The following is a 500,662-nucleotide window of genomic DNA, read 5'->3' on the forward strand; positions in this document are numbered from 1 at the left end:
TTTGACAGCCTCCACTTTTAGGTCAACACACATACGTACCAGGAATGTTGCGGATTTGTTTATAAAGACATATCATTTAAAAAGACATGCATAAAATACATTAGGATATAACTATGGATGTTTGATAATCGTACCCGCATCCGCGATTGAGGATGACCTTTACCTGTATATAGATTTTGCCATCATTCTGTATTATGAATGCGAATATTCATGCGGATGTCGCAACAAAATTTCGCTACTTACATGATACTAAATGTTGCCCGGGGCTTCGCTCCCGTGGGATTTTTGAGATAGAATATAGCCTATAGCTATCTTGGATAATTTTTAAAACTGTTCGGTGGTTATGTAGATTACCCACCTCAAACATACAAACTCACAAACACTTATCTCTTTATAATAATATGTAATATAGATTAGAATTTTTACAATTTCTTGTTTTAAAGTACTTGAAATAAAAATTCTTAACAGCTACCGCGGATCTGGAAATTTTTGCATCCGCAACAATCCTGCTACATATATTTGTATAACAAAAAATAATGTACATTTTTTGAGCGATACTTGTACTTGCCAGAAAGTTCTATACTAAACGCAGGAAATGAACTTGCTATTCGATTCAGATAGCAAGATGAGTTCATTTATATATATTCTATCATATTATTGCATAAATTTAACAATTTCCATTAACAGACCGGTTTTCTAATTAGGCTCTTGGATGGCGTATATAGATATGGCGCAGGCCTATAGATGCAAAACATATCTGGGGTACTGCTACCGCAATAATTAAATTTCTTCTCATTAAAATACAACTAAAAGAAACAAAAATAAACTGATCAAAAATAACAAACAATATTATAATTTTAAAATAATTATATTGTATTAAGATTGTAGTATAAATTAGTCATAAAAATGTTCATTAAAAGTACAACAACATAAACTTGTTATTTAAATATTTTTTATATAGTACTAAAAATGGGGATCAACTCGATAGACTCTTCTTGTATAGAAAAAGAATATCTGCAGAATTTATTTATTTGTTACAGGAAGAGCCTGAAGATGAAAATTTCCGAGAGAAAACATTTTTGTGGATTCTTAAAGCGCCTGATATTTTTAAAACGAGTGTTTAAAAAGCTATGTAGCGTATTAGCTGTATACATTGACTCTGTTTAGTTATAAGTATTCGAAACACTGCCCAAAATAGACTGATTTTTATAGTATCATGTTGTATATAGAATACTGAACAATTTGATCAAATTCATCTAATGTAGTGTTATAGTGTACTGATAAGTGTTAAGAGTGTATAATAGTGTAAATAGAAATAGAACATTGTGATATTACAAAAGACTCTATAGAGCTAAGTACATACTTGAGACTGAATTAAGAATAAGTAAAACTGTTCAAAGTGGTCTTATAATAAAAACAATTAAGTACTGCCAAGACGTGATACTTACTAGTTAAGTTCAGAACTTATAAAAACAATAACAATCAAGGCACACAAACACGAGTATAAAAAAGGACTGATAAAAACATTGCGTTTAAAGCAAAAACTAAAAAACTTATAAAAAAAGTGTAACAGTGAAGTGAAGTGAAGTGAAAAGATAGTACAAAAGAAACAAAGACTTAAAAGTGAATAAAAAAGAAACTTACAAGTGTAACAATCGGACAAACAAACAATAAAGACTTACAAGTGAACATAAACAAACAAAAAAATAAATAAAAAGACTTACAAACCATAAGAGAAAGACTTTAAACAAAAAGAAACAAACAAACAAAAAAGAACTTTAAATTAATTGACTTTAAACAAAAATGATATAGTTATAAGTGGAATGACGTCCAATCAGTGTTACAGTATCCCGACACCGCCTCCCCCACCTTTTTCGCACGGACGTCATCACAACATATACTGTGGCCGAAACGTCACAGTATATGTTGCGTGTGCGTCTGAGCGCAAACGCGATATGTGGGGGATGTGTTTCTTGTTCACTGTATTTGCGATTGTATTACTAATTGTTGGCCTGCAAGTGGGCCCGCGACTGTTGAAGCAGTCAAAAACTCGTGTTGCTAAAACTGTGCCCAAGGCGCCGATCCTTTACGCTGAAAATGGAAAGGAACCGCCGATGATAAGGAAACTGTCTCCGCCGATGAAGCCAAGGTTGCGGAATGACACTGTTTCAATCAAGGACGAGCCACAGCACCAGGTCCAAGAGCCCGTGGTTGTGCAAAGTACTACGAGTTATCCAAAAAGACAAAATAGTAACCCACGCATCGACCGACAATGGCCTGACAAGGTGAGTAACGTCTTGGTCAGTTTTATTCATTGTTAACTAACTTTTTTAAGCTGAATTTCCTATGGGAGTCTACTTTTTTAAGGATAAAAGGTGGTCTATGTTCTTTTCCGTACTTTTAACTATACGTTTGCTAAGTTTTAAGTGGCTGGATTGGAAAATTAAAAACAAATAGGTTTAATTATTTGGATCTCTTCCGTGGTTGAGACTAGTGGCAGATTTCTCAGTGTCTTGAAGCAGCTATCATGGCAAAACTCTTATTAGATATATAATATTACAAATCTTCCTGTGGAAGGAAGGGAAGCCTTGATAGCTGATAGGCAACAACATCATCCCCAAAGGGGGTCACTGCCATGTCTTAAAAAGCCACATTAAAGCGCTACAGCAAGATGGTTGGAAATAATGATGGAAAAATGCGAGAGGGTGTCTCTCTTTTAGCATCATCTAGGGACAACGATTAACAACGTCAAAGGATTTTAGAAATGAAGCGTGAGGGAGGAAGATATACTGTAAAATACCAATCCTATATAATAAATGCGAAAGTTTGCGAGGTTGTATGTGTGTGTGTATGTTAATTACTCTTTCACGCCAATAATCGACTGGACGGAATGGTATTTTGAACACATAGGGTACTTTTATACCGACCTTATCCCTTTTGTCATTTTTTTAAAAATTAATTTCACTTGTTTCAGGTAAGTCTATTCTCTCTGTCTCTCATCAATCAAGCATCATATTCACCGTAAAGGTAAGTGTTACGTATAAGTAATTAAATCTGAGGTTAACTACAATTGTTCCAGATTAAAAAAGATCGCTATTTCTTACAGAATTATGGAAGTTAAATATATGTTTAAAATTATCAGGTCATATTTTTATGAAATAATAGTATCTGCTTGTATTTCGGTGTCCAATTTGATATGATTGGAATATTTTTCTATAATACATTATATAATTACAACATTTTAGACTCTCTTGCAAGCAATATATATGTAATTGTCAAATTCATTCAAGTTGAAGTTAAATAACTTAGAAGTATTTTACAAGTTTTTTATAAAATAAAAATATATTTTTTTGGCTCAAAATAAATGTGGCATTATTTTAAATTTAAATGCATTGCATAACGATCAATATAGGTACTGTTACAGGTAAAAATTTAAAAAAAAATCTTATTGTCATATTAATTTTGTGGTCCATTGACCACAAAATTAATCATTAAATTATGTGTTAAAATCAAATGATTTTAACACATTTTGATGGGGTAAATTTTAATTGTACCTATATTCCACTAGAATATGTACATTATGAAAACAAGTAGAAAATGTTCATGTGGCAAAAAAATTACAATTTTGTCGACCAGTGTTATCGACAACTGAACTATGGAAAACGAAAGCCTTTATGCCAGCTCCACACTGTCGCCGAATTCGGACACATGGCGACGCGAATGCGTGAACATTGCGTAGTTAGTAAGAGTACTTTTATTTACCGCAATGAAAAACCTGTAGTGTATAACGATTCGGCCAAAGTTTGGCAAACTGTTCGACGATAGTGTGGAGCCGGCATTAAATTAGAAAAATATATATGTAAAATTGTATGGGATAATTTTTTTATCAACACACTCTATTTCATTTTGGAGATCTGAGTAGTTTAAAAATTTAACGCGATATATATAAAACAATCTAGCGATAGGTTTCAGCTATGTAGATTTATAGCTAAATTTTTCGAACGCTCAGCGAAGGAAAAAGAATTACACAAATGGAGATGAGTATTACACAAGTATCTTGTGTAATAATCATTATATTCCATAACATTCGTTCATGTCTTAGCTTTTTCTCGAAAATCTCCGGATATAATCGAATCGAGAGTCATATTTTAAACTAAAAATACGGTAAACCGACAGTAATTGGACACTGCTAACAGCGACATCTAAACTTATGGTACATAATCTTTTGTCTATGATACTATAATAGCAGACGGTAAAAAAATAATGCAACTATTTTATTAGATTGATTATCCAACGACTGTCTGTATATCTGTATAATGTCTTCTAGGCTTGTTCATACACACCGGCGCTATAGTGTTTTCCAATTAACCTGCTGTAAACTGCATAAATCTTTCAGTATGCGCTCGCGAAAGAACAGGTCGAATATCAAATATAGAGATCACATAATTCTAACTTCTGAAATGGCAAGTGACGGAGCTTAAACAAAAGAGTTAACATACTGTGCTACATGAATGGAAACACAGTCAAGAAAAGAATACTAGCAATTATATATGCGAAAGTTAATTTCCTGAAAACTAGTGCTGACCTCGAGGAAAAATCATTGAGTCAGAAAAACCATTCAATGACGGTACTAACGGAGTCGGTTCTAGTACCATTAATGGATGGTACTAGATTACGCGGGTATATACCTGGCTAGTAGTAGGTATTACTGCGACTTGAATATTATGATATATAGTTGTTTTTAACCCACGTTCTTCTGAGAGGACCTTCGAAGGAGATAGTGTATATATTTCACCATAAATCTATATTATACATACATATATAATATTTTAGTACGTTTGAAAAATAAGTACTATTTAAGCTTAAAATCAAAAGCTTTTTTTTGATCGATCGAAGAGTCGTTATAAAAATAGCAATTTCAAATAATTTAACATTTTTCTTATTTAATTAAACAGGTTATTTCAGAGAACGTCGGCTTAACAAAAACTAGTCTTTTCGTGGGCTCAATTTATATTTGTCAAGAAATGTTTAATGTCAGCGCAATAGTAGTGTTTTATGCATTTAGCTAAAGCGAATTCATATAGCACTGCTATGGGAATAGTGTATTAAATATATACCGACTTTGTTAAGTTTATTTTGAGTCCAATAAGACCATGGTTTATATTTAGGTTCAGGGTATGTTTTTTCTGCACGGTTTTTTTGTTCAATATGCGGTCAAGGCCAGAAGAAGAAGTGAATATGATTTGCCAAGTGTGAGGGATGTGATGTGATGTGACTTTCGAGTTTTCGACGGAATCGCAAAGCCAAGTACAATATAACCAAAAATTATTGCAGTTGAAAAATCAATCGATATCCATGCTATTATGAGATTAAAAAGTTTTTGACATTAATTTCTTTGGACATCATCTCTATATAATCTTACAAATTTGTGTAGCGAAAAAAAACATACCGTGTATGCTAAGTATAAACTAGCTTGGGGCCCTCGTTCGCACAGGCGCATATTCAACGCGCGTTAAAAATGCGTCGGATTGGAATATTAGTAGAATGTATGTAAAAAATGTGCGATAAAACGGAAACCATGTTTTATCGTACATTTTTTATCGCATTTGTAACGCTGCGTTGCTGTAGCTTAATTGTTGAATATCATATATGTTAAAAGTGATAAAAATAAGAATGTTTTCGAGTTTTTATACGCCTGTACGAGCGGAGCTTAATATGTTTTGTCGTAAGTAGTGGTCAGGCGAACGACTACAATCTTGGTAAGTTTAGTTTTTAATATCTTTATTTAAAATTCAAATAGGTAATGTTTCTTTTGACATTTATCAATGCATTTTATCTCTAATGGTGTAATTTCATGTGTGTTTATTGTAGGAATTATTATAGCAATTTATAATGGTTCGATCTAATCTTTTACATATATTGTTAAATGTCACGGCGAAATTATACTTGTCTATAAGTAAATATGATAGTAGAGAAAATATCAACTAATTGTACTGTAAAAACCTACAAGCTTCGATTTGAATCATTTTCTCTCACGAAAAGACAGTCATCCGTATATTAAATTATATACGATTAAACTAACACTTGTAAATTAAAAATATCTAACGATAATCCACTAGGCACGGTCACAGAGGCATCATCACCAAGCTGAAATTCGCTGTGCGAGAAAGCTATCCGCGCGATGTTCACCTTTGTCTCCCTCAGCCGTTTTCTGAGCTCTCTGTACAACCTCAGTGCCTACCTGTCCCAAGAACCAAAAGACTTGACTCCAAAAGCCACAAATTCGTATTGGGAACCGAGGCAACTATATTTTTGGGTCATTAATCGGCATCTGCCGCCATTCCTGTCTGGCTGCTCGTTCCAGGGAGGTAGGACGCCAGGGCCATGGTATCCCCACAAGACTAAGTGACGTCCCAAACTAACGCACGTCCCATCCATGTTATCAATGACATCCCATCTGGGCATTTTTTTTCAAATGACATGAGATGGAACGCCCTCACAATGAACATACGTACCTATGACCTGGTAGAGATGGTAATTTTTAAATGTAGTCAGGCTCTCGGTTAGAACCAATGTTTTGGCGTCAGTCTATATTAGACAACCCACTGGACGTTGTTTACATTCAACACTACACAACAATATCATGTCAAATTTTCGTGCCATATAAATCAAAGTGATATTAAGTATAATACCCTACGTCCACGAAAATCCATCTTAGAAATCCGTTGATAGATCTTTTTACAATTTTAAGTCTTTATTAATCCATGATTTAGAATTTTTTGATTTTTTTTAAGAACTAAACTTTTGTCTAAAGATCCAATGGGTGACAAGCAATCTCCTTTACCAAACACTTCATACTTAGGGATTCATTCGAAAAAAAATACAAAAACATTTTTGGCCCTACTTTAGCCAATCACTCGCGGACCCTTTTTATTTTATTAACTTACGTCGATTAAAACTTACGTTGAAAAAAAATTGATTCCGGGTTGAATTCAATCAAATAGCTGCAACTGTTCGATTGAAAATCACCCTCAGCCAATCACGCTGCTTAGCTCTTGGACTTACTAAATTTAAATTCTGTAAACTCTATATTTTATGGCACATTGTTGTTTTGGTGCAATATTGGACGCGATAGCATGCAATACGACATCAGAATGATGTAACATACTATATGGATTTCACACGTTCGAAGGATATTTTCAAGTTAGTTCTCTGTCATGGAAATAGATCAATATATATTTTTAATATCCCAACATTGATTGATAGCTAAAAACTTTGTCAAAAGCGTTTAATTGGTTTAGTTGTTATAGAAACTGATAAAATGAGAAACTTGAAAAATAGAAATAATTATTACTATATAAATGAATTTATTTATTGAAATAAGCTTTATCGCATGATATTTATAATTAGTAAAGTATAATAGGCGGACTTAAAAGGATATCCAAAGGTCTAGAGTATTGACAATCATCTAATTATATGAAATCTTTTGCTGTTTCATTTGTCCCGGAAAAACAAGTTATCAATATTAGCGTGGACTGACTAATAATAGATTTAATTATTGTCGTATTTTTTTCGTTCTTAATATAATGCCTCCATTATTAATATAATAATCGCAGCGGAAAATATATAACGTTTTGAGGAATATCAAAGCTTAATACCTTTTTATAGAATTAATTGGGTACCTATGTTACAAAAGAAAAAAACATACACGCATCTAAGTATCCATTGAATTTTGAAAACAACAAAATTTCTTTATTTGTATTATTTTTCCGAAAGATTACTTGGAAGAAATTGTTTACAGCGTTAAGGCCGCCTTTTGTGCAGAGCATTTAATTCATTATGTCGTGCCAATGTCTGATAATACGTAGGACATAAATATACGAATTATACTTCATTGAATTTTTATTTTATTTGTGTGGAAGATTGTATGTCAAACAGACATAGGAAAATAATATAATTTACTAATCACTATATAAGTATAAAACAAAGTCGCTTCCCGATATCTGTCTATCTTTTCGTACGCTTATATCTTGAAAACTACGCGACGGATTTTAATGTGGTTTTGTAAATAGATATGTGGATATACCTGAAGAAGGTTTAGGCGTTATAATTTATTATGGTTTTATTCGAGCGAAGCCGGTTATAAATAAATAAAGCTACTTATAAATTTTTCATGGTGAAAACAACGGAAAGCGTTTTAAGCGAAATTACATGCTGTAATGTTCTATTAATGTTAAAAGCATTATCTAACTGTAGTAACACACTTTAGGTAATATAGAGAATGTCCCTCATTCCTCAATTATGTACGCATTTTTTGCTAAGGTGAAGCTAAGTAACTCGCTTGGCGCGCCTCCAAAGTAACAGATGATTTAAATAAATTCATGAATAAATAAGATGAAAACTGTGCTAATGTGAATCGAGATTAAAAATATTAGGTTTTCTCTGTCATTTTTGAGTGTTCCAAGTTGTATTCGGGGCTGTAACCCCGCGAAACATAACATATATATATATATATATGTAATGGTTAAGACCTCACCCGCCACTAGATGGCGGTAGTTGTAAAAGTCATGGCAAATGCAGTGTTAGCTATAACACACTCGATATGATGATGGGATTCGATCGGGCGGCATGTTTTGTAAAGAGCCATTTTAAAGCTGAACTATGGTAAGTCACCCGAACCATCCACTAGGTTACGCATTCATATTGCAAACTAAATATTTTACGTGTTAATTTGTTGACATCGTAGGTCAAGCGAAAACATTACGCTAATATCCTATTAGGCAGTGTAAACTGGCGTAATGCCAGCCAAGTGGGGTGTTTACGAGTAGCTGTAGTTAAGGTGCTCTGTATCTGCACACTAGCGCCACCGCCACATTTTTTTATATAGCTATAGGTACCTACTTTATTTCTTAGCAAAAAAAATAATCTTTACAAATTATACCACACTAGATGAAGCATTTTATCAAAATGAGTTTTCCGTTACACAATAGTAGAAACTTATTTTAAAAATAATATTATATAAATATATATATTATATTATTTTGCCTGCGTGATTTTCCGCAGTGAATTATTTAGACTCTTTTACTAATCTGGTTTCTAAATACAAACTTTGAACCCCCTTTTTGTCCCCTTAGAGGATGAATAATTTTGAAAAATCATTTCTTAGTGCACCCCTAGACCACATAAGGAACCTACGTGTTAAATATGAAGTTTTTAGATCCAGAAGTTTGGTATACGTCAATCAGTCTTTTTTTATAATTCTTTAGATATAAACTTTTTTAGATAATGTATAAATCTAATAATCGAGTCAATAAGATATATGACATTTATTGAATCTTAATTGTATGGAATAATATGATCGGTCGCTGGTAACTCCCAAAATTATCGTATACCATAAAATTTGAGACATCAAGCGTTTGTTAGCATGTGTACGTAGTTAAACGAACGTATTAAAATATTATTACCTAGCTGTCCATCCCGACTTCAAGACATTTTAGGTATTTGCATTGAAAATACACAGAAAAGCACAGCTACTTACCTACCTACTCGTGTAGTACCCGTAGTTTAGCATGGTAACTGGTCAAAGACTGTTTACATACGATACTAAGCTTTGGTAAAACTAGTACAGCTAAGGTGAAGTTAGTACGGACAGTATGGAATAATTCGAGCCATATAAATTTTCGATATTACACAATTTCTTATGCAAACAAAATTATTATAGAATTGCACAAATATAACAATAAATCTTAGGATTTTTCATTGAATGCTAGGCATTTTCGCAAGATTTTTGATACGCTTCGTTACTGGCGGAGGTATTATAACTCTTATTCTTGCAATAAGCGATATCCGTATCATAGGGGGTGAAACTTTATATGAAAATCATGTATAGGTATGCTTTCGCGGAGAATTTCACGCCGTATGTATTCTACCGAAAAATTCAATCAATTAATTTCAATTTACATAATGAATACCAATATTTTATCGCAAATAAAATGTGTGAAGTACCTCTTTATGGAATCACAGTGATGCGTATCAATTTAATTAAATTAATGTCGTATTCTCTTTTTGCATTTACTGTTCCGTTTCCTGATGCGTTTTTACAATTCAAATTCATATTTAAATATGATTTATTGTTTTCCCCAACCTAATATACCTACTGACAGACGTTGTATTTTATTATAACTATAACTATATATATATATATATATATATATATATATATATATATATATATATATATATATATATATATATATATATATATACCCATATTTTATAAACTACAATTACAATCTCTCTGCCTGCCTAATTCAGTCGCAATTCGTATCGCAATCAAACCTATACTTCATTTTAGTTAGACCATCTGCTATATACAAGGATAAAAACCGCTTCCAATTCCGTCCAGTAGTTTTTACGTAATGCGCGCACAAACATACAGATAGACAAAAATTTAAGAAAACATTGATTTGACTTATTTTAATCGCATAAACTCCCTCATAATTATTTTTCTTTAATATCTCCTAAGTACAGACATGCCCACTTACAGTTTTGTTAAATTATATATTAGATGTTGCCCGGGGCTTCGCTTCCGTAGGAATTTTGAGATAAAATATAGCCTACAGCAATATTGAATAATGTACCTTTCTAATGCTGAAAGAATTTTTGAAATCGGTTCGATAGTTTTGGATTACCAAACATACAAACTCACAAACGCTTACCTCTTTATAATAATAGTATAGATAGATTATGTATTCGGCCAAACCGACAAAGCGTTTAATAGGTCATGGTTGAATTAACAGAATGTGCACCAATGAATTGTTAATTTGACTGCATAGGACCGGAAAATGTTGTAGACCATTTACGCCGTGTTTGTTTAGGTACTTAATTAAAAAAAGGTAACCAATATTGACTGTCTTCTCATTGTAATATTCACCTAGAAGATCTTAGGCTAAAGCTAGATTTACTTGGTATAATTGGGCTAGTCCTAGGTACGGCCAATTGCTGGTGGTTACACTTAGGTGTGACCGGGTAATGTAGGTTAGAATCTTTTGAAATTGCACCATTTCTAATCTTTTTGTTCGTAAATTTATTATTTTTTCGAATTTAAGAAAGTACTACTTCTCACTCTCCTACGACGAAAGTACTACCCTAGTGCCCTAGTGTTCAGTGAGAGGCTCTTTAATTTCCTGGTTGAGGCCGTACAATACAACGTTATTGAAAAGCGCACGCTGACATGTACAGTTAGCACGAGCTTTTGCGAGACCGTAAACATATCGACAACGTCAAAATATTATACGTTCCGAAATTTAAGGCAAATAAAGCGTATATTATTTATTTATATGAACAACATCGAAATTTTCAATAAAAATAATTTTCCGTATATAACAAAGGCGCTGTTAATTTTCCATAACAATTTTATTGATTAGATGCCCAATAAATTGGTGACAATACCACTGCATACGCAAACGTTTTATTTGGAACAAACCTTAGTATAATTACACCCAAAATAGTTTAAGTAAGCATAATAAATATAAACTGGGGCGCACTAAAACAGTCCGTTTACACCACATTGACTGCGACATTGACCTAACAACTAGGTACTTGGATTATTTTAATTTACCAGAAAAAAGCCAAATTGAAACACATGTGCGAGCACAGGTGGCATGTCTCCATATGGGACACGAGACGGACACAAAGCTTCAAGATTACGTTTGCTTCAACACTTATTATTAGCAAATTGCCTGTTCGTCTGTTTAGGAGCTTAGGTGCCATAAGAACATGCCATAGACAGACATATAAAACTCTTAAACACCTCTGGTAATAGTGCCCCAAATCCAATAAGAGGCAACAATTGAATAATGAACGTCGCCAACCACCGCGAAAATAGTAAATTTATGGTATTTCTTGAGTCTATCGCTATTCTAATTTCAATGCGTACGCGCGTTTAATTGACTGCTCACGCTTAATGCTCATAAAGCCGAGGGCCCTGTGCGTAATTACGCATATTAAAAAAACGCGTCTAGTTTAAAAATAAAAATAGCGTGAGCAGACGAACAGCGAGACGCGACGGGCGCATTTCGTCTGAAAATATTCTGTGAAAACGGCGTAAGCGCGCGGTCCCGTCGCCCGTTGAAAATACCGACCGCGTATATGGAAACAATGAGCGTCATGTGCGTGATACGTAACCGTTAAAATGTGACTGTATTATGTAGTATCCTGTGCCAGTGTCCGTGCGCCTGATAGCCGTTTTAATGTTCGCGGGAGGGGGCGCTGGATTCCAGAAACAGTCCAAGCCGCCTTGGGAGAATCAGACCGCAAATACTACAACGGAAAATACCCTTAACTGGTAAGCAGACTGGTGACACAATCATACTCACCATAATTGTACTATTTATATGTGTATTCCTTTTAATATAATATCATAAATGCTTAACCAATGAAATGATGTTTACAAAATTGAAGTAATAGTGAATATTTTGTATATCGTCGAGTGTCATTTTCTCATTAGAGCTAAATTTGATACGCTTGCGCACATTGCATTTCAATCTTTAATGTGCTAATATTAAAATTGAAAATTAAACAGCGAGATGACGTTCAGCTGTGCGTTGATTTATATACGCGCCGACTGTTTTACGAAAGTACTCGTATGTTGAGAATTTCCTTTACCCGACCAGAATTTTGTTAGGATTTCTCAAAACTATATAATACGACTGTACCATGAAACCTATATAAATAATCTACTGTAAACAGAGATTGGTTGTCATTGAGAACACAATATGAGCGAGGACGCTCATTTTGTGTTCTCAATGACAATAATAATATTTAGGTTATGCTGAATGCTGATACATATTTAAACTTGTAAAAAGCTGAAATCTGAACAGACAGAGATAGCATCATAGATAAAAGAAAAAAAATATTTTATCTATGGATAGCATGTTTGTTATATAATCAAATATACCTGAATAATTAACTTTTAATAGATTAGCTTTTGCCTGCGGCTTCGCAACAGAACAGTTATTTTCCGAGACCAAATTTTAATGTATATTTATGTCGTTCCCCATACTTAAAAATGAGAAATTTCAAGAAGATTGTTTGAGCTAAAGCGTAAAGCTTGAAGAGGTTACAAACTAACAAACTTTGTCTCGCATTTAAAATATTATTTGGGATAGAATCAATAGTAATTGAAAATATTATTTATTGTGTCTGCATAATATAAAATAAAAAAAAAAAGAATGTCTAATATTATAAATTAAATAATATTCACCAAAGCTACAAAGTACTATATTTTTATGATGAATGTATTTACACGTTCAGATTACAAATTACTAGGACCAATATTTTTGTGTGATAGCCAATCAAGTTATCGTTGGTCGTCTCGGATTTTTTCAAAACGCGAACACTGCTTCGAGACTTCTTAGTCGAAAATCACACCTCTTGCGAAGACGAGCAGTGATAAAACGTGATTTTTCCGCCCGGCTTCGCTCGAGTATAGGTAAAACCATAATAAATCTTTCTCAGAAATCATCCTACCTATATTATCTATATAATAAGATTTAATACAAAATAATTGAAGTTCAGGATTCGAACCATCAACAGTAATAACGTGAATTCAATGGTGTTTACCGCTGAGCTTATCATATGAGTTTAGCAGCTTTTGTTTTTGCTGAGTTTATCATATCTTTGTTCGTTATTTCTTTTCACCCTCATTTAACTAACCTGAAGGTCAAATTGTAAGAAATCCTGATGCACGGGTTTCATTATTTTTGTTTCATAGCATTTATGCCAATTTTCAAGTAGATAGATATTATACAAACTTTAACCCCAATTTTTACCCCTTTATGGGTCGAATTTTGAAAACTCCTTTCTTATCTGAGCACTACGTAATAACCTAAAGCTACTGCCCAAATTTCGCGTTTATAGCTTCCATGGTTTAGGTTGGGCGTTGATTAGTAAAAAACGCTTGTTCTTTTATATATATATATATATATAGATTATAATGAAAATATTAGAAGCTCAATGTCAGATTGGCAATCACTATTGTCAGTAAATAAAATAAAAGTTTCTATTTGACTGAAAAGTAATAACTTACATCCGGAAGTTTGGTTTTATTGGATTTACACAGCTAACTTCGATGTCTATCCATCAGATTTTAATTAAAATTCGCTTCGTGCGAATGCTTTTTGGTATTTAATTTCTAGTAGTTTGTAGCTTTAATGGTAGTATATGTGAAGGCCTGGTTTCTGAAAAAAATATTTGATTTTGATTCAAATATGATTGAATTGGCAATTGTTGTGTGGTTTCGTCCTGGAATAGGACTAGGATATTTTCCTACCATGGAAGTCGTACGAGCCATTGAAAATGCTATTATTGCCTATCAGCCATGTCCTATAATCTAGGACATGGCTGATAGGCAATAATAGCATTTTCGAAGAGCATTGCCTTGTGACTGATATAATATACAGTATTCGAAGAAACTTGACTCAGAGATAGACTAGACTTTAAAAAAGGATTAATAATACTTCTATTTAACAAAAATTGATAAGTCAGATTTATTAATAATTTTACCCTGAATTGCAGCTTCACCTAGGCTTAGCCAAGACCTAGGCTTTCTTTCTTGGTCTAGGGATAGAAAAAAAAAACCTACTGAAGTTTAAAAATAACAATTCAGGCCACCCTTAATTATCTTTGTCCCCTATTCCGCTTCAGCTTTGTCACCCCCCAATGTCGCAGTGTTTAGCATAAAGTCAGTGGCATCGTTGGAGTGTACCTATCTTGATGGTAGGTACACTGCAGTAAAGTGCAGTATAGCCAGCTGCTGTGTGACCTTATTCCAAATTCGATTTTTTTTTCATTCAACTAAGGATGAAATACGAAATGTATTTATTGACGTCAAAAAAATACACAAATTTAAACCGACTTCCAAAGCGGTGCAACAAACTTCACCACAGGCTTTTCTCCAAGAACACCAATTAACAAATATATATATACAGGATGGTTTTTTAATCCCATTGGGCCGCCATAGAAACTATCTTTCGTAACCAGATGCGACGGAATACTATCCTTGTTCTTTTGTGAGGACCAATTGTGAGGACGGACTAATTCTTGAACATTCGGATTCCATCACGTCATTTAAAATATGCATCGCAGCAGGTTTTGATGACGATATAAGAATTTTTCACGGCGGGTGTTTGATGTAAACAAATTAAAAATATTTCAATAGCACGGAAAATATACATTTTCGCACAAAAATTAGTAAAAAAATACATATTATAAAGTATTATATATTATTTTATTGACATATTTTAATACGAATCGCAATACTGTTGTCGTTTATGTGATTTCTGCAAGTAAAATCAAAAATTTATCCTCAAATTAGAAACCAAATTATACATAAGATATAAATGAACTAATAAGTAAGTGTGTGTGTAAGGAACATTGTAGTAATAAAGAGAGTGCTACTGAGTAACAAGACGATACATTTTGCAAATGACGGTATTAATCGTGAGTACATGTAGCTACCTACATTTAGGTGACTCGGCAACGCTCTGCTGAAGGCTACTAACATAATACACTTATGTCTGACCGAATATTCAACTTAGGTTTCAACCTTAAAATCAGTCTTGATTATGGTCAATAAATTCAGCCGATACGTTCAACCGGTCGATACTAATATTGTTTTACATCATAACTCGTATCTCTAGGGTGAAAATAAAAAATAGTTTTTGTTGGTAATAAAATTTTGTCACTAACCGATGAATTTCGATTTCGGCCGAAAATAGCGATACCAGTTTTTTTGCAATTTTTAATCTACATACACAAACATTTCCTCATAACACAAGTAAAAATATGATTTGTCTATTTTATTTTCGTGTTCCAAAAACTACACAAAAAAACAGTACCTAGGTACCTACATCATATATTCTTTCTCTCGTTTGAGACTTTTCCTGGTTACTACGAGTATTTCCACCATAAAAAGTACCTTCCTAATTTTGTCCAGATCGTGTTGTCAGACCATTGCACGCATGTCATCCTTGACGATATCAAGCCTGCACTTGTTGTGTCTGCCCCTTCTGCCAGTATTGTCAGGACTGACAAATAAAAAATACACTAATTATTTATTCTTTGAGTGATTAAAATAGATCAGAGTCACAGGGTGAATTACACAAGCGTTTGAATGCGGCGTATAGTGATTAGTGTCGACATTTTTTTTAAATAATCATTTTTTAAAATTAAACATTTATAAAGTTAACATTGTACCTGCCAGTACTTTAATTATTTATAAAATATGATAATTAAATTGATTACTGTGTATGGTACAATTTAATAAACACTAATGACAGCCCGCGGCGGTGTTCAAAACGCTCGTGATTTCTCGCCACAGCGCGCGGTCGGTAAAACACACCATTCCAAGTAAATATTTTCAAAAAATAAATTAAGTTTACATTTAATATTTTTTAATTCAATTAATATACCTACATCTCGCATCTCACGCCATGCTGCACTGAATGACGCCATCCCACGTAGCGGCGACTGCTTGTAAGGCTGGTGCGGCTGCTTTGCCGGCAGAGTCCGGCAAAAGGCGTAAGTAAATATGCATATTTGGGTGAGCCATATATATTTGCGCCTTTTGCAGTAGATACCCTGGGACCTTGGGGTGCGGATGCAAAAACTCTGTACAAAGAAATTTCCACACGCCTGGTCGATGTCTCTGGGGACCCAAGGGCTGGTGACTATTTTGGCCAACAAAGAGGAAATGTCGCCAGCCTTCTGGGAACTTTACCGCACGACGACGGCTATTTAGTATCAATTTTTTATTTAAATTTATTTAGTATTTATAATTTAGTTTTAATGTTTAATTTCAACATAGTACTTTATGTTGTAAATATATTATTATTATTATTAAACAATTTCTTCATTTAATATATGCTCGATATGAGAGACGCGAATGCAATACCAACAATGTATTTGCAGCCTTTCCGATGCAAGTTAACAATAAGGCTACAAGATCGCTCGAATGCATACAGGTTGATTCTGCTTAAGATCGCGCAAGATCTCGCAGATTTACTGAATAAATAATACCTACGAGTATGAACTTCGGAGCGAAAAATTCGTCGACTGACTCCACTATAAAAAAGAATTACGCGGTGTTCGAACGAATTGCTTGCTTTGTCACTATCTTAATAAAGTAAAAATTTGCTGAGCTATTTTTTATTGATTACCTATTCGTTAGTTCGACAATTTTTTAAAAGTATAGAACTTCATGTCTGGTCTTAGTCTTCATGTCTACATAAAAAAGGGTAAAAAAGACACTCAACAACGGAATAAAATAAAAAATATAATTAGGTAGGTACTTCATCCGTCAACTGGTCCGTGGGTTCAGTTTTAGCGGGATCAGTCGACGGAATAGTCCGCCGTGGTAAGGAGGTTAGAGACGTGAATCGAGTATTGTGTTCTCTCCTATGTTATGTGAAATCTATTGGAAAAAGTAAACGAATGTATACGATAAAAATAATACGATACCTTTTAAATTGTCGATGGTACTACAAAACAGAGCAATTTGTGAACAGGTATTCGAAATAATACTAACATAACGATGCTCAAGATGTTTGTTTGTTCGAGGATCAAGTATTTATAAGTGCTTCTTATCAGATCAAATACTTGCCGACTTAAAATTATTATTAGATTGGATAACTTGACTTGAGACGTTTCTTTCTAACGTAATCAAGATACTCGACATAAAATGGCGCGAAATCTCAGAAATTAATAGGTAACAACACGATGTGAATAAATAAATTAGTTAAACTAATTAAGTACACGGAAGCTCAGCCCGATTTCTCTTTATTGTTAAGCGGTGATGGTTCAGTTGTTAAGACGCCTTCCTGTGATTGTTATTCCATATGAGTTTGTACATTCAACAGCACATCAACCTACCCAAATTCATTGCAAACTCGCCGTTTACCGTGCCATAGAGGTTCATGCAGGGTTTAATATGTAATATGGATTTAATAAGTACTTCGTTGTACGGAGTACCTACTAATCTCATTATTGACTATACATCAATCTCCGTCATATAATATATTATACCTATGATAGTTTTTATTGACCACGACTTACTCTCAATGACGGAAAATATCGTAGGGAAATTTTAAATCTACATAATGGACATACATAATGCTGTGTGCAAAATGGTGAATGCGATTTGCTAACCACTCCGTTAATTATGCGAAGAAATTTGTTATCTGTTGCATGGAATATACCACGATTCTCAGCTATATTAACTTCATGACTTGAATAAGGAGGAACTCCATGTCTTTGAACATGAAATATTATCCCGTTTACACGTCTTCGGCATCTATAATCTGTACACAGTTTTTACAGTGGAACTTTGAAAGACTAAGAATTCCATAAAAATCATAAATTTATACAACATAAGCCAACAGATTTCTGTTGGCAATCGTGTAAAAATAAATCTTTTGCTGGAACCGGTTAACTTGTCAATATTGCAAATCACATAATTTTAACTAGATTTGTAATTTCACCCCAGCTTGCATGCAACGTCCCATGGCTCGGTCGTTGCATGTCCCAATGGACATAAAGGCCATTGACCTCACGTCTAACTTCCAACTTCGTTTACAGCCGTCAGAGCCATGATATTGAACTATTGAAGTTTTAAAGTTTAATTTGTTGTGGTACAACTGGCAACAGAATGCTAGTAGTTTGTAGTTTTTCGAGATAAATATAAGTAGATAATATTAGTATATAAAAGTCGCGAAAAGCGTATATAAACTGAACAAAAGCTTTTACTGAGTATTTAATTTCGAGTCAAGACATTCTGATTGTACAATACTTTCCATTGTTCAGATTATAATTAAGTTTATTACTTTGTCTAGTTTTATATTAGCTAAGACCAGTTTATTGCGTTTTGTTCTTAATATTGATTCTTGTTCTTATTTTTGATAAAGAAATCTATTTCTCTCTTCTGAACAATTTTCCGGTTTTTTTTCTCAGCCATTGAGGGTCGGAGCCCAATGTCCGCTTTCCTAATCTTGCATCGTCACTTCGCACGGTTTTTGTTTTTTTTTTTTTTTACTAGATCTATCTCTTCATAGTCGTATTTCCTCATGGCTGAGGACCGCGCCGTGATCATTACGTGGAATGAAACATACATAACAATTTTCTTAACACTATTAATGCAGTGGTTTGCCATTGCCTTCTCCATTTCACACACAAGTTAATAATCAATCAGTGTGCATAATTTCTCACGATGTTTTCCTTCATCGAAAGAAAGTGGTCTATGAAGGAGAAAATGGTCTTTCCACGGGTGGGCGTCTTAACCAATACACAACTCGCTTGAAGCACATACAATCTACACGTGTATTAGGAAGTGTGAAGAGTGGAAACTAAGAAAGCCTATATAAACTATTTTTAGCTAACTGCATTTATTATTGAAAGCGTGTTTACGCGGGAAAGGTTATCTAGTTTCCTTTTTCAGGGCAGGTTAATTGCCAATATCGTCCGTTAGACTGAAATGTGAAGCGAAACTGTACATTATAAACTTGAGAGCATCATAGTTAAAATAAATATATCGTGATAATGTGGATATAGGACACACTAAAATCACTCAGTATTATTATACCTGCATGCGGTCAGCCGTTAAGAATTTTTCCTTTAGTTTTTTTAAACAACTACGTAGGTAACCAAGCTTATGGTCCACCTGATGCGAAGTGGTTACCGCGCGTTGCCGACCCTGGATCAATTTTGTCACGCTCTTTTGAGGACTCCATGTCGTAGTTTCCAGGGTCAACCAAGACAGAGATGGCTTATTCAATTCCATTAGCCCAATTTGGTACACGAGTCGAATGAAAACTAATCTGGGCTTTTAGATAAAGTCACTATTTGAAATCGATTCGAAATCGAAAATTGGCTAATTGTTTTCGTTTTCTCTGAATTGATAGCGAACTTGATACCGTTTCGCTAAGAAGGGATTAAGTATCTTTGTCTAAGCCCCTTGAATAGAAAACAAAGTAGGTACTTGTTATGAAATCAAATACAATCATTTATTCAGAAATTAAACCTTAACAAGCACTTGTTCACGTCAAATTTTATTATATTATATAGTAATTTCTCAATAAGCTACAATTCGAATCGAGAATATCGAGAAGTTTCCACCCACTTTAGATCCACTCCACTCTAGTACCTATTTATCGATACTATTATTATAAAGCGTTTGTGAGTTCATGAGTTTCAAAGTTTGAGGTGGGTAAACTCTAAAACTACCGAACCGATTTCAAAAATTCTTTCACCATTAGAAAGGTATATTATCCAAGATTGCTATAGGCTTTATTTTATCGGGAGCAAAATCTAATTTAATAGATTTAAAAACATAATTAACAACAATCACGATGCCAAAGTTTAAGATTTTGGGTGCTAGTGGGAGGCAGATGTTGGTGCTTTAATCAAGCAAACTCTATGAATATCTACGATGAATTTCAGGCATAGATTTTGGTACACAAATACAATACTGCCAGAAATTGCATATAGTGCAACCGCCGTCATGTAATATTAAGTAGATACGTCTAGGATTTGATAAGGGATTTGCACTGAAATTAGGGACGAAATAGTATGTGAATGTACTGTCGATTTTTCATCTAATGAGGTTTATATTTTATCTTATTTATTGGAATCGTAATTGATTACCTACAATACTGCATTCGGTACAATTAGATTGGGTTGTGAGGTTTTTAAAGTGTATCATGCACTATTTTAAGACAATGCAAAGGAGTAAACAAAGGGATAAATCACAATTTACATAATTATATCTGTATTCGCTGACAGCAAACGCGGCTTTGTGTCCGGGAAGAGTAGGTTATATAGTGTAACTTTTAATCTGATTTCACACACTGTGGCCGTATTCTGTCGTGAGTACATTAAATGGATTCAGTTCCCATATAGGTACTTAGATATTACAATGCATTTACGCCCTAGGGAGTTTAGAAGCGGAATGATGCGTTGTGTCGGATAAAAACATTTTTGTTGGGTTTTATAGATGATAAGAAAATGTCATTTGCATGTTCTTGTGTATTATGATTGTTTTTCAGTCCGATAGTCAGATAGTCAGTTTTATGTTCTAAAGCTTTATAGTGGAGTTTGAATTTCGAATGTTAGTAGCTGTGGACGGAATCGGAAATGCTCTGATGAGAGAGAGAGAGTTTATAATATATGAGAATTATTTTTACAAGCACTGTGTGAAACCACTTTGAAACTGATATTTGTTTTGGATGAATTTTGATCGTAATATCGTTTCAATCGAATGGCGTGTCGTGTCTTGGATACAGTCATAAAGTAAGGAAACATTTAGATGAAAGTTACCAATACACAATACCCGTGAAATTAAAACTATAACGCGTAAAGTTTTGACACGGAAGCATAATACAAAAATGCTCATTGAGTTACAGTCGGTAGATCATCATCATATGGAGTGTGTTATTGCTAACACTGGTTGATTTTATTCAAGTCGCCTAAAGACATCTGACATGACTTTTACGACATCTAGTGGCAGGTAGTCGTCTACACACTAGTGAACTAAACTGCGTCCACCAGGTTGTAGGTTTCCTCACGATGTTTTCCTTCACCGGAAGTAAGTGGTGGTCTATGAAATCGACTATATATGATATGGTATACAAACTCATATGACACGAGTAGGATGCGAATTTGAGACCTTCAGATCCACAGGCGGGCGTCTTAATCATTACCACCACCGCTTCAAGATAAACCAGTTTAACCAGACGGTTAATACAGTCAATACAGCCAAGTAACTTCAATCATAGGGGGCTCCCCACTGCACATACCCATCGCCAATTTGAGTTAAAAATTCAAATTTAAAGAATACTTCTACAACTAGGGCTCTAGTTGCAGAAGTATTCTTTAAATTGGAGTGAATCAAAATGAAAACTGAAAACAAAAGATGAATATTTTCATTATTGAACTTTTTGAATTTTTCACATCGAACGAACGCATGTCGTACGATAGCATCATAGCATATTACGCACTCCTTTTACAAAAAAACGATCGAATATCGGATGCAAAAAACTGCAATATCAGAAAAAACTATCGAAAAAAAAAACTAGATTTGAAAAAAGCGCAGGTGCAAATATTGCTCGAGCTTCAATCACATTCCCGGCGTCCTAGATCAGTGAAAAACTGACAAATGCTGCAGAGCACGCGGTGCGACAATATTAAATGTCTGTTGTCGCCTCTTTTGCCATTCGTAATCACACTAACACTCTTGCACTTCTTTGACAAGGTGTCAAAGAAGTGCAAGAGTGCTTAGTTGACGTCGTGCCATCGTCGTGCCGCGTCAGTCGCTCACCTAGGACACTGCTACTGAATATTTTTACATCAAAAACCCAGACATTGGAGCGCAGATGATTCTGTTAACAATGGCTATAGAAATATTCGAATCTAACGTGATTTCAATTTTACATTGGACATTTTTTGTCGTCTCAATAGTAAATCCAGGTTACGATAAAAAACGTCGTTGTACAATATGTATTTATTCCCTATTTTTTGAGTAACTTAAGAATAGGCATTTATTACTTTTTAGCTAAATTAATCTTATTCAATACGTTTTTAGAAATAGAACTGGCCAAAAATAAAATTTTAAAAAAGTAGATTTTAAGAAATCATTTCGAAGCAATGTAAATACTCACCTAAAGTTAGCAACGCTCTTACGATATTCTAAAGACTTGACTATACTTACAAGCTCATGTGATTTAATTACTTTCATATAATTTCAATAAAAATCGGTCAAAATAACAAAACAAACAAAACAAAGAGAGAAATGATAATTTTGTTTTTCTAATATTTTTTTGATACACACTATATATTTGAAATGATAATTTTGTTTTTCTAATATTTTTTTGATACACACTATATATTTATGAGCTTCAGTGCTAGTTGTGCTGTCGCCGAAAGCCGTATAAAATGAAAGAAAAAAAAATCTCTGATCCGTAACACCAACAGAAATAGACAGATACATTTCCTTACTTACATTGAAAAAAAGCAAAGTAAGCTCACTAACGAATGTTCTCTGTTCTTTTTCCGTTTTTACGCGTGTCCAACTTTGGAAATATCTAGTTTCAGAATGATTAATGTAACTCCAAAATCGCCTGACCGTGTTCAAGATTCCAATTAATTTCTATTTTGTAAATACGAGTTAAAAATTACAGGAGGAAATTATATTATGTAATTATTAAAACTATATTATTATTTATGGAGAGCTTGAATTGGAATTTCTCACTGAAATAACGAGTCCGTGTGATGAAAATTTTGAGATGAATTTTATTCAGTCCGGGGTGGCGTTGTTAGATCATTGTTAAATTTGTTACGTGACGCGAAAAGCTTTAAAAACCTGAATTTAATAACTGCGTCCATATCAAAAAAGTGTTCTACGTACTTCTGAGGCATATCTTAATTTCAGAAATGATATCAGTGTCATTTAGTTTTAATTATTTAGTTTTAATGCCATTTTGAAAGAAAATTCAGCACTGATTTTACGACCGGCTGGCTGCCTGCTTGACGTCAATCCTCTTTGGGAATGCTATCGTTGCCAAGTGTTGTAAGGCCGCCTCGTTCGAAGTGCAGTCCTATTTTAGGGTGGAAACCATACACCACAAATGGACGGCGCACCTACCGATGTCTTTAAGAGTCATGGCGAAAATGTCAAGGGCGAACCGTAACCGGAATCGAGACGAATTCTACATCGTCATCTAGAAAATTACCCCATTATTTTATACATATTATGTCAAGTAATCGATCGATTTATGTATAATATGACAGGAATAACAGATATCTCATTATATACTTAACTACTGAAAAGCATAATGGCATTTTTGAGCATGTGGTTCCGCCCTAGAACAGGACCACTCAATATCCTCCCGTGGATTTTATACGAAGCGACACGTTAACTAAGCACCTGATAGGTGACAATAGCATTCTCAAGGGGGTTGACGTCAAACAGGCAGCCGGTTGTAAAATCACAGCCGAATCTTCAAAATTTTAAGGTTAATTTTTACGCTTCACAGCGTCACAGCTTCGAGTGTACGATAATTACCTTCTTCCTTATTATGGAAAACGATTGTTCATTTGTACACCGACAAAATTTACATCACTACAAGACTTAAAAGACTTCTGGCAAAGAGACAGAACCAACGGTAAAAATTACTTACTGTAATGATCCCAACTAATATGACTAAGTGTGTTTGTGTGTCCGTCTTTCGCGTAAATATGTAGCGATTGATAGAGCGGAGGTGATTTTTTGGATGGAGATGATGTTTATGAGCTATTGCACTTCACAAAGTGCCATAGGCTATTTTATGCCGCGGACAACAGCTAATCTAAGCTATATATTGACAAATTAAATTGACATACAATCATGGCATTTTGTTATTTAATTACATATACACTAAAATATATTATAGCATGAATACTCCAAAAGCTTGACTGTAAATTAAGTAAAACTAAACATCAATCCGCACCCGCTTGGATTCAATCTATAAATACTCGTATATATAAGTTTTCCGTTATAGAGTGACTAACTGAGTGACTAACTGAGTGACTAACTGAGTGACTAACTGACTGACTGCCTGACAGACAACACCCAGTAGTTTTGGTTGTACAACCGAAACTACTGGGCGTAGGAAGCTGAAAGGTTTCCCTGCGGAGTGTAGGTGAGCACTAAGACAGGATTTTTGGAAATTCTACCCCAAAGGCGGTGAAAGGGGTGAAATCCTTTTATATGAAAGTTCTACACCGTTGAAGTTTGTGACTTGAAACGATTTTCGATTTACTTTGAAATTCACGCGGGCGAAGTCGCGGGGCAAAGTTAGTATCATCATATAATATTACTCATAAACATGTGATGCATTCATAGAATGGAAATTCATTAATAACGGAAATGAGTTGTTGATAGTTTATTTTCAGTATTACCGTTCATTGAATCACCAGAAATGCAGGCTTATTAATAGGACAATCGGTGTGTTATGAAAACAATTAATTATTCATATAATTGGATATTAAATCGTCCGTCATTTAGTATGATTCTCTTTAACTATTTTGTCAAAAGTGTAGTATTTATACAAAGCAAGTTTATATTAATGTATCTGGATAGGTTGGGATAACAAAATATGTTGACAAGTTATGTTAAAATTAATAACTATTAATTATTACTAATACGACAGATTCAAATTCAAAATTTATTATATAGATATTTAAGTTACTTTTGCGAATATCCGTTAAAAATGCTAATTAATAACTACTAACTGCATTAACAAGCGGACCGAAATCCATAGAAAGTCAAATAAAATCCTGTAAACCGATTATAATGTTATAATGATTAAAGTTAAAAAGCCGTTGTCGGCTTACATTGGGTTTTTGCTGCACCACGTCGCAACTCGCGACGGGAGATAATCGCTTAAACCGGTGCTTAGACTCATTAAGTTAATTGCTAGTCGCTCACAGCGCCATCTGTGTTCAGTTTTCCCCCCGTCACTAAAAGGAAATCGGCGGCTAAGCATTTTCGCGGTTGCTTGGAATGAAGAAAACTCATTGTTTAGCCGCCGCTATAAACGCCCTCTACAGTCAAATGATTTTGTTTGAAAACCCACATCGCCATCTATGGGGTGGTTGCCAAATGAAATATTTTCCTCCACCACCACACATATTTATTTCAGCGGTGGTAATTTGCATTTGAATTTTTCCAATAGAATTCGCGTTCACAAAGACACTAGCGACATATCGGGTTTTGGCGGAAATTTGTAATAATTATTAGCGAAGTTGTAGTTTGTTCCACATTCAGCGACCTCTTTGGGTTAGTTCCGTCGTCACATTAGGCCTTTATATGAAAAAAAATGACTCTTTTTGTCAGTTGACCTAGTTTGGTATGCCTTGTTTTTCTTGTACTTAGTTCTAAAAGCGAGCGGCAGAGTGCCGTGTCTCTTTGACAAAAATAAGCTGTTGCTCTACACTTAGTTAATCCTTTGAGAGTTCTTGCGATTGCGGCTGAACGGTTTGAGGTTGTATTATGATTAACTAGTGCATTTCTTTATATAAAGCTACTATTTTATCCTAATTGCAGTTTCTGAAAGGTGTTCCAATGCTGACATCAGAGTTTAGCTAAACGCTGATTTCAAGCTATTTATTCGAAAACCTTAGTTATTAGTCTAAGAGTCTTATTAGTCTAAGAGCTCAGTGGACTAGTGGTTTGCTCGCATGGCCTGTGATAGAAGCGGTTAAGCAACATTCTCAATATCTTGACAATAGTTGGTTTTTGTGTCGGTTTATTATTATATATATATATAAAATGTGCTATCCTACAAACTTTTCATGTTCGTAATTTGTTAGAGTCTATGAATTATCATAATCATCTTAAATATATACTTTTTATCTTGATCATTTACGTAATCTTTAATATATTTGCAAATTTAGAACAAAAATAGAACATTCCATTTAAAGTTTTCTTGACTTAAAATTAAAATTTTCTTACTTACTAAAACTTACAATCTTAATTATATATTACAATTTTCTGACTTTTTGAATTTACTCTATTATCAGTCACGGGATTGGTGACCAAAAATATTAATAATGTTTGCAGACTTTAAAATATATTAAGACCTGTTAAAGTTATTGGAAAACATGAATATGAATATTCTTCTTCACCTGCGCTTTGGAAGTCGGCAGTAATTTTTGTGACGTCAATAAGTGTTGTACAATGAATAAAGAATTTCGAATTTGAATTTGACATGGCAGATGAATATAATGATATAAATTGGACAAGGAAAGTTGGAAAGAAAATGTTGAACTGTTCGCATCAAATAATTTCGTCTTAACATTTACCAACGGTTATATAAGGATTGTAATTTTCATTTTAAATTTCCCTTTAAATGCCAGTTTGTCCAACTTTCTGCTATATTTGTACTTGTATACTCGTATTTATAGACATACAAAGTATAAAAAGCGAGTGGATTACGCGTACACGGAACAATCTTGATTATTATGCTCTTAGTGCTTTTACAAAGCCTATAAAGCCTTTGTGAATAGCAAATTCGTCAGACAAAGAAATCATTCATGCTGTTTTCGGGTATTCACATATTTTTATGTTGAATATCATTCAACACATCACGTATTCAGGATTTCCTGTGCACTCATCCCTCTATGGTATTTATGCTTTTAAAATCTGAACTGAAAATAAAATTTATTGCTGTACATTTTAATAAGGTTCTTGAGGCTATTTGTGTAGTCAAGTTGGGAACTTAGAGCAGCGGAGTTTGTTAAGAGGCACATCTGTAATCACAAAAGAACCTAGATCAGACTCGCGTTCTTCACCTATACTGAGCGAATAAATTAGTGAACTGTCGCTGGCAGCTCTCGTCTTGTCAATGTAAAGTAATTCTCCAGATGACGCTTTATAGCTCAATTTCAATTAACTACATCTTGGGAGCGCGTTGCGGTAGAAATTTGCTATGAACTTTATAACGCTGACGACTGAGCGAAGTGCATATAGAAAAGTAGGAAACGAGACCCTAGACTCTGACGCTCTAAAGTGGCGGAATTAACTGAGAAAACGCTCAGAACCGAGAGAGAGAGAGAGAGAGAGAGAGAGATACATTACCTGTTCATATAATAATTTCATTAAAAAGACTTCATAGTCGTATTCCTCATGGCTGAGGGTCGTGGTCATTACGTGGAATTAAACACACACAACAACTTTCTTGGCATTAGTAATGGAGCGTTCACACACAAGTTATAATCAACTAGTGTTTATGTTTCCTCACGATGTTTTCTTTCACCGGAAGCAAGTAGTGGTCGATGAAAACTACTATACATGAGTCAGATTGGTATACAAAGTCATGTGGCACGAGTAGGATTCGAACCTGGGACCTTTCGATCTACATGCGGGCGTCTTGACCATTACACCACCACCGCTTTAATCCTTCAAAAAGACAATATGTATGACATATTTAAAGATTGCATCAAAACTATTATCCCTAATTCTCACATTAACATAACTGCTCCATGAAAAAACTCAAGTGGGTAATTCAAACTGATTAACCGTTTAAATATCGATTGCGCCTATTTTTGTGCAATTACCTTATAATTTTAGTGCAGTGGCATGTCAAAATGACCTCGTGCCGGTAAATAGTGCACCCTGACATAGTGCCCCGATGGCTGGTGCACTCCATGAGGTGTGGCCGGTCATATTGATCCGCTGACAACTCATGTAACAGGGATGTTGATATTTTTCATTGTGCTGGCTTGGAAAAGAAGAGTATTGCTGGTCTCTTAGCCACATTCGCCGACACCGCGAAGCTCGAAGTCAGCGTACAATTTTAAAGTTTCACTTGTGTTTTTTTACAGCCGACCATTTGACCACTTATAAATCTTTTTGTTGACGTTTAGGCGTCAAGGCTTTGTGTCCCTTAGTCGCCTTTTACGACATCCACGTCCTGTACTATGGCTATAACACACGCGGTGTTCTGTTATGTAGAAATTATATAATTTATTTTGAAAGACAAAATTTTCCATTTTTGAAAGAAAAATGGTAAATTATATTCAATACTAATCAACAAATTTTACAAAAAAAAGTTTGTTCGAAAATATGGAAACAAAAAAGATCAATATTTAAAATCTTTTACATAATGTACATGCACAACCCTGCTTAACAGATTACACCACATAGCAACAGAAAATGTGAATATTTGAATAAAACAAATATTTTTCTAAAAGTTCGTTCGAATATATGGAAGGTTATTATTATCATCATTTACAACCCTATATAACAGATTCAAACCATATTTAAAAGTGACGACATAGATTTCCACAGCACTCGTAAAACGACCATGTCAAGGCCTTGGGTGCCTTTGTTTCAGTTAGGTCTCCAGGGAATCGATTATATAGTTGTACAAGTATAATCGACTATTTCAACCACCACTTCACTCAATATAACTCCCGTGGAATTCGCACGAGGCCACACACACACACGAGACACAAAGCCTTAACAGCTGATAGGCAACGATAGTATAATATACACGATATGGTAGTAGCCAATGGCTACTTTTCATTAAAAAAAATTACATTTCCCGCGGACGAAGCCTCAGCTTAAATTTAGTTTTGGATAAAACGAAAAAATAAATTTTCTTAGAACGCTGCTTTGTGCCTGATCCAGGACTTTCTTTTTTCTGTTCTTTCGCACGTCCCTTTACATTTCCTGCATCGACCCGTCGCTCGGTTGACTTCGGATGAGAAGGTTGCACAAGATCCATACTGCATTTAGACGGTGATTTTCCAAAAACCCCACTGGAAATGGGAAATGTCTTGATTTTCAGAGATAAGAACTTAGATTTTGCGAGAAAATATTACTCGTATGAATTTAGGTCCAGCAATAAATTTCAAATTTAATATATTTTCTAAAGAATTTTAATACCGGAGGTGCATAGCATGCATAGTAATGGAAATGTCCTTATATTCCTTCGCTTCATATGGAATTTCTTAGAAGTGTTGCGTTCCCGTGCATCATGCAGCAAATATGTTCACATTAAATTTCTGAACAGAATACGGATAGACGTTATATGACGCATGCATTTTCGACCGTTGGAGTGCAAAAGGCGAGGGATTTCGTAGACGCAATTTCTATTTACATATCACACAGAGCTCTCTCTCGCCTTCTAGGTAGAGCTTCATTGTTATAATATATCTTATTCAACAGTGCCTCTCCGACTAATGAAGGTGAGCTGTTGGTACGAGTATTCTAGTTCTTTTTGTCTGCTCAGCTCAAAAATACAACGTTATTGACTGTATTATTCTTATGCGTGTAAAAAAATTATTATAATATTTATCTAAAACTAGATTTTGACCGCGGCTTCGCCCGCGTGAATTTTGACACAGACAGACTTTTGAATTTGTAATATTGGTATGGATTAAAACTATCTTAATTACATTTAACATTACATATTAAACATAAGCTCAGCAATTATTAAACGTTTATCGTTTTTAAAGTGACGCAAATATATCATTACATTTTCGGTTAATTGATTTATCACACTATAAAATATAATTTAAGAGGCTATTTAATATAAAATAAGTTATATTTTCCGTTCAACACAAAGTGATATGAAGTGAAAATATAATGTGCAATGAACGGCGGACAAATAGATGAGAGTTAGCAGCTTTTACAAAATATAATAAATACCCTCTTTGATTGACTAACTGAACTAACTAAACTCCTTTCATAAACATATTTGGAAAAATTGAAATTTTATCCTCTTTTCCAAGAATTTTTAAAGACAAATTGCCTTACTAAGATAAAGCCAAGCCAATAACATCGTCTTATACTAAAATATTACCGTAAAATAATAGCTAAAATATTTCCTCCTTATCAAGAATTTTCAAAGACGACGATGTTCAACGATTTTAAACATTTCATCGGCATTATTGTATCGAATACCAAGAAGCAGTTTTATAACAAGACAGGGAGCATCGTGCACGCAAGTAAAAATCTATATTTGCTGTTATAAAAAATTTGAAATGTTGGCTTGAGCACGCTACGTGGAACAGGCAAGTTGAAGCTAGATTTTAAAATAACAATCTCTCGTTACGAGTAAATTGATTTCGAGTCCCGTTTCTAATAAGAACTTAAGAGTCATATTGAATGATTTTTACATTTAAGCCTCTTACAGTTAGGCCGGTATGATTAAAGCTAAATCTAGGTTTAACCGAAGAAAAGCACACTTAGGTCTAGCCGGCTAAACCTAGGTGTAGCCACACTTAGGGGTTTCGCTTTAACAAATAAATATTTTGCACAATTAGGAGTGCAGAGAATAATAGCTTTAATTTTTAAAAAGTTCAGTTACTTTTATAATTATGTTTATTTAATTCCATAATACCGCACATTCCATTAAAATCTGCAAATAAAATAGAAATATAATTGCAACTATAACATAGCTGAGACATTAATAGGTCAAGTTCCCGGTTAAGCTGAGAGATAGGCTTTGATGTCGAAGCTCATCGGCCATACATCTTGTGTTAACAAGCAAAAATCGTTTCGAAAATAAAGGTATAGGGATATAAACTTATTCTTTGTTTTTGAACTGATTTTCCACTTTTTTATCTTTAACATATAAGATACAAATTCTGTGAAGGATAAACTACTAGCTATATTATCTATATTATAAGTTAAACTTTACTAACAAAGTATGGAACCTTGACTTCTGAAATAAATGTATTTATTTGTTATTATTATTTTACCTACACTCACGGCTCCCTATATCCATTTTAATTAAGTTTAAGTTAATTACATTCTTGCTATATAAAGGTGTCTAATGCCCATTTTAAACGTTAAGTGACACTTATGCATTGGTGAAAACAAAATGTCCGCTAAGTGTTTCTTAAAACTGTCTTAGGGGACACTTAACATTTAGGTACCGCTGGTGAAAATGGGCATAAGATGCATAATTGTATCGCCTACCGGCTCACTCTCATACTATCAAAATTACCATGCGCTATTTTAATGAAGCACAAGTAATTAATACTCAAGCTGAAGTTTTCGATGTGCATTAAATTGAGTATTCTTGATAGAAGATGAGCGCTTCAGTGAATGTAATATGCATTGTGTTGTAATTAGTGAGATGCACGTAGCGTTTTTGATGAGCGACTCATGAAGCAACCTAATCTAGACTTGCTAAATCATTTCATTATCGTATTTGACACGTATGTTATAGCTATCTATCACACAAGCATTGAATAGAATTAAATTACACATACCTGTTAAACAATATATTACAGTTAGCAGAATTTTGGATTCGAGTTATTGTATTTCAATATAAGCTCTCATATAAACTATGCAATAGTCTTGCATTCACGTTGGTGTCAGTTGAGTTCGGCGATACTTAGTGTATAGCCGACGTATGGAATATGACAAACGACGCGCCGCCTTGTCTGTCTGTACTTATATATGTATATAATGCCGACAGACACGGCGCGCGGTGAGTAATCGGTCAATTATATTACGCAAATGAATGACAAGAACGCTTGACCAAATTGCAAAGTTTCATAAATTCCTAACTTTACAACAATCGCGACACATTTGTATTCTTTTTGTCCTTTTATTTTGCACAATACGAGTATAAGTGATAGTCAACGGGTCCACCTTTGAACTGCAAACTGATTCGTTCGATGTAAGTCCATCAAGGACTTTCTATAATTCTACTTTCACTTTCACCTACTTTAGTGTCTAGTTTGTCAGTCTTCGATATTTAGTTCAAATAGTTCAATAGTAAATTTATAGTTCAAAGAGTTCAGTGGTGAAAAAAATGTTACGTAACATATAAATAATATTGTGCATTGTGAGACTTGAATTTGCAACTCGTCAAGTCTTTCAAAAAACGTTCACACAACTCGGCCTTTTCTATTTTATGTATGATGTTTGTCATTGAAGATTTCTGAATTAATCAAGGTTGATGATACAGAAGAGAAATTAATTATTATTATTTTTTTCATGGAATTTGTCCAGTGCGGACAAACGGCAAGATTTTTCACTTTACTTCTCTGAAGCTGAGATACTATAAGACTTCATTTAGATATATCGATTTTTATCGCACGGACATTGCCGTTACATCTCAGAATCTTTATTAAGTACCTATCTGGACTCTTTTAGTCCTAGTCCTAGTTTACCTAATGTCGTATTTCGATGGGAGGCACTTTAACACGGGATATTAAATGTTGGTAACGTTGCAACTCATGGCGACATATTGCATCTGACAACATCAGCCTAGTATGAAAATACATTTATCTATTCTGTTGCAAATGCGGTACCGACACACATACCTTTTGCCTTTTGGGTAACAATAGTAATTCTTATCTGTGAGGTTTAATAAGGTTAGTCATACGATAAAAGAAAAAGATTTTCGTAAAGACAATTGTTTCTTCCATGTCTACAGCATTGCTATTTCGATACGCTGGAAACAGTGACACTATAGGATACAAATTTAAATATCTCATAATAAAGAGTATCAGAGGCAGCCATTTATATCCCACTGTTTATAGTCCTCTCTCAATATATGTTATTCACCTTTTCCAGCTGGGAACATTGGCGTATACATACATACATGTAACATACATTTAAAAGAAAACTGCAGACCTACCATCTATTATCAAATATTACGGAACGATTCAAATGCAACCCAGTTCAATTTAGGAACCTAAAATAAATCGCATTCATACTAAAAATTAAGTCGACAGTACGAATTTGCGATGTAGATCAGTTTAGGTCGCGAAGTGGATTGCGTTAAGAGATGAAGGTAAGCCCAATAATAGCCATACAGATTTGATATTTGCGTGTGTCCTTTTTTTAGGGCGTTCAATACACGGCCGCTCGTGTATTGCAGATAAATAAAGGGGCGTAGTAACCGGTACCCTGTTAGTTTTATGCCGGATGTATGCTATCGACAAACAGTGCATCAGTTTTAACGTATTTACAGTACCGGTTATTTCTTGCAGTAATTGAAATTTCACTTGAAAACTGAGTTTTGCGATAGTGTTCGCCAGCATTAAAATGGACTTTTTGTTAGGTTAAATAACGTATATGTTGTATCAAATTAATTCGAAATGAAATGGTATATTGGAAATGGATTAACGAGTCCTTTGTGCGGACACATCATCTAGTTAATTAACAAAAGCCGTTGAGCATATGGGTTGCATATCAATGCTAATTTCGGAAATGGAGACGACACGCGACGCGACGCGCATTCGATTTGTGTGAGGCGAAGATGAATTAAGTTAATTAGAGTAGAAGAGATTTGAATATAGTCGATATTTTGGAAAAATCTGCATGCTTATTACCGCGTAAAAAAACTCCGTAAGTGATGTCTTTTTGGTTTCTACGAAAGATTCAAGAAGAAAAATATCTTGAAATTAACATACACAATTAAGAAAAAATACTATCACACACATTGTTTTAATGGTTTCGAAATTTTTCGTATTTGTTTTTTCGAAATTAGACGTCTTCCGTGCATTTTTTTTTCGAAGAAAGCATTTAAGTTATTTACCTTAAATGTCCATTACGTATTTTTCCTTTCTTGACGCCATATATACGTCTCAATAAAATTTCCTTTCATCCGTCATTGACATCGCCCAACGCTCAGATTCATACATAACAAATAGACGGATTTCAATATAAATGAGCACTTTCAATATAAATTAGCAAGCCAACAATGTATTTGAATTGGAATCATTGTCGAAGTATTATTTAGGTCCGTCAGGATCTTGCATATTTAATAAAGTTTATTTTCGGAGGCCCCAGACTGGAGCATAGCTGATTTGATTTCTATTTTTTGAAGGTTTTTTTATATCTCGTAAATCTGATTAGGGGATAATATTGTAAAATGAACGTTGTGAATGTGAACTGTGAAAAATCGCATGCCTTTCAGACGGTTGGAATTTTATAAAATATTTTCTCAGCTCCTGTGTACCCCTATGTAGAAAACTGAATTCACTGTATCTTGTAAAATGCACCCACCTTTATTATATCTTGTTATATCTTATACGATCTTACACTTCTCATATCCCCTTGTGAAATATTAACATATTTTTTTTTCTTTGATATTGGCACTATGTTTTGCAAATGAATTTTGCTGCGTAATTCAAAATGCACATTGAAATATTTTAAAGCTTTAGGTGCGATTATATTTGCCATAATCGTGTCTCTATGAATTTCCAATATTGTGTCCAATAGTACCAATAGTTATAGTCATTTTCAATTACATTTCCAAAATGTGATTGATATGACTATATATAGTTATACTCAATTACAAAGAGATTCGATATTCTGCGAATATTAATCAATACCTATCATTGTTAATTGTAATTATTACACTGCTGAACACTCAATATGGACTACTATTGTGACTCGATAATCAAAACGATGTACCGTAATATATTTAGGTCAATAATAATTGTGTAATAGTTTCGAGCAGATATCTCGTTAGTGGATCAGGTAAATGGATTCTCCGAAATATCTGGTATTAAACTGGCGCAATGGCTGAATATTTGTGATTGGTCTTATAATTAATCTGTTTGCAGATAATAGTATTCGATGTGCAAGTAGTGCAAGCTAAGTCTGTGTTACGTATAGAAATTGTTTTACATATACACTTACAAATACATATACAGTATTATGTATTTGTCTCACAGAGTAGGTAGAACCAAGAGCCACAGAACCAATACCACGTTTATCTAGATGTATACCCTCCTAATGGTACAGTCTTTTATTAACTATAATGTCAACTATGCTAACTATTATGTCAACTAATAATATTAACTATAAATTAGGAGTAAAAAAAATAAAAATTTAACACCACTTAAACAGAATTAAGTCAGGTATTGAAGGGTCGCGTTCAGGAATTTAAAAAAAAACATTCACACTGCTGCGACTATTCTTTAGTCAGACATGCTCAATGGGATTCTGGGTTCCGACGATTATTAGCGATGGAAGGTACCGGGAAAATACTCAGATGAGAGAATCTCAGAAGAGATGGTCGTATATTTTACATCCGCAACAAGTCAGCAACAGCTTGCAGAGGGTTATCCTGCAAGTGGACACGGGGATTTGGACACGCGCGTATGCGAATGACAAAATTGGACACACTAAAGACGTGATGGTGACTTTACTTTTATTTGCGTACAAAAAAAACAAAATTCGTTATTTTATCTAAGTGAGTAAGTCAATATGTGACGCGAAATCTTAGCACATCTGGTTTTCATGTTTAAACTTTCAGTGATGTGTCCCATATACCGTGTCTTCTGGGTAAGATTTCCCCTCACTTTTCCAACCTTCTCGTTCAATCAATCAATTAATTTAAGAACTTTGTTCTTGTCGGTGGAGCATTTTCCATCTTATTCTGTCCTCAGCCATCTATTTCACCTCCCTATACGACACGATCTTTCTTCCTTTTCCTCTTCTTGCTACGATTTTTTATTCAATTAGATATTTCATAAAGTTGTCGTGTCGTATAAGGTGGCCAAACATCTTACCCCTTTTTGTCTCTATTGCTTTCAATAACGTTCTTCTTTCTTTGATCTTATCTAGTACTTCTTCATTTGTTATCTTATCTGTCCAATTAATTCTCTCCATGCGCCTCCAGCACCACATTTCAAAAGCTTTAAACGCATTCGATCCTTCTTTAGCAAAGTCCACGTCTCACAGCCATATGACGCAATACTTGGAGTATTGTTATTATTACATATGTTTTAATGAGTCGTTTTTTCAAGGATGTTTTAATTTTTGGACCAAATCAATGTTTTTTATCATTATATGCTCTTTTCGCCGTAGATTTTCTAGCTAAGCTATTATATCTGATGTACACCTTTTATCAACTTGTTATATTGTCTTGTTGTCTACTTTTATATTTCGACGTTACCATTGTACACGAGTGTGTCCATTTTCTTCATGCCCAATTTGAGAATAACCCGCCTTAGCGAGCTATCTGTCGTTATGTTAAGCTACACGACAGCTAAGAATAGCCTCAATCTGGGATGACATTTATTGTGAAATTTTGCACCATACTGCATGTTATAAGATACCTTTATACATTCGTATTGGTAAGATACAGGTGCATTGGGTAGATTCTTTGCGCAAAGTCTCAGGCAAAATCTTAGAAGTACGGAGAAGGATATAAATATTTCATCCTGGAAAAACTATAATGTTCCCGTGGAAAATTAACGCTAGAGCATGATTCGCAGAGCGTTTCGACCGCTGGGGCAGCGCTGTTATTTACATGATCCTAGGAATCAGGTAAATAACTGATAAATGTAACTTTGGGGTATCCGCGACCAGCAATATAGTTTATCTCGCGTAGAGTTTTTGATGAAGGGGATTCGAGGGACGTACATGTAAATAACTTTTACACATTAACTTCTAAATGGAAAGAGGACCAATCGGTTGGCAAATTCGATGTGGTGCCCTAATAAGGGACGCGTGAATAGGACTGCACAAATCTCACAATTTGTCCTGAGATCTCCGCATTTTAAAAATTCACAGTATTCCGGATTTCACAAATCTGAGAAAATATCAGGATTTTTACTGTACTTATTTAAATTTCCTCTTAAGTAGAAATGATAAACTTTGATAATGCCCGCGACTTCATTCGCTTGGACTCCATGACTCGAGTGAATTATAAATACGAAAGTGAGGATGTTTACTACTTAGTAGACAGATATTATTATATCTGTCTACTAAGTAGTAAGTAGAAATTTAAAATATTAAATTCTATTATTTAACACAATGTTTTTTTTATTATTTTGCATTGAAGTCAAATCAAACTTAAACTTAAAATAAACTTAAAATTGAACAAAAAAATGTCTGTTACTTCATTGCCCTAAATTAATATTTTTTTGACTTAATAACTTTTTTACTGTGTTATTTATGTATTGATATGGTAATATAATAACTCTATGCATGGCAACCCCATAACGCGTTTTGCAAACCCGGAGACACAACACCAAGTGTAATAATTGTATGTGGTCTAGTACAATGGAAACTTAGTTTATGTTTGTGTAATGTATACCTTATTTGGTGCATGCAAGTTTCGGGTTCCATTCAAATAACACATCCAATATTCAGACACAGCATTTCCCGGTCACAACTTATAGAAAGCTATGGTTAGATGCAGTAGGGGTGTGCGAGGTCTGTTATGAGAATTCGATTTTTAAATTAATTAGACATATGAGATACACACGTCATAAGGAAGTTCTCTGTGCGTTTTGGCAGCTGTTAAAACACTCTGAGAACCACCACCTAATTAATACCCGTCCCTGTTACTCGTCATCCGAAATCGCTCGACATCGTAAATTGTTTGAAGTGTATAAATATATCGCCTCACAACCTATGTAAACCAACGGAGTATAAACTACCATTAATTAACAAAGCAATGGGACCAGAATTCAAATTCAAATTTTTTTTATTTAAAATAGGATGATGACGATGATACATCACTTATTGACGTCAAAAACATTACTTAAACTAAATCAAATCAAAATCAAATCATTTATTCAGAAATTAGGCCTTCACAGACACTTTTGCACGTCGTATTCTAATTTAAATAATATTTACCAAAGCTACAAACTACTACAAATTACTATTAAAATCTACTGCCGACTTCCAAAGCACAGGTGAGAAGAACCGGCGTAACAAACTTTACCGCGGCCTTTTCTCCAAAGACGTCAATTAACAAATTTAGGTCTTATACATATATTAAAATGTTAGACTTTCAGATAGATATGTACAAAAGTACGCGAATAATTTCGTTTTTCGCTCACATATATACGCTTATGTACACGTAACGTAAATAAACATCACAGCTTGTTTCTTACTAATTTTGTCTACGCTCGAGAACTTGAAGTGGCTCTCTGTGATTCTTTGAATTATCTATGACAAAGCAACAATCTATTCACCGAGAAGTCTATTCCCGGCGGTGGCGCTTGTATTGAAGTGTGTACATATTTTATCTTAATTGAGGTCATTCAATTTGATTTGTAATTTAATTTAACTATATTTTGTATTTAATGTTCTGCGATAGTGGCGGTTAAGTTACGGTCACAATGGTCGTTCATTCGATGCATGGGTGATGAAAAATATATTTTGAGTACTGGTTTTATTTGCAGTCGTTAAAACCTAACAATCCGTAGCGGCGCGTGGTGGTGGGTCATGGCCCATCAATCTCAAATATCTAAAAAAAAAATCTTCTGTGTTATACTTTGGATTCTTTTCTTTATTCCATATTAGGTATATGGTTATTATAATTATAGTCTTTATACCATATTGGTTATTATTTTTAAATGATTTATTTTACACGTCGCACATGCTTATATAACAATTTTGAAAATATTCAAATTATATTATAAAATTAATTGGTTCGAGTTCGGAAAATTTTCATCTCATTATTTTAGAAATGGTTATTACACACAATTTATTGATTTATTAGTATATAATACTGATAAATCAATAAATTGTGAGATATTTATCATTTAATATCATAATGTCCTATGGCATCATCGCCTGAACTTTATCGGTGTCACAACAATACAACAATTGGTGTTGTTATTAATTAATTTCTGTATAGACTTAGAAAGGTGCCCCGCGCGCAGTTCTGTGGCTATATACTCGTCTAAATTAATATAATTAGTTAGCTATTTCGAATCGATAATAAGATGGATTGTCCAGTCCTTCTGGACTAAATAATGATGGGTGACCACTACACTTTTATTGTTTAATACAATTATTAACACACAAGTATAGTAAAAGTGTAATTTAAATTTAGTTTTATGAAAGAAAAATATGGCGCCGTTCAATGCATTATCAATAGAGACAGAAGGGCGTATTCGTCGCTCAACAAATATTGTTCTTGATACATCACAGAAGAAGAGGACAAGGAATGCCGAGAACCGTGCAAAATAGAGACGGAAAAGTTAGAGAGCGGGCTCTGGGCTTTGAAATAATAATAAACTCAGCAGGCCTACCATCAACTTTTACGGAACGATTCAAATTCAGCGCAGTTCAATTTAGGAACCTAAAATGAATCGCATTCATACTGAAAATTAGTATAAGTTTGCGATGCAGTTTACGACCTAAACAGCAGATGATGGTAAGCCCTTGGGGGCATACCATCATCTCTTCACGCGATCCACTTTACGACCTAATTTTTAGTATGAATGCGATTCATTTTAGGTGCCTAAATTGAACTGAATTGCTTTGAAATCGTTCTGTAAAAGTTGATGGTAGGGCTGCAGTTTAAAAGGTCGTAAAGTGGATCGCGTTAAAAGATGATGGAAAGCGGCCAGATGAGAGAGAACCACATCGCCTGAAACCTAAACGGGTATTGTATTAATGGCTAAATAGTTAACTGTTCTGATATAATTGTGGTTGTATCCGGTGCTTGACGTGACTGTGCGACAATAGCAGCCGGCAATTACTGTGGTGCGTAGAATTAATGTCTCGAATATTCTATTAATGTCTCGGTAACAATGCATTGGTTCGAGTTTGTTGGGTACAACTTTTTTGCACAAAATATTATCACGACATAAACGAATATAGAAATAAAAAACTGACTGCAACCAGCCATCTGCCTGATGTTAACCCTCCTTGGGAATGTTATTGTTGTCTATCAGCTGCTCAGGCTGTGGGTCCCTTAATCGCCTTGTACGACAACATTTTTACTTCTCAATAAATATAAAACTTAAAGAAGACAAAAACTTGTTCAAGGTTATTTAGAACGAGGTTAAGAATTATTTACCATATTATCTCGTTATCATTAGGCCAGGGACAGGCGAATGTCCCTCATTTGTTCTCTACCTACAATTGTGTGGACACAAAATTAGTCCGTTTAGAAAATTTCTTATACAAAATTCTATTTTCATGCAGCGGACAATAGACTCCATAAAATTGTGATTGCATTTTCGAAGATCTTCGAAATTTAAAATTCGAAATGCGTTAAATTTTTATCGTTTAAAATGGCGTGGTTTGCGTTTTCTTATGCAGGTCGTTTAAGTAATTTAAGTAAACGTCAAAGTTGACTGATGCAACACACCGCACCCTGTATATGATTAGCCCCATTAGAATACAATAGAGATAGGAAACATAAATATTACTCCGAACTTGATTACACTCGACAAGATAAAAGAAAATGTGCTCATTCATATTTGTAATCAAAGGAACACAAATAATTGTATGTCTGTTTAGTTTTATCTGAAATACATAAAAATTTCATCGTCATCATATGCAACCCCCCGTGACCCACTGCTGGGCATACGCCTCCTTCAGTCTACGCCAACCGTCTCTGTCCTGGGCTATCCTTATCCAGTTGTTGCCAGCAATTTCCTTTACATCGTCGACCTATCTAGCTGCTTAAAAATTTATTGCAAAGGAATAGAATTTTAAAAGTACGATAACTGTTGCTCGCAGTCCTACTCGCGGCAAAATACCTCTAAAATTATAACAATAAGGCTCTTAAATAAATAAATAATTTGTTATTCTAACATAGTATTGTATACTTACCCATTATGGACATAGGCTGAAGTAAAATCTTTTAAAAATCAAATAAAAAAAAAAGGATTTATTGACATAGAAATTGTCAAACAAATTAGGTTGATAAGTATGTACAGTACATTATAAAAATGCACCGCCGGGTACAGTATATAAAAATCCACCCCTCACTGACGCGCCATAGAACTAGGCGTCAGCCTGTATCTCGGTTAACGCCTTCTATACTACGAGGCAGCCGCGTTTCTCGTGGCCACACAGGGTACGCAGTACTTATGTGTCAAGTACCTAGCCAAGGTCACACGTTAACATCTGGGGATAGGAGGCGAAGCTTGCCATCGATTTCCAGACGGCTTGACGTAAAACTTTCTTTATAATCTCCACACGAAGAAAATGTCCGTCCAGATAATTTTATTTTTCTTATCGTTGTTTGAATTTTCTTCTCTTTCTGTCCTCTCTTGTTCTTGTCTATCTGTCCATAACAATATGGCGATGTAAATTGGTATTTTTTCTATTGTAGATTTATGAAGTCTAGGAAAATATAGATTTTTTAATAAGCTATTAGTAACCCACTGTTGGACGAAGGCTGGTTCCTTTTTCACAAATGTCTTTCTATTGCAGTGTGATTACCACCGCATAAATCAATCTGAAAATAATAGTAACAAAGCTGCAAACCTATATCCTTCTGCATACTTTAATTTTATGTATATGAAATATTAAGAAATTTGGTCAAGTACGTAGATACTTATCAAGCTTTGTGATGTAACAAACAAACTGTCGTGTGCGTCTAACTATAATACTGATCAACTATGTTAATATTAAAGGTAAGGACAAAGTGACTAACACAAGATAAACTGTTAGCAATTTCAACCTGTATTTGTCCCCAAATATCTATTTGGTCCTTTTCAGAACTATAAATGCACTCACTGCCCTATCTTGTAATACGAACGGTCAAACAGATTAAATTATATCGTTATGACTTGAATTTTCCACAACTTATTAAATAACATTTTCCCGGTCCTGGAAAATTATATTGCGTTCTCCTATTCTGACATTATTGAAGAAGCAAGGGTTTATAGGAAAAAATATTCTAGCGTTTTATAGTGAAAGAAATAACAAGGAATCATTTCCCTTGTAGACTTAACGAGATAATGTTATGTATAATTTTAGAACTAAGTTCTTTATTCTTTCAAGTGTGCAGTGGAGTAGTTGTACGAGTAGACGAACTAAATATTAAATGTTTTGGTCTTTTATTGCAAACTGTGCTTGAAGCGATGGTGGTGTAATGGTTATGAAGCCCGCCTGTGATCCGGAACAGGTTCGAACCCTACTCGTGTCATTTGAGTTTATTTACCAATCTGACTCGTGTATAGTAGTTTTCATCGACCACCACTTGCTTCCGGTGAAGCAAAACATCGTGAGGAAACCTGCACTCTGGTTGATTATCAACTTGTGTGTGAAATGGAGAAGGTAATGCCAAATAGTGCCAAGAAAGTCGTTATGAGTGTTTTATTCCACGTAATAACCACCCTAGGTCGTGAAGAATGTGACTACGAAGTTCTCATATTATAATGAATCAATATTATAATATATAGCATATTATAATATATAGCATATTATAATATTGTATTCTGGGAAATTAAATCTTAATGGCTTATTTGTCATTTAAGATATGTAATTAATTGATTTAACGTAATTTGAAACTATGCTTAATTAATAATTTATTAGTATTGAAACTAATTAATTGCTAAAACATAATGGATTGATCAAATGGCAAATGTCGAAATGACCACAAATGTGGTTAGTTAGATTTAGTAAGCACTTCAACGGAATACCTACTAATTCCATGGGTTAGCTTCATGTGGTTTTGTAAACTTCACGCGGTGCAAACAAGATCATGGATTTAGTAAATACTTCTTTGTACGGAGTACCTACTAATTCCATAAACAACATAGACTTAGACTTGACAAGAATGGACACATTTATTATTCACTACATATATTCGCAGCAGCCTTGGCTGAAGATATGTCCTAACTTTCCTAGCGCGATACAAATAAAAACATGTATTTTATGGTGGCATCTAAACAAATGTAATTACCTTATTATAGATTGTTGAAATTGTGTGTGTTACTTTTTGTGTCATATAAATAAAATCAATGACCAATAATCACATTGATGAATCTGCGAGTTTGTATTAAACGATTGACCCTAAAATAGTACGCTCATATATTTTTTTTCTTAAATATCTCTTATCTTACATCCAGTCCAGTCCGAAGCTTTTATTGTTGTCAGAGAGATCAATCAAGAGAGATGTATTTAATAAGTACTTCTTGTACGGAGTACTTACTAATTCCTTGGAGAGATCTCATTACATTCAAGGCGTGACAAAGAGAGATACAGAGAGAAATAGGGATATAGTAGATATGAATATGATCAAGACAAATGAGCATCGAGCCGATTGAAGTGGCCTAGGGACATTGTTGTCTTGTTTTACATGTTCGGTTCTATCCGCGCCGGCAACCTAATCCAGGTTATGGTTTCGTGTTTCGATTCGAATTCGCCACACATTAAATTCGGCTATCCATCAACACTACTAGAGTTGTTAGGCCGGATAAATCCGGACATAGCTAGGCTTTTTGATTACGTGTCCGGCCGGTGTCCTGGCTTTTGTTAGGCTTTTTAACTTGAACCATAGTTACTTCACGTCGAGTGTTGAGATCACCAACGAGCTAGCGCTGAGCTAGAATTTAATTTTAACTAATATTAATAATCGTCATATCGAGTGTGTTATAAGCTAACACTGGTGTCAGATTTTATTCAAGTCGCCTAAATGCATCTAACATAACTTTTACGACTATTTACCGCCATCTAGTAATATTAATAATAAATTACTTAGACTGATGTCATTTTATTTAATTTAATTTGTTTTAATTAATATTTTAGAGGATTTATGGTACATAATCAAATAATCTTGGTATTTATATATAATATATTTTAGTCGTATTAATATTGACACAAATTCCTCAATAATGTAGTGTCCGGCTTTCTTAGTCAAAATGTCTGGCCAAATAGCTGCCTGGTATCGTAGAATATTTTGTGTAGCTCACTATATATGCCCTTTGAATTATTTTAAAGTTAAAGTGGAACAATTTTATTATTATTAGAAAGTTATTATTATTTTTGCTTTAGAGTTGAAGTAGAACGATTTTTGGAGTCAAAGTCAGGCTATTAATTTTGGCGACCTGGCAACCATATGTGGCATAATCCGTCAGGCGACCTGGCGACCTGGCAACCCTAGCCTACCCTTGTGTAAGTTTCACAGTGGCTTCTGTATCATACCTACTCATGTAACTAAATGCTGCATTATTTATTATTATCATCATTTATTAAGATTTAGGAATTAGACCGCCACCTCAGGGTTTTCACGTAAAATTTGAATAACAAAATCCCAATATCTAATCACAATCTCAAAAATACTTAATCATACAAACTGGCATTTTGGCTTCAGTACTTCTGCATAAACAAACTGATAATTTTATATAATATTATGTACTCATAATATTGTAGAAATCTTGTATTCTACAACAATGGTTTAATGAAACTTGTCAAACAACAAAACAATATTTCCCTTTGTAAATAAGTTATGGAATGCTAAATCATATGACATCCTTAATTATAGGTTTTATGTCGTTAATTCAAGGTGTCAAAATTAAGCGTCGGTGGGCAACACGAAATGGTACAGTCTGCAACATAGTTAGCTATCAAAATTAATTTTAATTTTAACCAACGATAATGTAAGTCTATTAGCTCTTACTTGAAATACATCCACAATAGAGACACGTTATATTTATCACATAATATTTATGCATATCCAGTACATAGATGTGAATGTAACGAAACACGAAGAACACGTTTACTTGTATGGGCGTATTTAGTGCCAATAAGGTAGTAATAATAAATTTATAAAACTAAATTATTATTTCTATACAGTTACTAGCGGCCAATCCCGGCTTCGCACGTGTAAAATCATAATAAATTATACTTCTAAACCTTCTTTTGGAATCATACTATCTATTAGTGAAAACCGCATGAAAAAGACAGACAGACACGGCTGTGGATTTGGAATTGGACGTTTTATAATATGTAAGGATACCTCGCCTAGTTTTATGTCAGTTTCAAATGAGCAAATAAACGATAGTTCAAATAATACAAGACGAGAACAATTTTTTTGGCATTTCTTCTTATAAAACGTCATTTCTCCGTAGGTGTTAGCTTTGAGATTTTTATATAACATAGTTTAAAAATTTTAATAGTAAAATGCACAAATATGAAGGACTTATTTTTGTATCTCTATTTTCACTTATAGGTACTAGAGTTTTCTATCAGCTGACGAACCGACGTACATATAAATCTCCTAGATGTTGCCCGAGGCTTCGCTCCCGTGGGAATTTTAAGATAAAACATGGCCTATAACAATCTTGGATAATGTACCTTTCTAATGGTGAAGTTGAATGTGTAGTTTCAAACATACAAACTCACAAACGCTTACCTCTAATAATAATATAAATAGTATAGATAATTAAACGAAAGTGACTTTTTCGCACATGATTTAACAGGCACGTCTTCCCGGTTGGCTTAATACACAAAGCTAATTTGGCCACAGCGGCCGCCCTGTCATTAGCCCTTGAACTCAGGACCCCTGTATAGGCCAATGGGCAGTAATTAAAGAAGAACTCTCCACAGATTGCGAAGCATCGCAATTAGACAAATTGTCAACTGTTCAGTTGTTGTGAGAGGCCTTTTCATACGACGTATATGACTTTATAGACGTCACATGACTGTCTCTCTCTCTCTCAGAGTGTTTTCCCGTTTCCTTCTCAGCCGTTGAGCGTCGTAGCCCAGAGCTATCTTACTCTTTCGTCTTCACTTCGCACGGGTTAGCATTTCTCTTCTCACCGTCGAATCGATTCGAAATGAGACACAGCGAACTAATCACATTGCGCCATTCGATCAAGTCTTCTTCTTGATTGAGAGAATTTATTCTTTTTACAATTTGATCTGCCTCTTTATACAGATTTCCAAGAGAATGGTTATTATTATACCATTGAGGTAACGTGATATTAATGACGTTATTTATCGGTGCCATAGAAATCCTGATTTCAGTGGAGTGCGACTTGTAGGGGTAGATATTCAGCTTGATTCGATGTTGAGAAGAGAAAATGCAAAACGTAAGTTAAAATGAATAGCACAAAAATAAAATGCCACCGAAAATTGTCTACGTTCTCCTTTATCATCTTGTTTCATCCGCAGCTATAAATATGAGAGCTCAAAATATTGTTTTTATTTTATTAATTTATGTAGGTACATAAAAAGTGTAAATAAATATTTATATTACGAAACTATGTAATAAGTTGTTGTTCTGTACTTTGCACGATCCACATCGACAGACTGTTATCACGCATACCATCCTTGAAAATTAGCTCCATCCTCCACGACCAGGCGACAGAGGCATATAGATAGACAGATAGATAAAACATTTATTTGTAAAACAACAACACAATACACAATCAGAGTAAAAACACAAATAAAACACAGTATTCATAAACATAATTGAAACGCAAGTGTTCTGTGTGGAGCAATACAAAAAGGCTCATCTCAGTACACATATCCACTTAGAGGGGCGAACACTGATTTTCAGATAAGACCTGAATTATATATAAATATAACCATATGAATGTATTTGTTTCTCACGTATTGCTTACACATTTTAAAACAAAGTCCTCTACCGCGTGTGTCTGTCTGTATGTATAAACCATGTTGACATAAAAACTAAATTATATATTTAAAAAAACCACCGAATCTTAGGTTATTGGTATCGTATCGTATCTGATAGGTATCGTTTTATTTGCTGAAAAAGAGCTGCAGTTTCCAGACACTCCCAATTAAATTCTTTTTTAAATAATAATAAAAAACAAGATCAAAACCTTTTCAATTGTTTGGCATATGATACGAGGACAGGCATACATACACTGATGCGTTATATTCCTAACTCCCCTACTGCCGTCGTCGAGGGTTAAAAACAAGACTTCAGAGTAACAAGTCACATTCTAACAAACTGATGCTCACTTCAAGTTCTCTGCCAGCATTCCTATTGTATGATTTCTATTGAACAGTTGCGATATTTCTTTATATTTTCAATTCTGATTCCACTGACTGCATTCACTATAATTGAATGTGCTTGACTACCATTGCATGAAAATCAAATGACATTTTTTGTACTATTTATGTAGTATGTCCGTATTGTTACAGTTACTTGAACAGTTGGCTGGGAAATAGAAGCGAATTTATATTTTTTAGTTCCCTTTAAAATGTTTATTGAGATGATATTTGATTGAGTACGTTATGTGGCGTCATTTTATGCTCATTATTCAACGAATCCCTTATAAAACCAAAAGGGGAAAGCGCAAATCAACTCTGACGTCAATTTTAATCTACTACTTTGAGTTTCCCTGTGCACGTTAACGTTGAGTAGATGATATTTTATTTTTTTATTTAATTTGAATACTTACGTTGATGAGTGTACAATGATTTGGTAGGCCATTACCATAGCAAATTCTTGCCCTAATCTCTGAGTTCCAATACGAGTAATAAATGACCCTTTCGTCACGCAATAGTCTTTTTAGATACTTTTACAAATAACAAAAAGTAGTACGCATTTGTGGTCGGCGTTCAGAAGTGTAGATATGAAAATAACATTATAAAGTAAAAAGTAAAAAAAAATGGATGAAAATTATGTATTTAACAATATTTATTTCTCAACAAGTAGATAGATATTTACTTAATGAGATAAGTTTTAACATGACATAATTATAAACAACTCATGCAAAATTAGCAAAATCTGTACATTTATATTGTTACTGACTAAGATTGATAACTACATAGATTTTTCTTAACTATTGGCACGATTTTCAAACAAACTTTTACCCCCTCATTATAACGTCATTTACGCCCGTCATTTGGGGGTTAATTTTTGAAAAATATGTAGCCTATTTTTGATCAAGAGTCATTAACTACACGCATACTAAATTTCATAAAAATCGGTTTGGCAAATAGATGAGCCGTTGAACTGTGCAGTCCGGTTAGAAGAGACAGAATCAGATTAGTACGCGGGTAGAATTGAAGCTAGAAATACATGGGTACTTTTTATCCCTATATTCTTACGTAAGCGAAGCAACGACGCGGAGTTAGTTTACAATATGTTTTCTTCTTCCCCTTCCTAGCCAGGGGGTGGGTTGTGGGTGTCAACCCCCAAAAAAGTTAAGATATATTTTTAGACATTCATAAAATTAAAATAAAGACAGGCGTATGGCATATCTTATTCATACTATTTCCTACATCAAAATATATGGCTTGATTCGCTCACTCCGCCCGCCGCCGTACCCGGCGGCTTATTTACACCCCTTATATAACAAAACGTATTTTTATTTACTTATCCTTTACTGTCCCACTGCTAAAAAAGGACTCCCCAATTCCTTATCTTATGAATACAAGGGTTATTTTATGATTTTTTCTAGAACCCCACCTAATACTAAAACCTGGCTACGTCCGTGATTCGTTCCGTAGTTGATATTCTGCACGTCTACGGTATTTCGTAGCATTACTACGAGCTGCGGACGCTACGGTTGATTGCTACGACTGTTCGTAGCCGCTAAGTCGCGTCATCAGTCATTCTCAGCTACGAGATTAAGCAAAAGGAAATTAATAATTATATCTAAAAAACAAAACACGGATTCGAATTTTTGTATTTTCGAAGCCAGCAGCTCAAAAGTTATACTTTTTGACGCATGTATAGATCTGCATCATAAAATGTTTTATACATTTTTTATGTTATCATACACCGACTTTCACATATACTTAATGTGCACAACGATAGTAAACACAAATTTAAGACATTTAAAACTTTTTACTACTTTGCTGTAATTATTTTTTTTTTAACTTTTTAAAATGATCCGACAATTGCTTTGAAATTTGTAAATAAAATTTAAAGATTTATTTTAACACTACATGTTAAAGTAAGTGTTAAAGTATACGCGTGCTAACATAATTTTAAATTTAGATTTTTCCGTGATGCTATAAAATCAGCATGATATCGAATGTCCAAATCGGAACACACGGAAAGTCAAATGTGACACACGGTTAGCCAAATGTGACACACGGACAGCCAAATGTGACACACGGATTGTCAAAAAGTTATAAGGATAATAGCGTTGAAGCGTCCTCGCCACAGGTACCGCCCGGTAGGCGGCTCAGGGAGGTAGGGGGTAGGGGCGACGGGGAGGCGAGTGGCGGTGATTCTGGCGAGGCCTCCACGACTCAGCGGGCAACATTCGCGCGCTGACTGTACCCGCGGCCACCCGCCCGCGAACCCGGTACGCTAAAAGTTACGTAACGCTCTTTACAACTGTTGAGTGCAGCACCCGCTCTCACCGCACACCATCTCGCGCGCACCCAACCAACATGCTCGCGGCATATGTTATATACCACAAGACTGCCCCAAAGACTATCACAGAGCACAAATATTCGAAAACTTAAACTTTACCTTTCATCGCACTGCCAAAATGTCCTGCCAATATTTTTAGCCAAGTTTTCGGTTTAAGCTAGATTAGTTAGTGCTTATGCTTGTGGAAGTGCCAAAGTAATACAAAAGACTGAATGATTAGATTTAAATTAACATATTATGATAAGGCGCCACCATAGAACTAGGCGCAGAATACGTACCATCAAAAGGCATAGGGTGCTTCATGCACTCCCATGGCTATTGTATATTACATTATCACTGCCAGCGCTTCTGCCAATAGTCTGTAAATTGGGCTACGATGGACGGAGAATTAACGCAATTCCTCTCTCAGATCTGCCGGACGTCAGATTGCCGTCCGAATTTCCTATTGATGTCGAGGAGTTACTCAAAATTCGCGATAACATTAGTTCGTGGGTGCTGTGGTGGCGTCAAAATGTCCGGATCGGCGCTCCGCAGACCCCTAGACACGTTGAGGAAGATGACTGCGGTCCGAGAGTGGCCATAGTTGATGAGAGAGATAGACCAGAAGAAAAAGTGGAGAAGCGACGGGGAGGGGGAGCGGGCCCGCGGCGTCGCGGGCTCGAGAATGAGTTGGAGGGAGAAAGAAGACGACCCAGGAGGAGACCCAGAAAAAAGTAAGTCATTTTACTCTGGCAGGACGCAGAGTAGTGCTCGAGACCAGCGGCCTGGGGCTCAGACCGGTTCGAACTAGGTTTCTCACAAATCTGGTTGTTACTAGTTTAGCTCTTATATTTTCCCTTTACATTTTAGCGAAGGAGATGAGGATTTTCATTAAACATCACATTGTCACAAGTCGAGTAATTTTTTATGGATTTTATATTTCGTCGATTATTTTGTGCTTGATACATTTTCATGATGCATCTGTTATAATAATTACCTAAATTTGAGTTATATTTAAATGTTAACAAACTTTTAATCTTAAATATCACACCGCCGTGATCTAATCAAAATGTATGAATAACGATACAACTTGTTAGAAAGTTTTAAATTACTTTTAAAAACTTTGATATACAGTTTATGTATTAAAACTTTTATATTCTCTAAATAAGCTCCGCGAATGTTCAAGTAATATTTAAAAAGCACTGCGAATAAAAATAATTGGAACTTTTAAAATTTTATAATAGATACTTATCTTTCTAAAAACAGAGAAACCTATTCTTTATTTTTATGTCCGAAATTCAGAATGTCTAATTTTCTTATAAGAAAAATAAGATCAAAAAATTATTTTTGTGTTAATTAAGCTTAAGAAATATTAAATCTAAGTAAATATTTTTTTTTTTATATATATTGTTTAATGAAATTATTTATCAAACTAAATTAAAAAAAAAAGAAAAAACAAAAGCTGACAATTCATAGTTACCTAAATAAAAATACATAAAACAAGACAAACTCAATACAAAATCTAAACAAAATTTACTATACATAACCATCACTTTTTCGGGAGTTGGTTAATAAAAGGACACGCCCTTAATCCCTTGAATGTATAAAGTTGACATTTTTCATCGAGGTCCATTTTGGTTGAGACAAGTTTGTTGGCTTATCTTCTTTTATACCCGACTGCTACGAATGGTTATGTTTTTTATATGAATATATAATATACTATCTAAAAATATCTCTGCTTTATATAAATTACGGATTTGTGTAATAATTTTTCATTATAATTACGGAAAAATATGCGTAACTTAACATAACTTTTCGCAATTAAGTACTTAAACAATGCATACTCGTAATACCTCAGTTTTTTGACAATAATCATTAAATATAATGATATCTAGCCGATGTCATTCTGAAATATTTTTGAAAAGTTTTTATTTTACTTGCCATGTTAGAGTGAGTCAAATGTAGCAAGTAAAATGTTTTCTCTCACGATTATGCTATAAATTTTATAATATTTCTTTAGTAAAAAAAAATCAAGTTTGTTACGAATTTCAAAAAGGCGGCCACAACAAAATGGCGAATTTTGTTGTAACTTGTAAAATACTGGAAATTGAATAAAAAATAAAGCATTATTTAAAAAAAAGTGTTTCAATATAAGCTTTTATATAATAAAAGAAAAATAATAAAATTTGAAAAAGTAAATGATAAATAAAATGTATTTTATATTTTATTAAACGAAAATGCAATAAAAGTTTGTGTGTATAAAATTATTATTATCTTTTTAGTACAACTGACATTAAAAAAAAGTAGAACTGTTTTTTTATTGTGTGTGATACACGAATAAATTGCATAAAATTGATCAACTACAATGCTTTAATAAATTATATCACCATTCCAATCCGAATTAAGTATTTTTAGTACTACATTAAATGAATAATTAACCTGAGTTTAGAGAATACACGATTGTTTAAAAGTTAGGCACTACTATATAAAAAAAATTAAAAAGTAAATCATTATTTAGAAATCACCCTGGGGATTTGTTACATTTTTTAACAATAAAAACACTGATCAGGTCAACTTTGTATAGTCTGAATCTTTTTTATCGATTTCATTTCATCGAAAATTAGATATTGAGTGATAATTGTTCGTTGGGAGCCAATACTGAGTGCACCATCAGATCGTGCCATAGGACAAGCGGAATTAGGTGACTAGCAAAAATAGATTTAAGACAGAAAGCTAGACATGTGAAATTAAATAATTAGCTTGTAATAATCAAACCACGAATAAAACTTTATATTCTATTCACACCCGATCAACACGAACGTGTCAGGCTGCGTGCAAACTTAGGTTATGATTTACTAAGCAATTTAGTGTTGCGGCTTTTTTGACATTGAACAGTTGTATAATAAAAATGGTCGGCCGTAAGGAAGGCTGACCTTGAATCGGCTATTTTGCAAGCTGAGGCTGTGCCGCAGAGAGTCTGAACGGCATCGATCCACTTGCCCCTTAGCAAACTAAGGCTTAAGATGCTAACTTGGTATGTTAAATATGTCTGAGGCTTTTGTAACAATGAGTTAAAGACGACAATGCTCGCTGTGTGCGAGCATCATACTTGGATGCATATTTTAAATTAGGTGTATTTATCTAGAGTAAAATATAATTTTAAAAATGCGCCCGCTAAAGTTACTTCAAAAATAATATTAATGTTAATCAGTAGTAGTTGTGAAAAACAGTTATGAAAATAAACTCATATTATATGTCACTTGTTCAAAGCTTACAAGCTTTTACATAATATGAGACGTAGCAGTGTTTAAATGTAAAATAAAATAATTTTCCAAATGCGTTTAGCATACCTAGGCTTCTCCCAGATTTTTACTACATAGTAATGATACCATCTTTGGTAATATTGTCTATGGCTCATAGAGTCACGCAAGCAACTTCGCGTGCGGTCGAAATGACCCATATAACAAACTCGCGAGTATGTCGCGTTTTTTTCTAACCAAAGCTGTTAATTTTTGCTTGTACACTGCAAATTTTACGTCGTGATTAGAATTTTTAATTAAACATTATTTTTTTACCGTCGATTAACATTTCTTCGTAGATTTGTTAGAAAAATGACAGATCGATGGTAGGTCAACCTGATATGATCATTACTTCACGATCACTACTTTCTTAAATTTGCAAATACTGAGTATAAATGCGACAAAATCTGACAAGACTTATACGACTAACCACCGCCATCTAGAAGCAAGACTAAAGTAAACTAACCCCAAGGTTTTGTCACGTCTCTTTTGACTAGAAACTTCCAAAAAATACTATGACTGACATAAAGATCTATACTATACTGCGTTTTCGGGATTTTCTCAGAACGTTTGAAACGCTGCGTTCGCACTGTTATTCAAATTTTTCAAATAGTAACAAAGACAAGAATTCTTTAAAATAATTAATCTATATTGTAGTGATGTCAATTTTTGAATGATTCTTTTCTCAAGAAAATTAACGGATCTTAACGGAACGCTCTGAGAACGTTTCATGTCATGATTATGTTTCGGGATGTCTATTATGAATCTAACACTGATACAAACACTGAGAACAGTGCTGTGAGCTTCATTAGTATAACGAACGGATAATATCAGATATCAACATTTCGTGCGAGTTGCAAGAGTAAGTAAACTTCGCTCATATCAGACGTTAGATCGCTCCTATTGTTGTTATCTCCTGGAAATACTCGTATAATGAAGACAGAATATATATACCAGCGGCAACTGAAAAAATAAACTTTAAGGTCGCTTAGCGAGTTATGTTTATTCAAGTAGAATTGAACGAATATGGAATGATTGTTAATGAAATTTAACCAGAACTGGTCACCGAAGTACGAGTGAACCAATTACCAGATGAACGGAAATTTCTGATCAAGAATGCTGGAAGGAAACGGATGAGAAATGCACAAGAGCGAAGAAATTGGCGTGAATTGCTAGAGGTCTACATTCATACATGACTAGAGATACATAATAAAAAGATGTGCAACATAGGAAACGAAAGGAGTTTTTTAAGTTTTCGTATTTTTCATAAATCACATAAAACAATAGTTTGGCCTGCAAGACAGTTATGGCAAAGGCAGGCAAGGGGGCAAATTTGTAATGATTTTGGATTAATGTGCTGTTGATATGTACTGTACTGATTGTACTGATATGTACTGTACATTAGCTATACGGTTAGGAAGTAGGTAGCATGAAATAAAATTATAGATTTTATTTAGTTACGAGTATGTTGTTTACTGAGAGTTTTCTTGTAGTCTTACCGAGTAATATTATTTTGAGTGCTAATAAAAAAAAATACATTTTATGATGTTTAAACTGACTTGAAAAAGTGGAGGTTCTCAATTGGTCGCAATCTTTTATGTTTATTATTATCCAATAGATTTCAAAAAATCACTTTTTAAATTAAACAACATTAATTATGGTCGTAAAAGTTTATATGTCAAAGCTGACTCTCTCTCTCTCGCAAAATGTCGTGTCAGGGAAAACAACATTACGACAACATTAATATTTACTAGTATCACAATTATTTGTTATAAAATCAAGCATATCCAATTTATCTCAATCTTAGCCAATTTTATTTTTGTTCTATAAATAATAAAGATCTTTAAAACTGACCGTACGCTTCAGTTATATTCTAAACAATTATATTCGAAATCTAAGTTCGCATTGTCCGAATTACTGATGACATAATTTTAATATCATTTTCAAATTTCTCTGAATTCCAGGATACCTATGCGAATTACTGTCACTTAGTTGTCTAATTTTCATAATGGAACATCTAACATGTTCCACTTATCACCGCTGTGGAATAGCCTGTTCAAGTGTCAATTAAATTGTTTTTGAAACGAATGAAAAGAAGACACGGAAATTGGATCTAAATAAAAAAATCTCTCTCGCTGACAGTCCTTCTACTAGGCAATTATAATGTTGACAATTGAATATATTTTTTAAAATGTCATTTTTGACACAAGCTTTTATTAATGTTAGAAAGATGTCCGTGCAGTAAATCGTTGAAGAGTAAGTGGAGAGTAGGGGAGCCGTTCTCTGTATACGTCATCAGGTCATGTCTATCATAATAAAGCATTATTACCCAGGCTACACAACCAGGTTTCACAACGGGTGCTGCCGGGGGGAACTGGTCAGCTCGATCTTTTATTAAAAGTGATGACGTGAAAAAGTGCCTGTGAAGGCCTAATTTCTGAATAAATGATTTGATTTTGATTTTGCTACGTGTGAACAAATTTTAGCTTAATGTTTTGAAGATATATGCTTCTAAATTGAGATGCAAGATTCTACCCGATACATACTTACATACATTGGAAGTTTAATAAAGCAAAATTACGTGCAATTTTTTGATAAAAAAAATAATTAAAATGGTTTTTTAGAAGCGCTAAACATAACCCCAACTTTTTATTTAGAAGAATAACTCTTAGTTATATAATACTAGCTAAGGCCTGGGGCTTCGCTCCAGTGGGAATTATAGGATAAAAAGTATCCTTTGTGTTATTCCAGGTTATATTCCACCCGTGTATTAAATTTCATAACAATCCGTCCAGTAGATTTTGTGCGAAAGAGTAACAAACATAAATCCTCACAAATTTTCGCATTTATAATTTAGTACGATATCCCTGGACTTATGGACTACAATTGGATTTTTTATTGTACTGTAGCAAATAACTATATGTTCAACAAAAGTTTAGACTAAGTCAATTAGGTTATTGTTAACTTTAAACTCGAATCGGTTGAACAAATATTGACTGTTGCTCTCAAATTCCAATCAATAACCGCTCCGCCATCAATATAGGTCAATTTTAACGAAAATGAACAATTAAGCTGGGTAGCTTAATTGTCAATATTCGCTAAAACTGACCAATATTGTTGTGATAAATTATATTAAACAACATCGGTATAGAAACTTATACTACACAAGCATTTAGCACATAATAAGCACGAAGCGGTGGTTGTAAACCGAAAGGTCCCATGTTCGAATCCCACTGGTGTCACATGAGTTTGCATACCAATCTGACTCATAGTTTTCATCGACCACTACTTGCCAACCATTATTACTACAAAAATATAATACTATAACAAAACTAAAAATAAGAAAATTATACCTCACAAATATTGTAATTAATGCTTGTTTTTTTTTTTATTGGACCAGCAAATGTGGTTGCAAGCAATGCCGGTCTTCCGTTGGGATTTTCTGAGTAATACATACGAACAATCACAACCTAATATTTTCTTTGAGAATGATGTACTTGGCTGTAACTTAAAATCTGATATAGGTTTCATCGCGATAATTTGCTTTGGAGAATTGACTACAAGAAGTTATGAGCGAACGCACGAAATAAACGCGTGTGCAGCCGCGAGCGAAAGCAATCCGTATAATTGTTTCGAATGAATGCGTAAATGTAACGTTTTATTTATAGGCAGGTTCAGTCAAAAATCTAATGCTTTGAGATCAATAATAACAGTATGGGTAGAAAAATAAACATACTTTTTGTATATTTTGCCTAAACATAAGTTGTTTACTTTGAACCTGGCATGGAAATGGAGCAGGAAAATATTCATATTTACCATCTGTCCGTCCCCTATAATACTGAGAACAGATGTTGGGCTACGAGTCACATCTGCGGGGAAAAGTTTCCGTCGTCTCTCATCTGATTTCATTTTTTTATTAGTTCAGTCAGTGTCATTGGTAATGTTTGTCTTCCGGGCATAGCCTGTGTTGTCTGAGCATTATTTATACCTGAGAGTATTTAATCTGATACTTATATGTTTTATTTCAATTTGATGTATGTACCTACTAAATTAAACGCCATAAGATTAAATAAATACACACCAGTCTTAGGTGTATGGAAGTAATTAGTGTTACAAATGATATGGTTGATAATTTTTGTAAGAAGAGGGAAAATAAAAGTCATGTTACCCTTCTCTCAGTCTATACTAGAAAGATAACTGCTACTAGTGACTACATGATGTGATTATCATATCCAACACTTGTTAAACACTGTCAGATCTATGTTACATAATCTAGCGGATATATCACGAGCAAGCGGTGAAACAACTACCTACCTACAAGCTTTAAAATACCTAATCCAATTTCAAATTGAATTTTAAAAATAATACACATTACTCAATTTAAATTCGGCCAGTAGTTGAAAGAAACATAGGTAGAGTAAAGCAACCAGTAGTGTGCCTTGTGAAAATTAAGCGTTTCCTTTGTCCCAAGGAGGGCGTAGGTTCAAGGGCACCAGTTCAAGGTCGCCGGGCCCGGAATTGGGTGAGGTCTGGTCTCTGCCCGATACAGGTAGTTACGTTACATAACAACCACAAATACGCGAATTTAGCCACCGATTTTTTTGAAATTTTATATTTAGTTAAGTACTTTTTGTTTGTATATATTAATATTTATTTTCGTAAAATTAAATTATTATTATCATTTGCGTGTCGATATGCCTTTAAGCATCGTCTATTTGACTTACCGCTTTGACATTTAATTTTTTAATTGATTTGGCTCGGATCTTTCAATGTCAAAATATACATAAAAGAAAGAGAGAACCAAGAATTGTGTATATTCCCGTAGTACTTACTAATTCCATGGTAAATTCTATTACTAGCCTAATGAGAGAATAATATTTTTATTATTAAGGTAGTAAATGTACAAATGGTACATAAAAGTCACATATCTATACATTCTATAGTTTTCGGCAAGCAATGTCATTAGTAATATATTTTTGAGAGAAAATGTCACTATATTTTTTTTTTAAATGAAACATTTATGTCAGAAAATAAGGAACACAGAAGAGTTCTTGACATTTTCTACAAACTACTAAAATTAAATTTTAAATTCTCGGTTCAAATCCACGTGTATGCCAATTAAAAAATGCCAAAGGGAGAATAATGTTGGCGTGAGATTGTGCCAAGCGTGAACCTGTAACGAACCTGGTCGGAATTTTGCATATTTAGATGAAGCTGCGAAAGGTATGCAAGAATTATTTCCTCGCAAAAATAGTATTTTTGGTTATAAAATCCTATGAACGCACGAACCGTATTTTTCGCAATGCAAACACTGATTCATCTTACCAACAAATTTTAAAAACAACTAGTGATACATAACATACTAAAGAACGCAAAATTAATTCTTCCTAATTTCGATGCGGTCGGTCAGTGTAGGGAATAAAATTTTTGTTTGTATTAATTTTTTTAAATTTATTATGTGATAAGGCAACATTATAAATTCTTATTCGATAACTCATAATTCTTTATTTTAGTCAGTCCTTTAATGTCCTTGTATTATATAAAATGATCACTCGAGCCGGATTTTTACTGATGATCTTTGAAGGTAAAGAAACCTTCGAGTACGCAAGGTATAGCAATATTTAGTAGCTAAGTATTATTATCAACATTTAGGGACTCTGCTCAAGTAAAACTATTTTGCGTTAAAAATATTCAAGACATACCTCAACATTTAATCAAGGCAGATGATGAATTCCGTATGGGTTCCTATCATTTTATAAGCCCGGGATTACGCCCGGCTTGAGCTCTAATTTATCGTCGGGATTCTTCTCATCGAACCGAGCCAATCTTCTCATCATAGCTGTAATTACTTTGAACTAGAGATTAGATATACGAGTAAATGAAATATAAGAAATGATTTTGAAACAGCAATGTTAGTTCAAAGATGTTAATTCTTATAAAGCAACGCGAACCTGTACTCAAAATTTTTAAAAGCGTCGATATCGTCACGTTTTTCGTCACGATAAAATAATTAGTACCTATCTACCTAAACCTATGTTGAAAGTGACAACTATTAAATATTCATTAATGGCGGAAAATTTTCGAAATTCACTAAAGAATATCAAATAACAAGAAGGGTTAAGTATCCCAACTTTGAACGTCTTCTTCGAAAAGGCGTGTAATTTTAGTACTCTTCGAAGTTTGCCCGCCAAGTCCTAGGAAAAGTTTCACTTATAATTTGATTGAAACTAAGTACAACTTTAACTGTTCACCCGAGAACGTTTTGTGGCGCTAATAAAACTTAATCAAGTAAAAAATGATCCTTAGAAAATGCTGTGGAAAATTTAAATTTTAAACATATTAACATGGAATTTTAGCAAACAGCTGAAGACATCGCAAAAATCGACAAAATATATCATACTCAACCTACTTACACTCTATTCCATCGATATTATTTCCGATTCAATTCAACTATCACAATTTAACCTTAGGTAATATGTCTTACTTAAGTTGACTGTACTTAAGTTATTTTAAAAACCAAAAAATTATATTTAATTACATTTTTTGAAAACACATAATTCATTTAACTGAATTTGTAACATTTATTATTATTCTACCGTTGTAGCCAGTCATTAAAAAAACTTACACTTTTAACCCAAGGGTGGTGAATCTTTTAAATTCTTTCTTTAAATTAAGTTAATTTAATGTTTTTAGGATGAGTTGCACCAGTCAACTTTGACGATACGAGTATCTTTGACTTGTGCAGAAAAATGAAAATTACCCGATTTTATCTAAAAATCGGCGGTGCTCAGGTTAAAGTTAACATCAATGGTGCAAAAATAGAAGCAAAACTGTATATACTTGTTCATGTGTAATGTGTAAAAATTTGTTTCTATGCTAAAGCTTGCGTTATAAAAACTTTGCATATGAAGTGTCTATTCGTATTTGTTAAGCATAAAAGCGGCCAGCCTAGCTTTTAGTGTTAGTTAGAGATACGAGCTTTCAGAAGCTCTAACGAACACTCATGATAAAATGGCACTAGTGGCAAAGTTACTAGTGTAATTTCAACTCTAATGAACAGCTTACAGCTTATTTTAAGCGTATGAACATTTTTTTTTGTTTAATCTTATAAGTTCTTTGAAATTATTACTTTTTGTATTAAACATAATTTTTAACTCAAAAAAATATACTTAAGAAGTAGAAACATTTAGGTTTAAGGTTTTTATTAACTCGTAATAAGAGTTTACGTTCATTTATAATGAGCCTCAATAATAATTATATACTTAATTAAATATCACAGACAAACAGTGCAATTAACATTATTATGTTTCCATAGACCTATTACCACAATTATGCTTGGAATTAAGTCAAAGTTTTACAGGTTTTAAATTTTTTATTTATTTATTTTATTATATATTTCAACACACATTATTATAAACTTAACTGCTAGCAGTATACAAAAACCCAAATAATTAGGTTTGAACGTACACTGGCATACATTCAACATATATATATAACTATATAGATAGTTATATAACTGGTATTAATTACCATTACGCTTGTCAGAACGGAGTCCAACCATCGTTTCATTAAATTATAAACATTTATCAGAATAATAACAAAAAACATACATAAGTTGGAGTTCTAATTTTAAATGTGAGTTCACGTTAGTTCTCGAAGATTGTTGAAACATTACATGTTAATAATTCAGCCCACAAGTGCTAGCACGACACTTTAATTGTTACTTCTTGTATAGTCATATTTATACCACTCGGAAACTAAGTACAAAATGAGTTTTATTTACTTGATATTTGCTTATATTTTGTATCTGATAATCTCTATCTAAATGTAAATGAAATGCAATTCGATACAAAATGCACTAGGCATGTTGTATTGAATTGCATTACATCGCGGTTAGTTTGCTTCTCGTCTTTCGTCCACATAATATTAAATGGATCGCGAAAATCTTATTTCCTTTTTTCCTAAAGCGATATTCACGTCTACGTTACATCTATTAGAATTCGAAATTCGCAATTTTACAAGCATATATTTAATTTCCCGAACATACCGAATGTTCGGGTGGAATTTTGAAGCAGATATCTTTAACCAATTGAGATGAAAGTTTGTACATACGTTTAGTGCAATGCACTGATGGTACCTACACACAGGAACGGATCCCAACGAGGGAACTTCTTAACGGTTTACTGCACGGACAAGATTTTTTTTATCACGCATTTAATGCAATGATGAAAAAACTTCTTTCACAGACATTGTTGGTCAATTCAAATTTTCTTGGAAAAGTATGAACAGTGAACTTTAGAGCAATTATAGCGGTTGAAAGTTGTAATTCGATGACAATGCACTCCGAGCATTCGTCATTCATCCGTGGACCGAACTTTTGAAATACTATTAAAGAATTTTCAATTTAATAAATTCATTTAAATTCAATTTGAGTCGAGAGATTTGTGAAATTACTTATGACAAAACGTCGAGAGCTCGGTTTTTAGTTTCGAACAATTATTATTTTCATGATCGTTCTAGCGAACGCTCTATTAAGATGCTCGTATTGTTAGTGTAGGTAGCACTTCTAAAAGAATTTTCTTTTACTGTCAGTACACCCAAGTCTACTTAGAAGATTATTATTGTAATAGAGGGTGAGGCATCACAAAAAACGGCGTAATAAAATTGATAAGCCTACCGATCAGTTTTTAGTATTTTGCGTGTGAAACCATTCGAAAATATAATATACAAAGAACTATCAGTATCAATAGTAATATTCTCGGCAAAATTACCACGTAAAATAAATCTGCTTTTTTCCTAGCTTCAAAGTTTGACTGAGTTCCATGGAATGTTCGAGAACTACGCAGAACAATCCCCTAAATGAACACGTAGAAGAAAAGGAAGATCGATACTATCTTTCCTGACATTTTTATAAATCCTCGGATATTGAGAAGCGTTGTGTTAAGTAACTATCGTATTTATTAAATACTAAATGCCCGCGGCTTCGCCCGAGTAAATTTCCCACGGGAACAGTTATTTTTCTAGGGTGAAGTGTCCTATGTCCTTTTCTATATTCGAAACTAAACAATATGTATGTAAAATTTTATGAAAATAGATCGAGTAGATAGAGCATGAGGAGGTAACAAATAACTTGGTTTCGCATTTATAATATTAGTTCAGATTCTGTTACGGCTTCGCCAGCGCGATTTCTATGCGAAAGCGGAACAGTCATGATTTTCATACAAACTTTCACACCCCATTATCATTCGGGGGTTGATTTTTGAAAATAATCAACCTATGTTTGAACATTACAACAGCTCACATGACGCGCGATGCCGGCTCGAATCGAATATATATTTTCACGCCCTTATTGATGAACTTCACGTAGACCCTAGGGTAAATCGTGTAGATCATTCCACAGCCTAAGAGAACATACTTACGTTATTAGTGTGTGCTAATGTAATTCCTGCCTGGCATGTGGCTCACACCTTATAATAGGATCACTGATCGAGCCTATGGCCGAAATGTACCAGGTTCGAATCCTACTCGTGCCCCATGAGTTTGTATACCAATCTGACTCATGTATAGTGGTTTTTATAGATTACAACTTGCTTCCAGGGAATGAAAACATTGTGAGGAAACCTGCACACTGGACATCCTGTGTGCAGGTTACCTCACAATTTAAGTTTAGTTTAAGTTCACTGCCTGTTGGTGATAACCACTTGAAAATCCGTACAGTACCTACATTTAGAGTTTGTTGCAAACAGACAGGCAGAAATATAGACAGACGCGGCAGAGGACATTGTTTTATAATATTTAAGGATATAATAAAGTAGGATCTTTTGTAATTTGATTAAAACTAAATTAATAAATGTACATTTTAATTTATATCAACAATAATCATTCACCGAATAATAAAAAGCGAGTTTTATCATATTAATTACTTATCAAGATTCTTTTCATCCACTGCCTTTTGTGGAAATTTGCACACTGTTTGACATTCAGTTCAAATGTGGTCAAAAAGAAAAACTGAACTAATCTATGTTTTCTAGTTTGTTTAGGACAATATATAAGCAGCACAGATGTATGGTGTATATGTAACTGCTATATTGTAGGATTATTAAATTAAGAGTGTTATTACGCCATCGTCAATCGTAACTCTAAATATTAATTTTCATAGCAAAACTAGTGCCGTGAAATTAGTTTCGTTTCTTTCAACTGTATCTTCGTTTTATGCAATATCAAAATTTACATTGACACCAAAATTATTTGATCAACGAAACTAGTTTCATGGCCCTAACGCATAGACCACCGCCACTGAAAAATCTCTAAGTTTAATAAATTCACGACATGTCTTTGCATAATAAATTAGGATTTAAATACTGATTCAGGTCGTTGAATGTATATGTTTTTGTCTTTTTCTTATTGTAGTTTAAAGCTTCACACAATCTGCAAAGGTGATAAGACTGGGTGCCCAAATAGCCGTGTTCATTTCTCACTTCAAAATCGTTCCTCCACAAATGATAGGATAAATATTCCTCTTTATTTTCATACGTATTAATTATCTTTTCGGCGAGATCCTTATGTGTCATGTTGTTATTCCAATGTATATAAGAATTTGGAGGCAACAAAGTTTTGGCGTCGTGTTCCGTAGCTCCAATAATGATTGGGATAGCGCCCTTGGAATAAGCATTTCGGAAAACTTTCTCTGTTATATATTGACTACACATAGCATTTTCTATCACCAAGTAAAAGTAATATTTCTTCAGTGCGGGGCAATCTTTCTTAAAGTGACCGGGACACCTGCAATGGTTATTCAGATTAAATTGATATTTATGTATATTATGTCTGTATATTATCAAAATGATATTTGAGTACTATGTATAACTTGTTAAAAATATTTTCAATCTTTTCTGGGCCTATAGCTATATTTGAATATCTGGGCTTTCGCTACTCTTGGGAATTCGACAAATAAGTACTACTTACTGACGTTTCAGAAATTTGTCACGTGAACACCCCCCATACACATCTACTTGTATATATTCCCGTAGATTTTCCAAAAAATTCATTCTAAATTTGATACAGTGAGACGTGACTAGTGCCACGAGCACCTCTGGTCGTTTGGCACTCAGATTTGGTATTAATTTAGAAATAGTCTTTTCTGAAACTTCTGGATATAGACGTTTTCGCAAAGGCACTGTGCGGCCGTACGGCACGGGGACGTCTGAAATTGTTCTGAAAAAAAAGCTCCGGTAAATTATTCATTTCTTAGGATGTCGTACTCATAGGGCAAGAATCCCTATTAATATATCACCATTCTGTTAGTCACTCCATTAGAAGGCTCTTTTTTATTTGAAACAATAATAAAGATTGATATATTTTATCGCTAGCTATTATTTAAATTGAAAAAATAGATTAACCATACGTTTTTGCTAACGACGATTTTAAGAGTTTGACCATTAAAAGCTGTAATCTACCAGTATACCAAATAGATTTAGGGAGAAATGGAACAGTTGGATTTAAATACTTTGTATTGTAGCGAGGTCTATTGCGGTCAAATTTTTAATCTGGTTCTCTAGCACTTATCCCATCTATATAAATGCGTATATTACGTATTTTTTTATAATTTACCTGTACGTCATAGACCAATTGAAAACGTTCTCCCATTCCTTCAAATCTGGTCTCTTCTTGCTCAGTGAGAAAGCGTTTCTGGGAGATTCGTCTTCGAGGAATACCCAAATCTGTCTTTGGTTCCTGTTTTCGACTATAGGAATTTCTCCCTTCTGTATGTGGACGAGAACTACATCGACCGTGTTTATTTTACTATCATTTCCTGTGAAAATGCAGTTACTAACGCTGCACTTATCCAGAATTCTTCTTTTGCCTCTGTAAAAAAAAGGAAAAAATTACCAACCTTTTGTAACAGCCTACATTTTCTCAGGATCTTTTTATACAATCATATCAATTACATCAATTGTGCAGTCATCATAACATCGAAATAAACTCAATTAACAGATACAGATGTCAGTTTATACAAAAATTATATTAACAGGTTACATACATTTTGCCTTTGAAACTATAAACGTGTCGATTTTTGAGCCAATACCAATATTTCCAAAACAGTATAACAAAAGTTCGATGTTTCTTTTTCTTAAATTTATTCTTATGCTCCATTTTGAACAATATTGATCCCAGATTCGATGTCTTCCAAAACTGAAAAAAATTGTCCAATAGATTCATATTACTATAGGTATTAGTGATATAATTTAATTTATAAATATGCTATCAATTAAGTGTGAATGTTTGTCTGTAACGCTTTCACGTGTAAAATGTTAGGCCGATGATGATGAAATTCGGTGTAATTGTTAAAGATATTTTTATAAATCAACCCCAAAAGGTTTATATGGGCTTGACGGATATAGAGGTTAAAGTATTGAAAAATATAGAAGCTACTTTAAAACTTACGCTGACAAAAATGCAAGGTACAGTTAATTTTAAAATTTACCTTTCGCCGCCAAAAGTATCGTTCTATTGTCAAATTGTGATCAATATTATTTTTGTCCATTGCTAATAAAGAGCTCTCTGCCTTTGGAGAAGTTCTATCATGATCATAGGCATGATAACGGACTATTTCAATAACAAATAATATATTAAAACTAATTAAAAGTTGTACATACAAAGTTTTTCTTTGATACATAAAATATCTTTTAAACACTACACACATTTTTCACATACAAATTACAGTATCCTAAAAACAATATAAGATTTAATAAAATAATTATCAATTAAATATTTCTTCTATATCCCTTACGGGGTTAACAGAGTCAAGAACTGCGTGACTATGAATAGTAAAAACACTTTTTGTCTTTCTATCACTTGCATGACACGTTAGTTTTCTGACCAACTTGCAGTAGTAATGAATTCTGAATGAAGCAATCATTGTTTGCACAACTAGTTGTACTGTAACGCCTATGAGAACCAACATAATTTCCGTTTGTGTACTTACGATCAACAGTTTATACAATTTCACATATACTAGCACCGGAATCCGTGTAGAAACAACTAACTACCGTTTAGCTTACATCCGAAACATCGATTTTTAATGCGACTTTTATCGGTCGGGTGAAACCATAATAAATTACACATCTAAACCTTGCTCAGGAATTACACTATCTATTGGTTGATTACTGCATGAAAATCCATGCATCAGTTTTTGAGTTTATCCGAACAGACAGACAGACAGACAGACGCGGCATTAGACTTTGCTTTATAATATGTAAGAACTTGTGTAAAACCGTTTAATTGTGGTTAAACAATCTAAACCTTAATTAGGAATCACACTATCCATTATTTAAAATTCGTCTGATAGTCGTTTTGAGTTTATCGCGTTCATACAGACAGACGCGAGAGTTTTCATACCATCGTTTTCATAATTCAACCTTCTGGAACTAAAACATCGTAAGGAAACTTACACACCGGTTTGCACCCTATATATTTTGAATACTCAACCAGATAAATATGATACTACTTGTCGCGCGCAGATAGTTGCAAAGATCGCGGTAGGTAGTAGCAAAAGTCATATCAGATGTCTTAGTCAGATCTCTTTAGGCGACTTGAAATCGTACACCAGAGTTAGGTTACATTAAAAGCTTTTATTTAACTTGCAAAGTTGCTTACTTTTATATATGTTCGGGTGGAATCTTGCTACTCAATTTGGAAGCAACCAATCTTCAACCGATTGAACTGAAATTTTGTACACACGTTTAGTTTGGATAATATACGACAAGCTGTGTGACGTCATTCGAAATCCAATATGGCGGAACATACATGTTCACACAGGAATAGTTATTTTTATGCACTTCTGCAATATGGATATGATGAACAGACTCAGAAATCTAGCCAGCGATAACTAAAAAATAAAAAAATACCTTTTTTTTAAAAAAAAAGAAGAAAAGACCTTTTTTTTTTTAATAATAGCTAGTACCTATTTAATTGAGTAAAATAATATACTCAACTACGAATGGGTATATATATATATATATAATACTTATATATTATAGCAGGTAGTCAAAATTTTAAAGGAAATTTTTATTTTCTTTTTGGAGCATTTTTTAAGTTTTTTAAAAGTAAAGAAGGACAAATAACAGCTTTGGTAAAGTAAAAAAAAAAACATTGTGAGAGAAACTAAGTACATGTATCTGTGAAGTTTCTAACCAATCCGGAAACTAGGAATAATCAAATGGACTCGGTAACCCTTAGGGTGTCTGATATGAATTCCAAATGCAACCTTATTTGCAGCTGAGAGGGCGGTAAACTTGACAAATATATCTTGCTCTGTTATGCCAAAGTTTGATGATTTATCCGAAGGTGACTTATGAGCTCTTTTATTTATAACAGTAACTATTTATAAGACGTCTAAGAATCTACGCAACAAATTAAATATTTCAACTACTAATGATGAAACTAACGACAGTAAAATTGCTGCCAAAATACACTAACATTTAATAATGAGCTATAGAGCTCTCAACGCGTATCCTGTGTCATAACTGTGAGGCCACGACGCCTTCAGGCAACTTTAATAATATTAGTACTAATGATTATACGATAGCGCCTGATGCCATCCCTCTTTGGGAATGCAATGCTGCTGGGAGGTCGATAAAGCTATTTTTATCTTTATGATAAGAAACTAAAAGCTAATTGCGAGTGATAATTTTGGAAGAGTCATCTTAATAGAAACTAATAGTATTTTGATATTTATTTAACATTATACAGGATTACTGGTATCTAACGCCTAACCTTTCAAAGGCGCATAAGGTACCTTTTATAGTTTTAATGTCGTTTCTATAAAACGTTAACTCTATGTTCGATTCCGCTACACAGCGCTACTGTACTGTCTCGCTCGTGTTGCTTGGCTCACTTAAGTTAAGATGAGTATATTCGCAGATTAAATTATCTTTTTTTATATGAAAAAAAAAACTACGAGTCACGAAAAGTCGTGGAATAAAAGTTAAATAAAAAAAAACTAATAAAAGTCTTTAGGAGGTTTTGTGTTTGATTCCAGCCAACACCTGTGTATAGGTATAATGTTGAAACATATTTAATTGGGGAGGAGTGAATTATTTTTAGTAAATCTTGAATTTCCTACATTAATTTTGACGACCTCGGTGGCGCAGTGGTAAAATTCTTGCCACTGAACCGAGAGGTCCCGGGTTCGATCCCCGGTCGGGTCATGATGGAAAACGATCTTTTTCTGATTGGCCCGGGTATTGGATGTTTATCTATATATGTATTTGTTATAAAATATAGTATCGTTGAGTTAGTATCCCATAACACAAGTCTCGAACTTACTTTGGGGCTAGCTCAATATGTGTGGTTTGTCCTCATTTATTTATTTATTAATTAGCGCCACTGTAAAATTTCAGCAGATTTAAGAAATTTTTTGAGGTGGCGCATTGACTACCTATTGAAGTTTTGAAGAAAAGAGAAAAAGAAAATTTACCGAAGAGGCAAAGTGAGAGGTCGCATTATATACGCCACGGCGGCTTTTTATAAAACGTCATTGAATGAAAGGAAATGGCAAGAAGGGCTCAGAACAGAGAGCGAGAGCTAGTTATATGAAACAAAAAAGTAAGCGACTTGTGGTATTACGAATGAGTAGTGTAAGTTACACTGACAAATCTGACTTTGACTTTAATCAGCGCGCCGCGTATTTGGCATTTTTCTGAGTTGACCTCAATGTTAACTGGTGCAACCAAATCTTAGAAGTTGCATTTATTAACTAGCAGCACATCCTGGATTCGCTCTTGTAATGCCATAATAAATTATACACCTCACTTTCCTCTCGAATTAAAACTATTTATGTAAAAAAATCCGGAAGCTACTTTATACACTATGTAGGGGAAAAAAACATAACGATTCTTATTTATATGATGGGAAAAAACTAACTTCTATAATTTATAGTGTTATCGGCCCGGGTCTTGGATGTTTATCTATATATTTATTTGTTATGAAATATAGTATCGTTGAGTTAATATCCCATAATACAAGTCTCGAGCTTACTTTGGGTCTAGCTCAATCTTTGTCATTTGTTCTAATTTATTTAATTGTGATGTATTTATACTTAATATTCAATTTTGTAGCACATATTTTATGAACGCAATAAAACTTAAAACTAAGTACAAACACGAACAAAAAACTCGTATAAGCCCATAAAATGTAATAAAAATTTATGTAACAGCCTCTGTAATATTTTACTCCAGTATATCGCATCGAATATATATGATCTAAAAAGTGTGTTCGTTATTTTTATACTATTGGTCAAGCTAACAGTATTTTTTACCTAGGGTTTTATATTCAGAAAGTACTAGATGAATCCCGACGCTATGCTTTCATTACAATCCCACGTTTAAAAGAGTAACAATTCAGTCACATCCGTCAATAACATAAGACAACTGATAGGACGAATAGGACTATAGACGAATGAATCTTCTAAAATAGCATTCCCAAGAAGTGTTGATGAAAGGCTGGCTAATAAAATCACAGTCGAATCTTCAAAATTGTAAGGATTATTTTTACAGCCCCGAAGTTAATAGAAAAACACTCAAAAATTAATAGTGAGGTAACAAAACCCAGTACCATCTAGCCTAACTATAATTCGAAAAAAATGGCACAGAAAAAGCCACGGAGTCCTCACTGAAAAGACTGAAAATGTCAAGTCGATCCACCGGAATTTTTCATAAATGTACGAAAAGAAAGGAAATATGCAGGGGACAGGGCAACCCTCTATGATTGTGATATGATATAATATGATATTGGTGCTGGTTAGCAATAGCTAGTAGTTTGTAGCTTTGGTAAATATCATTCAATTTAAAATATGACGTGAAAAAGTGCCTGTGAAGGCCTAATTTCTGAATAAACGATTTGATTTTGATTTTGGCAGCATCAACACGCTCATGTAGGCGCAGTGCAAACAGTGTAGATAGTCCCATACTAAAACATTAGATGACTACATGTGACCACGAGTGCTATTTAGTTTGTAAGGTAATAACTTTATTTTTTAGTAGCGATATTATGTACTATTGATGCCTGATTCGGATTTATTATTGCATACTAATATTATAAAGAGAAAAGATTTGTATTTTTGTTTGTAACGCATAAATTTAAAAACTACCACCACGAATGAAAAAATGCCGAAAATTGACAGAGAGACAGACAATACATTCAGGTGCCTCTAGTTTATTTTTTTTTAATGTATCTTTCAGGTTTCTATTTTTCGCAAGTTGCTGCCAATCCTTATCGAAGGCCGACAGTTCGTCAGACCGTCGCAACTTCGGCTTGCTTTTTATACGTGCAGTAAATTTTTTTCGTATTTTTCCTGAAGCCATGTGATAAGAAAGCGTCACTTTTCACATAAAACCTGTTCTGACATATTGCATAAAGAGTATTCGTACCCACTTACTTTGTACACGTATGCTCTCGGTCGGGACTTTCACAGCGTTCACGCCGTCTTGGGCGGCGGCTTGCAGCTTAACTACAGCTTTAAAAGTACACACATAGAATTACAGCACTTTTATTACACTACTATTCTTGCTTTATGTGTACTAGCTTTTGGCCGCGGCTTCGCCCGCGTGATTTCCCACGGGAGCAGTTATTTTTTCAGAATGTAAAGTTTTGCCTTCTGTTAGTCCGATAATATATTCCTTAATAATATCCGATAATTTATAGTCCTTAATTATTTTATTAAATATCTTCTATATACTCATAGCCTACTTATAGTTTCATTATATGTCACTGCCGACACGATTAGTAGCTATGTAATCAAAGCTCGAAAGTATGAAAAATATAATCAACCTACTCTACAAATTACTCCTTCTATTCTGTAAACGTATGCTAATTTCATGGTTTAAAATGAAGTTGAGGTCAAGTGTAGACGTTAAGCGATATGCTATCAGTTCGTTCTGAAAGTCTAGATCTAACAATTAATTAAAGTGAACTGCCGGCACTGGCCTAGATTACAAGGTCGGTTACATCACAATCGAAGGTTAGGAATTCCTTTTTGGTAGGGTTATTTACAAGTGAATTAATCTAAGTCTTAGATTAATAATTCTTAGATTGTTAGAATTTGCTCGGTGTCATCAAGAATGCTATGCATGACATTTATTGTACGTATTACACTTAATTTAGATATTATGAAGTAAGAATAGATGATGATTAGTAGTGTAGGAGAAAATATAGGTAAGCGCACGCTGGGCTCCGATTCTCTATGTCTGAGGAAGGAACCGACGCAACGCTTAGATAAAATAGTCAGCGCCTTTTTTTACGTTACTCTCCTAATAACTATCTGTTTCCGTGTAATTTTTCTCTTGGTTCCTTCTACCTATTAAAAAAAACTCGCATCAAAATCCGCTTCGTAATTTTAATGATCTTAACACACATAGAGATAAGCAGATGGAAGCTACTTTATTTTCTACTATTGTAGTAATTTACGGACAGGAGTGTATAAATACATTATTATGTTCAATTTTAATTCAATTATTCAATAAAGATGTTAATTTTACTACCAAAATTCCCATGAGGAAGCATCTCACTTGCGTAGTTAATGCTTCCATGTGAAACTTTGCCAAAAACTAAGTTGCTTACATTGCCGAAAACTTTGTTAGCGTCTACCTGTTACGAACTATTCCCGATCGTCTCCATCGGTTTCTGCATAGTTTAGCGGATAATTGCATTAAGTAAATTGCATCTCGACCGTTCAAGTTCGTCGACGTACAAGGCAAGGATATTTGGATCAGCGATCGAAATTTGAACTTGTACAATGTCAATAACTCTTTGTAAAAAAAACACAAAGACAAATATTCTCTTATCTTATATCTTAATCTAGGAGCCTACCCTTACGCATAAAGCCACGAATACATTAGGAAACATTTGACGCGCGATATATCGTTCTTTACCATTCATTTCAATTCAAATACGTGAGATCGAAGATGTGCTATTTATTTCACTCGAATTAATGGTAATCAGTGAGAAAGGAGGCATGTTGCGCGTCAAATACCCCCTAGTGTATTCGTGGTTGAATTACAATAATAATAATTATCATAGTATCTTGTAACGTTGTTTTCCATACAGTCGCATCCCTCAAGGCTGAGGATCGTGATCCTTATGTTGTACAACGACTTTCTTGGGAATATTAATGTAGTGGTCTGCCATTGCCATCTTCATTTCACACACATTTTTTTACTGGAAGCGATTAGTATTCGATGAAATTGCATATGACTCAGATTGGAATATAGACGGACGTGGCACAAGTAGGATTCGAACCTGGGACCTTTCGGTTTATAGGCGGGCGTCATTATCATTGAACCACCTATTATCTTACTTATCTTAGATCTTGTCAAATATTTATTTTTACCGACTTACCTTACTGTTGTGAATCCCATATTAATATGATATAGTAACAATGACAAGCAAGACAAGCGTAAAAAGTAACTCTAAGCTTTTTCGCTGTAAGCTCTGTTGCCAAACGGACTACAAAAGCTTTAAAAGCTGAGCGTTTCGCACGCGAGTGAGCGGCCGTGACCTGGTTGTGTTGTCACGATATGTTTTATTGCAAAGCTAATTTAAGTAGCATTGATATACTGTCATTATTTTTTTAAATTCGAAAGTTTTCCGTTCTACGTCGCGTGATTTATATTTGATGGGCAAACAAAATTCAATGATTTGATGGACAATCAAAATAAAAAAAATACAGCCCCTGGGCAAAAGCTATTAATAAATGAACGTACAGAAAATACACTATACTATGTTTCCGTCTTTTTTAAAGATTTTTACAGTAACCACTCACGTGCTACACGGCAATCAAACGTGAAACATTCTATAAACTCATTTTAAACCTCTAGGTATAATTAAATAGTTAATTTAAAACGACCTTATATTTTTTTTATTATGACCTAATAATTTTGTCGATAATGTTACGTGCTCGCATAACTTTACGCCAGTTACACACTATCGCGGAACTCTGACAGAATGCCCTTTTAACTTTTAGTTACCGCAAGGCAACATTGTATGTATCATTGAAATGTTAGGCAATAGTGCATAGCCGGCATTATGTTAATCCCGTAGGCAACACCAGTTCACGTGTTGACGCACGGATCGCCAGTTTCACACTAACTTCGAGAGACTTAATTGTCTAAAGCAACAGAATCGGCACTCGAGTTTGTTCTCACTTGAATACCACGCCAACGAAATTCTTGATTGCTCCTAACTACAATAAGCCCTCAGTGCTTAGATGCTGTGGCGTGAACAGAGACGCAATGCTCCCGGGATATTATTATACAAATATATTCCGGATATCTTTGCATTATACGTACCTACTACTTGTATTGTTTGTTAGACATGAAACACAAACTAATTTGTAAGTTACAAAGGAACATAAGTCATAAATTAAAAAGGTATTCAAACACAAATGAGCTACTTATTATTAAATCATACAAATACTATCTAAATCGTTCTAACCGATGCTAAAACCAACCTTTTCTTTCTAAAGCTACGCAGATTATTTAATTCATAAAAGACTTCATCGTTACATACATAAAATTACCTAATAAAAACAAAGACAAAATAGGAAAAGACAAATGAAGTTAAACTTTTTATTAACATAAATTTAAATTCCATGAACAAACGCTTTATGTTAAATAAAAATAGTTTTTATTTATTTTCTCTGGGTCTTTGAGGCTTTGCATGGGGCCAACATATAGGGGCCTTGTGAGACGATTGTTCTAAAATGAATTTTTCAAAAAGCGCAAAGCTATTAAGTAAAAAAATGGATGTATGTGATTATTCTGTTGCATTTTGAAGAATTATTAAATTAATATTTTTTTAAATCACATCATTATAAAATATTTTAATCAATCTTTTGCAAGATGTACATAACATGGGGTTAGATTCAGAAGAAACTTAAAGTGGTTGGTCTATTACGGCTTTTTATTTTGAGCTACAGTGATCAAGCCTGACAATTTTACAAAGATTAAAAAGGTTGTTATAATGGTTTTAGCCCTTTGCTAACATACATAAATCCTTATAAACAAATTTTTTATCCGGGAGTTTATTGATATTTCTCTATTTTACGAAGAAAACTGTGATTAGAAGTTATTTGTTAATTAAAAATAATGACGTGCAAATTGAAATGAATAAATATATATTTTATTATTATTCTCTCTCTCATCGTTCCGTCATGAATTACTCATTTTAAATACCTTAACCTTTAAACTAGCTGCGGTTTTGCGACCGGTCACGTCAACCCTATTTGGTAATTCTTTTCTTGCCTATCAACTTTCAGGGCTTTTTATCTATTCGTCGCCTCGTGCGATATCCAAGGGAAGGTTGTGGTAATGTTCTTTATTGGGAATCACACGTACTTGCATGCTTCAAGTACCTATGTATATCGTTGGAAGCCTTTGTAACATGCAGATGTCATTATTTTTGGTGTAATATGCAATATTGTATTACGATTGCCTAGATGTCTCGTAAATTTCTATTTCGACATTCATACCATCAGTCTTTGGCGAACAAGGAATTTTTAAGTTTATCACTTAAAAAATCCTTGTTCGCCTCGTATGAATGAATAAATAAAAAATAAAAATCTACTGTGTGTTTATAAATGGTAGATATCAATGTATAGTATGTGATCCAAGGGTAAGCGAAGTCAGATAAGTCGGTATACGACCAATTTCCCTCCCAACCATCTGGATCCGCTGGCGTCTGGCCAGCATCATCCCGCCAAGATGTAATGGCTTGTCTGTCACTTAAATAATGTTCTTGAATTTAAATGTATGACTGTGTATGTGTGACTGAAATAAGTTTGTTTGGTTAACTAATGGTACTCCTTGTTAAATAAAACTGTAAGTGGCCTTTGTCTGTAGATATGTGTCTGTGACGACATCCGTGGCCTAATGGTCACCATGCCGGACTGCTACACTGGAGGTCCCGGTTTCGATTCCCGGTCAGGTCAACGCGGAAAATGATATTTTTCATATTGACCTGGGTCTTGGATGTTCATCTATATATGTATATGTTATAGAATATAGTATCGTTGAGTTAGTATCCCATAACACAAATACTTATGGGATTAAAGATGTCACACATTTATTAAATTTTTGTCTCTCTGTATGTTTGAAATTCTTGTGTCTGTTCCGTTTTCACAACTTAACCGCTCTAGTTAAAGACCCCGTTCAAACTAGGCTACTTTTTTTTCAAAAATCAACCCCCAAAATGACTATTAGGGGGGAAAATATTTATGGAAATCATGTCTTTTCCGCTTGCGTTAATAAATTAAACGAGGCCGCAACCGCAGTCAAAAGTTAGTAATGTTATACCTTAGGTAGGTATAACATTATATATACGCAGGTTCCATTTCTATCTGGCTTTTATTATTCATATTTCTGCGTAAGTAACATGTGTATTACTCATACTCTGAGTGGTTTTGAGTCCCACGAGAAGGAAACTACTCTTCATAAAATTGTTCCTAGTTTTTCAATTTTTTATAACCAACATTATTCAATCTTGAATAATTTTGGTTATAAAAAAATATTTCCGGCCTGCGGGAACTAGTAGTCATTTGGTAGATACCAGAAAGATAACAAATCAGATGTACTTTATTAAATACTAGCTGCGCCCCGGGGCTTCGCTCCCGTGGGATTTATAGCCTATATAGCCTATAGCAATCTTGGCTAATGGGGAAAGAATTTTTGAAATCGGTTCAGTTGTTTCGGAGATTACCCGCCTCAAACATACAAACTCACAAACACTTACCTCTTTATAATAATAGTATAGATTAGCTGCGCCCCGGGGCTTCGGTGCCGTGGCAATTTCTGGATAAAAAGTTTGTCAGGAAGTATGTGAAATGAATGAGTATGAAAAGAATGAGTAACAAATATATATATATATATATATATATATAATATATATTTGTTTGTTGTTGTGAATCTACTGGACCGATTGTTATGAAATTTGGTACACGGGTACAATATAACCTGGAATAATACATAGAATAATTTTTCAGGCAACTAGTTATTTATATTTCAATATTCAACACATGGAAAAAATATCCTACTATAATTTTCTGCCCCGGTACGAAAAATATCGTAGTTCCGGGGCTGATGGTCGGAAGAGAGAATAAAGCTGTTTGCATACTCTATTATACCGGTTTGTTTGTACTTAGTCGGACTTATAGAAATTTATAACAGGAAACTTTTTCCGTCTGATGAGCACGAAGCAATATTGTTTTGTGTTTGCAATAAAAACTTTCTATGGACGAGTAGATAAAAGCTTTATGAAACAACAAACAAATAAACAAAGTTATTATATTAGTTAGGATACTTTGGACGGATTCTGAAAGAGTGTGTGGCATGTGGGAACAAAATTGTTTGGCTATGTCGCTCCCGCCTGACCCTGGCAGGAAACCCAAGAAATTAAGGCTTGATGTCGTCAAGGATGATATGCGTGCCAATGGTCTGACGACTAGGGATGATGACGACCGTGCGAAGTGGAGACGAACAAGTAGTGAAGCGGACACTGGGGTCTGACCCTCAATGGTTGAGGAAGCAAACGGGATAACGCTGAAAGAGAAAAGAATAAGAGTTTCTTGTACATTTGTACCAAAGTTAATTCGTGACACATAAAAATATTCCTTTGTACTATTTCTAAATCAAATTCGAGGGTAATTCATATTTTTCTTGTAAAAGTAAAATAATAAAACAAACAAATATACGTACCCTGGACAATGGGTATTGTGAAGTAAGGTTAATCTTATTTGTCGGCACTTGTTTTGCCTCGCCCTCAATGCAGCTTTGTCTGTCTGTCGGTCTGTAATATTACATTGTGACTTTTAATGAGATTTCAACGGTAAAGTTTGTTTGAAAATAAAGGAAGATGGTAGTAGTGTGCGATATCAAAAAAACATATAAAGGTGACAGTCGGGTCGTTCTCAGAGGGTTTCGACCGCTGCGGCCGCGCTGTCATTACGATCCGTCAATTTTCTTGAGGAAAGATTCATTACCAAAATCAATTATTCGTAAAATGTATATTAATTACCACAGTACAGTATCATTTATTTTAAAATCAAAGAGTAAAACTAATTCTTGTCTTTGTTAAAATTTGAAAAATGGTAATGACAGCGCGGCCGCAGCATTCGGAACCCTCTGAGAACGCCCCGACTGTGACCTTCCTATTTTTTTTATATATCCGCTTGTAACACTTCGAGTTCTGGCAATGTGCCAGGCGTTTTACCCCCATACAGTTTGCAGGCTTGATTAGTTTAACACTCGTGAATGCCAAATTGCAGGGAACATAAAAATATGTGAATTTATGAGCTTGATGTGAAACATTTTAAATAAACATAGAATTTTGAGCAGGTTTTGTGATCTTCTACCGTTTTTACGCGAATTGAACCCTATTTTATTATTACGGTATTTTCAACAAGTCGACAACAAAAAGGAGATACTTCTTTTTTTGTTATGTGTGACAATTTTGGAGTCAAAAATCATAATTCTTATACAAACATAAAAGTAGAGTTTATTGCGTATTCATACATTCTTCTCCCTGTAGTGTATTTTTATATGTGTGTTTCTTTAACTTTTATTGTCTTAATTTCTCACGAACTTATCTGTTTATTCATTACGTTGCATACTGAATCTGCTGGCATCTTATATCATCTGCCAATCTTATCTCACATTTTCCAAACATAGCCTCGATTAAATTGTCTTTGAAGTAAAAAAAAAAAACTAGATCAAAATCCGTTCAGTCGTTTTGCTGCCACGGACAGATATACACGGATACGTTAAACTTATTACTCCCCTCGTAGTTTGGCTTCCAAAGCCGGTAGCAATAACGGTTATTAAAACGAGTGCGCTCGGGTTATATTGAATCGGATTCTTTGCTGAGGAATTAATCTGGATTCTGTGCAATGTAAGTGGAGCGAGCAATTTATCAGTGCACCCAAAATTTTACGAAGTAAGTAAATATAATTATACTTAGTATTTTCGGCTTCATATTCTTTATACATTCTTAATAATTTCGGTTGGGTATACTAAAAAAAGACGAAAAAAGACCGCCTGAGAACAAGATGGTCGGGCGGTTTAGAACTGGTTATTTAGTACTAAGTTACGCAATAAACAGAGATGGGTGACGAAATAAAGTGGAGCCCTTTGCCCAGCAGTGGGACCTCAAAGACTATTAAAACAATTGTAAACAAACAGAAACAAATTTAAATTATTTGATAATTTGTGTCCTAATGTATTAAACTGTTTCACGTCAAACCTCTTCTAGAAAGCTATTGCCTTTCAGCTACTAAAGCTTTATATCCCTTCATACGACACTCATGTGAGGACATACAATTAGTCCTTATATATATAGGTAGGTAGTGGAAACATTTTGGGTACACCGCTCTCCAATTTTTGATTTGATTGATTTAGAATCAAAATTCTCTCAAAAAAAAAAATGCAAAAGTCCGACGAGCATGAGTTTTTATGAAAATCAAACACGGCGAAGGGACAATTGGAATGCCTTTTGGACCGGTCCGCTGAAAAACAAATTACCGGAAAAAAACGGAAACACCACAACCAATTCGAAAATTGGTTGTGGTCAGCGCTCGCCGATTGTGGACCCGATTTAAACTCTCGTTCGCCAGTCGTCATACCATCGACAAATAAGATAAAAAAGAATGTAAACGACGTCGATGTTTTAGTTCAATGCCTTTATTTCGTCGCATGTGCACTCGATTTTTTTTCTACGTTTATGTGCATACGGAATTTACGACGACTTATATATTGTCGTATTGATTGATTTATTATTATGTGATTAATTTACTATTATCAAAAAGAAGAGGAAACCATTATTAATAATTATATATAAATGTCTTGTACATGAAAACTCAGTTAAAATTTTGAAATATTTAGAACTAAATTGTACCTACCTTTTTAAGTCTCGCTACAGATACAATTGTTAAGTTTTGTTTCTAATATAAAATTATATGCATTATTGTTTATTGTTATTCAAATAATTATATACGTGGAATATTGGCACTTCGAGATATCAAACTTGTCGATAGCTGCAAGCGCTTGTAATCCCTTCAAAATTGAGATTCAGATGACACATAGCTTATGCCTTGATCACACGGGGCGAGTGACCGGGCGAGACAATAACATGGTGCTCGCCTCGGGCAGTGAATCAAGCGACGTAGCAATTGACATGCAATTTGAGTGTGGTGTAAACACTTTCAACAATTCCTAAAAAAAATGGGTAACCATACAACTTCCCGGGTTCTAATTATTATATAAGTACAAAGCGCAGTGTTATTTTTATCGACCAAAACTTGCAACAGCCAATCAGAGTTTAACACTAAATTATACAAACATTTCTGCACTCAATATATAATCAGTGCATATGTGCTTGAAATAAATTAATAACAATTCAACAATATTGCGCAATACCAGGCACTAGGCAACCGGTGTTACGGCGTGGCGTAGCGTTTATTGTTCTATTTAGGCGAACCGAGTGCTCGCCCTAGAACACTCGCCACGTTTACTCACCACGAGTCATCAAGGCTTAACGCGGGCTGTTATCACTAGGTGGCAGACTTGAGCTAAACCGGTTGCTTTAAGCTGACTTAGCACTAACTCAATAACTTAGAAATAACATTCTGACGTTCTAGACGGTAGACAGTTTGAACTAAGTCCTAAGTCACTATCAAAGTGTAACCTCTCAAATGATAACAACAAGTCATATTTTAAACTACCTATTAGAAAACCGACATTCTTAATAATAAAAATATTGTTGATATGTAAAGATTCTAGAATTGAGCTGGAATTTAACCCACGCCCCTGTGTATCAGAGACAGTGTTCATAACAAAATATTTTTTTTTTTAATCTATAAAATGTTAAGAGACGAATTAATTCGTCTCGGTAAGTAGCTCAGTGGTTTAGAGCACCCTAATAGACACGAGGCGTGAGTTAAATTCCCGCTGCATTCCATATTTTTTAATCTCATTATTATTTCAAAAAATTGTTAAAAGGCAGTGCGAAGCGGTGGTGGTGTAATGGTTAAGACGCCCGCCTGTGGATCGAAAGGTCCCAGGTTCGAATCCTACTCGTGCCACATGAGTTTGTATACCAATCTGACTCATGTATAGCAGTTTTCATCGACCACCACTTGCTTCCGGTGAAGGAAAACATCGTAAGGAAACCTGCACACTGGTTGATCATTAACTTGTGTGTGAAATGGAGAAGGCAATGGCAAACCGCTCCATTAATAATGCTAAGAACTTTGTTGTGTGTGTTTCATTCCACGTAATCACGACCCTCAGCCATGAGGAATACGACTATGAAGAAGAAGTTAAAAAGCATGTGTGATATATGTATAACAAAAAACATTCGATCTTGGAGATAATAAAAATCTTTTACATTTTAAATAAATAGACCTACTTGGTCATCTGCTGTGCCCCGATAGAACGCGAGCGAGTGCGTGAACAAAGGGCCATAGAACAAAGGGCTGTGCGGGTATTGATGGCTTAAATTAATATTGAATCATGCGTATATTGTTGACGTAGGTAAGTGACTCGCTCAAATTAATAATATCCACTCGTGAGCTTTCCTACTATCAGAAACTATAAGACTTCCTTGCTTCTTTGTATCGTTCGAATGGATTTTTATTAGATCAAAATCTCCTCACGTGACTTGAATGGGAAACTATAAGGAATATTATCGTAAAGAAATTAGGTTTGTGTATGATGAGTTATAGTTACATAATTAAAGAGGAACATATATTTATTACTTGCGTAATTAATGTTTTCCTGTTAGCATGTTGTATATAGCAGAACATAGCTAACAGGAGAACATTACGCAAGTAACAAAACTTTTGATTTTCAACAAAAGAGGCAAAGTCGCAGTTGAATCTTCTAAATATTAGTTTATTTTCTAAGTTGACAAGGCTTCGTGGCCTCACAGCCCAGCAAGAAAAGCAGGAAACACGCGACGATGGTAAAGAAAATTGGACTTTCATGGTCAATTGCCAAAATCTTTTAAAATTCATCGTCAAATCCTATTGCCTACCTGTGCTTTGGAAGTCGACAGTAGAGTTATAATTTTTTTTACATTAATAAATGTTGTACCTATATCGTCTCAAATTTATTCATTCATAAGCTTAAATCTATCTTTACAGTTCTCACCAATGCGATAGACAATCATTTCATTTCAATTATCTATTATAACTTATAATATACAAAGCCGTTCTTATGAATTCGCTCATAGTACATGAAAACAGATCTATTATTTGTAAAAAGATTTATGAATTCGAATAACGTTTCAGTTTCATATTCACTGTTATCGATGGAAAAATACATAGTATTACATTGATCAATTTACTGCCTGCAGTATTGCATGCGCAGGGACAATTTGCTGAAATCGGGCACTGGTAAGGAAAAATGCCAAGATTGATGCTAATATAAACAATTTCTGTTTGCATTCGAAATCGATAACCTTTGCCACTGATTGATATTGTAATATTGATAGTACGATATTACATAATTTCCATATTGAATATAATACTTATGTATTTTCTTATAATATGTATTTTGGTCGATAGGATAAAGTGAAATGGCGGATATTAGCAAAATACAAGATTCCAAAACCATTTAAAATAATTTCGAAAACTAAAATACTGGATAGACTTTAAATAAGAGACGTTCATAAAAACGTTGTTATTAGGTAATATCGTAATATTTAAAAACGTTGTGCATTATCATTAAAACTAAACGTGAAACTATATAAAAATTATAATGCTTCGAAATTGCAACAAACACAGCTACCTACATAATACGTAATTACACAAATTAGTTACATAGCATACATATGTTACAAAATGTATTATCACACATCCTTACATATTATAAAACAAAGTATCCTCTGCCGCGTCTGTCTGTCTGTCTGTCTGTCTATATGTTGGCGATAAACTCAAAAACAACGCCACGGATTATCATGCCGTTTTAACCAAAAGATAGTGTGATTTCTGGGGAAGGTTTAGGTGTATAATTTATTATGTTTCTACCTATATAACATAGGTAATAATTTAGATACATTGTGCAAAGAGCGGCCTTATCGCTATCAGCATTTTCTTCCAGACAACCTTTTGGGAATAGACGAGGCAATACAAGTATAGTATAAACATAAACACACAACAAGATAAAAGCTTGTAAATCATTGTTACAAATTACAATACCGGTTAATTTGGATATCTTTTGTTAATGTAACTGTTATCTCTTAGGTTACACCATCAACTTCGACGTTGATTTTAACATGCGCATCGCGGACGTTTAGAAAAACATTGGCGTACATTATCTTTTACTGCGCAGGTTAAAGTTAACGTAAAAATTGACGGTGCAACCCACCCATAATCTTGTCTCTAAAGACAACCATATTGCTAATTACCGATCGCCATAATTTTATCTTTAATTTACTTCGTCGAATTATCTTTCACTTTAATATAGAATTATTCAGCTCCAAATACAGCCAGCCGTAAATCGTGAACACTCTTTGGGAATGTTCTTTGTCCTTTCCCTATTACATCTATTATCCGGATTACAACCCCGATAGGGTGAATCATAAAGCTCTTAAATGAGACTAAAAAAATAGTATTTTTAAGAGACTACCAGGCCCTAATAGATAAGAATCTGAAGTGTTCGACTTATTGATATTCTGAGTGAGTATAAAAATTGGAGTGGCTCAGAATTCTAAGTACGCATCAGAGATCTCTCTATTTTCTGGATGTACTTGTGACTGAATTAAAATATTAATAGTCTTTCTATAATATATTGTTGTTAATGTTAAAATACACTTAAATGATAGTAAACATCCATCCATTTTATACTCAATAATATAAATGCGATAGACTGTATATTACGCTTGCACAACTCAATTGCTGCACACTTCTTGATATTTGATGGTATATTTTGCCGCGGGTGAAGCCGCGGGAAACAGCTACTAATATAAACAATAAGTCTGTCTGGTCTGGCCAACCGTTAATCTTTAATCTCAAAGTCCAGGACTGGTTTTGATAAAATTGTAACCTGTAACTAAAGACCATAACGTAAAGGCTACGATTAAAGTTTGCACGAAAAACACAATATATATTTTACCGCGGACCGAGTCTAAAGCAATACAAGCATAAAGTATTCACATAAATTTGATTTTTTCCTGAAAATTCTCATAGACAGAGCCGGTAATGACAAGTTTATTGGTTAGCCAAATTAAAAACCCTCGACTTTCAATATTCATGTTACATATTTGCTAAAACTTTTGAACGACTGAACCGATTTTGATTAATCATATCTAAGAACCACCGAATAAGCCATCAAATAAAAAAACCGCATCCGATTTGGCTCACGCACACAGACTGACAGACACACTTAGCGGTCAAACTTGTAACACCCCTCTTTTTGCATCGGAGGTTAAAATAACACCCCTCTTTAAGCTTCGGGGGTGAAAAATAACATTGATCGAATAGCATGTACAAAACAAGATCATATTTTAAACTACTGATGTTGCTTTCACAGTGAGCGAACATTTCGTCCAAAAATGTGTCAACGCTGTTTGTTACAAAAATTGTCGTTCGCAATTTTATGATGTGCCACAAGCTGTCCACTTTTAGCTTGCGGCTCGAAATCACTTTAAAATCATTTTGCGGCATGTATTTTTAAAACTCGTTAAATTAAATTATGAAATGGGCAAACTTAAAAAAACATTGTTTCGTGGTCGACAGGTTTGACGGTGGGTTAAATAATTAATGTGCAAAACATATAGACATTACAAAATTGACTCCTGTTAAAATTCTCTCTATAATTTTGCGTGACAACCGTCCCTCACCCACTCATTAACTACGAGTATACCCGAAAAAAATATCAGTTATTATTGACATTTAAAATAAACTGATTTAACTTTGATAGCCTTAAGTAATTCAACACTCTATACATTTTATCCCGAAATTAAGTGTACACCGCAAATTTTTACACTTTCCTGAAATGTATGTAGGGCTGGCGCGATTTGGTAAAAGGAACTAGGGAGCACATAACCTTAACAGCAACCATAGCATTCCCAAAGAGAGTTCACGTTGGTCGGTTGTAAAAGCAAACCTTGAAAGTAACTTGAAAGCTTCTATTGCAACCGCGAACATGAGACATTCATCTCTGCAAAGTGGTACTCAAATGTATACGCACGTTCGGTGTCTCGCAAGTTTATTTTCTGTATCTGTGTCTGCATGCATTTCAACATTGAGTTATCTCGCTAGAGTAGGCTTCTCGTACAATGCACTTAGTCGATGGCAACAGATGATAACTCTGTTTACCAACCTCTGGCAGGCTGCCAACGTTAAAAATAGTTTTACCTTGGCACAAGCCTGACTTTGGTGTGTTTTGTTACCAAATATATCGGTTATCACAAACCGTTTAAGACCTTTTAATTTTACACACAAAAGGAAGCGTGAAAAAGTTTAGGGATAATAAAAACATATTTTTTTTATGAAATTCGTTTACCATAAGTAGGAGTTATTGCATTTATCTGGACCCTTGCATATCCTCCTCCCCAGGTGTGTAGTGTGTATGCGGCTACCTGCCACTAGACGGCGGTAAGTGGTGGTAAAAGTTATGTCAGATGCTTTTAGGCGACTTGAATAAAATCTGACACCAGTGACCAATGATGATGTCAGGTGGATAGCCATGAACTAAAAATCTGGTCTTCTAAAGTAAATAAGGTTAGATTTACGCTTGGACATACCCTGTGGACCCGCCCTTTTGCTTCTAGGCATCACAGCCTAGGATGAATCTGAGAACATGCGAGAACGAAAAATCCGAGAGATTTATTTATTTTAATGCAGAAAATCTGTTTTACTTAAGAAAATTGCTTTGATGACATCCCGTTATATTTAATATCAGACCAGAAATTTTTCTTCGAACACAACGACGACATTTTTCAAATTATTTCAAATAAGTATATGCCTTGTCGTTATTTTTTCTCTTAATATGTTTCCTATTTAATTATTTTTTCATCCAATACTTAGAATACTTTTAATAAAGAAAACACCTCTTCGCAAAATCGTTGAAAATTTGCGCAAGAAAAATCTACTTTCAATAAATAAAAATTAAAAGCTGTTCATTTAATACTTTAGCTTTTAAGGAAACGTGAAAGAAAAATCACGGAGCAAAGTTGCAAGTTTAGTTTCTAAAAGACCGTGTAGTAATGTATTTGAAGACACTAATAGGATCGTTTAAACTTAATACTGTAAATAACAATTAAAGTATTGATTCTACGCATTTGCTACCTAAGCAGTACAATAAATAAAGTATAAAAAAATAAAAGGAATCTATATTTTATACTGTACATTGCGTTTATCTTAGACGTTTTTTCTTTCATCTGAGCGCGGTCCTCGTTGCTTCCTCCGCGATAAAACCCACTCTGTTCATTAATTTATGGCAACCAGAGCGAAACGAAACAAAAATGTAGTACCCAGTCAGTCCAAAACGCTGCCAAATCCAGTAGGCACAGTCACAGAGCTGCGTCGTGCAAATTGCTCAATCGCCAGATACGTGATGCGAACTCGTAACGAGATTGCAGGGCGTTGAATCTGACTACCAACAGGCCCAGTGGACGACGACCTTTGCGATTTTTGTGGTTAACACTCCACCATCCTTTTTGCGTCCACTAAAATTAATTAATTGAACTTTTGTGCTCTTCTGCTCGTTTACAATCGTTGATTAAGGATTTTGAGGAGTGGAATTTTTAATATTTTAACGATTTTATATATATCTCGTACTACTGTCAGGGTACTTAGGTACTTTAATAATATTTTTATTACTATTACTATAGAAAAACGGAAAAATGTGTGTTGTGTGAAAAACGGAAAACATTAAACAGACGTCCTTTAATTTAAGATAAAAGAGAGAACTAAATCTAATTATATTCAAATTAACATAAAAGAGTGCAAAATAAAAGAGTCGACCGCTGCCCAGTTCCCTACACTAGGACTAAATTTGCACAAACTCAATATGACTTTCTTGCTCCATATCTCTATAATAAGTATAATGCAAAATATACGGCAAAAAATTTAAACAATTATAAAATAAAGACGGAATTAAAACACTGGTTAGACAGTGTTGATTATGATGGTACAGAACAACTACTTGAAATATTGGTTTAAGTGTATAATTTAAAATAACATTGCATTAAATACTTGAATAGTAATAATTTTTTATAAGTAATAAAATAGTTACGTCTATTAAATAATTAGTACAAATACCTAGTTATATATATAAATGAAGATACTGATTTACTCCGGGATACCTTGTAATGTCAAACATGTGAGGGGGACCTGGTGACCCAAGACACAGGCTTTTGCCTAGTTTGGTGTCTCCAGAGCTCCCACAAGTTTTATATTTATAATTGTGATCTGTGTGTTTATTTATGTCCTTGTATACTTGTGGAGCTAAATAAAGGTTATTTGTATTGTATTGTATTGTATTTGTAACATTTAATGTATACTAAAAACTTATAATACTAATTTAAACTTATAACTTGTAAGGTTCGGAAGAAAAGCAACGAGATTTTCCCTGAAAACAACTTAAAGCCACAAGTCCCAAGTCCACGAGCAGTCAAGTAGTTTGTGCGTTTTATTCCCCATTCACAAGCTTCCACCTATGTTGTGCAATCCCCCGCCAACTGTTGCACAAACTGTAGCTCATTTTTCATTGCGAAACAAGCGGCGAGAGAAAAAATTGTACTAATTTTTTTTTTTAATAATAAATTTTTGTAATCTATTTTATCAATTTTGGTACTGGTAATTGGTAATTAGTAATTTTAGTAGTAGTACCGTGACGCGTGCTATGATTTGCAACTAAATATTACTGTATGCATAATAAAATGTGTCCTTATATTAAATTAAAAAAAAACGTCAAATTAGCGTAGACAAGCTTTTTTTCTTAAAATATCAAAATTTATTTTAAAATCAATACAAAAATACATAAATATATCGTGAGAAATTCGTTAAATATATAGAAATCTATTTTTTTATCACACGAACGCACGTTAATATGGGCAATTTTATCTTAGTAAATACCTACACTCTTTTTGAGTATCCTAATCGTATCTTACCAAAATGTACTTTTAATTCAATTTGTCGGATTCTATTCAGCTCGTATAGAAACAGTTTTAAATAGAGGAAATAGCCTAACTGCACTCAAAGAATTTGATTTAGACCAATTCCGATTGTATTGGTCCGATTGTTTGCTTTAACGAAAACTGCTACATACCGTCTACTCTACTGAAGTTAATGTAATGTTGTAGACAGTCATTTTGTGAAGTAACTCTAGGCTTCATCTGGTTATAATGTAGAACGAACATTCTTTTGACATTTAATATCATTTTGAGCATTAATTCGAACGTCCAATGGTGTGCTGTAATGTAATTTCGTAAGGAAACTGAAACTGTTGAAATCCATGTTAAAGGAATCTCTTTGAGCTAAATCTAACTCAGTGTCCGACCGATAGTATTTACCAAAGGCGATATTGGAAACGCCATATTGACTTGGATCGGAATTATATCTGGCACTAAATCTACTTAAGTGCCGAAGGATTCATTAAATGGCCAGTGGCATAGAAGTTTGCCAAAGCGCTTTGATTTGGCACTTTCAATGCAAACTTGCGCTTACGCTAGGTGTCCTTGGTCAACAATAAACGCGACAATATTGTGCGGGACATGTTTGCAAATACTCGGACAGCATCTCGTATCGTGTCGTCACAGCGTCATGCAGAGTACCACCGCTTACCTAGGACGATTACGTATAACTTTATTGCAGCCGACTTAGTGGTCAATATCATTCTTTTGAGCCCACATTGCTTTGGCTAGGAGGAAACTAATTTTGCTAGATGCAAGTCCTAAATTCATCGTTTCATTTTTATGTTGAGCATGTTCATAATATATATCATAGCAATAAGAAACGTACAAAATCATGGATAGATTGTCTTTTTTTTGCTTTGCTAGTTAAGTAACTACTTTTCATTTCAACATTATAGATAATCTGTACATTAAACTAAAATTGTAAATATGATGAAAAATAACTATTTAAAAATATGCAAACAAAAAAGTCTAAGTATATGACATAAGTGTCCAGATTAAATTAATCTAACAATATCTTTTTTAATCCAACATATATGTTAAAGAGACTCTTTTAATCTGGACAATCTTGGACCATCAATATTCCCTCTAAGAATCTAATTATTCCCTTTGTTTGTAGAATCCCAGTCAGCGTACATTGCTTCGTATCTCACTTCTACAAAGAATTTAATTCTACTCGCCCGATCGGAGCTGAAAACAATAGGATTTACTCTATATGCAATGCAATTTGTTCAAGTTAATGTGATTTAGAATCATAGTTTAGAATCCATTTCAACATTGGATAGACATACATTGTAAAGACGTTTACATACATGGAATTAAAGATGAAATCAATTGATACCTACTATATCCTATTGATTTGGCCTCGGCACAAAACGTAACTTTGGAAATAGGTTTTTTTTTGGCACATTATCACTTTTGAGAAATCGACAAGGCAATCTGTATTCTTCAAAACAAAGCAAACACTAAAAACAATCCAGGTTGCAGGCATTGTAGAAATTCCTCGCTGAAGATGCCTTCGCATAAATTAAACGGGTGCGATTTAAATGTACCTCACGTTTCGATGCCTGCACGGATTTCATTGATAGTGCGGCGGGGCCGGACTCAAGTTGTGGGTGCCCTGGGCACAAACACACTACCACGTGTATTCCTTACGGGGTAGACAAAGCCAAGTGTTGTAAAACTCAAAGGCTATGAATTGGTAGATTTGAGACAGGTTGCAAGTTTATCGCCCTTCATTGAATTTTACAATTGCACGGGCGGAGAAGTTTGTAACTACTTTAGTGCATTATTTCGTTACTAGACTAGTATAGAACCTGGATATAATAAATATTACTAGCATTAATGGTGACCACTCTCTGCCTTCTATTAAAAACGATCTCCTTCACATGAGTTACTATGCTGTTAGTGACGAGTATGTGCTGCGCAACCACGCTAGCCACTTCTTACGTTCCCGAACGCATGTTGTCACATTTACCTACAGTAGAATTCGTGAACGTCTCCACGAGGGGTTTTGTGAGGCTAAGAGGTTAAAAAAAGGAGGCCATTCCCATTGAGTTGTATAAAAGGCTGTAATTTTGGAAAATAAAAAAGACATTCTATGGAAAAATATACGGAAACGTTGTTGCATTTATTTTATGAACCTATGGAGCCCTCTCTTGTGAGTCCCCAGAGCAATGGCCCCACGTTCTCCCTTGAATCCGGCCCTGTAGCGCGGCATGTAGCGGAACGCAGACTGAATACCGTGACGATTGCTCTTTGTCTAAAACTGAACATTTTATGTACGCTATGCTTCCTTAGCTTCATAATTTTTTTATTTGTACGTACACCGTTAGGCCACGTAGGAAATTAGGCTCAGCAAGCAAAGCTAAGTTACAATACATACTAATATTATAAATGCAAAACTCTGTCTATCTGTCTGTTCCGCTTTCACGGCTAAACCGCTGGACCGACTTTGATGAAATTTGGTATGCAAATAATTAAAGGCAAGTTCAAACATAGGTTATATTTTTTTCAAAACTCAACCACCATTTGACTACAATGGGGGGTGAAAGTATGTGTTCCGCTTTCGCAGAATAACTCATGCGGGCGTGACCGCGGGCAAAAGCTAGTTTGAAATAAGTGTGAATAGTTCGTGGTGGATGTTTTGTCTTTAGGCCCAACTATCCAGAGGTTGACGATGAAGTTTGAGCTCTGTTTCGTACCTACATTAGAATCATTTTTGATCTACCAACTACACGAGGGGAGGACACTTGTAACCCTCGTTGCTAGTGTCATCGTTTTTGATGCCTCAAAGGCTAGGTGGTTCGCGTTAAAAAGTCTTTAACAGATTCAGCTGTGATTTTACGTTTATCACCGATTCGATGTCAAATCTCTCTGGAAATGCTGTGGTTGCCTATATACCCCCTAATATGAAGTCGTAGGATTATTGAAGGACAGGAGAGAACAAGACGTTCAAAAGTGAGTAGGTATTTGTATAAAATGCCTGTTGGGCAAGTTAAGTTAATTATTAAAAATGTCAAAATTTGAATGAATAAATTATTTAAAAAATTTTTTGAAAATTGTCACACAAAATATATATATATATATATATATATCATATCATAAACCAATTACATCAGTCACACAAAATATATATATATATAATAAATAAATAAATAATATATATATATATATATATATATATATATATTTATTTATTTTATATATATATATATATATATATATATATATATATATATATATATATATATATATATATATATATATATATATATATATATATATATATATATATATATATATATATATATATATAATATATATATGTATATATATTATTAAAAGCTAAATGTACAACACGTACGTAATAATATCATAAACCAATTACATATGTTATGAGGATACTGCACCATGCTTGGGCCAAACATTATTGTCATCCACATAATCGTCAGACTTGTAATATGCCTATTTACAAAGTACTTCTTTTATATAATTTCTAAAACGGGACACGTAGCGGGAAACAGGATGATACACGAAGTGGGAAACGGGAAATAAAATGACGAAAAATAGGAAAAAACTAGATTAACACCATAATATCCATCCATATATCTGTGGTTTTGGATCTGTTATGTTATCAGCGTACACGCAGCCATCTATAATGCGAATTGAGGACGAATATTGTTAGATTATTTTTTCACACTAGTACCTTAGTAACTAGATGCGTTGTCACCCGTTTTATGACGCCGCTAAAGTAGGGCCAATTCAAAAGATCACTTTTGACATCTGTCAGCCTATAGCTAGAACTGTCAAAAAAGTTTTCAAAATCAGAACTACAAAAACATTACCATTAAAATACTAAAGAAATAATACTAATATTATTTTGTGCTATGTACGCCGTTTATTTCCATAATTACACAAACTTAGTAGACATGCGAAGTACTGTAAAATTTCGAATTGAACTGATATTTTGTATTTTTTATTTCATTTTCACCATCGGGATGTCCTCACCAAATTAATTCAATTATTGTAATGGAAGGAAACAGCTTTTATCGATAAAGCCGTCTACTATTTTTTCCTTTTTTTTTGAAATCGGAAACGCACGAATGTGCCAATACCAATGTGAAACATTTTTCATTTTTTCGAACAGTATAAACTAATTCATTCGGGATATCGGATATATATTATTCGTGAATTTTTTACAGCCGCTGCATATTCCACAATAATGTTTTAATGTTTTAAGGTCGACAATATTTCCTAAAATGTCCTTTATCTAACATACTTATTTTGTTAACTCACTAGAAGTCTCATGTGTTTAAATGTTATTTATTTGTGTAAAACCCTTGACGGCACTAACTTAAACAGCATTGTCAACAAGATTATTAACAACAAAATGTGTTTCATTGCAGGTAAGTGATATTTTCGATCCAGCCAGTCTACAATCTTCTTAAAGGTAAGTGCATTTGTATTCACGACCGGTAGCCAGACCAATTAAGGGGGGAAAAGCCGAACTGAAAGCGAACTGGGAGTTGATTTTTGAAATTTCGAACGTTTCCTTAATTTTTGGGGTTTCGCCATATCCGTCTGTCCTTCCGTCAGTGGTCTAGCCTAAAAACTAGTAAACTAGCATAATGTAATTTTTGTTTAACCGAACATTTATTGTTTGGTTGTTATAGTAAACTACGGAACCCTACACAGTGCTTGGCCCGACTCCCACTTGGCCGGTTATATAAATTGCAAGAAATTAAGCTACTACTTACGTCCTTTTACCTGAATGAAATGATATAATTGTGGATTGTTATATTATTATATAACCAATGAACGTGTGTTCATTAAAATATTATATGTTTATATTTTATGTTTACAACATAGACTCTCAGTAATAATTATGACATACAAAACTAGTCCTTACATATGAAATTGGCGTTTTGTTGTACTGGCCACTTTAATCACAAATTTCTCCTCTTTGTTTAGGAATTCCAAATTCAAATTTATACAGCTATTTACACATGTATTTGTGTTTTTTTAGTAAAGGGATCAATGAACTACCTATGAGATGGCAAAAGTGCATAGATAATAATGGTTCTTACTTTGATTAAATAAATATATTATATTAAAAAATATTCGACTTTTTCTTCTTCCTATACCAAACGCCAATTTCATATGTAAGGACCTATTCAAATACATAGGACAAAGGTTAGGGAGCTACGATGGCACAGACAGATATGATCTACAAACTAACCAATGATTAATGTTCGGAAGGCGATGAAAGATATACATATAAGATTGGTCCAATACAAAATATTATTGTGATAAGTACCATAATATATATATATATATAATGATAATACAAAATTGCAGAATAGACCATATGGTCGCTCTTTCATTGGTTTCTTCTGAGGATATCCTCAGAAGGAACCAATGAGAGAGAGAATTCTAAAAAAAAGCGTGCTAGATCAGATAACTTCGAAATATTAGTCTTTTACTCGGCGTCCTAGTGAGCAACAAACGCGGCAAGGCAGCGCGGCAACACTTTATGCAATTACGTAATCGTTATGCGCAACTTGGATGTCTTAGAGTTTTATAATCATTTTTAAAGCTAAGAGCTTATACTTCAAATGGATTTGAATGAGCTTATTTGCATCGACACCTAATAAAGACTTCTGTTTATGTACGAAATAATTATATTTGTTTTAAAATCAGGGCTCGAGGTTAAAGTTGGCCTCCGATGGCGCTTATCGTTCACCTGAAACACAAATTCTTTGATCAACTTATGCATGTTATATCATATTGACGTCAATACTGCCGACTTAGCGCAGGTGAAGCAGCGGCGCAACAAACTCCACCGCAGCCACTTCTCGTCAAAAACGTCAAATAACAAATACGAGTTTTATAAGGGTTACTTGCACTGATCCATCTTGACGTTAACTTTAATCTGAGTTAGAAAGATAAAGTCAAAGTTAGCTGGTGCAACCCGTTCTAAGTCAACCGTTTAGGCTTTCCACTATCCCGTTGCATAATGCCGTAGGCGACACAAAGGCTATTAAAATGGCTCCTCTTCTTTCGGATCCCGCTTTTATTCCCTTCATATCGGGTCCGTACTGCATATATTATCTTCTTTGCCTGTCCATAATTAACTTAATTAGTTGAACTATATCATTCAAAAATAATTTTTCTTCCTTTCCGGTTGACTATTATAATAAAACTGTAACTGGACTATGTCTGAACATGGGTGAAATTAACGAAAACAAAAATAGAGGAGTATTTAGGGTCAATAGTTAAAATATACTAGATGTTGCCCGGGGCTTCGCTCTTGTGGGAATTTTGATATAAAATGTAGCCTATAGCAATTTCGGATAATGTACCTTTCTAGTGTAGAAAGAATTTTTGTAATCGGTTCGATAGTTTCGGAGATTACCTGCCTCAAACATAAAAACTCACAAACGCTTACTTCTTTATAATAATAGTTTAGATTACTACAGTCAAGTCCAGTGTGCATGTATCTTATAGACCAGTCCAGGTTTTATGAGCGATCCGCAGAGACCCTGACCGCACTGCGGAAGCCTTGAGTTTGAGGAATAAGGATTTTAGACGTCATAATGTCGCCACTGTTTCATAAACTATAGTTACAGGTAAACGACAGTATAACAGATTTTACATAATCGAGCCGACTTCGTTCGGGTAAAAAAAAAAAATTATACCCCTCAGGAATCACTCTATCTATTGGTGAAAACCGCATGAAAATCCGTGCAGTAGTTTTTTAATTTATCGCGAACAGACAGACAGATGCGGTAGATGACTTTGTTTTATAATATGTAAGGTTAATCCTACTTTAAAAACATTCAATTTCATATGATTTTTAAGCCTTGACGCAGAAATAGATGAAGTTTCTGTCTTTGTCTTTCCATTACAATCAGCTCCGGAACAGAACTAATGCCTTAATCATCAATATCAGTCATTTTATTGAGCTGGCCTTCCTCATAAATGAATAAAGAGAGATAGCCATTAACCACCACGGTAGCTCATTGGGGATTGCTGGGATTTGACGGCTGCAAACACAACCGAACACGGAGGTCATTATCCTTCCAATATCTCATTGCTAGCATAGTTACTTAACTGCAAATATAGCGTGTAGAACGCGCAAACTGCGTTAAATCGATATTGGTTGAAATATATAGTAAAACCCAACCCCTTTTTTTTCTAATCTGTTTCAAAAACTTTGCAAACTGTAATATCTTTCGCCGCCTCCGATGTCTGTATGTTTTATTGAACGAAACGTGCGAGAAGTTTGGGCTGATAAATAGTAGTTTTTATTTTTTTTTACGACGTAGCTATTCTCACTAACACTTCAGTTTTCAAATTGATTCTTTTTATGTATATGATAGTTGTTAAAAATAATTTAATTTGTATTATAAGGGACGGGATCGAATGAATATGTGGGACCTATGTCCCCAATAAGCCTGAAAAGGCCGGGCCACGACCCATCAAAAATGTAATCATGTAATAATTTATTATATGATTACAAAAATCATTACAAGCTAAAAATTAAAGAAAAGCTTGTAAAATAAAATCAATGATTGATGGTATTAAACAAGACTAAAAAAATAATATGAAAATTGTACAAAATATCAACTTATCGTCGAGTCTCGAGACACTGCAATCTCCCAAGTATTTATTCTCAAAAATTTCAGTATAGTCGCGGACACGGTTATCGAAAATATTCATATACTTACCACATCGCTGAATCACGAACGTGAAAATATTTCCTCAAATATCGGGTTTAGTCATCCTCAACCCGAGCGGTTCCATTATTGTGTGATATAGTTGAAATCCAGTACTGAAAATTTTAACTCAGGACTGGACTAAATAAAAATATCGCACTTGAGAATTCATTTTTCGAGATGAAACGAAAAATGCAACACCACCATATACACTTATTTTTAAGAGATTAATCCATGGCATCCCTAATAATAATAAAAAACAGTAAATAATATATCAGTATACCTTTTGATTAAGTAATTTATTGTGTACTTCTTCTTCATAGTCGTATTCCTCATGGCTGAGGTGGAATGAAACATACAACTTTCTTGGCATTATTAATGGAGTGATTTGCCATTGCCTTCTCCATTTCACACACAAATTAATAATAAACAACCGGTGTGCAGGTTTCCTCACAATGTTTTCCTTCACCGGAAGCAAGTGGTGGTCTATACATGAGTCAGATTGGTATACAAACTCATGTGGTACGAGTAGGATTCGAACCTGGGACCTTTCGATCCACAGGCGGGCGACTTAACAATTACACCACCACCGCTTCTACTATTCCATTGTGTACTTACATTGTTATATTACTGATAAAAAAATGATACATATATTTATAAAATGGTAAGCCCTTCTGGCATGATGAGGGACAAACACTGTTTCAATGAGTTTCTTTCGGCATTTCTTCTCAGCAGTGGTCATTCCGAAATGCTAGTAGTTTGTAGCTTTGGTAAATATAATTTAATTTTATTTGAATAGATTAATAATAAATTATTATTGTAAAGCTATAAAACATGTTACCATAATTAATATTGCGTTGACGTAACTAAAATTTCAAGATTTAGTTTAAACTATAGACTACCGTTTACAGAATCGAAAAATACACATCGAACTTTTTTTCGATTTGTATTTCTACGTATTGCTTGTTGGGAAAATAGATTGAACACGAATAGGAAAGTTATAATACATATTTATAAAACAACGTCGAGGGAATAACTAATGAGATACTATAAAACTATACTTGTACAGAAAATGGACGCGGTAAAAGTTCATCTAAACTCTTCATAAAAGTTTCAAATTGTTTTTCCAGTCGGCTACGTGGAAATAATTAATTTTCTTCACTGTGCGACACTAGCGACACCTAGATCATCGGTCCGAATACAGGAGCGGTGATTCAGCCTAGGGTTTTCACACTGTCGCCGAACTCAGGCGACAGTGTGGAAACAACATGACGACGCGAATGCGTGAACATTGCGTAGTTAATATTAGTGCTTTTATTTACCGCAATGAAAAGCCAGCAACGTATACCGAATTCGACGAAGTATGGCAAACTGTTCGACGAAAGGATGGTATCAGGTGGTCCATTCAATTTTATCCAACTTTGCCAGTTCCGCCTTTCGCCGCTAGATGGCGCTGTTATAACAAAATTTCATTTGAATGAAACCCGCTGTAATGCTGATTTGGTGCTGTCGAGGTTCAATATTTTTTTTTTACTATCAGCTTATATTTATCAAAAAAAATTACAAATAAATACAATGATGTAGTCATGAGCTGTAAACTTCTTCATGAACCAGGAACCTTATTCCAATCGCAGACCACTGAACCACCACCGTTTCATCGTAAAGATAAAAGGGAGTATAAATTTAGAATAAATATTCTAATTAAGTAGGTACCTAACATGATTAAATACATTTTCCAATATTTGCGCTTACGAGCTTGTCTAATAACGTAATATTTAACTGATAATAAGGTAGCTAATCAAATATTAGCCAACGCTGAAGAGAAATATCAAAATCTCTTTGATTTTCTATTTTAACAAAGAATGTGGATGTTATTTTAGTTAAATGGGATGCGTCTGAGTGAATAATTTATATTTCATGGACCCCTCCATCTTTCCACATTTCATAAAACATCAGAAGGCAGGTTTTTGGTATTTACAATCTTAATGTGTACATACACCAAATATGAATGATGATATTACATCGAATTTGCAAGCGAACCGTGGAGACAAATGTGTAGCTAGGGTATTTTGAATTCTCAATTTTATCCCTCTACGACAGACAGTTACAGACAGTTTACCGTATCTGTGCGTCTGTAAGGTCTCTCAGTGACAACGTAGCACCCAAACGGCTGAACCGATTGTGATCTAGTTTTTTTTTGTTAGAAAGAAAATTTAATCAAGATTGAAATTTAATCAAAAAAATTATCGTCAGCTCTATTCTGATACATGAGATGATGGCAACAATTTCGGAGTCGAAGTTTTCTTAAACTTTTGACAGAGTTACAGACACGAAACACGAAGAACACTAGCGAATGAAACGTTTAAAAAAGTTGTATTTTCCACTAACACTAAATTGACATACGCCTGATTAAATTGATGTTTTGTTGTAATTAACGAGTAATGTTCATCAGCGTGGACCGGACAGGTAAAAGACCAACATGCCTTGTGGATTGCAATTTTCTGTCATCACGCGTCACACCTCCGAATTGACAGGTAGTTAATTCATTCCACGGGCGAAATGTACGAGTATATTCTTTTAGGCTTCGAAATTTGAAAATTAAAAGAATAATATTCGTAGTTCAAATCCTTCAATGTTATAAATATCTGTGTTCAAATCAAGGAACTTATTTGTGAATTATGAATGAGAAATGTCAAAAGTAATGACATTGAAAGCTAGACCCATTTGCGTTGTAAATAAATTATAAGGGTTCGCTCATTCGTTAGTATTCTAGTTACTTCATATCGATGATATTATATATATCAGTTATACACCAGTGGACCAGTTTTACAACCAATGTCAAAGTACTGCCACGAGCTAAGTGTCAACGCGAACTGAAGACCTTTATTCGGAAAAGGAAAGTTGGTTTCTTTGGCCACATACAAAGGTTATCCCAGTTTGAATTTCTAAGACTGATTCTTGAAGGCAAAATCCCTGGCAAAAGACCTCCTGGCCGCCCTCGACGAAAGTGGTTCGATGGCATAAAGGATTGGACCGGACTTAGATACAACCAAGAAAAAAACCATTTGCAAGAAAAAATCTGCCACTACAGTCGGCGGTAAATAAGTCACGTGATTGCGTATAATAAGACGTATAATATTTTTTCCACAATGAGGGTGATCCCGCCGAATGAGTCAGAGTGGGCGTCTAGGAAACTTTACGAGATAAAGATAAGCCGGTATGTGACGAAATACATGTGTGGATAAAATCATTTGTCTCTGAGAGACAAAGGGGATGCCACGCAAATATTGAATGACCTATAGAAAAATTTAATTAATTATTTTTATATATGTAGACTACAAATACAAATTTTTAAAAGATAATCAATTATAGCCTATAGATAAATAGTCGTTAAATAAGTTATCGTTATCCTGCCTTATTTAGGAGAATGGCAAGCCTTTTACCCATTACCTTTGATAAAAAAAGGCTTTAAATTACTCCATTACTTAATTTAATTCGGCAATTGAATATGCCATGATAAAAGGTACTTAATACTTGCAATACATACATCAAATGCCATATGCCAACCGATTACTAAACACTTAAATTAATTAAATTTTAGTTTGTGGGTAGCTACGTGTGGGCATCTTTCTGTAAAAATATTCTATGGCACGCATGCGTAGTACCATTTCAAACGCAATAAGTCCGCTCTCTGCTAGTGTTCCTTCAGTAAACAAATGAAAGTTGTGCGAGTCGCTCGCTCAGTTTTCCCCGTTTGCCGCGCATCGCGAATTCGAATTTCAAATATTTTTCTCTTGACTCAACTGTCATATTTCACTCTGGCATATTTTTGTTTCATTTAATTTATTTTCTGTACATTTTGCGACTAGTGCGAGCTCTTTCAGAGCATGATTTGCCTTTTAGTGACATCATCGAGTAAAGTTCCCTTTATCTTCGAAGGCGACTTTCCGATCATCGGATTGGTGCGTATGGAATTTTCGTTTGCGATTTACAACATTTCCGATTTATTCAAATGCTTTTATTTCAAATTTTACATACGCTTTTCTTGATTTATCGGTTATTTTAAGAGCAATATTTACTACTTTACTACAGATATATAAATCTACAAGTTTCTACAACGTAAACACTTTTAACTCACATATTAAAATACTTTAAATATTTTATACTCGTATCAACATGCTGGTTTTCAGTAACGTATTCATATTTTAAGCCGTTACTAAAGCCACAATTGTAATTAATTATGGAAATATGTTATCCATGGAGAAATTTATGGAAAATCGATTAATTACACCCTTGGGCGGCCCTTATTAGCGCATAGCACAGACAGACGAAAAAAAATATGTGTGGGCTCTAAATAAACAAAGTTACGTCAACTACCGTTGGAACAATGAAAGTTTTCTTTGCCGTCGGACTTCAAATCTATATCGATTCATTTTTCTACTTCTAATTCTGTCTGATCCCATTGTTAAAAGTGTATTTTCTATTTTTATTATTGTTATTTTTATTAAGTTATTTAGCTATTTTTATTACTTGTACAAAAAGTTATTAACTACAATTTTAATGATACCTTGTTTTACAATTGAAAAACCATTGTACTATATGATTTATATATTTTAATCACATAGGATAGATATTTACGCAGATGGATATACCTATATTATAATATAGTGTATAACCTATAATAATAGGTAGGGTACTTCACGGGAGCGTAGCCTCCAGGCGCATATATAGCTAGACATATAATAAAATTAAAATATTTTTAATTCCATATGTAATTATACTTAGATCCATAATTAGTCAGCATATTAGCTATTATTTTGAGAATGTAGCATTATGCGAAGTAAGCATTGCGCTCAAATTGTCATTTTGCGAAATATTCATGAATATCATTCAAATATTCTTAAAACATTGACATTAATATCGAAGCTGATAAATTGAATTAGGTATTTAAATACCTATATTGGCACAACCCCAATCCGAACGAATATTTTGATTATTTTATACTAAATTAATTCTTAATTGATGTTATGTAATTATTAATTATGTATGATTAGCCTGCCGTTTCCCAATTATATGTGGTGTGGTGGGCGTGGTTTGTGGTGTTTGTTACTTTGTCTTTGTCTAACCTTTGTTTGCCATGCCCATATATATAATTAAAATGTATGTATATATATCTCTCTCTATCTTTCTCTCTCTCTCTCATCACAATAATTTTAAAATGATTGGGAAGAGATGGATTTAATGCGTGTGAATCCTAAAACAACTATTTCATGTAGTACTGTGCGACTTGGGATAGTGACATGCGAGAGTGATCGAATTTTTGACATTTTGCGAAAGTGACGTTATGCGTCAAGACCACAATGCAACAAGAAGATTCACGATATACTCATACTCTTTATTGTGGACCATAAAAATTGAGAAACACAAAAAATAACTAGTTACCTATTTTAGTACAATTGGCGGTCTATCGCTAAAAGTGATTTCTTCCAGAAACCGATGCAGGTTGAGATGATAGACTCGACACAAAGTTCACTTCACAGATTTTTTTAATACCGAGACATATAAACGTAACATCATATGCTTTTTAAAATAATGTCTTTTGCTCACTACTGCGAACACCAAACGACATAAGGAAATTTCCATTGGTGTATGTATATAGAAGGACTGCGAGAAGTTCGGACCGCGTTCCTGTCCCAATCGCCCAAGTACTCTCTATTCGAATGCTTTCTTTGGGATGGGTTCATAATAAAAAATAATATTATAATTTGAAGTACTTAAATGTAATAATTTAAAAAAAATAAACAAAATAATTGTATTTACTCACCATCATATCGAGTGTGTTACTAACACTGGTGTCAGATTTTATTCAAGTCGCCTAAAGGCATCTGACATGACTTTATTTAGGTACTAATAACATGTAAAAAGCTATCTCTCTTACCACAAAACACGAGTATAGCAGTCCAAATGACCAATGTAAAAAAATCTTGGTAGACGTAAAACAAATTGATCGCGGTCCTATATATCCTGGTCTACTTTCCAATACATTTTTTTCTCCACTTTGAACGGTCTTCGGTATCCATAATCCTCAGACCATTGACAATAGATGCACTAATTATTATTTACACTTAGTCCAAATTTATCTCGACTAATTAAACATTAGCGAGGTATCGTGTTTTGTTCTCATCATTTGGTAATCAATTGCGGCGTGTTTAACCACTGGCCACGCGTTTACATAAACCAAAAATAATTGTGGGCACATAAATATTTTCTTATTTTGTATGAAAACATATACATTACCAATATTATACTTTAAATGAATGCTTAACAGATTTAACTAAAGTTAATTAACTTTAAGTTCTAGGGGTTTTTTTTATCCTAATAACTTTTAAATCCATGTAAATTTCACTTGAATTTCGCTTGCTCACTTAATTAAAAATTATATAATTGTTTTCTAAAACACAAATTTCATTAACACATATATGATCCATAAATAAGAGACACACATTTAAATTTTGTTTATACTTTATTAACAAAAATATTTCGTTTCAACTCTCCAAATTCTGGTGAAATTTGAATCACGCGCGTTTCGCCGTAACATTGTACATTACTTCCACAATTCTCGGACACGGCATTATTGCTAATTAATTTAAGATAATTCTAGTTCTTATCCTCGTTTTGAAGAATTCCCTTTTTAGCAATATTCCTAGAAATGTAGGCACGTTTCAGGATTATGCCGAGAGCGCGAGTGATTAAATTTCACTGTGATAGTTTGTAAAACTTTGTAGATTGAAGTATTTTTTCGGTAACAGTTATGAGAAAATTCCAAATTCCCACAATTTACTTATAAAGACGTTCTCTTGTACTGCACAAGGTTCAATTTTTCTGTAAAGCGCAGAATCTATTGCAATATCTTGAATTATCTAAGAAAATTCTGAATACTTGACAGCAAAGAGACTGAAAGATTTGAAACGCATCTGTGACTCATTCAGCTATAAGCTGATATATGAAACTAGCATATTTAGGCAAACATCTACAATGTAATCAGGCACATTAGGTATACATCGCCTATGCCATCAGGCAACTTGCAACTAATATTGATAAGTATATGCAATTATCAATGGCAATCGCTTACTAACTTAAGGATTCTTATTTCTGACAAAGCGATGATGGTCGAACGCCTGTGATTAGAAGATTCCAGGTTGTAATCTATTATTATTGAAAAATATTAAGATTTTCAATATTTGATCAATTAATTTTCATATTTCTCTTTCGATTTCTATGTAACTCAATAATTTCCATTCCTATTATGTTGAAGTAAATACCTGTTTGTAATATTATTCACTCGAATATAATACGTTTAAAATGTAAATTTCCGTTGCAGTAAAATTTCCCCTATATTATGTCCACTACCATAGAAAATAGCATTAACTTTTCACGAATTTCAACTCAATATCTGTATCATTTTACACCGAAAATATTTAATAAATTTGAATAACTGCTCTCAAAAAACCAAAATAAATTTTAAACATGCATGAAAATAAATTCATACTCACCTTTTAATTAAAATGATGTAGATTTGAATTCCATTTTCGAAATTGCGAAATTCGAATTCACTTTGAGTTATTGAAAACAGCCTTTATCTGTAATTATTCAGTCGACTACATGCTACATATTTGTCTTTGCGAACCGGCGATGGATTTCACATTAATTAATGACTACATTTCAGTTTTGACTAATACTGCCATAGGCGGCTGAGCGAGCACTTTGCATCAGATGGGTCGCCTGATGCTTGATGTGGTAGACATATAAAAAATATTATAAAAAAACTTTCGTCGTAAGTTTTTATTGTCGTCGCGATGACTTTGTTTCAATTAACGCATTACAAAAATTATATTTATCGTATATAACTAATTTTAAAGACAATAATATTTGTAATTTTCTGTCACAATCCGAACTTTCCACGTGAACGAACCCTGAAGCGAGGGCTTGTTTAAAAATAAACGTTTTAACTTTGGCTGTAATTATATTATCAGCCGCCTGCCTCTTGTCTACCCTTTATGAGAGTGCTGTCATGGCATTTTATACTTTGGTCACATGACATCCACGGGTGGTTATGGAGCGGTCCTATGGCACAGACTATGATAATATTTTATCAACCGTTCAACCAAAAATTATTGAATCAAAAAGCCGCGTATTATGCGCCAGCCTTCACTACATTACGAGTATATAATTTGACGACCTCGGTGGCGCAGTGGTAAAGTGCTTGCCTCTGAACTGAGAGGTCCCGGGTTCGATCCTTGACCGGGTCATGATGGAAAATGTTTTTTTTCTGATTCTCCCGGTTCTTGGATGTTTATCTTTATATGTAAATGTTATAAAATATAGTATCGTTGAGTTAGTATCCCATAACACAAGTCTAGTACTTACTTTGGGGCTAGCTCAATCTGTGTGATTTGTGTTTAGAAAGCTCGAGCTAAAATTGTCGTAAAAATATGTATACAGAAAAATATATTTTTTTGAAGTTTTTTTCAATATTTTCATATGAACAAGGCAATTGTCAAGAGCTTCCTTCACTCAAAATATGCTCGAAATAAATGGTCCAATTATAGTCAAAATTATTCATATATTGAGAAAACACGTGTTCCTTTCCCAAAACTCCAACGTTAAACACAGCGTCCTTACTGAGCAACGGAGTCCTGCATGACGCTGTGGGACACTATGAAATATTACGGCGTCAACATACGTCATAATATAATATTATACATTTATGAACATAAGTATGTTTTATATTGACGTATCGTCCCGCAACACGCAGCTTTTTTGCATGTGTTGCTTAGCTACGACACGAGTTAGGGCAAACCATGGATTTAGTAAGTACTTCGACAGAGTACCTACTCATTCCACGGGCCAAACCTATTTTTCATTCAACTACTTTTAGTAATTCAACCATATATAAAAGAAATATATTCAACGAAGATTAACAAAAAGAGTAAATTTCCTTACAATACTTATTTTTCTTAAAGATATATAATATCGATTGTATGTTATCACGCAAGTTTCTCTTGAGGACAGATTAAGGATTTCAAAATAAAAATTAATAGCTGAGATATAAAATACAATTACATTTTATAATCATTAATAACGCTTCAGCTTTCTAGAGCATATTTTTAAAGTGTAAGTACCTTCTTATTCTTGATATTTTTCTGACGATACTTGTAAATTGCTTTCCATATCAAATGTTTTTAAGTACTTATTCCAAAATATTAAAACTTGAAAACAATTATGAGAATAATTTTCATTGTAAAACATACCTGACTGGGCACCCTTTTTAGAAAATAATGTCTTAAAATTAAGAAAGCAGTTAAACAACTTATACTCTTTGGTTCGGGATTTTACTTTTAAACTGACGCCCAGCCAGTATTCTATAAAAATCTTAAAAAGAACGTTTCGCTGTGAACGCAACCAAAACTCTGACAGTTGCAGCTGGCCTGTCGAAAATTTCTTCGGGAAAAATAAAATGAATGTTTCAATTTCAAGTCGTAGATAAAATGTTCCATTTGATTATATTCTCTCAAGATTTGCCAAAAAAAAATTGAAGAAACATATTATTCCGGTGAAACCCTGAAATTCGTCACAACATTTTCGGAACTGAAAGGATTTTTTTGTGGATATAACATTATGTTGTAAACAACAATAAAATCTCCAGATGTAAGCAGTGTTTGGTTACCTGGGATAACGTCACGTGCAAAGAGTCAGTGTCCTATTGTAAAGCTGGCTTTACGATGTCTGAGCCTCACACACAATATGTGGGATCCTAAACAGAATTTTATTTATACGTAACTGTATGGAAATAATCAGATTCAATGTTCAAAGAGTATTAGATATGTTCGTGTACGTGATTGAAGTCGAGGGTTGAAAAATTGTTAATACAAAATTATAAACCGACGGTAATACTGAAATTAGTGGGATACAACCATCATTTAACCAGGTCAAAAGAATACCGTTGTGTGATATCAAAAATTAATGACAGCTGACGAGTAATCGTTTTTCAAAAAAACATTTGCGGACTGGCAGAAAACTGGATTCTATTTTTAAAAATTTTAAATTTCTGTGAATGTGAATATTTGATGGATGGTTTTGTAATTTATGAATCATATTTTATTCTATAAATTCTATTATCCCTGTACCTATCACTCGAAAGAAAATACGATTCTTAACAAGTACCCTTGTCAGAATCTGTTACTTTCTTTTTGCCATGTACAATTTACTGACAACCATCTATTTTCATTTTCTTTTTTCTAAAAGAGGTCAAGTGCGAGTCGGGCTTGACTGAATGGTTTCGTAGTAGATTATAAATATTAATAGTAAAATGCGTATTATGCATTTTAGTAGACTTATCCCAGAACGGACTTACGCCGCGCCCGCCGTGCATTTGTGTAAATAAACAAAACGGGATGCATCCGTGATATCGTTCGTATTTGATACTTTTCGACGAACGAAAAAGGGGAGAACTACAGGTATGTCTACACTGGCGCATGGCGTTCAAAAAAAGAATATGGACGTCGAAACTTTTTTGCGCGATTTCAACGTTAGTCTACACCTTTATGATTTCATTTTTTATTTTTTTTTTTTTGGTCCGTTGTACCGTTTGCAACCGTTTTTGTTATCTGTGGTATACGTCTATGGTGAAAATTAGACTTACTTCTAACATTTTGTTAGGTATACGTGGAGGGTTCAATGCTAATCTTTGCTTTAATGCTTTATCTAATTGTCAAACTTTGTGTCATACTAAAATATGGAAGGTCAAGTAGTGAGTAGTAAGTAGATTACTGTACCTACTAAAATCCCAGTAATAACAAAATATTATGTATAAATGGTAGACTTAGCGATATAGTAAAATAACAGATACGTTTTCAATCCGAACTAATCTTATAAATGTGAAAGTAAGTTTATTACCGCTTCACGCATTATCTATTGGACCGATTGTTATGAAGTTTGTTACACGGGTAGAAAATAGCCTGGAATAAGACACAGGGTACTTTTTGTCCCGAAGCTCCGGGACGCAGCTGGTTTACCATAAAAGTTTTTTTGAATCAATGGAACTCCTTTGCAAGCTTTCAAATTAAAGTTTAGTTACTTTTTCATTTAGATAATAAATGAAAAAGTCTGTGCGACACTACTGACAGCTCCGCTCGGTTAGTTCAGACTGTGCCCGGAGAAAACCAAACTCCTGCGGTTCAGTTTAAACTTACTAATTGTAATGACTTTTTAAAATGGTTTCTGCTGTCTACTGAGGCACCGTTTTATCGCTATTGAATTGTTCCTTCTTAATAAAAACGAATCTCAAGGTTAACGATATATGACATAGAGATTACTTAATACTCGTATTAGGGTGGTTCGCAGAGCGTTACGACCGCTGCGCTCGCGCTGTCATTAAATTTTAACACAGACAAGAAAGAGTTTTACTGTATGACTTTACCTTAATTACTCTGTAGTGTAGTAATGTCAATCTTATGAATTATTGATTTTGGAAATGATTCCTTCGATTGTAATAACCGCGCAGCCGCAGCGATCGAAACTCTCTGCGAACCACCAATTAATAAACATAATTAATAAATATTAATTAATAAACTCTTTTATGATTTACATATGTTTAAATACTTAGTAAATTTAAACAAATTTAATAATTGTGTTTCACAAGTATGGGATAGCGCTTACTGGCCTTTCTCATCCTGTAGATATAATATCAGTTAATTCGTTGTCAGATTACAGTTAGATATTTTATTAGAAATATGATAAAAAGAAACTTGAAATTATATATACCTTGTGAATAAAAAGAAAAAAGACTTTTACTTTATAATATCTCAAACAAACGAAATCAAATTCGTTTGTGAAAAGTTTGTTTTACTGATCGAAAATAACACGCTTTGATCATACGTGATTCGGGACGAAAAATCGTGTCAATAACATAAAAATACGTTGTTATATAATCAAACAAACAAAATATTGTCTGCAATATGGAGATAAAAAGAATTATTGTTCATTGAAAATGTATCATCGTCGTTATTGATTCCATTGGAGTGTCAGGGCAGGTCTGGCGTTCCAAGATAAAGTGATGAATATTTAAATCTATAAAGTCCTTTAATGGGCTTGAATTTTACAAGCTTTTATTTAGTTTCATCCGATGTTTGATTGCGATTATTTATGCGAGCAAATCAATTATGCAACAACACAAATTTTTGCTAATCCATCAGCCTTGTCTATTATTACATATATATTCTATCTACGCATTTAGGATTCTAAGAATATTATTTCTCGATACCTTTGAATTTCGATGGTAACTGTTAAGGATAAAGCTATTGTAACCACGCAGTTTCGCCTGCATTTATTTCGTGTGTCCGCTCATAACTTATGATTATTGATATCTAGGCTTCTAAGCAACGTATACCGATGAAACCTGTACCAGATTTTAAGATAGACCTTTTGCTATACAACTGTAAACCGCATCAAATTCCACTTTGTAGTATACGCGAACAAAAATTGTAAAAAATTGTTTTGGCTTCTATTTAGTTCCATAAAGATACCTGATAATTATTTTTCTTTATTATCACCGATGCATATAATACTTATATAGATTATCCACGATGACACAAAATAAGTTATAGAATATGCCACGAATAAATGCGACCTACGAAAGTAATAAAAGTCAATCAAGGGAACGGACTACAGGAGATTCTTCTCATCTATAAGCGGGTGGCCTAGCGATTTAATCTATATTCTCAATTTCACCTATAAGTCTTATTATTTCGTCTTCATGGCTCTTTTACCGCGTAAGGCATAAACACGTGGTACTATATACTAAAATCGAACTAAGTGCGTCAAGTGCCTTTAAAACTACATGCATTAAAGTCTGTCTGTCTGTATACGGGAATGTATAAAGTCTATCGACATAGGGTTAAAAAGCACTTCTTTCTCCCCGAGATTTATTTGCTGTCTACTTATGAAAATGGCGGGAGCTTAAGACTAAAGGGAAAAATTGCAAGCACAAAATATGGTGAATGACTTCAGTGATTTAATACACTGCACACTTAGGGTTAACATTTTTAAAGTGTTTTAAGAAAATGGTTTTGTTTTTAGTGCACTCATTGCGATGGTTTGATCAAAGAAAAGTGAAGTACTATTTACTTTTTTATTTATGGTGACAGTTCACATATTATTTTTTAATCAGGACCTTTATAAATAAATTACAATTATTTATGACGGAAAAATTTTATTACTCAACAAATGACTTTTTAAATGACAATATATGAATTAGGATGTAGTAATTTATTATTGTTTTATATAAAATGTTTGTACCTATGTCCGTTTGGGCGGGGCATGTCTGTACTAACTATATTGTAAGATCTATATTTTTACCTCTCATCCATAATAAAGATAATTTGATTTGATTTGATCTTCGATTTTACATTGAATATATACAATTATAAATTGGTTATTTTCCGACTATGGAAATTAGATAACTTTTTTTGATGTCATACATAAAATGCTTATTTAACGGTAGGTAAGCCCACAACTTTTACAAATTGTATTTTTATGCAATAAATGTTAAATAAATAAAATAAAAACGAACACGGAACCTGATAGTAATATCTCGTGACTACACCCTTTTGAAATCAAAAAGCATTCCTAACATCAAAACAAAATACTAGTATTAAATAATAAAAAATAAGACCTGAAATTTAGTTTCATTAGAAATTTAGTTACATTTAGTTTAAAAAATGCAAAACATGAACATGAACATTCAGTACAATAAAATCACATTCTAATTTGTCAATGAAATCCTTTCATATTAAGTGCTTCGCTAAAGAGAGGCTTTTTATAGTCTTTTTTTGCCACATTCTCAATCGACTCGAATAGGCACCTTTTACATCCAGTCATAGTCCCTCTATTTTTATAGTTTCAGTTGATAAATGATACCGATTCCCCAAACAGCCTATTGAACTTTACTCCCACATTTTCATGGCATGGGTCCAAAAATTGGGCAAATTTTTATGGTAATACCCACGTTAAGTCTATCTTATCATTGACTTATTCATAGGGATGATGGAATTCCAGTATTGTCCTTTTTCATACCAAAATAAAAAAAAGCTGGACATAAAAAAAAAAAACAGATATTCAGTTTTGTATGCATACTTTTCTTGTAACTAAATAGAAAACAAGTTATAGTCGGACCAAACTTTTAATTAGGTTCGTAATTATATTATTCACTTTCGACTTTCGTAACTACGCTTCGAGTTTAAATTTAATTGGGTTTTTAATAAGATTCAAAAAGTTTCACATGATTTTTCGTTAAAAGTTTCATTCACACATTTCCTAAAATTGGAAATGTGTGAATGAAACTTCCACTATTATTTGAGTAAATTTATGTCTAAAATAAATATTTAACTTCGATACCATAATCTGCGCCGTACGTGCTGTGATATTTCAGGAAATAATTAAATTTGCCACACGAGCATGCTCTGTATAGCTTTTACATACATAGCGCACAGAGTACAGCGCAAAGCTGGTGAGTAATAAGATAATGCATTCGATGCCAGCGAGGCAACGTCCGATACATTAACGTCCGATATGCAGACAGTAAGTCTAATGTAATACTGTAAGCCAAAGTGCATCAAACAAATGTAGCATTGAATGAAACACTCTGTATGCATGCATTTAAATACAAATCAAATGGAAGGCAAATTGTTAATTTAAGTTTTTATATACACGTTTTTATCCCTTGCGGGGGAAATAGGGTTTGCAAAATTAGAAGAATACGTGTAGCTCTATGGCAGTCTTGACAGTAATAAGGCAAACGGTGTATCCAATTTGCCCAAGCTGCCAGGAAGATAAGGAACCTTATTGCTTTCATCTCGTAGCCGAGTGTGTATTGCAGCCAGTAGAGATCAAGGGCTCAGATACTTCATTTTAAGGATGATCTGAAACACTAGGGCAAATATTTTTTTATAATCTTTCAATTAGGTTCTGCAAAGATACAGATAGATTTAACGGATCGCCGCCCTCAACATAGGGTTACCAGTTAATCCGCGCAATTTAAAAAAGGGTGAAACGGTCCCCGAATGGTGGGGGGGGGGGGGCATCGCCCGTCTGGTGTTTGCGCTGGCGTCCCCAACGGTGGTAATTGACAGGCTTAGTGGAATTAGATTATTTAGCGATAGGTTGCTAGCCTATGGAGAGGAGTATCAATATATATTTATAATGACATTTCACTTGATGGGCGCCGAGAAGCCCATTACGAAATACGAAAATTTTTGGCGTCGAGACTTTATGTTCTTGGGACAGAGGCGCTTAGGTTGTACAGAGAGCTCAGCAATCGGCCGAGGGAGGCAACAGGTGAACCTCGCTTTCTCGCACAGCGAGTTTCCATTGCAATTCAGCGCGGGAATACCGTTGTGTGATGGGCAACGTGCCTAGAGGGGCTTCTTTAGATAATTATTCTTAATTCATAAGTATATATACGTCATTTTTAAGATAGATAGTTTTTAGTTTAAACTATTATAATTTTGTGTGTATTTAAAGTAATAAACAAATGATTTCCCTTGATTGACGTTTATAATCAGCGCGAAAAGAGAAGTATCTAGCATATAGCTATAATTTTTTACCACGCGGAGTAGTATTAGAGTAAAATATGAATTAGGATTATATAAAAGCAGCTGTCTATTTCCCTGGCTCATCAAACTTTACAAGTATGTAGGTTAGGCGCTGATTTCATATTTCTGTATGAATAGTAAATGTGTGTTTAAAAGATCAATAAATAATACGTCGACTTGAAAATAGATAGCTATTGAGAATTTACTAAAGGCGTAACCACATTTGCTTGTAAAGTTATAATATGGTATACAGGCGAGCGGCAAAATAATATGATATTTTTACGTAGCGCGCCATTGTTTGAACTCATACATTGTCTCGGTGAGGCTTTTGTATACTCTAATTAAATGTCCGTTTATCAGACATTTTAGCAAAGTTCAGAATAAGTTGAACAAGTTAAAATCTAAATATAAATATCTTGGTAAACTGCTACAGTATAATAACTACTTACAAAGGAATATGGTTGTTAATCTCTGTTCAGTTTAACAAAAATTTCTAACGAACAAGATTTGTGACTCGGAATTTCGGGGTTTCTAAATAAAAATGACTAATTATAAAATTGACAACTTGTGAAATTGAAAAAATATATTGCCAACATGAAAAATTTACAAAGAATGAAAAAAAAATTGTAGCAAAAAAAAAACGATTTGTCTGTACCCTTACATAATAATCCCTTGTAAATTGCTGGGCCGATTTCGGGATAGCTAATTTAATTTCTACCAGTGTTTAAAATTCGCCCAGGAAAATTCGCCACAGCGTAAAAAATGTTCTCACACGAATCATACATACATACAGTATCATATACATATCCCTTACGGGATAGATAAACATAAGAGTTGTGAAACTAGAAAGCCACAATTAGCTCTGCGGCGGCTTGTTGATAGAATTCAGATCCAATGAAGGTGAATCAAAGCCTTTTCCCTCGATTGACTTTTACGTTCTACGCAACAAGAGTAGCAGTAGGCATATTCTATGTTTTCTCTTCACTAATAGCAATATATAAAAGTTACATACATCAGATAAAATATATAATATTTCATATCCAGTAACATTTGCTATGATTTACCATCAAAAATAAATCAACTAATGATACAAAACTTCACACATCAATTCACACGCTACACAGAGCGATCAGTATAACTAGCTATATAAAGGAAGGCTCTTAGCTTCTGTATACACACACGCTGTAAAAGGGATGTGCTTAACAAGAACACCCTTCAATGCATTTACGAAGTCCTGAAGCAAAGACCTCGTTGATTTTCCACTTCGCCGCGTCCCACAGTTGAGAAAACTCGCCAATTTAATTATACATTTATAGTTTCCGATATATTCTATGTATTTTCTGTTTCCACCCTGGAATAACACCACTCCATATCCTCCTGTGTCGTACGAGGCGATTAAAGGACACAGCTTGATTGATCAACAACAGATTGTTCAAAGAGGGTTGACGTCAGGCAGATGTCAGAAGCCTTTGGATGACTTAAATACAACTTTTTATCCCAATGTTAGCAAATAACCCACTCGATAAGGAAAGACCTAGCAATGTTTGATTACAGACAGACAGGCAAGGCGAAACGAAATTAAAGTTTTTAGCAATTATATTACCTAGATCTCTTTACAGACGTTACAACTTCTGAATAGCACCAGCGTTTCACCGACCTCAGAAATGAATTGAAGTCTAGATTAAGTTCCTTCAAAGAAATAAAATGAATTCCGTGCTGCGTTTAGGTACTTGTATCAAGTTGTGAGGAAGTAGTGGATGCGCTCAGATTGACTGCAGATTCGAAGAAATTGTAAATATAAGATATAGCAAAAAGTATATAATTCGGGGATTTTATTCTGCAGATGATCTATGAACATTAGTAGAACAATATGTACTAGTACATCATTTGATACTTGCGACCGCGTGTGTGTGGTTCCCCACTAGAATTTGACCGTTCCATATCCTCTATTTGTACAAAGTGACTAAGGAGCACCTAACGTTGGTAGCTGTTAGTCTACAACCGCATTCCCAAAGAGTCGTAAATAATCAAAACAGAGCCAAATTCAAAATGTAAAGATTCATACAGCTTTCGGGAGCCACAGCCTTGAATGCAACTGGGAATACTAATTATACACATATATAACAAATAATAATGACCAGGATTCATCCACTTTTTGGTAGATTAAGTAAGAAAAATAATTCTATTAATAAACTTAGGTTTAACTAATATTTCTTGCTATCTGCCCGATCTAAAAGTAGGAAGTCTGTGATTGTATTTATGTACAGGAAATTGCAACAAACAAACTTATATCTGCAACAGTTTACACTGTGTTTACTGTAGCAACTTTTACCTGGAAATTGAGTTAAGAGTCTCATTTTAAGATGAGATTGCAACTAAGCGATTTATTTAACTGAATTTTACAGAATAGCGAAATTAATGGAATGAATGAAAGGTAGTTTGTGAATGAACGTTACAGAAATGTTTAGTTTCTCAGTTATTTTTACAAAACGCGATATTTAATATTCTTTTTTCGTTTTTATTCCAAATTCTTTAATGTACTTGGGATGATATTCATCATTTATTATTGTGATTCTCGGGTCGTCGAATTTTAAAGGCAAAGTGAAAATAAATCGATGTGATGTAGTTCCTAGAATGAAACCACTCTATAACCTGCCTTGGATGTCGTATTAGGCGATTAAGGGAGAGCCCTGGCAGCTGTTAGGAAAATATGACATTCACGAAGCCGGTAATAAAATTACAGCGGAATCTTCAATGTTTGAAAGATTTAATTTTTTCATTAAAACCGAGCTTCGTCACGTCACAGCCCCGAATGCAACATGGAACACGCGACAATATGTTACAAACGACGCAGAAAATTGTATGGAAATGCGACGTACGTCTGTGTCAAACGGAGACCGGCTGAACATGAGACAGGCTCTTTAAGTTTTAATTCATTGTCAATAATTACATATTGGATAAGGTTGAAATATATTTTATTCAAACGGCAACGGTTTTGCCTTCAATCAACCATGATAAGGGTTGTGATATGACCCTTATCATGATTGTGCCTGTACTAAATGTGATACAGGAGTACAATTTCTCTGATATCCATTTAATTGTTTATCTGCGGAAGGTAGTTGAGTGACGTGACGCCGCTCCGTCTGGACTGTGGCGCCATGCCGTCTGTACTTCTGTATACATACCTATAATATCCAAAATTAGGAATAAAGCATATCCTTGCTTCGGCCAAATAACTTTCTGATTAAACACTTGGAGCAACTCCAAAAATAAAGCAGCTGAGTGATTACAAGCTGCTGTAAATACTATCATAATTTTGAACTCAATAATTTACGACTTTTCTGACAACAAAGACAATAGTTAAGAACAAGAATATGAAGTTTTGCTAAAGATTTTATTGTTTGTTCTTTATAAATAGAAGCAATTGCCAGACAGTGAATAAAATAATATAGAGATCGTTTTTATGAAACTATTAACTTCAAATATCAAGACCATGTTTTCGTCTCGAATTTATCCAATATTTTCATAAAATGAAACCTGTTGACTTTTTAAGTATTATTATTATATTTTAATAGCCTGTTCTCACTGTGTAAAAGCTCTTACTTTTACACAGTGAGAACCGCCATTTTTAATTTATCCCATGATTTTATTTAGTGTAGTTAGGTACTAAACACTTAGTTAGGTTTAGAGTTCTATTTGCTTGGAAACAAGTTTAGTTTGTTGTCTTGTTCAGACAGAACCCTTTGACTGAAAGCGTTGGCTTCACCGACGACTCCCAAAAAGCTAAACCATGACTTTAGTAAATAGACAGACATACATACGTACCTATATCCTATCGTGTTTCCATTCCTTTAGCGAAGGCGCTTAAATATTTTATTTAACCTAGATACTAGTGATTTAATTAAATGGTCTGCAGCTCCGCTCGTACTAAAAATGTATTGCGTGTGTTTTTTTATGAAGTAGGTACTCTATTCACTTCACCTCACTTCCTATATTCATTGTTAACCCTTTAAACCCCATAGACACCTTTAAGCGTCCGTCGGAAACAATAATAACGCCAACGACTTCTTGTTGAAAGTTGTTAGCTTTCCTAACGTATTCTGCCATTTAAGATATATAACGCCTGAAGGTGTAACGGCGTTCAAAAGTTAAAGGTAAATTGGTCATGTTATATAAAAAAAAATTGTGCATACTATTTGGTTGGTTGGGTTTTCTCAAATTCATTTATAATGGTCACATTATATTTAAAAAACGGTGCAGAATATCAAGTTGTTATTTTTTACGTCCAGCGTTATCGGTTTTTGTGTCTACTCGCGTTTATTTTACTAAAAAAAAACAATACAGTGATTAATTTTACACATGTATACCTACCACAATACATTTAATTGACCATCTGGTATACCTACACATATTATTAGAGATTATTAATTTATATAAACAGAAGAAAAACTTTTAATTTCGCTACAACTTAATGTAATGAATTTCCAGTTTTCAATTATCTGATATTCATTTGAAAAAGGTAATCCATAGATTCATGTAATCAATTTTGGAAGGATATAACACATAGATATAGAACCTACGCGTAACAGAACCATGCCTAAGATAATTCTTGCATTATTGCTACGAGTTAGTATATCATATATTTCACAGTATGGACTTCGTGTTTAACTCCAGCCTCTAAGATAGACGTCAAGAGTGAAATAGTCACAAGTTGTTGTTTGTTATGCCACAAGTTAAACTAAAGGAAGCACTGGCAACAAGCATTCCTGTTTAATAAGCTACAGCTTATCTATTCAGACGCTATAAGGACATTAGTTGTTCATTAGCAAAATTCGCCAAAGCGATGGCTAAATCTCACTTTAAAATAATTTACAACTAAATCTCACTTTAAAACAAAAAAATACTACTATTCTTCTAGTATTATTATAACAATCGTCATTTGCAGTGCTCCCATAATGTTTATATATATTATGAAATGTGGGTACTTCGTTTTACCGTTACGGCTATAATATAATGTCATTTAAAATCGGATAGCGTTTTAGCCACGACTGAGATTTTGAAATGCATAAAAATTGCTAATGATTGTAATGACGATCTCCTAAACTTTTGTGCTTTGAACACCTTTACTGAATAAAAAAGGTTCACTCGTGCTAAGTTCCGTTAATGTATTAAATCGTAAAAGTCATGTTATGCGGCAAAAAATAAAATCTGACTCCAATGTTCGCAATTAACACGCTCCAAATAAGAAAATATTATTTTGTGAAGTGATTGCGCATACTTTTTCTAATAAATGTGAGTTATTTGAAGACTCGAAGAAACTATACAAATCACGATTTATTTTGAGCTGGGAATAGGAAAACAGTATTGAAATTCAGACAATATCTCCAATAACGGGTACAAACATTCTGTCAGGTTCAGTATGAAGTCCAGTTGGTGTTTCACGTGGATTTATTTAAATGTAATCTTCTTCATAGTCGTATTCCTCATGGCTAAGGGTTGTGGTCATTACGTGGAATTAAACACACACAACAACTTTGGAGTATGGAGTGGTTTGTCATTGCCTTCTACATTTCACACATAAGTTAATAATCAACCAGTGTGCAGGTTTTCTTACGATGTTTTCCTTCTCGGTTTTGGTCAACTTTCGATGATAGGAAAAGGTTTTATATGAGGAGTAATAAACATCCTCACCCATATTCAAACTTTGTAAATTGTAATATTAGCGGGAACTGCATCACCTAACATTTTGCGCTCTGACCATCATTGTGAGAGATTTTAGAGTTAACATTTACACGGCGCTTGAACAATGGAAGATGTGCATATATTGCTCTTGGCCATTTTGTGAATTTCTAGGTTTTTTAGACACATTAATAAAATACGTTTAGTTTTCTTCTAAATTGTTACTTCAATATGTTTCAGATAATACCTACACTGATTTGTAATGGTTTGCCCGCTATTTTTATTTAAATGTAACAAAAGAACATAGGTAATGGGAAACTATGTATAAAGGTACTACACATTTCTATAGAAATTTCTTTCAGTAGACCCGCGGAAGAATCCTTTGATTGACTTTTACAATCACCGCCAAAAAAATACAACTCGTTATAATAGGAACCATTGATTCAGTAAGTGATTAGTAATAATGTCAATTGTATTTATGTGACTTATTAAAACTAAATTAAAAATATAAGAATTTAATTTTTCCTAGGAACACCCGCAGTTATATTTCTCTTTAAAAAAAATTACTCAAAGTCTGGCTGCTATGATGCCATGGACAGACAAACAGATACACAGACACGTTAAATTTATACACCCTCCTTTTGTGGTCAATTAATGTTTATTAATGCTACAATGCCTCTAGCCGACGAAGATTATGTAATGTCTATCCCGAGACAATAATAAACAGTGTACCAGTCTAAACATCGACTCACATTGATATGAGCTCATTATTAGCTACTAGATATTGCCCTGGGCTTCGATTCCGTTGGAATTCTTATATAAAATATAACCTATAGCAATCTTGGATAACGTACCTTTCTAACGGTAAAAGAATTTTTGAAATCGGTTGAGTAATTTCGGACATTACCCGCCTCAAACATACAAACTCATAAATTCACAAACGCTTACCTCTTTATAGTAATAGTACAGATTAATTATAAACCCGTCACACTATCGTAATTTATAATGTAAGGTTATTACCGCGTCAAGGTATCGGCTGAGCATCTTTCTTGTTTGTTTCTTCTTTGACAGAGCCAAAATCGCGAATTTCAAAAGCCATTTTTAGCTGGATTTACTGATAAGCTGATTTACTCTTTAGAACGTAATAAGTAAGTAAATAAGCGTAGCAGGATAAAAACCGGGAAAATTCCGTGATAAGAGAATGAATGAGAGACAGCTAATTCTTTACAATTTTTCCATCTTATATTTATATGTTTATATTCTTCATTTCATCTATAATCTTGTGAATTTGTGGATTCACGATAACACAAATAAAAATTTTATTCCAGTATGAAATTATAAGATATACCTTTTTCAATTTCCGACATAAAAAATATCCGTTTAAATTTTTTCCATAAATGTATTTTACATTCAGCAATTTTTCAATGATCGCAACTAACTCGATATTTCGAAACAAGAATATCAAATATTAATTTCAAACTGAAATATACTATAATTTCATATACTAGTAGGAAATATCAATTATAAATTTCATATTGAAGCAGATATGTAGAATTTGATATTTGACTAGTAATTTAATATTCGAAGTCCGGCTTGTAGTAGATAAAGCAAGTAATATTGAATACCTAACATGGGGAATGCTAGTAGTTTGTAGCTTTGGTAAACATCATTTAATTTAGAATATGACGTGAAAAAGTGCCTGTGAAGGCCTAATTTCTGAATAAATGATTTGATTTTGATTTTTTGATTTTGAATATCTATCAATAGCGAATACAAAAGGATTCGTATGCACACATGTTAATGCTTTTAGCTCAATTCGAGCTATGGTTTTAGTATTTTATACGCATCTGCTATTACTAAATACCTACTTACTAATTCCATGGTTTTGTGTTAACCGTGTGGCGAATTGTTCCGACCTCGAATCAGACCATTTCATATGCTCCTGTGGTTATTATTGTGGGACAAAATTTAAGCTTCCAAGGGTTTATATTCATGAATATTTTCATTTTGGAGATTTTTTTATTAAGTGTCTTCTTAGTTCTTGATGAAGCATACGGCCGTGTTGCTTATCCAATGTTTTAGACATGGATTGATCCGGGGGCCGAAGCATGACAATATTTGACATGTCATTTTCTGTTTTAAAATTTAACAGTAGCGACACAACGCATTCACCGAGCGATAGAAATTAGATCGTTTAAAGTTTTCATAGTCAGACTGTCGTCACCTACGATAAATTGGCTTAAAATCAATTAATTACAGTTTGTGTGAAATTGTAGATTGACTGTTATATTTATATCTCACTGACAGATAGCCAGTCTAGCCTGCGAGTGATGGATGAAAATTGCATATCGAGCAAGATACGATTTTGTTTATTCTTAAAGATAATTGTCATTTCTCATTATTTGGATAGTTGTATGTTTGTTTGTTCCGAATAGCGGGTGATCGATGAGTGTTTCCATCTAACTCTCGGACGGCAAAAACTCAATTCATATTTTTCTTTCTTTGTATGGCAATTTTTTTTAAAAGAATATATTTGTTCGGTTTCTTAGAGCCACGCCATATTGTTCCGTCGCGCTCAGTTATTTTGATCTATTTATTTAAAACGTAAAAGATTTTAAATGTTGATTATGATAATAACCTACGTAATAACTTAAGATAGAAGGTCTCTTAAGTAGGGACTAAATAAATTAACCGACTTGGTATTACATGGATCTCACAACTTTTTACGGTAGAAAAACTGCTGAGCTGCGAGTGAGTGAGTAAATGACAAAATCAAGAAAGTTTTTAACAAGTTACAATTCTTAAATTACTGGTTCAAATTTAATGAAATTTGAAATATACAGTGTTTATACAATGTCTGCTTAGTTACTGAATTCAGGCTTCCTGTTTTATCCACAACGAAGTTATTGGGGTTCGAAATTTTTTGAATGGCTTGAATTGCTTCGAGAAAAGGATTGTACAGCCGTGTCACTTTTTTTTGCTCGACTTTGTAATAAATTTTCTAATGTAAATTATTATTAAATTAAATTAATAATTTTATGTAATGTAGAGGATTTTTTTAGTTTTCGCTAATAAACAAAATAAAAATGTTAAAAATGTGATGGTGGCGCTAGTGTGCAGATATGTGTCACCTTAAACCAGGTTAATATATAAGTCTGTGAGTTATCTAGTTTACTGTGACTTGTGCGCTCCGGCCAGTGTCCGACATCCTTTGTCCGATAGAACGGACGACATAAACTTTTTTCCTATTGGTTCGATTAATCGGACTGCAACTAACTCCGTTATGTCCATGTTTCGCCGTATTAGTTTTCCATAATACAAAATTATAGTCACATTTTATGACAATGCTTTCGTTGGCCATCGTTTAAATAGTGGCAACTGCGTTAAATAGAAAATTATAATACTTTCTTAATAAAATATGAACAGTGTAACATAATCTATGGTTATTTCTTTTCAAATTTCGCTAATTAACTTAAATAAATTGATAAAAATATTTTAAATTGTCGCGCTAGTGTACGGGTCGGCCCAGTCTTCAGACAAAGAGCTTACAACCCTTCGAAGCTCCTCGAATCTAAGACATACTCACTATACTCAGAGGCTTAGGTTATTGACTGACGTTGTGAGAGGAAGAACCTGAGCTACTTGCTGCACCTACGCATCAAATAAAGAAGCTTAACCATTTACTATATAGATATAATAATTTAACACTACGATAGAAAGGCGTATGTTTTATTTTTATTTTATTTTGTCTTGTAGTGATTTTTTTTCACAGCAGATTTTACTTTCTTATTATATTACAATGCAAACGAAAATTCCATGTGTATTTTTTTGTGTCAGATTATCAACAAGGACAAATTGTATGGTGTGATGATAAAAGCCATAATTGTATGGTGTGATTTTAAACTATTGAACTAGAGTGAAAAAAAAGAGAAGTTAAGGCCCTTGTGGCCTGTTCTTGTTCTTTGTGGATGGTGATGACATCGTCACAATGAGGGGCCTAGTGCCAGGTCGGCGTCGCCCTCCGCCCAGGCAGAAAAAACCACAGAACCAACCAACACCTATAAAGCCACAACCAACGCCGAAAACTCAACCACAGCAAAAACCACCGAAAAAGAAAAAACATAAGAAACCGAGAAAATCTAAAAAAGCGGATAGTACGGTTAATATTGAATCGGAAAAGTCGGAAAGTCCGGAAAGGTCAGTAAAACCAGAGCTGGAACAAGATATAAAGCTCGAATCAGAGATACAAGAAAAACGGGAATCGCCAGTAAAGCTGGAAAAATCTGAAAAGACAGAAGTACAAGAAAAACCGGAATCACCAGTGAGGTCAGAAAAATCTGAAAATACAGAAGCACAGGGAAAACCAGAATCGCAAGTAAGGCCGGAAGAGTCTGAAAAGACAGAAGTACCGGAAGAACAAGAGCCATCGGTAATTCTGGCAGAGACCGAAGACTCTAAGCCAGAAATTCCGGATACACCAAAATCGCCGGAATCGGAGAACGTCACCAGTAAAAAAACACCGGTAAAGCCAAAAAAACCGGTAAGACCGAAAAAAAGCGCTAAGCGGAAAGAGTCTAGAAAGGCGAAAAAATTAGAAAAGTTGCTAACACCGAAAAAGCCGGACACGCTACAAACACAAGAAGACACGGACCCGCCGCAGAATGCAGATGATTCTAGCGGCGGGAGGCGGGTAAGTTCTTTTTATTATTAGAAACATTGTCGTCGTTTTTTGTCCATTGTCAAGGAGATGACTACCTCATTAATCCATTCCTGATAAAAGCCACTTGATAACATAATTTGTTACATTAACTCATAATAATCTACTAAGCTTAAATGTAAATAAAAAAATAAAATATATATCTTCAGACTGTGTTAAATAAATAAATTAAAAATTAATTACAAGACTGTCACAACAACGGGTCGTCACAGTCGTGTCAGTGTCAGCCATCTGTTTCCACGATTATTTCGATGCTTTCCACCTTTTAATGTGATTCATATAGAATAGATTTTCAAGAATTTGGAATAACACTGAACCCTGTTTCAATGTTGATATTATAACATATTATATTCCGTGTCAATCTCAACCAGAACCACAAGGAAGGCGCCATGAAATTAAAAAAAAATAAAGGCAATAGAAATAGGGCCTAAATTTAAATCACGCCGTCCTAAATATCAGTCTCACATTCTAAGATTTGATGCTTCAGATTGGAAAAGCAGCAGGAAAATCAGGCTCCGATGCACAATGGCTAAGGGAGAAACCGGAAAATCCAGAACTAAATTTTAATACCACTATGAACAGAGTACGTCTTATAGGTTGCCGCAAAATTTCATTACCGCACCATCCGACGTGTATTAAAATTACATTACTTCCACCTGGGTAACTGGATGTCTACCATCGTGCGCTTTGAAGCGAACTTCCTGCTACGTACGACCTAACTGAGTAATCAAGTTAGTACTACGGCGGTATTCCCGATACGATACGAAATTGGACATTTCATGAAACCAGGGTAGAACTTCTTTAAATGCAAGCAATCTCCTTGAAAAGCTTCTCTCATGTCCTATGGCGGTATTCCCTAACCATTAGGTTATCCACACGAGCAAGCGTCGTTTGGCGTCCTATATCTTAAAAAATATATTGGATAAAAATTCCATAAATGTATTAAGTGTATTAAATTCTAAGCACTTATTCAGAAATAAGAAACTTAGTGATTTTCAAAAGGTCTTCCGGAACTAACACGGTTGAGAAAAAATGCCGAATTAAACAACTATAACGGTTTCTATCGAATCCGAATAATGACTACTGATCTACAGCACTACCAACTAAATAGGGGAAATTAAAAATTCATGAATAACTACAATAATCACTTCTATTGATTCATTGTACCAAATTCCGGGGTTTATTGGTAGGTACTTGGAAGTTCAAATTTGATTATCACGTCAGGATATTATCAATTGTCAAGCCGTGTCCAGGAAATGACCAGGTAGGTATGTCGATCATAATTGAAATGTGCCAGCAATTTCCATCATGTTACAGGCAGGTCAATTAATATCCCATCTCCTTGCAATAAGACATAATGCTGTTCTGGTTAATACCTTGCTTCTAGGCTTCTGCCATTCGCCCTAGGTGAGGTACTAGGGTTGCCAACCGTACTGTAAAATATAGTAATGTACCATATTATTTTCATGTATCCGTATTTTAAATACTATTGAAGAAATATATGGTAATTAGCTCGTTTTATTGAAGACAGAAAATAGTTAAGAATCAAAAAAGTTAAAAAATATATAGTTTTATAAATAAAAAATAAGTAAAATATATAACTTATATTATATTTATATTTTTTATATTTTTTATTAAATATTATATTTTTTATAGCTAGTATAAAATAATACCAAATTCAGACCAAAAAATGTTGGCAACCCTTACGCTTTGCGTTTGTGAGTAATTATAGCGACAACAGACCAGAATTAATATTACTGACTGTTTGGTTTGGGAGCTAGTGGAGATCACTTAGAATAACTGTTTAAGCCATATTTGTCTTTTGACGATTGTACCTAATAAAATTATATTTTACAAAATTCCATTTTACAGATTTCAACTGTTAAAGTATCTGAATGAAAAAAATATAATTTTTTAAAAGAACTATTTAATAAATAATTTCAATATTTTCTTGTTCTTTTTCTTTCACAAACAAATCTTTACTTATTCGAAAGTAGTAATTCTCATGACTGTACGTGGAATTACACTATCTACTCATCAATGGATAGATTTGCCATTGCCTACTGAGCTAACATTCTACTTGCGGCAAAAATATATTTTTTGTATGTATGTAACATACATACATACAAAAAATGTTTTTTTTTTTGTATGTATGTGTATGTATTGTATTGTAACGCGATAACTTTCGAACCGTTGGTTTGATTTTGATGAAATTTAAAAGGTATATAGGATATGTCAACAGAATTTTTAAGTTCGCGGGGTATCAAAATAGGTTATGTCGTTTTCGAAATATTCACAATTTGGTAAAAACTCATCAAAAATTCATTGTGTTCGCGAGGTTTAAGTTCGTGGCGAACAACTGGTATGTTAAATTCTCAATGTAACATTGATTTCATCTGCAATATAGTAGCAATATATGCCAATAGATTATTTTATAAAGCAGCACACATTAAGGTGACACTTGATAATTTTGGGACCAAATCACAGGGCAATATTCCAAGCAGCTCCTGACAAGAATATAATAAAGGTGAATAATAGTGGCCGGTTTATTAAAATTGTATGTGATTCTAGTCACAAAACCAAGCATCTGGAAGCCTTTATATATATTCGGAGTGATGTTTGAAAGTGAACATTTCATCAAATAAAACACCTAGGTCCCACACTACCGTCACTCTCTTAAGAGTTTCCGATCCTATTTTATAGTCGAAAGAAATCTTGTGTTTTTTCTTTTTTGTAAAGGAGATGATAGAGCATTCTCCAATATTGTTGTAGAGGCACCAAAATCCAGGTCTCTCTGAAGAGTGCAACAATCATCAAATGTCCTTATATTTTAATGTGCTTAATTTTGTGCTTTTGCAATGCTATTTAAAAGGCGATGTCGTCTACATCAACATTTCGCCGATAGTCCGCTTTGCTAAGGGGGCAATGCAGCGTGGGGCAAATGCGTTTATCAGCAGATTTTATGCTCGCTCCCTATTGCATTGTCATCGGCTACTATCCAAAAGCTGGCTTTATATTATTTTATTCTCAGCTCAGTACAATACTGTTTATATAATACGATTATTTGGTAATTTTTCAGAGTTATTTTATGTACGAGTATTTAAATTAAAAGGTATATAGGATATGTCAACAGAATTTTTAAGTTCGTGGGGTATCAAAATAGGTTATGTCGTTTTCGAAATATTCACAATTTCGTAAAAACTCATCAAAAATTAATTGTGTTCGCGAGGTTTAAGTTCGTGACGAACAACTGGTATATTAAATTCTCAATGTAACATTGATTTCATCTGCAATATAGTAGCAATATATGCCAATAGATTATTTTATAAAGCAGCACACTTTTTTACGTACCTTTTTTTTTTGTAACTGTGTACTATAATATTGTCGCCCGACGCAGCTTTGCGTAGATTCTTTCAAACCACTCTACTTTGACGGATTTTGATGCAGTTTTCATTGTTATTTAGACAATTTATTAACAAAGATTTATTATTTATACGGAATTAGACTGTGCGAAGCCAAAAGCGGTCGATAGTTGACAATATTAATAGCAATTTAAATTAAAGCTGACTAACTGACAACACACTTACAGAAACCGAAACTACTGAGCATAGAAAGTTGAAATATATAGGTTTCTTGGGAAGTGTAAAATTTTTTCCGGTTTTTGAACGGAAAAATCGGAATTTCCACCCCTTAGCAGTAATCCATTATATAGAATACTAGGTATTCTTAGATTTCGCCTAGAATTCCTGTTGAGTCATATAATGTTACATATTGGCAAAAAATGCAGTCGTGTTTTATATATTTTTTTGTAAAATTAGTTATCTGTGACGTATAAATAAACTAGTGTACTGTGTGTTCCTAGAATAGGACCACTCTATATACTCCCATGGATATCGTACGAGGCGATTAAGGACACATAACTTTAAGTCAGACAGGCAGCCGCTTCTAAAATCACAACAACAAATATTAACAATTTAATGGCAATTTTTTTACGCGATCCCTGGGCTTTGGGCCGTCACAGCTCCGAATGTAACTGGGAACACGCGGAGATGAAATAGACAGATGAATAAAAAATATATGAATTCATGATTAAGTATATGCTAATTCGCAATACATAATACTTAAAATTTGCACGTGAACAAACGACACACGGCAATTAAGTAAATTAAAGTCTGTTAACACTATGATATTTTACTTATAAAATATCATAGTGTTAACAGTGGTGAAGGCCTAACTGTAATGCACGTGTTGTGACTTTAACTTCAGCCATACTCCACAGAGACCACACATCGATCAAGCAAGCATCAAAGCAAACTTGCAACAGAACTATGCAACGAACATTCGAATCGAAGCTGCAAATTGACATATCATGCATGTGACGAACCATCGATTCATAACTCGATTTGAAGCTATGTTGCTGATCGAAACGCATTGCATACCTTTCATGGATATCGATGCATCGCGATTATGACTATGGTTAAAATTGTCCCTTTTGATTACTAGTTATTAAACAGTGAAGTAAATGTATTTTTATAGATAATTGTGAAACACAATTAAAACTAAATTGAAAGTTTAAGAGAGAGACTCCGAAGACAGCCATCATACCTGCTAGAAAAGAGCTGACAGTTTCCAAAAGGCAGAACCCATATTTTCCGAACATGGCTTAGAACACACTCGATTAAATCCTCTTGCAAAAGACAAACTAGAGCCAAAACCGTTTAGCCGTTTAGTTACTACGATATCACGGACAGACTTACAGATACACAACGTTAAATTTACAATCCGCCCTTATTATGCCATGCCATTTTTAACAGACGGTCAAGTTAAAAACTGAAGCCATAAAAAGAAAGCTGGAAGCCAATTACAATATTCACAAAAATGGTGGACGAGAACACGAATGGAGATCAATACTATCTATATTATTATTCTAAAGAGGTAAGCGTTTGTGACTTTATGAGTTTGTATGTTTGAGGCGGATAATCTCCGAAACTACCGAACCGATTTAAAAAATTCTTTCACCATTAGAAAGATACATTATCCAAGATTGCTATAAGCTATATTTTATCTCAAAATTCCCACGAGAGCGAAGACCCGGGCAACATCTAGTCTGTAATAAAATTAATATTATAGTTGAACCTTAAAGAGCTTTTACGAAATCCACATAGTAATAATCCAAATTGCTATTTTCGAGAAAAAATCATGGACATCAAAACTATGTAATTTCATTAATAATATTACCATTGGGCCTTACAATGCTTTAACAAAATCCACATACAGTACATAACAATCCAAATTTATGTTTTCGAGAAAAATAAAGGTATATAAACATTGTATGTAATTTTATTAATATTATATATCAAAACTGTATGTAATTTTACTGATATTATAGTTTCATGCGAATTGCAGGTGCAGTAGCATTTTGCCTCACCAGTCCCTATACTTAACGTAATTTGTCATCGACATTTTACATAGCTAAGTGTGTATTTGTGCTATTTCCATCAACCATAAATTTTCCCTATGAACTGCATAATATGATAAAATCGTAGCATAATGTGCACATCGCAAAATGAACACTTGATGAAAAGTGACATTTTCGTAGATCCATGCCCCATTGCTCCGTTGCGCTCCGTCACGTTGACGTCTGTCGACGGACAACACATGGAACTGTATGGAGAATGAAATTGTATGGAGATATACATTAAGCATCAGTGTCGAAACCTAATAGAAAACAACGGAGCTACAACTTGCTGCGTCATCGCAACGTAGCACGACAACGACAAATCAAATGCATGTACTGCTCAAAGAATGAGTGACACGACAGGCTTTGTCAATATTAAGAGAATTTATACAATAAAAATTCGGAATGTATCCAGTTCTAATTGTGAATCCATATTATTCTACATGGGTTTGATGTAGAATAATGTATATTCACAACACATAAACATTATGTGAGAGAATTATGAGATTATTACACAGATCTAAAAATATTATACAACGTCTTGCGTTGTTGTCAAACATGAAGTTACGAAGTACTCCTACGTACGTCTGTGTAAAAAAAAACCAACGGAGCACGACTAAGCAATGTGGCGTGGCGCAAACCCGCAAGCTACAAGTGTAGAAGAACATTATACAATCTGGTCAAATTAAAGAAGACCTTGACATTTAGTTACGGTTTTAGGTAACAAAATTCTGTAATAGTGAAAACCGAGCCCAAATATGGAGGGTAATGTTCTTTTGGTGCCAAACGGGGTTGGCATGAGACGTATCCGTAACACACTACCTACACCTATTAATATGTATATACCTTTAGCAAAATCTTGCCAACGACCAGTCTTAAATTACTTAATATTATAGTCAAATCGGAAGGTAGGCGTAAAAAGCCATGTCAGATCCCTTAGGCGACTTGACACCAGTGTTAGAAATAACACACTCAATATGATGATGTACTAATTAATAACTTAAAATAAAGAAAATGCATGAAATTAGGTATGCATTCTAGAGTTTAAACGCTAATACATTTTTCAAATTGTTACCCCCGTAACTCTCAAATGGGGTGAAAATTTGTTTGGTAACACAACCGATACATTTTGTCGCGAGCGGAGTTGCGGGCATAAAGAACGACACAATATTACAACAGTATTTATAAATCGAACGTTAAAATTATTAAAAATTACAATAGTAAGTAACAAAAATTCCAAAACTATAATTAAATATGGAGGGAACAAAAAATATCTATTAGTTATAAGCTGTGAACGATTTGAAAATTCCCGTATATTTTACAAATCTAGCGAACTTGAAAATAGACAGCGATGAAAGGTTCGAAAAAGCGCCACCTACCACAGACACTGGAACTTCCAATTTTTCGTGTCATTTTCCTCCAGCTTTCGGGAATATATTAATAGATGGTGTTATCTCTGGCTTCCAACACTGTAGTACAGCGCCATCTATGTACATTTTCCGGATACCTTGTAGCGCCACCTGGAATCATTTCCCGAAAAATAGTTTGTTCCTAGCGCCACCTGTGCCAATTTTCCTTAACTAATGTTTATGCTGAGTCAAAGGTTTAAATATTTTCTGAAAACTGAACCAGTCATACCATTTTGTACTGAAATTTATCATAGATGGCGGCGTGACAATACATACAACGTCATCTGTGAACATTTTCCAGAAACAATGACTTTAAAGACTCCATTATTTTGTACACTGAGAAAAGAATGTACTTTATATATAATACGAAAATAAATTGTTCGGAACCTGTCTAAATGATGTTTGCATAAACCTAGGATCATTTATTTCTGCTGGTTAATAATTTATTTTATTCTCGGGAATAATCACGAACCTCAACACTGTCGACGTCTTTGTTGGACAATATAGGTTCCGTTTCATTATTATATTTACATTAATTACATAATTGATTGCTAGAAAAATACTAATGAATAAAATTAATAAGCATTATAACAATGATAAAACAGACTCTCGGACATAAAACTTTTTTAATTAAACATAAAAACTACAAAATTACGTGGAAGTATCGTTCCGCCACTCACAACTAGATGTCGCTAGTAGTCCGTAGCTGCAGTATCGACTGCCCCGCGTCAAATTCGTACCCCGACGTCTGTGTAAGCAAGGTTTGATGACGTCAGCAGAGCACAAAGGATACCCAGCCGATGCTAGCCCGCAGTTTCAACCGATTCATGTTTAAATTCAGCTGTAACAAGGAATATAGCCCAATGTTTCACATTATGATCGGGCTTTTGTTATGATGTTAAGCGATTGTGCACTGAACTGAACATAGATTTTGACCTTTTAATGTCATTGTCATTGCTTATTCTGATGACGGTGGCCTTTTCGTCTATAGCAGTAGAAGTAATGGTTTGAGATAGCAACTTTTTCAGTTGGTTCAAATCTATTACAATTAATTTTATTGAAATAATTTGCAATTAGTCGAACATTATATCAGACTACTGACATGGAAAAAAATCACATATAATATACAATTATCTCTCTCATCTATATTAAATGTTCCCAAAAAAACTTAAAATTTTTAGAAAAGAAGGGTTAACGCAGGTGCCATTGTCGCCTATCAGTGCCCCCTAGTCGCCTCGTACGACATCTACGGGAAGATATGAAGTGGTCCTATTCTAGGGCGGAACCACACGCTACACATTTTTTTTATTAATCTTACAAAAAATATAAAACACGGCTGTTTTTCTTGCCAAGGCATAATAGAAGAATTCTAGCCGAAATCTAAAAATACCTTACTGTACCTGTATAGAATGGACGGTCATAAAAATGACGATAATAGTGTTAGATTAATATGAAATTATAAAAATATTATAATTGGTGAATCTCTTTTCTTTTTTTAATTAAAATAAATAACCGAAAAAAATCTCGTTCCAGTATACATTGAAGCGATTGTTTCCATATGTCTAATACTAACCTAACTGACATAACGTATCCTTATTTGCTCCTCACTAAAATTATTATTTTAGGAAAAGCATCTGATTTGATTGGACAATGACAATGATACCTATCGTTATGCCGGCTCCACACTGTCGTCGCTGAACTCCATGCAATGAAAAACCAGCAATGTATATCGAATCCGCCAAAGTTCGGCAAACTGTTCGACGACAGCGTGGAGCCGGCAACAGACAGTAATTACCGAATCCGATGGGGTTGGACAATGCGTTGTTAGTACAAAGGGGCGCAAAGGGAATGAACACACAAAGGCCGTGGCAGACATACATACACATACCACATTATTGCATCAATATATCACAGTTTAACTTGATTTCCATTACTGTTGTTACGCGAAGCGTTGTGCGACGCGATGCCACGCGAAACAACCTATACCTATCATGAGATTATTCTCTTAGACAACGTTTCATATTGCGACGACTTAGTTGCGTTCCCATGCTCACACAGCTCCGTCGTGCGCCGTTGTTTGACATGATTTGACGTACGTCGAAACTTCATACAATTTCTACGTTCTTCTACGTTTATCCGTCGACGAAAGTCAACTAATATGAAAAAAAGGAGCACGACGGCGCTACAACGTGGTGCGTCGTCGCTGGCTGAGCACCTTGCTCAGCGCGCCCGTACGCCGAACCATGTACAGTGCAATCTTTGTGTTGTTTTCTCCCTTTGTTTGTCGATGGACAATGTAGATGTTTCTCGTTAAAGTTTCAATGTGAAATATTGATTTATATGTTTATATTTATGTTTTTTGAGATAGACATACCTACATTGTAAAACTTGACGTTTAGACGAGAAATGGTAAATGTCCGACGAAATTTAACGCAATAGAAATTATTTCCATTTAGTCGTTTCATGAAAATCGCATTAAAAATATAATATTACTTGCAAAAATTACATATTTTGTCGAACAAAATATTTTCCAATGCGAAATGATTAACCCCAAAACTGACGAAATACAAATTCAATCAATTTTGTGTGTTACATAAGTGTACATTCTAACAACGTTAAATCAAAATCGTGTCACAATGTTATAATATTCATTATTTGACATTATTATGTCATAATATTCATTATTTAAACGTAATAAAGGCTTACTATTGAAAAACTATTGAGATACGAATAAAGATAGCAGACTCGCCACCCTGCACGAAGTAGGGTGACGTTTAGATTTCCGGCGCTTTTCCGTCGATAAAGTATGTACCAGCCCTAATGACTACCGGCACTTAAATGCCACTAATAGCATTGACGATCAAATATAGACACCGGTTATAATATTTACATATTTCATAACGCCCATTTTTGGTTTTGATTTTATGAAGAAATGGAAAAATGTAGAAGTAATATATCTTGGCGGTTGAGCGTGTGGCTCCCGATCTAGACTCGGTACTCATTATACAGCCTAGATATATCGCGACTTAAAGCCTAGGTAGCTGATAGTCAACAATATCATTGCCAAGTAAGGTTGACGTCGAGGCAGGAGGCTGTTTGAAAATCATAGCACCAATCATTATTTTACGCTGACCCAGGTTTCGCAGTGTCACAGCCCCAAACCCGACCCGTTGGGAATATGTGGATGTGTTTATTTTTGGCACAAAAATATGAATATCTAATTTATTAATCAATAAGAATATTATTATTTAATATAGTGTTATTTATAGTTTGAAAAATACATGTTTCTAATGAACATTAAAAACATGAGCGACAGAGACAGATACTATTCATACTATCTGTGACAGAGATCAAGCCATGTTTCACAAAATAATATTCACTAATCCAAAACCACTTTCAACTGGGGCTAACTCAATCTATATAATTTGAGATAAAAAAGAAGAGTTTGAAACCGTTCTAGCAATTTGGCTCCGTTACTCAAAAACACTAGTACGGCAGCGCTGACCTACATTCCTCCAATGTGGAAAACCAATGAATTAAATTCAAGTCGGTGTTACAGCGAGACGACTCAGCTACTGCAATATTCTCTGAATTGTATTTTAAACGTCATGGCGGAACGCGACACGCTGTCAATTAGATATATTGCACATTTAAAAGCCAGGCCCCATTGTGACAACGCAGCTCTATTCTGGTTTTCCCGATCGATGTACGTCGAAGCTCCTTATAATTTTTCCGTTTTCTGCCTTGACTGACGTCAACGAAATGGAGGACGATGGAAGGCAACTGGCCTCATGGAATTAGTAGGTACTTCATACGGAGTACTTACTAATTCCGGGCTACTTTCTTAGCCTTTAAGTTTCGGAGCCCAGGGTCCCCTTTCCCACTTTTTCATCTCCATTTGGCACGGTCTTCGGTATCCTTGATTGGCAGACTATTGGCACGACTCAGGTGATTCGGATATTATTGATATGTTTAGTTCTCGCTAATGAAGGAAATTGATAAAAAGTGATGATGGCGGAGGTCACCAGCTGAGATCATCAGTATGTGTATTTAAATCCACCACCGCCCAAACGCTGTAAAAAACACATCGAACTCAACGCTTGGACTGCGTTGAATGTGTCCCGAATGTAAATCTCGGGAAGGGTCCGAAATATGGCCGGCCCTACGCCCTGATCCTCACATGTTTTCTTTTAACATATTATGATCTTTTCCAAACATATTCTTGCATATAATAAACTGTAACTGGACTGGCCCAAAAACAAAATAAAAGTATTTATCAAACCTTTATAGACACTGTAAACTAATTTCACTATATTTCTACCAAAAGGCTACAAATGACTAAATTTTAAAGTATACTTATGAGATATCATATAACACATTTAAAAAAATTGTCCTCGGGTCTTATATCCTCTCTCATCGACGTTTCATTTGCGGCTGTAATACCGCGCATTTAAAAAAAAAAATAATACCGCGTAGCTAGCATTTAAAAAAAAAAACATTTTTGTCGAATCATCAAATGGAAACACATCAATCCTTATAAATTGTCTACGGTTTGATAGCAATTATGAATAAATTTTCTACTTTAATATAATACGAAAATAGATTTACATAAAGTTAAGTTAACATGAATACGAAGTCTAAAAGTTATCTTCAGAGACGCTCTCGGTATCCGTTTGTATATCGTGATCAAAGAGCGTGAGAATATTAAATTACCAGTTAATTTGGAAGCTTTAAACTTATCCGTGGAGTTGGTGCGGTGATCTGAAGTCGACATATGTATGAAAGCAGCTAGACTCCAATTAGAGCGACTACGCCTACTTTACTTTTAAACTTTCCCTACACTGCAGGCTAACATATTATATCGTTTAACGTTAAACACGTGTAACATTGTGTGCAAATGTCAGGGTCGGGACATACTTGGAAAAAACTTGTTTTTTTTTCAATTCAAGATAAATTCACGCGGATGAAGCCGCAGAAAAATCTATTATATATATATTTTTTTTTACTTTTGATGACCATTTCATAGTGAAATATGTATTTTATGTTATTCAGGCCACAAATATAAAAACATTTAATGCAGGCAATACATTATCGCCATATAGTTTGCCGAATTATGGCGGATTCAGCATACACTGCTGCTTTTTCATGACGGCAAATAAAAGCTCTCACACAAACTACGCAATGTTCATGCATTTGCGTCAGCATATGTTTATAAGTATTATTTGTCCGAATTGCAGACACAATTATTGAATAAATAAATTGAAAATTGAAATTTTATAAAACTTGATGGTTAGGGGAAGTGGATTGGATGAAGGTTGGATGAAATGGCGTTTAAGGGTAAAGGTTAGGCTGATGATGATGATTTTGTTATAAAAAAATCATTTATTACATATATAGATAAGTTACGTCCATTAGTTCTATTCATACTAGTTATTAATATTGTAAGACCATGTTTGGTGACCATGAAGCGGTGGTGGTGTAATGGTTAAAACGCCTGCTTGTGGATCGAAAGGTCCCAGGTTCGAATCCTACTCGCGCCACATGAGTTTGTATACTAATCTGACTCATGTATAGTAGTTTTCATCGACCACCACTTGCTTCCGGTGAAGGAAAACATCGTGAGGAAACGTGCACACTGGTTGATTCCTTTAACTTGTGTGTGAAATGGGGAAGCAAACCAATCCATTAATAATGCCAAGAAAGTGGTTGTGTGTGTTTCATTCCACGTAATATCCACGACCCACCGACTATGAAGAAGAATATTTGAAGCTATATTTTCTTATATAGTATATCATGTAGTGAGTATTCGGCTATAGTCTGACGTAGTCAACTCAGCGTTCAGTGAGCTTTAATTATTCCAGGAAGCTTTTACTCGTCAGCAGGCAAAGCTTTTACGAAATACGAAATATTATTATTTTTTTCTGTATGCGTTGTTTATATGTTTTAGCAGTCTAAATAATTTATAAGCCGCATTGAGGAAAATATGAATGTATGTTTTTAAATCACATATTTGTTTTTTAAATATAATGTTAAAAGAGTAGACTGAACATTCAAAGAGACCTCCAATTGCTTCCGGTGAAGGAAAACATCGTGAGGAAACCTGCACACTGGCGTTCGACTTATAAATACTACCGCTGAACCTATTTAGGTGTGTGAAATGAAGGCAAGTATAGCAAACCGTGCCAAGAAAGTTGTGTGTTCATTTCACGTAATGTACACGACCCTCAGGCATGAGGATATACGATTATGAAGAACAAGTTACTACACACATTTAAAACACAGATAAAAAGGTAAAAAGAGGCGACTCCATGTTGTCATTGACCCTTTTAATGTCTCAAAAGAGCGGGTTCCCAAATAATGAACTCGGTTGGTCTTCCAAATAAAATAAAATAAAAATAAGTTTGTATAATAAAAACCGAATAGTGCCATAAGGTATTAATATTTTAAAATCTATTTTTATGAAATATTACATTTAGTTATATAATAAAGGTATTATAAATAAATAGGTAGAATATAATAATAATAATAATTCTGCTTTCTTGTATTTGTGTTTACTATGTATTCGTATCGATTGTGTAATTTTGCTTTTATGAAACTTATGTATGACACTTTTGAACATTGTGTGATCTTGAATAAATCTATATATCATAAGTACTGAAAAAATATATATATATAAATTAATTTCATCCACAAACTACATACTAAGGATACTATGTATAATATTGATTTATATAATTATGACTCGGCCTAGTGACATTAATTCTGGTGTACGTGCGTCTGCATTGCGATCCGCTTCTTTACAGCCGTGCAATGCGGCATTGCACCACAATCAACTAGGCTACAGATATGTAGGCGCTTAGGAGCTTGTGGCGTCTGGTTCCCGCCCTAGAATAGGACCACTCCATATCCCCCTATGGATGTCGTAGACTAAAAAATACAGCCCTAGAATACCACTAATACCACTCCATATCATATAATGGGTGTCGTAGGCTAAAAAACACATAGTACTTGGTAGCTGATAGGCAATATTAACATTCCCAAGGGTTGACCATCAAGCATGAGGCTGGTGGTGAAATCGCATTTAATTTTTACGCTGACCCCGGGTTTCGTGCCGTCACAGCCCCAAATGCAAGATCACGAGAAGATGAGAAGAGAGAGAAGACGATAGAAAGAAAGGGCAAAAGAAAAAAGTGCCGGCATGGTTTAGTGAAAGTGATGTGTGTGCTAATTGGAGTTGAGAAGAAATATTAAGAAAGAGGACCCCAGGCTCCAACGCTATATGGTTAAGAAGGAACCGAGATGCGCTGAAATAAGACAGAGAGACGCCAAACATATCTATCAGAAGAAGCCAATTTTAATATTCTGATGTTCATGGCGGTATTTTACCCCTATAAAAAAAATATTTACATTCTCAAAATACCTAGTTGCTGTTTTGAAATTATATATGTCATAATATGTAATTTCGTGTTTACCCCAAAAATTTGAAATCGAATGTCCATGGGTTCTTCTCAATGAGCTTGTAAATAAGTAGTCTAGACAGACATACAAAGAATTAATCATATTAGTGCTCTTTGACGTTGGAAATATAAGCCTGTTTATATCTGTGCGTCAAACGTACGAGAATGGAAGTCAAAAATTTGTACGAATATTTATTTCTGCAAAAAGAATTTTCGTTTGATGCGTAACTTCCATACAAACCTTTGAACGTAGCATCAAAGCAACGAGCTAATTTAGTTCTAATGGGCATTACCTGTATTTTAAGATAGGCAAACAAGACGGCGCGACGCATATTTTTTATTAAAGCCGTTTCTGTGCATATTTTTTCTTTTTTGTTGGTCTATAGAGCAAATAAGAAACAGATGATGGTTGTATGAACTTCGATTCCTTTACCTTTCCATATGGACGAATGAAACAAAATAAAATCAAGTACTCGGAGTAATTCCATGAATTTAATTCAAGGCCGCCATCTTTGATAGTGGGGTATAGCTGTATCAATTTATTTTTTAGTTTTTATTGTTTAACTTATTCACAAAGAATGTAAAAATAATAAGGAACTTTTGAATTGTATTGTATTTGAATTTCTCTATTGGTTGCACCCAAAATAATGAAGGATCTTTTCGTTGTTCACTAAATTATCTTTAACTATAGTCTAAATATATTTAAAGACACAGTTGGAACACGTTTTCCTCTTGCGATTACAGCTAGCTTACGAGTATATGGGTATTCTACTAACAAGATTTTCAACAATCTATAATGAATTTCTACATACACTATATCGAATTATTACGGTATTAGTCGCTTATGAATACGTCAACCATGGTATGCGTGCAATTATCATTACATACTAACGCTAGACTTGTCTTCTTTGTAGTCGTATTCCTCATGGATGACGGTCGTAGCCATTACGTGGAATTAAACACACACTGTCGTGTGTGTTTCATTTTCACTTTCTTGGCTTTATTAATGGAGTGGTTTGCTATTGCCTTCTCCATTTCACACCCAAATTAATAATAATCAACCAGTGTGCAGGTTTCCTCACGATGTTTTCCCTCACCGGAAGCATGTGATGGCCTATGAAAACTACTATACACGAGTCAGATTGGTATACAAACTCATGTGGTACGAGTAGGATTCGAACTTGGGACCTTTCGATCCACAGGCGGGCATCTTAACCATTACACCACCACCGCTTACTTGTCTAGACTTGTCAAGAGTAACTGAAAAAAAAACATCTTTGTCACACTAGTGTACAAATCATAGATTTTAAAGGGGGCGCACGCTTTAAATTTGTATATTAGAGAGTCCCACCTCTCGCGTAACATGTCTTGTTTCATTCATGTAACAACCTCGGTGGCGCAGTGGTAAAGTTCTTGTCACTGAACCGAGAGGTCCCGGATTCGATCCCCGGTCGGATTATGATGAAAAATGATCTTTTTCTGATTGGCCCGGGTCTTGGATGTTTATCTATATATGTATTTATTATAAAATATAGTATCGTTGAGCTAGTATCCCATAACACAAGTCTCGAACTTACTTTGGAGCTAGCTCAATCTGTGTGATTTGTACAAACGTTTGCACGCTTAAAGAACAACTATAATATTCGTCCAGCCTCATATTTTTGTAACATTTTTATTTTGTGACAAGGATGCGCCACTGGCACACTAAAAACATTGCTTATACCCGTATTGTTTAGTTTTCATACAGAAAGTCAAAGTAAAATAAAGCGAATGTGTCTGTATTTTTATTATATACTAGCTGCGCCCTGGGAATTTCGGGATAAAAAGTACTCTATGTGATATTCTATAAAAAAAAATGTAAACTCATGTTTTTGCAAATAAATAATTTATAATTTATTAAGAAATTGAATTGAATAATTTATTAAATAATACTAATCTTTGTCTATACCCGTGTACTAAATTTCATAATAATCGACCCAGTATATATTATATATTTCAAAGGACATATGCGTTCTGTCCTTTGACATAACTATACATATTACCCGGGTATGTCGACACTAGTAAACAGAGCTTATACATATTGATAAGATAGAGGTAAAGGGTGGGTTGCACCGTCAACTATGACGTTAACTTTAGCGTGTGCAGAAAAACGCAAAATACACCGTTTTGTCTAAATGTCAGCCGTGCACCGGTTAAAATCAACGTCAAATTTGACGGTGCAACTCACCCTAAATCAATTGGAGCGATCCAAGTGAAGTCAGGAAGCCATAAGGTCCGGCCAGCGACCGAGTTTCTCTGAATAATTTATCTTGTCAATTCTTGCACCGGTACAGGAGTATTCTGGGGAGTGACCCCGCTAAATGATCCCGCGGGACCAGTTGACAGGTTGGAATATTTAAACTCGATATAAGTAATCATCATTCAAGATTAAAGATTCATTATTTAAATACGCAAGTAGAAGTGACGACATAACTTAACTTACATTAAATACTAAATTTTAAAAACGTATATGATGAGGACTGCTTCACATAGTTGTTAAAAAATTTGAGTTTTTAATAATGATTGAGCGTGTTTTTAATATTTTACTTTTTGAAAATTGACTTTCTGACCAACCTTATCTTCATATAATGATCCAGCTGTCATTTTTATAATATTCTTTAATGATTAAAATGATTTTAGAAATATACATTTTAACTAGATTATACATCTTTTTAACAATTCTCCGACCTTGTCATCTACCCTATTGTTTTATTTGGTGACTGCTCCCGTGGGTCTAGCTGAAGCGGGGTCAGTTACGGAATATTCATCAAAGTGTGTACTTTACTGAGTTTATGGGAGACTAGTTTTAAACTAACCTGAGAATTGTCTTAACAGTTAAGTCAGAAATTGGTCTAACGGAGCTAATATTTTATTTATGTACCTGTTATATGTATTCTATATATTGACTTTTATTCAATCAAGCACCTATCGCTTTAGTCTTTCTGTTTCTCCCGAAGGTTGACTGCTGGAGAATGCTTTTAGCGTTAAGTCCGCTATTGTACCAATTTTAGTAAATAAAGTTTGAATAAATAAATAAATAATATTTTATTTTCTTAGCAATATTTTAATCTCTACTTTTGTTGAGCTTATAGTCTCTTGAAATTTATATTAAAGCAATTAGGATATTTATAAAAGCAATTGGATCTCAGCCCTCTTGTTCAATTCTTGTTTTTCTCTTATTTTCAAATACTCATTACAACAGATTACTTACGTACAATTTTCGCAATACTACTTGATAATAATTGATCTTGTTCTTTGTCTACAATCGACATTTACATTCTGAAGCATATATATTTAATCTATATATGGTACGGTGTAGGTTTTCCAAGACAATTAACTATGTACCTACCCAAAAACTAAATACAATTTCACGTCTGGTCTCATGTAGGTAATCATAATGATATATATTAATTGGTGTTCTTTTATATTTTCTCTCCAAAGCTAAACAATAAGTTAATTAGAAATCTGAGAGTCATTGGACTTACGCAAAAGCTAGTCAGGACGAAAAATATAACATATAATCATTTGACGACCTCAGTGGCGCAGTGGTAAAGTTCTTGCCACTGAACCGAGAGGTCCCGGGTTCTATCCCCAGTTGGGACATGATGGAAAATGATCGTTTTCTGATTGGCCCGGTTCTTGGAAGTTTATCTATATATGTATTTGTTATAAAATGTAGTATCGTTGAGTTAGTATCCCATAACACGTGGGATTTGTCCTGATATAGTTGTAGTTAGTTATTTATCTTTATATCACGTTGGATGATACTACATAGCATTACTTGATAGTACAGTCGCGTAAACGTTATATTATGACGTTTCTATTATGTATTAGTATAATGCGTACTAATATTATAAAAGTGAAAGTATGTTTGTATGTTTGCCCGTTTTTCACGTCCAAACGGAGCAACGACGGAACAACGGGGCTGTATATAAATGACTAATATATTGTATAAGTGTGTGATATAAACACAAAAACGTATTTATTAGAATCTTTTCTATTACACACTACTAACAAATGATGTGGTCTTGATGCGTTTTTTTTTACTAAATAGAGTGATTCCTTAGGAAAGTTTATGTGTACAGTTTATTATGGTTAGTAGGTCATGAATTTCATATACCATCTACAAATTTTTACCTAACATACCTAGGATGGGGCTATGTGACAGAAAACAGTTTCAAAGTCGTTTAAAGGCGAAGCCACGGCCATAAAGCTAATTATAAATTAATTCAGCACTATTCACTTACAGACACCCGTTTGCTCATTTGCAGTCCTGTACCTAAAAAAAAAAACACCTCCGAATAAAAAACTAATCAGATTCTCGAATATGGAAGAAAATTGCATGTTTGACGTAACATCACTAACATGAATTTTAAATTACACCCTGGGCTGCGTGGCGCCCTAATAGCCTTCCCTCGTGCGTTTGACACACACAACAGTTTTAGATAAAATGTACACAGTCGACCGCATCAAGTTGCTCTGCACGGGCATTTATGGCACGGTAATTGGGGCGAATTTACAACGACATTGGGTAAAGTTGTGCTGACTGTACACCGTGACGTCATAGCGCTGTCTCCTGCCAAACTGGCAGCCTGTGTGCGCGAAGGCGCCAAGGCCTGGATTGTTCCAATTTGACACAATTTTAATGGCTTTTAACTTATAACCATTTGTTTTACAAGAACATCCCAAATTAAATTTATCGTAAACTATATTCGTATCATTAAGTAACCATACTTACTGAGCCGATAAGCTTCGGAGCCCTGAGCCCTTCTACGTTTTGATACCAAATAATACTATTTGAAAATTTATACCGAGTTAATCCGTGGTAACATAAAAAAATTCCTCGGAAAAAAATAAAAATATCGTGAGTAATGATGGCTTTTAATTGATTTGTTATTTGTCTTAAAATAGAAAAGCTAAAGCAGCTAATCACTGATATTATAAAAACTATTAAATCAGTAGCTATCAAAAAGATATTTATTTTGTCGTACACAAATTAATATTTAAACATTGTTGACACCTGTGGTTCTAAATAGCATACATAAATTCCGGACATTTTCGTGATGTGTATGAAAATAACAATACATTGACGCATTTCATAATAAAAATACGGCTATTTCGCCCGTTAATCTGTCATTTGTGCCAGAAACCCAGTGTTATTTCCCACACAATTCGTTATTAATAGGTCCTAATATAAAATAAGTCAAGGGCTGTATAACAGAATTATATTATGTGGGCTGGTATCAAACATCTGTCCATGAATATTCCAATAAATTGGTACCCATTACCGACTAATGAGAACGAAAATATATTTCAGAACTCGTGTTATAATCTGTTAACAAAAGCCTGCGATTCGTAAGAGCTAATAACAAATACACGTGGAGAAATAAGGGCTAAAATTTCCATTCTGTTCACCTCTTATCTCAGAGTGGAAAAAACATTTCAATTGTATGCCCACCATTAAAACCATTCATTAAAAATCCGCCAGGCGCTAGCTTACACAGGCCTTACGTAAATTAAAATAACAATACATGCTCCAACGACAAACTTCGAGTTCCACAGTAATTTAGGTTTACACGTCAGGTACACAACTTTGCATTTGCAAGCCGTCTGGGCTTTATGCACCGAAGTACCGTCGACCTGTTTTACTATTCAAGAAAACTAAAACATTTTTTTACAGTTCTGGGCATAGTTATATACTAGTTGCCATCCCACAATAAGCGAAAACCTGGAAACTCAACCACATGGTGAGACGATTTCCATATATACCTTATCTATTGGAAATACTTTTCCCAGCAGTAGGACACTTAACGGCTTATAAAAATAAATATCAATAATATTTTATCTGTCTACTGGAGAAGTAGTAGTATTCTGGGGCGTAATATTGATATGAAAATGTTAAATTTTTGAAAATATTTAGGTTTTACTTTTACTTTTTTTTAAGACATCGAAATCGAAAAGCACCCTACATTTATTATCTTTCGATAATTTTCGGACTCACATTTATGTGCTGCGGGATGATTCGAAAATGTATTTCCAAATATCCAACACACTACTATCTTTTCAGTTCATTGGCTGTTTTGCCATCTATTGTTCTGTTGTGTCCAACTTTGAGACACCACCTTTGTCTTTGACCCGTATGCAACGTCAAATGTTCACGTTTGCTCGACTGGGAGTGCGCGCGACATCGGCCTGTGTCGAAACATTGACAAATTTCCACGTTCGCTCCAGAAAAAAACCAATGAGCCGCCATTGTTTAGTGCAGGCACATTTTTGGGCTGAATTGAAGCCACAATACACAGCACCTATACTCTTATAGTCACTGAGATAACCTCTTACTGACGTATGGTTTTGGATGCACATCAGCCGATGCAATGTTTATAATGCTATGATATCTAGACTGTTATTATAAAGAGGTTAGCTTTTGTGAGTTTGTATGTTTGAGGCGGATAATCTCCGGAACAACCGGACCGATTTCAAAAATTCTTTCACCATTAGAAAGGTACATTATCCAAGATTGCTATAGACTATATTTTCTCAAAATACTTACGGGAGCGAAGCCAGGGTCTACATCTAGTAATATAATGTTATGATAATTAATGCTAGCCCAATAGCTAGATAGCATTTATTATATATTTCATCTCTTTGTAAATGAAATTGTGGTAAATGAATTGTCATTATTCGGACAATTGGGGAAAAAGAAAATATAGAAAAGCGGACTCTGTGCTTAATAGCTTACGCTTAACAGCTGGGAAGAAGCGTTCGATGCTCTTCGATGATTGAGAAAGAAAATTGACTTCCACTACATCCAATCAAACCAGATCTTGAAATTAATTGTTTTTTTTTTTGGTTTATGTGGAAATAAGGTTTCCGACCGCGGATTTCGGTGGACTTATTCGTAACTATGAACTTTTTCATCGCTGTTAAAGAATCTAATATATATGTAACATATACAAATAGCATTAAAATTGTGAACACGGCTAACTGACAGATAACCTCAGTCAGGCAGATTTATAGTTAGTAGGTATATCTGTCAGAACACAATATGATATTTTATTAGAATGGTAAAACAGACCCAAACTATTTATAAAGTGCAAACATAATGGAAATCACGGAGGTCGCGCAAAATAATGAACCGAACTGTTTGTGTAAACACGACTATCCCTGGTCTATCGGCACTGGTGGTATAATGAAATGACAATACAAGCATGGTAAGACCAGAGATCGCACAGAATTCACGTACAATGCGAAAACAATTATTGGTTGTTTATCCTATTTGAGCGCGATACTATTATATGTACGTGATTTTTTGGAGAAATAACGAAAAACTATTATTTGGGTATCACTGTAAGCGTTCCTAATATTAAATAAATAAATATTAAATAAATAAATCATTGGATCAGCATTATAAATTACAATGTTTGCATACACAAACACCAACCAAATTGGTTCCCACTGGTCTTCAATCGTAACTCACTCGTAAAATCTAATTCCAACTTTCACAATTCTTAAACTGCTCTATTGCACTTCGCCCCGTCAACGTATCGCAATACAACGGAGAAGTGAGTATTGCACACAACACGGTTGGTTCGTACCTTCTTTATATGTGGTAATGTGGAGGTGAGTTGACATAAATTTTAAAAAGTTTTTTTTAAATTGAATTAATTCATTCGTGTACCTAATTGGAAGTTTAATAATGAAAAATCTCTAGGTAGCCTGTAGTCGGCAGGGCTTACCATAAAAACAATTGTCCAATCAGGCCGTGGCCACATTAGGCAACGGTTCCCAACAATTCACTGGCAGTTAGCCAATACATACATTAGTACCTATAATATGTTGCTACATCACAATGTACAGAAGTACATTGTGATACTGTTTACAACTATACGTATATCCAGGACAATCTGCGTGTTATAAAAACTTTACTAGAGAGTCTAAATTTTATATATTTTGCAAACAATTTGCACGCAAGACATTTAGCGGAATATGCGGAAAGTGTAAAAATATCATTATGCGGCTAGCGCAAAATGTACACCGGATGCTATGACGCAAGCTATGAGATAAATAAAAGTTAAAAAAAACTCCAAAAGTAGCTTTATTTAAAAATATATGTTTAAAATCTCACAATAGTTTTCGTGTTTCCTGTACTGCTAATAAACGTTAAATAAAACAGCGACATGGAATACCTATTGAAACAAATAGAATAGACTAAAACCATTTTTATTAATGTTTTATTTTGCTCAATTAAACAATAAGGTGTCTTACAAAAATACTTACATACTTAGATGGTTTATGCCCAGCACGAAGTGTAAATCTATCAACCAAAAGGAGTAATTATGAATCTCATGAGGTCAATTATAAATTACTAGGTAGCTTTTCCCCGCGTACATTATTTTTCGCGGATGAAAGGTACCCTATGTCCTTCTTCATACTTCAATCTATAGGTGTGCAAAATTTCAAGAAGATATAGCGTGAAGAGGTAACAAAGAAACTTACTTTCGCATTTATAATATTAGTTGGGACAACCAGTACTGTCCACTTCCAATGAAACTATCCACTTCATGGATCAAAGGTGGCTAGGAAACCTGCACATTAGCTGTAACCAGAGAGCCATTTTATCGTCCTCACTGGTGGCCCACCGGCCTTCTATAATCCACATATCCAATGATTGACCATTGCGAAAGTGGCTCAACTGGAAAAATCGCAAACCGAGTGATCACTTATCACTTTACAAGCAGTACCGAACATGTCTAGTCAAATGTTTTGGAAAACGCTAATATCGTTATCTATAATGCACGAAGAAGAAATAACTAAAGTTCTTTGTTATTTTATTATTTAATCTATACTATTATTATACAGAGGTAAGCGATTGGGAGTTTGTATGTTTGAGGCGGGTAATCTCGGAAACTACCGAACCGTTTTCAAAAATTCTTTCACCATTAGAAAGGTACATTATCAAAGATTGCTATAGAGTATATTTTATCTCAAAATTCCCACGGGAGCGAAGTCCCGGGCAACATCTATTATTTTATAAATAAATTATAAAATGTCCGCTCTATATAATAATAACTCTATGGTCTGCATCGTCGGCATTGCGGCAGAGGCATCAAACTGTCGCATTAGAAACACTTTATCGTGCAACTAGCTCCCTGACTAGGGTTCAATAGGCAACTTGCACCCCGTCTATGATTCTCTAGTTAGGTGTTGCTCTCATAATAGTTTTTATATTTCCCCTGATTCTGTGAGGAGAACTTATTGGAGTGAATGAGATACATATGTAGATATTTGTATTAACTTTGATATAGTTTCGAAATGCTAGTAGTTTGCTTTGATAAATATTATTGAATTTAGAATATGACGTAAGTAGCTGTGAAATATTTCGATTTTGATGTAAGGAAAATAAGTACCTACTTAAAATAAAGTTAATACAAGAAATATATTATTTACAACGGCGAATTATCCCATGAAGAGAATTATCATAGTAAACTCATGTTTTTGCAAAATATATTATCTTTATCTTTGAGATACCTATCAACCTGCGATATATTAAAATGACTGGTTCATAATAACCTGCGCACAAAAACGCTAAGTACGCCATTTTGCGTAAACGAAGGCGGCGTGCAGATTCGTTCTCAGTGTGGGTTGCACCAGTGTACTTTGACGTTAACTTTAACTGGTGATAGATAACATAAGATGACGTATATTGCGTTGTTCTGCGCTGGTCTAAACTGATTTAAATATACAAATAGATTTAACAAATCGTTAAAATCTATGTATGATGCGAATTGTCCCTAATACTCTCATAATCTCAAAAGTCACGCTTGTGACCTTTAAACATGTATTAATTGCCAGTCACGTGCAGGTTTTAATGAAACAAGCCATAGTAATCTGGTATTGTTTATCCTACGAAATCGATTGATAATTTCATCGGGTAATCTGATTCCCTTAAGATTATACTGTATAACGCCCACTATTATAGTACTCGAATTAGAGAATTCTGAAAATAGGACTGGACTAAAATAATTAGGTTTAATATAAATATCATTCTTTTACTGGCGTCAAAGAGATCTTCTTGCAATCAACACATTCACAGTTAAGTTGATAAAAATTTATGTCCGTGCACTACTGTACAAGAGTTCACTCGTTGGGAGCCGATCCTGGTTGCAATCATAATATTGTAAACATGCACTTAACATTTGACGCAAATAGCGGGATATTGTAAGTTTGACGTGTTTTTTGAAACGTGACAAAAATAATATAAGTCAGCTTTAAGAGGCTTCAAAACAAGACGCGTGCGTAACGCCTTTGAAAACCACGTGTTCTTTAACCAATTCCGTAACCGAAATGTAACTTGTATTCAATGCAAACACGTGAATATGAAGCTTTATAAAGTTGCGCCCGAGGTCTACGTTGGAGCGTGTGCTCATTGCTCAGTCGCGCAGCGATATCCTCCGCTATATTGGCGTTTGAAATCAAACAAAACACCGGTTCTCTTCAATTTTATATAGAAAAAATATGATAAAATACACCCATATCGTCGGGGTTTTAAATTATAATTTACTAGCGGGCCGTCCCGGCTTCGCTCAGATAAAAACATAATAAATTATACACCTAAACCTTCCTCAGGAATCACACTATCCGCATGAAAATCCGTGCAGTAGTTTTTGAGTTTATCGCGAACAGAAAGATCGACGCGGCGGAGGACTGTGTTTTATAAATATGTGAGGGTTCAATTAACATATTTTATATTTTGAGTCTTTAGTGACACAGATTAATATCGTAGTTATTTGATACTTTTACTAAACGGTTTTTTACGATGGTAGAAATATAACAAAACATTTTATTATTTTATTTGTTCCCTGAATTCCGAAAGACGCTAATCTTCAGGTGTAAGAAATGTTTTAAAAACACTGTTCAAGTATACAAAAGATTTCGTAAAATCCTACCAGATTAGCGTTATTATAAACAAAACACCAATTATCTCTTAAGAGGCTTTCGAGTTAATTTCAATTTATGCTATAAATCGTTTAACAATTTATTTTCTATTTTCAGGTAAGTCATATTTTGCTGTAAAACTCGTGTCCAGACCAGATAAAGGTATGTTATAAATAATAATTTAAGAGTGTAAAAGAAATTTTCTTACTTCTGAAAAGAAGAAAGATCATCAACCATTAGTTTACCTCCCTCCATACGGGAAGGTGCAAATTGGTCCGCTACGGTTGTTTTTTATCATAGATTTTGCAGCGGATGACCTGCCATTAGCGACGTTTTTATCAAAATATATAGACATAGACACAGAAAACGTTTATTTGTGTTGCCACAGATACTAAAAACATAATAAGCATAATGCTAAAAGAATGAGTGTGCTGCAGCAAGGCAAAAAGGCCCTAACTCAGTGAACTTTCTGCTCATTAGTACAAAAACACTGATTTTCAGTTATTGCCGTCAATGTAGATGCGAGCGCTAAGTTATAAAAAATAAAAATAATAATATTGTGTACTTAAACGTTTTAAGAAATATCACACGAAGCATTCATTACAAGAAAAACAAATAAAGGGAAATATCAAGACAGTTTGCAAATCAGAAGTCTAACAAAAGCAGCCACTCACATATAGTGAGCATGTGTACTTCACATTATCTACTGCCACCACAGGTTTATTGGTTGCAACTCACAACAAACTGCTTCACTACTTCGATTCCTTTCAATGTAGGGTCTTGGATGTATCTTACTAAGGTAAAACACGTTTGTTGGTATGGTAATATCCTGAGCTGATTATGAACGGTAGTTCTCTTCGTAATTTAATCGTCTTTTGACTATAGTCGTCGATTGTTGTCTCTTGTATTGAAACAAACCTATTATTTTAACAGCAGCGTATCAGGGATAAGTCATGGTCTAACATAAATTTCTATTCGTTACATAAGTACTATTTAGTAACCTTTACTAGCGCAGTTACAAGACGTGAATTTTATCGGACTTTTTCTCCAACGACGAAAACACGAAAGAAAATCAGAAGGATCAAAAAGTTTTGGTTCAATTAAGAAAATCGAACTGATATACGAGTAACTCAACAGTTTATAGACTTCTCAAGTGAAACTCTAGCTTATTCTAACTTCAACTTAACATTCGTATATATAAAGCACAATCTAATTTCCACATAGAGATGCTATTAATGCTTTGATTAGATCGATGGCGGCGCAGTGGCTCGCGCGACCGCGCGCTTGTCTAGCGGTGGTTAAGCAGCTTTCATAAATAGATCAAGCGATGGGTGACCGACCATACATGTATTATATCAAGTTCCTCAGTGATTCGAAACATAATGTCTTTGTATATGCAATCGTTACCCAACAAGCATTGTGCTCGCGTAGTAATATTATCTCATTGATTATCTCATTGATTGTGGACGGTTGTCCACAAGGGACTTAAAATGGCTGATGACAAATTGTTCCCGAAGTAGGCTTAATAGTTCAACGGTTAAACTAAACAAATATACTAGTTCGACAACCTCTATAACTAGCGGACTACTACATGAGAAGCGGGTTCGATCCCCGGTCAGGTCTAGATGAAAAAAGATCTCATTCAGATTGACCCGAGTCTTGGATGCTTATCTTAAGTTAGTATCCCATAACACAAATTGGGGCTAATATTTCCATCTGTGTAATTCATCACAAATCTGTGTAATTTTTCCAATTTTGTCCAAACATAATAATTATTCCTTGGAAACGAAGAAAAGTATTAACATCACAAGACACATGGAAACCTCTCAGACATTGCGCCTCTTATAATTGAGATCACTTCATTGGAGAACCTTTATTAAGACGTGAAAACTTGACACAGCCGAGCTTGAGCGCACTTCAGCGTTCACTTCACCTTTAAAAACTTAAGATTCTCATGATTTGTTGTTTGAAGTCAAAATATCCGGCTGATATGCCAGCCCGGTTGGTTTCGTTACTTTTCATTAAGTGTAACAGTCGGGTTCTAGGATATAGTCTATTGGTTAGAAATTTGTTCGAATCAAATCTATAACTTTAACTAGAATCTCTTCTGAATTGTTTATTGGTTTGATAGGCGATTCATTTTTATGGTTACCGTGGTCTAATATTAAGTATACTATCAACTGAAAGAATGAACTCATCTATGGCAAAGAATGATGTTTCTTAAACCTAAATCACTTAAACGACAATGGGACTCCCGGAAGCTTGTTTCAAAGTTTAAATTGTTGTAAAAGTTTCTTCTTAAATTAAGATAATGTCCAGAGTGGAAGAAATCGGTTCGGATACATCTTGATTTATTTATGTAAAATTGTTTTGCATAATTTCATAATACAGTTTTAACAGCGCTACATTTACGAAACGTTATTTCGAATCTCTCTCAACACATGCTTTCAATTACACTTAACTTTCTTTGAGTCTACTAATATTTGTAATCTTTTAGATAATTTATCTGTAATTCTGTAAATTAAGAATTTATTGAGCATATATCTGTGAATAGTAATCATCTATAGCAGTTTAAATTAATTTCCACACACAAGTGATCCAAGACTCTACGGACAGATGGCACTACGGTCGACTCACTACCAGAAGCTAACAAGCCTAGACCGCGCATACAGTGAGTTTTCGATTGGAAGCATAAATACAACCTCCGACATGCCGTGCGGGGTTCCCCAGGCGCAACATCTAGCCTGGCGGGAAGATCTTCCCTTTGTGGCGGTCGAACATAATCACTTGGTCCCGCTACAACCTAAAGTCCATATTATTATATGGAGCTTAAGTATATCAATATTCATAAATTGATAGATCTGAATATAATATTAAAAATTGTAATATTTTCTATTCCTGAAAATGTTCTAGGTTTGTTTTTTATTTTATATTTTTTGAAGATTCGCTCGTTGCGAGTTGCAGGATTTGATTTACACAAATCCGGTGAACAATTTGCATGAACTTTAAAGAAGATGTTGGCTCACTGGGCGAATATTTTTTTATATTTTTGTGTATTCTTTGATATCCTCTTTTTTATTTCGATAGAAGGACATCTAAGCTTACATTCTAATGTAAAACTAATCAAAATATTATTGACATTTCAAGTAGTGCAATAAAGTTTAAATAATGAAAATATAATAGCAATATTTCTGGGTAGCCAATTAGATACCATTCTTCTCCATTTTTAATGATAAGAGTGATGGAACATTTAATATTGCAGCTAGAATTGATTGATTTCCACAATTTGTGGCCGGTTTCACAATTGAACAGTGTGTGAATTGTAGTTCGGTTAGGATATTACTGTATTTTTTCTTTGTAAATCAAACTTCTCTTGTCTCGTTCAGAGTCAACTAAAATGTTATGTTACCTATTCTGCAAGCCGCTTCTAAAGTACGTTTTCCTTTTAGTAAACAATCATACCTACAATATAATTTAGAATATTCATCCAATTTACCAAGTACCAGAGAGGTATGCGGTTGCGGTATCGACGAAATGCGGTTTTGATCAATTTAATTATTTACTGTCAACAACATGATCCTACCGAAATTTATAGCAAATTCGTCACTATTGATGAATGGGAACTACGTACATAACTAGGTATATTTAAATTCCGAGGATTTATGAGTGAAATCCTTCGTATTAAGTTATATTTAAAAGAAATGTTCCTTGAATTTTGATTTCCACGTATTTTTCTTGTTGTTGTAAATCTGTCAACAATTTCATTGACAGACAATTTGTTTGTTGGAAAAGCAATGTAAAAGAAAGCGAGTCAGAAATATTATAAATTCTGAAGCTTTCGCTCGCTGATCGACCAATTATCGACTTATGTTAAATGGGTTTGTCTCCACTCATTCGTAAGCGTGGTTCAGACTTGGCGAATGTCCCGAATTGTTAGTTGCCGCGTTTGCACCTTGTAAAATTTAGATCTTACTAAATACTCACATGTCATGAGTCTTTACACACACATAACGTCTTTACTATACTGAACCTAAACGAGCACCTAATGGTTCATTATAATAAGTACATGTCACCGAAAATGACATAAAAAAATAAACTATGTGAGACCTGACATAAGATTTTAATAGGTAAGAACAATGTTAGAATGCCTTTTAGCTAGATCATAATCTATTTTTTTTCGTTTTCACTCTGTTAGTCAAGTTAGCTCGCATTGTCTAAACTCCAAACAGCCCAGTAGACTCCTGGTTTAATTGTGCATCAACCGTACATTATTTATTCCATATTGTATTGGCTGCAGGGAATGAAAGATGAGCGGAACCTGGGGAGCACATGATTCTAACCCAGTTGAATGTAGTAAATGATGAAGCTAAAACAATATAAATTCATACATTTTTATTTTTAGCGCGTGAACTGAATTTATTCTGATTTGTATGTTAATGGTCAATGCCACAAATTATTTTCTCTATTTCAGAATATGTTCCATGTTAATTAGTTTTTAGGCGTCATGGATGATACAAAAATATGCACCAAAAGACGGCCACTGATATTACAACAAGTTTTAGACTAAATCCAACTATCGGATATCTGTTTTTTGGAATTCACGGATTCAGAATTGAAATTTTATATCAAGATTCAACTGTTCAAACAGATTCGGGGGGAAATCTCAAAGCTGAGAACATTTCCTCTTGTTGCAACAAAAACTTGAATCTCGCTAAACAGATGTAAACTAAATACTTTGGAGAGTAAATTTCCTCCGTTTCTTGACCGCATTGACAAAGTGCCCAACGATCCCAGAGGACCCAGTCGGAAGTGTTTGTCCAGAAATTTGTCACAGATGCGAATCAGCGATAGGGCACGCACAGAATCTGCACAGGGCCGAGACGCAACCAGAGCCTGGCCTAGGCTTTGTTAGGGTTTCCTGGTTTAGGGCGGCAAGAATGCGGCGTGCGTGCGGGTGTCAGTGCGGCAGGGTGAGCGGGTGTGGGGGCGGGGGTGGCCGGGGGATGCGTCGCGGTGCGGGGCAAGCGCGGGCTCGCGCGTGCCGCAGTAGCGTGGAGGCGGCGTCGCGGCCGCTCGACGGCACCTCAGCAGCGCCGCCACAGCGTACCACCATCGCGCGCAAAGCCCGCACTACACCGCGAAGGCCAGTCTTTCTGCTTCCCGCGTATCGAACGCTCAGGGAACCGACATGTGGACTTGCTCCTACCGCCGCGTTGTAAATCTGTAGTGTCGGGCACTCGACATTGGCTACGGCAACTTGGAGATTCGAGTTTCGGACAAAGCGCCAACCCAGCTGTCGTTGTTGAGCCCGCTTTTCAACTTTACGCACTAGGTATAAAACATTATTTATCTATTTAATGAAAACGCTGCTGGCAACACCGCAAAAGTATATAAATGGTAATCATATAAGAATACCATGTTTGAAAGCCATTTGTATGCGCGGGTTATGAAATACGAGGATCAGTTTAGCGCTACACTGAAGTGTAGTACCTAAATATCGATTCGGATCAAAAGTATTTCATTTGCTTATGTTAAATTATACTGACACAATTATTTAGTCAAATATTTTTCTACTGCAGCTGAATACCGCAAAGTTGTAATAACATTTAATATAGATCATCTACCATCTGTATCATTTTTATAATGTTAACAATATGCATTGTATTGACCTATTTTATGTACACTTAAAGATGTCACAGGATTCTTAGGATTGGCATTAGTTTGCGATTCGAATTAAACATTTACTAGAGCCGGTTACCCGCAATTGAAACTGCGCTGACAGGAACTTTTTTGGTTATCCATTATCTAACTGAAGCCTCTGAGCGACGAGATCACCTATAAACAGATTTTCCATGTGTTTTCCATTGTTTCCTTGAACTTGACGTTTCACTGACTTATTATTTTTTATTTTATTTTATCAATAACTCGACCATATTTTATTTCTATTATTACTCTAATTCGATTCCATCGAACAGTTTCCATTTTTTTCATTGTCTACTATCACACAGAGTTACCGCCAGGCAGGCCATTTTAAGCCCGGGCGTCAAACCAATCTCTGTGTACCCACTCCCCATGTAGGTGGCTATTATTTTACAACATAACTGATAGTTTCAGAGACTAGCACCAAAAAAAAAAAACAAATATACTTTACATTGTCTCGTATATGTAATATTGTGACAATAACTTTATTGCCTATACCTGCGTTGGTGGTCCAATGACCCCTGTAAACTCAAAGCCCCAGGTTCGATTCCAACTATTGATAGAACTCAGATGATACGAGCTTTTCATGTACTTCGACTTGCTTCCGGTAAATGAAAACAGCATGAGGAAACCTGCATACTGCAACTATTAAGTTCACTTTATGTATCCGTCCGCTGCCACTAGATGGCGCAATTCAATTCATGTCAGATGCCTTTAGGAGACTAGAATAAAATCTGACAATAGCACAATCGATAAGAAAAATAAGTACGTATTGATTTTGATTTTTGTACGAAGTAACAGACGCAGCGGCCATATGATAAAATTAAATGGACATTGTTTGGACATCGTGCACATAGCACGTATGCAGCACGAATATACGGAATTTCCACGCACGTGTGCACGTGTTTATATACGCATGCGTTACAACAATGTTGCAGCAAAAATTGTGCGCACGCATTCTTTGTGCAACGGGCTTTAGATACATATGATGACGGAGCGTAACGGTGGCGTTTGGTCCCGCTCTTAAAATATAGAACCACTGTCGTACGAGGCGACTAAGGGACACAATATCCTTAGCAGCTGATAGGCAACAATAGGACTGGAAGTCCAGAGGATTGACCTCAGTCAGACGGCCGGTTGTACAATGGAACCATCAAAATGTTAAAGTTTATTTTTGTCCATTGGATTTCGCCGCCTCTAGCATAACTAGGAATAGGAGAATGAGATAGAGATGATAAACATAAACGGTTTCCCTTCAATTACATTTAAAACCATGACCTTCAAACATCAAAAATAGTTCCAGAACCACTTTCAAGAGCATCGAGCGACCTCGCGTCGCACCTTTAAGTGATCAGATCAATTTGTTATATTAAATTTAGTTTGCGGTTCTATTTGAAATGACGCCAAGTCTCCAGCAAAATTACCATCTACACGCCGATTACTGTCACCAAAATGTATCATTAAATTAAATATAGCTCTTACGTCATAATTTAACCTATATTTTAAAGTTGTCCTTTATTTAAATAAACATTATACCGGTTCCGCTTCTTGTAATTTATTGTTAGTATCTTACATGATGACACGATGGTTATTTTTCAAGTCTGGACTAGCTGAATTATATTTCGGGACAGATTTCAATTGTGGGTGGGATATATATAATTTTTATAATAAGATCCAACCTGGCAGACATCCTGGCTCTCTGATCTTAAATGGCTACAACGTTGACCCAAAAAATTGAATCAGAGGAAGCTTAACATCATTTGTCAAAGAAAATATGAGATCCGAATTGAGGGCACGCGAGCAGCGGGTTCGGAAGATCTATAATATTTTGTTGATATATACAATGGATATTTTAAATATAATGATTATGTGGCCGATTATTTTATTGCAATTTTACATACCAGTTCCATATGCGTATACTAAGATAGGTAATAAATGTGGCTGTGTCATTACGCAATGGCTTATTCATATTATTAATTCGCCAATTAAGTATTGCAATGATCTCAAAATATTTAAAAATAATCTATTTTAGTAATAATTAAAATAGTGCTTGTTACTTGGTTACCAAAATGTCAATAAAAAACTAATTTTCTTTCTTTACCTGGTTTACAGGTGTCGCGAATCTGATGCAATATCGATTCCGTCTCCGAATTGGATTGGATATCGAAGTGATAATCGATCCGATATCAGTGTGCGTAGTGCGACTTTGCTATTTACGTCTCACCATTGAGTCGATTCGAAGCGAAACTCAGCTAACCAATCACAATGCGCCATTATGACACAACGACAACCACACTTCAATGTGATTGGTTCGCTGTGTCTCACTTCGAATCGATTCGTTAGTGAGAAGTTAAATGCAAACCCGTACTTCGCCCTCTGATCGGATAATATAAAAATCATTAAATATGATTTACTACTATTATATTATTGCTCCTAGCAACGCGAAATCATGCATTTTTGCTCCGCGAAGTTTTTTATAAAATGACATACAAGTTTAGTATATATACTTTTATATATAATAACAATGAATATATAGTGCTGTATTTGCAATATTTAGAGTAACATAGCCATAGGACAATTGTTTTATTGATGTAATTATTAACATTATTAAATAGGAAATACTTTTAAAGTGGCGTCTATTATTTATTAAATATTTGTCTTAAGTTACATGGGTACATGTAAATTAAGACACATAGAAACATAATAAAATAACATAATGATAATTATGGGCTATAATTTTTTTATTTCATCCATATACTTGTGATACAAAGCTATGTTTAAAATTAAATTAAGTCAATTAAATTATATTTATACTAAAACTTTGTATTATTAGTAATATTTAATAGTAAAGGGAAGAAAACTAGTGCAGTGGGTAATTGGGAAATAAAAGATACAACTGGGTCCCACCAGTGGGCCACAACGCTGGGGTAAACGGGTAAAAATTACCTCATCAGTTAATATTGTAATTGTCTAATTGTCGGAGTAAAAAATATATTAGATACTTTATAAAATTATTTAGTTAATCAAAGACGATGATAATTACGAAAATATAACTGATCAGTTTTAGTATACAAGCAATTTTTTTATTCTGATTAAAGTATACCTTATTAGGAACGCTTTTTGACTCCACCATTTTGAAGTGACAGGATATTGTTATACAAGCTCCTTAATGTGCCTTTGTTTTTGACAATAAAAAATAAAGTAATCTGACTTGACTAGTTGGATAAAAGCCAATTATCTACGTATATAGTACGCGTATAGTGAAAAACAGGCATTTAAAATCAGTACAAAAATAATAAATTAAATATAATCAAATATAATCAAATATCATTCACGTCGAATTTTAGATGGTCAAAGCCACAGGTCAAGTTGTTTTTAAATATCAAGAATATTTGCTAAAACGAAACGAAAGTACATAACCAAATCTACCATAATTCATATTTAATATTTATTAAATGCGGTGTAAGTTTTCTGGTGATGCCAATGTTATTATATCTGATATAATTATACATATATATGTGATAGTATGTTAGTATATTAGACATGTATCCTGTTAAATCCTTATCCAATATGCAATCAAAAATGGAGATTGAACTTTAATAAAATCACTTCGCGTTGATAATGTAAGTTTCCGAGGAACTCGTAACGGAGACAGATCCAGTTTTATCACAGGCATTTTACTCTGCATTTTGTGATATTGATACGTATCCCGAGGCACTATGGTTCAATTTTGATTAGCACCAACTGAAGTGTAACTGTCACGCGAAATTCAAATATATTACATGGTAAGAGTGTTCATAATCCATTTGGACTGATAAATACTTAGATTGAGAATTAAATCTCAAGGCCGGGCTCGACAGGAGCTATGATAAGCTGTGCTGAGCTAACTAAAGCTATTTTTCGAACAACCTATAGCATTTTCTCAAAAGTTGCGGAATATTATTGGTTTAGGTCGCGAAGTGCCCACGTGGGGCGTCCTAAACCAAAATAATTGTGTAATTTTCGCTAAACTGAATTCTTTTGGTTTTTAGCTCCAGTTAACACAGCATAACATAACTGTCGAGTCCTGTCGAGTCCGGCCCTAAGAACTATAACAAAGGCAATCAGTTATCAACCTGCCGTAGTTGACAACCCTAATGAAAAATACCCCTTGTGGGGTCTGTTGGCTAACCGCACCTAACTTCAGAGTGGTTCCGTGGCTAACCGGACCTAACTTCAGAGTGGTTCCGTGGCTAACCGCACCTAACTTCAGACTGGTTCCGTGGCTAACCGTACCTAACTTCAGAGTGGTTCCGTAGCTAACCGTACCTAACTTCAGAGTGGTTTCGCGGCTTACCGGACCTAACTTCAGAGAGGTTCCGTGGCTAACCGGACCTAACTTCAGAGTGGTTCCGTGACTAACCGTACCTAACTTCAGAGTGATTCCGTGGCTAACCGTACCTAACTTCAGAGTGGTTTCGATTTGAATTGCTAAAATGTTGTTATCGTTTCATCTGTTTTTACTTACAATTTATTTATCAACTGCGCTGTTTTTCATTTATTATTCTTCTTTCTTCGGAATCTTCATGTGACAGATCCAATAATATATCATCTACTAATCAATTATCAATCAAGATACTTACCCACATATAATTCTTCCTTAGCGGACTGTCCGATAAATCAACAAACGACCGAATCAACTAAGCGTAGAAACTTGGACGGTGGACATTTTAATATAGTTAGACCTTATTTAATTTTTCTTACCTTATAAAATTATTTATTCATTACTTTAATTAAAAGAAAAACTCAAACAAAAATATGTTAAATTAAACTTACCTGAAAACACTAATTTCAGTTGGTAATTAAATAGAATATTCAATTTCGGTAGTCATAAATGTCCACTGAAGAATAAAAAAAGAAAATAAAACCAGAAAGAATATTAACCATGATTAACAGCGGGTTCAGTTCGGATGCCTCAACCAAGCCTCCATTTAATATGCATTCAGCAAATGCATTTCGAGTCCATACATTTATTGAAGTGAAAACTTACGAGCGCGTCCTCATTGCTCAGTCGTGCGTTGTTTTGACATCCGTCGACGTATAACGCAAAAAAATTATGAAGATTCAATGCACATCAAACGAAACTCGACATAATTTTGTTGATCCATCGACGGACGTCAACGCGACGAAGGACGACGGAGAACAACGCAACAATGGGATCTCCCTGACGTAACACAATGGAGCAATGCGCGAGGTGATGCTATGCATGTGACTGTGATTACTGCAAAGATATAGGCCACGTGTACAGCCGACCGCACATCAATATACCCATAGTCATTGAAAATTCACCCCAATTACTGCGGCATAGAGATGCTTGCACAGTAACTTGACATGCGACCGACTTTACTGCTTGCCATTCCCTCTGGGACCACTTCGTAGCCAAACTTAGCCTAGGACGTCTGTTTTCTACGTGTGAAATGAGACGAGATGCAACACTCGGTTATGTCTGTATTGTCAACTATACTAACCATAGACAAAATAAAGTTTACTTTTCTCTTTGATACTAGAAATTACGCTAGTATAACACTAGAGTAACATACATAGTGTTGTATTGTTTTCCGCTACATTAATACGAATGAAACGCAGTTTTTATCGTCGACAATTTGTACCTAGTATACAATCATATTCTATAACTATAGTTTATGAAAAAGTTTAATAATGACAAATAATATGTGTATATAACATAAAAAGTTCATTTTTCTAAAATAGGTACCGTTTATTTTCTCATACATACCTAAAAAAGTCGGCAACCGAAGTCTGTGTCGTTACATAGGCTATCATATATCGGATAAAGTCTAATTTGGATATCACAATTTTTTTTTAATCGAAAAAATCGAAAAATTATAGAAAAAACACCAACAAAAGCGTATTAGTAATTTTAACAATACCAAGAGCGACAGGCCATTAATCCTTATTGCCCAATTTGCAAGATATCACGGGGATATAATCGTAAATCTCTGTAACATGTAAGTACTGAGCACTTGATTTTATAGTTTTCGTGACGTAATATTTTTACTGCCTCCCGCCATGCCGTTAGAACAAGTATGGACAGCACTATACTTTACTCTATGGCAGCATTATTACTCTATGGTATTAGTTTACAATGCACAACTCCATTTACACGATTAGCTTTAAGAGGTAATTTATGACGACAAAATCCATCAATTTCAACTTTAACTGCGATTTTTTCATAAATAGGTTATAGAACTATCTGTGTAGTTTTAAATCAAAATTAAAATCAAATCATTTATTCAGAAATTAGGCCTTCACAGGCACTTTTTCACGTCATATTCTAAATTAAATGATGTTTACCAAAGCTACAAACTACTAGCATTTCGGAACGATCACGGCTGAGAAGAAATGCCGAAAGAAACTCATTCAAACAATGTTGGTCCCTATTATGCCAGAAGGGCTTACTATTTTTTTAATATAAATTTATGTATATATTTTTTTTTAATTTAGTAAAAGATGCGTGTGGGACATCAACCTGTTTAATGAACAATATAACTTAAAAAATCAATTTCGGCCACATCCAACATCAACCCGTTTTTTTTTTGCCCAGGGTCCTTGACTACCAAGCTACGCGACTGGCTGCAGTAAATAGATTCTAAGTAGGCGCTTATCTGAACTGATACCAGGATATAACCCGGATAAACTATGTTAAACGAAAGCTATAAAAAATTCTCAGGGCGATTTGCACCCGTCAACTTTAATGTTGATCGCCGGCCGCCGCTTACATCAAGACATAATGGCATACTTTGCGTTATTTTGTGCAAGTGAAAGTTAACATCAAAGTTGACTGGTGCAACCCACTCTTAGGTAGTTCATTACTTGATATAGACGCAAGACAAAATGCTGCGCAAATTAAAGCTTTAACACTCAGGGTTTTTTTATTCGTTTGGATGTGAAACTATCTAATATATCAAATATATTATGACTAGTATGACCAGTAGTGAGACTGTCTCTCTCTCTCTCTTTCCTCTCTCTCTTACTGATTGAAATAGGACTCTATAGCCTAATAAAAAATATGACGTAAGATTAATAGAATCCTAAAATTAGGATAGAGCAAACCCGAAGGGCACAATTTCATTTACATTCAAATTGTTATAAAACATAAAGTTCCTGTATAAAGTACCTATATTAAGGTATTACAGCAAATGTCATATTTAGCAGAGCTGTGAGCCTATCTCGTGGAAACAGAAGGTAAATAAAATTTAATACCTGACGGCAGCGAGTGCCGTCCTTAATTGGATGTCCTATGATTTGTACACAGTGGTTTAATTTAAGCATTTCTGTGGCTTTTATAATCCACGTAATGCCATAGGTCACTCTGTGTACGTTACTTTATAAATTAGCTTTTGGTAATATTAATTGAGATGAAAAAATTCACATGTTGAGCGGATAATCTGACGGAAGGTGTGTGTTAGATTACCGCTAGATCGCCGCGTGACTTTTTAAACGGTCATTATTTGTTCAGTATTAGTTGAGGAACATGTCTGACTTGTATGCACAATAAAATCTGTGAATAAAATAATTTAAATTAGCTTTTTCTGCTTCTGAAAAAAAAATCTATTTTTTTTTTACTTTCTATAAACAGTCTTAACTCATGTCTTTCATCTCCACGTCGTTTTCTCTCGGGGCGGTGACGTTATTTGGTTATTTATATTTAGACAAAGACTTGCATTGTCTAAAATGCTTTCGAGTTCGGTAGACCGACAGACCGAATCCCCTAATGCTGTTTCTCACAACTGTATCCACTCATTCGTGCGAGTGATCCTATCTGATTGGGGAAATGCGATTCATTGATTTGTAAGTCTGAATAAAAGGGAGTTTGTAATTTTTGAACAAAAATATTTTCATCTAGGTATTTAGATAAACCGTGAAGACATGGATTTATATTATAAATATATTACAAAAATGGAATACGATCTAACCTGTATGAAGTCCGTATTTTAATAAGTCTTCACGTATGAAGTGTTCGGAGCTTTTCGACCGTTTACTGGCTCCAAAATTTTACACCGTGAGGCGTATCCCATAGTTTTCGAAGTTTTTTATCTTATGAAAAACGACATAATATTTCGGCACCCGAATATGCTAGCTACATTGTTGTATATTTTCCCAAACGAATGCTTACATAATGAAATGATTAATAAAGTACTCTAAAATAAACGTTTTAATCGACATAGCAAAAGGCGGCAAAGCTTTTGTGTATCTATCATACAGTGCTGTACTTTGGCGGGATAAATGTGCAGTAATACTCCCTATTATCATTTCATCGATATTTTTTTAATTAAGCCAAATTGTTTAGTTCTATTTTTGAAATTCACTATACGCACTCAAGTGGAAAGATAGTCTGGCATAGAGACATGACCTATATTGACCAACCGGAGCTGGACTACGCATAATCATGTGGTTAAACTTTTTTTATAATGACGTGATGGTCACTCCACCCTAATTTATTACTACAATATCTTTCATAAAATATCAAAATATGATCTGTCTCAACTGGGCTCATTCCCAAGGAAAAATCCTTAGTTGACCGCATTGCTATTTTCTTCACATTTCTCTTCTCAACATCATCTTTAACCTATTACTGATCTCTCTCTCTCATTTGAGCGTATTCCCGGTTACTTCCTCATCCATTGAGCGTCGGAGACCATGGTCCGCTTTCCTACTATTTCGTGTCCACTTTGCACAGTTGTCGGCATCCCTGGTTGTCAGATCTTACCTATCACTATTATACTATTATATTAGCGACAGAAAGACATTTTGACAGCTGTTGCTGCTCTGACGCTGACGGTAAAAAAGAGAAAGTAAATAGCCCTTACTAGATATTTTTTAGAATCACATTTCGACCAAAGCCATCTAGCTTTTGGCTCTGTCTTTCGGTTCGAAAGAAATAAAAACTTAATACCACTTATATCTGTATTTTGTTACCTCAACGAGACGAAGAATAAATTCCGAGATAAAACACAAGAAAACATCCACCTCACGCCAACAATAATAGTATGTATATAGTACACATAATTTCTGCCCGAACATATCCAATGCCAGTAATAGTCGTTGGTCAGGCCTGTCGTGAACACCCTGTACCAGGCTATTAACTTGCGTCCGTACTGTGCAATTAGTTGCAGCTAGTGACCGGACGAATATTCGGTTTCGGTTTTGGAGATTTTTCCTCGGAAACTATAGTTACGTGCCACAGTTTTGATCAAAACTACTTCCTTTGCCTTATTTTGACGATCTCCGTGGCCTAGGTTATCATGCTGGTCTGCTAAACAGGAGGTCCCGGGTAAGAACTATTATTTTCATCAGAGCCCTTTCCAGATTCCTTCATTAAACATAAAGTGTAGGAGCCCATGGTTCTCCTGCTTTTTCTTTTTCATTTCGCGTGTTCTTCAGCATCGTTGATTGTTGAACAGCAGACCACATACGAGTATTGTGGTCCACATTATGACATATAATTATGTAACACTTTTTATCCAGCGAACTGGTATGCTCCAGGGATTGCCCTATCTTCCAGGACCATGCATTTTTATTAAATATTTAACAATTTTTTTTTTTCAATTTCGGTTTCAATCAAAACTGAGGATGTAGCGTAAGATTGGGTTTCGGTTTTGGCTGTAATTAGGTCACTCACACACTAGTTGCAACACCTAGGCGGGCCGTTACCACCGCAGCGGTTAGTGATGGATATATCGACCCATTTATGTTTACTTAACGCTTGTGGAGATTGTTGTCGCTTGAAATCACTCTTAATGTTTGCTTAGATCCCGATAGAGAGGGCTGGTTTAGGCCTGAACTGATAATGATTCTTATATCAAACAGGAGTCGGATCAGTCAGGATCTTATATTAAAAAATGTTTTATTTAAACTTGGGATAATGCGTTATGTCACTCACACAAGTTGTAAAAAAGATTTTTACTAAGTGCGGAATGTCACACTAGTGTGAGATTTCCATGTTTTCAATTAAAACTTCACAATGACTTACTGTACTTCAACACTAAACTCAGATATAATATAATATCTGATATAGTATAATTTTGTCGAATAGGTACATCGGCTGCCATTTTATGCTACTACCTACTTGTTTTTGACTACCTAATACACACTGTGTCAGTCTTGTTTAACAACAAACAGGCAGACAAAAGTTTACAATTTACAAATAAATTACTCCATAATAACTCCCACGTCATATCCTCGGGATGTAATAAATCAGAATAAATAGTAAACAAGCGCGCTTCTTTTTCTGAAAAAAAAATAAACTAATATTTCTTATCAATTCGACTGTGGGGTTTGAGGGGTCAAAGGAAGGTAAACTCTATGTAGTTTATAAAGCAGATATTAAAAGGACCGGTAAGATCCAACTAAAACAATAAAGTGTTTACCCTTTACAATGGGTTAACCGCTGTCCTAGTTAGCGTGTGGTCCCGCCCTGTGGTGAGCGGTCCCGTAGAGTCGGACCATATCTCCCGTTGATGTCATGCAAGGCGACTAAGAAAACACATAGCTTTGGCTACTGTAGGCTACAATATCATTCCCAAATTAGAATAAGTAATAAAACTGTGTGTGATAATTGTGACTGTGGGTGATGAATATTATAAATAATCGCTGTATGGCTGTTACAATTATCCGATGATCTTATTATCGAGAACTTTCAGGCAAGCGTATGAAAAATCACAGTTGAATCTTTAAAATCTTCTAACTATGGCTTAGCGGCCATGCAGCTCCGTATGTAACACACACGAGAGTATGAAATGATAATGGTAATGTAAATGGTAACCATACCCACACAATATAGGCCATTAAAAAATATATTTTTATAAATACCGCGCCGCGTCCCGCTCAATTGTCCCGCTTGTCACAAAACTAGGAAGAGCTAAAGAGTGGTCAACGCAATATATATTATGAAGCTTCTGTTTGAAAAATAGTCAACCGTTGCTTTTTGACCTCTGGTAGTTAATAATAGTATCTTGTAGCAAGTCAGAGTCAATAAAAATGATAAAGTTGTAACAATTTTTTTCATAACAAAGAGTTTCCAAAGAGTTTGAGTAAATTTAAAACATGGAACACAAAACGACACCGGCCCATATATTTTCTTTTTTTTTTAAATATATTGGCTGGTTATAATGTTCTAATAATAACGCAACATTTTATTGTTTTTTTTTTAGTTCTTAATTTAAAATTCACTTTCCGCCCGCGAGAGTAGAGCAAGTATGAGTTTTCATGAGGGTGGTTTCTCAACTTTCATTCTACTCGGATCAAACACGATCGGAACGAACAAGTAAAATCAGCATTTTCTTACTCATACTTGGGGTGTATGAGAAAGAAAATGCTGATTTTACTTGTTCTACTAAGACACTTAATGGTATCACACAAAAGCTTAATTTAAATGTGTCAAAAGTAACACGCAAAAATCAAAATGTCTTTCGATTGTTGAAATTGAACTTTTAAAACGTTATTGAGTCTCAATACGAATGCACTCAATTACTAATATGAGGTTAATAAAAAATACATACTTCATATTTTTACGATTACATGTAATTGTAACGAATACATTTCATATCGAAACTTACCATATCTACCATTTCTTTCACCTTCTTTTATTTATTATTATTTTTAACCAAAATCATAGACATAAGAAAAATAAAATTGTTCTCGCTTTGCTTTCAGAAAATTGAAACGTTATTTTTATCATACGTACCTACTGTTCGCTGGTAGTGGATATCGAAATGTAGATTAAACCAACCAGATACGATAGATATGAAAATTTCAATTTTGACATGCATTCTGATATAACCCTGCTTCCGTGTATGATATGATATTCTATTTTATTTCCCGTTTGTGTCTAGATTTCGTTGGCGCAGTGTTTGTCGCGCTCAACTGCCATAGCGGCGGTTAAGCAACTTACGCTGTGGTCAGTCACGCGATGGGTGACCAAAAGTTTATTATCTTGAACTTGCAGTCCTAAAACCACCAATCTTGAACGTTTTTTTTAGTTTGTTGTATTTATTAGGTGCACTTTATCGCTTTATTTCGTGTCCAAATCGTTACACACGTCTTTCCTATTTTTGAACCTTACGCCATCTTAACTTCTAGCTCTATCTCTCTCTAACCTTATCTCTCTCTCTCTCTCTCTCTGCCTAATGTTTTATACATATTTTTTTATAAATTTATGCCATAAAGTTTAAATAAGAAAACTTTGTCATTTGAAAGTTCTGCCCGAAACATATTCCAGTTAACAACTATGATAGACTATGAATTTTTCGTTATCTCACACTTAGTTTTAGTTTCACCGTTTCGTAAGTTCTTCAAACCGACTATAGTTATAGTTCCAACGGTCTTGGGCAAATCTTCCGCTCCAGTAACAATGCATTCAGTGTTTGAGCTGAGATGAATTCCCGATAGACTGCCACAATGGAGTGAGAAATAAAACTTCACAATTGCAACCCAGCAGAAGTATGTTTATCAACCAATCTTGACCTTTCTATTCGGTATTGCAATGACAAAAAATTAGTTATTTTTCTACTTTCTATAGACAGACAGTAACTTTGGTTCTTGTTGCTTGTTCTTGAATTTTACTATATTTTTTTTTATATTCTCACTCATATTTTTTTAATAAAAAATATTATCCGATGAATTGAATGAATGAAATGAAATTTTTTTATTAAAAAAAATATTATTGAAAAAAGTAAATATAAATACAAACAAGATTTGCCACTCACTGCCGCAGCGAATTATAAATCAAATAATAATCAAATAATTTATTTTAATAATTTATTGAAATATCTAGTCTAAATTTGTTAGATTATTAGAATTTTTCACTTTTAAATGAAAAAAATCTAATTAAGTTTTTTTTTGCTAACAATACACTACATAATTTATGAATAAATAAATAATTAAAGATTATTTTATTTCAATTCTGTTTTTGCGTGTTTTCAGTGAAATCGAAAAATATCATTTTTCCGCATAAATGACATAAGAGAAATATAAATGACATTATTTACATTAGAAAATAAAATAAAGTCAATTTCAAATAATTAAAATCCATCAGCCCACAACAATCTAGTACAGCAATTGATTATATGACCTAATTGGACAACAGACACGTCAACATCGTAGCTTCTGTCCGATTTATTTTCCTGGGATTTTCAATCCCCGACTAACAAGTCGAGTGTTGAGAGTCCCGGGCAAAAATAAATCGGTAAATTGTATTTCAATTTATACTCATGATATTTTTCAGATTGACCTGAGTCTTGGATGTTTACCTATATATGTTATAAAGTATCGTTGAGTACGTATTCCATAAAGTTAATTAGAATCAGAAGCCACCCAGAAGCCGATCCCATATTTGATGATATGATCGGCTACGTTGGCTTTCGTCCACGACCACGATGTTATAGACAAGTTCCGTAGACAAGAAAAAACTTGTTTTACAAATTGTCCGTCGCATAATAAATAATATGGAAATGCTAAAATGCAAAAGTGGTGACATTTTCACTTGGATTTTTGTTTTCCCTCAAGAGAGACCATTTACTTACTATATTATGTAAATATACATAATTATTAGTTACATACAAAAATAAAGACGATTTTATCGTATTAACCCGATGAATTGAATGAATGAAATTCTGAGAAATTTGGGTTCTACGTCAAAAGCGAATGTCGAATGTACAGTAGCGAAAAACAGTGACACGTGTGGCCAGGAATATTAATGGCGAGCGGCGGCGGCTGCGGTCCGCCATTGACGTATTAGCGCGCTGCTCCCCGGACGACGGGCTTAATATCAGTCACGTGACGTACTGCCTGGACTATCGAAAAGGACTGATTGATTCTGAATCGCACTACAAATTAAATATAAAAATTGTGTTTGTGATAATGATGAAATTTGACTTCGGAGTTCGTCATTTGCTTAGCTGACTTTGATCCGCTACTCGTCCTTTATAAGGGTGACCAACCAAATCACTATTTTTGACACTAATATTCATAGTCTGAACAAAATAAATAGACTTTACACGATATTATGACAAACATCAAAAATCTTGGCCTACATTGCACTCATAAATGTTTTCCACTACTAATTTTCTCGGTACGAAAACTTGCGAGTTTGCTAACCTACATACCCACAAGCGGAGCACGTTCCTTTTAATATACTTTCTTTCCAATGGGGCAGTACTTCTCTCGGAACCCTCTGCAGATTTGGCGGGACGCCAACAGAAACAGCATTTTATATTATACAACCCACTCGGTACGTAAAAACTTTTCTTATCTCACGCAGGCGTGTACTTTCTTTTGTTTTTTGACGTAAGATATCTGTTTATCCGTTTATCTACGTGATATTAAAAAAAATGTTTTCTTCTCCTATCTAGCTTGTAGATTGTGTCCCATTGCCGGGAAAAGAATTCTTGCCATAAGTACATTTAATTAGTTCTTAGTTGTTTGTTATAAGTTTTTTTTTTTGTGTTATAATGGATACTTTATTGTGAAATAAATATCCCAAACATCGGCATCATTTTCCTAAACAGTTGGTGAACTGCGGTGATTACTTACCATCAGTTAACCTGTCTAAAGCATTCATTTTAGCCGTTTTCTGGTCTTCATTAACACTACTGTCGTGTGTCTCTCTCATTCCTATACGATCAGCGACTTTTATTATGTCGTCCCCCCGTCTCATAGCAGCTTTTGGGATATCCATACTAAATTATAAATGCGAAAGCCTGTCTAACCATTCCGCTTGCACGACGAATCCGCTAGATATATTTTTATAAAATTAGGTATGAATGTCGTTAAAAAACCCCGTACAGACATAGGCTGGACATAGACAAACCCCGAATGACTTTAATATGGGTGAAAATACACGGAAGTGGAATCCGGTCTTAGTATATTTAAAAACAGGGTGTAGTAAAAACCATGGCAAGTCGTCGCGCCATACCAGTTCGTTCACCAGGGCAATTCATTAAATAAATATTGATCGTGTGTCGGTGGCCGCCGTGATCGAAACGGTTCGAGTTAGGCTACCATCGATTCGTGCAACTCGCTCAAATCAAATCAAATCTTTTATACAGAAATTAGACATTAACGTTAAATTTTATATGACGTTTCTGAACGGTCACTTAACATACCAGAAGGGCGTATTTTTTCTTATTTTTTTTTTTGTATCATTATTAAGTATACAAAAACATGGTTACGATTGTGATCAAATGCTGATAAGAAAAATAGATTAATCACACAAAAATATATGAGAATCGAGCTGACCAGTTCCTCCTGGTAGCACCCGTTCACGAGTTGACGAGCATGGGAATCTCACGCTCTTACCTCCAGATATAATGTGCTCTCTCTTACTGAGAGTGATAAAAATATCGTCTGAATTTAGGACCAGCGGGCCGGTAACCTTACCAGTACCTAACCCACAGTTGAAATGGTTACCGGGAACTCGCTCAGATGAGATAGTAATTAAGGTTATCGTTTGGCCGCTGATCATAAAATTGAGCCGATTTTTGACGCCTTAAAGCCAAGGGCCTCGATTGAAAAATAAACATTAATTTAATTGAAGATTCCAACATAAAACCTCTATGTGAATGTTGACTTCGTCAACTTTTGTCTTATATGATCTATAAAGTATATAGCTCATTGCCTCCTCAGCCATAGAACGTCGGAGCCCAGTATCTATTTTTCTACTTATTTCACTTCACACTATTCTACTTAAATACTTTATTCCTAATCCTCGTGGCCTTAAAAGGATAAAGTGTCGGGGTCTTTTTATGAAACTAAGACAAGGGCCATCGATCTTCTAGTTAATCTCATACTTCAAAGGTTTCGCCGACAGCAATGAAGAAATTTAATTAGAGATAGTAAATACTTTACACCATCTTCGTTCAAGTTGGTTTGGAGGGTTTTATAGGGCAATTAGGACTCTTGTTATAAGGGAAATTGAAAAGCAATTACCAAATTCAATTTGTCGTTTATTTTGTAAATTTGTCGGCTTGTCTCTATCTCTCTCTCTCTCTCTCTCGTCTAAGCGTGTTCCTAGTTTCTTCCGCGACTATAAAATGTCGGAGCCCAGGGACCGCTTGTTCAACTTTTTCTTCCCCACTTTTCACGGCCTACGGTATCCCCGGTTGTCAGACCATTGACACGTATATCATCCTTGATGACATCAAGTCTTCTTGGTTTTGCCCCTTCAGCCAGGCTATCAAATTGATAGGCTTTTAAGATAGATCCTTTGTAATTTGTAAACTGATGTACTTGGAGAGAATCCTTTGTAATTTTTAAATTGATGTACTTGGAGAGAAAGTGCTGAACCCAAAAAAAAGGGACCGTGATTGACCTAAAAAATCGTCTTTTGAAAACTTCGATATTTTCATAGCAAACTCCGGTCTCGGTCCCCCCCTATAAAATATCTCTAGATACGTCCATGACTTAGCTACGCCATTGACTACATTTCTAATAATAAAAGTCTCTAAATCTAGATCCAAGACGCTATTCAAGATATTTGAGCACTAAGACTCCGGCTTTGATTAAGATAATGAATATTGCGGTTCGAATTCCTTCGAAGTTGGTCTTAAATTCTGGTAGTCATACTACAAGTAACTACCGAATACTGAAAAGCATGTTGACTAACGATTTCCTTTAGCTCCTTTAATCAGTTTGATAGCTTTTTCAGCTGGCTTAATACATTACGACCCTTTGGCGAAAATGAGCATACGAGTAGTGCAAACCAGAAATATTGACAAAGAACTTATATAATATTTATTAACTTGATTATAATACTTATGGACTTATATCCTAACTAATATTATAAATCCGAAAGTATGTTTGTTTGTTTGTTACCTCTTCACACTTTATCTGCTCAACCAATCATCATTGAAATGTTGCACACATGTAGTAAGTATGGAAAAGGACATATATCTTTCATCCCGAAAAAAAAAATGTTCCCGTGGGAAATTCATGCGGGCGAAGGTAAAAGCATTAGCTTTTGTCTTAAAATATTTAGCATTTCTAATATACTTTGATGGCACCGAATAGTAAATCTCGTAATCAATAAGACTGATAAATTAAAGTGAGTGAAGCGTATAATTATTGTATATGGTTATTTAAATACCTACCTTTATGTACCTACATGTTATTATATACCCAATCAAGTAGCCAGTTGTGTGAGTCTAGTGGACTTTCGCCCAGGGCTAACATTATAATAGTACACATGTGCACAAAGGGCGAGCCGTGAAGGTCGACCAAACCACCGGCTGGTTCGACTGCGTAATTGATTTTCCCATCTCAGCCCTGGGCCTTGCTCCAACACGGGAAGATTTAAAATATAATATTTCTTGTTATTCAGAAATGACAGCTATAATAATTTAAGTTAGTTAGTAATATGAATATTTCATTAAATACATAAAAATGTTCCTTCTATGCATTCTTAAGGCTCCTTCAAAACGTCAAATCCGCTTTCTGGAATAAAACGGATCGTAGACAAACACCCTTCTTCTCCGTAGTCCCTTTGGATGTCCTATTTATGGGACGTTGGAAAAAATCATTTAACCCATTGAAGGGACCATGGAAAACATTTCTGATTCCAGTATCGTTTTTCTATACAAAGATGTGCAGATTATTGGGAAAACACGCAATTGCATTAAATTTTTATTTAACCCGTAGCAAAAACCAAAATATATATGTATAAATGAATATTACGACTAAATATGCATGAAACATAATTATACAAGTATTGTATGTACAAAAAAACATTTGAGAATTGTTATCCTAAAAACCGACCTAATAAGTGACCTCTTGAATTATATTTTTTAAAACACGGGCAAAATAATACGGCCGAGTAGCAAAAAATAACTAATTTTCCATTTTAAATTTCATTGATTAGTTACCCCATGAGCCATAAGGCCGTAGGCGTTCCAACGCGTCCATGTTACTCGTCTCTTTTTGTATACATATCGTAATTAGGGCACGTGTAACTTCCCACGATACAAAGTTGTTGCTGTCAGTTCGTTTCATACAAAGTAAAGTTGAATTTCATTAGACCAAAATGTACTAACAAGCAAAGTTAGAAGGTGTAACACAATAGACAACTCTCTAAATTGGATGTGCACGTCTAGAAATTCGAACACAATTCAATAAGTTTTCGAATGCAACGCGAACGGAGACCGGGGTTGTTAATACTTAGGCAGTTCGGAATGCATTTCGTGCCGAAGTACGTATAACATGTGCAGATGTGAAATTATGTATGAAGCTAATATTGTTGGTAAATGGCAGGTTTCGCATCGCTCCGGGTATTAACAATAACACAGTTTCTACGTGTCGTCTTCATATATATTTTCTTGACACATGACTTTTGAAATGTATTTCTTGTGAATTCGATTTTTTTTTAGAGTTATCATTATACCTCTAGAACATGGATAGTTATAATGTGAATATAATGAGAATGATTTTTCTTTGTTATTTATTGATTCATACTTTCCCCTAGTTATGCGAGACCAGATTTCGGTAATTAAAAGATAGTATACTACCCCAATTAATATTAAAACATCTTAAATAAGTAGCGTAGTTATTACTGTTCCATTGTGTCACATAAGAGTCTCTTACTTTTGTGTGTTGTGTGACATTACAGTAAGAAATGCCTTTTAATTATTTACATTGAAAATCTGAATACGTCACGATTTCACAGCATCAAAACACCGGAGAGCTGCAGCCTTTAATGGACTAACGAACGTGCAAATGTTACACTGCAATGCTTTAGTGGCTTTAGTTGCGCGACGCGAATAAATAAGTGTGCCATTATTTTTCTACTTCTGAATGAAATCTAACTTCTAACATCCGACAGAAGTAGAAAGTGGAGGTTCTTTCTATTTCCGTAGGTTGTTAGAAATAGTCCATTGTTATTGCTCATATTTTATTCTTCTATCATTCGAATATGTTACATTTTTCTTCGGATGTGTCTCCCAACCTGAGGTGGAGCATTGTCTAGGTACTCCTAGGTACTCAATGGCCAATGTGTGCATAATTTTTGAATTTATCTATAGTAGTAATATTATAAAAAGAAAACATTGGAATTTTTGTTTGTAATAAATAAACTCAAAAACTACTGGAACGATTTTAATGAAATTTGGCACTGAGATAGGCGAAATCTTCAGGAGTGACATAGGTTACTTTTTTATTACGTGTTTACCCGAGAGAAGACGGGACGGGCCGCTAGTTCGTCGATACACAGACTGAAATTGAAAAGGTTGGTTTTATTTTCCATTGTTTTGATTTCACGAACAAATTTTTGAGCCAAATTTTTCTGGTTTCCTCTTGGATACTTCAAACTATTACTTGAACCCTATTACCTAAATAAACACAGGTAGATTCAGTACTTACGCGGGCTTTTAGTAGGAGACGTGGAAGCGTGCTTTTGCGAGTCTATCGAAGCTTAGTGAGCTTTTGAGGAATTCTCAGTATTAGAGCGGATGCAAACATTAGACGGAACCCGATAATGCCCACATACAGACCACGATAACGTGTCTTAAACACTAAAACTGTACCCGGCGTCCTAACTAGGCGATGGAACGCTGCACAACGCGGTGCTATGCTGTGCTGTTATTTAATTTGTTGAAAAGTGGACGTGGATAAAAATTTCGAATCTCACCATAAATGACTCTTGAAACCGTGATGAGGCTATTGTCGAATGATATCCACTGTTCTCTCTCCATAGCTAATTGCTTCATTTTGTTGCGGGATATGCAACGAGACACAAAGTTGGTAGATGTCTGGTAGATGTCTAGTTAGACAGTTATTTTACTTTGTACTATCTTATATACTATCTATCAATAATATTATATGTCTTGTCTATCAATAACATTATCTAAAAATCTAAAATCTGTGAGCTATCTTTACTTCCTATCATACTTGGTCACGTCTAGAGACTGTGGAGATACGCCACAGTACCGTCCCCTTAAAATAGCTTCACAGTTAAAATAGTTGTGTTCTATTTACTAGTGTGGCGTATTTCCACAACTTCTTGATACGCCTCTTGGCCTTTCTGTGCAGGGGTTTGCTTCTACGGTAGAAGGAACCCCCTGCCCAGGAAGGCCAGTAGTTCTACCTATCATTCAATAACATATCACAGTAGTAAATAAAATTAAAAACCTACATATTTATCGAGTATACTTCCAAAGCATAAAAATTAGTTAAGATTGACATACATAATCATATTGTAATAATGTCATATCACAATATGATATTGTAATAATGACATTATAGCGGCACATTAGCGAGATTACACGTTATTAGTCTAATTGCGAAATATACTCTTTGTATATTATAAAGTAAAGAACCTTATGTAAATTGGGACAGGGCCGTCGGAAGGCCGGATTCTGAGTCAGATCCGGGACCGAGGCCCCGAATTGTCCCGAAATTTCTCTCTAATTACGGCCCTGTCCGACGATACACCTAACTATAATTTTGATATTCTTGTTTTTTACGTTAATTATTCAATTTTCGGAAATATGAATCTCAATTTAAGAGCGAGGCTCTTGTCGGTGGAGTGCCTACCATAATTCTCTCTCCAAAGTCAACTCCTTCACTTCTTGATACGACACGACACCCACTTTTTCTTTAATTTGTCGGATGAAACTATCTCTTGGTCTTCCTGAGTCCCTTCTAACTTCCACCTTTCCTTGTAATATATCTGAAGAAGGCATCGCGTCGTATTAAGTGTCCTAACATTTTCCCTCTTCTATTTTCAAAATGTTTCAGGATGTTTATTTCTCTCCAATTCTGTTAAAAAAATATCCTAATATGACGTGACGTGAATGACGTTCCAATTTTAATATAAGTACGATTTGTCTTGGTCTATCAAAGTTATTTGCTTTTAAGTAATGACTCGGATCACACGAAGATATTTTTTTGTTTTACCTATAAATATCTTTCGCTGACAAAATGATTACAATTGTCTTTGTTGATTGATGAAAGTGGATCCGACCATTAGACACACATTATATATAAAACGCCGTCCTGTGCGCCCTCAAAACCATTTAAATTTTCTGAGTCTCCAGTACGGAGTGATACGGGAGTATTGGAATAGATTTATATGCCCGGATTTGTTAAACTCTCGCTAAGCTATATGAGCTAAGTGAAACTACGTGGCTTTAGTTCACTGTGGACGACCGGCTTTATTCGGAACAGCCAACACGCCACCGCAGCCTACGCTGCGCTAAAATTTGCTATCTCCTACAATTTCCCTATATTTAACTACAATTGAGTGTGCGCCTTTCTTTGAATTATTGCCTGTAATTTCACTAATTTCGATTCTAAAATATATATATCTTTCTCTCTCTCTCATGCTCGCGTGTTACCCAAAAATGAGTTGACAATCATTTTCTGTATAATATTGTAAATGTGTGAATACTATTTATAATGTGAATACGTCAGTAGGTCTTTTATATATTTTTTTATGAATGGCAATAAAAAAATATATAATCGACTTTGGTTAAACGTTTTGTCTCGTTTTGTTCATGTCAAATACTTTTGAGTTTTTTCTTTAAAGTTGTTGACATTACTCAGTAGCGTAAGTAAAAGCTTTATGTACATTAAAGAAAAACAGCAATCACAGGTTAATCATAAAATTTATCAATTAATGTGACGTATCTTGATTTGTTATTAAAAATAAATAAATACTTTTAATATGTGTACATTATTTTTAATTGCGTATATTATTAATCTATATCAGTTCAATATTCTACACGACTGACGTGCAATTAAGCAGGAAACCGCACTAGTTCTGTTTACGAAAAAATTAAAAACTTTCTTTTTTGAAATGTTACGATATTAATTTCCATTTTAGAAGAGAATATTTTAATATGAAAGGAATACTGCCAACCGCCGCCGGTCAGTGGGCATGACATTTTAATTAACTGGAAACTGGTAACCTTTGAAACTTTTCTAGACTTATTAATTACTATAAATGCATAGACAAGACCTGGCATATTTTAATTTACAACCTTTCATGGAGAAAATATTCAATACGACTAAACTTTTACAAAAATGTACATTAAAATATTAATTAAAATGGAAAACTTTAGCGTGATAATAAAAACTTATTCTTTCTACAATAAATCAGTTTTTAGCTCTGACCAGTTCGTAGTTTTAACTATTAACAGTTCATATATTACCAGCAGTCCGTCTCGGCTTGTAGTTAAAAAAAAATATATACATAGTTACAGATAGACAGTTAAGCGACAGTTTTATACTATATAGTAATTATTTCAATAAACATAGCACGAAAGCTACTTTTGACTCGCTACGCTCTAAAAAATTTATTACTTTTAATAACATTTTGAGAGCTTAGCGAATACAAAATTATAACATCTGATTAATATACAGATTAATAATAGATATCTAAATTTTAACATATTTTAGAAAGACTTATATGCACACATTCCAATATAAGTGTAATACTATTATTTAAAGGCATCCCTTTTTTAGCGCTTAACATCACTCACAAAGGGTATATTCTGAGAAATATGCGGGGGAATCACTTTAGAGATAATATTAGATATTATAAAAATAAACATCATGGCTGGATAATTTCTGTTGAATGTCAAAATACTTAATTATTAAACTTGTACGTACTTGTACCATCTCTCACAACCCATTTAGTTTGATATCGACATTAAGCTTGGTTCGAATTCTGTAAATGTTACACTGTGTTGTACTGAAATGCACCACAAACCTTATTTGGGTTATCGGATAACATAAAAAATGGGTATCGTGTTGAAATATTAAGATATTCTTACTCGAAATATCGTGTATAAGGGCGGCGGCCGGCTTCACTGTAATGGCATGCTTTGGAGTCATAACGTCAAAACTTAAGAGATTCATTAAAGTTGGGCTCTCAACGAAATCTGATGAAACTTGGCGGAAAACATTCTCTTATCGAATATTGCTAACACTGAAGTCGGATTCTATTCAACTCTCGTAAAGGCACATCTGATATGACTTTTGCGACTTACTGCTAATTATTGACAAGTAGTCGCATACGAACTAGTGATTTAAACCTCGATCTGCGCAAGTATTCTCGTCGTTTTTCTTCACCGATTGCATGTGGATTGGTATACAAAACTCATATAGCACGCGTGGAATTCGAACCCGGAACATTTCAGCGGACGATTTTATACAACAGCACTGAAACCGCTCCAAAACTTTGTTGAAAACATTTTAATGAAACGTCCACTTACCGCTCCGTAAAAGATGCAGTTCGCTGCAGTCAAAGCTTCATGAAAGCCCTTTAAAACGTGTTTTAGTATTACAAACTATGCGTATTGGCGCAGTGGCTAGTGGCGTAGTTATAGAAGGACTGAACTTAGGGGTCTCGGACCGACTTTGTAACTATTTCAAAGAATACTTACTATTCATTGATAAATGTTTTTACACAAAGAGTTTTTGGATTACAATGACAATAATTAACATATTTTTCATTTTGCTTTATCTCATTTTAATCTGATGTCATTTTATAATTTTTTTATTATAATATGTTATTATAATATGTTAATATTTGCATACTATTGACAACGTCTAAATAGGCTTGTTCTAAACCACTATGTGGATATTGTATTACTTACCCTATTTAAGTAAATAAAATGATTTGATTTGACTTGTGATTGCGAGCTGGCAACATTGTGAGACTAACGCCACCACGGCGGCTACACGAGAAACAAGGGCGCGCAAGTATACGTCAAAATAGAGACAGTCACTGGAGAGAGACGGACGGATAATGTTTTGTTGTATAGAAAAATGCATTTGTTATCATTGTTCATGCGCATTGCTGCCTATACACTGTTAATATTTAAAAATACGTATTGATATTATTTATACTATTATTATAAAGAGGCAAGCGTTTGTGACCTTGTAAGTTTGTATGTTTGAGGAGGGTAATCTCCGATATCAAAAATTCTTTCACCATTAGAAAGGTACATTATCCAAGACCGCTATAAGCTATATTTTATTTTAAAATTCACATGGGAGCGAAGCCCCGGGCAACATCTAGTCATTTACCTATCTAACTTACGATTTCCTATTAATGATGCGATAAAGAGTTCATATATCTATATCTTGAAATTATCATGTAATTTCTGAATAAATGCTTTTAATTAGAACGTGACATAGAGCAACGACTTTAACTCATTAAAATATAGATAGCTAATTTAATATTGAAGTCCAATCAATAACTTGGTGGATATAAGCACTAGAGATCTTTTTCTGTGACAGAGATTTTTTAAACTTAAACAATTGGTTTAGAATGGGGGCCCAAATAAATTTTAACCCAGGACCGGTAAATAGCTACGCCGCTGCACGTTGTACAAAAGCAGGTGTTGCAATGTTGTTTCAAAATAAAACACAATTCTATGCCGTTGCGAAACGAGCCATATAAACTAAAGTTGCTTGTTTCAAAGCTGTTTTTGACGTGCCAATTGTTTTCCAACATTTGGTACGTAAAAGGATTTTACGAAATTTTCCGTGCGTTTTGAACAATATATTTCTGGATCGAGCTAAACAATGCTTTGTAATTTGCACAACCAAGAGAATAGAAAACAACAGATTTGGAAACTAAAGTTAATTAACGCAACAGACTAGTTGTTTGCAGACAAATTACGTGTTTCATTTGAATTTAACATATGTTTCCCGCAATAGCTTGATATGTCTTGTTTCAATATTAATGAGCACTCGGAAGCGCTAAACTTCAACTGCAACATTAAGTTACCTTATCCTCAACAAGAATAAAATACAGTCAGGAAAATAAAATATTTTTACTAACCAGTAAAATATTTAATTAATAAAATATTTTTACCAATTAACCCTTACAAAAACAATACAAATATAAACACAACCGACAGGTGCCAGTTATTAAACTAAAAATAAAACGGAAACGATGAAAGTTTCGATAAGCAAGGGATTGTAAAATTTCTAATGGGCTGAACCGATCATTAAATCATTTTGTGAGAATATAGATTCAATATAAAACTTGTTGAATATGTTTCACTGGTGACGAAACGCATTTTATTTAGTGAGGGTGATATTGAAACTCTCAAGAATAGTAGTTATATCATTTTGTCACATTAGTGTGAGAAAAATTGAAAAATCCTCACTAATATTATAAATGAGTAAGTAGGTTTGTTACCTCTTCACGCTTTATCTACTCAACCAGTCTTCCTGAAATTTTGTATGCATGTAGTTTGAAGTACGGAGATTGACATAGGGTACCTAAACTGTTCCCATGGGAAATTTACGCGGCCGAAGTCGCGGGCAAAAGCTAGTTCTCCATAAATAATCTTGCACATAAAATCTCTTACAAGAGAGGAAATAAATTCCGTATTCAATGTTCTTATTTTAAACTTTTATAAATAGCGCCTAAATAGTACAAAAAAATATCGGTATATATGGTAAGTATCTCGAAAACACGAAAATGTGAAATTGGAAGAACGAACGACGATACAAGAGAATTTCACTGGCATACTTTGGTTACGAGACCTTATAAATTTGAATCACCGCTTGCCACATTCCGACTCGTAGCACACCGGTGCTACGGCGCGCGTAGCTCTGCTACGTCGTAGCCGGTCTCTACGAACTTTGATTGTATTGCTGCAACGTGGCCGCAAGAAACTATTCATATTATGTTACAAAAAACGTCACGTCTTAAATTTGAAAATGAAGTAATATTTGTACAAAATGCCCTTCTGCTGGTATATTATATATTTTTTTATCCGATACAATTCACTGTAGTCGCATCTTATGAAATACTCGCTCTATGAAAAAAATTCTCATACGAGTTTAAAATGAGATTCTTCGCACGTTTTATTAAAAGGTGAAGGATTTATTTATTACACCAGGATGTTTCGGTGTTAGGACTTTTTAATACCTCTATATCATGTATCAGGCTGTGTAATATTATCGAATAAATCTAGAAAATGTAATATGGCAAGCTCAGGGCATTTGACAAAATGACAAAAGACAAAATGATAAGATTTATGTATGGAAAGTGGATCTTTTGCGTAATATATGTTATCTATTAACTGATTATACTATTAATTTATAGACTGTCAAACAAATTGCACTAGGCATATTATTATAGTTCAATGCACTTATTGAATTCGTTTAGATTACCGTTTAATGTTATTAAACTGCTGTTTGAATAATAATATGTATTCCTTCAATATTACTTAGAACTAAGTGGTAAAGTTATTATGTCTGTTTGTTTTTAAGTTCATTTAAATTGTTTCAATTCATAATTAAAGTTTCCTATATTAATATAGCTATAACATTTTGTAACTTAATTAATATTCCCGTCGGAGTAGAGCGTAGAACCAGCGCTCGTCGTAAATAGATTTCAAGCAAGAATTTTGCAACCAAAACTTAAGATCAATACTTCAAGCTCACCCGAGAAAGCTTGCAAAGCTCTGCAAGAAACATCTCTCTGAAGTTCTTGAGGCGTCATGTTGTTAACATTTTAAAACATGTATAGTCTGAAACAGAAAATCTTATACGCTTACAAACCACTTAATATATATTCATATACTATAGAATTTAAAGGACATTTTTAAAGACTTCAAAATATACATATTCTGATAGAAGATCTTTATACTTATAAACAACCTATATAAAGTAAATGCTTTTGAATTTTAAAAAGTCATTTTAAAAGACCCTCACAAAGTCTTTGTCTGTAAAACGCTACGTAAAACAACCTATTTTCTTAAAATTGCTTTTATATATTATATTCTACTGATATTATAAATGCAAAAGCTTGTGAGGATGTACGTGTGTATGTTTGTTACTCTTTCACGCAAAATGTGATGGATATACATAATAATGAACGGCCATGTTTGTTTTAAATAATTACGAATCTCGTCGGCAAAATATTGATAAAGCTGCCTCATTAAAAATACACATGTTATTTTAGTGTTTAAAATTTAATGTCAGCTTCAGCAGTCCAGAGTAATGTAACCGAACGTCGCGTTCTCTTCTACATAGTCGTATTCCTCTTGGCTGAGGGTCATAGTCATTACGTGGAATTAAACACACCACCACTTCTTCAACGTCGCTTTAGTAAATTATTTTCGTGTAAATTCGAATTATTACAAAATTTTAACAAATATTCGATTCAAAAGGAAGTTCCATTTAACGTAAGAATCCGTCTTTCTTTAAAATCAAGGCTGGAACAGAGACATATGGTATAATGTCGAACTTCGTCGACACATCGTATATTTGAATTGGCAAAAAACCAAGAAATAGCGCACACTATTCTGTAACAAAGAAGTACCTATTGCTTGAATTGCACCCGTTTTCAATCTCAACATAAGGTCCATATTTTAGAAGCTTACGGCCAGCACATCCTTTCATCCACAATCTGCAGGACACATTTAAGTACTGAAAAAAATAAAACGACGGATGGACGTCTTCTTTGACTGTATATTTTGCAAATTAGACAATATCCGCCTACGTATGATTCTACGGTTAAACTTTGAGTTATCGAATATTGCACCGTTAGTTTAGTTGGATAAGTTTCAGTAAGTGATGAACCATGACTGGAAGTGTGTTAAGTTAAGAACTAACTTAGAACAGACTCTAGAGTAGTGAAAACGTTAGGCTGCAATTCGGGTTGCAATTTATTTATATTTTTTGAACTGATTTATTTGCCAAAAAGGGTTGACGTCAAGTAGACATGATGACACAGCTGCAGCTAAATTAGTTTAAAAGGTTATTTTTAACGCGGGCTTCAGGGCGTCAGTGCAGCTAATGCAACAGGAACGCGCGTCCGAGAAGATATTAATCTTCATTTTTAATAACTAACACTGACAAACCTACTATTATAATGGATACTTTTAATTTTATTATAATACATTTCTAACAAAATATATTATCAAAAATAAATAACATATTTTTATAATACACATCAAAACTTGCAAATCACCGCTCTTGAACTAACAAGTCCCGAGAATCTATTGAATTAGTTCCAAGTATGTCTGTGTATCCCATAAGCCACGTGTCTGGGTTGCTGGATTTATTGCAAGCTTTGTGCAGTCTCCGGCAGGGGGCGACACTCGGACACACCGACTGTCCGTGGAAACTGGACATTCCGTTATTGTATTTTTATAATAACCGACACGGTATATACGTAAGAATAAAATTTGAAACACAATGCCCCTAACATTCAAATTTACATATTATATTTATTTGTTATATTATTTATTTATCATAAATTTAAATATTAAATAACTACTTAATTTAAAAAATACATAGGCCTATTCCCAACAGGGGGAAATAGAAGGCTTTGGCTGATGATAATGATCACACATCGAAGTTATATTCAACTTACAGGTACTTAACCTATAGGCAACATACATCATTTAGATAATTAATAAACACGGAAAGTATACAGTATTAAATACACAGAATAATCGAAAAGAAAGTCAACTGTATTCGTTAAAGCATTCCAGCAAGGTTATTTATTATCACGGTGTGTAGTTGCTATCAAGTAAAATCAGATATTTTTTTCCATGTGTGTCAAAAACAATAAATATTGTGGCCTATATAACAGTGGGCACACGTGCCGTCACAAATGTTGTATTCAAAAAGCGTTTTAATTATACTATAATGAAAACAATACAATAGCAAATGTTATAAAATAAATGTTACTATAAATTAAAATGACATTTGATTATCGTGTTTCATTAAGCGTTTTATAAGTTTTATTTTTTTTTTAATTAAGGCTCGTGATTCGCTGAAAAACATCTAGATTTTTCATAAAATCCGATCTGGGGGAAAATATGAGAGGGCAGAGTATCCAATAACAAGTTTATACAGATACAATCAACCAGCCCTCTACAGCAACCGCCCTCGGCACAATTTGATTACGAAGCCAGTCCGGACACACGGCTAACTACACGCAGAATATCAATACACTTAATTCCATTTTATATTACGTATTTCCAATGGCAATGTTACAAATGCAAAAGTGTGTGTTTACTTACTTATTACCTCCTCATACTTTACATACAAAAGAAACTACTTGTATATCTCGATAACACTTTTTGGCCTTATATGCTATATGTGCGTTAATCTCACTGTTAGTACATTTTTTTGAGCGCAATGAAGTTTTTAAATAAGTAACATAGGGGTAAGTAATACCTTTCATTACCAGATAATAGTTACTACTATTGCAGTGGGAAATTTACACAGGCAAGAGCTAGCAACTAAAATATGAAAAATGAAACGAATTTAATTATTTTATTGGTAATCCAGATTCTCTTTGATCGGGAGGTTTCAACGATTTTAAACTTGACCTTTCTTACTCTTATTAACTGTATAAATAATTATTCAATCTGTTTAAATAACAGCTCGTTAGAAATATTATTTTTACGCAAAAATACTTATCATATTACAAAGGTAACGTTTGAAATCTTATCAAAAACGTGTTCTAAAAGCAGAGTTGATAAACCTTTGACAGCGTACAAGTCACTAATTAAACTACGACATGCGCCGTAACTGCATTAGTGCCCGTGAAATAGTGAATATTGACAGGCAAACCCGGGTTGGTGAAATAGTTAAGCGTCACCACCTGTCGCCACCCCTACGCAGCGGGCCGACATCGCCTACCTCAGTGCAGCGGTATAAAAGTCAGGTGCGCCCAGCCTCCGCCACAGTGTCGGTTCGGATCCGGAGAGATGCGTTTGTGTGTACTCTGATTCCCCGATTCTCTGCCGCCTACATGCCGCTGTGTAGGAAGTGTGAGAATATAATTTTTTTATTTATCTATTTAATAATAATTTTCTCTTGTTCTTTTATAGCGCTCCAGTTTTGGCTGCGTTTGTTGTTATCACTTTTATAATTTCCTATTTCGTCTTTGATAAAGACGTAATTACAGTAAATTTGATTTTGCTGACATTCATCATATTAAAAGCTTGCAAATAATTAATCAGTGTTAGTATAATTTCATCGAATTTGGAAAGCAGAAGTAAAAAATTAACAGTTTTGAAAAGTTCCGGTTATCAGCTTCGATTAATTAGCATATCGTTATTTCTACTATAACTTTTACTCACGAAAATCTTCGGTTGTAATATTTGAAACTGTTGGCAAATTAAGTGTACATAATATTTCGAACTATCAGTGATTGATCCGAAACTCGAATTGAAGAGTTTGTTATAAAAACATAACTCCAAAGGCATCTACGGACATCTGAAATATCAAAAATCATTTCACAGCGGCTTAATTACCATGGCCGCACTCCTTTTGTTTGGCAACGAGCATGGCGTTCATTAATGTGTAATAATTTATATGGCAGTTCATTGCTTACACGAAGTCTACCAATATTTCGTTCGCTTCTGATTGCACGCACCATGAAATTAAAAACTGGAAAGCCATTGGAGTAAGTAGAAGCCTTCAGCACGCGGCGGTACGTCAAGTCAGTGATGGCGTGCTGGCGAGCTCATCGCGAACTGCCACCTGCAGATGCTGTCTCAAAGCCAGCAGAGAATGCGAACATCCCTCGCGATGATCCACCTAAGGAACAACACCTAGAGAATTCCCAAGATAAGGATCCAATTCTCAATTAGACTTATGACGGAATACAATAATTAAAATGTGATTTAGAAAGTTGTAATCATGCGTCCAAAATCAAAATATAAGCTTAGTTATACCGGCCGGCAGCCGAGCTGCCGTTAGGTTAGACTATGGGGTTGTGATGTTGCTTAAGGATATTTTGCGTGACTTTGTGTGGACTGTAAGATGTGGGACTTGTGACAAATAAAGTGGACCACTATGGGCCAGTAAAGAGGGGCGCTATGGCGGCTGTCGCCGGCCTCTACGGCCTCGGCGACGACCAGCGCGCGCGGCATCGGCGCGGTCAGGCCAACGCTGAGCGCTCCGAATCCAGGGACGACAACACTGAAGCGTGAGTATCACTACGTATCTATTCTGTTTTATTTGCTGTTTTTTTAGGTGAAAATATCCTTCTTCATTTCGTGAATCTCATCCGAAATAGCAGACAAATTATATATCTATATTAATTTTTATACGTAGACAAAATTTTAAATTTTATTCATCTCTTTTTGAGTGATAATTGATTACGTCTATATTTGTAGTAGTGAATTTAAATTATTTTTAGAAACATTTCTTGTCCATCATATTTAAACTGGTTTAATTACATTATCTGTTTTTCATCTTTCTAACAGAATTGGAAAATTTAATTGAAACCTTATTAAAGTACCAAAAAAAATTTCCTGCATGGCTTATGAATGTTACATTTTCTCATTATATTGATCTCAATTGCCACTTAAAAAACAGATGTAACTTTTAAAATTCCAAATGCACAATTATTACAAAATATTCATAATATTTATTATATTATTCTCAGCACAATTTACTTCAAAAATACTTTTCCCTCATCATTTACGTCATAATTAATATTTTCAAATTTATTATTTTTAAAAGCCATACCATGGGATTCAAAACTGTTCAAAAGTTCTGTTTTTTATTATATATCATTTCATCACAGATTTTTCTACTTACTATATATAGTCGAGGATTGCACTTTGAACGCTTTCTATTTTAAGTTACGTGCAATGTTAGGTGAAAAGGTCGTTTGACTTCTCCTCGCCCACTGCAACAGTGATTGAGTCGGAAAAGATGTAACTTTCACATAAAATTAATAACAAAAATAGCACAACAACGGATCTGTAAATAGCTAAGGGTACGGATAGACGGCGATTATATATCCGTTTGATTATTAAATGAATAAAACTAATATTATTACCCATTATTTTAATCTAAAATTTCGTAGGCGCCCAAATATTTCCGCACCTTTTTCCGTTCCCTCTGTAAATAATTCATACATCATTCATTGATTCATTGTAAAACATAGTGTGAAGTCCATTACGGAAAATCCTATAATAGAGCTTCCATACACTCCCCATGAACACACACTCCCCATAAAAATTTAATTCTCTGATTGGGCTTGGAGTACTTTTTCTTTGGTTTGTCCCTCTCTCTTTTCAGCATTTGACATTGAAAGAATGAGACAATACAAAAAAGAACTATTCCGAGGCTAATCAAAGAATAACGTTTTTATAAATAAAGGGGATAAAGTTTCAGCTGTCTATGTCCAATAGATGCGACTGTAAATTATCTGTCAATCATCTATGAAGCGGTGGTGGTGTAATGGTTAAGACGCCCGCCTTTGGATCAAAAGGTCCCAGGTTCAAATCCTACTCGTGCCACAAGAGTTTGTATACCAATCTGACTCATGTATAGCAGTTTTCATCGACGATTACTTGCTTCCGGTGAAGGAAAACATCGTGAGGAAACCTGCACACTGGTTGATTATTAACTTGTGTGTGAAATGGGAAAAGCAATGGCAAACCACTCCTTTACTAATGCCTAGAAAGTTGTTGTGTGTGTTTAATTGCACGTAATGACCACGACCCTCAGCCATGAGGAATACGACTATGAAGAGAGAATCTATATCTCTTAGAATAATATCTCTATTATCGATCACAGCGCAGGGTACCGCTCGAAAAACTTTTAAAAAAGTCGACTGTGATTTTAAATCTGACGTAACCCTCTTAGGCAATAATATTGTTGCCTGTCAGCTCTTGAAGCTTTTCATCCCTTCATCGCCTCGTACGACATGACATCGACAGTAAAATAAGGAGTGATCCTATTCTAAGGCGGAACCACACGTGACACAAAATCGCAATCTATTCGTACCATAACAGAAAGTAATAGAATTCAAGAAATGAGTCTACGTCTTATTGCAAATCCGACAACACTCGTGTAATGCCCATGGCATAGTGGTCACTTACCTTCCCTGCTTGCTCGCTTACTGTCCTGTTCTGTAAAAATATTCTAGGCATTTCCCGTACAAAACCTCCTAAAGGTAAGTTCGACTTCAGTCCGAAAAACGCAGCAAACTCGAATCCAGCCGCTGGACGCCCAAAGGTAAGTTACATATAAGTTATATTATTCATTTTGTAAATAACAATATACTCTGTGAGAAACTGACAATTGCTCTATCGGTGTTCGGTGTGTAAGTTGGGAAAAATTTTGTTTTTGAAAAGATTTTGTTCCCGACATCCGATTTTAGTTTTCTTCCCTCCGAGTGTGAATACAGCCTAAAGATACAAGAGAGTCCCACGCAAAATTAAAACAAATATGTTCACGTGTGGGAAAGTTGAAAGAAAGTCATTGTATTGTCTTTTTTCAAATAAGTTGCCATAATAAACCAGATTCCAGGTAGGCGACAATAATAATAATCGCCTACCTGGAATCTGGTTTATTGATATACCGAATGTGGGGGTATTTTTCACAATAGATTTAGAAAGGGTGCGGGGGCGGGGGCGCGCGTGTATATCTCCGTTTTTCACTAATTAATTTGTGGGTTGTAAGCCGAGAGTACGAGGAGGAGGCACGATGTCCCTGAGCATGATGGCCCCGGGACACAGCCCCGTCTAGCCCCTGGATAGCATTCGACATAACATATTTTACTCAGAGTATTATATAATTTTACTTTTATATTAATAACAAGATTCGTATACCTGTTCCTTAAATATCTTTTATTGTATTGTTAGGTATTCAGCATCAATTAATTTAAGAACTTTGTTCTTGTCGGCGGAGCATTTTCCATATTATTCTGTCTTCAGCGAAATTTTATTGTTAGGTTTACCTAAATTACCTAATTCAGATTACAGTATAAATACTGTAATCTGAAACTGTAAATCAATTTGTTCTGTCTTTTCTCTAGTAGGCGCCTTTTAACATTAGTATTTCGGAGTTTTATGATAATGCAAATATTGGCTTAATATGATTTACTTCAGTAATTATAGAAAGCCAAGTACAGCCAAAAGTACATAAAGCTACCCGTGCATGAACCTCTATGGCGCGGCAATAGCAGCGAGTTTGCAATGAATTTGGGTAGGTTCATGTACTGTACATGCTGAGTTCTGATTGAAAAAGTTTTGTAGTAATGATTAGTATATTAGTGATTAGTTTAATTGGTCGGAGTGGAAAACTAAAAATAAACTTATATTCATCGAGGTTGTAAAAAAAAGCCAATAAACTGTATGAAGCGCGTAGCAGCCGTTATTGTTTTAGTAAAAGCCTGTCGGCATATTTTGCAAATTTTCTGCTAAGTAATTTTCAGTCGCGTCTGCTGGCGTGGACAGTTTAAAATTTATAATCGTTGCTAGATATTTCATGAATTTATTTAAATATATTTTTCCGAGATTCAACAGCATCTTAATACTAGAAAAAAATACATTACAAAAAGCTAATTATAGATTGCCGCCGATGTTCCCATCATTGTCCTTCTCCAAACTTCAAACTACATGTATGCAAAATTTCAAGAAGGTTGGTTCGCTTTTATAACATTAGTTAGGGCTAGCTCGAGCGTACGCACGTAGAATACAGTTTATTTCCGTTGGGAAAATCTTTTTTAGTGCTCAACTACACTTCTAAAGGAACCTACATTGTTATATTACAGATAAATATGTACTTATGTTTGGGGGCATCTTGGTACCAAAAACGTGCGTGTAATTATTTAGCCATATAGACACCATAGCCGTCGCGAACCCGCAATCATTTTATCATAATAATACAAAATTAAACAAATGTATGCAAAACTACCAATTGTGAAATACTGATGACATTCTTTCAAGTGCCATTAGCCACTTTTGGTGCCCAAAGTGGAATACGTCGTAACTCGTTACACAGTGTCGTGTCACTTTGTAAAATTGCACCGCTCAGTTTGCTTCGGAGAAAATTGAAGATTGAAATTACATCTTTCAGACGCAGCTCGAGTGTAAACCGATGCAATTAATTTCAGCTCAATAAATACAATCCTGACATAAATTGAATGAGGAAAATACTTCATTACGCGGGATACCCGCGGAATTAATTATTATGTGCTCTCTGGTTGTGACATCTCGATAGCAAAGCTTGTGCACAAAGTCAAAGATATTTTCATTTTTTTAAATACCGTATTCTCATCAGTATACTGACCGCTGTAGTCGTGCAATCTATTAGAATAGATAACGGATTCCAATCAATAAGAAAATAAATTAAAATAAAAGTGTTCGTTTGAAGATGATGGCGGATTTGCACCTGCAAGTGACGGGCAAGTAACTGTCTGGCATGTACGTGGCTAGTTGCTGTGTATGTGCGCCCTTACGAGCAACAATTTATTCATACTAATAATTATGAAGACTTCCACTTAAGCAGTAGGTAGGTATATTGAATGTAAACTTATAGATGTTAAAAACTAAACAATTGGGTAGACGTAAAAGTAACTAACCTCGCGTATAACTTTTTAAAACATTGAAACTAATATATTTTTATATGCAGTGTTCATTCGAACACGAATTCGTTTCGGATTTAATCGAGTCCAGCGGAAAATCTGTGTTAACATTGTGCCAATCTTTTCAACTACACATTTTTTTCAAAAATTCATTACATGCCACATTGGAAATATCGGATTTTTATACAAATACGAAAGCCCTTTGAGTGAAGCGTTTCTGCTGCGTTTTTATATTAAATCGTATGGGTTATTGAATTTACTGATTTACAGTTTTATATCCGTATTTACTTTTTACATTTCTTCATGTTTGTTGCAAAATTCAGATATTTCAATATGAAATTCTACTGTCAATTGGTCCGAATTCCGGATTCCGATTATATTCCAATATCAGTAGTTACGTCATCTACTGTCATCACCATGAAGCCGCGTGGAGAAAAAATATAATTATCATGAACTTGTATTAGTATAGAATTGAAATACCCAGTAAACATTTTTTTTATTCTCCAAAAGCTGCATATATATATAACATATAACATTTTCGTGAGATTTACCAAAATGATATTGCAACTTGAGTGAACAAAGGAACGAGCGCTTCTTTTAAATGCTTCTTTGTGTACCATTGTAGGTACATTCAGTCTTTGTAATAAAGAATTTCAGTCAAGTGCGATTGGAATCTGAGTAAATACCTAGTCAAATTCAATTCCTTTATTCATAAAACAAAAAAGATATTTTACAAGATTTTCATTCTTGATACAAGCGTTTATTATCGTGAACAAGATAAATATACATTCAACGTGTGACAAACATATTGTCATATTGTTCATGGACATATTGTCCATGCAGCAAACGGTTGAGGAGTTCCCTCGTTTGGAAGCAATTCTGAATGCATCAGGTCATAAAAAACGTATTTTGTTGAGATAAATTCGGGCGAGTATTTCGATTGCGGTAAGAGCACTGCCCGGTTATACAGGGACATGGGTTCGATATCCGAAATAAACTTAATATAAACTTTTTTCATCGTATTTAAAAAAATCAAAGTTATATTAAAAGCATGTGTAATAATCTGATAATGCATAAAAAACATGTGAAAAGTAAAAAATAATAACAAAATTACAAATAGTCAACACGCAGTAATGACTTTAATTTATTTTTGAAGGAGGATAGAACAATATATATACAATATAAAATATATACAAAATACAATATATACATTATTGTTAATCAGTTATTCAAAATACATTACATACACTTCTCCTTTCGTTTGTAATGTTAATGATTTAACAATTCTATTTCATATACGTCAGATAGAATTTTTAAAAAATCTAATATTACTATTACATTCCTGGTACTCGATCGAGAAATTAAAATTAAAAAATTACAGACGATTTTCAAGTCATTATACGACTAATAGAAAATTAATAGTACGTACAATCAAGAACCTACCTCGTTAGCTACCACTATTAAATTTAAAATACCTTTCTTCTAAAATTTCTTTTAAAATATTCATTGAAATTGCAAATTTCCGCTGGCGACATCTTGAGTTTGAAATCACTTGAAAGTTGCATAAATGTTTCCCTTCTAAGTGGAATATTTTCCATTTCTATAATTACCTGCTGAGTTTATCTTTCTTACTTTATATATATACCTATATATAATACCTCTAGATAGCAACGTGTGAGATAAAATGCATCGAATAAATAGAAAAATTACTCACCCAATGTCCAAATGTCAATAGAAATTAAGTACAAATAAAATTTTCATTTTGTGAAATTAAAGTTGCTGAGAATCAGGGCGTTGTTTGTTCGTATGTTAGACTGTCACTAAATTATGACGATGGATTGCAATATCACCTAATACTGAATAAAATAAAACAATAAATTCGTAGAAACTAATTCAATTCGTACTAGAAATTTGCACGTATGTGAATACGGTACATAAAATGTAGTTCAATTTCCAATCCAAACTAATGATGGCACAATTCTAAAAACGGTTTTATTTTAGACAGGTACAACTTAAAGGCAACAGCAGCGTTCCCAAAAAGAGTTGACGTCAGGCAGGTGACCGGTCGTAAAACCACAGCCGAATATGTTAAGTTACATACATTTTATAATACATTTTTTGCGGACTTCCACAGCCTTTTGGACTTCAAGGCCCTACACCCGGGAATATTTTTTCATTACTATTTAAATTGGCTATATATAGGTACTTGATTTGTGTAAGTCAAGTAATATTACATTCAAAATTACTATCGATATAAGATAGATTTTCTTTGAAAGATATAGTGTTTTCCCATAAAAACCCCTTCTATAAATATGATATTTCATTACATACTTTTGTTTCATTTATTTAATGAACAGACAGACAGAAAACAACCTTGGGACACGCACATATGATAAGCGCCACCTAACGGAAAATAGCTGAACTACCAGAACAACACAAACACAGTTTGATTAAAAACATATTTAATATTTTAATGTCTTTAATATATTATTATAACTATATTTGCTTCAATTAAAATTAAAAAAATACCTATTTCGAAACTGATAAGCATTGCGATTAGATTTTGTAGTTCCACAAGTTGTAGTTTTGCCGTTCGCTACTAGATGGCGCTCCAATTATTTAGTATCGTGAACTGCCACAAGATAGCGCTACTAGTATTAATAATCTCTCACGACACGCGATCGTATCTTTCAAGAATATTTTACATGAGGTAAATAATTATTTGATGCAAATGATCTAATATGAAATATGGTCATCCTCTAAGTCTGTCCTATAAATTACCTATGTCTAGAAATATGACATCGACTAAGAAATATATGCGAGATTGATACTCACTTGGAGTATTATTGGAACTATTTGATCTAGATCAAAAATTTTGTTCTAACTTTTAATTTATATTTCTAAATTACTTTTTACATTCTAATTGTCGCGTGTCAATTGTTCCTCCGAGTTCGTGTATTGATCAATAGATGCGATATGTGACTATGATCAGTAAGGCCATTCCTAAAATACGTTAGACAAATATAAATAAATCTTAAATAGTAAATTATTAGCATAGTCAGATATAGTAAATAATTTGCATATAATTTCATAGCTTCATATTTCATTTATAGTAGTAGGTACTTACAGCCCGTTCATTGCTTGTTTGGCTTGTGCACTAGCACATGTTCAACTTTATTAATAGTCTGTATTAATAATTGATTTTTTAAAAATATTAAAAACCACAAAAAAAACTAAAATCACATATAAATAGATACACTGATTGTACAACTTAAAAGCTTATCAAGTAATGTGCGAGGAGTCAAAAGAGATAGATAATTTATTTTAAAAAACTAATTTCAAAACTCAAATATTTGATCACTCTGAGTTTCGAAGATATACGACTCGTATAGCCTATGAGAATAAACAAAACTTACCACAAAAATTATGTGTCGACCCAATTACTAAATAGCGTTAGTATCCTAACTGCTCTCAACTATTATTCACTCGGTTGATGACAGACCCTATTATTTCATTCAGCTATTGTTTGCTTACAAAAAGTTCAGTGGATCGGTCAAACACTTGAATATGCGAAAACACAGGTCTGCGCTGGAGATAATTAATATTAAAATTCATATTTTCGACTTCAAATTATTATGTTTTTAGAGTCAAAGAATTTTAGAGAAGGTACCTCGCTGAATAGCAACTAGCCTATTTCACGAAAACTCAAGTAATAAAAAAGGCACTTATCATAAACAGATGTTTTTCAAGATCTACAATGTATTTTTACATTTTGTAGCCTAGTGCTTGATGCATTCCTGTATATAGACAGACTTCCATGATGCTCTATACCAATAGGTCTCTCCTCAACATTGTGATCCCGGTTGCATCATTGCTTGGGCTGTGATGCCTGGGATCCACAAATAACCTCGTTATTCATATAAACAGCTCATTACCATGGCACCATGCTGAGCTGGACGTCATTTCGGCTTACATATTGTACTCGATCTATATTCGATACTCTTTTGTACTTTACCTTTTAGTGTTAATGTTTGGATTTTACGTGTTCGCCGAATAAATGATTTCTTTCTTTCTTTAAAAGTATTCTATTTTAGAAGGAATTTTCTTATTAAATTTCGCTTAGCTTGCAATAAATCTACATCGGATTAGTTAAAAAAAACGTGTTTTCACAAAACATTATTTTAAAATGGCCATGTTATAATTATGCTGTGCATAAGAATCACTTTATTTATAACACGATACATACTTAAAAACTATTATTAATTTTTGTAACAAGTCTTTAACGAGCCGCTTATTTGTTACGGCTCATATTTTAGATGAGGTTTTTATACATAATTATAGTTTAAAACGCGACAGTATAATGATGGCTTTTTAAACGTTTACCTATTATTTTATATAAAAAATTTTTCGTTTCGTTCGTTCGTTAAAGATTAAGTTAACGGTTAAGATACATTATATGATAAAAATAATTGACCTGGCAGAAAATCATTTTTTTTATTAGACACGTTTAAAGATATTTCGTCTCTTTCTTCAATAGAAGCGATGCCATACCTCAAGCGTTTGTTTGTCTGGTTCTTAATGGAGAGAACATCACATATTAATTGACTGGTGGAGAAAACCTTAGACATTATAAGTCCGCCATACATGTTTATGTAATAAAGTTAAATAAATAAATAAACATCAGCAAAATAGAAATCCATTTGAAAATTGAACTGCACCGCTAAAGTGTCTACAGGGAATTAATTATCCATACACAGGTCGATAATATTTACGCTCTCGCATATATTCGTGCTAGCCCCAATGCACAAATCCGATTAAGTATACTTCGCTCAATGCATTGTCTAATATTCGTGCTTGGTTCATGTTAATATTATATGTTAATATCTGAGCAATATTCGTGTACGTTGTGTACACCTGTATCTTGCCTTGTTTAACTTACGGCTCCCAGACCTGGATCTTCACAGGAAAAGTAAAAAAGAAAATAGTAAACACCCAACGTGCAATGGAAAGAAGCATCTTAAAATTACGTAAAATCCAAAAACTAAGATTACAAGAAAAAATTAGGGAAAAAACAAAAATTACAGATGCGCTTCACCAAGCCTTAAAATTGAAGTGGAACTGGGCCGGACACGTGGCCAGACACCACAACCAACGCTGGACTCTTGCGACAACAATGTGGAAGGGCCCACTCGGAAAAAGAAAAGTCGGTAAACCAAAGAAAAGATCGGTAGATGATATAAAAAAGATAGCAGGAAATAATTGGATAAAGATAGCTAAGGATAGAAAGGTTTGGAAGAATATGGTGGAGGCCTTTACCCTATAGAGGGGTTTCTATAAATCTTGGTTTACAAAAAAAAATGTACAGTGATCAAAAATGTAAATGTTTATGGGAAATAAAGAGGCTTTATTATTCGTGTACAACGGGGCTTACAAACCACTCAATTTGCCAATTTACTCTATCGATTGATCACTCGCTTCTACCGTAGGCTTCACATACAGTGTCTTAGATAAGAAACAAATGCACCAAGACACGACACGAAGATGTTCTATATATGTGTGGTTAACAGTGAGCCGCACCGCGTCATGCGGTCCACCGCGGCTCTCCTAGGACGGCAGGTAGCAAATCGGATTAAACTTCACTTCAAACGGCAAGCACTATAAAGGTTTAGTAATATTCAGCACTCTTGGACTTGAGTGGTCCCTGTGCCGAGAATCAATTTCCTGTAGCTCCTGTTACTTGGTTGAGTTAAGGCTTCTATCAAATATTTCTTAGCTTTTCGTGTACAAATAAAACATCGAATAGTGGAGGCAAACAGAAATGTTACTGAATTTAATGTATTCATGAGTTGTATTTTATTATTTAACTGTTCGAAATAGTTATCACTTTTTAGTATAGCATTAGCCTGTTGATGTTTCCCACTGCTGGGTAAATACTTCCCCTTCATTCTGGGGATATTTTATCACTTTTGTTTTAAAAGATTCAAGCGATATAAATAATCGATCAGTGTTTTTAAGTGATATTCAACTATTTTTTACAATACGAGTACAATACAAATAAAAAATTACGCTTACTATTATATACCTTGTTTCTCAGTCTGTGTTAAAACACAATTTTTGTTATAAACTCTTTTTACTTAAGTCTTATAATTTCTTTTTTATGTATATGTAAAGTGCTTGCCTCTGAACCGAGAGGTCCCGGGTTCGATCCCCGGTCGGGTCATGATGGAAAATGATCTTTTTCTGATTGGCCCGGGTCTTGGATGTTTATCTATATATGTATTTGTTATAAAAATAGTATCGTTGAGTTAGTATTCCATAACACAAGTCTCGAACTTAGTTTGGGGCTAGCTCAATCTGTGTGATTTGTCCTAATGTATTTATTTATTTATTTATTTTATACTTCTTAACTGTCATCAATCTTCTTACAATAAATGTTTCCATGTTCATGATACATTTTTCGTTTCATTAATACATTTAATACAACCTTATTCAGCCTGTGATAGTGACAATTAAGACCATAGATAAAAGGTTAAGACACTGTGACAATGGTCGGTCATTGGATGGGTGAGCAAAAATGTATTTTGAGCTCCTCAGTGCTTCAGAAAGCACGTCAAGTCGTTGGGCCCGATTGTATTTGCAGTCGTTAAAACCCACCAATCCGCAATGGGCCCGCGTGTTGGGTCATGTGCCATACTCCTTATCCACCCTTATAAGAAAGGCCTGTACCCCAACAGTGGGTGCGATTAAATGGCTGTCGATAATGATATACATTTTTAAACCCCAATGCAAAAAGAGGGGTGTTACACGTTTAACGTGTCAGTCTGTGTATCTGTCTGTGGCATCGTATCTCCCAAACAGATGAACGGATTTTTGTTTAGATTTTTGTATGTCATAGATAATTTTATCCCGATTGTTCTTAGCTATGAAAATCGGTTCAGTCGTTCAAAAGATGTACTTAGTGAAATAAATATTGAAAGTCGGGGTTTTTTTTAATTTGTCTAACAGATAAAGTTGTAATGTATACGTATTTACAATGTACTTATTTATATTCAAGATGCCTCTAATTGGAATAGTCTCATTATATATTAATTCAGAACTTGAAATAAAAATTAGATTTAACTGAAGTACTCACAGAGCGGAGGACATTTCCGAAGGACCTGGCCTTAATTCCAATTTAGCCTGGTCTTAACAACATAGTTTCAAATTGCAGCTTATTGACTGTATGAAGTTTGTAACTCGAATTTGTTAACTATTAGGTTCGGTTGCACCGTCAACTTTGACGTTAATTTTATCCTGCGCACAAAGCAAAATACGCCATTTTGTCTTATCGGCGGTAAAGTCGGGCGAAGCCACAAACGTAACTTGTAGTTAATAGTGCTTTTCAGTAATCTCTGTTTGAAATACATATATATTTTTTAATATCGTGTGATAGGTGGCCTTGGTTTAAATTAAAATATTTAAATCAAATACCGAGGTTGGGTTGCACCATGATTTTTGACGTTAACTTAAACGTGCACAAAAAACGCAAAGTGCGCCATTTCATCTAAACGACAATGGAGCATACGTTGAACTCAACGCCAAAGTTGACGGTGCAACACACACCAAGTTATTATGATTTATGCGAGTTCATTTGTTACTTTTTCATGTTTTTTTTTTATAGAACCAGTTTTTGCTTATTTAGTTCGAAGTATGGATTATAGTGAAGTACATTACGATATAGGGTATCGTTATCTTGGAGGAGAGTATTTAAAAAAATATGCAAAGTAAAATGACAAAAGATAATTCCATCCTTTACTCGGGTGAAGCCGCGGGCATAAGTTAGGTGACTCTTTTAGTAACCGCGATAGCTCTACGATTTTCGTAGACGCTTACGAGAACTAATTATCCCGTGGCTATATTTTAATTGCAATAGTTGTCCAGGTTTTATGTTCAGTACACTGGCCACTAATAAAAGAATAAATCAAAATGTATTCTAGGTTTAAATATTTTCTCATATGGACAGATAAGATTGCCGCCGATGGTATTTAACATGTAAAATTACGATTTGTTATTTTGGAAGTTCAATATAATTATTTTCATTACCACCACACGCTAGTTTTAATTTATTATAGACCAACTATTTGAACAATAGTTTACATGAAATTTAATATTGCGTAAATTCGTCTGACGTCATAGGAATTATTTTTCAATCTTTTTCTTTTCATGTAAGAAGGTTGCCTTGCCTGTAAGAAATCGCTTACAGCGATAAAGCCGCCTTTTCCGTATAAATTCACTTATTTCTATTAGGTCCTTACATATGAAATTGGCGTTTGGTACAGGAGGAACAAATAGTCGAATATTTTATATTAATGTTATAAAGTAACATACATATCTAATATTATGTGCAATAAAGAATTTTTGTATTGTATTATCATAAGAAAATATCTGTATGTTGTTCTGTATGCCATCATACAGAACAACATACAGATTTTTTAATTAAATGATGACAGATTTGTTGTCCACATTTTCAGAAAGTACGTTCAATCAATGTTCTTCGTTTCATATTCATGCAATCTAAAATGGCATGCTTCTTAATTTCATTATGCAGTCTTTTTCGCATCGCCCCACTGCACCCGACCCGCACCCGTGTACCTCCCGCCCTACTTGGGCCAACATTTCGGCCAGCCGACGACACATACGGTCACCAACGTAACGGTTGACAACGGTTTTTTAATTATGTAATTATGTGTAATAGAGATCAATGTTTTGCCTTTCTATCTAAAATTGTACATCACTATTATTGTATAAAACAAAATCGTTCAACGGATTTTGATGCAGTTTTCATTATTTAACTATAAACCCAAATGACTCCGTGCGAAGCCAGGCCATATAGCTAGTAGCTTATGTGTCGAGATGCTCACCTCACATGAAAACAAAGTTATGGATATCGCCGACTTTGGGCCAACGATAAGTTGGGTTAAGACGCCCTCTATGAAGCTCCATAGCCGGCGCGGCGCCAGCGGGCGGGGTCGCGGGGTTGGGTGACTTCCCACCCCCACCACTTGTTTTCGGCACAGTACACCAGTGCGACACTCCACTTCGCAAAAGTCAGACGTAGCGGCGCCATCTTAGATTTCTAGGTTAACGTGACATGCTCCATTTGAGATGATGCTTGTTTTCGCTGCTATTTTTAATTAAGACTAGCTTTTGTCCGCGACCTCGTTTGCTTGGACTTTATAGGCAGTAGTAGGTCAGGTTAGCATAGTATTGAGTTGAAACCTTCGCCGGCTTTTCAAAAATATGATTGCGAAAAACTCATTAAACTTCATTGAGTAGGTTTTCGTCTTTTCCATCTAGTTTTAGTTTGACATTTTTATTCCAAGTAGCTTTACTCTATTTAGGGATCGTCATTTAATATAACTAATTATTGATTGGAGATTATTACAGACGATTATAGACATTTTTTCATTGGAGGTGTTTCAAAAAGGATAGAAAATCCACACTACTTAATATTATAATTGCGGTAGTCTCACTGTCTGTCTGTCCGTTTCTCTTTCACGGCTAAACGGCTGGACCGATTTTGATGAAATACATACTAATGTGTGTGTAGTTAAAAACGGCTATTCAAATATAAGCTTCTTTTTTCAAAAGTCAACCCCCAAATTAATATAATGGGGGGCGAATGTTTGTACGAAAATCATGTCTTTTTCGCAGACAAATTCAAGCGGACAAAATCGCGGGCAAAAGCTAGTCTAAAATATTTAGACTGTGTAATAACCTATATCGCTTACCTGTGAGCTAAACTTCATACAACGCTTTTACATTTATCCATCATTGTCATAGTTGGCGTAATCGTATGATTGATAACTATACAGTTCAAGCCATGCCCTAGGGTACCGCTTATCAATTAATATTAAGCTATTGACAGTTCTTCCGTACTAAATAACAGGAATAGATAGATATATAATGTCTCTTTCTCAAGCTTTTTTTATGACATTACTTCGTGTTTATTAGTCTAACACTGTCGTCCACAATTCTAGAGCAAGAAATACGCGCCGCTCCAAATTTCAAATTCAAATTCAAATCATTTATTCAGAAATTAGACCTTCACAGGCACTTTTTCTCGTCAATATTTATAGTTATTTCTCACAAGCTACAAACTACTGGCATTTCGGAACGACCACTGCTGAGAAGAAATGCCGAAAGAAACTCATTTGAACAGTGTTGGTCCCTATCATGCCAGATCGGCTTACCATTATCGTTTCTTATAATGTTTTTTTCTTTCTTTCTAATAATATATAAAAGTACATAATGTACATAGTCAAAAGACGCCACGTTTTTCGTTATAAATAGTTGACCATAAGGAGAATCGTATGTAACCTTAAACAAATAATAAATAATGTTACACTAAGTACACTAAAATCCAACATTACCTTCAGGATGTTACATTTTACGTAAGAAACACCCACTTAATTTGTTGTTACAAAGACGGGCAGATAACAAGGTTGTTACGGCTTATTTGGATTAATGAGATTAATTTTCGTTCCAACAAATCTCATTTTTGGAAAGCTTTTGTTAGAAAGTCTCATATATTTTTATTTTCCACGACCTTCTAGGAACTCGTGTGGAGGTTGTTCAGTGGAACATTTTGGGGCACTCACAACAATGTTTTTGTTAAAGAATTTTCAAGATACAATCGGCGTTATTAGGACAGCTGCAGTATGTTTGCAATTTCAGTCGCATTTTTATTCGCATTGAACTGCATTCGTCTCTTCTATAATAATTAACGAGGCGTGTACTTCTACACGTAATGAGTTTTGAATAGATTCCCTTTGTTATTTTCTATTGCTAGTGTGTATTGGTGTACAATTTAAGAGATTTTCACAGACATTTAATTTATGTAGTGAAGGTGATTTTCAACTTTAAAAATGGTTGACAATTATGACAATTTATATAATTTAAAATTGACATAATAATTTACAATTCGTGCAACAATTTGTTATCTATTATATACACAGCGAATAATATTAAATATTATCTTCATCAATTTTTCTTGTCATTTTTTACTTTTTTTCCACACAAAATCGGCGACCAATGATGTGATTTATAGCATATAATATATTATATAGATTTTCGAATTTACAACACATTTTAATAGTAATTTTATATAACTACAACAATTGAATGTGTAAAAAATGAGAAATTCATAAATAATTTAAATTAATAAGCACAATATTTAATTATTTTTTTTAACTTTTATTTCATTCGAAATGTCACTTTGTTCGATCGTTATGCGATGTTTTTTTTTGTCTTCACTAAAGTATTATTGACTCCGCGACGTCAAAGTACATCACTTTAAATTAAGCACCATATTTTATGTTTTGATATGACTAGTCGTAAAATAGCCAACATCATTAAAAAAACATAAAGAAACTGCTCCATTAAAGCATGGGTAGGTACATAATTCAGCACAGCATAACTAATTGGGGCTAAGAAGGTAGAAATTATTTCCCATGTGGTCCGCAGCTCGTGGAAGCCTCTGCTATCTAAATATAGACTCCCTCGGCGCAATGTCAAGCTCACGTCACCACGGCGAACCTTCCAGTATTAAACCAACCGGAGAGAACGCGAGCTATGAAAAAAATGCTATGAAACAAAATCTATAATTTCAATGCTGGACGAGCGATCCTATTTAGATAATCAAACATTCATATAACACCATTGCATTCGCCACAATTTTAAACAAAGTTCCTGATTCAAAATTTACACGGAAGCAACTATGTACATATTATTATTATTATTATAACTATCTGATGTAACCTGTTAACTATGATATTAACAAAAAAAAAATTCCAAAAGTAAGTAGCTGGTGTGAGACTAGGAAGCCTTTTTACATTTTAAAATGCATTGTTAGACAGCGTTTGATCAACATAAACGTGTGACATATAATTGTCACGCCCGTACCGTACTTTGGGTGATTAGAAGTGACCACGCAGGTAGCTTTAATACTCAATGCGGCGTACTAATGAACTGTGCACTTTTCATATCTCTGTTTTTGCTACCCGGTTGTTTCATAAATGGCTTTAATATATTATGATGACGGTAAATACTTGTTTGCATTATAATTGTTTTCGCTTTATTTCCCGAGTTCTTCAAGGGGACAGATACATTGATCCGCTTTAATTTATAAATAAAACTCATTTTTGTATCATGCGAAGCTGAAGCGTAATCATAGTAATTAAACTTGGAAAAAACTAAATACTTAGTGGAGGTAGCACTTAGAGGTGCTATATAAAAATGCCTTTTGACGGGTTAGTATCACAAGGCAAAGTATACAATTATATCTAATAACTAGAAAAACTTGTAATAATAATGTCTAATAACTAGAACAACTGTTTTTATCTCAAATTTGCAATATACTACATTGACTAGTTCCTTAAAAGACAATATCGTCATTTACCCATATATTAAGTTGATATATTTAATTACTAGTGCACTTAGGATGAAATAACAAAAATCTCAAACTGACAGACAACGCACAACTTAAACTAGTTTTCCTTCCCAAGACCGGATTTACCACGGGAACTACTAAAGAACTAATTTTTACGCGCGTTATAAGTACAACATATGACATCATCTGACCTGTCTGACGAAATAAATACACGATTCATTCATTGATATGACGAAATTTGTATGTAACTTTTTCATACATGCCCCCAATTACGTTTAAGAGAGAAACACGAAATTAAATTTTCAGGTTTTTATTTCAATTTGTATTTTACCAGATACTATTCCGCCCATAACAAACTAAAGAATTATATATTATAATCGCCTTGTAAGATAAACCACGGACAGACAGAGAGATACACAGACAATGGGGAAACTAAGCTCATTGTTAACATCGGAACCCTATACTGTAACATACGAAGGTCGTATTCAAAGGTCGATTCTTGCAGATAAATCATAGTAACTTGGCTCATGCTCACTCACCCTTAAGTATTGGCACAGTGGGTTCTTCGCTGCATCAAAATGCACACAGTTTAGTATTATATTATATTTGGTGCATTGTGATCCTTACCGGGAGGTGGATGGGGTAAGTGTGTTACAAAACTTGTTGACGCAACGCCCCAATATTTCTGGATAATTTTCGTACAAATACAGAGAAAGTATTTATTTCTTTGAAGCTCTAGGAAGAATTGGTTTGGATTTTGCACCGGATATAGGCTTTGAAGTCGAGTTGGGGGGCACCTGTGTCTGGGAATGGAAAATAGGTTTCATTCAAGTGAAATGAAACGGTAGTCCACAGAGATCTGAGAAAGTATCGGATCGAGTTGCGTGAACAAACGTTCATAGTAAATCCTCGACATGATATTTTTACGGATACGAGGCTCTGTGGACTAAGGTTTTGTCTAAACTTAACGAGATATTATACCTTAGGTACAATGTTGAGAAAATGTCTGTCTTATTATAATTTACCTATTGTGCTCGTTACCTTTGTGTCCATCGGACCCAGAAGGATACAAGTTTAGTGCTTATATCTATTTATATTCGATTTTTTGCGATTTTTATAATTCAGATTACGTTTCGATATTTCGCTAAAATAACTTCCTGCTATGTCTTTCCCCCGAGGACCATAACCTTCACATTCGGGGCCTACGTCGTATTTCTAAAGTCAGACGGTCGTCATATATTGTGTTTTATAGCATTACGAGAGAGATTTATATCATTAAGAGAAAAACCTACGGCAAGGAAGTGAACTGAAAAGTTCCCGGAAATAGTAATTAGGGCGTGAAAAGCGAATATTTCCTGCACTAGCTAGGCGCGTGGTGTGTGGCGACGAGCTGTCTTAATTTTTTCAACATGAATTTTTAGCCAAGCTAAAACTGCTATTATATTTTGGTAATCTTTCAGGAAAATTGTCTCCTGTATTTTGGAAACATGCAGCGTGATATCGGTACTACCTCCCCGCATCCCACCGATTCGGTAGGATGCGGGGCGCGCCGGGCCACGGTGCAGTGGTAGGCGCGCGGTGTCGATACGCGTGCTAGCGCGCGGCGGGGGCGTGCGGGGCGCGGGGCGGGGCAGGGACGCACGCGCGACCGCTCCACTCCAGTACGCTATCATCGCGTCACGGTGACACACGCGTTCGTGCGCGAATCGCGACCGCCACGCGGAACTCCGCCGAGACCATGACTCTCCTCACCCGGTGAGGCGCCGTCACACGCGCTCCGAATACACATTACGTAAGGACTCGCACGAACGCCGACGTCTCCCGCAACCATACATATCCTAAAAAAAATATCGAACAATTCACATAATCATAGTATTATTTAGTTAATGAAAGTCGTCCATCAAGTATAAAAAGTTGCGCGGCTGAGATCGCGCGCTTTGGGCGGGCAGAAAATTCGGCGGCAAAGTTGCGCAGCTGGATAGAGTGCGCGGTGCGCGAGCGGGCCCCGGCGAGGGGCGTGCCGCAGTAAGCGGCCGCGATGCGGCCGCGGGCGCTTCCCTTCTGACCAACATGTCGCCCCCGTACCAGTAGCACGCGCAGCCGGATCCTGGGCATGGCTCGCGAGTGAGGTGGAGCCCTAGAGCAGGCCGGGGGGGGCGCAGCGGACCCGCCGGCCTCTCCGCCGCGTCCCCGCTGCACCGACAAGATGGCAGATTGACATTGAGCAGCCACCATTGCTCGCATAGAGTTAGTCGAGAAATGGGGGCTCACGCCTGTCCTCAGGCCGAGGCAGGAATGCCCCCCGGTCCAAGAACAAAATGGGGACCAAAGGTACGTATCGTCCTAGCGCGTCGGTTTAATCGAGGGCGGCAGAGTCGTAAAGCTGCGGTCAGGAGTGTCCTGTTTGCGTCAGCGCTGGTCGCGCAGTTTGCCGCGACCTCACGCTGCACGCGCTCCCCTCGCTCGCAGATATGTATATATCAGCTTTGTTATGGAATATTTCGACATGTGTTGGTGAGTGCCACCTCGGGTGCCACTAACTGCTACTACCATTAACATATTTTTGCCTGGTAAGTGCCAGGGAAACAGTAACGACTTATATTTTTGACTATTTTTATAAATTGCTAACGATTCACTGCAGTGTAGCTGTATTGCAGTTAGACATATCAACGGAGGTGATGCGGATTCCGCCGCAGTCCAATTTCTTAAAGGCTTTGTTCTTGTTTCCGAGCTTCATGGACGACTGCAGCTGCGACCGAATGCTGCAGTGCGGTCGTCGGCCGTCATCCGCCGCGACACCAGCCGTTATCCCGAACTGTAAAAATATCGATGATTGATGTTGTAAACGCTACGCTCAACGCTGGGAGCTCTATGAGCCGATTATACTCGAATTACGAGTATATCTCTCAATCTGGATCGATAAAGATATTATAATACGAGCATGTGAGATAGATGAGTCATGGTTTGGCGGAATGTGTGTTCAAAAAATAAGTCAGGAAACTGTGATGGATGTACACAACAAACGCTTTTAATATGACTACTCGCTTCTATAGGTTGTTCACACTGGCACTCTCATAGCACACTCATATTCTCATTAACATTTCAGTTCTGATAGGTAGTTCAAAATATGGAAAAATGACGTTTTATATATGAAATATCTAACTAATATATATACTCACCCAGGTAGATATTGATTTGTCTGAAACGTGCCCAAAAGGCTGACAGCACTGCGACGTCAAATGGCCGACTTTATGACCACCATTTGGCTACTTGAAACAATATCTAGCAAATTTCCGAGATATTGGTCAAATCACCAAAGTAGGTGACAAAGGTCTTAATCTAGTCTTAAGTAACATAATAAATGCGCAAGTTTGCTCGTAGTTTATTGGGTTGTTACTTCCAAGGACTTAATCTGTTCAAACAATATTTTTATGTATGCAGAAGAAGGACATAATGTTACTTTTTGTCACGGAAAAAACTTCAAAAACACTTTTCCCCTAGGAAACTCACACAAAAAGACCGTTCATTCTATATTCCCAATTACAAAAATAACAAATGTGAAATCTATCAAAATAACATTCCTATATTATTACCCTATACGAGCATTCACAATTGTTTTTGAAATGTTCACTAACACCCAAACATATTTTCATAGAATTTCAAGAAGTGGCCCTCAGACCACACGCATATTACTGTAGGTACTTACATTCGTTACTGCACGTCATATGCACTTTGCTTTAGTGTAACTCTTTATAATAAACTTTTTTACTCTGCTTCGTCACTATACACGATGTGTATGTATAGAAAATTCTCAAAATACATTCTGATTCTGCTTTAAAAGTCTTGGCATTGGCCCGAAACACGTCCAACACAATCTGATACAGCTCCGTTCGAACTGGAACGGGAATACAATTTATATATTCCTTCATCTCGAAAAAGAAATTAAATCTGATGAATTTCAATAAATGTCCCGCCGGCGGAACCCTGGCCCCGTTGCATCTTATTGGCTGACTTCCTTCGGTTTTTTACTTCGGAAACCATCCTCGCTTCTGCTGTCTATTCAATTTACTGATTTGCCTTCAGCTCAGAACTCTTTGAAATGTTCTATATTTGTGAAAACAATTTCCATCTCCGCATTTTGATGACATTGTAATTCGTTCCACCGCGTGCCGTGCTTTTAGAGGGGATCTTACTAAAAAATTGTTGGGGTATAAAGATTTTTCAGAAAAAGAACAAAGAAGTTTTACTATACTTAAAGTTATTCCTTAGTTACTTCCAATTTATGTTCACAGCTAACCAAAAACATTTTAATTTACAATTTTCTGCTAGCAAAATATCAATCGAACGTTAGTACAATAAATTAATAAAATATACTACTACGATTTGTAGTATCATTTATTAAACCAAGATAGAAACTATAACGAAAGCAAAAAACATTTTGCTTTGGTTAAATCCGAATTAACATTTTGCATATTTCGTCTAAAATTTTGACTGCGGTAGTTACTACACCACTGCTTTAATCCGACTTTACTCCTAAATCTCCAAAACTTACGGAAATAGGATTTTCACTCAAATAAGTAACGATATAATCGTACAGTTTTTTTAAGCGAGCTTAACCAATATTTTTAAATACGATTAATACAATGGTATTTAAAAAAAAAAGTAATTAACACTTCATCCGAAATCACATTATATTCGATAACACGATTAAATTTAACCTTTATGCATAGTTCTGCTGATAATTTCAGAGTTATCTGTGTTTTTAATTGTATCGAACTATTTATTGAATCGGTTTTATATGGATATTGCAGTTTGTGACCATGTTTGAGAGAAATCGGTCTGAATGTAACTGAAATTTTTTAAATTTGTAATTATATAATTCAACATGAGCGAATGTTGCGAGTATCCTATGGCCGAGTGGAGGTAACTGATATACATTATACATACATGTTTAAACTAGTCTTTGTTCGCGACTTTGTACACGTGAAAATTATGTTTAGCCTTACCGTGGAAATTTCGGGAAATCATTTAGTGCTCATAGGGTACTCTGAAAATCGAATATTAATACTTTCAAATTTACCTAAAAATGTATAGCAATTTATTAAGCGAGAGCAAAATGCTCCTGAATTTAGCATAGTTGTGTAACTCGTAGCTTCACGGAAGTTGGTGCAACGGAAGTTGGTTACAAATTGCCGTCAGTTAGTTCCTGCAAACTATTGCAGGCGGGTATTCGATGCTGCTTCGTAACTTGTTCCAATGTTTGTTGGTTGGAGGCAGTTAGGATGATAGTTCACTGGAATATAAATATACAACAGTTATTTGAGTATTTGTTTCTATAGACCGCAGTATGGTTGAAGTCACACGACAATGTGAAACTATTAGAGACAGATCGGCTCTTTCATATAATAATTAAATTACTGCATCAATTTCTAAGAAATTTAGGAAAAGCGTAAGGAAACGTTTTATGTTAACAGAAGCCCCGGGACGTAGCTAGTTATACATATTTCTTTTTTTGTTATTCATAATAGCCAATTACGCTCATTTTCCTCCGCTCTTCAGCTACGTCGGATTAAAATACGCAATATATTTTATTCATTCTGTCAGTCTTAAAAACGACGGAGCGCGTAAATGGAGCTGGAGTCCCAATAAATTTTAATAATTCCAATTTGCCGCCAAAAGATAAATAAAGCCGGGAATTGCACGGCTTTATTCAATTTTCCTTTTCCGTGGATTTAAATATCCGCCCGTGGATACAACGAGAGCAACGGATAATGTAATGATTTTCAACTCGTGTGCGTTTTGCTCCAACTATTCATTCCTTTGGTTTTTGTTTCGTGTTCGAATAGATATAGTTTAATATTTTTCAATTTACTAAACTATACATAGAGGTACCATCGATTCTCTAGGTCGAGTTTGAAATCATAAGTTCAAAATCAACTCTAATCATTTATTGCGTGTCATGTGTTACATAGGTTGTACATATGGTGTCAAACATACATTAAGTTCAAACATAAAGCCCGTAAAGGCTTACAGCAAAATACGGTAGGTACATACGATAGGTTTATGATTCACTCAACCCACTGCGGCGCCATTACTGAGACAATCACTCAATTGCGCTTTTTTCCGGTCACTTCCACAACACCGATACTTTCCTACGTTACCCACAATTTTCGCCACACACGGCAATGGCCTTCCGTAATAAAACTGTTTAAAAAATACCAGCAGAGAAAAATATACCTGCATTCGATGTTAACACAGAAGTACTATTAATACTAACAAAATGCTTCATCTTCACAGTATAAATAAACATTCGCACATACAACAAAGTAAAAAATTTTAAAGTCATTTCCTGGCTGAACGGATGTTAGAGTTGTGATTTGTTTTAAAACGTTAAATTTTATTTTTATACAAAGGCGTCGAGAAACATCAAAGATAGTTCTTAATTTGGGTCAAAATTGGACAATAACCTATAGTTAGTATTGCATACAACCTATAGGTATATTGGTACTGTCATAACAGTATGATATTGTCAACAAGACCTCCCCAAGATAATATTGACTCAGCCAACAACAAAACAACAGAATTATGGAATTCACCTCGACAGGCGGAACTCAGGTTTCAGGTGTTTCCCGTCTTATATATTTGATGGAAACAGTAATGTAATTAATTAAGAGTATATTAGATTGGGCGTAAGATGGCAAGCGATGGAGATTCTAAATCATAGCATAATAATAAGCATAATAACGTTTAAATGTTTAAATCTTTGTAAAAATTATGTTGTTTATTGCGTCGCCTCTTCTTCACTTGTGGTTTGGAAGCGGTGGAAACGTAAGAAAAGTAATGCGTAACGTGTTCAAGAATTAATCACACAAAATCTACTCTCTCATCTAAATATTTTTATTTTTCTTCTATACCATTTAACGTTGGAGCCCAGGGCCTGCTTTCCTGCTTCTTCTCCTCCACTTCGCACGTTGTTCGTCTTCCTTAGTTGTCAAACCATATGCACGCATATCTTCTTTGACGACATTAAGCACTTCTTGGGTTTGCCCCTTCTACCAGGGCCAGCTGGAAATAACATAGCACACACAAAATCTACTAGATTTTTGTAGTAATAAACGTCTAGACAGCTTTCCTTGAGATACACGGTCGAATAAGGACAATTAATTTTGAAACAGTCATGTCATCATTTCATAGATATTACATATACACTATCGTCTATGGTCTAACCGCAACAGAGCTGACGCCGGTAATATAGGCTATAATTCTACCCACCACAACCAACACGGAACGTGTCAAATCCCCAGGTTAACGATAAATCAAATGTTGTAAACCACAGATGTAATCCTCTCGAACGGTTTCCAGCAACGTAGGGATTTGCACAGAGCGGTTATCAAATTATTATTGAGTGTACAAATGTGATAGTATAGGTATAGTGTCTAAATTATGATTAATTATTATAATTATTGTCTTTTTTTCATTCATCTTCGGACACAGGCGTAGTTTTTCTGTGTTTCTAGCCTTCCTCATCCTACTTTACCTACATCCTAAATTTAATAGAAAGGTACAAACATTGATTGATGATTTTTTTCTTTAACGTACATTGCTTAATTTGTATGTGAGCTTCTTTTATCGCAAAGAAAAACCAGCAAGGAACGTCGATACTGCCAAGTGAACTTTACCGATAGTGTGGTACCGCGAGGCTTGACGAGCGCGTAAATTACGCATGACACCAACGACTATCTTTTATTGAACTAAAAGACTTTTATTCGAGACCGAATATTGATGAATCCATCGGCCATATATCAGTTCACAGGCAATTATCCCATTTGGTGGAACCGGTTCAAATTTACGATCCGTAACGGTAATTGCCACGGTTAAATACGAGTTCACACGTGCGGCCATTACACAGCCTCGTTGTTGCTGGTGACAGGTCTAATTTTAAACGGGATACCATCATAAGTGCGGTGATGAGTATAAATTTTATTGTAATTATATTTCTCTGAAAATCGTATGATATATTATATGCAGATATTTGGTAAATGTGACATTCGAACTGACGCGTCAGTTTAATACTACGTCATGCCCTGCGAGAGGCATGTCCAATAGCTCCATCGATTTAGTAAGTACTTCGATGGAGTACCTACTAATTCCATGAATAGCTCAGTCGTGTACATTGTAGCTCCGTTGTTTTCTATAGGTTTTGACACTGACATCGAGAGTCTAAATAAGAACACAAATCGGTGCAGAATTTACATTCTGTGACATTTCACATTAAATCTCCGTCGATTTGAATCTAGTTCGGTTCTATTTCTATTTAAATGCGGACTAATGGACATTACATCTACGACCAAGTTCGGAAGGTTACGGCCAGTTTTAAAACCCGATTGTCATCTATTTTAATGCCGATATTCGATAAGGTCGACAGGTCGACATTGTTTTGCTTTTTGTCTTTGACCTTTTTCATTTGGGTTGGTCTCATTCAATCTGAAATAAATGTTTATTGTTATGTTGTCTCTTGCATGAGGACAAGGGACCAACATACCCTTGTGAGACGTTTCTAACAGTTACTTAATAATAATAATAATAATAACTTTATTCACCAAAGAAAAAAGTACAATAATTGACAGAATCATTTTAGTAGTTAGATTTACAATTTATAAGTTGGACTGTGGACTCTGCACTAAGCGATGCTTGTGTCGCAGCGTCCAGAACATTTACAATTTACATTACGATTTTTACATGTTCATCGTATCATACATAATAATAAACACAATATATAACACATACATATATAATAAACACAATTTGAAGTAACAGAAGAAATACATTACTCAGCGACGCGTTTAGCACTAAAAGCTATACTTAAATACAATATTAATTACAATATTGCTTTAAAAATTATGTTGTAGTGAAGAAATATACAATGATACATTTTATTAGAAGACACAACCAGATATACGTTTGAGAAAATACTAAACATACTCGTGATTTGGTTTATACAAAATATTTGTAAATGCTAAATAAATTAAATTAAACTAAACACTGTGTTAACAAAGACTAGATGCAATGTAATCTACTTAGTTTTACTTTTTTAACAGTTTGTTCTAAAATGGTATGGGGCTTGATCCAAAGTATAACCGCGTGCAAACCATGGTGCTGGGGTGTACTTGCGACCATTGTTCAGAGTAGTGCAAGTCTATTAAAAATACAATGGATATTATTATTATCTCATTACCTATTACAATGATTATCCTACCAAACCCGTCATGTGTGCAGTTTGTACTACCTACAACTTAGTTATCTAAATAAATAAAGCCTAAGTGGTTTTATTTATTAGTGTCTTTCAAATAAAAAAATCTTTTATTGCGTTACCAGAACGTAAAACTGAGATTGCACGAAATTTTTGGCAATTTTTAACTTTTTTGACGCATTGATCTTCTGGAAAGGATTTTTAAATGGCTTATTAAAAGCTTAAGCTTTAAATACAATGATATTTTAGAGCAGAAACCACACCCAATCAGGTCGTTACCGAATGATCAAATATGATAAGCCAATAGTCTGAAAACCGCGCAAAGTGAATAAACAATTACTCTGAGCTCCGAGGCCTTTATAGAGAGACCAAAGAGAGAGGTTTATGAGTAATGTATTTTCGTTAACTAAGCGTAAACTGATCTAAATTTACTATTCTTTAGTCTCCTATTTAGATCCTAAAGTATTCCTTAAATCCTTTGTGATCACTCGGCAGGTAACAATGTCACGAAACATTTTATTGTTAAACCTAAATACTGCTTGTTGCCCTTTATTTGTTCTATTGTTCTTAGGTTTGACCTCTATAATCGTTTGATAATATACACTATTATTGTGTGAGAAAGTACATTTTCACTTGTAGAGGGATAGGTTATGGTGTTGTGGTGTTTACCGCAAATGAATTGCTCCGGTATTCTAGATCGTAGCGGACCTGCATTCCGTTTGGCTCCGGATCGTAGCTTCGTAGCCTTGTGGTAGGCCCGCTACGACAGCGTCGTAGCCGGTCTACCGCAAGGTTACGGAGCAGATATTCCAGATATTCGTAATTATCGATTTTATTACTCACGTCGTTGATTTTATTAATATTATTTTACTTTGTAAGATTTATCTTCTTACGAAATCAGTACTTATTTGTGGTGTGAAATATGTAAACGCTAAATTTCAAGAACTAATATCATCTGACACATGGCCACTACAACTACACAATCGATTGTCACACAGTCATTAAGTAAATAAATCAACACTCCCCAGTTATCCCAACTAATCCATACATGCAACTGAGTTACAAATAAACTCAGTTGCTTTACTTAATGACTTGCTTTTTTCAGTCCTTGTATATTTGCCAGTACACAAATAAATACAAAATATTTAGGGTGTTTTGCATCGCCAAATTTGACCGTGATTTTAACCGGGGCGCGTCGCTGACGTTTGCGTACAAAATGGCGTTTGCGTTTTTCTGCACACGTTAAAGTTAACGTCAAAGTTCACAGTGCAACCCACCTTTAATGCTTTCTTTTACTACCCAAATTCAATTAAAAACAATAATTTCTAACTAAATTTTAATGCTTTTCGCACATACTATATGTTCACTTTTAATGTAACCGGCCGTGTCACAAATACATATGAAAAATTCAATTTTAGTTTTGATTCAAAAACAGACAGACACCCGGAACAGATTCCTCGTCAGATCTCAGCATCACAGAATATGTTCGGTGTCGTGTTCATACAAAATGTGTCATGTCATTATGAGAACGGGGGCGGTAACGCGATATACCGGAATGGACTTATTTTTATACCACCGCGATAGTAAACAAGTCGAGCACAGAAATCGAAATAAAATACTAGAAATCGATATTTTGCGAGAATGTAAACGGGTATTTTTAATAAATAGAGTGATCCAAGAGCTTAGAGGTAGGAAGGTATAATTTGTTATGGTTCCACTCGAGCGAAACCATGGCGGGCCGCTAGTCATGAGTAAACAGCACGCCGCCTCGCGCACCTATTGTTTGTAAATAAAGGGGACGTGTAAATTTCATGGACCAAATCAATATCGAGATGAAGAGAAGTTTGTTACGATCCGTTTCACGCAACCACAAAGCGTGCAGTTTATATGTGCGTACAGTCAACCGCATTACAATTCTTTAATTCACCACTATCATAATAATATGGTCGATGAATAAAATCTAGTGTAACAATTACTCCTTGTTCGCCTTTAATAGGAATTAATTTAACAAGTTTATTTGTTAGAAAAATTCTTTAAAAAACTTTTGAACTGCTAAACCGATGTTAATCAAATATATCTAAGAACCACCGCATAAAAATTAGCTATCAAATAAAAAAAAACACCTCCCAATCGGTTCAGCCGTTGATGAACGGTGCCACGTACACAAAAGCGGCCATCATCCAGCCAGTCTTTTTTTAACATCTCCTAAAAGATCACTTGTGCGGTCAAGATGATTTCAATGTTATATTATAATAAATATATGAAAATCCATGCAGAGGTTTGAAAGATATGATAAAGGATTTACATACAAGATACTCACGAAACACAATCATTTCTTGCAGTCGGATAAAATTCTAACGACGTTAATATATTTTTATCGCTTTCGACATATATAATGACATTCCGTCCGATAGCTCTCAAAATGTTATAAAAATTTCACGTGATAGTAGCGTGAATGTCCTGTAAAATTGAGAAGATAGGATTAACTTTCAGAAGTTATTACAATATCGTAACTTCTAAAGTTTATTTCATTTAAATATGTATATTTCAATAGTAGCTGAAAACTGTATAATGTTGATGGCAATTGAATTTATGTTAAGAGCTCAGTTGAATGAAGTGAGATGAAAATGTAGGTCAGTGTCTAGCTGAGGAAGTGACATAAATGGCACGGGTAAGGCGTTGTTGCTAATTCAATAAAGGCAAGAAGAGAGAAGTAATAAAAGTTCATTAATTAAATCGCGTAGCCTGGGATACTGACACGGGCACGGAACACTGAACAAAGGGGACCGAATATGTCGAAATTAACCTGGGTGATACGAGTTCCACGTGAAACAAGGACGCATATATTCACTTTGATCATTCAGGTGCACGAATCGAAAATCGTGTAACTCTTTTTTTCATTCTGTTGAAAAAAATACTTACACTTTGTTTTTCCATCAAAAGTGCCAATTTTACAAAGCTAGTGACCCCAACCTGACCTGCCTCACTAATTGGCCTGTCAATCCAAACAGGAAAACTAATCCGACCAAAGTTCCGGAGTTTGGGGAGTTCAAACGAACCAAATTGAATTTGTCATAGACATGGCACAAGAAAACCATTTGTTGTTAAAATGCAATTGTTTGTATAATTGTCATATAATCAAATATGATAATGACACTGATTACGCGCTATTGCGCAACAATGGCCCAGCGCTCAAGTTGAAAATATTTGAACAGTCATTTTGTCAAATTTTAACAGAAGCCACGCAATCACAAGTTCTGGTCATTAGGGGTGGTAGCAATAAATTAAATACTAATTACATATAATTTTGACGTTAAATTTGGCGGGGCAACTCGCCCTTTGTTGGCCATTTGATTAAATGCATCCTATTAATAGTATTTCCATGAAACTTTTCGTTTTGAAATGACCTCATTCTGAAATATTATATTTTGAATTCCTACATTTATTCATTGTTCAAAACAAAATACACAACTAGCTGCTAAACTAAGGTTATTCTATTAATAACTTGATGGAAATTGTTTGTGTTCTAAATGCGTTTATCCAGTTCTAATGTAACACATACTAGTGAAAACTGTGCGTAGGTAATGTACAATACTTCTGGTCACAATGTGTCGTATATACTTGAACATTTTCAATATAAAACAATCACTATCGCACTATGTGACATAGAAACCATGTAATATGATCTAGCTGCGCTAGGGAATACAGTTTAGGAAATTAATTTATAATAGATAATGCACGGAAAATCTGGGAAGACTTATATTATGTTTGCATTATACAATGCAAAGAGCAATGTTTGATTTGTATTGTGTGTGAATAAAAAAAATAAACAAATAATACATCTTACAAGACCTGTACATGTAACACCTATAATGTCACCATGCTAACTCAAAAGATCTGGCTAAAACCGCGATGCACTCCGTGAGACATTTTCTTATTTTGCCAACAGCATACAAAAACAAATGAAACACAGTACGTAGTATAAGTTCATTTAGATTAAGGGTTAGGGTTATAATTATATTTTGATCTAAATCTCAATGCATCACCACGTCACCAACAATAAACCACCTTCGAATAAATATTAAACTGTGAATATATGGCGCCAACACGCAACAACACAAGCCACACGCGAACACAAGCATATGTTTAATCAATGATATGTTTGATATTATCGCGCCGCGTCGCGCTGCATTATCGCGTTTGTAGCTTAGTTTGGACGTTATATGGCCCGGTAAGAGGGTCACTGCTGTTTAATAAATCTGTTTGTAGCCTAGTATAAATTCGGGATCACTGCAGCTGAGGACGAAAAATATGCTGATTCATGGCAATTATATTTAGCCAAACTTGCTTCACGTGACTCTACGTAGATTTTATAACTACCCCACATTTAAAACAGCATTAGCAAACTGGAAACTTCTATAAACAAGAGGGTATTTATCATCGACACCGTTTCCTTTTCTAGACACGTCGTGGCGTCAGCGTCGTCCGATAAAGCACCTTTGTGACTTTATCTCAAGTGTCATTCTGTTCGATCCAGCTCCTCTTATCCGTTGGACGGCTTCCACCAGATAAGTGGATCGAAAAAAACAACCATTGCTGACTCCGACCACTCAGCAGTTTGCAAATGCCACTCCTGAAGACCCCTCGATGTCTGTATGGACGTGACTAAGCATAAAGTCGACGGTTAAAAATCTTCACATTTTATGTCTCTGTGGATCGGATCTCGATTTTATATAGGACAGAATTCTCGCTTCGTGCTCGCAGTTGTTTATCTGGGTTTGCATAAACGCGCCTATAAATAAATAGACAGACATCAATTCTATAAATCACATTTTGGCCTAGGCCTAGACTAGATCCATATTTTTTTTTCTTTATTGTCTCCCGGTCATAGATGCTCTCATGCAGGCCAGTTACAGTCTTATTGAATAGCAAATATATAACTCAGCAGAATGACTTGCATTATAGTTACTAATAATTTCGGGAAAATGTATATATCCGTCGCCAATGTAAATCTGTATTCGCGAACATGATGAAATTCCAAGTGCTCTGTTTTGTTTCACATGGAAATATTGGTTATCGGCAATTTGATTGACATCAATGGCCAGTTTTAATTGTGAGTTTAATCCACGTTAATTGGGTTGAAAATCCAGCGAAAATTGGCAAAGAGATATTGAAGCACCACTTCCACATCGGGTATTTAAGCGCGGCCTTTATTGTATGAATTAATTAATTTGTACAAGGCAACTCAATTAATGTACAAAAAGTTCAGTTTTGTATTAAGTCATACGAATGTAATATGAAGTATGTTGTATGAAGTATGTTGTATGAAGTATGTTGTAATGATATGCGGCTGAGCATCGCGATTAGGCTCAAGAACGAGAACCTCCTTTTTAAAGACGGTTAAAAACATCGCGCAGCCATCATAATTTTATTTTCGCATTCTATTTTTGCAATGTTTGTTTTTGATCTAATCTAGAACGTTGGTTCTTTACGTTTATGATCGGTTTTGATATAATTTTAAGCGTGATTCAGTACTGTATGTTGAGTACAGATTTAAGTTTCGTCGTTGATTTGTTGACTGTACTAGGTGTTAAAATTTGGTCCAAATGCAACAATTTTTTCCCACTGGTTCTATATTATTCAATCGATTTTGTTAATTTTTATAGCTCGCTCTCACTCTTCGGATTTTTTCAGGTTAATATTTTTGAAACAATTAGGTACCTGCCTATCTAATAACATTCCTATCTAAAAGTGATATTATGTTATAAATCGAAAATTCATCATCATCTCAGCTACAAGTCGACGGCTGGACGTAAAGGTTTCTTATATTATTAGACTTATTAAAAAAAAGTTAATTTAACTGTCCCAGAGGTTGTCGTTGTCTCTATCTAGGTATCCTTGTTTTTTATAATATGGAACTACAGTATTTTTTGGAATTAACACTATATTTTTCTTGCAGGTCCCTCCCAAAATTATGCAGCCAGGAGGAGGAGGCGGGGGGAAGGCCGCCAACAGGGGGTGTAATAACGTTTGAGCCGATCCAACATGATCACGACTTTTGCGAGAGAGTAGTCATCAACGTGAGTATAATCTCGTTTATTTTATTTAACATTTCTAACATACCTACCATAATACAACAAGAAAGAAAAAAATGCCCGGATCATTACATGTTAAAGAGAAAAAAAAAACAAATGCAAAGCGGTAGCCATGTATATCTTTAGGTGACTTGATATTTCTTTCTTGATAGGTACTATATTCTGACATCAGGACCTATAATATAACAACACTCTCGAGAGGAGAGAAACAGAATTGTCTATATTAAAAAGGGCATTTCTCTCTCCAGTCTCACTCAAGTTCCAATTTTTGGTCACTGGTTTCTTTATAGAGAGATGTGGAGAATGTGCCATGATACTCCAACCGGGTCCGAGTGGAGTGGTGGGCTGTAACGACTGCAAATACAACCGGGACCAACGGCTTAACTTTTTAATTAAACAATTTGTTAGTTAGGTTAGTGCTGGTTGCAAAGTTTGTTGGATGTTTGCTCGGTTACAGTTCTGAAAAGTCTGGATTAAACACGGCAAACTCGAGAGTTGCCAACGTGAATTTACGTTATGCATTATGGGACCACGAGTAGCTTTATTAAATGTACTTATTTAATTATGGTGAGAGTCACCATTCAACTTTGACGTTGACTTGAAACTGCCAACGTTTTGATAAAATGGCGTACTTTGCGTAGGTTAAAATAAACGCTAGTTAACGGTATAAACTATTCCTAATAAAAACACACTCCACACTACAGCTTGGATAAACTTTGACACTCATAATATACAGTAACCATGTATAAATAGCATTAATGGGATAATTAAAATGACCCGCTGTGCAAACAAATTCCAAGTACAAAGCAAAGGTACAAGATAAAGTGATGATTTTTTCCAATTCCCGTTTACTGTTGTATGTAACTTCATAAATATAATTATGGCTGAATATAGGGAATGTCCAAGCTAATAATGATTAACAGCGTAATGCATACATGTTACCTACTTTCGCACGTGGGCGAACCTTATTTAACGCGTAATTATCGCAATAAACACGAACAATTGCTCTATTTGAGCAACTGAATTAAAGTTGTTTGTCTGTTTTCCCAAAACATTGGATTTAGACAAGGATTTGTTTCCGTGTTTTTAACTTTACCAACTTTTGCAGTGATATTTATGCATCTATTTATTTAATTTCATTATCATCTATGGCTAAGTGCTCAACCGTCTCACAAGCTTGCTTAACAAGCATATATCGACAAAAAACTGTTGTATTTTTCTTTTAGAGTTTCCAACGTGACAAATTTACAAGAGTTTCGTTTTTACCACTCCACTATGGAACCTTAAAATGACGGTCTGGACGTTTTGCAAAAGTCCAATTCAGGTTAATTTGTACCTAACACATCGTTAATTAAATCTCGGCTCGAATAACCCACTTGTAGGGAGGAAAATAACGATTTAATTAATTAATTTGATCTCAACCTATTACAATAGAGACTAATTTGATTAGTGTGGCTTCTTGGAATTTATATAATCAGAAGTAGCAGTTTATATAGATTGATAATAAATAAATATACCTACATAGATATTTGTTTAAAATAAAGTATAACATTGTGTCCAGAATCTGCCTGCAATAGTGTCGGTTAAGAAACATTGGCAAGGTGAGTCACAAGATGTGACCTAAAATTATCTGCTCCGTGATTAGACAGGCAAGTTAAGCCATTGACCCTACCTGCAGTAGTTAAAATCCACCATATCCAGTGCCCCAGCAGTGGCGTTAAAACTGCTATTTTAATCTTACATCAAAAAACAAAGAATCGAAATAACGTAAAATGATTGTTTTAGTTTTCGTCAGCTAAAAATAGAAAGACACCTTTTTCACGTGCCCGCGGATTCTAATTAAAGTTTATCCATGAAATGTAGTATTTCGAGAGATATAGTATAAGAGTTTACGCGCGTCCGCCGAACAGCTGGTGATGGACAAGGGACACTTCATCAAATGTCACTCAATGTCACGTCAGTTACCCTGGGCCTCCATGGACCCTGAGCTGTGGTAGTTGAGAGGTTTGTCCTACGACTTACTCTTTTACCCTCATCTGAGCGCTTTACCAGTTGATTCCGCAGACATAAATCATTGAAATCCAGAAGCGTCTTTCCTACATTTTCGTCGCGGTCTTCAGACTACACATGTTAAATTTGACGCACATGTTAAATTACAAATAAATTCGCTGGTAAATACATTATATACATACATAATAATAAATATACATAAATACATTACATAACATTTTTCAATGCATATAGTCTCAATAGCCAATTTAAAAAATGTAATAGATTTATTACTGTAAGAATTAATTTCGTGGGAAAATGTAAACGTGGCTTGGCATAAATTGAACTAATTTCTTGTTTCTTCCGTCCTTGCCCTTTTGATTATTATATGGTATCAATGCAATTTTCCTGTAGCCTATGTAATATTCTGTATGGTATCAATCTTCGCGTAAGTGGAAATTGAATATAATGTTCAGTTTGCAGCTGGTCGCACGTGCACGAACATTAAAAATTCAGATATGCCGTGAACTTTTTGCCAAGAATATCCCGCCGCCCGTCCAATAGGTCAAGGGTTGATTTAAATAACCTTACCGACGCAACAGTTGTAGGTACTTACAAGATTTTTTTTATATATCACGGGTCTGATGGGCACAAATACAGAAACGATAACACACGCAGAACGGCTGACAAAGATGTAGATCACATGTACAAATATTTGCGCTGGGACTCGAACTCTGTACCTGCAGGTAGCCGACGGATGTGGTTGTCACCACGCCACAGAAGTAGACGCTAGTGTCAGACGTATGGCGAGTATACACGTATACATGTGGCAGTATCCTTCTTCCAAAATAAGGTACTAGCACTTCTTGAGTTTGACCCTTTTGGAATATTCATACATTAGTGTGACATCAATAGAGCGAGGCTCACCAGGCTGACTTTCTTTTTAAAACTTAATTAGTCAGCACCAGCAACAACATTTAGTTTTTTAGTTTTAAAGATATAAGCATACATAGGGACAGACAGCGGGAAGCGACTTTGTTTTACACTATGTGGGGATACAGAATTGTTGAAAATATTTTTCGGTTTTAAATCAGTTCTGTCAGTGAAATCTGAGCAGAAAAATGAAACATCAAAAAATGGCTTCGTGTGTTGATTTCATTGCGTGCCTTCCTCGGTTTGAGGCCAACAACGGTCAACTTTAATTGAACCTGTGGATTTATTGTGACGTCACGACCTGCTTTCCCAACCTGTCGGTCTGCGCGGTTAAAGTTCGTATCCAATACTCTGTTGTGGATACAGGAATAGTCCTTCCTGTTTTCGTAACAACTAGATTTGTCGTCGTAGATGAAAGGCAAACGCGGCAGTATCAAATGTGTTGTAACAACTGGCCTGTGTGGTCGCTATAGTAATTTCCTTTGTTTGCATGTAGCTGTTTAGCTATGTGGCGCGGTCCTAGAACAGGTACATATCATCAAAGGGAATGGATGGCATAATTAATATGATGAATTTTGTATGGAGCCGTGAATTACGTCGTACACACTTCATACATAAGCCACCTAGTGTTAAAATGGAGTCTTTCAAGCTTTATAGAATGTCTGGAAAGTATCACGTAACTGACTAATCAAAAAGGGATTTTTTCTTAAGTTCTGTCTTAACTTACTTCTTTTTCTATCTTAACTGTCTGTCTGACTTAACTTCTGTCTGATGTAAATGGATTTGTTATACATGACACAAATGATTTTTAACTTATTTTTGAAAATTATGAGATGAAAAATTCTGGAATCGAGCGGGAATTGAACCCGCGCCCCTGTCTATCCGGGACAGTGCTCTTGACCACTGAGCTCTTCGAGACCATGCCAGTTCTGTCTTATCTGCTAATAAACGACCTATCTCGGTTTCGCTCGGGTAAAAACATAATAAACACCCAAACCTTCGTCAGGAGTCATTGGGATTAAACCACCTGAAAATCTATGCAGTAGTTATTGAGTTTACAACGAACAGACAGACAAACGCGGCGGAGAACTTTGTTTTATAACGTATATAAGTACGTCATAAATAAACAAACATATGTATCACTGCAAAACCAATTAATTTCACATAACAGGTGAGTGACCGCATCCAGGCGCTTCACTCGCGTAGAAATTTTGGAAAGAAATATACATAACCTTTATATGCTTTTTTCAGATTAAATTCTACGCGTTTAGCAAATATTATCGATATTGGTTCAATAGTTTTTTGAAAAATTAAGTAACAAACTCACATCCACTCCTCGCATTTATAATATTAGCAGGATAGTAAATTTAATAGTAACTACTAAAATATGTATGTGACCTTGTCCGTACGCTTGTCTGATCTCTCACCACGAGCCAAAATGAACCACTCAACAGATCTTCCGTTAAATGTGTATAGTTAACTGTAAACTGTTCAACAATTATATTTTAACTACTTTAGATTCTATATATAAATTTAATACAGCAAATATTACTCGTATACTGGGGGCTTTCAAAAACACATGTGCTTCTTGGGTGTTTGAAGGTTTCATGGATACACCAGATGGCAGCACCTAGACCTATGGTCCAAGAGTGATTTGAAAATTGACACATCTAATTAAATGTCCAATTCAAACATTGATGTTAAAGAATTATTACAACTAAACTTCAAATATTAGACCTTTTATATTATTGTTGACCATTAGAGCCCGTCTCATTGCTCAGTCGCGCTCCGACGTTGACATCTGTCAACGGAGCAGATGAACGTAAGAATCGTATGAAGTTTCTACCATTGTCAAAACCGAAAACGGCGCAAATCGGACCTTCGCCGTACCTACTGCTTCATTCCTAAGGGCGGAGCACGACTGAGCAATGAGAACAAGCTTTTATACACTGGAAAGTTGGACTACAGGAAAATCAAAAAATATGTCCAATGATTTTTTTGTTCCTACCATTATAGTGGTACCTCTTCTGGTCGCGGTCATTACGCAGCGTTACGCTAGCGTCATCGTTACGCCACGCGCGTTAAAGCGGAACCATTAGCGGTCGGGTTTACAGCGTTGTAGCGCTGGAAAATTAATTAAAATCACTTCATAAAGCTTGTTCCCGCCGGCTGGCTTCAGTGTGAACATCTCCCGGCGCCCTTGAACAACTTCACACAATAAAGGTTATTTTTGGAGCGGGCCATTGCCAACCGCAGATCGTTGGAAAGAATACCGTGTGAACGCTGGGTCAGCGCGTATCGTAAAATCAGTTTACGCGGCTTCGGCGTGCGCCATGCTTGTAAATATTATACAGGTCGCCAAGGATTGACCTGATGCTAGAAATTGGCAACTTTTAAGTTGTTTTCGAAATTAATTTTTGTGACAAAAAAGAGTAGGAAAGCCGGCTCTGGGTTCTGAATCGACAGAAACCGGAATGATAATGATCAGACTAAAAATCAGTGCAACAACTGTTGAGCTGACTGATGTTATGGATGTGGATAAAACTTTAAATAAAACATAGAGGCGTTCCTAAAATTGCAATATTGGTGGGTAGGCACAAGGTATATATGGGCTAATAATACCTATATTAATGGTTTTTCTTTTGTACACAGGTGAGCGGCTTAAAATTCGAAACCCAGCTAAGGACACTAAATCAATTCCCAGAAACCCTTCTGGGAGACCCAACTAGGAGAATAAGATACTTCGATCCTTTACGGTAATCTATAATTATAGTATTACTATCAATTCCACTTCTGTGATAGAATCAGTTGATTTAGGTTCATCAAATGCTTCACACGGACTTGATTTAATGAAGAAATACCATTTCTTCAGCATCATTGGTTTGAGAGGTCCATTTAAAAAAAAAATACAAAATCGCCTATCATGGACAAATTATATTTTTAAACTTAAGTTTTGAAAATGTCATCTAAGTTAGATGTCGAAAATTTTTTTTTATATTTTAGTATGAACATACAAATGTGTAGCATTTGATCCAGCCCAAAAATGAGTGATGTATAAGAAAGCTTTGACATTAGCGCGCGGGGCTCTTCTAAATCTATATGTTTGGCATTCTCAAAGTTAATAAGTAGCAATATTAATTGATGCTTCGAATAGAATAAAACAAAACATATTATCGTCATAGCAAACGAATAGGCTAGCTATTGGTATCATGGTTGGACTGCCGCCCTGCTGTTTACTGCTATCATATTCATGAAAGGGCGTTCAAATTGACGTCCATAATGGCTTCCAACGAAGAATAATGTTGTGTAAACTATACCCCAGCAATTGTGAAATGGTGTGAAAATTGGCGACAATTACGGGTGCCACGAGCGATGGTTGTAGTCAACCACACTTCATTGTGTTAGGAGGAATAGTGGGAATTAAATTTAGTGGGAATATCAACAACATTTGAACTTGTAAATATTTTTTCAATAAAATAAAAATAGGATGAAAACGATCGATATTATAAAATTGGAACGCATTCCACAAATATTCTTGTATTTTTTGAGATTTAAATAATTGTTTCAGGAACGAGTATTTCTTCGACAGGAATAGACCATCTTTTGATGCCATACTGTATTATTACCAAAGTGGTGGGAGATTACGTCGACCGGTCAATGTACCCCTCGATGTATTCTCTGAGGAAATAAAGTTTTATGAACTCGGAGAACAAGCCACTAACAAATTTCGGTAAGATTTTTCTACATTTGTCTGAATATTTACAAAACGTTTCAACATAATAATTTTGGTTCACTTCTAGGGAAGACGAAGGATTCATCAAGGAGGAGGAAAAACCACTGCCCTCCAACGAACGCCAGCGCAAGATCTGGCTGCTGTTCGAATACCCTGAGAGCTCACAAGCCGCGCGCGTCGTCGCTATCATATCGGTCTTTGTGATCCTATTGTCAATTGTCATCTTCTGCCTGGAAACCCTTCCAGAATTCAAACACTACAAGGTCTTCAACACCACGACTAACGGCACTAAAATCGAGGAAGACGAGGTCCCCGACATCACCGACCCATTCTTCCTAATTGAAACGCTATGCATAATATGGTTTACGTTCGAGCTAATAGTACGGTTTTTAGCATGTCCAAATAAATTTAATTTCTTCCGCGACGTGATGAACATTATAGATATAATAGCTATAATCCCTTACTTCATCACCCTGGCAACTGTGGTCGCGGAAGAAGAAGACACATTGAACCTCCCTAGAGCTCCGGTGTCGCCTCAAGACAAGTCCACCAACCAAGCCATGAGCCTCGCCATCCTGCGCGTGATCCGTCTCGTACGGGTGTTCCGTATCTTCAAGCTGTCGCGCCACTCCAAGGGCTTGCAGATCCTTGGAAGAACTCTCAAAGCATCAATGCGTGAACTCGGGCTTTTGATATTTTTCTTGTTCATCGGTAAGTTTTATTTGTACTATGCTAGAATTATTACTCGTTTTGATTTGGTTTCAAACATGCTATATAATTTTGCAACAATATTCAGCCATTGCAATATATAAATAAATGCGGAAATAGAATAACAAAAAAATTGCGTTGTCCCCCTTTACATTATAAGAATAGGCAACAAAATGTTTTGTGAAAAGGTAAAGGCGCTTAACCGAACATTGTATATCTATATAATATGCTTTTTTGATATAAAAGCAACGCTTGCTTGAGAAAGCTGATACCGACAAGGAGATCGCCACCAGAGGACTAGAAGAAGCAGGCCCGAGCGCAGACCGGCGCGACGCGGGCTTGCCACAAGTTGCGTGCACAATGTACTTTGTGTTCGCAGGCGTGGTCGTGTTCTCCAGTGCCGTATTCTTTGCCGACAAAGATTGTCCAGATACCAATTTTTCCTCAATACCCGATGCATTTTGGTGGGCAGTAATAACGATGACCACCGTCGGCTATGGAGACATGAGGTAACCCGCGTCGCAGGCCACCCCTGCTCCGCTCGCTCGCCCCGTCCCTCGCCACTGTATGTCGCACTGTATTCTCCGTTGGTGTGTGCTTGTTCTTAAAGGTGTGGTGCTGTTTTCATCTGCGGTGTACTTCGCTGAAGCCGGAAGTGAGAACAGCTTCTTCAAATCCATACCTGATGCGTTTTGGTGGGCGGTCGTGACAATGACGACCGTAGGATACGGAGACATGACGTATGATGCGACTTCACCCTAAATTTCATATTTGCCTTCTCGTCATTTCATTTTTTATTCTACAACTACCCCACATTGGCATTTAACACTATTGTGATTTCGTTCACCACTTCATGTAACTATGAATGCTTCAGTTTGATTTATCGTCGGTTCGCTTAGAACTAAACCGATCACATCACTTTATATTCACTCTATGAAATATTGCACGTTTTGAAAACGTCCTTTACTGTATTGTTCTTATTTTTTATTTTTTATCATCAAATCTTCCTGAACTCTTGCAATTTTACATGGAAGCATAGCTGTAAAGTTCTCAATTGGCGTATCGTGATCCACATGGCCAGTCGTCGGTGTGACAATCGCCCTTCCCAAAGCGTATTAATGAGAGAGCAAGCTTTTGCTGTGCTAACACATTAAACACTGGGTCTTCTGTACAGAAGATCAGAAGTCGAGTTGAAGTGACAATGTCTTTGTACTGAAACCCAAATCCCGAGAATGTACCGCTTCCGCTAAGATATGTGTACCTACCCAATTATCCCTATCAGTGTTGTGGACATTAGCTCATCGAAAATGGTAATCATCTCAACTCTGCGCATCCTTCCCATTATCTACTACTTCATAGAGGGCATTACGATTATTTTGCTTATATGTTTCCAGTTATACCCGTTTCTAACTATAATTTTGTCTGTCTCTCTGTATCCATTATTTTGGAATGCCCTACTACATCTCTGTTACTATCCCCGATGATATGTGGTGAATGTTACGCCTGACTGCTACTATGTAAAATTGTTGTTCAGATTTATTACCGAGCTTGAATTTTTGATATTGGCTTCCCATGGTACTTAGCTTTCACACCATTTTCGATAGAGGTGAAACAAGCATCTAAATGTTAGACGTAAAACTGCATGACGACAAAATGATCATTGCCATATGAGTATACCTAGTTTATGTAGTTTAGTTGTGGAATGTTTATTTCATAGGTGTTATTTTATCCTCATTTATACTCGTGTAAATTGTTTGAGGAATGTGAATTCGTGGAAAGAGCTAAGCTGTTGAATGTTAATATGTCGTGTACGATTCTGTTTCGACAATGCTTGAACGTAAACCCGATTCAGTATTCTTGTGACTTCCAAAGAACTCTCGTGTTACAATGGCACTACTTTTGCTATGCAATGTTCTTTAGTTGTTAACGGATTTACTGAGTGGGGTTTACAAATATGAAGTTTGGAAACGGAACTCGTAAACAACTACCTATTTTCATTGCCAGCTTAGAATCTTATACTGGAATTCATGGCTAGCTGTAAACACATACTTAATGTCTTATCATAAAATGTCGACCAAGGTTAGCATTTGGTTATAACCACCCGTACGAGACGCGATAGCTATAAATGTCATATGTTCAGGTGTTTTGGATGGGAACGGTTTGAGACTAAATACTAATTTTGGTCCACGTTTGGATAAGACTATCTGCTGAGCGTTAACAATACGTCGCAGAACACTGCGACGTGCTAGCGGGTATGAGAGATGACGAATGAAATTGTATTGCTTGCGTTATACCCAAGACATGCTACGCGAATGGTTTAAACAAATATACAAACAATTCTATTTGCAGCCCTCAGAAGACTTCGTTGTATTATTTTTTTTTTACATTCGCTCGAGCACTTTTTTATGTCGTTCATGTGTTAGTAGTAGTTACAAAAGGTATGTAATAATCAGTTTAACGCATGATCATAAGCATCACTGTTTAACCGTTCATTATTAAGCAACATCACGGATTGAAAGAAGGTGCGTCACGACCCGTAACTACATGATAACGCGGAAACCTTTGTCTTTTAAATATTGATAATAATATTCATTCAAATATTAATGTAACAGCATTAATATATGAACGAATATATAATGACCCTTTGACACCACGTGACGCATCTCTAAACTAAACAAATTTCGTGGGATCTTACAATTTGTTTCTGACGTAGGCCTGTGGGAGTATGGGGTAAGATCGTGGGGTCACTGTGTGCCATTGCCGGCGTGCTCACCATTGCCCTGCCCGTGCCAGTCATCGTGTCCAACTTCAACTACTTCTACCACCGCGAGACCGACCAGGAGGAGATGCAGTCCCAGAACTTCAACCACGTCACCAGTTGCCCTTATCTACCTGGTACTATGGGCGAGCCCTATTTGAGTAAGTCTCTCCAATATTATTTCATATATTATTTATTTTATTCTTTCTTCACTTTTAAAATTTTTATTTAAGGGACTGACAATGGTGGCTTCTTCACGCTCACAAACACATCTCTGTGTGTTACATTTTTAATAATAGATATTATTTTAAGCGCAAGAGGTCAAAGAACGCTGACATCGCCAGCTCCGTATTCAAATGCCCAAGTTACACCTACATTTTGAGTCAACCGCGTCATTATTATTTTGCTGCATGAACCTCGAAGCTTATCACATTTGATTTGATCGCATGTGTTGAGTTTATTATTATTTATTTCTTTTATGTTGATTTTCGGTAATTTCAGGTGGGAAGGACGATGACAAGGAGGAGGTGTGCGGGGATCAATGACTATATGATAGTGTTGCGTTTCTTTTTTCTTTTCGGACTAATAATAGTATCGGTATAGACGATCCATGTGATATTATACAGTAAGCAGAGAAATAGTGCAAGTGTTTGTGTAAATAGTAGATTAAGAGTAATAATAATAAATTGTTATTAGTTTTTTGTTTTGTTGTTTGGAGAATGTTTTGTAGATTTTGAACAATGCAATCGAATATTGTAGACAGACCAAGTCATCACCTAGCAATTGTACAAACAAAATCAAAGATTTTAGTGAACGACTAACGAGTTAGTGATATTCTCTAGTCTGTAGATGTATAACATGAGACAAATGAGAATGCATAGAAACCATTATGTAAGAGTTCTCATAAAGACAATATATTTTAGTAAAAAATGGTGTTGAAAACATTTTTTTCAAGTTTTCCTTAAGTACTTGTAGGCGTACTAATGTGCCTCTTACCGTATGGATCTCAATAGTAAGTTTATTTTTTTTTAATGCTTCATTCTGCTTGTAGGACGAAATATTGTCCTTAGATTACTATTTGTTTTATTTATTTACATCGTGCCTAATCATCATATATATTTATTTCAAATTAACTTTTATGTATGCTAGACTGGTACTAGTATGGATTCTCGGTTTTACATCATATTCTCATGTAATTCTAACACTTTCAAATAATATTATAATATTATGTTTATTTTAGTATTTATTATATAGTACAGTATCGTTGAGGAAAGATTCTACAACGGAACAATAATTCTTTCGGGTGAACTCATTGTGTTTTTTTTTATGTATAACAAACGATCATTGCTAAACGTCTGGTGAAGCAATTCATAGGTAGAGATTTTTTGAAAATATTAGGCCGAGCTGCGTGGCGAACCGTAGGTACTCCATTTTTCAGCAGTTGTTTAAATTCAGTTTTTACAGCACAAAGTAAAAATAAACCTGGGTGTACGAATCGGTTGACGTTGTAAAATAGCAAATATTTGAATTCTAGCGTGAAATGGAAAGCATAGCTCGGTTTACTTTAAAATTAAGTAGTAAATCAACAAATACAGTCAACGTGTCAAGTAATTATGCTCTCTATGCTACAGTAATAGAAGCGTATTTGCAGTGAATCTTGTGTAGGTGGTTGTTCTGTCGACTGTACGTGTTCGTTTTATGGCAGACAGCCAGACTCCGCGTGGAATCCAGTTTCGAAACATTTAGTGGATACGAACATTACAGACAAACAAACAAATCAACATCACTCGCGATGTCGTGACATGCTAATCATTTTCCATTTAAGAGAAAAATTATAGCTTTCTAGTTTACGGTTACGTTATGTAACCGTAAACCAGAAAGCTATAAATTACTTTTCGATAAAAAAATAATAACAAATTTTCGAAAATCCCATGGAGACCCAAAATAAACTACAGTAACCATACAGTGCCGCAATTTTTTCATTTTTAGTTCCTGAGAAAAATTACCTTGGCAATGGACAGACAGACACAACGTAGTGATTCTATAAAGGTCAAGTTTTTATCTTTGGAAAAAAGAGTATAAAACTCCCTGGCATTTCAATTAAATTTTGTCAAGAACATTCTGTTTAACATTCCTAATTAAATTCGGTTATTAAATTTCTAATATAATATTTGCCGCTTCCTGCCTTCAAAAGGAAGCCATTTTGCGCGCCTTTTGTCTGTTTATTTCTAATTATTCGAGAGCAGACTTCAAAAGGTTCATTTTAACAAAGAAATTAATAAAATCTTAATTACACTTTACTGTTCCTCGTGCGAAATTAATAATTAATACGGACACAGTCAAAATTGTATAATAAAATATTCTTTGTAGAGCTATGTTTGGCTTGTAAAAAAAATACAATTAAGAAAAATGTATGTTTACTTCAATAGAGATAGAACTACACGACTCCGCCATGCTTGCCATGTTTGCCATAAAGTTATACAAGCGTACGTCAATGCAAAAGGGTAGAAGAGCCATGCCGTCACGTTGACGTCCGTCGACAGATCAACGCAGAATAACGTAGAAATCATATAAAATTTCGACGTGTGTCAACGCACGTCAGTAATTCAGCGTAATAATTTTCTAATATGAAAATCATTCAAAATAATCAAAATGTTCTAATAAATAAATACGTAAATATTTCACGAAATATTCTATAGTGAAAACTGAATTACAAACCAATTACTTCGGCTGCCTGAGCTATTATTGGCTAAACTGGACATAAAGTGGTTGGTTTATCGACTGGTTGCTGGTTGACAGAAAGGGGTTATCAACTGCAGGCAGGGCTAATTGCTGTTGAATGTATTGTACCTGGCAAATGTATATAGACAAATGCACTGTTATTACGGAATACATGTAATAACAGTGCAATTATATCACAGGATATAATTGTCTGAAAGATAAAATAAAATAAATCCATTAAAATTGTTGAAAGTTTTAGAAAACAATATGCATAAACGTGATTTTTTAATTATTTATAGACTTGTCTCAAAGGCTGTCCATCCTCCATTTAAATTTTGTCGATGGTGGTACAATATCGCGATTATTCGTACACGAATACTACGTAATTTTATTGCGCATAATAACACGGGCGCAACAGTTTCAGGGCCGATTCACAAGAAATCATCAATGAGTGAGGACTCGTCCTCGGAAGTGATGGAGCTGGAGGACTCGCTGGTAACTGAGGGCAACCTGGAACAGAGTCTGCGGAGGCTGCAAGACGAGGAGAAGGTGCTGCGTCGGCGGCAGGCGGCCATGGAGGCTAACAACACGGACGACATCGCCGCTCTAGAGAACCAAGACGCTTTGCGACTCAATCAGGTCAGATTTTAAACTCATTTCTCTTCTACTTGTGCCTGTGGTCCTGAAGCCAGATTTTCACGCAATAAAAGTTTATTTGTTGTTATGTTTTTCAATTGTTTAATGCATATTCACAATCATAAGTTTTCCATCGACTGATGCGTTGGATTGTAATTTATATCTAAAGATAACAAAAGCCTCAAAAAAATTGGAAACTTCAATTGCATGAAAATCGAGTCCCTGTTCTCAGTGTTTGCAGTTTTTCACAGTTTCTTATTTGAGTATGCCCTGAGAGAATATGCCTGGCCCCTGTTTCTATTCCACTTTCTAGTTCAGCATGTCACTCCTGTTTCCCAAAGGGAAGTAAACCCATGGTAAAGCTTTTTAATAAATTCCTGTCGTCAGAAAGAAAGAATAAAAATGTTTACTTTATAGTAATAACGCATGGGTAATGATGGTACCAATATGGTTCCCGCGCAGCATAATGTCGTTCGTGGCAAGATCCATACACTGGTCTTCCGCAAACATGTGCCTTCTTACAATTAATGAAATGACTCCAAGACAAGCTAACCTCGTGATTATCTCTGGCAGATGAAGCAGCAAGAGATCCAGAAGCAGGCCCAGCGTCTCCTGCGCCGGCAGGCGGAGCAGGAGCAGGCTGCCGGCGGTACACGACGCGAGCCCCAGCCCCGTGAGGCCCCCGCCCCCCGCCGCCGCGCCGCCTGCACCGTCAGGGTCAACAACCTGCATTCTGCGGAAGCTATAGAGACAGACGTCTGACCAGAAGGTAACCTTTCAAGCACTTTTTAGACAGATTTATGCTGGCCATATTTATAAATATAAAAGAAATGTTTTTAATAAATCTGTCTACCGTACAGCACATTTGCCGAAATGTATTTACACTTTTAACAAGAAATGCTGGCTAAATTATTTTTAATAAACATGTAGATCCTTATCACCTATTTACAGAAACAGAATTTTAATTGCTGCCTTTCTGCTGCTTGGCGCCAGCAGTCACCAGGCTAATATTAAATTTAATTTTAAAAAGCGTTTATATATAGCTAAGTCATAATATTTTAATAACTTCCATTGAAGTAAGTCCTCTCCATCTGCTGGCATAAATCTGATATTTGATCTTATTAACGTTCGTGTTGGTAAAGTTTCTTAAATCCCAAATACAGAACATGATCTCGTATTGATGGCAATTATTTACAAAACCGCTAACAAGGTGCATGCGTGAAGAAGAAAAAAATGGAAGAAATATGTGAAATGACGTCAATTAATAAAGATATCAAATTTAAACATTTACATACAAAAATATACAGGGTTACTGGTATCAAACGCAAACCTCCCAAAGACTACTTATTCTACAAGGAACTTATTCTACGACTTTTCGTGATTCGTAGTTTTTTTTTTTCATATAAAAAATACAATCTAATTTGCGACTCTACACATGTAATAGCCAAGCAACATAAGACAGTACAGTAGCTTTATTTAGCGGAATCGAACATAGAGTTAACATTTTATAGAAACGACATTAAAAGTAAAAAAAAAAATTAGTTACGTTTAGACAAAAGTCGTAGAACAAACGATGTTAGTCTCTATGTCCTTATGCGCCTTTGGAAAGTTATGCGTGAGATACCAGTAATCCTGTATATATAAATAAATTAATTAATTAATGTCAACTATAATAAAGATTTTTTTGAAAGATATTTTTATAGAGGTGGATCTTTCAATAACTATGAGATCTATTAGATTAGTGCGCTCAATTTACATGTAGATACAGTTTTTATTTATTTAAAAAATACTCCGTTGCATCTTTATTATAGAATTCATTAATAGACCCAGACTCCAAAGTTTAATGAAGCATTGAGAACATGGACAAAACAACAAAAAATCATTAAAAAAACGTAAATATACTACACTCACTGAGACAAAATGAAAATTTTTTTTTATGTAAGGTTTGAAAAACTAGCAATATAAATGTATTCATCGCGATCATATACCTATCTATATATGTATATATGTTACTGTAAAAGCCCGTATATAGGTAAATCTTAGGTTGTTTCAGAAAATCTATTTACCGGCATGGGTTGGTAAATGTAAGGATTTACAAAAAAATTGACAATTTTTTCGGGCTTTTGCCATTGGAATTTAGTATATGCTAGGTTTTGCCACTGACGTCTGGTAAATGTTGGTTTTGGGAATAAAACAATGAGTAATTCTTCTTAATCATTTATATTTCAGTCAAAACCTTACATATTTTATGTAGGTATCATAATTATGTGAGCAATTAATTACCTAAGTAATTAGTCATATCCAATTATATTTCAAATTATTTTGATGTGGTAAGTAGGTATTTTTATTTACAAATGTTTTTTAACTTTTAAAGGTAATATATTTTACATAATAATATTATAATATATATATTTTAACGAGTACGACACAATGTGCCGAACACGATATGACATATTTTTTCAACATTTACCGTGCCTTTGATGTAAATCCTAAGATTTACCAAGTGAATGGTGGTAAAATCGTTCGAATTGCAAAATTGTTCAGACTTTTACCATTAAGAGTTAGTAAATCTTAGGTTTTACTGGAATATCATAGGATTTACCATAGTTCGTGCTTTTACAGTAACATATATATATAATAGCATTGCAAGTGAAGTGACGTTTCATGGCCAATCAAGACCGTGTATCCAAGAAATGGGCTCCGTGTAAATCGCAACGTAGGCAACATAAAAACGGTTGGGCGGGCCCTAATTGTGGGTCGAAGATAGGGCGCTCTGCTCTGTGCTGACCCACATAAAATAATGGTTGCTGACCTGAGCGAGAGTGGACCAGAATACAGGAGATAACCATGCATCCTCGTCCAAGGAAATATAAGATTAAGATCCGAAAATAATCCAGATTTGATTAATTTTGGTTATTTAAAAGTAACAAAATAACAGTTGAAATAAAGACTTGGAATTTAATAACTAAATATAAATATATACAAGCTCAACACAAATTTCTTTAGTGTTTTTTTTTTTTAATTCTAAGCTGTTTATTTTAATGAAATTTTGACCCAATTGGTCAGCTGATGGTCTATTATACTTTAGTATATTATTATTTTGTGCTTTATACTTTCGATGATTAGTAACTAGATACATTAGTTAGTATGTACCGCATCTAAATAAATGATTATGATTAAGACCGATTATCGATTTTTTGCTCACACAAACTCACTCGAAAGTCACGATATTTGTAACTTTTTTCGTATGCATTAGTAACACATTTAAAATTTTTAAAAACATTGATGAATACAACACTAAAAAATAAATATAAATTGCTTATTCTAAACTCTATGTTGTGTGCTTTATGAGAGTGCTACGAGCGTAGCTACGGCGTAGACCCAAGGTTTGTTTCGTAGCAGCCTCGTAGCTTAGACGTGTTAACAATATTAATTCTCATTATAATAATGCCTGCCATGGGAATAAGTATAAAAAAAATTAATAAAAATTAAAAGCGGTATTAATACTCGTATTAACATTATTGAAGTTAGTTTTATAATAAAAATGACAACCAGGATTGTAGAGAAAAATAAAGATTATTTGAGTTTGAGTTATTATTTGAGTTAAAATAGACTTTAGTTTTGGAATAATGTATTCTGTAGCAACAGTCACAATATTCCATTCGATATAGAACACATCAGACGTATCACTACGACCTCTAGCGCAGCCCTCAGGGCCCTAGGGAGCTATAGCACTCGGCTTCTCCACTTTGATCCTTTATTCTAAGTACACAGGACCATGTTTATGATCTATTAACATCTTGAAAATTTAGGTACATAATGTAGAGTACATTTTCAAAGAGGTCAATTTTGTTTTGTTGTAAAAATGTTTCTAAAAAATATCCTGAAGCAGTTATGCAAAATGTATACAACTTTTTAATTCAAATTTATTAAGACTATCAGCTGACTTTTCATTTTTTTTTTTAATTTTAATCATCCTTAGCATTTTTTTTTTAAATTGACCCCATCAACCTGAACTGAATTAATTTTTGAAAGTTTATATTGTGTTGCGTATACCTACGTGATAATGGTCAAGAAAACTCAAAAAATGGCGCCAATGTGTGCTAGAACAGTTCAAAACGAGTTTATTTCTCTCAAAAAATTTGTTCATAGCTAAAAGAACGTAAACAAACTGACGACGGTAAATCAAAAAAATTGATCGCGCGTTGTGTACACAACATGAAAGCGGCTTGACATGCAAACCTTTGTGGCGTGCAGTGAATGGCTATGCCACAACCATGTCACCATTCACATGGAGCTGGTGCAGCAGCTTCGATCGACGGCGTGAATGAATGCGGGAGGACGCAGGATCGATACCCGCTGCGGCACGGCAGCGCGCGCCCTGCCCGAGCCCGTGACGTCACGCACGCACCAAATCTTGCCCGGCCCGCCCCTTCCCACCACCCCGCTGCTCCGCAACCACGTGGTCGAACGCAGCACGGGTCAAATCGATTCGAAACACCCAAACCTCCTGCATTTAACCCTTTTTAAAAACGAGAAGCCACACTCACCAACATTTATCTTTGAATGTTCCTAACTTGTGTAGGTATTGTGTTAAAATAATTAATCTATTTGTGCATTCCTTCAGCAGGCACTATCGAGCTGCATTATTACGGTAGCTCGTAAATGTGTAAGTTGAAGTCGTATTATATTTGCATGTCCCCCTGAAGCGGGATCAGCTCGCCATACTGAGAAATTGAGAATGTTAAAGAAACAATTGGCATATACATACGCGTCCAGAAAAGGCAGGACTCGGCTCACACTCCAAATTTATTTTTTACGAAATTGGCGGCCGTTCCCGCGCCTTCTCAACCTCTCCCTTTAGTGTTGCTTGTTCATGAGCCCCACAACGTGATACTCCCCTATGTCGCATGCCTTGATGTGACCTGTATACTATTATAAATAATATATAATATATTGACTGTATGTGTATTCTAAATGTCATTATTTTATATGTGTAAGTTAATGTTGTTTTTGACAACGGATAATTCAGCAAACCTATATAAAATATTTAAATCTGTGCATAAAAGTAAGATATGTTTTCTTATTTGTAGGTTTTCTTATCAATTAGTATATATACGTATAAAGAGTAACAAGAGACATCACATCTGGTGAGTGGGGGCCAGGGGTAAAATCTCGTATTTTACCACTTGTTTAATCAGATCATATTTACATAATAAAAAATATTTATTTTATCACAGGTAGATTTTCCCTTGAGATCTATAAGATGATAGACCTTCACCTTAAAATATTCAGTGTTTGTTTTAATAAACCTAATTTAGTACACATATGGAGACGTTCCATTACTCTATATAATTATAATTCGTGACTTCAGCGGAAACCTAACTAATGTTTTAAATGTGGAAGTGAGACGCCACACTATATCTACTGACAGATGGACATAGACCCAGGTATACCTTTCATCTCAGGAAAAAGTAAATTTGTGGGCAAGGGAGACAAAGACGCGGGCATTAGCAACAAATAGTGTTCGACTGATTCGCAAAATGACAAATTCTCAAATCGACTGAGTCGCAAAATGGCAAATTATAAAATCCACTGATTCGCGATATGGCAAAAAGGCTAATCAGCGTGGGTTGATAAAAGTTTAAGTAGCCATTTTGCGAATTGACCCTTTTGAGACGATGATGCCAATTTGTGAATTAGGCATAATGCGAGTAATAACACAACTTACGCAGCTACTGCACGGCTGTATGAGCTCTGTTCTGAAATTTAGGTTCCATTTTGTTACTTTTGTGCTGTATGTTTTATGTTGACTAGGATAATGCATGGCTTACAAAACATACCTACATGTATACTATGTATATTAATATTTACAGAGTTTTAGGTTTTAGGGTATTTTATGCACAGAATTATAAATTATGTTCCAATGTTAGGCCTCCAGCAGTGAAAATGACAGCAGAAAGATAGCATTATTTTCTAAAACTGATACGAAACCATCTTGGTAAATAAAGAATACTACGTTTTAAAAAAACTCAAGAAGACTATAGCTTTTTTCGCTGGTCATTATCACTACAAGTAAAAAATTATCCTGGGTGTATTTGAAAACTAACTCCAAACTGCATGAAATCTCCGCAGCTTTGCATCTCCGTCTTGCGTGTTCCGTGTCGCTGTGCGAGCATGTCCGAGTTTGTAACGATTCGAACTGATGTTTCAGACCAGGCGAGGGAGAGTCCGAGCGCTGACACGGTGTGGCGTGGTCGGCTGCCCGCGCGCTCACCGCCGCCCTGTCACGTGTGACGCGCGTGCACCGCCACCCAACTCCACACCCCCGCCCCACCCCACACACGACATTCCCTCGACCTAATCACACCGCTCACAACACTGTGGGCTTTATTTGAGCTTGCTATAAATAAATACGTCTTTTAAAAATAAGCTTATATAATATGTTACGGATCCATTGTAAATGAACTGCTTCTACCAGCTTCAAACACATTTCGATTTCAATACATGACACCTACATTTTAAGGTGATTTTTCGAGACAAATAATTCAAATTAGGCCTACAGTAGTGGGTGTTCGTTCGTGTGGAACACGAACAATTTTATATAACGCTTACCATTAGTATAATAAGCAGTGTGGCGCTAATACGCCCAAGAAGAAATCAGCGGAGCGCACGGACGCGCCTCGCCCCCCGGACCAAGACACGGCTCGCGGTTGGCAACCCGCTGCGCGCCCCCTGGCCTACTGCAGCCAGCACATCAGGTTGCCAACTACACTGAAAACCACAAAACTGTAACGACGTCAGCCAAGACGCTGACGCTTTTCTGACTGGATGTATAAAGGTCGGGTTACCGACCGGCATTTTATACATAGTATGTTAACACATCCGATATATAAAAATGTAAAACTATAATTAAAAATATTTAGTGCAACAGCCTCGGATTCTCGAATCGACTTATTAATATATAATGATATATCTAGTCATCGTGTCGTGTAGAGCGTGCGCTTGATCGGCAGTCTCGCCTCTGACTGCGGTCCATGTGTCACAGTACTGCGAAAACTTCATGTCATACACTTGTACATAACAACAAACAATATAAATCATATATAAAAACGATATATATTACTCAGAGTTTCGTAATAACAGATCCATATCTTGGAGGGTGGTCACTTACTATAAAGCCAAGAATACTCAAAGTCAAGCAATGGAGAAGGCTAGATTGTTATATCTCAACGTAATCGCATCAAAATGAAGAGATTTGTAGAAGAATGGAAGTCACCGCCACAACCCGATAGGTTAGCTCGCTGAAGTGACTGGGCGAGGCGTACGATTGCAGAATCGGGACCGTGAACGTATGTAATGAGTAATTTAATAACAGAACTCATGGCCAGGGACAACAAATATCCATCTGGTCCCCTACTATGGGCCTCATAAGAATGCTCAAAGTTGCTCTCAGTAGGTAATGGAAATAGCTTGCTAAAGTGACGACGGGCGGGGCACATAACAGAACTAATGGCCACTATGACCAGGGACAGAGAGATTCCATCTGGTCCCCTACTATGGACCTCATAAGAATGCTCAGAGTTGCTCTCAGTAGACTGAAAATAGCTTGCTGAAGTGACGATGGGCGGGGCACATAACAGAACTAATGGCCACTATGACCAGGGACAGAGAGTTTCCATCTGGTCCCCTACTATGGACCTCATAAGAATGCTCAGAGTTGCTCTCAGTAGACTGAAAATAGCTTGCTGAAGTGACGACGGGCGGGGCACATAACAGAACTAATGGCCACTATGACCAGGGACAGAGAGTTTCCATCTGGTCCCCTACTATGGACCTCATAAGAATGCTCAGAGTTGCTCTCAGTAGACTGAAAATAGCTTGCTGAAGTGACGATGGGCGGGGCACATAACAGAACTAATGGCCACTATGACCAGGGACAGAGAGTTTCCATCTGGTCCCCTACTATGGACCTCATAAGAATGCTCAGAGTTGCTCTCAGTAGACTGAAAATAGCTTGCTGAAGTGACGATGGGCGGAGCACATAACAGAACTAATGGCCACTATGACCAGGGACAGAGAGTTTCCATCTGGTCCCCTACTATGGACCTCATAAGAATGCTCAAAGTTGCTCTCAGTAGGTAATGGAAATAGCTTGCTGAAGTGACGATGGGCGGGGCACATAACAGAACCGATGGTCTGGAACAGGAAGGTTTCACTTGGTCCCTTACGATCTTATAAGAATGCTCAGTGTTACCCAGCGGACCAGCGGACCAGCGGAAGAAGGCTAATATTTGTGTGAACGCAACAAAGTTGAGGTTACCTAACTTGAAAGTGGGCGAGCACGTATAATAGCGTTGTAGCAGGAAGATTCTTAAATGGTGACCACATTGGTATGTGGTCAAAGAGAGATTAACAAAAAGAAAAAATACCCACATACCAACCAAGAGTTAGAAAAAGAATGTTGTTTAGTACAGATCTTTATAATGCTAATAGATGGTACAGTTTATAAATTTGTAAATAACAGTAAAGAACAAGATCAATCCAGTACGACACATTTTAAGAGGCTGACTGCCGAACAGTGACCACGTTATAGTGTATACTCGGTGTTCATTATACATATATATTACAGATATAATGTTGTAAGAAGAAAAGAGGAATTTTGAAGTACTCAGGACTTAATCGTGTAGCTATTAATATTACATATCTTATATAGTTTGAAATAGAGCAGACTGACGCATAAAAATGGAACGGATGTGTATATTGCACAGAACAGATTAAAATGACAAAATATTTTTGATCCGGTACAAATAAACGGACAGATTTATACTGTCGATGGTGTGCTAGCAACGTATATAACCTGTCGCTTCTGTATTAAGGCCGGTACCGGCGATGCACTGGTGCCCATTGGCTAGAGAAATACGTGATCCGATATGCCTTGAAACAGGGCTCGATGTTGCTCTGTAGCCAATGTATTAAGCCATTAAGACACTCAAGACGGGTTAATAACATAAGCAAGGAATTGGATGATGTTGCAAGCCTTCTGTTTGCAGAAGGCTACGGTCAGTCTGCCAATGAGAGTTTTGAATGTTTGAATATGTTAGATATAGTGACAAAAGAAAATTATATGTTCTCATATCATTACACATCTCATAACGTTTAATTCGTATTAAAATCGTCTAGAAAAGACATGATATTTACGTCGTATGTGTAGATTAGTATAGATTTAGAGACTAGTGGTAAGTGCGCCCTTTTATTGGGCGTAGAATTTGTTTGTCGCCGAATGCTCAGATCAGTAGGATATGCTGGGGTCGAGGGATAGATTTGTACATATTGGAACAGATTGCGATCAATGTATCTCTCGCCTACATTGATCACTGGAAAAGTTCAGAATGCGCCCCAGCATTATTATCAAATCATTCCTTCTAAGTCTTAAGGCCTCTTGTACTTACTCGTTCGTCAAGATAAAGAATTAAGGCTTTTCTTTCTTCAAAAGAACCAATCGTGAAGTGATATTGGCCGAGTGGTCAAGTGATGTCATAGTTGCAGGTTTAAATATTGTTACATTGGCTACCAATCTAAAGCTAGTTCATATTGACCACCAGTCGATTTCGACCAGAGCTACAGCTCTAAAAGGCAAACCACTCGGCAATATTGTCAAATGTTTTCAAGAATGTCGTTGTATGTATTTCATTCCACATAATGACCACAATCTTCAGTCACGATACGACTACAGGACTTCTGTCGCTGTATCTGCTGACGGTTACGAATTGCTACCGTGCCATAACTTGACCAGCCTTTGCAAGAAAACGTCGTGTACGCACTTGAGGCCTTATACTATAGTATAGTAAACATTGTCGTGTAGTAGCATATAGTTAAACGTCGTCGATTATATCACGTACTTTATGTTCCGTCTGCCACGCTAGCCGAGGCGTGCGTCGTTGCCTGGCTACCATCCAAGTGTTTAATTCCCGCAGAGCTTATCTCTGCTAAATTAGGAGGAAGAGTGAAATTGTGGCTGCCAGCTTCTCTTTCCACTCCAGCCTTTCGGTCGTACGACCCCTTCACCTCGATTTATACTCTCACTCAACATTAAATATATCTTTATAATCTTTCATATTCGACCAACTGGTGTTTTACATTGAAATACTGTGATTTAAACATTTAGAATTATCTTCAATTTTCCTCTTTACATTTTGTGGTCCGGTGTGTGGTTTACCACAAGCTGCATATATTAATCGATTCACCTATATAATTGGGATAGAAACTGCTAGAAAATGTCTGCAGTCATACGAAACACTGTCATCGCCGTCAGCAGCACTCTTAGTAGTCTGACATCATGAGATCCCTGAGCAGTCCCCCCACCGCAACCCCTTGTGATAGTAGGCTCGGTCCATCAGCAACAAGAGCACACGCTCCCGGGCGAACATGTCAATTAAAACAAATTCAACTCGTAACGCCGCTGGCCTAATTTGACGACGGCGACGTTGGTCTGCGCCCGATGTTCCCAGCATCTTGTTGTGTAGGTTAAGTTAACACCAGAAAACAGGGGTAGTGAAGTAATGTTTTCTTTGTGATTAAATCTAATCTAGTTAAGGTTGTGTTTCTGTCTGTTCGAGCCGCGGAGCTCTTCCATGGAAGGAAGCCGAGGTTGTTGACACAAATATTACTTACCTAAATGTATATTATCTGTGTATTAGAAATAAAAACAAGATTACATTATTCGGTTGTGTATAATAGCGTTCGTTAACTCAAAACGTGTCGTAGTCTCGCCCATGCCATTTAAATTTTTTTATGAAAATCATATTTTTATTAAGATGAGCTTGTCTAATGTAAATTTAAGCTGATAAAAATAAGTTATTTGGCGCCTAATATTTATTTAAATAAATTAATTCAGAAACATAAAAATAATGAAGGCATACCTTACATCTACGCTGATTTTAACAGTTTATTTCCAATCAATGTTATAATAATTCACTATGATTCGAGTGTCAGTGTATTGCACTCTAAGTTAACAATAATAGATGATCTAAGACAGGAGGTTTAATGAGAAAACTTCCAGTGTACGATGGACCATTGATAGCATATGTGTTTCATATATTATGTATCTAACTAAATTTTTCAACACACTTGCAAGCGCGCGTTTTGGAATAGATCAGTCGTGTAATTTAATAAGAGATAATAATTTTAGCATTTGCGTTATGAGAATTTATAAGTTATGGTTTTAATTACAAAATTTGTATTTAAAAAAATATTAATTTGTGAGTTATTCCTCTCTCATCCATTTAATAGAAAGATACCGTTTGCCTATTTTTATAGTGCCAATCGAGCAAGTGTCTTGAATAATATATATTATAAAACATTAGAATTAGAACATCGGGCGCTTCTTCGATAGTAATTGCTTAACGACCGCTATGTACTCTGTTCATTAAGTTTAAAGTGGGTTGTACTAGTCAAAGTTGACCTTAACCTGCACAGAAAACGCAACGTCCATTTTGTCTAAACGACGGCGGCGCGCGGGTTTGTCAACGTCAAAATTGAATAGTGCAACTCATCCTTAGTGTTGTATCCCGACGGCACCCGCGAACACGAACTAGGTCGACACGAAGATGAACTGATACTAGCAGTGTTGCCAACTAAGCAACTTTTCAACTAAATCTAGCTATTTTTTTGGTGACAGACTATTTCATGAAACTTATAGGGGTTAACATTTTTAACTACTTTTACTACCAACTTTTCAAATATCGCAACTATACATGTAATCTATCGATAAAAAGTATTCAAAATACTAACAGAAAACCTTCATTAATTGGAGAGGTACCCTTAGCAGTTCAAAGAATCGCCAATATTCCTATATCGGTAGGCTTTCGGTATGGTATACGTGGGCGGTTACTGAACCCCAACAATAGACATCATCCTCAGTCACGGGTCGTTTAAGTTTACATAGTAATGCCTTTACTTTCTCAAAAATATTAATATTAATACAACTATATCGTTTATTTATTTTTAATTAATTTTTGATTCAATTACATATTTTACATATATTTTTTTGTAACTACCTACATATTGTAACATTTAGCTACCTACTTCTAGCAACTTCTTGGGGTTAAAAAAAACAAGCAATCTAGCAACTTTTTGGAAAATGTTTAGCAACTTAGCAACAGATATCAGTTGGCAACACCGGACGCTAGTCTTCACAATGAACTGACTAACGAGACTACTTCTTTCAGTCGTGTCCACCTAGCAGAGTTGCTATTTTAGATTTAACGAACGCCCTACGAAGTTGTATATTATACGATATAACTATGATATACATTTATAGAAATAAGATTTACCCTATAATGCCAAAAAAATGTAAGAGACGTCACGTTCATAAGGCGTATTAAGGTGAATCCACACCACACATCAGGGCCAGGGATGTGACACGAATTTGTTTCCTCCGAAGTCTAACTAAATACATCGTCTTACATTTTATTATTTATTGATATTTATTACATTACAATTATTATTACAGGTTTACATAGTGCAAACTTTGAACCTACCTAAACTAACCACACATAACATTTAATTACCTTTTGAAAGCACAAGACTCGCTCATGCACCATTTTAATGACACAATCAATAATTTGAATATTTAGTATGTGCTTAAATGACCGCGTTGAAAAATCATCCACACAAAGACGTGCGAGATTTTTTATATATTTCCCTGCAGCTGCATTAGTTTTTTGTCTGTTTAATAATAATAGATTGTCATGTGGTATTGTGTGCTCGAATTGACATAACATAAATAAAATAGAAGAAAAAGATCGCAAATATAAAAATACTGACATGTTTATTACACAGATAGCCCACGTCGGGATTCGTATGCATGGTTTCGCCACGGTTTAGTTCCGGCCCTGATGTTTGGGGATAAACCATTATAATTTTCAGTATTATTAGTTACTACATCATGTGCTGTAAGATCGTGACTAGGGTGCAGTCGTCTATACCCATTATCTAAATCGAAGGGTTTTTAATGATAGTTAAGCCACATCGATTTCGCTGCAGAAATCATTAATTTAGTTAATTTATTATGAATTGTAGGTAGGCTAATGATAAGAAAAAAAAATTGTAAAGAGTCTGAAAAAAAGTCCGATATGTCAGACTGTATGTGATACAGTCTAATAAATTTACATTAATTGTAAATTTGTTTTAAGATTTATAGTTAGGGTGATATCTGCAACTTTTAGCATCGTGTGGTAAATCTAAATTTTGTTTAGATAAAGCTTATTTCTAGGATTGGATGTGTCGTAGCGATTGTGTGAATTCAGATGCTTGTGGGAGCGCTTCCAGTCCCGTCGCCGGCCGTCGCGATTTGCTGCTTTCCGTCGCGCGTCGCCATATATCTCAACATTTACAATTTGTTACATTGTCTTTGTTTACTTAAATTTTATCACATTTATCTTTCTAAGTTTTTTCATCACACTTAATTACTGATGCTTACTGAGGAGAACGAAAAAATCGAGCCTTGGCGAGCTTATTTATTAGGTAATGTCCGGCGCATTCATATTCGCAGCTAGCTTATTTTGCAGTTCTGAAACTAACTACTCCCTTCGGCCGATGTGTTGAACTATACGATGTTATATGGAAAATTTCATTGAGTTAAAACTGAAAGCACAAAGACAATGTAACAAGTACTATTGTACCTAATCGATATATCCTAGTATATATATTTTTTTTCAATTGCCCCTCTCCGTCCAGGTTGATCGTGTTCGTGTATAATTAAATATCATATTATATTAGCGTCGATTTAAATATTTTGAAAATTATTAAGTATTATATATTTTATATATTTCCGGCGGCATTTTACTAAAGTATGGTTCATAAAAATATTGAATTGTCATTAATTTTCTAAATTTCGAATAAATATAGAGTATAGTATATATATATTTAAAAGCCAAAGTGCTTCGTTATGTTCGGTCGTGGAAGATCACATAGACATAATCGATCAGGTTTTGCTAACAATTTGCTACGAGCTTAACAATTATTTGAACTTGATAATATTAACACTACTCGTACTCTAATTCCATCACCTAATGTAAGGAGCAAATTTTTTAGGTAAATAATCCTCTTACAAATACATAACATTAAGGATTTATAATAATAAGAGCTTTTTGACTAGTATACTTACAAAAAGATGAGATCTTATGAAATAATCAGAATTTTTCGCGATAATTTATTATATTTAATATCCATCCAGTATTATTAGATAAATAGGGTAATGGTAAATGCCATTTTCTAGACCCTTTAGCGTGTTAATATAACATAGGTTCACTAATTGGCCAACAGATAATTCTTAAGTACAATTATGCCTATCTTTTCTCTATTATGGGCCCACCACTCGTGAATTGTTGTATTGAAATATCTATGATGGAACTATTGATGGAAGTCCTAATTAATAACAATATCCGAGGCGCTATACTTCTTATTAAGAAGACGTGTGATCAAGAGCATATCTATATGCTAGTTTTTCGATTGATACGTAAATGAGTGGAAGCTAGACAATTATTACATTTAAATAAATCTAAAAACTTATTAAAATATTTCTTTGACCGGGACTAGAATCATGTGTTTTTGAAAAGATTTTGGAATAAGACAATGTAGCTACTAGAGCGATGATGAACATTCAGAGATAAAATTTGTTTTTACATTGAATGAAATTTGTTAATATCATGTAGAAAAAATATAATACAAAGACAATAAAATCGAAATTACGAATTACGTCGATGTTTAAGACTACGGCGCTAAATTGGCTTGTTTAGGCTTAAGAGGAATTCGCGAAATATGGTTCCATTATCGATCTCACAATAATTTACGAGTTAAAAAGGTTTCTGGATTCACGGAATCGGTAATACTGCGACATGTATACATTATGTACATTTAGTAAGATATTCCATTCTTAGTCCTGACATGAGACGAAATTATTAGTTTAATAACGGACAATTTAATTTTAATTAATAGACGTAGTTATATAATGTATAATCGCATCGTTGAGTGCTGGGCCCTCATAAAGGCGCTTGCGTGCGTCGATAAATGTATTAGGTAAATATTTGTTGTGATTGGCATGCGACGAACGTTATGATTTCGTTTTATTGTAGAAATTGTTATTGATAAGTGATGTTTTTAAAGGAAATTTGCAGTAGTGGTCAGCAAAACAGGCATTTACCAAACCGGCAAAGCCGAGGTTATTATTCAGTGTAAAAATAGCCAAAATTTCGAACATAAACAATGCACTTTTTCCTTATAATATTTAATAAACCAAAATATAATATTTGGAGCCACCGCAATTAGATGCCACTAAGCCCAGCACCAAAAACTTCGAAATACGATTTGCTAGATTATCATAAAGTTAATTTTGCTGGCCGCTACCACTAAGTGTTTTATGTCTATAGATTAAAATGTTTACAGCATTTTCTGTATCTATATAATTCACATGGCAGAAATGCTTATATTAATAAAATAATGACATATCTTTAAAAAAATTGCGATAAAGGTAATGCTAACGAAGGGCCTACGTACATATCTGTAATTCAATCTAGGTTTGGTACTGGTATGCAAAGACATCGACATCGGATTCGAATAAAAAAGAAAATATTAATGTGTAAAACATGTGTTCAAGAGATGAAATCTCAAAATGGAGGCGTGGGCTATTCGTTCAGCATTAGCAACGCGACACGAAATCAATTATATTTTTGAATGTTATTGCATATTAATTGTATTGATGTCGTTATGTGAGAGGGCCCGTTTGATCCCGCTGTCAGTGACACTGTAAATTGTTCAACACATTCGCAACATATAGTGTAAATAATTTCCAAAACACAGCCGCTTGCGATGAAATATTTTGATCTATTGTAATAAAGGGAAAGTCAAGAATATAATGATAAAATGGCATACAACCTGATATGGTTATTATTAAGTATTCACTTAGACGTGGATTGTTTTGTGTCGGCCATTCCGCGGCCGTCGCGCGCATTACTGTGTAGCATTTAAAATATTCGGCAACATTTGGCATAGATGGTTATTGGACGTTAGACCCCCTCCTTCTAGGTACTAGTTACGTTGGTGTCTAAAATATTGTCAGGATTTCAGCAGGCCTACCATCAACTTTTTAAGACTTCAACGGAACGATTCAAATGCAGCGCATTTCAATTTACCAACCTGAATTCTGAAATGTTCTGAAATGTATTAAAATTAAATAGAAGATACGATTTTGAGATTCTGGTCTGTTTAGGTCTTAAACTGAATATGTTTAAGAGATGATAGTAAGCCCCCTGGACATATAACTATAGTACTTACATGTGTTGCACATAGTTAGACCATCGCATTATAATCATATAACTTTAGCGAGGCGCGTTCTATGTTAGATAAGTATAGTACGTGGCTCATACAGAAAGATTGACAGATATTGTGAAATAATTTATCACACCAAAATTTATTACTTTGGCCTGTGATACAATACGATGTTTTGTAAGTACTATGATGAGACGCAAACCAAAAATAATACATTGGTGGCAACTAGCGAAAGGCTACCACCGCGTGATTTAAATCTGGTCAGTTTTTAAACGGAGCCACGTTCTGTTCTGCACATAACGTCATATTCATATACCTGGCAATATTTCGTTATTCCGTCAGTCAAATGTTTGTATGTATGTAACTTGTCTTATATATGTATGTTGTTATTAAAATGAGTTAATTTTAACGGACGTTCACACCAAGCACGTCTATACGTCCAAACCATTGGGATTATATAAAGACCACTTACAATTCCCATTACAATTTTCCCATGGTATGTCTGGAGCTTTTTCAATTTTTATACTTAAGTTAACAGCGCTGTGCTGTAAAATTGTTTCTTTTTTATTGAGTTGTAAATCGAAAAATTGTATAAATGATTCAATAAAGTAAAACTGATGTTTCAATTTGAACCTTAATTCTCAAGTAGTTATTAACATGCACTTATGGATTACCGTCTACCCGTCACCCGTCTATTAACTACATGTTAAAAGCCAATTTGTACCCCAATGCTTCTGAATCGATACATTCATGGATTTACTATATATTTTGAAAAGAAAATTGGCATGCGCCATCCGCAGCTATCACTTTTCATAGAAAAAGCTATAAGGCGATATCACTCAACTATATTACAACTAGAATAAAATCACTGTGTCGGTTGACTTGTGTTGTTGGATAAGGTCCGAAATAACTGGTCATATTTTTTTTCAAAATGGACTCATTATCTACCACTACTGGCACATCAATTCGGAATAACACGGTCGTGACACCGTTTTCGTATTCCTGGTCCGCCCTTTTGTATCCCTAGGCGGTCGCACAGACTCTTTGCCCCTACAGTCAAGCGATAGGAACCTAAATTTTACAGCAATACCTAATTAGGACTAATGTCTAACTATACATGCTAGGCTTGTGATGCCAAAAGAGATTTCCTTAAAAATGAAGAGGATATCGATAGGACTCAAAACTATGAATAGTAACCGCAGCATAACGTACAGTCAACGCACATCAGGTTACACTGAATGAACGTCTATGGCACGGTAATAGGGACGTTGGGTGGGTTGATGTGCTGTTGACTGTACATGGTCTTGTTTAATATTAAAAGGCAGAAATAACTTTTAATTTTCTTTTATTACCTTTATATGCATAAAATATAAACAAGCGGTGTCCTCACGGCGGTCCTTATACACGGCATTACAAATATACAGAATTATCAATGATCTAGACCGCAAGTGTTTCACCTTATATTTACAGTAATTTATTTATTTATGTTTATAAATCTACTTAGTGGCGGCACTACGGTGCGCGGTGCTCCGAAAACCGAAAGAAATATAAAACCAATTCTCTCTCCTCGCGTGTTCCCGATTACATTCGGAGCTGTGAACCCAGTTCTAGGGCTTGCGTGTACAAAACAACTGGCAATTTGATTGGATGAGGAAGGGACGCGGGAGCAACAAAACAGCCAATAAAGTGGGGGATCGCTTGCTAATTTTGCTTACAAATGTATACCATCGCGCCAGCTACTTGCATGCGAATTTTCGCCTTATTTTACAACATTATAAATAATGTACTAATACTAATATATTATTTCGTTAAATTCAGACGGAAGATATATTATTAGACATATGATTTTGATATTTATAATCTTGACATAACAAGAGGGCACTGTGGCCACTGTACTGGGCACCCGCGACCATAGACAAAGAGAACTAAAGACAACAAGGTAGCGTAACAAAGTGAGATAGAACTTTTCCATTCAACTTTCCGACAATCTTATACAAACCGGCAAGATATGCGTTGAAAAACCGAGCACGCAATGAGGAACAGATGTTAGTGCTCTGTACCGTTTCTTTGCGTGTATTTCTATATAGATGTTTATAGTTTTCTTTGTCTACACCCGCGACGGAGTATGCCCGTCTCAGCTACTAACCTAATGTGTGAAATAGATAAGGATCCTTCTGACACAAATCCACTATATAGTATTAATTGCATCATAAAACTGAATGAAACTAATATACAAACAAGTACAATAAATTATCGATAAGAGATGAAGAATAATAAAATAAATTGTTTTTTAATACAGCCGCCTAGCAGCAGAATTCCAGTCTGTGGCTCATTAACCACGGAATTTGTAGTGTATCTCTGTCTCTTTCTAGCAATGAAACTTTAGAAGCAATCCCTACGAAGAGGGCGTTCCCGATCTTGTCAATTGCAACTATTAGTAGCCATAATTTAGCACAAAATGTATTATAACAAGAATATTTAAAGTATCTAATTGCATGCGGACTAACCAACTGCTTCTGCGCAGATTACAAAATTAAATCAAAGGAAAAGTCTATCTAAATAAAAGGGCTAACATGAGTTTCGAGTTTTGACTCTGTCTAACCCGACAATGATGAAAGACGTGATAATGTATCCGTACCAAACTCATACAGATATCCACTGTTTCGAACAATAAACAAACGAAACTTGACAGCGTGTAACATTCTAATATAATAACAATAAAATATAAAAATCATGAATAAAATATACATAGAAAAATAAGACAATACGCGTTTAGAATGTGATAAAGTATTATACTTGTCAAATATTATTAGAATGCTTTACAATTATGTATATTCATAATAATAAGCTTAATGATGAATATACTATGTAACTTCTGAAGGGCTATAAAAAGTAGTGTATAGATTTTTTTTTTAAATTCTGTAATCAAGTTTTCATATTACAACATGTTAAATTTAGTGCGTAATAACCTGTATAACCATATCTTAATTTGTACTATTTTGTTTAGCATTGAGCAACAGAAAAACCACATTTAATACTTCAAATAAGCCAGAAAACACATTAGGTCAACATTCACCTTGTTAACTTATAAATAAAAAATACCAAAAACCAATCAATGCTTATTCTTCTTAAAATTGGTAACAAATTTACTTATTAAATTGTGAAATACCCATCGACTCATAGATTAAATAATCTGTAAAAATATTAACAAAACACAATCAAAACATATTCTACAAATAGATGTTAAAACAATAGAGTGCAGCACTCGATGTAGTCGTTGTCGCGTAGATAGAAAGTACTATAGACATCGTCATCTTCCATTTCGCTCATACGAGAAAGATAAACTCTTTGCGCAATATTCCCAATTTGAGAGTATAATTTAAATCGTCCAAGACGCGCTATACTGCATTATACACATTAAAAATTTGCTTTTGTTCGAAGTTGTGGTAGTGGTTCGTGTTATTTCTTTCGTTGACCATCGTAGGGCGTGGACCCAACCTATAGCCACGAATGACTTTCTAAGATCTCTTTTTTTATTTATACTGTTAAATCCTACAACGGAAAGAGACAAGTATATGTGCTGAATACTATTCGTTGGCTGGGTGCGGACCCCACACACAGTGCGATCATTTAGCTATACCAACATTATTCGGATATTAGCAATGTACGTTTTATTATTTAAAAATAATCATCTGATTATTGTGACGTTTATTTTAAAACAAGGCATTTTTTTTTTATTTACATAAATTACTTCAAACGTTTAACATTGGGATTCATAGTTTCGCCACAAAGAGAGGCAATAATAACGAGATAAATTTGCATAAATTGGCTTCCTATCCTTTCAATTTAGCTTTTAACCCTCTTGTTCATAAAATAATTCAACCACACGATGAATCTATTACATATTAAAATATGGTTTTTTCTTTCAATGTCAAATATTGTAAAGTCAGGGACAAAACATATAAGATGAAATAGACTTCACCCAGATAACCCAGTGTCCTAATTAAACGACAAAACACCTCTAAGTCGTACAGTATTTACATGTGGCTTATGTATTCGCCGCAAACGGTCAGTTCAGTACAGTCGCTCACCCAGGACCGTGTATTTACACGACCAATCACCGGTAATTATAATACCAAAGGTAGGATAAGTGCTATAAGTGGTTGAGCGTGGGTTTGAGCTCGAAGAGCGCTGCTAGAGCGAGATGGTCAGATGCATATTTCTCGTTCGGCAGACAGCCGAGTGTTTCGCATTCGTCCGTTGTCGGCAGCCGAAGGCGCTCGAGCAAGTTCAAGTTGTTACAGTAACTGCAACAACCACAGTTTTAATTAGCTTCTTGACTACTCTGGCGCAAAACGAAAATGTAAGCGGTTGTGTATTTATCTGGCTTAGTAGTTGTTTCAACTATCTTCACCTTACCTATAATACACGTAGTCGACGGTGACCCATCTGTCCTGGAAGGTGGAGGCCTCCTGCCTGCCATCAAGTTTGCAGCGGTCGTAAGCGGACACCAGTTTCAGCGAGTGGCCGATGGCGCCACTGTTGAACATCACACCGTATTCTGAGGGACTGGGCACGTGGCCCGGCACGTCTTTACTGTATTCAGAGTTGTATATCTGTGGATTAAGAAATCATTTATTTATAAAAAAATAGATTCGTCTCTCAGTCATCTTCGTATGTTCAAGCCCCAAAGCCAAAAGTTACCATTGAATTTTGAAGCTAAAGATTTTTCAACCAATCGCCTGCCTGACGTCAACCCTCTTTGGGAATCGTTTTATAGCCCATCAGCTGGCTATATGTACATGTATAGGCTATGTGTACCTTAGTTGACATTTCTGACATGCATGCTTGATAGCTCTACTCTTCTTTTACGTCGTTTCGACTTTTTTTTTGTGAAAATAATTTACAGCTTAATATCTCTACTTAACAGTTACATTTGACATGAACTAAGCACACTTAATACTACTATTTGAGTATATAGTTACGCTGAAATATTCTTCACTAACACACTCTCACTTCACATTAATCAAAAAGCCCGATTCGTATTTTGAATACTACGTATGAGCGAGTGTTGATTACAGGTGTTAAGCGTTAAGTGGAAATACTCTCAATAACACATCACTTAACACTAATCGAATTGTGAATCGGGCTTTATAACCTAAAAAGTGTCAAACGAAGTGTCACCTTGACATCGCTGAAGTCGCTGGGTTTGCCCTGCAGCCGGTCCAGTACTACTGACAGATGCTGACAATTGTCTGTCACGCCGATGCGCTTCCAATCTGAACTGTCTCGGAATGCACTGGCGCTGGAAAACAATGACTAAGAGATAAAATATAAATATATCAGGACAAATCATACAGATTTTGAGCTAGCCCCAAAGCAAGTTCGAGACATTGTTATGGAATACTAACTCAACGATACTATATTTTATATATAGATAAACATTCAAGACCCGAGTCAATCAGAAAAAGATCATTTTCCTTCATGACCCGACCGGGGATCGAACCCGGGACCTCTCGGTTCAGTGGCAAGAACTTTACCACTGCGCCACCGAGGTCATCAAACAGATACAGATCAAAAAGATACAGGAGATATACGCTATCTCGTTTAAGTTTCAACAAGAAATATTAATGAACAGGTGATATTCCAGTGTTAAAGACCGTCCACCAATTTCATCAACCACCACTTGCTTGTGAAGGAAAACATCGTGAGGAAACTGCTCGAGTTTAAGTTCACTCGTCACTATGCGACTACATGCCACGTTTACGTCGGTAAGTAATTGTAAGGGTCATGTCAGATGCATTTAGGCGACTTAAATAAAATCTGACACCAGTTTTAGTAATAACACACTGGAAAATATGAAGACAATAAATGATTTTGAATTTGAATGCAGGTTACATGAAAACTTACCCTGCGGACCTACCATAGGTAACTATGGTAAGTCCGCAGGATAAATTTTATCACGATATTTATCACTATACTGGCGGTATGATGGGTCTAAAACTATAGCACAGAGAAAATAATGTAGTGGACTACAACATGCGTACCTCACATATCCCCTGTCTAACAGCTGTATCACCGCACTTTCTGGCGTCGAATTAAGATCTCCAGTTAAAATAATTGGTAGGTGACCCGACCTAAAAAGACAATGACACTGCGAATAAATTCATTTTATTTATTGATTTAAGGAAGATTTACAGTAGAAATTGCAATTTACCATTTACAAATCTTCACAAGTAAAACAATTTTTGAAGTCTAAACGACTCGCATTTTATCGTATTTTTATATGGAACATATAGATAAGTAAGGAAATTCCTATTTGAAATGTCTTGTTGATGTTGTCGATCATAATTCAATTAAATATAAAAAATGAGTTATATTCTTGTACAAACTCATGAAAAGGTTATGGTTTACACTAAACGACATACACTCGTTTTCTCTCTCTCTCTCCTACTCCCATTCTATTCCCACTCAGCATGTCCATAATGGCTGACCATAGCTTGTAGCCAGCCATCGTCCTTCATCTACATCATTACCTTCAGTTCTTCAGGTATTGTCACATTTACCGCCAGAGGCCCAGTGGTTGAGACCGTCCAACTGTGATCGAAATATTCTAGGTTCAAATGCTACTCGTCTCACATGAGTTTTTATACAAATCTAACTCATGTATAGAAATTTTCATCGACCAGACTCGCTTCCAGTGATGGAAAGCATCGTTAGGAAACCTGCACTATAGTGGACAGTTAAGATTTTACTAGTATGAATGCGTCTACTTGCCACTAGTTGTCGGTAGGTAGTCGTGAAAGTCATGTCAGATGCCTTTATTTAAGCGACTGGAACAAAATCTGACACCAGTGACGGCAATAACACACTACATATGAATAAACATTTGATGACGCTAGCCGCGCCTCCTTAATGTGGACATCTGAGTATTATTTTCCCGTACCACGTGGTCGCTTCGCCCCAGAACGTCGCCAGGCCAAGATATTGAGGGTAACTCAGTACTCACTCTCTCCCATTATAGGCGAATCTGTCTAACTCAGCGAGCAAAACCTGCAGTTGAGCCAATCGGACGTCAGTTCGCTTAGGGTTGTACAGCAGATGCGTGGTGGCCACCACGATGGGCAGAAACGGCATACATCTAGGAACCAGCTTCACCATCATGCCGATGTTGTCACGATTCAGTATTGACAACCCTGGCTGGTAATATTCCACCTGGAATGAGACGGTTTTACATCTTAAAATGACGTTTTATTTTTTATGTTCAGTTTTATTTTCTTAGGCGTATGGAGAACAGGAACAGTCCATGTCGTCCCGTGGATGTCGTACGAAGCGACTAAGGGACCCGTCACCTTAATAGCTGATTTGCAACAATGTAGGGTTCCAAGTAGGGTTGACATCAGGAAGGCGGTTGGACGTAAAATCACAACCAAATCTTTAAAACTTTATATGTACTCAAGTGTAATAACAGCAGAAATACAATACATATATAGAAAATAGTATCTATTTATTTGGTTTTCTATTTATATTGATTTATCGCTATCTATTTATTTTGATTTATCGCTTGTCAACAAAGTTTAAATCGTTTATCAACATAAACACAATTTTTAAGCATACAACATAATTCGCAACGGCCATATTTCAATTAGCATACTAACAGATGTATACTAATATAATCGAATCACATAAAGATACAACTCCCTATTGCTAAGCAAGATATCCTAATAAATACGAATATATTAATTTTCTTTTATCGTTCTTCAATCATGGCTCAACGGCTGGACAGATTTCGATGAAATTGAGATGTAACTAAACACGACTAGGTTGAATATCAAGGTACCCCGAAATGCAACTAGATGCGAATGTGGTGTGTGCACACATGATGTGGCGTCAAAGGAACGTGTCCTCTATCCAAGAAAAAAAACAGTTTTGAGAGAACATTACCGGGAACGGGAACTGGGTATTGGAAATTTAGGAAAACATATTACGACTGGTACCATACAAAAACTTAAAATTTAACGCGCAAAAGTCGGTCTTATCTTTGTAACCGATCCTTTCAGGCAACCTTTTGGAGAAGTGTTAATAAATATAGCAGATAATAACAGGTTTACAGCAGACATTACTAATTCGTAAACTTATCGTAAGTGTGCATTTAGAAATAAGACCATTATGATAAGGTTACATTGTATCAAACAGTGTTGCATATAGATCATCACTACACGCCTAATTGTAAAAGTCATTCCTCGCTTCATTCCCTGGTCGTGTTATCGGCTACACACACGTTGCGTAGTTTGTATGTAAACTTTTTATTACCCCAAGAAAAAACCAGCAATGTACGTTGAAACCGACAAATTCGGCGAACTGTTTGCCGGTAGTATAGCCGGTGTTGGAGTGGTATGATATCCTTTATCCAATAGTATTTCTATGTCTTATTGTTACGTAACATGGAGTAATAATATTAGACAAAAATTACTGCCCTCAAGTTTTTAACTCTTCAAAACCAAATTACAGAATCAGATGCGATTTGCACGGGTAGCTAAGAATAGAAATCATTTTACCTTGATTCACTTGGCAGGACATACAGAAAAGTGTTCGCGCAACCTTATTATATATATTTAGTAGCTATCTAGTAATGTAAGCATTAAATTTTAAAAAGTAGCAGTTTATTTTCGCTTTTCAAAATAGGTTGTTTTTTACACTATAATATTTATTGATTATTTTCGTCATAAAGAAATTGTTGCATTCAACGTGTGACAAAAAAAAGATCCCTTGTTGTGCTCATCATAATAATGCATTTTTTTGGAAACTGAAGCAACGTGGAAAATATCAACTCTGTAAAGAATCGTAAAAGTTTATCATAACGGATGGGTAGGTATTTAGATAGACAACTACTACTCATTCACAAAAAAAAATGTAGTGGAATTTTGATGAACGTTTTTACACGTGTGTAATAAACAGACAACAACGAACTGGGTATACTTTTTATATCGTGCACGATAAGAACCCTCAACTGCAGCAAGTATACATAAAAAAATCAAATAGTTGTAATCAAATGTTTCGCAAAAAACCATGGAAAAGTTGACAATCGCTTGCATTTGACACATGTCTTATATCTTAATATAAACAGCCAAAAGTTGGCAGACTCAGAATAGGCAAATTTAACAATGAGACACAGTCCTCATACATTAGATGTAGTGATAATAGCACAAAGGTAACATGGCTAAGTATAATGGTTTTATCTATCTAGAACATGGCCTCGGGACTAGTACAATGAACACGACTCCTGTGAACTTCAAATGAATATGTCTGTATGAGACATACATATTAATGGATGTCTACATGAGATACATATCAATTTTTAATGGAAGCAACAGGTAAACTGTATTCATACTCCCATCTTATATTAATACTATAAATGTTTGTCGCTCTATCACGATAAACTATTGAAATTTGGAATAGATACGGGTAATAACCCGATGTCAAACATAGGCTACGGCGGGGCGAGCTTAATGCAACAGCTAGTCAATAACATCTAAGACAACCTAGCTACTTCTCTCTCATCTTCATATCATTTTCCTGAATTTCCTTCTCCAATTCGCTGGGTACCCCAATTTTATTGTCGCAGCGCGTCACACCTTGAATCTTATTTCTAATCGAGTGTGTTTTTGCTAACACTGGTGTAGATTTCACTCAAGTCGTGTAAAGGTATCTGACATGAATTTTACCACTACCCACCGACATCTAGTGACAAGTAGAAAGCACAAGTAGGAACGGAAATGAAAGGAATTTCTCCTAACTTCGAATTCTACTCTTTTTGTATACCAAGCAGAAGGTAATTTTAATAGGCCATAGATTCCAATGAAGGAAAATATCGTGAGGAAACTTGCATTCTAATTTAGGACTTATTAGCGCTACAAGGAAAATTGCAAAACAACTCTTTCAAAATCAGAGAAATTAACATTGCAAAGCAAAACATGTTTAGCCTTCTAAGATACCATATATATGCCTTCTTGCTATATATGTCTTTTAACATATGTTCTTTTTACAATAAAGATATTACAAGCAAAGAAACAAGATTCTATAAATTTGGAAGTGACGTTTGTTACTCAATCGATCACACAAAAACCACTGAACGGATATCGACGAAATTTGCTACACGGATAGAATGTGAACTTGAATAGAATATAACATACTTAATCGTGATCGTCATCCCGTTATGTAGGACTGCTACAGCGTAGGTCCCAGATTCGATTTCCGATCAAGTCAAAATGAGAATGTTATTTTGTATCGTTGAATCTTCTTATCACACATATATTATGAGGCTAACTAAAATAGAATATAATAAATGTTTGTTTGTTCATTTGTTTATTAACTCGTCAGGCTGTAACCAATCATCTTGAAATTTTGCATACCAGTAGTACGGAGAAGGATACCTTTCATCTCGGAAAATTAAAACACTGTTCCCGTGGGAAGAACTTTCGCACAAGTGCAGAATAGGATCACGTTCGCATTTATTGCACAGCCTATGGAAAAGTTACGCATGGCAAGGTCAAGTCTGAGGTCGACTAGTTTAACTATTGCTCGATTGGTAATCAAACAGATCTTAAATCGCGCGAGCCAGTGTTATGTCAACAGAATAAGATCAATAAGAAAGAAGAAAAACAAGTTTTTTACAAAAATGATATTTTGCCACAAGATTTTAAAGTCGTCAGAGAGATCTTGTTGCATTAAAGGTTTTGACAAAATAACCATATCTGTAAACCGTTAAGGAGTTCCCTCGTCAGGAGTCCATTCTGTGTGCACCACCACTCATGCATAATAAAATAATTTATTGAAATGGAAACTGAAGCAACGTCGAAAATTACAACTTTGTAAAATAAAATAATTCAACTTGCAACATTTGATTACAGACAGACTAACTTCTAAGATGTAGATTTAGAAACTATATAAAAACTTTTAATAAAATTATGTTCCTTGGATATGGGAACCGCATTCCCCTCTGCCAAAGTTTTGTCCTTCTCTCTCCGGTTGGTTCAATATACAAAGGTTCTAATTAGTCACTAATTTCAACGGCCTTGTCTACATGCTAATTTATACCATTAAAGTTGAAAATATGTTTGTTTTAACGTCCTAATCTCTAGTACGTGTTGGATTTGACAAAATTGTTTTGTGTATGAAAACTATATTCTAGCATCACGAAAGAAGTCGGAGCGTACAGCTAGCTAACTAATTAGTGAAATATCATATTGACAGTTTTGGCTAACAAACAGGTCGTGTTTAATCGTTAATTTTCAATGTGTTCACGTTTCTTAAATCTGAGCGTGTTGCCAGTTTCATTCTCGACTAAGACGCATAATTTTAGTACCGGCTGCCTCCCTGACGACAACGTAATTGTAAATGCTGTTGTTGTTCAGCTTGCAAGGCTTTCTATCAACAACGACGTGATATATTCCTCTTGCCATATTGGTAAAAAAATGTAATCATTTGTACATAGTTTCTGATGTAATACCGTACATGTAGCACATGGTGTACATACTAAATTAATGAATAGACGCCACTCAAAGACCAGCAACTACAAGACATTCCACAATTCAAACAAAACATTGTTAACAGCCCAATAAGTAACAAGCTCATATCACATTGTCACAGAGCCTCATCCGTCTTGACCTACTAGTTATAAAGCCGGTAGACTATCGTAAACAATTTCATTGATGATTTTTCTTTGCGATAATTAAATGCTTACATACAAACTAGGCAATGTATGTTCATTCGCGTCGGCTTCTTTTTGACTCCGGCGATAGTGTGTAGGATCTATATTGTCGCAAACATTTAAACTAGTGGAATATTGTTACCACGGACGAGTTTTGCGATGTGATTTGTGTGTGTGATGTGTACTAGCTGCGTCGCCAGAACGTCAGCTTGAATCTTCTAACAATCAGCCACCCCAAATCCCTTAGTCACCTCGTACGATATAAACATAAGATTGCGGGTCCTATTCTATGGAGGAAACACACGGCTCTCTATGACGGCATTAACACGGATTTTTTACTGTGACAAAAGACCCTAAAAAGAAGCCAACAAAGTAGATACCTTTTAATGAGTGTATTTGCCATAGGCCATGTTGGCCATGTTTGTAACCATGTTATTTAAAGAAAACTTTAAAAAGCGCTAGCCCTTCTTTAAAAAGCTTTAAGTCTATAAGTCAATGAAAAAAAAAAACACTTACACTACATTGATCTGATTTTTCGAAAAGATCCTGCTTATAGTAGATGGCACACCCATCCTCTCTGTGACCCGTCTTCTGTTTGAAAATGCCGGTGTACCCGATCTTCTCGAATTTTGCATAGAAACTCCCCAGATGTGTTGCCTGTACTTCTTGTAGACATATTATCTGTGAATTTGATATTCTAACAATACAACTCCATATCATACAAAAAAGATTTAAAACAATGTCAAAAGTTACACTTGCTAAATATATGTTATCCACATATAATTAAATGACGCTTAGAAAATGTCACCATTTAAAAACTAAATGTTACATCTAAAAATGCAAGGATAATTTGTTTGGGAAGTGGGATGTTTCAAATATTTTTGCAATAGGATGGATATGGTTTTTAATGTTTTTCTTCATAGTCCTATGAAGAGGATGGCTGAGGGTCGTGGTTATTACGTGGAATGAAACACACACAACAACTTTCTTGGCATTATTAATGGAGTTGTTTGCCATTACCTTCTCTATAACTCTACATAGTTTAATGTACATAGGTACTATAATAATAATGTAATTAGTAAATTATATGGATGTAACCCTATAATGATAAAAAAGAATATGTCAATAAATTACTTACATCAGGAGATAATTTAACAATCTCGTCAAATAGTCTAGGAGCTCTAACTTTCCACTTCAAATTGTGTGGGTGGCATCCTGTATAAAGATAAGGGTGGTACTCCAACAAGCACTGTGCTAATACATTGTATGAAACTACTTTGAACTTAAATGAGGATCCTGTAACATCAATTAATTATAAAATTTTATTTTCAATGTACTCAAGTTCAGCTCAAGCGAACTTAACTACTATATAAAAATAAATTTCCATGTAAATGATACAATCGAAATACACAGCTAGATCTATTTAATTATAGATAGTCTTGAAGGTAAATAGTTGTGCAATAATAGTCCTTGTGGTCATAATATATTTTTTTATAATTGATAATGACAATAAATAATACATTTTAGATAAATATTACCAGAAAAACAATCTTCTACACAAAAATCATCACAAATTGTCTTTCACATGCTTTGTCAAAAGGTCACAAAGTTTCATCAGCACAAGCTAATTAATTTATATTACTTGTCATTAATCTTTTTTCTACACTATGTATTAACAAATTAAAATAACATGTTTCAAATTACAATTTTTGGTGTATGGTGGCATTATGTTACCTGTTATTTATTTAAAGACATGCAGCTTTTTCAGACCATTAGACATACACAACATGTAGCATAAACATATACCTGTGTTAGAATCACTTCTAGAACCTACTTCTTCCCATATCCGAAAATCTGGAGGTGTTGTGGTTGAGGGCTTTACACCGGAACTATTTGAAGATCCGGACTCATATAGCGGACAGTCATTGTTAATATTTTCATTTGAAGAGCTAAAATGCAACACCATATAGATACATCACACATATGATGCAATATATCTATAAAATTGAGTTTTATATAATATTGTCTTCACACCAGAGTCTACATATGAAGAATAATAGAGATTTGAGATTTTTGTTGTTTTGGAGAAACAAATGATTGTAGAAACTATATTTTAAAAAAATTAAGAAGACTTACACTTCAAACTGTCCTCCATAGCTCACATGAGTCAAACTTGCCTGATAATCACTCATTGGCTTTGATTTTTCCTGTGCATCTGAATTGAGAGGAGGTATCCTAATTCGAATCTTCTTGTTCCTACTTGCTAGGTGTCGCAACTGCTGTGTCGTGGCCAAGTCTGAGCAGAGACTGGACTCTGTACTGCATTTCTTTCCTCTACTACTTAAAAGTATGAAGTTTCTCACATGTATCCTGTAACTTACATTCTTACAAGTGACCCTCAAATATCTGGAAAAACTGTTGGTCAGATTCAGCATATCTCAATAATATGTGTTAGAATATAATAATATTAAATACGTAAATAATCATGACTAGCCTAAAAACTACAGCCCTTGCCAACATGCACTATTATATTCCACATCCTTCATTAAATTATATTAATTTTGATTTGACATGGAATTTGCTCTGTGGCAATGTTTGTGAACCTGAAAACAAAATCCTTTTAGTAGTACATACCATAAATTAACAGTAAAGTTTACTCAAAGTTATCAAACAGGTACACGATAACTACGAAACATCGCACTGTGACTACCTCTCACCATCATAACGAAATTAGACAAGGATGTCAGAAAACTAGAAATGCTACTTCAATAAAATAATAACATGTTTCCTCGTTATATAACGTTTTTAGTTCGTCGTTATCGTGAGTCCGAAAACAAATTGAAAGAAAACTACAAAACAGATGACATGACAACAAGTCTCAGTAACCTATAATCTTAAAATCTAATAAAAATGTTCAACTTACATGCATTGGATCTAAGCCATATTTAATAACTTATTTAGATAAAGAGCAAAAACCATGACGAGCGTCTAAAATCTACTGTAAAAATACATTTTTATGACCCACCGACCTCTCGTATCACTCCACTCGTCTTATCTTATGTCAATGTCATACGTTCACAAATCACAAAGAAATACTAAAAATGCCATAGACGAACATAGACTATATCGCATTGCAAACAGCGACCAAGTGCGAGTCGGACTAGACTAAACGTTCCGTCCACAGAATTTAGAAAACAATCTGTACTTCATGGTTCCGTCAGTAGTAGTAGTCGTGGTTCAGGCTTATTTATATCAATAAGAAATAGAGTATAGATAATTTAGTTACACTTTATATTATCCAAACCTTGATTTAGATGAAATTTAAGTTCACGGGGCATCAAAACCAGTTAAGTCGTTTTTGAAATATTCACAATTTTGTAAAAACTCATCAAAAATATACTGTGTTCGCGAAGTCTAACTTCGCGGCGAACGACTAGCGTACACGTGAATTGAATATAGTGTAACCATTTATTGTGAAGTTCCAATTCGCTCCCGTGGGAATTTTGAAATAAAAAATAGCATATAACAATTCGATAGTTTCGGAGTTTACCCGCCTCAAACATACAAACTCACACTTTACAATAATAGTATAGATCTGATATAATAACATTAGGTAGCTGCTGAACAATCATAGCTTTTTTTCTTTAAGATATTACTTTAAACATGACGTCACGTTTTAGTGTCATTTTGTTTCAAGCGCTCCAAACAAAATGACACTAAAACGTGACGTCATGTTTAGAGTAATATCTTTTCAGTCTTGTCTTTAAAAGCCTTGTCATTTTATAATAAGAACGGACAGGCAGACATATCTCACAAGTATTTTCTAGTCATTGTTTCAAGCGCTCCAAACAAAATGATACTAAAACGTGACGTCATGTTTAGAGTAATATCTTTTAGGTCTCGTCTTTAAAAGCGTTGTCATTTTATAATAAGAATGGACAGGCAGACATCACAAGTATTTTCTAGTCATTCTGATACGGAACCCTATATCGTAAAATAGGTATAAATTGTTACCATGCCATGGTTTTGGTTAAGACGTCATCGTAAGCGACAGTTGCAATGAAATGAATCCATGCAAGCTAGATAGCAAAGTGTGTAGATTTTATCTGTCACTTTCACTTTGTCAGAATTTTTAAACAACTTGGCCTGACACTTCCACCTGGCATCCATCCACTCTTCCCACAACACATCATATCAATAACAATAGTAAGTAGGTAACAGATAAAAAATAATATTTTCGTCCATTCGCCGGTGTTAATTTATTCTTAATTTTTGTTATTTGCATCGAAGCAGAAATGAGACATTGCATTCAATAAATTGTTGTAATAAGTGCATACAATTATTATAAAACTACACTAGAATACATCTTCTATCAGGTAACAAAGATAAAAGTTTTATCACCAATGTTTATTACTAATTTTTTTCCGAATATAATTAAAATTTTATAGCTATTTATTTTTTTATCTATATTAAATTTACAGGTTTTCAACACAATCCCTATAACTTTGTTGATAAACAATGGCGTTTGCATCTTCTTTAGGAATACATCCATATCCTGTCAGGGTTTAATATTTTACAAATATCTGAATTACAATATCTAAAAGATAAATTAGTCCTAACCTAAATAAATATTTGTATTGACATGCAGAATGCATCTATATAAAATGTAAATGTATTGTAGAAATGGAATTAGTACCTACTAATTTCATGGGCAAATCTTGGCAATATTTAATACAAAAGGTGCTGAAATATTTTTACTTACCCACCAAATTATACTTATGAATTACCACATAAGATAAATGGAAGTTTCTATTTATATCAGTCCGTATGAAACATTTCAACACACATGTTTTGGGAGTGAAAATTATTTGGAATTTTATCTCTTTGTTACAGATCATAGTACAATTATAGTGTGTTAGTACCTACAACTTATGATTCTATAAACATAACATGTTCAAAATCGAGTCATATGTGACTCCGATTTTATTGAGTTATGTTGACAAATATGTACGAGATTTCAAACCGGCTGATGCCCAGGTAAATGCAGATTGGGTATTGCTTTAAAAACTTATTTAAAACTATTTAGAATTTCTGCAAAATTTAGATGAAAGTGAAAGTTCAGTTCAGTTCAATTCAATTCAATAGCCTTTAATGCTGCATATATATTTACAAAATTGATATATTACTATATTAACACATCAGTTCAAGTGGGGTTTCTCTACTCAGCGTGTCCTTATTACACATGGGCCTCCTCCAAATCTTTGTAAAGTTTTGTCAAATCTACTCAGGTTGACTCCTAACATAATGCAAGAAAATTTCATTCAATGGTGGTTGAATTAGTATAAAATTTATTCTTTTTGTTGACCAATTTTATAATAATCTGTCTGGGAGTTATGTTCAATTCATAATTGATTTTAGAAACCATTCCTTCCTCATAGAAATTTGAGGGATGGTAAAGAAAAATAAATGACAAGTAAAGTAACTGGTCATCATACTGGCATTCAGCAAACATTTGCTGTATCCAATATGTCTAATTGCCACAACCAATCATGTACAGCCAAAGTCAGTTATTAGAGATATGATCATCGCTATATTTTATTACAAACAGGTGTCATTATGGGGTGGTGGAGTGGCCCTGCACAATCTTGTGCTCAAAGCGGACGTCCTCCAGCAGGAGGTGGCCCTCCCCTTCACGCTGGTGTCGGGGCGGATCCACGAGCTCCTCATACAAGTTCCTTGGACCAAGATCATGTCCGAGCCCATAGTTGTTACCATAGATACCATAGGTCAGTGTATGTCGCTACTAAACTATTACTATATACTAAAATATTTTTGTGTTTGGTAGCTACTTTCATGAATAACATAAGCTGTCTCAAATAGTGAAATTCCCTTGGATCGTAGTTGTAGTTCTAGAAAATACTTCCTCCTTCTCTGGAAATTGTTGCTAAATACCAGAAACCACATTTAGCAATAATATAAATATAATTTCTTATCAATGATATATAATTTTAATATTGATACAAATTCAATGTCTTATGTTTTAGAATGTGTTCTGAGTCTAAATCGTCCTGCTCCTTGTGATGCCAATCAACCTGCAGAAACAACCAGGTATAATTATTTATAATTTTAATGAACCATTGATTTGATCTGACAACTAAGAATAATTGAATCAGAACAATTAGGAAAGTGGACCCTCGACTCACTTAAGGGCTGAGGAAGAAACCGGAAAAACAGTTGAAACGCCTCTCAAATTAATGTCTTTCTTCATGTCTTTTATTCTTTGTGTTTATTAGCTTTTCTATTACCAGTTTCAAGTTTTAGATTGGATGTAGATTTTTAAATTTCAAAATAAAAATTTTAAATAGGTTTTTATATAGTTAAGGCATAAGCCACTAGAAGTTAACGTTTTTCAACACTGTAAAATCTCTAAAACATTGTTGATAACATCCCAAAGAAATGAACTTGGGGCAAAAATACATTTTTGTATTTCTATTTGCAGTCCAAAGTCGCAAGTAGTGGAAGCGCCTCCGGGATATATGCAAGCGCTGGTCCGTCGCATCGTCAGCAACATAGCGCTGAGGGTACACCATCTGATCGTGAAATACGTGCAGGATGACATAGTGATGTCGCTCAACGTCAAGCATGTGGCGGTCGACAGTGCTGGCGCCAGCTGGCACCCCACTTTTGCCGGTATATTCATTATTGTTTTAGTTTTTAATGTAGTTATACTATTAAGACCCACGGACCCATGGAGTTGGGCTTTTGAGGCATAATGGGGCCAATGACAGATGAAGTGAGGCTTTTTTTGTTTATCTAAAGGCTGCATCTGTTCTTTCATGCTCGGGGACGCGTGCACAAGTACCAAACGGGTGATCGGTCTTACCATTCTGGGACCATTTCACCCAGTTCCCCGAGCCAGTAAAGATTCAAACTTTCTCTCGTGTTTGGGTGTTCCTTATTTTATTGGATGTGCCCCGAAGCCTTGGGGCCGTGTATGAATGACTAAACTTCGTGCTTTTGACTATTCACCAGCTTGATGTCAACAACCACTATGTGCCGTACAGTTAAAAACTTTGTATATTGATATGACACAATATATTTCGCCCACAGACATAGATTCCTCATACCCGGTGATCCGAAGGCTGGTTAGACTGGACGACCTAACACTGTGTCTCGACCGGGCGGACTCCGACGGCAAGATACGGTACTACCAGGAGCCGCTGTTGTACCGCTGTCAACTCAACTTCAGGTAGGTTTTTTCTTAAAATCTGTATGCTTTTATTTTGCATACATATAGATTGAACTATTGATAAGGACATATGGTACCTTTCATCCCGGAAAAATAACTGTTTTCGTAGGAAATTCACGCGGGCGAATCGCGGGCAAAAGTTAGTATACATGTTAATCAAGCACAAATTTCAATTTTCACGTAACAGTTTTCCGTTTTTACAGGGTGTCTACAAAACTAGTGTCAGCGAACACCCGCCGAGCAAGTTCGCTCTCCATCCAACTTCGCTCGTCCAAGTTGGGCTTCAGTGTGACCAACGACCAACTAATTCTGTTGATAAGGTTGCTGAGAGAACGGACCCTTCAAGCGGAGAAGCAACCCGCCCCTCCCGCCAAGACCCCTAATGAACCTAGAGAAACGCCAACACGTAAGTATTTTTATAATTAACGGGCGCTTTAGCGCGATTGTGTCTGACAACATCATTGTATTTTTGTAAACTGTGCTAGAACCACTATTTTTGTGTTATAGCCAAGTCGACTTTGATGATTTTCGTACAAACTTTTCGAGGGTTTATTATTGAAAAAAAAAAGCTATGTTGGAATCCGGTTTTTCAACTAAATGCATACCAAATTTCATCAAATTCTGTCATTTTAGTTGTTAAAACGGAATAGAGAAACAGATTTTAAGATTTATAATATTAGTAAGGATTTGATTACATTCCATCGATCGCACTTTACCATATTTATTATTGACAGAACGAGGCAAAGCATACTCTAACTTAAAGTATGCTTTAAAATGTTTATGAATAAGGGTTAGTTTTGATGAATATCCACAGACACTGCCTCGCAAGGCAATGTAAGTCATGCGGCTGAGCCAGTCCGACAGGAGAGCTGGTCGGAGTGGGCGTGGTCGTGGCTGCCGGCGTGGAACGACCGCGAGGGGGGCGTGGAAGAAGCCCCCCAGCCCGCCACCCCCCTCCCCATCTTCATCACCGCATACCTCGATGACATCTCACTGGCTTACAAGGTCAGTTACTCAAAATCGCGGTTCAACGATCTCTTTTTTTTTGTAATAAGTCTTGTGTTTATAAGTCCCGTGCAGTCTGTCTGTAAAGAGTGGATAATTGTGTGTACAACAACAGCGCAACAGTCTTCACAGCAAACTCCAGGAGTGCTCTGCGCTGGTACGGCCACGTCTTGTGTAGACTATGTACGACTATGACGTAAATTATCTACGGAATAAATGTCTAGCTATACCGCTCCCGCCTGGCCTTGGCAGAAGAGGCAAACCCATGAACCCACTCCTGGCTTGTTATCGTCAAGGATGATATGTGTGCCAATGGCCTGACAACTAGGGATGACGACGACCGTGCGAAGTGGAGACGAACAAGTAACAAAGCTGACGCTGAGTTCCGACGCTCAACGGCCAAACACTAAAGACTGTAAGACACACATATTGACGTCAAAATTTTACAAACTAAGTTTACTGCCGACTTTCAGAACGCAAGTGGAAAAGAATCGGCGCAACAAACTTCACCGCAGCCTTTTCGACAAATTTCAGATAATGGAAATGGAGTCTTCAACCCGGAAGCGCGCGCGCAGCATACTAGAGTTAAGTGCGGTGCACGCGGCTGTGAAGAGCAGCATTTGCGCGCCGACCACTATGCGCGTGCGCTTCGGTACGCGACTGCTCACGCTTTGTTCGCACGGAAAATGCGTGTGTGGCCACTTGGATATTAACGCGGTGAGATTTTACACGCTTTTAACTTCTAAAAACAAAATTTATTTCAGACTCGATGGCCCGTGACTTTGCTACTACCCGAAAGTATGTCTTTTCCCTGCTATCAACTAATAACAATATGCTAAATTTAATGAATTGGTTAAGTAGATGAAGCTTGAAAATGAAAGTAATAAACTCAAATTCGCATTTATAATTCTTTTAGCATTTGCAATGAATCACATTATTTTAATGCTTTTTTGGGTGTTGCTTTTGATGCTTTGATGGATATATGGGTGAGAGGAAGACCTAAAATAGAGATGTATGGATTGTGACAGGGAAGGGAATTGTTAGGGGTGGATTTAAGGGGTACAGCTAGAAATACGGAATTATGGAAAGAACATACGTATTGGTTACATACATTTGGTTGGTGATGTTACGTTCCAATTTCAGACTCAACACCTACCCACGATGTATTTCAAACGTGCTGGCGGCACTGAGGACAGGGAATGGTCCTGGCCCGAAGAACTCATGAACGAGGCGGAGAAAATGGAATACGCTCAGGCCATAGACGAGGAGTTCCGCGCGTCTCCCGAGCCTGCGCCCACGCAGACCACGCGTGATTCTGTGCAGGTGAGTAATTAATTAAAAAGTACACTAGGTACTTGTAAAGTAGTATTTGTTTGCCTTTTATTAGACACACTGCAAGACAATTTTTTAATATTGACATTTCAATAATTTAAAATTCACAATAAATTTAGGCCCTGTTTCACTTTCATATTGTAATTTGACAGAAAAATTAACCTGCTAAATAAATCTGCCTGATGTGATTGGCCGTTAGCCCTCTTGTTGTTGCATGGCCAACACCTGTAAACTCTATTTTTATACCTATTCGTTCGACATGTTACATATAGACTAACATATACATGCCCCTAAATTACATAAAAAAGAATATTAAAAAAACTAAAGTGTTGGCAAACAGTCTCAAAGGCGGTCGTCAGCGACGAGACCGGAAGACGAGACCGAGACCAATCCGGGCCAACCGGAAGAGCCGAGCCCCGCGGAGCCGCTGGAGGACCTCGACGAGCTGTGGCTCAAAATGGCGCCGGTGCTGTACGTGGAGTACAACCACGAGAGGGCCCCGCCACAGCGGCAGGACAACCCCTATGATAACCCGCCCAAGGATTTTGAATACAGGTATTTATATTACTGGACTACCTAATAAATCCTAAATAATAATAATACACTCTACTACATTATAAAGAGGTAAGCGTTTGTGAGTTTGTATGTTTGAGGCGGGTAATCTACGAAACTACCGAACCGATTTCAAAAATTCTTTCACCATTAGAAAGGTACATTATCCAAGATTGCTATATTTTATCTGAAAATTCCCACTAGAGCGAAGCCCCGGGCAACATCTAGTTATCAATAAAAACGTTATCCTCTGATTAGCCTCGAAATAGTTTTTCTTTGTATTGTCTCGTTCTTTCAATGTCAAGTACTGAAGAGAAAAGGAGAACACAAAGAAAATCCACTATAAGTCTAATAAGAGAACTATATTTTTATTAATATAGCGGATAGAATATACTCAATCAAAAATACACTCTACTTTCCAAGTTTTTATTTAACTTTTTTATTATTAAGTTTTAATTTTCTTTTTCAGTGACTGGGTGGAAATATGCAATATGAACGTGAAGTTGGACCCCGTGGAAATAAGACTTTGTATGGGCCTCATACATCGCATGCAAGTCCTGGAGCAAGCTTTTCAGGACTTGCCGCCTATTCTTGACCTGGGTATGATTGTTTGACTTCACTGTGATGATTAGTCTTCGTACGTAGCTTTTGTGATTTATATCGCTGAGAGGCGCAATTGTGAATCTACTTACAATATATCAAGTCAAATTGTGGCTTGTGGTTCCGTAAATCCATAATAAATAAGACGCCTATGTTACTCCTGAAGGTTTAGTCTATCCCTGTGCCAAATTTAATCAAATTCGGCTCAGTAGGTTTTGAGTTTCTTCATTACAAATAAAAATACAAATTCTTTTTATAATATTAGTATGGATATATCTCTTTCTGAACGGTCTTTAATTTTTTATAGAACTCCCGATACGTAAGTTAACTGTGGAGGAAAACGAGGCGCTGTTGGACAATCTGCCGCAGAGGAAGATTGTGATTGAGGTAATTATAATAATATTATATGAAAAATGTTAACCCTTCTGGTATGATAGGGTCCACATTGATTTTCGACATTCCTTTTCAGCAGTGGTCGTTCCGGAATACTAGTAGCTAGTAATTTGTGGCTTTGGTAAATATTATTTAATTTCGAATATGACGTGAATAAGTGCATGTGAAGGTCTAATTTCGAATAAATTATTTGATTTTAATAATAATAAATAGTACATTCTTCACCGAGAAATGAAAGTCGCAGATTCATTCTAACGAGGATATATATCCTCGTAAATAGTCTCTCGAGTCATAAACATATGTTTATGACTCGAGACTTTTAAGTCGAGACACACGAGTTGTGAATCGTACTTCCAAGTGATACATAATGCTTTATACGACACCCGCCTACTATAAAAATAAAAAAAATTGCCGATAATAAAAAAAAATGTATTATAAAATACAATTTCTAATACATAAATAATTACTACAATCAAATATTCACAATCGCAGTAGTTTGTATTTTTTTAATGTAGAATTTTTTTTCTGCAAATTTTCTGCATTAAAAATACTTGTTTTAAAAAGGAATTACATATCATTGCTGTCTATTAAATATTGATGTAACACGACGCAATTGTGCTTGGATCTGTGTAAATAACGTTTGTATACAGCGATCTTCGCATTTATTTCGACCGGGTTATAATTATCAATTTTTCAGTTTGGTTTTTGCGTAATTCGCTAATTCGGTAATTGCGTACTTTCGCTTGAAATTTCAAACATCGAATTTGATTCTTTCAGAGCAATTACTACAGCCTACCTTCCCAAGGCGGATAAGGTACATAGAGACGTAACATCTTTTGTACTACGACTTTTGTCTAAACGTAATAAATACAGATATTTTCCTTTTTCTAGTTTTAATGTCGTTTAACATTATTTATAAAACGTTAACTGTGTTCGATTCCGCTACATAACGTTAATACGTGTTGCTTAGCTATTACATGGAGTTACGATGTGTAGAATCGCAAATTAGATTGTATTTTTTTTATATGAATAAAAAAGACTACGAATTGCGAAAAGTCGTAGAATAAAAGTTGCTTGTTTTGATGTACCCAAGTAGTCTTGTAAGTTTTGCGTTTGATACCAGTAACCCTGTATAAATGAGTTCTAATAACGTATCTTAGGTGGAAGGCACGAACTTGACAGTCCACCCGTTCAAACATGGCCACCACGGCCAGCCCACCCACCACGAGAGGCCGGCCAAGTTCCCGCTGCTGCTGGAGGTGGACATTCCCAGCGCTGTCGTCGTAATCAACGGCCCTTTGTACCCGCACAGGTAATCTATCCCACTGTCTTGATTATATTTAACAGATACTGAGATTCCTGACGACGATTACGTGTACGGGAATGTAATTTTTAACATAGCACAGCATAAGTACTGCTCTCTGCTCCCTGGAAGCTGTCTCATATGTTCCCGAATGCACTGCGGCTAGCTTCTTACTATTATTTTAGAGTGCTTGTGCCCGAACTTACGTATAACACACATAACAACACGTTAATCATAGTAAAAAAAAATTGTCTGATACGTAATTTATATGAGATCAAACAAAATTTTGTAATTTTTTACTCAATATTCAATACTTTATTTTTACATAAATGTGGTTACATCAGTTGTTGTTACATTATATTGTCCATCACACAAGCCTAATCTGGCCATGCAAAACATATTGACATAAAATAGGAATGATTGTTGTGCAACAATTAATTACCTTATTTTCAAATTTGTTTGGATATTGCACGTGAAAGACTGTGAAATAATACTTTTTCAAGCAAAAATAATTATTGTATGAAATTCGAAGTATGGGTAGAATATCTTAGCAGGTACTTTATTGTAATAATTACTTTGTTGAACATTTATATACGTGATAAACAATACTTATTACAATACTTATTGTCACAATCATTACAATATCGTTCCTTAGAGTATGTTCCGCCGCCTGCCAACTACCAGAAAACACGGGCCCGCTGTTCCAAGGCGCCCGGCTCAACATATCAGTGGCGCTCCCCTCGCTGCAGTTCCGACTGGTGTCCCCCCGTGACCCCCAGCCGCGGCCCTGCGCCAGGACTGACCTGAAACTGCTTTTGCATATTCTACTTAACAAGGGCTACTTCAACAAGCGAGAGACTGTCAGACTGTCCTACTCTATGAAAATCCGTGAGTTTTTCACGAAATGTCATAATGCCAACTAATATTATAAATACAAAAGTGTTTGTTTGTTACCTCTTCACGCATTATCTACTGGACCGATTGTTATGAAATTTGGTACACGGGTAGAAAATAACCTGAAATAACTCATATGATACTTTTATCCCGAAATTCCCAGGGGAGGGAGGCCCCGGGGTGCAGCTAGTTCCCAATATATAATAGTTATGTGTAATCATTCGTATAGTACGTCGCCGCAGATGCAGTGCAAAGACATGTAACTATGACGTCACTCACATGAAAAGAAACAATTCATTGATAAATTTTGACAGGGATGCGGTAAATATATAGTTTTCGGTATACAACATTAATATTTTTCATAAAGAAAACATTTGTTTGATAGATTTATCATCCAACAAATGCTCGTTTCTAAAGCAATTTGACGAGTAGTTTTTAGACAAGAATTTTTAATATTTCAAATGTGTGTTTAAATGTTGTAAAAAATAAATAATATGATGAGAATTCATTTAATTACTAGAATTACTTGTTTTTTTTTATATTTCGAGACATAAATCAAGCCCCCTGATGATTAAACTGGGTGGGTGAAAGTTTGTGTGAAAATGTCTGTTCCGCTTTCGCAGATAAATTCATCCTGGCGAAGTCGCGGGCAAAAGCTCGCATACTAAATACCACAAAAAATGTTGTTCAATCTACTGAACAAGGTACACAAAAGTAGGTCAGAAAATTGTTAGTATTCAACTATGGTGGTATTATTTTACAAAAACACCACTCATCATTATCAAGCCCCTACAAATTTTGTATTTGTACTTTTCAGGTGAAGCGAACATAAGTGGGTCCGCGGCGAGATTGGAAGCCGCGTATCAAGTCCCCGCCTCCATGTTCAGCAGCCAGGCCACCAATGCCCTCCGATACACCTCACTGCCCAGCGATGCCTTCCATGACGAAGGTAATCTCGTGTTGAGTAGTGCTTCGATGTTCCATGGCCATAGTTGGCCACAGTTTCAAAATGGTCGGCTTTTCACTGCGTTGTATAAAAACAAAGTCGCCCTCCGCGTTTGTTTATTTCCAAGCTTCTTCTTTTAAACCGCGCAATGGATTTAATGCAGTTTTCACTATTTAGACTATTCCCGAAGGTTTGTAGACCTCGTGAGAAGCAGTCGAGTCGCTAGTAAATAATATACTATTGAGCAATATACTCATGAGTTCGTAGGCTACGATCCCATTTTGTTCGAATACACATCCTAAAGATGTAATGTGCAAAATACTTTGTAGTTCCGCGTATGTTTTATTTTAGTTATCAAATTGGTTAACAAACGTTTGGTTTACAAGTATTGATAGTTGTCAGATGCTTTTTAAACAACATAAAATTCTAACATTTCCTTCACTTTACATACTTGAGGTTGCTATATTTGTTAAATGTAATGCTCATTTATTCCCACGCCTTTGTTGTGTTAAGAAATCATCGGGATAATTATAGACTATGTTTACACCCTTCTAAAACGGTATTACTCAGTAAAAGTATTGTATGTATGGCACCTAAAATTTGTTATACAAAATTCCACAACAAATTAAAGATCAGAATTTAAATTTATTTAAAAAGCACCTTAAGTCCTTGCTGATTGATAAATGATATTATAATTGGAACGATTTTTTTAATGATTTTGATAAAAATTTAGTTTAGTTACTTTTATTTATTCGATTTTGTTTTGTGGGATGATGCATGCTCTCCATTTAAATTTGCATACTCGTGGACGGTGAAACATGTAGAATTAAGCTTTTCTTTTAACACCACATTGTAAAAAAAATGTAAACTCATGTTTTTGCAAATAAATAATCTTTGTCTTTGTCTTTGAAAATAGAAAATACCATATGAGCTGTTCCAGTAAGACTACCCGGGCAACTAATTTCATAAAAAATCGTCTAGTACACTTTGCCTAATTGAATTACAAACATCCTCACACACATACAAACCTTTGCTTTTATAATCTACCTGTAAAAGGTACAAAACTATTTTTAAAGAACTAAACCTTTTGTCCCTTTGCAACACCGAATAGATTTTCAGGATTGGTTTCTAAACACCCAGTAAAAAGAGGACACATCACCCTCATTATTTTCTACTCTTTAAAGACAAAATAGAGTCTGTATGCATCAAATTTTTCAAATTCTTCTTTTTGTTAATTATAAAGTCCACTTCAAACATTTACAAAAAGAAGCAATCACATTCCACTTTAATGTTACGAAAATTGACACAGATATGAAAAACATGTCGATTTCGATTGACATCTATTGGTAAAGGGAATTAACTAGTCGCAACCAACCCTTCGTAATATCATTTCGCACATGCGCCGTGGGCCGTTGAGGTCCCTTGATGTGATCTTGTGCACAAGATGGCACTGGCTGTACAGTAAAAGTCGCTATCGTTTGTCTCGGGGTTCCGTACAAGTAGTCTGAGGGAGCCCGATGCGGCAATAACTTGATTGACTAGACAGCCGCAGCTGTCTAGACAATCAACTTCTTCCTGCGGTAACACCGCTTTTTTGCCCACATAGCTGGGATTAAGCCTCTTGGATGATGGCTTGATTCCAGGTATGTGCAAAAACTATGAACTATGAAGACTTCGTTTGCACTAAGCAAGGCAAGTTGCACTAGGCCACATTTTCAGAAAAATAATGTTTCATTGTCCTGCGTCAAAAATTTTGCTCATTATGAATTAATTGGCCCACCAATAGGACTTATCTGTAGATTTATACACTAAAGTTTGGTGGTTAGCTTTGTATCAAAGTGTAGTTTCACTATTCACTTGTTTAACCTTAAATGCCTTAGCAAGTCTAAAAACTATGTACCAAAAAGACTTAGTTGTCAATAACACGCCACTACTGGCCATTTACAAAAAAGATAGTGAAAAATACAATAGGCTGAGAAAAAATAAGATGGCTATGATGATGATGATAAAAGTCAGAATGTATTTTTTAAGTTAAGGTATTGGTGTGCGTGAAAATAGTGCCATTATTATGAAGTTTCAAGTGCATTTTTAGTTCTTCCTTAAGATATCCTTGGCTCACGTCACTCTACTATTTAACCTACATTTACGAGTAGTCATTCTAACAGCATTTCTTATGTTTTCAGAGGCAGTGACTCTCGATATAACTGTTGAGGAGGTGTCCGCCCGCGGGTACCTAACTCAAAGCATGAATACTCACATAATTTCACTGCAGTCGGCTAGAGCCACGGCCTTCCATGCTCCTAGTAAGTTTAATTCTTTATTTTTTAGTAAATATTTAAAATTTTAAAGTGAGTTTGTCACTAACTATTACGTAATTCGAAATGTATCTTACGTACATGTATTGAGCTGTCTAGCCTGATAAGAAAGAAGCATTAAAGTGGTAGTAGAAAAATTTAACTGGCGTAGTTAAATTTTATGTAAAAAATAACAGTGAGCGACAGGGGTTGACGATAGCCGGGGCGACATAGAAGTGAACTTGCTTGTCCTGCCCCCCATATGTACCTCGCCTTATGTCATCCGCCAAAGTCCAAGGTACGGACTTATCATGTCACGTATGAAGAGTAGAAATTTTTCATGAATTACATTTTTGTGCTATTGCAAAATACCAAATTCAAGATTGGATACCCAACGTTGCCAGCCAAAATAGATACGGTGATACGGTGCCCTCATTCATATTCTAATCTTTATTGACAGACCGTACGAGCTTTCACCTGCGTTTTCATCTGAATTTAGATGATTTCTTATCATATCGACTTGATGTTATTCAATACTAGATTTTATTCGCGGCTTCGCCCACATGAACTTCCCACGGGAAATGTACTTTTCCCCGGAATGACAAGTATTTATGCTATCAATAAGACGTATGCTAAGTAAACCTGTGTCCTTCTCCTTACTCTTAACTATATGTATGAGAAATTCCAAGAAGATTGGTTGAGTAGATAAAGCTTGAGAGGTGACAAACAGTCTTATTTTCACATTTATTTAGTTGGGATTTTTATGTTTTCTTGCAGAAGGCGAGCCCTTGAAACAAGCATGGATATGCTGCGCGCCTGAATCACCATCCACAATGTGAGTGATGTATTTTTAGTGTTCCTCTACTTACAGATACAGCATCACGTTTTTATCCGTTACAGGTTAGACAAAGCCAAGGTTTTTCCTCTAGGATTTCGTTTTATATTATTACGTAGTAGCTGCGCTCCATAAGAATTTCGGCTAGCGCGAAGAAGAAACAAACATACAAACTTTCACAATAATATTATTAGTGGGATCTTATTATTGTCGTAAGTCAATGATTGAGTAATAATGTTTTTAGGCGTTTTAACTTGCCCTATTAGTTGTTATAATTGAAAAAAAAATTTTGGAATACATATTTTTTGTAAATGACAATTCATGATCTGTAGATTGACCAGGTTCGGCTCCCAACGAGGGAACTCCTCAGCGGTTTAATGAACTGATATGATATTTCTGTTACGCGTTAAATGAAACAGCATTCCTTTGATAATGAAAGCCAATGTCGAAAATGCCATTTTTGTGAAAATTTTATAATTAAATTTTGTTTCAGACCATATCTAAGACTAGCCGTGCAATGGTGCACAGGTCCGGTACCCGACGCCCTGGACTACCTGGGCATTTGGACGGAACCCACAGCCTTTTCCGTCGACCCGCTGTTCGTCACGTTCCTCGCTTACAAGCCACATTTGAAATCTGGTTATTATTATTATTTAATGTATTAACTAGCTGCGCCACGGGGCTCTGCTCCCGTGGGAATTTTAGAATAAAAAGTACGATATGTATCAATGTACCAAATTTCTGAACAATCCGTCCAGAACATTTCGCCTGAAAGAATAACATACATACACATGTATATCCTCACGAACTTTCGCATTTATAATATTAGTAGTATTGGAATAAAAATATCCAACTACATCTTCTTCTTCTATGGGTGCCTCTCCAAGTAGTGAAGGTCAGCGATTAGCATGGCGAAGTCCTTCTTGTCCTTAGCGGAACAGCTCAGCTGCGCTCGCTATCCCGGTGCATTCTCGGATGTTCCGCAGCCAAGATTTTTTCCTTCCTCCAACCTTTCTCTTCCCAGCGACTTTACCCATCATTATTACTTGTAGGAGGTTGTATTGTTGATGCCTACATCTTGTTACTACATGGGACTGACGATGGTATAGCACTATAGTAGGATCACCCGTCAGATGTCGTACGAAGCGAGTAGTAGTGCGACTGATATAGGCGACCATAACATTATCAAAGAGGGTTCACGTCAGGCAAGCGACCGGTTAGAGGTCTCCAGAGTATTTAATCATAATAATAATTAAAAGTAAATAATTTTGTTATTGAAAGATGTGGACCAGGGTGGAGGAGACAAGCCAAGGACAAAGAGGAAGCTGGGAGGCTTACGCCAGAGAGGCGACTGTCACAAACATATAAATGAGCACTATATACTAATAATGCATGCAGAAAGTTAATATATTTAAATGAATTAAATAATAATATAAAATAAAAACAAAATATTTTGTAATAATATAATATTTTGTAATTTTGTGAGAAAAAATAAAGACTACTTTTTTATTACTTTTCTTATTACAATAAATAATGTAACTTAGAATATAACAATTTCTGACTCAACTTGTAGGATCAAGATCATTTGGCTAAACTTACCAGTAAAATGCTGGACACGTTTTATTATTGAAATTTACGTGTCCGATACGCTTTTTTCTTCAAACCACTTTCTAAATACATTGTATGAATGTTAGATTGTTCAGTTTAGAGCTATTTTGTTTCAAGGGTTCTTATATTTCTATTTCTATTTTATGTTTACAGATGGCTTTGCAAGTTCAACTGATATGCTGCAGGCGAAGAGCAGCCAATATTTCCAGAGACGAAGACCTACTCCTCCCGTGAGTTTCAAACATTTAAAACGTTTTGTAGTTTATTAAATGTAGCGAAATATTATGACACAATCAATAGTCTTAATTTGTTATATCTTAAACAATTTATTGAAACAAAATGCGTTGGTGGTGTAATGGTTAAGACGCCCACAACGGTGGCCACAGAAATACGTGTCATCGATTTATTTGCTTCTCAGTCGTCAAGCGGGCGCAGCAGCCGCGGGGCGGAACTAGTACATGTGCGCACGCGCAGTGTGGAGTCAAGTAGTGAGCGTAGCGAAAAAAAGGAACAAAAACCCGAACATATTGTGAGTATTGTTATTTTATTTAAATGGTAGTTATATATATTATTAGTATATATATATATATAGTGGTATATGGTAGTGGTATATATTATTAGTGATATATATAATGGTAGTTATATATATATATATATAGTATTATTATTTTAAAAGCTGGATAATTACCTCGTAAGGGAACGAATGTTTGGCTTCCGTTTCCGCATGCTTCCAGCAGAAGGGATATACCTAACAAGTGCTGGCTTGATATCGTCAAGGAAAATAACAACTAGGGACGATGAAGAACGTGCGAAGAGAAGGAGAAATAACACCACGATACAAGCATCCATTCATTAATGATGAATGCACGTATGTGTGTGTTTTACAATATTTTTTAATACTGTTGCGGTCGACACATTTTCCATTTTCAGATATCATGTATTCATATTGTATAGTAGGCAGTATCTTCTCTGTTTTTCTGTGCGCATAATGTATTTAGCAAATGTTTGACTATAAATTTAGCGCATAAAAAAACGAAGCCGCCATGTTTGGCGAACCGTTGCCGATTTTTTATAGCCGACATTTAAGTTAAACTGTATCACTAATATTAAATTTACTAATACCGGAAATACGATATTTCTAGTCACAACCGAAGGAGCTGTTCACCGGTCAAACGCTAGTGGCGTTCTACGAACGTCTGCGCCGCATGCTCATAAACATAGAGCTGGGTTTGGTGTTGGTGTACGTCACCTCGACGACTGTGTCCGCGCTGGACTGCGTCTGTATCCGTGACGCAATGGAGCGCCATGCGGGTATCTCTTCTGTGTTGGCGCTAGGGTAAGTCTTTATCATTAATAATATTAATATTATAAAGAGAAAATATATGTATTAAGAAATATTATTGTTTGTGATGAATAATTTGGAAAACTACTTCAGGTCGATTTTGATGAAATTTGTCATGAGACAGGCAAAATTTTTAGTAGTGACATAGGCTAATTTTTTACTTTGGGGCTATATGCTCAATGTTTGTGATTTGTCCTAATATATTTATTTACCGAAGCCGCTAATATATTTTTATACTATCAAGCAGACAAATAGACATGTGATTGAAAGTGGTCACCGCTGTTAATGGACGCCTGCATCACCAGGGGTGTCGAACACGCGTTACCGACTTCGTGTCCCAAGGTCTTTTCTGCCACATTACCCTGTAATAATACTGTCCCTCACACACTCATATCGAAACACAAACTGTTTGATTGGTGAAATAGCTATTCACGACCTTTGGGACCATTCAATATATTCATAAAAGATGATTATCTTTTTGTCAAGTGTGTTCTGCCCTAAGATTACGATCCTCCCGTCGTTCAAGACTAAGAGACACTTAGCCTTAGTGGTTTCTTGGAAGTTTACGACATGTTTTACACAAATGCGCATGAAAAATGTCCACGTACCTAACTTAAATAATGACAAAATTTGATATAAAATTCCACCCCTATAGGTATGGAAAACCAAAATTACTTTCTTAACTGACGTATTCTAGTTACAATCTACATTCCAGCATTTTTTTTATTGGCGTATAATAAATATTATGTCTTTTTCGCTGTTTTATATATATAGATAAATTTTGTAGACTGGGCCGTATTTCAATGCACTCGAATTCAACGAGGAAGCACTTGTGGCAGGACATTCGGCATGACGGGCCCACTTTTATTAAGAAAAAAGAACCAGGAGGTAAGTGTTAACATGTAAACATAGTATGTTTAATTACACGTGAATAATTTAAATAGACTGATAATGGTCCAATTTCATAATTAAACGATTTTGGCAATTGTAAAATATTTTATAATTTATATTACTTAAGTTATCGTGAAAATCGTAGTTTTGTTTAGGTATTTAAGTAAAATTATACAATATTAACACACCATTGAATTGAAATATGCTTTAAAAATTAAACGCATCGCAAATTTACAAATTGATTCATGTAGAAATCATAAATCACAATTATTTTATGATAACTGCAAAGTTTTTGGTTTTAGTGTATATTTTCAATTTATAATTACTGTAATAAACTGGGGTGTAACAAATGTCTGACTATTACGCTTTCATGACTAAATTACTCTATTAGATTTTTTTCTTAGATTTATAGTTAAAGGAATACAGATATAAGCATGAAAGTTTGTACGAAATTATCAAGATGCTTCTGCCGCTGCCTTAGCCGCGAGCAACAACTTAAACGTATTAAAATTAAACAGTAATAAGTGTTTGTGTTATCAATTTTATGTACCTATAAAAAACATTTTCAGCTTCAGAAATCGATGAAGATTCTTTCCCATGGAAGTTGCGTCTAGCGGACATGTCGTGTTACACGCTCGAAATAGGGTCAAATTTGACCGAAAAAGAAGGCTTGGACAAGTCAGCCAGCGGCCTTCGCTCTCAAATCAAACTGACCACGGCCGGGGTTCACCCTAGAACTGTATTAGAATTGACCACCACCACGGTTACCTTATCTGTGGTCACCAAATCATTGCAAATAAAGATACCCATAAAAACTGACCGGACATCGAGATCAACCACTGAGAAACCGGGGGTGGAGGTTAGTTGATGTTCTTTGTGCTTGTTAATAATTGTGGCATGTGGTTCCGCCCTAGAATAGGTCCACTCCATATCCCCCCGTGGATATCGTACGCGGCGTCTAAGGGACATATAGCCTAGGCAGCTGATACAATAATAGGTGTTTGTGAAGTGGCAAAGTTTGAAGGAGATGAAGAGACTATTTATAATGGTGATATATGATCTCCTCCACTTTATTCACGTTTGTTTCAGAAAGTGAAATACTTCCAGACCGGAGTAGATTTCCACCCGACAACGCTGAAGGAATTTCTGCGTGGGCCTGTCAGGTAACATTTATTTTGCATACATTAACAGTTGAAGAAGCAATTGAGAAGATGCTCTAATGAGAGAGATTCGCATACATACATAAAAAAGTGTCAATTAATTTATATAAATAAAGTAATGGAGATAACGATTGTATTTATCCAAACCAAATAATACGATTTTCTCATAAAAAATATTTATTTCAGGCGCAAGACCATAGAGGTAAGTTTCAAAAATTTATATTTTATCGTTCAAAAATTATGTATAATAACTTTTTTTTATAAATTTTCTTTTTTTATATAAAAATTATGTATAACAAGGTTTTTGGATAAGTGTTGAGAAATTATATATAAATAAATCATGCATTCATATAGCTAGTGAGCAGTTTTATAGGATCGTATTTCAAAGTATTGATATGTTTCGCTATAGGTGGAAAAGAAGGCAGAGAAAAAGCCATCGATTGAGAGACTGATGGTCGGGCCAGTTGTGTCGCTAGGCGTGCACATGCACGCAGACACACCACCTGTCGTCATCAGGATAGCTCATGATCAGGTACTTGAGAACTTAAGTGGTACATATCGATATAAGCGCATACAATGTAACTGTGTCTCAGTCTTGCAATAAATGCTTGCTTTGTGAAACGCAAGTCTATTATTTATCAACAACGAATACACGAAGAGGGAGACAGGGTTTATAAGGTATCAGTGAGTCGCTTGGTTTGTACCGGGCGTCATTATTAAAGTAAATAATGACGCCCGGTAAATGCTAAAGTATATAACAAAGTAAACTTTTTCCATTATATGAAAGTCTCCATTGATAATTATATATTGTTCTTAACAGGTCCACATAATGGGGTCTGCAATCCACTGCTTCAAACACATCATAACACTTCTGAAGCGGCAGCCTATCGCCAATCCGAGGAATCTTGGCCACCGGTCGCTAATAAGGTTCTATCCTATTTTGTAATTTGTTGATTTTAATATTTAATAGCTTTAAGGGTAGTTAAAAAGATGGTACAAGTTTCGTATAAAACAAATGCCTGACATGCGTCCCAATGGTCTGACTACTCAAGATGGCAATGACCGTGCGCATACGCAGTGAGCAAGAAAAGTTAGGAAAGCATATCCTCTTTAAAATTTAACTGTAACGTGTACAGTAAATGAAATAAACATACATTAATAATTATTAAGTGTTACATTTATTTGGTCGGGTCATGATGGAAAATGATCTTTTTCTGATTGGCCCGGGTCTTGGATGTTTATCTATACAAGTATGTGTTATAAAATATAGTATCGTTGAGTTAGTATCCCATAACACAAGTCTCGAACTTACTTTGGGGCTAGCTCAATCTGTGTGATTTGTCCTAATATATTATATATATATATAAATATATATATATATATATATATATATATATATATATATATATATATATATTTCTCTTTCAGGACCGTGTCAGAGGTAGATGAAGTAAGAGACAGTCGCTCCGAGAGCACAATTAGTGAAAATCCATCCGAACTTATTCCTATTTTTGAAGCCAAGCCAACAAGTGACAGTAAGTATATGTAATTTCTTTATGTTCTTTCTTCTCTTAAGAAAGAGAAAAATCAGAAGAAAAGATGAATTCTTTCTTTGTTTTCATAAATATCGATATATACCGATCTGCTTGCGTAGTGCGACTTTGCTATTTACATCTCACCATCGAGTCGATTCGCAGTGAGACGCAGCCAGCCAATCACAATGTGCCATTATGGCTCAATGACAACCACACGATTGGTTCGCTGCCTCTCAATCCGAAACGACAAGATAGTGAGAAGTGAAATGCAAACCCGTGCTTCACCTTTTGACCTAACAATCCAGGAGATCAAACATAAGACAATATTTCTCAACTCTCTGACTTGGTTCACCAACCTTCAGGTTATGAAATGTGAATGACACTTGGAACATAAATAACACACAATGAAACATGAATAACACACAATAAACTGTAGACGGAGAATTATCAAGTCTGAACTGTTAGCTTGTGTGTATGCGTCCCTTGCGGGTGTATCCCATGGACAGTGAAATGAACCTCAGTCGTCATCCGACCACCGTCGCCAGTAACACCTCTTGGTGAATTACCGTTAATAAAGTAATATAGTTTTGCAACAGCACATTTTCTTTTTATTTTTGCTAATAGTGTTATTACACTGGTGTTAGATTATATTCAAGTCGACTAAAGGTATCTGACATCGCTATTCACTTCCACAGTCGCATTCCCCGTGAAGAGGTCCTTCTGGTTCCAATGGGTAGTGAGCCGGGTGACGGTGGTGCTGTCCACGACTCAGGTGAAGTTCGCGCTTGAAATCGATGACGCCATCTCCACCGTGGACCTGCAGGAGCATTACAACCAGTGGAAGCTGAAATTGTCATCCGCTTCCATCAGACATTACGAGCGGTGAGTTGTTAATCTACATTAATACATACTAATCACACAGCCGGCCGAGCTAGATGTTATTATAAATAAATCTTTGTTTTTTATCTTCATAAAGTCGAATTTCGCCTCGCTACACCGGCCAATTGTCGGGAAGGGGGCTGAGGGGAAGGGGCGCCCATAGATGCCGTGTAAACTAAATCATTCAACACTCAACTTTTGAATTTCTTAACCGTTATAGTCATATCATATTTATCATGTTTTGTGACAATCCTGGCTGCATTGTCAACGCGTGCAGTGCATGCCTTTAGTAAGGCCGTCGGGCAACTGCATGAATCTTATTTAACTGTACTAATATTAATGGAAAACAATGAAAAAATGTGTAGGGAATAATAATTTTGGAAAATGCTCAACCGATTTTGAATTATTTCACCAATAAGAAGCTACATTAATCCGGCGCTGTATAATTTTAAAAGAAGTAAAAATAAACTTTGAAAGACACATTTAGGAAAGTTACTAAATTGATTTTTTTTTTTAATGTTGAAATGTTTGTTATTTAAATATTATTGTTATAGTTCTCCGGATGAATGGGTGCCCGGGGTGCTCGGCGGCCGCGTGTTGGAGGTCCGGGAGCCCACCAACTTGCGCGACGACGGCCATTTCATATCCATCACCATCACTCAGGCGCAGTAAGACACAATTCATCCTATTTATAGAAAACTAACGGCCTGTCTCGGCTTCATTCGGGTAAAACCATAATAAATCATACACCTAAATCTACCTTAAAAATCACACCATTAATTAAGTTAATTAGTTTATCGAGTTTGTACAAACTTCTTGCAGTATGTAAGGACTGGGTCCATATTCGAATGCATAAAATTATTAGGCATACGTTCAGTCGGCTTATTCATAGTCATAGCTGTTTTTGGCAAGTTTGTTTAATTGCAGTGGGCTACCGCCCTCGGCACGACAATGGTATTCTTAAGAAGGGGTTAAGTTAGGCAGAAGCCTGGTTGTAAAACACAGTTGAATCTATTAAGATTCAACTGTGTATATTCATTTATTTATAAGCTGATGACAGGATTCCGCGGCGTTTCAGCTCCGAAAGCGAGACGCATCTTTTGAAAATGAATGGAGATTTTTCGATATTTACAGAATTATCGAAAAATCTCCATTCATGTTTCTTCTCAATAAATAATTTTATTTTTTTTTCGTGTTTTCAGAATATCAAACCTTCCTGAAAGTTGGAAAGCGGAACTCCATCCGAAAATGCTGGAACGAGGACCGGTAAATAACTTGATTTATTAATTGAAAGGTTATAACGCCATTTTGTCTTCGACACAGTGGAATGTGATTGGCTTGCTGCGTTTTACTGTGCAAAGATTCGATAGTGAATCATGAGCTGCAATCTCTCAAAAAAAAAGCTGCAAAAAATATTAAAAATACGCTGGTGGTACCAGTAAGATTACAAGCCAAGGCTATATGCATCTCTTTCATCTGGTCCAATAATTTGAGACAGCTCTCGATGAATCACATCGGTATAAAGATCCATGCAGGGTGACTTGACACGCGGTCGACTGTACGTCATAACCTTTTAACAGATCAGCTGATTCAACAAGCTTGTGATATTCATTCAATGTCACCTAAAATATGATGGTTGTTTCATTAATCAAGTAGAACTATGGATCTGGTTCGATCGGGCGCAAAGAAGTAACAATGGAATACAATTTCAGAGTATGGACACAATGTGGGAAGTGTACGCGACGCTGTCGCCGTTAGAGGCCGTGTTGCAGCCAATCACATTGGAGCACGTGGTGCTGCTGCTGCAGCAGGTGTCACCAAGGACCTACTGCGTACTGACCACCGAGCCTGAACACAGGTGAGACAATACAATATGAAATGATTTATTGTAACTAAACTTGTATATAATATATACTATATAGCACCCCGTTCCGGGATATACACATAATAAATTCTCAGGAATCACACAAATTGTTGTTGAAAACCGCATGAAAATCCGTGCAGTAGTTTTTGAGACTGACTTGACGGCAAAAAACTAGGATTGCTGACTTCATCTAATGTGGGAAATGGCCAAGAAGTATAAGAATATAACATTTCCAAAAATGTGTCCATTCAGACCGGACCAGTCGTTCCAGTGGCCGTTCATGTTCATCACAGCGGGGGGCATCCGGATCCTGATCACGGGGGAGGAAGAAGACGCCGACACACATGACACGTTCATATTCTCTGTGAGTTGTCTCTCTTTCATCTGAGCGAGCGTTTTCCCGGTTTCTATCTCAATTTTTAATGATAATGATCCATTTATTTGAGATAATAACATGATTACATAATTTGAATCCAGAGCTTTCCTAATTTTTCGTCACCATTCTTTGTGAGTTCTCTCTCATCTGAGCGTTTTTTTTTATTTTTCCGCGGCCATTGATAGTCAAAGCCCAGATACCGCTTACCTACATTTTTGTCTACATCCGTATTCTCTGCGAGTTCGTCTATTTTTATATTATAAAGTATATTTTAATAAAAAGTACATAAAAAAACAAACGTACGATTTACGATTGTGTTCGACACTAGTATATTTTTTGCAAGAATATTTCCCCGTCACAATACCTTTAAATATTGTTGTTTTACGACCGGCCACCGGCAACCGGTTGCTGTTGACATTTATGACATAAACGTGGAATAAAACGTGTTGGAAAATTCGAGTGTGTTGAAACAATAATTCCTGCTTCCTTGTATTTCAGATGGGCAAAATAACAGTGACTCCACATCCTGAAAATCCAATTTGCAGGTATTATCTCTTTTTCATTTATTATCTATTTTCAAATACTTTTGAACATTCTTAAATTAAAATGAATGAAATAATCTACTGATATAATATTATAAATGCGAAAGTTTGTGAGGATGTGTGTAATGTATGTATGTTACTCTTTACCGACCGATTATTATGAAATTTGGTGTACGAGTAGAAATTTTAATCCCGAAATTCCCACGGGAGAGAAGCCCCCGGGCGCAGCTAGTATAGTTTATTTTGGTTTCAGGCGGCCAATAAACTGTAGCGACCCGTTCTGGGCGTCCGGCAACGTGGAGTGCGAGGGTCGCCAGTACGACGTCCTGGTGAAGAATGTAGCCATCAAGTCCGCGCAGTTTAGACAGATCATCATCGAGGAAGTAAGCGTCTCTTATCCCGTTTTCCCTTTTTCTTCCTCAGCCGTTTAACTTCGACGTCAAAAGCGGTTTTCATATTATTTTTTAAATTTTCAGTTTACTAGTTTTTATTTATTTCAATAGTAATATAACAAAGACTACAATTTTGTCTCTAGTTCAAAAATCAAACTAGACAAGCATCATCTGTGATTGTCTTTATCCCTTCTGCCACATTGGAAACTATCGTTTGGAATCTGGTTTCCTAACCAGATATATTTACATGACAAAGTGAAAAAAGTATTGATGGCCGCGTCAAACCTTTTTTGTAAAAATGTAATGGGCATTCCGTTATATTTTCAGTCGATGCAAACTACGAAAGGTCAAGAAAATCCGGCTGTGAAGTGGACCAAGCCCCAGGAACAGAGTGTCGTCACGCCCGTCCTGCATGCGTGAGTACTTTACACATATCTACCGGCTCATTCATCCAAACTAAATAATTAAAGTGTACGTATACAACGTATACATAGATTTTCAGGGGGCTTACCATCATTCTTAACGCGATCCACTTTACGACCGAACTGAACGAATTCGTACCATCGAGTTATTTTTTTGTATGAATGCGATTCATTTTAGGTTCCTAAATTGAACTGAGTTGCATTGGAATCGTTCTGTAAAAGTTGATGGTAGGCCTGCAGATGTCAGAATACAAATATCACCATATTTTAACGCAATATTTGAGATAGTTGTCGAATAAACATGTATTATTTGCTGAGTGTCATTTAGTATGAATAGTTGTTTTGACATAGTTTTGAAAGTATTGCATGTATAAGCATGCATTAAAAGTATAAGTTTAAAATATACAAACATTATAATTATTATTACAATTTAATAGTCAAAGAAAAAGTTTGACATCACATCGTGTTTCACTTTATGAAAACAAATTTAGTGTTCCAGACATAGGTCCTGCATATTTAAATTTATTTTCAGCCAGCAATACATATTTTTATTGACGATTACTAACTCTTAGTGGTCGAGTTAGGGCTACGATAGCCATTGTAACTCAATGAAAATTGGCTATTTGCAAACCCCTTCAGATGCAACTTTTCACCAATTTTCCAGAAACCAAACATGAAAAAATATCTAGTACGACATCTATTGGAAAGTGATTAAAGTAATCACATCCAATTTTTTACATATTGTACATGCGCACATGCGCTTTGGGCCCTTGAGGTCCCTTGATGTGATCTTGTGCACAAGATGGCACTGGCTGTACAGTAAAAGTCGCTATCGTTTGTCTCGGGGTTCCGTACAAGTAGTCTGAGAGAGCCCGATGCGGCAATAACTTGATTGACTAGACAGCCGCAGCTGTCTAGACAATCAACTTCTTCCTGCGGTAACACCGCTTTTTTGCCCACATAGCTGGGATTAAGCCTCTTGGATGATGGCTTGATTCCAGGTATGTGCAAAAACTGTACAAAAATGTAGATTTAATTCTAAGGTTTGTCGTGGCGTTTTGTATGTATATAAATAAAAATGCCACAGAAACTAAAAAGTCAACAAGCCCATCAACTTATATAAATTCTTTGCAAATTTAAAATATCGGTAAAGGAAGCTTACAACATTTATTAATGTTTTAGTAAGTACATAATATTTAGATAAACACGGTCAACCAATATCACATATTTTTATGTATTGTAGTTTCTAATTTACAATGATCATATTACTGCATGAACGCGTGTTGTTTTCAAATAAATTCACAAGTTTAACTTCATTAAGTAATAACATTTGTGTTTCACGTCCAGCGTGGACATAGGCGTGGTGATCGCGCCCGCTCACTACACGAGCGGCATACTGGCGTGCGGTCCCGCCGTGGAGATCAATTTGCTGACCGACTGCGCGCTAGAGGTCAGCGTGGAGCAGCTGGCGCTCGTGACGGACATCGTGGAGGACATGCAGCGGGCCTTCGAGGAGACCGAGTGAGTGCCCGGGGTCATTCGGGGTCAATACGTTAACTGTGTAATTCATATAGATTGGGCTATCGCAACCTATATGAATTACTAATTAATTGATAATTCGTTTTTCATCTCATTATTACTTTCAAAAATGAGTTAAAAGTATGTGTGACAAAATCCATTTAAATACACAGTTAACAGTTGTATATTATGCTATCAAAATATACAAAATAATTGCAGTATAGTTATGGATACAATATATGTACATACAACAAATATTACCATATCAAGTCATCTTTGTCATGTACATAATTAAATTTGCAACTATTAATCGTTACGGATCAGGAGGTTTTGGAAGCTAAACGTCCTTGGGTGCACATCGACTGCAATATATAATGCTCTGAGAGCAAAAAGTCCTCAATTTAAAACGACTGGTAGTTTTCAAAGCAAAAGGTCCTTATTGCTGAATGTTCTCATTGTAAAGCGTCATGACAGCTAGAAGACTTCATTTTCTGTTAATTTCCAATAGTATTGTTTTTGTGAAGAGAAATCAAACGTTTTTTTATTATTGTTATATAGGTACTCCCTGATTTCAAATTCACTCTCATCGTGATTTAGGGATCTTAGGTCTTTAGGGATTTTCAAGGCAAGACATTTGTTGAGTCATCTTTCCTTTCTCTTATGTTCTCATTTTAAATATAATAGCTGACATATATTATCTTGTCCAGATATATATTATTACATATCTTTATATATATTTTATTTTTATTTGAAATAAGATAAATTACAAGAGTGAAGACCAGGTAGACGGAGACTTACGGAAAAAATATATAAATTTTCCGCGCCTTTGAAACGAGAAATAGCTAGTAATAAACTTCGTTATGTTTGACAGGTATTCAGCGCCCCCCAAAGAAGAAAAATTCGACCTCTGTCCGTACGCGAACCTGCTCACAGGCCAGGAGTACCCTGATGAGCCCACGAGGCAGTTAAGCACCACATCTCTTGTTGATGGTGAGTCATTCATAGAATCATCTTACGCCATTAAACGGAACTGTTTATCTTGTAAATAAATCGTTCATTAATACATCATTCATTCATTTTATTATTATATTAATGCGGAAGCTTGGATGATAGTGAATGAGAATGTTTTTTTACTCACGCGTCATTAACTGAACGGATTTCGATGTTTTAAGGATGTGTAAGGAAGGATTTAGTACACATGTAAACCTAGAAAAACACATACACCAGCTATTTATACATATACCTCTTTTAAAAACTTTTATTTCACTTCATTGTATGTGTCATTGTGTTTTTTTCGGGCTGAATCTTGCTGCTCAATTTCTAAGTAGTTTGGATATCAATTCATATTATGATATATATGACGTCATGATTCACCCCGAATCGGCTCTGGCATCGAAAACTCATCAACTGTTTGCCGCACGGACATGGACATTTTTTTTTGTCACGACCATAATAGCTTGTGTTTTAACACATGATGTAAAAAAAATATATACTTCACATCAAAATTTGGTTTGAGATGATTTTTGATAGTTGAAAGTAACATTCCTTATAAATAAATAATCCTATTTCGTCACGACTGCCGCAGACTCGGGAATCGACACCGGGACTAGTACCACCAAGTCCACACGTTACTTCGAGGACAGTCACCCCATATCCAAGAAGGTCGTATCTGTCGTTTTCGCCGAACAACAGTGGTATGAACTTTATTATACTCTCTCTGTCTCTCTTTCTCCCTCTCTCCCAGTCGCATTTGGGGCTTCGAGGCCTTCCTTTGGTGTACGGCTAAATCTGGTTTCTGGTAATAATGTTTTAGCAGGATCTGGATTGGGAAGATTTTCGGCATTGTTATATCGTAAGATATCGTTTCGTGAAGGAAAATGTACGTTTAAAGCTTTTTTTATCAGAGGTCGTGAAACCAGGGATCTGCATAAAAACTATAAACCTAAAATTTTTTAAAAGTCGGCTATGAATTTACAACCTGCTTGACGTCAACTACTAATATTATATAGGCGAAAGTTTGTGAGTATATTTGTTATTTATACACGCTCAAACGGCTGGGCCAATTTTTATGAAATTTGTTATTTAGATAGCTGATACTTTGGATTATTTATACTTTTGATCCTAAAAACACGCGATTCCCATAAGATTTAATCAAAAAGTCTAATGGCACTATATAATGTAAATGGCGCTACTGTGCACAAAATAGTAAGTTTTTTTGTTTAACACTCGTAATTACACGGGTAACACCGCAGAGTGTAACTATTTATTACGAACCACTATTTGTGGATATTATGTGTACTATTGTGTTCTATATAAACATAATTATTATACATGTGATGTATGTATTATTGTAATTCTTACTTACAGAATAGGTACTTTTTAAAAGGAAAGACACTGCTCGCCACGACATAGGCAATCCAAGTGTGGCGGACAGTGACACTGTTCCTTGTAATAATGTATATTTTCAGTACGAAATAAATATTTCTTATTTCTATTATTTATGGTAATCCTATTGTCATTAGGACGAACGCGTCTGAGTATTTGGAGGTGTTCTTCACTATGGGGATGATAGAAGCGTCTCTGTACGTGACCGACGACGCCAGCGAAGAGGTGGCGAGCCTGCGGCCGCCCGCCGACGCCAAGGTTGCTACCACCGACACGAGGCCCACTGTAAATATCCATTAATATCATTTTTTAAAGTCATGTCAGATGCCTTTAGGCGACGTGAATAAGATCTGACACCAATGGCAGATCTGACAGCAGTAACACTGGCTCTATATGATGATGATGAATATTATTTTTTATTAATGTAAATAAGTGATCACTCCCGTGTGATTATCGACGGAAAAGTGACTATAGTTTGAGTATTAAAGAAGACCTTTTTCAAGACGAGTGGGTCTCAAACCACGCTACGGCTGAATCGTCATTCGTCAATCTTCTTTTTTTATTATTATTTTTTTATTTGAATATAAAGTGGCGGAAAACTTTTATTAACCAGTCAATTGCGTGTCGGAGCACGCGCAACGATAACGTTCTGAAAGTGTCCTAGCTTACAGTTATGTACATTAAATATAGGCAAATGTTCACTCTCTGTCTTGCATAACACACGATTATGATCAGTCATAAACGTTGGTAATATAAAACTGATAGTATATACAGATAAGATATGATTTATTATAAAGGTATGATTTATTATAAAGGTGCAGACTGAACAGACGAACAGAGAAATTAACGTGCAGCAGTCGAACAAATCTAACCGATCCGAGCGGTTGTCTCGCATTAGCGGCAGTGGACACAGTCTCACCGACAACACTCGCAGGGAAGACGTAGCGCACACCACCATCAATATTGCTGTAAGTCACTCTCTCTATCGCTCTCTTACATCTGACCTTATGACTATGACTCACAACCGTTTTAAGACGTTTTTCAAATACATGAAGTCGTCAACTCTGACGTAAAGCATCAAAACCATTACGGTTGTATCGACCAAGTGTATTGAAACATAACCCATCTTAGTGTGTCGATTCGGTTAAATTTAAGAGAATCAATACGTCATTGTCTGAAAAAAATATAAATGTTCCAGCTTCCTAAAGCCGCTAAAAGCGAAGGAAATCTGCCGTTGATCCACATGACGCTGTACCAGCCGAATTTGTACTATTGGAAGAAGAAGAATCAACGTGGGCTACAGGTAAAAATAAATATTTAATATATAGTATACAGAATGCTTTTAGCGTTAAGTCTAACCTTTGTACCATATTGGTAAAGTGGGAATCCTAACTATAAACCTAACTTAATATTACAAATGCGAAAATTTGTTTCTTTGTTACCTCTTCACGCTCTATCTACTCAACCAATCTTGAAATTTTGCACACATGTAGTTTAAAGTACGAAGAAGGACATTGCGTACCTTTCAACCCGGAAAAATTAGTCCATGAACAAAATATCGACAGGCATCACTATTCAACGCATGGGTGGGACTCGGCTCTGGTGAGACGGAGGGTCAATGGCACCTGCCACTGCTGTCCACGGCCAAGGGCGTGCCCGACCCCGCCACCGACATACCGCCAGCGTTGGCTACCATGAAGATTGTGGCGCCAAACGGTGAGTCATCAACATCATAAGTTCATTCCATCAAGCTCTTCGCACAGTATATAAAAAACTTGAACAATGCTTGGACTACTTCGTATACTATACTGAGTGCCATGCCCCATTGCTCAGTCATGCTCCGATGCGACGATTTGACACTAAAGTTTCCACGTACGACAACGCAGTACGTGGAAACTTCATAAAATTTCTGCGTTGCCTGTCGATGGACGTCAAATTCACGGAGCGCGTCTGATAATATAATGTCGTAAAAAATGGCGGATTCCACTCTATTAAAAAAATAAAAATACTTAAATGTCAGAATTTCTACGTTACGTAGCTATGTGTGTTTCGTTCTATGCTCGCTAGTTGGCGACACTGGAGATTCGTTCATATCGTTCATCCTGCACGCTGATCGTCTGTTCAATTCACTAGTGTGTATGAATCTTCTGCCACAATGTTTTAATGAAAATCCTGTCAGATTCCTTTAGGTGACTTGAGTATAATTGACACCAGTGTTAGCAGAAAAAAAGGTGATGTTTATTTCAGGTCCAGTATTAGGCAGCACCGCGCGTGGCACGATGAAGTTAGACGTGGAACGACCAGTTCAATTGGAGGTTAGCCTCGATAGAATACGGCGAATCAAGGGCATATTTGCGCTGGTGAGTGCTTACTATTGGCGCAAACCCGCACACTAGCGCCATCATCACAGTTTTATAAATTATTTATTATAGAAGATTCAAAAAGCACACAACAATAGAAAGTATTATAGTTTTTCATGGAAATTAATTAAAAGGTAACTGCGGTGGCACTAGTATGCGGGTTTGTGGTGCCTTTACCCTACTCTTTATTTGCAGATATTTAATAACTTGGATTTTTGTTTGGATGTTTGTCTTGACCTCTATAATTATTATGAAGTTCTATTACCTATTATGAAGTTTGCTTTTGTGGCGACATCTATCGCCCCAAATTAAGATGCAGTATTTTGATTTAAATCATTATATAACTGTAATAATTTGATTTTCTGGAGTACCCGCCGTCGAATAATTTCACGACATTATACCCATAGATGCTGTACGAAGCAACGAAAGGATTAAAAGGTTTCACAGCTGACAGGAAAGAAGGGGGAAAGAGATTTGACGCCAGATCTGAATATCATAGCCATATCTTCAAAATTTGGTTTATAAAATTTTTTATAAGGCCCGGAGAAGCTTCACGCTCAGATGAGAGAATGAATTAACGTGATGGGGTTTGCATATTTTTGACGATAAAGTACCTTGACTTTAGAAAAATAAAACAATGTCGATTTTATCACTCTACAGATAGATGACAGAGTGGTAACCGACAGTTCTACGGAATTACCGACAATCTCTGAAGAACATAGCCTGTACAGATTCCGTCGGTATATGAGTAAGTTTTTATATAAATTACTTTCTTATAATTATAAGAATGGTTCTATGGCTCAGAGTTTAATTTGGTCGTTAATTTCACAGAAGAGACCAGTAATTTTGATCGCAGTAATATTTTCTTGCAGCAAAACACGGAATGGAAAGTCTGACGTTGCAAACGAGTCAGATTAGCGTGTCTGGGGGCGAGGGCACGTTTGGCTGGGATTCGGGGTCCATTCAAATCGCGTCGGGCACGCGGCCGTCGCGCGTGGTCGTGCGCGGGCTGCTGTGCGGCGTGCTGTGCGCGGCCGGGCCCAGCTCCGACCGCCGCCACATGCTGCTGCATCCGCTGCAGCTCGGGTGTGTATCAGGATATATATAGCTTGTAATGTATACTGTGCTGTGCGGTGGGCTGTAGCAGCTCGCTTCAGAAGCTAGTGTGGAATATTGCTGTGACTACGGATCAGTTGACACAAGTTCTGTTGTCCGGAAACGTCGAATTCTGAAATCATTGGAAAGTGTTTGAAAAAGGTTTAATTTATCCGTTGTCACATCACTGTGACCTCTGTTTACTATATTTGAGGAAATATGTGAGTGAGGATGTTTGTTACTCTACTACTTTACTAGAAGGTTACTAGAACCTAGCTGATTGTAATCAAGAAATGCATTTACAGCTTGGATGTCCAAGCGACGTGGGAAGCGTGGCGACGCGAGGAATTAGGTCATGATTCACATTCACCCTCCATCCGATCGTCCGTCAATCTCGACACTGTCACGTTGGACCTGAGGCCGTGTGACCTCGTCACTGTCAACGACTTCATCGCACAACTGCAAAGCTTCAACAAGAAGGTACAGTATAGATAGATTTATAAATCCTTTATTCGACTGTTGCATACACACAAGTAAGCCTTTTATCAGTTGCACCGCCATTGGGCGTCCGATCCCAGGGATTCGTTTCTACATTTTCTTCACACAGCCTTCGGCAACCATAGTTGCCACCATTTAATCCTAACTAATATTATAAATGCTAAAGTGAGTTTGTTTGTTACCTCTTCACACATTATCTACTGCACATATTGTTTTGAAATTTGGTAGACAGGTAGAAAATAATGTGGAATAACGCATAAGGCACTTTTTATCCCCAAATTCCCACGGAAGCGAAGCCCCGAGGCGCAGCTAGTATCAAATAAAATCCCTAGTATCAAATAATTTGTAAGTATCACAAGTCTCACCTTACTTTAGGGATCTGTGTGATTTGTCCATATTTATTTATTATTTACATCCACCAGAGCGGTTTCGCGCAGAGCAGACAAGACAGTGGTCATACGCTGCGTCGCAGAGATTCTAGTGAAATATGGAAGACCAATTCGGCGGCATCCGCATCATCGTTCAATATAGACTTGGCCGACCACTACTACAAGGATGATTTGAGGTATTTTGTTTTATAAAAAGGGACACACACATATAATAGTTTCTAGCTTTTTGAGAAATTACTGTATAGTATAAAATTCATAATGGAATTATCAGATCATACATTATCGATCGTAACAGGAGCGGCGCGTTCAAAATAGTGAGCGGTGGCCAACTGCCGATGGCGTACCAAGTGATGGTGGACGGCTACTCTGTGTCCTGGAGGTACCCGCATCCGAGAGCCATCACCAGAATTGTGGCCTTCCCCATTCCGGGCCTAGTGAGTTTAATGTTTTAAAGGCTTGTAATAACTTACCTTTTACTATATCTGTAATTAATTTCGCATCGTTCAATGGAGAGCGGTGGTCAACCTCCGATGGATGGCTGGAGGAATGGTGTTCGGCTACTCTGTGTATAGTGGCCTTTCGCGTGGCGAGACACTCACGCTTGATTATGTCGTATTATAATTAATCATAGATGTACTTAAATAGTGCCACGCGAACGCTAACCTCCGTGCTTCTAAAGGCACGTTAAACCCTTGCTCCCGGCTGCATTTACAGTCGTTAAGACCCATTAATTAATTTAGCCCAAGCATGGTTGGATTTGGTCTTCTTATCCATGCATAAGGAAGACCAGTGCCCCAGCAGTCGAGACATTAAAATGGCTGATGATCATATCGTTTTCAGGACAAGGAGGTGGACTGCGTGCTTGAGCTGTACAGCCCGATCCAAATAAAATGGATGCCGCATACGTACTTCAAGTTACCTGTCAATGAGCCCAGGGAAATCAAACTGTTCCCCAGTCCCCCAGGTAAATTTTTATCTATATTTTATGTAATGTTACCCGTGGAAAAGGTAGCTTATATCAATCTTACACACAAAAAACTTACTCCTGATAAAACTAAAACTGATATGGTTTCAAAATATTCCTTCCCCAAACTGTTATAATACCATTTTTTCTACCATCATTACCATATTTTTTAGTTAAAATTAAGTTTGACCTTCTTATAACATATGAAAAATAGTCCCATTTCATAATAGAGGCACAAAACGATATTCATAAGTGGCACAAATCGTTTGAACTAATCAGTATTTTCTTTTTCTAAAATTAATCCAACCAATTTGCAGAAGTGGTGTTCGCGTTGACATGGCGTTTCCGAGCTTGCGACGACACGACAGCGATGAGTCGGCCGTTTGAATTCAATGCCTTCGATTACTCGCCCAGAGATGATCCTTTGGTATGCTGCACCACTTTTTTAAACAGTTTTATTTTACATGTCGCACATGTCATCATAACATTCTGGAAAAAATCTTGTGTCTCCGCTTGGACACAGATTTTTTTTTCTCATTATTATTTTGGACACCTTTATCTTTTGTCACATTACTAGCCTTCGGCCGCATGGCTCAATTCTATATCCGATTTAATAATTTAATGAGATTTCATTTTACATTATTTATATGTGACAGGTGTTGTATAAAGCATTGTGTACTGGAAAGTAAGTCAACAACTGGTGTATTCGCGGCCCTCGATTCCGTTTCGGGCCTCAAAATAGTACAATCCCGTTAGAATATCTCGATGTACAATGTACTATTTCATGAATGGTAACAGTTAAGCGACGTATCGCCGGAGAAGCACACGGTGCCGATACCGGAGAGCGGCGTGACGGCCGAACAGCTGTCGGGCGTGTTGCGAGTGGACTCGTACTTCGCGCCTCGCATGCTGCCTCGCGTGCGGGTCGCGTTGCGCCTCGTCTACCTCGAGGTCAACTTACACAACTCTCTGCCCAACATCACTAGGTATTGTTTGTTATATTAGATTGTTGATGAGAACTGTTATCTGCGGCTGTGTTTTTCATTTGAAGTGTTACTGAGTGTGAAGCTTTATGTCCTTACAGCTGTATTCCTCATAGATGATGGTCATTAATTGGAGTGAAGCACATATAATGATTTACTTGGCAATATTAATGAAGTGGTTTACCATTGCTTCCTCTTGTATAAAACACTTATTTACTGAATAAAAACATTAAAGACATTTATTGTGAAATACCATTTATCGGCACAGTCGGGCGGCGGCCGAGTTGGAGGGCTACTACGTGTCTCGGCCGTTGATGCGCAGTCACAGAGTGATGTCGCTAATCGTGCGCGACTTCGCCTCCAATACACACTTCCGGTCGCAGGCCGGTTCGCTCGTTGTCTTCGAGACGAAGCTATCGTAAGTCATACAGCTTTACATATTATGAAACAAAATTATCTGTCTTGTCTATCTGTCTATTTGCGATAAACTCAAATACTACCGAATGAATTTTTGTACGGTTTTCAGCAATGGATAGAGTGATTCGGGAGGAAAGTTTAGGTTTATAATTTATTTTTATTTACGGATCGAGCGAAGATTCGACCTGTCTTCGCATCTTTCATGATAGTGTGATGATATTTCTCGTCGTAGTTATCGTATCCAAAAGTTTTTTTAGAAACTCTGATCTATAATCGAAATAAAAATATATTTACAATACTTGCACACACTGGACCACATTTAGTTTATCAAACAAAATGGCAGATCAAATACCCGTGGGTAGTTTTGTTGTGTACTTGTTTTCCAACGGCCGCTATGTACTTATATGTATAAATTTATATGTATACATACAATCCAATGACTAGAAAACGCTACTAAGTCATATTTTATTATCAAAAATGGTACTTCTATATAAGTGTATGTGCAGTATTCGGGGTGCTCTTCAATAATTTCCTTTTATTAGACGATTAAAATACGTTTATTGGAAAGATTTACAGTAAAACAGAATAATTATATTAAATTTGTGCTATCTCAAGCGCGCGTGGACGAGACAGTTTTTCTAGAGAGATCTACCATCTACCAGTGGTGGGGCGCGTACAACTGATGATCGATGAAAAAGTTGCCGACTTCTCACTCATAGATGGCGATAGTGGTATCATAAACATGCCCCCGGCCTTGGAAGACTCCGACTTCCAAAGTATGACGTCTTCTGGATTTATTCAACTCTCGGGCTGCAGCGGCAACGGGCAGATCTTGGAGAACGATCTTCTTATTATTCCTGTAGCCGTCCGTATGTCAGCAACACGAGAAACTCCGTCCGCACCAGGATAAGTCTTCACGATCCGTCCCAATTTCCACTTCAGAGGCGGCTGGTTATCATCCTTTATAAGGACCATGCTGTCCATGGCAATATCGTTTTTATTCGTCTTCCATTTAGTCCGCGTCTGGAGCTCAGCTATGTACTCTTTCGACCATCGTTGCCAGAAATGTAAATGAATTTGCTCGATGCGTCGATATCGGTTGAGCGCCGGAGTCGTAGATGTCGCAGCTGCTACGTCGTCGGTGCTAGCAGGAGCAGTCAACGGCCGGCCAATAAGGAAATGACCAGGCGTTAGCGGGTTGAAGTCATAAGGGTCTGAGGAAAGAGGAGACATAGGACGGGAGTTGAGGACAGCCTCGATTTGTGTCAAAACTGTGCTAAACTCCTCATAAGTTAGTTTCGCGTTGCCTACAATGCGTCTAAAATGATACTTAAATAACCTTACCCCACTTTCCCACAGCCCGCCTTGGTGGGGACTAAACGGAGCAATGTACTTAAAATTTATTCCATTACTTGTAGAATAATTTATAATTTTATCCGAATTTTCACTCAAAATTTTAGGGAATTCTTTCTCTGCACCTACAAAATTTCTCCCATTATCAGAGTAAATAGTATCAGGTTTACCCCTTCTACTAATAAAACGCTTTAGAGCTAAAATATAATCGTCAGTAGTGAGACTGGTAACTTGTTACCAGTGTATAGCTCTAGTAAGAAAACAAATAAATAAACAAACGTACGCTTTAGTTAACTGGGCTCCTCTGCCCTTCCGGTTCAGTATGAACAGTGGCCCACAATAATCACAGCCGGTTGTAATAAATGGAAATCCACCATCCAATCGCTCAGATGGCAAATTTCCCATTATAGGAGATAACATTTTGCCTTTTATTCGCGCACACGTAACACACTCACGAACTATTTTCTTTACTAAGTTCCTAGCACTCAGTGGCCACCAACACTCGCGCAGTGAAGACAATAGCAGCTGTGGACCGGCATGAAGTAAACGTCTATGCTCGTATCTAACCAACAGTAACGTAAAATAATGTTTATTACATAACAACACTGGATGTTTCTTATCGTAGTTGAAATCAGACGAATTTGACAGCCTACCACCGACTCTAATTACTTTACGATCATCTAAAAACAAATTAAGACCTGATAAACGATTCCATTGCGATTTATTTGGTTTTACAGTCGTATTATTCAATAAATTGTCATAAACGTCCGGGAACGATTCGCGTTGTGCACACTTTACTAGCAATGCCTGTGATGCACGCAGCTCGTCCGTGGTTAGAAAACCGGTTTGTTGTTTTGAGACGCTCTGATGTCGGCTGCGAATGTTATCTATAAATCTCAAAACAAATGCACCTATGCGTAAAAGTTTAATATATGACGAATATCTTTTGAATTCAAATAAATCGTTCTCGACTGGAATGCAAACAAAGCTAACTTTAGTAGGAGGCTTTAACTCAGGCAAATCATTTAATTCTACCGACTCATTATTATCACGTATAAAATCTAAACTGAATTCACGAGACTGTAAAAAATACGGTCCGTTCCACCACAAATTATTATCAATTAATAAATTTAAATAAACGCCTCTGGACAATAAATCTGCTGGATTGTCTTTACTAGGTACATGTAGCCACTCAGACTCCTCTGTTATGTTTTTAATTTTTGCTACACGAGTTTGAACAAATGTTTTTAATAAATGTGGAGACATTTGTAACCATCCTAGTACGATAGTCGAGTCAGTCCAGAAGTAAGTTTTAGTGAAGGACAATCTCAACGAATCTACAATATGTTTATACAATTTAGCACCTACATAAGCACCACACAGCTCAAGTCTTGGGATAGTAAGTGACTTTAAAGGTGCGACCTTTGTTTTGGCACAAAGAAGTCTTACTGTGGGATTTGACGAGCCATCGCTATAGGTACGTATATAGGCACATGCACCATATGCATTCGAAGAAGCATCACAGAAAATATGGAGCTCAGTATATTGCCTATCCGTATTTAAAACGCAACGTGGAATTTTTAATTCGCTTAAGCACTTTAATGTACCGATAAAATAATTCCATGATTCGGCAATGTCCTGAGGAACTTCATCATCCCAACTTAGTTTATTAGCCCATAACTTTTGCAATAATATTTTTGCAATTATTATAGATGCTGATAATAATCCTAAGGGGTCATAAATTTGAGCTATGATGGACAACATTTGACGTTTATTCAATTTTGAATTATCTGAATTAAAATCAATTTTCGTAGTGAAGTGTAACTCATCACTATCGCTGTTCCAACCTACGCCTAATGTTTTGCTTTGAGTATGCTCGCCTTCGAAATTCTTTATCGAAGCACATCGTGTGACGTCAGAGTTGAATGTCCACTTGCGGAGTGGGAAGCATCCAGACTGCAGGACTTGGCGTGTTTTCTCACAAATGTCTAGCAAGGTTTTGTAATTATCGTGTCCCGTTATTAGATCGTCAACGAAAAAATCATCATTAATAACGCGAGCAACAAATTTATCTTCACACTCTGAGGCTAGCTGACGAATACAACGCATACTAAGGTACGGGGCTGACGCAGTACCATAAGTCACGCAAGTTAATTGGTAGACCTGTAAAGGATCAGTTGGGTTTTCACGCCAAACTATAAGTTGCAACGACCTTTGATCTGATTGAACCATGACTTGCCTAAACATTTTACAAACATCGGCACAGGCAACATACTTGTACTGACGAAATCTTAATAAAATACCGAATATATCATTTTGAAGTGCTGGACCTGGTAACTGTATATCGTTTAACGATTTATTCGAAGTAGTGACAGCACTAGCATTAAAAACAACGCGTAATTTAGTAGTCACAGCACCTTCCCTATAAACACCGTGGTGTGGTAAAAAATAATTAGGGCTTTTGGGCATATCTATGCGTTCCATATGTCCCAAAGCTTCATATTCACGCATAAATTCGACATACATACGTTTATAATCAGGAGAACGTTCTAATTTACGTTCTAATGAAAAAAATCTATTTTTTGCTAACGTATAAGAATCGCCTAACGAGTCAGCTGATTCTTTAAGCGGGATACGTACCGAGAATCTACCGTCAGCCATTCGAATAGTAGTTTTAACAAACAAATCCTCACACAAACGCTCGTCGTTAGTCAGAGGACTACCTGACTGAGGCATTTCTTCTATTTCCCAAAATCGCGTAAGTTGTTCGCTCAGAGTTTGTGACAAATGACAATGTACTTGATTGGTAGACAAAATTTTATTGTTGTTTATAGGACCAGAAATAAGCCAACCTAACTTCGAATTTTGTAAGCAGGGACCATTCGATAATTGAATCCTATTTTCGCATAACAAACTCCAAAATAAATCTGCACCAATCAATAAATCGATATCTGAAGGAACACAGAAAGACGGATCAGCAAGCTGAATATTATTTGGCATTCGTATGAGGGCTTCATCAATGCATGTCGTGGGCAAACCGTTTGTTATGCGCTGCAAGACAATACATCTGGCCTTCGCCGTATAATCGCATATTTTTGATTTAAAAGTAATTTCGCATAAATGATTAGAGTGCGACACTGATTGTCCGACACCCGAAATTCGAATAGTGGACTGTATAAGAGGCGCATTAAGACGTTTTCTTAATCTATCTAAAATAAAACTATGTTGACTCCCAGAGTCTAACAGCGCTCGGGCTGTATGCATACGATTATCTTTATCAATCACATCCACTAATGCCGTGCATAACAAAACAGGTTGCAGTGGTAGATCGCCTGCGCATGTGTATGTATTCGAATAGAAGGGATCACCGCCTACTGATAACAGCGCAGCGGTCGGCATTGAGGTAGCCTGGGGAGAACTGGACATGGCGTCACTGTTAACACTGTTTTTATTAGAACTATTAAAGTGGAGTAGACTATTATGTTTGCCCTGACATTGCTTGCATGGGCCAAACGTGCAATCTGAAAGTACATGTCCAGATCGTAAACAATTGCGACATAAATTATTTTTATCTACGAATAAGGACCTGTCTTGTACAGATAAATTCAAAAAATTATAACACATATACAAAGCATGATTACCGTTACATGAAGGACATTTATGACGTTTATTATTATTACTAGTGAATTTATTTTTGGAATTACTATTATTTGTTGAGACATAACTATGAACTTTATTATTGGCCTGATTGGTTGCATTATTTGTTGGTTTCGATTGCAACTTGTTATGATTAGCACTGATCATGTCCAACATATCCGCTTTATTCCTAAGAAACCTTAGCAAATCATCTAATTTCAACTTTCGTGACGAATTTAAAACAAGAGTGCCCTTATGTTTTTCCCAGTCACTCTCCGTAGCTAAATCGAGCTTCGACACAATTAAATAAATTAATAAGGTATCCCATGTGTCCACAGGCTCCTCTAGTGTCTTCAATGCACGGAGGTTGCGTAACACAGTATCAATAAGTTTGCGAATTAGTGAGGCCGATTCTTGTTTTATATTGGAAAGAGAAAATAACGATTTTATGTGATTATGAACTAGGAGTCTCGCATTATGAAATCTGTTTTCTAGTAACTCCCACGCATGTTGGTAGTTAGACGCAGTAAATTCCAATGCACTAATAACTTGTAAGGCACTTCCACTGAGTAAAGAACGTAAGTAATGAAATTTTTGAATCGCATCTAAATCTGTACGTTTGTGGATCATTGTAATATAGGAATTTCTATATTCAAGCCACTGATCATACTGCCCGTCGAAGGTAGGCAACTTTATCTCGGGAAGTTTAACATGCGCGCGAGGTTTACTCGTATTCGAACTAGACCTAAAATCACTAGAACTGTCCCCAGTCTCATCACTTTCGATTAAGCATTCAGCATTAGCTAAAGCGCTAAAATATAACGACTCAAATGACTCGACATATTCGTTATCGACTGACTCATCTGATAAGCAAAGAATTTCACTATTGATTTTATTAAAATTTTGATAAATATCTATCGCCGCCTGCATTCTAAACTTTATTTCTTTGATTTGAAGCTTAGATGGGCTATTATTTTCAAATAAATCTAAGTATTTAGAAAATTGAGTCAATCTACCTCTCAAGACACCTCTTTGTTTTTTGAGGTCAGAAATATTTGAATTAATCGCTTTTCTTGAGGGAGAAACTGATCGTGCTGAAGGCACAGCTAAATTATCATCACCAGGCATTTTGTGGGCTTGGAAAATAGGGTAAAGTACTCACGATTTAAGCGGGACTGGAACGGCAATCACCCGACACGTCACTAACCGATTCTGAAATTAGCACAAATAACACAGTTTTAACACAATTCGATTGGGGAGGGAAGGATATTCAGAAGGAAACCTAACCGTTTAACTGCTGATCTGGTTCACACGTAGACGTATAGCGTTGACTAGGAGGTCCACGACGTATAGTATTCGCATCGACGTGGTCTTCTCACGATTGAAGAATCCTCTTCGTCATCCGGCCGCAGGATCAATTTTGTGCAGTATTCGGGGTGCTCTTCAATAATTTCCTTTTATTAGACGATTAAAATACGTTTATTGGAAAGATTTACAGTAAAACAGAATAATTATATTAAATTTGTGCTATCTCAAGCGCGCGTGGACGAGACAGTTTTTCTAGAGAGATCTACCAGTGGTGGGGCGCGTACAACTGATGATCGATGAAAAAGTTGCCGACTTCTCACTCATAGATGGCGATAGTGGTATCATAAACAGTGTACACTATCGTGCAGAGATAATAACAAATGTTTATCTTATGCGAATCCGCTGGTCAGGTGACTATGTTTGGATCACGGTAATGAGATGGATGAGACTGACACAGGACCGTAGGGTGTCGCGAAAAATAGGGTGGTTTAATACCTAGCAGAGGGATGATGTAGGCTGAAAATGATGATGATGATTTTATGTAATATCCCCGCTTTCAGAGCGGATATTCTAGAAACCTCGACGGGTGCCATCGAGCAGATGATAGAGGAGTTTAACGTGCGCGGCTCGGTCTCACTCCCGATGAAGAAGAAGCCGCGGGTGCGCGTGCGCACGTCGCGCGTACGCATCGCGCTTCACGTGCCGCGCGTGCGTACTCTGCAGGCCCTCGTGAAGGATTGGAACGTTGTCAAACAAGTGCGTTTTTATCATTTATTTATTTTTGTCAGGCATGTTGGATTTTTCTTCTAGTAATAGACACACTCATATATTTTTATCGAGTACAAATGCCATATGACTAATTTAGGAAAAAATTAAGCATCAAATTACATAATGTCACACTTTTAAAGTAACAGTTTGAAAATAAAAAAAAGAAGCAACAAATGTTTTCCAACATTATAACATGTTGTGTGAAAACACTATTATACATTTTGGAATATAAGAATCGTAGAAGCAAATACAGCAATATAAGAAAGTAATTCCAAAAATAGTTGTTGCACTTGCTTCTAAATGTTTTAGCAAAACGATCGAACAACACAAGACAAGCCAGAAGAGAAGAAACAGGAGAGCTTCGTGACAAAAGCGGACATGGCACGGGCGACGGCGACGGCGCTCGAGGGCCGAGTGGCGTTGTGGATCCACAACAGTTGTGGATCCGCTTTGCGAGTGGGACAGGAAGGAACTGATGAGGTGGTGCCTTTGGGGTCCGGCGCCAGAATGGCTTACAGGTAAAGAAAGATAAATACTTATATTTACCTACTCTAGAATCAAATATGGATTCGCCTTCATTTCTGTCTGTGAAAGTAATCAAAATAATTTATTTGTTTTAATACATCGAATTCGAGGATAAAAAACACTTAGGCATTTACAAATATGATCTAGTACGCATTAAAATATAATGAATTTATATTATCAAAGTAAGTTATATACTAAATGTTTTGTAACTGCTGCATCGACGATGCTCTGCAATCAATGTGTGTTACAGATGGCGTTGTCCAACAGCGAAGAAAAGGCTGAGATTCGCAGTGGCGTCTCCTACAACTGATTGGCATTGGTCAAGCAGTAAGTTCGTTTATGAATAATCTCTCTCAATCGTTACTGGTTGCAGTCACGGCGGTACCGCTCCTACCTTATGTCATTTCATAGCAATTCATTCTTGGCTGTGGTGCCTAAAGCCCGAAGTCCGTGTAAAGAACAAACTTTTAATTTTTGATGATTCAGTGATTTTTCAACCGGCCGCCTTCTTGACATCAACCCCCTTTGGGAATGCCTATTTTGCGTATCAGCTGTTAGCAGCCGCAACTAAGTGACGCATAGCATTGATCTTAGTCTCTTAATATGTCTCTTAGTCACCTCGTACGACATCCACGCGAAATTAGGAAGTAGTCCTAATCTAGGGCGGAACCACATGCCAGGCTTGTCTTCTCTACCAAATAATTAACTCTGTCTTACCTCCAGGCATACCGTTCGTCGCTGGCTCCACTCGCGTCCGGCTCGAAGACGGCGAAAGCATTGGCGACGGGAAAATGATTCCCGGAGCGGGAATTTTCATGTACGTGAAGGTGGAGGAGACAGGGGCTTCCAGGACTATGCACCTCGTCGGCCGGCTTACGCTTGCCAATATGCTAAGGAACAATTTGCTGTTTAAGGTGATTATAGTCTTTCGTATAACATGGAGAGGAATACAAACAAAAAGACGGAAAGACGACATTAAAAACATAGCACAGTACTGCAGTGCTATTATAGAGAGGCTAAATATACTGTTGCTATGTAATAATGGCTTAATAAAAAATAAGGGGTTTCACAGTATTTTTTACGTAGACTTATTAAATTAGCTCAATTCTTCAGCTCTTACGGATTAGTTCAGTAGATGTAGGTTTTTGTCACTAGATATCGGTAAAGATAGTCGTAAAAGTCATGTCAGATACCTTTACGCGAATAAAATGTTAACAAAAAAACACTCGAAATGAAGAAGTTCAATTCATTGCTTCCTATATAAGAAACTATTGTGAGGAGACCTACTTCTACGTCAAAAACATATACATAGTGTATATGACTACTATTATGGACGACCTCGATGGCACAGTGGTAAAGTGCTTGCCTCTGATCTGGTCATGATGGAAAATGATCTTTTTCTGATTGGTCCGGATCTTGGATGTATATATTATAAAATATAGTATCGTTGAGTTAGTATCCCATGACACTAGAACTTACTTTGGGGCTAGCTCAATCTGTGTCATTCTAATATTCTAATATATATTTATTTATTATTGTAGAAGAAAATCAATTAAAATTATTATTATTTTACTAAATGTTGCCCGCACAAAATGTAGCCTATGCCATTCTCCAACTGTCGCCACACCAAAAATCACCTCAACCCGTTGCTTCGTTTTGACGTGAAAGACGGACAAACACAATTTCACATTTATATTATTATTCTTTATTATCTTCAGGTGCGTGCTAGGTGTAACGTGGTGAACCAATGGCGTACCGTGTGTTCCGGAGAACTGATGTCCGAAACAGTCGGACGGACGGTTATATGTGGGGCAGACTGCGACATGGTGCTCAAGTTAGTATTTATATATACTAGTAACCCGTCTCGGCTTCGCTCGCGCAAAACCATATTAAATTGTTTACCTACACCTTTCGAATGCACAACAATATTTATTGGTAAAAACCGTACAAAAATGATTTCGGTAATTTTTGATTTTATCGTATCCCTACAGACAGAAAAACACAAACACTACCTTTTTATTTTTTTAAAATATATCCCACTACTGGGCAAAAGCCTCTCCATTCTCTTTACATGTATACCCGTCTCTAGTATTTTCCACCAACTCTTGTCGAAATCTCTAAGTTCATACAACCATCTCGTTCTAGACTTGTCTGTGATATAAAATTTGATGTGAAAAAGTTTCTATTAAAAAATTTTGTTCTTGTTTTGCCCAAAGTCATCAAAACATTTCTGATTCCAGGATAAAGTTCGCAGAATACGAGACCGGCTGGTCCGGGGATATTCCTTTGAAAGAGTGCCCCAAGGAGAATGTTCCGTGGTTGGTAAAAGGTACATTTTTGTTTTATTTCTTGTTGCTCAGTACTACGTTAATTTGTAATATAATATTAGCGTACTCATTTTAGTAAGTAACACATTAAAAGCCGATGCAGTCCAAATGCGTAACATGTAGTAACTAAGCATTAAAGGTAAAACAAGGGTTTAGAATTCCACACAATTAAGGGCAGCAATTCCTATCAAGTACCTAAGCAATTAATCGACCTGTGAAGTGGAGATAAAAAAGTAGGAAAGTGGACCTTGGGCCGTCATTAGTTACCAATATACAATGGCGGAATTACTAACTTTTTAAATTTGTGTTGACTTATACAGGTAAACAAAGAATTTTGTTATTATCATAATTATTCTTGTTTACAATCCTTATATTTATTATTCAATTCGAGATTGACCCGTCAATCTGTGAATCTGTAACATTACGAGACTGTAACATTTCGTGAATCTGTCATTATGGGAATCTTGTCTTTACGCCAATCTGTCATTATGGGTTTCTGACAAATCGCTGAACTGACATTTTGCATTTCTGACGTTCTTGGCCCAAACCCTTTATCGGTATCTATTCCAATGAATCAGCGATAAAACGGTTTGGGCTGAGAACGTCAGTGTGCAAAAATGACAGATTTGCAAGATGTCATGTATTAGTAATTTATCATAAATTGTCAGAATAGTAAAAATACAGGTTTTTAATATGACAGATGAGTAAAATTACAGATTTTTAAGAGTGAAGCATTAATGTTATGGTTTGTAAGCACACGTTGTTACGCATGCAGTGCCGAGTACGGGCGAAGTTCCGTACACGTCCGTGTGGTGCCGCGTGACGCGCGCGCGCGGCGACGGCCGCGTGCTGGCCACCGTGTGGCCGCTCTACGTACTGCACTCCGCCCTGCCGCTGGACACCGTGGTCAGTACCACCTGGTAATTTGTAGCCTTGAACACGGCCGAAGTTACGTACACGCCCGTCACGTGACTTGTAAATCCGATTTCTAGATTATCGCTTTCACTTTGTATTGCCGAAGTGATGCATTGGAGGTTACTGGTTCGATCCCCGGTCAGGTCGTGATGGAAATGGGTCTTGAATGTTTATCTATATATGTACATGTTAAAAAATTGTAAATAGAAATATCGATCCGGAGGGTTTTGGAATGTGTTTACAAAATAGTTTTTTCATGTACACTTTCGTGCGATGAAAGCAATTCAAGGGACGATATTTATAAAGAGGAGTTTGTGTTTAACCTTGGATCTTTAACTACATTCTTACCAGATTTCATAGAAATCTATGCAGCGATTTGACTTTAAAAGCTAAATGGTATTCTAGTAACCTACTAGCTTCTGGCCTTACATTGTGGCATTCACATGCCGTAACAAATCCAAGGCATAAACTCGACGTCTGTGGTAGTTTTCAACAACTTGCCTTGCTTAGTGCAAACGAAGTCTTCATAGTTTTTGCACATACCTGGAATCAAGCCATCATCCAAGAGGCTTAATCCCAGCTATGTGGGCAAAAAAGCGGTGTTACCGCAGGAAGAAGTTGATTGTCTAGACAGCTGCAGCTGTCTAGTCAATCAAGTTATTGCCGCATCGGGCTCTCTCAGACTACTTGTACGGAACCCCGAGACAAACGATAGCTACTTTTATCGTACAGCCAGTGCCATCTAGGGACAGGACTGGTAAATTTGCGTCTGTGGAAGTAATTTCCATCATTATGAAAACTTGACACATCTGGTGCCGACGTCCAGGATAGCTGCAGAGCATATGTCCAACGGCTGTACGCTATTGGCAAACAGTTCGCCAATCTTAGACGATATCGACTTATATTATTTTTCCTTGCGGTTTATAAAATCTCTCATACAAACTACATCAACATTAGTTATTCGTACAAAAAGTAAATAGTTTATGCCTATGGGTTTTAGTTTGAAAATTGGTAAAATAAGTGTTAAATTGGACTATTTAGTAATTATGATTAGGTTTGTATTTCCAAATGGGAATAGCTAAGTATATTTCTGCTAGTAGTTTTTATATGACATCAACTCGGGAAGAATCATACCATGTTTAAACTTAGATGTGAAAGTGCGTAATTGAAGTCTAACAAAAATCCAGCCAGGAAAATGAGCTCCTTGACTGGGTAAAACAAATAAATACATAAAGATTCCTTTGTATGATTGCCTAACTTAGTCTAAACGATTTTGAAATTGTGTTTCCAATAGTCTTTTGCCATCTCTTATTTTGATATGCAGAATTTTATTGTATATTACTCTATACTGGTTGGTTTGTTTTTCCGAAACTATATTCTCTTGTAATGTCATGTTGTAGATGCTAAATTGAATGAAAACAAAAAGTATTTAGTATTCACATGTAGACCCAAGTGAAAAGTGGAACTAATCTGCAGACAACACTCATTTTGTTACATAAAAATAAATCAGACTTCACACTTTTATGCTTAACTATTTGGGCAAAATGTAAATTAGTCATGTAACATTCAATTACTGGAACTATAGTCGTGGGAACTTCCTTCTTTGCAGGTAATGATAACAACGAACCCGACCAGCGTGTCAACAGCGGAGCTCCCACAAAGCTCGCCGCCCACCCTCATCCAGACGGCGCCGGGGCGGGGCGTCTGTACACACATAGCCGCGCCCGGGACCACCGCCGCCAGACATAGTCTGTCCTTCCAGTACAAGTGAGTAACTCTCTCTTCGCGTGTTCCTAGTTATTGTGCATTTTGACGTCGCGATGGAATAGTTCTTTGTTGTCACTCGATGACATGTCAAGTCTTGTCAACCCTTGATAAAAATGTTATGCTGTGGTAATATAATTTGGATAGGTTGCTGTGCCGTAATGTACTTACGTGGGAAATGATTATCCTTTGTATCATAATACAGGCCCTACGCTTGTATCATAATCATTTTCCGAAACGTGGGGCCTTTCCAACCGTAGCCTATGTGACTTCCGTGCTATCCACGATGGAGGACCAGCACGAAGACTGCATAGAGCCATAATCGTAGCCACATATTGGCTGAAAATTATATAATAGCCATTCTGACTCGACAAGAAGAAAATTCATTTTCGATAGAAGTTTTGTCAGAAACGCTGACTGGTTAGTTTAGATAGTTTGTTCCAGTCTTGCCTTTTTATCTTCTTCTATTTTTTATCATCCATAGCATATCTTCCTTTGGTAGTTTCTCACCCCTAGTTTATGTTCACCTACATAGTTAGATAGATAAACTGTTTATTTATATCGTATCTCAGTGCATATTCTGCTCAACAAAAAGAGCAGGGCACTGGTTTTCAGATACGTTAAGTATGATTGTTGCAGAAACATCGACTGTCCCGTGACCCGTGAAGCGGTGCCGATGCACTACGGCGTGACGGACTCGTCCGTGTTCGACAAGCGCGCGCCCGTCGCCGACATCGACGAGATCGTCAACGAAGTGAGACAATGGTAAGGCACCCAATAGCTCTGTTGATATTTTAACAGTATAGGTATGTTGAAGTGATATCGTAGTTCCAGAATGGGGGAACCTATCGCCAGTCTAATGCTTGTGCTGGCGTCCCCAACTAGGAATCACTTATTTGTCATTCCAGACCTTTTTAAATTAGCAAAACCTTGGGAACTACAGAATATGAAAACTTGATGGACTGTGTATGAAAAGGCTATGACATAAGTATCAAATATGATATCAATGTGATGAGGAATCGCATGGCGTTGTAAGCGATGGTGAATTTAAGAAACCAGAGTTTACCAAAAGTAGACCTTGCTATAAAGGTCGTCTACATGTACCTAAAGGTACTTTACCCTCATTTTTTTCAACCGTCAAACATCATTGCAGCATTGTTGTGTTCCGGTTTGAAGTGAGCGAAATACTGTGCTATCACAAAATATTATGGCAAAAGACTAGGCTACAAAATCCGCAATGTGTGTGTGACCACTTACCATTAAATATATGAATAAATTATCCTGATTCATCAGGTAACCCTCATGCCTGTTCACTTGCTTAGTAGTATAAAAAACAAAGGCCTACCACGAAACATACACATTTTTAACGTCCACATTCTGTCTTATTTTCTCATATTGTGTAGGCATTGTGTTGAAAACGACAGAACGTGTGGACGCAATGACGTGCAACGTGTTTTATGTTTCATGGTAGCACGACAAAGTAGTATTTTGTTCCCCGTAGGTTGAATCGTTCGGCCACCAACGCTACCTCTAATTGGCCGTACTCCTTGGTCACCAAGCATTGGCCGGGCACTTGGCAGCCAGCGCAACTGCAGCCCCGCTGTGACGTCACGGTAACTTTGTTATCATCTTTTTGGTTGTTCCGGATTATGAAAAATATATTCTTATTTTAAAACGATTTGTGAATGTTTTGTTTCAAAAGTGTGTAGTGTTTCTGAATTCGTACGTAATATTTAAATAGCTAAAAATCTTGATGGTTAAAAATATACTAGTTTTTAAACTGCTCTCTCCATATGTTTCGCCTTGCGAGGGTGCGTTCGGAATTTGACTGTAGAAAACAAGTAGATCGATATTAATATACGGATATCCAGTCAGGGTTGCCATGTACAGATGGGACGAGTGAATTAGACGATGGAAAGTGTCAGACTCTTTTTTTCATACACTTATTTTATTATATTTATCGATGTATACTACTTACTACACTACACGTTGGTTCTCTTTTGTTCATTCATTTAACTATATATCATAAGCTAACTTAGAGCCCGGCTCTATTACTACGTTGCACTCCGTTACGTTGTCGTTCGTAGACGCAAACATTGTATGTAGTGTCCATCAAATCAAATCAAACACATCAATGTCAAAACCAAAACAACGGGCCAACAATGGGGCCGCAACGTTGCGTCGTCACAACGGAGCGCATCGTAGCATCGTCTCCCTTCTCTAATACTACTTACTGCACTCCAAGGTGCGATACCAAGCGGTCCGCGCTGGCGGCGGCTGCAGCCTCGAGATCCAGTTGTATCCGGTAGTATTGCTGTGCAACGCGGCGTCCATTGCGTTGACGCTGCGCGCGCACGACGCCGCGCCGCTCTGCAAGCTGGAGCCCGGACACGCCATCTCATTGCCCTCCGCCGTGCTCAAGGTCAGTGACCTAATCTTATTAAGAAGTTTTTTTATCATCAATAATATTTCCTACGCTAAGATATCATTAATATAAATTAGAATAAAACTATTTGAGACTGGAATGGCGAGAAGCGCATGTGCTTACTGATAAAGATAGCACCAATTCCAGCTATTCTATTCACTATCGAAATAAAAAATCATCTTACACATTTTGGCCAAGTTTCATTAATTCAAAGAAGTAAAGAAGCTAATACTAGTCAGATTAGCAAATCCTGTCAGTTCGGGCAAGCCCAACAAAAGCTACTACATATTACTACGTATTTCTACTACATCATGGAAGTAGAAGTAATTGAAAAAAAATAATCACACGAGAGAAAGAGTACTAGGTCAAAGTCAAAACTATGAGTGCTCATCCTGCAAAGGACAAAAACATGACGACTGTATCTGTATCAATCTAATATTAAATTGCAATTTTCGCTTTCACTAACCGTGTCAAATTAAGTATTAATGCGCCCTAACATGACATTCATGTTTTTAAATACAGCTTGTGCTAAAAATTAAACTATTTTAGGAAAAATATATTTATGGCAAAAATAAAATTAATAAAAAAAAACCTCATTAACTCTATTTTGTTTTATGGGATGATAGCATGCTCTCTCATAAATTTGCATACCCGTGGGCGGTGAAACATGTAGAATTGAGTTTTTCTTTTAACACCACATTGTAAAAAAAGGTTAAACTCATGTTTTTGCAAATAAATAATCTTTGTCTTTGTCTAAACTCGATCCTTTATTTCTTCAGAAACCTTTCTTCATGTCAGTGGAAATGGGTCGGGAGACATTTGTGAGCGGGCAACTAGAGCTGGCCAAGGAAGACCCCGGGCGTTATGGCGCTCCGCCCCCCGGCCAGCTGGCGGAGCAGCACGCGGCCGAGTTCGCTATACTCTGCAACCACAAGGTATGTCCAGGGTGAGATGGGTCGCACACATGGTAGTGCTTGGTGCCATATAATATATTTCAACAAAACTGAAGTTACCTAGTCTTCCACTAACGTGTCCTGACACTGACGCCTCAGTCACTAAACATTCGTGCAAAAAAAATTAATCCGCACATAAGATCTTAAACTGAGACGGACAGACCCGCCTAATGTAGTTTCATGATGTCGCTACAGGTGGCGCTACTGACGATGTACTACGAGATCAAGGAAAACATCAACGTTCTCGGCATCAGCTCATCGTATGTCCTTCTGAACAGGCTCGATGTCGATATTTTGGTAAGTTTTCTCGATGTCCACTTGGCTATCTTTTTGTTACACTTACACAACTACTGTATAATCATACAGTATAACAGAATCGTCAAAAAAGTGCAACCTGCATGTTTTGCCATTGGTCAACTATTGAAATATTTTATCTATGTCAAATTAGAACATCAAATGGATATGTAACCCTAAAACCTTCCGGAAGCTAACAAAGGAAGATGTTTTTGCCCAGCAGCGTTAATGGCATACAAAGACTAGAAAAAAGCTGTCTCCATAATGAACGATTATGTGCGCAGGTGTCTGCCATCGCCGTTCCAATGGAGATGGAATCAAACGTTATACTGCGCTCCTCCACCTACAAGTTGGTGCCGCCGACTAACAGGGACAGGTCAGTGTAAACGACATTTTTTTAAGCCAACAGGTTTATCTTTTAATAGAGTCAATAGCACAAACACGCACTAAAACTAAGGTGTTAGCGTAACTAGTTGAGATTAAACATTTGCATATAACTAGACTGAGATAAAACTTAAAAAAGGGTAAAATTGTAATTCGCTTTTAATTTCACAGTTGATGTCTAAAATAAATATGAAACACATATATAATAATATATATACATATTTTATTCAAGCTTCATTTTCGTGTCGTCACTTTTGAGGCGTTAATTTCGTTCAAAACTTCATGTGTAAATGTCAAGTTGAATATTTCATCGTATAGCGTCGATTCAGATACTCATTACATATATGTTTAATTAGAATAACAAAGTAGAAAATAAATAAAACGGAACTCAATACTTGCATTGCAAAATTTGATGGTTACACATGACATAACTATTTTTATTTCACTAGTATTGTAAAGAAAATCACGGTAGCACATGTTCGTATGACGCAGCATCCACGGCACGCCGCTGGCACGCTTCTGGATGCGCGGGCGCTGGCGCGGCACTTGTCCCACGGAACTCCGGCTTTACATCTGTCTGGCCCTGCCCAACCCCACCGAGGGGGCCAACATTGTGACCGCAGCTCACCCCCCGGTGCCTATACGACTGAAGAAGAACATGTCTCGGCGGGCTGTGGCTCTGGTGGACTGGAGGAACAAATCTGTTAGTAAATATTTAATATCACTTTTTCTGTTAACTCCTCAAGACTAAATCCCATTTTAAATGTATACAGGGTTACTGGTATCTAATGCATAACCTTCCAAAGGCGCATAAGGTACATAGAGACTAACATCTTTTGTTCTACGAATTTTATCTAAACGTATTACGTTTAATACAAAAGACACCTTTTTTAATTTTAATATCGTCTCTATAAAACGTTAACACTATGCTCGCTACATAATGCTACCTGTACTATCTCGTGTTGCTAGGCTATTACATACAGTTAAGATGTGTAGAATCGCAAATTAGATTGTATATTTATATGAAAAAAAAAAACTACGAATCACGAAAAGTCGTACAAAAAATGCTTGTTTTGAATTAGCCAAGTAGCCTTTGGGAGGTTTTGCGTTTGATACCAGTAACCCTGTATAATTCTTAACATACTTATAATTCATATTCTTCAGATATTTGTCACATGCATCTCTGCTCATAACATGATAGCCTGTGTTATTTTATGTACCACTAGTTTTTGCCCTCAGATTCGCCCGCGTTTATTGCGTGCGTCTGCTCATAACCCTTTGTATCGATATCTCGGGTTCTAAGCAACGTATAGCGATGAAATCTATACCAGATTTTATGTTAGACCTTCTGCTATACACCTACCGCACCGACTAACCGCATCAAATTCTATGCAGTAGTTTTTGCGTGATGCGCGAACAAATATACAGTCAGTTTGTAATGGCTTTTATGCTTTCTCTAATATAGTCATTTTGTACGTTTTCAAGTTTCGTCACATCATCATTCACACATCTATATATTAACATGGCCTAACAATAGTATTACTCTCTCACCTGAGGAGCGTTGCCATTTATACTACAAATAATTGCTTAAAAGCTTGCTTGCTTGCCCTCTGCATGTCAGCGTACATACTCTAACAGAGACTACATACCAAATGTTCCAGATACCAGTGGTGGTGACGCAGATGAAGCAAGATGGCCGCTTCCTGATCGCGGTGGGCCAGGACCCGTGTCCGCAGTTCGTGGCCCACAACCGCACCGGGACCACGCTCAGCATCGCCCAGCCGGTCATGTGCAACGACGAGCCATCCACTTCTAATACCACGGTCTGTAGTTGTAGATTGTGTGCTGATTCTCTCTCTCTCTCTCTCTCTCTCTCTCTCTCTCTCTCTCTCTCTCCTCAGCGTGTCTCGTTTTTGTTCCCGCTCTGATGCCTTGGAGTCCAGAGTCTATTTTGAAAATAAGCCTTAAAGTTTTGAAAGTTCAGTTTTGCGATTTTTACGACCTCCATGGAGTAGGAGTCACCCATCCGCTATATGGAGGTCCTGGGGTTCGATTGCCGGCGCGGGCAAATGTTTGTGCCCGTGATCACAAATATTTGTCCGCGGTACTGGGTGTGTTGTGCCCGTTACTGCGTTTAGAATATAATGCTAATAGTTGTTTTTGTTATCTGCAGGCGGAACGCGAAGTGTCCGGCACGCATTGGTGGTGCTCCATACCCCCGAACGCGATCATTCACTACTCGACGCCGGAGCATTGCAAACGCTACCCGCCCCCCATCCCGCCACGACCCTACGCACTACCCTTCCTAACTTTCGCCAAGGCTAGAGGTGAGTTATCCCTATTATACGCTTAGACCGCGACGTCGCCCGCGTGAGTTTCCCACGGAAACAGTTCTTTTTTTCCACGATCAGAAGTAACTTATGACCTTCTCCATACTCATTTCTTGTACTTTGTATAAAAAAATATTATTCCATTAATAATATGAAGTCGAAAATTTGTGAGTATGTTTGTTATTTCTTTACGGTCAAACGGCTGGGCCATTTTTTATGAAATTTATTATTTAGGTAACCGATACCTGGGATTAACACTTTTTATCCCGAAAGTACGCGATTCCTGTAGCATTCCTGTATCCTGTTTGGATATATATCTTTGTGGAGCTAAATAAATATTATTGAAATTGTGTTGTTACAGAGGAGGTGGAACCGCTGTGGTGCCCCGCAGTGGCGGTGACTGACGGCGAACAGTTGCTCCAATTGCAAAGCGGAATGACTGTAAAACTCCGCGTGCGGACCTACCCCCATTCCACGCTGCTCGAACTGCGAGACATCGACCATGTAAGTATATCTTAATGAGATTTGTTTAAAATAACTTTATAGCACGGTAAAAAAGAAATTTAAGAGAAAACTAAAATGGCACCTGCGAACTTATCCCATGAAAGGATATAGAATATAAAGGAAACAGGAATGAGATTTAAACTTTTTTTCGACGATGCTAAAGGCGAAACAGCTGTCAGCATTGAAAATTCAGTCAGCTTTATCATATAATATGGTCGACGTGATATTGTATTAATTAATTTTATTATCTACAATTTGCAGCCTTCGATTTAGACCCCAGCGCGTCATATGGGGCTAAAATTAGTTTTGATACAGTTTAAAATATTTTTGTAGTAAGATTAAATTAAACACATACATTTTAAAATATTCTAGTGTTATTAAATAGCGACGCCGAAGATAGATCGTGTCAAGTGGAATATAGGAAATAGGCGTGATGATATGTGTATATTTATGTATTAAATAACACGAATGTGAATATTGCAAACACGATTACTCGCACCAGTGTTAAATAGTTACAAAATACACTAACAAGTAGTTTAAGTAATCACTATAAATATTTATTTAATTATTATTATACAATATACAAATTTGCAGACGGACATATCAGCAAGTGATATCAGAAAGAGGCTGTTGGAACCCTATGTAGTACACTCTGTTCCGAGCTTCGTAAGTACCTGCCACTTTTAAGATCCCACTAATAATATAAAGGCGAAAGTTTGTGAGTATGTTTGTGAGTATGTTTGTGAGTATGTTTGTTCTTTAGGCTGAAAGTGCTTTTTATGAAGTTTGCCGTTTTTATGAAATTTGTTATTACCAAGATTAATACATAGGGTATTTTTTATATCGAATGTATGCAATTCCCCTAGGATTTGGTTAAAAAGTCAGATAGTCAATGGCGCTTTATAAAGTAGATAGCTACCATGTAAACAATTTAAAACGTAAGTATTTTTTTAATATAATAGTAATTACAACGAAAGATAAATCGCGGATAACACCACGGGGCCTAGCTATCATACTATTGTCAAATGGATTAATTTATTCCTCAAATTAAATTACTAAAAACTATTTGACCTTAGGAGCTTAAACTAACTTGTGAAATTACTGGATACACGAAATGATTAATTAAACTGCACGTGGAACATATGTCTAACAAATAATATAAAATATATAAAATTCGTACTTTTTATAATTGATTGTATTGTAATTGCCATATTCTTTTATATCTTTCAGGTTAAAAAAGATCTTTCACGTATTCTTGAAAGAGTAGGTGGCGATGAAACATGTGAGTATGTTTAAGACTATTAATTAAACGACCGCGAACAGGTTTTATTCAAGTCAATATTTATTACTTTATACTCTTTATTATTTTTTATTTCACAAAAATCATACATTTTTTGCATAATTAAATTAGTTCAGTTTTTCCGATTTGTTATACACTTTTTTTTATTAGCTGTTGGGCAAAAGCCTCCCCTAACTTCTTCCACGCATCTTTTTGTTTCTTGCCATTCTTTGTCGAACTTTTGAAGTCATCCGACCATCTCGTCCTAGGCCTTTTCCTGTATCCGTCAGTTGGAATCCATGAGGTCAATCTGTATGACGTGACCCGCCCAGTCCTGCTTCAGTGTAACTGCCTTAGTTGTCACATCAACAATGTTTGTTCGCGAGCGCAGCACAGTGTTCCTCACTCGGTCGACGAGTTTGAGACCCAAACTGCTGCTTTCCATAGCTCTTTGACAAACCTTCAGTTTGAACCATTGCTCTTCGGTTAGAGACCATGTATGGGCACATGTTTGTTATACATTAATTATGTATTCTTATAAATAAATGTGTATACATGCTTGAATCGACGAAGAATGTGTAATTTATTACAAGCGGCCTGTCCCGGTTTCACTAATAATAAATTACACTTCACACTATCTATTGTCGAAAACGGCATGAAAATCCGTGCTGTAGTTTTGAGTTTATCGCGAAATATAAATATATATATATATATATATATATATATATATTTACAGTAATTCGCAAGGGAAAACGATATATTTTATAATTTTCAGTAATAAAAGCGGAGTTGATGAAGCCATCGACGGAATCAGAGGACGCCCAATCACAAATCGAGGAGATGCGCGTGCCGCCGGCGCCGGACGCCGCGAAGGTGTCCATCACCGAGATGAGCCCGCTGCTCGCCACCTCCTCCGGGGAACTCGGCGTCATCAAGGAGTTTAAGTCTGATGATGTATGTCCTTACGTGCGTGTGGCCCCGCCCTAGAATAGGACCAAATCAAATTTTCCCGCGATTAACGGACATGTACCTTAATATCTGATAGGCAGCAATAGCATTCCAAAAGAGGGTTGAAGTCGGCAGGCAGCCGATTATAAAAACATAGCAAAATCATCAATTTAATGATTTATTTTCTTACGCGATCACACCGGGAACACGCGATATAAACTTAGATTTATCAGGAATTTGGTAAAAACTACTGGCATTTCAGAACGACCACTGCTGAGAAGAAATGCCGAAAGAAACTCATTTGAACAGTGTTGGTCCCTATCATGCCAGATCGGCTTACCATTATTGTTTCTCATAGTCAAAAGGTATATCAAAACAGGTTATAATTGTGATCCGAGTGCTGATTATATATATCGATGTGAAATACAATTAACTTAAGTACATGAAAATATATGAGAAACGAGATGACCAGTTCCCTCTGGCAGCACCCGTTCACGAGTTGACGCATGAGACAGCCATCGCGTAGCTCAACCATAATAGAGAGAACCTCACGACCCGGCCCACGACGCCACCACCAGATTGACCATTTGAGTGAGCATGACACACTCGATTCACACGACTTCATAATTACAATTCTTATTCGTCGAAATAGAAGTACAATTCAGACACTTGAAGATCACAAATCACGTACATGTTTTACAAATAAAATTTAATTGTCACAATATATGAATTATTATAACAAAAATAAAAATTATCAATAAAATAATAAAAAACAGTAAAATAAAAATTAGGAGATCATGTGTGGAGTGGCAAAGTTGTCGGGAGGATCCATGCGTTTTTATCAGTTAAATAGGCGTTAATTGTGTAATTCGCTTTATCCATTAAATTTTTCTTAACATAACTTTTAAATTTTTTCATTGGCAGATTAATAGCCTCTGCAGGACTCCCTGCCTCCCTTATTGAATAATTTTACACTTTGACACACGAAAGACCGCCGAACCTTTTTAAGCCTGAATCTGATCCTCATACAAAGTTTGTGCTTATTTCGAGTGTTTACACTATTTACTTCGTTTAATTTTTTATATAAATGTAAATTTGATTTGACAAAAATAAGCACATCAAAGATATACTGATAGATACATTATAGATGATGATACATTATATTTCCAGATAAAAAATTTGGACAGCTTCGCGGACTTGCAATCGCAAACGGCGGCGGAAAATGACAAGGCGGCCGAGGAGGCCAACGATGAAGCGTACGACGATGAAGATGAGACACGTGAAATTTCCCACGCTTCAATCGACGTGCGGTATCCTGGTAAATTGTTTAACGAGTTTTTAGTAGAAAAATGTTTAAGTTTAAAAGAAGATTTTTTTTTTTTCATTAGTCCTTTTTTAAGAGGCCTGCAGAGGGTCGAATACAAGTGTGAAGATTTCAACATAAATATCTTGTATTAAATATTATTATTTATAATATTATTAAGACAAAAGTTTATGTGTGTTTGTTACTCTTTCACGTAAAATCTATTGGACGGATTGTTTTGAAATTTGGTGCACGGATAGAATATAACCTGAAATAACACATTCGTACTTTTATCTCGAAAATTCCCGCAGTTTATTATATTTATGGAAACCTAGTTAAGGTTACTATAAAAATTTGAATTTTGATTTTGATGGTTGAAGAAGAAAAGAAGATGTAATTTTAATAAATAGGTAATATATAGTTGCAGACTGGGATGACACGCCCCAGGAGCGCGCGCGGTTCGTGCTTGACGGCGTGATGGTCGAGATCGCCTCCACTGCCGACACAAAGCCTTTACTCGCCTTGCACGCGGACAGGCTCGCAGCACATGTGTCTACTCATCGACAGGTACATTATACGGTATACAATCTTACGAGAACCATTTTGGCGCGTAGTAGGAAATGTAACTAGTACCTAAACAAACTTTTTTTTTATAAAAATGTCATCTATAGTATTATTATAAAGAGGTAAGCGTTTGTGAATTTGAGGCGGGTAATCTCCGAAACTACCGAACCGATTTCAAAAATTCTTTCACCATTAGAAAGGTACATTATCCAAGATTGCTATAGGCTATATTTTATCTCAAAATTCCCACGGGAGCGAAGCACCGGGCAACATCTAGTTTGCTACAATTTTAATGTGAATTTGATCCCATCTCTTCAGCGAGTTGTACATTATGACAGATCACGGCCGTGACATTCATTGTCATATATGTATGGGACATTTCGCTACCGTGGGAAACGAATAACAAAAAAAAATAAAATCTATCCAATACATTGAGTTATTTTCCAACTTGTAATAAAGCTATAATATTATAGTATTGCTCAGAAGCACAAGTGAGGACAAGCCTTGATTTAGTGTAATAAATATCCAAACAGTCGCATATATAATAATATCTCTTATATTTAATAGTTCATAGTATATAAAACTATTTATTATTTTTTTAATATAAGATTAGTTGGATTACAAATAATGTCGTTAAAAAGAGATAAGTTTAATGTCTGTTGGGATTACATTTTTACGATAATTAGATATAACGTTCAGATTGAACGTCTACAAGAAGAAGGCATTAAATTCAATTTCAAAAGAAATTATAGACACAAATATGTTAACATATCTACTGTGACATCTATTGGCAAGTGATCGCATCAAATTTTTTTAACATATTGTTGCACATGCGCCGTTGACCGTTGAGGTCCCTTGATGTGATCTTGTGCACAAGATGGCACTGGCTGTACAGTAAAAGTCGCTATCGTTTGTCTCGGGGTTCCGTACAAGTAGTCTGAGAGAGCCCGATGCGGCAATAACTTGATTGACTAGACAGCCGCAGCTGTCTAGACAATCAACTTCTTCCTGCGGTAACACCGCTTTTTTGCCCACATAGCTGGGATTAAGCCTCTTGGATGATGGCTTGATTCCAGGTATGTGCAAAAACTATGAAGACTTCGTTTGCACTAAGCAGGGCAAGTTGTTGAAAACTACCACAGACGTCGAGTTTGTGCCCTTGGATTTGTTGCGGCATGTGAATGCCACAATGTAAGGCCAGAAGCTAGTAGGTTACTAGAATACCAGTGAGCTTTTAAAGTCAAATCGCTGCATAGATTTCAATAAAATCTTGTTCTTCCTCACATAATTGGGACCAAGCCTCTCAGGTGATGGCTTCCAGGTATATGAAAACTTCCACAAACGTTAAGTTTGTGGCCTTAGATTTGTTGTGTGTGTCCGTATGTCTGTTCTAGATATCGGCGAAACATACTTAGTTTGTTAATTATATCTTTATTGAGTAAAGATTACAGTATCATTTTGAAAAGTAAAAGAAAACAATTTTGTCTCATTTTACTTCAGTTAGTATGACTTGAATCATCTGTTTGTCAAGATATTTTCTTAAAATCCAACTACCTACGCATTCATAATTAAAAACGGTCACTTTGTCATCAGAAAACGAACACGACGATTGCAATATCGGACGTGCAGATCGACAACCTTCAGTACGATACTGGCCAGTACGACTTCGGCGTGGTCGCGAGCACTCGCAACGAAGTCCCGCCGCAGGCCCCCTGGCCTCCCATCTGGAGCCTCTTCTCCAACTCGGACGCCTTCAAGACTAACAAGAAGGACGCGCGGATGTGGGTGATGGTGCAGCACGATATGTGGACCGTGGCCGGGTACACGTACAACGGTGAGTGACGTCACATTTCCCATTACTAAAATATCATATTCCATAGTTGAAATTGTTTTATTTCCTTTTACGTTTATTTTTATTTTCCATTTTACTTACGTTATGTACAGTCAACAGCACATCGACCTACACAAATTCATTTGCAAACTCGCCGCTATTCCCGCGCTAAAGATGTTCGTGTAGGGTAACTTGATGTGATGTTGACTGTACTTGAAAGTATATATATATATATATATGATTAACGTCAAATATTCACATTCGCAGTAGTGCCTACGTATTTTTAAATATAATTTTATATGCAGATTGGCATATAGAAAAATGCCAGGCTGCAAGAATAGTCATTGCCGTCTTTAAATATTGATGTAACAGGACGGAATTATGTTTGGATCTGTCTAAAAGACGTTTGTATTCACATTTATTTCGACCAACAATGGATTTTCATACTATTCGGACAGAAATGAATTTTTAAGCCCTGTTTTTGAAGTCGAACAAAAGTTTGACTTCAATTACGTACTTGCATTTCTAAGTTCAATCATGGAATTCGATTATTTCGGAGCAGGTGTCGCATAAACATACTTTTTATCCTCAGTGCGAAATGTATAATACGTTCATACATCTTACACTGACCACATTATATAACATCATAGAGCTAACGGAAGTGGAGATGGCGCTAGGGCCGCTCGCTCTCTACATAGAGGACGCTTACGTGAACGCCCTGGTGTCGCTGTGGCGGCTGTCGGCGCTGAGGACGCCGGTGTCGGACGCGGCGGCCGCGCTGTGCACGGAGCGCATCCTGCGGCGGCCGCTGCGACTGCGCGTGCTGCACATCCGGCCGCTAGACCTCACCCTCACGCTGCACACTGCGGTACACATAATTATTTAATAGCTATTTATACCCCAGTACTGTACAAACCCCGGATAATGGTAAAAGGGCGTTTCTCAGAGCGTATCGACAACTGCGGCCACGCTGTCATTACCATTTTTCAAATTTTAACTAAGACAACAATTAATTTTAATATTTGATTTTAAAATAATATCATTTATCTGTACTGTGGTAATGTCAATTTCATGAATGATTCATTTTGGAAATGATCCCTTCCTTAAGTAAATGACAGCGCGGCTGGAGCGGTCGAAACGCTCTGAGAACCACCCAAAAGGTGAGGAAAATGATGAGCCGTTTACGGTCTGTCAAGAAAGGATGAATTTCATAGGCGTTTGAACGCGGCGTGTGACATTTCATTAGTGTCCGACATTGTTTTTTAAATAAAGAATCATTTGTTTTTCTGAACTTTATAAAATTAACTTTATAATTGTACCAGTGCTTTACTTATTTATAAAATAGGGTAATTAAATAAAACACTAATGACATCTCGCGGCGGAGTTCAAAACGCTCTTGAAATTCACCCGAAAGTGTTATGTCTTTGGGCTGATTTTGATATTTGTTACAAACATGATAACTTTGTATAATGTAAAGTACGCAAAAGGATCATCCCCTTGTCGTATGTCAATATATGAAAAATGATAATTTTGTATCGCAGGTCCGCATGTACATAGCTCTGGACCAGAGCCCGCTGCGGCTGAGCGCGTTCCAGGTGCAGGACATGATGACGTCACCGGAGGCCCTCACGCACGCCCTCACCGTACACTACCTCTCCGCCGCTATCCTCGGCGCTGGTGACGTTTACTTCTCTTTCACTCTTTCTTTCTTTTCTCTTTATTACATAATTTTTTTCTCTTATCGAATAATTTTATCGAATGTGCGATTGTTGACACTTCTGTGAGATGTTATTCAAGTCGCTAATTTGATTTTGACACAGACTTTGATACTGAATTATGTCTGCTTTATTATCTGTCAAAGAAGGCTTTGGCCTATCTCATGTCAAATAGACACTGAAATCTATTTAATTAACAATTTTTTCTCTAGTTTAAAATATTTACAAGAGTTTGATTTCAATCAACGTGTTACATTTTTAAGACCCGACGCAAAAAGAGGGGTGTTATAAGTTTAACGTGCCTGTCTGTGTATATGTCTGTGTCGTCGTAGCTCCCAAATGGATTAACCGATTTTCGTATATTTATTTTTTGTGTCATAGATAATTTTATCCCGAGTGTTCTTAGCCATGTTTCATGAAAATCGGTTCAGCCGTTGAAAAGTTGTAGCGAAACGAATATTGAAAGTCATGGTTTTTTTAATTTATCTAACAGATTAACTTGATTTTAATATATTTATAATACACGTTATTTTCCCTCTCGGTCACCAGGTTGGATGGTTGGCGGTTTGGAGCTCCTCGGAGCGCCCGGCGCGCTAGCAGCGAGGCTCGGCGAGGCCTCCGGCGGATTGCGCAGCTTCGTCTCAGCGACAGCGGCCGCTTTGTTACGGTCGCTAAGCGCCTGGGCTGGATCCTTGGCCAGGAACCTGGACATATTGGCGGGAGACGAGGAACACGCGAGGAGAGCGGCCGCGGCTAGAAGACGGCCGCCACAGAGTTTCATGGCCGGGCTAGCGGCGGGGATCACAAATTTCGCTATCAACATATTGGGTAAGTATTGTGCCTGCTTGCGGATTTAAGTACTTGGATAGCAAATTTTTTATAAAGAATTTTATTGATATCCGTCTATTTTAATGTGAAAGAACGCTCAAAATAATTATATCCTTTTTGACATCTATATTTATGAAATGTGTATTGATCACACGTATTTATATACTAATTCAACATTAATAAAGACTTTAACATTGACATAGGTATGTCTAAATTCTCAATTTCTGAGTCGATCCGTCGACGGACGTTAAGACATCGGTTCAATAGGGTTAAATCTTTAGCGTAAAAATGCTAAAAAATAATGGACGGCGCCATAAAGCTTTGTGACGTATCCAGGTGCGGTGGGTGGTCTGGCGCACCACCCGCTGGTGGGTGTGGCGGTGGGTGAGACGGAAAGCGGCGCGGCGGCGCTGCGGCGCGGGCTTCTGGGCGCCCTCACCAAGCCGCTGAGCGCTACCGCCGACCTGCTAGCCTTCGCCGGACACGGCCTACTCTCGCAGACCGGCTGGGATCCCGTGCCGCAGGTCTCACTGATAGACAACACTGCTTTATTATGTTTTTTAGCCATTCCTTTTCAGCGTCGTTCGGAAATGCCATAAATAGATTAATAAACTCTTTATTGCACCATTCACAAAGGTGTTATAAGTTACAACAAGATATTCAAGCATAATAGTGCAAAGGCGGACTTATCGCTAATGCAATTTCTTCCAGACAACCTTTGGATGGAGAGGGAAACAAGTAAACTAAAAGGGTAGTTTGTTTGTTTGTTGTTAACTTTGTTGCACATCAATATGTATAAAACTCTTCCGTTACTGAGTGACTGACTGACAGACAACGCACAGCCGAAACTACTGGGCGTAGAAAGCTGAAATTTGGTGTGTAGTTTCCTAGGACAGTGTAGGATAGCACTAAGAAGGGATTTCCTGAAATTCCCACGGGAAACGGATTTTACTCACATTTGAAGTTGTGAGCAAAACCTAGTAAAAAAACACAGAAATTGGTTACTTGATAAAAAAAAATACTTATAAAACGCACACCGACTTGATTCCACATAATTGCCATTAAGCTACAAAGATCGTCAATACTATTTAATTTTAATTTTTTCATGTGAAAGCAAGCAACCTGGTGAAGCACTACAAAGATGCTTCTTTCTACACACATTACAAACAAACTTCCTGTCTATAATATTAGTACATTATGTAGTTAGTATATTATGTACATCTACGTACATATCTCAAAATATCCCATGAGATACAATATATAATATCAAAATGACTAGAATCTCTGCATCAATAACACATTTAACTAAAACTATGAAGAGTAAAAAACTAATTCTTAACAAACTATATTTCTTTTGCCATTGCAATTCCAAAAAGATTGGTCAAGATTGGTTTTTAAACCCTAACTTACCGGCCAAGAGGATACAATGCTCGTTATTTTCCACTATTTATGTAGATAGTATGATACCAAAAAACATGATTAATTATATTATACCGCATTCCTCGAAGATTGTCTCTAAGAAATTGCTTACAGCATGTAACCAGAATATGATAATACATTTTGTACTTATGTATACTAATATAACTAATAATTGTCCAATCAAGTATTATTGTATTGTATTGTATATTTGACAGCCACGAATAACGGACGTCAGCAGAGAACTGCGCACGCAAGCGAGCTGGCGCCGCGATTGCGTTCGCTGGTGCTTCCGGCTGTGTGAGCTGACTGCTGTGGGCGGCTTCGAAGTGTTGCTTGATAACGCGCCGCTCACCATCCTGCTCACACACAAGGTACCGCTGACACATATCATACATATATGTAAATACCAGTGTAATAAATGCGAAAGTTTTTCTGTCGCCATGATGAGACTAACTGGTCACTATACATAGTATATATATACTTGCGCGTTGTCTACTATATATAGGTCACTATATATAGTAGACAACGCGCGTGTGAAACCCTTGGTGTTTTGTAGTATAAAAGTGACGGAGAACTTGGTACCTGATTTTATTGAGACATACAGTTAGATGTCCAATATCTCATCCTTCTAAGTCCACCTTATCTCCTAGGGATAAGAAGTCTTGATAGGTTCATTAAACATACCAAAAGATGGTTTACCGACTGGACATTTTGTGTGGAATGTTGTTCACTCGCCATCCGCTTCTCACCTCCCAAACCAGTCAAGCATGTCTGATCGAGTTGCTAAAAACGCTATCGAATATGGTTATCTGATCTGGCGCTGACGTCGCTACTGTTGAATGAATTTACTTTTGAATGTTTCCAATTTTGATCACCGGGTGAAGGTGACTTCAGGACACAAAAATGTGGAATTTGATATCCTAGGTAATATCACCCAGGTGATCAAAGAGGATTAAACCGAAGTATTGTAACCAATAGATGCGCATGCCCCTAAAATCCATATTGCTTGATATTCACAAACCTATTGCTACATTTATCCCGAGATTATCCCTTACATATGCAGGCCTTTGAAAGTTAACTAAAAATTGAGACTAAAGTTTGATGTTTTTTCTAGTTTCTGGTGGTGGTAGACCCCGAGTCGGAGCGCATCGTAGAGATGATAGACTTGAAGTTCTGTTCGCTGCGGCCCTTCCATGGGGCCATCATCGAGGTATGTCCACACCTTTACTTTCCGTTCTAGTGCGTTTGAATCAAAATTAAGAGATGGCAGTCTAATGGTTAAGACACTATCCTGTAATCGAAAGGTCCCACCTTCGAATTTGACTGTTTATCACTAGTGTGTATGCGGATTATTTTCCATTCTGACCTGAGCTCAGGTCGAACCCAGGACTTTGACCATTAGACTACAGACAGAGGTCGAGAATTGTTCAAATTGGTGATGTTTTTAATTTTTGACACATTTATTTGCATTTTAGTAAAATAAACTCCATACTTGAAAATATATCAAATTTTCAATGTTTTGTTTTCAGCTGACTGTATCACAAAAGCGTCCAGTTAAGTTGGAATCCGCACGCGCCGTTGATGAAGACGACGAATTCCAGGTAAACATGCTCTATGCGTTTTTCCCTACGGGGTAGACGGAGCCAAGAGCTGCGACGCTCGTTGAGCTATATGGTGAGGTTATTGTTGGAATTGAGATTAAATTTTAGTAGCTCATTTTAAGTTGCAAATAAAAATTTGTTATTAGTAATATTTAAAATTCACATAATTTAATTTTTTATCGGCATATTATATAATTAATGAAAACTAGATTACAAAATAAACAGACATAAATTACCTATTTTAATAATATAACTGATTGTTATGGTTTTCCTAGTTACTCAATATTATTATTCACTTCAACAATATTTATATTATAATTATATACGACACCTGTGTAGAAAGAATCATATAACATGTTTGAAATTATAAGTAAAAGTACATAATTGCAGTCGAACAACCAGACCAAACGGGAAACGTCCAACAATATATATATATATATAATATGTGATGAGCAGGTGAGCGCGGCGGCGATGGCGCGCGTTGCACGCTACACGGGCGCGGAGGGGGCGGGGACGGCGGGCGCGGGCGGCGGGGAGACGCGCGTGCTCGAGTTCATGTGCGCGCCGGTCCGCGCGCATGCGCTGTACGCCGCACTCACCACCGCCATACACCACAACGCCGACTCCCACTTCAGCCTCCTGTAATTATGAACTGAAACGTGTACTTATGTATCTTTTTTTGCTATGGATTTAATTTTTCAGTTTATTAGTTAATATTATGTAACAAACCTAACTTTAGAGCCGAATTTTCTTAATGGTTCTAAACTAAAAGTGAAAGTTAATTGATAATGAATAAATATGAACTATATACATACGTATCTTTTGAATTTGTGCGCGATCAATCAATGAATTTGAAAAAGAGTTTCTTAAATTGATAGATTTAATTCCTTGTAATATTTCACCTGTGACCATTCCACTAAAATACAGTAGTTAAATAAAATAGGTCGTGTCGTATAGGGAAGTGAAATCTATGGCAGGGAACAGAGCAGAACGGAAAACATCGACGAGAAACTCATACGCCGTTAAGAATTATTTAATGCAATTTAAACATTTTAAACCAAGCTACTTTACTTGTCATTTTCCACCTTTAGATTTCAGAGGTTTAAGAGTCGTGTTTTATTTTACTACTTAATTTTTTCAACGCACTCTTAATTTTATTAACATAGATGTTTATAACAGTTTATTTATGCCATATTTTCGATCGTATAATGTCCTACTAAATCCGGGTCACAAAGGATGTCCCACAAACACGGCGCTACATTCGCTGACAACAACAACGTGGCCAGTCTGTTATTGATATTATTTCGTGGCTCTGTACAGTCTATCTAAAAAGAGTAGATATATTACTCTGTATAGATAAACTGTATTTAGTTTAACGTTGTGTATCAGTGAGGTCATTGTTTTATTTGCTTGTAACCGAAATTTGCAGTTGTACAATTTACAGTTTTTAACAACACGCAATTTAGCGTGACGTCAAACGAACTTTGAGGCGATTTTTTTATGAATACCACAAAAATCTATTCCTTGCTCAAAATTTATGTAATCCAGATTAAGATCTGATTCTTAATCGAGGGTTCAAACAGAGAAAAAAACATTTTACAAGAAGATAACTTCGCCAATTTCGAGATTCCATTACTTAAGGAATTTAATAAAAGTAGGAAAGCGGATCCTAGGCTCCGAGGCTCAACAGCTGCGAAGCAGCCAGAAATACACTCAGATTAGAGAGAGAGAGAAAAAGATCGAAATTAAGAAAATGTTCCTATCTAAAAATTACCAAATATACTTATTTTAAAATTTAAAGAGTTAATAATTTTAACGAAATATTACAAAGAAGCGCTCAAGATTATATATTATTTATCTTGAGTTCGATCTATATAAGTGTACATAAGTACTTGGAGATTAATGTTTGCAATGCACTATAAATATTTTGTAATTTTGAAATCAGTGTAAATAGTGCCGGCGGCGATGACGTCCCGATATTGATAATTGCATCGCAATCGTTTTAGTTTGAAAACTTATTATGTGTAATTATATTTTATTATTATTATCCAAATATGCACCGTCTGCCGCACATCAACCTTTAAGTACATTGTAAATTCGACTCTATTACTGCTGCAAACGGCACATACAGGGTAGCTTGAAATGCGGTCGTTTATACTGCGATATTCATTCCAAATAATTAAGTGACTAATATTAAACACCAGTATTAGATACTAACACAATAATACTTGAGAAAGCAACTGTCGGCGTGATTTATTTCATCTGTCGTCATGCCAGATTGGGCTCCGGCCTTACATTAAATTTATTATTTACACATTTTTATTAGGTTAAAATTTGCTTCAGTATTAGGTAATATAAGTATCACTATCGGCGGGGCTAGCACGAATATTGCGAGAACGTAGTCGTATCACCGTCGATAAAATTAATATGGAAAATGATGAAATGTTCGCACTAGCCCCCATATAATAATCACACAAATTAAGTAGTTTGAATGTGTAAGGTCTATAGTCATAGATGCCGGGTGCGTGGCGCAATCATTAAAAAATATTTTTTTTGTACATAATGTTCATTGTGAAGATATTAATATTAAACTCAATACTATAATATATTTCCTATGAGTGCACTATGTCTTGTACAAAAATATCTGGATGCTCACTTAGAAAATAACAGATTTCAATCTCTTGTTATACAAGCAGTCCATTTATATAAAAATTAAAATCGTAAACGAGATTTGCCTCCCGCTTCAACCACTCGGTGTTGCTGGGAGATGCATCGTTCGTTATTTATGTTTGACGAGCAAGCTACTTGCATGCGTGTGCAGCGACACGCGCCGGTGGCTAGCATGCAATTGCGAAAGTTCTCCACTTCCGCTATCATACAAATATATATAATAAAGAACCGCACGGTAAAATATATTTTGCACTTTTTGGTGTTTCACTTGTCAATCTTTTGGTAATAATTATGACTATATTACTGTTGTTATGATATTTAAAAGAATAAATGATAGTGTACGGTCATAAAGGCTGTTCAAATTTGTTCTTAATTAAAGTCATGGATGTCTTATGAGCATGGCATTTTATTTGAGACTGTAAATGTGTTTTATTTATTCAATAAAATATTTATATAGATTCAAAGTCGTATTTATTTATGTTTGTTTTGATTATACATATCCTTCCTTATTTATACAATACGAACAAATTTGTTAACAAAAACGAATGAATGATAAATACCATTCAAAAGCAATATTGCTTCATTTGTCTCATGCATTCTCGATTGTTTTTAAATCTTTCACAGCTTTGTAGGCAAATAAGCAAAACTATTCAGCTGTATTATGTATGCCAGTGAATTGATGATTTGATGAACATGAACATTTTTCGATCGCGTGAGGATCGCGCCTCTTATGTACTACAAAGGACAAAAGTGTCATTTTCTCACCGTATCCGTGTTGTGCTGATTAACCTCTTAACCTTCGTGGCTACAATCTGCTCCTTTACCATTTGATAGCCCATATCCTTTACCTTGGCTCCAATCGTCCTCTCGCCTTGCTATTGTTCTATAAATAGGTCTCTTGTAGATATGTGAAGATATATAGGTATCTTGAGCCTTAATAAATATTGAAAACGAAAAATTAATCAAGACTAAGAATAGACCTCCGATTTTTAAAAACATAAAAAAATTTATGCTACCTTAGATTTTTTTTCTTGTTCAATATATAAGACATGTTTTTATAAACAGGCATACGGCTCATCTGATGGTATTTGGGCCATATTATGGTCTGTTGTCACAGAACTCTCAACCCTTCAACCCGAAAATACAATAATGCAATCATTGCTGTTTGCCGGCTGAAATATATGAGAGTGGACCTTTGTGCCAATGTCTACCGAGCAACAACTTTGAGCAATTGGGCAATTTTGCTATCCTGGATTCCTAATGTATAAGACCTATATTTGTTAATTGACGTCCTTGGAGAAAAGGCTGCGGTGAAGTTTGTTGCGCCGCTTCTTCTTCACCTGCGCTTTGGAAGCCGGCAGTAGACTTAGTTTAAGTAATTTTTGACGTCAATAAGTGATGTATATCATCCTAAATTGAATAAAGAATTTTGACTTTGAATTTGAATGACCGTGGCGAATTCGCTGTCATACCATTTTGTGATACTGATGACATATAAAGATTATTTATTTTATCTATGCTTATGAATGTAGCTCTGTGAGAGTAATTTTTGAAATCCGGATTCTAGCTCAAAGTTTTATTAATTTTATTTGCCTTATCCGATAACATATAAATCTGTGTAGACCAAGACCGACATATAGATAGGCCTCTAAGTGATAGGCACTTAAATTATTGTATCTCCCGGTCTTGGTTACAAGACAGCTTGAGGGTCAAGAATGAGTCCTGTGTATGAATGAGAGCAGCTCAAGATAATACATACAAAAGTTTGTATCTATTATCTTGAGATGCTCTCATTCTTTGAAACTCACATAAAGCCGCTTAATAAAATTGATTTATGTACTAAAATGTTACATTTGTATCAAGCCAACACTTATAGGATTAACCCCTTCTGCCAGGACCAGAGGAGAGCGACACAGCTAGACATTTCCTCACGCTAATAAATTACCTAAGTACTTTTAGAACCGTATATGTTTGATTCTACCAAGAGTCAAGACGTAGTTTTATTAGTAACAAATTAATCCCGCTGGCAGTGGGCCGTACATTTCCCACTTGGCCCGTGTGCCCCCGGCCACCGCCGCCGATCCGCCTGTAACCGGTTACAATCGGATCTTTCTATTCTCGGCTACATTAACTGCTACAGGTGTTGCTGTCAATAGTAAGAGCTGAAAATGAACTCTGATTCTTTTTAGAGAGAGGAGGGTCATTGTTCAGCAAATACGACTGAAGAAATAATATCAAAGGCCGCTGAAGATCGCATGCTTATTAAAATTCAAAATTCCTTATTCAAATTAGGATGATTAAATACTTACATCACTTATCGATGTCAAAAATTTACTAAATACTAAATCTTCTGCCGACTTCCAAACCGCAATGCCTAGGTGAAGAGAAGTTGCTACGCATGCTATGCAGCACCTATACGGACAGTACTATGCATGAAATAACAACAGTTCTTCAGCAGTGGTGATCACTTGCCATGTCATAATCATAACCCCTTGTTTGTCGTCCCATACCATAAAAAATAGTACCATTTATTTTATTCCACATCACTACGTATATGTGCTGCACGTGCATATGGTCTGCAATCTGCAGCGGCTTTTATTTGCAGTAAGAGCAAGAATGAGCCTTATAACGATATTATCTTATGCATTATGTGGCCTATTTAGACTTATTTTACACGTTGATGCGTCGTCATCGAAAATTAGGCTTAAACTTAAGCTTATGTCATTGAGTACTTATCATAAATCCTAACCTAAGAAATAAGTAAAATTAATGGAATTAGTAGGTAGGTAATACGTATAAAGTATTCACTAATTCCATGGTAAAATTACTTATTAAATTACTTCATTTGTCTGTTTGTTTAACGTGGCTTCGTACAATCAAAATTTACGCTTGCAGACAGCTTCTGGTCAATAGCTATCGGCAAATAAGAAGGTCCATTGTAGGGTAGTACATAAAGGTTTTAGTCACATGAAGATATGTGTCCACAGTCGAAGTCAACCAATTGAGATTGGTTGATTTCGTCTCATTACGTGTTCACAGTGTGGCATTGTGACGCGACGACAACCATATCGCAATGTGAGTGCCTCTCACTGCGAAAAGAATCGAATCGAAAGCCTCAGATCGCCGTGGCGTACCTACAAGGCTATTTGGGAAATTGTCACGGGCTAACAGTCTTAAGGGACCCCGAGCTGACTGATACTAATGCTGGCCATCAAACATTATAGGTCGGGTTAGATAGGTACAAAAGAAAACTATATAAAATGCCAGTTACTTCCTGCCCCGCGCTGATTGTAAAATCAAATAAGGTATATCGCAACCAGGGTTGTTGTTGATTTTAAGATCAACATTCCTGAGTATGGGTCATCTTTTCTTCGTTAGGAATTTGCCGCGGGCCCCCAAGGATGTAGTTACGCCACTGTCAGATTGTATACCTAGCTTGGGATGTCAAGGGATTAACCAATGATCTGATTATTATTGAGGGGGAAACTGTGCGAAGTGGAAAGAAATACGCTTCCTTAAGTAAATATTAAAGATTTCAGTGGCTTAGTACTTAAGAATTTATTTGTTTGATCGTTTGTCGTTAACCCAGGCGCCTCATAGTAGCGTTGCAATTATTTACAGGATATTATAAATGTCAATAAAATTAACTGTCGGATTAATTTTTCCATTAATAATCATATCTTCTTAGCAATAAACTTGATTATCATTTAAGGAAAATGAGATTTGTCAAGCAATGAAACAACTGCCTTTTGAAACGGCGCGACGCGGCGGCGTTAACTTAGAATTTAATATCTATGTAGGTAAGTACCTACTATGTACATAACATACTTACGCACGCACTAAGGAAAATATTCAGTAAATATGTGTAAGGAATAAACTGTTTCACTTTGTAATGAATGCCAATGCCAAAATTAATTTATGCTGATGTGCAGGTTGTTGTACGTTCGAAGCAGAGCTTCCATGGCGAGTAAAGAAAAAACGCGGAATGGGTAAGTTACTTCTTGCGGCCAGTCTACGACCTATTGGCATAACTACCTCGGGGACTGTGACAAATTGTCTTCTACTCTGATTCAGACGGTAAAAATAATATTATTTTTACCCATATTTTCATTTCCTTATCAGTTGGGTGACGTCTCGTTCAGATCTCATAATATTCCTACATTAATTTTATGCGCTTTCATTGTTACGTTGATGGTTAGGTCAGGAGGTTCCAAACGCAAGGTGCAAGCTTAGAGCGATTCCTCATGACGTCACGGCTAAAGTAAAGTTATAACCTGCGCCGGCGGCGGCGCGCGCTCATTCGGTAGACGGCGCGCTCGACGCGAACCTCGCGTCGCCTGGACCACACGTGTGTTGCGAACTTACTGTGATACTGATAACTGATAACAGTGCACCATGCCTAAGAACATCCTCGCGGAGATGGGCTCCCAGGTGGGGCTCACTCCTAATCGCCAGAACAAAAAGAATGTAAGTTTCTTTTTTATTTTTCTAATATGATTTCAATTTCCACAAGTGCACCATTAATTTAAAAAAGTTCCAGCCCGTTAAATTTAAAATTATGCGAATTGATTTACGATAGGATGAGACTATTTCATCAATGCGCAATAGTCGACATTTAGAGAGATTCGTCAAAATAAACTGCTAGCGAAATGAATGGCTACCGTCTCATGGTCATACAAAAATAAACCACTAAAACACGCCATGTGCAATGTCAATATTGAGCCCTTTGGCACATGCATCATCGGGAAGTTTCGGGAAATCGGGAATTCTCGATTTTCTTGGTGCTTATTAGATTTCTTTTTGATTTGCGATTGGCCGCGACCAGCTTGTGTCGTATCGGAAGCAGTGCGACGGCGATCATCTGGCCGCTGACCATGGCGGTGCCGGTCGCTGGCCCGACGCCAACAATTTGTATTTTACTAAATTTTCGTAGGTGTTATTCAATACGCAATGATTTGTTTAGATTGTTGCCGACCCGCGCAATTGTGAGCAATGATACCCGAATACTCGATTACACGGACCTATGGCTTCCTTAGCTAAGTGCGGTCTAAATAAGGACGTTCCTAGAATCTAAGGCTTCATACGTTAATTTCAGCCTGTTTTGTTCAGTCAATCACGGCTCTGCGGTGTAATTAGCACAATCAGGCTGAACATAAATTAATTGTGTGAGCTTCAATTAACAAATACATGGTATGGCGATGGAAGTTTGCGGTTTCGATTGCGATCTTACCGCCAGAATGATACTTTACAAGTAGCCAGTGAATATTCTTCTCGATGACCTACTTATATGTTACGAGGGTATTTATTTTTTTCCTTCGTAATAATATTCATAGAAAAGAGTAACGATATCAAATCTACAATCAATAGTCGATGCATATTGAATGCATTTTTCTTATCTGTTACCCTTATTTAATACTTATAGGTAGGAACTTGTTAAGTTAATAATTTCTCAGTCGAATCAATAAACTTAATCAATACTTTATCAAAAGATTGTTTATATTTTTTGTTGTATTTATATATATGTATGCTATATTTATAGCTATCTGAAATTCTAATAAACTTTGAAATTTCGTGGGAATTAAAAAATATTCAAAATTCAGGCGATTTACTAATAGGATGTTACGCCCTACAGTTCGACTATTATTTAATTCCCAATAATGTGTTATTGTTTATTTATAATTATACTAGCGGCCCGTCCCGGCTTCGCTCGGGTAAAAAACATAATAAATTATACGCCTAAACATTCATCAGGAACCATACTATCTATTGGTGAAAACCGCATGGAAATCCATGCAGTAGTTTTTGAGTTTATTGCGAACAGACAGACAGAGGCGGCAGAGGACTTTGTTTTGTTGATAAGGACCGTGTTGATAAAGATATTGCGGTATAGTAAAGCTGAAGAGTGTGAAGTGAAACTGAAAGTTTTAGTTGTTTGAACACACCATAAACTCGTTGAAAATTCTTTCCGTCACATTTAAAAGGTTGAAATTGTTTGATACATAATAGGATCTGATAAAACTATTTCTATGGAAAAATCCAAAATTCTCACGGAAGTGCTGCGGCGATGGGTCATAGCAAGTTTTCAATTTAGGGGCAAACATCTGAAAGCGCACATTTGGTATATGATAGAGTGTTGGTGTACGTCGCAGGCGGTGTCATGGCCGTCCGCTAGCCTCTCTCCATTAGCACTACGCCAGCACGAATCAGAATCGTAATTAGTGATGCTGAAGACCTGCCTCGGCAAGGACTATCAAATACATTATTCATACAAACTTTGCTAACAAATTATGGTCATTGCATCCATTAGTTATTAAACACGTTTTATTATACACATTTTTATTGTATCATTGATGATTTGTAATTATTCGTATTGTTCTATTACTCCCTAATGAGGGCAAACTAATGAAAGTAATAAACCAATTAACTTAATAAAAGATGACGTTATACAAATCATCATTTTATTTTTTTATGACTAATCAATCGCCATTTGAAAGTTATCAATTACTAAGTATTAGACAACATTTATCCTAGAAGGTTGTTTATGAACATATTGCATAATCAAGTTAATAGGTGCTCTTACATTGCAAATAAAAGTATATAAACTGCTTACGTAGCATATCTTGTGCTTAGTTTAGGAAAACCAACTGCTTGCGTGTTTTCCTCGTCAACGAGGTTGGGATTTCTGGCTCTAAGCATAACAGACCAATAAAATTAAATCATCTCACATAGGTTTACTGACACGTACTTACACTTACGTGAAGTAGCGAATTGCAAATTAGACCATGTAATTTTAGTGACATTTTCTTCTAACAAACGCAAAAAATTGGTCACAAATAAACAATTCAGTGCGGGTTTGCAATTCACTTCTCACCGTATCGAGTCGACTCGCAGTGAGACGCAGCTAACCAATCACAGTGCGCCATTGCGACGCAACGACAACCACGCCGCCTTCCGCCACCTTCGCTGCGTCTCACTTCGAATCGATTCGATAGTAAGAAGTGAAATTCAAAACAGCACTTCACCCTCTGTAGGCATTTTCTGAAAAATCTCATTTGACAAATTAAGTGCATCAGGTTACGTATGCAGGTTATAGCCGCTTTTGTCTATAAAATATCGTCAAAATTTACTTATTGGTGGCGTTTCATTCCATATTATTAGATATTAAACTATTAAACAGTACAATGCTGCCGCTAATTGGCGGTGTTCATGTAGCATGCTAATGAGACTTGCCTCATACCGCTGATACATTGCTATCTATCTCGTCTCATGCACTAGCCTGTCCGCAGTGTAATAAAAAGTATTACGTGTACGAAGCTAAGCGGTGGTGGTGTAATGGTTAAAACGCCCGGCAGTGAACCGAAAGGCCTCAGGTTCGAATCCTACTCGTGCCACACGAGATTGTATACCAATCTGACTCATGTAATCATTTGTCATCAATCTGACTCATGATTTCATCGAACACCATTTGCTCCGGTGAAGTAAGTATGAACTTATGAGGAACGCTCTAGTTGATAAATTATCATCTTGTATGTGAAATGGAGAAGGCAATGGCAAACCGGCATTCTCTTCATAGTCGTATTCCTCATGACTGGTCGTGGTCATTACGTAGAATGAAACACACACATCAACTTTCTTGGCATTATTAATGGAGTGGTTTGCCATTGCCTTCTCCATTTCACACACAAGTTAATAATAATCAACCAGTGTGCAGGTTTCCTCACGATGTTTTCCTTCACCGGAAGCAAGTGGTGGACGATGAAAACTACTACACATGAGTCAGATTGGTATACAAACTCATGTGGCACGAGTAGGATTCGAACTTGGGATTTTTCGATCCACAGGTCTTAACCATATTACACCACCACCGCTTCACAACCAAACAAACCAACTTTATCTGCCAATTTTTTATAAGCATTTTGTTGTAGGAAAAAATAAATATAAATCCTTTTTATTTACCTATTTCTTAACATTACAGAAATAATTACCTAGTATGATAAACTGTATTGTTACGCCGCCAGTTGATTGTTGTATTTGATAACCTTCGTTATAAACGAGTACCTACCTACTTGAGGATTGATCAATCGTGTTCAAACCATACAAAAAAATGTGAATGGTTTCATTTCCAGTGATCTTTCATCCGCATCCCAACCTCAGCGGTCTACAGTAGCAGTAGCTATCCAATCAATCAGAAATATTACCAACTATAGTTATATATAGGTAACGAACTAGACCGACACACAACGCAGGCCTTGATCACAAGGTCTCCCAGCTCAATCAGTTCATATTATGATTTTTAGTTACAATATACCTACTGTCTGATTAAAATTGGGTAATTATAATTGTATGTTACGTTGGCAAGACATTTGGTCTACTAGATAAACATAGGTACACAAAAAAATGTGCATATTATGTAGATTGTTGGTTAGGTTTGAAAATGGACCCCAAAAATACGAATTATAATTTTTTGTATACATTTAGGTATGAATTATATATATAGGTACTTCCTTAGTATGGTCGTTTTAAATTGTTTTTATATACGTTTATGATTTGTAAATAAAATCGTTTTATATTTATAGGAAATTGTATATTTCCATGAAAAATGTTTATGTAGCATTCGACTCGACTTTTCATTTCGCATTAAATATAAGGTGATAGAAATTCCATTAATTCGCCAACGTTCGGCTAGGTACAAATAATAAAAAAGGAATGGCATTGGTAACATGGTTCAAAAGAGTTTCTTTGGACATTTCTATTCAATTGCTTGTACTTTGTTACTATAATAGATAAATATTAATAAATAATTATCCGGGAACCACACTTCAAGTGTACTATGGATGCATCAAAGTGCATTTTCTAACTATGTGCAAAAATTAACCCTATGATGACAGTATTAAAATTATTAATCGTATATCAGTGACTTCATATGTCCTGGTATTCTGGTATGCGGAGGACAATGGTTCAACTCGTAAGAATGGTGGAAGTTAGTTAAAATAAACTATATTTACATGCACCTGGCAAAATATGAAGATGTTTTATTACTAACAACGGCGCTTTCTTCCAATATCCAATATATATTTACGACTGCGTCATGTATCATTCAATTTAGAAAGATTGCGTTTTTTCTGATGCGGCACTTACCGGCTGCAAGGATTGTAAGTATATAAAATAGACAGCTAGTGCTAATGCTGCTAGAAATATACACACATACATACATACATCATCACAAACTTTCGCATTTATAATATTAGTATGATATTATTATATTATAGTTCTAATATGTATTTAAGAAATAGGTATAATAGAATTCTCTACGGTAGTCTACGGCTAGCGCAATCTTAACAATCATATAGGTCTATCAAACAAATGTACCTACGTACAGAAGTCCTGCAGGGACGAGACCTTGCTCCTCCAGCTCATTAGCACTGAGCTGATTTACGAATACAATTTTTCAATGTTAACTTGCTGTGTTTTGCCATTCTTCATGTAACTGAAGCCGGACAAAGAATTGTGGACAAACCCTCTACAGCTTATTAATGAGTGCTAATTTGGTGATGCACTATAAATAATTTGGGCGTTGTAGAAACTTTACCGTCTACTAACTGCAGACTTTCAAAGCGCAGGTGAACAAGAAGCACAGAACAACCTAAGTGAGCGATTATAATTTAATGTCCTAATTTTAAATGCCAAGAAATTGGATAATAAATTCTTTCAATATCAATAAAAAACTAGGCCAAACATTACAAACGGGAAAAAGTAAGCAATGTAGGTATGTCGATTGGTTACAACATTAGCCTAATATGTACAGTGAACGAAAGGTATAGTATGGAGCAGTTGTAAGTATAGTAGCACAGTATAGTTCTAGATTATTACTTGTTGTGTCCTCAGGATCCTCCTGTTTTCCATGCAGCCAAGGCGAATGATGCGATGCGAATGCTTCTGCGATTGTGAAAAAAAGTGTCAGTTTTGACAGCTTATGTGCGTGCGCAGTGATAAACTGTGTGCGTGTACGTGTGTATAACCCACAAAGGGTTATACTTATAGAATGGAGTGGTCTCAGTCGGGCAACGACTTCAGATTGACCTTATCTAAATAAATGGTACCTACCTGTGTATTTTTTTATTGTGTCTTATACATATTGTTTGTCTGGTTTTAGTCTGATCCTATTTGCATCACTACATAGTGTAAAATTCGCTTCTCGCCGTCTGTCTGTCCTTTTGATCTATAAAATGACGCAATGTGTTTTTATGCGATTTTTTTATACATATAGTTCGATTCAAGAGGAAGGTGTATAATTTATTTTGATTTCATCCGAGCCAAACCGGGACAGGCCCCTAGTTTAGATAATTATTCAGGTGTAATTTTAATTCTTATCCTACCTATTCTATTATATACGTTTCTACACTTTTAAAAAATGGGCGTATTCGTCTGGCAATAAATTGTTACAATAACCGCTACAACAGTTATATTACGGTCAATTTGCGTTTGTATGAGCTTTTCTATCGCTTGTAACAATCGAACATACAACCTATATGACGATTCCATTATTATCTGCGGTCATCCAACGGAATTTACCTCTAGATTGACTCATTCGGCTTATGAGATAAATGTTTAGGATAACAATATAACTTCATAAAACAACACAAAGTTTCATAACGAGATTGAGATTTTACTTCATTTGACCACGGGTCTAGTTGGATGCAGCGCCCAGAATCCGTCATCCTTTTAATTTCTATGGAATGCATGGACAGGGTAGAATAAAGTATTGTCTACACACAATTTCGGTCTGACTTTTTGCGAATGATAGTAACTTACTTGTACAGTAAACAGCACATCAAATAACCCTGTATGAACCTCCCTGGCGCGGTAATAGCGGCGACTTTGCAATGAATTCGAGTAGGTTGGTGTTGACTGTACCTCTGTAGAAAATCGAAAAATGTTTTTTTGTCACGATACCTAATATGTTGTTGTATTCATTGATGGTCTTTAAAAAGTATCCCTATAATTGTTACCATAGTAAACATGATTTAGAAAGGGCACGCGCTCATAGTGCTGGATAGCTAGTTACTTGTCTCTTGTCAAAGATCACACGTCACCTCAGGACAAAGACAGGATCACCTCAGGTCTTCACCCTCGTTCCGTGTGACAGCCTTTGTCTCAATACCTAAATGCCGGCTCACATTGTCGTCGAACAGTTTGCCAGACATTGGCGGATTCGGTACCCATACATTGCTGGTTTTTAATTGCGGTAAATAAAAGCACTCCTACTACGTAGTGTTCAGGAATTTGCGTCGGCATGTGTCTGAGTTCGGCGACAGTGTGGATTTAGTCTGGTATAAAATATGTACAAATATTTCGGTTTCCATTTAAGCTGGCTTATGATAACATTGCAATGTCAGACATTTAGCTGATCTCATGATGAAGCCGGATGGTCGCTGGCGACTCAAACAAAGTTCGAGATTGTAGGATTATAAATACAGTACACAGCACACTTAATACTTTTCAATTAAAATATAATAAGATCCCTGTAATATAAATTATAACAATTAATAAATATGACATGGATCTAGATTTCGTCTTGAGTCAAAAATATGCGAGGTGTTTAGTTTATACCCAATGGAAATGAATTTTTTGTACGTTACTTACGTAACAGTGTCAATATCATAAGGGAAACTATGGAAAAATTTAATTCGCAGTCCAAGGCCTTTACCCATTTGGAAAATAATAGGTACTTACACTTTCGATGAGAAACATTTTTTGCTGAGATTTAAAAAATCTATATCATCTATTTTGATAAAAAATATATGTATATGTATATAGCAAAGATATGTAACAATGAATATACGTGATCGCGCTCTGCTTTTGTTTATGTTTCGAACAATGATCTATAATTACCAGCGCGCTATACTAGTCTCAAGGAAGTATCGTTAAGGATCTGCGCTCCTGTTCACACGATAAGTGTAAAAAGCTAAATATAAAACTAAATTATTTCCAACGCTTTCGATCCGAAATATAGGTACCTATTTTGGTAAAATTTTTCTTTTAGTCATCTGAGCGCACCCCAGATTGCATATAGGCATTTGGAGCCCAGGGACCACTTGCCTTCCTGTACTTCTCCATTACGCAAGGTTTTCAGCATCCTTAGGTAGTTGTCGGCACGCATATTCCCCACCTACATAACTTACATAATTTGGTTAAAATATAATTTTCCCTATTTTATCTGTAAGTTGTAAGTCCATAGTCCTAGACCCTGAGCTGTGCTTAAAGATTCGTGATTCGGTCCTTCTGTCCGCCAGCAGCCAAGAAAAACCTAAATTCCAACTCACCATTTCACTTCTCAATATCGAGTCGATTCGAAGTGAGACGGAGCGTATCAATTACGTCGCGTCGTCGTTGTCGTTGCGTCACAACATCGCACTGTGATTGGCTGGCTGCGTCTCCCTGCGAATCGACTCGATGGTGAGATTAGCAAGGTAAATAACGCACACAGTATTTAATATAAATGGAGCAAAATCTTCGGAAGAGTCCCAAGTTGAAATTATGCCTGAAATTTCGATTTTTTACCTCGTGGAAACTGGTCTTTTTGACATTAATAATGAAGTTATTTCATACAGTATTGACTATAGAACAAGTAGATACTATAGTAGGCAAGTGCGCACGCGCCACGCGGAAGTAAAAGTAATAATAACGTACAATTTTTTTTCTAAATCCAAAACATAAGTACCGGATATTTGTTGCTGCAATTACCTAATATGAACGATATACATATTTATTGAATGATATATTTGGATTTAGAAAAAAAATTGTTCGTTTAAGCTTGATATTAATGCGAACGCAGTACCTATAGCCTGTTTCTTTGGACAATTCTATTTAGGCTAAGTTTTAATTTAGTTGTTGTGTGTTGTTGCATGTTTTATCTACCTAAGGTATAAGGTAAACAATAATTTATTTTATTTATTTACTCTTATTCTATCAATATAGATTCGCACCCAATGTAATAAATTGAGCGCAATACAAACATTATTTAGATATATTTTTTTGTGTTCAATAAAACCTTTGTGAATTCACTTATTTATTAATTCATATGCTTTAATGATAGTATACATATAAAACTCGTTCTATATAATTACGTATATATATATATGCATTTTCCGTGTTGCTGTCATTTCAGCCAAATATATAAGGTGCAGTGATTACAAGCCCGCGAAGGATAACCAGTTCAGATCCGCGTTTGACTATTGTATGTACAAATTACGTCAATTATCATAAATCAGTTCAGTTAAGCAATGCGACATTTATCTAACATTAATATTTTCTATTAGTATTTAAATGTCATGCATTAATATTGAAGTAAAAAATATATTTTCAACACTTTTTCATATCATCATCATCATCTAGCATTTTGTGACCCACTGCTGGGTATAGGCTTCCATCCCTCAACTATCTCTCTCTAAACTTTATGGGACAGCTTATAAAATGGTCAATGAGTGGACATACATTGGGCTTACAGCTTGAAAGTCGTTTGACAAAGTAAATTAAAATGTTAAGAATGATAATGCGATTCGATCGCTGTGGCCGCGCTGTCATTAAGATCCGACGATTTTCTTGAGGAAGGAATAATTTCCAAAATCAATCATTCATAAAATTTACAGTAAAGTCATCAGAAAACCTAATTATTGTCTTGTTAAAATTTGAAAAATTGTAATGACAGCGCGGCCGCCGCTGTCTAAACGCCCTGAGAACTGCCATTAAATTTAACCACAAAGGGGGAAATAACATTAACCATCAGACAAATAGTCATTTTTCATTCGTTATCACTGCGATAGTTTAAATAAAGAGCAAAATAATGAGCAAATTGCTCTTTTAAAACAGGATGTAGGTTATTTAAATAGGTAGGTAGTTAGTAATAACGTAGTTGTGTAGACGTATGTTTGATGTTTAGTTTACTTTGATGTAAGCAAAATTGGTTTCCTACCGGTAGGTATATTCCCAGACACATTCAAACTTAAGTTTAGTACCATCAAATGGTACATATTTTTAGGTCGTTTCGTCATGTCTTTCAGCAAAAATATATGTGGCGTTCCTTAAGTTAAGGCTGTGTTCAGATAGTTAAATAGTGGTTTGATCATATGGAATAAAACACAATTAACTTTATTCTCATTTTTTGCAAAAAGTAATTCTAAGTTACAATAATCAAATTGTTGGGAGAATTCTAAGTAGTTACTAAACATACAATTGCAATTCGCCACATATATTTTAAACTTTAACAAAAAGTCTCCGCTAAATTAATAGCTATAGCTATACCGACATAGTAAATTGCTCCAATACGCTACAGAGTAGTTTCGAAAATTGCATCGTAAGTGCATTCGATGTATTTATGATATGCGATTAATTGCATCTTATTGGACGATCGAAGTTTTTCCTGTACATATGCACGGCGTACTGACCTAAAACCAGATTTGATTTATTGGCTATATACTCGTAACCACCATATACAAACATACACGTCATGTATTTTTTAAGCCTTTTTCTGGATTTAGTAAATTTTTCTATTTCTCTCACACCATCACGATTTTCCAGTTGCATTTCAAACAGTAATTAAAATAATTGAAAAGAAAATGTAGTGAACTTTATAATTTCTAAAATAGGTGTCTTCATAGTCGTATTCCTCATGGCTGAGGGTCGTGGTAATTATGTGGAATGAAAACACACAACTTTCTTTCTTTTTCTATTAATGAGGTTGTTTTGCCATTGCCTTCTCCATTTCACCCACAAGTTAATGATAATCAACCAGTGTGCAGCGGTTTCCTCACGATGTTTTCCTTCACCAGAACATAAGATAGGTAATTCTTACTTATTAATAACTTTACAAAATCTGCTCGGTCATTTAGTATTCATAAACTATCGCGCATATTTTAGTTGTTCTTGTTTATTTTTATGTCTGTTTAAAATGAATATGCAATTTATATTATATTAACGTCCCCTCCCGGATTCGTTCGAATACAACCACAAAAGCCTAAATAGCCTATATTCCTATAAAGATTTCGCCATGTGCCAAATCCCTTCGAAATCGGCCCGGTATTTTTTAATTTTTATTCATAACAAATAAAAAAAATATATTTGCTTTTTACTTATAATATTAAGTATGGATTTGAGTAAGTTAGGTTAGGTAGCTGATTTTAATAAGCATAGCATAGCGGATTTTTTTTTAACATAATAAAAAACAGTTTTGTTTTTATAGACATAAACATTGTATTACATTCACAATATCTCTAATTATCATAACCTGTTGCCTAAACAAAAAAACATAATTTATTGGCTTAATCAAGAATAAATTGAAATAAAATACGAAACCCTAAGAATAGACTTCATTTAAAACTTATAAATGTTATGTTGTTATGTTCGTACCTTTACCAATAAAAAAAGCCCAATATAGATCATTGGCAATGTTTTTACTCTCATATTTATTACTATGCTTATGTATTCGTTGGAATGCATTTGGAAAATATTATTTGAAACGTTTGTAGGTCAGTGTTAGCCACACGTTATATGGCGATGTCGCTATCAATTATTCCGATTTATTTATATATTCCATACTAATCAGCATATTCAATACGTAGGTTAGATCACTATAGTTGTCACATGTACAATCGCCTTTTACGGTTGACTTTTTATTAATAACTAGCGGTTGCCTGCTGAACTGCCTCTGGTAGCTTGTGTTTGACCTCAGATCATAACTAAACAGCTGGGCAGATTTTGATATTTTGAAAAAAATATTATTTCAAAATATCAAAATCTGCCCAGCTGTTTAGACAGCCGCGTAAGCAAGACAGATAGATAAATAGACACTAGTAACTAGGATCTATACATACATTTATAGGTGCAGCGCCAGAAGGATGAGTCGCTACTTCACACGACGCGCGGTGATTTTATGCGCCATTACATACTTAAAATCATTCGTAGGGTAACTAGTTGACGCCAACTACGAAGTAAAAAGATTTTCGTAACGACACTTTATTCTGTACGATATTTTATTAAAATTCGCTCTTAATTAAAATAAAAGATGACATACATCCATCTAAACATTCATAAAATCACTACATACTTTGTATAAAACAAAGTTTAATATAAAACAAAATCTCGCATCGGATTTTGAATTTTGATGAAGGTTTATATATATATATATAACATGCATATTGTAACTGTGTGAAGTCGGGACGGGTCGCTAGTTAACTATAAAATACCTAGAATATAATTACCTATGCATCAGGTAGTGAATCAATTGCGAAAATGTACAAAGCCCTATTTTTTCCGTGTGGTTGCATATTTTAACACGTTTCCTTTGATAATGCATGTTTAGAAACATTCTTGGAAAATAAATACTGCAAAGCGAATCGTATGTTACTTGTTTAGTTTGCTTTACTATCCTATACTGTTAGTGGGCTATGGCTGTACATAGGAGATATTTTAAAAAATACCGGTGGTCTTTATAGGATTAAATAAGGATTAATAGAAGCCAAAATGGTTTTGTTTTATTTTTGTCTGTTTGTTCGCGAATCACGCAAAAGTTACTGGATGGAATTGAATGGGTTTTTCACAGTTGTATAACGGATAAAAGCCGCGGGTAAAATTAATTGTTTTAGAAAATAGTACCTACCTACCTACGATGTTTTAATTACATATCTGCCAATACCAACTGACATGTTCATTACATACTCCATCTATTATATATTAGGTAATTAAACAGTTAGTATACGTTAACGGCCTCATAAATTGTTATAAGTATCTAATGAGATCCGACTGAAATTCTAGTCACTGTCAAATCAATAATAACATAAATAAATCGTATAAATACAGACACATGTCGTGATAGTGAAAGGAAAGTATTCGTGCATCGACTAATTCGCAATAAAATATTTAGAAGAATGTAAACAATAATGCGGTAATGTGTGCGGGCAGCTGCAGCGAGCGGTCGTCGCGACGACGCCGTCGGCCGTCCTCTCCGCGCACGTTGGCTAGGGTTGCCAGCCCTCCATTCCTGCTAATAACGTCCGCTTTTGCATTTCGGCACTTCTTTACCGATTCATTTGATGTTTTGATAAAGACAACGTGGGTTCAGTTCAATTTTGATTTACATCTCTGTTAAACAATGTTCGCGTAAACGGAATGATCAAAAAATAGCGTGATCCAGCCAGATCCGGCGAAAATTATTAGAGCGATTAAGGGGCAGATCCAGGATTATCATTTCCTGGAGTTTTCGCGCTCGATCCGAAATTAAACTACTAGTACTGGTAGTACTAGTTATTTTTTATACTAATAGGTTGTTAGCGCATTAAGCGCTAAGTATGGCCAATTAGTTGGATTGATTTTGGCAGCTGTTGTAATCGTAAGTTGGTGAAATAGAACTACACAGGAAAGAAATTAACACTGAAAAATTCAGGGACTATCTAGAGTTCAGTTCAGGGAATATCTAGAATTTCTCGGTCATCTGGCAACCCTAAGGCTGGCAAGTCGCCCTTGAGTGCGATTTGGACGCCGCCACGGCTAAATCCGGCATTCTTAGCTTGCCAGTTATTTACACGCTTTCTATCATTACCGACATATTTTTGTATCGGTTCCAGAATTCTATCTGTGTGTTCTGTTTTTACTCGGTTAGGCGAAACAATTTGGCATATGGTTCCGCCATAGCACTGCCAAATTGTGGACCACTCTGTGTCCTCTTGTGGATATCGTATAAGGCGACTAAACAACACAGAGCCTTTGACACATTCAAACACACAAAAAGGGCTGATTTCTTTAAATTCTAATTATAACGTTATAATTTTGAAGACTCTGCTATTTTTTACGGACTGACGTCAAGCCTCTTTGGGAATATTGTTGTTGTTAATAGACCTTTATTTTAGTACATTAAAATCTATTAACCGGCTTGTTGTTTATTTATTTTTGCTAAAGCGAACTTTTCCATTTCTGTGTAATAATCTTTAAAGATGTGTGTTGTTTATCTTGTATTCAAATTGCCCATAAAGTGGTAGCGCACAATTTTATATAGCCATGATAGCCACATGTCCACCTTGACTAGCTGGGAGCAGCATCAAGCATTAATTAAATTTCATACATTCTTTTGACTACCTAATAGGTATCTTTTTATTCACACAGTGATATAGACAGGCATTCACCTTCTACTGCCTGAAATCTGCATGATCTATGTGTATGCCTTGCTTTGGTACGTATATTCTTAACTGTTTTTCATATCAAAAAGGACAATTTTATTCTTATTACTGTTGAATACTCACCTTCTTAGTACATAATAAACAAATAAGTTTATTAAAAAAATACTCAAATACAAATATTAAAACTTTATTCGTAAAACATGTGCCATGAATCATTAAATAAAGATATTTGCACGGTGCGCATAAAAACGGGCAGCGCTTCAACTTAATTACGTCCCTGGCCCAAGCCAGTTTAGTTACACCGCTGTGGCGTAGCTATAAAAAGACAATCAAGACTTTGCTGTGCTCCTGGCCTTCGTAGCTCAGCTCATTGGGTTCCTCGCTTTGTCCAACCTTTTTGTTTAGGTCTCGCACTCATCATTTCAATTTATTAAAACTTTTACGTAATGTGGGGTCTCAGACCTCTTTTGCCCTAGAGCCTATGGCTACCTAACTACATCTCTGTTCATCGTCTTCCAAGCTGAGGAGGAAAGCGTGGAAATTTTCCGTCGTTTACAACCGGTCTCTGCGCTCGCGCCGACCGGTCTGCGCCGTATTGCTATGATTTGTCGATAAGGTCGTAAATACACAAGGGCTCGATGTTCTTTCCTATTTTTTCCGTTCTGCTATTGTTGGTGGAAAACGTCGGGATTTCTTTGGCTTTGAGCTGTTTTCAAAATTAAACGTGTTTTAATTTCAATAATATGTACGTTTTTATTTTCAAGAAATTCTATTTTTGTTGTCAATGTAATTTGTACCTACCTAACTAGTAGTTGTCTTGAGATTGCCTGTAACCAAACCCTCGTCAACTGTTTCGGATTGTCACAAAAAATATGTCAAACTCGAAAACACGAATGTTTTCCGATGATTACTGCTGGATAATGAGTTTTATTCACACTTTTTGTCAAAGATTGCGTAAGAGCCAGTCGTTACCATTGTAAGGTCATTGGGGATTTTTTTGTCAGAATGAAGAGGATAGTCGACTGCATGTTAAGTTACCGACTAGACCACTACGCCAAACGAATAGAGGCGAATCTGCAATAAAGGTCAAATACTGTACCGCTGCCCGCGGTGACCGCGTTATAAAGAAGTATGTGGCCAGCTAAATATTTATTGCTATGCCTCTGTGGTCCAAATGTTTCTGATTATATTGTTTTATATAGTTTGTAACCGCTGTGATAGAGAAAATAGGTATTGAACTATTGGATAAAGCAATTCATAGTTTCTGCGGTTGCTGCTATATGAAATTTACTCGTATTAGATAAATGTAATTTTGGTGTAGGCTAAACTTCCTTTCTTTTCTTTTCTTTCAGTTTGTAGTTGCATGTCAAATTATGTCCAATTATTGCACTTGTCATAATGCTACTTACGTTTTTGCCCTTTATACTTTTCCACTTATTTTATCGGCATAATCCCCATTTATTCATTATCACACCTAAATAATGAAAAATTGTTATCGGCATTCTATACTTGTATTAATAGAATTACTTAGGTATATTTTTCTAGTAAGTTAATAAATTTCTGATTCTGTAAAGAAAAATAAAATGTATCAAAGCACTATTGTTCAGTAGCGAGTAGGTGAAGTTAAGGAATGCGCACAATGCGGTTACCCGCCGCGCTTGCACGTGGCGCATGCGCGCTCCTCGAGTAATTGCAATATTCCTGGATTTCCAATCACCCGACTTGTACCAGCACTTGCCACTTTTAATTGAGCTGTGTACCGCCAGATTGTGGTTCTCGGATTAAGCTTGATGTAAGCGCAAACGTTTGGATCGGTATCTATACTTTTGCATTGTTTTAAAGCCTATTACACGAATATTTACTATTAGGTATGGCATACCTAAAGGGCACATTGAATGCTTGTAAAAAAATAGCCTAGCTAACATAAAACATGGTAAAAATATGAAGCGATTATTTAATATGTCAAATTAATGTTAAAGATATTCACGTAAATGATGATCAGCGAACACGCGCCTTCAGATAATATATTTTGTAAATAATATATAAATTTACTCATACATGAATAATTTAATATTTAAGCGAAATACTTGAACAAATTCCATTAAAATGTATTCACATGCGTTGTATTATAATGTAAACATGGACTGTAGTCGCAAGCCTTTGCAAGGACCTTACTTATATCGAGTGACAAAAAACGTTGAATGTGAACAAAAAATCTGGTGAGAAACTGGTTTAATTGGAGTTTCAAAACGAGAAACTAATTATCCCATAAAATACAGCCTATTATAACTTCACATAAGTTGGTAGATAAATTAATACGTGAATACTGATATTTACAAATGCGAAACTCTGGCTGTCTGTCCGTTATGCACCAGACCGCTTTCGATCAAATACAGCTCGAATACTTACAGCTTTGATTTAATTTAATTACCCAGAGTTGAACAAGCTTTTTTTTTCCAAAATCAACAACTGCTACCGGCTGTAAAACTTCGTATACAATCCGATTGTTGTTTCATTCGTTTTTGTAACGTGTAACAAAAACGCGGGAAATATCTAGTCCTAGATTAAAAAAGTTTAAAACAATGATGTTCATGTTCATGTTTATGTTCTCAAAATAGAGTCTTAAATATAAACTTAATTTGAAAGTAAGTATTCGTGTCGAAGCTCCTGTAAGCTTGCACGTGAGCACGTGTCGCACAGGGAAGTATACGCGTCGGCAGCCGTCCAAGTCCGCATATAGTGCGATCTTAATGCTCATAAAACATATCGACGAGTAATAGGTAGGGCTGTCACACGTCCCTTGTAAATTGACCAGCACCTCGTCTCGTATTGCTACAGGCCCTGTGACAGGACCTGTAGCAATACGAGATACTCCTATCACTCCCGTATTTAACCGATCGCGATTTTTAAAAGCTAAAAAATACGTAATATACATATGCTAGGTACTTATAATTTGTGTATTACAAGTATATTATGATCAATAAAACGGTTCGAAGAAACTTCAGCATTCAAGAAGTTGTGTCAACCCTAGTAATAGGACAAAACAAGTGACCACAGACTATCTTAATATAGCCTTGATATAGCTATTGTTTGTAATGTTCGCTCGCTAACTTTACGATTGTATGCTGCAAACGCTTGTGAAAAATTTGTGAAATTCAACGCTTCACATTTGAAATTTTCCTGCTCTAGTATTTTGTTCTATGTTCTAAATTCAAGTGTGTAGAAAACGCATGACAAACGCGTGCGTTGGTTATTACCATAGAATTATTAGGTACCTACTCCGACTGAGTATAGCTAGTAGTTTGTAGCTTTGGTAAATATAATTTAATTTAGAATTTGACGCGAAAAAGTGCTTGTGAAGGCCTAATTTCTTTCTAATTTGACAACCTCTTTGGCGCAGTGGTAAGGTTCTTGCCACTGAACTGAGAGGTCCCGGGTTCGATCCCCGGTCGGGTCATAATGGAAAATGATCTTTTTCTGATTGGCCCGGGTCTTGGATGTTTATTTATATATGTATTTATTATATAAATATAGTATCGTTGAGTTAGTATCCCATAATACAAGTCTCGAACTTACTTTGGGGCTAGCTCAATCTGTGTGATTCGTCTCAATTTATTTATTTATTTATTTATTTATTTAATTTCTGAATAAATGATTTGATTTTGATTTTGATATACATACTACCTGATATACATACCTACTCCGTCGGAGTACCAACAAATTCCATGGTTATAACATATTCGGCTTGTCCAACATTTGAATGCTCGTATCATAAATTATACTATTATCTCATATCTATTTGTTACGGTATAAGTTAAGACATTACGTCGACAGTACACTTCAATATTAGCCTACATACCTAAGTAAAAATAGGTTAACTACGTAATATCGTGGACGCATTGACTAAATCTATTTGTTTTTGTTCACAAACTGCGTTGCACATTGAGAATTTTGCATGAATGAGATGGCAGGGTTATGTAAACAATACAATCAGGAACGAGCCGCAGGTCGCCGGTCCTCGGTTACGCAAATCGCCTTGGCCTTATGTAGTTCACATTGGGCGAACAGACTCCACTTCTTTCCAGGCTAGTCGTGAATGCACTGTGTGTAACCCAAAGATGTATAATGTTAAAGAAGTATAATATTTAAATAGAAGCATACTATTTGGTTTGAAAAGCTATGCCAATGTGTGTTTCATAACCAGCCATTTTTATGTTTAATTTTATTCTCAGAACAACCTGATAAATTCTCGTTCTCGCTTGTTTACTGAAAAGAAATAAATATTTCGCTGGGGCACTGAAAAGAAATAATTATTTGAACGACTAGTGGCGCCAGGTTTTTGATGGGTCGTCGGACGCGCACAAAATTATAAATGATTCGAGTTTTTCTTTGGTTGCATAACATTTTGTGAAACTATTATATTGTTTATATTACATAGTTACGTTGTTGTGACTATATTATACTAGCTTAATCTGGCGGCTCCGCCCGCATAATTTTCCCGCAGAAATTTGTATTCCTGGTATAAAAGGTACCCTATGTCGTTTTTCATACTTTAAACTACTTACACGAATAAAAAAATGAAAAATATTGCTTAAACAGATAAAGCGTGAAGAGACAACAAAGAAACAAAGTTTCGCATTTCTAATATAGTTAGGGTATAGTATGCTTTTTTTAAATTATTTATAACATGTCCCCTATAGTATGCTTATGTTAAAAAAACAATTTTAATATTTGTAATGTTTTTTATGTCTGTGATATTTGCAGTTTAAGCAACTGCAGCGTAGATGTCGGGTCTCTGCCGCAGTTTCTTAGAATAGCTCTTCCCCTCTCGGCCCAGTAGCGACCACTCGCCTATTTCACTCGACCAGAGTGAACACAGCCACGCCCCAGTGCACCAAAGGTCGCCGCTCACATAACTCACTTCGATTTTAAGACACATCATTTACAAATTGAGTAACAAGATATGCTAACTAATTATACATATTATAGTTTATTCGAACACTGACGAGAGTGTTCGAATAAACTATATTTTATGTAAATATAGTGATCTGATTTGAGCTTTTTTCACAAGTCACAAAAAATAGTCTATACATAAATAGAAAAGTACATAATCACCACATAATTCATTAGTGATAAGAATATTTCTAATGCTGCTTCATGAAGTATAGTATAGTAACTAAGCACTTAAACTTTCACTAAGTATGTATTAACTAAAAGCTATAAGATCATGTGTACAAAATCAAGTGTCTGTCAGTACGTCCACTCCAGCAGTGTTACCGAAAACGTGCCGGACGGGTTGCAATCAATTAATGCAGGTCTGATTTGACTACAGAATTTTACAAATAACATAGAAGTGTCAAAAACTCGCATATTGCATGAAGGGAAAACGAAAAATGTTTGTATATATTTCGTATCAAATGTTATGCACGCACAGATTACTTAATATTTACAGGTAGTAAGGTTTTGGTTAGGGAACGTTACGTATAAAAATCTGTTTTATTTTTTCAATTATCTACGTCTCTATCGCTTTCTCCCTCGGAGCGTTTTCCTTAGTTGTCTATAGCACGTACTTACTAATCCTTGGCATTCATCCTTGGCGACCATAAGCCAACACTTTTTGGTCCCTTATTCAGGACTAAGCCGAACAGCATAGATGAGCTTCGTCCATGTTCAAATTCAACCTATAAGCATCTAGGAGTATTCTGAATTGCGTGTTGTAGTGTAACAGTCGACCTGTCGACATACGAGACACGACGCATCCTAAAAAATTACATCATGCATGTCATTTCTAGTTGTTCTGTAAATCCGATTTCCGTGAGATCCCGGAGACTCGCCGGCTGACGCTTACCTGCAGCGCAAGTGCTTGTGTTCCGCCCACCGCTGCTGGTTGTGAATCGTCAAATTGCCTACTACAAGGGCTATTCTCTCCACCACTTCATATACTGTATGATTGATTGATTGGGAACCATCATAGATGGGTTTATAAACACTCTGGCGTAAACACATCTGGTTGAGTTTGCGCTCTTCTTTGGGCAGAAACTGGGTCAAATACTGGGGGTAAACCCATCTATGGGAACCACTGATTGCGTTAACGTGGCGTCTTCGTAGGCATCAATAGACATAGACAACACTTCATATAATAACGTAAACAGGCGAATAACTATTCGATTTATCACATATACGCTCAGGTATTAAATTCGGCATGAGTAATTAGTGTACATTCAACTTTATCGTTAAGGGCCATCGTAACAAGGTACCTACGAGGGAACAACATAATCGATCCAGATTTTACTAACGCTATTTTTAATGTTACAAATAAATAAATCCTAACTATTCTAATCCTATGCTAACTGGTATTATAGAAATCATATAAATGTGAAAATAGATATTCCTCTTCACCCTTTAGGTTTATGTAACTAATCTTCTTGAAAATTTGCATACATGTAGTACAGAGAAGCACATAGGGTACCTACCGGAAATTTGCGCGGACGAAAGCTAGTATCTAATAAAGTGGATATTCCCACCGTAATATGAATAATGAACAGACATAATATGTCATTACATTCTTCTAATTCAGTGCGAGATGTAGAAGAAAAAGAAGGCTAAAGGCTGACAATGAGGTCGAGGCTCTGTGGCTGTGGCAACCGAGAAAGCCCGTTTAATGTCATCCACTGGCCATCACAAGAAAATCAACAATAATAATTAAACAAGCTACTTATGTGTTATCGCGTTCAACCTCTCATGGCTTGCACATCTTCTATTAAAGCAAGTACAGTCACACAATCAGTTATACCTACTTACGCATTTATGATAACAATATCTAAAGGTAATGTAAAAATAAAATAAAGCTGATCTTTAGGTGATTTTCTAAAATAAATGGCCTATTTAAAATTTATGAAACATTCAATTTTTAATTATTTACGACGTTGCACTTTGTACATCAATTTTACAATAAATATGTATGTGACATAACGTTTTAAACAAAATTTCAAAAAATATATTTTACTTACCGTAACATAGGAATATTTCAAACATAAGACTTAGCAAACGCGGCAGTCTCATTTTATTATACTTATTGTCTAGTTATAGCTTTTATGTTTCAAAAACAAATACAAAACTATTTTGCTTATTACATTGAACATTTGCCGAGATTTACAATAATTATAAACGATTTTGAAAACAAAATGAAATTTTTCATGAATATTTCTCGAAATATTATAGGTAAGCCTAAGCAGGTACTTAAGTTACCAAAACTTTCTGTAATTTTCGCCTCTACGTCAAAACATTGCAAATACTGTATGCTTTCATGTTTGCTTCTGTAATTGTTATGTGCTGGTCATGGTCAAAAATAGTTTTTTTTAATATTTGGTAGTAGGTTTTTCATAGATTACGTGGAGGTTCTTCTTCCATCTCGTAATTTAACTATCTAAATATATGTGTATAACATTGCATATATTACAAAAATCAATTTTGTTTTGTTTCAATATCAAAGTAATCGATCAAACGCAGACGTGATTCGCTATCAACGTGATTTAATTGATTACTGTTGTCATTCAATAGTAGAATGACCCTCGTGTGGACTCTTAGGACCAGTGTGCTCACCAACCAGTTTTATCTGGTTTCTTGCGCCTTGAGGTGTGTTCCCCGACCATTAGCAAATCATTTGCGGAACTGGGAACATAAACTTGTCATACAGTAACCCACTTTGTCTGGACTAGTGGCAAAAATATGAAAAAACACAAACATTTGTAAAGTGGAAATTTTACAGAAGTAGGTACCTACATACCTATGTGTTATATCTTATTGTGGTATTTTTTTCTGTTTCTCTCTTTTTGAGTGTGTTAATCTGACACCAGTGTTAGCAGATCTTATTCAAGTCGCCTAAAGGCATTTGACATGACTTACATTCATTCCTTCGTTTCGTTATGGAAATGCATTTTTAACCCAGGTTATAACATAGTACAACACCTGTTAGTAGTAAAAGCCGACTAAGGGCCTAGTTCTGTAGCCCAGTAACTCTCCTTACTAAAGAAAACCTGTGCTACTTACCGACCAAAAAAAAGTTTTGATGATATTTTAAAAGATATTTATTAGCTTTTAGCAAATAGGATATCTGCGTTTAGGTAAATGTCGGTAGATATGTTAATGAATGCAATAAATATTTTTATACAAAAATAAATATAAAGCTATGTTAATTTAGCTAACAGTTCTCAGAAAAGTGTTCAATAATAAACTGGACATGTTAATGGCCCCGACATGGAGCATGAAGAGTACTTATTTAAGTATATAGATATAAATACACACATACAAATACACAAATAAAAGTAGTTTTGATATTTACTTAAAATATAAGCATATTTGGTTATTGTTCTTCTATTCTTGTATATTTAGAAGGCAATACTTAGTATATTTACTTCATATCGATATGTTGTAATGCTTATGTCCGCGGTTATTTAGGTAGGTACCTACTTAAGTTGAGTATTACTTATTTCTTTATTACTTTTTCTTACATATTTATACACCTTTCTTACAATTTATAGTCTTCTCTGTTCATGTTGTAGGTTATTACTTCTGACTAGCTTGCTACTGTATACACGTCCTCTCAACCTATCGCCGTTGACTGTAAGAGATCCCTACATGGGATAAGTCCGACGTTGTACAATGTATTTTTCTTGTATTAATTTTGATTAATGTACTTGTTTTCGTGCAATAAAGTTATTACAAAAAAAAAAACAAACAAACCTATCGATCTGAATGATCGCTCAGTTTTACCCGAATGTTGATTGGTAGGAATGGTCCGCCATATTGGTAATTACAGCTTTAATCAATAAAAATCTTTTTATTTGGTAACTTTTCAACCACTGGGTTATATTTCTCAAACATGTGGCCGGTCCCATAAATACATAGTTGAAGAAGCAGAACACATAAAGTTATGATAATTACTTACCATAAAAAGTGATAATAAAACAACTTATATTTACAATGTTCATTTGAGGTTTTCCCGCTTTCGTCCTCAGATGAAGCGTTGAGCAGGGTCTGTTTCTTCTCCTTCGGATTTCGTTGTCAGCTTATCAGACCGCTGGTACATATATCATATTCCTTGACGACATCAAGACCTAACTTTTGCCCCTTCTGCCACGAGTACAGGACCAAGCTGAAGTGGCACAGCTGGACTGTACCCTTCGCAATTTACAGAAGCAGTGAATACCTACAATAATATGATTAGTCTGTGCTAGTCGCTCGGCTTCGCTCGGGTAAAACCATATACTAATTAACTACACCTAGACTTCCCTCAAGAATCATATAATCTAGTGGTGAAAAGCGTACAAATTTCCGTCTGGTACTTTGAGTTTATAGCGTTCATACACACAGACGCGACATAGGGAAAATTATTTATAGCTAGCTGATGCCCGCTACTTCGTTCGCGTGGCCGAACAATTTTTGGTAAGGAGTCAAAATTATTAGAAAAAATTAACTGTATAGAAAAAGCGTAATAATACCTATACAGAAAATGCTCATACGACTGAAATATATATTTCGTTATTTCTATATTTCCTATAGTTTAGCCGCATCAGGTGTTCCAGATCTTCGATTTTTATATCTCAACAGAAAATGCTCATCAGGCTGAACAACTTTTGTTAAGGCGTAATTCTATATTTCCTATAGTTTAGCTATACCATCATTGTTCTCCATCATGTGTTCCAGTTTTCCAAATTATTTATACCCTATATTTTGCCCAGGCTTAATAGTTATATAACAAAAAAGTTTCATTCAAAGTCGTCGAGTAGTTCCGAAGATTAGTACACGCTAATCTTAAACAGACAGACATACAGACAAAGACAGAGTTTTTTTCAAATTCTTTGTCTGTTACTATGACTCTATCGCCTAATTTTGTTATTATGTAAATATATTCAATGTTCAGGATTTTCTACTCTTTTATTATATGTATTGATGAATGTAGAGATACGATAGCAACATTCAATAAAATTTTTCAATAGTATCGCGTTGCAACACAAATAAATAATGGACCGTATGTTTGTTTTACTGTAAGTTAAGCACTTCGCGTTAATCTGACACGCCTATTGTCGGACATGGTCACAGCCAACGTCAATAATACACCTATAACTATTTATTTAGGAAATTTTCCGCGCATTAACCGCAAACACGCATCGTCAAAAAATTTGTACCTAAGTAGGTACTATTTGTATTTCTGACTAGTAAAGAATAATGGTCGCACGCTTGTGTCAAATTTTGTTTTCCTTTATCTGTATATACAACAGAACTTTGAATTACAATTATATATTAAAATAACACAAAATTTACAAATAAAAAACCGCCGCACCGAGGCCACGTGCCCACAATGCTGGCAGCATTTCCTCTCTGTACTGTCAGATTTATACGCTTAGCAAAGAAAATAATTTCGATTACAAAACTTAACAAATTACCTACGCCTACGGAGAAGAACATAGGGTGCTTTTCATCCTAGAAAAGAGCACTTTTCCCGTGGACACGTGGGCGAAGACGCAATATATATTTTTTTTCACTTTTGGGCAATGGCTTCCCCTCTACTTCTTAATACAACCATCTCGTTTTCTTTTAAGTAATTTTATATAATAAAAACAATCATTACAAATAATCGCTTATACCTAACATTAAATAAAGCCGGAATAACCTCATACCTTTTAAAATATCCTAAATTAAAAATATACCAAGTTAGATCGCTGATATATTGACTCGCGAATAAGCACATAACTGTTTACTTACAAATAAAAAACATGCGTGAACAAATATCGCATTCGTGACGGGATAATTGCGAAGTAGGTATTTTCAATAATAAGTACCTACTTAGGTACAATGAATCACCGGTCCTGGAAAATTTTGACAATAAAATATTATACCTATTAAATTAATTTGTTATTTGTTGATTTGGTAGGCAATCTCTGTGTCTTAGAAGGCAATAATTATATTTATTAGAAGTAAATAATGGTATTTGCATTATCTTATCAGAAATTTTCAAACTTTTTCGAAGAAGGTGAGTGATGAAGATGAAGCATATGTTCTTCGTGTAGGCATTGAATTAACAGTTAAAACAATTATTTTATACACACTAAACACAACTGTTCAAAATCAATTAAATCATAACAAACAACTTTTCAAATGACGCGTTTTTTTGTTATAAGGCTGTAGATATTATATGGGTATTTAGTTTCTCAATACAATCAGATTACAGAAATATTCTCAAATCCAAAAATAGAGGCGAATTTGCAATAAATTTGGGTAGCTTGACGAGCACTTGACTGTATCGAGGACACGATCAAATATAACGAGCTGTTTGAGAATTTATCACCATAGACTGTCGTATGTGCGGAATGCTTTATTAGCGAATACAATATTACATTGGCAGTTAATCTGTAGTATTTTACATATGTATTCAAGGAAGTATCTGGGCTTGTATTTAATGGATCATAAAACTGCCTCACTGCCTGTACTAGATTAGAGATCTCATTCCCGCATATCTTTTGCACGTATTGGTATTTATGGAAAATTATTATTTGATTTTACATAAATTAAGGGTAGTTAAATGATTCGTTCGATTCCGTTTTTAATTTACTGATTATTAGAATTAACACATTACAATAAAAATTAAGTACATGCATTAAATATATTAGTGATGACAATAGGTATATACCTATTGATAACATACAAGCTATGGAATATTCCGCCGATAACCTATACACCGAATATATACGTTTTTAATTGCAATTGCACATCGACGTCAACATCCACTATATACTCACCAATAAAATAAAGTCAACACCTCATTAACCTATAGGAACTTAATCGTACTGACACAAGTTGCGACAATTTTACTGGCTAGGTTGTTAAACTTGTGTTTACTCCACGGACTCCACTCCAATATTTAAAAAAGAAAAGGAATCACACTATCTATTAGTGAAAACCGCATGAAAATCCATATAAAGAAATCGCTTTTGTGTTTAATGAGAAAACACAGACATACTTGTTTTATAATACTTATATAAGGATTAATAATACCTACACATGTATTTAGGTGGCTAACCACTGCGCTTCTTGCGTTTCATAGTATTAAACTTTACTGACAACTATTATATTGCGATGCTTTTAGTGTCATAAAAAAGAGTTTACAAGTGCTTGACCTTAACAAAAGAAACCGGTTTTTTTCACTTCTCATTACTCTAAGGTGTTTTTATTGGCAACGTTTTTATAGCCGAAACCGCGTTACAGACTATTATAAAATGGTACTCTATTGAATTATTTATATTATTATAAAGACATAGTAAAAAGTTCAACAATTCTGAGAATTGTTTTGGTCGTTATATCCGCATTTTTGTAAACATTCCAAAGTCGCTTAGATCTATATCAGCTAGGTACGATTTTCTATATCTTAGCTTTAAATTTAGTAATTTAATGCTGAACAGAATGAAACATTGCAAAGAGATTGATTTGGTTTGATTGGTTTTATTAGTCTTATTCTTGTGTCGTTGTGTGTACGACCTACCTATTTGGTGTATGATATATACCTAGTGTGTTATATACCTACCTACCCATTTGGTGATTTGTTTGGATCCTTCACATGAATAAATTCGAAATGAATGAAAACTGGGTCACCTGCGCCAGAGAACTCGGCTCCAGTTTCACATGGGGTTTATACCTACCTATTTTGTTTCTGAATCTGTTTTTGTATATATTTTCCGTACCTGTTCCGTGAAAACATGAAGTCTAAGCATTGTATGATATCGCAACAGCACGCCACACTACGCCGCGCTACGCCACGCTTCGCCACTTTCTTTCTTATTCGAGCGCTTTTCTATTTCTGTCAGTCTACCTATTTCTTTTCAATTTTGCATAATATAAACCCTTGCGTCCGTTACTTGGCCGTTTGCATTTTAGCGTCAACCATCTTTAGGACAACGATCGTCTTCCTGCACAACGTCAATTGCTCGCCACCAGCTCGCCGCTGATTCTGCCCTGATTCCTCACATCCTCCTTAAAGAGCATTGTATTCTGGTTAACCCATTTGCGAATATGTAACCGGCCCTCAACCCTATTCACCCACAGATTGTTAGATCTGATCGGAACATGTAAAAATTCTTGACCGCCTGGATCGTCGGAGGCCGATCCTGGGTGCACAGCACTGGGTCACGCATATAATACGAATGCATTGTTATCAAAGCTAAACGTGTGTATAAAATTGTACAAAATTTTTCCAATCATATTGTAGAATCAGTCTTTGTATATATCGACGGTGCATTGATCAACGGCGTCGTTTTGTAAAACTTCCCCGTGACAGACGTGACGTGGCGTGACGTGACATGAAATAATCCACCATTCGTTTCATAACACTTCAACTAGAAAAGAAAAATAAACAACACACGTCATTGACGAAAATAGCATTCGCGGAGACATAAGACTTATTTATGTAACAACTGCAAATGCAGCTATTTTACTGACCGCAAAACAAAACAAATGCTAATGCTTCTTCTTATATCTTCCCCACTTTTCTCGGGACAGCATGCCTCCGCGCAGGACTTTAATTTAGGGGCTAAAAAATCGCGACGTCGCGAAGAAAAGGGAAATCTGGAAAATCTGATACATATAGGTACTAGAGCGCTACACATATTGCCAGTCTGTTGAAAAATCAATGAGCCGTTTTCAATTTAGACTTGTCACTCGTCCGAATTAAAAGATGAGTCACGTAATGTACATGCACAGCAACAACACAGCTGGTTTGGTCGTGAGATGAATTGTAGTGTTGTGATGCCAAATAATTATCTATCGTTTTGAGATGGCGGCATTCATATTTAGTTATTACTAGCTTAAATTTTGCCCGCGGCTTCGCCAGTTATTATGAAATGTAGGTTTTTCCTCCTATCAGGTCATTTCCTCCTACATACTTCAAGCTCAAAACTATACATGTAGGTACTTATGCAAAATATCAAGATTTTTTTGAGTAGATAGAGCGTGAAGAGGCAACAAATAAACAAACTTGCTTTTGCATTTATAATATTGGTTAAGATTGGGATAATTAAAAACAAAATCTTTTTTTGTGTCTATTAAGTTTTTCATTCAAACACTGCATTATGGTTTTAATAAAACAAAAATCTCACGAGACTGGTAATAAAATTGTATTTGAAATAATATTTCCAAAGAAACAAGTCCTCAAATAGTCGCGTTCATTTTCGCATTTTATTTTTGCATTTCTACTTATTTTTAACCCCTACACAAAAAGTGGGGTTTTATAAATTTGACCGCTAAGTGTAACCTGTCTGTCTGTGTACGTGGCATCGTAGCTCATCAGCGGGTCAAAATCGGTTCAGCCGTCCAAAAGTTGTAGCGAAATGAATATCGAATTTTTAATTTGTCTGACAATTAAACTTGTTTTTGTATCTACTGGTGATGTAATTATTAGCATTTAAATTTATATTGTAGATTTGTACTGCGACACTGTTAATCTTCTAAATAAACAAAATAAACGTAATAGGTAGTAAGTAGGTACCTACCTGTTGTTTAATCGTGCAAACCTCATCGAAATTTGTGAAACGGTTCGTCACGATTTGAGTGTCTAAACAAGTCTTTTCTAATAAATATGTTAGTGGGAAGTGTTTTCGGCAAACGTTGCGAATGACATACGAATGACTGCTAAACTAATAACCTGTCCTAGGTGAGCGACGGACCGCTGCACAACGCTGTGCGTTTATGAGGGAGAGCGGAGATCATAGCCAAATAATCTCAGTAATATTATAATGGCGAATGTTTGTATATTTGTTATTCCTTTACAGCGGCGCCAATTTTTATGAAATTTGAAATGAAAATTTTTATGAAATTCTTATGAAATTTGTTGAAGTAGCTGATGCCTTGGATTATAAATAGGTTAAAATAAGTTGGTGATTTCCGTAGGAAAATAGTTAAATATAATTACTAGCTGCAGCTAGTATCGTACTTTCGTACGTGTGATAGGTACACAGTGCTTTATACAAAATCTGCATACGACGATAAATAAAAATATTATATTATATTAATGGGTTATAATGTAAAATAATATTTTCAATAGGTCCATAAATAATTATAACCACGTCCATCAAATATTTACATTTGCAAGTAGTTCGTATTTTTTTTAAACAGAATCATATTTTCTGCCAGTCTGCATTATAAACACTTTTTTTTAAAGAATACCATTTGTGTTTGGATCTGTCTAAATGACGTTTGTATGCAGCGAGGTTCACATTTATTTCGCCCGGGTTATAATAATTCGCAAGGGACCAATGGATTTTCATACAATTTTTCAGGCCGGTTTTTGTTCGAAATCATTAGACGTATTTTCACTTAAATTCAAACAAGGAATTTTATTCTTTCAGAGCAGATGTCGTATAAAATAAACTGTATTTTTTTTATTCTAACATATTTTTTTATAACCTAAATACAGTTAACATCCCACTAATTTCTGAGAGCGGCAAGAACGCTGTAAATAATGCATGACATTTAGTGTTTTCCTATAAATATTTGTGTTGGCAAGAGTAGGACTCTAAATTACCTACGCTCATTAGTACGTAATAAAACTACTTACTACCAAAGTACTTAATCTCCCTTTACACCCGACCTGGGACCAGTGTCGCAGTCCGGCATAATGACCACTACGGAGGTCGTCATTATGTCAGTCTAGAAGTCCCTAAAAAGACAGCCCAAAGGCCGATGTAGGAAAAACCGAGTCAAGTGAAGTTTCTCCAACCATAGGCTGTGTGACTCCGGTCATGCATTCTAATATAAGGCTCATTCGTTACCGTGCCCCAAGATTAAGGGCATAAACGCGGGGCCAACGATAGAATTAATAACTACAATTGGACTAAAAATATATCCGTTTCAACTCGACAAAAGGAAGAATGTATTTTTATATCGCCAATCTATATGTGAGGATATGTCCTCCCATAGAGGTTGTAAGAGTCAATTAAAGGTTTAAAGCCTTGGTAGCTAAAAGGCAACAACGCCGTTACCAAAAAGGTTGACACTCAGGAGGTCGGTATTTTTTAATCCTAAGTAGTTTGGTTATCCCACAGCTGGCCATTCCCTGCTCCCCTTCCTATACTAAGTTATTTATTACCAATAAAATATTGTTCTTTATTATGGTGACAACGATTTTATAATTACATATGTGGGTGGTGGCGGCGTTAGTGCATAATTTAGGTAGGTACAATGTATACTAACATGTGATTGAATTGTAGACTAGCCCAGCAACCTATATTAGCCCTAGCATAATGATATAGTCAAGCGAATTGTAACGTAAATCGTAAATCACTGTATACTATAACTGTATTATAACTGTAAACTGTAAATCGTTTTCAGCACTATGCTACAGCCCGATAAATAAGTAAAATATTATTTTCACTTTTATTTATTAAATTTTTCTTATTTCTATTTGCAGGAGAAATTAGAATGGAAAAGAAGACAGAGTGGGCCTATGGTCAACCCTTCATTCGAGCCCGACGACTTTGCTCCACAAAGGTAGGTACTAGTTTTTTTTAGTCGTTGTAGTCCCGCTCTATTATAGGACCACTCCATATCCTTCCGTGGATCTTGGACTAATGGATAAAGGCGGTAGCTGAAAGACAACAATAGCGCTACGTAGGGTCGATGTCAGACAGGCGGCTGGTTGTAAATATTCAATAAATACAGCGGAATCTTCAAAAATTATCATCATTCATCATCATTTCAGCCTCTTTGGGCCCACTGCTGAGCACAGGCCTCTCTTGGCGTACGCCAACCTCCTCTGTCCTGTGCCTCTCTCATCCATGTACAACCAGCGACTTTTATTATATCGTCCGCCCATCTCATCGCAGGTCGCCCGACTCCCGACACCTCTCTCGCCGGCCCTAGGCCACCATTCAGTCAGCACTTTACTTCACCTGTCACTTTACGCCGACGTGCCAGGTGTCCGGCCCAGTTCCACTTCAGGTTCATGACCGCGTCTCCCACGTCCCGTACTTTGGTACGCTGTCGGATCACGGTGTTTGGAACGCGATCTTGCAATCTGATATCGAGCATGGCCCGCTCCATGGCTCTCTGTGCGACTCTCAATTTGTACACAGACTCTCAATTTGTACACAGTCTCCTTCGTGAGCGTCCATGTCTCGGCACCATATGCCATGGTGGGCAGGACACATTGGTTAAATAAGCGGGTTTTTAGGCATTGTGGAGTGAGTGAGTTGACTTTAATATGTCACCCATTTTGTTAAAAGCCGCCCATCCGAGTTGAATTCTTCTGTCAATCTCGTTGTTCTTTTCCTTTTTCTTATTTTTCTGCTTCTTCTTCTTCTTATTTCTGTATCTTCTAATTTTGTAGCCTTAGTGCTTGTCCCAGATACACATACTGATCAACTATATCCAACCTCTCTTCTTTAACTGCAATATGGGGGTAATATCAAAAATTATATTATTGTTTATTTTTTGCTCTAATGTGGCCATGCTACCGGGCTTTTCAGCCCCGAATGCAATCGGGAGCCAAAGAAGATGAGAGAGAGAGTAAGTGCTCATGTTTCAATGTATTAAAATAGTGCCTTCCAAACTTTGAAATCATGATTTGTTTGAAAAACGAACACACTGGCCTCACAAGAACTGCCAACCCTGTACTTTACTATTCGCGACAATTTCTATTAGAAATTCATGTCTCTAATTAATAGGCCTGTCGATAATGATGTGCCGTGCCCGGGAGCGTGTCCATTTTCACAAAATAAGAGAGAACGTGACCGAATTGAAATATATGGAGAAATTAGTTTAATTAGGAAAACTTGCCTGAAATGGGGGATTACACATGTAAATTTAAGATATAACTCCTTAATTACGGCTGCTACAAAAAATCTGAGAGTAGACGTAAAATCAGCGCACCATTAATACACTAGAGTAGAAAATTGTCATGCAACAAAAAAATTTTAAATTTTGTTAACCTATGTTAGCAAAATATAACCTATCGAATTTTAGAGGAAATGCACGATTTCGTCAGTAACTTTTGAGAGTGAATTTGTTTATGGTGACTAGACTCGGTGAATAAATAATTAAAACAAACATTTAGGCCCCCTCATACCGCTCGCTAGGCGCGATAACGAATTTTTGCGTACAATTAACAACTAATTTTAAAAATTCACGTTAGTTTACCCGCAATTTGTCCCGTCTCGTTTTCCACGATGTATCCTATCCTGTGTCCTGCAATGTGGCCCATCTTGTTTCCCGCAAAGTATCCCATCCCATTTTCTTTACCACGGCCGGTTTCCTGAGACATATTCCGTCCCGTGTCCAGTTCTATTTCCCGCTACGTGTCCCGTCCCGTTTTCTGTGTCCCGCTCTATTAAAGACATTAAAGACTAAATTTTCATAAATCCTATACGACTAGGACAAGTCACAAATTTAGCTTCCTGCTAATTTTCATCTTTATTGGCTTAGTGATGAGTGAATGATTTTCTCTTTTTTTTTCTAATTATTATGTTACGGCTAAACCCCGAAGCCGTCTAGACATAGGAGCAGCATTTTGCACATGGTTACACCTAGGTGTTACCTGCCAATCTTTAGTTAGACTTAGGACTCAAATTCGCATTTTCAATGAGTATTTTTACTTCAAAAAGTAAGGTAAATAATAGATAAATAAAGTAATCTGATTGATCTGACAGTTGTTTCTCACAGTGGGTAGCTCTTGAAACCCTGACTCACTTTGGACGCCGGTCGTCAACCATTGACGCCAATTTATAACCTATTGTATTGTTACAACAAAACGTAACCTAAAATTATATTCTTACCTAATGGTATTATGTGTTATTATCAACTGAGCTATGACAATCAAAAATTTCAATTAGGACAAAATACATGGAAAGCAATTAGGTGTAATTATTCTTATATTTGTGAGCTGTTTGTATTGATTTAAGCTTTCACATTAGTGACTTTTTGTTGTATTAATAACTGTTCCGATTTTCACAAAACTTGATAGAAATGAAAAATATATTTTCAAGCAAAATTTAAATTTAAAATAATGATGTTATGATAAACGACGAACAAATATCTAGTTCGGCAATAGTTATAGTCTGTATTCAAATGAAATACTTAAGTAACTACGACAATATTGTTTTACATTATTTGATAATTCATTGATTATTATTGTAATAACGTTTTGGGATACAAAAAAACATAAGTTTGCAATCGGCAACGCCGTAATGTACTTACATAGTGTACCTGTAATTATATCACAATACACTTACCTAAACAAAATTATCAAAATAAATTTGGTAAAACATCACTTCACCACGACATTATAATCTACACAGATATTCCATTACCTGAATTCAAATACCAAAATGTCAAAGAAAATTTATAAATAAAGAGAATCGATAAGGTTGGCAACGAGGCGTTACCTAGCAATAATAGGGTCGCTACCCTTGCATGTCCACATGGCCAGTGCGCTACACCAAACGGGCTGTTTAGACCATTTTTCAATTAACAGATTCAATAATACAGTCCATAATGTAACGTCCTAAAGTCCAGACCGCGAGTGAGTGACATCAACTAAAGATCTGCAGACACGGGAGCACGTCTGCTGATCTCCTTATTATTACATAATTATGTCTTGCCAATACTGTGATTCCGTGTCAAGGTCGCCAATAATAGATTTAGAATTTTTCGCATAGAATTAGATTAAAACCAAGAAAAATAGTCACGATGGAGGTGTCAGTTGCTGATGTGGACACGAGTTGAGTATTTTGAGCCCGGGTAAATTTGTGAACTTACGTAAATTCATTTCATTTCACCAGAATGACCCATCGACATTAATTTAGGTAATCTTGGATGATTATCTTTATCTATATATGTATTTAAGTTTGTAAAAATATAGTATCGTTGCGTTAATATCCCTTATAATAACTCTTACTTTACTACTCCATATTTTTGTTAGTATCCCTATTTTATTTTTTGTTTTCTCAGAGGAGATAAATTTTATTGCTTGTGTTGCAGATTGTACTTGGGGTGGGATTTATCACTCAACTTAGACGTTAACTTTTTTACCTGCGCAGAATAACTCAAAGTGCGCTATTTTGTCTAAACGACGTGCCATCGACGCGCGTGTTAAAATCAAAGTCATAACTGGCTGGTGCAACTCACCCTTAGTATAATAACACAGTCGCAGACGTAGAAATACGTAGTGGCACACCCGTAAGTCCCCTACAGAATTTTCTCAAACATGTGGGTGCAGCGTGATCATTGCCAAGAAATATTTTTATGCACTTTCTTTTTATGATCATGACGTTTTTCGTTGTCTAGGATAGAATTCAAAGAGACTTCAAAAAATAATTTATTTCGCTATTCTGTGTTCTCAACAATTTATAAGAACCGTACACCTACTACGATAGATACTTATAAATAATCCATTATTTCTGGTTTTATGAATAAGTATCCTAAACAACACCCGTAGGTATATACACAACACCCTATACGGCTAGAAGAAACCTTGTATAATTATTAGTATAGATTAACGTATCTAGAGTTGAAAGTGGTTGTGGTGTAATAGTTATTAAGACGTTGTTACGGGGTTAAATCTGACCTCAATTGATAAAATAACTAAATTAAAATATATATATATATAAAATATTTGTTTGTAAAAAAAAAACAGAATAAACAGACACACGTAGGTCACGGCGTAGATATACGGCAATACAATAATGATAACAATTATAGCGGTTAGATCTAAATAGTGAGCGCCGGACTGAGACAGCACGCAGTCTAACGATAAAGTTCGCACGAGGTTAGCGTGGCTCCGGATTCACAGCGTAGGGGTAGGAGGAAATTCGCAGGAAACGCCGCGTAGGGAGCTCCAATCGGGAGCATCCAATTCGTAGGGTATTCATGAAATCCACATTTTCATCCAGTCAGAGCCTTGCCCGTGAGGAAACCGACGCATTTGCAGAACGCAAAATTGGTGGTCGGCGGTTCTTTCACAAATCAGGGATTTGTTAAAAACAAAGAAAATTATATGACTCATCATAAAGGATACAAAAAAAAAGCAAGAAATTATTAAAGATTTTTTATTTTATTAGACGAATTTAATAGGCAGAAAGATTTAAAATATTTAAGAAAACAAAGGTTCATGGTGAACATCCGCCATCGATCGGTCTAAAACTTATTAACAAAATGAAATAATCGTAAATTACCTACCTATAATAAAAATCAAATTAGTTCATCAGAATAAGAAAATTGCAAAATACAATTTAGAATAACAATTACCGTTAAGTTTGCGAATTACATTTATATATGTTAATGTGCAATAAATATTAAAACAATATCATTTACATAACATAATGAAAGGATTTGCTACTAAATGAATGAAACAATTTTAGGTGGCCACACCCTAAAATTTTAAACTGGAACGTTAGTATTCCAACCCACCAAAATTATAATAAAACAAAAATTTGGGCTAGATAGTATAACGATTTACTAATATAAATACACGAAACACCTTCCCAATGATTTACTATACATATAATAGAGTACTTTATGAAAATATGAGACAACAATTTAGATCGGAAACAAAGAAATTCCTAAAAGAGCACAATGACGTACGTATTCGTAAAAGGTATACCTAGCCTTCAGTTATAGTTTTTAAACACTCCAATTGATCGAAAAAATATCGAGCATATACAGACAAACATCAATACGTGCGCATACGCACTGTCACTGTCATCAAATCAATTAGACAGGTCAGATATCTAACGTAACGCACGTAATAGGTACCCTCAAATCCGACAATAAAAAAAAAACAAGTGACATTCATATCATGTTTTGATTTATTTATTGATCAATTTAAACAACGTATCAACGCCCACCTATGTACTGAAAGGTCGCAGGTTCGAATCCTGTTGGTGCCACGTGAGTTTATAAACCAATCTGACTCATGTACATATAGTAAGTTTTCGTCGACCACCACTTGGTTCCGGTGAAGGAAAACATCGTGAGGAAACCTGCACTCTAGTCGATAATTTATCATCCAGTGTATAAAATGTAAACCACTATAAAAAAACATAATAAGTAAACCACTGTAAAAGAAAAGTAAAGTCTGAAATACGACTGTAGGAAGGAAAGATCGTATAGAATATAAATTATCGATGGCGCGTGTAAAAGACCTGTGCGTTGTGTTACAGTTTGTCGCCGGTGAAGGACGAGAAGGCGCCGGGCGCCGACAAGGGCATCTTCCTCATCAGCATGGACAAGGACGGCCAGGAGACTGAGGAGTACGAGCCCTATGAGAACAGGGTCGTTGACCACCCCACTACGTAAGTAACACAGACTCTACTCATAGACCATAAAGCCTATGTTTGAGTGTTCTAATGTCAAGGTCTCTATGACAGGAGACGTGGGAATAAAATACAATCTGGTGGAAGTAAATGTGAACCTCGCCGGATCCAGACAGGTCCAAACACAATTGGCTATTTGACTGGGTATAAAATATATCCCTTTCTTTATAGGTATTGAAATACCCAAATAAAATGATTAAACGTAAATTTAAATAATCAGTTTTATTAATGACAACATTAACATTTTTTGGACTCCATGATCCGTCACGTCGTCACGTCACAATACATCATTGTCATACAAGCTCCATAGTATAAAAATTAAATGTTGTTTTTGACATAAGAAAAAAGTATCTGATTTGATTATTTGTTGTCCTACATCACAGATTATTAAAATACTTCCAGTACCTACTCGTTCAAGGTAATGACAGCAATTAAGTAGTTCCTTTTTTTTAACAGAACTAATAATGCAGACTGGCAGAAAACTTGATTCTATCTTTAAAATAACAACTGAGATGAATATTTGATCGAATATTGCTGTAATTATTCATTAAGTACAAATTTTTATTTTTTATTATCTGCTTAAGCATATGCCGTATAAATCACTATATACAACTTTTTGAATTAAAGAATGTACTTGTACCTACGATCCACAATATACAATACAATAACAGATAGACAATACAATAACGTTATAAATGGGTTATTTCTATTACAAACGGTCATTTTTCAACACAATTGTTTTTGAGAAAGTCGGCTATTACAAATGTTATTCAGAAATGACATCAACTTAAGTTTAAAACTGCAACACAAAACAATTTATGGTAGGTTTATTGTCAACGTGAATAATCCAGAAGTTAGTACATATCATCCCATTGTATTTTTTTGTAGGATTAAAAGTCGGTTATACAAATCAAATTTAAAAATAACCTAACAAATAAATGTCATTGAAGAATAGGGTGCCTCGATTTCTTGATCATTAACATTTTGGAACTCGGCAATTTTTAGCATCAATTTACGTATTTCATCCTAAATTTAAATTATTATTGTTTCTTTTAGAGTTTGAATATCTCTCACCGTGCCAAAGTATCAGTTTCACGTCTTATTTATTAGATAAACAAAACCCAAACGGGAGATCATAACTAACATGAAACTAAATCAAGCATAAAAATACTCCTTAGAAATAAAATAATCAGTCTGTGTATAAAACAGTTTATTGTAACTAGTTCCTTCTGCCGGTAAGTGTGGTCATATTTAGCTACACGTCCAGAACAGCGCATATCCGCCTCTTATTAGGATACTACCCATTCATAGGTTTACGGCCAGTATTCGCCCAGTTTCTTCCCAAAAAGTCAGCTGAATAGGTGTTAGCGCCCGACTGTTTGGGCAAAAACTGGGCAAATATGAGGCGTAAAACCATCTTAGATACTACCCGACGGCCTCAGCAGAATTAAAGCAGCGACAACAGTGAATCATGTACTTGACATTCTATAGTCTGCTTCCTGGCTCCGCTTCCATCGAGAGTACCTACCAAGGCTTTTTCCTACTACATCGCCTGTACAACAAATGAAAGCGTTCATTGACACGAATCACCAAAGTCTGTTGTAGGCATCGAGTTTGGTACAATGTAGAATAATGTAGGTATTTCGACCAACTCTAAATGGAAAACTCTTTTGACACAGTTCAAAAAATTTAAATAATTCCCTACGAATAAGATAATTTACTTGTTTTTCTAATGGTCTTAAGAAGCATGTGGGTAGAGGTATATGTAATGTATTTCATTTCACAAAAAATCCAATCGAAAGTTGTTATTTACCTTATTCTATGCTAGGAATAAACTTTTTACAAATAGTTTATTTCTAGCTTTACAGGGAAAGGTAAGTTCCTGGTACAAATAAAAAAACACGGTAAAGTTGCTATTCAGCGATAATTTCGGTACTCAAAGAAAAATACTTACATCTATTTGAGAAGAGAAGTGCAGTAAGTGAGTGGCTTTACATAAAATGAAACATAAAACTTCCTAAGTGCCTACGTAGCTTAAAGGTACCTAAGTCAAGTGTGTCAGGTAGATAAGGCTAAATGATCTGTGCAGGTAGAGCACGGGTAAGGAAGGAAAAACAAGGAAAATCATAATCAAAATTGCTTGACGTGTTGCGCATATCCAAAATGTAACATTTAGATAAAATGTTGAGATTTTAGATAATTATGACTTCAGGTGTCATTACCTTTTACATAGGCACTACGTCGTTTTCAAGGTTCCATATTTTAATTTTAAAACTCATGCCCGCGACTTTTAAAGTACCTACACACTACACACACATAAAAGATAGCACATAAAAAATCAGGTCGTTCTGGTACTGAAGCTAACAACAAATAAACAGATAAATATTTACAGGAACACGGAAACCCTACTCCATTTGCTGAAAGGCAGTCTGGGTACCGGCATCCTGGCGATGCCGCGGGCTTTCATGCACTCGGGCTACGTGATAGGGGTCATAGGGACCGTGTTCATCGGCGTGTTGTGTACCTACTGCATCCACGTGCTGCTGGACTCATGCTACACGCTCTGCAAGCGGCGGAAAGTGCCCTCCATGACGTATACTGCTGCAGCAGAAGCCGCACTCTCCGAAGGCCCTGATTGGTGCAAAGCGTGTGCACCTTATGCCGCGTAAGTGCTGAAAACTATCGAACTATTCCAAAATAGCTGCTGCGATCACATACCCGCTTACAAGAAGCCTGAACCTTTTCTGAATCGTAATGGTCGCAGCAGTAAGTTGTACCTAAATTATGACATGATTGTAGTTAGACTCTGACATGGTCGTTCTCTGATATCTGTCTCTTTTATTTTTCAGGCATATAGTCAACGCATTTCTCTTGGTATACCAGATCGGGACATGCTGTGTCTACGTGGTGTTCGTTTCGGAAAATATTGAGCACGTCCTGAGGACACAGTTTCAGATCCATATTGAACTGATTCACGTTCAGACCATCATCCTAATACCCCTCATATTGATCAACTGGGTGCGAGACCTCAAGTACTTGGCTCCGTTCTCAGCCATCGCGAATGCCATCACAATAGTCAGTTTCGGCATGATCTTGTACTATGTGTTCCGTGTGACGCCCACGTTCGAGGGGAAGGAAGCCGTTGGGAAGTTGAAAGATTTTCCCCTTTTCTTCGGAACTGTGCTGTTCGCCTTGGAAGCTATCGGTGTGGTGAGTAAAATTTCGCACCTTTGTTTTAATTATAATTTTTTTTCGGCAGCTTCCTAGTAGGTCTAAGCGCAAAAGAATATCTCACTCATACATTTTACAAGTGAAGTTTTACGGCACTAAAAATTGACGTAAATATACCTAAGACAACAATTTCTGATATCTATGCCTAAGACCTTGCAAAGGACTGGTTGTAAAAAAATTATTTTCAGATTTTACCGTTGGAGAATGAAATGAAGACGCCTAAGTCGTTCGTGGGCAAGTTTGGTGTGCTGAACAGGGCTATGATCACAATCGTGCTGCTGTATGTAGGCATGGGTCTCTTCGGGTACATGCAGTATGGAGACAAGGCCTTAGCCAGCATTACGCTTAACCTGCCGTCCGACACTGAAGTGTAAGTTAAAGTCTATTTAGCTTCGCATTTTCACAGACTTCAGTCAATAATTCACGCCTTAACTACCCTTCGAAAGAAGGTTTAAGGCTATCAACATGAAGATACCCTTGACTGTTTTTGTTTTATTGGCTGCTTCTAGAGAGATCTATCCTAATAAGATCTGTCTACTTGCCACTTTCCTCACAACCACTTTATATGACTCCCATTCTCTTTCTAGTCACATAATTCTGTCGGTTTTCAGGATTAATTGGCCTATTGTAGTTTTAGTTTCAATAAAAAGTTGATGTTGTCAGGCTGGCGAGCGTGGTGCAGTGTCTCCTGGCGTTCGCTATCTTCATCACGCACGGGCTGGCCTGCTACGTGGCGATCGATATCCTATGGAACGTGTACCTCAGCTCCTTCGTGCACAACGCCAAGCACCGCGTTTATTGGGAGTACTTGCTGAGGACAGTCATTGTTCTCATCACTTGTGAGTTTCAATACCTAGTCCAATTGTTAATCTTGGTTTTAGCACCAACTTTTGTGATGTTCCTCTTCAATATGAATAAAATACAATGAGAGAGGGACAGTAAAATGAATAAGTACCTACCAATTTTGTAGTTTGTTAATTTTTGCGTTGCGTTTTAAAATTGTAAATAAATATTAATTTGTTGTTCTAATAAATAAATAACTGTAGGTAAGGTAATTATGGTACTTTGCAAAATTAATATAGTGCAAAACTTACCTAGATCTCGTAATACGTATGGAGCGGTCAAAGTATTAAACGTTATGTTCTACATCGCAGACGGTCTGGGCGTGGCGGTGCCGGAGCTGGACCTGTTCATCTCACTGTTCGGTGCGCTGTGCCTGTCCGCGCTCGGGCTCGCCTTCCCCGCCATCATCCAGAGCTGCACATACTGGCACTACGTTTCCAGGTCCGAGCGCATTCGCATGATTGTCAAGAACGCCTTCGTCGTCCTCTTCGGCATCCTCGGCCTCGTGGTTGGCACCTACACCTCCCTCGAACAAATCGTCTTCAAGTTCTCACAGCCCGTCAACAGTACAATCGCCGCACATTGACGCTCGTATCGAGCCGCAATGTGCATTAGCAATAAACAAAAGTGCCATCTTGAACAGCGCCCGACTTAGACGCAATGTAGTTAATCTAAATGGTATTGTTTTATTTGTGTAGGTAAGTTATCATTTTAAAATGTTTTCCATGCAATCGTTACAAATAGTGTAAGAAATTATGAATTGTTATAAATAAAATGTTGACTCTTAATTTTAATGTAAATATATCGTCGCCAAGTCGACGACCACACGTTGAACACGCCACGAGCGGGCACACGTTGAACACGCCACGAGCGGGCACATAGGCCAAGCATCTTGCGCCTCTCACTCACTGAAACCGCGACATTTTGTATTATATCATAGTGCCTATATTATTAAGAAAACAAGTATTTAGCTTGATATCCTATGACAGTGAGATTCTATAACGAGTGAAGAATGGCATTTTGTTAGTTTAAGTATAAGTAAGTACAACTGAAAAAGCTTGGGAATTGATTTAAAATCGACGTTCTATAAGCAGGTATGTACCTACATTTATAATTTTCTAAACATTTAAACTTAGGCTACTTACTGTTCATTTATCCACATATCGGCAAAAAAAATCGTTTTTTAAAATAAATAGTCTAATGACCAAGAATGACAGAATTTGCTAAATCGTGTTACCTAACTGTATAGAATAGTTCGCATGATAAATAATGACAAATTTTACAAACTTTTAATTTATGAATACAATATTAATATAATAATTATTTATAAGTAATAGATTATTATGGCAGAACAAAAAATAAATGATGTGAGTTATTGAGCTGCCAGTCTCCTTCTTACAATGTTTACCTAACTAAGTACTACCTACTCAAAATTTGTATAACCTTCCACATTTTTCTTATTTGATTTTTAAATTTATTTTCCTTGTAAGCTCACGTTTTGACATTCTTCCTATCCTTTAGTCAAATCATACTTAGTTATTTTATAATTATAAGTTTAGTATATAGATAGCTTGTCAGGATGACTGGTGCTACTCGTCTCATGTAAAGAGCGATACCATTTTGTGTTATATAGCGTTCAAAGCTTCAATTCCGTACCTGTTAATTCTATATTTTTACGTTAATAATAAAATATCCCTATTGTAAATTCTCACATCTTCTGATTTGGCCTTTCACAGCAATTTCGGAAAATCCGGTCATATATAATCGTTACTGACGCAATCTGTGATGTTTGTTAGTTAATAAAATATTATACCTACTTATATATTTATTAGGACACATTTTAGTTTAAACTGTGTTATTGTATGATGTGGTCCAACACGTCAGTGATATGATATTGTGCTCAGAGCGATATTTTGGGAACGAAACCCTTTAAATAAATAAGTTATAAATTATTAATATGAAGTTTTATTTTTAACTATTTTAACAACAGTTATTTATAACGTTATTTTCAGACGCCTAATATTGCATCCTACTATCCTATATACTTATACTAATATAAATGCGTTGTACGTGTTATGTATGTTTGTTACTATTTCATGTAAAATCTAAGTACCTACTGGACCGATTATTATAAAATTTGGTGCACGGGTTAGAATTTTACCCAGGGTACTTTTTATGCCGAAATTTCCACGGGCGCGAAGTCCCGAGGCGCAGCTATATATTATAAGTAGGTACATTGTTGATTCAAGACAACTTGGTCTAAGTTAGGGATACGTCTGTTTGTCAGATCACCTTGACCTAATTGGTATTTTTTACGCGTGTACTTAACACTTAGGTAGAAAAGTAAAGACTAGCTACCTATTACCCCGGCCGTAGGTTGATAACGTGAATTACCCACGGATTCACAGTAGGTACTTTTTTCGGGCTAAAACACCTTTAGTCTTACCTCTAGTCTAACCTACTGTGTCATATGTACTCGATCTATTAAAACTTAATAATACAGAAACGACGCATGCGGCGTGCATGACGCTGATCTACCTATTAAATCCTAATTTCCCGATGACAATGTATCTCTATAAAATCATTGGAAATTATCAAAGGGTGAAGAATTTTTCCCTGGCCATCCCTAGTTTTGTCATGACAACTTCGGAATATGTCACTGTCACTAAACCATTGGTTCTCTCGAAGTTCTGTCAAAATTTTATGACGTTACAAATAAGTGTTACCAGATACATAAAGATTGCCTTTTCTGCAACACTGCTTTATTTTTTTATCATATTGATCGTTAAGATTTAATATAGTCAATATTTTCAGAAATTCCTAAAAATATTTTTTATATAACTCAGCGGCATAAAACACTAACCATTCACAGCCGACCAACAATTTAATAAGAAATCGTGGAGAGCACGGTGATATAATGTGGAAGGAATCCGCTCCTAAAGCTCCACATTAGGATAAGTAGGTTGCAAAGAGACTTAAATCAAGCGTTGAAACTTTTGGAATAATTTATTTTAGCAAGATTCGTAGGTGCAGTAGTTTGATCGCTATGTTAAAGTCGAAACAGCCAGCACAGCATTGATAATTATGCACAGTATTGTCAGGGTTGACATAAAATGTGAACGACGTCAATTGTGTGTATATTATATAGATACAGTTGACGTCATTCATACATTCAAACTGTGATGATAGGGACATTGGGTGGGACCGAAAGCTTTTACTGAGTACTTTCGGAAAAAAACATTCCGGGATGCTGATTACCTATGCTTATTTCAGTGTGTACCTACCAGTAATTTAAAATGATATTAATACCTTATTTTTAATTTAAAATTTAGCTTTATTTTTATCGTTCATAATTCATTTTTGACTTCTGCATATGGTAACACTGTTACAGATAAAAAATTTCGCGCTCTTTTTTATGTCATCATGCCGAATGTCAATCAATTGTGGTTTTTGGTTCGTTTCGTTTCTTGTGATATTATTTGTACGGCTTTTCTAAAAATATACGAAACAGATAACTTGTTCGCTATGCATTTCAAGTTAGCTTTGTAAGAAATGTTTGACGAAGTATCATATATTTAATTGAAATAACCTACTTACATATTACGTGCACCTTCGAAAAGTTATTTAGTCAATATGCATGTGCGAGTTCGACTCTTCGGTAAACCCGATGCAATCGTAGTTGTAGAATCGAAACTGACAAAGATCGACCAATTTCGTCGTATTATCAAAGAGAAATTTGATGTTCAACCGAAACTGCAAAGATTATTCTACGGTGGAAAGTTGGTAAGTAATAAAAATACTTCGCGGCAACAAATATCAGTTGACTTTGGAATTTTTAAATTTAAGACCAGGGATTAAATATGGTAAAGCATTGCCTCCCTTATTATTAGTATTGTGGTTGTACCTCGAACCTTTGACTCTTGGTGATTGTCCCCATGCCTTAAACCAGACTCCAGATTTAAGGATATACTTGACACATTGTTTGGTAAATGGATATCCATTTTCCAACCAATGTGTTGCAGTCACACATTATATTATTATCCCTATCTTTCCATACTATTTTACATAAATGTTGTATAGAATTCATATTGATTTTACCACTGATTTTCTACTTCTGTTAAAAGAATCTTGCTGATGTGGTTACTACTACACCCCTTAGTTATTATGATATCAGTTATCATGATGATTGGAAAAACTAGGAATTCATCATCATTAATCTCGGCCTAGAGAATTAATTCACTATGCTCAACTTGCTGCTAACCTAGGCTAGTTAGCCTAGGTTCTCTGTATTTTTGTGCCACTTCCTTGGGACTGTTGCAGTTGTTTGTGATTCCATGAGCCCTTTATTGGACTTACATTTGACCTTAAATCATCTGTGTTCTATTGTTGACTATTTAAAAAAAATGGTACCTACAGGTACTATTATTTGGATGGATGGAAAATATAAAGATAAATCTCTTTGCTTTACATAAATCGCCATAATCATTTCAGTTAGAAAATGGATATACGTTCCACGACTACAACATCAAACTCAACGATGTTATACAACTCATGGTTAGAGCAGAACCTGAAGAAAGCTCTGATAAGCCTGAATTTGAAAAAGTTAAGAATGACCAAGGGGAAGATTCTCCCAAAACACAAGAAAAAGCTATTTATACAGGTCAGTAAAACTAATTGATCAAAATCTTTTGATGGACTGATATGAATGTTGTCCATTTATTACTTTTTCTTTTTGTTGATCTATGATTTATTATGATCACTGTAAACCTCTAAGTGGTTTGACTTGTGACGGATTAAAGAATGATATGGTATATGTAGCAAGTAATTTGTTTATAGTTCCTGTTGTAGTTTATGATGTATTTTAATTTAGATGCTGAGAGTTCCCTTTATGCTGTTGGTGACTTAATTGACATGAGAGACATGGAACAGGGTGCTTGGTTTGAAGGAAAAATTGTCAGGATAGTGCTAGATCCCAAAGTCCTGCCAAAAGAGAATAATACTACCGACACTGAAGTTACAACTATTAACCATAAGTTTGAAAGTAATGACAAACAAGAAAATTCTGAAAATAAGCCTCCTGTGGAACCCAATGAAGACAGCCAAGCAAAATCTAAGAAGAAAGGGATTGCTAAGTATTTCTCAAAATCACCAAAAAGTAAAAAGAAATCGATTGAGAACCAGAATAATAATCGACCCAGCAATAGTGATATGATTGAAGATTCGGATTTACTATTCAAAGTGGAATTAGAATCAGAGTAAGTTTTGTTACATGACTAGTTTATTTAAGCTCTTATCTATTTTAGAATATTGCATGGAAGTTAGATAAATACTTGAATATTAGCTTCCTAGAATGCTCTAATGTAATTCTCAAGTTTTTACAATTAAATTATGTTTCTTCTAAACAATGCGCTCATATCTGATTTGCATTTCTACCTTAGGGACAATGAGTCTGAACACTACTGCAAGTTAAAAGATATTAGACCAAGAGCAAGGACTGTTATAGACATAAACAAGTTAAAAGTTGGCCAAAAAGTGATGGTCAACCATAATACTGAAGATATTTCTGAAAAAGGTTATTGGTACGTACTTTCCAAATGTTCTTAATTTTAGTCTTGATTTTTTTACAACTTGATTTTTTGATTTGTAGACTAATGGTCATCTTGCCAGACTGTTACAATGCAGGTCCCAGGTTTGTTTCCTGTTCAGGTCAAATGGATCTTTTTCAGATTGACTTAGGTCTTGTATGTTTCTCTATGTTTCATACATATATGTTTGGAAATAGTACCATTGAGTATAGTATCCCACAACACACTAATAGACTTTGGGGTAACTTCTTTCTTTCTTTTCAAGTGTGTTATTTCTAACACTAGTCTAATTTCATTCAAACTCATCTGGTATGAGAAGGATTTGAACCTCAGGCCGTCTTAACCAGTGGTCCACCACTGCTTCTTACCTAACTCACTGGGCTAACTCAATCTATGTGATTTATCCATATATGTATTTATTTATTAATTTATCTATTTCAATATTAATAGGTATGATTTCAAAGTGGATGAGATAAAGAAGCAAAGAACAAATTATGAATTAGTAGGAACACTATACCTTGGACCTGAAGCAGTGCCTCAAAATGATACTAAAGTGAGGGTCAATGACAAAATTTTTGCCATTGAAGAAGTTGTGGCTCTAGCAGATAGATCAGAAGTGTATAAAAAGCTAATGATTACACCTCCAGATAAAAGTATGTCCATGTTTTATTTTAACTTTATAGATACTGTACTAAAATCTGTACATTACATGTATTGGTAAACAGTTTTCATATACATTATATTAATTTAAAAAATATTATAAATTATTCAAAACTACTCAACTGATTTCTGAAATTCTAGCAGAAACATATTCTTGTGTGATTAGATGGGACATTTGAGATGACACAGAATAGCATATCAACTATGATGTGTGAATATCTCCCATCTAATTTGAGGGTGCTATTCTCAACCTTGACGTTGAATCTTCGTTTTGACGAAAGATGGAGCCATACACAAGAAAAGAAGATGTAGAATCATAGAATCTGTAGACAAAGTATTAATAATATGCCAGATTTTACCTTTACTAGCTACAATACAAATACATTACAAATCCACTTTTTACTCTTTATATACAGGCTGTATTATTTTATTTATTTTTCTTTATGTACAAGCTATATGTAAAGAGTAAACATTGTTATTATTTTAGGAGCACAGCCTCTGGAATGTTTAACTTGTAGAGATGACGAGGACGCGCCTTGCCGCGACTGCGGCTGCTTCGAATGCTTGGGGAAGGAAAACCCTGAAAAGGTAAGTACCTCACTTTAATTTACTACACTAGGCTCATTGCCTCAATGCGTGTTGATCTTGGCCTTGACATGGAATTTCGCGACTTATGTTATATCCTCGAAACAACCCCGTGGTGTAAATTCATCTTACAGGCGATGTATTTTCTATTCCAAACTTGCTCTGTTGAATTCGGCGGTAAACTTCTCAATTTTTGATGTCAATTGACAAAGTAACATATAAAAAAAAATAATTTGAAAAGTTCCAGATAGCATTGTGCGACGAATGCAACCATGGTTCGAATTTGACAAATTCCAGATAGTATTATGCGACGAATGCAACCATGGCTACCACATGGACTGCCTGAAGCCAGCATTGAAGGAGCTGCCCGAGGACGACTGGTATTGCCCGTCATGCAAACGGGACACCAAGGAGGTCATTGCCCCCGGAGCCGCCAAGCAGACAAAGAAAAATAATGCTTCTAAGAAAGACTGGGGACGCGGGATGGCTTGTGTTGGTAAGTTCATTTATTTGTGGCTACTTGACCACGTTAACTCTGGACGCGCCGTCAATAAAGTCACATTTACTGTTGAAATTAGCATTTTTCAGTTTTGGCCAATATTTTTTCCAAGTGGCTTATAGTTATGGTTTGCGCCGGGCTTTTTGGAATAAATTGATAATATACTATGTACTTGCCATAAATCCGTCACTATGTTGCACTGTTAATATAAAAGCTAATGCTATGAGAAATTAATTTGCTAAGCGAATTTTTTTATAGTGTATTTTGTTCTACGATTTCCTCTTATCAAGTGTGTTATTGTAACACTATAATCTTTATTTTTATTGTGTGATTAAATCTATGTGATACCTATAATAAGCTAATGCGAGGTTACTTATTTGAAAAGTTGAAAATGTGAAATCCTCATATTGCAAGTATATCATAAAAACAAGCCGTGTCCCGTGACTCCGCTCCCGTGGTAATTCCGGGATAAAATATATAATATATTTTGGAATAGCACATAGGATAGTTCCTGTGTGCTATTCCAAAATATATTTTACCCATGCACCAAATTTCATCGAAATCCCCCCAGTAAATTGAGTGTGATAGAGTAACAAACATCCTCACTTACCTTCAAATTTTCGCATTTATAATATTATATTAATCATTGATGATACTGTGCGAAATTCTATGTACATCACAAATTATGCATTAGCAAAATGTATTTCTTGCTTTATGTGTTTGCTATCTCTTTCACACTAGCTTGCTGCTCTGTAGCAATTTAGCATTCTCTCCCGTGAATTTCTCTGCACTTTTAACTATAGCCGGTTATGGACGCTCGCGAGACCGATACTTTTTTCACCTGTTAATTAAGTTTTTAATAATTTGTGAATTATTTTTGCGAAAGACATATTGTTAATAGATTACCTTATGTAAAATAAATGAATTTAAATTATTGATTGTCATATGAATTACAAATAAAGCAATATAATCGTGCGCAAGGAGCGTAATAAATCTCGTTTTATTTTCTCCTAGCAAAGAATAGTTCCTAAATCAAATATACAAAATTTAGCATGAATCCCCTAAACAGATTATTATTTTATAAAATCGTGAAACTGATTCTTGTCTGTGTTGAAAAATGACAAGGATGGTAAAGACGATCTAAATACTACAAGCATGTACCATAAAATAAATTTTATTTCAGGTAAGACGAAGACGTGTGCCATGCCGCCGAACCACTTCGGCCCCATCCCCGGGATCGAGGTGGGGATGTGCTGGCGATTTCGGATACAGGTATAATAATAATTGTTGGCTTCGGCCCCACGAATGCATCGAAGGACCGGGTCCCAATAGACGTCGTGGCTGAAAATGCGTACCAAAATAATATATTAGCCTCCAACTTCTTGATCTGAGACCCTCTACTTACATATCTAAGCAAAAAGCCGCCATCTTAAATACATGTCGTATTGTCAGAAAGTTTCTCCAAATGGACGAAAACGGACAGACTGACCTAGGATCGTAAAATAGATAAAAACTTATCATTTACTTGGTTTACGCCCGTAAATGATATGATAATACCAGCTCATGCTGAGAAAAAGAAACACATAGTGTTGTACTAGTCGTAGACTATCGAAAAGATAGACATCGAATTTGGCGATATTTATTTCTTGCGCCCAATGGTATACTGTTAGATGACGATTTTAATAATATGTACATACTATAAGTACATAATACAAGTTGTATTTTGTTGTTTGTAGTTGCATTAAAGTTTAAATGAACAACTTTTCATTTCATTCGTGCATAAAACAAACGCGAATTTCTATAAGTTTATAGTATAAAACAAATGATTGGAATCTGCATGTATATTTTAGTGTTTGAAGTAATTGTTTTGTAAAATTTAAAGTAAATAATGTAGTCATGATTCTGCCCCTCCTTAAACAACTACATTGTGGAAGTTGGTAGTTGGTAGTAAAAAAAATAATGATAAAATTCAGTTTTATTCTATTTGTATATACAACAATATAAATTTGAAATGTTTTCAGCTGTCTGAGACTGGTGTCCATCGCCCACCAGTGTCGGGTATTCACGGTCGGGACGTGGAAGGAGCGTACAGCATAGTTCTTTCTGGTAAATATATCTATTTTCCCAATTTGTATGTATACTTAGCTTTCTTGGTCTAACTATTGAAACTTCTGTTCAATCCATAATTTTTTATTTTATGAATGCCTATTTATATTTCGTTATTCTTTCACATAGTTGTAGGACAAATCTTTTAGGTTAATAGTACCACATAGTAGTAGGATAAATCTTATTATAGGTTGAAAGTTTTTTAGGAAAATGTCAATTTTATATTTATCGCAAGCTTTTATTCTCATTAAAAAGTCATTAAGTGACTTTTGGGTTGCTCTTTGTGCAAGATCTCCAGGGATTTCTACTTAACACGATCAATCAAAATCCTACTAATATATATATATATATATATATATATATATATATATATATATATATATATATATATATATATGCGAAAGTTTGTGAGGATGTGTGTATGTTTGTTTGTTTCTTTGTTATTCTTTCATGCTAAATCTACTGAACGGATTGATATGAAATTTGAGACTTGGGTAGAATATAACTTGGAATAACACAGGGTATTCCAGGTATTTTTATCCCTAAAATCCCATGGGAACGAAGCAACTAGTTACTTATTTTTAATTTGCTGTGCAGGCGGGTATGAAGACGACGTGGACAACGGCATAGAGTTCACGTACACGGGCAGCGGAGGCCGGGACCTCTCCGGCAACAAGCGGACAGCTGAGCAGTCCTGCGACCAGACCCTCACCAGGGAGAATAAGTGAGTACCATTAATATATGCTACTGCGAAGATACTTGTACAATATCGCCACCGCACAATAGAGCATTTTATAACCCCTAAGACAAAAAGGTTATAAGTTTGACCGCTAAGTGTCTGTGTGGGTGAACCAATATAGATGCGGTTTTTTTATTAATAGCTAATTTTTATGCAGTGGTTCTTAGATATGTTTGATCAAAATCTGTTCAGCCTATCAAAAGTTGTAGCGGAAGAAACATTGAAAATAGTTTTTTTAAATTTGTCTAATGAATAAACTTGTTTCAAGTATCTAGTGTGTGTTGTTGAATATTTTTAAAGGAAATATTTCTTCTTCATAGTCGTACTCCTCATGGCTGGTCGTGATTCTTACACGGAATGAAACACACACAATGACTTTCATGGCACTATTAATCTAGTGGCAACCATTACACCTCATAAATACAGTTTATATAAATTTACTGTTCGTAGAAATTCATTCCAAATGAATGAATTTTAACATGTTGCTATTCCGTGTTTAGGTTACATAATTATCTGTCTGTGGGTTTGTATGAACGCGATATATTAAAAAAAAAAGCCAGTTGGAGATTTGTATGGATTTTCACCTACAGATATTCCTGACAGGTTTAGTCATATAATTTATTATTCGTTTCAGTATAAAACAGACCCATATAATGATGCCTAAAATATAATAGAATATCGTACGCCGTGGGAAATTGGGTTGACGCTATTTATCTATTACTAGCAAAATAAAATCGGTCAACAATATGGATAAGAAAGTAGAAAAATTAAAAATGTTTGATGTTTCAGAGCGTTAGCGCGCAATTGCGCAGTGAAGCAGATCAGCGAACAAGGCGGCGACGCGGGCGCAGAATGGCGCGGCGGGAAACCTGTGCGCGTCGTGCGCTCCTACAAGATGATGAAGCATTTCCCCAAGTATGCGCCCAAGGAAGGGATCAGGTATGATATGAAGTTGGAAATACCAAAGGGCTTTTTTTACCACATAAATCGTCATATTCTAAATTAAATGATATTTATCAAAACTACAAACTACTAGCATTTTGGAACGACCATTAATGAGAAGAAATGCCGAAAGAAACTCATTCAAACAGTATTAGTCTCTATGATGCCAGAAGGGCTTACCATTTTTTAAATATAATTTATGTATCATTTAACCCTGCAAGTAAATGTACAAATATAGTTTATTAAGTACCAATGGTTGGACCAATAGGTTTCATTTTTAGTTCTTTATACATAAGAAATTTATATAATATGAAAACTTCCCGTAAGATTGAACTAGCGCTTTCTTTCGGGCATTATAAACGGAGGTACTGAACCTCCTTGATCTTCTTGGTGGCTAGTAGTTCCCATAGACTCTAAGGGGCAAATGTCACCAGTGTTTTTTTTTCTGCGTCATGTCACGTCTCATAATACGCAGTTGATATTTTTGGAGTTGTTGTTTGTGACTCGTCTTGCCTCTGTGAGAAAATCGTCTTAGTTTCTCCTAAGTTATTAGAGACACTGTTAATAAGTGCAGTGGTTTGTTTGTGACTCGTGTTCAAATGAAAATAGCTTCCGACAAGAAAACAAACCAACCTAAGCTCCCCTGATAGCACGCAAATACCTGGACATCAGGAGCTGCTGGTTGCTGGTGGTGATAGTTGGCAAGTGCATTCTTTATATTGTTTTGGATGTAGTGCGGGTTTGACTTGCGGAAGTTTTCATATACAGAAGGTGGAGACATAGAAAATGATCATAATTTATTTGGTCTGAACTCATGAACCTGAAGTTATCATCCCCGCTTGGAAGGCCTATTTACACGGCCAACCAACCAACAACGGTTCGCTCCAGCAAACCCTAATCACTTGTACGTTTAAACTTTCCTCTTAAATCTCTCAAACCTTAATAATGACTTGCATCAATTTTGTTGCGTTGATTTAAAGATTTAATTAAAGGTAAAATATAAAATATGTTTTGTCCCATATCTCACTTTACAATATTTAACCTTGATAAAAAGAGACAAAAGATGTTATGAAGATGGTTCATTCGCTTATTTAAGATGGATAATTAGAAAAATATTTTTTCCTATCTATGTGCTTAACTCGATTCGTCTGTCAGGTACGACGGGATATACAAAGTGGTGAAATATTACCCGGAGAAGGGTTTGTCCGGGTACCGGGTGTGGAAGTACCTGTTGCGGAGGGACGACCCCAACCCCGCGCCCTGGGAGCCCGGGGCGAAGGAATATCCTATCATTGTAAGTGGACTTTCTTTTTCGCACCTCGAAAGACGAATAGGTGAATGAATCTACACGTCAAAAGGTAATAGAAAAAAACTACTACTGAATTTATCCTAATACATCATAAATGCGAGAGTAAGTTTGTTACCTCATCACACTTTATCTACTCAACCAAACTTCTTGAAATTTTGCGTATATATAAATTGAAGTACAGAGAAGGACATAGGTACCTTTCATCCCGAAAAAATACCTACTTGTTCCCATAGGAACTTTATTGAATAAAAGCTAATCTGATATAATGCAGCATGCGTCGCAATGAACCAACCAAAGAAAATTATATAAAAATACCATTGTCCAAAAAAATATTTTTGTTGCGATAACATTTTGCGCCTGTGTGCAGTATCCCGATGGCTACCTAGAAGCGGAGGCAGAGAAGAAGGCTCTTAAGGAGAAGTCGAACAAAAATGCGAAGGTCAAGAAGAGAGCGTTGCGGGAAAGCAACCGTTCCGAATCCGATGGTGAGGTTTCACCCCCTTCTAAGAAGCAAAAGACTGAGGAGAAGAAGAAGAAAGGAAGACGTAAGTTATAGACCAAGAATTTATGTACGTGCCTAGCACGACTATTTGCGAGAACGTTTTCATATCCAAATCAAAATTTATATGGAAAATTAATAGTTTACGTCCGACAGAGGTGCTGTTTACTTTCCATTAAATATTAATGGCGTCCTCGCAAAAACTTTTGCTAGCCCCACTGACCTCCCAAAAGAACTTATCAAAATGACTTTAAAGATCAAGGTGTGAAACAATCATCTACCGTGGTGTGAAACATTCACTATGCACATCAAACGAATTTACACTTATATTACACACTAACAACTTCGTATGTGAGTAAAAATCCGTTACCGGAATTCCGTGAATTTCAGGAAATCTTTTCTTCCTACTCCCCTACATTGTCCTAGGAAACTTCAGCTTTCTACACCCAGTAACTTCGGCTGTTCGTTGTCTGTCAGGCAGTTACTCAGTAACGGAAGAGTTTTATATATATATTGATAAATTTAATTTGTAGGTTTGTGTGTAAGGACAACATCATTCAATAACAGATTAAAGTAAATTGTATTCTACTAACGTTAATGGGTGAATTTCACAAGCGTTTAAAACTCCGCCGCGGGTACAATTTAATAAACATTAGTGTTTATTAAATTGTAACATACACAGTAATCAATTTAATTATCCTGTTTTATAAATAATCAAAGTACTGGTACAATGTTAATTATATAAATGTTTAATATAAAAATATATATTCTTTATTCAAAAATAATGTGCGATACTAATGAAACGCTACACGCCGCGTTCAAACTGTCGTGAAATTCACCCTAATAATCATGCACCAGCTGAGATAACAAAATTTTTATTTTATTACAGCGTCGAAAAACAAAAGTGTGACTGAGAGCCCCAACGCCAAGATTCCCAACATGTTTGCGAAGAGTCCAAAGACTAACAAGGGTATCGCCAAAGAGGCAGCATTGAGTCCAGAGGAGGAAGGGGCCATCAAAGGCGACTCCCTCAATGAGAAATTGTGGACTGAGTGCTTGCAAGTGTTGGCAACTGGGGGGAAGCGGGTGAGTCGACATTTTCAAGTTTTCCTCTATATACAGGGTTACTGGTATCTAACGCATAACCTTCCAAAGGCGCATAAGGTATATAGAGACTAACATCTTTTGTTCTACGAATTTTGTCTAAACGTAATAAATACAAAAATTTCGACGTTTCTATGAAACATTACCTCTATTTTCGATTCCGCTACATAACGCTTCTATACTGTCTCGTGTTACTTGGCTATTAAAAATATGTAGAATCGCAAATTAGATTGTATATTTTTATGAAATAAAAAACTACGAATTACGGAATGTCGTAGAATAAAAAGTGATTGCCAAGTAGTCTTTAGGAGGTTTTGCGTTTGATAAATGTAACCCTATATACTTCTTATGACGGCTCCACTTATCGCTGAACTGAGATGCCGACGTGAATTTATGAACATTGCGCAGTTTGTACGAGTGCTTTTAAAAATAAATAAATGATTGCTATAGGCTATATTTTATTTCAAAATTCCCACGGGAGCGAAGCCCCGGGCAACATCTAGTTATGAAATAAAGGCAGGTTTCCTCACGATGTTTTCCTTGATCAGAAGCAAGTAGCGATCTATGAAAACTAATATACATGAGTCAATTGGTATACAAGCTCATGTGGCACGAGTAGGATTCAAACCGAAATTTAAATAGTGCTCCAACAATACAAAATACAATATAACAAGCAAGATTTTTTTTAACAAATACAAATGTTGCAGGATTTCGTCGAGCACGTGACCCAGGTGTTCCTCTGCATCATCTGCCAGGAGGTGGCCGTCATCCCGGTCACCACGCCGTGCCTACACAACTTCTGTTTAGTGAGTGTTGTTATTTTGTCACTACGGCGTGTAGTTCCCGCCCTAAAATAGGATTAGAACGAAACTCGTGATAAAAAACCTTGACTTGCAACGGTAACATCAGTACGTAACAACTTGAATGCCGAAAAATCACGCGTTAATAAGAGAGAGCCTAAGGTCAAAAAAAGTAACTTGTTTTTATTTATCTGAAGATATAGTCGATCTCTATGTTTTTTAATTTAAGTATCCGTTACAAATTCTATATCACAAATAATTTTGAATTTCTTTTCCAGGCATGCATAAAACTGGCATTCAAGTCAACCGGCACACGGACTTGTCCGTGTTGTCGCAACCAACTCAACAATTACGAACCGGAACCCAACAGCAAACTCAAAATGGCGCTCCAGACCGTAATGCCGGGTTACGATGCCGGACGGTAACTTTACACCGACATCTTGTATGCAATTGAAGGGAAGTGACGCAAATAAAAGCCATCATTTACTTAAAATAATCCGAGTCTGGTGTCGTTCACCGAAATTGTGCCAAATGTTTATTTCGTTCAAAGAAATCGTACCAGACGTGTTGTTACTGAAATATTGTTAGGCGTGTTGCGAATTCACTGAATTTGCGCCAAGTGTGTTGACCACAGAATTTGTAACATTATGGACGAATTAAATGTAGCATATTGACACGTTACATTCAATCGATATTAATCCCGGTTCTAATTTAAATTTTCAATTTCGTATTGCTTTATGTTCACTTGTTTTCACTGAGCGTTAGAACGATATGTATTTTAATATGAAAAACGGCAAATGACACTTCTGGGGGGTTACCTAAACTGAACTGCGTCGCAAATTCGTACCATCGAGTTAATTTTTTGTATGAATGCGATTCATTTTAGGTGCCTAAATTGAACTAAGTTGCAATAGAATCGTTCTGTAAAAATTGATGGTAGGCCTGCTGATTCGACGTTTGATTCAAATTTAACGCCTATACGCTAAACGTAGTAATAGTATAATGTAGCTAATAAAATATCGTATACTCACTGTGGAATAACACTATGCTCAATATTATCAGTTATTTTGTTTTCATATCACTACTTAAGCGTACTTATATGTCTGTAGGCAAACTTCAGCGTCGCTGCTGTTGAATATATTGGACATTAACACGTTCCTTTGCAAATGGAGGTAGATATGTCATTATAGAAGAAAAAAAAAGAAAAGAAAATCTCAACAAATATGTGCGCTCTGAATGGTGTATGTTTCCAATTGGTGTAAGTTTCATGGGTTCAAACTATTTGTATTATTACCCCGCAAGATAATCATGCACTGTTCAAAAGCATATTGTTTTACACTGTCAATCCTAATGTGTCTATCCTGTAAACATGCAAGCAGATTCTTCGATATACTATTTTGCTTATATAGGTAATTTAGCATTATTGTAGTGAAAATGTTGCTAGCCCATGTATTTTAAGTAAATGAATTAGTATTAAAATATAAGAGTCTGTGCGGATTAAAATTGGATTGAAATTATTAATATAATTAGGTCCAGCAAGCCGTGAAAGCGGAACAGACAGGCTGTCGTATTTATAATATTAGTGTGGAAGTATGGATAAAACCTTTTTGGGAAAATGCACTTTTGTCCGAATTTATTCCGCGCAATCTTGTATGGAATTGAGTTTATGTGTATAACTTATTTCTTACACTTAATAATTAGGTGGCTTCATTTCAAAGCCATTGTAGTTAGAAAGATAATAAGGAAAATGTATGATTTGATTTATGATTTAATTATGATTTTAATATTAATATCTTTTATTCTTTTGAAGGCATTCCGGTTGCGAGCTTTTAGCTAAGCGACAATTTATTGTAAAGTACAAATAGGGCTTTAGAACTATAGCTTAGGTAGGGATTTAGATATATTTAATATTATTTTAGTTCAGTATAACAGGATCTGATAAGTACCTCACCTTTATCGTGCAGTGTGTTATACATGTTTCTAAGTTAAATAATGTTACATTTTTATTTTTTATTTCAATTTTCACCTTGTATGATAATTTTGTGGAGAAATACGTGTTATTATTATGTTTTATAATGTTGATATTAAAGATTCACCAATTTTATGATGGGGTATTTTACAATATGACGACACATAAGATATTTTTTTTGTTAATGACAAAAACAATAATTTATTCTCTCATGTGAGCGTGTTGTCGGTTTCCTCGGCCGTTGAGCGCTGGAACCCGGGATCCGCTTTAAATAGTGTTTTGTCTAAATGCTAAAGTATGTTTTGTCTTAATATTTGAAATTGACGGAAAGAGACAAAACATGCTATTGCTTAAAGTATACTTTAACTTTTTTATGAATAATAAGGTTTATGAGACGAGGTTAATTTTCACGCAGAATTTTTAAATTATAACTACTATTTCAATATTAGAAATTAAAGTTAGACCCTGAGTACAAGCAACTTTTGTCTTTCTCTCTATTTGAGCGTTTTCCCGGTTATTTCCTCAGCCTTAGAGTCAAAGTGGGGGAAGCTGACATTCTGTACCGACCCCACATAAAGAGTAGGTTAATGATTACAAGGAACTGGTAACCCAGGGTCCATTTTCCTAACTTTTGTCCTTTTGGTTAATAGTAAACTATAGCTGCGTATGGATATTTTTTTATACCAATTTAGTCTAATATTTTATGTTACCAGAACAATAGAAAATAGTTTTATCCATAGGTTTAGTATGTGTATTGTTCATAAAATAATTTACTCAAGCTGAAGTATGTTTTGTATAGTTCGATAGTGATAAAACATACTTTAGCTTAAAGTATGTTCTAACTTATTTATAACCGTAAAATCATAGTTCCATGCCAAATAAAGTAGTTATTTCACTAAATGTAGATCGGCTTGCGCTATTTACCCACAGATATATTTTACACCGATTTTAATCCTGATTAGATGTGCTGTATAACAACAACGCAGACATTGTATAGCAATACGACGCACGTCAATATCAAAACCTATAAAGAGCAACGGAACATTGACTGTACAGAAGAAGGCGTCGCTACTGTTGAATAATTTTGACTTCTATATTTTCCGTTTTAGGGGTTGGGTCAAGTATCCTCGTAATTCTGTACAGTCAACTACACATCAAGATCCCCACGTTAACATTGGATTCGACCCTGTTACTCCTGCGTAGACTCATTTTGAACTAAAATCACTGATTATTGTTAGTGATTTATATATATAACTCACACGGTAATTATGTTGATATATATTGTGTTGTATAATAAATTTGTTTGGTAATTATACATAGTTATTATTTTACCCTAATAACAAACATGAATAACTTAACAGTTGGATAGATAATTTTCTTTGAAGTTTCCATATGAAATCCGCTAGAAGCAGCACTAGTAGAAGGTACAAATCTTGCTTAAATTGCCTTATACTCCTCTAAAAAAATCTCGCAATACATAAGAAATATCTTATGTATTTATATACGGGTATAACCAAATTAAAGACACACCAATATATGTACTTTTCATCAGAAAGTTCACACAAGTGCGGGCTCCAGTATTGCCAATAGCGTCATAGTCTACTAGAACATGGCTCTTTTTCGACGAGAGTTAAATAACTAACAATATACGTACATGTGCACATTTATTACGCTTGTTTTATATTCATTAGTCTAAAGTCATAAACTATACAATAATTGCTTTAACTAAACCAGTCATAAAATTCATTTTTATCAAAGAATTGGAACCATTGAAGGTTTCACAGTTTATAAATTATATTTAGACACAATGTATTTTCATTTCACTTTTATATTTATTTTGGTTTTCAATTTTAAATATGTTTATTGCAGATTGGCGTCTATGGTATGTTTTAGATTGCTCCGAGTCATGACTCTGAAAATTGAATGTAGAACGCTACTTTTACCAATATTTGAAAGTTGTCTATTGTTATAACTAAAATGTGGGATGATTTAATATTTTTATTTTGATTTTTTAGCATCCCGTTTTGGTGGCACGTTCGTCGCTTGATTGGATGCCAAGTAGAGTAAACTCATTGTATTCAGATGTTGGCGCTTGGAGTGGAAAGTTTGTAAGTTACCTACCTAGTTACTTTTATTAGTAGACTATTGTAGTGTCCCACTGTTGGACAAAGCTCCCCTTTACTCAAATCAGTAGATTGCAGTATGTTACCCCTGTTTAATGTTTTTTTTTGTTTTTATATATCCCTGGCCGCTTTTCGGCTATGGTGACTGATCACTACTGTTTAAGGCTTTGTGTAAGGCTTCATTGATGTGCCTTAAAATGGTTGAAGTATCCTATTTTGGCTCTAAATGTTCTAGAGCAGTGCGGACATGTGAGGATACCATCAATATAATTGTATTGCATGGAGGCAGGTGGTCTACTTTAAGTTAGAATAACATTATCTAAAATTGTCTTTTACTTACAACGATCTTATCTATCAAATTCAAGAAGATGGTTTGATACTGCATGAAATAAACTCATTTTCGAATTTCTGGAATTTGGAAATCTAAATGAATTGTGTCAACCCGTGTTCATACTAAGTATTTATAGTTACATACTTTCTTGCATATTTTCTGGATACTTACCCAATTGTAAAATTTCAGAGACCAGTAATGGATGAAATAGAATCGGATGAAGCCCTAAGGTTTTATCAATTCTTGAACTATTTGGACGGAGGCAGTTTTGGAACTGGTATTTTATATTTGAATTGATTTGATTTAATAATATTAATTCGAGACCCAAGGCCACGTTCTCACGAGAGTTTACAAGATTGATGTTAGCGCTTATAAAATGCTTTGCTTAAAAAATATTAAATGACTTCTGTCCACCACTCAACACTCGAAATACATATATAACACGACATAGTAAAAAAATAATTTCAGACCTGTGAACACACATAAATAGATTTTTATTGTAACTCTTAGAATAGAATAGAAATCATATATTCCAAAGAATAAATGATTATTAATTATTAAATCTTTAAAAAGCGCTCGTACGAACGTGGCCACATTGTGATTTTACTACATTTAAAGATTATCATATTTAAGGTCCTATTGATGAGTTTGTGGCGGCCATGAACCGGCTTTCTAATTACATGAAACAGCAGAACAGCAGGGAAACACAGGCGAGAGGCATGCGCGAGCTTGAGGCTATAAACGGAGAAAAGGGTAATTATAACAATTTAAAATTACAAAGTATGGTTCTAGAAACCACCTGACCACTTCGTATCTTCCCGTGGATGTCGCACGAGGCGAGTAAGGTATAAGGGAACAGTCTTGAAAGCTGCCATTGTTGACCTTAACAGCTATCAAGACAATGATGTAGTTGGTCGACAGAGTCGAATAATAGATGCGAAGGTTTATTTTTTACTTTGCTTTTGGCATTGAGGCGTCACAAACCGAAAATTAAACTAGGAACGAGGGGCATAAATAGATAACCGTTCTATTTATAAGTTATGTTTATCTATATTCCACCTGTAATTTTAATAATAATAAAAAGTAATATTCTTTTCTTGTCATCAGGCAATAGTATTAAGACAGTCCTGGAAATAAGTTCGGTGATAATGAGAAAGAAGAGGAAGTTTTTCTGCACGAGTGAAGTAAAGGAACCCATTGTGAACAATAAAGTTATTTGCAAGGTAAAAAACGTTTAATTTTCTACAGCATTTTCCAATAACTACTGATTTTCTATCGAAGAAACTTCCATAGTATAAGTGCGAAAATCTGCTTATGACGCGTTCACCTCTAAGCCAACTTAGATGAAAATTGATTTCACGCCGAAAGAAAACCATATACAGCATTTGATATCATAACATGGCAGTGGGCTTTTATAAATATTGTTTACTATTTGTTTTATTTATGTGAGTAATAATTTATTGCAGGATCGCATTTTATTGCCAATCGCGGGGACCTCTTGCCGGGACGCCATCATGTACTGGCATCCTGACTTGACTGAAGAGCATTATTGTGTTGGGGCCCTGGAATCGAAGAGTGCGGTTCACATTATGGATATAGAAGGTAATATTGATTGATATTAACAATTATCATTAGACTGATTTAAAAATAATGCGGCAACAAAAAATTGCCTTTATCAAAGTATTATGAAAGTAAAATACCATACATATTGTATTGTAATTCGATGAAACATCACTCTGGAATCACTTTTTTTTAATATATCGAGACAAGTCAAAATATAAACTTCTCATAAATCTTCTCGTTAAATGTTCTCTTGCCTATTATTTTTAATTGTTTTGTCAGGTGAATTCTTCTGCAAAGGGGATGACTATTCAAAACGAGAGTATTTACTTGCCTGTGAATTTTATGAAGATCAAGAAGCTCCCGTGGCTGATCTACTGCAGTACTACCCGGACCCTGATCCTGAAATCAACCCGAAATTGTTCTAACTCATAGACATAAAACTACTAATTTGTCGTTCATGTCATACCTATAAATATCCAAATAAAATGAATGCAACAAAAGCTCATTGTTTGATTATTAGCTATTGTTATTAACTGGCAGACAAGGTGAAATGGTCAAGCATAGAAAGCTTGATTTTGGTAAATTGGAACGGTTTCTTTAGGAAACTTTGTATGATCTACTAACTCTATAGCCGAAGTTTCTACTACTTTTCCTACCTCGAATTAACTTCGAGCCGACAAATGAAGTTTACACAATTATTTTCAACTCTTTTATATAACTAAAATATCGCACGCTGTGTCCTTCAACAGGGAATTATCCTCAATCGAAGATCAGTGTATAAATCCTAAGATTTTTTTAGCTTGTCCAGATTTAAACATTATCAAATCGACCGAAGTACCAAATCGATTGAACAAATCCCATCGATTTGGTATTCTAATGATCCCATCCCTATTTATGCTATCACTGCCAAATAAGTGTTGGCAAAATTAACATTGTTCCATAAACAAGGGGAAACCCATGAAGCTGCAGGTAAGACTGAAGCCAGTACTCCCAAGAACTTTTTGATCAAAAGTACATACATGCACAAGGTATAACTATACGTTGAGTACAAGTTATACCTCTCGTCTATATGTATAGAGGGATACCCTCGCAATGCATAATAAAGAGAGGTCAGCCTACCGATTAGCCAGGTAGATATTTATTAAACATGTTTTCTTACGTCAATTTCCATGAAAACTTAGGAAAACTGAGAAATTTTAATTAAGTACACAGAATATTTCTTTCGATAATTTCCGCTCTAGAACAAGTTTCTGAGAAAGTTTACTGATAGTTTCTGTGCATCGCTAACTAGCAACGTGCTCAGGGAATTCTCTATTCTCTGAAATCTGTGAGATTTTGAGAGAAGTTTCCAGATAAAATATCCTCGTGAATTTGTGAAAAATTTTAAGTCCGTAACAGTCTCCGTGCATTCTTGAAAATGTCGAAAAAGTTACATTACTTACTTGGCTTTTGTTATCGGGTAAATTATGTTTGACTACTAGCAACACTAATTCATTCAATTTTCTATAGGTAACTATCTTATCGTTCAATTTTATATTATTTTTGCCGGGGTTATTTCCGATCCTATCACATGTGAATTTACATTTCGCAACAATTGATTTAACAACGGTACTTTACAGTTGGACCTCTAAGTAGTTTTTAATTAATACAAGGCTGTAGATGTTAATTTAGCTAATAAGAAATGTGAAAGGTCAATTACATCGAGGATCTGTATAGGTTAGCATAAGCCTATTGGTAGTAAAACATAGTAATATTGTATCATCTACGTTGGTATTGTAAAAATACTTATTTAGTCGAAGCCAGGCAGTGAGACCAGAACTATGGCCGAGAAGGTAAAAATGCGCAAACAACTAGGGTTGCTGGAAGGCGTCGCAATTATTTTGGGGATTATATTTGGCAGTGGTATATTTATATCGCCCAAGGAAGTCCTAGATAAAACTGGGTCAGTGTGGGGTGCTCTATCCGTATGGGCTGCGTGTGGATTGCTGGCGACGCTTGGAGCCTTGTCCTATGCTGAGTTAGGTAAGTGAAATAATAATTTATGCATACCTGTCCAACTGTAAGTTTGATTTAGTAAAATAATCCATATTTTGCCCAGTTTACAATATTAAGCTCTACGATAGATAATTGAGGATTTATAGAACATTATTGTTAGTTTAGCCACATACAATACAATAAATAAAATGTGTAGCACTTCTGTATACATCAGCATTGCCACATATTTAAGGACAAAGCGAGATTGATACATAAAATGAAAATTTATTGTTGGTTTAATTTTCAAAAAAGAATTACTTATATTGTAGTTATAACAAATTTTGTTTTGTTTTAATTTATAATACCAATTATTAATTAAAAATTTTTATTCATTCTTTTGTAACCCATGTAAATATTGAAATCAAATGAGGTAGTATCCAATTTCTTCAGGAACTACTTTGGCCCAAAGTGGAGGTGACTACCACTATATCAATGAAGCATACGGATCATTACCTGCATTCCTCTACTTGTGGGATGCCAACCTAGTATTTGTGTGAGTATATATTACTTGAAAACAATAAATATAATATAAATTACTTGAAAAATAAAACCTAAAATATGCTTAACATTATTTTGGATAGACTCACCAGACTTATCTTACCTTTATATAGTTATCGAAGGACCAATCACTGATTTGGTGCTTCCTCGGGTAATAAAATTGATACTAATATCATTCATATGATCTTAATGTTAAGATAATAACAATTAAGTTATTATCTTAAATTATTAGGAAAAACAGCACCCTGTTTTCATGAACATAAAGATTATTTTGTTCAGTTTAGTATGGTCATCTCTATAGCTGATTTATATGAACACTATAGTGGCCCATCCTGGCTTTGCTCAGGTAAAACCATAATAAACCGAAACCATCCTCATATTTAAAAAACCTGAATCAAAATCTGTTGCATAGTTTTAAAGATCTAAGCATACACAGTGACAGACAGACAGCAGGACGCGACTTTGTTTTATACTATGTAGTGATTTTTTAAAATATTTGCATTTATTAATACTGAGGTCATAGATAAAAGAAAAAAAATACTGAGGAGACCATATACGATTTTTTAAAATTATTCATGCCCAACCAAAAATACTCACAAAATTAACAGTGTCCTTATGTAGTAGGTATACAAATGGTGTAAATATTTGAGACAGTAGTATTCCATACATGTTATAGACACTTCTGAAAAATTTCACATAATAGTGACATTGTATATCAACAATGCATGCAACGCTCCTAATCATGCTTGAGTAAACTAATAAGATTTATATACCTTTTAGAACATTAAAATTATTTACACCAGAATGTTACTATTCAAACCAACATTTTACCTTTGCTTTTACCAACCAACTTTTTCAGCATAATTATACTATTTAAATATTTTATTTATTGCAATAATTACAATTTATGTATTTCCTACTTATCGTTGACAATTTTGCATTTGTTTTTATTCCAGGCCCAGCACAAATGCAATTATGTCGCTGACATTCGCCAATAATATACTGCAACCAATATTTCCAAATTGTGCTATAGATCCTTTGTGTAGAAAGCTAATAGCAGCAGTTACTATAGGTAGGTTAGTTTGGTTTCCATGTTTTAGACAATTGTGGCATGTGATCCCGCCGATAGAATAGGACCACAAACTAAAAACATTTAAAACTTTTCTGGATTGATAGTATATGCTATATCTAGCGTACTTACACATATGGACTTAAATTATTCAGATTTTTGTTTAACTATTTTTTATTAAATCATTCAGTTTTGTGTCTTTGTTTTTTAAACTTTTTTAGATTAAAAACTTGAGAAATTTCACATGTTCTAACAAAACTAAAACAAGGGTCACATAACAAAAATTAAATTCAACCATTTTTTCAGGTCTCCTAACTTTTATAAATGCTTACGACGTGAAATTCACGACGCGCATCCAAAACGTTTTTATGTTCACGAAGATCTCAGCTCTTGTTATTATCATCTGTGGTGGAATCGTTTGGATGGCGAGAGGTAATAAAAAATCTTGCTGACAAGGTTCCCAGGCCAGTTTCTCCACTTTCTGATGTCATAATGTAATCTGATAGATAAATTCACCTGGATAAATCTGTCTGATGTGATTGGCCTGTTAGCCCCCATCCAACACTCCAAACTACAAATTAAATTTTTAATGCTATCTTTATGATAATTTACATATAGGCTATCAGATACTTTATCAGCAAGCGGTGAAACAGACTTTTAATCTGAATCATAGTTTGTCAAAATGTCCAATTGGGTCACTTCACATTATGTTTTGGTATCTTTATAATGACTGAGAACGAGTGACCAAACAAATTACATACCAATCACACTAAAATGCAATACAAACATTGTATGTTTGTTTTGTTTGGCATACTATTTCATTTTATTAACATGATTTACATTTTTACTTCATAATATTTACAGTTTCAGTTATTATAGTAAGTTTCATTTTTCTAAGGAATCTGTCTTCGTAAATAAATTAAAACATGTGGAAAAATTCTCACAGATTGAGTTCGCTTCAAAGTACAACAATACAGACTGCAATTTTTATGCTTTGTTTACCCCAATAAACAGAAAAAAAGACTTGCTTTATGGGATACTAAATCAACGATACTGATAGTTAACATTTTGTTGCCAGGCGGTGTGGAGCACTTTGAAGACGGGTGGGCAGGTACCAAAACGTCTGTCAGTGACTGGTCTGTCGCGTTCTACTCTGGAATCTTCTCTTACTCCGGCTGGTAAGTTTTATAATAGCGGATCCTAGGCTCCAACGCCTCAGGAACAAGCTGGAAAAACGCTCAGATGAGATGACAGTTACACGGTAGATAGTACATTCATAGAAAAGTTAAAAATTAAGTTATAGTATGTTTTGTCAGGTTCTGTCAATTCTATACAATAATATTATAAATGTGAAATTTTGTGAGGATATGTGTATGTATGTATGTTGAAATTGTTACTCTTTCACGTAAAAGTAGTATAAAATTTGGTACATGGGTAGAATATAATCTGGAATGACATGGGTACTTTTTATCATAAAATTCACACGGGAGCGAAGCCCTGGGGCGCAGATAGTATCAAATAAATATTGTATATAAGTTCATATTTTTGTGAATAAGAGGGATTGCCTTTACCGTCATTGCATCAATTCTGAATCATTTGAGTCGTTTTTCGTCTTTCTAATATCGATAGTCGTCTGTCTTTACCATTTGCTTCAATTATCGGCTGCACGATTTTATTCCCTTATTATGTATTTATGACATGGCAGAAGGATCAATTAGGATTGTTAGTACCAGCCCTTGAATCGCCTCTACTCGTAAAACATCAGTGGAACAATAGTACATTACGATACAAATAGGTTTGTCATTTAATATCAGATCATTGTATGCGCAACTGGCATCTGTACTAGCTCTTGTCAATGGATTCGCGCGCGTCTGGAAGTCTTACAGGAAACTGTAGTCCTTTTTTTGTTGAATGATACAGATATATATGTAGATGACAAAGTAACTTACTTTCGCATTAGTAAGTAGATTGCGTGTGGTCCGCCCTAATATCCTTACATTACTATAAAACAAAGACCTCTGCTGCGTCTGTCTGTAAATCTGTTCGTGATAAATTCAAAAACTACTAGATAGTGTGATTCCTGAGGAAGTTTTAGTTGTATAATTTATTATATTTTACCAGAGGGAAGCCGGGACGAGCCGTTAGTCATTCTATAGTCTAGTATTACGCTTTCATGGTTGATTTTTATGAATTTTGGAATATGCATAATAATTTATCTGAGGTATAAAATGAGCTACCACGGGAGGAGCTGCGGGCAGCAGCTAGTAAATAAATAATGTATTTATCTAGACGAGGCAAATGTAAGACTATAACAACATACAAGTAAACAGTAGATTATTTGTAGGAGTTATTTGAACTTCATGACCGAAGAACTGAAGGATCCATTTGTGAATCTGCCCAGAGCCATCTACGTGTCTCTGCCTCTAGTCACCGGCATATATTTGCTGGCCAACATGGCGTATTTAGCCGTACTCGGGCCTGTGGGGGTCATGGCTACGGAAGCTATCGCTGTGGTAAGTTTATTTCTAACGTTCCACAGGTAAAATATATATACCTTATGTCGAAGACCATAAGGTGTCTTTATCCATGAAAAGTCACAATGTGTTTACTGCATATATTTCACAGAGAATTCAATAGGTTATGCATTGTCTACCAGTTCGGCTTTGGAATAATATGAGAATTTGGTTGTAGGTGCAAACGATACGTTTAAAAATACTTTATATATTTTATACATTTATACTTACTTTATATATTTTATACATTGCAATATATTGTACTATGCAAGTGAATTCCAAGATTTGTAATTAAAATTAATTAAAAAACTGGATTTCAAAAATGTTAATTATACTTCACAAAGTGGTTCAGCACCTAGTGCATTGGTAAAATATAACTCTAACCTGCACGTAAGGCAGGTACTTTATATCCATAAAGCCTGGTCCTCAGCGCAGTGTTTTCGTGTTAGCTAACATAAAAACATTCGTTTACTAACCGATTAGGGGCGTGGCCTAACAGTTATGTTAGAAAAATAACAAAAACATATTTTCCGAACCGAATGGATAACACACCCCGCATTCGCCTGCGGGGAGGGGAAGTGACATTTTGTGTTAGCGCTCACTAAAGAAATACGTAGGGCAGCACAGAGCAATATGGAGTAAACAAACATACATAACAACAATAGGCGCAGCGGACGGCGGTTTTCCTGACTTGTTTTCCTAACATGTTTTGTTAGAAAATTGGCGCTCCGGACCCGGCTTAAGAAACTCAGGCGCAGCAAGTTATAATTGAAGATGACTGATTAACATTTTTTTTAGGATTTCGCGTCTATAGCCTTAGGGTGGATAAGATGGGGTATGCCAGCGTTGGTGGCGATCGCCGTCGTCGGAGGCTTATCCGTGCACATAATGGCTGCCTCCCGAATGTGCTTCGCGGGCGCTCGTAACGGCCACATGCCGGAGCTGTTAGCACATATCAACTACAAGTGCATGTCTCCGCTACCCTCTTTAACTTTCCATGTAAGTTTATAACTGAAGAGCGAGGTTTTCTAACGCAAGGATATTTTTGCTTAAAAGAAAATCTCAATGTATTTTATAGATAACAATGTAATATTATGGGAAATAAATAATTTTGAGAATTTTTGATTTTTTGAACTGACGTTCCACGTGAAAATGTTGGCATTGTTCTACATAGTATAAAACAACGTCGCCTATCGCTGTCTGCCCCTTTGTATGTTTTTAGGATCAAGATCTTAGATTGTGTGATTCCTGAAGAAGGTTTATATATAAGTCTATAATACAAATGAGCAAGTAAAACGTCTTAAGCGAATCAAATTCAAAATTTATAATTCAACTTAGGATGATTTACATTACATCACCGAATGGCGTCAAAACATAAAATTTAATCTACCGCGGACTTCACTCCATAATACCTTTTCTCGTGGAATGACACATTTATAGTACTTATGTAATAAACATGTTATGGACCAGGTGATCAATTGGACGTTCTCTAAAATGTTTATAATTTTTTAACGCACTTCCCCGACCAATCATTATAAAATAAAATGATCTAGCTGCAATGTTTCGTTCTATTTCTCATAATTCTCCTAAACACATTAATTATATAAATACTAGCTGCGCTCCGGGGCTTCGCTCCAGTGGGAATTTCGGGATAAATAGTACCCTATGTGATATTCCAGATAATAGTCAACCCGTGTACCAAATTTCATAATAATCCCTCCGGTACATTTTGCTTGAAGGAGTAACAAACATGCATTCTCACAAACTTTCGCATTTATATTGGAAAAACCCTTTTGGTATCCTCAGATGCTGATGTCGATGATAATGCTGATCCCAGACAACCTAACTTCACTTATCACGTACTGCACTGTGGTGGAGTCCCTGTTCACTACCCTCAGCTGCAGCGCCGTGCTGTGGCTGAGGTACAAACAGCCCGACCTCAAGAGGCCCATCAAGGTCAGTCCACCTGCATACCCTGGTGTCAGCCGATGATAATAGAGCGCAGTCTCCATGTACACATGTATAGTCACAGGTAGATAAACTTGACCTCTAGTAATTTGAGGGGTTAGTCTTGTCTGCTCTCATCTTATTGGCAAAAAATATTTTTTAGCCATAATAAAATTAGTACTCATATACTTATAATTTTTTTATAAATTATTGTTGCTTTGCGAATGAGTAAAGGAACACTTCTATAACACTTCTTTAGTGTAATTATTCTTATGTTTACTTTATTTTTAAAATCATAGAAGCAAGAAAATTATACGACTTTTTATTATAAAATAATTAAAAATTAAATTTTTCGCAAAATGTGTTCGATACTTTTATTTTATGGTGCTAATTAATGAGTTTAACAGAATGAACAATACACATTTTATAATGACTCGTCGCAATTTTATAAGACTCGTCGCAGACGTAGATGTAGAAAATATTTGGCGACCGTCCAATATTAAACTACGTACCTACATGTTATTGACTATTGGTTGGACTATTTGGTATTGATTATTTATTTCCATTCAGTGTTTGTTTCAAAGACGTGACGATTGCTCTTTATCAATATAACCAGTTGCTGCCTGCGATTTCGTCCGCGTGAATACCCCAATTAAATGTACTTTTTACGCGATAAATAAATGCGAAAATCTGTCTCCCTGCGACGCTTTTTTACGGCTTTATTTATGGTCGATTTTTATAAAATTTGGAATAGATATAGTAAATGGGACCTACGGTCAAACATAAGTTACTCAGACGGAGCTGCAAGCACTAGCGGCAACATCTAGTACTATTTAAATAAATCAGTAGCGAGTAGTGTGTAGCTTTTTCAAAAATTCTATATGATTCAAATAGTTTCTCAATAAATGCTTTGTTTTTGATATATTTGTACATCTCAAAAGTTCAGATTCGGGGTTTCTCAGCGAGAGATGGAACGAAGTTTACAGGACATCAAATAGGGTAGTTGACAAGGTCAGACAATTGTTATAAATATATAAGAATCTAAGTAATTATAAGATAGATATAGGATCATTGTGAAAATTGTAAATTTACTTGTCAACAGGTCCAACTGTGGATGCCAATAGTGTTTGTGGCGGTGTGTTCGGTACTGTTGGTGGTGCCGATTGTGAGTGAGCCTGTGGCCGTCGTCGCTGGTCTCCTGATGACGTTGGCAGGGGTGCCAGTGTACTTCCTCTTCGTCAGATCCACGCCCGACTATGTCAGAAACTATTCAGGTACTTACTGTTTGTTTTGTTATTCGAGTGTGTTATGTGTGTTTGAAACTATGGTGGTGTAATAGTTACGACGCCCGTCTGTGAACCGAAAGGCCCCAGGTTCGAATTGTACTCGTGCCACAAGGCGACGCTTTTTAAGCCGCACAAATTTCTCTTTTCAAAAGTTTAATAAATAAATAAATATAATATTAATTTTGCTTACTGCCAATCCAACAGTGGTTTATAATGAACATCCTTCGGGAAAATATTCTTATTGTTCGCGTTTGTTTTGTGATGAATCTAAACGACACAATGGAGTTACTGTCGACGTGTTTGTTTAGAGTTTAAATATTATTGAAATGCTCTCTGCGCCTCGTGTAATCGCTCCCGTGCGAATATCATGGAAAAATTATCCAACTGTGCTTCTCCGGGTAATCCTCTGGATTAACAGCCGTCCTCACACGGTTGCACACATTCAAAGTTTCCAATAATAATAGCACAGCCCACGTACCTATTTATTTAAATAGGTAGGTGGGTGCTATTATTATTATTGGAAAGACCAAATGGTCTCTACAGTAAAATATCGAATGCCCCCACGCAGGGCAATCGTGGGGCTGAGAGGTACAAGGGGTGTTTCTCTCAATTCTCCATATCTAGAGCTAAATTTTGGAAAATAAACTTTATACACATAAATGCAGTAATAGGATTTTCAAATTTTGACAACTCTGACCATATTGTAATCACTGGTGGCTGTTTCACCTTTAGCAAGACTATAAAACTATAAACGAACTGAGTTATTAGTATGATTTTATATTCATTTTTCTATCTTTACAGTGAAATTCACGCACACGTGCCAGAAACTGTTCCTCACTGCTGTCGAAGATAAGGAGGAGTAAACGTTAGTAGACCAACGATTCGCCGCTAGGGGCGCTGGTGTAGAGGAAGGTCCGTGGTCTAAGGCAAATAACGTTTGTACTAAGCGATGTATTCTAGTTATCTTTTCGAATGTCAGCCGTAACAGGACTTTACTCGTAAACAAAGAAAATATAGACTGTCGTTTCATTTTGCTCATACAAGAAAGAGATTAGAGATTAGAGAGAGCGGTTTAGATGTACACGTGTCAGTTTTAAGTGTCCAGTTTTTTTAAGGCCCAATTTACCGCTTTGTATGTAATGGGCTGGGAAAGTGTATATATCTTCTCGTTTTGGTACGCTAGCAGTCTATAGTTTTCTTTGTCTTTGACATCACTAGCCCAGTGGCGCCAACTAGTGAACGGGGAAACAGCTGACCCCATTACTCAAATTATATAATTACATTTAAGAACAATGAACCTCAGTGCCAGATCTTAGTTATTAATTTACAATTGTTAATTTAGTTTTAGAGATTAATTTTACATGCTCTTTTACAATTTATTTTATAAAAGTATAATTTGTTTTTTTGTCATGTCAGATACAACATCGCGTCTTAGAGTCAAGTGTCACGAAACTCCGATAGTCTAAATGATAGGATGTTAGCTAATTATCTATGAGAAGAATCCCCAGTTTATACCTTTTTTCCTTGATCAATAGATTGGATTGAATGCGATGGAAAGGTCTAATGTAGAACAATGTTCATGACTTTTCATTTAAATAATAACGGAAAACAATATCATACTATTCACACCATAGGTCGTAGTGTGAGTAAGCGTTAACACACTTTAACCTTTTATCGCTAACGTACGATCAATCTGTTAAACATTTTCGTGCCAATTTCGCAAACGTCGTATATATCCGACCAAAAACCACTGCTTGTTACATTTAAATGTTGCGCATCTATACCTGTAATTATTTTCCGGTTGCCGGTAATTATTTTCAATTATGTATGCATCGCGCTGGTAACTAATATTAAACTGTGACACACGTTACAAAAACTCGCACTACGCGTCTGCAACATCTCCATAAGTTACGGAGGGTACTTAAAATACTGAATTGTAAGTATATAATAGTTAATATTACATAAGATTGTTATAGTTACCATAATCTAATAGGCATCGCCGAAACCAAATATATAGTTATAATTGATATATATAATTTTATAAATATTTTGTACATTTTGAGGAATTCACTCTAGTATTCACGTTCAGCTTCCTTTATATATATGATCTGCATACTGCTTTTATAGATATTCGCACTATGTTAGGCAATATATACATTTGGTAAACATAATACCTTCGATTGAAGGTAATTTTTAACGTAAACCTAGTTGAATTATATTCATAAGCCTAAATAAAGTACTACAAGCTTTCTCAATCAGTATTATAGTAGGTACTATATATTCTCATAGGTTTTATATGTGTTATCGTATAAATATATCATAACAATAACCGAAATCTCAAGGTAAAATCACTATTGGTGCCTTAATAGATAGCAACATAATCACAAGAAAAAATATTTCATCTCATCGGACAAGTAGTTTGTAACTAAAGAATAAAAGTTATAGGTTTTTTTTTATATTATGTTACTGCTCTCTAGTTTAAGTTTCAAAAATAGAATTCTCTTACTAGTTTAGTTTCTTCTTACTTATTTATTGTTAACTTTAGGTATATATACGTACAATAAATTAAGATACCAGCTTTTTTATTATAGTTTTGCCCGAGCGAAGCCGGGACAGACCTCTAGTTTTACATATAATTCTTGTCATTTGGATTTCTGTAAAGCCCTAGTTATCAATAGAAAAATTTGTCTACTATATTTTTATACTTGGAATCATCTATTTGTATTATAATTGTAGATGATTTTTTTGTCCATTACTTTACTTAGTTAAAATAATATACCATTATGAGTATTATCTCCTTTTTACAGTTTTTATAAGGTCATTAATTATGTAAATAATTCAGTTGTAAACATACGTCTACCGCGCCGCTCCCACCCGGCAAAAGTGATGCTTATCGAAAATTAGCTTTAAAGCGACCTCTTTGGATATACTTTACATTGACAAGACGAGACCTGACAGCGAGCAGTCCGCTAATTTGTTTTCAATGTCAATTATGCTCTATCCATGACAAATGACCTCATTCCATGGAATTAGTATACCTACTAACTGGTTCATTCTTAATGAACATTGAAAATTCTTTATCATTCTTGCCGGGTATAAATGTGTTATGAAATTTACACAAACATACCACATATTTACTTGAGCTTGAGGCTGTGTCACGAGAAGTCAATCGCTCACCAAGACAACAACGTGGCCGATCTGTTTTTAATGGTTTCTCATATTGCCACGTGACTATTCTTTCGTAGTGCGGTCAGTACCGAGGTTCTAGCAAACAATTATACAGACAATAAAAATATTAACATACTAAAGTAAGATTTCAATGAACTTATATATATCTATATGTAATTAATTATGTAATCACTAAAGAGGCCCATTTACAGCTGTCGTCTGCCGATTTATTCTAGTAATTTTTGTCGTAGTATTGGCGAGCTAGCACAAGTTTTTGTAATATTATCAACATCGAAAGGTTTATATTGAAAATGAAATGCAGTACTATTAATTTTCTGAATAAATTTTGACTTTCTCAACAGGTAATGATGTTCTCGCAAGTTGCTAGCCCCACTGTATATAACCCTGCAGGATGCAATATATTACTTGCATATTGCGACTAAGCAAGACTGTCATGTATGTTGGACCTTTTAAAACCATTTGTATCAGTACTATATTTGTAAATAACATAAGCTTTATATGTAGTGTTTATATATGGTTGTACCAATGTGGTTTATATATAAAACTGCGGAAGGCTGACTACTTTTTTTATAATGTAAAAGGCGGTTTAGCCTGCTTCACAGAGTCGTAATAGTCAATGCTGAGTATTTGTCAATAATTAATTAACGTAATTTTATATAATCCTGCAAGTTACAGGCTAAGTCTTTAGGTGGATTTTTAAGATGTTTTAGGCAAAGTTATTAAAAAAATTGTTTCATTTCATACCGAAATTTTAAGTGTATTTATATTAAGTCTCAATTGGAGTGAATTGTAGATCACCTTTACCACTTTTTTTTAGTTTGAATTGTAGATTAATTAGTTAGCAACGAATATACCTCTTTCATTTGTTTTTGATTATCTTTTTCGTATTAATTTTATCATCACATCAGTTTCTTATAGTGCGGCTATTTCGTGCGCGACCTTCCTGCGGAGTGACAGACGTGGCGGCAGATTAACCTAACTCACCTTACTAACTTGCTACCACAGGGAGGTTAGATTTATCTGTCTCCGACTGTACATTGCTTAACTTTCCCTTGCGTCGATTCAAATCATTCATGCTAAGCAATGTACGTCGAAATACCGCGATCATCGCTGCTATTTATACCCTTTAAGTTTGCGTTTTCATTTCAACCAATCAATACCAACATCGTTTGGGGACTGAGGGAAAATATGAGAATTACTTTACTCGAACTTTACAATAGTTCCTGCAAATTGTTATATTATTTAATTTAGTGGCTGTGATACTTTCCTTTTTTGGTTGGTCTCATTGGTTGTTTGTTAATTGTAACATTATCTTCCTTCTAAGTCACAAAATATGGACGAAAGAAACTGAATAACAAAGGAATATTTTTAACAGAAACACATTAAAATTGTGAGCAATATAGTCCCTAGGAATTACACGATAACAGCACTTTATTTTGGTAATATATCATTGTTGATACAAAAAGCATGTTAAAGAAAGTTTTTCTAACGTTTGAGTGTAAACAGTTTGGTATTAATTTATTTTGTGATGTCGGTTTTAATTTAATTTGTTAGTAATTAAATTATCCAGTGGTGAGGCAAAATTTTGTTTCATTTGCAATTGATAACGCCCTCCTAATTAATTACTACAGTAACATTTTTGTGAAAGCCCTTTTGGTGTTCGTTCAATAACTTAGTTCTCAGAGAATTTAGAAACAGTTAATGAATTTAACTGTTTCTTAATTCCACATATCCTATAGATGTTGTTATATTACTTAATAGTAAATAAACACAATTAAAAAAAAATCCCAACCCTGCTAAAAGGCTTTATTGGGGATATATGAATGAGTCAATATCAGAAAAGGTTCCGGATTTTGAAAACAAAAACAGCATCAATTTTTTGATATGTTGAGATTTGGTCTATATATTTTATACGTAAAATATTACTTACATACAAAACTAAACGTTTATTTAATTTACGTCTTCATGGGTAGATCTTAGGCGCAACTGTATTCTGAGGCGCAAAAGGAACGGTTGTCAGAACAATGAAAGCTTGAAAAATCATTATTATATTGTACATTGAAATGTCGAAATTAGTAAAATAAACAACGGAGAAGTTTACTTTAGATTTGTAATCCGGCTGTTTAATAATTAACATCTAATAATTGATCCTTTTCAGGAACTGTGTCCATAAATTTTGCAGTAAACTGCTCGGCTGCACAGTTATCAGAAAACAATTAGCGCGGCAAACTAACGAGCGTTTATTTTATCTGCCAATTTATTTTTAATTGTGCGTGTTGGTGACTCTGTAAAGGCATTCGGCCGCGGCCGCCATGTGGGTCACCACAGTAGTTGTTGCGGTTATTATAAGCTTTATTCCCGTAAGTATCCATCGGGAATATTCTTGTTTATTCGTCTTTACGTATATGTAAAGGATCCCTAAATGGGGTCAGTCCGTCCTTGTAAATGTATATTTCTTTGTTCTTCTTCTTTTCGAGTCGAAATATCAAACAAATTATATTAATTTTCTTTTATTATTTTTTAAATACAAAAAAAAATTTCAAAATGAACATATTTTTTTAAATTCTAGCACTGCAATGGCCGCGGTCACTACAACAACCAATCAGCGCACGAGTTTACGACGCCGCCCGATGAGATCGTGCCGATGTTGCCCGACGAGGGCTTTCAGACGACGACCGTCATCGCGGGCCTGATGCCGGACTCCTTCGGCGAGATGTTCAACTTCCTAGACGGAGACAGCTTTGGGATTGGTCGGTAAACCTTTTCCTTCAAAAAGCTGCGTGGGCGTCCATTTGAACTGTTTTTTTAATCTACAACATATCCGACTGCTGGTTTTTCTATCCATCTCTTGTGGAAATCTTCACCTAGTACATTTTGTATTGTCCAGGCCCAATGCACGAGTTCGTATACGGCTGGCAAGCGATAGTGAACACTATGAGTATGAAGAATAACGTCGAAGTTCGCAAGCGGGCGGGTCTGCAGCGGTTTGCGTTAGCTGGTATCAACGGAATTACCCTGATATCTCATATTGGAGTGACTGAGATCATGATCAACGGTACTCGAACCTACTGCTTCGGTGGGGTGTCTCGACCACCGGGCAGGAGGAGCGTTATTTGCAAGGTAATTCACACTAAAATCTAATTAAAAACATTTAACTATTTGTTGTCCACAAAAATATGTCTACATGGAAATTAACAAGAAAAATAAAGAAAAAAATGTAAATCGTTATAAATTCTCAATGTAATTATTCAGGGAGCAATGTACCAAGAGGGTCGGTTCAGCTGCCAAGTGCCGTACCTCCGGTTCCCGACTGTCCTTGGCTACAGGTACTGCATCGACAAGTACGCCGCAGTCAACACTGTCGACGGAACTCATAAAAGTGAGTTGACAAAGCCAAAAGTCTAAAGTATTTTTTCACTTATTTTTTATACTTTTTATACTTTTATGAATTTTTTTTGTGACGGATGTAAGGCGACTGCATGTTGCGGAGATGAGGATGCTTCGATGGATGTGTGGAGTGACAAGGATGGATAAGATAAGGAACGAATGTGTAAGAGGAAGTCTCAAGGTAGCACCAATCATAGGAAAATTGGAAATTCGATGGTGTGGTCACGTTATGAGAAGGGAGGAAAATAATATTGTAAGAAAGTTTATGGATTTGAAATTGAATGGGAAAAGAAATAGGGGCAGGCCGAAGAAGAGATGGATTGAGTGCATTGGGCAGGATATGGCTAAAATGGAAGTAACAGATCGGTTAACATCAGACAGGGAGAAGTGGAGGAGACTGACATGCTGTACCGACCCCACATAAAGTGGCTGATGATGATGATGATATTTTTTTCAAAAACCTACATATAAAACATAGATTTTTTGAGCAGAAATGCCGAAAGTGACTCATATAGTCTCATATCATCATGCCAGAAGGGCTTACGATTCCAGAAGGGCTTCTATCCATTACATCCTCATAAACATACTATAGCATTTATAATATTATTCGGATATTATTATAATTATGATAGGTAGTAAGTTATGCCTCTTCATGGTTGACGTATAAGGAAGGAGGCCTGTGCCCAGAAGTGGGTCACGGCGACAGATGATAAACTTATTCCTCTTAGGAACATACTGCGCCCGCGGGGAGTCGATACCTAAGTTCCATTACGACTACATCTGCGAGAGACGGGACATCAAGATAAAACATGTCAACTTTTCGGACCCCAACGAGAAGTTCAACATACGGAACCCGGTCGTGCGCCGCGCGGAGTACTACAGGGCGCCTTATGACATCTTGAAGGTCTGCCCTGATTGGTAAGCGTATCTTTGTTTTATACGCTGACTTTTTATATAGCGGATAAACGTGTTTGCTGGTTGACTGATGAGAAGCAAAGCATCAAGCCCGTGGAAGACGGCAACCCGATACGGGTCACTGGTGTGTTGCCGTCTTTTTGAGAAAGCAATGGACTCTTTTCTGGAAAGCCTTTTGACTCCACAATTGTGACGTCACAGGATATACAAGCATCATAGTGACATTACGAAAAAGTATCTGATTCGACTGGTTGGAAAATTGCCAATTGGATAACTCCATATTACAGGTACGGCTGCAATCTCCGCATCTCTCCAGACATGATCCACCAGGAGCTGCCCACTGGTTTGATGGACACCAACGAGACAGCGTTCGTTGGCCACGGCGGGAAATATTGGCTTGCTTTGTACTACACGCAGGTGGGCATTTCACACCTTCGGTAGAAACTAGTAACAACCGGCTATTGAGTAATTATGTCCGTAACATATGTGACGTTCCACGAGAAAAGTTAACTTATGGAGTGAAATCACTTAAGGCCTTATTAGCCGCATATACATGACATGGGATTTTTCTCTCTGACAACAATGAAAGTTTGCGGCAAATATGTTTTTTATTGTAAAAAACTTGTTGTGAATTAATTTTATTTTAGCGAAAATTGTCCCCGCCCGCACACTAGTGCCATAATAATAAACATATATCAATTTATTGTATTCGAAAATATTATACATTCCTTTAATACAATGTGTTTACAGTTGACTAAACGGATTTTGGTGGCCACAGTTTTCGATTTAGTCAACTTCGTACTGACTGACTGTACCTTTTTCGTAGAACGTCACATGGATTGACGACGATTGGTTTAACTTTATCATCACTTTCAGCTGTCTACATATGCGGTATACTTCCAAGCTCACGGCGAGTACCCGTGGCAGTCCAACAGGCCGATACTGTCTATAGACAAAGGTAATTTATGTTATACCCTTCACTATCACTACATAGTATAAAACAAAGTCACTTCCCGCTGTCTGTCCCTATATATCCTTAGATTTTTAAAACTACGCAACAGATTTTGATGCGGGTTGTTTTTATAGATAGTGTGATTACTGACGAATAATTTATCATTGTTTTACCCGAGCGAAGCAGGGACGGGCCGCTAGTATAACAAATGAAACGTAGTATTTTTCGTATAAAATGGCTTGCATCAGGTAAGACTAACCTTCGAGTCCCATTGCTTCAGTCGTGCTCCGTTGTTTTGTTACTAAACCGCTTAATGAGATATTTCTGCTATAAAAACTTGTGAGACTGTAAAATTGTAAATTGGAATCCTTATAAAAAAAGTTTATTACAAATAACTAATTTTGTTAAATACAATTACAGTAAAAAAAAATTATACTTTCCTAGTATGAACTAAACTCTGAGCGAAGCGGATAGACGGGCGAAGCTATTGATCCACACAGCGTTGATCCACAGGACAGCAAACCGAGGCTTTGTGGCTCCTTAATAAAAGCTTACCAGTGTGTCACATCACTACAAAATTGCGGTCTTTTTGAACGGCGAGTCTGATTCCCAGCTCATTTATATGTATTAAACCATATGGTTACAATACATAAGAAGCTATACAGATAAGAATCAATCAAGTGCATTTTTTTACGTCTTTTTCACTTGTTTTATGGCATACTAAAAAAGCCAAATTTACGGAACCCCCAATGCGCGACTCGCAACTCGCACTTGACTGGATTTTCATATCGCTCCATATCAGCATATCATAAAAATTGTTATGTCGTTAACATCGATCATGCAAACAGTGTCGTTATTTACTATACTACAGCAATCGATCGTTTCAGGTGGAATATGGGAGCAACTCTTGAAGGCCAACATTGGCCCAGACATGAACCTCCACTACAATCTCAACGGCATCTTCAACCGGTATCCAGGACAACCCATGCCGCCTGATCTGATGAGGAATGAGGGCCAGGTGTGTATACAGGATGATTTTATATTAATCACCATTATAATTTCCGCAGGAACTAACTTATGGCTTAAATGACAAATATACGGGCTTAGATGCAGTATCACGGCTTTGTAGCTTACGGGGTAGACAAAGCCAAATATACATTTTTCAGAAGGTGTGAACTTGTTGATTTTGAACTGTTCTATTTGGATGATAGATCTTTTCGTAACTTCTCTAATAATGTCTAATAACCTTGGATTTGATTATGTCATTTGCGATAACAATATTATGTATTATCAACATAACAATACTATTCATTTCGACTTATTATTAATCAGACATAGCAGAGACCTATTCCCTCGTAAGTTTGGAACGTGTAGATAAACATTTTATGCAATTGTAATTCAGGTGCAACCAGCCAACTTCATCACGGATATGCGGGAGTCGGGAGCCGAGCAGGTCCGCATCGGAAATGCTCATTTGTCGCAGGATATCGACCAACCAGGTAAATGTTACACATCTAATTCACCAGCCAAGCGAAAGTTACACATCTATTGGCTAACCAGGCAAAAGTTACACATCTATTGACCAACCCAGTAAAAGATACAAGTGTATTGACCAACCAGGTGAAAGTGACACATCTATTGACCAACTCACTAAAAGTTACATGTGTATTGACCAAACAGGTAAAAGTTACACATCTATTGACCAACCAGGTAAAAGTTACACATCTATTGACCAGCCAGGTAAAAGTTACACATCTATTGACCAATCAAGTAAAAGTTACACATCTATTGACCAACCAGGTAAAAGTTACACATCTATTGACCAGCCAGGTAAAAGTTACACATCTATTGACCAATCAAGTAAAAGTTACACATCTATTGGCCAACCAGGTAAAAGTTACACATTTATTGACTAACCAAGTAAAGCAGCTGCTGACAACCAACTTTTTTTTAACGTCAGGCAGGTGGCCTGTTGTAAATTCATATCCAAGTCTTCAAAATTTTACTTGTTACGCTACGTTTCTGCTACGCGCTCTCAGTGCGCCGAATGTTACGCGGAGACTGCAGAATTAGAAAGTTTAAAAGGCAGTCACTGCAATTAGTTAGCTTACGACTAGAACTCCTGTGCTCAGTGGCATGGGATAATCATAGACCCTGAGACAAAAACTCTCAGCCAAGTGTCCAAATACACCCCTTACACTATCACTATTATTATGACTATGAAACCTAGTATTTCTTCTTAAGTGCCTATATTTATTTTTAAATTATTGTTCACAGGACAACCTGAAGTCGGCAACAACTTTAACAAGTTTATACACGATACCCAGATACAGGCTCAGATGGGTTAAGGAAATATCGAGCTTGCTCACTTTATATGAATTTTAAAATAAATTTACTTCAATTTTTTATGTTTATTTTTCTGTCTACCTTTCCCGAAGATGAAGAAAACCAAAGACGACGAGCTAGCGTAGCCAAATGAGATAGAATATTTCCTGGGCACACAATGAGGGACAAATGATTAGCACACTGTCCCGTTACTTCTCGTGGACTTTTAATATGCCTTTCTCTTTCTTGCATGAACGAAACGAAAGATATAACAAAGTTTGTAAACAGTACCCACTGTCTTCGGACACTTCCAATGGGAAAATTAAATGTATGAATTGACGCTAGAGTAGTGCTCTATCAGTCCTTTAGGATTAACGAACTTGCACCATATACACTTATCTGTGAAGTACCTACAATTTTCTCATGTTGAGTAATGATCTTCAACAGCAAGCTAGTTTCATGTATGAAGAACAAGCTATATACCTACATAAACTGCACAGATCCAATACGTTCTTTTCTATCCGGACAGATTTCCAGCTCATCTTTTATGAGAAGAACCTAGCCTCGTTCCTTTAAATAAAAGTTTTTAAACTGTTTTTTAAATAAAATATCACATCGAATCACGCATATACCTAAGAACATTACATTCAATGTAATGTTCTTATAAAATCTGTGCGTCTTCCTCTCTCGAATTTGGTTTAAAAAAAAAAGTATATTTTTGATGGTTGGGCAACACTAAGCTAAGCCGCAGACCACATTACGTGTACTCGATTTTTAATATCAAGACTCGCTCGCGTGTTTTTGATCAATTATTTAGAATGGCAACATTGAATATTATTCGATTTGTCATCTGTGCCGTTTTCTGACATCTTTCTTTGTGCAATTTCTGTCGGGTCGCTCATGAAATATCCCGTTATTTCGCTTTCGTAATTCATTTAACAAAGGCATTATCTATTTGTGACGGTCGGTTGCAGTTAGTGGAGTTACACTTAAAAATCCGCAAAAGCCATAAGTTCAGTGACACCGTGCCACGATACCATTTATTTTGATAGTTGTATATTATCGATTTTAGACTTTGTGCAGCACATAATTATTTATATGAAGCCCGTTCATTAGTGAGATCGAGTGATTAATAAACAAACAGCAAGATTTTCGTGCCACAGTCCCACCCAAGGTAAGTGTGAATGAAGCAGATGCCATGGGCTGACGCTGGTCTTCGTAGATTGAGCTTCTTCTTTGTGACGTAAATACTTGAATTGCTGTGCATCTCGCGACTAGCTGACCCTTCGAGCGTCGATTGCTATCGGTCAGTTACTTCCTCAATCTATTTATATCGCGTAGCAATTAATCCCGTAGCTATATGTACTGATTAAAGATGTTTAAAAGATGTCTACTGTTATTGGTATGTTATTATAGCAATCACTGGCCAATTTAATATTCAATGATTGGCCAGTGCTATAGGTCAGAACAATGCCATATGCCTGTGTGCTGGCTGATAAGTATGTCAGCCATAAAGTAATAATTGCCAAGCTTGTCTCAAGTACCTCATGCTCTCACTTTTATTTGGCTATAAATTATATACTGATAATGATTGAATGTCTTTATTGTCTATCCACCAACTAGGAAAGCATGTGTACAACAATAATTTGTTCACAATCATCCTTTGATAATTTGTATGTTTTGAACTTAACAATAGCTAGATTGATGAATCTAATACATTGTTAAATTTTCCACTATACATTGTTTAAGTTTAATACATTTGATAATTTTTAGCTAATTAAGTTTCTATTTTAATATTTATACAACTAAAGTGAACATAGTTATAGAATAAAAGATGAATAAATTGATTTTATTCTGAAGTCTTTGTGTTCCTAATACTTGTTTGTAAAATGGAATGTGAAATGAATGGAGTGTGGTATGACATTATTTTTTACATTATTATCAGTCTGATAAATAATTTGTTCGCTTGTGTAGCCTATGAAGTTTGTGTCATTGAATACTATTTTTCATGGTTAGCATCAACTCATAATTGTTGCCTTTTTAAAATCATTTTAATATGATTTTGGAGATGACAGTGCAAGCATTGTACATAGGATCAGTCTCATTCTGGGATCATTTCACCCTGTTCCCAAGGGGTGTGGGTTAACTGATAACCCCATGTTGGTAATGGTGCCCTGCAGAACCATGATATTGTCTGCAAATAGTATCAGGATATATGTGCTAGATTCTACAAAATGTGCAGTCTAGTCGGATTTCAACTGTTACTCGATAGAATTTAAAAGATCTTTTATTTTATACAGAGTGAGCCGTGTCTTGGGGGAAAAGCACCCCGGGCACTACGGTGGCCCCAGATACACCGGCTCCAGCGCCCCAGCCTCCGGGTAAGTGTAACATCTAGCTGTATTTCATAATATTGGCTTGTTGTACCCGGCAAGGTATGTGAATTGTCAATAATAGGCTATATAAGACAGAACAATTAAACATATTTTGCTACTTAATGAGTTATCACAGATAAAACTTTATGGGAAAGTCTATTTTAATTTGATGACGTCATAAGGAGGTACAATTAATATGGGGTTGGTGGTGAAAGTTGAATTGTTGTTTTTTTTTTTTAATAATTTAGGTAAGTGCAAAAGTGATGTCTGATACTTGTATTGATTTGAAAAAAGTCAAAATGGAGAGTTTATTGACCTCATGACTCATAATGAGGCAACAATAATGAAGTTCCTATTATATTTGAGAGGTCTCAACAATTTTTTAGTTATATCACAGATTAAATAATATCCCAGTAGTTATATTATATAAACTAAGCTACTTACATTTGCAACTGTTTCGTAACAAGGAATAAATTGAGAAGACATATTCACTTGAATCAATTGACTTGATGATTGAGTCCATAGTTTATATTAATTCACATCTTATGAATAACTAGCAGTTGCATGTTATTTGTTTCGCTATGAGTATATAAAATATACATATATAGATTTGCATTAGATGCCCTCTTAATAACGTACAAAAAAATATTTTTTTATCAAATCTTGTAGGACTACAAAAATGTAGACTAAATGGTAAAAAGTATTTTATCCCTTTCATACTTATAAATACCTGTGGAACGGTATAATTTTACCACATGTACAAGACTTTTAGAAGAATTCTGAGGTCTTATCATTTCTCAACAAAAATGCAGTTGTGATTGTGAGTCATCATTTCTCGAATCTGAACAGTATTTGCTAATACCTCTGCAATGTCCCCGTTTGCGTTTGAGCCGTGATGCCGAGAAACCCGGAGTTATCGTAAAAAAACCTTAAAAGATTTGGCTGTGATTTTACTTCTGCCTGCCTGACGTCCATCCTCCTTGGGAATGTTAATGTTGCCTCAATCAGCCTAGCCTTAGTCGTCTCGTACGGCGTCTGCGGAAAGATATGGGGTGGAGTGGTCCTATTCTAGGGCGAAACCACATGTTTCTTAACAGTATTTGTATATAATATATTAATTAATAAATATTTCGTTTTCGTTGCATTTTTAGTCCAGGTATATTTAAATGTTACCTTCAAACAACAATACGTGACTATTAGTAAATTGGGAAGCAAAAATTGTAAACAAATATGAGTATATTATGATTAATTACATTTTAACTCTTGTAAGTTATAGTGAAAGATATAATTTTCGTTGTCTGTTTATATTAATGAGTGGAAAATAAATCCAGATCTTAACTGGAAAAAGTGAGTACATTTACCTTATACTACCTCAGAAATATTAGAATTTCCATCAAAAAACTATTGATAGTGTATTTTACAGTTAGTGCTCGCTCTCTCCCTCTTTAATTCATCTAGGATCGAATATTTTCCCCTATTTAATCTTTTTATTCTAATCTCAAGTGGATTAAAAAATAACCGTCCACCGTTAAAGCAAATTATTCGAAAATATCCAGAATCTTCCATGGATTCCGTTTAGATTATACACTGGAAATTATTTTTTTTAACCTTCGGAAAATATCATGTCAGACAAGGTGGGTGGTGTACACATTTGTCCCTTTGACACATAAAAAAAGTATTATACTTATATGCAATACAGGCTAAATTTGGACAATGCTCTCAGAAGTTGAATCGGCGTAATTATTGCACCGTCAATATTTCCAGTTATATTGTCCAGGCACAGTCCAATGTAGGTCACAGAATTTTGAATAATAAGTCAAGAAGACTAACGTATATCCGGATATCATTTTGTCTTGTGATCTTACATGTTTGCCTGCAATACATTTATTCATTCATATGTGTTAGTTGGCAACATTGTTACGCGTCTTTTACATTTTAATTATCATGTTATCCCTAATTAAGTGTTATTGACGACAAGGCTGATTTATTTTACGATTTACTTTTAATATACATGAATATACATGAACATATTCATGTAAATTGATGAATGGCAATCGAAATACCTATCTCGCGTATTATATTTTCTTTCATCTGAGTTATTGTGATTCTCATGATCATCTAACGTATTCCCTGTTTCTTACGCGGCTGTGTCGCCGCAAACCTTGGTTTATATCATTTATCATCTGTAGCCTATCATCACCATAATCAGCCATTCAAACTTCCCAACCGCTGGGGTGTGCACACCCCAGCTTTCTTTATGTATGGAAAAGGAGTTATGGACCATGACATTGCGGATTGGCGGGTTTTAAAGACTGGAAATACAACCGGGACCAACAGCTTAACCTGCCTTCCAAAGCACAGAAGAGTTCGATATATTATGTAGTGCTACTATGGCAAAATTGTATCGCGGGATAGGTCGACTTATTGAACGCTGTTAACATGTGATTCTAGGCCAAAGATTATTTAAAGGCGACGACGGGCTAACAACCTGTCATAATACCCCAGGCGTTGCGTGCCAGGGAGTCGCTCAATTTTGGTAATATCTCGTGAAATAAAGATCAACAAAATCTCTCACATTTGAGTGTTTTCCAAGTTGTTCCCGCAGCCGTTGAGCATCGGAGCCTAAGATCCGGTATAAAATATTTTTGTAATCTGACGGATTTACCAGTAGGCTGAGGACTAGGGCGGCAAAATTATAGTAGATTTCACCACATAACCTGTCCAATTGAAGAATTTGTCGTTTGTTATACTACGTTTTTGCGAGGGTATACTAACCATGACATGACCTTTCGTTAAGAGTGTCCAAATGACAGACCAAATTTTTTGTAAATAGGTTGTTTAAGCGGAAAGAGATAACAAATTCGCTTTTGCGTTTTTAGTTGGGTTGTTCGTGTATGTATTTATATAATGAATACACTATGTCATGTAGGTATTTGGTGTTCGTTATGAAAATAACATAAAGGAAGTGATCGAATATTGTATCTTATGAGATAGCGCTAGTTTATCTTGATGGACTTACAGGAACGTGTGACTCCTACCCGGGCCGGATTAAGGATAATTGTCATTATTATTTACCACCTAATAGTATTGTGTCGATATCTTTTCCTAAAAACATACTAAACTTTATTTAATTTTTATAATTGCCGACGAAGCGAATTGAATATTTTTTGATTTATTTTACTGTGTTGAATGTTTTATTTCTTTTTAAGATTTGCGATTTCCTTCTTTAACATAATCAACTATCTGTGAGTCTCCAACTTCGAATGATAATAATGAATCATAGTGAGATATTGACAATGATAAAACGGCTATTAGTGTAAAGTCCGACCCTGTGTTCGATTGTTGCGTACTTTGTGCTATGATAGTTTAAATGCGAGCATCAAACGGCCCCTCTGCTATGCCCTGATTGATAAAATCATCAAATCATTACACTACAGGATGCGTGTCATTGTGATGTACTAACGCAACTGCAAACTGAAAATCTGGTATTTGATTGGTCGGTGAATTAGTCAAATGTATGTGTCAATATGTGTACATGCATGTTATACCTAGTATCGAAATTATTTCTAACCAATAATGAGTTGCCCCTGGGCGTAAACTGAGAGTAAATGTTTTTGCCCGGCGCAAAACATCTCCTTTACTCTTCGTGTGCAAGATCCGACCTATTTCCACCTGCTGTTTGCATCATGTCGTTTATTATCAATGTCCAGCGGACATGCTGCGCTCACATGATGTCATACTCCTCACGATCGTAAACTGATGTTTGCTACTCGAATGTTAGTTGCGCTTGCGTCATTTTACTTCGACTATTTCCAGATCACAATCACTGCTTATAGTTAAAATTATCAAGTTGTAAGGCAGGCCTCTCGGGCTCCAAGGCCGCAGTGACAGTGGCCCAGGTGCGGATCCAACGACCAAATAAGGTTATCATCACAACCAATATCGTAATCTGACGTACAAATTTGTTTCTTTTTTCGATAATCGTTGAAACGTCGATACTTAGGTAGAGTACATTTCTAATACTTACGTAATTATTTGTGTTTATTTAGAAGAACTAGGCCGGATTATCTTTCCTGTGTCATTCATAGGGCTAAAGGTAATAATATTATGTTTTTAGGGCATAATTTGTTTATTTCACAAAAATATGGTTACCTTTATTGTTATCACTTGTGAAATTGTTATACGAATGTCCAATCCAACACATGATTATCCCTTAATAGGTAGATAGAATAATAAGAATCTCAAATCTAGAATGTCCCGATTAGCCTAATAGTGCTATTATTGGTAGAATTATCATTAATGCAAAACCAGAGAAATAAAAATCAAATTAACCTTTTGTTTGCACACTTATGCGTACCTGATAAAAGTAAAACATTTTTGTGTCTCGTTTTGGTTTCCCGCAAAGGGTTACATTGCGAATGCCCATCGTGTCCATAGCGATAGATCCGCGCCACCGAGTGGCCCTCCGAAGCTGGTGACGTCATAAGCTGATTAGAGTGCGCATCTCGAGATCGATCGATGTTTGCGTTTGCGTTTAATGTAGTTTTCAGTTTTTCACATGATCTTGAAAATAAGAGGCGGAATCGACTGAAGATGGAAGACGATGGCGGGTTTTCCCAGTATTATATAACAAAAATAAGGTTGTGTGTCTACAGTAAAATACTCTTGTGAAACAATTATTTCCTGAAACATACAACACATAACATTTCAGCCTCCTGCTGACGGCTCCGTTCGCGAACCAGAGTACCTACCTACTAATTCCATGGGTAAAATATGGTTAAAACCAATCAAACTGATAATTTGATGACATTTTAATGACATCGTATATGGTTTGTATAAAAATTAATGACTAAAAAATCCGCACAGAAAGGGTTTTTAATATGTTGTCACACTTTAATACATTATCAATAAAAATACTTATAAATAAAGCAATTATTTATAAGCATAGTGCGATGTTATATTTGAAGTTTAAACTTCCATATAGCTACAAGTCCGACTGCTAAAGTAAAAAAATAAATAAAATATAAACAATTATTGGAAAGTGACGAAGGGTGAAACGAAGGGCGATAATAGGTATCGTGCTACAAAGTCGTATAGCCGAGTATGGTTCAGCTTTTATCAGCATTTGCTATGTCATTCTATACATAGTAATGTATCGTTACGATGTTGTTTTAATGACTAATTAACATTAATGTAATAGATACCGATGATAGATTAATATTATCACGTAGGTTTTGTACGTACATAGTATTTTTGTTTTATGGTCATCGTTATATCGGGCTTCAGCTACAAAAATTTTCCTTCTAGGCATAGCTTAGATTTTCATTTTGTATAATTTGTAAATACATATATCCTACTGATAGGTATATAAATGACAAAAAGTTAGATGTGAATGAGTTATTCGATCACGCAAATTAAAAAAAAAATGTTCTTAGACATTATCCTTACATATTATATAGTAAACTCCTCTGCCGCGTATGTCTCTCGTCTGTTCGCGATAAACTCAAAAAATATTGCACGGATTTTCATGCGGTTTTCACCAATAGACAGTGTGCTTCCTGTGGAAGGTTTAGGTGTGTAATTTATTATGTTTTTACCCGAGCGCAGCTGGGATGGCCGCTATAGTACCGTACGTAAGAGAGACCTTAGAGAGAAAGAGTAAGTAATAAATTAAATTAAATTTATGCAAAAAGTCTGAGACTTTTTGCATAATTTGTTTATATTAATAAATTGATTGAGACTTTTTGCATAAATAAACAAATCAATACTTTTATTTACCTTTGCCATATTAATATGATTACATCATTTATAAATCGATTATTGTTGTTCCGATTGTTTGAGAACAATTGTTTATTTGTGTCAATTGAATTGCGGTATATAGAATTCGGAATGCATCGTTTCGTCACACATTCTCGATGTTATAAATATTTACGGTTACGATAATGCAAGTCGTCGAATACCTTGTAACATATACGATGTACTCCAATATCATCCCGTGGATGTCGTAGGAGGTGACTAAGGAATACACTGCCTAGGCTACACAGTTTATAGGCAACAAATGACATTCCCAAGGGGGGTTTGACTTCAGGCGGGCGGCTGGTTATAAAATCACAGCCTCACATTCAAATCACAGCCACATTTCAAGGTTATTTTTACGTTGACGCTGGGATTCGTGGCGTCACAGCTCTGAACGTAAATCCTCCTTAATTCCTTTCTGTAACAACAATATAGATTTTGCAGTTTGTGTAAAAACGGATTGCAACTGTTTTAGGACTGACATTATTCTACTCTATGTCCGAATGTCATAAATTTATCTTTTAACATCTAGCCTCAACATCTCATCCAGTATTACGAGTTTCAATGAAAAAATACACGTATTTATTTATATATCAAAGCGTTATTAGAAATATTATTTTATATATTGTACGTTCTGTTACTGTCAGGATACAGTGAAACATTATTATATTACTAGCGGCTCGCCCCAGCTTCGCACGAGTGCAATACTTTGCACATATAAACCTTACTTTTGAATCACTTTGTCTATTTAAAAATCCCGCAGTAAAAATACGTCGCCTAATTTTAAAGATCTAAGCTTACATAGACACAACAGCGGGAAGCGACTTTGTTGTATACTATGTCCTTTGTGCCACAATAATGATTGGTCAAGTTTTGATCAAGCCTTCGATAAACCCATTTCAACGATTCGCTACAATAGCTAGAGTCGGAATCTTGAGATCAACAACGAATCGATTTTCCGGTCTTATTTTTTTATTACGCCCAGTCTATATCTGGTCATCTTTTTGTTGGATAACGTGAAGCTCGAATGTGTCAAATGCATTAAGAACTTGTGGTCCGAGTGAATGGTTGAAGCCGCTTGTAGACGTTTGAGGCAATTCTCACAAATGCGATCTGTGGTTAGTCATAGCCACAGTTTCCCATCCCATAAGTATGAAAACATACGTCATGTAATTCGACATTCAGTGTAGCGTATTGCGGTCTAATAGTTTTTAAAATACTATGTTTATTGAAGCTTTTCGACGATGGCGGGGATTGACACTGGAGTTCCCGGGTTCCCGGGTCAGGTCAAATAGGAAAATGATCTTTTTAGATTGACCTGGGTCTTGGGTATGATGATTAATGCCGATAAAACAAGTCTCGAACTTACTTTGGGACTATTAATAAATCCAAATAACTCAATATGTGTGATTTGCCAATATATATTTTATTATATTATATTCATAGCTATTTTTGTCTGACAGGGGTGCTGGAAATGACGGGGACAGACAACATACGCTTCAGCGGGCACACGCTGGACAAGGCAACGAAGGCGAAGGTGACTCTCGAGAACTTCTACACAAACCTCATTACCCAGCATTATGAGAGGAAGCAGAGGTAAGACATCCAACCTGGGATACTGAAACCTATAGACCCCATCATATCTTCCATTTCGCTTAGCTAGTAAGAGATGTGCGTATAAGAAATACATGAGAAAGAAACGACAGGGCGCTGACATCTTGTGTCCCTCATGTCATGCCGGCCCAATCTGCCATTTGGTATGATATTAGTCGCATTGCTCTGAGAAATTGTACCTATAGAATTTTTCTTTTCCTATGTTACACTATTTCTATATTAGTTACATTCTATCTATTTCTATGGTACACTCTTCTGTCGTCTATAGTTTTCTTGGTCTTTGCATCCAATACTAGCCAATATATAGCTTTGCTATATATTGGCATTGCTTCAACGTCATTTATACCGCACCGCTTCTGCCACCGACTAAACAACGTTCATTGAAAAGTGAGCTTTAAAGTGTCTTCTGTAGGCACACTTTAAATTGACAATACGATAACTGTAACAGAGCTGACATCGAGCAGTACGCTAATGTATGGTTTATGTAAAGTATGGCTACCATTGACGTTATAAAGCTCACATTTCGATGAACATTTATGCCGTGAGCGGCTACGACGAAGCTATAGTCTATAGTTTCATGACTATGCCTAACTTATAGAATATTCATAATTAGGATCGTGTTCAGTGACCTAGACGGTTGACAATCCGTGTCTAAGAAACGGGACCGTGCGCCGAGGTTCGGTGAAAGTGGCCGAAATTTCTGGCAACCTTCCAAAATATAGTTTTACGTCGCTGCACCAAACAAATATTGCTGCCGCAACTGCCTAACGTTTCTTAAAATATTGTTACGACATATTTTGTAAACTTTAACCGAAACAGTTTGCCTTTGTGGATGATGAATTGGCAACATTTCAGTGTAAGAATTCTATTTCAAACTTTGGCTCAAAGTCAGTGGGCTCTTTATAAAGGAGTTCTTTACCGTGTCGCAAATTTTATACCTAAATAGATTTACATATTCATGAACTGTGAAAACAGTAATGGTATTTTTAACTAACAGTGATTTAACACAATGCATTATTATTTTGTTTCTGTTTGAAGTAACACAATGAAATTACACGGACATTATTTTTGTTATTTTTGTTTTCGTCTCACATAAGAGAATAAATGCCACACGTCGAACCTTGTTGTGTTGTGATTGTTGTTGTGACATTTGCTATACAGTTGAACATTTCGAATGTAGTCGATAATTGCGATTTGCGTAAGACTTGTTAATTTGACACCAACAATCGTTTAGATATATATCCAACCTTCTTAGGTTTGATATATATCTCGGTTCTTCGTCGTTATAATCTGTACTATGCTTGCTATAATTCTTATCTGGAAACGTCAGTAACTAGACATGTAGCATTTATATTGTAGGATGTAGGATTAAAATCCGAGCTAAGCGCGATCACAGCTTGTACGGTTATTTTGAAAAATCAAATCTCCGTTTTGCGAGTAAACAACGAAATCGAGTACGTGACCATAGCCCGTGATGGATATGGCACGTATTCGTTAAGCCTCACCAAAACACAGTCGTTGGATGATTAATATTACTGTTGGTAAAATATTATATTTTATCCGCCAGATTAATTATTAACTCAATCAAATTAGAGAGAACCACTTAACAATTATACTATAGAAAAATAATAATAAAAAACGCGTTTCAAGGTGTTTGCATAGATGACGGCGCGACTCTATTTGACTTATAGAAATTTGATTATATTTTGTATTATTTTTTCAGATTGGAAAAGTTGGAGGAGACGCTTAAAGACGAAAGCCTGACGGAGAGCCAGAAGCAGGAAAAGAGACAACAACATGCTCAGAAAGAGACGGAATTTCTCAGGCTCAAGAGGTCCAGGCTCGGCGTGGAGGACTTCGAACCGCTAAAGGTATGAAGCTTTGTATTCACTAGGTTTCTAGTCAAACTTAACGCACAACTTATTAAGTTACGCCAATATCTGTGGGAATCTAACTCTACGAGGGCTGCTATTTATGTATCCGGAATAACAAAATTAAACAAACATATATTATTACATATGGTTTTATTGTTTCTCGAAGTATTCTCCGCGATGATCTATGCACTTCTGCATACGATGAAACCAATTTTCAAAGCACTTTTTCCATTCTGATTGAGGTATGTCCAAAACGTGTATTTTGAACGCATCAACGGCCTCTTCGCGGCTCGAAAAACGTTGACCACGTAATTTATTTTTAATGTTTGGAAATAAATAAAAATCATTGGGTGCCAGGTCGGGGCTGTACGGCGGATGACCCGTCAATTCAATCTTTTGACCCTCCAAAAAATTATTTGTTTCAGCCGACTTGTGGCAGCTAGCATTGTCGTGATGAAGTATGATTCTGCGTTGTGGGTTGTTCTTTCGTATTTTTTCAAAGACTTCTGGCAAACAAATGGTGGTGTACCATTCAGAATTAACCGTCCTACTATTCTCTAGTGGCACTGTAGCTACATGTCCGTTGATACCAAAAAAACAAGCGACCATTTGCTTTAAAGTGCTTCTCGCACGAACAACTTTTGTTGGATTCGGTTCATCTTGAAAGACCCACACCGTTGACTGCTGTTTAGTTTCAGGGTCATAAGCATAGATCCAGGTTTCGTCACCTGTGTAGATATTATAAACAGCTTTTGACGTGCCACGGTTGTATTTTTTTATCATTTTCTTACACCAGTCGACACGAGCCTGTTTTTGATCTACGCTCAAGTTGTGCGGAATCCAACGCGAACAAATTTTTTTAACAATTAAATGTTCGTGTAATATCGCGTGTATACTCGTCATACTAATGCCCAGAGACGCCTCTATCTCGCGGTATGTAACATGACGATCTTGCATTACTAATTGTCGCACAGCATCAATATTTTGTTGTACCACTACCGATTTAGGACGACCCTCCTTAATTTCATCCGTGAGCATAGACCGTCCACGTTGAAATTCCTTAAACCAATAATACACAGTGGTTTTCGATGGTGCTTCATCTCCAAAAGTTAAAATCAGTTGTTCGATGCACTGTTTTTGATTTAATCCACGCCGAAAATCATAATAAATCATCGCGCGAAAATGTTCACGAGTTAAATCCATGGCAATGAAGACAAGCTATTTTCAAAATTGGCGCCAATTGAAAAAAACAAATGACAGGGACATGAAAAATATTTATTCTCTAGCCGAAGAGTTCTATTTTCAAATGTTGTAATTACTTTTTAAATATTCTAGAATTATTGGCCAGTTCCGGATACATAAATAGCAGCCCTCGTATAAGTAATTTAATAAAGTAACTAATTAAGTTAAATTGTCACAGAATTTAAATTGATGAGCCACAAATAAGTTCTTCTGCTATCTGAAAGTCTGAAAACACATATGAAGTCGTAATTGGAAATTAAAATTCGGTCAGAAAGGCAATTGATTGTGTGTGAGCTGCTGAAACTAGTGTCCTGTGCGGTTTGACTCAGATTGCGACAAAATAATGCTCATTCAATACTTTTACTGCCTTTATTCCAAAAATAAAACTCGAGTGAAAATAGTATATCATGTTTCTCATTACTGTGAATTGGGATGTCATTCAAAACAGGTTAGAGACCTGTCGATCTCCTGCCACTACGTAAACTATCTTGAGGGGTGCTTACAATGAAGCAACGAACCCTGAGATGTCTTAAGTTTTACCCTTTGACACTTGTAAAAACTGGTGTCCGAAATCCGAATACGGCAACGGCATCTGGCATTACGACTACCGCCATCTAGCAGTTATAGGTGTATAACTCTCTCTCTCTCTCAATCAATTATATACACTAAGAGTTGGTTAATGTTTTACATAGGCTTTGGTATTGACGTGCCTCGACGTACGTCGAAACTCCATACAGTGACTGCGTTGTTCTGCGTTAACCGGTCCATGGAACAATGGAGCTATGGGGCCGGGCTGTAAATAATGAGTCACTTCCACAATCCTGGTCTGGTACTGCGAAGTTATCATACCAGAGAGCAGGACTAGGTTTTGACCTCATTTGGTGTTTTGACTATGGCAAATAACATTGACCTGTGCACCATGGTGCTCCATATGTTGATGCGTCACCTGGGTAATATTCACTATTATCATGATGTTTTGCAGGTCATAGGCCGGGGAGCGTTTGGCGAGGTCCGGTTAGTTCAGAAGAAAGACACCGGTCACGTCTACGCCATGAAAATACTCAGGAAAGCCGACATGCTGGTGAAAGAACAGGTACTTAGCTTTATATTTCATTATTAACTAGTATTATATTTGTACTGTTGCCCGCAATTTAGCACGTTAGTATAGTAATGGTTTTCCAGTTTCTTTAGAAAGTTCGGAGAAATTTTCTTCCCTTAATTCTCTAAGGAACCTACTTACGAAATATGCATTCTTTGTCTGTCATCTGATCATTTTATATTATCATCCCCAGTTTAAATTAAATCCAGTGTCCAACTTTCCTACTTTTTCTCCTCCACTTTGCAAGTTCTGCGGCATAAAAATAAAATTTCAGTTTTCTATGTTCAGTGGCCTTGTCTCTGCGTTGATATACCAGTCATCATAATCAACGTTTACATAATTTATAGTGACGTTGAATATATTTGTGAGAATCCACGGGAAAAGTGGGAGGCAGTCGCATCTATGTGTGATAAAAATAAACAAGTGAAAAATCATAAGCGTCAGCCCATCTCCACATATGATATCTTTTCTGGATGGTCATATGTCATATATATGTTCACAGGTGGCGCACGTGAGGGCCGAACGAGACATCCTGGTGGAGGCCGACCACCAATGGGTCGTCAAGATGTACTACAGTTTCCAGGACCCCATGAACTTGTACTTGATCATGGAGTTCCTGCCCGGCGGCGATATGATGACGCTCCTCATGAAGAAGGACACGCTCAGTGAGGAGTGCGCGCAGTTCTACGTCGCCGAGACCGCGCTTGCTATCGACAGCATACACAAACTTGGCTTTATTCATAGGTGAGTCATAAAATTGTTAGTAACCATACAGGGAATATATATGATAATCATGAGGGAAAACCAGTGAAAACGGAAAACAAAAGACAAGGGGTTTATTCCGGTAGGAGAAAAACCTCTTCTCTAAAGAATCTAAGACATTGTTTTCATCCGGACGCTCTCAAATAAAGTGCAATACTCAGCTTCCAAAGTTAGGATAGCCATGATAGTGATGGTATAATCATTTTTTTTTAACTGAAAGCTTTTTAACTTTGTGCCAGGGACATAAAGCCGGACAACCTGCTTTTGGACGCGCGCGGCCACATCAAGCTCAGCGACTTCGGGCTCTGCACGGGCCTGAAGAAGAGCCACCGCACCGACTTCTACAGGGACCTCTCGCGCGCCACACCCTCCGACTTTAGTAAGTACACATCCTACTAAAAGTTTGTGAGGTATGTATATTTGTTTCACGCAAAATGTACTGGACGGATTGTTATGAAATTTGGTACACGGGTAGAATATAACCTGGAATAACACATAGGGCACTTTTATCCCGAAATTCCCACGGGAGCGAATGCTCGGGGAGGAGCTAGTGTGATATAAAGTTTAGAAACCAATAATGATATTCGTTTACATATTTGCCCTTTTATTCATAAAAAGTTAAAGCATACATTAAGCTATGGATTTAAGCTGGGTATCGAACCCAGTACCACCGATAGTGGACGACCTGTGTGGTCACCGCTACGCTACTGAGGTCGTCAATATATAATGTAATGGTAAAGATCAGAATGGAAGACACTTGTGTTTGCTCTTTGCCCCGACAGGGGTATATAAGAATATAAGAATCGTACCGTGGATTAACGTGATTATAATTTCAAAACAAATTGTCAACAGTGTGCTCGATAGTGTCGACCTCATCATCGGCGATGGACTCGAAACGGCGCGCGGAGTCGTGGAAGCGGAACAGACGGGCGCTGGCGTACTCCACTGTGGGAACGCCGGACTACATCGCGCCCGAAGTGTTCCTGCAGACCGGCTATGGGCCTCAGGCTGACTGGTGGAGCCTGGGCGTTATCATGTGAGTTCGGCTGGACATGTGAAACACACACTGATGAGTGTATATTATACTCAATGTACGTAATACGGTGACGTCACCAATAAATTCCAAATATTATCGATACGTTTGATCGACTCGACCAATGACAGTTTAAAAAGGTGGCCGCACCGATAGATAAGCCGCCTACCATTTTTTGTGTATGTCCAACTCAGCCTAACCTAAGCCTCCAAATCCTCCCGAGTGTTGACGGAGTTTTCCATGAAAAACTTACGGTAATAGTGGAGTCCCGGAAATCATCATCAAGTATTCTTGTCATTGTTTCTCTCATCCCCGCATGTTTCTTGTTGTTGCTCAGGGTCAGCGTTACACCCTTAAATACCCTTAAAATTATGAAGATTCAAAAAAAGTTGTGATTTTACAACCGGCCGCCTGCCTTACGTCAACCCTCCATTGGAAACTTTGCTCCCGTGGGAACATCGGCATCTTATGCACCTATGTCACTCAGTAATAATGGAGTACACTCCTACTAGTGTCTGATAATATTCTTACTCGTGAAAAATATACGTCTATTCGACGTTGATGGCGACTCCAGCAATTTCGATAAACTGGAAAGAATATTTACTTACTGGCATTCTATGTCTATCGTTTAGTTTTATTTATTTTTAACGTAGATTAATCATGGTCGGTTAAGGGCAGCACGCGAATTTTTTTTTGTTGTTTTTTTAAATGTATATATTTCTAGTTTAGTAGTTATTAAACACATTCAATGTATGGGAATAACACTAACTATAACTGGGAAGTACCTTTTGTTGTTTTCTAGTTTCGCGTATTTTACTCTACCCGTGTATCTAAACTCATACAGTCATTTTAAAAAGTAAGACGTTATGTTAGTTGTGTTACATTCTGTTGAATTATATCGAGAGGAGCTATCAAATATTATGAGAGAGAGAGAGAAATAATTTTAGTGAGACAATAAACTTCCATTGCAGTCGATGTCTATTAATCTCGCTATGCGCCCATGCTAAATGTATTTTTTAAGTTTCTGTGTCTAATGCTAATGCGATATGTAATTGTTGATGATGAAACAAATCCTTCTAAATGCGATAAAATTGTTTGTGTATACTTTCCAACTAGGGATTATATCTACTGGGGATTATTTTTACTAATGTTTATTAAATTTATATGGCAGATTGTATGACAGCGGTGTTTGGGATTTTGGAGTCAAAAAGCATTTTTAATATACTTTAATGAGACCGAAAAAATAGTCTCCGAAAAAATAATCTCGTAATTAATGAAAGTGATCAATTAAAGTGACATAAAATTTCGTTATTGTATTTGGTTATTTTAATAACTGTATGCATTTTATTTTATTCGAAATTGATTTTGTTTATAAAAAAAAATTGACCGAGTCAAGTAGCCAATTGCTAACTAACAACGACGGCATTCAATATTTATTTATATAAATAAAAGTAGTGCCCAACCCAAATCAGGCGGCGGGTAAAAATGTATATGTATTAAAAACTTCGACGCTAGCAGGGCGATGTGTCTTATATTTTTATTATGGTAACTTTTGCCTGTTCTTTCACCAGCTTGAATTTACAATAAAACAGTATTTTCTTGGGATGAAAGGTACCTTCGTCGTCCTCATCTATATACACGTGAAACGAAATTTTAGACGAAAAGTAACAAACACATTTACTTTCGCATTTGTAGTGTTGGTTGGAATTATGCTTTAACATTAATTTATAATTATGCAATGACGTTTCTTGTTTATGATAATATTTAATTGAGCTGTATAATAGCGAATGCACGTGTGTTTATTGTTATCACAATCATAATGGTAACATAAAATATATAAAATAGAAGCTCATGCCCGCGTGAATATATAAAATAGAAGCTCATGCCCGCGTGAATTTTCCGCGGGAACGATACTTCTAATATATACATGTTAAAGACGATATAACAAAGTGTATTTATAAAATTTTAAATATACACTACATGCACATTCATAATTTATGAAGGAATATGCTGTTCTTCCCCTATATAAATTGAAAATTTTTGATAATTTATGCTAGATTGAGATGCAGACCTGGAACGGTTGTGTCTTCTGCGACAAACCATCAGTTTGCGGCATTGTTGTACATTCATACAAATTCAGGCTTGATTAAGTGGAATATTTTTCAACCATAATGAACTCCCACGTTTTGAAAAATGGTCAGGTGATCCGCCATTTTGATACATCCTAAAGTTATAATAACACAAAATCCCGAAATCAAAAATTAAATATTCCATTTGCGTCAACGATGACTTGGTCTATTTCAGGTATGAGATGCTGATCGGGTACCCGCCGTTCTGCTCCGAGTCGCCACAAGAGACCTACCGCAAGGTGATGTCCTGGCGGGAGTCATTGACCTTCCCCCCGGAGATCCCCATCAGCGAAGAGGCCAGAGAGACCATCCTGCGCTTCTGTTCAGAGCCCGATCGCAGGTGAGTGCCGCTGTCATGTGATAGTTGTCATAGTCCAGGAGTCCATGTGGTGATGTCCTGGTGGACGGGAGTTATTGACCTTCCCTTCTCCCCCATCAGGGAGGAGGCCAGGGAACAACGAAAAGTTTATAAGAAATCAAAATTTTGTTTCCTATGTATTATATGCAAAACTGAGTTTTGAATGTAATATGTACAAAATCCGGTTTTGCAAAACGATGATCATTATAAACTGAAAAACGTCGAAAGTCTATTACATATCGAATCCCTGTATCTAACCTGTTATTATGACTATTTCGGTTATATATTTCGGCTACCTATCTTGCTATGTGAAAAATGAATACAGCTCTATTTCTTCGTGCAATAAAATCTCAATGTAATAAAATATTGTGCATACTACCTTTTACTATACATAGACTATTGAAACCGAATGATATTCCTCCACAGATTGGGCGCCCAGCGTGGTATTGAAGACGTGAAGTCCGTTTCTTTCTTCCGCGGCGTGGACTGGAGCCACGTGCGCGAGCGGCCGGCCGCCATCTCTGTTGAAGTGCGCTCTATAGACGACACTTCCAACTTCGATGACTTCCCTGATGTCAAACTGGAGATACGTGAGTCTTTCATTGTCATATCTGCTGTTAGTTCATGTTTGAGCGGACCCTGGGTTCCGACGCTCGCTGAACTGAAGAAGTAACGGGGAAGACGCCCTGTTGAGAGAGAGATCAGCTGTTACTCCACAGCTAGATATCATCATCTGCAGCTCTGACTGTGACCCACTGCTAGTTATAGGTCGCTTTCCGTCTACGACAACCTTTTCCAACCTGTCTCTTTATCAGTCGGACTATATAATGCCAAAAAATGTATTTCGCTAAAAATCTGTTTTCAAACCTTCTGTAGGCGGATTTCCACCAAGATCTATGAAAGAGAATCTCATATTGAAACGAATTCCCTGACGTGGTTATCACATTAGTGGTCTATCATATCAGTTGCAAATTCACAGTTAGACAAACGAACAAAGAATCATTTTATTTTTCATTGTTTTATCACTGCAATCTAAATCTTGAAAAAATTGTGGTGGTGAATTTTTATTTTGCGAAATAACCTTATTCGAGCTTTAAAATTTATTTTACTTCATGCTACACATAATCTAATTTGAGAGCGAAGTTTTTGTTGATCCTTTCCATTGCATCTAGTTAGTATAATTATAATACCTGTAATTTACTAAACAAACCTGCTTTAACGAGAACACCGGTCGTTCCAGCCGCAGCCCCCATCTCACAAGAGGGCGAAGTGGCGTACAAGGACTGGGTATTCATCAACTACACATTCAAACGGTTCGAGGGTCTAACGCAGCGCGGCACGCCCACGAAGAAGTGAGCGCAATTCCGTGGGGCCACCAGCGGACGCGAATCGATGGGACGATGGTAGGGGACCTCTTGTTGCGGCTCGGACGTTCTATGCACATTCACTGAACAAATCCAATGTATTTTAGTTTCCGTATATACCTACTTCTTCTATCGTCATAAAACTGTTTCTATTGGCTGCGTAAGTTGTCGATGTATGTAAAAATCTGTGTTTCGATATATATGTGCTGTAGGCAGTTTCATTTTATGCCAATAAATTGGAAATACCATTTTGATCGCATGAATCATTTGGTGTCAACCAAATGGTTCATATAACATTAATATAGCATTTGAGCTTGTATTAGCTTTATACTCTCTCGTTTTTCTACATTTTATGTTTAAGTGACAATGGAAATATATTGAAGAGATGTCCAAATGCTATGCGAAACCTAGAACGTAAAAGCGGCCGTGTGCACGGGAGAATTAGAATAGCTATGTTAGATATATGAAAATGCCCTTATTAATTTGTTTAGGTCTTACAAAATGACTCCTAAAACATGACAGCACGTATAGGCGTCCGATTAAATGTTGCCAGGTATATTAAATATAGCACTTCCATTTAATCGTCATTATTCAATGTGTTAATATTAAAACATGGGACATTCGTCTAATATTATTAATAGTGTAGGTTACACTACACTTTTTAGGTAAAAGTATCAATGTAGTTGCGGATATTAGCGTTTACACCTCTAAATACAAATCTGATGAATTCTAGAAAATACAAAAAATACTATACTATAATTTTACCTCATACCTATCTACATTTGAAAATCAGTTTAAGAGCTGCAAAAATTATATGTCACTTTTTATTACAGATAAACGCTGTAGACATTTTGACACTACCACAAAATTAATTTCGCTATTGATCTTTTGCAAGCAATAGAATTGAGTCGTGTTCGTGGCTTAACACAAATGTCAGATTGGTGCAAGATCACGAGCTGAAATAGTAAAAATCTATGTTCTTCTCTAATGAATTGCAAACATTAATTTATTCGTATTTATAGTGTAAAATCGCCGCAGTATAGTGAACAATTTTATGGAATCTTATCACTATCAATGCTTTTTTATGAACTGTACTATACAATGATGCCTAATACTTCTTTGTTCTAAAAGTCTTTCTTACGCCCGAATATTGTAAAGTCATTTTAAACCAAAAATCTCTTGCAGTTTTTTTATTTGTTTTAAATAATAATAGCAGGATAATGTGTGTGAGTTGTATAGGCATTGATTGGATCCTCTTAAAAAGTTGGCAACGCATCGGTGACTCGTATCAGGTCGCTGGTGTTCATAGGCTGCGGTATTTGCTTACCATCAAATAACGCGCATGCAAGGTTGTCCATATACAAAAATCCACATAACTCTTGTTAATAATTTGTGAAATACACATTTTGCGAAGTGTGCAATTTGCAATGAGTGCGTTTTTTTGTCAGACCCAAATTAATTACAAATAATCTACAAAATATTTTTTATTTTCAAAGTTTATATTGCAATAAAAATACATGACTGGATTTTAAACTTTTTTTTTTGTACCGAAACGAACTTTTGTACCGAAAAATGATATTTAAAGATTTTTTAAATAACTTATTAATATTCGGGTGTGAGTTTACTAAGACACAGTATGATCTGTCTGTTATGGTATTTGTATTCACTATAGCTCTTACGGTCATAATACACGACAACATTGAGTAATAATGTTCGAGTGTCGTCCGTTATTGTCTAATTTAAACACATCACACATCATCACATTTTGAGTATTTGCCTGTTTTTGGCTTTAGGCGAATGCCGTCACGCTACATGTCATACGCATGAACATATTTTATATTATAGGCATTTGCGTACGCCTATATTTTGTATAAAACCTTTTTAAATTATAACACGGACTCATTTATATCAATCCCTGTATTTTTGTCCTACACTATCGCTATACATTGTAAGCCAATAAAACATGTTGTGTTCAGAATGTTCTATATTAATGAAATTCGATGAATTAAATTGTGAAATATATTGTTTCTTATTAATTCTTGTGTCATAATGAATGTCGTATGAAACTCACTATGAGAGTACCTCTACTATCTAGTAATGACGCCTCTTAGACGCTATAGATGTAAAATGTGATTTAGGTTGTTGATAACCGCAGAAAACGTTACTGACAGAGAAAACTATATATATTAAAATCTTTCATTTCGTTCATACCTCAACAATAAAGAGAAATGAGTATTAGAAATCGATAAGAAACGGGACAGAGCACTTAATATCTTTGGTCACGTGTGCTGGTTTCAAGAGTGCAGCCTATCGTGACCAATCCGGTAAACTTATTGAATAGTTTTATCTCATGTGGCTACGCTGGCTGCTGTTTATAGTTTTCTTTGTCTTTGTTGTTGACAAACCAAATCCTCCTAAGGCGCATTCACCTGCCCCGTTCACAAGTGAAGTTACAAAAATCAGAATAACGCTGATATAATTATTTATTTGTCAAATTATTATTTTAAATACTTGGTTAAAATGAGATTGTATTAGCATCAAAATGACCTTACTGATTTGTCAAATCTTTTTGTCATTTATCGGGAGTGCATTATAGCCAGGAATGGAGTTTCATTTGCCTATTTATTATGGTGGGTTCCTTGTAAAATTGTTGCTTGAAAAGTATATAGGTATTAAAATTATATTATATCGAAGAATGAATATAAAAATCCAAAGTCAAAATTCGTGGGAAAAAGGGGGACAGGTTGTCTGGTATATTATTAGACATGACGATAATGGAACTATTTTATGAAACTTTAACTCGCCTGAATTAACTCTTATAACAATAAATGTTCAAAAGACAAAACATTTAACAAATAAGCGAAATTATATAGATATATATTTTTACATAAATAATTGTTTGAGAGACTAATATTTTATTTTACGCATCTTCAAGATTATTCTGATTTTTCAACAACCTTGAAAAGCGCGGCTTCACTGCTGCGTTGCGTCGCCGCGAAGCGTACATCGATGAACTGCAGTTGTGTCATACTATACTGAGTTGATCCGCTGGCGGGGCGCAACGTAACGGAGCAGTGAGGCCTCGCTTTAACGTGATACAATCGCCTTAAGTGGCTATATTCAGTCGCTTTAGTGATTCGCCTTTACTACACTCTCTTATATATGTGTTCAGGTCGAGAACTGAACTGTAGCAATTTTAGTTAAACATAGTGTTATTTCACAAATTTCGCATCGATTTAGCTATTATTTTATGTATTACTGTTTCATTTAGAAAATTTAGTTTTGACAGTGAAATTGTGCTTGATAAGTAATGTGAATCTGCGTTGATTTTGTTGACGCGTAGATAGGGGGGGTGGGCGTTGCTTAAAAATTAATGAAAAAAAGTATGTAAATTACATGCAAAAAAAAGAACGCTTACTCGGCCCTGTTTGTGATCTTAAATTGTGTATCACTTGAGCTTGGCTTGTGTTTTTTGTAAGTTCCCTCAGCTTACTTTCAACGGATTTATTTGAATGATATGTTCTCTTAGCCGTTAGGGTCGCCTGATTCACATGACAAAGTACTAAATATCACGATATCATTTAATGAATACCCACCCACAAGCATGTTAGAGTACATTTTTCGTACGCTGTGAGACCCGGGCTGTAATTTTTGAAATATTTAACTGAATATTGCGACGTATGAAAATAATTTGTCTTATTAGACATACATTTCACTGGAGTGCAATGAATTTCTTGCTTAAAATATATAAATGCAGTTGTTTACACCATAATCAAATACTCGATAATTGATCATAATTATTAATATATTAGTCATTTTCCGTAAGATTTTATTATACTATTGGCAATGCGGTCCATAACCAGAAGTTAAAAAAAATCGCAAATTTGAAAAATGTGACGTCAGAGTACTGACTGTCGTACAATCTTCATACAAATTTTTCATTTTGACATTTGGAAGAAAAAAAATGATTTAATTGCATGGTACAATATTGCACTCCAGTTTTATTGAACGGGCAGACAATGAAGACAACAAAATCACCGTATCTAAACGTAAAAATTACATAGAAAAAGGTACAGTAGAGCATGTCTAAACCACAATATTTTTCGTACCAGAAATGCTTGTTTTAGTTAGTAGTTAAAACATTAAATGTTAGGTTATGGCAGATAGTAATTCTATTTCTGTATACATTATTGATTATCACTACAAGCCGCTGAATTGTTCAATTTTACAGCATCAGCATTCCGTCCAAATTTTGTTACAGTGTAGATACCATTTCGAATGCAATTTACAAATTAAATTTATTTACATTTGATGATTACATCTAGTGATTTTCCGGGCGGGTAACATACTTATATACTGTAATTCTATGTTTATTGACTGTAAAGACAGATAGACAAGCATTTCTGATGACCATTCTGTTCTACTGTTTGTTTAATACGTGTAAAGGAAGAAATACTTAGGTCAATGAGCTTTCATTACAAGAAGTGAATGCAAAAATTTACTTATGAATTTGCATCGAACGGATGGTATTAGTTACGGGTTCCTACTTCATTTACTAATCTATGTGTACCCCATTTCTGTAGGTATTTAAATAAAGGCTGGTCTAGATTTTGCGTATGCAGGACGTATGCGAAAACGTGCGCGTGCGCATACCAGTGACGTTGATTGTATGGATGGATACGCAACGCGGCTAGTGTGTCGTTATAAAGTTGATACAAAGTTCTATATTGGTTAAATAATCTTGATATGTCATTTTATTTCTGTACATTGTATTTCTTATAATTAGTCTACGCCACTGACTCGTACAATTCTACCGCAATACCATTCCGTCCAAATTTTGTTGCTACCGTATAAATTCGACTGCGAAATTTCATTATTTTTATGATTGATGTATATTTCTCGGTATACCGCGGGAACTGTACTTTTTACACAATTATATAATTTTGTAAATATTTTGATTTGTAAATCCAAAATTGTTTACTCAATTTAGGATATACATATTGTCTTGAAAAATTTACTTCACGCTAAAAATACTGCGGTCAAAGTTTTATTTCAACTAAAATGCATTTGGATTGTTTGCCTTTATTTAAGTACCTAAACAAATAGAATATAGTTTTCTCATTACCACGTCACCACAGTTTATGACATTTTTCGGGACACTTGACGTCAGACGTTATAAACAGATAAACCTATTTTTCGAGTGCCCGTAAAAGTGTTAAGTCTGGTGTAATCAAAACGAGTAATTATCGAAGGGATTTAATTTTATAGTTCAAAAAAATTACAATTTTATTTAACTACATGGGTCCTATTATCCATTCGGTACTACTTGGAGCTATAAGTTCGAATCACTCCCTAATCTATTATTTTATTGTAGTTTCAGTGTTATAAATGGACAAGTGCCAAAATCATCAATTTTGCGACCCAAATCTTATTTAGGATCGTGTTATGAATATCTGGGATTTAAATATAAACATTATTTTAGTTTTAGCCCTTTTCCATTTATTGAACCGACACGGGACGGCACCATGCGATGAAAATGTGTAAAAATCGATTGAGTACTAATAGTCTTTAAATCAAACATTATTCGTTCTTAAACAATATAATCACTATCTTTTTGAAAAGTTAGGTAAGTATGTCAGTGTCATATTTGCTAATTTAACAAATTGTCGCCAATTGTCGAAAAGTCAGTGAATTTTCATGTCAGGTGTTGAGGACACAACTTGTGATTTATTTATTATTTAAATTTTGTGCCAATATATTCCGTGTCAAGTCCACTTTGGTCACTCAGCGGTAGATCTTGCCGGTAGCTTAAGTACAAAGATGTTTGTAGTGTAGTGCGGTGGTGGTCCCATAATTTTGTTTAGGCTTCTATATAGGACCTTAATTCGTTTCCATACGGTCTCATTTCTAATATACGTAATCACAAAGGAATATTCCTACACAGCAGTTAGAAACTAAGGTATGAAAATGTCCTAGTAATATTTTTGCACTACTATTATGCCTTCGCACAATACATGTCCTCACCGTATGCATCATAATGGCGATATATGATTTTAATCACAGTAACGCATATATCACATAGAAAGGTCGAATTGATGGTTATATCACAAGAAATAGTGTTTGTATACTCGGAGACAAAGTCGGATAGTAACAAAATATGTTTTTTTTTAATAATTGCCATCATGCTGTCACATTTATTTAGATATAATACTAGTAGCACTTGCATGCCAGCTGCCGGCACGTGTCGCTGTATACACATGCAAGTTACTGGTATGTCAAGTCAAAGCCAAGCTAACTGCCGCAATGCCAACTACTTGCCCGTTGTACTTGCATGTGTATGTTCGTCATTGTATTCGACATGAGCGACAGAGAGAGGAAGCAACGCGGGTCATTGTCCTTTTTCAGTCCGTCTGATGATCGATGTGTAGTACCATCATTATTTTGCACCGGGCTGCCTGAGTGCATGTGTCGTGCGAACGGCACGACATGCGGTACACTACCTATTATATTTCATTACGTAATTTTAAACTTGTACAAATCGACAACTCCTTTCCTATTTACGAGACAGTACAGACTTAGTTGTACCTACCTATTCGCGCTTAGTGTACTAATAAACGACTTTCATGTTGTATAATTTTTGATAGTTCTACATTTTATAATGTATTATGTCTCACGCCGGTAAGTTACTAATTGTTAATTTAGGTAAATTATTGCGGACCGCGCGGTTACACCCCGATTTATGGATTAAGCTTTAGACATGCAATTCTATCCGGATGTGATTTTTATGTATTTATAATGCTTTGTAAGATAACTATGGATACAGCAAATGAAATTCAGCACCGCACGGCCGCGCGGCCCATTAGTAATGTATTATGTAACTGTAAAATTATATCGCTGGATCTTGGCTGTAAGTCTAATGCAATGGCAAACATCCCTCGCAAACATATCACGGATTAAATAGTCATATTCGCACACGGATTTAGAAATAATGGCTTTCGCTATTGATAATTTCGATAGTCATTATACTTTGATTTCAAAGCATTTTTATTAATAGAATTGATAATTTTATTTCTTTCTTTTTTCAGTTATCTTACTTAATAAAGTTTTAATATATCAATGTACTATTTGGTGCTTTTACGGTTTTATATTTAAAACGAGCCGTTATTTCTAAATTCCGATTAGTTCGAGGTATTAAACTCAACCATAATTGGTTGCTACACAAAACTTATTCTTATGAATTGTTGCAATACGTGAAATAAAATTAAATATTCGATTGAGTGTATAATGTGCGCTGAAGTCTGATATGGCTGGTATTTTGTATTTTGCCACAGTATTTTCACCTTTCATACGAAACGGCTGCAGTACTGTAATCATCACTGCAGCCGTCTCTACTGTAATCATCGCGCAACGGCAAATGATTAATTTATGGGACATGTCTAGTCCCCCGACATTGTACATCTTGAGCATGGCATGGACTGCGAATTTCCAATTAATTCAGGAAAGGTCGTCGTAAATACTCGTCGTAACTGAACAATGCAAAGAGCAGTCAACAATACGAATTGTTGACTGCTCTTTGCATTGTTCAGTTACGACGAGTATATTCTGTGAAAATTATTTCACGTATTGTATGCAATTTAGCGCTGTCTATTGATAAAGATGAATTCGCTTAGCTTAGAAGACGTCGTCGTATAATTCATTATATCATAGCTATTTGCTTTGTTATTGTTATTGAAGATAAAATGAAAAATTATTTAATTTCTTATTGTAAGTTTTTGAAGTATTTTGTTTAATACTTATTGTTTCTTCCATGTGATTTAAGAAAGTGGCAATACAAATAAGCATTAAGTGATATTCCGTTTTATTTTATCTACCTTTTACCTTAGTTTAAGAATAATTACTAATAATTATTAATTGCTTTACCTAAATGCATCGAAATTCGGCCAGTAATTGAGTGATAAAAAATTTCGCACTTATGATAATAGTAGGGCAGTATAGAATAATTATATATAAATGCTTTGTTTTGAAGTCCTGTTTAGATGTCTAACGACATACTGTCATGGTTTGGATCATAGGTTTCTGAAAAAATAAATATATAACAGATTTTCTACGAACGTTATAAGATTAATATTATAAATACCCTAAGTGTTATTCCAGGTTATTATATTCTACCTGTGTACCAAATTTAATACGTCCAGTAGATTTTGCGTGAAAGTTACAAATAGAACATTGTTTATCGAGAAATGAAAGACACAGAAACTAAGGAGGGTGCATTTAGTCTATGGTCGCAGACACACGAGTTGTTAATCGTACTTTCTTTCGAGTGATAATACATAGTGCTTTACCTAAATGCATCGAAATTCGGCCAGTAATTGAGTGGTAAAATTTTTCGCATTTATGATAATAGTAGGGCAGTATAGGTCCTGTAAATGAAACACCAATAATTTTCTATTCGTGTATGTATTCCATTTATATTTTAAGTATTTACTTATCAATTTAGTACAGTGATATTCTAAAGCCATTAATATTTGATTCTATACGTAAATAGCTGTCTAATTAAAATAACGAGAAATATAAACAAAGAAAAATCAGAGGCCTTAGTGCGGGTTTGCTATTTAAAAAGGTGAGATTCAGCGAACCAATCAAATTGTGACGCAACGACAACCATATGTGAAATGTGATTGGTTCGCTGTGTCTTACTTCCAAGTGAAATCCAAACCCGCACTAAGCCCACAGAACAATATAGACTCGATAACAGAAATAAAACTACATTAACTTACATAATACAAAAACTAATGCAAGAAATAAAGGTTGTGTAGCAGAAGCCCACATCTGCAAAATGATAAAACAAAATCTTTGGTAAACTTTCGAAAAATGTCGCTCTCGCACCATGTACAATAACATTATTATAATATTTTTTAATTCTACAGATTTTTTCACATTTGTTCACTAAAATAAGCAGGTACATATTCCTGTGAACATTTTTAACTTACTTTCTGTGAAAATTTAATTCAACGCAAGCGACATTTTCAAAATATTTGTATCCGGCGACATAGTGATCAAATTGAAAAGTGTGACATTTTGCGATAGTGACCTTTTGCGCCACAACCGAGACAAATCCCGCGTATCACCCAAACCTGACATGCAGCATCCCGAAGGAATTCTGTATCGATCACAGTAAGATAAATGCCTTAAATTATTATTCTTATCCAGTTTTCTCAGAGATCTAGAAGTGTTTTCTCATTAAATATTCGCTGTTTGCTCAACATCTACCTATACACAGTGAACAGGCTCAATAAATAAAGGGAAACAAACGCTTTTGTGAGTAGCTTGTTTAATTGAATTTTATAAATTATTTATTTAAACGGGAGCAAGTACACAATTCCACGAACTTTGTTCTGTACCGATATTTATTTAACGAATTTATGGGTCACAGTATAGATGTCTTATCTTGAAGGTATCTTTCGAGAAAATTACAACTAAAGACAAGAAATTTTGCGACGAAGGTGCGGAATCACCAATATGGAAGGTTCAATCTGAACTTAGGTGGTGGTAGTCCAGTGGCTATGACTACTCATATACAATTGTCTTCATAGACCACAACTTGCTTCCGGTGAAGTAAAACATGAGGAAACCTGTGTACGTAGTGCGACTTTAATATTTACATCTCAACATCGAGTCGACTCGCAGTGAGACTCAGCTATCCAATCTATCTAAGCTATTGTATTGTCACACCGCAATGTGATTGGTTCGCTAGTGAGAAGTGAAATACAAAACCGCACTTCGCCTTCTGTTCTCTGGTATACTGATACTAGTGTAATACACACTACAAAACACACTGTGTATGCATCCATGCCTTTAGGCGACAAACAAAGTCGGTCATCAGTGTTATAGCAATAACACATTTAATACCGACTGCTTACAATATGAACACAAAATTGATGTATCTCGCTTATTCGCGCTGGATATTAATAGTTTTAAACCTATGTTAGTATATAATCCAAAACAATCATGCCATCGAATAATCAATAACAATCAAATAAAACGAACAACAATCAAAAAACTCCATTTGCAACTTTAACATCACTCCAGTCAGTTCACACTACAACATGCGGCCTCAAGCAAATAAAACTATTACAAAACCTCTGAACTAGCATTTGCGTAAAACACGTTACATAGTCTCTGTTTTATAACTGGCAAAAAGTAGCTTATGCAACTTTCCACCTCTCCAAGCTTCCAACTGCTTATATCCACTCGGAAAATCAAGTTAATTTCTAAAATCGGAAGTGTGGATATGTTCAATTTGGTATTTTACGTAATGAATGCTGACGTGTGGATATTAGAATATTAGTTTAACATTTACAACATAATACAATAAATGCAATATCATCAGTAATACAGTTGCTATTTGACCAAATAATGCCTATATTTAATGTTTCCGCCGTCAGTGTTGTTACGGTAAACCCCAAGTCTTGTTTACGCAATTCTTTTGTAAAGTGTTTTTGTTTTCATAAAATAAATACATTGTTATTTTTTAAATAGTAGAACATTCTCAATATCGCCAGAACATTACGTTTCACTAAGTATTTGTATGTACTCTATGTACTTTATAGGATTGATTTAGATGATTAGCTATGCTTTTCGAAAGAATTTTTTTAATACTGTTTTATTATTTAATTAAAAAAGATTCTTAAAATAAGGCTGCGAATAGAGCCGTATTTTTGAGAAACTTTTTTTATTCCAACAATATATTTATTTATTAATTTATGTAGTATCTACAAACATTGAGATCCAGTTCAAAATTATTTGTCTTCAATCATCATATTTATAATTTCGTTTTGTTACGTATTGAGACGTTATTTTGTTAATTTTACAAGTCTTCAAAGAAAACAAAAAAAGGGAGAGTTCCCTTTCTCGAAAAACAAACGAATTCAACTCACTGCAGCCAAAATTGAGCAAACCATAAAAAATCTTAAAGCTAAATGAGAAAATTTATATTGAAACATTTGTTGATATAAATTAATACCTAAGAAATTACGGCCTCATTCAATATTGGAATTGATCGAAACCCTTGCTCGTTTTCACTTTGCCATAGAAACATTTCATCTCGGCCAATCAATTCCTTAATGGCGATATGCGCCATTTTATAACCAAACAAATTAGAATAAAATTTAGATATAAAAGGTACATATTTGCACTATCCCAACGGTTATTACAGCTGTGTGTGCAATACAGTTATGTCATTCAGTCTGCTTTTTATTTCACCTCTCCAAAATATAAAATACTAAAAAATAAATGCTGAACGTAACGCTGAATTATACATATGGTTACAATAATACACTTAAAATTAAACATGCAACATTTACAGTCCACAAACAACTTAGCTTCTACAAATGCATAAACTTATCAAACGTAGCACTAACTCTATTACGTGTTTTTGAGCTACCACTGTTCGTATTACGTATATTTTGAGAGATATTTTGACAATGTTGCACAATGAAATTGATCGTATTTTCCATTCATCACATTTATTATTATATAACTTAGGCCATTCACGTTACCTGCTATAGGTTTTTACCTCTATATACGACACGATCTTTGCCTTGTCTTTTATTTAATTTATGAAACAGATATGCATAAATAAAATTGAACTGTCTGTTTGTAATTTTAAAATAGTCTGATTAATAAAATGATCTGCATCAATTAACGGATCGGATTTTGGGGTAATTATATTAGTTTAGGTTTTTTTTTCATGTAATACACATAATTGAAACGGTGGTGGTGTAATGGTTAAAACGACCGCTGTTCGAATCCTACTCGTGCCACTTGAGTTTGTATATATAACTACTAGGAGTCAGATTTACCAATCTGGTTTCCTGTGAAGGAAATCATCGTGAGGAAACCTGGTGAAGTGCGGGTTTGCATGAACTTCTCACCATCGAATCGATTCGAAGGGAGACTCAGCGAACCAATCACATTGCACCTTTGTGACGCAACGAAAACCACAGTAATGTCTGTGCACACTGTTGATTATTAACTTGTGTGTGAAATGGAATAGATAATGGCAACCTACTCTATTAATGAAGTACAGATCGCGCCAAAGTTCTAGTTCGCTCTGAAGTCGAGGCGAGTCGCGTCGCAGTAGCTCAAAACCGACTGTACACCTGCGCGAAGCAACTTCAGAGCGAACTAGATGTTTGGCGCGATCTGTACTATGAAGGGAGAGTACAAAGAATCATGTAAACTTTTGTCAGTTTCGTTAAAATGTTAGTTATGTCCTAGGAAGATATAGTTCCTTACATTATATAATACTGTCACGATTTGATGTCATACTTTAATAATAACAGTTTAGATAAACGTTCTGTTAATTATCTCAAAATATGTTATTTTTACTTTAATTAATAAACAATAATATTAAGTACTAGATTTTACCCGGGGTTTCGCTCCCGTGGGAATTTTGAGATAAATATAGCTTATAGCAATCTTCGATTATGTACCTATCTAATGGTGAAATAATGTTTGAAATCGGTTCGGTAGTTTCGAAGATTAAGTACACGCCTCAAACATACAAACTCACAAACGCTTACCTTATTTATAATAATATATATATAGATTAAACATTTCAGTTCTGTAATAGAGCTTCGTCAAATTTATCAGATATGAATGCCAATAAGATAATAAATATAATCCCGATCCCGTCAGTTTTGTTACATGTTTGAGTTGGGCAACTCATTTCAGTTTTGCCACATTTGTTAAATTGTTAGTAGGTACTTAACTGTTGATTTTGTCAGGTCTGTAAATCTCGTTAGATTATGTTAAGCTGTCGAGAGTGCAAATCAAAAGAATTCATGTTAAAAGATTTTCACATTTTACTTTTCGTTTCAGCCTCGTCTATAGTTTCTGGAACAAATACGAGAATAACAACGACGTAAATTGAACAGACAATTCGATTTTATTCTTAGGTACCTACTATAATATTTATATGAACATCGATATGCCCGAGTAGGTAGATGTTATATTATAATATCATGTAATGTAGTGGCCAGATCATGACGTGTGTTGGTTGCCCTGAGCTGACGAGGCAGCCGCTCGAGGCAGGAACGTGCCTCGCCCGAGGCAACCACTTGCGCTTCAGCTTGATGCTCGGGATGCCATACTTCTCAGTCCCCGATTGACTCGTTTACAGATATTTCATTGTCAAGTTGACAGATTCTTAAAATGGACAGTCCGGAGCTATTATGAAAACATACAGTACCTACCTACCTAAATTAATACCTATTGTGACAGTGTTACTTAGAAATTAGATTGAAGTCCTACTATGACTGTAAGAAGCTTCAAAGATTTTAAGTTACACGTAGAGAAAACTGATAAATTCCTTCAAATCAATATCACATACAATTTTAGAAGAAACATGCGTTTTTTGTAACGCTTACATTTACCTATCACAAATTCACCCCATCAGTTTTTTCTAGATGCCTCCAAAAAATCAGTTGTCATTGAACATTTTTCGTACCGAGAAATGATTGACATAAGATTTAGGGACGACCAATTAGAACTTAAAATATTAGTGTCTTTAAATAGTACGGCATAGCACCGAAAAGCAGTCTCGAAGAGACTGGATTGGAAATAAGAATAGTTCATAGGCAGAAAGATCAATTTGAAGTTCCGGCGTGAGATGGTTCGCCGTAGCGTTCGGGGTCATTGCCCTCATCTTCCTCCGACTTGGGGATATCGAATATCTCGGAAAATAGCGCCGGTAGCACGAGACGTGGCCAGTGTTCTCGGCACCACCGTAGTAGTTCATTATGGCGAAGACCTAGTGCGCGCACCTCTTGCATAGCACTAGTGAAAACATTCACTCGTGCGATAGCATCGGCTTGGCTTGCGTTGGTCATTGCTTGCTGTAAACAAAAAGAAAATTCACCTTTGAAACAACTCAAAATATCAACGAGATAAATAAAATTGAAGTTTTTACATTTTATAATCGACAAACTAAAATTTATGTAACTCAAGTGCGCGAGGCGACTGAACAACAAAAATGCTGACCGGAGAAAAAACATTTTTAGTTAGGTAACCCAAAGAAATTCAGTTCAAGAAGAAAATAAATGTAAACATTATAATAGCCAAATTAATTTCAAAACAATGCCGTCTTTTGTTTGCCTCTTTCTTGAAACTTTCCATTGGCCAGAACACAAACACGAGCTAATAAAACAAAGAAGAGCATAACAATAAGAAATGGCAGTCCTTACGTGGTATTGAAAGGCCTCTGCGACGGAGCAGTGCATGTTGTTGACGAGCTCCGGGTCGGCCAGGCTGGGGCGCTGGGGGCACAACAAGAGTGTGCCCGTGAACATTGCCATTTCCTCTTCAGACACCTTCAGTCTGAGCAGCGTGCGTACGTAACGCAGCATCCCGGTAGCAAAGGCCGGCTGGAAAAATTGCATGTCATGAACCTAAATGTAACAGCGTGACCCTGAATCATCAGGTCATCAGCTGAATTTTCACCTGATTGCCCTTCCTCTTGATATGGCAAACATACTTGTGCTTATTGTTAAACTTAATTAGTTTGAGAGAGTATCGAGGTTAACCCAAAATCAGTACCGATTTGAATTCGATTGATATTCGATTTGAAAACTCATATACCTACTTATTAATTGTCGATAAATACTTATTTCGCAATTTTCAAAAACTTGTAAACTATGTAAATACGAAATGATAGCAATGCACAACAGGCACTCCACAGACACTAATTTTCTCTTTTGTATCGATAAGTTGGGAACAGTGAAGTTTCCACAATCGATTAAGACTCATGGTTTCGATTGAATTCTTGTTTATCGCGACGCTATTTTATGGTTGAAAATTAAAGGCATATTGAATTATTGTTTTGTCTTAACTTGATTAATGTTTTGTCTATGACATTCAGTCTATCGTTTCTATTGGACATTTTGTTCAATAGCCATTAAACTCGTTAAACAATTGATTTCAAAACATTGCGAACTAGAAAATGAATTTATAAATAAAATACTAGAAACAAGAGCTAGTAACAATAATTGAACTACAATAAGGAACCTTTATGTTCATTTTCAAGGAACACGTCCGCTACAAAAGTAACTTCGAAGAGAAAAATTAGTTCGGAATTGTACTAGTAGTTGGCAGGCACGCCGGCTGCTCAATACCGAGGGCACTAATCCACAATCGTGAGCAAATTCTTCTCCAAGTCGGTGATAATTAATTTAAGTGTTCAATAAAACTATTTTCTAAAGTCTGAAAGCTTTGTGGATCTTGTGAAGACTTCGGTAGTTTGAGTTTATTGTAAACTAGCTGCGCACCGGAGCTTCGCTCCAGTGAGAATTCCGGGATAAAAAGTACCCTATGTGTTATTTCAGGATATATTCTCTCCGTATACCAAATTTCATAACAATGCAGTAGATATCGCGTGAAAGAGTAACAACATGCATGCATTCTCACAAACTTTAGCATTTATAATAGTAGGATAAATACAATTTATTAATCCAATCCGATTTGCGAATTTGTTTTATTAGTTGTTACACTAGATTTCATTAGCTACGCTAGGAATCGACCCCAGGAATCAATCAAACAAGGCAAACACTGTCAAATAGCTACTTACATCGTATACAATTCCGAGTTGTGTGTGTGAGAGAGCGGTTCCGTCGTCAAAAACTATGGCCTCGGGCGAGGAAAGCCGGGAGGCGCGAGTCAGCCATACTTCGAAGAAGCCCAGCTGTGAACAGAACAGGAATTGACAGGCTCCAATACTTCACATCTAGCGAGTGGACTGTTAGACAGTGCCTTGGATAGACCAAATGTGTCGCAAGCATTATTGTGGTGAAGGAATAGCAATCGCCGCGTTCGCAAAGAGCTGATCTCGCTTAGCTGTTATAAAGTCTAAAGATGTTTTCGTAATAATTTAATACTAGGTTTCAAGTAAAAGCATAATCTAATTGTATAATATCCGTGCAAGGGTAGTTATTTACGTATAATATCCCTCTTTTACATAAACAAAGTTAAGATCTTCATTTGTCCATTTATAATTTGCGATTGACTGAACATTGTTAACTTTTGTTATAAAATAGAAGTATATTGAATAATAAATGTATTGAATCTTTACTGAGAAAATCACAAGAATTTGTTATTATCGCTTCCACCAACAACAACTTTGCTTTGTTATCTCCCTTTTCGCAATATTTTTTTACTTTTTATTTGTATAATTGCTTGAACGTATTTCCGTTTCCGTGACGGAGCGACTGTAAACAGGAAACGTATTGTTATCGATATCCTTACTTACTATTTAATAAAAATATCTTTCGGGAGATATCAATTTACGTAAAAATATTTGTATTTATTGCATTACCTTCTTCGAATATTAAAAAAAATACATTTTCTGCCTCTCTCCAGGAGAGAGACAGGACTGAATAATATTTCCCAATTAAGTTATATAACTAAAAGCTAAAAATATTTAGTAAAAATGATCATTAGCTGCTAAGGAATATTTTTACTAAATAATTTATTTTTTGTTCTCTTTTAGTTATGTAACTTAATTGTAAAATATCATTACGTCGCAAAATTTAAAATTAGCATAATGTATGCCTTGTTAAGTATAGATTTAACTAGGCATACATTATGTTAATTTTAAATCCAGTTTACATAGAATATATAAAATCGCAGAGACGGATCGTCAAAGAGAATTAGGTCAAAAAGAAATAAACAGCTAAATCCTTGGATTACAATTACGAATAATGAACTCAAATAACGGCATTCGTGACAATGTTCTAACAACTAAGGACGCCGGAAACCGTGCGAAGTGAAGAAGAACGAGGAAAGTGGATTCTGGGTCACAACGCCGAGGAAGCAACCTGTACTTACACGATTGGAGCATAAATTAGTTTGGTCAGCCAAAAAGTTTTCTGGATGTCGATTCTGTCAAAAACAATGCTAATTTCACCTTTATGTACTATTGAAAATCCATTGAGGCACGATCAAAGCGTTAGAGCATAATCGACTCAAGAATTAAATTAACAAAGTGAATTTAAGGATAATTGCAGTTACAAAACAAAATGCTACCGGAGCAGAATACAATTGTGCCCAATGTCACAATACAGAACAAAGTGCAGTGGAATAGTTAAGTCAATGATTGATTATATCAAAGAGTGATACGCGCTGTGGACGGGAATTGACATGATAACTATCAAAAGACATTTATGGATGATTGAATACAAGAATTTCCCTGACCTTGATACAATCAGCTGGAGTAGACTGGCAAACGTAAGGGGTTTGACAGGTTAGGGGCGGGTTTGTTCCCGAAGTTCCATACGAATTTGAAAAATCCTATGTAACAATTATTTAGAGTTATTTTGAAGTACCTAACGTAGCATACTCAAGATGCCCTGAGCCGTTGTCCTCAGGCATTTAATAACTGTAGGATCCTTAACATATTCTGAGTTTACAGCGGGATAAAAGGTAATAATATAATGGCTTCAAAAAAAAAGAAGGCTGTACCTCGCTCGACAATTATAGTAAACTTTGTAACTAAGTATTTATTTTATTTCGTTGACATAGATGAATTTACTCTTAGTTTTTGTTCCCAAAAAAGTCAAATTTAAACCCATCTACCTACTTGCGATATCGCCGGGATTTTTGGGAAAAGAACAGTCAACCGAAGTTCACTGACCTTGATCAAAATGAGTTGGTCGTCCTGTGGCAGGGTGTGGAAGCCGGGCAGTCGCTTCGCGAACTCCACCACTTGTTGGACGGCAGGCGTCATGCGCAGTGCCACGTTGTACCAGAGTATGGACCGCACGTCTGTCACGCGGTCCGTGGTCGAGCTGGCCGCTTCTTCTCCACCGCTACCTTCACGGTGCAAATTGCCATCATCAGTAGGTGCTACTAGTGTGGAGTGTGCTGCCGCCTAGATTACGACCATTCCATGTCCACTCTCAGGGATGTCGTACGGCAACTGGTAGCCTAGACAGTTTATAGGCAATGGCATTCCCGAGGAGGGTTGACGTCAGGCAGGCGACTAGTTGTAAATACACGATCGAATCGAATCTCCAAATTTTAAGATTTCTGACTCCGGGCTTCGCGCCATCACAGCTCCGAACGGAACGGATAGCTTGCGAGACGAGAGAGATACGTGCTACTATTGTATGTTAAGCGGTGTCGGAACTGGTGGTAAGGCCGCCGGACAAGCATGTATCGAATAAAAAAATCATTTATTCAAAGCATAAAGTTATTACCTATACTCATAATTACTTTAGTTAAAGAGTAGGTATGAGGCAACATAAAAGAAACAATCGCATAATAATTACAATTATTTCTTCGTAATCCCTTAAACAAATAGTGATGATATTTGTTACTATCTTAAAATGTGTCGTTGCAAACACCTAACTATAGTTTATAGGCCAGCAACTGCATAATAGTTGAAAGATGACGCGCCTACTCTCAAACAAGCCGACATCCGACAGTCAAAAGTGGGCCAATTCTATCTACGAGTGAATGGGATTTAGGTACCTACGCACGCCCAAGTGTTGCGATTCTTCTAGAACCTTTATATACCTAAATAGGTATATAAAAGTTCTAGGGGGATCTAAGTATAGTGCAGCGCAATAAGGTTTTACCTTTATATATTTCTACCCTTTGTGATTGTTTTCTGAGAAGCTGTTTCTGCAATTTAGCATACCTATAACGATTTGAAAATTAAGTATTTCTAATAGGCTATTATTTTAAAAGACGCCTCTTTTAAACACTTAAAAATAATAGCCGTAATATAAAAAAGACAAAATCTAAATTGAAAAACTGGGAGTCGTGCTTTTTTGGACTTACAACATGCATGCTTCCTTAGAACAAACTTATTGCCATTCTCATGCACTTATAACTATCAGTCACAGTGAGAAATTTCGAATCGAGTCGCTCTGGTAGTTCCAGAGATATGCATGTTAGACAAGTTTACACATTCTTCTAATAATAATATTTTTATTAGGCTAACATTTATTGCGAAAAACGCGGTCGTAGTCGCGGGCGGAAACCCGTCCGCTGCCGTCTTCGCTTAGCCATAGACTGAGAATTATATAATTTATTTTTAGTCTTCATCAAAATTATACTTGCATTTAATTTTTGAATACTATTTATTATATCTTTATAAATGACTGTAAAGAAAAGGTAATTCGATCAAATTTTTCAGCGAACGGCTTAAATTTCAACGTCGTTACAAACATGCCTCATTCAGTGTTTTCACTCAGATAAACTTCGTTCAACCGACGAGGCGTACGGCCATCATCTAGAAAACTGTTAAATTCAAAGTTCAGATGCGCGGTTACTTGAAAATTTAAAAGTTAAGCCTACCTTCATTATCTGAGTCTTCAACTTTGAGCACGATGGTGTGATGTTGCAAGGTGCGCCTGAGTTCCTCTGTGTATGTGTTGTTACTGAGGTGGGCAGCCGTGATAGCCTTTGCCAGCTCCTTGCTGACGTGGTGGAGGTTCTCCGGGTCCACTTCTTCTAGCTCCGGGGCCGCCGGAGCTGCCGCGGCGGTCCTCGGCAGCTCCTGCATGCTTTCTTGATTGTTTGCTTCTCTGGGCCGCTTAGGAACACGGCCGTATCTCACCGCTGGTGAGGGACACCTCATTATTAGTTACAATTGGCAGAATGCACCAACGAATTGGGTCGATGCAAGTAACAGACTGACTGCATAAATCGAACACAGGGCTTGACTATTCAATTGGAAAATAGGTGTGACCGTATATTACATTCGGGCATTGATCTATCATGCGTCTTATTAGTGATGCGTATGCAATATGCAATGGAGCGGGTAGGGATCCTTCACCTGTGGCGTAACGGCAGACGCACTACAGTTTCTTCGATGATTCTCCCGTCTTGTTGGGAGACTTTCATGGGTCGGAGAACAGGTTCTTTTCGTCTCCACTTTTTCATTCATTCTTATAACCACAGCTTAAACTATAAGATAATATGCTTAAACTATATTAATTGTTTTCAATTATATAAAAAAATTATAAAGGTATATTCAGTTATTTTAAACAATCTTCTAATCAAATGGTCCCAAATTCGAAACCGTGAAGCCCACCGATGGGTCGGTTTAACGACTGCTGAAATAAAGGTCTTAACCCAAGTCTGAAGCACGGTTTCCATGCTCGAGATAAAATATATTTTTCGTCACCCATCCCACAACCGTCAACTGGGTTATTTATTGCTTTACGCACACTATTGGAAGTCAAGCGCGCAAACCACAGTGCCACTGAGCTTCAACAACTGAACAAATTTAAAATGGTACTCACAGTCACGGCTCATGCCGACGGCGAGACACTTTTTGAACCGGCAGAATTGGCAGCGGTTCCTGTTGAGCCTGATGACCAGGCACTTCCCGTCGCGGAGGCACCTGTACTCGATCTGCTTTTGGATGCTCCGGCGGAAGAAACCCTGGAAAATACACATAAGTAAAAAAACGGCCAACTATAAAAGCGACAAAAAATATGCTGGATTGATGCCGTTAAATATGATATGCGTGCCTATAGTCTGACAACTAGGGATGCCAACGACCGAAGTGAAGACGAAAATATACTTAGGGGTCACTGGGCTCCGATCCAACCCTAAAGGTTTGGGAAGTTACCGGGCAAGCAAGCGCCCAGATTCGAGAGAGAACCTAATGCTTAACGCCTAAAACCTAAAAAGATACCTCATTATGAATGAATAATAATGAAAAATAAAAATATATCCACTTGTATGTTAATCAATTCAAATGAAACCTAAATTAATTTGATTTTCAAACTTCGAACGTGCCCGAACTCGTCAAGAAATGAAATTCTGCAAGTACAATAACCAAAACTTTCAGCAATTCCGCAACTATATCACGTGTAGGTTATTTTAATGAACCATGAAGACACGTGACTCAACTAACATATTCGAGGTTATATATGTTTAGAGGTACAGTATCAAGTTATCCTTTACGGGGGAAACAAAGCCGAGGGTAAACGGAAACTCAAAGAATTTATTAGTGGAGTTTAAATTCTGAAGTAGCGAAAGCTTGCTTCACAGTCATTTGGGCTTTTTTTTCGAACACGTTAATTTGTTGGTTGTGTTAAGAAGTAACATTAGTCGTCGGGGTAAACGTAACATTAGACCAGCCCCCGAAGGCCTGACTTACTGTGTAGAAACGGATCACCGCTTCACTGTCATTAGTTATTAGCACTTCCCTTGATATACTTTTACAATATGCGCATGAAAAGAAAAAGCTTTGAAGCAGATTCCTTTGGGGTAGGAGAAATGTAACATCAGTGCCACATTTAAATGGAAGCTAATTTGATTGACGGACATAAAAGGCGAGCGAGTAAACTTCAAAAAGAAATTTAGAAAATACTTTCATAGGATATTCATAAAATTTTTCCTAAATTGACAAGTCAGGAATCAGCTTGTACCGACTACAAATTATGATTATAATAACCTACCATTATAATTTATCGTACTAATTATGAAAATCGACATTTAAATAGATAATTTAAAAATTGCATTAGAAAAGGTTAGAAAGCAAACAATTCCCATACGAGGTACAGGTCCCGAACGCAAAGATGGTGGCTGTATCAGAAATCGAATTTATGACTTTCAACGGTCATTCCTACTTTTAAATTCTAATTCTAATCAAGTTTATTTAGCTTTGTAACATATTTAATGACAAATTGAAATCAAGGTTTTTAATATCAGTGAAGAGACAAAATAAATATTCAATGGGATTTTTATAATTGAAAATTTGGAACACGTTCACAGCGTTCAGTAATTACAGCTAGTGTCATAAAAAAGCGGGCTTGTATAGCCTGCTTTTGTAATTACTGAACTAACAATACCTAGTTCTGTTTTTTTTTTAAATTTACTTCTCACCTTTGATTGGAAAGTACCTTAGTAGGTAGGTACTATGAGTTTTCTGCGAACTAGGATGATACCTATTTCGCTTCTTCAGATGATATTCAGATCAAACATTCTACCTACATTCCAAGTATGAAAAATTAAAAAGTCGTTTTTTATTTCTGATAGGCTCAAACCATGTGCACGCGCACATGTAAAAAAAATCTTCCTTTTCTCAAAATAGAACAATGATCATAATATAAAGTGAATAGAAATAACAAAATACAAAGAGAATTTAATAGCAAAAAAATTTAATAAAAAAAACTAATTCAATTCAATAAAACAAACTAACCTATGTATCGAAAATGTGTTCCTATTAATTAATACTAAGTACAAAATAATTCGGTACTTACGAATAAATAGGTTCCGCAACGCCTGCACTAATTGCTCTTAGTATTGGATATTTTCTAGAAGTTTCCGCATTTTTACAGAACACTACTGTCATCTCGACACAAGCTTTGTCAATATGACCGCGGCTGTGAAGTGGCTTTTCTAATGATCAGACCCCTAAGAGGTTTGTCCTACCGCCATTATTTTTTCTCCAACCGAGTTTCACTGTCACACAAATATTATCACTGTGAATTGCAAATATTGTATGATATCGACTAATGAACTATGGCACACATTTACATTTAGCTTATGAACTAAACAAATATTGGATTAGCATGTAATATGACACCGTGTAATGTGAATGAAATTTTTGCGATGTTCCCATTTTTTCTTTCCCGTCCATTCTTGTACATGTGTGTAGAAATTGCTTTCGCAAGGTATTGATAATTTGCTTTGTCTAAACGTTTTTGCACGATTTTTTAGGCTTGAAGCAAATATAGGGTGTTATTTTATGTTTATGTATCGGTATTTCTGTATGTTATCGTTCAAACTATCGTGTAAGTTTACATTAAACTTTATTATTAATTATACGTAAGTATAATTTTAAACGCCTCGGTAGGAATTTCGGTATCTTTATCCCGAGAAACCTATGTATTTATTATTCCGTTGTATGTTCTAAATTTGACAAAATATCATTAAAATTCGTTAGTATTTTTGATTGAGTAAAAAATATCCTTTGTAACACACAAACTCACAAACATCTAAACTAATTCAATACACAACACGAACAAACTATATACTTAATATTTAATTGTTATTAAAAACAAACACTAACATCCCACAAATGTTGTAAATGCGAAAGATTATGTGTGTATGTTTGTTACTTAATCAATACGCAATCGTGAAAGAGTAACAAACATACACACACATAGAACCACACAAACTTTTATGTAGGATTTGTCTGCTCGCCTGTGCAAATTCAGTCGATTCGCTCATTCAAATTTCGCGTCGTTTGCAAGATTGCTTTCACCTCTGCTATTCACTAGCTAGACTAGATTGTTAAGTTACCAATAATTCGACAATAAAACGATAATTGTAGCGCTGCAACGTAACTCCCTTATGTAATGAGAAAACTATTAAGCATGTAAAATAACTATGTAAATATACAACACGTTAACAAAAACACAGATTATATATGAGTACAACTATCTACTTCAATTTGATGTGAGATGTGCGGTACGTAGTATTTAATTTATATTCACAAAAATATTAAAAATACGATTTTCCGATCAGGTGTTTGAATTTAAAAATTCTCATAAAATTAGGATGATATATTTTTGCATTCAGTATCGAAAACTGATACAGATTATTTATTTACAGAGTCCGGTATGGAAGTATGGTAGATGATTGATGGTGATTTTAAAAAAGTTTCCTGTGACTTTTTCTTTTTAGCTCAGTCTCGTGTGCATTTTTATAACCTGGCAACATTTTTTTCTCTTGAGAGTTTTTTTATCTACCCTCTAAACATTTGTGTTAGAAGCACAGTACAAAAAGTAACCTCACAGGACGTGCCCTCTAAGGGTAGACTGAAGCCTTGACCCCCGCTTCCCCACTCACCTTGCAGCCCTCGCAGGAAGTGACCCCGTAGTGGTACCCTGAAGCCTTGTCCCCGCAGACTTTGCAGGGCGCCGCCTTGCCGCCGGCGGCGGCGGTGTCCGCCGCGTACTGCTGTTCTAAAAACGAAAAGGAATATTAATACAAATTCGAATTATTTATTCAACGACATTGATGTACTTACATGTACCTACGTACATTATAGATCGCTTATTGGCGTGAACATTTTACTTGAAACTAAGTCTGCTGTCTACTGCTATAGCGCAGGTGAAGTGATGCAGTTCAATAAACTTCAATGCAGCCTCTTCGAATGCGTAGGGATTTGCCGATAGGTTGCCGATGAACACGTAGCCTTAGAAGCTCACATCAGCTGCTACGGCTATATATGTGTTCCTTAATAGTCTCGTACGTCATCCGCGGGAAGACATGGTGTGGTCCTATTTTATGACAAAATCATATTTTACATGTTGCTATATTTTACGCCGCATTATCCTTTTGTTTATAGACGTAGTTGTACTTTCATTCAAAAGAAAGCAATCAATTCGTAATAAAGCTTTGCCATAAATAAACTGACAGTGAGCGTACGCTACACAAAATGCAATGAATAAAAATGTAATATCAAAGAAAGCTAATGAACTGTTCTTATTTCTAGTAAACGAATTATATGAGAATTACTACGTCAATTCTGCTGAATGTAACTGCAGGACAGGAAATGTAAGGACAGGCTAAAGAGCACTTTTTTAATTCATGGAGTTTGTAGGTATACCTATTCCATACTGAAACATACTAATGTTACAAAGAAAAATTATTTGTATATTTTCAATAAACTCGAAAACTGGGTCGATTTTGATTTCTAACGACCTATTATTATAGGTAATTTTGATGAAGTGAGCGCCGCCAGGGCACCAATATTTTAGTAAGAAGATACTTTTATTTGTTTTATTATTACAAATTATATTATTCTATAAAATATAATATTATATAAAATAGTTGCATCAAAAATGCAGGTTACGATAAATGTAACCCAATCGCTACTTTACGTGAAACGGTTTGAGCAAGGGTTGCCACAATAAAGAAATATTTTATTTTTTCTATCTGTAGAAAAATGTTATATGGATCCATGTGTTATAAATAATAAATTTAATAAACTAAACTTGCAATGGCTAATTACGTTTTCATATCAGTTTAGAGTGATCCGCAGAGTTTCGACCGTTGCGGTCGCGCTCTCATTACGATTTTTCAAATTTTAACAAAGACAGGAATGAGTTTTACCTTATGAGTGTACATTAATTACTCTGTACTGTAGTAATGTCAATTTTATGAATGATTGATTTTGGAAATGATTCCTTCCCCAAGAAAATTTACGGATTGTAATGACCGCGTAGCCGCAGTGGTCGAAACGCTATGCGAACCACCCTTTAGAGGATGGAGGAGGAGGCCCGTACGGGGTTAGAATTGAGTACGGGTTTAAAGCGCATAATAATAATAATAAACTTCATGTTGTTAGTAGTCTCAGGGGCACTGGCCAAGCTAAGGGTCCGTGGCATTGCCGACTTGCACTCAGTTATGCCCCTGATGATATCCCTCCTAGTAAAGTAGGATCACAAAAGCGTCAAACCGCTTTTGCTTCACATTTATCACAGGAGTTCCTGACGGTTCATTCAAACCTAGTTTAATATTATTTTCAATACAAGAATTAAAACATAGGTACATAAATACAGAAGTTGATGTATTGCAAAAACCTCATAGGCTTTATTAAATATGGCCATGTCGAGGTAGGTAAATCGCCAGTCGAAGTCCACGCAGCACATCAAACATTTGTCGAGGTTTGACGAAGAAATAAATGAACAACAAGAATATCTCAGATTTTCATATGTTATTTGGGGCAAAATAAAATGAACAATGGAATTATTAACAGTTCTAATTAATTACAAACAAAATATTAACCGTAAAGACTAATACTAGTACCTACATGTACTACTATTGTACCTTCAATACCTATCTATCCTACCTTGTTATTTCAAAGCTTTTTGAATTTGGAAAAAAAAAAGTCAAATTTTTAAGAATATAAAGGAACCTTAGGAAAATCATCGCTTAGGGGGCACAAAACGTAATACCAATATGTTATTAGCATGGGCTTGACTCTAGAATAATCTAATCTAGGGCGTAAGCCAGGTCAATTAGCTGCGGAGCGGGGCTATCAATCTATTTGTCATGTACCTTTCTCAGTTAGGTCTACTGGCAAAGTGCGCTCAACTCAATTAATTCACCCAGCGGATGGCCGTAGATAGCATTGTTGGATCAGCGAATCAGGCAAATCGCATTGTTCGCCATTAGAGGGGCATAACGAGAAAAGGCTTGTTATTCACTGTATTGATTAAGTCGGAAACGTTTATCATATAGGACTGTTTCTATGTTCATTACTGATTTTTCCCTGCGGTAATTTGGTCATTCGTGTCGACATCTGCCTGAATTCGGCAAAGTTTTTAGGAGTCATGCAGAGTCAGCAGGGATGCAGCAGTCCTCAAAACTTCAAGAACCAATCTAAAAATTGAACTTTTATCTTACAAATAATGATAAATTTTAATTCAATTTAATGTTATGTTCAACTGAAACAAAATAATGTATGGACCTCAAAAGTCTGAAATAAATATTTTTTTTTCCGGAAAGGTGCGTTTTAGAAATGCCGTGGTTCCATGTAAGGTCATCGTAAACTGTAAGGTGTATGAAATTAGTAAGTAATTTGTTAAAGTAGAAATCCAAAAATTGGAATCGAAACAAAATAGGTACTTAGGTATTTTATAATCCGGGAAGTTGATTTTTGTGAAATTTAACAATGAGAAGGAACTTCTGAAATAACAATTACATACAATGTCTATGTATAATTAAAGTTACTTTTAAAAAAATATATTTGTTTTTCTGTCGGTTTTCTTGCGCCATGTGTACTGGGGTATTATGTAATCTGTGGCCATGTGCTTTAATTTCTGTAAAACAAAAGTCTGAAGGGCAGGGGTTGCCAACAATAGAATTGCCAAACTCTGTTGGCAAAACAAAAAAAAAATATTTCGAAATCAACAAAAAACGAATAAGAAAGTTCATCAAAAGTTTCTAAACTTTGTTGCCGACTACGTTTAGACGGTTTCATTTTTTAGGGTTCAGAACGAAATAAAGAAACCTTAATTGCTAAATGCAGTCGCGTAAAATACTGAGAAAATGTTGAGATAAGTTTATATATTTTAATTATTGAGAATGAAAATGTAAAGAGAAAACGTTGTTATAATATCAAGATAAATGAAAAACAATTTACGATTAAAGAAAAATTACGAAAGAATTTACCAAAAAAAAAACTCGTTTTTATTGTTATAAGTTTGACGTGCGTGTCTCTGTGTGTGTATCTGTGTAATTTTGTGTCATCGAGTTAGTGCAACAATCACCATTATCCCTAATTCGTCATTACCGTTAACTGGACACTTTCCTTACACGACATCAAAATCTTCCATAGCTCTTAGGGACAAACCGATTTTCATTAATATTTTTTTGGAAATGTCGTGTTTTAGAAATGTATGTTTTTGATTCCATGCATGGCGAAATCCAAAAATTTGATTCGATAAAACCCGAGAAGTCTATTTTTGTGAAATTTAATAATGTGAAGGAATTTCTGATATAACAATTTCCTACAATGTTTATGTCTAATTAAAGTTACTTTTTCAAAATTTTATTTGTTTCTCTGTCGGTTTGTTTTGCGCCATGTACTTTAATTTCTGTAAAACAAAAGTCTGAAGGGCAGGGGTTACCAACAATAGAATTGCCAAACTCTGTTGGGAACTTTATTTCGAAATCAACAGGAAAAAGCGAATAAGAAAGTTCATCAAGTTTCTACACTTTGCTGGCGACTACGTTTAGGTGGTTTCATTTTTTAGGGTTCAGAAATAAATAAAGAAACCATAATTAACAATAATAAATAAAACCGGCCAAGAGCACATCGTGCTCGCTCACGAAGGATTCCGTAGCATGTATTTAGTTTACCACAAATCTATATGAACACGTATAGGTATAATGCATGCAAAACAAGTTTTTTGATGCTACGAAACCCTTTGTGAGCGAGTCCGACTTGCTCTTGGTCAGTTTTTTATGGACAGTTATTTGAAAATAGTTTCAAATGGAGAAAACTCTTATGTTTTGTCGAAAACGCAACTATAGTATAGCGACATATAATTTGCAATAATTTGACGCGTGGCGCCATCTATTAGCATCAGAATACATTTTGATGTCTTTTAATTTTCTTGTCAGAAACGCAATTATTTTTGAAAATTAACATAAATTGGCTAAATTAATATTTTGCCACAATCACAGGCCCAATCATAATCAATAAAAGGTTGAAGTTTAATTCAATATTTGAAACGCTTTGTACTGGTTACTAAATAGTTTATGTTAACATCGAAATTATCCCATATTTCGTAAACTGCTTGATCTATTATATTCTAACCAAAATGGGTTTGAACAAAATTGATCAATTTTTTACACAAATATTTTTTGATGTCTAAAAAAATGTTTTCGTCCCTCTGTTAATATTGCACAGTTTCATAGCGATTCTTTGTATACACATACCAACCAAATTTTAACCTTATAGTATGCATAGCGGTGGTGGTGTAATGGTCAAGACGCCCGCCTATGGATCGAAAAGTCCCAGGTTCGAATCCTACTCGTGCCACATGACATTGTATACCAATGTGACTCATGTAAAGTAGTTTTAATCGTCCGCCAGTTGCTTCCGGTGAAGGAAAACATCGTGGGGAAACCTGCACACTGGTTGATTCTTATTAACTTGTGTGTGAAATGGAGAAGGCAATGGCAAACCACTCCATTAATAATGCCAAGAAAGTTGTTGTGTGTGTTTTATTCCACGTAATAACCACGACCCTCAGCCATGAGGAACACGACTATGAAGAAGAAGTATGCATAGTCTATAATAAAATAATAAAATGACGGTGACATACGGACAGACGGATATGACGAAACTACAAGGGTTCCGTTTTTGCAATTTGGCTACGGTACCCTAAAAATAGTATTGATTTGTTGAATTGCACTGACAAGCGAATATCGATGTGATGTATTGAGTCTGATGGTAGTGCGAATATAATTTAAATATGTTTATTTGTACTTGATGAATGCCGCGGATTGCCTTCATTGGGATATAGGAAAAACATTTTTTAATCTGATTTGAGTTGAGTCCCTCCGAACCAAAAAGTCCCCCGGTTCCTAAATGGCTTGGACACTTTAGTGACATATTGGGAAAATGAGATTAATACCAATAGATAGTTCCAGAGATTAGCATATTCAAACAGACTCTTCATTATTAACACATTATAATAGGTTTTGATCTTATATTATTATTCATATAAAAGACATCAACGAGTTTTGGGAGAAATATTATTAAGTTCCAGTCATGGTAAAAGCTGAAAAAAGCTTGTGGAAGTTAATTTCTTTGATGAATATGAAGATAACTTATAGCCGGTGCGACTTGAGGATTCGCTTGCGTGGATATTTCGGGTGAAGCAAGCAATCGAAATTAAAACAACTGCGCTTTGGACGTCGGCAGTAGAGTAACAATAATTGATGGAAATAATTATAAATTGAATAAAAAATGTTGAATTTGAAAACACGCATAAATAATATCTCCCACTCGTGTAGTACCAACTTTCATCCAATGAAACGGTTTGAAAACATCGAAAATTTATTTTACAATATGACATTTTATGTCAATCTTTCCAACAAAATAAAGCACAACACGCAAAATGTATATATTTAGCAAGAAATATAAATATAAATAAATAAATATATTAGGACAAATCACACAGATTGAGCTAGCCCCAAAGTAAGTTCGAGACTTGTGTTATGGGATACTAACTTAACGATACTATATTTTATAAATAGATACATATATAAATAAACATCCAAGACCCGGGCCAATCAGAAAAAGATCATTTTCCATCATGACCCGACCGGGGATCGAACCCGGGACCTCTCGGTTCAGTGGCAAGAACTTTACCACTGCGCCACCGAGGTCGTCACAATAATATAACACATACACATATGTATAATGAGAGTATATTATATTTTCCACGTAGAAACTATGTATAAGTACATACAGAACGACAAGATAACTAGACGCGGCGATTAGTATTTAAAAAATGAAAAGAATATTTTTCAACAGCGGCTCTCTCCCTTGGCTTTGCGTATAAGTTTGTTTCAACTGTTAAAATTCTAACTAGATTTTAGTACAAAAAATATTTAGTAAAGAAAAATAAAAATATATTAAATGATAAACGTTTTATTTGTAATTAACTAATGTTAATGAGACATTTTAATAACAATTTTATTACATTAATTAATATGTAATTATTACTATTATTATTATTATTATTTAAAACTGTTCAAATTAAGATTTAATTGATATTATTATTTAGATTCAATATGAAAATCTATAAATCACATTATTTTACTGAAAATACATTTGAAAAATTAAACATATATGTTCAAATTAATTATATATATATTACATAATTTGTATTTCCATTAAAATTTAAATTATATTCAATTAAGCCACAACACAATAAGATACATCAAGTTTAACATAGGTATATAATTTTTAATATTAAATAAACTGTGAAAATGCATATAAATTAAAAAAATCCAATCCAATATAGAAATTACTGAACTAAAAATAAATTAGTTAAAAAATACTTACTTATTAAAAAAAATCTAATTGCTTAAATTAGAAAACGGAAAAACATTTAAAAGCAACGAACAATAATATTATTCTGACGAAACTTAAAAATAGGCAAATAAAATTTATTCATAAAAAATAATATGTGTGCAATTAATTACCAGGTGTCGAGACGGCGTTGACGTTCGGCCACCATTACTAGAGAGTGGCGAGAGGACCACCCTGATCCGACTGACGTGCGGGTCAGGATGCGATGACTTTTAACTGGGAGATGGGGTGCAGCCGTGCAACGCGCAGTCCAGTAAGGGCTCTTGCACACTACGCTACAGTATTTTTGAGTTTAATATATATGAAGTTTTTTTTAAAGATAACAATTTTTAGCCTTGATTATTATTTAATTTAGCGTATGTAGTGAACAAGTGCTTTTGAATCGTAAGTGTAATTTTTGTATAAATCATTTGAATATGACTTAAATATTTTTCACTCTTCAGAATATGGCAGTGGTAAGAAAATTGTGAAAAATATGTATAAAATAGGTAAAATAGATATATTTAAGTTGATTATGATAATTCATAGACTATAACAATGCACCTAGATTCATATGTTTATTTGGAAAGTCCATTAGTACATAGTATAAAACAAAATCACTTCTCGCTGTCTGTCCCTATGTATGCTTAGATCTTCAAAACTACGCAACGGATTTTAGATTTTGATAGTGTGATTCCTGAGGAAGGTTTAGGTGATAATTTATTATGGTTTTGTCCGAGCGAAGCTGGGACGGGTCGCTAGTTTTCTTTTGATAAACAACTTTTATTAAGTCATTATCATAAATGTAAAATTTAATGTTTCTTTGCGAACATTTAACAAGTTGGAGCGTTTGGACGAGTCCAAAAATGAGTTGTTTCATTTTATACATACCTTTGGAAGCGTTGTCATTATCACAGTAATTTTTTCACAGGTGTTTCTATTAATATAGAGTATATAATATACGAATAGTCATTAAAACAAATGTCAACACGAAACGATAAAATATATCCGACAGCATGATGAATGCATCTATGCATTATCCTTCGAGATAAACTGACAGGTCGTTTCTAGAATCTAGGTTCGATTCTGAGTACAATTATTTCTTAATTAATTTGTATTTATTTATGTATTTGTATTGAATCTATATAAACTTAGCTGTTAGATAACTTGGTGTAGTGATTAAAACTTGAAAATAGTTTAGATCTTTGCTTGATAAGATAAAAGAAATGAATTGTTTGTTACTATTATATTTGTATTGCAATGAATGAGAGTAATGTTGTCTGTCTACACTACATATTATAATCTTTATTTTATACAAATTATCAATATTTTTTATGACAATAAGTTTATTAATATATATTGCGATATATATATATACAATTGCCCACATGTTTTAAGTCATGTATATAATATAAGCCCTGGTTGGGTATTGCGAAAGCTAATCAATCAAATTATTAAATTAATATAGACTAATCTAGACTTGTGTTATGGGATACTAACTCAACGATACTATATTTTATAATATATACATATATAGATAAACATCCAAGGCCAATCAGAAAAAGATCATTTTCCATCATGACCCGACCGGGGATCGAACCCGGGACCTCTAGGTCCAGAGGCAAGCACTTTACCACTGCGCCACCGAGGTCGTCATTCACAAGTCAATCATAAAAAAATAATAATATTTATAAAATATATCTTCCATTAATGATTAAAATATTAAGTCATGATGTAAATGTCAAAATTAAGTTTAAATTAAGTTAGCAATGTCAATAAACCTGTATGTAATTGGTTTGTCACAAGGGATTGAGAAATTCTTTAAGAGGAGGGTTGGCTGGCTGTCAATAGATAGTAAATTTTATAATTTGTTATGTAAGTATTCCAGCACCGAGCTATTTTAAAAAGCTTTTGATTGAAAAAATCTTCTTCATGGTCGTATTCCTCATGACGTGGTCATTACATGGAATGAAGCACACGTAACAACTTTATTGGCATTATTAATGGAGTGGTTTGCCATTGCCTTCTCCATTTCACACGCAAGTCAATAATCAACAAGTGTGCAGGTTTCCTCACGATGTTTTTCCTTCACCAGAAGCAAGTGGTGGTCGATGAAAACTACTATAAATGAGTCAGATTGGTATACAAACTCATGTGGCACGAGTAGGATTCGAACCTGGGACCTTTCGATCCACAGACGGGAGTCTTAACCATTACACCACCATCGCTTCCGCTTCGATTGAAAAAATACTTATTCCAAAATCCCGAGTAACGTATAGGTTGTAGATATGTTAGAATTTTATGAATTATCTGTGTTAGTTTTTGGCCACAACTATAAAAGAAATTTGAATATAGAAAAGAAGAATTATTTTCTAAATGTATGTTTAAAAATGTCAGTTTAATTTAGCAGAGTTGTTTTTACAGGAAAGTGGTGTTAAGATAAGTGTCAGGATTGTGTGGTTATTAATCAAACTGACAAGTACTTTTCATTTTGTTTCACTCACTATTTCACCTTGTTTCACTCACTATTTCACCTTGTTTCTTGTTTCATCGATTTATATTTTTATATCACTTTATTTATTACTCAATAGGTTTTGTCTCATATCTATCGAGTCTATATCCTGTTTTGTATATAGAGTTCACCATTGTTTTTCGTAGCGAATTTTTTTCAGCATTATTAATTATAGCTATACAATTTTGAGCTATATATGTATGGGAACAAAGCTGAACTTTTTCAACGTGGAACACGATGTAATAGTTACGCTCGTTCGAACACGGTCTCGAGATATAGACCAAGAGCACTCGAGACCCATATTTACTTGTTATTTTATAAAAGTAAAATCACGATGGATGTTTTTCCGGCGTTAAATACGATCAACCACAGCGATCAACCTTTCAACCCGGCTAATAACTTCAGTTGGATCGCAATTGAACCTCGATCGTTCCGGCTGTCTGTGTAGTTTAGTTACAATTTCTCGAAAATTAGTATTTTGTCAACGGCAATGTTAGTGTGCGTTTTGATACAAAGTCTGTCAAGATAAGAGATAACTGTGAAAAATAGTGCCACGATCGAAGTTCAGCTGCGATTCAGCTCCTAGTTATTAGAGCTGGGCGGGCAGGTAAGGACAGACAAGAATAATACAGATACGATATTTCATGCGTCCTTAAAGAGGCACTTTTATTCAAGTTTCATTTCTTCACAGATCTAATAGTTCGAGCAGCTTTTTAATTTTTTTTCTTCGGAACATTTCATATAATTAAACCGGAAATTTCAAGTAGTTATAATTGTGATAATGTCAATTATATGAAATACCAGCAAAAAATATTGATTGTTTTTTATTATTGAAATCAAAATTGATGATTGGTTTTACTTTTTTGGGACCTTAGGTAAATGCCATTTTTCATCTCTTTCACGTCCTTTTTCATCGCTGGCATATTTCATCGTCAAATATTTATATAATTACATTAAATGTAATGTTTAAAATTGCTAATCACTAACAATGTTATTTATTTAGGAACGGGATAAAATATAAATATAAATAAATAATCATATAAGGACAAATCACATAGATTGAGCTAGCCCCAAAGTAAGTTCTAGACTTGTTAAGTTCGACTTACTACTTAGAGTGTTAGACTTGTGTTATGGGATACTAACTCAACGATACTATATTTTATATATAGATAAACATTCAAGACCCGGGCCAATCAGAAAAAATCATTTTCCATCATGACCCGACCGGGGATCGAACCCGGGACCTCACGGTTCAAAAGCAAGTACTTTACCACTGCGCCACCGGCGCCACCGAGGTCGGGATACTCATAGACTCAAGACATAATATGCTTTTGCAATTGTTATTTTTGAAGTGCCTCTTCATTACTGCAGGTTGGCCGTCCGCATCGTATTAAGAAATTACAATGAATTAATTAGTAAGTTTCTTACAGGAGCACTTAATTAGAACTCAAGCTTTTCAAGACTAGAGTCTAGCCATCCGATAAACACAAAATAGGTAGGTATTTAGAAGAACACATGCTATCACACTATGCTAGTGACAAACGCCGATAGTGCGATAGAGAGCGAGAGAGTTTGTGAGTGACAAATCCAATAAATTTGTATCTGTTGGAAATTTTGATAAAAGGATAACCTATTAAAGCTTATATTTAATTGTGTCAACAACATATTAAAAATAAATGGGGCCGGATATTATTTTGCTGGAGGAAAACGTTTTCTTTCTTTGTATAGGCGAGGGCAACGTGTTACGTCTCTCTAAGAAGCTTTGGCTTTCACAAATTCAAAAGCTCACACCACACGTGACCTTTGCCATTTCACTCAATACAAATTCTCTTTATACCAAGTAGCTTTGAAAAGATCATTTGGAAATATATATCAATTTTTCCGTGTATAAAATCTACGCGTGATCTCACCCACTGCGAAGTGTAGATTGGTAGAGGAATTAAGTGCGGTGTGTTAAAATAAATCTGTCACTCAATAGGCTAGTTGATCAATGGTTTTGATGACTATTCGAAGGCTCTTATATTAATAGAAATATTTTTGGACTCATCCAAACGCCTCGAAAAAGCGACGTCAAAAACTTAATAAATTAAAATGTTCGCAAAGATATGTTTGTTCGACAGCTACATTAAATATTATGGTGAAGACTTTTTAATAAAAGTTGTTACAAAATTTTTGTTTTTTATGATGGTTCAGTTTGTTTTTGTAGTTTCATAGTTTTTGAAAATGGACTTTCCAACGGATTAGTCTACTTCTTCTCTCGAGATACAATCCAAATTAGATCATATACAGGATAATATATACACATAATTGATTATATTTTCATGAAAGTTTTATAGGCTCTGGAACAGGACGCTAACACTTGCAATAAATAGGGCTTCCTAGCCGAAGGCGTATTAATAAAATGGAATTAAAGTACTGAAGAGGGGACTTGAAGGGGCGACTTGAATAAAATACTATTTTTTATTATCTCGTAGTCGCGTCGCCGTTGTCCGCGTCTAGTCCAGCACACACAGCCCTCCGTCCCAGTAGATAGTCCTTTTTTACTTAGTATGTTATTGTTTATTTTAAAAGGTCATATAGTAATTCATAGTCAGCCAAGTCTATAAAGAGGCTGAACGCCACTACAAGTACCAAATGGCGGGACCCAATTATTTATATATTCTGATTTAATTCCTATATAATAAAACACAATTTTGTATCTGAATTCCCAATAGATCTCACGTGGACTGGTATTGTAAGCGCTGCCCTCCCCACCAGCTTTTGATCGCAGATACAAATTTACGTAACCGCTCGCTTTCTTCCGCGAATGTTGCGTCTCGTTCCTAATCCACGAGCAAGAAAGAGACAATCTTTAATCAGCCTATAGGGCTATCGCTTAGTATTTTAATTGATAATAGTAAAATGGAACAAATAGTCATAAAATCGAATTCATCTGCGTAATTATCGTTTCGTATATTTGTTATTTTTTAATGTCGTTGTAATTGATCAACAAAATGTTATTATAATAATCCTATCCGACAGCTAGATGGGTCGATGATGTAAAGGAAATTGCTGACAACAACTGGATGGGGATGGCCCAAGACAGAGATGGTTGGCGGAGACGGAAGGAGGCCTATGCCCAGCAGTGGGTCACGGGGCCTCCAGATGATGATATACTAAATCTGGGTTGAAACAATCAGGATTCTTTTTCGTTACTTGACTCTCTTTTAAACAAATTGACCAAGTCATTAATTTTTATTTGTCAGTAAGTTTACATTTTGATAGAAAGAGAAAGTATATGCAGCGAAGTTTATCAAATATCCGATTGATCTCTTAAACTCTGGAAAAATAGCAAAATGTACAGTCGAATACATTGCGAACATATGCAATTACATTGCGAACTCGCTATTATTACTACTGCTTAAAGGACCATAAGGGATAGCTCGTGCTGCAGTTTACTGTTCGGGGTCTGAGGTGATGCAACACGTGATAGTGCAAAAATATATATTTAATGGTCAACCCTAACAGTTCCCAAAGAAATGATTGCAGTTCAACAAACTGCGCATGAGTCGATCGTTGAACCTGCACTAACTGTTCCTGCATCTCTCTCGCTCTCCACCACTTGGTTCTATCTGCGTCCCTTTCTACAACTTAATATACCTTTTCCCATTGAAGTTATGGGTCTATGGGAAAAAGCTAGCTGTTTAGAATTATTTAGAAGCTAAGTTGCAATAGTGATTTTGTATTAAAGTATCCCATGTCCTATTAGATTTAATATTAGTTTTTAGTATACGCGATGATTTGTGTTATTCTCTTTGTTATCTTTTATTGGTCCATTAGTAAACAGTTTTCGAATGGAAAATTAACATATTTTTGACAATGAATAACTAAGGCAGATACCATTTTATTATTATAGTTCTTCTTCCTCTTCATAGTCGTATTCCTCATGGCTGAGAGTCGTGGTCATTACGTGGAATAAAACACACACAACAACTTTCTTGGCATTATTAATGGAGTGGTTTGCCATTGCCTTCTCCATTTCACACACAAGTTCATAATAATCAACCAGTGTGCAGGTTTCCTCACGATGTTTTCCTTCACCGGAAGTATGTGTTGGTCGATGAAAACTACTATATATGAGTCAGATTTGTATACAAACTCATGTGGCACGAGTAGGATTCGAACCTGGGACCTTTCGATCCACAGACGGGAGTCATAACATTACACCATCACCGCTTCATTTTTTAGTATTCATTACTAGTTTAAAGTTAACTTGAAAAAAGAACTGAACAATAATATTTATAATTTGTTTAGAAATAAATAAGATTGATGACAGGGAACGTGTTCGTCATTATTCGTAATTAAAATTGTCTGTTTGTTTTAATATCGTACTGGTGTACGACACATCTGATAGGGAACGATAGCATTCCAAAGTGTTGGTGTTGGCGTAAGGCAGGCGGTGTTTATAAAATTACAGCAGAATCCTCAAATTTTTATGGTCGTATTTTTTAAGTTGACTCCAACTATTCAACGTCGTCACAACGAATACAATATGCGAAGATGAAAATGAGAGCTCTTGTTAATGGAGTGTTCGCCATATTTATATGTTTTAAAAAGTTTTATTTAATTCACAATGTATGTGTGTTTGTTCGGGTGAAATCTTGTAATTAAATTTTAAAGCAGATATCTTCAACCGATTGAGCTGATTTTTACACACATTCGGTTTGGATGACAATGCATGACTATGATAAGCATGACTTGATGACAGGAACGGCACCCTACGAATTAACTCCTCAACGGTTTTCTGATTGATGACATGATCCTTTTCTCGCGCCAGAGTGATCTTATTAAGATCACTCTGGCAACAATAAAAGCTTGTGTCAAAAATGTATTTTTTGTAAATAACTTATTAGATGTTATTCCAGCAAATATATATTGGTACAAAACCCTCAGTACTCGCGCTGTCATTCAAAGTTTCCTAAATGGGCCACTTCACAAGAAATGTTATTCGATGAGCGGAAAATTCGCGTAGATTCAGGTGAATACCTAAATTGTGTCACCCACTTTACTATTCAACATATATAGGTTGGGAAATAAGTGGAGCAATGTTACATTTACCATTAATATTTAAGTATCTCACCCGCTGGTTCAGATACTTTATAAAATTATCTTGAGATGTATTTTTATTGAAATATTAGCCGTTGCACGCGGCTCCGCTCGCTTGTCTGTTTTTGTAGAAGCGTTCAACCGTAATGGCAGCTCCTATTTATGTTATCCTACTAATAATATAAATAAGAAAGTTTGTGTGGATGTATGTATGTTTATTACTCTGACACGTAATATCTACTGGACCGATTGCTATGAAATTTGGTACGCGGGTAGAATATATTCTGGAATGACACATAGGGTACTATTTATCCCCAAATTCAAACTGGAGCGACCGGGGCAAGCTAGTTTATTAAATTATGTATTAGGTATTTTAAAAGTACTTAGTCAAATTATTTTAATTATTAAATGTATACAACAAAGTACTGATCGTTGTCTACCTATTTTTAAACAACACAAAATCCTGACACTTTCGTCACTTTATATACTTGTAAGTACACCCATCAAAAACTACTTTGCTTAGTAAAGTGCTTTATTTTACCGTGGCTAGAAATACCCAGTAGCGAATTAAAAATTGTTAAAGAAATTAATTTTAAAAAATGCGAAGGAAGCGTTATGGTCTTGGTGGTACAGTCAACCGCAGATCAAGGTAGTCCACAATGACGTTTAATCAGTGGTAGTAGTGGCTGCGCCACGAACCTGGGTAGCGTGATGTACCGTTAACATTACTTTTTCTGTATTGGATTAGATTGTCTTGAGTTGGTCTTGAGTTTATCAGCGAGGAAAATACTTCCCTATAGTTTAAGTCGATACTAATAATGCATAACTTGCTACTTTAACGCTATTTCTGAGTAGCCATTTTAAATCATAAACAGATTTTTTATCTATAATAGAAATATAAAAAAAACTATATAAAATCAGGACTAGCATATTATATAATTAAAGCCAGTAAACATTAAAGCAAATATAGTATCTAATTCAAGGTATAAATATAAAAAAGTGCGTGTGGTGCCAGCAGCATTATCACATTATATTGCTGTCAAAATCATAATACCAGGGTGGGTTGCACCAGTCAATTTTGAAGTTGACTTTAAACCGCGCACAATATCGCAAAGTACGCCATTTTGTCAGTGCAGATTAAAGTCAACTTCAATGTTGACTGGTGCATTCCCCCATTTTCGAAATAATGCATTTATCATTGTTTACTTTCGAAAGTTGAATTTTCACGTTTAATTTTGCGAAAATGTCGGTTGAATTTTCAAAGAGAACTTACGAAACTGTCATATAGAAGGAAGGCTTAAAGTTTGGCTGACGTTCAAAACGCCCTGACTATATCAAACTTAAAATGCCTATATTATTGGAGATAATTTTGTGTTGATGAGAAATAAAAATACATATAAAATCCTATTAGTAAAATAAATATCTACACAAATTATTGCCAAAAATCTTTTTTCAATTTCATAAAGAAAATCAAGTAATTAGACAAAAATCTAAAAAAATTACAGAAATTGAAGACCATTTACAAATAATTCGCAAAGCATAGACGTTCAATAATACAATTCGCTTAATGCTTTCAATTAACCTGTTAAAATAGCTTGATGATTTTTTTGACAGGAAATTAAAAAGTACTTATTATGTATGTAGATTTTGCCTAGAAGTCGACTGTTTAAAATTTATATAACTAATTAAAAATGTCACAAAAAAAAACAGAATTAACATTCATAGACAGTAAATTAAATAGACGAAAATATACGAGTTTCTACAGTTAGAGTCCGTTTCGTATTGTTTATCCACTATTCAGATAATTTAATAAATTTTATAAATGAAATACGGACTAGTATTATTAATGCGATTTTTTTCAAAAATCAACAACAACAATTACTATAATATGGGGTGAAAGTCAGAGAAATTCATGCACGCATTCATTCAAAGCTAGTAATATTTTTAAATGTAAACTACTAAAAATGGAAAGGGGAATCTAACAAAGTCCCAGAATGGGGCGTGGTTAACTGGATCCATCCATCACAAATTCCATTAAGTAGGTATTCGATCTAGATCCAATATAACATCGGCCGGCCGCGTCTTCGGAAGCCTTGTCCTACATTACTTTATTGAAAAATCATGTCGATACTGATCGGAAAAATTGATTTCCGAGTAGCTTTGTTTTAATGTCGCTATTGAGTCTTGTAAAGGTCTCGTCAATATTGTATAGGTGTGAAATTTCGTGAATGTTTTATATATACTGGTTACCAAGCTGGTATTAGTTAAGTATATCTATTTTATCACTCTAATTTCTTTGAACATACCGTAGTGGTATATACGTCCTCGAAAGAAACAAACAACAAACATAATGAATAAGTAATGATTGTACTAGCTCTAAATTCTATCTGAGTTTATCATTAAAGTATAATAACATTTATCAGTTAATAAAGACTAAGTGCTTTTTAAATAGATTTAAGGCTTTTATATTGATTTGGAATTTTGATGTAAAGATTTTACCCTACCTTACATTGCAGTCTAATATTAAAACACTGTAGCACCATCCAACGATGTTCATTCGTATTCGTATGTACGTTGGTAACGCGATAACTTTTGAACCGTTGGTCCGATTTTGATGAATTTTAAAAGGAAGGATATACAAATAGAATTTTTAAGTTCGTGGGGAATCAAAATGTGTTCAGTCGTTTTTGAAATATTCAAAAATTTGTAAAAATGTATTGTGTTCGCGAGGTCTAAGTTCGCGGCGAACAACTAGTGCATTTATATTTTGAATAACAAAATTTTTTATTAATGTGTCGCTTTTAAAATTTTACAAAAACAAGTATTAATATTCTACCGCGATAACTAATATGTTAACATTGGGATAAAAACTATACTCTCCGTAACTTATGCAAGAATAATTAGCTGGTGATACGATCTTGTAAATCGATTGGATAGTTCTGAAGATGTTACACAAAAAATTACAAATACTACCTCATAAAATAAAGCGTAGATCGTTAGCGTTGTTTTCTGGAGCATCGAATGTGAATCGCATATTTAAAATTTTCTATCGATAATTCCTAGAGGTTCAAGGCCTGGATATTCCAGCTTGGAATCCAATATGGCGCTTATTGAATTCCTGCGAGGCATTCCAGATAAAGTTAGTAAACCTAGCACATTCCTAATAACCGTAGAACAATCTTAATGAAGATTACCACAAGCATTGTCGAGATTTCGGACATACTCAAATTCTCCTATGAATATTATTAATATGTAAAAAGTCAGAAGATAAAAAGAGTCTATCAGGTCTTTATGTATATAGATATAATTCTTGAATATACACATGTACGGTACATACGCTATTCAAGAAAGTCTTATAAAATTAGCTTGCGATATTTATTTCATAAGTTTTAAAAAAGATGTTCAATATAATGCGATCTTGAATTATATACCCGTGATGCCTTCGCATGCTTCGACGGTCTAAGCTATTGAGCTAAAAACGTTACTCATCATTGGTCCAGTGACCATAGAGCAATCGGTGTAAACACAACAATCCCCTGGCTATCTCAGGGTATCGTAACCGCGAGAGAGAGGAGGTGCAAGTGTCTTTATCAGTCTTGCAGTATTGCATAACGAGCGGTCAGTCACCCCGCCCTCCCCGCTTGCGTCTCGAACCCCAGATCCCATGCCTTCACTAACTTAGAATTAGTTCAAGTTGGGCGAGTTTTGTGGGCTACGTAAAGACGTCAACTTACACTCATTATACACGCAATCCTGCGTGTGAGTAAGTTTGCCGTAGGCGGAAGGAGGTCTTAGTAGAATTAGTAGTTCGTGGAAAACTTAGGCCATCTATACGCGCGAGAGTTAAAAAAGCGCTCTACTGCATAACGTTTTTAAAACGCTTTCGACGTAAATGAAATTTATATTTTTCAACGATTTTAAAAGAATTCATGCGAATGAGACCTTATTTGGGACAAATATGGCGGTACTGTTTCAATTATTGGAAAAGGTTCTCCAATAATTCGTAAAGCTATGACTAAATACGAAAACTGAATGATGGTTTGGAAACTTGGCACTTGAAAAATTGAGACAACGATCAAGAGACCATTAAAAATAAAAATAAAACTATTTTATACACTTCAAGCTGTCTTGAAGTACAAAACAATCTTATTTTTATTCGATACAAAATTCAACAACCATCGCGACATTTCACTCGCCCATAGTGAAGAGTTTACGGAGATTTGCAATAGCTTCCGACTAGAAAATGTTGTCGATACCGTAAATGGACTCGCCCGATGATGTACAATGAGACGCGCTCATGAGAAATACATTGCAGATCGTTATTGTACCATTCAACCCGTTTAGTGATCACTTGGAAGTGCAATTTTCTCAGGTCATTTGGCTCGATATAGTTAGGCTAGATTTAAAAAAAAAATCTTTCTCTAATAGAGAAATGAAACGCCCGGTACCTTTTCAAGTCTATCGTAGTTAGTATAGGTAATATTTAAACAATTTTATAAATGAAAGTAAGTAAAACACAAAACCGTTTAAAAGGTTTACAATACAATATTGGTACGCAAAAAGGTATGCAGTTCTTTTACGTTTTATGTCTGACGCTTTACGTATATCACAATAAAGAAAATAATCGATTCACTATAATAATCATATACGAGTAAAATCCCCAAAACAGTAATAAATCTAAATGTAATTTAGGCCCAATTAAGCCTATCCTGCATTTTGGCTTACACGACTCTCATAGCACGAAATACACATACATAATTTATTTTAAACTACGGCTCACTATCTATATCTACAATATTGGATTGAAACTTAAATTACGGTTGCCATATTTTCTAGCAAACAATACTGGCTAATTGGATAAAAACGACAGAGATTTTACAAATTACTTTTTGTCGGATTCCTCATGGCTAAAGTTTGTGGCTATATGGAATGTAACACACACAACGACTTCCTTAGTAATATTAACGGAGTGTTGTGCCATTGCCTTCTCCATTTCACACCCTAGTTGATCAATCAACATATAGATCTGCCCACACTTTTCTATCCCCTGAATACCTTTTTAGGTCACCCTATACTGCTGGAATATAGGCGGTCTTATATAGGTTAGTTAGACGATATAAACGGAACGGCAACCCTAGATAACTAAGTTCCCGAGCGAGAGGGGTCCCTAAAGGACACCTATTCAATCGAGCATCACTCTGGAATATACTTTTTGACGTAAATAGAACTCCCCCACGTGACTGTGCAAAAGTTGGGACAAGTATTTTTAATCTGTTTTTAGGCACATCGTCCAGTTAGTTAAAATCCCTTCTAAAATGTTAAAAAATATTTTGGCGAGACGTTCGATCGAATAGGTCAACGAGATTACCGCCTCCCGTAATAATTTAGTGTCAAGTTTTATATTTCACGAATGTAGGGAAGTTACACCTTTGCAGAAAATATAAGTAATTTTTGAGTTCACATGATAGGTATATCATAATCACAGACTATCTATTAATATATATTTTTTAAATAAAATTGCTCATTATATTTGTTATTAAACGTGCACACAGTTATTGGGACCGTAAGCAATAATAGCCACATATTTCATTATACAATATATCATTCGAACCTGTACAATACGAAACTTAATTAAATGTATTCATTTATTGCAGTTCCCAAGTCCTGTATTCAGCCCTCAGAAACTGGGTTAAGCGTAAGTCTTGCCAGCTTCAAAACATAACGCTTTCAAACGCTTAATGCTTTTAAACGCGGCTTTCTCATACTTGCTCTATTCTTTGTGGGTGTATCTATTCTTAGACAGAATAACATGCCACTCAATCGGTGATACATCTTAAATGTAAGTTGTAATTAAAATAAATAAATAAATATTAGTATACCACAAGCAGGTAATTCCAAAAAGCGGGACTTTTAGCATCCTGCAACCCACAAGATCCCGTCCCGTCCCGTCTTTCCAGTATCCTCCCGATCAGAAACCCACAATTTGCGGGACGTTTGGCTCCATGAAGCCTGTCAGGGCAGCACAATATATAAGTACCTTCGGTACAGTTCAAGTTTATAAACTTAAGCTCAGCTGAACCTCAGTTTCAAGTAGTTGCTGCCGAGATCAGTAAATTGAGTTCATAACAATAACCATCTTAATACAGCAGCTTCTGTTCTTAGCGGACCATATTGTATTTCCAACGTGTACAGAAAACAGCACATCAAGTTACCCTGCATGAACCTCGATAGCGTGGTAATAGCGGCGAGTTTGCAATGAATTCGGGTAGGTTGATGTGGTGTTGACTGTACTACTAGTGGTTTCGAAACTGTTAAAAAGTTTATTTGAGAGAATTTTTTTGAAATGTTATAGAAGCTTCGCTGTGGTAAGAGCTTTTTTACGCTGGCCACTCCTTCAGTTCTATTCCTCATGGCTGACGGTCGTAGTCATAAAGTGGAATGAAACACACATTAATGGAACTTTCTTGGCCATATTAATTGAGTAGTTTGCCATTGCCTTCCCATTTCACACACTAGATGATAAATTATCGACTAGAATGCAGATTTCCTCACGATGTTTTCCTTCACCGAAAGCAGGTCAGATGAGTCAGATTGGTATACAAACTCACGAGGCACGAGAAGATTCGAACCTCGGACCTTTCGGTTTACAGTTTTAACCACTACACCACCACCGCTTCAACTAACTCTTACTCTGAAATCATATTGTTCAATTAGTACTTTTATTTTATGCCTTATCGTTTTTTAAATATGACACACACCAATATTCGATTATTTCTCGTTATCGTCTTTAGAGAATTATATTTAAATAGGTATATAAAAAAATAAAAAATAGAATATATATTTTCAAATTCTAATTCAATGTCAAACACTGAGGCGGCGGCTATTTGCAATTAAAAGTTAAAAATAATTCAAAAATATCTTAACATTTCCAAATGGTGAACATAACAAAATTAGCAAAACCAAACATTATATTCACGCATGGCTTCGCTCGGCCCATTATGACGTCACAACACAGTACATTCCTAACGGAACTTAAAGCGCCATGCCTCACATACACTAAACTTAGTTTCCGTATGTATAGTATTCCGTAAGTGTTACATACACTTACTCTAGTACTCATTCCATGTATCCAAAAAATGACGGTTTTACCTCAAGTTTTTATTTTCCTCATAGAGAACATAGAACAAAAATAACGCACAGAAAGCGGTTGAGAAGTTTGAGCCAGCCCTGGGTATGCTTATCATAATCTATACTTTTATTGTAAAGAGTTAAGTGTTTGTGAGTTTGTATGTTTGAGGCGGATAATCTCCGAAATTACCGAACCGATTTCCAAAATTCTTTCACCATTAGAAAGGTACATTATCCAAGATTGATATAGGCTATATTTTATCTCAAAATTCCCACGGGAGCGAAGCCTCGGTCAACATCTAGTAGTCTATATCATGGAACCTGAGGCGACGTGAAAAATTGTAACTCTGTGGTACAAGAGGTACTTGGTAGGTGAAATTTAACTTGCAAGATTTGAAGCGCATCGAGTTTAATTGCATTTGTGCAACTAAGAATATCTAATAATAAAGGCTTGCAAAAACATAAAAATTTTAGCACAGTTTAGATTTCTAACAAAGTTATGTTATCTATAAGGTTTGATTTCCATATTTTTCAATTTATTCTAAATTTCATCAAAATCGTTCCAGCCGTTTCGGACGAGTGTGGTAAGTACGAGAATTTTATTTATTAGATAAACAAATAAGAAGCCACATCTTATGTGTAACATCCAGAAGCCAGAGATGATGTGTTTTTGCTCAATTTATTCCCATAAAGATCGTTAGCCCACGCGTTTTGGTAATAAAAAAAGGAAAATGATGGACATAAACCTATTTTCTGCGCGATGATAGATCTATATTATATATTATGTAGACCATCACTCTGGACCCACGCGTGGGTAAAGTGGTCTATGTGAAAATGTATATTTAATACATTTATGTCTGGTCAATGTATTGTTGATTGTTGTGAAGAAAAATCACAGTTTGTCTAGTGACGCACATTCGTCTATATAAAAAATGTCGGTTTCTGAATTTGACATTATAATGTTTTATAAATTGCATATTTGTATCACGTGAGCCCAATGCGTATTGGTGGGTCTTACTCATGGATTTAGTAAGTACTTCGACGGAGTATCTACTAATTCCATGGTCTTACTAGGTACTGCAAAAATAGTCAGGAACCGTTGATCAACAAAGTAGAAAATGTTGAAAAAACTTATGTAGTCCGGAAGAGCATGATTTACAATTAATTGCATCTATATAATATTAGTTTATAAAAATTATTTATTTTTTACTTTGATCTAAATTGTTTATTGTAGCGTGTACTTTCTAATTATATAAAATAAAAAAGGATAAATATCTATGTAATTGTTTTCGCGTCGGTTCGGACCTGAATGTTTCAGATTTTATTAAGCTAAGCCTAATGTGTCAACAAGTGTGCAGGTTTCCTCACGATGTTTTCCTTCAACGGAAGCTAGTAGTGGTCTACGAAACTACTACAAGTACACGAGTCAGATTGATATACAAACTCATGTGGCGCGACTAGGTTTCGAATTTGGGACCTTTTGATGACAGGCGGACGGTCTTAACCAGTGGACCACCACAGCTATTGCTGGTGGTACGGTGTGCTAGACCGTTGTTCGGTTTTCGAGCACCTTCAGCCAAAAACACATATCCGCCGGAACCAATGTCCGTATCCGTCTGTCACAGTGGTCTGGTCAGTGGTCGAACTTAACTACTTTTTGTATTAAAAAATCCCGGTAAAATATAAAACGGAAAAAATTTCTAATGCAGCTAGTTACGTCATACTTAATTTGAAATGTACCAATACTATCGCAATCAATTGGGATTCAGAAACCATTCATTTTGTTTATTCAGACGAAATTGTTTTCCTATTCGATTTAGAGCTATGCCCCATTGGTCAGCCGTGGTCCGTTCCGATGACGCAGCACATTGTAGCTCCGTTATTTTTTATAAGTTTTAACACTGACATGCGTTGACGTACGTCGTAATTTCGTACAATTTCTGCGTTGTCTGTCGACAGACTTCAAAACAACGGAGCGCGCCTGGACAATGGGGCATGGCTCTGATTAATGGTCTGTCAGAGCAGTATTCACCCTACATATAAGTTATAATTTTATTACATAACTAGCTGATGCCCGCGACTTCGTTCGCGTGTAGAACATTTTTAGTAAGCAGTCAAAATTATAAGAGATTTTAAAAAAATCATTATAAATTTTATTGGGGGTCTTTCCTTCGGGCGCCAATATAAAAAGACCTGAAGAGTTATTTGGGTGTAACTATAAACATTTATATTATGTTTCATAACAAAATCGAACTACATTTGTCTTTAAACGTACCGACGACGAATTGACTAAATTCAAATAACATATTTAAGTCAAATAACTTCAACCTTTATTAAACCGTAATACTTTATTTAAGGGCAATTTATTTTTTATGTCAAACATAAATAAGTTAAGCATAGCAAGTTGAAGTCACAAATTCACGCTGGCGATTATTTAACCTAATTGTGGAACGAAAAAGTTATAGAATAAAACAAACCAATGTAACGTTACAAATTAAACAGAAAAAGATAAATTGATTTAAATCATCAATTTATATCAGCGACGAAAATCTGGAAATCCATATATTTTTATCATTCATCAATCAGACAACATAAACAAGTACCTTCGGAGTTGTACAAAATTAAATGAGCTTATATTTAATATTGAACAACAATAGTAACAGTTACTTCTTTCATGAAAACCCCGCCTAAAAGCAAAGAAAATGTAACGGTAAATAAAAAAGCACTTTATAATTTAATTACTTGTGATTTGTTTAAAATTGACAACGATTAAAGGTTTGAAAAAGATTCTCGGTTATCAAATGAAACTTTTCTCAAAACTGCAAAATAAATAATCACAATCCATCCGGCTCGAAGGTCCATCGCAAATTATACAGAATATGTACTTAGCCGCATCATTAGTAATCGCGGACGCGTCGCAAATCGCAAGCAACTTACCGAGCGAGCATACGTTACATTACATAATAACACACCTTGTTTTGGCGGCGCAGGCGCTTCCTTGCTATCAAAGAATGTTAGCGCGAAATCTTCGCAGGGCTCTATGGCAAGCGGCTGAGGTGCGCGGACGCATGCGGGCGGGCGGCAACTCCAGACGTCCATATTCCACACATATCCACCGAGCGCGGGCGTCGCGTCGCGTCCGGCCTCGCTCGCCACGAACCGAACACTAAGCTTTCCTTAGCCTCAAGCTTAGCCTAAGAAAAAAAACAATACGTGCGCCCGCGCACCGACCAGTGAGAGTTTTGGATTCAGTATTCCATTTTTTGTCTAATTAAGTAGGCATTTATGCGTGTTGCTGACGCGTGCCTTGGACCACCTTATCAGAGATGTACATAAGGAACGCTATAAATAAAATTTGCAGTACCAATGCCATGTTTTTCGCAAGTTACAGAGAAAGGATAATATGGACGTTGAGTCCAGTTATATAATTATATTTTTTTTCTATTGGCTCTTTTTAAAACAGAAAAAATACAGTGTTGTTATTTGTGTATACATTTTGTTGGGAAAACTCAATATCCACATTTTCTAATGTTGGATTTTTGAACAAAAAATTTGCCACTGGTCTAAAGTTAAGTGTTTGATTTTAATTTTTTCACGACGGTTGAGTTATTTTTACAATTTTTTTTCTTGTACTTTCCAACTAACTTTACATCTTCGCGGCATTGTGATCTGTGAAATATCTTAAATAAATCTATTTTAACATAAAAAAAAAACTATAGTATAGTTTTAGCATAGCTTTTTTAAATTTCGATCCTGTCATTCCACCCTATTTGACTGATTTCCGGTCACTGCTGCTGAAAATTGTATAAGTCGTGTATCCGCCAGTCGTCCATCTTTCAGGCGAATAGCTACCCTCCACTTTATTTTCTAAATAACTTCTTTGTCCGGTCTATATGGCCAATTTAATATAATATTGTAAATTATCTGCTTTATAAAAAAAAATCAACTATGATTGACCAACAAAATCTATTGTTTGTAAAGTGCAAGAAGTTAATTAATTTAGGTTAAATTAATTTTGCACGCACGAAAATGATAAAATAACAGATAACGGTGTTATATATAAAACGGGGTTGGAACCTTAATAACTTATTGAATATCAAGCTCCAATTTGTAATTCGTATCATTTTCCAGACGAAGTGTGTGACGCTTAAGACCACCAGAGCTAAGAATATTTAGGCAACAGAAATGCCAATTACTATTATTATCTTATTAAAAAGACTGCTGCATACAAACTACGTTTACAGCAACCACGAAGCAAAAGCAACTAATAAAAATTGTGTGATGATACGCGGGGCTTAGGCAGACGAGTGGAGTAAGCGTTTTCGCCATAGCTCCGCTACTTTCCGAACGGAAAATGAAATAAGCCCTATGTAATTTTTGACATAAGCACTCACAACAGGAATATCTTGTTGCATTTAACGGTGACGAATCAAATCAACAAATAATTTAGTAATGTATTGTCGTATAAATCCGTCATTTGTTAACATGATAAATTTGCAACACATACCAAAACTAGCGGCTCGACGTGGCTTCGCTCTGGTAAAACCATAATAAGTACCCTCAAACCTTACTCAGGAATCACACTATCTAATGGTGAAAACCGTAAAAAATACGTCCCGTAGTTTTTGAGCTTATCGCTCAGACTTATTTTTATATTATGTATGAGTACCTATATCCACAGATCCAGTAGCGGGAATCAACTTCCTGTTGACACTTCTATGTTTTCTGAATTCTGTGGGTGACGATTGTCGCACATAACCGCGCTACTGTGGCGCTGGCTTTTATATATTCACCGTTTTGGTTCATACTGTTGGATTAATTTTCATTTTCAGACGGAGTGGCTGAGTATGAAAGCCTGTTAAGTTAAGTAAAATGTTTTTATTTAGTCTCGTTTCAGAGGCACATTCACTTTGGGATCACTGAAGTTATTACTTCAGTTCCGTTGAGCAATGGCTCAGCATTGCTCAGCAATGTCTTCCGTCGTTGACGTATCAACGCAAAACAACGTGGAAATTGTATGGAGTTTCGACGTACGTCAGTATTAAAATATATAGGAAAACAACGGAGCTACATCGTCGCCAAGAAGCACGACTGAGCAATGGGGCATATCTCTAATTGCTATAATATTTATATCTAAATGGCGTATGGTTCCTGCCCTGGAATTTGATCACATCCGCGGAGGTCGCATGACGAACTAATGGATATAAAGCCTTGACAGCCTACAAGCAACAATATCATTATCAAAGAGGGTTGAAGCGAGATAGCAGCAGTAAAATGACAGCCGCATCCAAAACCGAAAGGGAAATTGCGCAGACCGCGGTCTTGTGTCACAACTGGAATGAAACCGGGTGAGAGATAGAGATTAACGAGAGAGAGAGAAAATATATATAAATATAATAGGCACTGCAAGATGGATATTAATTATCCATTGGTAAAAGTACTTATAATTTATTATACTCATATATTCCTATACAGAAATTGTATGTGAATAGTTTTATAATGCGAGGTTGCGAGTTGACGTAAACATACAACAACAAGCAACTCGAATTCATTGCAATATCGCCTTTATTACCACGCCGTAGAAATACATGCAAGATGCAAGGTTGCTTGACTTGACTTGCTGTTGACTGTACGAGTGCATCATAGTGTTGCTGAACTATCGATGGTTTTTGTTTATTTTATCGAGTGTTCTTAATTTAAATCATCTACAGTCATCACAGACACAAGACTTGACATGATTACGAGATATCATCAGTGGTTGAGATAGGATATGTATATGGTATTATCCCACATAGATCACGCAAACCTGTGTTCTATTTTACTTTGTTCAATGTTATTCTTATTTTATGCAATGAGTGATGTATTTTTAAATGCTTACTTGTAAAATACACAACCCACATCTACCATTCGAACAACATTAAAGTTTATCGCAAACATGTATATCACCTATAGATACTATATCGATATTATAAAATAATTTTAAATAACTTCCTTTCTTTTTTCTCATCTTTCTTTCTTTTGGAATTTGCAAGCTTGATTATTTTAACAGACACATACTTTTGTGTGTGTCTGTTCTATATCAAACTAATAATATCACTGTTTTTACACATTTATTGATAACTCGCTGCCGCCCTGTATCTATTTCATAGTTCGTCATATTAGGCACACTTTCTTTTAGGATTGCCGTAATATGTATCGATAAACTCTATCGATAGTGGCCTATCGATCGGCATCTATCGGCACTATGGCACCGATGAATGTTTAATATACGATGTTCTGACCTGATTGCAACTTTCTTGCTATGTTGCATTTTTAAGGAAAATTGCACCACTTGGCTCACCTCAAAGACCAATTGTTGTGTAAAAAATATCATGTAATATTTAACAATGAGTGTCATGGCTTAGTCGTCAAATCGGGCAACAAAAATCTCGATTATCTACTTGATTATTAGCCCGCTTTTTCTGCATCTGTCGCATATGAATTAGTAGGTACCTTGTAGGAGTAGCTACCAATTTCATGGTTATCTTCGCATATTCAGGGTTACTTTTTATGATAGGATTTGAATTTTAAAAATAGTTCCAATTCCTGTGGTTGAAGCCTAGTGTCCGCGTTCCTGTTTTTTCTATTGAATTTCACACGGCCTTCAGTGCATACCTGTAATTATGAATGTTACAACCCTTCGTTACAGCTGTGTTATCTCACAATATCTAGTTACACAATTATTGAAGTGAACTATTATTGCATGGAAAATATGGGTTTAAGAAAATGTCGTGTATATGTTGGCCACAAACACAGGCTACAAAATAACATAACTTATTACCTAGAAATTGTAACGTACATTAAGTAAATTGTAAACCGCATACATTTTAAAGTGGATGAAAATGGAGAAAAATATTTCATCAAAAATCTAACTCTTTATTCAAGTAATTGGTCTTAAGTTCGTATGGAAACGGTGTCTAAGTCGGTGTGGTTATTGTTAGGTTAGCATCATCCGAGGCCAGCAGGCCTACCATCAACTTTTACAGAACGATTCCAATGCAACTCAGTTCAATTTAGGCACCTAAAATGAATCGCATTACTCGCATACTAAAAATTAAGTTGATTCAGTTCAGTTTAGGTCGTAAAGTGGATCGCGTTAAGAGATGATGGTAAGCCCCGCAACCGACGAGACTTCCTCTAGTTGGTTTTCCATATGAAAAAGTAAGTAGTTATTTTTTTTTAAATTATAATTTTAAAGACAATACTTTATTATAATATTTTATCTTACGCACGTGTCTTCCTATTGTGAACTCGGGCCATTTTGGTAGGGATTTGTCTATATCGTCCCGCCATCTCCTTCTCGGTCTTCTTCTAGAAGACCACAATATCCACAAGCTAGATAAAAAAATACTGCTTTTTGAATTTAAACTGCCAGTTATACCGACCAATGAAATAGTTCACATCATTAATCAACAACTGGCAGAGTAAAGGGCGAAATATTTAACTTTTAGTTTTGCCACAGATTATATAATACTTCAAGTATTTAGTTTAAGTAACTAATCTCTGCGTCGCCATCTTCCTACTATTGCCAGTCGTAAAATCTAATAACAGAGGATTGAGTGCCTGCGCGCGAGCAAGATGCACGCTGAGCAAAAACCTGGTGGCTGTGCTCAGGAAGCAAACCTTAGCGCAGGGCGCTGACCCCGCCATCGTTGTTAGAAGCCTCCCAGCGCACCATTATACACCCTAAATAATTGCACCTAAAGACGAAACTCGGTCGAAACCATCTACATGAGAATGTTAGCATCTAATCAAACGTGTTTCCTCTCGGCTTCAAATCAATTTAATCTCTACTGTACTACCTTTATGGTTGGAAATCTATTGTCGTCACGCTGGGAAGGTTTTGCAAAGCAGTACCATTACAGAGGAGGACAAGCTGTCTTCTGAGATTCGCAGATAACTAAGATTAGACACTGAATTAGCAAATGCCCTTTTCCTAGGCTTTCAATTTTCATACGCCGTGAATTTCAAAGATGATTTGTGTAACATTTGAAATACGAATATGAATATTGTTTGTTTTAAATATATTATTATTGTATTATGCTTATTATTGGAAGAGAGGATCGAAAACGGTGCTATCATAACAATAAAAGCTAATAATAAAAGGCAGCCATCCCATAAATTAACCTATCGGCGTTTCTACAAACCGCCTATTCCTCGTCCTGTGCTGTTTATATACGCGGAAATAAAGCCTTGTTCATTATAGTAATTAAGTGAAACACTTAATTTTCATAAATTTAATACTTATTTGTGGCAAGTAATTTTCATAAATTAAATAAGTACTTATTTGTGGCAAGTGAATATGAGAATTGATTATTCGGATGTCGTACGAGAAAACTTGACAGCTGACAGGTAAGTATTTATATTTACTCGGGCCTTAGCTTCGCGTCACATCCGAGAATGAAACCTAGAGCCGCAGAGAGAGATAGTTTACAAATAAATACTAAAACATCGACGTCACCGTCTCATTCATTTAGTACAACAATTGAAAGCAAACGTGCATCTTCATCCGTAAACTGAATAATGAAGAATATTTTTTTTACCATCGAGGGAAATGAACAAAATTGCTAATGCGTATATGCGATGGGTAGTGTTGTGAGTTAGTGAGATATAGTCGATCACGCGATGCTCAAACTGCGTACATAGTGCATTGTACCAACTTCAAAAGGTAGTATTCCTCTTCGACCTGTAATATAACTAACACACCGTTACACACTTCATCACCCGTTGTTCCCGCGGGCGTATTTAAACCTGCTGTTGTCGTTGGCGGATTTTTATCGCTTTCGATTCGACATGTGTGACATTCGTCAATCGCTTATCGGCGTTCAGAATGGAATAAGAAATTTTCAAAAATAACAAAGCATTTCCAAAAAAGGTGCTCGTTAGAAGGTTATCGTATTCGTTGCGACGGCTACACATTATCGCTGAAGCCAGACAGATGCGAATGTATGAACATTGCGTAGTTTGTATATGTGAGCTTTTTTTACCACAAAGACAATCCAGTAATGTATGTCGAAGCCGTGAAATTAGGCAAACTTTTCACCGATAGTGTATAGCAGGCATTACAGTGTATAACTTGAAACTTCGCTTGAATGATCTACTCAAGGTACCGTACATCTTACCACTTCATAGGTACTTAAATAGGTGTTTTGTAACAAAAATTTGAAAATTGAGCCCTGAGAAAAGAATTTTATTAAATTACATACTGGGGGACAGAAGAAATTTATACTTATTAATATTATAGCTTTAACTACGCCACACAGCTATCTGTGCTAAATTATTCTTTCATGGTACTGCACATATCGTAGACACGCCATGTTTTTTTTTATCTTATGCGTAAGATGTATTGTAAATACGAATTATATTACATTCTATTTAAAGTTTGAGATTTGTTTTTATTTCACGCATATAGCAACGTTACATTTTTTGCTATGTCTAAAAGATCGTTAGTGGATTTTATTTTAAAATTAATTATTTTATTTCGTGCAAACTTTTGGAAGTATTTGTTTTGTTTGCGAAATTATTATTTTTTACTTTTAATCACTGACCGCTTTTTTTGTTTTATAGATTAAATGATCTAGTTAATCGATGTTGGTTTCTTTGACAAAAAAATGTTGCTACAATATAAAATATAACATCAGTATCAGTATAACATAAGTAAGTATTCATTTATGATAGACTCAGTTGCACAAGTGCATTCGATTATAAACTTTGTAACAATCGAATAAAAACCTTGTGTATATATTAGGTATCGCACGTGACTGTACTTTGAACCGGTCAGGTGAAATAAAAAAAATCCAATATGGCCTATATCAGTGAGCCTCTGTGGGCTTGAACTATATTCTGCAATATACCGTGAACAGCACATCAAGCTATACAACATCACTGCAAATTCTGCCGCTATTTCCTTGACATAGAGTTAAATATGCACAACTAGACATGCAGCCGATAGTCCGAAATGTCCAATCTACTGGAAATTACGCTCAAGCGATCACAGTACCTATACAAGCTAATGCAGCTGGTGCAGTCAAGCATGACATGTGCATTCTGAAAACCTGTATCAATATAATGAAGCACAGAATAAATATTTACAGTATATAAGTACAGGTTAGACTACAGATTTTTAACGAACTACTGAAAGTGACCAATGACAGAGTCTTACAGCGAATTGGCCAAGAACGCACACTCATGTCCACTGTAAAACGTCGTAAAGTCTCGTTGTCTTAGGCATCAACATTACAACCTCCTACAACTAATAATGATGGGTAAAGTTGCTGGGAAGAGAAAGGTTGGAGGAAGGAAAATATCTTGGCTGCGGAACATCCGAGAATGCACCGGGATAGCGAGCGCAGCTGAGCTGTTCCGCCGAGCTAAGGACAAGAAGGACTTCACCATGCTAATCGCTGACCTTCACTAGCTGGAGAGGCACCCATAGAAGAAGAAGAACGAACTACATTTTTCACCTATCTTTGTCAGTAATAGTTTTTCACCTCAACTTCCACATCGCTTCAGTTTCCACGACAATGTGTTATCATGATAAGCATGACTTGATAGTGTACCCAGGATCGAACCCAACAAGAGAACTCCTTAAAGGTGTACTGTACGGTCATGTTTTTTGTCACACGTTGAATAAAACAAGATCTCTCTGACGACAAAAACTATTTGTGGCAGAAATGACAATTTTGTAAAAATAAAAAACTTTATTTTCTACACGACTGTAATCACAGTTCATAAGGAACTGTGTCAGATCTTTCCCACATAAGACCGGAACGAGAGCTATATATTTATACTGCGATTAGGAGATATGGAGTTTTTTTTATAGCAACTTTCTTATTACACATGGCTGAGGGTCGTGACCATTATGTAAATTTTAACACACACAATGACTTTACTACATTCACAATATAACACAGGGAAAATTCGCAACATGATACCCACATTTGTCAATTGACATTCAAATCAGTTAAAATTTGACGCCAAAAAGTGATCTACTTGTACTTTTGAATTTGGAATTCATGAGAAGATTTTTGCTCTTGATTATTCAAACTGGTACATTTTATCATGTAATTCCTACATGAGGGAATCCCTGGGAATGAATGAATAGTTAAGAAATAAATTAAAAAATATACTTACCAGAAGAACCTGGCGATGTCGGCTCTTCTTTAAATCTGAAATGGAATAATAAAAATTAAACTAATTGGGTATTTTACGTAGCTATAATACGCAGATTATAAAGCAAAAGTGTGTGAGTATATTTCATTACTTTTTCACGCTGAAACGACTAGGCAAAGCGATTATTTGGTCAGAAACTCTGATAGCCAATGGCGCTTTATAAAGTAGATGGCGCTATGGATACTATGGATAAAAATGTAAGTATTTTTTTTAAATAATTACGCGGATAACCGCGGGGTGCATCTAGTTTAGCATAAATATTCAAAGTGGGAGGAAGGGGGTAGTGATTGACTGTCATGTCGGTAGGTAGTGAGTGAGTTCATTTTTACATACGGTTCTTGTAAACGTCACTTAAGTCAGACTCATACATTTCATTTACAAGTTTTTACTTATACTATGCAAATACCTCGAATTCGACTTGAGACTACAAAGTAAACTTCATGTGAAACCGAACTGTCTGCCGTGAATTTTAACTAAACTTGTAAAATCCTTACATTTTATAAAACATTTTCTTTGCCGCGTCTGTCTGTTGGCGGTAAACTCAAAAACTATTGCACGGATTTTCATGCGGTTTTTACCAATAGGTAGTGTGATTCCTGATGAATGTTTAGGTTTGTTTTTACCCGCGCGAAACTGGGAAGGGCCCTTAATAGAAATATATTTTTGAAACCTATTTGTCTAATGGCTATCAAAAAACTAGATCAAAATAGGTCAATCCGTTTGGGAGGTACACGAACAGACAGAGAGATACACAGCTACTTCAAATTTCCCTAAAACAAACGTTTGTATACGTATGAAAATATGTATAAAGAAATTACTAATAATACTACTTAGGTATCGATTTATATCTACTAAACAATTGTAATAATAAGTACTTAGTAATAGTAATATTTAAAGGCACACGAAAGCGTGAATTAAAAAATCCTTATGTCTTAGCTCACTGTGCGTACGGAAAGTTGCCTGCGTACGGAAAGTACGCCGGGCATCTTGGCATTTCAGTCAAACTCGATCTGATATCAAGTTCAAGGTCAGATTTCGGAGATTCCAAGTAGATAATCAATTTCCAGATATAACATGGAGACGTTTTGTCATCATCGGAAAAACGTAGAACAAAATCAGCAGTCTCAGTGCAAATTCCTCAAAACCACCACGCACGCCGCGCCGTTTTAAAATCATAGACATAATATTTTTTTTCTTCTAAACTTATGGTAAAAACACGGCCAGTGGGTTACTGGGGACTCAGTACTGTCAAGGACAACGCGGGTAGGTACAAATTCCTTTTTTTTCTGACTATCGAAGGAGGGCCCGGCTGCCGAACGGTTAATTTGAATTTCAAAATGAATTGACGAAAATCACATATGAATTATGTGTCGAAGCCGATACCTCGGGTTGTGATTCAGATTATACTCACAAATATGCCTGAGCCAAATAAAAAATAAGAATATCAAAATGTTTATGACGTGAATTTTTATATTGAGTCTGGCGTGGACACGCCTGAGGGAGACATTTGTAGCTATCTCAATTGGTTTCATTGTCTTCGTCTTTCATGTTATAAAATACTAGCCGCGCCCGTGTGAATTTCAGGATAAAAAGTACCCTATGTGTTATTCCTTGTTATGTTCTACCCGTGGGCCAAAATTCATAACAATCGGTGCAGTAGATTTTGCGTGAAAGATAACAAACATACATACCTTACATACATAATTTATCTATTTATTTTCACATAAAACACTTCGGATTGGTTACTTTGTCCTATTAATATTATAAATGCAAAAGTTTAAAGGTACTTTTTCACCCGAAATTTTTCCGGGAGCGAAGCCCCGGTGCGCAACTAGTAAATCATGTTTCTATAAACAGAAATTCAATCTGCACTAATATGAAATTACTCCGTCCGAAGCATGTGATTCTCACCCTGGAAACTCCATATCCTCCAGTTGAAGTTCGAGGTGACAAAGTCAACTGTCGAGGGATGAAAAAGGGATGACGGAAGGATGAGGAAGAGTTTGAAATATATCTTTACCTCTCACACATTTCGATCGGGCGAAGTGCGGGTTTGCATTTCACTTCTCACAGTCGATTCGAAGTGAGACGCAGCGAACCAATCACTGCAGTGTAGTTGTCGTTGCGTCACAACGGCGCAATGTGATTGGTTGAAATGCAACTACCACCTGCACTAACCCCTCTGATGTTTAATTTAGAATAAGTATTATAACAACTCTCATACTTCAGAAACTCATTAACGCAGGCAAGGAAATAAGCACACCACTGCCGTCGGGGAGTTACGTTTCCTACATGGCTGCATAATTAGGCCACTCTCGGGCGGAGGGCTCTCAGCAGAAAGCGGCGTAGCTACCGGAGGGTTTGATACCATTCTCCGGGGCACAAATCAGACCGGAGCCCTGACCGGAGATTTTTATTTTTAGCCGAGCCGAACAGTCTCTCAGAGGAACCCGAGTGTTCCTCTGAGAGACTGTCTGTCAGCCTAAAGCTCGGGATCAGCGTAAAATATAAACCTAAATAGTATGAAGATACAGCTTTGATTTTACAACCACCTTCCTGACGTCAACCCTCTATGGAAAATACATTGTTGCCTATCTTCTACGCTAAAACCCTCATAAGACGGGATCCGGACCACACATCACAGTTGTCGCACAGTCATTATTTCATTTATTAAAACCAATATACACCCGGGTCGCACGCCGCTCACCCGGGTCGCCTAGCAACGCCAGACTCTCCGACTGTGCCACGTTGTCACGAACATATTTTGTGCTAGAGTACAAGCTGTGACCTCATTATAACCCTACGTATTGTTCGACACAAGTTTGATGAAACCACTAGCTACTTTTGTCTAGTTTTATCCACATTTCTAACCAATACCAAAACATGTTGTTTACGTACTTTTATTAAGTTAATCTGTTATTCGTAGAAGCTTATCTATGTTGTGGCGTCAGGAGGGTGTCTATGTCTGCCCCCATTTTTGTCCAAAGCCCCCAAAACGGAGTTCTCTTTAAAATAAGTAGGGTTAAATTGCAATGCATTCACGCCTAATAGATGGCACTGTGTTAGGTATGTTACTACATGATGCTATGGTTTGGCGATGAAATTCAAATAAATAGTTCGGGCAATATTGAAACGTTACATGTTTAACATGTAAAAAAAACTGTTTATCGACACTGATAATATTTTTAAAGACCTATCAAATGACAGACACACAATGCGATAATCGGGATAAATAATAATTCAACTTTTGGTGGAGAGGAGGAGTTGAAATAAGTATTTTTTCTGCAGGTTATTATGACTACTTTATTCTTTTCTAGCTCCAACACTTAATTATTATTAGTAAAGCCAATGACAGACGGACAGACATGCCGAAACTATAGCGGATTCTGCATGGTTTACTTCAGAAACTTAAGAAATAAAATAAAAAATAAATAAATTACAGCTTTATTCGTAACGTAAGTACAAATCTTCTTCTTAATCGTATTCCTCGAGGCGGTGGGTCGTGAAATGAAACACACACAATAACTTAGCACTATTAATGGAATGGTTATGCCTGTTATGTTATTGCTATCTCCAATACAGGTTTCCTCACGATGTTTTCCTTCACCGGAAGCAAATGGTGGAGTCAAATTGGTATACAAACTCATGTGGCACGAGTAGGATTCGAACCTAGGACCTTTCGATCCACAGGCATATATATCAGTCCTGTTAAAATAGATCACTCTAGTACGGTAAACAAGGCAGTAATGTACTTACTTTATTATCGCATGGGCGATGCGATGCGGTGATCCAATCATGATAACTACGTTATAGATTTTTAATAGAAACCCCTTTCCTAGGCTGCGCTAAATCACGACATGGTAACGCAATATGTTATGGGTAGATACCCGTTTAATATCAATAGGCCTATATAAATATATAGGCGCCTACATGGTGGCTTTTTCTACAGGATGACTTTTTATATATTGGCAATATTTTTGGTCTACATGCTCAGTCCATGATTCTGAACAACTTTTAGTATGGGAGTAACTCGAAATAGCGAAAAAAAATCAGCTGCATTCAGCTGATTTCCTATGCATTGGCATTATTTTATCTATACATGCCGTCTGTCGCTGGTACTGAACAACTTTTCGTATGGAAGCAAAGTTGAAATTGCGAAAAAACAGCTGATCCATACATTTTCCACAACTAAGTAGGTACTTACTTATTTAATTTTGTATAGAACAGCAGATTTTTCTTTTTCGCGATTTCGAAGTTACTCTCATACTAAAACTTGTCAGAATCATGGACTGAGCATGTAGACAAAATATTGCAAATGTATAAAAAGTCATCCTGTATAGACCCGCCCTGTTGGTATTTTTTTTTCTACTTTCGTCGCATTGTTTAAAACTTTGTCAGTAATAGTAACTAATACTAACCCGATAGATATACCTATTTTGATTGCCTTGTAATGTCGATTGATAGTACCTTGATGGTTGGCAACGAAGCACCGTTCGATTTTTATATAGGTAAAACTGACAGACGAGAATGAGCACGTTCTTTTTAATAAAATAAATAGTTGTGAAAATGATTTTTTATACATTGGCGTACAATTCAAATGTGGGTCGTATGTTGTCAGGATGTCTGTGCAATTGTATTTTACAAGTGCACAGACATCCTGCAATATGTTGAACTCCCCTGTGATCTATTCCAAATTTACTCCATTTGTTTTATGCATGAAATATCGAATTTCACGTACATTTTTGAGAACAAAGGACGGACGAATAATAATTTTGCGTACCTAATAAACGTACTTTATTGCGGCAACGCTATAGCCTATCCCGTTGTCTGTAACCAAATCTTGCAAGTTATATTTATCCTATTTCCAATTGTCCTACAGAATTTAAATTTCCCACGTCGCTTCAGTTTCTGATGGTGCACCCAGGATTGGCCCCCAACGAGAGAAATCCTCAACGGCTTACATCACGGATCTGGGTTTTTTGTCAGGCGTTGAATGCCACAAGAGTTCACTGATGACAATACAAAGCTTGTGTCAAAAATTACATTTTTGTAAAAAAAAAAACTTGTAATTCTAAACGTGAATGTTTTCAAGTGTTTACATTCGTAACAAGCAAGTGTTTACATACATTGTGTTTAAATTCGAATATGTAACAATGCTTCAAAGGCTTCCATTTAAGATCCTTTACGTAGGTGCTAATTAACAACATCAAAAGATTGTTCGTTTATTATAAAGGCGTCGTGCAAATACGCCAAAAAGGCGAATAATATAATTCGTCATGTATTTTCCTTATCTCTCCTTCGTCATCACGTGTTCTCGGCTGCATACGGGTCTGCGACGCCACGAAGTCTTGGGTTAGCGAAGAAAAAACCAAATTTAAAAAACAAATTCGGCTGTGATTCTACAATCGTCTGCCTGCCTGACTTCAGCCCACCCCGGGAATGCTATTGATTATCATTTGTTAAGGCCCCATAGTAGCCTCATACGACGTGCAAGAGAAGGTATGGTCATATTCTAGGGCGGAACCAAGCGCGTGATAAATTTGCCTGGAAAGTATAATTTATTAAGCTAAAAGTAACACTATAACGTAACGAGACAGTAAACAGACTTTTGCAGCGCCTATTACAAATTGTAATTGGATTTTAGTAGCGATGTAAGTTGAGAGGCAGAGAGCGAATGCAATTAAGCTTTTATTATATTACCTATAAGGTCATTTTCCTATTTTTACTATGTAATTAGTAATTATTTTTGTAATATGTAATTAGTACATTTATTTTTATAATGTGTCAAGTGAATAAACATTTTATTCATTCATTTTAAACCTATATAAATACATAACGAAATAAGTATTTTTCCGATCTTATTGCATTTGACGCGCTACAAAAAAATCATGTCCGTGCAGTAAACCGTTGAGGAGTTCCCACATCGAAAGCCATTCCTGATATACCATCTGGTCATGCTTATCATAATAATGCATTGGCATCCAAACTAAACGCGTGTTCAGAATTTCAGCTCAATCGGTAGAAGACCTGCTTTCAAAATAATTCTATATATATAAAAGATTCCACCCGAACATACACATTGCGAGTTGTTCGTTACCTAATATGTACAGTCAACAGCACATCAAGTTACCCTTCATGCACCTCTACGGCGGCGGCACGCGGCGCGATAATATTGGCGATTTTGCAATGAATTTTTGTGCGTTGATGTGCTGTTGACCGTACTAACGTTATAAGTAGGACCATCAAGGTTATCTTCTAATGATAATTAATATAATAAAGTTTTCAGTAAGACCTTCGAAGTCTAACGTAGGCGCAATTCCAAGGGCAGTATCGATTTACGAACACTACTTACATTTTGCAGTAGGTATGCTTTATAACTACAGTGTTATTGAAATAAATAATATTTCAATTATTCAATTATTTGGAGCATAAAACGTTTAAACACAACAAAGCCGTATCTTATGCTTACTTATTGTAAAATACAAAGTAATCTGCCACGTCTCTCTGTCTTGTTCGCGAAACTACTGCACGGATTTTCATGCGGTTTTAATAGTTAGCGTGATTCCTAAGGAAGGTATAATTTATTACGTTTTTACACGAGCAAAGCCGATAGGGGTAAAAGGAAGAAGGGAGGCTAGGAAAGTTTGGCTTCAAAATGAAACCAATTCAGGAAAAGACGAGGTAAAGAATTAGATCGGAATGCCGTAACATTAATTTGTGAGTCCAAGGCCATCCAGACGTTCACCAGCTGATATGATTATCGATTTTAGGTTAAATCTAATAAGTAAATGGTAGATAAAATAAATATAAAAAAAATTAGTATAATAATAAATATTTACAAGAGTTTACACCAAATAAAAAAAAAACAATTAAAAATATAATTCTTACGTGTAACAATCTTCCTCGACGGTGGATGAGCTGGTGGCTTCCATCAACACGGAGCCGCTCATCACTATATTTTTTTATCGTTTCATCACATTTTTTATTTGTTTACAGCCAGTTCCTGCCATCGTGGCTACTACCACGTCACAGTTTCAGTAGACTGTCGCATTTTGTATATTCGGAGCCGGCATCGCGTTACGGGATTTTTAGATCTTGAAGGCTCATGAAGGGCGCGCTAGCACGTGCTAACCTTGCACCTGCGGGCAAATTTTCAATGAATTTATATTGCTTATCTTTCTTATAAGTTTTCATATTTAATTTGTTGAATAATAAGAATAAAATTAACTGACGATAATAAAAGCTTGCGGCGTGTATACATTATTGTAAAAAATATAACTTTTGATTTATTTTTGTAACATCTAATCCACTATAAAGTTACTATATTTAAATTAAAACTTAATTACTTGAAGAATTAGTTATCTAAATGCAACAATATGCGATGTCATCAAAAATATAAGTTCAAATTTTATTTTTAAAGAAATTAGGGCAGATTTCCAGCGTTTCAAAACTTATTTGTTTTAAGTACATGTAGTAGAGTTGCAGTTCAGTTTCATAAAATATCGAATGTTAAAGAAGCCTAAAGATCTTTTAATCGAAATATAGCCGCCGCTACAAAGTCACATCGTCGCACGAGGGTGAGCATCCCGCATGCGCCACTTTAACCTTGAGCACACTTCCCGGTTCACGGGCACCACCACTGTCACCTGCCTTCTAGGTCATTGTGTTAATATTTCGGTAGGTAGGTAGGTACAAAACGCGATTTTTTAAATCAATGTTTGCAGACAGCCTTTGCCAATAGTGGCAGTAGAAAAATAACAGAGCGTCGTTCTTTTTTTTTAATTTAATGTAATTATTTTTCTTTTTAAATAATAATATGGTACCCTTCCTTACTTACTAGAAAAAGAAGTCCTTATGTACGAACGCGATGAACTCAAAATCTAACGGACGGATTTTTGTACAGTTTTCACCGAAAGATAGTGTGATTCTTGAGGAAGTTTTATATACCTACATATTTTTTATGGTTTCACCCGAACAAAGCCGGGACGAGCCTTGAATTGTCAACCTACAATACTTGAATTGTCAACACAAGTGTCAGATATTACAGCTAAATGCTAAACAACGTTATATTAAATACAAACGTTAAATAAATATTATTTATCTAGCAACTCCATTCCTCCTGAAAATTTCAAGGCCACAGGCGTTTCTCGGCGGTCGATCCCTCTTAACAAGGATTACAGGACCCTCTGTTTTGCAGACACTATCACGAGAAACTCGCCAACCTACACTGAAACTTCTTGCTTAAAATTTAAAGTTCAATTTACGTAGGTTTTATTTGGCGCTTAGTCACTTTGGACGTTGCAAATGGAGACGCCCGTAGGGTCCCTGTAACCCGGGGAAATAGAAATACGTTTATTTTTGACAAATTCAATTTAAGCATCATTTTATCCCAAATAACGCATATACCTTCACGTGACGGCGGTAGTGGTCATTTCGCAATGAATTTGGTTAGATCGATATGCTGTTGACTGTACTCTTAAGCATTATCCCATAGGCATACTACTCGTATATTTCCATACTTATTGCACGCTGTGTCTGTTACGCTTTCATCGCTGCTTTTCCGTGCTGGACAGATTACGATGATGTTTGGAATAGATATCGTTGAAGACCAGAAGTCAAACACAGGCTTCATATGTTCCTTGTCGGTGGAGTATAAGTATACTATCCTCCTTTGCTTCTTTGACGAAGTACCATCTCGTCTAGATACGACACGACGCCTGCCTTCTCTTTCAGTTGGCTTGCATAACTCTTCCTCCGTCTCCCTCTTCTTAATTTCACTTTTCCTTCAAAAATAGTTTTAAATAAGGCGTGTCGTACGAAGCAGTCAATCATTCTTCTCTCCTATTTTTTATTTCCGTCAGCCGTCTTTTTTTTTTTCGTTTATAATTTTCAAAAGCTCCTCCGTGCTTCGGAAGGCACGTTAAGCTTTTGGTGCCGATTGTATCCGCAATGGATCCGTGTGGTGGGTCATGTCATGATCCATAATTATGTAAATAAATATAAATGACCTATATAGGTATATGTCCATATGGACGAATCACATAGATAGAGCTAATCCCAAAGTACTCGTAATTACGAGACTTGTGTTATGGGATACTAATTCAACGGTACTAGGTATATTTTATAACATATAAATATTTAAATAAATATCCAAGACCCAGGTCATTAAGAAAAAGATCATTGCGCATGAGACCTCCAGTGTAGCAGTCTGGCATGATCTAATGGCGCATCCACACATGCCGCCGGCTTATGCCACCAGGTTTGCCGCCGGCTTACAGACCGCCTTGCGTGTGCCGGCGGCATGGCCACCGGGTAGACCGCCGACCGTGCCGCCGGGCATGTGTGGATGCGCCATAAGGAAATAAGGCCTATGCCCCATCATTGGGGCCGTTTAAATGGCTATCGATGATGAAGTAACTATAGGTAGGTACTTCATGGTACTTACTTACTTTTTACTATACTATGGTATTCAAGCGTATGGACTCGCACAGCTATTACCTAACCCGCGGCATAGGACCTGAAAATTTACAAATCTTTCTTACTACTTACCACCCCTCATCAATATCTTCTTTCTCGTTCGCTGGTTGTACTGGATTGGTACGGGAGCGAAGCCCCGAGTACAGCTAGTTGTATTATAAAAATTAATGAAACGAATTCGGTGTGCGGAAATGTTTCGGACAAGATTGGATTCAATCAGATAAATGTCTGGATGTCTGGCAAAGATTGCTTTCTTTTCAATAAAATTAAAATGTATGTGGTATAAAATAATAACTAGGTAAGTAGTCATTGTAAACAAAA

General features: G+C 35.6%; 11 protein-coding genes and 2 long non-coding RNA genes across 40 annotated transcripts; 8 read left to right on the forward strand and 5 right to left on the reverse strand.

The window, feature by feature from the left end:
• Nucleotides 1-1,990: 1,990 nt before the first annotated feature.
• Nucleotides 1,991-245,384, forward strand: Sh (Shaker). Of its 19 annotated transcripts, XM_053768577.2 has the most exons (12): nt 151,161-151,443; nt 182,050-182,253; nt 182,337-182,778; nt 214,816-214,936; nt 220,526-220,629; nt 221,442-221,603; nt 221,674-222,317; nt 222,925-223,054; nt 225,028-225,233; nt 228,212-228,432; nt 229,003-229,198; nt 234,644-245,384. In XM_053768577.2, exons 3-11 carry the CDS (start codon nt 182,669-182,671, stop codon nt 229,189-229,191), a joined length of 1,887 nt encoding a protein of 628 aa, XP_053624552.1. In that variant the 5' UTR covers nt 151,161-151,443; nt 182,050-182,253; nt 182,337-182,668; the 3' UTR covers nt 229,192-229,198; nt 234,644-245,384. The 19 variants fall into 19 exon arrangements, with proteins under 19 accessions (XP_053624546.1, XP_053624559.1, XP_053624554.1 ...); XM_053768568.2 differs by lacking the exons at nt 151,161-151,443; nt 182,050-182,253; nt 182,337-182,778 and adding exons at nt 49,637-50,296; nt 233,057-233,098; XM_053768569.2 differs by lacking the exons at nt 151,161-151,443; nt 182,050-182,253; nt 182,337-182,778 and adding exons at nt 49,637-50,296; nt 233,060-233,098.
• On the reverse strand, nt 62,714-65,750 carry LOC128683216 (3-galactosyl-N-acetylglucosaminide 4-alpha-L-fucosyltransferase FUT3-like). Its single transcript, XM_053768593.1, has 5 exons — nt 65,346-65,750; nt 64,902-65,053; nt 64,472-64,726; nt 63,827-64,075; nt 62,714-63,643 (listed from the first exon to the last, which is right to left on the reverse strand). Exons 1-5 carry the CDS (start codon nt 65,562-65,564, stop codon nt 63,184-63,186), a joined length of 1,335 nt encoding a protein of 444 aa, XP_053624568.1. The 5' UTR covers nt 65,565-65,750; the 3' UTR covers nt 62,714-63,183.
• Nucleotides 201,949-206,775, reverse strand: LOC128683217 (uncharacterized). The gene is made up of 4 exons (XR_008406257.1): nt 206,521-206,775; nt 204,687-204,899; nt 203,313-203,501; nt 201,949-202,421 (listed from the first exon to the last, which is right to left on the reverse strand). It is a non-coding gene; the product is annotated as an uncharacterized LOC128683217 (long non-coding RNA).
• Nucleotides 245,385-246,086: 702 nt separating the features above from the next.
• Nucleotides 246,087-259,553, reverse strand: angel. 6 transcript variants are annotated; one of them, XM_064437022.1, is made up of 11 exons: nt 259,392-259,528; nt 258,963-259,071; nt 258,605-258,838; nt 258,275-258,417; nt 257,607-257,764; nt 256,985-257,149; nt 251,768-251,973; nt 250,806-250,895; nt 249,943-250,063; nt 249,178-249,374; nt 246,087-249,065 (listed from the first exon to the last, which is right to left on the reverse strand). In XM_064437022.1, exons 2-11 carry the CDS (start codon nt 258,986-258,988, stop codon nt 248,912-248,914), a joined length of 1,494 nt encoding a protein of 497 aa, XP_064293092.1. In that variant the 5' UTR covers nt 258,989-259,071; nt 259,392-259,528; the 3' UTR covers nt 246,087-248,911. The 6 variants fall into 6 exon arrangements, with proteins under 6 accessions (XP_064293092.1, XP_053624563.1, XP_053624567.1 ...); XM_053768588.1 differs by having other exon boundaries at nt 258,605-258,874; XM_053768592.2 differs by lacking the exon at nt 258,963-259,071 and having other exon boundaries at nt 259,498-259,553.
• Nucleotides 259,554-260,526: 973 nt separating this feature from the next.
• Vps13B (Vacuolar protein sorting 13B) lies at nt 260,527-329,593 on the forward strand. Of its 3 annotated transcripts, none has more exons than XM_053767647.1 (86): nt 260,527-260,674; nt 261,362-261,505; nt 262,077-262,254; nt 262,513-262,576; nt 262,968-263,158; nt 263,579-263,717; nt 263,921-264,123; nt 264,532-264,722; nt 265,257-265,439; nt 265,866-266,045; nt 266,395-266,609; nt 267,076-267,206; nt 267,514-267,593; nt 268,760-268,911; nt 269,558-269,790; nt 270,614-270,745; nt 272,926-273,045; nt 273,814-273,871; nt 274,365-274,510; nt 275,633-275,709; nt 275,898-276,008; nt 276,622-276,815; nt 277,609-277,709; nt 278,282-278,571; nt 278,802-278,875; nt 279,059-279,074; nt 279,282-279,404; nt 279,693-279,799; nt 280,301-280,407; nt 281,103-281,289; nt 281,841-281,954; nt 282,489-282,552; nt 282,999-283,144; nt 283,403-283,514; nt 284,025-284,071; nt 284,322-284,451; nt 284,788-284,876; nt 286,230-286,403; nt 287,272-287,390; nt 287,986-288,094; nt 288,923-289,070; nt 289,601-289,753; nt 289,984-290,088; nt 290,351-290,501; nt 291,033-291,145; nt 291,806-291,893; nt 292,018-292,231; nt 292,546-292,720; nt 293,161-293,303; nt 293,423-293,561; nt 293,968-294,091; nt 294,409-294,518; nt 294,890-295,077; nt 295,343-295,492; nt 302,349-302,544; nt 302,866-303,074; nt 303,332-303,408; nt 303,805-303,995; nt 304,800-304,915; nt 305,322-305,410; nt 306,184-306,314; nt 307,933-308,090; nt 308,727-308,852; nt 309,589-309,700; nt 310,333-310,509; nt 311,292-311,447; nt 311,661-311,762; nt 312,044-312,135; nt 312,636-312,846; nt 313,805-313,966; nt 314,317-314,470; nt 314,835-314,977; nt 315,572-315,643; nt 316,208-316,259; nt 317,032-317,210; nt 318,375-318,522; nt 318,929-319,074; nt 320,665-320,905; nt 321,553-321,770; nt 322,444-322,579; nt 323,167-323,445; nt 323,782-323,969; nt 325,080-325,235; nt 325,979-326,074; nt 326,394-326,465; nt 326,922-329,593. In XM_053767647.1, exons 2-86 carry the CDS (start codon nt 261,419-261,421, stop codon nt 327,108-327,110), a joined length of 11,949 nt encoding a protein of 3,982 aa, XP_053623622.1. In that variant the 5' UTR covers nt 260,527-260,674; nt 261,362-261,418; the 3' UTR covers nt 327,111-329,593. The 3 variants fall into 3 exon arrangements, with proteins under 3 accessions (XP_053623622.1, XP_053623623.1, XP_053623621.1); XM_053767648.2 differs by having other exon boundaries at nt 260,587-260,678; XM_053767646.1 differs by having other exon boundaries at nt 260,655-260,844.
• Nucleotides 329,594-333,420: 3,827 nt separating this feature from the next.
• On the forward strand, nt 333,421-375,687 carry LOC128682867 (uncharacterized protein). The gene is made up of 8 exons (XM_053767826.1): nt 333,421-333,602; nt 363,759-363,838; nt 369,505-369,636; nt 372,050-372,322; nt 372,507-372,867; nt 373,077-373,258; nt 373,552-373,727; nt 374,043-375,687. Exons 1-8 carry the CDS (start codon nt 333,531-333,533, stop codon nt 374,315-374,317), a joined length of 1,551 nt encoding a protein of 516 aa, XP_053623801.1. The 5' UTR covers nt 333,421-333,530; the 3' UTR covers nt 374,318-375,687.
• Nucleotides 363,739-367,180, reverse strand: LOC128682868 (uncharacterized). The gene is made up of 3 exons (XR_008406221.2): nt 366,577-367,180; nt 365,486-365,672; nt 363,739-364,735 (listed from the first exon to the last, which is right to left on the reverse strand). It is a non-coding gene; the product is annotated as an uncharacterized LOC128682868 (long non-coding RNA).
• Nucleotides 375,688-377,152: 1,465 nt separating the features above from the next.
• LOC128682869 (E3 ubiquitin-protein ligase UHRF1-like) lies at nt 377,153-391,841 on the forward strand. Its single transcript, XM_053767828.2, has 16 exons — nt 377,153-377,514; nt 378,223-378,391; nt 378,602-378,986; nt 379,170-379,310; nt 379,767-379,969; nt 380,464-380,564; nt 380,859-381,057; nt 382,244-382,332; nt 383,082-383,166; nt 383,764-383,890; nt 384,695-384,844; nt 386,003-386,141; nt 386,524-386,701; nt 387,545-387,741; nt 388,467-388,565; nt 388,838-391,841. Exons 1-16 carry the CDS (start codon nt 377,365-377,367, stop codon nt 388,982-388,984), a joined length of 2,559 nt encoding a protein of 852 aa, XP_053623803.1. The 5' UTR covers nt 377,153-377,364; the 3' UTR covers nt 388,985-391,841.
• A 420-nt stretch (nt 391,842-392,261) lies between these two features.
• LOC128682870 (uncharacterized) lies at nt 392,262-395,045 on the forward strand. The gene is made up of 7 exons (XM_053767829.2): nt 392,262-392,410; nt 392,544-392,636; nt 393,172-393,259; nt 393,616-393,735; nt 394,090-394,205; nt 394,449-394,584; nt 394,825-395,045. The coding sequence occupies exons 1-7, from the start codon at nt 392,336-392,338 to the stop codon at nt 394,968-394,970; spliced, it is 774 nt and encodes a 257-aa protein (XP_053623804.1). The 5' UTR covers nt 392,262-392,335; the 3' UTR covers nt 394,971-395,045.
• A 1,002-nt stretch (nt 395,046-396,047) lies between these two features.
• Nucleotides 396,048-408,664, forward strand: gb (genderblind). Of its 2 annotated transcripts, XM_053768182.2 has the most exons (11): nt 396,048-396,567; nt 396,970-397,072; nt 398,034-398,149; nt 398,453-398,578; nt 399,225-399,324; nt 400,491-400,659; nt 401,458-401,658; nt 402,466-402,615; nt 403,709-403,880; nt 404,694-404,804; nt 407,423-408,664. In XM_053768182.2, exons 1-10 carry the CDS (start codon nt 396,366-396,368, stop codon nt 404,753-404,755), a joined length of 1,401 nt encoding a protein of 466 aa, XP_053624157.1. In that variant the 5' UTR covers nt 396,048-396,365; the 3' UTR covers nt 404,756-404,804; nt 407,423-408,664. The 2 variants fall into 2 exon arrangements, with proteins under 2 accessions (XP_053624157.1, XP_053624156.1); XM_053768181.1 differs by having other exon boundaries at nt 404,694-408,664.
• A 620-nt stretch (nt 408,665-409,284) lies between these two features.
• On the forward strand, nt 409,285-414,741 carry LOC128683026 (uncharacterized). Its single transcript, XM_053768183.1, has 10 exons — nt 409,285-409,441; nt 409,651-409,831; nt 409,969-410,201; nt 410,334-410,460; nt 411,197-411,386; nt 411,671-411,800; nt 412,260-412,341; nt 413,223-413,353; nt 413,738-413,834; nt 414,613-414,741. Exons 1-10 carry the CDS (start codon nt 409,394-409,396, stop codon nt 414,681-414,683), a joined length of 1,290 nt encoding a protein of 429 aa, XP_053624158.1. The 5' UTR covers nt 409,285-409,393; the 3' UTR covers nt 414,684-414,741.
• Nucleotides 414,742-415,541: 800 nt separating this feature from the next.
• On the forward strand, nt 415,542-436,328 carry trc (tricornered). The gene is made up of 11 exons (XM_053767761.2): nt 415,542-415,834; nt 416,961-417,041; nt 424,295-424,427; nt 426,169-426,316; nt 428,544-428,654; nt 429,163-429,404; nt 429,662-429,801; nt 430,275-430,458; nt 432,760-432,924; nt 433,369-433,532; nt 434,183-436,328. Exons 3-11 carry the CDS (start codon nt 424,306-424,308, stop codon nt 434,296-434,298), a joined length of 1,392 nt encoding a protein of 463 aa, XP_053623736.1. The 5' UTR covers nt 415,542-415,834; nt 416,961-417,041; nt 424,295-424,305; the 3' UTR covers nt 434,299-436,328.
• A 6,416-nt stretch (nt 436,329-442,744) lies between these two features.
• LOC128683067 (ecdysone-induced protein 78C-like) lies at nt 442,745-497,941 on the reverse strand. 2 transcript variants are annotated; one of them, XM_053768284.1, is made up of 9 exons: nt 497,753-497,941; nt 490,826-490,860; nt 458,178-458,293; nt 454,613-454,754; nt 453,663-453,926; nt 451,993-452,171; nt 449,932-450,045; nt 448,553-448,732; nt 442,745-448,204 (listed from the first exon to the last, which is right to left on the reverse strand). In XM_053768284.1, exons 1-9 carry the CDS (start codon nt 497,812-497,814, stop codon nt 447,956-447,958), a joined length of 1,341 nt encoding a protein of 446 aa, XP_053624259.1. In that variant the 5' UTR covers nt 497,815-497,941; the 3' UTR covers nt 442,745-447,955. The 2 variants fall into 2 exon arrangements, with proteins under 2 accessions (XP_053624259.1, XP_053624258.1); XM_053768283.2 differs by lacking the exons at nt 490,826-490,860; nt 497,753-497,941 and adding an exon at nt 482,626-482,820.
• Nucleotides 497,942-500,662: the final 2,721 nt, after the last annotated feature.

Source organism: Plodia interpunctella, chromosome Z, assembly GCF_027563975.2.
Source record: "Plodia interpunctella isolate USDA-ARS_2022_Savannah chromosome Z, ilPloInte3.2, whole genome shotgun sequence".
Lineage (NCBI taxonomy): Eukaryota > Metazoa > Arthropoda > Insecta > Lepidoptera > Pyralidae > Plodia > Plodia interpunctella.

What these genes read in the sequence shown, in the direction of transcription:
- Sh (XM_053768570.2), top strand. Translation starts at nt 49,821, where the DNA reads ATGATAAGGCGCCACCATAGAACTAGGCGCAGAATACGTACCATCAAA. An exon ending in GTCGGCTATGGAGACATGAG is followed by an intron (nt 222,824 to 225,027) that starts GTAACCCGCGTC and finishes TTTCTGACGTAG; the next exon opens with GCCTGTGGGAGTATGGGGTA. An exon ending in TATGGGCGAGCCCTATTTGA is followed by an intron (nt 225,234 to 228,211) that starts GTAAGTCTCTCC and finishes CGGGCGCAACAG; the next exon opens with TTTCAGGGCCGATTCACAAG.
- LOC128683216 (XM_053768593.1), bottom strand. Translation starts at nt 65,564, where the DNA reads ATGTGTGTAGTGTTTAAAAGATATTTTATGTATCAAAGAAAAACTTTG. An exon ending in TATAGTTTCAAAGGCAAAAT is followed by an intron (nt 64,727 to 64,901) that starts GTATGTAACCTG and finishes TTTTTTTTACAG; the next exon opens with AGGCAAAAGAAGAATTCTGG. An exon ending in GACAAATTTCTGAAACGTCA is followed by an intron (nt 63,644 to 63,826) that starts GTAAGTAGTACT and finishes TAACCATTGCAG; the next exon opens with GTGTCCCGGTCACTTTAAGA.
- angel (XM_053768587.2), bottom strand. Translation starts at nt 258,903, where the DNA reads ATGCTGAATCTGACCAACAGTTTTTCCAGATATTTGAGGGTCACTTGT. An exon ending in TATGGAGGACAGTTTGAAGT is followed by an intron (nt 258,418 to 258,604) that starts GTAAGTCTTCTT and finishes GTTGCATTTTAG; the next exon opens with CTCTTCAAATGAAAATATTA. An exon ending in TTAGACAGGGGATATGTGAG is followed by an intron (nt 250,064 to 250,805) that starts GTACGCATGTTG and finishes ATTGTTTTCCAG; the next exon opens with CGCCAGTGCATTCCGAGACA.
- Vps13B (XM_053767647.1), top strand. Translation starts at nt 261,419, where the DNA reads ATGTTCAAAATCGAGTCATATGTGACTCCGATTTTATTGAGTTATGTT. An exon ending in GCCGCCTATTCTTGACCTGG is followed by an intron (nt 267,207 to 267,513) that starts GTATGATTGTTT and finishes AATTTTTTATAG; the next exon opens with AACTCCCGATACGTAAGTTA. An exon ending in CAAGCCACATTTGAAATCTG is followed by an intron (nt 274,511 to 275,632) that starts GTTATTATTATT and finishes TTATGTTTACAG; the next exon opens with ATGGCTTTGCAAGTTCAACT.
- LOC128682867 (XM_053767826.1), top strand. Translation starts at nt 333,531, where the DNA reads ATGCCTAAGAACATCCTCGCGGAGATGGGCTCCCAGGTGGGGCTCACT. An exon ending in GACGACTTTGCTCCACAAAG is followed by an intron (nt 363,839 to 369,504) that starts GTAGGTACTAGT and finishes GTTGTGTTACAG; the next exon opens with TTTGTCGCCGGTGAAGGACG. An exon ending in CCTTGGAAGCTATCGGTGTG is followed by an intron (nt 372,868 to 373,076) that starts GTGAGTAAAATT and finishes AATTATTTTCAG; the next exon opens with ATTTTACCGTTGGAGAATGA.
- LOC128682869 (XM_053767828.2), top strand. Translation starts at nt 377,365, where the DNA reads ATGCATGTGCGAGTTCGACTCTTCGGTAAACCCGATGCAATCGTAGTT. An exon ending in TATTCTACGGTGGAAAGTTG is followed by an intron (nt 377,515 to 378,222) that starts GTAAGTAATAAA and finishes TAATCATTTCAG; the next exon opens with TTAGAAAATGGATATACGTT. An exon ending in ACGCGGGATGGCTTGTGTTG is followed by an intron (nt 381,058 to 382,243) that starts GTAAGTTCATTT and finishes ATTTTATTTCAG; the next exon opens with GTAAGACGAAGACGTGTGCC.
- LOC128682870 (XM_053767829.2), top strand. Translation starts at nt 392,336, where the DNA reads ATGTATTTTCATTTCACTTTTATATTTATTTTGGTTTTCAATTTTAAA. An exon ending in CGGAGGCAGTTTTGGAACTG is followed by an intron (nt 393,260 to 393,615) that starts GTATTTTATATT and finishes ATCATATTTAAG; the next exon opens with GTCCTATTGATGAGTTTGTG. An exon ending in TCACATTATGGATATAGAAG is followed by an intron (nt 394,585 to 394,824) that starts GTAATATTGATT and finishes TTGTTTTGTCAG; the next exon opens with GTGAATTCTTCTGCAAAGGG.
- gb (XM_053768181.1), top strand. Translation starts at nt 396,366, where the DNA reads ATGGCCGAGAAGGTAAAAATGCGCAAACAACTAGGGTTGCTGGAAGGC. An exon ending in GATGCCAACCTAGTATTTGT is followed by an intron (nt 397,073 to 398,033) that starts GTGAGTATATAT and finishes TTTTTATTCCAG; the next exon opens with GCCCAGCACAAATGCAATTA. An exon ending in CTACGGAAGCTATCGCTGTG is followed by an intron (nt 400,660 to 401,457) that starts GTAAGTTTATTT and finishes CATTTTTTTTAG; the next exon opens with GATTTCGCGTCTATAGCCTT.
- LOC128683026 (XM_053768183.1), top strand. Translation starts at nt 409,394, where the DNA reads ATGTGGGTCACCACAGTAGTTGTTGCGGTTATTATAAGCTTTATTCCC. An exon ending in GGAGGAGCGTTATTTGCAAG is followed by an intron (nt 410,202 to 410,333) that starts GTAATTCACACT and finishes GTAATTATTCAG; the next exon opens with GGAGCAATGTACCAAGAGGG. An exon ending in GCAGGATATCGACCAACCAG is followed by an intron (nt 413,835 to 414,612) that starts GTAAATGTTACA and finishes TATTGTTCACAG; the next exon opens with GACAACCTGAAGTCGGCAAC.
- trc (XM_053767761.2), top strand. Translation starts at nt 424,306, where the DNA reads ATGACGGGGACAGACAACATACGCTTCAGCGGGCACACGCTGGACAAG. An exon ending in AAACTTGGCTTTATTCATAG is followed by an intron (nt 429,405 to 429,661) that starts GTGAGTCATAAA and finishes ACTTTGTGCCAG; the next exon opens with GGACATAAAGCCGGACAACC. An exon ending in TGATGTCAAACTGGAGATAC is followed by an intron (nt 433,533 to 434,182) that starts GTGAGTCTTTCA and finishes CGGTCGTTCCAG; the next exon opens with CCGCAGCCCCCATCTCACAA.
- LOC128683067 (XM_053768283.2), bottom strand. Translation starts at nt 482,752, where the DNA reads ATGGACGTCTGGAGTTGCCGCCCGCCCGCATGCGTCCGCGCACCTCAG. An exon ending in CGTCGGCATGAGCCGTGACT is followed by an intron (nt 453,927 to 454,612) that starts GTGAGTACCATT and finishes GTCCCTCACCAG; the next exon opens with CGGTGAGATACGGCCGTGTT. An exon ending in TGAAGACTCAGATAATGAAG is followed by an intron (nt 452,172 to 453,662) that starts GTAGGCTTAACT and finishes TGCACCGTGAAG; the next exon opens with GTAGCGGTGGAGAAGAAGCG.